At 41.3% G+C, this 476,354-nt stretch overlaps 20 protein-coding genes and 1 non-coding gene across 48 annotated transcripts; 14 read left to right on the top strand and 7 right to left on the bottom strand.

The window, feature by feature from the left end:
- Positions 1 to 13,501: 13,501 nt before the first annotated feature.
- Positions 13,502 to 28,789, top strand: tkta (transketolase a). 2 transcript variants are annotated; one of them, XM_054785690.1, is made up of 14 exons: positions 13,502 to 13,778; positions 16,811 to 16,928; positions 17,130 to 17,243; positions 17,493 to 17,590; positions 18,873 to 19,064; positions 19,494 to 19,612; positions 19,685 to 19,881; positions 19,969 to 20,133; positions 22,261 to 22,417; positions 22,724 to 22,854; positions 22,917 to 23,000; positions 23,077 to 23,170; positions 24,806 to 24,928; positions 26,637 to 28,789. In XM_054785690.1, the coding sequence occupies exons 1-14, from the start codon at positions 13,672 to 13,674 to the stop codon at positions 26,822 to 26,824; spliced, it is 1,887 nt and encodes a 628-aa protein (XP_054641665.1). In that variant the 5' UTR covers positions 13,502 to 13,671; the 3' UTR covers positions 26,825 to 28,789. The 2 variants fall into 2 exon arrangements, with proteins under 2 accessions (XP_054641665.1, XP_054641666.1); XM_054785691.1 differs by lacking the exon at positions 13,502 to 13,778 and adding an exon at positions 15,909 to 16,072.
- Positions 28,790 to 29,666: 877 nt separating this feature from the next.
- Positions 29,667 to 40,725, top strand: bicd2 (bicaudal D homolog 2 (Drosophila)). Its single transcript, XM_054785357.1, has 8 exons — positions 29,667 to 30,285; positions 33,874 to 34,086; positions 34,568 to 34,720; positions 35,083 to 35,547; positions 36,718 to 37,704; positions 37,951 to 38,102; positions 38,450 to 38,681; positions 39,532 to 40,725. Exons 1-8 carry the CDS (start codon positions 30,052 to 30,054, stop codon positions 39,532 to 39,534), a joined length of 2,439 nt encoding a protein of 812 aa, XP_054641332.1. The 5' UTR covers positions 29,667 to 30,051; the 3' UTR covers positions 39,535 to 40,725.
- Positions 40,726 to 41,274: 549 nt separating this feature from the next.
- Positions 41,275 to 45,923, top strand: card19 (caspase recruitment domain family, member 19). Its single transcript, XM_054783542.1, has 5 exons — positions 41,275 to 41,755; positions 41,957 to 42,113; positions 43,570 to 43,635; positions 43,726 to 43,791; positions 43,927 to 45,923. The coding sequence occupies exons 1-5, from the start codon at positions 41,597 to 41,599 to the stop codon at positions 44,034 to 44,036; spliced, it is 558 nt and encodes a 185-aa protein (XP_054639517.1). The 5' UTR covers positions 41,275 to 41,596; the 3' UTR covers positions 44,037 to 45,923.
- Positions 44,815 to 44,942, top strand: LOC129187077 (U6atac minor spliceosomal RNA). The gene has a single exon (XR_008572351.1). It is a non-coding gene; the product is annotated as a U6atac minor spliceosomal RNA (small nuclear RNA).
- A 1-nt stretch (position 45,924) lies between the features above and the next one.
- Positions 45,925 to 56,506, bottom strand: ninj1 (ninjurin 1). Of its 2 annotated transcripts, XM_054783543.1 has the most exons (4): positions 56,340 to 56,467; positions 55,130 to 55,201; positions 49,982 to 50,219; positions 45,925 to 47,593 (listed from the first exon to the last, which is right to left on the bottom strand). In XM_054783543.1, the coding sequence occupies exons 1-4, from the start codon at positions 56,394 to 56,396 to the stop codon at positions 47,451 to 47,453; spliced, it is 510 nt and encodes a 169-aa protein (XP_054639518.1). In that variant the 5' UTR covers positions 56,397 to 56,467; the 3' UTR covers positions 45,925 to 47,450. The 2 variants fall into 2 exon arrangements, with proteins under 2 accessions (XP_054639518.1, XP_054639519.1); XM_054783544.1 differs by lacking the exon at positions 55,130 to 55,201 and having other exon boundaries at positions 56,340 to 56,506.
- On the top strand, positions 54,814 to 95,730 carry wnk2 (WNK lysine deficient protein kinase 2). 5 transcript variants are annotated; one of them, XM_054783536.1, is made up of 32 exons: positions 54,814 to 54,916; positions 56,423 to 56,580; positions 60,186 to 60,414; positions 60,495 to 61,425; positions 67,390 to 67,562; positions 67,633 to 67,853; positions 68,919 to 69,076; positions 69,850 to 69,938; positions 70,100 to 70,319; positions 71,878 to 72,145; positions 72,294 to 72,601; positions 72,691 to 73,344; positions 73,694 to 73,822; positions 76,481 to 76,600; positions 76,736 to 77,101; positions 78,371 to 78,952; positions 80,347 to 80,396; positions 80,478 to 80,640; positions 80,706 to 80,822; positions 80,889 to 81,059; positions 82,787 to 82,829; positions 82,922 to 83,065; positions 83,176 to 84,035; positions 84,187 to 84,244; positions 84,338 to 84,402; positions 84,484 to 85,064; positions 85,323 to 85,555; positions 85,630 to 85,857; positions 85,976 to 86,074; positions 88,423 to 88,467; positions 88,566 to 88,885; positions 90,968 to 95,730. In XM_054783536.1, exons 4-32 carry the CDS (start codon positions 60,649 to 60,651, stop codon positions 91,241 to 91,243), a joined length of 7,518 nt encoding a protein of 2,505 aa, XP_054639511.1. In that variant the 5' UTR covers positions 54,814 to 54,916; positions 56,423 to 56,580; positions 60,186 to 60,414; positions 60,495 to 60,648; the 3' UTR covers positions 91,244 to 95,730. The 5 variants fall into 5 exon arrangements, with proteins under 5 accessions (XP_054639511.1, XP_054639512.1, XP_054639510.1 ...); XM_054783537.1 differs by having other exon boundaries at positions 82,910 to 83,065; positions 85,976 to 86,050; XM_054783535.1 differs by having other exon boundaries at positions 82,910 to 83,065.
- A 2,002-nt stretch (positions 95,731 to 97,732) lies between these two features.
- Positions 97,733 to 116,012, top strand: LOC129185901 (inter-alpha-trypsin inhibitor heavy chain H3-like). The gene is made up of 27 exons (XM_054783541.1): positions 97,733 to 97,898; positions 99,226 to 99,386; positions 100,130 to 100,234; positions 100,553 to 100,715; positions 100,796 to 100,906; positions 101,375 to 101,503; positions 101,586 to 101,702; positions 103,407 to 103,575; positions 103,652 to 103,762; positions 104,312 to 104,493; positions 105,973 to 106,152; positions 106,224 to 106,336; positions 108,163 to 108,413; positions 109,045 to 109,059; positions 109,149 to 109,166; positions 109,711 to 109,731; positions 111,218 to 111,235; positions 111,367 to 111,384; positions 111,523 to 111,549; positions 111,773 to 111,790; positions 111,935 to 111,952; positions 112,185 to 112,268; positions 112,357 to 112,464; positions 113,726 to 113,891; positions 114,576 to 114,721; positions 115,655 to 115,739; positions 115,815 to 116,012. The coding sequence occupies exons 1-27, from the start codon at positions 97,764 to 97,766 to the stop codon at positions 115,927 to 115,929; spliced, it is 2,784 nt and encodes a 927-aa protein (XP_054639516.1). The 5' UTR covers positions 97,733 to 97,763; the 3' UTR covers positions 115,930 to 116,012.
- A 990-nt stretch (positions 116,013 to 117,002) lies between these two features.
- Positions 117,003 to 136,858, top strand: il17rc (interleukin 17 receptor C). 5 transcript variants are annotated; one of them, XM_054785216.1, is made up of 17 exons: positions 117,003 to 117,704; positions 117,809 to 121,760; positions 121,849 to 123,727; positions 123,804 to 124,017; positions 124,954 to 125,060; positions 125,128 to 125,245; positions 125,323 to 125,364; positions 126,769 to 126,887; positions 127,066 to 127,122; positions 128,893 to 128,956; positions 130,459 to 130,682; positions 131,485 to 131,538; positions 131,613 to 131,664; positions 131,746 to 131,841; positions 133,285 to 134,663; positions 134,805 to 134,939; positions 136,332 to 136,858. In XM_054785216.1, exons 3-15 carry the CDS (start codon positions 123,590 to 123,592, stop codon positions 133,920 to 133,922), a joined length of 1,923 nt encoding a protein of 640 aa, XP_054641191.1. In that variant the 5' UTR covers positions 117,003 to 117,704; positions 117,809 to 121,760; positions 121,849 to 123,589; the 3' UTR covers positions 133,923 to 134,663; positions 134,805 to 134,939; positions 136,332 to 136,858. The 5 variants fall into 5 exon arrangements, with proteins under 5 accessions (XP_054641191.1, XP_054641193.1, XP_054641189.1 ...); XM_054785218.1 differs by lacking the exon at positions 121,849 to 123,727 and having other exon boundaries at positions 117,809 to 120,487; XM_054785214.1 differs by lacking the exon at positions 121,849 to 123,727 and having other exon boundaries at positions 117,004 to 117,704; positions 117,809 to 118,088.
- Positions 136,859 to 138,193: 1,335 nt separating this feature from the next.
- On the bottom strand, positions 138,194 to 190,520 carry erc2 (ELKS/RAB6-interacting/CAST family member 2). Of its 5 annotated transcripts, XM_054784359.1 has the most exons (21): positions 189,709 to 190,520; positions 182,317 to 183,144; positions 175,928 to 175,951; positions 172,312 to 172,746; positions 171,344 to 171,418; positions 165,634 to 165,789; positions 162,691 to 162,858; positions 160,674 to 160,841; positions 159,615 to 159,752; positions 159,405 to 159,545; positions 159,192 to 159,332; positions 157,854 to 157,889; positions 155,537 to 155,739; positions 152,750 to 152,875; positions 149,557 to 149,680; positions 148,360 to 148,520; positions 147,045 to 147,192; positions 146,315 to 146,953; positions 144,273 to 144,340; positions 144,042 to 144,201; positions 138,194 to 142,726 (listed from the first exon to the last, which is right to left on the bottom strand). In XM_054784359.1, exons 2-19 carry the CDS (start codon positions 182,986 to 182,988, stop codon positions 144,314 to 144,316), a joined length of 3,582 nt encoding a protein of 1,193 aa, XP_054640334.1. In that variant the 5' UTR covers positions 182,989 to 183,144; positions 189,709 to 190,520; the 3' UTR covers positions 138,194 to 142,726; positions 144,042 to 144,201; positions 144,273 to 144,313. The 5 variants fall into 5 exon arrangements, with proteins under 5 accessions (XP_054640334.1, XP_054640337.1, XP_054640336.1 ...); XM_054784362.1 differs by lacking the exon at positions 152,750 to 152,875; XM_054784361.1 differs by lacking the exon at positions 157,854 to 157,889.
- Positions 190,521 to 196,701: 6,181 nt separating this feature from the next.
- On the bottom strand, positions 196,702 to 279,368 carry bsnb (bassoon (presynaptic cytomatrix protein) b). 3 transcript variants are annotated; one of them, XM_054783788.1, is made up of 13 exons: positions 279,041 to 279,368; positions 267,401 to 267,791; positions 247,778 to 248,539; positions 222,033 to 222,797; positions 213,809 to 219,994; positions 210,557 to 212,648; positions 209,432 to 210,234; positions 208,536 to 208,647; positions 208,296 to 208,442; positions 208,114 to 208,169; positions 207,024 to 207,142; positions 205,192 to 205,323; positions 196,702 to 201,674 (listed from the first exon to the last, which is right to left on the bottom strand). In XM_054783788.1, exons 1-10 carry the CDS (start codon positions 279,220 to 279,222, stop codon positions 208,129 to 208,131), a joined length of 11,481 nt encoding a protein of 3,826 aa, XP_054639763.1. In that variant the 5' UTR covers positions 279,223 to 279,368; the 3' UTR covers positions 196,702 to 201,674; positions 205,192 to 205,323; positions 207,024 to 207,142; positions 208,114 to 208,128. The 3 variants fall into 3 exon arrangements, with proteins under 3 accessions (XP_054639763.1, XP_054639764.1, XP_054639765.1); XM_054783789.1 differs by having other exon boundaries at positions 210,557 to 212,645; XM_054783790.1 differs by having other exon boundaries at positions 222,600 to 222,797.
- A 566-nt stretch (positions 279,369 to 279,934) lies between these two features.
- bap1 (BRCA1 associated protein-1 (ubiquitin carboxy-terminal hydrolase)) lies at positions 279,935 to 291,595 on the bottom strand. Its single transcript, XM_054784469.1, has 17 exons — positions 291,396 to 291,595; positions 291,111 to 291,140; positions 290,977 to 291,031; positions 289,421 to 289,553; positions 289,198 to 289,317; positions 288,739 to 288,800; positions 288,519 to 288,661; positions 288,325 to 288,403; positions 288,127 to 288,250; positions 286,287 to 286,428; positions 286,043 to 286,206; positions 284,524 to 284,657; positions 283,954 to 284,417; positions 282,369 to 282,625; positions 282,202 to 282,294; positions 282,045 to 282,117; positions 279,935 to 280,747 (listed from the first exon to the last, which is right to left on the bottom strand). Exons 1-17 carry the CDS (start codon positions 291,430 to 291,432, stop codon positions 280,614 to 280,616), a joined length of 2,244 nt encoding a protein of 747 aa, XP_054640444.1. The 5' UTR covers positions 291,433 to 291,595; the 3' UTR covers positions 279,935 to 280,613.
- Positions 291,596 to 291,797: 202 nt separating this feature from the next.
- On the top strand, positions 291,798 to 314,582 carry rad54l2 (RAD54 like 2). 5 transcript variants are annotated; one of them, XM_054785142.1, is made up of 22 exons: positions 291,798 to 291,962; positions 292,990 to 293,182; positions 293,444 to 293,753; positions 295,246 to 295,379; positions 295,469 to 295,612; positions 296,395 to 296,627; positions 296,705 to 296,887; positions 298,433 to 298,566; positions 298,643 to 298,839; positions 300,191 to 300,533; positions 300,602 to 300,779; positions 301,842 to 302,066; positions 302,169 to 302,287; positions 303,847 to 303,965; positions 305,014 to 305,113; positions 305,217 to 305,422; positions 305,544 to 305,719; positions 307,583 to 307,779; positions 308,264 to 308,448; positions 309,407 to 309,496; positions 309,574 to 309,666; positions 311,040 to 314,582. In XM_054785142.1, exons 2-22 carry the CDS (start codon positions 293,041 to 293,043, stop codon positions 311,981 to 311,983), a joined length of 4,452 nt encoding a protein of 1,483 aa, XP_054641117.1. In that variant the 5' UTR covers positions 291,798 to 291,962; positions 292,990 to 293,040; the 3' UTR covers positions 311,984 to 314,582. The 5 variants fall into 5 exon arrangements, with proteins under 5 accessions (XP_054641117.1, XP_054641113.1, XP_054641114.1 ...); XM_054785138.1 differs by having other exon boundaries at positions 293,441 to 293,753; XM_054785139.1 differs by having other exon boundaries at positions 291,801 to 291,962; positions 292,949 to 293,182; positions 293,441 to 293,753.
- LOC129186664 (transmembrane reductase CYB561D2) lies at positions 314,461 to 317,075 on the bottom strand. 2 transcript variants are annotated; one of them, XM_054785143.1, is made up of 3 exons: positions 316,124 to 317,075; positions 315,978 to 316,024; positions 314,461 to 315,392 (listed from the first exon to the last, which is right to left on the bottom strand). In XM_054785143.1, exons 1-3 carry the CDS (start codon positions 316,254 to 316,256, stop codon positions 314,889 to 314,891), a joined length of 684 nt encoding a protein of 227 aa, XP_054641118.1. In that variant the 5' UTR covers positions 316,257 to 317,075; the 3' UTR covers positions 314,461 to 314,888. The 2 variants fall into 2 exon arrangements, with proteins under 2 accessions (XP_054641118.1, XP_054641119.1); XM_054785144.1 differs by having other exon boundaries at positions 315,987 to 316,024.
- A 1,854-nt stretch (positions 317,076 to 318,929) lies between these two features.
- On the top strand, positions 318,930 to 330,072 carry rassf1 (Ras association domain family member 1). 2 transcript variants are annotated; one of them, XM_054784434.1, is made up of 7 exons: positions 318,930 to 319,075; positions 323,026 to 323,460; positions 327,194 to 327,318; positions 327,799 to 327,903; positions 328,032 to 328,314; positions 328,637 to 328,752; positions 329,086 to 330,072. In XM_054784434.1, exons 2-7 carry the CDS (start codon positions 323,193 to 323,195, stop codon positions 329,233 to 329,235), a joined length of 1,047 nt encoding a protein of 348 aa, XP_054640409.1. In that variant the 5' UTR covers positions 318,930 to 319,075; positions 323,026 to 323,192; the 3' UTR covers positions 329,236 to 330,072. The 2 variants fall into 2 exon arrangements, with proteins under 2 accessions (XP_054640409.1, XP_054640410.1); XM_054784435.1 differs by lacking the exon at positions 323,026 to 323,460 and having other exon boundaries at positions 318,957 to 319,075.
- Positions 330,073 to 330,214: 142 nt separating this feature from the next.
- On the top strand, positions 330,215 to 339,737 carry tusc2b (tumor suppressor 2, mitochondrial calcium regulator b). The gene is made up of 4 exons (XM_054784438.1): positions 330,215 to 330,741; positions 331,260 to 331,517; positions 334,897 to 335,017; positions 338,163 to 339,737. The coding sequence occupies exons 2-4, from the start codon at positions 331,366 to 331,368 to the stop codon at positions 338,226 to 338,228; spliced, it is 339 nt and encodes a 112-aa protein (XP_054640413.1). The 5' UTR covers positions 330,215 to 330,741; positions 331,260 to 331,365; the 3' UTR covers positions 338,229 to 339,737.
- Positions 339,738 to 339,875: 138 nt separating this feature from the next.
- Positions 339,876 to 349,555, top strand: hyal2b (hyaluronidase 2b). 3 transcript variants are annotated; one of them, XM_054784431.1, is made up of 4 exons: positions 339,876 to 341,296; positions 341,862 to 341,888; positions 344,620 to 345,572; positions 346,243 to 349,555. In XM_054784431.1, the coding sequence occupies exons 3-4, from the start codon at positions 344,649 to 344,651 to the stop codon at positions 346,720 to 346,722; spliced, it is 1,404 nt and encodes a 467-aa protein (XP_054640406.1). In that variant the 5' UTR covers positions 339,876 to 341,296; positions 341,862 to 341,888; positions 344,620 to 344,648; the 3' UTR covers positions 346,723 to 349,555. The 3 variants fall into 3 exon arrangements, with proteins under 3 accessions (XP_054640406.1, XP_054640407.1, XP_054640408.1); XM_054784432.1 differs by lacking the exon at positions 341,862 to 341,888; XM_054784433.1 differs by lacking the exons at positions 339,876 to 341,296; positions 341,862 to 341,888 and adding an exon at positions 341,897 to 342,767.
- Positions 349,556 to 350,538: 983 nt separating this feature from the next.
- On the top strand, positions 350,539 to 353,967 carry abhd14a (abhydrolase domain containing 14A). 2 transcript variants are annotated; one of them, XM_054784437.1, is made up of 5 exons: positions 350,539 to 350,827; positions 351,366 to 351,646; positions 351,752 to 351,867; positions 352,524 to 352,759; positions 353,314 to 353,967. In XM_054784437.1, the coding sequence occupies exons 2-5, from the start codon at positions 351,384 to 351,386 to the stop codon at positions 353,494 to 353,496; spliced, it is 798 nt and encodes a 265-aa protein (XP_054640412.1). In that variant the 5' UTR covers positions 350,539 to 350,827; positions 351,366 to 351,383; the 3' UTR covers positions 353,497 to 353,967. The 2 variants fall into 2 exon arrangements, with proteins under 2 accessions (XP_054640412.1, XP_054640411.1); XM_054784436.1 differs by having other exon boundaries at positions 350,540 to 350,870; positions 353,314 to 353,960.
- A 796-nt stretch (positions 353,968 to 354,763) lies between these two features.
- On the top strand, positions 354,764 to 370,195 carry LOC129186892 (aminoacylase-1-like). 2 transcript variants are annotated; one of them, XM_054785616.1, is made up of 15 exons: positions 354,764 to 355,074; positions 356,881 to 357,018; positions 359,673 to 359,737; positions 361,685 to 361,789; positions 361,853 to 361,947; positions 362,244 to 362,320; positions 363,198 to 363,287; positions 364,749 to 364,805; positions 364,895 to 364,968; positions 365,048 to 365,097; positions 365,376 to 365,520; positions 366,117 to 366,185; positions 366,261 to 366,340; positions 369,605 to 369,665; positions 369,738 to 370,195. In XM_054785616.1, the coding sequence occupies exons 1-15, from the start codon at positions 355,044 to 355,046 to the stop codon at positions 369,900 to 369,902; spliced, it is 1,302 nt and encodes a 433-aa protein (XP_054641591.1). In that variant the 5' UTR covers positions 354,764 to 355,043; the 3' UTR covers positions 369,903 to 370,195. The 2 variants fall into 2 exon arrangements, with proteins under 2 accessions (XP_054641591.1, XP_054641592.1); XM_054785617.1 differs by lacking the exon at positions 354,764 to 355,074 and adding an exon at positions 355,176 to 355,604.
- A 10,057-nt stretch (positions 370,196 to 380,252) lies between these two features.
- On the top strand, positions 380,253 to 414,286 carry cacna2d2b (calcium channel, voltage-dependent, alpha 2/delta subunit 2b). Of its 2 annotated transcripts, XM_054784543.1 has the most exons (38): positions 380,254 to 380,638; positions 389,395 to 389,476; positions 391,926 to 392,042; positions 392,151 to 392,210; positions 394,172 to 394,216; positions 394,969 to 395,104; positions 395,485 to 395,616; positions 396,308 to 396,365; positions 396,435 to 396,485; positions 396,618 to 396,717; positions 396,812 to 396,973; positions 398,630 to 398,740; positions 398,819 to 398,897; positions 398,967 to 399,016; positions 399,165 to 399,254; positions 400,077 to 400,142; positions 400,379 to 400,453; positions 400,544 to 400,618; positions 400,732 to 400,803; positions 401,724 to 401,795; positions 401,878 to 401,939; positions 404,105 to 404,181; positions 404,250 to 404,310; positions 404,381 to 404,478; positions 404,545 to 404,635; positions 405,959 to 406,021; positions 406,103 to 406,206; positions 406,643 to 406,741; positions 406,831 to 406,922; positions 406,991 to 407,038; positions 407,110 to 407,181; positions 408,088 to 408,240; positions 408,458 to 408,510; positions 409,522 to 409,577; positions 410,996 to 411,119; positions 411,204 to 411,313; positions 411,410 to 411,492; positions 413,639 to 414,286. In XM_054784543.1, exons 1-38 carry the CDS (start codon positions 380,517 to 380,519, stop codon positions 413,732 to 413,734), a joined length of 3,297 nt encoding a protein of 1,098 aa, XP_054640518.1. In that variant the 5' UTR covers positions 380,254 to 380,516; the 3' UTR covers positions 413,735 to 414,286. The 2 variants fall into 2 exon arrangements, with proteins under 2 accessions (XP_054640519.1, XP_054640518.1); XM_054784544.1 differs by lacking the exons at positions 409,522 to 409,577; positions 410,996 to 411,119; positions 411,204 to 411,313; positions 411,410 to 411,492; positions 413,639 to 414,286 and having other exon boundaries at positions 380,253 to 380,638; positions 404,381 to 404,635; positions 408,321 to 408,468.
- Positions 414,287 to 423,514: 9,228 nt separating this feature from the next.
- Positions 423,515 to 441,060, bottom strand: LOC129186060 (myosin heavy chain, fast skeletal muscle). The gene is made up of 41 exons (XM_054783892.1): positions 440,853 to 441,060; positions 440,644 to 440,691; positions 439,037 to 439,252; positions 438,345 to 438,488; positions 438,116 to 438,272; positions 437,266 to 437,293; positions 437,066 to 437,177; positions 436,894 to 436,986; positions 436,742 to 436,805; positions 435,695 to 435,793; positions 435,510 to 435,613; positions 435,278 to 435,416; positions 435,070 to 435,188; positions 434,250 to 434,399; positions 434,000 to 434,170; positions 433,626 to 433,932; positions 433,475 to 433,548; positions 433,302 to 433,389; positions 432,170 to 432,287; positions 431,966 to 432,089; positions 431,744 to 431,880; positions 431,405 to 431,660; positions 431,076 to 431,318; positions 430,810 to 430,986; positions 430,087 to 430,232; positions 429,913 to 430,003; positions 429,446 to 429,835; positions 429,242 to 429,368; positions 427,916 to 428,034; positions 427,640 to 427,836; positions 427,374 to 427,557; positions 427,121 to 427,286; positions 426,721 to 426,845; positions 426,313 to 426,621; positions 426,028 to 426,231; positions 425,815 to 425,940; positions 425,576 to 425,746; positions 425,399 to 425,503; positions 425,214 to 425,309; positions 423,732 to 423,863; positions 423,515 to 423,646 (listed from the first exon to the last, which is right to left on the bottom strand). Exons 3-41 carry the CDS (start codon positions 439,238 to 439,240, stop codon positions 423,626 to 423,628), a joined length of 5,817 nt encoding a protein of 1,938 aa, XP_054639867.1. The 5' UTR covers positions 439,241 to 439,252; positions 440,644 to 440,691; positions 440,853 to 441,060; the 3' UTR covers positions 423,515 to 423,625.
- Positions 441,061 to 447,475: 6,415 nt separating this feature from the next.
- On the bottom strand, positions 447,476 to 473,215 carry LOC129186061 (myosin heavy chain, fast skeletal muscle-like). The gene is made up of 41 exons (XM_054783893.1): positions 473,090 to 473,215; positions 472,931 to 472,972; positions 471,058 to 471,268; positions 470,830 to 470,973; positions 470,597 to 470,753; positions 470,468 to 470,495; positions 468,483 to 468,594; positions 468,294 to 468,386; positions 468,151 to 468,214; positions 467,979 to 468,077; positions 467,801 to 467,904; positions 466,970 to 467,108; positions 465,124 to 465,242; positions 464,900 to 465,049; positions 464,270 to 464,440; positions 463,896 to 464,202; positions 462,328 to 462,395; positions 462,158 to 462,245; positions 461,963 to 462,080; positions 461,773 to 461,896; positions 460,981 to 461,117; positions 460,647 to 460,902; positions 459,602 to 459,844; positions 459,347 to 459,523; positions 459,122 to 459,267; positions 458,635 to 458,725; positions 458,166 to 458,555; positions 457,959 to 458,085; positions 456,446 to 456,564; positions 456,172 to 456,368; positions 455,906 to 456,089; positions 455,651 to 455,816; positions 455,461 to 455,585; positions 455,034 to 455,342; positions 454,751 to 454,954; positions 454,555 to 454,680; positions 452,865 to 453,035; positions 451,644 to 451,748; positions 449,983 to 450,078; positions 449,106 to 449,237; positions 447,476 to 447,599 (listed from the first exon to the last, which is right to left on the bottom strand). The coding sequence occupies exons 3-41, from the start codon at positions 471,259 to 471,261 to the stop codon at positions 447,579 to 447,581; spliced, it is 5,811 nt and encodes a 1,936-aa protein (XP_054639868.1). The 5' UTR covers positions 471,262 to 471,268; positions 472,931 to 472,972; positions 473,090 to 473,215; the 3' UTR covers positions 447,476 to 447,578.
- Positions 473,216 to 476,354: the final 3,139 nt, after the last annotated feature.

The following is a 476,354-nucleotide window of genomic DNA, read 5'->3' as shown; positions in this document are numbered from 1 at the left end:
TATTCTATTTTTTGATTAAGAATACAGGTGCATCTCAAGAAATTGGAATATCGTGCAAAAGTTATTTGGCTTCAGGAATTCGATTGGACCTATGGTCTAAAACCACAAACACCAGGAAAAAAGTTACAAATGCTGCAATCACATAAGCACCGCAGAATCAACAAAAACAAATACAAAATAAACACACTGCAAATGCCAAAAACACACTATAGTTACAACAGCCCCCCTGTAAATTCTTTAACCCCACGTGGCCCGTGAGTGAAAATGTTTCCACACCCCTTCTAATTTGCCTCTCACAGCACTTCAAATGGACTTTTAAGCATTAAGAAACAACTACAGGCATAAGGTTATACTTGTTACGAAAAAAAGTGCAGTTACACAAGATCACGTCTTATCATTGCATCTTCCTGCTGGAAAATGTTGAGTAAATTGACTTGTGAAACAGCACCCTCTGCTGGATTCATGAAGCTGCTGCAATGAACTTTTTTTTCTCAGCCGATGAGAGCCTCATCAAATTCCTTTATATTTAAGTTACCATTAAAAAGTAATTATTTACAATGTAAAGCAGAGAAAATAAATCTGCAAATATGTGCGGATGCCGAACTGCGAACAGGCTGAGATCAACTGTAATGGGAAAACAGGAAAAAACACATCCATGATATGTCACAATATCTATGTAAAGCCGAGGTCACACACGGTCGTACGGGCTCGATAGGGTGTCCAGGTTGCAGGGGTGTCCAACTTTCACCACTATTGGACTGTCAACTATTTGTCTTTTATTTATGACTGGCAACATTTCAATTGTACACTACTTTATTTACCAAGCACATCTCCACTCAAACAGTCTTTATGCTATTTTGTACTAATTTGTCATTATATAAAAGGCATAAAGTCTGAATTCAACACTTCTAATAAAAAACTACGAAGAGTTGAAGCAAAAATTCTTTGAGCCTTTGGTGAGCCACTCAAAATCATCTGGCGTGCTGGGAGACCCCGTGATAGTATCACCATCATAAGGCTTTATCTTCATGAAACAACCACACACAAATAGTGTTTGGAGGACAAGACATCATTAATATCATGACAACAAGACAACTAAATGGTTCAGTGAGACTATCCACTTCCCCGTGGGACAAAAACGAGCTCCCAACTAAGTGTTTTAAAAACAAAATGTCACTGTGCTAAAAAGTCACATTTGGAGTTCCAAGACCAGAAGCTAGGCAGAACACCGCCAGTGACAGCTAGGCAAAGTGTGTAAAGAAAGAAGCAAGGAAACTGGAAGAGCCTGATAGGTTTGATAAGGGAGTGATCCAACACGCTGGCAGGGGTTGGTGTAGTCCGTATCAAGCTGTCATACTTAAGCCATTGAGGTTTTTGCTGACTAGTGTTGATTCTCACAGCAATACGGGACAAAGTGTGTCCCTTGTTGGCTCAATACGGGTGTTGGCAACCCTACGTGACACAGCACACATGTAGGGTTTGCCGCCGCACACTGGTCGGTTTTTGGGATCAGCTTTGAAAGGCATTTATCGGCATACGCCAGGGGTTACCAACACAGTGCCCGCAGGCACCAGGTAGCCCCCCACGACCACATGAGGCGCCCGCAGGCCTGCTTTTCATTCAGGTTTTCAGTTAATAATGTGAGAATACTAGAAAGAAAAGTATTCTGAAACATAAAATGTGAGTTGTGGATACCAGCATTTTGTGAATGTTTTGGTAAAACAAGCATATTTGATTTGTTTGGGTTGAAAAAAGGTATGAAAATCATTTCTACAAAAATGTGTAGCTCGTGGCCATTTTCATTTTCTAAAAGTAGCTCTTGCAAGAAAAAACGTTGGTGACCCCTGGCATACGCCAATCACGTTTTTTTTTACAGAAATTGTCCGATACTAATCGGGGGCCAATCGATTGGAGCATCCCTAACCCCAACCGACCACGGCACACCAAAGATAACGCATGAATGCCTCCGTGATGACAAATGAGCTGTCAAATAACATCTTTGATGCACTACCACTTTAAAAGCGCAGTGTGCCGTATCATGCTGGTACTTTATAACCACAAGTGTAAACGCATATGACAAAACCTGCTGCAGTAAAATGCATTGTTAGTTATGTAACAGATTACTGATGGGTCCTACCTGGCAACATCAAGTGGCGTATTCACCTGAGTGTCCCGGTCAACAACACAGAGCATCACACGTTTGTCTTCTCTGGAGCGTTGAGGGACGAGTGGAGGACGACCCCTTGACAGTTGCTTGACAACGCCAACATATCAGCTTACCTGTCTACCCAAGGTACAGGCTTCTTCTTCTACAATCTTCCTGAATTATTTACCCGTGTGTGTGCGTGTGTGTGTGGTGCATTTAATTAAATTTGTTTGCTTTTTGTGATGTTGAATTCATGAATTATGAACTGCCATTGTTTTACCCTGGCAACACTTTGTTGTATTACCCAACATAATCAGTAACTAAGGTAACCAAGGTGGTGATTTACACCAAAAAGGTGCTAAAAATAAATTGACTGTGTGATTAATACACACCAAGTTGACAGGAAAGGTCTTTAAAGGTCCCCTATTGTGCAAATTGAGTTGTTATAACAACAATATGGACCTATAGAGCCTGTTTATAAGCACCAAATGTCAAAAAAATCTACCATCTAACTCACTTATTTGCTCCACTTTTGAGAAAAGAGTGGCTCATACGCTCACTTCTGAAGTTGTGCGTTGTCATGACTCCGTGAATGAAAAGAAAAACGTCCTTCCTCACAGACATGGACATGATACCACTGCTGACCCACCCCTACCTACATGAGCCCACCCCGTAAACACTACTGATCAAAATGTTCGGAGCAGTTGAAAAAGAACAATGTACATTTTGCACTGTTAGATTTTAAGGAGGTTCTAAGTAGAGCTTCAAAATGCAAAAAGAAGAAATGGGAGTGACACAAAAAAGAAGCATCAAAGTGAAATAGGCTGTTCATCAGAGCACAGCCCTTAAAAGGCAAAATGTTGGTAAAAATGTGGAGAGAATGTGATTCACTGTCATGATCTCTTTATGGCAAAGGCAAAAAAGCTTTCGCTCTTTGAACGCGGTGTTGAGCTGCATAAGCAAGGCCTCTTGAAGCAAGACACAGGACCATCCTCGGCCCAAATGAAGGTTGTTACCGGTGCTGAGTGCAGTACAATAACCATCAGACGCCATCTGCCAGAGAAGGCTTTTAAGAACAAAAAAGCTCTTCAAAGGCCTCGTCTGTTTCAAGGTTTGGAATTTGCCGGAGAGCACCAAACATGGGACATTGAAAGTTGGAAGAACGTTTTATTTGGTCCTGAGGGCTTCCACTGGCATGACAAGGAGATCCCACCAGTGGAGGGGGCACCATCATGATCCTTCAATGGAACAATGGAGCTTCAGGTTGTGCAGGGGCGTCAAACAGCAGACAGCTATGTGGAGATGTTGCAGGGTGCATCCCTCATGACTGAAGGCCCTCGTCTGTGTGGTAATGACTGGCTTTTTCAACAGGATAACGCTGCACTTCACAAAGGACTTCTTCTAGAGGAATAAGCTCACTCTTTTGGACCATCCTGTGTGTTCCCCTGAAAAAATGGAGAAAATCCAATGGAGAAAATTTGGGGATGGATGGCAAAAGAAGCTTACAAAAGTGGACATCAGTTCCAGGCAGTGCATGCCCTCTGTGAAGCCATCTTCACTACCTGGACCAACATTCCCACTCGCCTCCTGGAAACACTGGTATCAAGCATGCCCCAACCCATTTTTCACCTCATTAACAAGAATGGCAAAGCTACTTATTACTCACTCCTTTTTTCTACATCCATCCATTTCCTATGCCGCTTGTCCAAGCTAGGGTTGCGGGGGTATGCTGAAGGCTATCACAGCTAAGTTTGGGCGAGAGGCAGGGTACACCCTGGACTGGTCGCCAGCCAATCGCAGGGCTTTTTTTCAACATTTGTATTTTAGGGGGGATTCAGGGTTTTGTTTTGTTTGTTTTTTTTACCTGTGGTCTTAAACTTTTGATCAGCTAATGAACAGCCTTTTCACTTTAATGCTTCTTTGCAATAAATTGCTTTTTTGTCTCACTCCCATTTCTTCTTTTTGCATTTTGAAGCTCTACTTAGAACCTCCTTAAGATCCAACAGTGCAAAATGGACATTCTTCACATTTTTCAACTTGTCTTAACATTTTGATCACGAGTGTGATCAAAATGCCCATCACTTTACGTACGCCAGCTTTGTAGAGAATAAAGGGCTTCGCTGCACATCTTAAAATATAAAGCTCTGCACACTATTTGTCAGTCAGCTCCAGACGTCAGCGTGTGATTTTGATTATGTTGTATTTCTTGAGTGAATAGGCTAACCTAGCATGATGTTGCTGTAAAAATGTGAGTGTAAAGTTAGCACTATAGCTCACATAGCTTTGCTAGTGTTCCTAACATTTGTGTCCTCCTGTCCCGCTCCTTAATGTTACGTTGTTGCATGTGATATACGGCATCCATTATGTTGGACAAGTGCAGAGTCCTCCGGCGCCTGTGGCTGTCCCCCGGGTGACGGGGGGCGCGGAGGTGGGGGTCGCGGATGTGCGGTTTGGGCTCGGGGTGGGGGGTGCGTGGTGCTGGGGTGGGGGGGATCCCTTGCTTTCTCCCCTCAGGGACGGGGCCGCTGTGGCTCGGTGGGTGGGGCGTGTGGGGGCCGTGGGCGGGTTGCGCGTGGGGGCGGGCGGCGTGGTGTCCATCTGCGTGGTGCTTCCCAGGATCGGCGGGGGGATGCTTGCTCCGGGGTGGGGCGGTCGGGGGGTGGCTTTGGCCGGGGGCTTGGGGGTCGGGCTGGCGGGGGGCTGGCGGGCGGTCCCTGCTGCCTGCTGGTGTCAGGCTGGTCCTTGCTTCCGGGCCGGCGGTTGTCTCCCTCCCTCCGGGGTTTCCCCCTTGGCGTGTTGGTGGATGGGCGGGGGGTGGGGCGGTGGCCGGTCTGCGGCGTGGCGGGGGGCGGGGCGGGCGGGGGCATCTGCTTGGGCGCCAGGCGGGGGGCCGCTCCTCTCGCGGGCCCGGTCGGGCGGTGCTTGCTTCTCTGTCCCTCCCTGGCGCCTCTGGCCTGCGTGCTTCGTGGGTGCGGCCGTGCTCCGCTCTATGTGGGGTCCGGTGCTCTTGTGGTCGTCGTGGTGTTGCTCCCTTGCCGGCCGTGGTGGTATGCGGGGGGGGCGCGGCTCCCGCTGTCCTGGTGGCGGTCGGGTCTGCCTTGGGGACGTGTGGCTTGTCCGTGGTATTTGGCGGTTTGGGGGTGGCTGCTGTGAACGCTACCTCCGGTGGGGCTCCGGTGTTGGGGGGCGCTGGGGGTATCGCCTCTGGGGGGTTGGGTGGGCCGGACTGGGCATCCTGGCGGGCCGGGTAGGGCCTGTGGTGTGTCCTGCGGCCTGTGGCACGCCCGAGCCTGGGCTGTGGTGGGCGGCCGGTCGGTCATGTGTCCTTGGTCCCCCCCCTGCTCGGTTTGGGCGGCGTTGGGGTGTGGGGCCCCCGTCCTTCCTGTGCCACTGCACCACCTCACATATATATAGGACATTGGGGGGTGGCCTACGGTCGGGCGTGATTGGGGAGGGGAGCTGCCTTGCGGGGCTCCTTTGCTCCTGCTGTGCCACTGACCTGTTGCCCCCCAATTTTAATCGCAGAGTAGACACTTAGGGTTTGGGGGGGCTGGCCAGGTGAGGGGCCCTCCGAGCGGCAGCTGTCCCCCGATTTTAATTGCATCATTAGCTATCATCCACATACACTCCATATACATGCACACAGATATACCATCCTCTTTTATTTTATTTTATTTATTTATTTATTTTTTTAATTGCATCATAGACACTATCACACCTTATCACATACACGGGTGGGGCGGGCTGGATTGGGGTGCCTCGTGCACCTCGGCGTCTGCCCGCCAGGGTCGACGGTGTGGCCGGGGGCCTGGCCGTCGCGGTGGCTCGCCCGGGGCGGCCTGGCCTGTGGGGTGCCCTTGTCTGGTTCGCCTGCCCTTCCCTGGGGTGGCCCTCTGGGGCCAGTTGATGCCGGGGCTTGCGCCGGGGGGGGCGGCTTGCGGTGCCCCCCCTGGACTGACACGTGCCGCGGGCGCCTCTGCGCTCTTGGGGCGGGTTCGGCGGTCTCCGGGGGGCGGTGCTGGTGCTTCGGGTGGCCCGTGTGCTGTCGCGGCGGCCGGTGGTTGCTGCGCTGTGGCGGCTGCTGGGGCGCCGGGCCAGCTGGTGGGTTGGGGCTTGGTCATGCTTGCGGGTACTGTGGGCCTGGGTGGCGGGGTGGGGGTGGGGGGGCGGGTGCCCTGGGGCCGGGCTCGCTGGGGGGGGTCGTGCTCTGCCGGGCGCTTGGGCGTCTGTCGCCGTTGCGCTTTGTGCGCTGCCGGGCCGCTGTCTGTGTCCTCGCCTCCCCCGGTCTGTCTGTGGGCTTGTCGGGGGTGGGGCTCCGGTGCGCGGGTGGTGCGCTGTCGGCTCTGGTGGCATGTGGCTGGTCTGGCTTCTGGTGGCTTGTGGGGGCCGTCGGCTGGTCGGCTGCTGGTCTCGCCTTCTCGGCTCTGGTGCTTGGCCTCCCTGCGGCTTGGGGTGTGGTGCTCCCGCTCTCTCTTCGGGGTTTGCTGGCCCGCGGGTGTCGGTTGGCGCTGTGTGGTGGTTCGCCTGGCTGCTCGCCCGTTTTCCCGCCTGCCTGCTCGGTTTCCCGCTCTCCTCCTCGCTGACTCCCCTGTCTGCCTCGCTGGCGGCGTCCTACCCCTGGGGGGGTGTGGCCGGGTGTCTTCCTGCTCCCCGGCGGTCTGCGCTCTCCGCCCCTGGGTTCTGGATCGTATGTCTGGGACCCCGGGGTCCCCGGCTCCGCTGCTCCTTGGGTTACCAACGGGGGATAGGGTGGGGCTTCCGGGTGTCGGGCAGTCGACCACTGTGTGTGTGTGTGTGTGTGTGTGTGCGCGCTTGAGTAAGTAAGAGTGTGTATGAGCGTGCGCATAGGGGTGTGTTTGTGCGTAGGAGTGTTTATGTGCGTGTGTGTGGGTGCGTAGGAGTGTGTATGTGCGTGCGTGTGTGTACTTTTATTTATTTATTTATTTTAGCTATTTTTTTTTTGGGGGGGGGGGGGGGGCCATACAGGGGTTTGATCCGTGGGGTCAGGTGCTGGGCGATACATCTCTGCCGCCCGTGCCTCCGCCGGGTGGGTGGAGGGTGTGCCTCCTGCATCCCTTGGCGGGGCGGCCCTGTGTCGGGGGTCGGGCGGGGGTTGGCCCGGGGCGGGCCGGGCTCCGCTCCCTAGGGGTGGGGGTGGCGGTGGGCGGGAATTGGTGCTTCCGGCGCGGGCGGGCTTCTTTCCGGCTGTGGAGGCGTCTCTGGGCCTGCCGGTTTGTGGCCCCCGGTACCCGTCTGCCTTTGTGGGGTGTGATCTCTCGCTGGTCTCAGGGGTTGGCAGTCCTCCGGCCCGCTGGCGCCCTGTCCTTGGCTGGGATTACCTCTCTTCGGCCCCTTACTGGTCTTCCCGGGGGGGGGGCTCTCTGGGCTGGCTCTTGGGGCACTGATCTTTGTGCTGCCTGCCCCTATGGGCCTGGTGGCCTTCTGGCGGCCGGGGCCCGGCCTTGCTATTTGGGGCGGGGCTCTCTGGGAGGTGGAAGGCGGCCCCTTTCCTTTCATGCACTCTCAGTGACAATCACACGCCCACACATTCCTGCACCTTTACATATATATGAAGTCTTCCTCACATACAGAGATACCTGTACATATGCACACTCACAGTACATACGTACTTCCCCACATTACTCACTGAGTTAACCAGGGTGTTATTATGTTGTTGGTTTTATTACAGCGACGGTGATATCAGCAGTATGACTATATATATATATATGTGTGTATGTGCGGTATATATGTGTATATATATATATATATATATATGTATATGTATATGTATGTATGTGTATGTATGTATATATATGTGTATATGTATATTTTTTTTTTTTACAATGATGTGCATTACAGTAACTTTGATTCTATTCACTATCATGGATAATCATTTCATTACTACAGTTATGTGTGACTGTTTCAATGCGGTATTATCATGGTGATCACTATCATAATTCATCATTTCATGACTGCTATTGTGTGCGACTGTTTCAATGCAGTATTGTCATTGTGATCACTGTCATAGTTCATCATTTCATGACTGCTATTATGTCTGATTGTCATTGACAGCTTTGTCATTGTGGTTGTTGATATTGATTTGTCCTTTATCCTTGTTCGTCTTTATAGTTGTCACGGACATTTATTTGCTGATGTCGTTCTGTATGTTTCTGTTGTTCTGTCACAATTGTTGTTGTTGCTGCTGTTGTCCTTGTCTCTTGTCTCTCTTTTTTTGTTTTTGTCCCCTCTCGCCCCCCCCCCCTGTTTCCTTTTCTCTTCTTCTCTGTCCCCTCCTGCTCCGGTCCGGTCGCTCCAAATTTGCTTTATAACAAGCATCAAGGTCGAATAAATTTTGCATGACAGGGGAAGTGTATATCACACTTCTCTCTGGCAGAGTAAATCTGTTGAGCACTTGACGGCATTTAGGTATACAATTCTATCTGCTTTAAAGGCTGGACAGGACAGGGCTAAAAAAAAAAAAAAAAAAAAAAAAAAAAAAAAAAAAAAAAAGACAAGTGCAGAGTTAGAGTACATATATCTGTAAAAAGTGGATAAAGTACACAATAGAGCTTCCTGGCGTGGACAAACACAGCGCAAACTTACTAAGTAGGGCTTATAAATGCACATTTAAACGATCTAAATTCCAGTCCCAAGGCTAGATAGATAGATACCGTAGATAGATACAGTAGATAGATAAGATAAAAAAAAGTGTGTGTTAGACATTCTCTGAACTCTGCAGCTGCTTTCCCCTGCAGATGCTCTCCAAGCCCATCTGTAGTCCTGGGGATGATAGCGCATTGCAGTTATTTTCACTTAAGACTGGGTAAAAACACAGATAGAGAGTGCAGTGGCCCCCGGGATGCCCTCGTGGATGCCATTGGGCTCAGTGCAAGCGTGTCACCATAAACACCTTATTTCATCTACCTGTGTGCTTTCCTCATTAAAATCACATCACATTCCACAGGCAAATGGTAGCAATAGTTAGCCTAGCTCAGCTTTCTGGTTGTGTTCATCTCTTAAAGGAAGTTTCATGTGTTGGCTGAAAAAAATATTTTTATTTTATCACGATAGCAAAACCTTTGCCTTTTCTTAATATACCCTGAAGTTACTTCTTTGATCAGCTGATGAACAGCCTATTTCACTTTTTTTCTTCTTTTTGCATTTTGAAGCTCTACTTAGAACCTCTTTAAGATTCAACAGTGCAAAATGTACATTCTTGACATTTTTCAGCTGGTCTTAAAAAAACAAATTCTGGATATATTTCTGCACATGGACGTGCACTGAAGCAGCAATCAGTGGTTTTGCATGTTCATTAAAGCCGTGTGCGTTTGTGTGTGTGCGTTTGTGTGTGTGTGTGCGTGTGTGTTGGTGGAGCAGCTTGAAGGAGAGCTGTAGTGATGGAGCCTGAAAGCCCTGCAGCGCATCTGTTCTCCCAGTGCAACGTCAACTTCACTGCTGAGCTCAAAGCCTTCATCGGCGCGCGTACACTCTCCTCTCAATCTTCACCATCTTGAAACACTTGCTGCATTAATCACACACACACACACTCCTCATTCTGTGAACCCCAATCATCCAGTCCATCTGTGAATGACTATACGATGGAGAGCCGTGGTGACGATTCCATCTTAAGTCCTGTGCGCTTGTCTCATGAGGGCCAGGCCTCCGAGTGACAGACAGCTCTCCGATTGAAGGGCAAGCACTATGTCATCACCGTGACTCCGCAGCGATTTAAGCAAATGGAGTGATAAGAGCAGAGGCCTGAAGGAGGAACTGGCATTCAAGATTTCTGCAACAGTGTGTGGGATTGGATGTACTTTCACTTGTGCAAGTGCACATATGCACACAAGCAGCGGTAATATATGTATTTATTCCTTTATATTAAGACACTGTCTTAAAAGTGGCTGCACCGCTCCTCTTTCTCTGCCTGGGATTATAAATAGAAACATTCATGTTCTCTGTACGTACTCTCCCTCCAGGAAGTGTGCAGCTGCAGGGCTCTGCGATTGGCTGCCCACCATCATGTGGTGTCCCCCTTTGCCGCCTCCTATTGGCTGGCACCTGTGGGCCCCTGTCTGTGAGGAAAAGCTTTTATGACAGCAGCCAGGAGCCCAGAGGACTTGTTGGAAACTGGGAGAAGGACACAGGACACGCAGTCCATGCCGAGCAGGAGAGCAGTGGGCGGGATGGAGACACGACATTGCTCCTGTTCCTGGACGTGACCTCCCCCTGCTACTGCGGAGAGGAAACGTGCGAGCACAAATGACACCCCGTGTTGTATTTTTGAAAACACTCGGAAATCACTTCACTCTGTTCACAATAAATATATTAAATACAAATATATCAAAATAAATATATCAAAAAAACTCACTTGAAAATATACACGCTAATCCCCATAATAGGAATATTTCTTTAAAAATAATTGGATTTAAATGTAATGACGTCAAAATGAGTATCTGATGAAAATAATGTATTATACATATTTTCTCAGTAATTCACAAAATCTATCCAAGTTAATTAGCTGTTCAAGAAAAACCTATTTATGAGGTGACAGTTCCCCCTGGTGGTTAAAGCGTACACCACCACCAGATCATGAAGCAGTACCTCACCAAAAAAAGGCAGGTTCAAATTGTCGTCAAACAGTATCGACTTACTACAATCGTATAGAAAACCTTTAAACAGTCAATTCAATTTGCAATACATCTGCTTTATTGACAAATACAAATAATAACCATAAGTCCCATAAGAATTGTCCAAAATGACATTTTCCACTTTCAACTTTAATTTGAATAGAGACATACATATACAGCAAGTAGGGGTGCACAATAAGTATCACACCGATAATTATCCGGCTTATATGAGGGCATTATGAAATCATACCGATAAGTCTGATAACATTACAAATAGCTCCGATAACCAATCATTTAAAAAAAACACTCCAATGAGGCGAAACCACCCGTACTGTGCGGGTGAGCGAATCAAGCACTCCTTTTTTTGCCTGCCTGTGACGTAACGGCCTGTCGTAACTTCCCTGAGCTCACTTGTAAATTAGCATTCACTGTCTTAGAGACATTTCTCGTGCTAGTTACACCAAATGCTCAAAAAAATTCATCGAGCACACACAAAAAAAAACTTATCAGCCACCTGAAACACCAGTGCCGCGGCATTTGAAAAGTGCATAAGGTTTGCCAGAGACCTCCGTAGCGTCATACCGGCTGCTCGGAGCGTGTGCCCGAATACATTGCACCTTGCTGGGCCACGCCAGGTGGCTCCCTCGGCTCTACACTGTGGTTATCATGATGATATCATGATATTTGATTTGGACAAACCAACAGGTACAGTTGGTCAACTTGTGATGCCAGCTGTTTAGACAATAACGGATGTAGAACTGTACAGTAGAACATCACCTGCCATTGTCCAAATACTAGTAACGGATTGTGCCATATTTCATTGCTACTTCCTTAACTGTAAAGCTAAGGTCATGTGCAGGATCCAAGTAAATCCTCTGGATGGCAGGCCAACACAACTAATCTAAAATGGATGCACGTTATGTACAAAGATTGCACGAGTAACACGCACCATGAGCACTCTTGCACACACGCAAAGGGATTAGAATTAGGGTTAAGCATTTCCATTGGGTTTGCACGCAACAAAAACATGTCAGTGTGGCTGTTGCAGAATGCACAGTGTGTTGCTTTTGCTGCACGGTGTTGCTATGTGTTATTTTATGGATTTCAAGCGCACTTCACTATTTCTACCCTACACTTCGGAGATATGTTCTTATGGTCCTTTTGGGTGTGGCTGCAGAGAACACCAGAGCAGTGCTTCTCAACTGGTGGGTGGGTCGCAGACAGCCAGTCAAAAATTACATTCAAATATGTAATATAGAACCAATGTTTTTAAGTAAAATTAAGGAATATTTTAGTCATCTTCCTCTTTGGTATAAGTGAAATATCTGTGGTCTTCTTTGGTGCATTTAAAACATTTTTTTTATTTCAATTTATGTAATAGTTGCATGCAGTTGTTATGTCCTTCCTCATTTCCTTGAAAATGACCTAATAAATTACTCTAAAATGCACTTTGCACATGTAATTATGCATGTTAATGTTTCAATCGATCACATAAAAAACAAATACATTTGCTTGGGTTGGCTTAAATAAAAGTATATTTTAAAAACGTAAATTAAATAAATAAATAAATAAATAAAAATTACTTAAAGAAAAGTGTAATAAAAAAATTAAAATGTTTGGATATAAGTGGGTCACGACTTAATGACTATTGGAAAATGTGTGTCCTGGGTTGAAACCATTTGAGAACGCCTGCACTAGAGGGAAGGGAAGGAAACAGAAAGCAGTGTCCACATTTTTTCCTCCAAGTGCTGCAAACTGAAAAATCAATTTTAAAAAACAATATATAGAGAGAAAATGGATGTATGTGATTTTTTTTTTGCGGACAGACTAAAACCAATACAGTCTAGATATGCTAAAATGTTATCCTGTATATATTTAAGGGAAAAAAACAGTCTGCATGTCAGCTTTTGTTATAGGTATGGCATGGAGTGGTATTATATGGTAAGGTACGGTATGGTACTTTATTGTATGGTATGTTATGATATGGTATAGTACAGTATTTTATGGTGTGGTATGGTATGGTACTTTATTGTATGGTATGTTATGATATGGTATGGTAGAGTATTTCATGGTGTGGTAAGGTATGGTATGGTATGTTATGATATGGTATGGTAGAGTATTTTATGGTATGGCATGGTATGATATGGTATGGTAGAGTATTTTATGGTGTGGTAAGGTATGGTATGGTATTTTATGGTATGGCGTGGTATGATATGGTATGGTAGAGTATTTTTTGGTGTGGTAAGGTATGGTATGGTATTTTATGGTAAGGTATGGTATGATATGGTATGTTTATTTGTTTTGGACATGTTTTGAAGTAGAGAGAAGCAGAGCTTATTTAGGTGACAAATTGTATTATTCTCATTTATAAGTCGTACGCCTCAGCACTTTCTTTCACCATGAATTCTCCATTCGTTATCTTTTTTTAGTTGAAATGGCAGTAAAACGTGTTTGGTTGAGTGTGTTTAATGCAGCATTGTGGTGGGATTGAATAACAAAGAACAATAATGTGCCGTGTTTGAACTATGCGTTTTGACAGAAAAGCCAAAGTGAATTAGGATCTAAATGTTCATCCCCTCCCCTCTCCTCGCACACACACGCACTGCCGTGACACACCTCTGTCATCCTCTTCCTCCACAGCCAATGAGATGAGCGTGATGCAGTTTTAGCAGTGAGGTCACCCGGTTGCCCCTCCCCTGCGCCTAATGATGCGTGCGTGTTTGCACTAGTGTGTATGCACATCTACTTGTCTGCATACCTTGATAGGATCAATCCACACTCTCCTTCATTGTCTTTCTGTCTGCCCCAGAACAACCTTCTCACTTTCTTGCGGGTTCTGCCACCCCTGTGCGCCCTCACACTTATTTACAAGCAGAGGATTGCTGACATTTTGCCTTCATGGAGGATTACCACAAACCTGACCAGCAGACAGTGCAGGCGTTGAGGAACATCGCCAACCGCCTCAGGATCAACTCCATCAAGGCGACGACTGCAGCGGGCACAGGGTGAGTGGACGCTCACATACCAATATAAAGTGTAGAACATCATGCATTATGCCAAAAAAAGCACTGCATATGTCAAATTTCTCCACAAGCAGCAGTCATGCACTCATTTATGTGTTTGCATGCTCAACTACACACATCTTTGCAAGTGAAGGCCTCAAAAAAAGGACGTGTTCTTCCTTTGTTCTGCTCCCCTGATCCCCTTGCACAATCTTTTCAATCCTTAATTCTCCCTTTTACGCTGTCTTTCCTCATTCGTATACAGCGTTGCATTTACCCAATATCAACCTAACACTGCTTTACTCTCTTTTTAACACAAATATGCCATTTTCATATGTTCTATGACTCTTTTACAGTCAATCATTAAATATAGTTCAATTGACTCAAATGAATGGTGGGAGTAACAAATATTTTCATGGTTTTGCATATGTGCTTTTGCAGTATTGCATGCATGTGTGCAGTTTTCCAGGAAAGATACGGTGATAGTCACTAAAAATGGAATTAGCGTGCAAACTGAGTTTCCCTTTGAGGGATTATCATCAGTATGATAAATACAACTAAATTAGATTTGATTAATTTAAAATACTTACACTATAGTATCAATTAAGGGTGTCACAAGATCTCGCGAGATTAAAATGTGCTACGATTTCTCGTTCAGAAGAAAAAAAAAAGTCTCGCGGGTACTAGGCCTGGGACGATCAAAAATAAATGAATGAATCACACAATAAATGAAAATGAAGTGGATAATCAATATATTGCCATGTGCATGTGTGTCTCTCACCTCCAAACGGGCAGGAAGAGGGTTCACTCTGTCATGCAGTCTTTTTGTCTCAGTGGTTGGAGGTGAGGGCCGCTAGCATACAGTACACACAGAGTTCAGAACAGTGTAACACAGTAGAAATTAAATGAGTAGATTGCAATATATCGTCCTCGATTTTTTCATTGAACTTGTCATTGAACTTAAAAGCCATGTTCAAATCTCGTCTCGCCCCATCTCGCTCTCGTAGAGCAAATCTCGTGTCTCGTCACACCCCTAGTATTGTTTCATGCATTACAGCTGATATTTCAATATGAATTATATACACTGTAATTGATTGGTATATGTATGTAGTATCTAGTTATTATTGATATTTTATGTTTTTTTTAAATAATTTATTTCACTAAAAAAATTAAGTTTCGATTTTTTTCCCCTCACTCATGAATGGAAATGAATTTCTTTTTTATTTTTATTTAAATACTATTCTGTAAATTTGAAAAAAAAAACCAAACACCAATACAGTACACATGCAGATATACCTGTACTGTACAAAAAGTACAGTTTACATTTATAGAACTGCTATAAATAACACAAGTATATGCAAAGGACAAAGGGGAACGGCACACAAAGAAAAGGGTTGAATAAGGCTGAGTTACTCTACCTTAAATAATTACGTCTGCTTACCAGCTGGACAGCTTACATGTCCTCTAATATGTTGTTAGATGATCAATAAAAAGTCATCAAATATGGTTTTGTCTGTGGAGGCCACATGAATTATGCATTGTATTCGAGTACATCCTCAAGCCACCATAAGGCCTGGTGGGGGTCTTTGTTTAGTTTGTCTCTACTGTTTTCAACATACTGGACCCTAGAAGGGGGCAGATTCCTCCAAATATAATAAGTATTCTTACTTATTTACTTACTGAGGGGCCAAATTTTGACAGTCAGTACTTTTACTGTACATGCACTAAACGGTCAGATTCCCGAAATAGTTGTCATCTACATGCACTCTTGTTTAGCTATCACTGCACAACCCGTCCCGGAAACGCAATTGGTTCTTTTCCTGGTTCAATATTAAGTTTTTTTCGCCGCTGAAAAATACAGAAAAAAAACAATTGCTAGGAAGATATGTTTGGATGGATGGTATTTCTCCGCTCAGAAAAAAATAGCTGAATCCTCTATATTAATCTATCATTGCACTCTGCTTTTGGTTGTTTACAATCAAGCATAACTTCATTTTATGTGTTTTATTCTGTTTATTTACGTTTGTTTTACGTAACCGGATATGACTTTTTACGTCATAGCTACGTGCATTGCGTAACTTTTTACGTAGCTCTGTCTTGGTGGAGGTTAAAAGACGACAGAAACATCCGCATGCTAACGAACTCTTTTAATAATAATCACTAATGAAACAACCCCACAATACATTACATATATGAAGTAAGGTTATTGACCATTACATTTACGGATTGCGCAGTGACAAGCTGGCAAATGGAGAACGTAGCTTTCCAGTTTCCACCACAGCTCTTACATGTTGTGGGTAATGTTGTCATGTTTCTTTCAATGACGTTTGCTTTGGTTCTTCTTTGCTGTGGTTATGGTGCTCCTCGGAAGTGTAAAAAAAGCGCCGTTGTGATGGTTTGCTTTGACCTACTATTTAAAAACAATCTTTCCGCTACGCATGAGTTATTTTTAATTCATGGACGACTGTAGTGCTGTCCCACATCCATTGATGTTGTTGCGCACTTACCTGAAGTGACGATATTTATATCTCCTTTTTAATTGGGAATTGCCAGGCCTCTTTGGCTACGTAGCCAAGATGGCTATGATCAAAGGCGGCAAATGTCCATTAGTGATGTGCGGATCTGAAATACTGAAATATCGATACTTCCTGTACCATCTCTTCATGCTCTAAAATCGATTCTCAAATCAAAATATTGATAGTTTAGATACTTCAGTCATTTGAGGTAATGTTTGAAAAGTTTGTCTGTTTTCATTCTGTAAATCACACTGCTACCTCGATATACTTCAGGGTTTAAAATAAAAAACAAAATACTTTAAGTATTAAATTATTTAAATTAATGATCTAGTTAATAATCAGAAACTAAGTCAGTGGTATTGCTCATCACTAGTGTGCTGCACACTCGTCATTTAGGGCGCGTGGAGTGCAATATCCGGGTAGTTTTGGCGCACTTTGTTAGTGTAAACACACTCATGCACTCAAAATGCAAAGTGTAACTTAAAACACAGCCATCTCTTTTCTCCTTTCTCCCCACAGACACCCCACATCATGCTGCAGTGTGGCCGAAATCATGTCTGTGCTTTTTTTCCACACCATGAAGTACCGCCCTGACGACCCCCGGAACTTCCACAGTGATCGCTTCCTGATGTCTAAGGTGGAACATAAATATTAAAAAAAAAAAAGATGATGTAGTGATTTGCTTACTTTGCTGAGACACGGAGAAAGGGCAGGATTGAATCAGCTCTGCTTCTTCTTACTCCTTTTCGGACATGTTGAATTGTGGACGTGTCTTCAGTGCAACTTTGTTAAGCATGTTGGAAAGGAATAAAGCATCATTCTCTGTCTTCTGTCCTAGGCTCATGCTGCACCAGCCTTGTACGCCATGTGGGTTGAGACGGGCTTCCTGAAGGAGAGCGAGATGCTCACTTTGTGCCAGGTTGACTCCTCGCTGGAGGGCCACCTCGTTCCTGTAAGGACACATCATACGCTCACCAAGGGTGTAATGATATTCCCAATTCTATGGTACAGTTCAGAACAGAGGCATACACATTAAGTGAGGTACAGGAAGCACTTTTGTGTTTTGCATTTTGTTCTTTTACTGTACGCTAAATGAACCAAACCGTGACATTAAGAGGCGAGTTACATACCGAGCCGCAATTATGGCATATGTCCCGCCCCCTCGTTGCTGTAACACCATATGGGATTTGTTTTGTTGCAGAAGCAGCAATTTGTGGACGTGACCACCGGCTATTTGGGACATGGACTCGGTGTGGCCTGTGGAATGGCGTACACTGCCAAATACTTTGACAAAGCCAGGTAAGCCCTCACAGACATCAGCGTTTATAAGGCAGCTTCTTCAGAGCAATTTCGGGGTAATGCACATTGTGGATGTGCGCTGCAGCTACATGCTCTGCTCTCCCAATTCTTCTGCTCTAATAATTATAGACCCAGCACTCCTATCTCACTTCTTTTTCCCAGCCCATTTCCCTCCCTGAAAAAAATCAGTTTGCCTTTCAGCCCTCATAGTTATGGTTTTGCTTAAAACATGCTTAACACAGTTATATTAAGGGATATCACATGATTACACTTTCACAGTTAAACATGTCCAAAAAGGAGGAAGAAGAAAAGCTTATTTAATTGTCCCCCTTCTCCGTGTCTTAGCAATTAGTCTGTTCACTTCCTGTGTTTACCATTTTGTAATAGGGAGATAATACACTAGTGGAATGTGAAACAATACATACATAGGTAATGCGGTAATAAAAGAAAAGTGGGGGATGGGTGGGAAAAATAAGTGAATAAATAAAGTAGTAAGTAGTAAATAAAGTAGAATTAAATACATACATAGAAAATAAACATGTGTCACAGAAATGTATTTATCACGGTCGGGTCTGTAACCAGTCAACCACTATAAATCGCTGTAAACTGCTATAACTGTACGACTGTACCAGGAAACAAAACAGCTAACAAAAATGCAACAGATTGAAAAACACACATCTAATGTGGAAAAACATAATGAACCAGTGACTAGCAGAAGCCCACAGCTGAACTAAACAGGACTATAATTACAAATGATAAGCCGGTGCTCTTCCAGCGCCCCCTAACCAACGTAAAGGTACTGCATACGGTGCCAGACAGGAAACAGAAATAAAATAAAAGCACTGAACAGGAAATAATAGTGCAACATGAAAAAAAAAAAACAGAATCCAACCCTTCATGCAGAGTGTGCTATAATTACTATTAGCATTGTGTTCTTCTCCTTACATTATGCTTTTTTTGCTAAATTTTTCAATTTTTGCTGTTGTTTCTTGTAGTTGTAAAACATGCCAAAGGGCCACAAATGGCCTTTGGGACATCCCTGTGAAACAATCCTTGTAAAATAATCTTTCCAAAGACTTTCTTGAGAGACATGTTTGAGATGCAGGTGTGAAATTCAACAGCCGCACCTTCAAGAAGCCTCAGGAAGCTTTTAACATGCCACGCTTACCCATACAATAAAGCAGGAATCAATCTGACTGGAAAAGTGTCAGATCGCATTTTCATGCTTCCTGCACACGAGTGTGCATGTACACTAATGGTCCGACTCTTCTCTGCACCGCAGCTACCGCGTTTACTGCCTGCTGGGGGATGGTGAGATGTCAGAGGGCTCCGTGTGGGAAGCCATGTCGTTCGCTTCTTACTACCAGCTCAACAACCTTGTGGCCATCATGGACATCAACCGCCTAAGCCAAAGTGACAACGCACCTCTGCAGCATCACGCCGAGAAATACCAGAGACGCTGTGAAGCTTTTGGGTAACAGACAGTGTGCACACAAGCTTCAATCTTCACAATGTAGATGTAACAAAAAGTAACTTGTAGTTCCTTAAGAGAGATTTGTTTATTTTCAAGCCGTTTCAGCCAATCATAAACCTTTATGGTTTATGATTGTAAATGCTTAGTAAAGTGGGGGTTTGTAGCCTCACTCAACTGTTATTGAATTTTTAGGAAATTTGGCTAAGGAGAAATGAGTAAATTATGAGTACAAGGGGTTCTCGAAAGGAACCTTGAGGAACACCAGCACTGACAGGAAATGAGTGATATATGATATACAGTATATGGTGACAGATTTGAATATCTATGGGCAGTTGAATTGAAAGCATCAACAAAAGGCATAGCTCAAGTTCTTTTGTGCAAGGCTGAAATCCCCTCATTTGGAGTACGTGTATGTGTATGTATATTCAGCTGGCATGCCATCATTGTGGACGGACACAGTGTGGAGGAGCTGTGCAAGGCTCTGAGCCAACCACGCCATCAGCCCACCGCCATCATTGCCAAAACCACCAAGGGCAAAGGCATTCCAGGTAACTATCAGTAAGTCAGTCATTTTATTTAAAAATCTTCTATCTCATCTAATGGCTTGTTTATGGCTTCAGCTGCAGAAGATAAGATGGGCTGGCACTCCAAAACTCTGCCTAAAGACATGGCTGAGATGGTCATGAAGGAGCTGCAAAGTCGAATTATGAGCACCAGCAAGCACCTGTACCCCCCTTCTCCCATAGAAGACTCACCCCCAGTCAGCCTGAGGAACATCCGCATGGCCAGCGCTCCCACTTACAAGCCTGGAGAAAAGGTTGTCTACCTGTCCACCAACACAAATCCACAATATTTGCAATGATATGATTTGCAGTGATATGGTATTGGTTGCTTTCTTTCATAGATTGCCACACGTAAAGCCTACGGGATGGCCATCGCCAAGTTAGGCCGCTATAACGAGCGCGTCGTGGCTCTCGATGGGGACACAAATAACCTCACCTATGCTGAGATCTTCAAGAATGAGCACCCCAATCGCTTTGTGGAGTGCTACATTGCCCAGCAAAACATGGTAGGATACCCTTCAACTCAAATTTCTACCCAGAAATGTTCTGCCCACCCCAGACTTGATTTACTCTCTGTATGGCAGCTAAAAATTCATTTTGCGTTTAAACATAATTGAAATGAGCTTTTCTGTACTTTTTCTCAAGGTGCGTCTGCCTCACCTCACACTTTGAAAACTCCTCTTGTAGGATTTTACAATACTTCTTTCATTTTTTTAAAATCAGTATTTTATTTTTTATTTTATTTGGTTGGGTTGATGAATTATCAAAATTCACTGATCGGCTGTTAGAAATCACATGCTTCTAATGCCATAATGTGAGGCTTGCGGCATCCATTTAGACTTGAGTTGAATGATAACAGTCATGGATTTGATTGATATAGCGTTCTCTAAGTAATAAATGGGGTTTCTTGCCATATTAGAGCCGTCTGTACTATTTTATGCTATACTCTCTTAAACATGGGTTTAGTGTTTATTGTATGGTAGCTCTCAACTGCCACAAAATATTTTCAAAAATCAAACTATGAATATTTGAATATCCAAATATAATATCTTAAATATGTTTTAATAAGATTGTAAATATTCTCACTTTTCCAATATACAGTATCTAATATTTGCTATGTCTTATATTTATTTTTATTTATTAAATAAATATAATAATAATAATAATACAAGAAAATACTTTTTATTTATATACTGTGTCGTTTATAGTTATATTTTGATTGTCTTACATCTCATCACACACTTTATATCATTAGCCCTATTTATCTTTGTTCAATGGCTTGAATAAGTCATTCATTTCTTCTGCCTCTTAGTGATGCAATAGTAACTATACTAACTAATGATGGTACCTAACGAGTTATTTTTTCCCCCAGAATTCATGTTTTATTTGTGTAAATCGGCAGTGATTAGTCATGACTATACATTTGACAGCTGGTTGTAGTAAATTATACATGAGTTGTCAGTCTGTTATGTAAAGATGGATAAAGACGTGAGCCATTTGCTTCATTGAGGGCACTATTTGGCATGCTTTGTTATTATTAATACCATAATTAGCAGATTGTTTGGAGACTGGAAATCAGCCATTTAAAATGCGCGCTGTTGCGTCTCCAACTGTAGACAACTCCAATCTAGGTCAAGCGTGCATGCCTGTGTGTGTGCGTGTGTGTGTGATGCTAAGCAGTCACGGCAAGTGTATTCACAAGTGAAATATTAATAGGAGAGGAGGGCCTGACCATCTGGATGATGCAAAGTCATCTGAAGTAGAAATGAGATAGATACAAATCTAAATGAATAAGAATAATCATTAATGCTATGAATAATGATGCATCCTCGTGTCAGATGATTAGGTCAAGGTCACAAAACTCATTTTAGATTTATTGACAGCCATCAGAGTGTGTGCTGTGTTTATTGCATTACATTGCATTATAGATTTCATGCATTTCTGTTACATGCATTTGTTTGTGTAATTTGGCTTTTCTGTTCCTGAACCGCTGCACACAAAAGGGTGAGAAATTGTCAAAACATGCACCCTACTGTTGCTTGTGCTATTATTTTTCTGACAAATACACCACACGGTGGCGCTGTTATTAAACCCCATTCGTCAGATTGACTTGAAATTTCTCACACTGCTACAAAACACCCACTGTAACTTCAGGGTGTTTGACAGAATCAACACAAACTTTGGTGCACACCTTTGCTTGTCAGTCCCCTAAAGGTGTGTACCAAAGTTTGTGTTGATTCTGTCAAACACCCTGAAGTTACACACCTTTAGGGGACTGACAAGCAAAGGTGTGCACCAAAGTTTGTGTTGATTCTGTCAAACACCCTGAAGTTACAGTGGGTGTTTTGTAGCTGTGTGAGAAATTTCAAGATTTTGGCAAGAAACATGGCCAACACCAAGCAAAATGTGGGCGGGACTTAGCAACTAATTGTCTATAAGTCATTGACCATTTCTCCAATGATTGTAATACTCTGTGGATATGTGTGTTACATGTATGCTAGCATGTCTTCATCCAATGGGGAGGGGGGCACCACAAATGTCAACCTCCCCTCACGCAGAAATAATAATGAAGTGTTTTTGTCAAAGTTATGTATCCTACTACCTGCTGACAAAGCCTAATTTCCTTTCCCCAGGTCAGTGTTGCCATGGGATGTACCGCCCGTGAGAGGAACGTAGTGTTTGCCAGCACCCTGGCATCCTTTTTCACCCGTGCCTACGACCAGCTCCGCATGGCAGCCATATTAGACAGCAACATCAACCTGTGTGGCTCCCACTGCGGCCTGTCCACTGGTTAGTCACATCAATCTCAACCTGCCTTTCCTCACGCTGGTAGAGCTAGTTTTCACCGTCTCCCTCTAATCCTGTCTTTTCCTCACTAGTCCTCCTCACTTCCTCCCCTCTTTCTCCCTTCCTGTCCACCCTGGAAGCTGTCTGCAGGGCACCAAATGTCCCTCTGTTAGCGCAGGTACACCGCGTGCATGCGACGTCCAATATGTCTCCCGCATGCATCTGCTCACCTACCTAGACGATAGGGATTGTCTGTTGTCTGCCACACTCAGTGAATATGAACATGAAGCTTGAATGTTTGTCTTCCAGGAGAGGAAGGGCCCTCCTTGATGGGGTTGGAGGACATGGCTATGTTCCGGGCGCTACCCATGACTACTATCTTTTATCCCAGTGATGGGGTGTCCACAGAGAAGGCTGTGGAACTAGCCGCATCCACTAAGGTACGGAAATTCTTCTTTTTCTGTAAAACCCTCCCATTCATCGGGCTCTTCTCTGCCTAAAGGGTGTTTGCTACATCCGCACCAGCCGTCAAGACAGCGCCATCATCTACAACAGCAATGAAGACTTCCATGTTGGACAGGCTAAGGTAGGACTGTCTCTATTAGTACGACTACTTCTTTCATGGGTGGGAAATAAGATGCACCCTCCTCTTTTCCTGCCAGGTGGTGTACCAGAGCAAAGAGGACCAGGTGACTGTGGTGGCTGCCGGTGTGACTCTACATGAGGCTCTGGCTGCAGCTGAACACCTAAAGAAAGGTAGTGTAACATTTACAGTCACATGAGATGGGCTTTGCTAGAAAATGGTGTGCACTACTTGCTGCAATCAGCAGGGGCACTGTTATTCTCACTCTCGAGTTATAGCTGTTTTGTGTTGGATGCAGGCTAAGTTCAAAATGACAGAGCTCGTTATACTGTATAACATGTTTATTTTTACTTTAATAATGGCTTGGAGTGCATGAGAAAGTGGAAAGGGAAATATAGCTGTCTTTGACCACATGGTTATTTATGAAGAAATACACTGCACAACACCGCAGCAACCCACCAATGTTGGAATAATAACTACTCAGTCAGCATTAATAGCACTGATAAGCGCTGATGTAACATGCATGACTTTCACGTCACCAGCTGAGTAGCAACATTTTAATTTTGTTCAATTTAATTTGAATTTTTTTAGAGTAGCAGCATTTTAAAGCGCATGCAGAGCAACATAAAGATGCTTGATGCTGACCACTGGTGGTGCTGGAAATGCAACTACTGCTGTCTTGTGCCATCTGGAGGTTGCCTGCAGCCACAGCTGTGACCGCCAGTGTTTTTTGATGCAGCATTATTAATTAGAGGCCGTCGCGGTTATTTGCTTTTGTAGACCATGCACACGGCGACTATAGTTAATGGAATAAGAGCCTTAACTGGAGTGTTTTATGGAAGTTTGTGGTGTAAAGAAGATGCTATGGTAAGTTGCACTCCGTCCACTCTCCAGTACCACTCTTCCGGGCAGCATTATTATGCTCATTACAACATTGGAAATAGGAGTCCAGAACATTCAGAGAGCAATTCTCCCTGTTTGTAATTTAAAATATGAAAAAAATGTCTTTTTATCCAGTACATTTAGGCCTTGTCCACAAGGAAACGTTCGTGGGATTTTTTTGGTGGGCGTGTTGAAAAAAATTAGCGTCCACACTGTGCCGGATTAGTACATAGTTGCATCCAGATGGGAGCGGACCACTGGGTGAAAAGGATGTAACACACAAGGCACACCTGCGTGTGGCGCTGTAAACAGACACACAGACGGAACCACGTGACACACCAAACTATAGAAGAAGAAAGAACGCAAGCACATAGGTGCGTCATCTTCCGCTTTCCAAGGCTCGTCTAGATGTAGGACAAAGTGGAATTACATCTGCGAGTCATTTTGGAGAATAGGACAACAAAATATCAGGAGAATGTCGACTGGGGTGAGTCATGCCAGTCCAGATATTCAGATATTATGTTGGCTTGTCGTCAAAGCTCACTTCTGGTCATTTGACAGTGACAGATCGGTGACGTCATGGTTTTCACAACGCATAACGCAGTTTTAAAAAAAATGCTGTTTCAGGTCCCCCAGAATGCCGTTTCCACATGGACGAAAGACTGAAAACATGAAATACTTCGCCATTTTGACCTAAAAACCTTTCCATGTGGACAGCCCCTTTGTCAAAAGCCCATTTGAAGAGATTCCTGACCATTTCACCTATTTTTCCACAAGGCACACAAGAAGAATGCTCTAATGTAGAGCTGCCTTTACAAAGATAATATTGATTTAACAGTATATTTATTATTTGGGTTGTAGTTGGCAGTGCTGCTTGTAATATTTGTAAATATTTCTATACTGTGTTTCTTTCATTGTTGTTCCAGAGAGGATATCTGTGTGTGTCATTGATCCATTCACCATCAAACCTTTGGATGCCAAGACCATCATTGACCACGCGCGTGCCACCAGGGGAAGAATCCTCACTGTGGAGGACCATTACTATGAAGGTAGCTTGCTTGCTTCTTGCATATTGCATGACAGTGTGGATACATGTGTGACGCTGCGGCATTGGACCAGCATCATCCAGTGTGTTGCTCTGACATGTTGCCATTGGCTTTGAGAATAAGACATGATGCGGTGGCATTCGCTGATTGGCTGGCTGTACTGCGCCCTCTTTGCAGACAAGGTATGGAAAGTCATAGAGGCAGCGGGCTGTCACATTTCCTTAGCTGAGCATGTGCCCATGGGGTACTTTGTGACCTAGATTGCACAGGCAGCCGTGCCCTCTATGACTACCAAGGCAACGAGGATGGGTGATGGCACAGACTTGACTGGACATATAATACACTACATAGCGGCTGTTCTGTTACATTTACATCCACACCAAGGCTGCACATCTCTGTTCCTTACAATGAACCTTTCTGTCCAATGAAGCATGTATTTACACATTTTGTGTCCTTTTTTCCCCCTTTCATCCAAAAAAGAAAATTTATTTTTACTGTTTGTGCAGATTTTAAAAATTGAGGACATGCATTCATTGGAAAAGTGACATGTGTTGACAGTAGACTTTTCAGCAAGAAAAATCATCTATTCGTCCATCATCTATGCCGCTTATCCTCACTAAGAAAAGTCATGATATTAAAATAATATTATTAATATAATATTATACACATTATGATGGCTGTAGTGATATAATGCATAATTTTAATAAATATATTGCGTATACGGTTACATACTTTGTGGATTATTTTTAACTGTTTATTTTTAAATTGGTTGTTCTATTACATTCTAATATAACTAATCTAATTTCATTGCATAGTGGTGTATACTGCAAGGAGAAAAAAAACACATTTATTTCATTAACTATATTTACCATACTTCCCTCCTCTTATACATATTTTAATTGAATTTTTAAAAAATGATTTATTTCATATGTATATCAAAATAATAATAATTTATTTGCTTTTTACAGTCGTGTATTGCAGTGGCAAAGCTTATATTTTATTCTGGTAAATCCATTAAATATATATTCTACATATTTGCCTATTCAACAATTTACACTGTTTAAAATTGTAAATGTAAATAAAATGACAATTTTAAAAAATGTAAACATTTATTTTTATTTTTTAAAAGTATTTTATTATGTTATTTTTATGTAATAGAGCTTTTAGCCTCATATCATATAAAAATGTGTTCATTATTTTACTTATTTCATGATTTTATTCCATTTTTTTTCCCCCACATAACAGAGCAGCTAACCTCATTTCATTGCACTGTGCGGTCAAGTGTACTGCAATGAAAATTGAGGTCTTCTGTTTTATTTTGGTAAATGATTGTGTTAATTATCTAGTCTACATGTTTGCCAAGTTTCATATATATGGCATTTATGTATTTATTTATTTATTTATTTATCTATCTAATATTGCTACTTACCTCATTTCACTGCACTATGCAGTCAAGTGTATTGCAATGTAAATTTCTATTCTATTTTATTCTGCTAAGTCATTTTATGAAATATATATTCTATATATTTGCATATTTTTGCACATATTTATTATTTTTTTAACGTTTTTTCCATCATCTAATAAAGCTATGCTATGGAATTGTGCTCTTTGATCATTTGAATCCATACGTATTGTATAAAGTATGTATTTCACTGATTATTAGTGTTGAAACGTTCAAGGACATCTCGCGTGATATATTTTTGCACCGCAGGTGGTCTCGGCGAGGCGGTGTGCTCGGCGGTGATCAACGAGTCCGGCTTCAGTCTGCATCGTTTGGCCGTGTCCCATGTTCCGCACAGCGGCAAACCACAAGAGCTGCTCAAGCTGTACGGTATCGATCGCGACTCTATCGCCCAGGCCGTACGCAAGATGCTCAGCACCTCCACCAACGCCAAGTAAAGCACCTCCTCTTGCCACACCCGTTCTTGATCAAAACTCTCAACCGGGGGGGGTGTCCAAACGACGGCCAGATACAGAAAAATTAGGGGTGCACGATAATTATTGGGCCAATAATTATCAGGCTGATATGAGGGGAATTATGACGTCATACCAATAACAAATCCGATAATAAGTCCGATAACATTAAAAATAGCTCTGATAACCGATAATTTAAAAAATGCTCCAATGAGGTGAGATTACCCATACTGTGAGGGTGAGCAAATCAAGCGCTCCTTTTTTCTCCTGCCTGTGACGTTAATGTCTCATAAACAAACGTCCACTTTCAGGAGGAAGACATTTTGCGTGCTAGTTGTACCAAATGCTCCACGATGAGGGGAAAGAAACCCATCGAGCACACAAAAAACCTTATCAGCCACCTGAAGCGCCGCGATATTTGAAAAGTGCAAAAGGTTTGCTAGAGACATTCGTGGCGTCACACCGGCTGCTTGGAGCGTGTGCCAGAATACAGTGCACCTTGCTGAGCAACGCCAGATGGCTCCCTCCGACTCTATACTCTGGTTCTCCTGACCTCCGTAGCGGCACACCAGCTGCTTGGAGCATGTGTCCGAATATAGTACACCTTGCTGGGCCACAGCAGGTGGCTCCTTCCGCTCTATACTCTGGTTCTCCTGATAGTAGTGATGTGGCAGTAGTAATATCATGGTATTTGATTAGGACAAATCAACAGGTACGGTTGGTCAAATCCTAATTTGTTCCAGTCCTTCTTACCTCCAGGTGGGCACAAACTACGCTTAAATGTAAAATTTGAAAAAGTAGAAGTAAAGTAGATTCGGTTATCATTACCATATCGGTTTTGTTAAGCAGAAAGTTATCGGAATCGGTTTGAAAAAAAAAGATATCTTGCATCTCTAAGAAAAATGAAAGGATGCTTGGGCCACTTTGATATGAATGACTTTTCTTAGTTTGATTTTGTATTAAAGAGCGTCTAACCACTGCGGTGTAGGTGAAGAAATGCAAAGCTATGAAACACATTTTAGTAAGTACTTCTTCCTGGTAGTGTGATGCCTCTTGTACTTTTTCTCTTTTCGATGTGGCCCTAATCCTCCTCCATAATGTTTCATGAATTATACTATATTCCCGAGGGGCCAAAAAAATTGAGGTGAGGGCCGCACTTTGGACACCCCTGTCTTAAAGAGTCACATGACGCGCAATTCTCTGGGTTCCTTCACTGCCAATCCCTTTAAGTGTTTCCTAAAGTGTTGTGATTGTGTGCTGTACATTTCAAGGTAGAATTCCACTTTTGCTCTTCTTTCATGCATCCTTCACATCACGCACGCACGCGCAAACACACACACACACACACACACACACGCACACGCACGCACAAGCTAATACACGCATTCCCACTTCCCCACCACACTTCTTTTTACATGTTGAACATTTGTGATGCTTTCATGTGTTTTCTGGGGGGGAAACGCTTTTTAAGTAACCTCATTAAGGTGGCAGTGTTTTTATATATACTGTATCGTTCCAAATGTAGTACCCGTGATTGGGTGGGAGGGGTTAGCGTTCGAGTAGTTGTCATGGCGACAGTGTCAGAAAGAAACAAAAGTGAATTGTTGTTTGTAGAATTTAGTGGAAAAAAAAAAAAACAAGCAATCAAACAAAACAAATGTAGACTGGTGAAAAGGTTGCACCAAAAGCACATGTACACATGTTTTAGACAATTCCAATGTAGCACTGTGTGTTTTCTTGTTGATTTGTCATCAGTCCACACATTATGTGCACACTTGGCTGGCACCAGCCGTGGAATCATGTGGTGTTTTGTTTTTTTATATATATAATGTCAGGTGAAAAGGTTGAAATTTGGTTGTGACTGTGGAAGGAGAGTTACATCATCCTAAGAACTGTTACTTGAAGTTTTGTAAGGACTATTCTTCATGTAATAAAGCCCTCTACATTTGATTCCTAGTGTTTGTATGCATTCATATCATTATCGTTTCACCTCTCGAGTACATGATGACATAATAAATGTTTCTAAATTGATATTCAAAAGCTCAGATATTTTGTGCCAAAAATAAAATATATATATATTTAGCCCAATAAATAGATAGAATTTAAATCTAAAACAATTAAAGTCAATTGTCCATTAAGTCATTTGAGAAAATATAATCTTAAATGATTGTGTGGAACTTATTTAATAACCATTTATTTCAAGAGGAACATATTTATTTCAGGACCCATTTCATCAATGTAATTTTCATTTATTTAATTATTTTCAATATTTTTTTGTATTGATTAAATGTTGATTTGTATTATGTGATGCTTTTCAGTGTGCTGAAACATTACGAATAATCTATTAAAAGCCAATAAATATTAACCAATTTAGTTAATGAAATGAAAATAACACAATATTATAATAATGTGCTGCCACATTAAATGAAATCGTTAAATAATAATTGAAACAGTTAGCTAAAATGACATTGTATGCGAGTTATTTAATAAAAAAATGAATACATTAAATGAAAATCGAAGAAATATATAGTATTGTTGATGAAATAAATGTTTTTTTAAATAGGTCCAATATTTTTTTAATTACATTTTCACAATTGAGTTACTTCATATACAAATACATTTATTTACAACTATTTATTATAAATTATGTATTTACCTGGCTTTATATCTTTAATATTGGCACAAAAACTTTCCAATTGAAATGTCTTGCTAGTATAGTTGCCATTTCATTTTCAGGCTGTAGATGGCAGCACCACACTGATCTCGTTGCATCTGTCTGCACGATTCCATCAAAGACTCGCAATGCGTTGTGGCTTTTGTAGTTCGTTTGCAAATTGAAGCCTGTACGCAAGTAACGGACCTAAAACTACATTTCCCTTTCCGTTGACGCTCATTTGAATGCCGTGCAGGGGCATTTTTTCCTCTCCACTCGATTATCTCAACACAAGTTTCGTCTGTCAGCGTCAAGAATAGAACAACCCAGGAAAAGTCATCGAGAACGGAAGTCGTCTCGTCCAGCTGGAACCTTGGAGATGTGTAAACATGGCGAATAAGCACAGTGAAGCTGTGAGAGTCCCAACAATGCGCTTCAAAAGCAGACGGCAGTGATTTCAAGTCCTGCTGCTCGCCTTTTTTCCTTCACTGCTCCGGCTACTTTAGCGAAGGGCTGGGTCCCTTTTACAGCTGGGAGTCTGCAGTTCGCCAGCATTTCCATGGAAGACCAGGAATATCCCGAAGGGGTGCTGGTGACTGAGGCCGGGCCTCAGTGGCTCCGAGCCGAAGTGGAACGACTTTCCCGGGAGCTGCGGGAGACAACGCAGGAAAAGATCCAGGCGGCGGAATATGGGCTGGCGGTGCTGGAGGAGAAACAGCAGCTCAAACAGCGATTTGATGAGTTGGAGACGGAGTACGAGACGGTCCGACAGGAGCTGGATCAGCTGAAAGAGGTAGTATAAGGTCACGGTTTAAACACCGGCGTCGACACTGCGTTGTCCATCCGCTTGGTGCGCTTATATAAAAGCCTAGCTTTGTTCTGAATTATTCAACTCTTGCCTCAATTATTAAATAGATAAGTAACCCTTCAAAGAGCTGTATTTAGAAATGTATAAAGCTGTCTTCCCAAAAGTAATACTGTATTGTTGAAATCTCACATGACACTACCAGAGAAGCAGCATTCCAATTGAGAATCTGTTTATTATTGTGCAAGTTCACTTCATCACCCTGCCATCTCATATGCTGTTTTACACGCAAGGACCAACTCCAGCCGTAAACAAATGGCCACATTACCATATTGTTGGGCTTTTTCACTGATTTGAGCCATGCTTATAACTAGCTCTTGTATTGAACATGATTATGTACTGTTGGAAACTGGTGGAAACAAAAAGTCTTAAAATCGTCAGGTTATTTCTATTTTTGAAAAGCATAATGCCATTGGATACATTCCTCATTATAGAATAGCACCACCTGACTGTTTTCGGTACTTGTTGCAGGTATGTTATGCTGCGTTGTGAAGGGATGCAAATCTCTTTGTGCTACACAATTCCATACGCATCGATACACGTCTTACGATACCATAAAAAACCTGTATATTTAAAAACGGAACGATTCGATACAGTATACAAATGATATGATTCGATTTGATATGATTCACCGGTTCCATTTGTTGATGTAGACATGAATCTTACGTTATAAAATAAAAAAAACAATCGTATAAAAGGGTCCCCTCGCATGCAGTAAGGCAGGGGTCCACAACCACCGCGCCGTGGGAAACGTTCAGGCACAAAGATAAGAAAAGAAAAAAAAGCAAAAACACTTAAAATAAAAAAATGTAAATAACCACATCAAATTTTATGTAAATGAATAGCAATTTTAGAAATATGGACCATTATATTTTTTAAAAATATATTCACTTAGAAATACCACAGTTTTTGCATGTTTAATGCAAGCAGGAACTCCTTCTGTTGGACGGTCCTTGAACGCACCATGTAACTTTGTTCCATGCTGCACAGGTAGACTACTATACTATATTTTTACCTCTTTTCTTTCACCTCATATTTGCGTGCAAATGCTGATACTATGTGGATACATAAAGGTAAGATACTGTATAATTACCTTATTGAGTGTTAATGTGTATGTTTGTCATTTGTATATTTGTTCTCTGAAAAACAAAGTCCAGGCTGGTACTGGTGGACGGTGGCTCTTTGGTGATTTTGTGTTTTTAATTTGATGTAGTTCCTGTCTTAGTTTTACACAATACATGATAATTAAGATCAGTTAGATTGCTATAATGTACGTATGTTTTGCTGATGTGTTGAAAATCTTTCCCGGTTACTAGCTAGCGCTGCTCTATTTACATGCATTCTGGTCTTCAGTCATGCTAGGCTACATAGCATGCGTGACAATCCTTTTGCCGGCAGCCGAGGCTCTCACGTTGTTTAAGAGACGGACTGTCAAGCGGTTGCTAGTCCTGCGATACCCAGTGCATGTCTCTACAATGCATTCATCTGAGGATTTATAGCTGATTCTTATCCATCCAGGAGGCTGATACCCATGCAACTGCGTCTCTTGCTTGTCAAACGAGATATCCGCTCGGATCAGTTTATCCTACTCACCTGTAGGCGTGTGCGTGTTTAGTAGCCGCCCAAGTGACAAACGTGAAATAATGATAATAATAACAATAATAACAATGCACAGAAAGTTAACAGAAGGACACAAATTCCTCCAGTGCATTTGTTGAACTCCCACATCCTGCATGATGACAAACACCTCCCCACTCCCTAGTCACTTCCCTTTGCAGGGGATGCACTAGTTAGTCTGTGTTTGATAGTTTTTCAACCACTTACGGAGACGGGTAAACTGGGGGTTGCATAATTAGCGCATGCTGTGAGGAGTCTTTCAAACTTCGAACATGATTTGGTAATTGCCATCCGTGTGACGTCTTTCATGGCGTCAATCAAAGTTCTTGTCACTTGACTCACTGTTGTGGCTCATTGGAAATCACGGTCTCATGATGTTGACCTACTTCCCTATTGAGCGCCATGACTGACCGCAGCCTGGTGTGAAAATCAATTGTTAGGTTTTTGGGGGAAAACAGTAGATCATTGCACTATGTTGTGTTTAGACGACTGCAGGTAATTCTTAGCTGTTCTCTGCATGTATACATTTCAAACAGTTTTCACACTTCCCGTGTCACTGTTCTGAATCAACCAAGCCGCACTGGAATGGAGGACCTGCCAAATAGCCTGTACCTTTTACACACAAAGCAGCAATTGCACGCTTTCACACAGCGACGTACCATATTCATATTAGGTGTGACGAGTGTCTGATGTGACTTGTCTCGCAGCGACAATTGCTTTCATCACAAAAGGGCGGGTGATTTTCCATTATGATAACACATTTTGCTGGACGATAATTATCCTACCAATTATTGCTGAAAAACCATATTATTGTCAACATTATTTTGAGACCATTTTTTAATGAATGTAATGATAATATATGGCATAATAATGCAAGTACACTGTATCAAAAGCAATAAAGTTTAATTTCTCAAGAGTATTTAACATTGGAATTGGAATTCCAAGAGCCTTTAAAATAAATAAATTAAACAACATAATAAATGAAACAAACAAAAAAAGACAAAAAACCCCCAATGAAAATAAAATTGACTCTGTCTCTTTTGCCAAAATTGCACTTAAATAAAAATCACAATCAATCACAATATTTCTGATTTTGAATCTGTCACTTTCATTATTGTCTGAATATTGACAAAAAAACTGAGAAATAAGCTGGAAACACTGAAGTTGACATTGTGTGTCAATGCGGACGTCAGCTCATGTGCACATACACTTCCTTGATTGACTTTTAACAACATTGTGTGTGGAATACCCTGTTTACCTTTAATGAGGTGGAACGCGGGTGGGTCAAAGTAGGCCTACATGTTTTGGATGCAGCAAATGCGTTTGGTGCACAATGAGGTGTTACACTTGGGGAATCACGGCAGCTGAAACGTAAGTTCCACCGTTTTGTATGATTTATTTCATTGTCTTTGTCACAAACGTTTTCATGTCACGAAATGACGATGTGCAAACAGGCTGAAATTGACATCAGATGGTGTTTTATGCACAACAGGCACCAAGAAAGTACTCCATCGTGTAGCACACCACACACACAGCTAACAAGTAGTGCACTCGCTAGCGCCTAGCAAAGAGACTGAATGATTGACAGGAGGGTTTATTCACTCTGTTCGTTCCGCTATAGAACCAACACGCCCAGGTGTTGGTAATAATAATAATAAAACCTTGTTGGAGGACGTTATATTCAAAACGGGTGTGTCCCATTACATGCATTGTTCGCTGCCTCTTTTTAGCTGTTTTTTATATCTTTAGAGCGCAAGAAAAAGGCGTGTGTTAATGGTTCACATAAGGATTGTGGATGATGGGATGACCCCCCCAGAAAGTGCACTTTTCCTCTAAGCCTGCTTGAAGGCGCTTCTGTCCGTGATTCTTTCCACGTTTCTCCATCCTTTCTGTCCTCAGGCTTTCGGGCAAGCGCACTCAGCCCACAGGAAGGTGGCAGCCGACGGAGAGAGCAGAGAAGAGTCGTTGATCCTGGAGTCAGCCAGCAAGGAGGCTCAGTACCAGCAGAAGATTGTAGAGCTGCAGAATGAGCTCCGGCAGGCCAAAGCCTCCATTGCCAGCGCGCAGGCTGAGAACGAGCGCCTGTCACACATCGCCCTGGAAATGAGAGAGGTGACCTTGCGAAGGCATAATGGGAAGATGATGTTGACTTATGCCGCATCCTTAATCGTCACACGTGTAAATGAAGTCAACTGCTAATAGGGAAAAAGGCTGGTCCTTCATTTGGAATAGGTGCTGCAAAAAAGGCCACAAAGTCAAAGAAGTTTTGAAATCTGCAGTGTTTTCTTGAACTGAGGTCTTGTGAGGTACAATATTCTAACCTAATTCATGACGCGGTTCGAAAATTTGTACAACTTTGCTATAACTTATAACTAGCGATGTGATGAGACACTCAGTTCAGAAGACAAAACTATACGAAATTGGGTCTATGAGAATGAGATAGGGCTGTCAAAAGTAGCATGTTACCGGTGGTGAATAATTTTAATGCATGAGAAATCTTGTCACGTTTTCACCTTGCGAGATCTTGTGACACCCGTACTTCTAACGTGATATAACTTTGCCATATATTTTTTTTTGTTCCTCTACTGTGAAGAATTGCGATCTGGTGGAGCTGCAGCGCAGTCAGCTGCGAGATGACATCAGGGAATATAAGGTGCGGGAGACGCGGCTGCTGCAGGACTACAGTGAGCTGGAAGAGGAGAACATCTCTCTGCAGAAACAAGTGTCTGTGCTGAGACAGAGCCAGGTGAGACTAAAAAAGATGGCACAGGGACTAACACACACTGAACTGGCTGCAGAAAAAAAAATGCTGCTTTGCACTTCAAATTTTGCGTCTTCACTCTGGTTTGTTGAAAATAGATTAATGAATAAATCATCGCTGTTTTGTGGTTGAATACCAGTGTGCAACTGTAGCCAAGGTATGGATATGGATAGAAGTCACCATGACATATCTTGAATATGTCATGGTGACTTCTATCCATATCCTATCTTTAGATAAGACTGAATGATGCTATAAAGGCAAAGATGGTCACATTTGTAGTGTTTTTATGGAACAAAGGGCTTGGTTGGGCTTTAAAGATGCTGTTCTTCTTCTTAATACCATCTTAGGTGGAATTTGAAGGCCTCAAGCATGAGATCCGCCGTCTAGAAGAGGACTCGCAGTGCCTACACAGCCAGATGGAGGACGCCATGCGGCTGAGAGAGATCGCCGAGCGCCAGCTAACCGAGGCCTTAGAGACCATCAAAACGGAGCGCGAGCAGAAGGCCACCCTGCGCAAGGAGCTCTCGCACTACGTGACCATCGGGGGCTCCGTGTACAACGGCTCGTTCAATATCTCCTTCGACAACCTTAAACTCCACGACGATGCCTCCGCCCTGTCCGATCTGGACAATGACGACCTGATTCGCGGATTTGAAAACGGCTTAGCCAAGGCGGGCGACACCGACAAAGACAACGACTCCTCTGCGGGACAGAGAGGAGACGGCTTCAAGCCTGCTCCCAGCCTGGTGGACGACCTGCTCAGCGAGCTCAACATCTCGGAGATTCAGAAACTCAAACAGCAACTTGCACAGGTAGGAGAGCCCATATTAAATTCTTTTTCACCAATTTCAAAGTCTCAAAGGTCCCACTAAAGTGTATTGAAAATAAACTAACCTTGATGCTGGTATTTACACACTTTAAAGAAAAAGTGCGCTGTTTTTGGACTTTTGCCAATCATCCACAATCCTTATGTGAGACATGAACACACATAGCTGGTGTGGTATGGCGAGGCGTCACTACGCCAGAAAGGTAGTTCTTGGGCGTATTGTTAATAATAATAATAATAACAATGTCGCAGTAGCTTGGTTAATTATGCAGGTCACATTATGTGAAGCGTTGTTGTTGTCACCTTTTTTGGGGGGCGGGGGGGGTTTCAGAAGCATTTGTAGGCGGAATAAGTGTTTCCCATTACGTGCTTCTTAGCGCCCTCTTTTTAGCTGTTGATACATCTTCAGAACGCACAGAAAAGAGTGTGTTCATGTCTCACATAAGGATTGTGGACGACGGGCAAAATTACAAAATGTTTTCTTTGAAATGTTTTTTGAAGAGTAAAGTACCGACGCAAGCCCGGTCAGAATTTATCAAGCACAACCAGCTAGTGTGCTCTAATTTTTTTTCATGTGTTTTGTGCTTTTTGCCAGTATGAATGTGGACTTGGTCCTAAATTGTATAATCATTATTGTCTTTAAAAAAGTCTTAAATTTGACTTGTTGAAACCTGCAGAGATCCTGGAGGGAGATGGTAGATTTTTCTCTTGTTTGGTGCTCATAAACAGGCTTTAGGGACACATATTACTGTTAGAACATCATCAAAAAGTCAACAAAGTCAATTTTGCTTAATAACGGACTTTTAATTAAAATACATTTTGGATTCCATAGACCTAAATGTATTTGGAAATGTGAGGGATGCCCTGAAGGGGTCTGTGGGCAAGAGATGTCTTTGCAATCTGACATATTTGGAGCACTTTTGCAAGGGACAGTGTGCAACTACAGCCAAGTCAAGATATGTCATGGTGACTTCTATCCATATCCTATCTATAGATAAGACTGAATGATGTTATGAAAGCAAAGATTTTTACATTTATACTGTTTTTTTTAATGGAAAAAGTACATTTGTGCAGGACTTTTACTGCAGAGTGTGAGCTTTCTATATTGACAGAAGATATTGTTCTCTCATGTTTCATGTGTGGATGTGTGTTTTAGGTGGAGAGGGAGAAAGTGGCCCTAATCAACACTCTGCAGGAGAACCAGAAGCAGCTGGAACAGGCCTACGGCACCGTGTCTGAGCAGAAGGAAACAGTCAATAGACTCACAGAGAACCTCAGCGCCATCAGGAAGCTTCAGGCCAGCAAGGAGCGCCAGTCTGCGCTGGACGGCGAGAAAGATCGCGACAGCCACGAAGACGGAGACTACTATGAGCTGGACATCAACGGGCCGGAGATCCTGCAGTGTAAATACACCGTGGCTGTGTCTGAAGCGGGCGAGCTGAGGCAGGAGCTGAAGACGCTGAGGGCGCAGTACGAGAATTGTCGAAGCCAGTACCAAGACGAACGAGCGCGGCTGGAGAGCGACCTCCAGGAGGTGAGGTCAAGGTTAGCTTCCCTGGAGAAGATTAGCCACACGGATAAACTAGAGGTGGCGCGTCTGGAGAAGGAGCTCCGTCTGGTCAGTGCTGCTGCAGGAGAATCACTTGGCAGCCTCAATGTGGCCCAAGATGAGCTCATAGCTTTCAGCGAGGAGCTAGCCAATCTGTACAACCACGTCTGCATGTGCAACAATGAGACTCCCAACCGTGTCATGCTGGACTACTACAAGGAGGGCAAGGCCATGGTGAGGCGAGGGCAAGAAGCCAAGGACCGCCACTCCTCTGTACTCATCACCAACGGACTCATCCCTGAAACTGACCCTGGAAAGTCAGACTCGGCTGCCCTGGCCCCGGAGCCCCGCCCGGAGCCCATGAACATCTACAACCTCGTCGCCATCATCCGAGACCAGATCCGCCACCTGCAGCAGGCGGTGGATCGCACCACCGAGCTGTCCCGTCAGAGGCTGGCCAATCTGGAGCTGAGCACCGTGGCGGATAAGGACAAGGAGGCTTGCATGGAGGAGATCCTCAAGCTGAAGTCTCTGCTCAGCACCAAGAGGGAACAGATCGCCACACTCAGAGCTGTGCTCAAAGCCAACAAGCAGGTAGACTTTACACTATACGTGTGGTGGATTTGTCAGAAAAATAATAGCACATACAAGACAGCTGGGGTGCATGTTTTGACAATATTCTCCTCCTTTTGTGTGCAGCGGTTCAGGAGTAGAAGAGCTAGCTTGCACATACAAATCCATACAGTTCTGACTGTATTATTACGATGCGATGCAGTTCTACACCACTGCAAGCTGTACATGGTTCTGACTCTGATGCTGATTGATATGCTGATTCTGTAGACAGCTGAGGTTGCCCTGGCCAACCTGAAGAGCAAATATGACAGCGAGAAGGCCATGGTGACCGAGACCATGATGAAGCTCCGCAATGAACTCAAGGCTTTAAAAGAAGACGCTGCCACATTTTCCTCCCTCAGAGCCATGTTTGCTTCAAGGTACGACCCATCCATTTATCTCAGGCGTGCCCAAAGTGGCAGGCAGCTCCTTTTTTATTGCAAAAATAAAATGTAATCATTATTAATGACCTTATTATTAGGTATTATACTCATTTTTTGATAGCTTAGCATATATTGACCTACATATAACAACCATAAAATGCACAAACATTGTGGAAAGTGCCTGATGTAATATTCATCCTCCCATCTGGAAACTGCATTTAGCGAATGTTGACAGCATACGGTCCTGCTACACCACTCAAGAAGAGGCTAAATTTCACCCCCTGCTGGTTGTAGTGTTTATAACCTCATTTCTTCCTTTTAACCCCTTTCCTCTCTCCTTTCAGGTGCGACGAGTACGTGACCCAGCTGGACGACATGCAGCGGCAACTGGCGGCAGCCGAGGACGAGAAGAAGACCTTGAACTCTCTGTTACGAATGGCCATCCAGCAGAAACTGGCCCTCACCCAGCGCCTGGAGGACCTGGAGTTTGACCACGAGCAGGCACGCCGCAACACAGCCACACTAGCCGGGGGTAAGAGCAAGACGAAGGGCAAAGGTGGCGCCTCCAGTCATCATGTAAGTCCAGAGAGATCCCCCGCAGAGTTCAGTTCTATTTACATGGATTCATTTCATCACAGGCGTTATACATCTCCTCATTTGTCTGCCACTACATTTGTGATATGAATAAATTAGGGATGCTCCGATCAGGGTTTTATGCTGCCGATTCCAATACCAATCATCTATGAGTGAAATCGGCCGATACCGATATTGATAGGACTTCCAGGTAGCACATAGTTGGGCTCCAAGTGAGAGAGCGGTCAGCTAACACAGAGTCTTCCACCACTGACAAAGGCTGCTCATCTCGTCCTATGAATACAATGATTTTTATTATTAGCTTAATTAGCTTAGTCATGCACATACGGGTGAGAGTTGTCCAGCGTTTTGACTGATGATCACCCCATGAGCCTGGAAATCTCACCATACGCCGTCATGTGTTTGTTCTTCAAATGCCGTATTAAATAAAAGCTTTTTAACTCGCTACCCTCGACAGATGTTTTTCGTGACATGTGTTGGCAGGTAAGTTCCACACGACAGACATGTTTGTTTTTGTTTTGGAATGCCTGCGCAGTGTGAAGGATAGTGGGAGGGAGTTGGTACCAAGACACCACACTGCACGCAGGGATCGCTACAGGTTGCAGGCTGCGATAGTATTAATCTCAGGTGATCGGCGTTGAAAGGCATGTGATTGGCATATGCCGATCACATGCTTTTTTTCACGGAAATTCCCATTGATCAGCCACTGACCAATGGGAGCATCTCTAGAATAAATAATAAAAATGACCTTTTTTTTTACTGTAGCCTGCTTGTAAATCCTGGCCTAACTCATGAAATAGGATTTCTCTGTCGTCTATCCTTTCTTCCACAGTAAATCTCTCAAGTCAAGTGTCCTTGAGGAGTTTGCTCATTGTATAGTTTCCAGACCAGCCAGAAGGACTGACACCTGCGCTCATGGGGGTCCTCATGCTCTCGTCGACTTCCAAATCACGCAAACAGCAGATCCCACGACACAACAAGGGCCTCGTTTTAAAGTGCCAAAACTCTTGAGTAAGCTGTTCCACGCAGCATCAGATGTCCTTACAGTCTTCCAAGAATGCACGCCACTATGATGACTGACACAATGACCCAGTCACCATACGTTCTGTTGTTGCTTGGCGAATGCGTTGCTTGTGCGTGCGTGCGTGTGTGTGTGTATGTATGTATGTGTGTTTTCCCCACTCAGCACTTTTTCTTTGACTTGTTGGCGCTTTCTTTCCAAGCTGGTTTTAACCTTTTCTAGTATTATGACTTTTTTTTTATTATTTTTTTTTTTTACAGGAAATGCATGTTCATCTGCCAGGTTTATAGTCTTTAAGTCATTGACCTACTTTTCTAGTATTTATTTTGTGTCAAAAAGTCACTTTGTTGTGCTTTTCTTTTTTTGTTTTATTCCCACTAAGCCTGAATTTTTAATCCACTGCTTGGAATAATGAGAAATGAAACCCATTTCTGTTATTAAGCTATTAAGGCTAAATAGGAACATGATATTTTCCAGTATAATGTTGAACTAAAGACATGGGGCTTTGAATTCATGGTCCTAATTCAATTTCTTACAATGTGGCTTCTCCTCTGTAGTCATGGCAACATACTGTATGCTTGTCATCAGTAAGGAAGAGTATTCATGCAAACTTTATTTAAGGATTTCTAAGTTAAGGTCTGATGTTAATAGTATTCATTCACAGAAGAGAGTTTTAATGTATTTGTTTTCATACAGTTTTTTTAAAACAGTTCACCTACAGTGCCATTTTGTGCGATGATGTAAGTGCAATTTCCAAGCGTGGTGCGGATAAATCCTAACCTTTGGTCATGCCAAGTGAAAATATGTTACACAATGTTTCTCACTTTTTCCTACTTCTGCCATGTTTTGTTATAATAACTTATAACGGTTATTGTTCGGTGGGATGGAGGTGGATGGTCAACATTTTACAGATTTGTGATAAAAACACAAGCAAGAGTCATCCTGACTGCAGACGACTGTGCTAACATTTTTGACTGGTGAAGAAATAAAATATTCTAACTCACACTGCCCGGTCCTGAAGTGTTTGTTCGTTATTTTTGAAAAATAAAAGAATTCTACTTTGATATTTTTAAATGAAAATGAATTCGAAGTAGTTCAAGCCATGCAAAACTGAAATTAATCAAGCCTAATTCTCGGCTTTATTTGTGTGATAGCTTCTGTCTTCCAACATTTCAAATTTTTTCTTCTTTAAAATAAGTTGTCTGTAACAAAAAGCGTTTATATTTATTTTTTTTAATTTATTTTATATTTCTGCTTGTCCCTAATCCTAACGCCAAATGTTATGTATTTTTTTAGTATTTTAAAATGTGTATCTCGTATGCAATGAAAGTGGTTAAAGCTACTACCTACTGCGAATGATAAAGACAATTTTTAAAATGCGGGATGTCAAAATAATCAATACATTATTATTAATTGGTTATATTAGAGTTTTATTTGTTTTAAAATTAAGGCGGAAATAAATACCAACTTCCGCTTCCGGTGGCGCGCAGGCGGTGACGTCGAGGGGGCGTGTCGTGAGAAAGGACAGAAGGGACTCCAATATGGGAGGTTCGTGTCTGTCGTTGACTGGAGAAAATGTTCATTTAACCTTTTTACGTTGCTTTTTTCCGCGGTAATAGTTGACATTTTAGACTCTTAAGACGACGCTGGTGACACAAACCGCGAAATGACTTACTAAGTATAATTCTTGAAGTGTCCCAAAACTTTCCTATTTGTGGATGTTGTTTACTGCTGTCTTTGCTAAGTCGAATACACTTTGTGTTGTCTTTCTTCCCCGCCGTAGAAACGCTGTTTTTGTATCCTAATGGAAGGTAGCATGCGTAAAAGCTACGTTTAGCAATCTATTTGTGTTTGTTTGAATGTCTCGTTGATTTGAATGCGACTGATGTGGACAGACAGCTTCTATGATCAGCTGACAGAAGATGGCGCCTTCCTCAGGGCTGAGAGGAGACTGGACACTGAATTGGTGGACAAAATCATCCTGCAGCTCAACAGAATCTACCCTCAAATACTCACAGACAAGGAGGCCACCAAGGCAAGTACACATGCCGAGTAGTTAGTGCTTAGCGTTGCTTAATAGTTTGTTAGGTGGAAATATTGAATGAATCAGATGTGCTGCCAGTGCGGTGGATTATTATCAGTGCGGTATTAATTTGTAAGTAGCTTGACCCATTTGCCCTCACTGAGGAAATGATATTCGTAATGCTTTAACCCTTCCATTTATGTTCCATTCCAGTTCCGAAACCTGGACGTGCCCACGGGTGTCCGCCTGGGCGAGCTCCTGATGCACCTGCAGGCAAAAGGCGAGGAAGCATGCAGGGAATTCTACAGGGCACTACACCTGCATGTAGAGGACGTGTACTACAGCTTACCAACACGCCTACGTCTCAGAGGTGAGTACTACCGTCTGTAACTTTAATGCTTATGAGCTGTGTTTGTCCACGTCTCTCTCAGAAAGAGTGTGTGTCTCCAAGAATCCCTATTTTGCACTTTATGCATTTTTTTTTTTTACATATACACCATAACTCTCCGCATATCCAATGTAATAGATGCCCTATTTCTCATACAACAACACAGCATTAAGGAGTGGGACACAAATGTTAGCAACACTAGCTTAGCTATGTGAGCTACTGCAGCTTATTTGCTAGAAAAAGTCTGACGGACTGATACCGTGGTGCCTTGGTTAACATCATTAATCTGTTCCAGAATGTCCGACTCAAACAAAAATGGACTCAAAATTTTCCCATAGAAAATTATTTAAATCCAATTCATCCGTTCCAGACACCCAAAAATGTTAACACAAGTCACATTTTATAGACAATAATTATAGTTTTACGTACAAAAAAAAACATTACTAATGACAAATGCATGGACAACTGAACATTTAACATCACTTGTACCTAGTTTTGTTGGAGAAACCCCCCCCCACAAAACCATCAATGAACAAAATAAGACAAAATACTTTCGCTGCAACCACAATTTGCAAAAATATTAAAAAATATACCAAACTAAATATCAACATTCTAGAACCAGTTAACATGTACCTTGCCATTTAATATATTTTTGCATTTGATGTGGTGGTGACGTGTGCTATGTTTGACTGTGGATGGTGTGAACATGCTACGGTAAGTTTGAATGCTTATGTTTTGTTGTTGGAAGCGGAAGTGAGTCTTATGGATGTAAAATGAGACAGGCGGAAACACAGAGTGTCACCCTCCGTGCGCCGCCGGGTTGATAGACTGTTTGACGCGAGAACCGGAGTACATGTGTGTGCATCACAGCCGATGACGGAGCCACTCCCATCACATTTACCTCTGAAATGACGACGGTCTGCTCTTTAAGTCGTAAAATCGGGGGGTCTTGCACCCTTGTCTCGGTACGGTCCATCGCCTTTCTCTTTTGTGCGGTCCATGTGTTTGTCACATTGTGTATCTCTCTACAACTCTGATAGAAACAAGCTCAAATGGTGCCCACGGCCCAGAGTGCATTGCACGATCACATGCAAGTATTGCAAGATTTCGTCTTGTGCCCGTGATCCAAGATGGCGGCCTAAACAAACCATGCTAAACAAGCGGGTGAATGCAAGCCAAAGCAAGATTTTAGCAAAAAATTTGGTTGTTAACCGAGGCGGACGTTAACCGAGTTACCACTGTAGTTGACAGCGCTCCAGACTTTAAGATACAAAGCCTGTGTGTGTTGGGGATCTGGTCAGCACCTCTTCTCTGGTAAAAAGGCTCTAGGGGCACCTATCAATGTGAAAACATCATTAAAAAGTCAATTTTTCATAATAGCAGCGCTTTACTGGATCTAAATGGGATATTTTACACCCCCAAATCAATTTGTCTCCAGATTCTGCTGATCCGTTCACATATCCTACAAGTGCCAACAAACAGAGACATGTTATGAATGACAAAGGTAAGATAACTTAAATATTTGTTATAGTTTGTATGTGTTATCGGTTAAAACCCTCAATATCATCACAAAACTATTTGTACCCCTTTCCAGGCCCCCTCTTCTTCCTAGGCTGTTTCAGTATTGCAGTTGGAATGGCATTAGTCTATTATTATGGCGGTAAGAAGCAATTTGATTTTTTTCTATTGCCATTATTATTTTGCTAATCATGCATGTAATCCTTGAGGATTGGCGTAGTTTAAAATAGACGTCCAGTGTCAGGTGTCACCAATAGAGGCTGTCCTTATTCCGTAGAAGACAGGATGACGGGAGGCAGCCGGGCCCTCGGCATGGCAGCACTGGGTTTGAAACGAAAAGCCCGCGAGGTTCTTATATGGTACACCGAAGAAAGCCTCATGAAGTAAGAATTGACTGACCCTCAGGGCCCAGGAGGATTCAGCAAAAACTTGATTTGTACCAAAGCACAGCACCATACTTTGCCTTGTCAAGTGTTTCATACAGTTTTTTTTATTTATTACTTTGAGGGTCCAATATATGAATAATGGGACACATTAAGTTGCCTATTCTTGGTGGATAGCTATTTAATTTTAAGGGAAGTCAACTATTAAAATGAACAGGCAAGTATAACATACTAAGCAGCCTCTGCCTATAATCTTTAGAACTTGTGAATTTTCACCCAATAGGCATATAAACGTGTGTTATTTTTTTATTGGACAAAACTAAAGCAAATTTTGCAATTCGACTTTTTTATTTAAGACTATTTCCAATGTATTCATGTATGTGTGTACAGTACATTGCTGGGGAAAAAAGATCGGCGAGCTAGAGCACAGAAACAATTTTGTACAAATGCCGCCCTCGTGTGGCGTAAATAGAGTCTACATGCACACAGCCGGTCTGTAAAATCGGTGTGAAAACGCACTCACGTGACTACTCCAGCCAATCATTGTCGTTTCTTCTTCGCGCAGTGGATTCTGGGTAAAGGTTAAAACGTAATGAAATGCTAAAATAACAGCTTAATAACAATACCTACACCGTCAAGTAGTAAATGTTTAAAGTACACAGTAATTACGTTTGTTTATATTTGAATGTTACATAGTATATAGGTTGCTCAAGCAGAACCATAAGTGAAGAGGAACCGCAAGAATGGCACTATAAGTAAGAGTGTTCCACGGTAGGGATGACGTGTTGTATGAAAGGAGAGAAGGTTAGCACTCCCCTTGACAAGGATGGAAATGGTCCCTGTGGCCTGCAACACATATATGGTTAAGGCATTGCCACCTACTTCGTGGCATCTCTAACCAAGTTTTTTCCCCCTATTTTTGGCATTACTTATTTTTTGTTATTTGTCCACTTACACACTTGACTTGTTGAGCACTATTACAACTTAACATGTGGCATCGGAAGCTATTCTACAGCCTGCTGCACTTATTTAGTCCACCCAATTTGCCCAAAAGAAATATATATTTTTAATGTATTGTTTAATGTATAGATTGCACCCCTGTTATTGAGAGACTTTCTGCCCTCAATTATTTGCGTATTTGTCTACGCTTAGTGCCTTTTGCCATCTATATAAACATATATATATTTTTAAATATCAGGCTGTTTGTACTTCAATAAGGGCTTTTGGACAAAAGACTATAAATGCTCCAATTATAGCCTGGGCATTTATTTAGAGGACAGGTTATTAAATGGAAGCAGGGAGAGAAATGGGCTCGACCATCATCATTATACATGATGAATGGGGGCGTTTCCATAGCGCAGCTTTCCATAGCTGACGTCATGTTCTGCTTTGGAAAGCAAAAGAGTTGAGACTCAACAGCGCCTTTGCTGGTTGCGGCCAGGTGCTGCACTCCATTTTGCCTCAATTTCTTCCAGATGCTGCCAATCACAGTAAATGCTGTTACGCATTAAATATATCCACTTAATTTCTTAACTTAAAAAATGATTTGGAGTACTTGAGAAAGTGGAGAGGAAAATGTAGCTCTCTTAGACCACGTGGTCATTTATTTTAACAAGTATATTGCTCAACACAGCCGTTGGTTGGTTGGAGCATTTACAGTAGTTAATTCATCAATGGTGCTTTATGAAACTATACAGGAACAAAATGACTCCTTGCATTTCTTTTTTTTTCTATTCTACTGCGCATATTATGCACAATGTTATGTGCATATTATGTGTTCATATTTCATTTTTTGTGCTTGCTCCTCTGTTCTTTGCTCTGTGATGTAAAGATGCCTTCGACGTAGATGAAGTGCCACTATTATAACAATAAACCAAATAATAATATTCAACTCATGTTTTCATCATACTTTTAATTTTAAACAGTTGTCAGAGTGTGTCATACATCATATAGTAAAAATTCTTAAAAATGCTATAAAAAAGGTAAGTACATAATCCAAGTAATTGAATGGAAGACACATTAAGGCTTTAACTAAATAAAATATACAGTAGTGGTTGCATAGCAGGGAAAAAATAATGTAGCTCCGTCTTGGTAGATCCTTTACAATATTCTAGAGGAAGGTTGTTTTTATCAATAAAAAAGCCACGAGGTCCTGTTAAGGGACAAGTGCTACATTTCTCCATACTTTTACACCGAAAACACATACTGAAAAATCAGATTTAGGGCCATTTTGATATTTAATTTTTACATGTATGATTATTTTTGTATTGAATATTTTAAACTTTTAGCAAAAAAATATTCAGCTAAAACCAACCCATGTAGATACTGTATGCTATGAAGATAAATACTGTCTATATTTCAAAAAAATTAACATTTAAACTTTTTCTCCTTACATTCCAACTTTTTGCATTTTTTTCCCTACTCTTGCTTTTTATTTATTTATTTATTTTTTAAAGATTTCTTGTTTAACTGTATACAGTGGAACACACGCCCCTCGGACACGCTGTCTCATGTCAACATAAGTGGTTGTCCACGAACCCGAAACCAAAAGTAGCCATTCCTTGCACAATAAAGTATTTTTTGGATGTGGTTTTTCTCCATTTGTGCCGACTGTTATGTTGATTCTTATGTTTTTACACCATATTTGTCATCATCATATCATATTTTATACTCTTATCTAACGAAGATGCTACAATGACTAAGCTTTCATATACACTGTATGTGCAATCTAAAGAAAAAAAAGTAAACGGGTGCATTTTGTTAGTTGCTGAGGTAGAACACGAGTTAATACTGCCATGCTATTATTTTGAAGCTAACAGAAAAGTCACTGTGCATGTAACAAGACAGTAGTGATGTTTTCTGCTGAAGTTAATGCTACAAATTTTTCATCGTCCCATTTGGGTCTCACATTTTACGTCGTCAAAAGTGGTCAACCATGTATGTCGACATCGACTTAAGCGGCACTTTTTAGCAATAATAACATGGTGGAAAGGGGCTTATATAGGTTATGGACATAAGTGGGTTCCACTGCGTTTTGAATATGCTGCGGGCCAATAAAAAAACAAGCTGTCGGCTAGAAGTCGTCCCTGGGCTGCACTTTGGAGACCCCTGACATCCAAATTGAAGATGTTATGCAAAGACAACAGATGTGTGCTATAAAGAAGGCAGTTGGTGTGTCACAGTGACCTGAGAATGGTTCAACTTCAGCAAAAGAGAAACAAAACAACACGGAACACCGTTGGAGGAGAAAGGAGATCTTGTCCGAGTCATTTGATCCTCGTTTGCACTCCTCGAGCCCGCAAGGTCAAATTCCAGAACAAGCGCACCTGCGGGTGCATTTGTCAGTTTGTTTGCAGGCAGAGTAAACATCCCGCCCGTGACGCCAACAATCCCGACGAGTAGAGGTCGGTGGTGGAGGTCACTGGCTGGTGTTGGGCCGCTGCACGCCGAAGGCCGTGATGAAGACGTTGACCACCACAATGATGAACACGAAGGCCGTTGCGACGTTCTCCATGATGTTCAGCTTGTAGTGCATGCGTTCGTCGTTCAGGTTCCACTTGACTGCAAGACACGATGGGCGTAAAACAGCATCACTGGGTGTTCACTAGCAGGAGGCGGAGCCATCTAAACGTCCATACTAACCATACCAAGTGCGCTTCTCTTTTTTTCTTTCTTTTCCACATTGGAATTGGCAATACTGGCCCGCTGTTTACTTGGTATGGGACAGACACCAACATTTGCAGTACAGTAATCCCCTCGTTTATGGCAGTTAATTGGCTCCAGACCCGTCCATGATAAGTGAATTTCAGCGATATAGGATTCCTTATTTATAAATTGAATATTTTCATAGTTAGAAAACCTGTGTGCCACCTTCTAAATATGTTGTTTAACACTATTAGAGCCCTCTAGACATGAAATAACACCCCTATAGTCACCCTTACAATCCTATTACCCAATAGACAGCAGACATAATTAGAGAAAATAAGACATATTAGACATAAATAAGATAACATAGACTCATATAAACTCCTATTACCTAAAATAGAAGACATAATAAGAGTAAATAATTGCAGTAAATGTGTTCCGGTGCGAGGGGAGCTGAGTTGGGGGACAGACAGGAAGTGGCCTTCGGCATCAGAGTTGAGTTTTATCTTTGTCATGTGTTACAGGTGCGACAGTGGCGGTGTTAGGGATTATTGTGCCTGCAATAAAAGCCATCAAGTCTGGTGCTTGTGTGTCTCACCCAACATTACAGTAACATTACTGCCACCTACCAACCTCTTTGAATGGACCTTCTAAATACCTTATATTTGTATTTTACTTCATTTAGGCAAAATAAATTATATAAAATTTGCTTAAATATGCATTTTTTAAATAATAATAGGCCGTATACATAAGAATTACCACAATTTATTAATATACAGTATTTTCACAGCGCCAAGTAGTGAGGGGTTACGGTATCCCCTTATCCTCAGCGTCCACACGGGGGCAGTAGAGAGCGGATTATCGATTATTCCAGAGGCTGTGCTATTAACTAGGGCACTTGCTATCCTCAGAAGGATCATTTTTTATGTTTTTCTTTTAATACATGGATGGCTCTTATTTTATGAGCCGTTTCAGATGACTGACACGCTCTTCCTTTCTCTAAATTTAGCAGCCTTCCAGAACACTATAGACTCTGTTAGGATAAGATAAGGACACCATTTGACAGGCTGCAACATTTAAACACTGCACTGAGGGGCCCCTCTTAAGCAAAGACACCGGCCACAACATTAAGCACACTTCTCATCAAAATGTTAAGAGCAGTTGAAAAATGTGACGAATGTACATTTTGCACTGTTGGATCTTAAGGAAGTTCTAAGCAGAGCTTCAAAATGCAAAAATAATTTATAGCAAAGAAGCATTAAAGTGAAATAGGCTGTTCATCAGCTGATCAAACGTTTAAGAGCACAGCCTTTAAAAGGAAAAATGTTGGCAAAAATGTGGATTGAATGTGATTTAGTGTCAGGCATTCACACTGTCATGATCTCTCGATGGCAAAGGCAAAAAAGCTTTCTCTCTTTGAACGCGGTGAAATTTTCTGAGCTGCATAAGCAAGGCCTCTCCTAGCGCACCATTGCTGCTGAGGTTGGACGCAGTAAGACAGTCATTTCACACTTCTTCAAACATCCCAAGGCTCATGGAACAAAAAAGTCAAGTGATGATGGATATGTCGATTTATCGAACCCTTAAAAAAAAAAAACAGGTCGATAATTATGAGCCCTCGATAAACTGACATTCACGTCTGCTCCATCTGTTAGTCTCGCTGTGGTACACAGGCTGGATGACTCGAGGGTTAACTCTGCACACCCTGCACACCGTGGACTGGTTGCCAGCCAATCGCAGCCAAATGATAATAGGGTTAAAAAAAAGAGGTCAAAATATTCAATTATCGTTGATAAATTTTAGCACAATTATCGAGCAAGAAAATTTGTTATTGTGACAGGCCTAAGTGGTAAAACATTTGCTGGAGGACCCCATTAGCTGTCCGTGAAGACACAGGACCATCCTCAGCCCAAATGAAGGTTGTTACTGGCGCTGAGTGCAGTCCAATAACCATCAGACGCCATCTGCCAGAGAACTTTTAAGAACAAACATGACATGTCTTTGATCAGCTGATGAACAGCCTATTTCACTTTCATGCTTCTTTGCAATATATATTTTTTTCTCACTCGCATTTCTTCTTTTTGCATTTTGAAGCTCTACTCAGAACCTCCTTGAACCCAAAAGTGTAAAATGTACATACCTGACATTTTTCATTTTGATGTGAAGCGTATGTCGATGTGATTGTCCCATAAGGAAAGTGACACAAACAGCACTCATCATTTTCTATTTCTTCTTTCTCAGGGAAAGAAGGAAGCCATTCGGCGAGTCAGGTTATGTTTGTAAAAAAAAAAAATGAAATCCTACCAATGAAAATGAGCATAATTCCCACAATGATTTGCAGGATGAGGGAGACGCTGATGAGGACGATGAGCGGCACGTAGAAGGAGAAGGCGGGGCCTTCCTCCAGCACGGCCTTCAGCTGCGAGGCGTTGGCCATCAGCAGAGCCACGTCCAGCATGCTCTCTGCCATGCTCTTCTTGTTGGCGTAGTGGTTCATGTTTAAGGGTCTGGTTTGCCGCCTCCTGGGGCCGCTTAGTGGAACCTGCAACACAAAACCAACCCTTCACTGGAGGCACGAAATCAGTACAGTGACACAAACCGCCGCCAGCGTACAAATGGATGAACTCAACAAGTGGGTTTTGCTTTTTCTTTGGCTTTTTCGTGCTGCCCACACAAAAGGCAAAGAGGAAAGGGGTGACGATAACCACGGCACTGGAAATGTTATTGTGCTGCTGTGTCCTGGTCCTGGCTATACGCTGCTTTAGCCATGGTAGTCAAAAGTCTTAAAAACAAGAATTGGCAGGCCATCAACAGTCTTTACTACCCTATACACTGCCACAGGTCATTACTATTTGTTGGATTATTTTTATTGTTGTCTGCTAACATCTTTTTACACTTGAATGACAGTTAAAAGTGTCAAAAACAGCGATCGGCGAGGATTACTTGCCATCGATGGTCCCCGCTATCCTAAACAATGCCACAAGTCATGTGACTATTATTATTCCTAAGGTGTATCGTTGTGTTATTTGTATTGTTGTGTCTGCTAGCTTCTTTTTACACTTGAATGGCAGTTAAGAGTGTTCAAAACAGTGATGCGTGAGGCTTACTCGCCATCAACAGTTTTCACTACCCTACACACCGCCACAGGTCGTACTGCAGGTTAGCATGACTTCTCTCAAGTTTTATTCTTGTTTTAGTTGTATTGTTGTGCCAGTTAACGTTTATTTACCCTCGAATGACAGTTAAAAGTCTTAAAAACAGCTGTGCGGGACAATGACAGCTAATCAACAGTCTTTACTACCCTATACGATGCCGCGGGTCATGGGTGTGTATTTCTATTCTCAAGTTTTATTGTTGTGTTAATTGCATTGTTGCATCGGTTAACTTCTTTTTACACTTGAATGACAGTTACGAGTGTTCAAAACAGCAACTGGTGACGCTTACTTGCCGTCCAGTCTTCACTACCCTACACACTGCCACAGGTCATAGGTGAGTGTTACTATTCTCAAGTTTTATTCTTGTGTTGTTGTGCCAGTTAACTACTTTTTACACTTGAATGACAGTTAAACGTCTTATAAACAGCCACCGAAAGGCCATCAACAGTCTTTACGACCCTAATACAATCCCAAGGGCCATGGGTGTGTATTACTCTTTTCACAAACTTCTTTTTACACTTGAATGACGGTTAAAAGTCTTAAACACAGCCATGCGGGACACTGACAGGTCAGCAGTCTTTAGTACCCCATAAACTGCCATAGGTCATGGGTGAGCATTATTATTCTCAAGTTTTATTGTTGTTATGCCGGTGAACTTTTTGTTACACTTGAATGACATTTAAAAGTGTTCAAAACTGCAATCTGTGAAGCTGACTTGCCATCAACAGTTTCCTCTCCCCGATGCAATGCCGCAGGTCACGGCTGTCTACTATTATTCTTGTATTATTTTCTGTTATTATTGTATCGTTGCGTCAGTTAACTTCTTTTTACACTCTAATGACAGACAGCCGCGTGTTAAAATGCTACGTAACACATCGCCTGTACGCTTTCATGACGGTGCCAGTGTGACTCCGGAACAGATGATTTCTATTACTTCCTGTGGAAGATTTGGAATAAACGGGAGGTGACGCTGCAAAGAAGAGAAGTTCCACTGTACTTTCCAGCTCCAGTAACTTCCACTTTCAGTGAAGCGGTTCACAACGAAAAAAATGATCAGTAGCAGAAGTCAACACGGTGTTTCCCCACCAACGCTAAATACTGACTCATCAATGCTGTATGCTTGTATTCCCTTGTGGGGGAATTGATGGCATGATGAAATCTCCAAACGACCATCAGCATCTATCTTTATTGGCACACGTAGTCAGCTTTAGAGGAAGAAATCATTTTATTAGTGCCCTAGAGGGGAAATGAAATACTTTCCCTCTACTCTGGACACGCCGTGAGTAGAAAATAGTCCAAATGGTCTTAAGGACACTAAAATACTACAAACAGCTTTCAGTGAGATGCTCTGCTACGGTATTATTCTGCTCAAAACAACGCTGGTATTGAACTAGGCAACATTCTGAGAAGTTCTCCCATTCATAAAGCAATCATACTCTTTAAAAATAGTAGCCGGCAACTACAGGAGACTCTGTGGTTAACTGGAGGAGCAGTTAGGGTAATCAAGAATTCCAAAGGCCTATTACGACCATCCTCATTTAAAAGCTCTTTTTTTGGTTCAACGAGTGAGGTTTCCCAAAGACTACGAGGGTGGTTTTGGGTGGAATTGCACAACTCCAGTTATCTTTGTGTTTTTTCGCTGCCCTGTGGGAAAACCCTGGAAGGAACTGAAAGTGTTCAGCGACTCAACGTAAAACCTTACAACACTCTCATAATGACCCAAAAGGTCACCGTGTTACATTCATTAGAAAGGTCAAACAATTTTCTCCAGTCACTTCCTGTTTTTAGAGCCAAGGAGTTCTATTTCATACAAAAGCGGCCTCCGGTCCGCCCAGAGACAGTGGACATCTGCCAAAGCTCTAAAACGGACACTTTACAACACGGCAACTCAAATGGCTCCGTGTGCTGCGTTATCCAGCCAAGCTGAGCGCAAGCTGTGTGCCATCATTCCAATGGGCTGGGCGGCCCATCCAGGAAGTAGCTGTGCACAGCCTTCCTTGTTTTGTACATTACGTAAAAAGGAAGCCATCACTGGCAATATGACAAGCATCTGCAGCGCTGCGCTTGTGTCTCAGCGCATTATCCAGTTGACTCTGCATGCACGCCTCGTGTGCCACAATCAACACACGTCCTTCATTGTCCTTTCTGCTTCTCTTTCACTTGCTTTCCTTGTGCGCCAAGTGCCAGGGGAAGTCTTTTGGGGAAAAAAGGGGGCCTGTAAAACCTGTAGCGAGACACTGTGAGGGACTGCACCTCCATAAAAGTGCATTTGAATTTCTATGCCTGCATTGTTCTTCCATCTTGTATCTGACATGGGAATGAATGCTTGCTAGATAACTATTCTTCTAGTTCAAAAGTGATCTATTCTGCTCATTTCAGTGGCTCTGACCCCAGCGGGGCACTTTAGGAACTTTTCTGTTAACCTCAGGTTTGTGTATAGGGTAATCTGCATTCTTCTCCTCTTGGCTGAAAATCATACGTGCATATTTAGTTAGTCAGTGGGTGACACAGCAGCTACAATCACCATGCTAGACATAATTAGCACCCTAATGAAACAACACTACTGTCTAAAATACCACATTTCTCAATCCACACAGCTATCAGATCATTAGAGTTGCACATTACTTACAGACACAGAAGCATAAAAAAAGTGTCCAAAATGCATTGAATCATATTTGTGTCACAAACTAATGATATTGCAACCACTAGATGTCGGCAAAATAATTATCCACAATCCTTATGTGAGACATGAACACCTTTTTTCTGTGCGTTCTAAAGATACAAAAACAGGTAAGTAGAGGCAGCTAATTAACGCATGTAATGGGACTCACCTCTTCTGCCTGAAAAGGCCGCTATTAAAACACCTCCAAAAAGCTACAACAAAGTTGTTATGGTTTTATATCCATGCTGTGGCCATGTAGTAACAGGTACATTCATGATAACATGTAACACTTACAGTATTTTGGGAACTTCCTTCCTGGTTGCATTGGTTTCCTACTGTTAACTTTTCCAAACTCAAAAACAAAACACAGCAGCAGCGGCAGCAGTTGCAATATGTAGCGTTACCTTTCGCTAGTGGCCTGGCACATTGTGAGCAAATGTAAGGTGAAGCTAGTTGCTAGCCGGCTAATAGCTAGCCGGTGTGGTGTGGCAACCATTAACGTAGTTCTAGGTGCATCCCATTACGTGCATTCTTAGCTGCCTCTTTTTAGCTGTTTTTATATCTTTAGAATGTTAGAGTTGACTAGAATGAGACAATTGAAGTACTGTACAATTTAACAATGGATGTACTGTTACTTGAATTTTGCACAGACAGGTTGCCTGGCCACCCTATCACGCTTGCTGCTGCTTGCACACGTAGATCACACGCACCCACACCCTTGATTGATACAACCTGTAGCCAGTTAGATGCAGATACATGGTCACACACACCGATACACTCAGGAAAGGGTAACGACCCTGTGTGGGCGGGACCCAAGAATAGCGTATCAAGGTAGGCACTTCCCAGTTCGAGACCTTCCTGCTTGATGAGACGGGGTCTGCCACTGTACTTTGTGACATCTTCCAGACAATTTCTTTCTTTCTGATCTCTTCTCGAGGAAAACGAACTTGTACGTTTTCAAGAAAGCACAGAAAAGCGAAAGACGCGTGTTCGTGTCTCACATCAGGATTCCAAAAAAAGTAAAGTAGTGAATTTAAAAGTACATGGGTTCTGTTTGTATTTTTATCGTGGCATCGAATAAGTATCGAAAATTGTGGAAATTCACAGGTATTATCGAAATTCTGGTATCGGGATGAGCCTATTCTTCAAAATGCCTCACGCTTATTTAAGGCATTTTAAAAGATGAAATGTACAGGTACTCACCACTCATGAATGAAACTACGTACTGTACGTCATGTATCATCATTAAAAATGGTAAGTACTGAATTTGTTGTCTTTCGAAACTATACTTTGAACTTCTTTTTCCACTTGTATTGCAGTTCAGGATGCTGACGATGGAGATGCATGAAATAAACACCACTGTCAGCAGCGTCTTTCTTGTACTTCCCTGAAGAAGGGACGTCCATCTAATGTCCTTAAAGGGTGAGTTGTTTTATTACACAGCGTTTGACTTCCTTTTACACTTGTAAAATAGTTCAAATGACACCGAAAACATGGCCTGCACATGTAACAGAGCTTTATAATAGATTACTATTAGAAATGATTATTAAAAGATCTGATTGGATGCTTGGTAAGCGTTATCATTTCCCAGCAAACAAATGACATCATTATGACATCACTGCGGCATCTCAGTACCTTTCTATCCATGACTTCGCCTTGAATCATTTCACAAGTGATAGGAGCGACTGATGTGGCGTTCACTGCCTCCTGATGCAACGGAACACAGATAAAAACCTTTTAATGAAAGGCTCATGCACGTGTGTTGTTGACAAGAGACCATTCACTCATCTTCCTTCACTATTATTCTTATTTTCTATATAATGTCAATCAATACAAGGCTCTATCATGTCTTACATTTTTATCTATAATCATAAATAAGCAGAAACTGAAGCAATGTGTTTACGCAAATCAAAGATCGTCTATATGACAGAAACAGTGCCGTTTTAAAGGACCGACTGTACAAACATGCTAGTCACATATCCTGTCCTCTTCCTGCCTATTTGCAGGCGAGAGACCTATTTGCATGCACTTGGCAATATATTGGTTATATCCACTTCATTTTCATTTATTGTGTGATTGATTAATTTATTTATTATCATCCCGGGCCTAGTGCCCACAAGACTATTACTATTTCTGAACAAGAAATCTTGTCACGTTTTAATCCCCCGAGATCTTGTGGCGCCCCTACGAGTCAAAGATCCTCTAACAACCAACCCTCCCATTTTCATTTTTCATAGTTTCCCATATTTTAACTTTTGTGAAAAACAAAAATCATATCAACAACGCTTGGTAATATTGGTGTAACACTTCCTGTATTTGCTAAAGTCAGGCCTTCAAAATAAAAACACTGTAACCAGTGAAATAACACAGTTGCACCAGAAGAGGTCAGAATCAGGTCTTATTTTTGAAAAATGTCCCTTATTTTCATATGCAAATATTGGCAGGTATGTGACAACACCTACTGTAACACCTAAGTAAAAAAAAAAAAAAAAGTAAGTGAAAGACCCTCTATATAACATGAATTTTAAGAAATCTGGGGCCGCGGCCGCCAGTTGCTGAGCACTGCTTAGTGCCGTACGGTAGTTGTACAAATGAAACTGCAAGGTTGAGTGAAGTGTGTGTGTGTGTGTGTGTATATATATATATATATATATATATATATATATATATATATATATATATGTGTGTATGTGTGTATGTGTGTGTGTGTGTGTGTAGATTTAAAAACAACGACTAATAACAGTATAGTGTGTCATTTCCTGGTTGGTTATCCATATAGCGGCTTAAGTATAGCGGGCTTCTACCTCACCATACTGCCGTCTAAAGGACGCCGGTGCCGCCTTACCTCCGTCTCCCCGTTCCGATCAGCATCGCCGTTCATTTCTAAGCTGTCCATCGCCATCTCTGATTGTTGGAAGTGTCTTACAGGAGGAATGGTGTTGCTGTCTCGGTGGTCGTCGAGTGTGTGTGCGTGTGTGTGTCGGGGGGCACGGTCCACTGAACTACCCCTGCCGTGACGACAACAGGGGGGAACCAAGCTAGCACTCCCGCCCCTTCACCAACAACATTGAGGCTGGAAAGCTGAGGTAAGAACAAGTACAACTAATTGTTGAGACAGTTGAGTTTGTTCCATCGTCTCGTTTTTGTCAGACAAGTTCTTTTTAAAATAAATGAGAATTGTCATTAGCAGAAGAGAAGAAGTTATTTTCTAACACCAACACTTTACTGCCACCCTGCGTTTATAGGCGGTATTGCAACCTGGCTGCTAAAATCTTGCAGACGCTGTCAAATATTTGAATGTGTTGTCGTTGTTTGCAGGAAGAGTCTAAAGTTTAAATCCTTAAGAGCCTCTTAAACTTCACTCACACATCAATTGTTAACTATATTTTTGTGGTTTTAACCTTTTGAAGGCCAGGATAGATCTTTTAATCAAATTAACTAAACTACAGTGACATTGTTGTTATTATCGTTATTAACATTGTTATGCCCAAGAACTACATTAATGGCCACCTCGCCACACCACACCTTCTAACTACCAGCCGGCTAGCGACTAGCTTTCATCACCCACTTGCTCACAATGCCTCAGGCCACTAGTGAAAGGTAACGCTACATATTGGGGCTGCCGCCAATGCTGCTGTGTTTTTGTTTTTGAGTTTGGAAAAGTTAACGCTAAGTGTAGCGTTCCTTTCTATGTTGCTATGTGAAATCAATGCACCCAGGAAGGAAGTTCCCAAAATACTGTAAGTATTACATGCAATCATGAATGTGACTCTTACTACATGCTCACAGCATGGATATAAAACCTTGTTGGAGCTTTTTGGAGGTGTTTTAATAGCGGCCTTTCTAGGCAGGATACGTGTGTCCCATTACGTGCATTAATTACCTGCCTCTTTTTACCTGTTTTTATATCTTTAAACACACAGAAAAGAGAAAGACATGCATGTTCATGTCTCACATAAGGATTGTGGATGATGGGCAAAAATCCCCCCAAAAAGTGCAGTTTTCCTCGAAGGAACAGATATGGCCAGTCTTGAAAGTCTTTCAAATGAGTAGGCCTACACTGTACTGTATGTCCTCTGGCAAATTTCACATATATTCATTCGACACAGCCAAAATGTTTTGAAAATAAAAAACTGAATGGCACCAAATGATCTCTTAAGGCAGGGGTGTAAAAAGTATGGCCTGGGGGCTTTTCATTTTGATGTGGCTTTTTTATTGGACCATGTCACGTTGGAGAAATGATAAGAAACAGCAAATCCGGGAAAGATAGAGTAAAAAGGCACAATGTGCAGAGAAAAATCTAAAAATGTTGATACTAATAACTGATGACAGAGAAAAATCTAAAAATGTTGATACTAATAACTGATGATAACACATAGTGTTGTCTGGAAATATAGATAAACATTTTTTAGCCATCCATCCATCTACTACCGCTTATCCGACGTGGGGTCGCGGGGAAACCCAGACCTCTCTCTTCCTGGCTACTTCGTCCAGCTCCTCCTGGCAGATCCCGAAGCGTTCCCAGGCCAGTTGAGAGATATCGTCTCTCCTACGTGTCCTGGGTCTTCCCCGAGGCCTCCATCTTGACCAGATGCCCGAGCCACCTCATCTTTGCGCCTCTCAATGCGGAGGAGCAGCACTTATACTCCGAGTTTCTCCCGGATGACAGCGCTTCTCACCTTATGGCTAAGGGAGACCCCAGCCACCCTACGGAGAAAACTCATTTCAGCCGCTCACTTCCTTTGATTGTTTTTGGCCCTCGATGGAAAACGTTTGGACACCCCCGGCTTAAGGTTTAAGACAATACCACCAAGTCTTGCTACAGATTCATAAATGAAAACAATTGAAAAGACAAAATAAATACGCGATATGTTATTTGATATTACACACGTTGTGCCGAATACTAAGTTTGCATTGAAAGGTAAGAAAGGATACCAGTCGGTGTTTGTGTGCCCCAGAGAACGGGATGAGCACTTTTACTGACACATTGCTGGTTTTAGAGGTTGCCACCCACACAGTGATTCCAGTGGTTTCCATGGTGATGGATGACCACTAAAGTGGAAGCTTTAGAGATGCTGTTATTATTATTATGCCTCATAGTCAACATTGTGGTCTAATGTGTCACTTTGTGTGTGTGTGTGTGTGTGTGTGTGTGTGTGTGTGTGTGTGTGTGTGTGTGTGTGTGTTGGGGAGATGCCGCGCGTAAATCTTGCCATTCACTTTCCATCACGTTTTCCATGATGCGCCATTGAGACACGGAGAGTGGGGGTGGGGCCGGCTTTACCAGACATGCTCCCAACTTGAGGGCTGACAGTCCAGCAATACAGCATCTTCAGGGCACTGCTTACAACCTGGATGGGGTGTGTTGCATTTACTTCTTTGGTATTCAAGTAATTGTTTTTATTTCAAAATGTAAAAAAACACTCTTTTAGGCAAAACAAGATAATCACATACATCAACTTTTGACTTTGGAGAACAGCGATGCACATTTTTGCCTCTTTTCTGATCTGCTGCAGACCAGACCACTAACAGCCTGTTTGTTTCATATTGATTTGGCCCCTTACGGGCCTAACGCAGGGGTGTCCAGGGCTGTTTTTTATTTTTATCGGACCTTAGAACATTTTAAAATACAATTACACAAAAAAATAGAAAAAAAACCCCAGCAAAAATGGGGAAAAAACTGTAATTTTTACAAGATACAAGATACAAAGACCAAATATTAGGAGAATACAATCATAATATTAAGATAAAAATAGTATAAAGTTGAAACTTTAAAGATTAAAATATGCTAATTTAAAGTTCCAATGTTATCAGAAACAAACAAAACAAAGAATAAGTTACAATTTTAGGAACATTAGTTTGGGTAAAAGTTATACTGTAATTTTACAATAATAAAGTCAAAATATTATGAGAATAAACATACGAGATATAAGGTATACGAGTAGAAAGCTGAAATATTTGTTAAATAATTACAACATTATTCAATATTTTAATATTAGGGGCCCCATGGTGGCCTCGTGGTTAGCATGTTGGCCACACAGTCAGGAGATCGGGAAGGTTCGAATCTCTGTTGGGCATCTCTGTGTGGAGTTTGCATGTTCTCCCCTGCGTGCGTGGGTTTTCTCCGGGTACGCCATTTTCCTCCCACATTCCAAAACCATGCATGTTAGGTTAATTGGCGACTTCAAATTGTCCATAGGAAAGATTGTTTGTCTATATGTGCCCTGCGATTGGCTGGCGACCAGTTCAGGATGTACCCCGCCTCTTGCCCGAAGTCAGTTGTGATAGGCTCCAGCATACCCGCAACCCTCGTGAGGATAAGCGGCATAGAAGATGGATGGATGAATTTTAATATTAAAGTATTATGAATACAAATTTTCTAACATAAATAAATAATATTACTTTTAATATGACTATTATACATGTTTTTAAGGTGGCCCCCTCATCCTTTGATTTTTCAGCATGCGGCCCTTGGTGGAAAAAGTTTGGGCACCCCTGGCCTAAGCGATTACCCAATGAATCTAAGCAACATGGCCCCAAAGCCCTGAGTTCTTCCCTGAGTATGTAAAGACTATAACAATATACTATACAGGCAACAGGACAACATGAAAACGCACACAGATATTTGTGGGAAATAAACTTCATCCCGCTAGTATCGATGCGATACTGATACAATTGTCTGTATCGACAGACCCATCCCTTCCCGTATCAAGGGAAGACACCACCCAGGCTGTCCCGAGCAGCGTTTGCTTGGTGGGGAGGGGGCGTGCAAGTGGAAGTGTGCCGCAGTGAGCATAATCTGATAAGCTTATCCTCTCCTCCTCCTCCTGCACTGCGATCCAGGATGTCACTGCTGGGAGAAAAGTGGGTGCAGGAGGGAATTCTTAGCACCCTGATGCCGCCTGTTTTTGCATCTGCGGGTGGGTCACTGTTAATGATATCTGCGCACTTGCTGGCTCCTGTGATGCGTGTATGCACACCATGTTTGTCTTTATTGCAGGTGCAATGGCGACAACACGCCTCACTTGAATGTATCATTGCAGCAGCAACGTGCACGCTGAGGTGAAGTTGCACGAACAATTTGTGGAGGAGATGCTGTGGATCCTAAACACCCCCAAGGCCGACTATTGGGAGCTGCCGAAGTGCGTCACTGCATGCAAAGTGCTGCAGGTAAGCCAGCCGACTCTCCCCGGGAGGACTGCTGCTCATCCCCCGCACACGATGTCGGCTCTCAAGGCGAGCGACTAACACGAGCACCCGGGATGGAAGCGGCGGAGGATTCGAGCAAAGCTCCGCCACTCCTTGGATCGTCGTTTTGCTCAGCACCGGATTTGGACTCTGACATCAACGCTAATGCCTTCAGGCCCATCTACGAGAACGGAGCGGATGACAATATCAACATCCAGAGCACAGCCCTGCGAGGGGCCAGCGACCCCAGCGCCTACCCCTCCGCGGACTACCGTGGGCTGGTCCGCCAGAGGTTCATTCGGCGGAGTTTGTGGGTGTCAGACTCCGACGAGCATGCCGTGGACACGGCGGAGTGTGTGCACAGCACCCCGGCGCTCAACATTGACCTGCGCTCCATTGTCGGCCGGACTCGAACTCGCGCTCTGCATGCGAGCCGCCTCCAGGACAACTCCACGCCGGAGGGGGAAGTCACGGACAGCGGCCCTGGGAGCGCGGGATCCCGCCAGGAGGAGAAAGGTGACACCCGCCGAAGCGAGGTCAAGGAAGAGGGCGTGTCCTGTGACGTCACTGGCAAAGCAGGAAGTGATGAGAACGAAGAGGAGCCAGGGATGAAGGCTGTGTCCACCTCACCTGGGGGGCGCTTCCTCAAGTTTGACATCGAGCTGGGGAGAGGCTCCTTCAAGACCGTCTACAAAGGTCTGGACACCGACACCTGGGTGGAAGTGGCGTGGTGCGAACTCCAGGTGGGTGTCATGTGCCCGTAAGGCACAGCTTCTTCAATAGTGGGGTGAGCAGGCTTTTATTGCAGGTTTGAATTATCGCATGACAGGCACAATCATCCCTAACACAACCTAACCTGTAAATCTGAACCCCCAACACAACTTCCTGTCCGCTCCCTACTTAGCTCCCCTAGCCCCGGAACACATTAGCGGCAACAGACACAAGCACAAGTCTTATTTATGTCTTACATGGCTTATTTTCTTTTATTGTGTCTTTTATTATGTCTACTCTATTGGCTAATAGGAGTGTAAAGGTGACGAGGGGTGTTATTTCATCTAGAGGGCTCTAATAATTTAGAAGGTCGTAAACAGGTTTTCTGTGTCTTAAATGTCTTATTTTCTCTTATTACGTCTACTATATTGGGTAATAGGAGTGTAAAAGTGACAATAAAGTTGCTATTTTATGTCTAATGGGCTCTAATAATGTTTGAAAGTGTATTTAAAAAGTTGTAAAGCAGTTTTCTATGCTCTAACTATGAAGCTATTCCATCTATAAATAAGGAATCCTGCTTCCAGGAAATTCACTTATCACGGTTGGGTGTGGAACCAATTAACCGTGATAAACAAGGGATTACCATACTTACAAAACATGCATCACGTCTTGTCAAAGCATCTTCCTGCTGGAAAATGTTGTGTGGCTTGACTTGTGCGACAGTGCCCTCTGCTGGATTGATAGCTGCTGCCATTGTTCCCCCCTGCGGATAGTGCCATCAAATCATTTTTTATTGAGGTTGCCATTAAAAAAAGTAATGAAATCCACAAATATGTGATGGAGTGGATGCCCTACTGCAAACAGGTGGGGATCTACTATATTAATATCTAATTTCGAAATGGTTAATATCTACTATCTGATATTGATGTGGTGTCCACAATGAAAGCCATCAGCCCAAAACAAGGGTGGATATTTATCCCTTTTCTGTTGCATCCATGCATGAGCAATTCCCCAAAGACAAACTACACATGAATTATTCAGGATTTTGCCTTGAGTATCATAGCTGCTTCCTCGCTGCAACAATTTGGCACATGACTAATCTGTATACGCTATAATCTAATGATCACTTTAAATGCCATCCATGTGATGTACAGATTAGCCCATGTATTCACACCAGGATACCTCAGGTTCCCTTTCACTGCTCAAGCTTTAACAATCGGCCCGCATTTAATTCTGACACACATATGAGAGCATCTTCTTCATGAAGTCACATGTAGTGTTTTTACAGGGAACATATTACAGCGGGGCGGGTGCAGTCTGCCATAAAATCGAGACTGAGTCAGCACCTTAGCTCCATTTTATGAGCTGGTAATTTACAATAAATTCTCCCTAATGGTAATAACATTGTGACTTTTAGGCTCGCACTGACCAGCAATGTGAATTTATTGATTTGCTGCTAGGAAGGAAAGGATTCTTGTAGAATGTTCACATGTCGCGCCTGCGATGAAGTAACGTGATGATGTCACTCACTTGGTCGCTCGCTTACATTGTGATCCGCTCACACCTTCCAATTCATTTGAATCTCAGAGTAGCATACCATGATAATCAACTTTTTGTACGTACACAAAAGGCCTAGCTCTCTTAAATAATGTCCACAAAGCCGTGCTGGTGAACTTTCATAGTTCATAATCAAGATGCTGATTAGACATATATATATATATATATATATATATTCATAGATTTAACAATTATTTATTCATGATTATATATTATACAGTCGTTCCTCGCTACATTGTGGTGTGAACATCACTCCCACGCTCTATCACGTTTTTTCAAAAATTAATTAATTTAAATACGGCCTATTATTAGTGGAAAAATATACATATTTAAGCAAATTGTACTTACTCTTGGCCTAAATGAAGCATTTGCAAGCACGAAAATGACGAAATGAACTAAAACACAATTACAAGGCAGAAGAAGCATTGTAATTGTGAATGTAGTATTCAGTATTGGCCACTAGGTGTGAGTGTTCGGTGAGACGAGGGCCAGACGTGATGCTAGGGAACACATTTACTGACACACACGAGCAGGAGTTTTATTGACATCTTGAATGGCTTACTTACTCTGATTGCGTCTGCTGTATTGAAAGCCGCCGTTTCAAGACATTGATGACACAACAGGAAGTACGCTGTCCAGAAAAAAACAAGGCACATGTGAGTCTATGTTATCTTTTTTATGTCTAATATGTCTTATTTTCTCTGATTCCTATATTGGATCATGTAAAGATGACTATAGAGGTGTTATTTCATGTCTTAAAGGCTCTAATAATGTTAAAAACCATATTTAGAAGATTGTAAATGGCATAAAGTTTTCTATGCCATAACTATTAAAATATTCCATCTATTACTATTGAATCCTACTTGGCGGATAGTTACTTACCGTTTCTCTATAGTCTGGAACCAATTAACTGCGTGGGACAACTGCATTATTATATCATATACATACTGTAGTTATCTAATTTAGCCTCCGTTAGTATTAGTTTTAGGAAGGATTAGTTTTAGTACTAGTTTTTTAATTTGTATGGCCCTATACGGCAACATACTGTATAATACCAATTATTGTAGAACAGCTAAAATGTAAAAAAAAACCAACAATTGAATGACGATAATTGATCATTTCTAATATTTTACTTGTATTGGTTGTTGTTGAAATACAGCTTTTGCATGAACATGTGCAGGTATATGTAATGTTGTGGCCACAAAATATGACTTTGATATATTTTATGTTGCAGTAATGCATTCAAATCTAGCTTTTATTGAAAGGATTTACGATTGTCCTGAAGGGTGTTAAATCTTTCCAAGTATTTCCTACCATCTGTCAAGAAAAAAAAATCTCCATATTAAGTGTGGTGCCAAAGGGGAGGGAGGGGTACATGTCCAGATCTCTGCAGTGTGTATGTGTGTTTACTAAATGCATTTATCCTAGCAGCTTCTTAGTGATGATTCAACCCTCCCGCCCCTTGAGAGCAGGCCTTGCCCTTTGGAGCATCTTTGCCAGCCTTGCGTCTGTGTAGTCAGTCCATGTGTCGTTGTTGTATAAGTCACAGCGTGAGACAGCAGAAAAAGGTGCAGTTGTCGCCACCTGCAGCGGAGGCTCGCATGAATGGGGTGTGAAGGGGCTGCTGAATGGCCGAGCTGTCTGTAGTACACTCAGTGAAACAAACCAAGCAACATGATTTAGCAGAATAGCAACATCTTGTTTGTTGAGCTTGATCAGACTGCGCTAAATACTAAACGTGGGTTTATGTGCCCCTGAAGGGCTGCAACATGGATGCATCCGGAGAGCAAATCCTGCTGATGCAGCCCTCCGCAGCGGGGGTGGGGTGGGGGTCTTCAGGACATTACATCGTATAGCATTAATGCATACAGTACATGGCACTTGAGACTGTCTATTCATGGCAAAAACTGCATCAGAGCAAAATACCAATGTTATATTTTTAAACCAAAATTGCACTTTTTTTGCAGTGTTGCCCATCATCCACAATCCTTATGTGAGACACGAACATACGTCTTTCTCCTTTTTATGCGTTCTAAAGAAAGAAAAAAGGGGCAGCTAAGAATGGACGTGATGGGACGCACCTATTCTTCACAGCGTGGATATAAAACCATAAAACCTTGTTGCAGCTTTTTGGAGGTGTTTTAATAGCGGCCTCTCTAGGCGGAATAGGTGCGTCCCATTACGTGCAATTAATTAGCTGCCTCTTTTTACCTGTTTTTATATCTTTAGAACGCACAGAAAAGGGAAAGACGTGTGTTCATGTCTCACATAAGGATTGTGGATGATGGGCAAAATTTTAAAAAAAAAGGTAAATTTTTCCTTTAATGACCATCTCACAAATATGAATACACTCCTTACAGTTCAGAAACCATTTTGTGATCTATATTCATGGGAAGATACCATAGAAATAAAACTTGCATATACTTTAAAGTAGTCAGTGTACAGCAATATAGATTTTCTGTGCACTGAAAATGAGTCAACACACGACCATTATTGTCAAAATAGCTGGCAAGACGATCAGAATGTACATGTAGTACATGTTGGAATTCATGTTTCCCCTCAATGAACCACAGCTCGCCAGAGGTGGCAGCACTTGTGCCGCCCCAAACAGTGATGCCACCACCATCATCCTTGGCTGTATGCATTTATCACAGTTATTTTGCTACTCGTGCTGTCAGCTATTTTGACAATAATGGCTGCTTGTTGAGTTCCTTTAATAAAAATGGTTGTTGAAATGTGAGGGGTACTGTTGCAATTAGGTTTTATGGTATATCATTTATATAGTTATTATTCTTCATTCACAAATAAACACATTTCCTTACTAATTATAGTACCTCATCGTGTTGATGAAGTCCTACTAAATTCCCTGGAATTCATACTAAAGAGGCTCATCAAGAACAAGCATTTAAGAAGTGTCACGAGTGGTGCAGAGCAGACGTAATCCAAGATGCATGAGGTTGCACAATGCCCGGGTCATGATGGGCTATTGTAATCTGATCCCCACCCACCCCTGCAGCTTTAATTAATAATCAATACACACACAATACAGGTATCATTGAGTGTCACATTTCTTTGAAAGCACCGTCATCATGGAGCTAAAATGTGGGGCAATTAAGAAAAACCAAGGCGTCATTTTATGTTTGTTGGTGGAACAAATGTTGACCGTCAGCGGTATTCCTATTTATGCAACAGCTCAGGGAAGGCAGGGGCCAAAATATTGATCCAGTACACACACACACACACACACACACACCGACTCAGGCCTGCACCCGCAAATACAGTTTGCTCTACAGGTATTTTGATATGTATTTAAAAAGTACATATCAGAGAGTAACTGTCCTGACAACATTTTAACATTACTAATAGCCATACTAATACTAATAAGTACGTACGTTGACGCTTACTGTTTTCAATGCGAGTCTGCTTCCATCACAGAAAAAGCAAAACAAAGACAGATTTCATTGAATTACTTGATATATTAAAAATATAAGCGAATGAGCTGTCACGAGGGCTTTTTTTTTTTTACACATTTTAACTATGTTTTAAATTAAAAAAGTGTATTTTTCTTAAAATTTTTATTAATTGCATTTTGTCAAACACACAAAAAAAGTACCGTAATTTTGATTTGTACATATGCGTCTGTCACACAGCCGCACCTGTCGATAAGCCGCAGGTGTCCATGTGGTAACTTGGGATATTTAGTACACAGAAAGATGTTACACACAAAGATTTTTTAATCTTTTGATGAAATAAACAGAACAGTGAGTGTAATATGGCTAGTTAAACAGTGCAGAACAGTGCGTGTAATATGACTAGTTAAACAGTAGCCTACCAGAAAAGTCACTCATCGCCGTCCTCATCCGCTTTCTTGGAACTAAAACCACTAAAGTCGTCTTCTTCAGCATCACAATTGAACTGCCTCATAATTACTTTGTCACACACTTTGTCAGTCTCTCTCTCTCTTTCGGTGTCGCTCATTATGTCACTTTTGTCTCGAGTCCCTGCAGCATACGATTTGCAATGTGACGTAAACAAAGAATAATATGAGTGTAAAGGTGACTGTAGGGGTGTTATCTCATATCTACAGGGCTCTAATAATGTTAAAAAACATATTTAGAAAGTTAGAAATAGGTTTTCTATGCTCTGACTACCAAAATATTCAATTTATTAACATTGAATCCTATACTCTATTGTGGAAATTGACTTACCGCGGTCGGGTGTGGAACCAATTAACCGCCATAAATGAGGGATGACTGTGTGGGAAACAGTATTTTTGTGCAACCTCTTCAATGTGTGTACGCTGTGAGTCCGGTCTACGTGTTCACTGGCAGCATAACAGACAATTCTCAAGCTCTGTTTTGCATCTATTTCATTTAAGGATGAATCATCTGCCTGTAGTCCTACACAAGCCTTAATTTCTCTTCATGAATGTTCCAAAGGAGCGTAAACTGTCCAAAGTGGAGAGGCAGCGGTTCAAGGAGGAGGCGGAGATGTTGAAAGCTCTTCAGCATCCCAACATTGTGAGATTTTATGACTTCTGGGAGTCACCCTTAAAAGGCAAGAAGTGCATTGTTCTGGTGACAGAGCTCATGACCTCAGGGACCCTGAAAACGTGAGTGAAAGCACATCTTAGCATCATGTTCGTACCCTGATGGTTTCACGTAATTCAATGTCTCCCTCAGTTATTTGAAGCGCTTCAAGGTGATGAAGCCTAAAGTTCTTCGGAGCTGGTGCAGACAGATCTTGAAGGGCCTTCACTTCCTGCACACCAGGACGCCGCCAATCATCCACAGAGACCTCAAGTGTGACAACATCTTCATCACGGGGCCTACAGGCTCTGTCAAGATAGGAGACCTGGGCTTGGCAACTCTGAAGAGGGCTTCCTTTGCTAAAAGTGTTATTGGTTAGCAGCAACTTAACATTGCTTTGTGGCACTCTAACAGTTAAAGGTCCCATATTACACCCGTTTTGTAACAATTGACATAAGTCATCCCACAATAGTGTATTGGAAGTCAGTACCTCCTCTCAAAAGTGGAGCAAGTGAGGGAGATGACTGATTTTCCTCGTGTTTGTTTGGTGCTCATAAACAGGCTCCAGGGACACATTTTATTGTTAGAAACTCTATTTTGCCTTTAAAGGAAAAGTCCAAGAATTTAGCCCATCATCCATATGTGAGACATGAACACACATGTCTCTTTTCTGTGCTTTTTAAATATATAAAAGCACATTAAAAGTGAGAGCTAAGAATGCACGTAATGGAAGCACCTATTCCGCCTATAAAGCCTTCAGAAGAAACCTTCAAAAAGTGCCAACAACGCTCCACTTACATAATGTGATCTGCATATTAACTAAGCTACAGCTTATTATTATTGTTATTAACATTGTTACACCCAAGAACTACGTTAATGGCATAGTGACACCTCGCCACACCACACCGGTGAACTACTAGGGCTATCGACTAGCTTCACAACACACTCGGGCCCCCAGCGAAAGGTAACGCTACATGTTGGAGCTGCTGCCGCTGCTGCTATGTTTTTAGCTTTGAGTTTGGAAAAGTGAGCGCCAGGTGTAGCATTTTTTTCTATGTTGCTATGTGAAATCAATGCACCCATAATGAAGTTACACTAATGCTTCAAATGAGCAAAATACTGTAAGTATTACAGGACATGTTATCGTGAATGTACCTGTTACTACATAAAACCTTGTTGGAGATTTCTGGAGGTGTTTTCATAGCGGCCTTTTTAGGCGGAATAGGTGTATACTATTACGTGTGTTAATTGCTTGCCTCTTTTTATCTGTTTTTATATCTTTAGAATGCACAGAAAAGAGGAAGACGTGTTCATGTTGCACATAAGGATTGTGGATGATGGGCAACATGCCAAAACAAAGTGCACTTTTAAGAATTATCTGTGTATACTAAGTCCACCTGAGACTCTTATTGACGTGTCACCTTGTTTTAATGGTCCAGGTACACCAGAGTTCATGGCACCCGAGATGTACGAGGAGCACTATGATGAGGCCGTGGATGTCTACGCTTTCGGCATGTGCATGCTGGAGATGGCGACATCAGAATATCCCTACTCCGAGTGTCAGAACGCCGCTCAAATCTACCGCAAAGTCACCAGCGTGAGTTTCCACTCCCGGTCCTTCTTTTAAGCGTCTTTGAAACCTTTTTATTCATTATTATTCCAACATTAGTAGGCTGGAAGATGTAAGGTCAGACATAATCCGTTCCCAAGATGCTGTTCAAGCTCCATTTTTCCCCCCCATAAGATGTCATGGCAAAAAGCAAAATATAATAAGTAAATTAATTACATGTAAAAATAAATAATAAATAGGCTAGCATGAAAGGACTCCCCCCCCCCAATTTTTTACAGTCTGTTTTTAATAAAAAGTTGACTGTCCTCCTGTTACAAAAAAAGCCATGGCAAAATAGAAGGGACTTTTCAAAAGGTTTACTTATTCTTTTTTAAAATGTGAGTCTGCTTCTGTCACATAAAAACAATAAAAAGCAAAGTATAATAAATAAATAAATTAAATGTAAAAATATCTAATAAATAGTCTTGCATGAAAACACAACAGTCTGTTTTTAATAAAAACTTGACTATACTTATTAGTGTTTGTTTGCTTCTGTCACAAAAAGGCCAAATAGTCTATGTCTGTCATAAAAAAGGCAAATAAAAAGCAAAACCTGCCTAGATTTAATCATTTGATGTCTTGAAGAAAATGTAGTAATTAAACTGGACTCGAAATAAAAATGTGACTTTAGTTAATCATTTTCAGTTAATTGTCTGTCTGTTCCACACTCTTGTATTTTAACCACAAACATCGAAAACTATTTGTGACTGATGAGTTTTTGGATACGACTGCTGCGGTCATGTGCTTTTTATTGTCACCAGGGTGTAAAACCTGCCAGCTACAGCAAAGTAAGTGACCCGGAAGTGAAGGAGATCATTGGAGAGTGCATCTGTCACAGATGGGAGGAAAGGTGAGCGGGCGACGCCCCTTGCATGCGTTCGACCTTCCACCTCAGCTGTGTTGTTGTGTTGCTGCTGCTCATGTGTTGTGACGTCAACGCCAGTATTTGGATGTGACGCACTTGGTGTTTGTGTGCTGTGCGTGAGCTATTGTTATGGTGCTTTCCTGCAGGTACTCCATCAAGGACCTCCTGAACCATGCCTTCTTTGCAGAGGACACAGGCGTGAGGGTGGAGCTCAATGAAGAAGATGACGGCAAGAAATCCTCCATTGCTTTAAAGCTGTGGGTGGAGGATCCTAAAAAGCTGAAGGGGAAGTACAAGGACACCGGAGCAATTGAGTTCACCTTTGAGCTGGTGAACGAGGTACCAGAAGTTGTCGCGCAGGAGATGGTAAATCATGTTTTTCACTTACAATTACTCTGTAACTTTTAGCTTTGAGGTTGCTTCCTCATGATGCAACCCAATCACCTCATCCAGTCTCCAGTCATGCAGCATACACACGTACAGATAGATAGATAGATAGATAGATAGATAGATAGATAGATAGATAGATAGATAGATACTTTATCTCCAAGAGAAATTCACATTCACCTACAGACATGTTGCTAAATCAACAAAAGTCATCATTATTATCTTCTTAAAAGCATAACATGTCATCTCCTCGCTTTCTTGGTTGTCCATGGATGCGATGATAACATTTAATAAAGCGCTTGTATTGGATTCATGTAGACCAGGGTTGTCCTAACATTTTTCCTCCAGTGAGGACCACAGTGAAAACTGAAAGGATGATGTTTTGTAAAGCAACACATGTAGATATGCTAAGAAGTTATATATATTTCATCTCAGTTTTGTCACGTAAGTGCAACAGCATATTATTAATATCAATTTCGCTCCTTGCTCTTTTTTCCCCTCATATTTCAACTTTCTTCTTAAATAAATTGAGTAAATTTTCTTTTTGTAATATGACTTCATTCCCATAATATTATAACTTTTTTCCCCAACCTAATTTTCCAAAAATTACAACTTTGTTTTGTTTTGTTCGTTTCTCATAATATTACGACTTGGAAAAAAACAATACAATTTTTCTTAAATAATTCAACTCTATGCCACTAAAATGACATTATTTTTTCTCATAATATTACCATTGTTCTCAGAAAATTTTGACGATTTTTCTCATTACAATACAACTTTTTTCTCTTAGTATTTTGACTTTATTCCAAAAAAAATTACAGCTGTTTTTTTCCATTCCTGTGGTTGTTTTTTGTTTCATTTTTCCAAGTATCTCAACATTCTTCTTGTAAATTTTCTTCTCGTAATTATGACTTTATTCCCATAATATTTTGACTATTCATGTAAAATTATAACTTTTCCCGCAATTTTCCCCAAATTACAACTTTTTGCGTTGATTTGTTTGTTTCTCATAATATTACGACTTTTTTTAAAATGTCTTTTTTCTTTAATATTTCATCTTTATGCAATTAAAAATATTATATTCCTCATAACATTACACTATCCTCTTACAATTACGACTTTTTTTTTACAAGTACAACTTTTTTCTTGTAATATTTTGACATTATTCTTGTGCAGTGTTAAGGGAATGTCATGTAAGTAAATGAATTTCTTCATTCCATCAGCAGAGAATAAAAATATCTTTATTGCATGCTGACTGTACCCCTACAAACACAGCTCAATAGCATAAAAGCGACACACAAACAAACACGTACTAAAATCACTTTCAAACTGTCTTCATTGCAGCATCACAGCCACATTTTGGACAACACACTTCCAATACACCATTGCGGGACTACATTTTTTGCTAAATATTATAATAGGACACCGTTCATATCTCCTAACACAACTTCTTCCAACCTTTTCTGAATTCCACAGCATTTTACTCTTGGTGAGTGTGTACTGTATTTCCTTTCTAACTCTCTTGTCTCTCATCCAGGTGGAGTCTGGCTTCTTCTTGGACTGCGATGTCAAGATCGTTGGCAAGTCCATCCGGGACCGCGTGGCTCTCATCAAATGGAGGAGGGAGCGCCTAGTCTCGTCGGGAAACGGCGAGGCGTCTGCGAAGAAGACGCCGCAGAACCTCCTGCAGGTGCCCGGTGCTGGTAGACCACAGGTGACAGCGACAGCCGCCTCAGACTATGAAGACCAGGAGACGGAGCAGCAGACTTTGATTTGCACCGTCCCCGTCACCACGTCCACCACATGTGAGGACGTACCTGAATGTGGCATCATGATATAACCTCTGTCAGCACCCGTGGTTATAAAATGAAATACTACTCCTCCTTTCTCTGTCCTTGTCTGCTCTCTGCCCTTCCTGTGATGAATTAGGATGTTCTATGCACTCTCTTACAGCGGACAGTGGGGTGAACGCCACCATGCAATTGGATGATCTCAGCAAACAGCAAAGTGGCTCCTACCAATCCCTGCCTGAGCCTATCTGTACAGCTCAGGTGGTCTACAGCCCTCCTGTGCAGCCGGAGCCCCCAGTGCAGCAAGGGCCCTACCAACAAACCGCAGCACAGGCCTCACATGAGCAGTACCCGCAAGAACCCACACAATTACTTGAGGGAGCCTACCAGCAAAGCACAGGTCAGCTGCATCCAGGGACCTACCAACAACCTGCTGCACAGTTGCACCCGGGGCCAGATGAGTCTCAAACAGTGAGTCATTTGCAAGAGCTGCCTTTTGTCTTCTCCTTAAAACCTTTTAACACATTTGTATGTTTTTTTGGTTAACCACGTGGGCTCAGCGTCACAGCAGTGATGCCTTTGTTAGCTGTGACTTCATCAGTGTGTGTCCCAGGCGTGGAAGTGCTTCCCAGGTGGAGATGTTGCAGTGTAAGACTCACTCAAGAGGCTCTCATACCAGACACAACTTCTCTCCTAACGCCTCCCAACGCTCGTCGTTATCGTCTGCTCTCTTGTCCCCCCATCGATGTTCTCATGGTGACTCAGCAAGTCACTGCAGTTCACCTCTGAAGCCGCAGCGCCCCTCAGAGCATACACTCGGCGTACCTCACAGGCCGCAGCCTCGCCACCACTGCGGAGCTTGTATGTCTCTCCTCCAGGCGGACAGGACAAAGAGAAGTGGATCTTTGGGACACACGCATGTTCACTCTTTCCTGACGCCTGTCTCCAAGGCTGACTTCACTCCTCCTTCTGCTTCATCAGATCATCACTCCCCACCTCTGATTTTACCCTCCCCCCCGTCAAATGCTGATCTGTGCAGGAATGTGCGTGACAGTGGACATCTCAGTCTGCTTAACCACTGTCTCCATCACATCGTCAGCCGCAGAACAAGCTCCCCTACCCTCTCAGAAGGGGGCACTATCATCTCTCACCCCAGTTTGGACAGGAGGCTTCTGTTATCAGCACAAGTGAGCAAAGGCAGACCAGAGCCACTGGTAGGTTAGAGAAGGAGAGGAGGAAACACTGCCACTGCGGCGGCCGGCTGCGTTTTTTTATGATCCCGCAAGCTGCTTCTCAGTAGAAAAACAGAAGCACTTTCAACAGACAGAAAAGAATACGCTGGCCCAGTGCATACAGTAGACTCATGCTGCTGCATTTTCACCTTTTCCAGTCAGCTTCCTCCCCATGGATTCCTGCCAACAATATCCTTCCTCTTGCTTGCTTTGGCACACAGGGCGTGTTGACCTTGAGCTTGGTTTCTGGTAGCAATAGCTAAACAAACACTGTTGCCTTCTGAGTCATGGCTGTCCAGTAAATGTGGGCTGTCCCATTTGTTTTTGACAGACAGTTTCTGCTCCATCGACGCTGGCCCCTCCTGCACACCAGAGTAGACCTACACCCACAGCACAGAGCTTCCCAGCTGCAATGCCCATCCTACAGACGCAGCTCACAGCCCAGCCTAGCCAGGACCAGGTATTGTGGTGCCACTAGTGATAAGTGATGTGCGGTCAGGGGAGGCTGTCGTGATGAAAAATAAAAAAACAAATAATGATAACATCAAATAAAAATTTGTATTTGTCCATTGAACTGTATTTGAAGTAGGGGTGCACGATAATTATCGGACCAATAATTATCGGGCCGATATGATAGAATTATGACATCACAAATCTGATTAAAAATAGCTCTGATAACAGATCATTAAAAAAAATGCTCCAATGAAGCGAGATTACCCGTACTGTGTGGGTGAGCAAATCAAGCTCTCCTTTTTTCTCCTCCCTGTGATGTTAACAGCCTGTCGTAACTTCCCCTGAACTCACTTATAAACAAACATTCACTGTCAGAGGAAGGACGTTGTACCGAATGCTCCGCGATGAGGGGAAAAAAAAACATCGAGCACACAAAAAAACCTTATCAGCCACCTGAAACGCCAACGCGGCTGAAAAGTGCAAAAGGTTTGCCAGAGACCTCTGTGGCATCACACCGGCTGCTCGGCGCATGTGCCCGAATACAGTGCACCTTGCAGGGCCACAGCCGGTGGCTCCCTCCGCTCTATAATTTGGATCTCCTGACCTCTGACACCGGCTGTTCGGAGCGTGTGCCTGAATATACTGTCGTGCACCTTGCAGGTGGCTCCTTCCACTCTATACTCTGGTTCTCCTGATAGTTGTGATGTGGTAGTAGTAATGTCATGATGTTTGATGAGGACTAGGTGCAGTTGGTCAAATCCGAATTTGTTCCAGTCCTTCTTACCACCAGTTGTGCACACACTACACTTAAATCAAAATTTAAAAAGTAGATATAGAAACTTTATTGGTTATTGGTATCATATTGGTCTTGAGAAGTTATTGGTGTTGGTTTAAAAAAAAAAAGGTGCATCTCTAATTACAATTGTCTTTTCTGTATGATTCCAATAGTTTTTAACATTTTCTTAAGTAAAATTAGCAGAATTTGCAAATTTCCTGATCAAATACAGGGCAGAAACCTAAGATGAGGCTTGGCTTAGTGCACAAGCCCTGCCTACCTTTTTGTTTGTCGCCAATAATATGTTGCAGAAGCATTTATTATACACCATGACTTTCTACAGCCCGTGTCTTTAATGCAAGTGTGACATCATTATTCTTGCTAATCGGACAATAAAATACAGTCGTCCCCCCGCTCCATTCCGGTTTGAACATCATTCCCTCACTCTGTCGCGTTTTTTCAAAATTGAATGAATAAATAAATGATCGCTATTTTGTGGTTGACTACAGCCTATTATTAGTCAAAAAAATGCATATTTAAGCAAATGTTATGTATTCTTGCCTAAGAATACGTAAGTTTGTCACATTCTCGCCTAAATTAAGCATTTTGAAGCATAAAAAACTAAAATAGAAATATAAAGAAATACAAGAAGTGTCACTAGTAACGCACCAAACTTGATTACCAACAACAGGCTTTTATTATTTTATAATTATTTATCTCACAGGAGGCACAATAATAACATAATAATAGTCATTATCATAATAATAACACTGACTACTTTTGTGGTCCTACTCCAGCTAATCCCCAACGTCACTTCCTGTCTACATGTCCAAAATACATTTATTGAAACACACACAAGTCTTATTAATGTCTTAAATGGCTTCTTTTCTCTGATGATATCTACTATATTGGGTAATATGAGTATAAAAGTGACCATAGGTGTGTTATTTCATGTCCACAGGGCTCTAATAATGATGATAAAATTGTATTTAGAAAGTCAGTCATAAACAGGTTTTCTATGCTCTAACTAGGAAAATATTCTGTTTATTAATATTGAATCCTACTTTGCTGAAATTCACTTATTGTGGTCGGGTCTGGATGCAATTAACTGCCATAAACGAGGGATTACTGTACGCAGAAGTGTCATATACATACTGTATATTCATCCTGGGTCCCGTGTGAGCTGGATGGAAGGTGCTTGTCACTGCCTTCCTTCTATTGAGGAAAAATAATTTATTTTTTTTTAGTATGTATGACAGCAGCAGCACTAGCTAGCAGAAGGTCAAAAGTAAGATAAAATACTGAATGAATGAATGAATTGGACTGCCAAATGGAAGATTATATACCCAAGCTCACCAGGAGGTGATCAGGCTTTTACAACAGTATCAGAACAGAACTTTTCCTGGAGAAGGAAAGGCTGCATATACTTCATATACAGATAGAAGGTAAGAACACAACCTAAATAAATGGGGGAAAAAAAACAACTCCAAAGTGCCTCACCAGCCACGAACCTCGCCACACGTCACTGCTTGTAATTAGACACGTGTTTGGCTAGCTAATCATGCATCAATCATGCAATTTTTAACACATACATGAATTAGAGTTTGTCGTAATTACTGACTTCTTTCTTGCTCATATATTTTTAGTTTGAAAATTTCCAGTAATAAATATGCAGCTTTCCTTCCTCGCCCACACTGACTCCAGCTGAGGAAATTAGGGTGCCTCCTCATTTGTCATGTTTGCTTGTGTTAAAAGGACCTCTGGTGCGTTTGCTCTGCTAGTACGGTTATTTTGGTTTGAGTGTGAACGCGATCATGCAACCCTGGTGTGCACCAAACAAGCGGATTGTTCGATCTGGCCCTTTCACCAAACATTGTATGTCTTCCTTAGCGCTTACCTGCTGACCAGCCTGCAAGTCACCTGAGTCCTCCTGACTTATCGAGCAGTTTCCCACAGTCTGGCACCAATGCAGCTGCTCCTCTACTGCCCCTGCACATCACCCCTGCACAGGTGAGTAGTGGGAAGTTCATGTTAACAAAGGCTTACATCGGTGAATTCAACACACAACTCCTACTTTATATGTATTGTTTGTACTGAAGAGGAGACTTTGAACATTGTGTATCGTTTTCCCTTTTTCTTTCCCAGTTTCCCTCGTCATCATATTGTGTTCAAGCAGGGGCCATCAAGCCCCCTCCTTTCTCCTCGGCTCCTTTAGCTAGTAGCACTTACTACTTGCCTTCGCCCCACCACCCCACCATTATCCTGACTCCTCATCCTGCCTCCATTAGCACCCTCCAAAGCCCTCAGTCCACACCTCAGCCAGTGTTCCCTATCCCACATCTTGCCATGAGCACGTCTTTGGCAGTAGCCCAGCAGCACAGTGGCCCATCTACATCCGAGCTAAACTCTTGTAGCTTCCATTCCACACATGCCTTACCTCTCTCCCAGGTACAAACCACCCCATACCCTGTCCCCCACCCTGACCAACAACTGGCTGAACAGCCTGTCCAGGTGAATATTTGTTCTAACTAACTAAACAGGAATGAACATGGAAAAGTGGTGCTTAATCCGAGGTGCAATGCATGCATTTGGCTAAATGGAAGTAACAATGATTTTCACGTCCAATACCATACCCATATCGGCCGATACCGATATCAGTCAGATACGATATCGGCACAAATTATACATACTTTTATTACTTCTTTTGTACTGTGGAATGCTGGAAAAGCCTTGATTGATATCTGATATCAATATTGTATCGGGACACCCCTAAATTTAAATGTAAAACTTAACATTTACATTTAAAGCTTAAAATTTTAATTATTTTAATTTAAATTTTACATGAAAATTTCAATTACCATTGATATTTAAATGTAAATGAATTTAATGTAAATTTAAATAAATGTATGTATTTATCTTAATTCATTATTTGATTTTTTGAATTAATTATTTATTAATTGCAGTGTGTTGTATTATACACTGCTCAAAAAAATTGAGGGAACACTAAAATAACACATCCTGGATCTGAATGAATGAAATTCTTATTAAATACTTTGTTCTTTACATAGCTGAATGTGCTGACAACAAAATAACACAAATTATCAATGGAAATCAAATGTATTACTCTTATTATTGTTGTTGTTATTGTTATTATCATTGGGGGTGTCTTGCTGTCCACCTGTTGTCTATTCCATTTGCACAACAGCAGGTGTAATTGATTGTCAGTCTGTGTTGCCTCCTAAGTGTACAGTTTGATTTCATAGAAGTGTGATTGACATTGTGATTGATTAAGTGTTCCCTGTATTTTTTTGAGGAGTTTATCTTAATGAATTCATTTATAACTTTTTTGTATTTACTTTTAAATTAAATAATTAATATATATTTATTTTCATTTATTGCAGTTTTATTTATTTAATATCAATTTATTTTAATTTTTTAATATAAAATAAAAAAAATATATTTTCATTTTGTGCTTTTGTGCTTATGTACAAAAAAATTTGTTTCGATGTATTGTTTTTTCCCCCCTTTTCTGTCATCACTGAATAAGCTATCTACCTATTGTTGCACATTTTGTCTGCCTGTTAGAAGATGGTACTTAAGCACAAGGTATTTAAGCACAGGATGTAAATGATCAGTAATTGCTGAGACACAAAAACGGGGCAGGATTAAATCAAATCTGATTCTCCCTACTCCTTTTCAGACATGTTGAATTGTCCAAGTGTAAAAATTCGCCAATGAAAGAAGTAAAACCATGATTCCTCTAATATGCTGTTTTTCCAGGTGCAGACTGTGACTTCACAGGGGAATTTAGGAGATGTTCAGCTTTCGGCTCCAGTTCCACCAGTCCTACCTACTAATCACATGCCTCACTTGGGAAATGGAACAGAAATAAAAACTCCTGCAGCCGGCACGGACTTAAGTGTAGCACCTCCATTTCACGCCTCGGCACCGCTCTCAGCTCCTGTGGATATAGAAACCCAAACCCAGGCACAAACGCCAGCTTTAATCCAGCTCAAAAGTCAAGCGTCAGGCCAAGTGCTGGCTCAATCAGCAACTTCAGTTCCAGTTGATGCAGCAATTTCTGCATCACCGAAAATCTCATCTACAATCACAGACGATTCTTCCGCCATAGGACAAACCCAACTCTCTGGACCGGGATCGGCCATGCTGCCAACTCAGCATGCTGCCATTGTTCCTGCTCCTGCTCCTGTTCCTGCTCCTGTCCTGGCTCCAGTGCTGCAGCCCTCTGGCATCCAGACAGCCGTCTCAGGGGCATCTGAATGTGGAAGCCAGCCTACAACATGGCAGAAAAAAGAAACGTCATCAAGTTCTTGCACTTTACAGCAGGATCCCTGCACAGAGGTATGGGCAGAACTAGACAGGGCATTCTTAAGAGTTTAGTGTAGTATATAGTAGACTTCTAGTGTTGAATAGTGGGGGTAATAAATATTACACCAATCCGATACAAAGTTAAAAAAAAATTGGATTTGGTGATTTTGTTGTTTGAATTTGTTCATCATGATGATAATCCAAATAAAACACAGGACATACAATACAATAATATGGCGCGTTGTACAACAATAATAAGACAGTAGAAACAAAATAATAAAATTTTTCTTTTAATAATTTGAATTACACTTAACTGTGCAAAATAACTAAAGAAAAGTTTGGCTAGCTGCCTCCAATGCCCTTCTGTGTCCAAGAACTTAGTCCCTGAATTTATAAACAATATTACAATATGTAAATGACATCCATTTGCGCGACACAACAAAGCCACACGGCTTTGTTTTTGTGAAAATAAACACAGAAGAGAACAGAAAAAGATCAATCCCATCGCACCTGTGTCGATGTGATGTCGATACTATCCTGCTATTGATAATATTGTTACTTGCATTGATCCACCCAAGTCTAGTGGTGAGCATTTTCGATCACTCTCGCAATCACAAACCAATGTTATAATTTTTATGTTTTATTTATTGCGCTTGTTGCACGCCTTTTCGACGTGCTGAATTGTGAGTAAACATGATGCAACTCGTTAAGCATGTTCAAAATACTGTATTTTCCAGACTATAAGTCGCATCTACTGGTATTTACAATGGAGCTATTATCAGAGGGAGTCGTTTTTATAGGAGTGTCATGGCGCTGCTCCTAACAACAGTAAATTCACAAGAGAAGAAGACATACTCCAGAGGGAGGGAGACATTTTGACACCAACAAGGAGACAAACTAAAGCTGAAATTAGCTGTATTTTAACACCCAAACTTCATTTTTGTATTAACAAATGAATGAAAATAGGAAATAGTTTGTTAGTGGCTGACATAGCAGCTACAATTTCCAAGCTAGACATAGTTAGAAATCGTTAGACATAGCATCCTAATGAAACAACACTGCTCTCTAAAATACCACATTTCTCAATCCACACAGGCGTCATATAATTACAGTTGCACATTACTTGTAAAGTATTTTGTAACAAAAGGTGTCGTTTATCCTCTGTATCATTACATTTGCATGTCTAACTGCATCACAAGCTCAACTCAACGAATTATTGCGGCCACTAGGTGTTGCTAAAAACAGCTTTAACTGTAACAGTACATGTTAAATTATATACATTGTATATTTTCATATATAGTTGCAGGACCAGCCAAACTATGAAAAATAAGTGTGACTTATAGTCCAGAAAATATAGTAAACAAAACTATTATAGTTACCATGACCATAGGTAATTTTCATAGTTTTGCCACCTTTTCTGTCTTCAGGAAGTGTTTCTGGACAAAGCGGTATCATTGCCCAGCTATGCCAATGACAGGTGTGTTTGAAGCAATTTTGTACAATGTATGAAAAAAGAGAATAATGCTAATAACCAGTAAGATTTGTGATCTTGTCTTAGCCCCTACTCTGACGTTGCATCTGGCAAGGAAGCAAGTGACGGCTACGACAGCTTGGCCGGTGGAGGGAAGGGGGAAGGAAAACACAGGAAGCACCATCGCAAGTCTGCCCGTACACGCTCTCGGCAAGAAAAGACGAGCAAACCCAAACTGAGCATGCTCAATGTGAGTCGCGGTGTCCCTTCCCCCCGCCCCATTCTAGATTAAAACTTGTGGCTCTGTCCTCACAGGTGTGCAACACAGGTGACAAGATGGTTGAATGCCAGCTGGAGACTCACAATCACAAAATGGTGACATTTAAGTTTGATCTGGATGGAGATGCTCCTGAGGAAATTGCCACATACATGGTAAAGTCCACAAGTGACATTTCTTTTCCACCGCTGCGTGCTACTAAACCTTTTGTTTGACTGCAGGTAGAGAACGGCTTCATCCTTCCGTTAGAAAAAGAGATCTTCATTGACCAGCTGAAGGACATTGTGGATAAAGCGGAAGACATGTTAAATGACGACATGGAGGGAGAGAGGCTGTCTACTTTGAGTTGTAGTCCAAAACAAGGCCAGACGTCTGATGGACACGTAGGAGAGGTAATGTTGTTTTTTTATTTTTACTTTGAGTTACAAGAGCTCCTCGGTCTTGGTACTTTTATCCCTGTGCTCGTCTTGCACACTGGAAGGGGCGTTGCAAAGGAGGGAGAGACAGCCTGAATGAGTTCACTACACTGCTTAGTTATCACTGTCACTTTCATAGGAGCAGATCCTTTCACATGTTCAGAGGTACCATCATGATGGTAGCGGTGTTTACTTGGCTTGGACCAGCCATGCAGCCAATACTGATTTTTTTTCAAGTCTATAGTAATTTCTAGGGCTGTCAAATGATTAAAAATGTTTAATCACAGTTTTCAAATTAATTAATCATGATTAATCATCATTTGCCTGTGATTGGCTGGCAACCAGTACAGTGTTTCCCCCACCTCTTGCCCAAAGTCAGCTGGGATAGGCTCCAGCATACTCCGGCGACCATAATGAGGACAAGCGGCATAGCAGATGGATGGATAATCATCATTTGCAACTACGTCCTAAATATGACCACTTTTACTGGATTTTAATGAAAAAAGATAAATGACAGGACAAGCTTATTTATATTTGTATGGCTTAACAGCTCCAAATGAACTGAAAATTGAACTCAAGCTAAAAGATAGCACACACGTCTGATCATGTATTTACCTAACACTAGTCTCTTCAATAGTAGCACAACATTTCAATCACACTTAAAGACTGTCATTACGAGCCATGATGTCACGCTTCGCAGGACAGTAGCGTGTACTTCCTATCCTGCGCCATTATTCTGGCAAGCGGTGCTTCCGGGGTGGCGGAAGGAACTGCCGCTCCACGCCTGGTGGCCGCACAGCTGCGGTCAATACTAATCAGTGACAGTTAAAAGACCCTTGCTGTCGTATGCGCGGCGCTGGTTCATTGTGGTTGTCACTGTCATTGAACCTCGTTGATTTTCCAGTGCTGTCACCTGTTTATATTTTATATTATTTTTCCCACAGAGCTTTTCCTCTGTCACTTTTAGTTTTTTCTTGTCTTGTGCAATAAAATTACTTTTATTTTTGCACTTCGCCGCCTTCTCTCTGCACCCTGGGGGTCAACCTCCCGACAGCTTCAACGAACCCTGACACATGAGGGGTTGCGGCCAAAGACACCATGTCATGAATTCACATGTTTTGGGTGTATTTTCAGGGATTTTCGAGCATAGATAAATGCAGCAAATTGTACTTCCACATTTAGAGTCACGTTAGTGAGAGATAAGAATACCCACTTACTGTTTTTCTTTGTCTGTTTATTTAGACCACACTTCTTGCGGTTATATATAATAAAGTGATTAAAGAGTGGCAGACCCTGTATGACTGTTGGGACACTACATTGTGCTGTCATCTGTCGTTATAACAGGGAGGCATGGCTTGCCATGATGCATATGCTTTAATTACGCCAACATAATTGATGAGATAAATTAGGTACCATCGTGAACACGCAATTTTTGACTGCCCTTCACTTTTCTTTTCTTTGGCACACTGCCATCAGAAGAGTCAGCCTCATGCTTGGGAGACATAATGAAGGGGGAAAAGTGAATGAAAAAGAACAAGTGACATTGTTCTTCAGTGTAGCGATTATGTATTCTTCCACCTACTATGGGAATGCGCATATAACCACTAAACGTCATAACACGAGGGCCAGGTGTATACACGCACCTGTCATGTGACTGAAGCTACTGTATAACCATTTCAAAGTGGCATCTTCTCTTTCTACAGAGTCCTCAGTCAGGAGCATCCCAGCCTGTCTACCAGCAGAATGGTGAAGCTCCTTTTCCCTTCACAAGGCCTTCATGATTCTCATGTTGGGTAATGGTAATGATGTGCCATCTTATATTGCAGTTCTTCATACAGGAAAGAGATGGTTCATAATCTGCCCTGTGGAGGAGACCCCTCTATCCAGCCAGGAGAACACGTCTGAGGGCACAGCTTCGCAGTCTCCCGGAAGTTCAGCCAACACACAGCCTGCTGGCACTGCCAGGCCTTCTACATCACGAGGTGACTCCTTTCCTCCTCAGCTTTTGCTGCACAAATGGAGAACAAGCATGTGAATAGTAGGGGTGTAAGGGTACATGTATTCCTATTTGGATTTTTCTCTATTTTTTCAGCTGAAGAAGGCTCCTCCTCTACAATGTCTGGTGGTAGTGGAGGCTTCATGCATGACGTGTATGGATTCTGTAGTCCCCCGATTATGTCCAACACGGACCCGCTCCTCTTGGCCACTCTGTCTCCTCCTGTGTCTGCTCCCCCAGCCCTTCAGTCAGTACCATCAATGGAAGCCATTAGCAGTGTCCATCAAGCCCAGCCTGCCAGAGCTCAGACGTTGCCTCCATCATCTCCACAAAGCGCTTTTCAAATGGACGAACCGCACGGATCCCCTGTAGGCGCCGCCTCCCCCAGTCACTCTACTTTGCACGTGGCAGACATCTCCTGTCCTGTTTCCGTGACAGACGAAGTGCCCTGCTGTCCTCTGGTCATGCCCCTGTCCCTGGATGTGAGCAGCTCACCCAGCGGGTCACCTCTCACTCCTCTTCCGCTGCAGGAGCCCGCTTCGGCTAAAGAGTCGCTGTCTCTCTCGTACGCTGCAGCGGCACGCAGCGAGCGCTCACAGCAGCCTGTGGTGCTTCACCAGCCTTTCTCTAGCGTGGGAGGGGCCAAGGTGTCCTCACTGCCCCAGAGCCCGGCGCCAACGCAGCATGGCGGAGGACCTGGCGAGTCAGACGGTGAAGGACGCCTGGCCCGGGGAGGCTTTGTGGACAGCACCATAAAAACTCTAGATGAGAAACTTAGGAACTTGCTCTACCAGGAGTACGCTCCCATGTATCCGTCGGGTAGCGCTGCGGAGACACCAGGATCTGGCACAGAATACATCCAATCTCCTCCTGGTCCAGACAGTGCTACTGGAGGCTCAGGAAACAGTACACCAGGTCCAATGGAGGAGGGCCGCTTCAGAGCAGGAGAACAACTGGTTGGTTGATTCACATTTTAATTAGGGCTGTCAAAAATGGCGCCTTAATGGCGGTAACTAATTTATTTAAAATTAATTATGTTAAAATGTTTACGTCATTAACACATGCGCATCACATCAGCACGTCATCACGTGTTTTTGTCTCCTCTAGCCTCAAATTCCAGAGAGAATGGATAGTTTGAGCACTCTAAGCGACTCGGCTGTGTGTGGTAAGTATGTCTTAAGAGCCGGACATCATTAATAATGAAAGAAAAGGTGCTTCACCGTTGATGCACGTCTCCATTTATCATTGATATTTGCAGCTTCCCATTCAAAGAGGCACGTTTCTCACTCCGTCTCCTGCTCTGGGGCAAGAGGCCGATTTAAGGTGTGTATGAAATATATTCTTGTGTTGTGTTCAAGTGTTCAAATGCTGCCACTGAGTTTCTTGTTCTCCTTCGTTTGCCAGATCATCTCAGTTCCTCCTGACGTGGCCAACAAGCGAGATGTGAAGCAGAGGAGCTGGAGCAGCGTTGCCTCACCAGCGCATCCCGCAGGTTACAATGTTCCCACCGAGGCCATGACTCCCTCCACCACCATCGGTCGCTTCTCTGTAATCAGCACCGAGGATGACCTCACGCAGAGGACACGTAGCAGCCGCTACTCCGCCCCTCCCGACTTCTACCTGGACACGCCTCCCTCTGCGGCAAACCAGAGCTCCTTTCCTCACGCCATCACCTCAGCCTCTGTGCCTGTGGACATCACGGTCCACGCCCGCTTCCTCTCTTCCGACTCGGGGGCCGAGAGCAGCCCTGCCAAAGTGGCCCCGGCCACCCCGAGTCAACACACTCGCTCTGAGCGCAGAGGAAGCGACCTGATGAAGAGGGCGGTGGCCTTCCTCAGACGTTCAGGGCGCAGCAGCAGCGTGCAGAGCTCCGATTCTCCAAGCAGGCATGGAGGCATGCCCGGCTCCGCCTACGCCAGCAGCGATAATGACTCGGAGATGGAGGACTCAGACATGAAGAGAGAATTACAGAGACTCAGGGAGAAGTAAGCATCATCTGGTTTTTGTCTTTTCACGTTCATGCTTAGAATCAAGCATGTTTGGGGTCAAGTTAGGATTGGGGTAGTAAGCGTGTTACACTTGCTGCACTGTTGTTTACAATTTATTACAACATTGGTTCTGTTGCTGCTGTGTTGTACAATTATTGCCGTTACATATGAGTCAGATATTTCATAATATTGGAGGGACTTACAATTTCCTTTTTTATTTTGAATGAGTTTGCTGTCTCGCTTCTATTCCGTCAGACACCTGAGGGAGATCTCGGAGCTGCAGGCCCACCAGCGAGGAGAAGTGGAGCTACTGTATCGCCGTCTGGGCAAAGCCCCTCCCTCCGGGCTGACGTACTCGCACGCTGCACCGCCTGCAGGCCGCAGAAAAAGGTCTGGCAGGCACAGGCTGAAACCCGGCAAACTGCTCAGCCCTCTGGTGCAGCAATTTCGACATGTCACAAATAAAAGCGGCGACTCCAGCAGAACCGGTGAGCATCAACAGACACCAGCTCTGTGTTGATTGAGAGGTTTGCCGTCCTGATGTGTCACGTATTTGCATCAGCTGCTCCAGGAAGTGGAGAGACGACTGTGAGTTTAAACGGATCTCCAGCCAGGGGAAACATCGCCACTCATGGCAGGGCCCGCTCCTCCACCAGCCACATACCCAGCTCCACCCCAGAACCTGTGCAGACTCAGCAGCCCTGCTCCCTCAAGGGCTCCTTGTCATCGGATAACATTTACGCTGGGATGTACGGAGACGGCACCGGTGCACAAGCGCCGCCAGGACAAGGTAAGCCGACAATACACCCACCTTGCACTGCTCTTGTCCTTCAAGAAAGTATTCTTTCACGTGTGCCCTTCTTACTGTGGTCTTCTTACTCCCTTTTTTATATTATATTCCTTTACAGGCTGGTCTAATCACCCTCAAGCATCTGAGAGAGTGACCTATAAATCCAGTAGCAAGCCCAGAGCTAGATTTCTCAGTGGGCCTGTGCCTTTATCTATCTGTTTGTATCTCTTCTCTTGCTGCATAGCTTCACTTTTGGCTTCTTCGTCTGTCTTTTCTCCACTTTTTCAAGGAAAAGTGCACTTTTTTGGGAATTTTGCCCATCATTCACAATCCCTATGAGACATGAACACACGTCTTTCTCTTTTCTGTGCATTCTAAAGATATAAAAACAGATAAAAAGTGGAAACTAACAATGCACGAAATGTCCCATTACGTGCATTAATTACCTGTCTCTTTTTTATCTGTTTTTAGATCTTTAGAAGGCACAGAAAAGAGAGACAGTGTGTTCATGTCTCACATAAGGATTGTGGATGATGGGCAAAATAAAAAAAAGGGCTCTTATCCTTTAAACTCTGCCTCTGCTTTGTTTGTTGTGAAACACAACCACTTTTCCTTTTCATTCACTCTTTCTCGCCACTTTGCTCCTCACGCTACATTTTGTTGTGTTTATTCAAACTGCTGACAACTGAGATGAAATTAGATGGTAGAATTTAAGTTCAGCCATCTGTTAGATGAGAAAAAAGACGTGTCTGGATGAACACAATAGTATTTGGCAAGACCAACACTGATATGCGCACTCACCGGCCACAACATTACGTACACCTGCACATTTAAAATACAAGAACTGCATCAAAGGTTCTGCACTGGTTTGCTGTTTGTAATATTTTTTATTAAGTTACACGAGGAGGTCAAACTATTAGAAACAGCTGTCAATATGAGGCAGTGTCCTTTTACGTCACAAACTACAACAATAAACATCTTTTCTTTTTTGGAATTAAGAAGTTCCTCTCTTAATTGTGTGTGAATGCTTATAAATACTACCAAAGTTCATTCTTTTTTAAAATTTGGACTAAGAAAATACCATAAACGCTCCAATTAATGCCTCTGTTCAGTTAACTGCAGTCTCCTGTAATAGTACCGATTAAATAAGGGGTGTCCAAACTTTTTTCCAGTGAGGGCCACATAGTGAAAAATGGACGATATATTGTAAAGCAACACATGTAGAAGTTATAAAAAGTTATATATATTTCATCTCAGCTTTGTCATATCGGTGAAAAAGTATTATTATTGTAATCTTCACTCTTTTTTCCCATTTTTGCTGTTTTTAAAATTTTCCAAATATTTCAGCTTTTTTTCTTAAATAATCTTTGTAAATGTTGAAATTATGACTTTATTCCCATATTATAACTTTTACCCCAACCACATTTTCCCAAAATGAACATTATATTTTGATGTGTTTGTTTTTCATAATATTATGACTTAAAAAAGAAACGTTTTTTGTTTTAGTTTTCTTATTAAATTATATTTTTAGAATGTGCTGTGGGCCGATTTAAAAAAAACAAAAACAAAACCAAAACCAAAAAAAACAGCCGTGGGCGACTAAAGGCCCCCGGGGCTACGTTTTTCTTTCCATTTTCTCATGCGCTCCAAATTATTATTCAAGTCACAAAAAAAAAAAAATTGTTACATATACTGAATTTTGACATTTAAGATATAAGAGTCTCTCTCTGATTAACACCTGCTTCCAATGTGTGGTTCAGGTAAATAAACATCCTGGCTGTGATTAGAGCATTTACGGTAACGCCACACATGACCTTGACACCGCGCTGATATTCTCCATTATCTTTACAGACTTTTTGATGAGATGGTGTAGGAGTATCTGCATTAATCTGTATTCATAATCCATAACGCATTGATCTATGTATATTCATAATCCATAACGCATTGATCTTCGTATCTTCATAATACATAATGCATTGATCTACTGTATATTCATAATCCATAATGCATTGATCTACTGTATATTCATTATCCATAATTCATTGATCTACTGTATATTCATAATCCATAATGCATTGATCTACTGTATATTCATAATCCATAATGCATTGATCTACTGTATATTCATTATCCATAATGCATTGATCTACTGTATAGTCATAATCCATAATGCATTGATCTATGTATATTCATTATCCATAATGCATTGATCTACTGTATATTCATAATCCATAATGCATTGATCTACTGTATATTCATTATCCATAATGCATTGATCTACAGTACGTATCCTCATAATCCATAACGCATTGATCAACTCTATATTCATAAATATAGTCTGATCTATATTCACAATCCATGATGCATCTATCTGTCTGCGTCTCTGCTCTTCCTCCATGTCTTCATCACGCTGCATTTTGCTAATGCACTTGTTATGAGGGGCTGCTTCTTATTTAGTTTGTTGCTTGACTTTGTGTTTGACGTTTAACGCATCTCGTTGTCACACACTATTGTCGTCTAATGGGAGACCGTGACAAGAATTGTGAAGTCTGTTTTGTGCCATAGGGACGACGCTGAAGCGACTGTGTCTTGGCAAAGAGCGAGGCAACAGTATGTACTTCATTTATGTATGGGAGTAAATTCACAATCGATCTTGCCGTGATGGAGTTATGACTTGTGTGTGTGTGTGTGTTTGCAACTCATGCCAGGGTTTGGTGCCGGTTCAGGTGTGGTTAATCCATCGCAGCAGCCGCCCACCGGTGCCACACCACCTCATCAGCCGGTGATGGGACTGGCGCAGGCTCAAGCCAACAACAGCAACAACAAGACAGGAAGCTATGCCGCCTCATCTGTGAGTGCCGCTGATATCAACCTGCCTGAAGATCTGCAAAGACTGATGGACCACTGGGCCCAGGAGGTGCTAATCGTCACTCACAGGCCGCGCACCAACTCCATACGCATCGGTGGGCAGCAGCTTCTGGAACAGATGCTCCCCCCAACTCGTCAGCAAGTTGCAAGTACCTCAGAGGTGAGAAGAGACAAAGTGCATGACACCATCACGCAGTATGAAAATAACATTAACTCTTACTGGCAGGGAACAATATTTAGTAACAGTGGATTCAGCTTTTGACATTTATAAAATTACAGTCATCTCTCGTTTAACACTTTTAATTGGTTCCACACCCGACCCATAAGTGAATTTCTGCCAAGTGGGATTCCTTATTTACAAATGGAATATTTAGCTAGTTAGACCATCTAAGTATGCTTTTTAATAAGGGTGTAACGATTCGTTTTAATCGATTCGTGGTTGCCAATACGATTCAAGGATGGTATTGGAGGGTGGTATGATTAATTATTTACTTTAAATAATACAGACCTGCACTTTGCACCCAAAGGTGAGGGACATTATGCAAATTCCTCAACAAATGAATGCGGTATGGTATCTTCAATTAGGTGTTGAAACTTTCTCACCTGTACAGGCCAATGGAAGCAGGGGCTTTTTCTTTTGTGCTGATAATCGTCCTGGTCAGAGCAGCCATTTGAAAGAACAGTGCAGCCACTGGCAAGAATACACAAATGCGCACAAATGATGACGTCACTGAGCGTCACTGCTACTGGACCATAAACTACCGTCTAGAGGCGTACAAAACGTCCTTACTTTGCATATTGTTTCCATAAATGTCACTTAAAAGGAGTTTCAAATAAAGACATATGAGTTAAATATGAATACTGAACGAAGTGAGTTAACTGACCAAAAGAAGAAAAAGCGATTCAACCGTATTTCGCAGGTCCACTACCACTCCCGTGACCACCACCCGGAAGACGATGATGTCACAGACACAGACTTTTTAAACTCTTTATCGTGTTATTCATATCGTCTGCTAAAAAAAAAACACACACACGCATCCATATTAAGCCTGCCGTGCTTAAATCCAGTGCTTTATTTGCTAGTATCGATTCAATCGACTGATTACCTTTTAAACGATGTAAGATCGATATATGCCGTCCGTTATGAAAAACTTGCTTAACGCAGATTGATGTAATTGAATCATAAGAATATATATTGATGTATCGAGGTAGTGAATGAATCGTTATGCCCCTACTTTTTAACATTAGAGCCATCTAGACAATTAACACCCCTGTAGTCACCTTTACACTCCCATTACCCAATATAGTAGACATAAGATAAAATAAGACAAAGAGCCTGTTTACCACCTTCTAAACACGCTTTATAACATTATTAGAGCCCTGTAGACATGAAATAACACCCCTATAGTCACCTTTACACCCCTATCACCCATTGTAGTAGACATAATACAAAATAAGACATTTAAGACATAAATAGGCATAAACATGCTTGTGTGTGTTGCTGTAAGTGTGTTCCCGTGCTAGGGGAGCTAAGTGGTGGGCGGACAGAAAGTGACGTCGGGGGTTCAGAGTTGAATTTGATTTTGGCGTACATATATTTTGGCTGCAACACTAGCCTGTGTTACAGATGATTGTGCCTGTTGGGAGATCATTAAAAGCCTCTTGTTCTGATCAGGTCTGGTGCTTGTGTGTCTCACCAGACATGACAGTAACATTAGTGACACCTAGTGACCAGTGAACAGTACTACATATCACCACAATGTCTTTGAATGCATCTCCTGAATGCCTTATATTTGTATTTGACTTCATTTAGCGATTTTTATGCTTGAAAATGCTCCATTTAGGCAAAAATACCCACATTTGCTTAAATATGCATCTTTTTTTAATTAATAATTGGGCGTATTCAACAATTTATTAATTAATATATTTTAATATAAATTCAAAGCTTGAATTGGCGAGGGATTACTGTATTTTATTTAAACCCCCCCCCACCCCCCACCCCCCCACCCACCCACCCAATATTGACTGTTTTTTCCACAGAAAACACATCTCATTCAGCGCAAGTTGGTAATCATTTATAGATACGTCATCAAGCAGGTAAAATATGTACAGCATACAAGTACATGTACCACTGTTAAAAAGCCCACAATATGTTTTTGTATTAGTAATTAAGCGCTGAATGATATCAGTAAGAAAACCAATATTGAGAACCTCTAATCTTATCCATTATCCGACCTTCAAGGTGTCCTCATGGATGACCCCAGGTGTGGAAAGCAGCCACCCCGCCCTGTCATGGCCTGAAAGCAGCAACATGAGCAACAGAGCTGCTACGGGACCTGGCACCGTCTGTCAGCTCCTCTCGCCTGCTCCTGTTTGTCTCAGCCAATCTCCTCGGGCGCCCCTCACCCTTCCTTCTGGAATCTCTGCCTTTCCTGGTACGCCTTCAGCCCCGGATGTTCTCTCTCCCATCCCAAGTGCAGCACATCAACAGGCGGACCCCAAAGCAAGAACTCTCTAATCTGAAGTAGCAACGTGTCTTCCAAAAAAAAGGCATTGTAGTCCATGTGCAAATATTGTATATAGTGTATTTATTCTGTCATTTGCATACCTCATGCTCATGTGCAATGCAATGGTACTTTTCAAAATGATGATTTAAGAAAAAAGTGCACTTTTTTTTTGGAATTCTGCTCATCATCCACAATCTTTATGTGAGACATGAACACACGTCTTTCTCTTTTCTGTGCGTTGTAAAGATATAAAAACAGGTAAGAAGAGCCAGTTAAGAATGCACATAATGGGACGCACCCATAATGTCCCATTACGTGCATTAATTACCTGCCTGTTTTTATATCTTTAGAACGCACAGAAACGAGAAAGACGTGTGTTCATGTCTCACAGAAGCATTATGGATGATTGGCAAAATTGCAAAAAAAGCATTTTTCCTGGAAGTCACAGCTGGAATGAGTTAAGTAGACATGATTTGTGTTGCTAACGTTGCCTTGTATATAGGAAGTGTGTACATACAGTAGGTTGTGTTTGTATCCAGTCAGCAGCAGATGATCCATAGGCTGGTGCTGCAGCTTTGTGTCTCGGTCGGCATCATGGCGACACTGTGAAGACTTGTGGTCCCGAGGGCACGCTCTCTCTCTCTCCGTCCAAGGTCAGGGGTTCTTAGCTTTGTTTGCTTCCAGACCAGGAATATTCTTAAGAGATTTGAATGAACTTTACCTTCAGGTGAGAATCACCTGTCAGTGTGTGCCTTGTATTGCGGTTTCTGACGATGAGCATTTAGGGTTCAAAGCAAGTTATTCTCTATGTGTATCCTTGAATTATGCCATTAGAATAATCCACATTACCCTCATGCAGGCCATAAAAGACTAGGGGTGTCACAAGATCTCACGAGATTTAAAAGTAAAAAGATTTCTTGTTCACAAAAAAACTGGCTTGTGGGCACTAGGCCAGGGACGATAATAAATAAACAAATTAATCACACAATAAATGAAAATGAAGTGGATAATCAATATATTGCCATGTGCATGCGTGTCTGTTTTCCTCGTCTCTCACCTCCAAACAGGCAGGAAGAGGGTTCACTCTGTGCATTGCTTTCAGCACCTTGGCGCGTTTGTGCCATACAAAAACAGCATGAACGGAGTGAGCCCTTTTTTTTCCAGTCATACTGTCTCTTTGCCTCGGTGGGTGGAGGCGGGGCCGCTAGCATACACACAGAGTTCAGAAGAGTGTGACGTAGTCGGAATTATATTCGTAGATTGCAATATACAAGTCAAACCTGTCTTAGCGGCCACCTGCATAGAACGGCCACCTGCCTATAGCGGCCACTGAAAAATCCCCTGCTGGAAATTTATAGACCCTGTGTATAGCAGTCGCCCGTCTAACGCGGCCAGCGGCCACCCATTTTGTATCCCTTGGTCAATATCTGACCGCATATAGCGGCCAAAATGCAGACTCAAGCAGAAGATTCATGCACGAAAAAGTTTCGTTTTTTTAAGCAATGAAGCCGTCGTGTGTAGACTTTAACTACTGAGTCGTAGCTCAGTCACAATCATTCACAAGATCCACACAAACGGTCAGCTGTTCGACATAAAAAAGCCGTCTTCTTTTGAGCTTGTTGCAGACAGTGACACCGTTTATTTCCTGGTGTGAGACAATGTGCACTGGTCAATACTGTAGTGCCCCTTGTTGTGGGGAAGGAGAGACTCACGTCCGATGCACTTTAATCGCTTTATTAACAGCGGTTTATTAACCTAGTAGTTCTTACAACTTTCATCCGCAGTCCCACAGTGCCCTCTACTGGTCAACATGTAACAGTATAATTATATGTATCTGCAAGGACAACAAGCTTCTAATCACAGACATGTTAATATGTGCGCGCACACATTCAAAATGGCCACCAACCTGCCTATAGCGGCCACTTTTGTCATTTCCCTTTAGTGGCCACTATAGACAGGTTTGACTGTATTGTCATTTATTTTTATATTTTTCATTGTACTTTTCTTAAAAGTAACCTTAAAATCTCATCTTGTCTCGTTGTTGTAGACCAGGGGTCGGCAACCTTTACTCTCAACAGAATGATATTCAAGACTGGAGCCACAAGCATAACACGAGTTTTAGTCTTTTTTTCAACAGAATACAACAAACAGAAGTGCAGTCTGTGAGGCCTTTTTGTGTCCTTCCCGTGTTAATTTGTATAATATTAAAATAAAAGGTAGCCCATTTTATCATCCGCTTGTCCTCACTAGGGTCGCGGGGGGTGTGCTGGAGCCTATCCCAGCTGACTTCGGACAAGAGGCGGGGCAACTTGGAACTTGGCAATTTTTAAAAAGTTAACAAATTTAGGAACGTTTATTGAGGGGTCTGTATTCAATGTTTTTTTTAATCTGAAAGAAAAAACAGCCACACAAATGCTAGTGTTCTGTTTGTGTTTCTAACACTCCATGCTGATCTTTCTTATGTTGGGGCAGTAACATGTGACTTCTCTCTTCACACAGGACTGTAGGCTCTCATTTGTGATCCATGTTGATGTGTTCATGGTTAGCTTACCGCAGGGACTGCACGCTCAAGAAGCCGCCTGCAGATAAAGGCGAGGACCATAGACGTGGATGTCACGCAAGTTTCACTTCAAAGTAATATAAAATAATCCAAAGTAAAATAAAATCTAGTTAATTACATTCATAAACAACCTTTTTTTTTCCCCCTTTTGTCATGACCAAAAGGAGCCACAGCAAGGAGGCTAAAACGCCGCGGGTTGCCTACCCCTCTCGTAGACGCGATCTTGTGTGTGGTCTCGTGTCATGTGACACCCCTATAAACGATGTAAAAGACTGCAGACTTGTGTCGTTTTCCTCCATTTGCCCGCGCGAATAAAGTGGTAATATCATGGATGCCATCAGTGTGATGCCAAAGCTGAGTTTGGGGCGCAGGCTGGCACGCATCCACGATGACGCTGAGGGCGGAAGATCGTGAGTCAGAAACGTAAGCGTCCCTTACCTCTTCTTATGTGTAGCTTTACGTAGTGTTGCCTTTGAGCGTCGCAGTTTGGGTGGTGATGGTTAAACCAAAAAAAAGTTAGACAATTGAGTTGTAGATATATTTTTAAGAGTCAATACACAGTGGTGTATTGGAAGTGTTTCAGCCTTGACGCTGGAATTTAGATAGTTTCAAAGTGCTTTTAGTTAGCCCTACTTTGTGTGTCTGTAACTTTAGTGAGCCGTGTTTGTTTCCAACTGGGTGTCTCTCCAAGAAGCGCTATTGTGTGCTTTATCCACTTTTTCTCCACTTGTCCAACGTAATAGATGCCATATATCAAATACATAACATTAAGGAGCGGGACAGGAGGACACAAACGTTAGCAACACTAGCATAGCTATGTGAGCTACAGTGCTAACATTAAAGTCCCATTTAAACAGCGGCATCATGCTAGATTAGCCTAGTCGCTGAAGAAAAACAACATGATCAAACTCTGAGCTCCTACACCTGTAGATAGTTGGCAAAGCTGCAGGCTGCATTTGATGTGAAGACGTGTAGTGAAGTGAAGCCCACCAGAAAGTGGTGGGCTAATGTAGCAATAAGTGGGTCAGGTGGTATTGTGTCCATGAGGAAGGAGGTTTTTCCTTAATGATGTGGAGCAAACTAGTGAGGGAGATTTGTTAGAACCTCATTAGAATTGGGGGTGCAGCCCAGAAGCTTGTTTTTTATTGGCTCTTGGCATATTGTAAAATAAAAATAAATTAATTAGGATATGATATTACACCAATTTGCTTTGCCACCCATAACACGGCCGTTACAGTTTGCAGGTACTGATATCCCATTAGAAAAGTTAGCCAGGCTACATCAATTTCTGAAACACGGGGCAAAATTGGCCAATGATGCATTGCATCAATAAATGTAAGGATTTATGCATTTAATTAACATACCTTTGTTTTACTGTCATAAAAGTAGACACTCTATACTGGTAAAATAAATGTAAAAGGTTAAAAAAAATGGAATTTAAAAAATGAAAATAAAATTGGGTAATAAATGAATTAATAAAAGGAATTTCATAGGGCCCTATACACTGACCTACACTGGATTGCTTTTAGCATCTTTAATGTATGTATGGATGTATGTACAGTATGTAATGTATCAATCCTTCAATGTGACCCCTGGTGGAAGAGGTTGAGTGTCTCGGAGTGTGACTCATGTCTGTATTTGTATTGACTGACACTGTTTCAACATTATAGTTTATGATATATTTTATTTGAATAACATAATTCACACAGAGGAATTCACCTCCTAACATGTAACTTTTTTTTTCTCTGTAAAACATCTCCTTTGTTGTGCTGGGCTCATCATTGTTACCGCTTGTAATGGACTTTATCAATGCTTTGGCCTGCTGCCTCACCATCCTGGTGACAAACATCACCATAGTACAGTATAGATATATACTGTATAGATATATATACTTGAGGAGAGAAAGAAAATAAATGCAGTTTTGGCTTGAAAGCATAATGCTAGTAATAATGCACTTGTTTCTTTCATTGCAGAGCTAGCAAAGTCCCTGCCAAGTAGGCAGAAACAGGAACGGGAACACGCTTGGCCTTCTGATGGCCTTTCATGACTGTACTAATTGCACACTAGGGACAAACAAGTAACGCGTGGGCGTGCACGGCCCACATGCGTTTGCATTTGGAAAATAAAAACAAAAAAAAAGAATTAAAAAAAAAAATTACCTTTTTCCCGTCATCGTTGAGCATTTGGTACAACTAGCAGGCGAAATGTCTTCCTCGGAAAGTGAATGTTTTCTTACAAGTGAGCTCAGGGGACAGGCAGTTAACTCCGCAGTCAGGAGAAAAAAATGAGCGCTTGACAGTACGGGTAATCTCACCTCATTGGAGCGTTTTTTTTTAAATGATTGGTTATCACAGCTATTGTTAATGTTATCGGCTTTATTGGTATGACATAATTCCCTCATATCGGCCCTTCCTCATGTAAACAAAGGCAAAAATTGAAACTGAAAAACATGCTAAGTACAATACTGAACATGTCTTGGTTATCATACAATGTACAATATTGCCCATGTCTTAGTTATCATACAATGAACAATATGACATGTCTTGGTTATCATACAAAGTGCTGTATTGCACATGTCTTCGTTATCATACAACGTGCAGCATTGACCATGTCTTAGTTATCATACAACGTACAATATTACATGTCTTGGTTATCATACAACGTACAATATTTCCCATGCCTTGGTTATCATACAACCAGCAATATGACATGTCTTGGTTATCATACAACGTACAATATCACGTCTTGGTAATCATACAACGTGCAGTATTGCACGTCTTGGTTATCATACAATGTACAATATTGCCTATGTCTTAGTTATATCATACAACGAACAACATAACATGTCTTGGTTATCATACAACGTACAATAGTGCCCATGTCTTAGTTATCATACAACATACAATATGGCACGTCTTGGTTATCATACAACGTACGAGTTGCACGTCTTGGTTATCATACAACGTACAATATTGCACATCTTGGTTATCATACAATGTACAATATGGCACTCCTTGGTTATCATACAATGTACAATTTGACATGTCTTGATTATCATATAACATACAATATTGCACATGTTTTGGTTATCATACAACGTACAATATTGCACATCTTGGTTATCATACAATGTACAATATGGCACTCCTTGGTTATCATACAATGTACAATTTGGCAGGTCTTGATTATCATACAACATACAATATTGTACATGTTTTGGTTATCATACAACGTACAATATTGCACATCTTGGTTATCATACAATGTACAATATGGCACTCCTTGGTTATCATACAATGTACAATTTGGCAGGTCTTGATTATCATACAACATACAATATTGTACATGTTTTGGTTATCATACAACGTACAATATTGCACATCTTGGTTATCATACAATGTACAATATGGCACTCCTTGGTTATCATACAATGTACAATTTGACATGTCTTGATTATCATACAACATACAATATTGCACATGTTTTGGTTATCATACAACGTACAGTATTGCACGTCTTGTTTATCACCAATGTTGCACATAACAATCTAGTCCCTTTGCCATGCACTGTGTCATTTGTGGCCAAACAAAGCAACCTTCATGTTGCTGAGTCACTGTCATGCATTTTTTAATTGAGTGTGACTGCTAAATAATCCGTCACGGGACCAAAGAAGTTGCAAGTTATTTCCTATGAGGTTTTTGTATGTTTCCATTTTTGCCAGAACTTTTGAAATGAATTAATAATGAAAATTGAGGTACCACTGTACTGAAAAAGGCTGTCAGCATGATATAGTGCTGTTTTTACACCAATGTTGTTTGCCTGAGCTTTATTATTTACCGTACCTTTGGCTTTGATTTTCTTATCATATATGTGCATGCGTGTGCGTGTGTGTGTGTGTGTGTGTGTGTGTGAGGGTTGTGTAAAGAGAGAAAGGAGCGTTTGCCCTTTCACCACACATTGTGTACACATTGATGCTGTTTGAGTTTAAAAGGCAACTTTTCAGGCATCCCGGTTACACTCAGACGGGGGTCACCATGGAGAGAACTCTGGTGCGAGTCAGCATCTTTGGGCTGCTTCTGGCTTTTGGTAGCGCTCAAACCAACAAGGTACGCTCCTTGTCCTAGACGCAGCGTTGTATTGCAAGGATATAAAATCTATTCCTACTGTGTTCACTTAAAGACATTATGTCAGGCACGTGTCCAAATTATAGTCGGGGGTGGGAGGGCACTTAGATACATTTTATACTTTGAAGCTAATGCTAATGCTAAAACAAATCCAAGGTACGTCAATATATGCTAAGCTACCTGACATTAGGCAATAAAGCAAAGAAGTGTAATTATCTTAATAATAATATATATTTTTTTAAAAGCATCAGACTTTATACTGACTTTATTGCTTCAGCCTACACCATCCAAAGTGCGGCCCGAGTGCCATTTGTGTCTGCCGTTTGTTATTTATTGGATCTTAGCAAGTTATAAATCAGATATATATTATCATAAAATACAATGATTATTGTGTAATATCATGAGGAAATTATACATTTATATCATGGGTGTCCAAAGTGTGGCTTGGGGGCCATTTGCGGCAAAAAGACAAAAAAAAACAGCAAAAGTTGAAAAAAGGGCATAAAAAAGATGAAATGAATGAAAATCATAAAAACGTCTTTATTTGTCTAAATAAACAGAAAGACAAAGAAAAACAATAAGTAGATATTATCACTTATTTGAAACTAAATGCGGAAGTACAATTTGCTGCATTTAAGTATGCCCGTAAATTCCATAAAATACACTCAAAACCAGCGAATTCATCTTAAATGATGTGGTGTTTTTGAACACAACCACTCATAATACCACGGTTAAAGTGTGTTTCAAATGGTCTGCTACTATTAAAGAAACTAGTGTTACGTAAATAGATTTTTTTAAGATGTGTGGTATCTTTTAGCTCGATTGAAATTTTCAGTTCATTTGGAGCTGTTAATACATGCAATATATATAATCCGTTTATCTTTCTTTCAATAAAACAGTATAAATGGGCATATTTCAGACGTAATTTCAAATGTTGATTAATCATGATTAATTAATTTGAAACCCATGATTAATCTGATTTTGCAAATTTTACATTTGACAGCACTAATATACACACACACACACACACATATATATATATATATTCTGTATACCGTATAACTTCTTAGCTTATTTTGGTTTTAGCCTGTTTACAAAATGAAAAATAAAAGAATAAAAAAAATAAAGATATCAGAGTTAGGGGGCGTCTGAGGTCAGCCATGACTGCGATGCGGGCCACGATGAACTTGAGTGTGACACCCCTGCCTTCGACCAATCAGATCATTGTTTTTTCACGGCGATTTGGTCTTTGCTCGGGCCGAGTGGCAGACAGCCATTTTCAACAGAGACCTTTTGCTTGTTTGTTCAGGGCGACTGGGAGATCTACAGCTTTCACATCAACTCCACCGTGAGCAGCCGCTACGCCACCACCGTCATCACCAGCCGCGTGGTCAACAGGAAAGACGAGTCGAAAGAGGTGGAGTTCCAGGTGCGGATTCCCAAGAATGCCTTCATCACCAAGTTCAGAATGTGGGTACAGCTGCACGGTGAACATTATGTAATGTGTGGATTGTCTTGAAAAGCATACTCTATGTATTTTCTCTGATGATCATCTCTGATCCTTAAATTTTCCTAAAATGTTGACGCCACACAAAAACAACAATTTGTTCCTTGTGACAAAAAATATCCCATGAGAAATTTCACTTTTGAGCCCACATTTATAACATAAACCAATGCAATCCTTTATGTTAACATTTCATTTTGGACTACTGGCTTTCAGTTGATATGTTTTTATATTTGTCCACCAGATGGCACTATTTTTTCCCATTCAAAGCATGCAGCAAAATGTATCATCCTTTCCCGCCTGTTTTTTGCAAGTGTGCCTTGCTACTGAAATGATACGTGTGTATTTATGTTGTTCTTTGCAAAATGGTGTGTGTTAGTATTTGTGTTAGTATACATTGTAACTTGTTTTTTTTATATTTATAGAAATAAATGGATATTGTAAATGCAAATGTATATAATATTATGTAAACATACTGGCCTTTAAATGGTTCAAATTACCCAAAATATCATTTGTTGGGGGTGGGGTATGTAATATTTTTACAGTAGCAATGAATGTTGCTGCCAATCATTGACCCATCTGAGGGCCTAAAAATGATAACAATAAGCAAATACTCCTTGAAATGTATCTTTTGCACAGTAAATATTTGAGGTAGCATTAAATTAAATGGAATAATTCCAGAATGACCTTCTTCCTTGTTTTTCCTCAGGTTTATGGACGACCAGGTATACGATGGCGTGGTGAAGGCTAAAGAAGCGGCGCAGAAACAGTACACTCAGGCCGTGTCCCGTGGCGAGAGTGCTGGCATTGTCAGGTAGAGATATTCTTGCCTCAGTTATTTCCATGTAAAGGTAAATAATATTATATGAAACACAGCAGCTATGTGTTTTTAGTAAAGCAATCAGTCTTAACTTCAATAAAGCTCATTTTTAACTGTCACACGAGACAGGGTTAAACATCTGTCGTAACTGATTTACTTCACGTAACTTTTGGTCATCTAACACAAATGTTTGTTTTTAAATTGGCCATCTCGAGTGTACAAAGTGTAAAAAAATCTAAAGCAGGCGTGTAAGCTGGGTGCCATGCTGCTCCATTTGGTGAAGTGCTGCGTTGTGTTCCATCCCTGTCGCAGCTCAGTGGGGAGGACTCTCGAGGAGTTCAAGACCTCCGTGACGGTGGCCGCGCTAAAAAAGGTGACCTTTGAACTCACGTACGAGGAGCTGCTCAAACGCAGGCTTGGCAAGTACGAGCTGCAGATCCACGCTCGCCCCATGCAGCCCGTCAAAGACTTCAAGGTGCGACTGACTGTTATGATGAGGCCTTCACTTTCATTGCTGCCTTGTTCTCACTTGACATTCTTTATCCCAAATTCCAGGTGGACGTGTACATTCACGAGAAAGCCGGTATTAATTTCATGGATGTTAAAGGAGGACTAAGCATCAACATTCTGGCTGGCGCCATCACCAAAGGACACACGGACAAACAGGTGAAACGAGCAAAACCTCCATTCATTCATTTCCAATAGTGCTTGTCCTCATTAGGGTCACGGGTGAGATGTTCCGAACCCGGAGTTCCACAGGGTTCAATCTCCGGCCCCTTGTTGTGTCAGTCCCAGGACTGCGGTGGCTGACAGGGGCAAAGGCCGCCAATGTCCAAACGCGTCAAACAAAGAAATCATCCAAAAGCAAAAACACCATAAAACGCCAAATTAATGTCATAGCTAATCATTAATAATTCGTTAATTACTACGGCTATCAATCCATTCAAATGTTTAATTGCAATTAGACATGTTGTCCATCGTTTACTTGGAATTAATTGCAATTAAATACAGATAGAAGTTTGTATCAAGGGCCAATAAAAAACAAACTGTGTGACATAAACTTTGGACATTCTTGGTCTATGCCAACACCTCTCAAGTCCAACTATTGGCAAGCTGACATTTGAAATTTTGCAGGCGTGGGTCCACTTCTACCCGAAAGTGGACCAACAGAAAACATGTGACAGTTGTGGAGAACATGGGATGAATGGAGACCTGGTCATTGTCTATGACGTGAACAGACACAGGTCACTGGGGGACATCAAGGTAAAAAAACGGTCGTCAGTATGCTGGGGTGGCGGTAACTCGGGTTCCATTTGAAATCATTGTTTTTTCAACGTTTTTTTAGAGCTCCAGTGGATATTTTGTACATCACTTTGCTCCCTCAAGTCTTTCCCGCATACCAAAGAATGTCGTCTTTGTCATCGATCAGAGTGGATCCATGCATGGCCGCAAAATGGAACAGGTACCCTGGGGGCTGCTTTAGTGTGCAATGGCTGAATTGGCAATGGCTTGTTTCCTACATGGTAACAGTAATGGTCATGGTTTATTTGTTTTGGACATGAAAGGGGCCCTATCTTACTTGTGCAACTTTTCAGAATTTGGTATACAGTCGTCCCTCGTTTATTACAGTTAATTTCTTCTAAACTCAACCGCGTTAAATGAATTTCTCCAGTGTAAGATTCAATGTTAATAAATGGAATATTTTCATAGTTACAGCGTAGCAAACCTGTAATTTCTGAATACACTTTTTAACATAAGTAGATCCCTGTAGACATGAAATAACCCCTTAGTTACCTTTACACTCTTTTTTTTGTTTTGTTTACAAGACATTGCTCAATACTTATGCTGCAGGGACTTGAGACGACTGCTAGCTAGCAAGCTAGTAAGCTAACCAGTTAGCCTTGAATGTAATTCTTCAAAACCTAAAAAGCCAAAAACCTATGGGAGAACTTTTTTTTTTACTCTATCATGTGGGACATGCCATGACTGACTTCATGACTTCATGCAGTCTTAAGCTAATGCCATGTAAGCTAATGTCTCACCAATGTTTTGTGTCATCACTGCAACCGAGTGACCACAATACTACATATCACTTATATTTGCATACGTTTCGATTAATAATAGACCATAGTCTACCACCAACATACAGTCCTCCCGCATAATATGGCGGTTCGATTATCGCTCCATCGCTATATCGTGTTTTTTCAGAAATTAACTAATAAATGATGGCTGTTTGGTGGTAGACTATGTTCTATTATCAGTCAAAACGTATGCAAATACAAGTGATATGTAGTATTGTGGTAACTAGGTGGCAGTAATGAAACAAAACATCGATGAGACATTAACGTACATGACATTACCTTAACACTGCATGAAGTCATGACATCAGCAATGGCACATCCCACATGATAGAGTGACAAAAAAGTTCTCCTCCCATCTCGTGTGGAAGTGGTACGTTTTTGGTTTCTTAAGTTTAGAAGAAATACATTTACAATACAATACTTGTTCGCTCACTAGGCTTGCTAGCTAGTCCCTGCAGCATAAGAGTTGAACAATGTGTTGTAAACCAAGAATAATAGGAGTGTAAAGGTGACTATAGGGGTGTTATGTCATGTCCACAGGACTCTAATCATTTTAAAAAACATATTTCAAAGTCAAAGTCATAAACAGGTTTTTTTACGCTGTACTACGAAAATATTCAATTTACATGTATTAACATTGAATCCTATATTGCGGAAATTCATTTATCAGAGTTGGGAACCAATCAACTGCCATAAACGAGGGACGACTGTAGTGCCCCACTGGGAGCCATTATTATTCTAAAAGCCTCTGAAATGAGCAGCATAGGGCTGCTTTAACAAGTTACATTGAGGAACATCACATCAATATATTTGTTTAATTCAACATGTCCGAAAAGGAGTAGGAAGAAGCAGACCTTTTTTAGTTCTCTTCTTCTATATGTCTTAGCTGTTACTGCTCACTTCCTGTGTTTAAATACTGGCATTTCCTGTTAGAAAGACAAAAAAGTAGATAATATGTAGCAATAGATTAAGCAGTGATGAAAGGAAAGGAAAAAAGAAACAAATTTAAAATACATACAGAACATATGTAAGTAATTCAATAATAGCTTTTAAAATTGTAACGAGTGCTATTTGTTTCTTCCCAGACCCGAATCGCTTTAATCCACATCTTGAATGACCTGGCGGAGGAGGACTACTTTGGACTCATCACTTTCGACAGCCACATTTTTTACTGGAAACGAGAACTTGTTCAGGCCAAGGCAGACAACGTGGAAAGCGCCAAAACGTTTGCACGGAACATTCAAGATAGAGGATGTCGGTTGTTTTCTTATCCTCAATACTAGAACATTATGACAGGCGTGAGCTTTCAGTTTTTGTCCTGCTCTTTTAGCCACAAATATCAACACAGCCTTGCTGGAGGGATCCCGTTTGCTGAATGAGCAGCCCAGGGAAGGCTCAGCTTCCATCCTCATACTCCTCACTGATGGAGACCCGACCTCAGGTACACACACTTTCACATCATCACATCAAACCTGCTTTTATTGTTATATAGGCCTTAACTCGTCCTTATTATACAGTATATGGAAGCCCCTTTCCAACACTCAAGAAAAGAAATACCCCCACGGTAAATCATTATTATGACATAAAAAAAAAAAACGCCAGAATTACGAGGTTTACAAAATCATAATTATGACATCATTATGAAATAATTTTGTCTTTTTAGCTCATAATTTTGACTTTTGAAGTTGTAATTTCAACTTTTTATCTCAGGAGTTGGACTCACTTATCTCATAATTATAACTTTCTTATCTCATAATTTGGATTGTTATCAGTCATCTCCAATTAACCAAATGTGTGACTTTTGATGCTAAAATGGTAGATCATTTCCTATGGGAAATATTTGAAATTGGAAGAACTAGGAAGTGAAGCAGCGTGACAGAACAGACTGTGATTAGGTTTTTGGGAGCTTTCAGGAGCTTCATTGTCATTTCACATTGGGAAGAAGGAGGAAGTTGTTTTTCACCCAGCCGCCATGACTGTGTTCCTGCAGGTGTGACCAATCTGGAGGAGATACAATCCAACGTGAGGGCGGCCATCCAAGACAAATTCCCGCTCTACTGCCTTGGTTTCGGTTTTGATGTCAACTTTGGGTTCCTGGAGAAGATGTCCTTGCAGAACAATGGTGTTGCACGGCGCATTTATGAGGACTCTGATGCAGATTTGCAGTTGAAGGTAATTTGTTTTGATTTGATCTTTCACAAACACTTGATAGTCACTTTCAGCACATTTGTTGACATGTCAAGGTCAAGGTCAATGGTTGTCAAACCTTTGACACCAAGTAGCACCTGGGAAATATTGCGCTTTGCAAGTACCACCCTTTTGCTTCCCATCTTCGTTTAGCTTCAAACATGTGCTTTGTGCTCACAGGTAATTGACTTAAACGTAAACATTTCAGCAAAAGAAAATATCGATTTCAGCCAATCTTTGGTTCATACTTTTTATGTGTATCCATGGTTGATGTATCTTTTTCTCATATACTCACATTTCATTAGTCTATTTCCAGTATAATGTATTTATTTCATGATTTGAATGAAACTGAAGTGATACATTTTTTAAAACTTATTTTTAAATGGGGGGGCCGCACGGTGGCCGAGTGGTTAGCATGTTGGCTACACAATCAGGAGATCAGGAAGATCTGGATTCGAATCTCCGTTGGGCATCTCTGTGTGGGGTTTGCATGTTCTCCCCATGCGTGCGTGTGTGGGTTTTCTCCGAGTACTCCGTTTTCCGCCCACATTCCAAAAACATGCATGTTAGGTTAACTGGCGAATTGTCCATAGGTATGAATGTGAGTGTGAATGGTTGTTTGTCTGTAAGTGCCCTGCGATTGGCTGGCGACCAGTCGAGGGTGTACCCCGCCCCGAAGTCAGCTGGATAAGTGGCATAGAAGATGGATGGATATTCAAATGTGTTCCTTAGTACCACTAGATGGAGCCCACGTCCCCCTTCAGTTTGAAAGCCAATCCTTTACATCAATACCTCTAAACTCCAACTATTGACTATTTTATTTTACAGTATATACATATATCATATATATATACAAGTATATATATACAGTATATACATACAGTATCATTTTAAATCATTGGTGTTCTTTAGTACCACTAGATGACGCCGACGTACCACCAATGGTATTGGAACCACATTTTCAGAACCAATGCTATTTCCAATTTTATTTTATGTATTTATATTTCTCTAACATGATTTTATAAATGAAAACATTTTTCCTGGGTTCCTGAGTACCATTAGATGAGTGTATGAGCACCACTATCACTGGTTAAGAATCACTGCTCTACATCAATACAGTCAAACCTTGGTTTTCATGTCCTATGATTCAGTATTTGTAAAAAAAAAAATCTTGTCTAAATGTTCATGCAGTAGGGCTGCACGGTGGATGAGTGGTTAGCACACAGGCCACACAGTCTGCAGATTGGGAAGATCTGGGTTCGAATCTGCGCTGGGCATTTCTGTGTGGAGTTTGCATGTTCTCCACAATACCTTCTGTACAATAATTGTATTTTGGAAACAAAAACACTGGTGTTGGTTAGTACCACTAGATGGGGGCGGTGTAGCGTGGCACCAGTGGTACTGCTGCCACAGTTTTGCTGAGTGCAGTGCACGGTTGCCAGCTTGTACTTTTTATCTCAAAAGGGATTCTATGACGAGGTGGCCAATCCCCTGTTGACCAATGTGACAATGACGTACGAGGGCAGCGCCAATCTGACCCAGACTACGTTCAGCCAGTACTACAACGGTTCTGAGATCGTGGTGGCCGGTCAGATCACTGACAACAACATCGAAACCTTCAGTCCTCAAGTTGTGGCCATTTCTGTAAGTATGGGTCTCGCACTGCACATCATCAGCTGTGACATTCCAACGCTGGCTTGTGCTAACGTTTGCAGAGGAATGCAAGTGTTGTCTTTACTAACACCAACGGAACCACCGAGTCCACGGATGACAGCAACATTCAGAGGATTTGGGCCTACCTGACTGTCAAACAACTCCTGGACAAAGAGTCAGTTTACACTTGTTTTTTTATTTTACCGGAATGCTCAAACTACAAATAAACATTTATTCAATTCTTTGACATCAGGGAACTTTAATGTACTTAAAACACAAATTGAATGCATCCCACAGTCCAGGGGTGTCCAACCTTTTACTAGTGAGGGTCACATAGTGGAAAATGAAAGGATGCAACTTGGCCACTTTCATATTTTGCTTACAAGTTATAAAGTTATGGAAAAAATGATTAGACCACCCTTGTTTCTTCAGTTTCTTGCTCATTTTAATGCCTGATACAAATAAAGGTACCTTTGTTTGGGCAAATATAACAATGACAACAAAAATAGCTTATAAGAGTTTAATTTGTTGCCAGTACAATGCTACGGCTATTCATGTAAGTGATTTTGGTTATTATCAAGAAAACCATGGAAGTTGCTACATATCAGCTCTTAAATGAAACTCTTACGAGCTATATTTGTTATTGTCGTTATATTTGTCCAAACAAATGTACCTTTAGTTGTACCAGGCATTTAAAATGGATCAGTAAACTGAAGAAACAAGGGTTGTCTAATCATTTTTTTCCCCTGACTGTATAGATTTCATCTCAGCTTCGTCATAGAGCATATTATTCATATCAACTTCACTCTTTTTTACAAATATTTCTAATTTCTTCTTAAATAATCTTGGTAAATTTTCTTTTTGTAATATTATGACTTTGTTCCCATAATATTAGAACTTTTTCCAGCATACAATTTTCCAAAAATGCCTTTTAGTTTTATTTTATTTTGATTCCTGCTCATAATACAGTGTTCCCTCGTTTATCCCGGAGGATAGGTTCCCAAAATAGCCCGCAATAAGTGAAATCCGCAAAGTAGCCAACTTCTCACAATGACTATATATGTTTTAAGACTGTAAAACCTCCTCCCCGTACACTTTATACACTTTTCTCAGAGAGGCATTGACATTTTATCACCTTTCTCTCTTGTTTAAAGACTCTCAAAGAAGTTCAAACCTTTGGCTGAATTTTAATGATCAACCTACAGTTCGGACACAAGAAATTATTAAGTGTACTTTAATATTTCAACTCTGTGCTATTAAAATGGCATTATATATCCTTGTATGACAAGTTTATTCTTATAAAATTGCGACTTTTAATCTCGTTAGAATATAACCTTTTTCTCTTATTATTTTTGACTTTATTCTCATGAAAACATTACAGCTGTTTTTTTCTGCTGTTGTTTTTTACATTTTCCAACTATTTCAACTTTCTTTCAATGTTCTTCTTGTAATTATGACTTTATTCCCATGGTATTTTTACTTTATTCTTGTAACTTTTTTTCGGCAACCTAATTTTCCAAAAATGACAATTTTATTCATTGTTTTGTTCTTCATAATATTACCACTTTAAAAAAATGTTGTTTTTTTTATATTTCAGCTTTTTGCTACCAAAATTGTGTTATTTTTCCTCATAATATTACAACTTTCTCTCTTGATATTTTTGACTTTATTATGATTTTTTCAGGTGTTTTTTTGTTCAGTTAAATTTTTAGAATGTGCCACATATTTTCTAAGGGATCTCCACTATTATTAATACATCAACCTGAAAAATGCCATGTCTGCATGCATAGGCCTTGTGTTTGGAATTATTATATTTTTTCAGTAACGAACATGATTTGAAATGTAGCGAAGAACAACACTTCAAACAAAACATACTACAAAAAAAGACAAAGAAACTACTTTAAAAAGTCCAAGTACCGGTACATAAAAACACCACTCAATTACAATAACGTGAGTAAATTACTGCTATGATATAATGTTTCATAATTTCATAATCAACAGGCTGCAGTTGAGCGGATCCGAGAAGGAGGAAGTGAAGTCGGAGGCTTTGAGGCTGTCGCTCAAGTACGGCTTTGTGACCCCTCTCACATCCATGGTGGTCACCAAGCCAACAGAGGAGACCACAGAAGTGCTCCATAAGCCCAGCGAGAACGCCCCGCCTCCCCAAGGGGGACCCCGAGGGGGGGTCCGTTTTGGGTTAGCCTCAGCTGGGGTAGTGGGAGGGTCGGGAAGGCAGTACATTCAAAGACGTAGTGAGTATTGCATGATGAGTATCATTCAGCATTTAGTAGATCCATTTCTTCTCTGGACTGTGCAACTTGATTGAGATGAGGTAAGTTTCTGTGTGTTTTATTGCTGTAACTTTTTATTGCTGTAACTCGCGGTGCCCAAACCTTTACCGCTGAGGGCCAAATACAGAAAAATCTATGGATCATTTGATATGTTTCTTGTTATAAAATGGCCAAGCCAATGCAGATATGCTATGAAGTTACACAGTGTAACCTTTGCTAGTGTCATTAATCCCATCCAGATGGCCCGCCTCGAACCGAAATGTACTCTAACCAAATCAACACATTTTGGCGTAAATTTTCAACGTTAACCGAAAAACGCGCTCGCCGGCGTGCACGCTAACCGACATTTCTCTGTAAAGTTCTAATGCGTGTCATGTTAACTTTTATTTTGAGATGATTACAATACTATAGAATATGCACTTTGGACATCCCCGGTTTAAGTGAGCTTCTTTTCTCGACCGTGGGCACCTATTATACATTTTCTTTTTCTTCATGTGTGCTCCATTTTCCTCCTGTATAATATTTGCATTGTATAGCATGTAATACCATTTTACAACCTGGATTTATTCTCTTTTTTTTCCCTTTTTTCCAGTTACAGGCACCACAGGTAAGACATGCATAAACATCATTCCTTACATATCAAATCATCAATCTAACCACACACATCTCACTGAAAGACGCTTCTTTTTGTTGCAGGCATGAAAGCTTCACCAGGTATGACACATGACACTTGCTCAACATTTGACATTAAAGGAAAAGTGCACTTTTGGGGGGAATTTTGCCCATCATCCACCATCCTTATGTGAAACATGAACACACATCTTTCTCTTTTCTGTGCGTTCGAAAGATATAAGAAAAGGTAAAAAGAAACAGCTCATTACTGCCCGTATGGGACTTACTTATTCCTCCTATAAAGTCTTCTGAAATAGTCTTCAAAAAGCGCCAACAACGCTCCATCATTGTCATTGTACGTGTTACTGCATGCTCACAGCATGGATATAAAACCATAAAACCTTGTTGGAGCTTAGTGGAGCTGTTTTAATAGCGGCCTTTTCAGGTGGAATAGGTGTGTCCCATTACATGCATTAATTACCTGCCTCTTTTTACCTGTTGTTATATCTTTAGAACGCACAGAAAAGAGAGAGGCATGTGTGTTCATGTCTCACATATTGTGAGATGATGGATTATTGGCAACATTTCAAAGACAGCACATTGTGGCTTTAATTAATTTAATTGTGCTTTTCTTTTTGTGACACAGGGATAATACATGGTTACTCAGGTATGTCATCAATACAAATTTAGCAATGAAACTATCATGAGTGAAATATTTGTTAATGGACTGCACTATAATATACACGGATATGTGTTCAATATTTTATTGATATGTTTCATTGCAAGGTACAATTCATTAAAAACACTTTTTTCATGTCAACATTGATGCTGATATTGGAGTAAAAATGAGATATCCTTCATGTTGGTATCGGCTAGTGATGTGCGATACCACTGATTTTGTTTCCAAAGTAAAATTCCGATCCGAAGTAAAATTTAGACTGGTATGGGTGATACCTTACCGATACCAAAACTTTTGACAAATTCACCTCGTGTCTGGTAAAGTTTAAGAAGTAGTGTATTTCATGCCATAGCATAAAGAATACAAGACAATAATTAATTTATTCATTAAATAAATTAATTATTAATTTAAATTCATAATTGAAATAAATTCATGATTTAATGATGAATTTAAATAATTAATTCATGAATTGATTTTAAACCCTGAAGTATAATGAGGCATTCAAATAAATGATGAACGATTAAGAACTACTATAAAAATGAAAACTTTATTGACAATTCACACGTCATCCTTTCAACAGACAAACATTACCTCAAATCATTCAAACTAAAGATCTTTTGATATGAGAATCGATTTGAGAACATGAAGAGCTGGTATCGGAAGTATCGATATGTTAGTATCGAGCCGCACATCATAACGATATCGGCGTGCGTGTGATGACGTGCTCCACACAGCGACAAGCTTGCTAGCTCGGTTAGCATGCCCGAAGCCTGAAATGATTCCCAAATTTGGCACTTGGATTGTAAAAATGTGTAAGCGAAGAGTCTTAATAAGATTATAAAATGTTCGCTGACGTTGTGTAAGCTCAACACAACCAAAGGACGGCAGCGTGAAACTCGGGAAACACTTTTTATTCGCAAGGGTCGTCTCACTTGTCACTACACAGTCGTCAAGAGACCAAACAAAGAGACTAAACACAATACTTCCGCTCTTCACAATAAAACCCGGTATCTAACAAAATAAGGGTCTCCGAAAAAGAGCTTGACTTTGCAATGAAAGCGCTGGTGAATTAAGGTGTCATCCTGTAATTGGTCTTAATTTTTAATGACTTTCGTTTGAAATAAATATGGCACTTTTTCTGTAACTTACTGTACGTTGCGTATTGCAGTATTTGTCTTATTTTACACAAGCAGTGTTTGTTGGTGAAATGCATCCAGTGGTATCACGTTAAAAGCAGCATCATGTGTTCATTCACTGCACAAGATGTGAACTGACATCAGTTTGAGGGAAGATCTGCTGCCAATATCAGTATCAGTAATGTAGCGCTTGACAATATCGGTATATGGTATCGAACCTCTAGCTACCATATTACAGCATTAATTAATATGTTTATGTTTTATTTTTTAGCTGCTAGTAGTTGAGTCTATGGTGTTTTTTCACACGAGATCGTTGACTTTTTTTGTTTTTGTGACAGGACACCCGGGTTACTCAGGTATGACTTAAATAGCAACTAATTCAACACTAGTTCAAAGATTATGTATGTGTGTGTTTCAGCACCTTTGTCAACCTTTCAACATGAATATTAATTGAAATATGATGATTATTTTTTTGTTTTTGTGACAGGACACCCAGGTTTAGGAGGTATGTTTTTCTCTGTTACGTTTATTCCCTCAGGAAGTGGATTTTAACAATCTAACTTCCAATCTAAATCCAAATTCTGCATTTATAAAAATAATCATTTTGATTGAATACATTTTTATATACATTTTTTTGTGACAGGGTTTTTTCCAGTTCCCTATTCCCCAGGTAAGACATAAATCATAAAGATGTGGTGATTAAAATATAAGAATTTAAATAATAATTATTGGACTACATTACAATACTTTATATACATATATTTTTTATGTTTTATTTATTTGCTTGTTTCATGTTTTCATTTACTTGATCGTAGTTGAGTGTAACTACTGTACATGTGGTGTCACACGTTCATTGAATTTAATTTAATGACCTTTTTTTGATTCTGTGACAGTGATTCCAGATTTACAAGGTATGACACAAAACACAAGTCAAACAGCCTCATTCAAACAGTTATTGAACTACAGGACAAGACTTTTTTTCATGTTTCAGCACCTTTATCAGCCTTTCAGGATGATGGTTATTTTGCCTTGTTTTTTGTTTTGTTGTTTATCAGGGCTCCCAGGTGTAGCAGGTATGACATGACAGAACAACCCGTTTGGCAGACCTGCACATTCCGATGATATCAAAAAGAAGAGTTGCTTTCACAAAGTTTGCATTGACACTAGAATATGTTTAGAATAGAATATATAAGAATATGTTTATTATTATGGTTGTTGTTTGCAGTGGTGTGCAAGTGCACTGCTTTTTCCATACAGTACAGAGTGTACAGGTGTACCTAATGTTATGTTATTGACTGTTTCCAGGCCCCATGGGACCACATGGACCGTTCATTGCAATGGATTATGAACACACCTCCTTTTCTCCCATGGCCCCACCCACAATAAGTGGTAAAAAAGAAAACCTGTAGGATTGATGCAACTGAGTGGTTTAATGTAACGTTTGCACAGCTCCTTGTGTCTCTTTGTCTCCCGTTAGCGCCACCTGGCATCCGGTTTCTGCTCCAAGCTGAGAACCATTCTCTTCCACTGTGTTTTGATGTCACTGGACAAACCATACTTCGACTCCTTCACCTGCCCAACACAAGTGAGTCATGGTTAACACTGTAGCACGTGTTAGTCGGACTGGATTTATCAGTGTTGCTCTACCGTGCTTTTAAGTTCACAGCTGGGGTACAGCAAGGGAACGAAATGCAAAACAGCCCTTAAGATGCCTCACTTATTAAACGCGTTTCAAGTATAAAATGTATGCGTACTCACAAGGGGTGCCGATATCAGAGATTTATGACATCATACAGATAAAACCGATAACATTAAAAATAGCTCCGATAACTGATCATTTAAAAAAAACGCTACATCGAGGTGAGATTGTGCGGGTGAGCAAATCAAGCGCTCTGTTTTTCTCCTGGCTGTGACGTTAACGGTCTGCCGTAACTTCCCTTGTGCTCAGTCGTAAACAAACATTCAGGAAGGACGTTGTACCAAATGCTCCGCGATGAGGGAAAAAACACCACATCGTGCAAAACTGCAAAAGTGCTAAAGGTTCACCAGAGAGCTCCGTGGTGGAACACCGGCTGCTTGGAGCGTGTATCCAAATACAGTGCACCTTGCTGGGTCACAGCAGGTGGCTCCCTCCGCTCTATACTCTGGTTCTCCTGATAGTAGTGATGTGGTAGAAGTAATGTCATGATATTTGATTAGGACACATCAACAGGTACGGTTGGTCAAATCCTAATTTGTTCCGGTCCTTCTTACCTCCAGGTGTGCACAAACGACACTTAAATCTAAATTTAAAAAAGTAGATTGTAAAAAGTTCTCAGTTATTGGTACCATATCGGTCTTGAGAAGCACAAAGTTATCAGTATCGGTATCGGTTTGGAAAAAAAGATATTGTGGATCTCTAGTACTCCCCAATGAATGTTTAACGGAAGATGATGCATGATAGCCAGTCACACCACACAACTACGGTGCATTCAAGTACTCCTGAAGAAGGTGCTAAATTGCAACACTTGACGAAAAACCATCCCTACTAAACAATGGCGGCACTATGCTTTTGTCTTATCCACTTGTCTTTGTTTACGTATTTCACCGACAAGGCCAGGTGTTCCCAAATGTTGAGTTTTGCAGCTCTGGCTTCTCCTTGGCACTATCGCTAACCATGACTCTCACCAGCAAGTGAGGCTCACCTGCACTGTATTTGTTTCCCGATTTTACTTTCTGTCCCTCACTTAATATGCACCAGGTGGAAACTTGGTAGTGACAAATGTGATTTGGAATACTGTACTGTACTGTTCCGCCCCTGTTAGATGTTGTTGTGGCTGACTTGTCCCACATCTCTTCTGCACTAGATGTGTCTGTGAATGGCGAGCTGTACAAAGAACATGGCTTCAGCAGGATCGCTGTCCGCTTCAATACTGACGACGTTATCGTCTTTATTGACACGGGTGGCGTCTCCATTAAAAACGGACAGAAAATGACCCGGCACACGGGACAGGAGGTCTTCACTGCTGGAAGGTGATTTTGCATTGAGATGGTGGTGGTGTGGAGTGCAGAACAACATGCTGGGCTAATGGACTAGCGGACTAGTAGCTAGCACGTCTACCTGACAGTCACAGTGACAGGAGAGCCGCTTTCCAAACTTGAGTGGGTTTTCTTAGACACATTCTCCCTCATTCCACAAACATGCATGTTATGCTAATTCCCTAATTCTAAATCAGTGAGGCCACATAGTGAAAAATTAAAGGATGCAAAGTGCATCTCAGCATTGTGGTGTGGAAAAAGATATTATTGATATCAACTTCATTCTTTGCTTTCTCTTTTTTTTTTTTTTTTTACTTTTTTTAAATTTCAAAATATTTCCCAAATGTTCTCCTTGCAGTATTATGACTTTATTCTAGGGATGCTCTGATCAGGGTTTTATGCTGCCGATTCTGATACCGATCATTGATCGGCGAAAGAGGCCGATACCGATTCCGATCACATGGATTAATTGTACATTCTTCAATGTATTTATGATGAGTGCTATTAGCCAGGGGTGCCGTATAAAGGAGAAAAGTCAGGACTTATCGGCATATGCCTATCATGTGACCCATCGTTTTTTGTTAACTTTGTCTAAGGAGACGACTCGTCTATTTGCCAACAGTGCATGCAGATGTTTGATGTTTGTTCCTGACTAAAAGCAGAGGTGTATTTCTGCAGCGTGGTGGTGAGCAAACGGGACAAAGAGGTTGACATTACAGCTGGAGAAACACGCCTGCTCGTCTTGCTTCATGGGAAGAATGGACATGAATTCCTCTGGCCGACTTTAAGGCAGCATTCATCTGGCAACGCTGAAGGAATTTTAGGTGGGTCATTTTTGTTAAACTTCTGTCTACACATACACAAGTACTGGGACATTACTGTATATCTGCAGCAAACAAACACGCAAAAACACTCAGCAAAGATTTTATGCCATGTTGCTGTTTTTAAGGACCGACTGCAAAAACACTTGTCAAAAATCTTTTATATGTCAGCAGCGCTTAACTGCCAAAACGCTTGTCAAAGATCCCCTATATGACAGGAGCACTCTGCTGTTTTTAAAAGAACCTATTGCAAAAAAAGTTACTCAAAAACCTTGCTCTGCTGTTTTGAAGGACCTACCGCTAAAAATGCTAGTCAAAGATCCTCTACATATCAGAAGCGCTCTGCTGTTTTTAAGGACCCTCTGCAAAATGCAAATCAAATATCTTCTGTACGTCACAGGCAATCTGCTGTTTTTAAGGACTGACTGCCAAAAACACTTGTCAGAGATCCCCTATATGACCAGGACCTATCTGCTCTTTTTAAGGATGGACTTCAAAAACACTCATCAAAGACCCGGCCGCTGTTTTTCGGGGGCCTACTGCAAAAACGCTAGTCAAAGATCCTCTATACTTCAGGAGCGTGCTGCTGTTTTAAGGACTTACTGCAAAAATGCTAATCAAAGATCTAGAGTTTTTTTAAGGACCTACTGTAAATACACCAATCAAAGATCTTCTAGACTTCAGCAGCATTCTGCTGTTTTTAAGGACCTACTGCAAAAACGCTAATCAAAGATCTTCTATGTGTCACGAGCACGCTGCTGTTTTTAAAGACCTATGGCTAAAACACTGTATTAAAAAAATCTATATGACAGGAGGGCTGTGCTGTTTTTAAGTAGTCTACGTGCAGTCGGACTGGGCCTACTGGCTGCCAGTTGAGCTGCCCTGCCATAGTTGATGAAGTCTTTTGTTCATTGAGTGTGTGCTGTTGTTTTTCAGCTGTAAAGCCAGTAGCTTATGAAGAAATGCACCAAGGTCCCATCACCAAACTTAAGCTGACAGGGCAGGAAATAAGTGTTTCCAGGTAGGTGTTTTATTTCTCCCCTAAATGTTGCCATGGGTTACACGGCTAGCATCATGTTGTCTTTCCCGTGCGTAGATCCTCTGCTGTGGACTACAGCATGTACTCACCCGCCACAATGCCCTGCTGGCTCACGTCTGCTGACTCAGCACTACAAGCACCGCTCAGTGATTTCACTGTCAGCGATCTTTGATGAATATACATTTTCATACATTTGATTGGAGATGGTGTACATTCATCATGACATAAACAATAAATGCTGACTAAGCAAGCAAACCAATCAGCTTTATTTCTTTCTTTTTTCCACACAGCTGTCCATCATCCAAAAGATAACTTTATCTGTGTGACAAAGATAAAAATGTCTCGTGTGCACTAGGCCTGGGATGATAATAAATAAATGAATTAATCACACAGAAAATGAAAATGAAGTTGATAATCAATATGCCATGTGCATGCGTGTCTGCTTTCCTCGTCTCTCGCCTCCAAACAGGCAGAGAAGCGGTTCACTCTGTGCATTGCTTCCAGCACCTTGACATGTTTGTTTCCATAGAACAATGGCATGAACGGCGTGAGCCCTTTTGTCAGTCATACATTCTCTTTGTCTCGGTGGGTGGAGGCGGGGCCGCTAGCATACACACAGACTGCAAGAAATGATTGCAAATGAATAGATTGCAATATATTGACTTTTTTTTTTATTTGGACTTTTCTTAAAAGTAAAGCTCAAACCTTGTCTTGTCTCATCTTGTAGATCCAGTCTTGTGTATCGTCTCATCTTATTAACTGAGTGTGTCGTCACACCCCGACACCGTACCGACATTGAACTTCACACCTTTCATTTTTTTTCTACAGTGTCAGATTAAACCTAATGACAAAAAATTGCTTTTCAAAAATTTTTTTTTTCTTATTTAAACCAGTCAGTCTTTTAAACTACTTCAACCTGAAATATAGATTTCCAATATAAATTATATTTTGGCTTGTTTAGTTTTTTCAAACCATTTCATATAGTCAATATTAGCATTTTAACCATTATAATAATGTATTATAGTTATAAATAATAACAATAATAAACTAAATAAAATATTAGAAGCCATTGTGGAGTTGACATAAAAGTTGTCAGAAATCAGAAGAGCAAAGATACTTTCTGCTGTGTACCAACGACATGTGGGTGGATGCTGCGTGAAGATGAGCCAATCAGTGCCGAGGATACTGAACAATAACTTGCTGTACTGCATAGTACGTGTACCCAGGCCTTGTATTTTCCTTCATGCTTGAAAATGCTTTGAGGCCAAGAATACATCAAATGTGCTTAAATATGCATATTTCTGACTAATAATAGGCTCTAGTCAACCACGAAACAACCATCATTCATTCATTCCTGAAGAGCCGTGATATAGTGAGGGAGTGATAATGGAACTGTGATATTGTGAGGGATTACTGTAACATAAAGCAAGGTCAAAATATTGCTATTATGGATACTGTACCAGGGTGGTATCGGTATCAGAATGATCCCAGCTTGATGAGAGTCATATAGTTTTATTTTCACCAATACCGTATCTGTGTTTATTGAACGTGTGCTCTTATTCCTTAGTAAACTAATTGGCCAGTCCATATGTACTCATGGGTTTATTAGGGGCGTGGCAGCAGCATTCAGATCAGTGCTCCAACCGGTTCAGGTTAGTCATGTTCCATGTGGGCTTGTCGTCTACATCAGAGTAGCAAAGAGGTACCAAACTAACTAGTTTGTCAAGACTTCATGGAGACAAGCCAGTGGTTGCAATGACATGTTGTGTTGTTGGAGTGGAGTCTAAAGGCGGAGTCTCACCAGCATGGACTTTGAACTACCCCTCATGGTTAATAACTGGCAAGAGAGAAAACTGAGGTTGCCTTTCACCTCGCTCATTTTCACATGACAGATCCACCCCGGCACTTGACTGAATCTTCATACTGGATTACCTGAACTCCAACACAGTAAGTCGCCTGGTACTTCTTTCACCCCTGTTCATACAGTATACACTTTTCTTATTCGCAGGAGGTTTAACAGATGTTTTGTTTTTTGTGTGCCGCCCCCCCAGATTGAAGTGAAAGCGAGTGCTGGTGGTTTTGATCTTACGTCAGCGATGAGTTAGTTAATCAAGTTAATCTCCAAGATCTAGTCATGCCATGGAAGTAATGCAGCACTTGTTCAGCAAGACACACCCCACACACACACCAGATGACAGATTCCTACGAAAAGCTTCACTCTCGGGAAAAATGTTTATTTTTCCATGGTCCTTATGGCTTGTTTTGCTGGCTTTGCATAAGTCAGCCTGCAGTTTGGAGGGATATGCTTTCCCACAAGTCACCTGCTCACAGGTAAGACTTTTGTACCCATCAGGGTTGTTGTTGTCCTGGACAGCATCTCATAAACATGATTACATCCCTCACATTTCAGCAACCGTTTTTATGACATCTCAGAAAGTAAACTTGGATATACAGTACAGCAATCCCTCCTTTATGGCGGTTCATTGGTTTCACACCCGACCTTGATACGTGAATTTCCACAAAGTGGGTTTCCTTATTTATAAATGGAATATGTCTGTAGTTAGAGCATATAAAACCTGTTTATGACCTTCCTAATACACTTTTTAACATTACTAGAGCCCTCTAGACATGAAATAACACCCCTATAGTCCCCTTTACACTTCTATTACCCAATAAAGTGGACATAATTACTAGGGGTTTCACAAGATCTTGCAAGGTTAACAAGTGCTAAGATTTCTCATGCAGAAAAAAGTGTCCTGTGGGCACTAAGCACAATAAATAAATGAACGGATCACACAATAAATGAAAATAAAGCAGCTGATCAATATATTGCCATGTGCATGCGTGTCTGTTTTCCTCGTCTCTCGCCTCTCGCCTCCAAACAGGCAGGAAGAGCATCTCCTGCATCGTCTTGTCTCGTGAACCAACTGTCTTGTGAGACCCCTACTAATTACAGAAAATAAGACTCATGCTCGTGTGTATTACTGTAAATGTGTTCCAGTGCTATGGGGAGCAGAGTGGCGGGCAGACAGGAAGTGATGTCCCAGCTTCATAGTTGAGTTTTAGCTGGCCGCAACATTAGCCTGGGTTTTTATTAGGGAAAATTTGAAGCGCAAAGTGGCCAGGACGACTATAGTTCGAGTAGGTTCATTTTGTCTGATTGAAAATATGCATACTGTATCTTTCAACCCTTTCCCTTTCTCTTGAGAAATTCCCGTATTTTGCCCTTTTTTCCCGGTGCCTTGCTGTTTTAATAGTTTGCCCATGTTTTAAAGGTGCTGTCCCTCTTCACCTCCAAATTACACTTTTTTAAACACAGAAATATACTGCTCAAAAAAATTAGAGGAACACTTCGAAAACACATCAGATCTAAACTGGGGGAAAATGATCTTGAATATCTTTCCTGATAATAAGTGGGTGATGTATTAGTAACAAAATGATGCCACATAATTTGATAGAAATGAAAATGATCACCCTATAGAGGGGGGAAATCAAAGACACCCCAAAAATGAAAGTGAAAAAATGATGCAGCAGACTGGTCCATTTTGCCAAAATGTCATTGTAGCAACTCAAAATGATTCTCAGTAGTTTGTGTGGCCCCCACGTGCTTGTATGCATGCCTGACAACGTCGGGGCATGCTCCTAATGAGACTACGGATGCTGTCCTGGGGGATCTCCTCCCAGATCTGGACCAGGGCATCCATGAGCTTCTGGACAGTCTGAGGAGCAACTTGGAGGCGCCGGATGGACCTAAACATAATGTCCCAGAGGTGTTCTATTGGGTTTAGGTCAGGTGAACGTGGGGGCCAGTCAATGGTATCAATTCCTTCATCCTCCAGGAACTACCTGCATACACTAGCCACATGAGGTCGGGCATTGTCATGGACCAGGAGGAACCCAGGTCCCACTGCACCAGCGTAGGATCTGACAATGGGTCCAAGGATTTCATCCCGATACCTAATAGCAGTCAGGGTGCCATTATCTAACCTGTAGAGGTTTGTACGTCCTTCCAGGGATATGCCTCCCCAGACCATCACTGACCCACCACCAAACCGGTCATGCTGAATGATGTTGCAGGCAGCATAACGTGGAACACGTGCGCTACAACTAGTTTCCCCAGGGAGATAATAACATGTGACCCATAATAGTTGAGTGAGGGGGTACTAATGGTATAGCAAAAACTCTGGGAGTACACGAGACAGAAAAGGTTGGGAAACACTGGTTTAACTTTCCGTATTTAAAAAAAAAAAATCCTCTTTATTGTTTGAACTTCAGTGTGCAGGACAATGATGCAGTGGGCAGTGACTGAGGAGGGATGGGTGTGGGGGTACTTTCAAATGCGAACGTTGACAGGTATGGTCAACACAGAACCATTATTGTCTAAATAGCTGTCAACTAGGGCTGTAAATGTATCACTTATCGGATTTCTTCGGTACGGAACCTTCTCTTCAGTACAGAGGCTTACCGATTTACGCGGTACACACTGAGTGAGGTACAGGAAGTGTAACGCCACTCATTTACTCGGTAAACGAAACAAACAATACCCATGCAACGAAGCCTGTGGCTAGCAGGAGCATGGCTAGCAATACTGCTAAGGAACTTGAAAAGCCTCATCCGTCCTTAAAGTCCGCAGTTTGGGAACACTTCGCCTTCGCGGTGGAATACGTCAACGGACAGAGAGAAGTGGACAAGACGAAAGCAGTATGCCGCCATTGTTTCGCAGAGATCGGGTATGCTTTTGGAAGTACGTCCAACTTGTTTAGTCATTTGAGACGGCACCACGGCTATGTGAACATCGGTACTAGGAAAACAAGTAGCCTGGTGCTAACGAAGAAAAGTCAACAGCGCTTCTCTTTAGAGCGAGTCAATGCCATAACAAATGCCATCGGTGTGTTTATAGCGGCGGATTTAAGGCCCTTTTCAGTTGTTGAGAACACGGGCTTTAAACACATGCTGGGAGTCATTGAACCCCGGTACCAAGTTCCTTCTCCAGCCCACTTCCGCCAGAAAATAATACCATCCCTCTATGAAAAAACAAAATGTGCTGTGATGGACGACTTGTCAAGGGCATCTGCTGTGGCGCTCACAGCTGATGGATGGACATGCAGGGCTGCTGTGAGCTACGTCACGGTGACTGCCCATTACATCACCCCAGACTGGACTCTAGCAAGCCATGTTCTGCAAACCCGGGCCATGTATGAACAAACCAGCACACATGTTGCAGAAGAAATCAAGAGGATAGTGTTAGTGTGGAACCTGGAGAGGTCAGGAGCAACAATTCCAGTAACAACAGACAATGCAGGAAACATGGTCGATGCAGTCAGTGAAGCGGGACTGGGCCCCCGAATTGGATGTTTTGCGCACACAATTAACATTGCTGCACACAAAGTAACGGGACTCAACCAAGTGTCTAGAGTGCTAGATAAGGTGAGGAAGATTGTGTCTTTCTTTCATCGTAGCCCAACAGCCACACACCTGCTGGAAAGTAAACAGGAAATGCTAAACGCTCCAAAACATGACCTTATTCATGACGTTGCCACTCGCTGGAACTCAAGTTACGACATGCTTGAGCGGTACCTGGAGCAGCACACGGCGGCATACGCGGCACTGACAGACAGGAGCCTCAAGAAAAAAAAAGATGTCACCTTATTGACGGACCAGGAGGTGAGAACAGCAGAGGAAGTAATTGAGGTGCTTAAACCTCTAAAAGCCATCACAACACTGATGAGCACAGAATCTGCACCTTCAGCCTCGATGATCCTTCCGCTCAAAAGTACACTGCTCAACTCTATGGAACCCAACATCGAAGACGGTCCAACTGTGAGTCAAATCAAGGCTGCCATCAGAGAGAACCTGGAGGACAGATACACGGCTTGCCAAGACTACCTGCACAAATGCACAGCCCTGGACCCCAGGTTTAAGGGCCTTCCTCATGTGGATGAGGCCTGTCGTGATGGGACCTTCAGCAGCCTGATCACAGAGATTACCATCAAGAAAGAAGAGGTATTTTCATCTTTTTGTGTGTGTGAAATAGCTTTTCGTGATGAATTTGGAACCGTCTTGTGCGTGAAATACGTGTTTTATTCTGCAGAGTGCCGAGGCCACCGGGACAACAGCCGTCAGTGCAACTCCAGTGAAAAGAGAAGACAACCTTGAAGCATCTCCTCCCCTCAAAAAATCCGCAATGACGGAACTGTTTGGTGAGCTCTTCAAGGCACAGGTGGGAAACGAGCCGACTTTGCAGCTCATGGTGAAAGAAGAGGTGACCGCTTACAAAATGGTCAGCTGCATTTCGCTTGATTCCGACCCACTTCTGTGGTGGAAGAGCAATGAGCCCGCTTTCCCTCATCTTGCTCAGTTGGCAAAAAAATACCTCGCCATACCAGCAGCTACCTCTGTCGCGAGCGAGAGCGTGTTTGCTACAGCGGGGGACATTGGGTCTGCCAACGGGTCTGCCCTTTCTGTAGACTGTGTGGACAAGATGATTTTTCTGGCAAAAAACATGAAGGCTGAATCAGCCTAAACTGGACTACAAGCTGGAACTATTAACGCTGAACTACACTTCTGATCAAAATGTTAAGAGCAGTTGAAAAATGTCAGAATGTACATTTTGTACTGTTGAATCTTAAGGGAGAGTAAAGTAGAGCTTTAAAATGCAAAAAGAAGAAATGGGAGTGACACAAAAAAGCAATTTATTCCAAAGAAGCATTAAAGTGAAATAGGCTGCTCATCATCTAATCAAAAGTTTAAGACCATAACTCAAAAAAACCTCTTAAAATAGAAATAAAATATATAAAAAAGGAGTGAGTAATGAGTGGCTGTGCCATTCTTGTTAATGAGCTGAAAAATGGGTTTGGGCATGTTGATGCCAGTGTTTCCAGGAGTCTAGTGGGAATGTTGTTCCAGGTGGGGAAGATGGCTTCACGGAGGGCATCCACTGTCTGGAACTGATGTGCATTTTTGTAAATCCATCCCAAAATGTTCTCCATTGGATTTAGATGAGGGGAACACACAGGATGGTCCAAAAGGAGTAAGCTTATTCCTCTGGAAGAAGTGCTTTTTGTGAAGTGCAGCATTGTCCTGTTGAAAAAGCCAGTCATTACCACACAAACGAGGGCCTTCCTTTTGGCCGAGGAAGGTCCTGTGTCTTGACGGACAGCTCATTGTTTTGAGTCTACCACTTGACTTTTTTGTTCCATGAGCCTCAAGATGTTTGAAGAAGTTTGAACTGACCGTCCAACTTCAGCAGCAGTGATGCACCGCGAGAGGCCGTACTCTGTGGCAGAGGCCGAAATTTTTCATTGGGCTGGCCAAAGTGAGACCATTACTCACATAAGGGTGGCATTAAGTTGACACCTGATATGTCTAGATGGCCAGTAGGGTGGCCGGAGAGTGACCAGGGGTGGCCACCCTGTAGTGCCGCCACTGGCTTTGCTTATTCAGCTCAACAATCCCACCGTGTCAACATTTTGCCTTTTAAAGGCTCTTCAACTTTTGATCCACTGATGAACAGCCTGTTTCATTTGAATGCTTCTTTGCAGTAAATTGCTTTTTTTTGTCTTACTCCCATTTCTTTTTTTTTTTTTGCGTTTTGAAGCTCTACCTAGAACCTCTTTAAGATCCAAGAGTCCAAAATGTACATACGACAATTTTTCAACTGCTGTTAACATTTTGATCAGGAGTGTATTAATAATTGACACTCTTCAAACTGTTACTATTACCTGCTTGCAGTTTTTTATGTTTCATGTTAAAAATCATTAAAATTGTTTACACAAAAGCTAAGCAGTGTTAGGTTGTGCATTTTGTTGCAGACTGATGTGAACCATGACGCAATGACAAATGCCAGCTATTTTGACTCTGTTAACGTTTCATTACATCTATGTTGCTGTATAAGATGTACACTGACTACTCTAAAGTATATCCAAGTTTCACTCCTATTGCATTTCCCCGTGAGGAGATATAATGAAATGGTTGGTGAAATGTGAGGTTTGTATTTCTGAAACTGTAGATAATATTTGCACCGTCTTAACCAGTGTTTGCTTTCAGGGTCTGTCTAAGTGTTCGATGATGGATGAGACGCCGCTGAACATCCCAGAGAGCGATGCTGTGGATGTGCACAAGCTGACAGCTAAAGTGGATCTGTGCTGCCAGGACGATGCATCATGCAGGTTATGCCTGCTGATAGACGCTGAACTCCATGTCCAGGAGGGAGAAGACGTGGATGAACATCTCCACAAGCAGGAGGCCAGCCCTTCATCAGGTGGGACGCTTCATTTATTTATTTTGGTTTATTTTTTTACCGTTTTCGTTCTTAATGTTATGCTGTCATTTTCATGGGGTTTGGTTTAATTTTCACTGTTATTTTATGACTGTTTTGTTTCACTGAAATATAAGAGATGGAACTTTATTGATTGCTTGAGCACGTTGCTTCTTGATATTAAATATTCTAGCAGCACAGCACGTAATATAGGACAGAGAAGTGTTTTACATGGATTATATAAAACAGTTTAGTGTATGTGTTCAAAAAAACAGTAGTATATTGCACATTTACCCGTATTTCTATTTCATTTGTCTAGACGTTTATTAACACTTGGTTGTAATTTAATCTTAAATGGGTTGTTTCATTTTAATTGGCCTCTTTTGCTATGTTGTTTCATTTTTACCATTTAATTACCTCTTTGTTTTAATTTGATTTAATTGCATTTAGTTTAATGTAATTTAATTAATTTATCTATTTTTGTTTTTTTCTACTTTTATTTTTACCTGATATTTTCATTTTATTTCTTTTTTAAATTAAGAACATTTTTTGTTTTATTAACTTGGTTAATAAAACTGGATTGTGATTAAATTTTAAATTACTTGTATGTATTTTAGTTAGGCTGTGCTTTTTGTATTGTTATTTTAGTTTTACCATTATTTTATTACTTTTTTGGTTGTAATTCAATTTGATATATACTCATCTAATTTAATCCAAGTGGGTTTGGGTTTTATCATTTTTTTCTCGATTGTTCACCATAAATTAAATTAAATGTTATATTTTATCATCAATTGATTTGAATTAGAAATTGTAGACATTTTAACATTTCTTTTTCTCACATTAGCGTAGGGATGACATTCATCTACACATGGATGGGTCTCCTCTAGGGATGGTTTTTCCCACTACTGAGCGAAGCTGAATGTTGTGCTTTGTGTGCAGTGACAGCGTTTGTGACCTTGTGTTACAAAACGCCACCAACCTTCCCGGCGTGCAAGCGGGTGGACTTCACAGTCGACCACACGGCTCTTGTGCAGAATGTGGCAAAGGTAAACGATGACTACTTGTACGTTTCTGAATGGACTGTGTTGTCACTGATGGTGTGAGCGTGTGCAGGTATCCTTGGTGATCTGGAAGCCAGCTGGGGTGTTCTTCAGCAGCCTCGTGCAGGTCTATTCTTCAAAATCACTGCATCCAATCAAAGTAGTCGTAGAGGCTCCTTCTCTGAATGAAGGTAAAACAGCAAAGCACAGGTTGAACTTATAGCAAGGTTGTGATATTTCATTGTCTGCTTCTCTTGTGCGTCCGTAGTGTGCTCTCGAAACCCGCAGCAACACATCGAAGAGTGTTATGGTGAGTGAAGAGCACATCTTTGCCATCTTTGCCCAGGGTTAAAATTCTAGCAAGAAACATGCACTAATGACAAGACCAAACGTGTTATATTTCAACAAAAAGGTTATTTGTATACATTTTTTCTGGCAAAAAATTTATAAAAATAGAATTTTACAAGGAAAAATCAGATAAAGGTGTCCTATTATAACAAAAATTGGATTTCGTATTATAACGATATATAATAATATAATTTATCATTATTATTTTACAAAAATAACATCATAATATTCCAAGAAAAAAGTTTTAATTTTCCAACTTATAATTACAACAAAAAAAATCATAATTTTACCTGAACAAGGTCAATACAGTGCAAGAAAAAGTCATAATTTTACAAGAGTAAAGTCACAATATTGCGTGTAAAAAGGTAATAATTTAGCAAGAATAAAGTCATAATAGTGCAAGAAAAAAGGTCATAATTTAACGAGAATAAAGTCATAGTGGTACAAGAAAAAAAGGACATAATTTTACATGAACATGGATAAAAATAAGCAAAAAATAAACAAGTTATAATTTAATGAGAATAAAGTCATAATAGTGCAAGACAAAAGTCATAATTTAACAAGAATAAAGTCATAATAGTAAAATAAAAAATGTCATAATTTTACATGAACAAGGTAAAAATAGTAGAAGAATAAAGTCATAATTTAACAAGAATATAAAGTGCAAGAAAAAAGTCATAGAAAGGCAAAATATGAGACTAAAGGTGTTTATATTACAACAATAATACAACAATTTTCAAAAAAATAACATTGTCACATTACAAGAAAAAGTTATTTTTTCTGATGTGAAAAGGAAAAGTTGTAACAAAAATAATGACATGTTAAAAGGAAAAAAAAAAAATTATAATGAAAAAAGGGAAAATATTCTGAGGCTAATGATGTAATGTTCCATGAATGAAGATGCAATTTTACAATGAAATTATAGAGTTTCAGAAATGACAACTCTGCAAGGGGAAATGTGTTATGTGCTAGCCTCCTGCTCTATTCTCTACCTGCATGTGCGTGCCTGCGTGTGTGTGAGAGAGACAAAGGCACTAAAAGTATACTTTAGAAGCTTTTGGTGAAATGTACACAAGTAAATTTAGCAGAATATAAAAATAAGCATTTTGATGTGGAGTATTTGAGGCATGTTATGTAATAATTCCCAAAAGCTGCCCAATCAAGTCCTTACTTTATGCAAATGATCTTCTGTGCTGTATTGGCTTTTGTCTGCTCAGGGTGAAGTGCTAAGCAAAGAGCACCAAAGTGCGCACCAAGTATGTTTTTTTTTTTCATTTTTGGCCCGGACCAGAGTACCGAACCACAAGCAGCCTTAAATTGCTTGTTGGCATCTTGCTCATGAGAAACTGTGAACTTGTCTTTTCAGTGCCCGCCGTCAGCAGCGTAATTAACCGAGAAATGAATCAAGTAGAGCTGAAGTATGCTGAAGGGAACATGACGTTCCCTTTAATGTGCATTCAGTATGAGACCAATGGAAGATGCCAGGTGGGTGTGGTAGAATGCTGTCTTAGGAGCGTTATTGCAGCACTAATTCACATCAACATACAAACAACACTACGCTATATAAAACCACTCTTTCAAGCTGTATACGTGCTAGTAAGGGTGGAGCATCAATACATAAATGCAATGCTGATTCAAACCGTGATGATTTGTGTCACCTTAGAGTTGGAAGAGGAAAACCATCCCATTGCACTCCGTCGCACCCTGCTTGTGTCTCCAGGTACTTTCACACACACTACATGCATTTTAAAGGAAATGCACTTTTTTGCAATATTGCCTGTCATTCACAATCCTTATATGAGACATGAATGCGCATGTCTCCCTCTTTTCTGTGCGTTCTAAAGATAAAAAAAAACTGTTAAAAAGAGACAGGTAATTAATGCACGTAATGAGACACACCTATTCCACCTTGAAAGGCCGCTATTAAAACACCTCCAAAAAGCTCCAACAAGGTTTTATGGTTTTATATCCATGCTGTGAGCATGTAGTAACAGTACCTTGTAGTAATAGTATACTCCTTCCTGTGTGCATTGATTTCACATAGCAACGTAGAAAGGAACGCTACACCTAGCGTTAACTTTTCCAAACTCAGAAACAAAAACACAGCAGCAGTGGCTGAACTCCAATATGTAGCGTTACCTTTCGCTAGTGGCCTGAGACATTCTGAGCAAGTGTGTGGTTGAAGCTAGTCGCTAGCCGGTGTGGTGTGGCGAGGTGTCACTACGCCAGTAACGTAGTTCTTGGCCGTAACAATGTTAATAACAATAATAATAATAACAATGTCGCTGTAGCTTGGTTAATACAGTATGCAGGTCACTTTATATAAAAGGAGCGTTGTTGGCGCTTTTTGGAGGTTTTTTCAGAAGGTTTTATAGACTGAGTACGTAGGTGTCTCATTACGTGCATTCTTAGCTGCCTCTTTTTACCTGTTTTTATATCTTTAGAACACACAGAAAAGAGAAAGACGTGTGTTCATGTCTCACATATGGATTGTAGATGATGGGCAAAATGCAGCCTTTAATGCAGGGATGTCCAAAGTGCAGCCCGGGGTCCATCTGCGGCCCAGGAGTGTTGTTTTAATGTCTGTCAGCACATTCTAAAAATACAATTAAACAAAAAAATAAGAAAAAGAGGAGTCCTTTACAGGTCAAAATATTGGGAGAAGTCCTAATGTTAAGAGGAAAAAGTTGTAATTTTACAAGAATAAAGTAATTTTACAAAAAAAAAGTCATTTTTGAAGCGTAATGTTAAAATATCAAAGAAAAACTTATTTTTAATTTTGAGAAACAAAAAGATCTATGCAACTTGTCCTCATTAGAGTTGCAGGGGTATGCTGGAGCCTATCCCAGCTGACTTTGGGACTAGAGGCGGGGTACACCCTGGCCTGGTCGCCAGCCAATGGCAGGGCACATATAGACAACCAACCATTCACACTCACATTCTTACCTATGGACAATTTAGAGTCACCAACAAACCTAATATGCACGTTTTTGGAATGTGGGAGGAAACCAGAATACATGGAGAAAACCCCCCCACACACACACACACACGGGGAGAACATGCAAACTCCACACAGAGATGCCAGCTGGACATAAGAACCCAGATCCACCACATCTCCAGACTGTGTGGCCGACATGCTAAACACTAGGCCACTGAGCTGCCAAGTTGATATATTTGGGGGAAAAAAGCAAAAATGGAAAGAAAAGTGTAATGTGAGGAGAAAAAAAAAAATGCAGCTTGTCACCTGGAACACAAAGCTCAGATGCTGGCAGTTTTATACAACTTCTTGGCATGCTGTATCGATACATGGGCTGATACTTTAAATGCCTGTGCTGCCATTTTGTGCCGTTTTGTTCACACCAGTGTTTTTCTCATTACATACCCCAGCAGGTTATTTGCTTGTAGCACCTGGTGACAGCAGGAGACTGTGCAGTCAAATGATTAAAGGCGTTTACGGTATGCGTGTAATGCAACTGTCATGTCTTGGCAGGTTTGGAATGATGACGACGAGCGGAGGCCAAGACGCTTTCGAAGCTGCCCCTTCAAAAACGAAGGTAAGAATACTCTACTTACCGTACACCTTTTTTCAATATTTCCCCTGGGAATGAATGCTAAGAGAAATAATCAGTTCCAGAGTCAAACTGTCACCATCACAAAACCAAATATGAACAACAGTTTAAGATTTGTAACTGTATACAAGTGTCAAAAGAATATGTCATAAAACTAAAGCCAAAGTACTCCGCCTTGTCCGAGTGTAAGGAAGTGCAGAGGCAGGCTTCCAAGTGTAAAAGTAAGTGAAACAATATACACTATGATGGAGTTGACTTGGAGTCTTTACTAAGAGGTGACCAAACGACTCGTCATAGCTTTAGCTGTGTTGTACTGAGCTGCCAGGACTCTCACTGCTTTCTATTCATTTCATCTTCTCTGGTTATCATCACACTTGTTCTCTCCATCTTTGCTACCAAAAAACCCAACCTTTGCTTAGAAGCAGCTTTTATCTCAGGGGTGTCCAAAGTGTGGCCCAGGGGTCATTTGCAGCCCACTGTTTTTTTTTTAATTGGCTCATGGCACATTCTAAACATAAAATTTAACAGGAAACATAAAAAAAAAACAGCAAAAATTGAAAAATCAACCACAATTTTACAAGAATAAAGTGAAAATATGAATAAAGTTGTAATCTAACAAGAAAGTTGGTATTTTATGAGAAATTATAGTAATATGAGGAAAAATAACATTGTTTTAGTAGCATAACGCTGAAATTGAACTATTATGGAAAAACGTTTTGTTTTGTTTTTTTAAATAGTAATATGAAAAACAAACAAAACAACTAATAAAGTTGTCATTTATGGAAAATTAGGTAGTGGAAGAAGTTCTGACGTTACGAGAATAAAGTCAAAATATTACGGGACTAAAATCATAATTGCGAGTAGAAAATTTATGAGAAGAAGTTTGAAATAGTTGGAAAATTAAAAAAAAACAATGGGAATGGGGGAAAACAGCTGTACTTTTACGAGAATAAAGTGAAAATAAGAGAATATATTTGTAATTTTATGAGAAAAATATTGTAATATGAGGAAAAATAAAATCAGAAAATGAATAAAGTTGTAATTTAGGTTGTGGAAAAAGCTCCAAGAATAAAGTCCAAATATTATGGGAATAAAGTCATAATTACAACAAGAAAGTTGAAATAGTTGGAATTACAAAAAAAAAAAAAAAAATCAGCAATAACAGGAATGTATGAAGATTATTTAAAAAGAAAGTTAAAATATTTGGAAAATTAAAAAAAACAGCAAAAATGTGAAAAAACGAGAGAATCTGACAAGGCAAATCTGTATAGCTTCCTAGCATATCTGCACGTGTTACTTTACTAATTATCATCCTTTCATTTTTCACTATGTGGCTCTCTGAGGAAAATGTTTGGACACCCCTGTTTCATCCCAAAATGTTAGTAGATTTCCGGCTCGTCCCAGAGTAGATGTGTTGAAAAGCGTTGAGGTTTGTTGAAATGAAGATGAGATAGAACGCACTGATGTCGCTGTGGTATCGCCATCAGGGTTCCTCCACACCAACATGAGGCGCAACCTGTCCGCCTCTGTGCGTCACGCTCACATGAACAACCAAGGCCACCTGCTGCAGTGGAACTTGTCTGCTCCCTGCAGGCTGGAGGGGGAAGTGTGGCCCTGTCGCCGGACGTCAAGGCTCAGTTGCATTGAGATTGAAGGCTTTAGGCAACTGCTGGACAATACAACATGGACGCAAAACACGAATGGACACTGGGTAAGAAAAATACACCAGTGCAAGGTCATTAAAGGACTTTATTACAAATGTATTCCTAATGGCGGGAACAGGGGTCTTCATTAAATGAGCCTCGGCCGTATCAGACTCACTATTAGATGATTCCATTTTTTTCCTCTGCATCTACAGTTTTATTTGGATATGTCATCCAAGACGGGTGAACAGATAATGTCTAAGATGAGAAAAAAGAAGACAAAATAGTGTTAAGGCTAATTTTAGATAGTAAAGCTCGTTCATAGTCTTTCAGAAAATAATGCAGGAACTCAAACTGCCTGCACTTTTTTCTTTTATTTCTTAGATGTAATATTTATTTTCCATTTTCGTGCACTTCAGGGTGCTCTTTATATTTTTTGCGTGGAATACTGTGTCATAATATGAGGTGTAATGCATGCTATACATTGATTACATCATTGTAATTGATGATTAATATTATTATTACTGCTAAAAATAATCATATATGTATAGTAATTAGAAAAATGGTAATAGTAGTAACATTAATAATATTTTCCCAGGCACTGCATATCAGAATAATATATATAAAAAATAATACTACTACAACTGTTAATAAAAATCATCAAAATAATAATCATAATATGCTGTAGTAGCTAATAGCAGCATTAGTTACCCCTGATATCGATGCATATTGATGGAAATAAATACTACAGTAATAATAACATAAAAATAATATTAATTGATATGCATGATGGACCTGGAAAATCATTTTCAAATGTATTGCAACATACAATCATCAATATTGCAACATTTGTCCATGGTGTCTGTGCAGGTGCAAACGGGGGTGTTTGAAGACATGGACCTGCAGCTGTCACCATGTGTGATGGTAAAAAAACCATTGTAACGCTTTCTTCCTGGATCAAGCAATGTTCAAAACACTTGGTGTGTGTTTATGCGCAGATGAAAGTAGGGAGTGAAGGCCTCCACCTCGGTCCTTTCTGCTATTGCGGCTGTAAGTTTAAACAAGTCTCCACTGGAAAGGCGGAGCTGGTCTTCTTTTAAGATGGCTGTTGTATTGCTGTTGTCATTGCAGCAGCCAGGTGGCGCTGGAGTTTGCTGGTTGTGGCTGCTTTCCTGCTGGCTTCCTTGGCGGCGCTGATGTTTTGTCTGCTCCATGACTTTGTGAAGGGTAGGCTGAAGCTACACCACGTCTGCAACACCATCCGACACAGCTGGATGTGGAATGTGTGGCCCGGCAATGACAAGATGCCCTTTGTTCACTTGGCAGGCTTTCTTTAAAGTCTCCCCACAAAGGCACTCATTCATTTGCCTCAAATGTCAAGTGCTTCTTACTGGATCATTCCATACAATACCAGCATACTTCCACATGTACTTGCAGGAAGTACCCCCTGGCATGTCCTCACTGAACATGCATCATTCAACATTTCAACTTTGAGGGTGTCTGGATTGCATGTTTGCTAGCATGTCATCCAAAGCATTTTCAGCACAGCCCTTGGGGGGGGGCGCCACAAATGCTCTGTTATTTGTAGTATGGATGGTAGTCGCGTCTAGATACACGGGTTACCAAAGCATTCAAAAACAATATATGATAAAAACAGAACAATTCCATACGATTCGATACAGTGTGCAAACGATACGATTTGATTCGATATGATTGAACGGTTCCATTTGTTGATGTAGATATGGATTTTACATTATCAAATTGGGATCTTAAATGATAAAGGCAGGCTGTCAGGCAGGGGTCCCCAACCACCGGGCTGCCACCAGGAAACGTTCAGGCGCAATGATTTTAAAAAACGACGTCAAATTTTATGTAAACATTCAAAAAATAATATACTGTTAGAAATCCCCCAGTTTTTGCATGTTCAAGTTGTTCGTCGAGAGTGGCGTTTTGTCGCACTTTGTTGGCTGGTCCTTGAACGCACCATGTAACTTTGTCCCACGCTACACAGATAGACTACTGTACCGTGTTTTTACCCTTTTTCTTTCACCCCATATTTGCTCCCAAATGCTGATACTATGTGGGAATGCATAAAGGTAAGATTTGATAACCTTATCGATTGCTAATGTGTAGATTTGTTCTCTGAAAAACAAACTCCAGGCTGGTACTAGTGGATGGTGGCACTGTATTCATTTAGTGCTTTTAATTTGATGTAGTTCCTGTCTTAGTTTTACACAATACATAATCAATAAGATCAATTAGATGGCTATAATGTATGGATGTTTTGCTGATGTGTTGATAATCTTTCCCGGTGACTAGCTAGCACGCTGCTAATGCTATTTACATCCATTCTGGTCTTCGGTAATGCTAAGTTACGGAGCATGCACAACAATCTTTTCGCCAGCAGCCCAGGCTCTTGCATTGTTTAAGAGACGGACTGTCAAGCTGTTGCTAGTCTTCTGATACCCGGTGCATGTCTCTACAATGCATTCATCTGAGGATTTATGGCTGATTCTTATCCATCCAAGAGGCTGATACCCATGCAGTCGCATCTCTCGCTTGTCAAACCGGATATCCGGTGGCATCGGCTTATCTTTCCCAACCCTTGTGTGTAGCATATTACTGCAAAGCTTGCCACTGTGTGTGATTGCTATTCTTTTTTCCTTGTAGAATGGTTGAGCGGATCTCTCCGTGGAGGATTTGCAGGCTTACCCTCGAATTTTAAAGTTCGGATAAGTCCTCACATAGTTCTCCTGAGCCCTCCAGATGTTCACGATGGTGTTTCCGAGGCAGTTTGCAGCCTGGGCTGTCTGCTCATGAAGCAGGACTTTAGCGTGTGTGTGGACCAGTGGAGCAGGAAGGAGCAGTGCAGCCTGGGGCCCGTGCCGTGGCTTCACTCCCAGCTGCTGCACTTGAAGAGCCTGGGAGGCCGCATGGTGCTCATCTTGACTCACAAAGCCTTGGAGCTTGCACACGAGTGGAGCCGTCAGCACCAGGAGGCTCTGAAGGCAAAGGCAGGAGGAGGAGGAGACGGGGATGTGCCTCGGATGCACTCCCCGTACTCGGACGTCTTCACGGCCTCACTGTGCCTCATCCAGGGGGACAAACAGCACGGCCGAGTTGGACAGCGCTTTCTCCTGGTCACCTTTGACCCCAGCGTGGTGCAGCTCCGTGGTAGCTTCCCAGAACTGTTTCAGGGGCTTGATCTGCTCCAGCTTCCCTCCCAGATGAAACCTCTTCTGTGTGAGCTTGCTGGGGGAGGAAAACAGACGGCTGGAAATGGGGAGCCTCGGACGGGTGTGGATTAAAGACTAAAGATGCAAAAATTGTAAATATTCTGGAATTGCATCACGCTCAACTGTATGCAAAGACATCATGAAAATAACCATAATAATACAGAATATGACTGAAATGTACAGTATATGTGTATATATGTATGCTCACGATAGCATTGCTGTTTAAGTATTACAGTCATATGGTAAATCATGGGGGAAATAAACATTTATTTATTTATTCTTGCATTACAATAGCCGAATGTTTTTAAGACAGGGGTGTCCAAAGTGTGGCCCATGGCTAATTTTTTATTGACACCCAGCACGTTACAGAAACATTTAAAAAAAAAAAAAAAAAACAGTTTGAGCAAAAAGGAACAATGATGGAGAAATAACTGAAATATTTATCTTTATTAACAGTGCTTTATTTAAATCATAGTTTACAGCCAACCTCTTTTAAAGTTTGAAAAATTGCCCTGAAGTTCAATATTATCAACTACTTGTTTTTAAAAATAATGAACTGCACGTTGTGATTGTCTGACTCGGAAAGATGGCGGGATCAACGCTTTTTTCCCAACTAGCGGTACACTTCTTCTTTGGGCTTGTACAGAATGTACAGCTTATGCCGGAAGGGCGGTACACGAGCATGTCTGTGCACTCCGCCCGCCTGGTGTGTATTCTAACGATGCTGTTCGATTTTGACGTATGTACGCCGACAACTTCACTGGAACTGCCACATTTTAGGATAAATTCTTGACTTGTTTTATACTCGCAGAGGTAAGCATAACTTTTACCAGCTACATGTTCTCCTAACGTGCACATGAACGTGTTATAGAGGATCTTCGATTAGCATTTTGCAGTCAATCTTAACTTCATTCTACATTTTCGTGAACCAAATCGAGCTTGATGTATTATTAGGAATGTTCCAGATGTGCTGTAGGATGCCTCCTTGGATGCTGTTGTCTGCTGTGTTGGTACTTCCTGTGCTCAGCAGTCGGTGTGCAGCAAACAAGCAGCGCGAGCAATGCACAGCAGGATGGAACTCCGGTGTAGGTACTGTCACAAAGTCGAACTCCTGTGTAGGTACTGGTACTGTATTCGCACCTTTGTGTTGCGTGGACGGCGTAAAGTAGACTCAGGCTCACTTGAGGCTGCTGTCCTTTTTATTATACTTATTTCTACGACTTGAATATAGTTTTTATTATAGGCCTACTTATTTCTACTACTTGAATACTCCAGGATCCTTTACGCGCGGAACCAAGTCACAAATAAGCAAATCAATTCAAATTAATTGACACGATATTAAATGTTTATTAGGAAACATTTATTTCATGATCGATTTATATATTTCATTCTTATTTCATACGTGTTTTGTTCATTACATTGCATTTTTATGACTTAGTGGTATTTGTATTATTTTGTTATTTAATGGCCTTTTATTTCCTGATGTTTATTAATTATTAGTAATTAAGTAAATAAAGATTCAATTAAAAATTCCACAAAAAAAGGCAATTGAAATGCCATGAAATAAATACAATTTCTATGAAATAAATAAAAATGACATTAAAAATGCCATAAAATAAAAAAAAATAATTCCATGAAATAAGTAAAAAAAAAAAAAACAGTAACTATTACATGAAATAAATAAAAATGCCAGATTAAATGATGAAATAAAATAAAAAGGCTATTAAAAATGTCATAAAATATAACAATTCCATGAAATAAATACAAAAACGAAATGCCATGAAATCAACAAAATCCCATGGAATAAATAAAAAAATTAAGTAAATAAAGATGGCATTCAAAATGCCATGAAAAAATTAAACAGCCTTTCTTTAAAAATGCTGTGAAACAAATTTGAAAATCAGTAGATAAATAAAAATGTCATTATTAATGACATAAAATCAATAAAAAATTCCATGAAATCAATAAAAATGGCGTTACATGAATACAAATTTAATAAAAAATCCCTATACTCTATGTTGTACATGCATTGGTCTTCAAATAGATGATGAGTAAATAGTTCCAATGTGAATATTTAGTATTACATTTCAAAGTTGACTCAATTAAGGGAGAGTTGAATGTTTTCACATTTTATTGAATGTATATTCTAATAATGACATGCATTATAAAAATGATATTATAGGTGTTTACTCATGAAGATGAAAGACAAGCTAAGTACCTTAACTAACAAACATTATGAGACTGTGGCATCCAAAAGGGATGAAGGGCTGCATAGCGCCACCTAAGGTATGAAGGTAGACATCTATAACGGGATGTGTTGCTCAGATATTGAGGAATGCAGTGATCAGGTTCTAGCCTGTCCTGGTCTGGATGAGATGTGCTCGTGTGTTGGAGGTTTCATCCTGGAAGACAGCATGTGCGTGAAGAAGAAGCACCATCCGCCAAGTGAGGCACAAACAAAATGCATTTGCTCTTGTGCAGGTGTGCAGGAGAAAGGTGTGTTTGAAGACATGAAGCATGAGGAGGTGGAGGTGCTGCAGCAGATGTTCTTCGGGGTTGTGCTGTGTGCTTTGGCCACGCTGGCAGCCAAAGGAGATGTGGTCTACACGGCGTTGTTCATGGGAGCTGTGGCGGCCACGGCGAGCTACTGGCTCTCGGACAGGGGACACCGCTGGCTGGACGGCTTCCTCAAATGACGCCAACTTCAAACTCAGTAGACCTCCACCAAGGCCCAAAGAGTTGAAACCTGTTCCTGTCGAGTGCCTTGGATTTTTGCATTTTTTTGTGATTTCCTGCCCCTCTTCCAAAGAGCACCTCTTTCTTTGGCTTCTACACTTTTTGGAGGTTCTGGCAGCATTCCTCTTCAACATTTTTTCCTGTTCCTGTGATTTGCTTGGTCAGGTGATGCTGTTCCCTTCCAGTTCCGTAGGTGGCAGCAATGAGCATTAGAACATGTGGTGCTGACTGCCACACGCTGGACTAAATGCGAAATAAATCACTTTCTGTTACCCTGTACTCCTGCATGTAGAATGACAATAACATCCAATTCTAATCCTAATCCTAATCCTACGTATGGAAAATAGATTATAAATAAATAATACATTAAAAAATACATTTATTATTAAATTAGTTTATTAGTCATAAAATATACCTAAAACATATTTGAATTATTTAATACAACTATATAAATCGACATTGAATCGTTACATGTATTAATAAAGAGAAAAATACTATTTAAAAAATACTAATTTTATTACATTGTAAAATAATATGTAATGGACAATGTATGTAAAAATACTAATAAAAACAAAATCATAAAAATACATTATAAAATCATGTAATTGTACAATGTATTAAGAAATACAAAAATGCTATTAAATAAAACAACAAAATTATAAATATAGATATATAAAAATAAATTATAATATATACTCATTGCACAATGTCCTCATAAATAGAAAAATGCTATTAAATAAAAAAACAATTATGAATCTAAAATACATGATAAAATATGTAGTTGTACAATGTGTTAAGAAATGGAAAACTACTATTAAATGAAAACAAAATTAGAAATATAGCAACTATATAAAAATATGTAACATAGTATATTATAATTGTACAATGTACCAATAACAGATTTGATTTTATAGTACTTTTCAAGGCACCCAAAGTGCTTCACAATGAAGTGAAGCCATCATTCATTCACTCCTCAGTGACACACTGGTGGTGGTAATCTACGTCTGTAGACAAAGCCGCCCTGGGGTAGACTGACGGAACTGTGGCTGCCAATTTGTGCCCACGGCCTCTCCGACCACCACCAAACATTCATACCCACTCATACGCCAGTGTGGGCAGCACTGGGGGCAAGGTGGGTGAAGTGATTGTCCAGGGACACAACAACAGTGACTGGGTGGAGGGAGCGAGCCTCCAACGGCCAACCTTTTGGTTTCTGCAACCTGAGCCACTGCCGGCCAAAAAAAAAAAAAAAATACTATTAAATAAAAACTAAATGATAAATGTAATATGAAAATACATTATAAATTCATGTCATTTATTAAGAAACAGAAAAATACTTTCAAATAAAAACAACAGAATTATAGCAAATATATAAAAATACATTATAATGTAATATATAATTGTACAATGTCCTAATAAATAAATAAATAAATAAATAAATAAATAAAAATATATATATATATATATATATATTTAAATATATTCCAACATAATTTATAACAATTGTACAACGCCCTAATAATTAAAAATGATGCCACGGAAAATATTGTATTATTGTATAAAGAAATATAAAAGTAGTGTGTAAAGTGTAAAGATAAGCAAGAATAGACAGAAAGAAAGTCACTTTTATTGTGATGGATATAAACAAGCTGGCCAACACTGATATTAATATTAATATTACATGTCTTACATCACATACAATATCAAACTGGGGCACAGAGGACAGCCTCCTGGCTTTCTTTTTTTTTTGTAAAAAAAAAAAAAAAACAGGAAACATCACAGAGTATCCATGCTTCTGTCATAACTCCCCCCCCCCCCCCACTCGCTTTCTTTTATATTCCTCGTTCCTCTTACGCATTACAAGCAACACACGCACACGCACACGCACACACTCGTCACACTTAGACCAGTAACCCCAGTAAACATGCTGCACTCTGACAAAACTGCACAGGATGTCTACTAAGTGGGGGGTGGGGCCGGCGTATAAATGAGAGTCAGACGGTGACGTCACGTGGCGGGAAACCACGCGCGCCCCTGATTGGGAAATGATGTGACAAACAATCCAACATCATTCAGCATGCTCGGACGTTGATGGTGGCTTTACTGCTCACATTTATTTACGTACACAAACTCGCGTCTGCCTCAACACCAAAGCATAGCAAAAATAAAGCTAACCGAATATCAAAATGAACATATGCATGTACTTGTAGAAAAGCAAATGACGTTAGTGGCGTGGCTCACAGTGATTATGTTGAGCATGTTTCACATGGAGGAAGATCATCTTGACATCCTTCCTTCCTTCCTTCATCACCCCGTTGGCACATCGTCGTCATCAGCACGAATGGAAAAGGACATTTTGATTTTTCACGGTAGGAGAAGCCCCTACTTCAAGTATTCACCGGATAAGGACCTGAAAAAAGGAGGGAGGCTTCGAACTCCTTTAAGGTGAAGAGAAAGAGGAGCCGATGCGTTTCTTCTTCGTATTTCTTCTTCTGCTTATAGAATCGTAAACACAACCAGGAGCTTGTTGGTCACTGATGGAAGATTGGACACATACATTGATATATAGATGAAATATGTACGTTATATATACAGTACGTACAACAAGCAAGACTTGGCCAATCAATAGGATTTGCTAACAGTCTCATTCAGTCATACGATGTTTCAATGTCAACACTCTTTTTGTTTGTTTTTTTACCAAAAGCACAACACCAGAAAATACACACACGGAAAAAATCAACATCATCCTCACGCATCGATCTGACGCTGATGCTCTTCTTTCTTTTTGTGTTAGTTAGTTCAGGGGTGTCCAGATACTCACAATAAAACATCAAAGGCCATTTGGGTATTTTTTATTTTTTTTATTATTATTATTATTATTATTACACGAGGCTCAAGCCAATCCAACACGCGTTCCAAGACCTTTTAAACACTGAATATCAATACTTCCGATACCGGCTCGTCATGCGCTGTAAACAATTCTCAAATGAAAATGTCCATACTTTGGATACTTCAGTCTAAATCAGTGGTATCACACATCACTATTTTAAACTCTGCTCATAAAAATATGGGAATTTCGCCGCTGCGCTCCTTGTTAGAGGACAAGCTGAAGTATTGAGTTGAGGAGCACACGTGCATTCATGAATGAGCCCTAAGCTTTGTCTTATTAGCACCAACATTTACCAAAAGCACTTTTTTTGCTCTTTTTTTTCTGTAATTGTATTTTTAGAATGTGCTGTGGGCCGCACTTTGGACACCCCTGCTCTAATGGGTCAAGAGGTTTTCTTGGTGTGGGACAGTGAGTCTCTCCTCAGGGACCCCCACCCCACACACTTACAGATAGACCTGAAAATGATTCCGAAACGTTCCCAAATTGTCAATTTAAGGCTGCGTTCACACTTGTGGTTCGGCACTTTGGTCCGGAGCAAAACTATCCATCCATCCATCCATCTTCTTCTGCTTATCCAAGGCGGGTCACGGGGGCAGCAGCCTAAGCAGGGAAGCCCAGACTTCCCTTTCTCCAGCTACAAGGCGTTCCCAGGTGAGTTGAGAGACATAGTCTCTCCAACGTGTCCTGGGTCTTCCCTGAGGCCTCCTACCGGTCAGACAGTGCTTCTCACCTTATCTCTAAGGGAGAACCCAGCCACCCTTCGGCAGAAAGTCATTTCGGAGGCTTGTACCCACCATCTCGTCCTTTGGCTCACTAGCCAAAGCTCATGACCATAGGTGAGGGTAGGAACGTAGATCCACCGTTACATTGACAGCTTTGACTTTTGGTTCAGCTCCCCCTTCACCACAACGGACCAACAGCAAAAGCTTTAAAATAGACTTTTTAATTCAAGATGTCACATAGAGAGACACGTACCTTTTCCATACCCATTTTTCATATATATTTTATATTATTTATATATATGTATTTCTTCTGAAACTTCCATACCTATTATTTAAATACATTTACTTCTTCTAAAAGTGTCTTTTTATTATTGAAATGAAAAACTTCATTCTTTAGTCCGATAATATTTAACTTTTTTCTTCGATTATTCATTTTTTACTTATCCAAGCCTCCATTCATCCCACGTTACCACTTCTTTCTCTTGCAATACTTTTTTGTTGTGATACTACTTATCATAACTTATCATTTTGTCATATTATGTTATTTTTATAAAATAATTACTTGTTGCAATATTACATATTCAGTCTCATAATATGGAGCCATTAGCCTTGCAAAATTCAGATTTTTTTCTTGTAATATTATTTTACTCATAAAATAATGACTTTTTTCCTGTAAAAGAATGACTTTATTTTTGTCTGTCTTGTATTTAATTAAAACCTTGTTTCCAATATCTCACCTGTAGTCTTGTCATATTTTGCCTTTATTCATGTACAATTATGCCTTTTTTTTCTTGTAATAGTATGACTTTATTTATTTTTGGTCTTGTATTTAATTTTAACTTTTTTACAACCTTTTTTGTAATATTACAATGTTATTTTTGTAAACAAACAACTTATTTGTTTTAATATAACACCTGTAGTCTTGTCACATTTTGTCTTTATTGTTCTAAAATTCTGAGTTTTATCATATTTTTATAATATTATTTTTGTAATATTATTTTATTCATGTAAAATTATGACTTTTTTCCCTTGTATGACTTTATTTATTTATTTTTGGTCTTGTATTTACGTAATTAAAACTTTTTTACAACCTTATTATTTTGTAAACAACCCATTTGTTGTAATTTAACACCTGTAGCCTTGTAATATTTAGCCTTTATTCTTTTTCTTGCAATATCATGACTTTAATTTTGTCAAATGATGACTTTTTTTGTTGTGATATCGCAACTTTTCTTGTGGAATCAAACCTTTATTAGCAATCGTTGTTCTTGTGACGTCACATATACATTTTTTTGTTCTGTGTTGCAACATTACTCACACATTATTTTCTTGCAGAATTACAACTTTTTTTGGTAATATTTTTGCTTTTATTCCTGTAAAGTGTATTTCTTTGGTCAGTGCATGTTTTTTGCTGCCATTTTAACACGTTTGTGTCTTTGCTCGGTGTCGTGTTGACATTTGCGCTCAGGTGTCCACTAGCAAGTGCCTGTTTGGTGCACATCAGGGTTTGGATGATGGCGTTCACACTTGTGCTCGTGGAGCAAACGCACCTTTGAACCGAATCACACAATGTGAACGCAGCCTCAGATAGCCTTTAACGCTTTTTTTTTGTTTTGCTGAATGTTACAATGTGCCCTCCACCCACTTATAAAAATAAGCATAAAGGACAAAAAACCACATTTGATCTTGTCAGTTTGAAATCTCACCACATATAGACGCACTATAGATTTCTCTCTCTATGTATAATATATCTATCATAGAAATGTGTACATGTTTATTTTTTAACAGGTCACCACTAGCATATTTAGGGGAGGTGTCACCGCCTACTGGTGGAAACATGTACTGAAGGTCACCTCCACCTGGTTATGCGAAGTGTTCTCCAAGCGCCCCCTTGTGGCTTTGCATGTGCAAACAGATGTTTCCGTAGCCCCGCCACAAGCTGACACCACTGAAGGATGGAGCACCAGCAGGAGCACCGTGGGTTAAAAAAACTAAAGAAGAGGAGGTGCATAGTCTCTGATTGGTACGTTCCTTACCCGCTCTGATTGGTTACTAACGAATGGATTCATGCCACAACGCACGGCTGCATAGATTGTTTTTCACTACGTCTGATTGAAATGAGGTGAGGTGAAGGTGAAAAGAAGCTGGGGTCACAACTCTAAGAAGGTGGGACCAGTAAAAAGGTAAGAAAGAGGTCAGTGTGTGTGTGTGTGTTATCTCAGAGATACTCCTTAGGGCTCACAGTCGTCAGGAAGCAGGGCCAGATGTCAGCAGGGCAGTGAAGATCAAGACACGGTGGAGGCAACCAGAACACAAGGAGGATGTGACCTTGAAGCATCCACCAGGACGGGGGAGAACGTGGAGATAGGAAGAGGTGGGTGACAGTCATGTGATCTGCTCAGCAGGTGGAAGGTGAGGTGACCTTTGAGGCAGAAACATGTGAGAAGAAGAGGGAAGGTCTTTCTTTATCTTCTCCAATCCTGTCTTTCTGCTCTTGTAGGTCAGAAGGTCTTCTGCTCCAAGGTCACCTAGAGAAGAGCATGAAAGTCACGCTGAAGATTTGGTACCCTTTTAGCATCCAAAGGCAAGGCTCTTTATCGTGTTGGAAAACTGCCATGCGGGCCACGTTCTCTTTCACAATGTTGTTCCCTAATGAACTGCAGCTCCAGTAGTGCAGGCAGCACTCATGCAGCCCCAGACCAAGACAACTGGCTTGCTACTCACATGTGTTGCCAGCTATCTACGTAGCTATTGTGGCTGTGGGGTGACTCATTTTCAGTGGCTAGTAAATCTATACTGCTATACATCTATACTGCTATACAGTCATCCTCACTATGTCGCAGTTCAAATATCGCTCCCTCACTAGATCACATAAAAAAAAAAAAAAACAAATTAATAAACGATGGATGTTTGGTGGTTGACTATGGCCTATTATTAGTCCTTAAATATAGAAATACAAGTTATATGTAATATTGTGGTCACGAGGCATCAGTAATGTGATGAGACATGACGTTAGATGACATTACCTTTCACACTGCATGGAGACTGGCTACTGAGCCAGAAGAGCCCAGCCGACATGCCATGGCTGAGACAAACACGGCATAGCTGAGACGGACGTGCCGTGGCTGAGACAAACACGCCATAGCTGAGACGGACAAACCAAGGCTGAGATCGAGTAAAAAAAGGCTCTCCTCTCATTCCGTGTGGAAGTGGTAAGTTTTGGGGTTTTTTTTGTCCTTAAAATACTTATACAATACAGTTTAGAATAAGTAAATTGGACAGGCTAACTATTTAGCTCGCTAGCTTGCTATGCTAGCGGTGGACATCTGTTATGTCCCTGCAGTGATCCTGTAGCCCAAGCAATGTGACGTAAAAGAATAACAGGAGTGTAAAAGTGACTACAGGGGTGTTATTTCACGTCTACAGGGCTCTAATAATGTCAGGACCCATATTTAGAAAGTCATAAACAGGTTTTCTATGCTCTAACTACCAAAATATTCAGTATATATTCTGTATTAATACTGAATCCTACTTGGCAGAAATTCACTTCTCGTGGTCGAGTCTGGAACCAATTAACCATGATAAACGAGTGATGACTGTACGAGCTGTTCACTGACAACTCAAAAGTGTTTCCAAGTTTACTTTCGATAGTCTTGTCCCTTGCGATGATATACTGCAATAAAAATGGTTTCTGGAATGTGAGAGGTGCACGTGTAGCTCCTCAACAACTACTAAAACCACTATAACAAACTTCTATGCTATAACATGTATCAATTATTCATTTTAGATCAAACAAAAGATTTGTGTGCACAAAGAACAACCATATTCAGCTCCTGACTGTACCTGCTCTTCAGTCAGTCTCCCAGCCTGACTTTGCACACTCTCCTCTTCCCCTCCACAAAAAAAGTCATCACCAAAGAAAGAAAAACAAGAAAGTTTCCCTTGGCGAGTGCAGGTGACAAATGTTTGGCTGTGCTCCCCCAGTAGAGACTGAATCAATCATCTGGTCAACAAGAAAACAACAACGATCAGCCACAGAAAAACACACAGCAAATTCTAGTAAGTTCATCTCACCCCTCCAAGCAATGTTGGAACTTTGGTTGTCATAGCAACGTTTACGCCCATATGCCTTCCTCGTCATCCTGTTGTTGGGTGTGAAGCATGGGGAGAAAAAGACAAGCCGTTAATAATGTACTGCATATCTGGCATGAAATAATATGAGGGGCGTCTCCAGACAATCATTTCACCAGATTGGGTCTACAAGATCGAAAAAAAAAAACAAGATTTTAACATCACTTTGAAGAAAAGTACAAAGAAAAATATTTTAAAAATATATGACAATATATTGCAATCTACTCATTTCATTTCTACTATGCTACCTTGCATTGTTCCTCACAAGGCTACACTCTCCTACACTCTGCCTCCACCCACCGAGACAAAGCGACTGTATGACTGACAAAGGGGCTCACTCCGTTCATGCCGGTGTTCTATGGAACAAACAAAAGCAATGCACAGAGTGAATCCTCTTCCTGCCTGTTTGGAGGCACGTATGCACTAGGGGTGGGTGGGAAATGATTGATTCTTAGACGCATCACGATGCGGACAATGACAGTTATTAATCCATTCATAAATGTCAATAACACGATCGATTTAGAAATGTCAAATAGCGCCGGGAAATTCAACTGTTTCATGTGCTTTGTTTTAGTCGTACGCAGTGAGTAAAAAGAGATTATATATAGAAAAACTACTGATCACAAAAAAGATGCGTCGAGATGCATCGATAATCGTTTTATCATCGCATCGCAGGCCTCTGAATCGCAATCGCATCGAATCGTGAGGTGGCCAGAGATTCCCAACCGTAGTAAGCACATGGCACATTTATTGATTATCCACTTCATCTTCACTTATTGTGTTATTAATTAATAATAATATAATAATAAATTATCATCCCAGGCCTGGTACCCATGAGATACGTTTTTTTCTGAACAAGAAATCTTGTCATGTTTTAAACTCACGAGATCTTGTGACACCCCTATATAACACACAAATGCTGTAATTATAGAACTAAACTACAGTGAAGACAGGGCATTCATTGCACGCAGGCGATAATTGGACAGGGGCTGTTATGTCTTAATGTGAAAAGTCATGATACATAACATCCATCCATCCATACAGCCTTCTTCTTTCGCTTATCCGAGTCTCTAAAGGCTGGGTTATACGTTCCGCTCGAACGAGCCGCGTGGAAATCCGCTCGAGGGACCGTGTGTGACTTTATACTCCGTGCGGCGTCTGCTCCCAAACTGCAGGGGGCAGTGCATCGGAAACACGCATCTAGCATGATATACTAAACTAGAGCGGAAGAAGTTTGCCATTGTTTACTTGACTTCCAACATGGCGACACTTGTGCGTCTACTTCTTGAAGAAGAGGAATTGTGGTGTATTTATTTGCTGCTGCGACAGAAAAGGAAGAGAAGGTGGTCCACTCGTCCTTTGAGTAGGAGTGCTGCAATCGCAGCTCGTCATTCTTGCCACCACAGGAACTTGTACCCCGGCAGGAGAATGTGCTTACAAAAGGCATGCTGAACACGGAGAAAAGAAAATAATAAACAAACAACGTATTTCTGTACTTCAGCTGCGAGGATCTCCTGCTCGTCTGCCATGTTTTACCGCGTGTCTCCATCCGCGTAGTTAGAAAAATTTGGAGGTGTGCGGAGCGGGAATTTTCCACATGAAAAGGGCCGCTCGAGGGGGCGTGGGTATGAAAATGACTTCATTTGTCCGCACGGACCTCGTGGATGCGGAACGCATAAAACAGGCTTTAAGGTGATTCAAGCCACCCTACACAAGTAACTCATTTCATATATAACAACATAAAGTTTTTAACTTGAATGATCTGGAGTGCATGAGAAACTTGACAGGAAAATGTTGACTACTTTCATTTCTATAACATAGCCTCATGACCACTTTAAAGTATATCCAGCTATTTATATTTATATTTATATTTATATTTATATTTATATTTATATTTATAAAAGCGCTGGTTAGATGTACCTCGTGTGTTGTGGCCGGTCGGGGTGTATGCACCTAATAACACAAATGACAGAGAGACATCCAACCTGGTCCGGGGAAGGGCGGTGACCAGCGTGTGGGGGTCCTCGGCCCGGCCCTCCACGATGATGGGGCGACGGGTGTCGTGGATGCTGGCCGTGGTGGGGGCCCTGGGGATGCTGAGGGTGCTGCGGATGCTGAGGATGTTGGGGGTGCTGAGGGTGCTGGGGATGCGGATGTTGAGGGTGGGGCCCCTGTTGGGGAGGACCATGTGGGTGCTGGGGATGCTGGGGGTGCTGGGGATGCGGGTGCTGTGGCGGGGGATGCCCGTGGGGGTGCTGCGGCGGATGCTGGAGGTGCTGTTGGTGCGGATGTTGGGGCTGTGGGGGGCGCGGATGCTGTTGATGCTGCAGATGCTGGGGAGGCGGTTGAGGGTGCTGCTGCGGGTGCTGCGGATGTTGACTGTGAGGGTACTGAAGTTGCGGCTGCTGCGGGTGAGGGTGCTGCGGGGCGGACTGCGGGTGCTGCGTGTGCTGCATGTGAGGGGCGTGTGCGTACGGGACCTGCTGGGCGTGGGCTGGGTGGGGGTACTGGGTCTGAGGCTGTGGCTGGGGGTGAGGGGCCTGGGGCTGGGCGTGGTGTGGACCATGTGGATGGTATTGTTCATCTTCATAGTTGTCAGCTATCAGCTTCATTCTGCTTTGAGTCTGTCGGACACGAGCACAGCATGAATCATTCAAGGTATGTCACGTGTGAATAGCATTTCATCATTGGAGGGAACTGTGTTGTAGTACTGACGTGCTGTTTCAGTTGGTGCATCAGTTTGTCTCGCTCCCTCTTGAGGGCCATCACCTCTTCTTGGGTCTTCTTTTTGTTGGAGGCAGACAGTTCCAGCAGTGCAATATTCGCATCTTTCTCACTAATGGCCGCCAGCAGAGCTTGTTGTCTGAAAAAGTTCATAATAATCATGTATTTGTTCATTTTCTAAAGCGCTTATGCTCATTAGGGTGTGTGTCAAATTTGCAAGCGAAATGTTTTTGCAGGGGGCATGGGCAAGACTTAGCAACTAACATTCCAGAAGTCATTGAGCATTTGTCTAATGACTATAAAACTTTGAGGATGTCTGCAGTGGTGTTTCCATCAACAATGACGACACTTTTTCCTTGACAAACCTTTTTTTCATGACAAAAATGAGACGGTGATGGGACAAACATGGCTCTTTGATGACTAAAACGTGACGAGTTGTGTGTGACTTTTCACTGCAGAGACGAGACTGGCTCGTGTCCCCACAAATGTCTGTGGCTGTTTGATGTGTGTGCTACAAGACTGTGCTAGCATGGATTCACTTGAGGTTGTGCACCAATCAATTATTATCATTTTTAAAACTTACTAATTTAAATAATATTTTCTAATAAGTAAAAAACAACAACAAATGTTGATAATATAAAAATCATATAAGACTTAATAACTACAAAAAATATAACTAAATGAGATAATAATAATGTAGTAATTTTATTCATTATATTTTTAATTATATTTTCTTTATACTCCTCTTTATACTTTCTTTATACTAAAATGTTGACAGTATAAAATAATATAAAATATAATAATTACAAAAATAAGGCAGTATAAATAAATGTAAACACATGCTGTATAATATTGCTTTTACATATATTTTTAAATATGTTTTTATTTATTACTATATAATATATAAGACAAGTAATTCCAGCAATATTAAACAACTATTATAATTAATATAATAATTTTAAATAATCAAAAAATAATAATCAAATGTTGATAATGTAAAATAATTTATAATATAATAATAAAAAAATAAGGCAGTATAAATAAATGAGATAAATAGAAACACATACTGTATAATATATTTTGTCCAAATAGCATACAGTACATTAAAATAAGAAAAAAATGTAATGTGCCTTCATTTACAGGATTTATTTCATTTTTAAATTACAATTACAATTTAAATTACACTTGCCCTAACCACCACAAATGATAGCAACCCCCCCACAATTGTCCGGTTATAAGCCAGTGTGCAAACAACAAACACCACATCTGTGCTAACGTTTCTCCATCCATGAATAAAACCACTCACTTCATCTCTAGAATCTCCTCCAGCTGTTTCCTGCGCTCTTGCCTCATGTTGGTCAGGTGACTGTCCCGCTCCTGCAGGGACTGCTGCGTGGACGACAGACGCTGCTTGGTGGAATCCAGCTCCTGCCTCGTCCTCTCCAGGGTGTTCATCAGGTCCTCTAGCTGGTTGACAGACATTACAAGTAGAGCCCAAACGATTATGGCGCATCACCGATCAACATCTGTGAACATGTGACCGATAAATTGATTCTGTTCCTCCGTTCCTGTTTGTCTCTGTGCTGGCCCCTCCCCCTCACACACAAACACACACACACCAGTTAGGTGCAGCTCTTCCTGTCACATTCACTCGACTGCAGCACAGAAGACAACAAAATAAAGTGCTTTTTTTACACTATGGTAAGCTGTGACTTTGTAAAACAACCCCATGAGAATAACATCCTTGCAGAAACACGCTGTCAGGGCTCATCAAGGCCAACATTCTAGTTTTTTCACGCAAGTTTTAGAGTGCCTATTACAGCGTTTTAACGTCGTGCAAGTTGCATCTCTGTCAGATAAAGATAGATGCAACGGTTAATCCACATGTCTACCATCAACTAATATAAGACAGCGTCTAAAGTGACATAAAGATACAGGGTATACACACTTGACTTCATACTTCCATGCAAGATTTCCACGGGCTCATACATTCACAAGTTCATGTCTTCTTTCAAATCATGTCGAAAATGTTCCAAGTAATGTATTTAGTTGTCTTTTGTTTTTGTTTTGTTTTTTTTAGATATGATATATCATCCGATATATCTAGGAAAAGGCTTCTTGAGACGTCATCTGTACTTCTGTGAAGAATGTGTCGGACGTTTCGCTCCTCATCCGAAGGCCTAGGCTACCAGCACTTATTAGTTCGCTGACGAAGCTCTTCGGATGAGGAGCGAAACGTCCGACACATTCTTCACAGAAGTACAGATGACGTCTCAAGAAGCCTTTTCCTCGATGGACAACTCCTGTACGACTGAGAGCCTACACAGACGCATCCGATATATCTGTTATTGGCCATTATATCGGATATCGCCCGATATATTGGATATCAGCTTTTTTCAGCCCCCAATATCAGTACGGCATTGGTCCCTAACACCCCACATTGGTCGGCCTCTAATTATGAGTTCCTGCGAGGGTGGACCAGGTGAGATATGTTGAAACACACCTTGGAGTGGTGGCCGCCCTCCAAGGAGCTGTCCTTACGGCCGTCCTGTCCCAAGCCTTTCTTGTCCCCTTGGGGTCCTAGTTTGATGTTGGAGCCCTTCTTGGTCTGCTCTTTGCCTCCTTGCCTGTGGAAGCACACATCCTTAGGAGCAGCTCAAGCCAAACACCACAAGTTAGCCATTCATCTGCCACTCTTCAGGTGTTTGATAAGAGGTAAGGAGGTGTTGCAGGAGTGCTTGTAAGCAGAGGTATGGATTAGGCACATTTGGAAAACAGTTATGGTGCCAATCATGAAAGCACAGCAAAGCACACAAAGTGATGGCCTCATGTTAATATGTTAATAATGGGAAGACACTTACATGAAGTTAGAGCAGTGGAGGAGGGGGGCAAGGGTGTTACCTACCTGGGAGCCAGACTGTACACGGGGGGTGGGGGTCGGGGTGGGGTGGGTGGTAGAAGAGAAGAAGGGACGACAGGACAAGTGGGGAACACGTTGGAAACCAGCAATGAAATCAAAAAACAACAAAAGACAAGAAGACATTAAAACCAGAACATCAGCACATAAAAGAGAAAACACACTCAAGTCATGTTTCCACCAAACAGTATCAGTTTCAACTACAGTCATACCTCGCAATATCGCACTTCCATTATCACTCCCTCTCTATATCATGGTTTTCCATAAATTAATGAATAAATGATGGCTGTTTTGTGGAAGACTATGGTCTATTATTAGAACATACGTAAATACAAGTGATGTGTAGTATTGTGGTCACTAGGCGGCAGTAATGACACAAAACAGCTTACAAAACATTACCTTAACACTGCAAGAAGTCATGAAGTCACAGCCATGGCATATCCCACGTGACAGAGTGAAAAAAAGCTCTCCTCCCATCCCATGTGGAAGTGGTACGTTTTTAACTTCTTAAGCTAAGAAGAAATAAGTTTGAGGCTAACTGGTTAGCTCGCCAGCTTCTCAAGTCCCTGCAGCATAAGAGTTGCGCAAAGTGTTGTAAACAGAGAATAATAGGAGTGTGAAGGTGACTATAGGGGTGTTACTTCATGTCCACGGAGCTCTAATAATGTTAAAAACTGCATTTTCTCTGCTCTAACGACAGAAATATTCAATTTATTAACATTGAATCCTATATCGTGGAAATTCATTTATTGCGGTGAAGTCTGGAACCAATTAGCCGCTATAAACGACGGACGACTGTACACATTGGGAGATTTAAACCCTAATCTCCTGCGGGCTGTGTGGGTCAGATAAATTGTGTGACAGCAATGGAAGACATTTGACACGTTATTTTATTTTTTCCCTTCTTGGCCCTTGACAAGCTTTGTTTGAGAAAAGGCACCGTTGTCCGGCTGTCCTTTTTTGGACATTGTTGGAGGTGACATATTGTGGAAAACTGACTTTTAATTGGCTTCTCGGGGTGTAGCAGTACAGCATCATTGTGGTTCAATATGTACCTTGTTTTTGGCTTTAATGACTAGCACCGACTTATTGGGACTTGTTTATTGTGACTAGTAGTCACCAGTAGGGACGTCCCGATCCCATACTGATATCAGGCCGATGTCAGGAAAAAAAACAATATCGGATTATATCGGGCTGCATTTGAAATCACCGATATTGGGTACTTTTGTAAGCTGTTGTTCTCTGTTTGAATAAGATCCCTTGATCAAAGCTTTTCTAACATTCCACACTACAAAATAAGTCTTAAGTATGTACAGTATGATTCGTGTTGATATCGGCTCAATATGGGTATCGGACGATATTCAAGGCTGCAACACTGGTATTGTATCGGAAGTGAAAAAGTTATACCCCTAGTGATGAATTTGAATCATTACATGACACAACTGTCTGTGCTGCTCCTGCTACAGGCTCCTTTCCACCTCGTCATGCTCCTGAGGAGTATCCTGGGGTTCTTTTTCTTCCGTTAGTTTTTAGTTCTTGTTTTTCATGGTCTGACCGGATGTCCTGTTTTCGGTTTTGGTTTGTTTAGGGGTTTTAGTGGTGTCTTTTTTCTTGATTTAGGGGTAGCGGTGAGGTGACAGGACGACAGTCCTGTAGAGGGTTGGCTTGTTCACCTCACTGTCCTTTTGTTTGTTTGGGCTGACGCATCAGGACTTTTTCTTTGGGTATGGGAGGGGTCTTTCATTTATTTTCTTTTAGTTATCAATAAACTTGATTTTCCCGCCTCCTGTTTCCTCCTTAAATATGTTGTGTTCCCCTGGGTCATAACAATGAATACAAAATACAGTATATTAGTGAAATTCAACTGAAATTCATTAGTACCTTTACGACTGGTAACCTTTGACAAGGGAAAGGACAAAACAAGTGAACTGAACTGTACTACTTGGTGGAAAAGGGGCTTAAGTTGACATCACTGAAGACTGAATGGGCGCCAGTGACAGCGCCCAGTGAATGCAGGATGCACTTTCCCTGAAAACTCTGAACCGTGTGCATCTGCTGCCAGGCCTGAGGGAGGCAGACATGCAGTCAGACAGGCAAAGATCAGCCGGGTCAAAGAACAGGAAAAGAGTTTGGGAGCAGAGAAAGGGAAGTCAACAAGCGAGCCAGACGGAGAGAGCTGGGGGGAAGAGAACCGGTTAGGGATGCGGGGTTGGTCGGACACAAGTGACCTGACGTTTGAGTTTGGACCATACCTACAAGAGCACCCCACTCACTGAGCATGTGGACCTGGATATTCATGCAGGCCACCGGGCTGAGCATTTCCCTTAATGTCTGCTAGGGCAAGCTAGGCAGGGTGATGATGAGGGGGTCAGGGAGGTGGGCAGCACATGGTGAAGAAAGTGGGTGACGTTATCAAGGTGGGATTTGAGACTGGGGGAGAAGGATATGAAAAGGGGAAGCGTGCTGGAGTCAGCTCTATGGAGAGAACGTTGCTAAAATGTTTAAAAATGTATCACGATGTTCAGAGTTCATGAAATGGTCAATAAAACAAAGTAAACATGCAGTACACTCTCTTGGCCAATTTATTAGACTAAACACTAACACTATATTTCTTCAGAAATATAGTTAAGGCTGCAAAGCAAACACATTCAAGAAAAAAAAGTCAAACATGAATGCAGGGATGTTTGCGTCAGGTGACCGCCAGCATCAACTCTGACACAAACATCCACCAATCACAGACCGCAACCGCAGAGCTCCAGTGCCAGGGCAGAGCACTCACTTTCCCAGGAAGTCCCACACCATGCCCCCTATCTGCTGGGGGGCGGCGGACACAGAGGGGAGCGGGTCAAGGGGGGCTCTGCCACCGGGACGAGGGGTGGGGCGAGGGGCAGAGGGAGGAGGGGGGCTGAGGTGCGAGATGGAATAATCGGATGGTGGAAGATGAAAAAAGGGAGAGGTCGGTGTGGAGGTAGAAAAAGGAGCAGGGCAGAGAAAGTGGGTAAGGATGGTAAAGAAGAAAACTTTATTAATCCGCTCACTAACAAATGAATGCAACAACTACATGAAGACACCTGGGACACCTGCCTAGGGGGGAAGCACTGACTCCTTTGCCGTCCGATAAATCACCCACCTGATGCACAACTCTGCTATACATCATTTCATTTTTTTAATGTACACTTTGCACTGTTGGATCTTAAGGAGGTCCTAAGTATAGCTTCAAAATGTAAAAACACGAAATGGGAGTGAGTGAGATAAGCAATTTATAGCAAAGAAGCATTAAAGTGAAATAGGTTGTTCATCATCTGATCAAACGTTTAAGAGCACAGCCTTTAAAAGGAAAAATGTGGGAAAAAATGTGTCATGATCTCTTCATGGCAAAGGCAAAAAAGCTTTCTCTCTTTGGGATTGTTGAGCTGCATAAGCCAGGCCTCTCGCAGCGCGCCATTGCTGCTGTGGTCGGACGCAGTCATTTCAAACTTCTTCAAACATCCAGAAGCTCATGGAACAAAAAAGTCAAGTGGTCGACACAAAAAAATTAGCTGGGGATTCCATTGGCTGTCCGTCAAGCGAAGGGACCATCCTCGGCCCAAATGAAGGTTGTTGCTGGTGCCAAGTGCAGTCCAATAACCATCAGACACCATCTGCCAAAGGCTTTTAAGAAGAAAAAAGCTCTTCAAAGGCCACAAAATTGGGCGTTTGGAATTTGCAGGAGAGCATCAAACACGAGACACTGACAGGTGAAGAAAGTTTTATTCTCCCTTGACGGTCCTGATGGCTTCCAACATTACTGGCATGACAAGGAGGTCCCACCTGGGATGTTTTCCACACGGCACAGTGGAGGAGGAGCCATCATGATCCTTCGATGGAACAATAGAGCTTCAGGTTTTGGAGAGGCATCAAATGGCACCCGGAGATGTTGCAGACCGAAGGCCCTCGTCTGTGTGGTAATGACTGGCTTTTTCAACAGGACAATGCTGTACTTCACAAAGGACTTCTTCCAGAGGAATAAACTCACTTATTTGGACCATCCTGTGTGTTCCCCTCATCTAAATCCAATGGAGAATATTTGGGGATGGATGGCAAGGGAAGTTTACAAAAATGGACATCAGTTCCAGGCAGTGGATGCCCTCCGTGAAGCCATCTTCACCACCGCAACATTCCCACTAGCCTCCTGGAAACACTGGCATCAAGCATGCCCAAACCCATTTTTCACCTCAAGAATGGCACAGCTACTCATTACTCACACCTTTTTTGGCTAGTAAGGATGTTGGCTAAGCTGACATCCATCATGAACAACACCTCTCACCCGCTACATGACACTGTTGTCTCCCTGAGCAGCTCCTTCAGCAGCAGACTGTTACACCCACGGTGTTAGAGGGAGAGGTTCCGCAGGTCCTTCATACCGACCGCTGTCAGGCTCTACAACACCTGCACCACCTGAACCATGTTGTAGACACTATGCTTTCTTTACACTGTTCTCTTTACTTGTCTTGCTGCTGTAACAAGTAAATTTCCCCGCTGTGGGATAAATAAAGTACATACTGTACATACATACATTTTAATTCTTTTTTATGGTGGTTACTTAGAACTTCCTTAAAATCCAACAGTGCAAAATGTATATTCTTGACATTTTTTAAGTGGTCTAACATTTTGATCAGGAGTGTATAAGAGCTTATATGTGAGTGTGCAAGTGACAAAAGTACATACAGTAAAGAAATATGAAGTGCACAACATCCCCCAAACGATTTAACCTCCAATGATAGGCCATATACACACTGCCCACTTGGTGAGGAACAGCACGCCTAGTTGCATCAAAAATCTCCCTTTATAAAGACAATAATGCTCACTTTGGGGACTTGACATTAAAGGCACATTTTTACCTATAAATACATCATTTGGAAAAAAAATTATATTAAAAAATATAAATATATTAAAAAATATATTTAAATAATAAAATATATATTTATTTAAATAATAATAATGAAGTCAGCTGTGACTCAGTTAAATAAAATAAGTTAGATTGTTCAATCACATTTTTCCTTTGTACTTTTCTTAAAAATGAATGTTAAAATCTCATCTCCTGGACCCAATCTCATGCATCGTCTTGTCTCGTGAGTTGGGTGTCTCGTGACACCCCCATTTATCATATATCCTGCAGTTATTATGTTTTATTTGTTATTACTGTCCGATGTCTGTCAATTGTATTTATGTATTATTTATTTATTCTTTATTATTGAATAAGATGTCTACAATCTCTACTTGTCCTTTTTGCCTCCTATATATACAGTATATGTGTTTAAAACGGGAAGTGAATAGGCATTTGCGGAAACATGGAGAAGGTGTATGTTATCATGTGATGCTGAGTAATGTAACTGAAAATGAACTAAGCCATTACCCACTAATGCAAAGTACACCACAATAAACATATATTGTTAAAGGCATCATAAGCCTTTTGTAGACTGTGCATGTGAACCTAATGTTGTGGCTACTGAGTGCACGTCAATGAAAGTTGGCAGCACTCAGACAATAAAGTAGTACACGTGTAAAAATGACCTGAGTATCTTACCTTTCCAACTCGGCGATCTTCTTGTCTTTGTCGTTCTTCTCTGTCTCCACCTCCCGCAGGATGTCCAGGAGCCTCTCCACCTCCGTCTGAGCCTTGCTGGCCTCGTCCTTGTAGTAGCTCACCTCCTTCTCCAGCAGCTTCACTCGGTCTACGTACTCCGGGTTCCCTCTGGGGCCCGACTGATGCTCCACCTCGTGGGCCTTCTGCACCCGCACACACAAAACACACGCACAGATGGAGTTAGTGTGATGCCAAGCGCCACTACATTGGTCATATGATCTAGTCCACTTGCTTTCTTCCAATCTGTCTGCCTGAATGAGAGACGTAGAGTAAATAAGACAAGGATGTCATTTGTGGTGCTGGCTCATTTACTTGAACAGAGAGATACGCAGAAGGCTGCATGGCGCCAACTGGACTCTTCTTGTTAGTTGAAGACGTTTCACCTTTCATCCAAAAGGATTTTCGGTGGGGAGTTCCCTCTTTATATGTCTCTGGTGGGTGTGTCGACAGGGGATGGTGTAAACCTCCTCCTTTGTTCAGACAGGGACTTTCACATTTGATGAAGATTGTCACGTTGTAAGGGAACAATGGCCACTAAGGAGTTGTTTTGCCACCAGCCAGGTGAACCACCCATCGTTATGCAAGAGGGTCGTTCATGGGCTGTAACAACCACCCATAGTGGCCCCACATCCCCACAGGACACACCCACCAGACACATATAAAGAGGGGAACTCCACACCTAAAATGTAGAAGTGAAGAAGCTTTTTGGTTTGAAGGTGAAACGTCTTCAACCAACAAGAAGAGTCCAGTTGCCTCCATTCAACCTTCTGTGGATTACCATGACCTGGATGACTGACAATCTACATAGACGAACAGAGCGATAAATTAGCTCAATGTAACGGTCCAATTAGATTGACTTTGCACACACACACACACACACACACACACACACACACACACACACACACACACACACGGTATGAACACTGGGCTGTGTTTGTGTATTAACAAGCACACAAATGCAAACAACGTCAATGCCGCATGACTGCCAACGACGTTACAGCACACGGCAGCAGCCACACGTGGACACAGGTTGTGCAAGAATACAGCCTCCGCCAAACCACTGTGGTGAAGTCCGACCACACTTGAGGCTTCAGCTAACCACACGGAAGACAGTTGAGAAGCGTGACAACACTGAGACAACATGCAACAAGGTCCACCGTGTCATGCAAACCCAACAAATTTACACACGTCTGCGCATCATATCTTCAATGCAAGACCAAAAAAATATGAGAAGACCACCGCTGGCTAGCATTTGTAACCAATAGCGGTTTAAAGGGTCCCTGACATGATTCATCAACTTTGCTTAAATACATTGTATTGTATATTGTTTGTAATTATGTTCTACATTCTTCCATTTGCTGAAAGCCAACGTTAGAGTGGCAAAAATGACATTTATAGTTAACGGCGCCAGCTGTGATAAACTAGCTTACAGCTCAGCCTTATTTCTTGAAGTGACGTAGTGACGGTCAACTTCCATACACACCTTTCATACACACCACTCAGCTAAAACAGCATAACAAAAAGGCCCAAACCCATTTTTCAGCTGATTAACAACAATGGCACAGCTACTCATTACTCACTCCTTTTTTTTATTTTTTTACATTTTATTTCTATTTTAGGGAGGTTTTGGTTGCTTTTTAAGCTATGGTCTTAAACTTTTGCTCAGCTGGTGAACAGCCTATTTCACTTTAATGCGTCTTTGCGATAAATTCCTTTTTCTCTCACTCGCGTTTCTTGTTTTTGCATTTTAAAGCTCTACTTAGAACCTCCTTAAGATCCAACAGTGCAAAATGTACATTCTTGACATTTTTCAACTGCTCTTAACATTGTGATCAGGAGTGTATTTGGGTCAATACGGTACGTAGAGATTAACCAAAATAAATACACAAAATAACATTAATAAATGTGTTCTTGTATACTTCACTGTTGGGCAGTCACACCTCCTGTTGTCAGCATCACATACACACACCCAATGTATGGCTCATATAAACAGGAATTATAATGATAGAATATAAACCAAATTCAGCACAGACGTGACAAGCACAAACACTTGCAGAAGGCTGCCCAATGTGAAGCTCCTTGTAGACCAGTACAGTGCAGTGATCAACATGCATCGGGGTAGGGACAGAAGGGAGGAGTGGAGGGGGTAGGGGCAGAAGCAGAGCCTCATGTGCTGACGGGCGGGCGGGGGCCATGTGTCATATTCCAACGCCCTCATGCGTTCCGTGTTGTGGCTCAAAAGAGAGGAACTTACAGGATTGTTCATGTGACTGAAAAGCTGCTCAGCTTGCTACGTTGCAACAGGAGGGAGCAGGTCAGAGGAGGGATCAGGGTAGGGGGGACGGGGTGGGAGAGGACGTGTTAGGAGTCAGTGTGAGGCAGGAGACAACAGAAGGACTTTGTTACTCATGGTTACATCTTAACACAGCACAGACAAATGCAGAGGACCAAACGGGGTGGAGAGGATGTACAGCACAGTCCTTCACAGGAGCACCATTGGTCACAGATACCATCACGTCATAAACTTCTTTTCATTTTACATTTGAAATAGGTCTCACAATAGTGCACTAGCCTTGATGTTGGAATTTAGACATTTTAACAGCACTTTTTTTTTTACTGGGAACTAGGGATGCTCCAATCAATTGGCCACCGATTAGTATCGGCCCATTTTTAAAAAAAACCTGATCGGTATATGCCGATAAATACCTTTCAAAGCCAATCAGAGAAGACAATCAGGAAACCCTTCATTTGTGCTGTGTCACGTAGGGTTGCCAACACCTGTATTGAGCTGACTGTCCCGTATTGCCGTGAGAATCAACACTATTCTGTAAAACCTCAATGGCTTCAATTTGACAGCTTGACACAGACTAAGCCAATCCATGCCAGCGTGTTTGATCAGTGGCGGCAGCTAGCTAGAGTTATTCGCCTAGTTTCTGGTCTTGGGACTCCAAATGTGACTTTTTAGAACAGTGAAATTTTGTTTTTACAAACAAACATGTAATGCGGTTAGTTGGGAGCTCCTTTTTGTCCCACAGGGAAGTGGGCACGTTCATGGCGTATTTTCATGGCGTAATTACTAACATTTTCAAGCCTCACACAACCATTTTGTTGTCATGTTGTCATAATATTAATGATGTCTTGAGTGATGAGTGGACAACAAAATGAAGCTCAGATTCAAGCCATTCAAACGGAAGGATGCCAACATCAGACAGGAATAAAAGATATGTAGGATGATTACGTATTTATTTATCAGTGCTCATGTTAAACTTTATCAAAACATCACCATGAAAAATACACCTATTCACCCCGAATTACTATAAAATGAATGAACCAATTAATTATGTTGAATATTTCAAGTGAATGAAGGTAAACAGGTTTATGATTTTGAAGTGTGCAGGAGTAGGGGGTACAAGGCTTCAGGGGTACGCCACTGTAAAAAGTTTGGGAACCACTGATCAAAAACATTCCAATCAGTTTTGGACAATAAACATTTTGTTACTTTCGCTGGTGAACATGGAGACTTAATTGTTCATTGTGAGAAGACCTGTTGTAGATGCCAAAAGGTGAACAAAGTGCATATTATGACACTTACCTTCTGCAACTGCGTCTCCAACTTACTGCACTCCTCTTTTTTCTGCTCAATGGCGATCTCCAGGGACTTGAGCTTCGAGTCCTTTTTGAGGCCAGAAGACGCCAAAGAAGATGCGTGCTCCTTGAGATCGATGAGGCTGGACTGAAGGTGCACACATGGGAGAAGGACAAGGGTTAGGACAGAGTAAAGACACAAGATGTAAAATGCACCAACCTCTTTTTCTGTTAATTCTATCTGCAGGCTGTTGACTTTCTCCTTGAGGTCCTTGTTCTCCTTCTTGTAGGCGTCCACTTCCTCCAGACGTTCTCTGTCTTCTCGCTCCCTTTGGTCCTTCAGACGTTCGATGATTCTCTCCTAACAGGATGCAGAGGAAGCACTTAGAATGAAAGGCACAGTGGCAGCCAGTTACGTAGAAAGCTCTACCTTCTCTGACAGCGCCTCCTCCAGGGTGGCCAGGGCAGTGTCGGTGTTGGTGGAGTCGGTCTGTAGGGACTTGACGCGGTCCTTCAGATTGCTGAGCTGCTTGTCTTTGTCCCTCAGTTGCTCCTGCAAGTTCTCAATCTGCGGAGGAGTAGACCAGGTGGATGGTGGTGGATCAGAAACAAATACAGTGGATCCTTGAATACTCCTGATTCAGCATTGACATCTCTGCAAATTTGTAGACTTTTTGTTAAACAAAAAAACTATTTGTGCTTTTTATCCTCCAAAAATAGGCATTTTTTTTGGCAGAAAAAACAACTCATTCACAGTAAATCTGTACCAATATGATATAAAGCAGATCACAAGCTACCGGTTGATCACAAAGGTCGAGCGCATAAACGTCACTTTGTCACTTTGTAGATCCATCCATCCGTCTTCTATACTGCTTATCCTCACTAGGGTCGTGGGTATGCTGGGGCCTATCCCAGCTGACTTCTGGCAAGGGTACACCCTGGAGTGAGCCGTATAGTGACCCCTTGACACAGCATTGCCAAAAATTGACATTTTTATGGGCGTCGCCATTACTCGCATGTGGTCTTGGACGTAATCCCCCATGGGGATCTACTGTGGTTTGGAAAGAAACATAAATATACTTTTCAATTTTCAAGAAAATTTGTGTCCTAAAATCATCAAATAACTACAGCAAGAGGAACTACTTTTTAAAGTGGAGGAAACAGAGGATGCATGAGCAGGTCAGGATGACAGCAAGAGTATCACTGGGAGTATTTATAGCACTCGCGCACACACACACACACACACACACACACACACACTGTAGGCAGCGAGACAGAAAAATCAAGGATTTTTTCCTATGGACATTTTCCCCATGACAACAACGCTCAAACGTGAGAGTTCTCACTCTGAGTTGTATTTGCTGATGGTAACTGGTTTAGTCTGGGACACAAACTGCATGGAAAATGAACTGCAAATGAAACCTACGCAAATCTACTCATCATCCAGCCATAATTTGGTGAAAAGTCCATGATATTTGACAATGGTTACCTTCTTCTGCAGGACATTGATCTTCCTTTCTTTGACCTCCAGCATGTCCTTCATGTCCCTGATTTCCCCGGCGAGAGTGCCTTTCTCTTCCGTCAGGTCCTGCAGCTGCTTGGTTTTCTTGTTGAGGAAGGACTCTTTCTCCTCCAGACGCAGACGGAGCGCATCCACCTGAAAGCATGGCAGAAGCAAAGAATAACTTTGAAGAATGTACAGGCATCTTGCATCAAGGAAAATATGCCAAAAAGTCTAATTTCTAGTTTAGAAAGTGGCTTGTTTTACTCATTCAAACTTCCTACTACAGCCACAATATAAGGCAAACCAGTGCCATCATCTCTCACGCCAAAGCACATGCAGCGTTAGATAAAGCGGCAGGATTGTCACGATACTTCAAATGCAGCTACTGCCATCTTGTTTTTTTATATGTGGCTCTGTTTGTCTTGCACTGTTGGCCAGCACTTTGGCTCAGCTGCAGCTGACGTAAGGCGCTATATAAATAAAGATTGACTGATCGATTGATAAAAAAACGATTGTACATCTGGAGGTTTTGTACCGTAATTTCTATATGCCGACTATAAGCCGCTACTTTTTTCACACGCTTTCAACCCTGCGGCTTAAAGAGTGATCCAGCTAATTTATGTCTAAAAGAACTACACTTCCCATGATGCTTGTAGTGCATTAAGTAGATGCATAAGTGAGTGCATTCCCGCAACAGAAGCTAATATCAGGTTGTTTTGACGTCTTATGCAGCGAGCATGTTTTGATGGGACAAATCTTAAGTAAGCTTTATGAAGTGTAGAATTATTACAGTTTCTGCTTGGACCGCAGCAGCTGAAGAAGTCTGATCATCTCATCGCATGTCTAACAGTGACGCTGGGAAAAGCAAGTGCACAGGGGATTTCCAAGGTTGATATTGTAGTGTGTCTTTCTGTGTAAATATCACATGTTACAACGTGGACACCTGTGGCTTAAATGTGTACAATTTTGTTTTTCTCTTTAAATTTAGCGGGTGCGGCTAAAGTACCGGTGTGCTCTATAATCCGAAATTTACGACAAATCCAATGTTTTTTGACCGGACTTACTCAATTAGAGACCCCAGTAGTTATTTGCATTTGTAGTCCACACCCGTGGTCACTGCAGGAGACTCTGCAGTTCACTTGATAGAGGCATTAATTGTCACATTTACTCGTGATGTGTGATACCGCTGATTCATTTGCGATCCGAGTAAAATTCAGGTTGGTGTCGGAGAGACCAATCCGATACTTTGTAAATTCACCTCATGTGTTTGGTACATTTTAAAAAGTAGTGCATTTCATATCATAGCATAAATAATACAAGACATTTAATGTACTGTAGTTGTAAAACAAAGTTATTAATTTAAATAAATGTATTAATTAAAAAAATGTAATAATTAATTTAAGTAATGTATTTATTTATTTTAAACCCTGAAGTATAGCGAGGTAGCAAGGTGAATTACAATATAGTCAAGCTAAAACAGAGGGCAAAATCATATAAAATATGTGAAAATGGTATTTTAAGCAATACAAAAAGAAAAGAAATAAAGTAAAATAATAAAAAAATAAACATGATTAATTATTAAGAAAAACTATAAGAATGAAAACTTTCTTATCAATTCACACATGGCTCCGTTTCGGATCGGACAAACATTACCTCAAATGACTGAAGTATCAAAAGCATCAATAATTTGATTTGAGATTCGATTTCAGAGCATGACGAGCCGGTATCGTAAGTCACGATGTTTCAGTATCGATCCATACATCACTATCATTTACTGTATTAAGACTGAATGGACTAAAGTCATTACCAAATATTTTTACCATACATTTTGTGGGGAATCAAGGCTCCAAGTTCAAGTTCCAAAAAAAGAATAGTGCTTATATTACACATATATTATATTATAATCTTCAGGCCCAACGCAGGCTTACGATAATGATTTGGCTGTATTGTAAAGTGGATATGTTTGCATGGTGGTGTTGCTCTATTTTGGCTTCATAGTTACCTCAGTTTGCAGAATGGCCGCACGTTGCTCTTTGGCAGTGAGAGACTCTTTGAGCACCTCGATGTGCTGTTTGCAGTCCGAGTTCTGGTTGTTGAGGGTCTCTAGTTTTGTCTGCAGAGCCAGCAGCTCTGACTCCTTCTTGGACAACTCCTGCTTGAGCTGATCAATCTGCACACACACACACATAAAAAAATCACAATGCTAGTGAGTACAGCTTTTTCATCAATGCACATTCTCATTAAAAATGCATTTGGGACCCCCCCACCCCATCCCTCCTGCATTCATCATATATTATACATCATTCCTATTTATGATGCATGCAAAGAGGTCTAAAAATAGCAAAACAAAACTGTGGACAGGCCTGCGCCTGGTCGACGAACACGAGGATCATTGAGTAAACAGAAAGTCAATGCTCAGGAGAGACAGATGAGTCCTCAGAGGGACACATGCACGAGTTAGCATGATGGCAGATTGCAGAGGCTTCATATGCTGACAGCATCGCTCTTACAAGTGAGAGAGAACCAGCAGTGAGTGATATACTCAAGTAATTAATCATGGCATTTTTTGTAGCCTGGTTTTCATGGGTGTAACAGAATTGTGTTCGGAATTGGACTTTTTGGGTGGTGCACCACACATTAAGTGAGGGGCAGTAGGTGTAACTGCCTCGCAAATATACTGTAGTCACGCGTCTACTTGGTAAACACATTAGTATGTATGGGACTCATGGCCTTCACAATTTTGCATCTTGCATTGAATTGAGATCGTGAGAGATTCCCATGCACACACACACACACACACACACACACACACACACACACACAAGTTCATGTTTAGGGCCATGTGCTTACATTTTTAAAGAAATCACACAATTTTCTGTTATTATTATCATTATTATTAGACTTTTCATTGTCTTCTTCTGTTTTAAAGAGATTTCCAAAGGTCTTTCCAAGGACAGGATAGAAATTAAATAAAGACAAGCCAAAGCAAGTCAAGGCAAGACAAGAAAGTCCATTAATGAATGCGACTGCTGATGAATGATAGCCAGCGCATCTCACCGGCCAGGACAGAAAATGCAACTCGCCTTGGTCGGCAAGGAGGAGTGTGCGAAGGACCTGTCAGAGTGAGTCCTTGAGTAAAATGGCAGCATTTGTTTTTAAAAGTCTTTAAAAAGTTGTCATTTACGAATTAGATGGTGTGAGATTGCAATTTTTTTGGGGATTTATTGTGCATTCCTAATTCACACTGTTTCAAGGAAAAATTAACTTTTTGGGGGGAGTTTGCCTGTCATCCACAATCCTTATGTAAGACATGAACACACGTCTTTCTCTTCCCTGTGCATTCTAAAGACATAAAAACAGGTAAAAAGACGAAGGTATTTAATGCACGTAAAGGGACACACCTATTGCGCCTAGAAAGGTCACTATTAAAACACCTCCAAAAAGCTCCAACAAGGTTTTATGGCTTTATATTTATGCTGTGAGCATGTAGTAACAGGTACACTCTTGATAAAATGTAATACTTACAGTATTTTGCTCATTTGAAGCATTAGCGGAACTTCCTTCCTGGGTGCATTGATTTCACATAGCAACATAGAAAGGAACGCTACACCTAGCGTTTACTTTTCCAAACTCACAAACAAAAACACAGCAGCAGTGGCGGCAGCGCCAATATGTAGCGTTACCTTTCGCTAGTGGCCTGAGGCATTGTGAGCGAGTGTGTGGTGTGGCAAGGTGTCACCAGTAAGGTAGTTCTTTAGTGTAACAATGTTAATAACAATAATAACAACAATGTCGCTGTAGCTTGGTTAATATGCAGGTCACATTATGTAAATGGGGCGTTGTTGGTGCTTTTTGGAGGTTTTTTCATAAGGCTTTATCGGCGGAATAAGTGCGTCCCATTACGTCCATTCTTACCTGTCTCTTTGTATCTGCTTTTATATCTTTAGAATGCACAGAAAAGAGAAAGACGTGTGTTCATGTCTTTGTGGTAGACCTTTCCATATGCATCTAGGTACAGTTAACGTGTTAAGATGAGATGGAAAAACCGTATAATATATAAAAACAGATACGATTTCATACATAGTACAAATGGTACGATTTGATTCAATGTTTACATTTGTTGATGTAGAAATTAATCTTTTAATCTTACATTGTCCTATTTTGGTGGACGGTTCTTGAACACACCATGCAACTTTGTCCCATGCTGCACATAGACAACTATACTGTATTTTTTTTACCCTTTTTCTTTCACCCCATATTTACTCCCAAATGCTGATATGATGTGGGAATGCATAAAGGTAAGATTTGATGACCTTATTGAGTGCTAATGTGTATAATTGTTCTCTGGAAAACAAAGTGATGTTGTTCCTGTCTTAGTTTTACACAATACATAATATATGATAAATTAATGATAAATTAGTTATATCATAATGTACGCATTGCTACTATTTACATCCATTCTGGTCTTCAGTCATGCTAAACTACGGAGCATGCATGACAATCCGGCAGCCCAAGCTCTCGAGTTGTTTAAGAGACGGACTGTCAAGCGGTTGCTAGTCTTGCGATACCCGGTGCATGTCTCTACAATCCATTCATCTGAGGATTTATGGCTGATTCTTATCCATCCAGGAGGCTGATACCCATGCAACCGCATCTCTCGCTTGTCAAACCGGATATCCGGTCGCATGGGTCTATCCTTCCCCCTTACTGTACCCCAAATGATTATGATGATTATGGCGTATTGTCACTCCCCTGGTCACTCCCCCTCCACTGGTTTATATTCCTGAACATCCACTCCACTAAGAAAAACAAAAAAAACCCAAAAAACAGCGGACAAGCATTTCTGTGATAACTGCCAACAAGAGACTTTGCTGATGATGCTAAATGCTAAACACGGCAGCCTCGTTCAGTATTCTCCTCTCTGCATGGCTCAGTGTCAGCCTACCTTGGTCTTCATAAACTTGGAGTGGTTCTTGTAGACCTCCATTTGCTTGATCTCCTCCTCGCGGTCCTCTGTGTTCAGCAAGCCGTTTGCCTTCAACATTTGGATCTCATCCTCCAGGTCTCGAATGTTGCGCTCCAGCGAGGCAATTTTGGTGTCCTGCACACAAACATGCAGACGACACACACCTCAGAATCCGGACCGGCATGCTCGCAAGTTGTTTGCACAACACATAAAGTGAACTCAAGTCCAGACAGGCAGAAAGACACCAAAAAAGAGAGGTAGCTAATGACAACGAGAGGCAAACAGAAACGTCTGCATCTGTCAGTGAAGTCAGAAGCTTGCTAGGCTGATGCAGCTCAGAGGACTAATCACCATTAGAAAATCCAGCACGGCATGGACCGGAGAGAAACGTGCAGGGGAAAAAGGCAGAAAAGTAAGAAGCTGCAGAGTCAGAGCCATGCAGCACCCAGTCTCAGGGCTGCGACTGCGAGCGCAGCTTTTGCTTCACTGCGTTTTAAATAAATAATACAATGTCTTTAACATTAGCCATGCTCCGTTGCTCCTCTCACGCAACCTTCTTCTCCTTTCTTGTCTTTTTCTTCCTCCTCGTGGTTCTGAACTTCTGAACTTGTTAGTGGGGTCATTCATAGACCACCGCGGGGTAATGAATCCTCAGTGGAGCGATGACAAGACTACGTCCCACTTAGCATGAACATCCATCAGCACATATCGCAGCAAAATAACATAAGACGTCATACCTTGAAAAGAGGGAGATTTTATCCTGTCCACATGTCATGGCTGCTGCATCCACTAAATGTTTTCCCTGTCGCTCTTCCGCTCTATCTGCTTGCATACTGGCCTGTCGCTGTCATAAACAACCACACCTGTTTCCATGGCAGCAGCAGCAGGCAAGCTCTACACTGTGCACGCTCTCCGCGCAGCGAGGAGGAGAGGGCGTGAGGGGGACGGGAGGGAGGGTGGATTATTGGCGCTTCCATCAGCAACAACACGGCACAGGAGAGGAAGCGGGAGAGAGGGTAGGGGAGAGATGCGGGGGTCTTCCTGCACACGGCAAGAGGAGGCGGGTCTTCCCCTAATTGACAAGGATCCCATGAGCTCGTGCGCCACGTGACGAACAGCGGAGGAGATGGGGAAATGGGGCGGGGTTTGGTTGGGCCGTGTCTGCTCGGCGATGATGTCATGGTTTATTTTGAGGAAGTGATGTCAGGCATCTGCAGTGAGGCTGCTGGGGTCTACAGAGATTCGCTCGCCGGATTGGCCCAAATTTCTCCACAGTCAGATGCAGTCTTCAAATGAGAGAGGAGCTTTTTGCTCTCAGTACATTTCACTTTTTTCTACACCAGGATACAATTCATAATGCATGCATGTACCACATGTGTGCTCTATATGAATGCACTATATGCATGTTTGTCTGCATATGCATCTCTCTGGTGATGATTTATACCAGGGGTGCTCACGTTTTCAGCCTAAGAGCGACCTTTAACATTACCAAGTCCAAAAAATGTACCTCCTACTATAAATATACAAAGATATATATATATTTAGTAAATATTTATGTACGTTGTACATACACATCAGGGGTGCGCACACTTTTTCAGCATGCAAGTTACAAGCCGACATGATCTCACATATATATACTGTATGTACAGTATATCATTCGATAATTCACAATTCAATATGGCAATGAAGATAATTACACATAATTACTCAATAGTTGTGTACATAACCTAGTAACATGTCACTCATAATAGCTACGTAGCGTTCATTATACGTACACTTCATGTATTTCATCCAGTCAGCATTTGCTATCAAACATTACACATATACAAGAAATGAAAATGATTATGCTGCCGAAGTCAAGGCAACATATTAAAAAGCTTTCAGCAATGGACACATTTTCCAATTTTCAACAGTTTAACAAAGAGAGGTGTAGAAAACACACATTTCTATAGTGAAGTCCAGGATGCGAAGCACAGCCTTCAAACTATTTTTCTCCATAACAAGCTGCTACAAGTGAACACATAACTTTTGTTATAGATATAGGCATCTTACCTCTCACTTCATTATTCACAATAATTAAGATGAAAGTTGCATCTCCGTGTGTAGTTTGAGACATCTCTTCACCACTTTATCTTTGCCACGGGGGAGCACCAGCGAATCAGGAGGGGAGCTCAGTCTCAGCTGACTGACGTCATATGACATCTACAAAGTAACATTTATGCGATCCACCCAATCTAACTTGGTGACCAACAGATAGCTCGCAATCGACGTAATGGGCATCGCTAATTTCTAGGAATCATTCTCAATATTTGCACATTTCAGTCTTATTCAGCTGTGATTTTCATCACCAAAAGCAACAATTATCCATATTACAGCTTGCTCGTGTGCACAAATGATGATTGCGTGTTATGATTGCACACTGCAATGAGCTGAAATGTGAAAAGGTGTTATTGAATCTCCATGTTGACACAGCTGCTTGGGGGGGAGCTGGCACACACGCACACACACACACACACACACACACATGCACACACACACACACACAGTGTCACACAGTGATAGTGAAATCTGTCTGATAGTGTGTTGACTCAGCAGAGGATGACAATAACAACAAAAGACTTCCATGAAAACACACATGGGCGTCAGTCTGTGTTGACACATGAACACGATACCAATTTCATTGACATTTATACTCAACACTGCTTTACAAATTTACTAGGCCACCTGTCATAATGACTAAAAAACATATTTTATAATATGATGAAACATATATTATATTATTTATTAGGGGTGTAACAATTCATTTACTACATCGATGCATTGATTTATACTTCTGTGATTCAACTACATCGATCTGTGTTCAGCAAGTTTCCATTCCTGACGACATATACATATCTAACATCTGTTAAAAGGTAATCAATCGATTGAATCAATACTAGGAAAAAAAGCATTGGATTTAAGTTTATATGGATGTGTGTTATTTTTACCACTTACAATGATAAAGACATTAATCGTTACTTGAAAGTCTGCCTGTCTGTGACATCATCGTCTTCCAGGTGTTTGGGATCATGGGAGTTGTAGTTGACCTGTGAAATACTGCACAGTTGATTGGCTTCTTTTTCTTTTGGTCAGTTGATTCACTTCATTCAGTATTCATATTTACCTCATCTGTACTTTTTTGAAACTCCTTTTAGGTGACTTTTATGGGAACAATATGCAAAGTAAGGATGTTTTGTACGCCTCTAGACGGTAGTTCATGGCCGAGCAGCAGTGACGCTTAGGACGTCATCATCCAGCGCGGTGTATCCAGGTCAAAACACATACTGTATGTGCGCTGCGAAACTTCTGTCATTTGTGTATTCTTGCTTGAAGCAGACGGGTTGTACGTTTGGTGGAGAGCACTGTATTTAGTCTTCACAGGTGTAGAGGGGCTTGGTCACGTGGGCACAGGTGGGTGTGTACGCCTACGTACGCGGAAGCAATAAAAGGCGCGCACTTGCTTGTGCCGGGGAGGAAGGAGGAGAGAGGAAAGGCTGGGAAGCCGTAATTTTTGTTGACCGTTTATTTGTTGTGTCACACATTTGCACTTGCATTTCTTTTGCATTAACACGTTTTCTTACACTGCTGCACGCCATCTGCCATCACTTCACATGCAAAGTATCTGTTTGCTCTCCTGGTCTGGTCTCATCATTATCCAAGCTTATTATAATAAACCCACCACACCACGGTATCCTGTTCAGTGTCTCTGTTAAGCGCGTCATCAAGGTGGAGGACCCAACCCGACCCACTTAGCACTCAAAAGGTACAAGAAGACAGCATTACTTGCTAGTTTCTGCACCGTTCTTACAAGTGGCTGCTCTGCTCAAGTGAGAAAGTTTCAACACCTAATTGAAGATACCATACCACATTCAGGAATTTGCATAATGTCCCTCACCTTTGGGTGCAAAGTGCAGGTGTAGATTGCACTATTTAAAGTAAATAATTAATCATGGCAAGCTATACCACCCTCTATTCATCCTGATTTTGTACTGCATTTTTAATAATTTTTTATTTACTGATAATTTATTCTTAGGTATGTCAACATTATTCATATTTTAGACCCGATTCCCTTACAAAAAACAACGGGAATCTAGGAAACTTCACCTGCACTGTCCAGTATCCAGATATTTATTTCACAGTCACACCGGATTGAATTTTTGGCTAAAAAGTTACTGAATGTATTTACAGTTACTGAATCGTTTCAGATCGTGCCGTTCTAAATGAACCAACATCGTCCTTGAATCGTATCGGCAACCATGAATCGTGAGACCAATCGAATCGTTACACCCCTATTATTTATAATATACCTGCTGTAAAACTAAAAATGTCATTTATTTTGCAAATACCGTAACAAACTGAAACAGCAAAATAGTAAAAAAATAATGATTTGTATGGGATCTAATAGCCTGCTTACAAAACATAGTCTGTTCATGAATGTAAGTCAAATATAGTAAGTAAGAGCAACTGCAATTTGACAGCTTGATCAAGAAATAATAATGTACTATTTTTTGTTATTATTATTTTAGTACAGTACATTTTTCATTGATTTAATAATATATTTCAGCTCTAAAAATAGCAAATTTGATGTTAATTTGGAGCAGCAGTGACATAAAGTTTACAGTGGGTGGTGTCTAATTGACTGTTAAAACTGTTATGTAACTGCATCAACCTACTCCTCATGGGTGTATCCTTACAGATGTACCAAAAAATAATACAATAAAATAATTCACATAAAATTGAGCAGGATTGTGTGCAAAAAATAATGCACTGCACAATAATTATACAATAAGAAGAAGAAAATAAAAACATCAAACAATTAGGTAATGTGTGTGGTGCAAGTCTAAGGCAGGCCTCCACTAGGAGGTGCCAGCACATCTCTAAGTGAGTTGCACAATTTCCTACTAAATTCTCCTGTCAGCACACTCTATAGCAGGGGTAGGGAACCTATGGCTCGGGAGTCAGATGTGACTGCATCTGGCTCTCAGACATTTCTTAACACCATCAAATTTCTTTCCTTTTTTTTTTTCCCTGACATTTTAAAGTAAAACATTATAGAAATCACAGTATTAAAAATAACGCTCAAAATATAAAACTTGCATTTTAATCCATCCATCCATGTTCTAGCGCCATGCAGGCGGCCAGAGCCAATGCCAGCTGTCCATCCCATATTTTCCAGGTCAAACACCAAAACTTGATTATTATTGGATAATGTGGTAGCCTACTCGGGTCATTCAGAGGTCAAGAAGTAAACTTCCCTCCTTTAAACAGTCAACTAGCTAATTCTGCACAGCAAACCCTTTTGATGAAGAAGATGGCAAAAAGAAAGACCGATACGGAGTACGATGTAAAACCATGCGGCACCAGAAGTTGCATTGTGCTATCAAAAATAATCAAATCAACGACTGATTGTATTCTAAAATTGTTGGTCTTGCTTAAAAATGCACACATCTAGTTGTATTCAGTGTTGCAAAATATGATGTGGCTCTCACAAAAATACATTTTAAAATAAGTGGCTTTCATGGCTCTCTTAGCCAAAAAGGTTCCCGACCCTTCATCTACAGTGAGAAGATGCACACATTTCTTGCTCATTATTGAATGATCACCAGCAACAGGAACATTCTATCATAATATAATCATAAAATTGTCTTACTTTCATCTCTATAATGGTTTGCAGGGCCTTGGTTTTGCTTGGATCCTGATGCAGCTGATTTCTTCGGTGCAGCTCCTAATTAAACAAACAAACATGCAAAAATGTGCTGTCAAGGTCCATAGATGACATAGACTAGACACTTCTATTTCACACAGCATCAGGATAAGGGGTGGGGGTTAACAGATAAGCAATTAGGGTTAGGGTTAAAGGATAAGTGCACTTTTTTTTGGAAATGATTCCCTTGTGTGTGTGTGTGTGAGAGAGAGAGTGTGTGTGTATGTGTGTGGCTCCCTCCATGGGTGAGAAGTGTAAAAACTTGCCACACTCCCTTAGCAAGCAGGCTTGTGGTTCTTTTATTAGTGCTCTCAAACCGTTGAACAATACGACTTATGAGTTAAACACTGTTGGGTTAGTGTACACAGCAGCTGGAATGTATTGCAAGCTTCCTTGTTCCCTTTTAAAGGAAAATGTTGCCCATCATCCACAATCCTTATGTGAGACATGAACACATGTCTTTGTCTTTTCTGTGCGATATAAAAACAGATAAAAAGAGGCAGTTAAGAATGCATGTAATGGGACGCACCTACTCCGCCTATAAAGCCTTCTGAAAAAAACTCCAAAAACAACGCTCCATTTCGATAATGTGACCTGCATGTTAGCCAAGCTACAGTGACATTGTTATTATTATTGTTATTAACATTGTTACGCCCAAGGACTACATTTCTTGTGTAGTGACACCTCGCTACACCGACTAGCTACTAGCTAGCGACTAGCTTCATCACACACTTGCTCAGAATGCCTCAGGCCACTAGCGGAAAGTAACGTAAGGAGCTGCCGCCACTGCTGCTGTGTTTTTGTTATTGAGTTTGGAAAAGTTAACGCTAGGTGTAGTGTTCCAGCTGTCTTTTACACCCTTGAGATCCAGTGTATTCTAGTGTGACATAATATTAACTACAGCAATAACATACCTCTCGTAGATGAATGTTTTCCTTCTCCTTCTGGTCTAGAATGACCTCTAAGTGTCCGAGCTGGGCCTCCGCTTCAGCAATGCGCCTGTTCCTCTCCTGCTCTTCCTCTTCAGACACCCTGCCGGGTCCCGACGGCAGCCCTTTGCTCTGCAGCATCTCCAGCAGCTTCTTAATGGACTCGTCTCTGGCTCCCAGCGTCTGCTTCTGGGTCTCGATCCTCAGCTCCATCTCCTCCAGGGTTTTCCTCAACAGGAAGAGCTCCTTGGCCTGCCTGTCGTGCTCGGCCTGCAGACGACGGAAGTTCTCCTCGGTGAGCTCGATGGTGGTGAAGTGCTCCGCGCCGGAGCGGTTGCCGCTCTCCTGCTGCAGAAGGTGGTTGAGGTCTCGTTGCGTGCGCAGCTCGTCTTGCAGAGCCTGGATGGTCATCTGGAGATGCTGATGAGGTTCAGACACACACAGGCTCATGTGTTGGGAATAAGTACACAAAGAGTACAACGTGTTTGTTTGAGGGTAGCACAACAAAAGGTGAGGCACACTTTGGAAATGTTGCACACGGTGGAGAACGTAAGATGAAAAGTCTTACCTTCCTTACAAGATATTATAACGTCATGAAAAATGCTACCAAAGCAAGGGGAGAATATGTGAGTTGAATAATCAGCTTTAAGTCAACACCAGCAGCTGTTAGATAGAAGTACAGTATATGCCTAGTATGTCATTTAAGTATGGATTTTTGCTTTGTCGTGTCTTTCAGGGTAGTGGTGCCACAAAGGGAGGACACATTCGGAGTGATTGATTTTTTACACTAACAGCTTTCATAGCAGGGCTATTCAACTGGTCAGAATGCCTCTCCAGTTTTGGTCACATCTAACATTGTCCAGCTTCCTAAAAATACCACAGCACTTTTGTCATACAAAGTTCTTTGACTAGTGGTTTTGTTTTTTTGCCATGGGTCCTTAAACACAGCAGAGCGCTCCTTTGACATAGAGCCTAGGTTCCCAAAGTGGATACTCCAATTGTAATAGGGGGTACGAGAATGAAAATTAATGAGTGCCTAACACTCACAATTACGAGTGCGCCTGAATGCCTCACGGCGATTATTTTGTGCATTAAGAGTGTTTCATCTTGAAGATTTCATTTATGTTGGTGTTCCAATCCCTGCACGACTCAGCCGTGTAAACCTGTCACTGTGAGTGGGGATTCTCGTGAAAATTAGACTTTATGGTTTGTTGTATGTATGTGTGTATGCCAACATCAGACTGGAATAAAAGATATGTAGGATGATTACTTATCCATGTAGCAGTGCTCATGTCAAACTTCATCAAAATGTCACCATAAAAAAAACAAATTTTTACCCAGAATTACTAAAAAAAATTATTAACCAATTAATTATGTTCAATATTTCAAGTTAATGAAGATAAAACGTTTTTTTAAAGTGTGTACAGCAGTAGGGGGTACATGGCTTCAGGTCAAATGTCAGAAGGGGTACGCCACTGTAAAAAGTTTTTAGAACCACTGACATAGAGGATCTTTGATGTTTTTGCAGTACTCCTCTCTTATAGAAGATCTTTGACTAGCAGATTTGTAGTCATTAAAACAGTTCTCCTGCCGTATAGAGAATCTTTGACTGTTTTTATTAAAGTCTGTCCCTAAAAATGTAATGTAGAGAATCTTTGACAAGTATTTTTGTAGTAGGTCAACAAAAACAGCAGTACGGACCTGTCATATAGAGGATCTTTGATTAGTGTTTTTGCAGTAGATTCTTAAAACATGCAGCACACTCTTATCATACAGACCCGTGATGCTTAACAGGTGGGTTGCGACTGTACCTGTTTTTAATTGGTTATGGCTCTTCGCTGGACAAACTCTCCCCCCCAAATAATCTTACGCTTTTATTTTGAAGAGTATTTCTTTATCTCATCTAATCTCATCTATTGTGTCATCTATTAATTCAGCATATTAATCTGTCATGCTCTGTTATTGGAAACCCGCTGTTACAGAAGAAGACCAACAACGTTTGTTAGTAGTCATTAAGATGTTGAATGTGTCATCCTGTCTCTTGCTGAGCCTTAGAAAGTGTTTGCCTATACGTGAAATTTATTAATACACGCTCTTATCATATAGAGCAGAGGAAACGTTCAGGCGCAATGATAAAAAAAATGCACTTAAAAAAGTACATTTGTAAATAACTACATCAAATTTTATATAAATGCATTAAATTTTTTGTAAATATGGGCCATTATTTTAATCAAAAAATAATATACAGTTAGAAATCCCACAATTTTTGCAAGTTTATGTAGTTTGGTTTCACTGTGTTTCAGAGAGCGGCGACCCGTTCCACTTTGTTGGGTGGTCCTTGAATGCACCATGTAACTTTGTCCCACGCTGCACAGATACTATAATACTACTATACTGTATTTTTACCCTTTTTCTTTTACCTCATATTTGCTCCCAAATGCTGCTACTATGTGGGAATGCATAAAGGTAAGATTTGATGACCTTATTGAGCACTAATGTGCATATAACACATCAAGTTAATTCAAGCTAGCACACTGCCTGTTATCGTATATATATACAGTATATATATATATATATAATCTATATATAATCTATATATATATATTGTCCACGTTCCTACTGGAATTTGATGCTGTTCCTGTTTTAGTTTTTCACAATACATAATAAATAAGATCAATTAGTATCAGTAGAGCCTTAAAAAATGCTTCACGCAGTGATTCTCAACTGGTGGGTCGCGACTGGACCCGTTTTGAATGGGTCACGGGTCTTTGCTCGGAAGAAAAAACCCTGAAAATAATGCTGTGCTTTTATTCTGAAGAGTATTTTTAAGGCAGCGGGGTGTCATCTATTAATGTAGTGCATTAATCTGTAGCATTGTGGTATTTGAAACCTGCCATTACAGAAGAAGACCAACAACGTTTGTTAGTTGTCGACTGCCATTAAGATGTTGAATGTGTCAGTCCTGTATCTTGTTGAGCCTTAGAAAGTGTTTGCCTGTACGTTGAACTTGTTAATACACACTCTTATCATATAGAGCAGGGGTTCCCAAAAACCCGCAAACTTTCAGGCGCAATGCTTACAAAAAGGATACTTAAAAATTATTTCTAAATAACTACATCAAATTTTATGTAAATGTGCATTTTCAATTTTGGAAATATGGGCCGTTATTTTATTTGAAAAAATAATATACAGTTTGAAATCACACAGTGTTTGCATATTTATGTTGTTATTGTGTTTCGAGAGCGGCGACCCATTCCACTTTGTTTGACGGTCCTTGAATGCACCATAGTTGTGTAGAGGATACTTGACTAGTGTAAACATATTGATTCTGTTTTAACTGATGACTTTATGACTTTATTTATGACTACACTAGGTTAGAACAATTTAGTTGAATAGCCCTGCTCTATAGGAACATTTTGGGGGCAGCATGGCTGAAATAGTACTGGTGGCCATCAAATGAACCATTGAAATGTCTTCTCAGGGTTTCAGCAATGAAAGGAGAAGAAGTGCAAAGGGATGGCCAGGTTTCTGCAAGTACACATCACACTGAAGGTGACTCTATGTTGTGCACGCCACACTTGGTGCAAACATAGCGACAAACCTTTGTTCTCCTGGCATCCAGCAGCTGCAGAGCATGGGCAGAATGAACAGAAAAAACAAAAAACAAATGTATGGTAAAACAGTGTCAGTGTCAGAGCATGACGCAACAGAGACGGATGAGCAACATAAAGCCAGCATATTCTTTTCGGAAAGAAACCGCTTGATTCATCCACATTATTCTTCACGTGATTCATTCAGACAAAATAGCACTTATTGACCTTTCTGGAAAGAGATGAAGAGAAAATGGCTGTCCTACATGGTAATACGTAATTCATTTAAGTCATGTTTTATCTCATTTTTAATCCTTTTTACTGTCAATACCAACATTTTTAGTATTTTCACAATAATTAGCGGGCTGATATGGAGGTAGAGCAGGTCGTCCAGAAACTGGAAGGTTGGTGGTTCGATCCTCGCTCCCTCCACCCAGTCACTGCCGTTGTGTCCCTGACACAAGACACAGGACACTTCACCCACCTTGCCTCCAGTGCTGCCCACAGTGGTGTATGAATGTGAATGAATGTTTGGTGGTGGTCGGGGACGTCGTAGGCGTGAATTGGCAGCCACGTTTCCACCAGACTACCCCAGGGCAGCTGTGGATACAGATGTAGATGACCACCACCAGTGTGTCACTGAGGAGTGAATGAATAATGGCTTCACTTCATTGTGAAGCACTTTGGGTGCCTTCAAAAGCACTATAAAAATCTAATCCATTATTATTATTATTATTATTTATTTTAGGGGCGTTTTGGGAGTTTTTGAAGCAAGTCTTAAACAACCCAATTTCACTTTAATGCTTGTTTGCAATAAATTGCTTACTCAAAAAAAACATTTGTCTTACTCTAATTTCTTCTTTGTGCATTTTGAAGCTCTGCTTACAACCTACTTCCGACAATGCAAAATGTACATTCTTGACATTTTTCAACTGCTCTTAACATTTTGATCTTAAGTGTATATGGTGAATAAAGCCGGTTCTGATTACGACCACAAGAGGGCACTGTTTCTTCACTCATGACAAGCTGCTGCCTTCTACCTCAATGGTGGTCACGCTCAATGGTGTGAGTCAGTAACAGAAGGCATCCACCTCTCATCTTCTCCCTTTTCACACACAGAATGTTGTGTAGGCACAAGTTAGAATAACACCTCGCAACAACACAACAATGAGCAGCAATCTCAAATATAACCCTATGAGTTAGGATTTTTTAACTGAACACTGAGCATCCTATTTCCACCACCGCCTGTCTCATATCTCAGCATCCTCTCCATCTCATCTTCCCTGCCCACGTTAGATCATTGCTGCCCTGATCGAAAACCTCCCGTCTTGGAGCTAAAGTGCACACTGTAGCAGTCAATGACGCCATTTGCATAATTGCACTATGGTTCAAGAAGACAGCGCCCCGCCCATCAATAGCAGGAGTACAGTATACCACTTCCTGTGAGTCACACATGACTCATCTGATGTCGTGGTCACCATGAGTGGTATACTGCATCCCGGAAAGCAAGCTGCTCCCCCAGCTTAAACTGGAGTCACTGTCTTGTCCCAAATGTTTCAAGTCTCCTCAAGCGATGACAGCTCACTGAACATGTTCATTACATGTACAGTATATTTATTTTGACTACATTTATGTTTTCATAGATGCATCAAGAGGCTACGCATGCAGGCATTATGGAATTATTAAATACAGTAAACACTCTAATTATAGCCGGGGGCATTGATTTACCTAAACCGCAAACAATGGGCCGTTAATTGTGAACAACTTAATTAATAATGATTTGGAGTTGGAGAAAGTGAAATGGGAAATTCCGTTTTATTGCACAAAACAGCAACAACATGAGTTTCACACCAACCAACATTTTAAAGTGCATGCAGAGGTACAGAAGATAAAGCAGCTTGAGGCTGACCACTCCAAATACTACTACTTCAAATACAGGTACTGCCATTTTGTTGCGTTGCCACAGCAGTTAATGCCAATGTTGTTTTAATCCGGTGCTAATTAGAGACCCTGGCAGGTATTTGCTTGTGTAGAAAATGCACCCGCCAGTCAGCTACCTTCTCATCCTCGGCAGCCGGTCTCAGGGGACCCCATACATCCCTTGGACTTGCAACTACTGTGGTTGCCGGGTGCATTGTCTACAAAAGCAAATAACTGTTGGGATCTCTAATACGTGCCGGATCAAAAAACTCTGGCATTAAAGCTGTGGCTAACGTCTCAAATGCTGGGCTGCACTCTTATGTCTACCAAGTAGACACGTGACTATATTGTGTACTGTGGGAACTCAGTATGTCTCTATACCAGGGGTGCCTATTATGTCCATTGCGAGCTACCGGTAGATTGCCAAGGTAGTTTGGGTGGATCGCATAAACATCACTTTATAGTTGTCATATGGCATCAGTCAGCTGACATTAAGCTCCCCTCCTGATTTGCTGTTGCTCCCCCGCGGTAAAGATTAAGTGGCGGACACGCCTCAAACTACACACGGACATGCAACTTTCATCTTTATCATTCTGATTACGGATAAACTGAGTGAGTGGTAAGATGTCTATTTCTATAACAAAGGTCACCTGTTCACTTGTAGCAGCTAGTTATGTAGAAAAAAAAGGAAATAGTTTGACTTTGTTTGCTTCACGTCCTGAAATCCACTATAGAAATGTGTGTTTTCTACACGTCCGTCTGTTAAACTATTATTTCACATTGAACTGCAAAATGTGCCAATTGCTGAAAGCTTTTTAATATGTTCCCTTGACTTCTTTTGCAGAATCATTTTCATTTCTTGTATATCTGTAATGTTTGATAGCAAATGCTAACTGGATGTAATACATGAAGTGTATGTCTCATGAATGCTATGTAGCTATTTTGACTGACATACAGTATTACCGGAGCAGCCGCTGTGATACTACGGCGGTCAGGAGAATCGGAGTATAGAGCGTGAGGAGCCACCTGCTGTGGCCCAGCAAGGTGCACTGTATTCGGGCACACGCTGCGAGCTGTCCGTGTGACGCCGTGGAGATCTCTGGCAAACCTTTTGCACTTTTCAAACACCGCGGTGCTGGCGTTTCAGGTGGCTGATACGGTTTTTAGTGCGCTTGATGGGTTTTTTTTCCCTCATCACGGAGCAATTGGTACAACTAGCACACAAAATGTCTTCCTCTTGAAAGTGAGCTCAGGGGAAGGGGAAGATAGGCAGGAGAAAAAAGGAACAGTACAAGTAATCTCACCACAATGGAGAGTTATAGGTTATAGGAGCTATTTTTAAAGTTAGCGGATTTATCTGGATGACGTCATAATTCCCTCATATCTCATACCTCATATTTTATATATATGTTATATGTTTTATAGTAGGAGATACAGTAGATCATATCGACTTGAAATTTGCATGCAAAAAAGTGTGTACACCCCTGGTATACATGTACAATGCACATACAGTAAATACTATAATTTTTAAATATAGTAAAGATATATATTTTCTACGTTAATAGTAGGCGGTAGATATTTGGGACGTGGTCCTTTCAAAAGTAGCTCGCAGGCTGAAAAAGCGTCAGCACCCCTGCTCTATACCATAGCGAAAAGTCAAATGACAAATACACGCACTGTTGTGCAGCTGTACAACCAAAATATGAAACGTAGTCACATGAATTTCTCAGCATGTGACACATATCATACACATTAGTATAACGTGTGTAGCTCGGCCTCCATTTTGGGGCTTGTGTTGAAAAGGGCTGACTGGGTGTGTGCGCGTCAGTGCTGGTCATGACTCAGTCAGATGTGGCTCGCTCCAGCTCACAGATTTGCCGCCAGCAGATTTTGTCCAGCTTCAGCAGGACGGGAAGTGAATTGTACTGAAGCCAAACAGAACGGCGTGGCAGCGGCATCTCACACAACAGTTGTGTTTGGATGTGGCAAACACAAGCCCCTTAGTCCCTTGTCTTATTAAGCAGATGAATGACGGACGATATTTTCGCAAGCTAACACAAGCTGTGGGCACGCAACGGTGCAAAAGTCTTGGGACACCTCTCGCTTCTGTTTTCACAACAGTTATCTTGACGTATTATAGCATTGCTGAAACTATCAATCTAGACCGCATGGAACAACCGTCAGCTTTAATGAGCCATTCGGCCCCTAGACAAGCCTTGAACACGCGTGTGCACCTCATGAGCCCAGAAAATCAAAAGAGAAAAGAGCAATTATGGCAACAAGGCCTATCCGCCGCCTCCTCCATCCCTCTTTAATGAAGTCTATCAAGCATAATTGAGTGCAGCGTTGGACATAACACTGACGGACAAAGCAGAGGACAAGAATCCATCAGGAAAGCCAAAATGTGCAGTATGCACCCAAGCTATGAATATGAACAAGGATGCACACACTGGTTAATAGTGCTGAACAAAAGGTAGATGTGCATATATTAGAAGAATCAGTCCCCGCCTTTGGTGTCCGTCCAGGGATTGCCAGCAGGTGGAAGCATGCACATGTGAGAAGAAGTGAAAGCTCCACGTTTAAGATGCCAATGTACATCCTCTTTCAGCTCAAGGGAAGCCACAGTGGCAGCTATCATAAAAATAGACAGAGTGGATTTAAAATAACAATGAGTCCATGCAAAATTCAACAGGCTGTATCGTGCTGCACCCTGGCACCAGAAGGACACTGTAGGATCTATTCTGGACATGGATACTCGACTGGGGGCCCGCGGGGCCTACTCCAGCTTGTGAATACCATATATACAAGTATATATATATAATACCCAGACTGGTTCAAGAGGTCACTTCAAATCACACTAAAATACTTTGTCATATTGAGGATCTTTGACTGCTCTTTTTTCAGTAACAGCAGAGCAGTCTGTCACACAAAGAATCTTTGACTTGCGTTTTGTTTTCAGTAGGTCATTAACAACAGCCAAACTCTCCTGTCGCGTGGACGATCTTTGACTAGCTTTTTTGCAAGAGGTCCTTAAAAACAGCAGTGTGGATGTTCACAAACAGGATCTTTGGCTAGCTGTTCTGCAGTAGGTTCTTAAAAACAACAAAATGGTCTGTCACTTTGACTAGCTTTTTTGCAGGAGGTCCTTGAAAACAGCCGAGATCTCCTGTCACACTGAAGATCTTTGACTAGCTTTTTTGCTGGAGGTCCTTAAAAACAGCAGAGTGGATGTTCACAAACAGGATCTTTGGCTAGCTTTTTTGTAGTAGGTTCTTAAAAACAGCACAGCAGTCTGTCATTTTGACTAGCTTTTTTGCAGGAGGACCTTGAAAACAGCAAAGTGGTCTGTCACACAGAGGATCTTTGACTAGCTTGTTTGCAGGAGGTCCTTAAAAACAGCAAAGCGGTCTGTCACACAGAGAATCTTTGACTAGCTTGTTTGCAGTAGATCCTTAATAAGATCAGATCACGACTGTCATGTTGTATGGAGGTATTTTGATGAGTGTTTTTGCAGTAGGTCCTTAAAAACAGCAGCACACTCTTGTTATATAGAAGATGTTTTTTTATACACATCACAGCGCTCCTGTCTTACTGCATAGAGAATCTTCGACAAGCATTTTTGCACTGGGTCCTTAAAAATATCAGAGCACTCCTGTCACACCGAGGATCTCTGATTATTGTTTTTGCAGCCAATTCTTAGAAATAGCAAAGCATTAGTGTCATATAGAGGATCTTTGACATAATTGACATAATTGCATTGCTTCTGTTGTAATTAATGACTTTATTAATGAAACTGTTTTTGGGGAGAAAATGTGAGCCTTGTATTGACATTACATAGAAAATAAGAATCAAAGTGAAGGTAGAAGTTGGCGTCCTTAGCTTTCTGAAAATGTGGCGCCCAGAACAATTTATCAGAAAAGCCCTGAGGTCGTCTGTTGCTTCTTCTGGCTACATTTTTATTACCAATTTGCATAATGAGATGAAGCTGACAACCTCCAATATTAGCATGACTGGAGGCTTGGAACCTCCATTAGTGACTTTGCAGCTTATGAGGGAGTCACCTCATGAAAAGACATTTTTGGGCATTTTATGCACTTCTTTCAAGAGATTGTTTTTTTGAAAGGCCACTTAATGGAGGCGGACAGACGATTAGATGAAGTTAAAGACAGAAAGAAGAGAGAATTTGGTGCCCACTCCTGTCAGAAGATGATTTAACTAGGCCATGTTGACACCCCCACACTGAAGATAAAAACATGTTAATATACTGTAAGAATGTGATGTTTTTTGAATGTGCTTGTGGTTTGCGTTGATTGCGAGGGACATGCAAATGATTAAAGCATGTTGTCTGTGCAGGCTTATTGAAAAAGAAATAAGACGTAACTCCTTCCAGAAAGGTCTTAGAAACATGGCACAGAAACAGACGATGATTAAAAAAGACATTCGTGGCGTAAATGGTGATAGGTGAGAGGACCAGTCTCACCTGGTTCTCCTCATGGGTGACCCTCATCTGCTCTTTAAGGATAGATGTGCGTGCCGCCTCCTCCTTCCTCATGATGCGCTCCTTCTTCAGCTCGGGGCTCCAGAAGCTCTTGATGCTGTTGGTGGAGGAGCCCAGCTTACTGTCCTTCAGGTCCAGCTCCCTGCGCAGCATCTCATTCTCCCTCTGCATCTCCCTGAGCTGGGCCTGCATCTCCAGCAGTTCCCCACCACTGCTCCTCACCGCCTGCCTCAGCAGGGCGGAGGGCACCCCCTGGTGGTGGTGGGAGTGCAGCATGGAGATGGAGCCCAGGTCACTGTACGACAGAAGGTCAGCATGGTGCAGCCCCACCGAAGCGATGTTGGGACTGCTACCCATGGCTGTGACGCGGCCCCCGTACATGGCCCGGCTGGTGGCCCGACCCAGAGTGGTGGTGCCTTTGGGGTAGGTAGCCGTGGAGCCCACTCCCTCGTGGTCGCTCAGGTACATGGGCCCCGAAGTGGCGTAGGCAGCGTTGAGAGACTGGATGTTCTCCATGGAGAGCGTCTTGCCCCCCGCGCTGCCCCCGCCCCCGCTGTTGGCCCTCCGATGGCCCAGTCTGGGAGACCGAGGCAGGCGCGGGGAGCGTGCGGGGCTGCTCTCTAAGTGACCAACAGCTCTGGCACTGCCGTACATGTCCCGTGAGTCGGCCGCGTGGCCACCAGAGGGGTCCTTAACGGGGGCACGCTGCAACGATACTGCACAGGCTCGCTGAACTGCACATGGGTGACTTTTATTTGCTGCCGCTGGAGCTGGAGCGCTTCAAACCCGCAGGGAATGACTGGGAGAGACCTGAGAGAGGAAGCACAACATTTTGGATTTGTCAGATGAAAGGCACAGAAAGAAAAACCTGAAACAGAGGAAGTTCTTTTGATGGTGTGGCAGCCTAAAACACATTTGCTCAAGTTCTGTTTGCTGTAGAAAGACACAGAAACATAATTAGGTACGATGATATTTTGCCTTTATATATGTAATAATGCACTCTAGTTTGCTGTCTGAGGCCGGCTTTAAATATTTTGCTATTTAATATTTTGCTCCAGTGGATCTTAGGGGTGTCATGAAACACTCAGTTTACAAGACGAGATGAGATTGGGTCTACGGGAACGAGATGAGACAAGATTTTAACATTACTTTGAAGAAAAGTACAAAGAAAAAATATATGACAATATATTGCAATATACTAATGTAATTTCTGCTTTGTTACACTCTTGTGCACTCTGTGTGTATTCTAGCGGCCCCATCTCCACCCACCGAGACAAAGAGACTGTACGACTGACAAGAGGGCTCACTCCGTTCATGCCGCTGGTGTGATTTTGGCTATTATGAAGAAAACCATGGAAGTTGCTAGATATCAGCTCTTAAAATAAACTCTTATGAACTATATTTCTTATCATCATTATATTTGTCCAAACAAATGTACCTTTACAGTAGTTGTACCGGGCATTAAAATGCATCAATAAACTAAAGAAACAAGGGTGGTGTAATCATTGTTTCCATGCCTGTATATATTTCATCTCAGCTTCGTCATATAGGTGAAAAAGCTTATTATTAATATCAACTTCACTCTTTTCTCTTTTTTCCCATCTTTGCTGTTTTGTTTTTTTTTACATTTTCAAAGTATTTACAATTGCTTCTTATATAATTTTCGTAAATGCTATTTTGTAATATTTTAACTCTATCCCCATAATATTAGAACTTTTTCCCCAACCTAATTTTATAAAAATTACAATTTCTGGTTTGGTTTGTTTCCCATAAGATTATGACTTAAAAAAAATAATGTCTTTTTTCTTTATTATTTCAACTCTGTGCTACTAAAATATGTTTCCTCATAATATTATGTTTTTTTCTCATAAAATTGCTACTTTTTTCTCGTTAGAATACAACTTTTTTCTCTTCATATTTTGGCTTTATTCCTGTAAAATTACAGCTGTTACTTTCCTTTTTTTGGACTTTTCCAACTATTTCAAATTTCTTCTTGTAACTTGTCTTCCCGTGATTGGGACTTTACTCCCATAATATTTTGACTTTATTCTCATAGCATTAGAACTTTTTCCGCAACCTTTTGATCTCCAAAAATTACAACTTTATTCTTTTTTTTTGTTTGTTTCTCTGAATATTACCACTTATAAGAAAAATCACATCTTTTTTCTTGAATATGTCAACTGTATGCTACTGAAATGATGTTATTATTTTATATATATTTGACTAGCTATATTATATTGATTATTATAAAATTACAACTTTTTCTCATTAGATTACAACTTTTTTTTTCTTAATTTTTACTTTATTCTTGTAAAATTACTGCTGAGTTTACATTTGTGTTTTTTTTTTAGTTTTCTTGTTAAATTATATTTTTAGAATGTGCTGTGGGCCAATAAAAAAAAAAAACAGCGTTACTTTGGACACCCCTAGTCATAAGATTATAAAAGTTGATATGTGGATTACATGTATCCGAGCCTGTCTTCCAAAGCATTTTAAACACAACCCATAGGGGGCGCCGCAAACGCCATTTACAGTAATAGGGAAAAAAAATAGGCCCAATAATCAGGGGTACCTAATGAAGTGGCCGGTGTGTGTGCTGTATGTTCAAGTGGCTGACAGGACTTCTCAGCATCACGCTCTCCCTGACATTCATCAAACCCCACTTAAAGCTGCGGAAACGGACAGAAGAGCTTTACAAGCCTTCAGTACCCGAGATAATTAACAAACTAACGCAGTGGATGCCGTAATATCTTTTATCACACATCAGTCTGCTGTGATCATAAACCCACACGCAGCAATTAATAAATGCATGAGATGTTTGCTCCGTCTTTGTTTTACCTTGCCAATCAATCATCCATCTGCAAAGTGTGCTGTAGTTCAATCATTTGGCTGCTTGTCGAGAGAGCACACGTGTTTACTGGCGAATCAAACCTTATTGATCAGCCCACGGATGTGACTCTGATGTTAATCGTCCACTCTTGGCCCACACTGATGTTTAAATCCTGTCTTTACTAAAAAAATAAATAAATTAAAAAGCACCTAATCAAGGAGAAAGCCTACCAAGATATCACACACTCACACACACACACACACACACACACACACACACACACACACACACACAGCAGGCTATAGGAGTAATACAATATCTACAAGCCGGTGCAATAAAATCCAATAATGAAAGCCTGCTAACACAATCAGACTAGTGGTATGTGGCCCAAAGTAACACTCATCACTTATTCAGGGCTCCATAAGTAGCTGGAAATACACTCACAGGACACTTCAACAGGCACACCTGCTCCACCACAGGACATACGGTACTATAGAATTATAGGGACAATACTGTAGAAATGAAACTTGGATACACGTTAGAGTAGTCAGTGTACAGCTTGCATAGCAATACTGGTACACTACCCACTGAAAATGAGCGAACACACAGTCTTTATTGTCTAAACACTGCAGCTGGCAACACAAGTGAGCAGATGCAGTGGTACTTCAGTTAACGTCTGCCCTACTTAACGCGTTTTTCGGTTAACATCCACATATGCTGCCAAAATGTTTGCCTGCCTGGTTGGCGTGCAATATGACGTGTGTACCAAACGGTTGTATTTGTGCCGCTTGGTTTGTTTACGCAACCCTATTTACCTGGCGTTGTTTAAACCCTGTTTACGCGCCCAGGACCAAATCCGGTGATACTCGTGTAACCCATGTCACGTCGAACGTCAACCAGGACCTGTCACATGACTTCAGTCAGCTGACGTGTGGTCCCCTCCTGATTGGGCAATGATGAAATCCCAGCAGGTGCAAGCAATGCTGTGGCTGACGGCTGACGACGACTCCAAAGGGCACACAAGAACCACATGTACCACTTTTACGATATGAATTGTGGATAAACAACTGAGTGGTAAGATGCATTCCCCTTTTATAGGGCCCTACCATTTCAGAATCGCGGGTGAAATCGCAGAATTGGCCAATAAAAACGGAATCTGCTGTTCAGCGCGGATTCTCGCGGAAAGTGACCCCGTGTGGATGAAATGATGTCATCGTGAGAAGAAGGAACTTCTCGTGTGGGGAAGTACTTCCACAGCGGACCATTTTCAGTTGATACTAATTCTATACTGCTGTGCAAGCTGTACACTGACTACTCTAAAGTAGCCAGGCCCACTTTTGTGAGATGCTGTATTCAAGATGTAATCAATCATGCTGGCTAACAAGAAAGGAAATTAATATTTCATGCTTTCATAATGACTCTTTATGCCACCTTGATGTATGTTTCATATATACGGTATATACTGTATGCACTCTATCATAGATTTAGGCTAGCAGCTCATTTACCTGTCAGATTTTTGGATTCGGGAGAGCATGTTGGCCTGGTGGCGATCGATACGCGACCGTCTGCGAGAAACAAAAAAATGGACTTGACCATCCAACATCTGTGGCGGTGACACTTGCGGCTCAGTTGCCATGGCGACCACATCAGGGCTAACAGAGACGAAGCACCTTGGTCGTTGCATGTAACAGAACCTTTCCCAAAGGTGAGGGGGCAGATGATGTGTTGGTGCAGATTCATGCATCCTTGTGTTTTGGGCTTTTTTTTTTTTTTTAAAGACTGATGAGATCACATCTTGGACGAAGTGCAATCAGTGTGGGCTGGAACAGGAGATCAGAAAGGACGCTAAAAATGAATCTGTTGAAAAACGCTCGTATTTCTTCTATCCATTTTACTGCAGTCCCTTTGAGACGCAGCGCTAAATGAAATTCTAATTTACCACACTTGAGCCAGCTCTTATCTTCAATGGTCAGCTTTCCACAGCAGGTCCGCAAAGACAAATTAGCAAAAGAGAAAGAAAAAACACTTTGAGTGAAGTACAAATGCCATTAAATGAGGCTCACGGTGTGCGTTTTCTTGGAGTGTCGTGAAATTAACTGCTTATGGCTAATTCACGTTTGCATAAACGCCATTAACAGCAGAATGTTCTGAACTCCTATTTACTTGCCAGTATCACATCGAGCAGTTTAATGCAGATGTAGCATGCTTCCAAGTATGGTTCATGCTAGGAAAAAAATATAAGACTAAAGATGCACAATATCTTTTTTTCAAGCTGATACCGATAACTTTCTGCTTCTCCAGACTGATACCAATAACTTTTATGTATCTAATTTTTAAATTTAGATTTAAGTGTCATTTGTGCACACCTGGAGATAAGAAGGAGTCAATCAAATTAGGATTTGACCAACTGTACCTGTTGATTTGTCCACATCAAATATCATGACATCAGTACTACCACATCACTACTATCAGGAGAACAAGAGTATAGAGCGGAGAGAGCCACCTGGTGTGGCCCAGCAAGGTGCACTGTATTCGGGCACATACTCCGAGCAGCCGGCTGGCACACTTTTTGCACTTTTCAAACGCTGCTTCTAATTGTGACTTAATTGCCACAATATTTTCACTTTATTCTTGTAATCTAACCTTTTCCCCAATCAAATTTTCCAAAAATTGCAACTTTATTCATTGTTTTTTTTTTGTTTCTCATAATATTACAAAGGAAAAAATAAATGTCCCCATTTACATAATGAGACCTGCATATTAACCAAACTACAGCGACACTGTTATTATTATTTTTATTAACATTGTTCTGCCCAAGAACTACGTTACAGGGGTACTGAAACCTCGCCACACCACACCAGCTAGCTACTAGCCGGCTAGTGACTAGCTTCACCACACACTCGCTCACAATGCCTCAGGCCACTAGCAAAAGGCAACTGGCAAAAGGTACGCCACTGCTGTTGTGTTTTTGAGTTTGGAAAAGTTAACACTAGGTGTAGTGTTCCTTTCTATCTTGCTATGTGAAATCAATGCACCCAGGAAGGAAGTTCCGCTAATGCTTCAAATGAGCCAAATACTGTAAGTATTCCATGTTATCATGAATGTAGCTGTTACTACATGCTCACAGCATGGATATCAAACCATAAAACCTTGTTGGAGCTTTTTGGAGATGTTTTTATAGCGGCCTTTCTAGGCGGAATAGGCGTCTCCCATTACGTGCATTAATAACCTGCCTCTTTTTTATCTGTTTTTATATCTTTAAACGCACAGAAAAGAGAAAGACTTGTGTTCATGTCTCACATAAGGATTGTGGATGATGGGCAACATTCCAAAAATGTGCACTTTTCCTTTAAGGGCGCTTGAGTATAGCAACTAAAAATTGTTTGCAGGCTGGTGTGTACAGATATCGCAATTTTTGTATCAATTTTTGTTGTGCAGCCCTATTTCTTATTAATCTGGAGTCTCTTAAGTAGCTGATTAAACAATATAATCATAATATGACAGTCTTGGTTCAAACAGAAGCTAAATCTGGAACTATTTTTTAACTTATGTGTTCTATAAGTTGTCTAGCTACTACTCCCAGCTATTGATGATATACAGTATCAATGATAATGTATATCAATATAATGTATATCAAAATCATTGATATAACAGAGCAGCTCTCAGTGAGCCAAGTTAGGAGCACATGAAGGAACAAGTCGTGACCACTGGCGCCAGGAGGACACAGATGATACGCTACAAAGATTTCAACACACCGCTGAGTGTCTGGGACTTTTTGATAAAGGCGGGTCCATCCTGACATTTTGCCACGTCCACCGTGTCCAAAAAAACCCAGCAGTGACGGAGAGGAGAGGAAAGGGAATGGAGGGTTGGGGGGACAACCGGTCGAAATGAGACGGCAGCGCTCTTCTTTTGAGGTCAGAGTCTCAGGCAGACAAAGAAGGAAGGACATTTTGCTAAAAATAGCCCCCAATATGGGCTGATAATGGAGTGATTTCACATGAAAAGGAGCACCAGTGTCTTTGCGTGTGCATGGTGCAACATGCAGCCTCCTCATCATGTATTCTACTACTGGAGCCTCAACGCCCCGAATGCTTCCCAGTCAAGGGGGGAAAGGTGATGAGGGACAACAGAGAATGGGACGTGTCTTCATGTCTGACATCCTTTTCCTATTTCAACACGGTCATGTTGCAACACACTGAATTACATGTGATGCAGCATAAGGACCCTGCACTGACAGCTCATCCGGCCTCCATGTTTGATGGCCCCGGCGTGGTGCGCGTCCGTCGAGCCCCTGAACGCAACACCGACATGCATGTCAAGCGTAGGGACGCTAAATACAACCCTTCTTTTGAAACACTGCTGTACCGTTTAGACACAGCGTATAGGACGTCAGTCACCCGCTATCAAGTGAGATCTCACCGGCTCTTCCGAGCGACAACCGACCACGCAAATATGACGCCCCCACCCCACCACCACCAAAAAAAGGACCGTCCAAGTGTCATTCAACACAATCAGGTAGATTTGAAAAAAATCACACTCACCTCCATCGATGTTAATTCCTCTCCTGTGCTGCTACACAGACGGCATCCCGTCGCCTCCATTCAGCCGAGCAGCCTCCCTCAGCATCCTGCGCTGTCATTGGTTCTCTCCTGCACGCCAGCAGCAGCATCATCATCATCACCACTACTGCAAGTGGCAGCTGCATGCATGGGGGGGGGGTTGGGAGGTGTGTGTAAAGGGGTTCACTTCCACATAACCTTGATTGAAATACGCGAAGATAACTTTAAACTCGCAAATGTTTTCAGATTGCATTGATTTCCGTCAAGTGTTTTCCCTAAACCTTGTCTCCTAGGGACCACTTCCTCGCATGCTGTGCGGTATACATGCACCACCCCCAACATGCCGTTTAAAGATGGCTCGTGGCAATCTCTCCACACATTATTAAAGCATAGAAGCAGCTAATCCTGGTGAAGGAGGAGGGAGTTACAAGCCGCCTGTCAGTCTAAACTCCGGGGTATACATTAGAATGTTCTCGTTTCTTTCTCGCTCGAGCTAGTCCACATTATTCCTCAAAGGAAAGCTTGATTGATAAAAAAAAAAACATTATTTCCATCATTGCTTGCAGGAAAAATCCGAAATTTTACCTCCACAAAGGTAGAAGTGATAAGTTTGTTCCTGTGTAAGTCTTGGTTGTTTAAGCGCAGGCTTTCAAAGCACAAGATTTCATAAAAACTACCTATTTTCCACAAAACTTTGTCGAGGAAGAATCCGTTTGGGGTTTTTTGGTGTCTATCCCAATTGCTGAAAGTTTCATTTTGGGTTTAAAACAATCTATGGTGGAAAATGGCGGCCATTGTTTATTAATTTATGGTCCTGTAGTTGTTGGGCAGTTGTCGCTATGTGCAGTACCGCCACCCAGCGGATTGGAGTGGAACAAGTATCAGAGGTGCCACATGGCGTGTTGCGGGGGCGTCAAACTCATTTTCACCATGGGCCGCATAGCAGGCAAGGGTTCCCTCAATTGTGGAACCATGGTCATGTATAATCATGATATTATGACACATTTGATTATTGTCATTTTTACTGTTTTACCAAACAGCTTACATTGAAAACAGTAATGGTGGCCAGCGCAAATTTAAGTACAGTGGCCCCTCGCTCTTTTGGCATTCACCTTTCGCTGGTTTGCTGTTTCGCAGATTTTTTTTTAGTGCTTCTTTTTTTTTATTCCAGCGTATGAACGCTGTTACAGGCCGAGCTGGCCCTTTAAGAAGAATTGCATTGTAGGAAGTTGAGTGTCTCTCTCTGTCTTCCCTCTGCTCTGCACAGCCCATTATTTTCTGTGTCCTGATTGGCTGTAGACCATTGTCAATCAACCTCCTTTGTCCTGCACTGCCGTGTCTCCTGTGTCATCGCTGGCTTGCGTGCGAGCTTGTAAATGAGTCTTGGTTCAAAGGAGGAGGACTGCACTTTCACTTTTTGAGGGAACACTGTATACAACCATTGTATAAGTCTAATAATAATTTAATTAATAACACATCATTACTTTTATATTAATTATTAATTAATAAATAATTTAGAATAATTTAAAATTGGATTTTACAACAGAAAATAATAGCTTTTTGTCAAAATTGACAACAAATGCATTTTTTGTGTCAAGTATATTTTTCATTTTTACATTTTCTTCTAAATATCATATGAATATATTTAAATAAGTAAAAAATAAGTACTTTTTACAATTATATTGAAAATAATAAATAAAATAATAAAAAAAACATAATATAACAAAATTAAAAGATCCAATTAAAAATAATACAATTCAAATATATATACAATTTTTAAAATATAATATTAAAATAACAAAAGAAAGAAGTGCCTTTTTGATGTGCATTATTTCCAGGCTATTGCGGGCCACATGAAATGATATGGTGGGTCGAAGCTGAGTTTGACACCTGTGGCGTATCGGAAGTGAGGAAGCTGATCGAGACTAAACATCTCGCCAGCATCAGATGTCATAGTAACATTTATTTACTACCCACTAAGGGGAAAAAGGGGATTATTTGAGGTGAGGCATTTATTTATTGAAATAGGACACAACATTGTAAATGCCATCTGCCGGAGGGGGGGATCGCTTCCAACTGAGGAACTCGTGTGTCCTTCACAAGTGTTGCAACAAAAAGGTCCCCCTGGCTCCCTGCTGCTCTCCTCCCAAATTACGGAGACTTTCTCCCATGTCTCCTCCTAAACGCTGACGCTAAGTGCGCTTGACAGGGCCCAAAGGAGAAGCATCAGCAATTCTGAGTCGTCAGCCGCACGCACACACACACACACACACACACACACACACACACGCACACACGATCTCTCATGCACGCTCGCGTTACACTTGGTTGGGTTTATGCAGAACGTAAGTGGCAGCACCCTCGTGTCATCAGCGCTCCCAGCAGGGCGTCACAGGTCATACAGATTGTCGGCCTACTTTACTAACGTGTGTGAGCTATGAAATGACATCAGGTTGTGCTGTGAGGACACTCTTTAAAAGTGTCTGTCACTGATAATTCAAATGTTGTGTATTAAATCAATGAGTCGGGCTGAGAAAGCCACTAGAATAATCAGTCTGTGGTCACTCCTTTGGGTTCCACAGTCTGGATTGTGAGCACGTGTGCTCTCTGCTCCCCTCTGGTGGTCTGACTCGATACTCAAACTCATCCAAGTGGCCCTCCGGTCAGTTGGTATGAATGATTTCCACAGCGCCAGAAATATATGAGTCTAAGGACATTCAGTAAGTCATAACAATAGAAGAAGAGGGTGAATGCATGGAGGAACAGTGATTTATTTCAACCCTTCGTCCAGTTTCAGTCAGCGCGTTCCAAAGTTTTTTTAATTGTGTAAAATGTAGAGTGTACAGTGCACAATACTGAGTTCATTTGGAATTTTCTGTCAACTACAATGGCTCAAAATTATACATATAAGATGAATACACTCCTGATTAAAGTGTTAAGAGTAGTTGGAAAATGTGAAGAATGTTCATTTTGCACTGTTGGATCTTAAGGAGGTTCTAAGTAGAGCTTCAAAATGCAAAAAGAAGAAATGTGAGTGAGACAAAAACGCAATTTATTGCAAAGGAGCATTAAAGTGAAATAGGCTGTTCAAAAGTTTAAGAGCACAGCCTTTAAAAGGCAAAATGTTGGCAAAAATGTGGATTGAATGTGATTTAGTGTCAGGTATTCACACTGTCATGATCTCTCGATGTTAAAGGCAAAAAAGCTTTCTCTCTTTGGGATTGTTGAGCTGCATAAGCAAGGCCTCTCGCAGCGCACCATTGCTGCTGAGGTTGGACGCAGTAAGACAGTCATTTCACACTTCTTCAAACATCCTGAGGCTCATGGAACAAAAAAGTCAAGCGGTAGACCCAAAAAAATGAGCCCGAGGATCCCATTGGCTGTCTGTCAAGACACGGGACCATCCTCGACCCAAATGAAGGTTGCTACCGGTGCCGAGTGCAGTCCAATAACCATCAGGCGCCATCTGCCAGAAAAGGATTTTAAGAAAAAAAAACATCATTGGGAATTTGCAGGAGAGCACCAAACACGGGACATTGAAAGGTGGAAGAAAGCTTTATTCTCCCTTGATGGTCCTGATGGCTTCCGACGTTACTGGCATGACAAGGAGGCGATTAATCCTGATTAATGCAGTAGAAAACTGTGATGAACTTTGATGACAATTTTAAGCATTTGCCAAAATGAATAAAAAGGATATCAACATGATGATGGCAATCAGCTTTAAAGCTGAGGCATTGCAGGGTATATTATTTAAATTGCTTTAACCTTATGGAAACTGTCTGTGTGTGTGTGTGTGTGCGTGTGTGTGTACAAAATAGGGATGACTAATCCTAACTTCCATGTATATAATTAATGCCACACTTCCCATCACTATTGGATGAGTCACAGCTGATGGAAATCTTGGGTTAAATCGTGGAGGCGTGGGGGCTTCCATCATGTCTTTCAGGAAACAAATGAGCGCTGGTGGTTGTGGCAGCATGTCATTAATGCAAGGACATGCAGGTCAAGTGAGGAGGCCTCTCCAGACAAGCGCTGGTGTAAGAAAAGCTCTCCAAAAGTGGCCATTTTCCATATCATTTGGATGAACTCTTTTATGTGTCTTCCATCAAAGACTGATGGCTCACATCAACTGATAGCAACATCGCTGTGCGCTACTCCATCGTTTCCATCCTTTCAACTTCCTTTCTTCTCATTTGACCAGTTTTTTTATATGGGAGGGGGGTTGATGTATCTGGGGCAGTCTCTGTGACCTTCCATTAGCAGCAGAATGTGAAGATGACATCTACTTCAAAACGGAGCCCACTCATTATGAGGCATACTTAACCTTCGCAAAGTAGAAAACTACACAAATTTAGAAGCGCCAAAGGCAACGATTCTCAAACATTTCACACAAAGTAAGACCTCCAAAATAGTTTTGCTTTGCGAGTACCACCGTTTTTGCAAACTACAGGAAATTTGAAGCGAGGAAGGAGGAAGGAGTGAGCAAGTGTGGTTCTGAGGAGGGCTAAAGAGGTGTTTGTGAGTTGGGGATACGTGCGGTATACTGTATGGTGTTGGAATGGCACTGCTGTTGATGTGTTCAGGTCAGAATAAAGTTATTAAAGAGTGGTGGATTCTGGTGAGACTCCACACTTCGCTTCTGTCACAATAGAAAGGCGTGGCTTCACACGCCGCACATGTGTTAATGACGGTACCATTTTTAACGTAATTAATGAAATAAAAGGTTATATACAGGTTATATACAGTAATATATTTACAAGTCACAAAAAGGTGCCGCAAAGCATGCTGAGAGCAGGCATCATTTATGTTGTTGGCCATGTTTCTGGCCTCCCGGCATGCCTTTCGCCCGGTACCGGGCTGTGGGTCATTTGGTAAAGAAAAAATAATTTCCATTATTTCATTTTTTACAATGTTTTATTTTGAAAAGTGGTTACTGTTACATCCGTCTCACTTGACGCATGTCCATTGTGCGTGTGCTAACTTTATCTCATGCTGCACAGATAGACTACTACTGTATTTTTACCATTTTTCTTTCACCTCATATTTGGTGTCAAATGCTGATACTATGTGGGAATGCATGAAGGTAAGTTTTGATGACTTATTGAGTGCTAATGTGCACATTTGTCTCAAGTTAATTCATGCTAGCACACTGCCTTTTACCACACACGTCAAACAGCCATGTAATCATCTCTCTGGAAAAACTTGGCTGGAACTTGAACTGGTGGATGGTGGGTCAGCATTCATTTTGTGCTTTTAATGTGATGTTGTTCATGTCTTTGTTTGACACAACACATATTAAATAAGATAAATTAGATCGCTATAATGTACGAAACCCCCCCGGTCCGCGGCAGATTTGTGGGAACACAAGCCGCTCCGTGGGTCAAAAAAGGTTGAGGACTACTGCCTGACGCCACTTGTTTTGTAAAAAGTTAGAGTTCATTTAGTTGTTCTATGTAGTAGTTGCCCGATGTGCGTTTACTTACCTCGTTTGTGTGTTTGCACTGTGATTGTAGTTAATGTTCTGTTACTGAACCACCTGTTTGTTTCCCTTTGTGACAAACTCACTGCCAGATCAGTGTTGGCTCCTGCTTGTGTCTGATCATCTCTAGTGAGATTCAAGATATATAATATTAATTTAAAACAGTGCGGGGGCCGCATTAACTAAACGTTAATGTCAAGTAGGGGGACTCAAAATTTGCTCCCCGAGTCTAACATCCCTATTTTAGTGCATGGGAACAAAAAGCTAGTGGTTTCGCAGCAGTGATGCTGATGATGGTGATGGCAGCCTTTGATAACTTCCTGAAGCCAGCTGCTACCCGGGTGGTGTTGAGGAGCAGGTGTTGATATTTAAAGGGCAGCAGACTCTCAGCATCATAGCAGAGAGAGGATTGGACATCACCGTGATGAATAAAATGCTTTTGCAGGAGGTAAAAATTCCTACTAGAAGAGGATGTTATTTAGTCAAAGCCTACTCTTTAAAAAAAACAACAACAAGGAATCGAGTCAAGGAGACATTTTCTCTCCCCAGGCCTATTTCTTCTCTTGAGACACCTTTGGACTACTAAATGTCTGCACAGGCCTGAGGCCAGTGTGAGGGACACCACAAGAGGGCAGCATACATCTCTACACCCTTTAAAGAAAAAGTGCACTTTTGAAAAAACATTACTCATCGTCCACAATCCTTATGAGACATGAACACACGTCTTTCCCTTTTCTGTGCGTTCTAAAGACAGATAAAAAACAGATAAAAAGAAGGCACGTAATGGGACACACTTATTAAGCCTATTAAGCCTTCTGAAAACATCTCGAAAAAGCGCCAACAACGCTCCATTTACATAATGTGACCAGCATATTAACCAAGCTACAACGACATTGTTGTTATTGTTATTAATATTGTTACTCCCAAGAACTACGTTATTGGGGTAGTGACACCTCGCCACACCACACCGGCTAGCGACTAGCTGGCTAGCGACTATCTTCACCACACACTCGCTCACAACGTCTCAGGCCACTAGTAAAAGGTAACGCTACATATTGGAGCTGCCGCCACTGCTGCTGTGTTTCTGTTTTTGAGTTTGGAAAAGTAAACGATGGGTGTAGCGTTCCTTTCTATCTTGCTATGTGAAATCAATGCACCCAGGAAGGAAGTTCCGCTAATGCTTCAAATGAGCAAAATACTGTATCAGACCATGGATATAAAACCATAAAACCTTGTTGGAGCTTTTTGGAGGTGTTTTAATAGGCCTCTCTAGGCGGAATAGGCGCGTCCCATTACGTGCATTAATTACCTGTGTCTCTTTATTAATCTGTTTTTATATTTTTAGAAGGCACAGAAAAGAGAAAGATGTGTCTTCATGTCAGGATCGTGGATGATGGGCAACATTCCGAAAAAAGTGCACTTTTCCTTCAAGACTAGGACTAAGGAAACATCATATTGCATCATGTTTACGGAAGAAGTGGACACAGAGACGTAAGTACATGACAACATTATATTCCTTTAATGTTTTATTGTTTTTCTGTTTGGAAATTGCAGGGTCAATATTTTCATTGAATCACATTACTGGACATGATGCACCAAAATGTACAAAGCAATTATCATCTTACAGGAATACACTGAATAGAACACAAGGTTTCACAATGGATACACGACTGACGTTTTTCCCATTGCACTTACAACAGTGAATGACATTTTCCAGGTGTTTTGTTTCTTTTTTTTATGCCCTGCTTCTTCCAATAATCACATTCTAGATCATAACCACCGAAACCTCCCAATTGTTGGACAATAAAGGCAATTGTTGCCACGGAGGTTGTTTTTTTTGTTTTTTTTTAAATTGAAACACAATAATAGAATCTCTACACAGACTGGAGTTTTTTTGTTCCACTGTTGTAAACAGTCAGTACATGTCAGCCACATAAAGACTATGCGTAAGCAAATATCATCATCCTTATTACCGTGTTCATAAATGTTCTTTTATACACAAAAAGAAAAGGTTGGCAGCATGTACGGCATGGGGGGGTGCGTACTCCAAACTGAAAAGCTGTACAGTGGAATGATCGTGTATTTACAGTAACAATGTGGATGGCTGAGTGTCACGAGCCTCACTTTCGGCAGATCTGGGAGGCACTGTTACTTAACCTCCGCGTGTCCGCCACCACCACCAGCCACGCTTTGTGCTTTCAACTTAAAAAAAAACACGCACACACAAAAGAAACCAAAAGACCTGATTTGTGAGTGACTGGCTGAACTTTTGCTCTTCTGTCTCCTCCTGCTGCCATGCTGTCATCTAATCATGCACCTTTTCCCCTGCCCGGTGAAAAGAAGCATTCCCCATTCACCGCCCACGCAGGGATGGCGTGACACCCGAATATGTAAATATGTACATTGACACAAAAGTGCTGCCCACATCGCAGCATATAAGACGCTCACTGCAAGCCCAGGTCAGGCAAAACGCTCAAGGAAGTAACAAACAGCCAAGGAAAGCAGCCAAGCAAACCCATGCTAGCAAGCGACGTGACGGTGGACATTTTAAAATCAAAAACAAAACACAACGTAGACACAGTTCACCCTTTGGCAACAAGTCTCTGTGCAGGGGGAGCACAGTTCTTAAAACATGGGGTGTCAAAACTTTGTCCACGGAGGGCCACATACAGATTTTTTTCGGGCTGTCAAAAATAGCACGTTAAATGCAGTAACTCATTTGCTTTACCAATCATGTGAACATTTTTAGTGAAGTACTAGAAATACTTCTGAGGGGCACAGCAAGACCCGCTGCTCGCTGAGAGGAGCGATACTTGCATTTCATTTCAACAATTTAGCGAGAAAGTTGAAGTGTTTTTTTGGGTGCACATTATTTACAGGCTTTCGTGGGCCACATCAAATGATGTGTCGGGTCAGATCTAGCCCCCAGGCCATGAGTTTCACACCTGTGTGTTAGCGCCTCCAAAAGTGCCCAATAAGACCATAAAATGTCACTAGATTTGTTGTTGTTGTTGTTTTAAAAAAATGAATAAATTTAGTGACAAAGTGGCTAAGTTGGCAACACGGATCCTTCCTGCTACATCTTCTTATTCTCTGGCAGTGCAGGTGCGTAGGAGGTGTGGTAAGAAGTGGAGTTACAATGTCATCTACGGTGTGGAGTTGGAAGGACAAGCTACATTCATAGACGGTCCCGTTATAATGTGTTTATGAGCGAGGGCCAACACGGAGCGCCAAATCTATTTGTGGTGTGCCGCCACATTGATATTTTTAGGACAGACATAGCAGCAACACCTAATTCTCTTTTGTAATGCGGGTTGCGTTACAGTTTATATATATAAAAAAAAAAGATTTGTGGCGTTCCAAATTTGGTCATGGCAGCCCGCCACAAATAAATGAATGTGTGGGAAACACTGAAAAACAAAGTACATGCAACGTTGTGATGGGGATTGTATTTCATTTTATAGTTGGACTATATTTATACTAGGGGTGCACAATAATTATCGGGCTGATATTCAAAATAGCTCCGATAACCAATAATTTAAAAAAAAAAATGCTCCAATGAGGCAAGATTACCTTTACTGTGAGGCTGAGCAAATCACCTGTGACGTTAACGGCCTGTCGTAACTTCACCTGAGCTCACTTGTAAACAAACATTCACTTTTCGAGGGAGACATTTTGCGTGCTAGTTGTACCAAATGCAGCGCGATGAGGGGAAAAAAAACAATGAGCACACAAACAACCTTATCAGCCACCTGAAAAGCCAGCACTGCGGCATTTGCAAAAGGTTTGCCAGAGACCTCCGTAGCGGCACACCGGCTGCTTGGAGCATGTGTCCGAATACGGTACACTTTGCTGGGCCACAGCAGGTGGCTCCCTCCCCTCTATACTCTGGTTCTCCTGATAGTAGTGATGTGGTAGTAGTGATGTCATATTTGATTAGGACACATCAACAGGTACAGTTGGTCAAATCCAAACTATTTCCAGTCCTTCTTACCTCCAGGTGTGCACAAACTACACTTAAATGTAAATTTTAAAAAAGTAGATATAAAAAAGTTATCAAATACATAAAAATATACTGCATACAGTGTGTATATATATATATATACTGTATATATATACATATATACACACTCCTTATTCAAATCTTAAGACCAGTTGAAAAACTGCTAGAATTTGCATTTTGCACATTTGGATCTTAATGAGGTTTTAAGTAGGGCTACAATATGCAAACCTAGACGGGGGAGTGAGACAAAAAGCAGACCATCGCTCAAACAATAACTCTCAAAATGTTCTCAGTAGGACTCATTTTTCCTCATCAGAGAATAAAACTTTTTTCCACCTTTGAATGTCCCATGTTTGATGCTCCCTGGCAAAGTCTAAACGGGCAGTTTTGTGGCGTTGAAGGAGACGAGGTCTTTGAATTCGTTTTTTAAACCCTTTTCCTGCAGATGCCGTCTGATGGTTATTGCGCTGCAGTCGGCACCAGTAAGGGCCTTAATGTGGGTCGAAGACCGCCATGTGTCTTGATGGACAGCCAATCTGATCCTCCGGCTCAGCGCAGGTGTGATTTTTTTTGGGTCTACCATTTGACTTTTTTGTTCCATAATGCTCAGGATCTTTAAAAAAAAAAAGTAAAACGACTTTCTTACAATCCGACCACGTTCAAAAAGAGAAAGCTTCTTCGCTTTAGCCATCAGGAGGGCACGACAGTGTGAATGCCTGACAGAAAATGAAAATTTTGCGCAGATTTTGGCTTTTATACTGTAGCCTGTGGTCTTAAACTTGTGATCAGGTGACAAACAACCTATTTAAATTTTTTTTGTGTGTTTAAATTACAAGTTCAAAATGTTTTTTGTCTCACTCCCCCTTCTTGCTTTTGCGTATTGTAGCTCTACTTAAAACCTCATTAAGATCCAAATGTGCAAAATGGTCTTAAGATTTTGATAAGGAGTATATATATATATATATATATATATATATTTATGTATATACAGTATATTTTAATGTATTTGTGGCGGTCCAAATGGATTTATATGAGGATATGGGAAAGACTGATATTTAAAGGAAAAACAACATACATCGCAACGACCCCTAATCCTCTTTTGTGATGCAGTTTGTGTTTGCTTGTCCTAAAAAATGTAAAAATGAGCTTTGACATGCATATGGCCCCCCGGGCCAGACTTTGGACACCCATGTCTGAAAACATGCAAAAACAAAACAACTCTAGTTGTCAAATTCATACATCTTTTGACCTATTTGAGTCCATTTTGTTTTAGGCTTAATCACTTCCCAAATGAGTCATTGCATAGAAGATTGGAACCTCAAGAAAAGGCAGTGGGCCCAGCTTGTTGATCAATCAATAACCATACAGCAGAAAAGGGATGCCAAGTGTATGTGTGTGTGTGTGTGTGTGTGTTTGTTGCACTCAGCATGCTTTTATGCAGCTAACATGCACATGTGGACATCTGGTACGAAGGTTGTAAACCGCTTGACAAACTGTACAACAACAAGCGTTTGATCATTTCCCCGGTGCTAATGTACGCAACATTTATACCATTGTGCTATATACCATTATCTGCATGCTATTGCTCTTTTTTGTCCTTAAATTAAAAAATGATCCGATGCAGGAGAATCGACAAAATAATAATTAAAAAAAAAACAATAAATATAAAGTTTTAGCAAAGAAAAGGACAAAGGTAAAAATATTCCATAAATGCACATATGACAAATGTACATTTGGAAAGATTATGTACATACAGTAGTATACAGCCATGTAAAAAGAAATGACATACGAGGTATAGAAGTAAAAGCAAAACAAAATCAAAAGCGTGAATAAGGCTCTTCTGATGAGGCAAAAATGAAAGGAAAGTAAAAAGATGAGACATGAAAGCTGCACACAGACAATAAGGATGGCTTTGTGATGACCTCTTCATCTGTGTGTGACTCTCACACTGCATCATGGGCACGCTGGCAGTCACTTCCTTTCCTTCAAAACTAAACCAAAACAAAGAAAAAAGCTTCTGAATGGTGGAGGAAGTACACGTATGGGCTTCTTTTTCCTTTTTTCCTATACTTGTGCGTGCATGTACACATTTACACAATGCATTCTGTAGACACACTGAAAAGAAAAAAAAGGAGAAGTAAGAAGACATTCAAAGACAGGGTTTACGTTCCCGAAACTGGAATGTAGAGATCAGAGGAAGCCAGCACTCAGGGTTGAAGTGAAGTCTTTGGGGGTGGAAAAACCTATGAAAACCTTGAAGAATCAGCATCAATGTGGGAGCAAACAGCCTTGCCAGATGTGTAATCCTCAGCCGTGAAGGACATCCAGTAGAGGGCGCTCTCAGGCTTTCCTTTACTATATAAAAAAACATCCAAACAACTCCATCAGTGGGCCTTCAACACTCTTTATGATCCCAGGAGGCTCTCCATGAGGAGGAGGAGCACAAGCCTCCTCATTACTGTCCTCCTGAAAGGCAGACAGAGAGAACATGAAGATTTGTATGTTCGTACTCTCCTATAAAAGCTAAATCAATGACAACAAATCACCCTTCAAGGAAAAGTGCACTCTTTTTTTATTTTGCCCATTAGCCACAATCCTTAAGTGAGACATGAACACACACGTCTGTCTTTGTTATCATGAATGTAGCTGTTACTACATGCTCGCAGCATGGATATAAAACCATAAAACCCTGTTGGAGCTTTTCAGAGGTGTTCTAAAAGCGGCCTTTCTAGGCGGAATCGCCGTGTCCCATCACGTGCATTAATTAGCTGCCTCTTTTTTTATATCTTTACAACGCACAGAAAAGAGAAAGACATGTGTCTTCATGTCTCACATAAGGATTGTGGATGATGGGCAAAATTCAAAGCAAAAGGGCATTTTTCCTTGAGGTGAAAGATGTCTTTTTGGGGATGGTAGCTGACCCTCTGACACGGACCTAACCATCCCTCATGAAGTCAATCAATGAGTGTAAATGACATGTCTTCCAGCCAATGGCAGGCCTGATGGTGTCTGCCGTAATCCAGTGGGAGGATGAGCTGCTTGGCCTGCTGCTCAAAGAGCCACTGAGTCGGGTTTATCCTCACATTCTCCTAATGAGTCTTCAAACTGGCTGCAGACGCACAAATTGACGGAGAGAGAGACAGGCTGACAGCCGAACGAAGGCAACGATCATCCCAGCAGCCAAAATCAAGTGAATTCTAATTCACTTTGCTCCTTAGTGGCTGTGTGCCATTGAGCAGCATTAGTTCATTAGTTCAGTGTAGCATGTAATGAGGCCTGCGTACCATGAGTCATCAATCTGCGAGCCTGCGTGTGCTCTTGTCCTCGTGCGTCTTTGCGTGTGTGACATAAAATCCCAGCCACAATTAGCCTTCTCAGGCTAATTATAACCGCCTTTGCCGGGCCCAGATTATTGGAAGTGAGTGGAGTCACAAGGTAAAGCATCTTAGCGCTCACCTCCCGTGCTCTCGGTTTGGGTCTCATTGCTACGCCAGCCGACAGGGAGGGGGCAAATGTGCACCCATGTCCAAACACTCCAGAACAGAACATTTTAAAGCAAGGATGCTCCGATTGAGTGGCCACCGATTAGTATTGGAGGTTGCCCACAGCTGAAGCTCTTCATGCTGGGTTTGGTTGTGTGCTTTTGCAGACCACCGGTGACTATACTGTAGGAGCCTGTGCGGTTAATTGAGGTGTTAATGGGAGCTTTTACGGTACCCACCTCTATGGTTTTGTACATGGTTTTGAAAATGTAAGTTTTGATGTTGAATTCTGAAAAATACCTCAGCATATTCACAATAAAAATAAGTGCACAAAAAAGCATCCTGGTCAAATGTAATTATGATTCACTCTGGTAATTATTTTGTACAAATTATGTACAGTAATCCCTCGCCACTTCACATGGCTTCACTCTATAAATATATGAATTCATAAATTATGCTTTTTTTTGGTTTAATATAACGTATTAGTAAAAAAATGCATATTTAAACACATTTTATGTATTTTTTGCCTAAATGAAGCATTTTCAAGCATAAAAATGTTTGAATGAAGTAAAATTCAAACATAAGGCATTCAGAAGATGCACTGAAAGAGGTTGTGATAAGTAGCTTGATAGTAGTATTACCACACTGACCACTAGGTGTCAGTAATGTTACATTGATGAGACAATAGCCACCACAGGAACAACTCTCCCAATACGAACATGTGTGAGTCTATATTATGTCTTATTTATGCCTTATATGTCTTGTTTTCTGTTATTATGGCTAATATATTGGGTAATAGGAGTGTAAAGGTGACTATAGGGGTGTTATTTCATGTCTAGAGGGTTCTAATAATGTTAAAAACCATTTTTTGAAGGTCGTAAACAGGTTTTGTATGACGTAACTATGAAAATATTCCATTTATCAATAAGGAATCACTTATCTGTCTGGAACCAATTAATAATTTGATAAACAAGGGGTTACTGTATATGATCATTTATCACGGTTAATTGGTTCCAGACCCGACTGTGATAAGTGAATTTGCGCAAAGTAAGATTTTCTTCTTTGTAAATGGAATATTTTCGTAGTTAGAGCATACCATACCTGTGTACTGCCTTTTAAATATGTTTTTTGTATTATTAAAGCCCTCCAGACATAACACCCCTATAGTCACCTTTACGCTTGTATTATCCAATATGGCAGACATAGTAACGGAAGGTAAGATATCTTAGACATAAATAAGACATAACAGACTCACACGTAAGGATTGACAGCATACTTCCTGTGATGGTTGTTGTCTCATCAATGTAACACTACTGACACCGAGTGACCAGTGTAGAATACTACTCTACTACTACTACTCTACTAATCCCGCTGTTTGGGGTTAAGGTTTGTGGACTCACGATGCACTTCACTGGCTTTATTAACAAGCACGGAACACATGTGCAGTGAACATGAACACAGAAGCGTCCGTCGGCCACAACTCACGCCAGTCACTGCTCTCTTCACACAGCTAACACTCAGCTAAACACAACTGTCTACTCTAGCCGGCTGACGTCACACATGCCACTTCCCACTTACCAATTCCCAGCCACAGATATTACACTACATATGACATATTTTCAATGCCTTATATTTGTCTTTTCATTCATTCAGCCATTTTATACTTGAAAATTTAGGCCACGAATACGTAACATTTGCTTAAATATGCATTTTTTGCTAATAATAGGCCATATTCAACGATGAAACAGCAATCATTTATTAATACGCGTGTCACAGGACATCCGACTCTCGAGACGAGACGATGCATGAGATTGGGTCCACGAGATCGAAAAGTATTTTTAACATTAATTTAAGAAAGGTACAATAAAAAAATCCGACTGGACAAAGTTTTTTATTTTACCGAGTCACAAAACAATGCAGGTGCGTTTTGAAATGTTTATGAGGTGGCTCGGGCATCGGGTCAGGATGCTTCCTGGACGCCTCCCTGGGGAGGTGTTCAGGGCATGTCCCACTGGTAGGCTAGGAACGCCTCGGGATCCGCCGGGAGGAGCTGGATGAAGTAGCTGGGGTGAGGGAAGTCTGGGCTTCTCTACTTAAGGGACCCGACCTTGGATAAGTGGAGGAAGATGGATGGATGGATGCTGATGTATTTTTTCAAATTTATCATCAAAAATAAAATTTTCAGATTCAAATTGTATTTTTTTCCAACTAAAAACTATTGGCCCTAATATAGCCTTATACACCTCCTGCATGTGCCAAAATTGCCAATATTATGCATGAATTATACGCTGAAAAATAAGAAAAAAAAACATGTCAACTAATAAAGTCCTGAATATGCAGCTTTTCCCCACACTAACTTTTAATGGCTTCTTCCTCTTTTCCCATTAAGTTTTGTGGAAAAGTAGTTTTTGCATAATCCTGTTAACACACAAACAACACAACTACTCAGCAGAGGTAATAAGAGAACTACATTTGGCTGAGTTCGAATGACTTTCACTTACCGTTGATGCTGGGATTTGTGTCCTTATAAGGCATCCACTTCATTTTCAGGTCCCCCCGCCCCATTCATCTCCGCTTCAATCGCATACACGTCTGGGAATTCACTGCTGACAAGGCATCCTTTGATTCCACCTCTGTTCAGTCATTTGGGGTAAAGCAAAGGTACCATAGATCAGTCCCAACATACAATCAAACTACTATGAGTCATCACTTGCCCCTGAGTTGACAAAAATGTGTAGACTGTGTGAAAGTACGCCACGCACGGCCACAGCATTAGGTACACCAGCACCATCTGCTACGGTCGTGTGTGTGTTTTTTTTTACTCTCTCATGCAAAGCAACAACACAGTGGCACCTCGATTAAGGTCCGCCCCGGTTAGTGTGTTTTTTTGGTTAACATACAAAAATTTTGCTAACTTGGTTTCCTTCTGCCCGCTTGTTTAGCGTACAAAATACCATACAGTTTGTTTACCCCACCATCTTGGACCATGTGTTTTGTGTTAACATTTTTGGATGTCTGGAATGGATTCATGGGATTTATATTATTTTCAATGGGAAAATTTGCTCTAGTTAGAGTCTGTTTTGGTTTGAGTTGGACTTTCTGGAACGGATTAAGGACCTTAACCAAGGCACCACTGGATATTGTTAACTGTAACTCAAAACAGACCATTATCTTTGTAAAAGCAGGTATATAAACATCCTCTTGCTAAACAAGTCTTTTAATAAGAGTCACTAATAAAGTAACCCCCAATGTATGACATATATGAAGTACGGTTATTGACCATTTATGTTCATACATTTAAAAAAATGACATCATAAAAATTAGTAAAAGCAGGAAGTGTTTCCGGTACGTGACATCTGTTGTGGAATCATCTCCCCAACTCAAACTGGGGGGCAGACACCCTCTCTTCATTTAAAAGTCAACTCAAAACCTACCTGTTTGCTAAAGCATGTAGTTAAAACTGACCCGTGATTCGCTGATATGTATCAGAGACACTTCTCTATGTTCCTTGTACTAAGTCTAAGACTCCTGCTTGATCAACCTGCTATCCCTCTTTTTAACCCAACCGGTCGAGGCAGACGGCCGCCCCACAGAGCCTGGGTTCTGTTCAAGGTTTCTTCCCCAGAGGGAGTTTTTCCTTGCCTCCGTCGCCAAGTGCTTGCTCGTGTGGGGTTTCAGTTGGTCCTCTGTTTGATGAATGTGACCTTCATGTGTAAAGTGCCATGAGATAACTGCTGTTGTGATTTGGCGCTACAGAAATAAATTGATTTGAATTGACGTAAACAAAAGCTCTTGCTCTCAGAAATGGTACCCGCGGCATTCATCATGCATTGCACGATCACGTGCCCTTTTGAGCCCAATAAGCAGCAAGCACGCAGAAGAGTGTTTGCAATGTTGGGCTTGGCCAAGGAAAGTATATTATGTGTGTTGTTTGTTTGTGTTTTTTTAAATAAAACTCTGTTAGACTTCAGTGTGTCTGTCAGCACTCTTTAAACTTTTTGGAGCACATTCAACAGTACTGTGATAATGATAACCGTGATATGAAATGTTCCTATGGTTACATCCTTAAGTGCATCTATTGAAGTATGTGCAGTTGAGTTCATGTCAAATATACAAGTGGCAAAGCATGAATTATTCACAGAAGGCCTTAAAGTGATTCCACAACTTTGAGGCTTCGTGTTGGAAAATAAAGGACCAATTTACTGCATGGCTGCGTTTGTTTTTTTTCAGGATGCAAGTGGATGATTGCCATAGATCCTGACAATGCTCGTAGGAGCAGGTGACAGTGTGTACATCTCCAGAGACAAAGAAGAGTAAAAACAAGACAACTCACTGATGCTCTCAGGATTTCTCCCTCCACGTCCTCTGTGATGGGGAAATGTAGTAAATGGCGTTTCATAGGTTTTTCCAGTGCAAAGACGTTAATTTTGTTGTGTTGTGACTCTGCAGACCCTAAAATAAAAGATACATACAGTATGTTAGTTGTTTCTTTATTCATTTATCTTTTTTATTTATCTTAATTAATTATCTGGCATATTAATTTAGTTATCAGTTATTTCTTTATTTCTAATTTATTTTAATTGTTTTATTTTATAAACAATTTTATATTCATTTTTTCACCCCTTTGATCACTACATGTTTCTACACATTCTCTATTCTTTTCTCCCCCTCTTAAAAAATGGTTACACTTAAACACAGGAAGTAAAAAACTAGGAATGTCACGAGACACTCCGTTCACGAGACGAGATGCTACACGAGATTGGGTCTATGAGAACGAGACGAGGCGAGATTACTTTTAAAAAAAGTACAATAAAAAATATAAAAATATATGACAATATCTATTTATGTATTTTCTACTCGTCTGCACTCTGTGTGTATGCTAGCAGCCCCGCCTCCACCCACCGAGACAGAGACTATATGACTGACAAAAGGGCTCACCCCGTTCATGCCATTGTTCTATGGAACAAATGTGCCAAGATGCCGAAAGCAATGCAAAAAGTGAATCCTCTTCCTGCCTGTTTGGAGGCGAGAATGAGGAAAACAGACGTGCATGCACTTGGCAAAATAATGATTATCCACTTCATTTTCATTTATTGTGTGATTGATGAATGTATTTATTATCGTCCCAGGCCTAGTGCCCACGAGACATTTTTTTTTCTGAACAAGAAATCCTGTCACGTTTTAATCTGGTGAGATGTTGAAAAACTATCAGTAATTTCCGAGGGTAGGATGAATTAAGATCTGCTTCTTCCGACTTCTTTTCAATCAGTTTTGATTGTGTGAAGTTTAAACATGTGATGTTCTTCAGTTTGAAACAAATAAAATCATCAGCATTACCAAGGCAGTTCATGTTTCTGACTGTTCTGCTGCATCACATCGTAAAATCCACCCATTTGTTTTATGTAAGTCAGGAACACACTCACCCTCCTCTCTTCAATTCAAAAGAATGAAGTGAATTTCTTCCCAAGGCCAGACAAAGCTGCAGGAACGAGGCAAATATGAGAAGATAAAATCAGCCAAACAAACTGCAATACTCACTCAATTTGCTCAACATCACAGATAGAAAATCAGAAAAGCAGTATATTATATTTATCAGCCACTGTACCGTCTCCCAGTTTCCCGGCCTGTTCCGCTGCACCTCCTTGCAGGATTTTGGTGAGGACGTTTTCCCCTTCAGCAGGCGGCTGTCCAGCTGCAGCGCTTCCGATGCCGCCGGCTTTGCTGCCGATCCCAACAGGGGCGGCTTTAGAGCCTGCAGACAGCGAAATAAAAAGCATCATATAACTGTATATGTACAATGTACACGTTTTGTCTTCATTATGTTGTTCACAGTACTGAAACTCACCAATGCCTGTTAGAGGGGGTGGAGCTGTTTTGGTAGTCTGAGGTATTGTCGGGACCGCCATTGTCGGCTTCATTCCTGTGGAAGTCGTTGAAGGTGTAGCGTCCATTTTTACCTGCAAGAAGCATGAATATTGAATCAATGTACCCGTATAAACTTCTACTGCAAAGTACTGCAGTTCCCACTTAGTTTACTCTATGAAACCACTGTTTGTTTAGTTTTTACTAGGCCGTTTTCAAGGTATACCACAGTGCGAAAAAGTCATGGTTTCAACAGCGCTAAACTAGTCCATCATACCTTCCTGCAGTAAGAGAGAAAGTGGAGGTCCAGCGCAGCCACTTTGTGGAAATATTTTGTCATGTCCTGTGTTATTCCCTGTATTTGGAACTGGACTTCCATGTGCTGAAACCACGGGCATGAGCTGTGTTGCCAATCGACAACTTAAAAGCCGCGGCATGGCTAGCAGGGACATTAGCTGCCTCGTTAGCATCAACAGGTGCTGGTGTGACAAGATGTGTGCCCTGTTAGAGTTTGCATGGTGTAGCCGTAGCGTGTGGATTTAGTGTGTATTTCATATGGCTTTGCAGCTATCCAACCACAGTAATGTGTAAGCACATAACATTATTTAAGTACGTTTCCCACATGTTACCATGTTTCTACATCGGCCCATGCCTAGTTTTTACAATAAGTGAGTACACCCCTCAAATATCAGCAACACTTTTATTACAGAAATGCTAAGAGATATACTCACTTTTGTGAAATACTGTAAGTCATGTTGCATTGTTAATCAGAAAAAGACTAACACCCCTTTTATTGACTTGGAATGTTTGTCATTTTAGCAGCATCTTCTCTCTAAAGTAGAAGTATTGTGCTGTGGAGTTATTTGTCTTGTAACTAACCGCTGTAGCTGCTGACTGCCCCGATGCAGAGCCTCCTCCTGGCTGGCGTCCCTGTGTCGGTGCTTGGCTGGATTTGGGCTGCTGCTGTGGTGGTCCGGCTCCTGCAGTGGTTGTTGGCTGGCTAGTAGGAGGGGGTTGACTGTGCTGTTGTGATTGCTGCTGTTGTTGATGTGAACTTAGCTGCTGCTGCTGGGACTGCTGTGTAGCATCGAGAGCTTCAGAGCCCGGATGTCTCCCCGTCTGGCCTTGAGCGCTTGAACGTGGTTGCCCGGCATGGCCCTGCTGCTGCATCTTGGGGCCTGCAGTGGAGGGATCCTGCCTTCTTGTGCGATCTCCGGGTTGTCTCTGGCTCCGTCCCCCAGTGCCATGGTGATGGCCAGTGGCGGGATCACGGGAGAAGTCTCCTGAGTTGCGGGGGCTTCCTTGAGCAGAACGAGTGTCTGGGCCACTCCTCCTCTGGGCAGAGGAAGTGCACCTGCCATCAGATCGTCCTGATGGGTCTTTGGGGTGTGTTCTAGATGTACGAGACGACCTGGGATCTTCTGAGGAGTGTCTAGAAGAGCTGTGCCTAGAGTTGCTGCCATGATATCGGTGGTCCCGTGATGATGCCGAGGAGGAATGGCGCTGATAGTTGTCGTCCTGGGGGCCGTATTCCTCCGGTGGTTCATCATAGTCATGGTAGGTGTGCTTTGTGCGTCTACCTGTAGATGACTGACTGCCACCTCTATGATGTCTTGAACGATCTGAACGGGCCTCCCGGGGCTTTTCAAACCAGTCAGTCTCCTCTTGGCCCAAATGATAGGCTTTTTTAAAAAACCAAAACAGACATCATCAGTCAACAGTTTTCATGTGCACAGTAGCGACAGAAGCCATGAAACCATGAAGCCATGCGATAAAACACTCATTGCTTCCCGAATCCATGCACATTTTAGGAAGCCAGTGAAAAAAAGACAAGAACCCCTTCACACAAAAAGCATGCAGAACAGAAATGTAAAAAACACTCCAGAAATGAAAAAAGACAACTAAAAGGACAACAAAGGCGTTCTCCAGATTCTTCATGGCATGCAGTCTCATTTCAGCACTTTTAAAGACGTAAGACAGCACAAAGCATTCAGCACCAGTTACCTTCACTGTCAGACACAGCACAGTGCATGTCATCTACCAGGTAAGGGTCATCAGGTTTATAGACGTGACTCCTGGGAAGGTCCTTCTTGTGGTGATCTTGCACATCTGGAAGGGAATGACTGGAGCCATACTGGTTCCTAACATCGTGGGCATTTGGGATGCCAGAACGTCCGATGCCTACGGGTTTCCCAACAGGACTGATGGGACTCTCTTCCTCTGAATTCTGATTGCGTATGGGCGTTCTTCCACTGCGACTGCTTCTCTGAGAGCGCTCCATGGCATCTCTCTCATAAGATTTACTTCTGTGCCCCGAGGCGTCTCTGGATGTGATCTTGTCCATGCCATATCCGGTAGACCTGGACCTACCAGAGCTGTACATACGATCTTCTTCCTCAAGGCCCTCTCGACTGGTGCTGTAATACTTCTGCTGGTCGTACGTGTTCCTTTTCATTCCGTATGCCACCTCATCCTGCTTTTTGGATCTAGACACCACAGTACAGCTGCCGCCTGTAGAGGTTGTCATCGTGTAGGATGCCAGGTCTGCCTCCACATCTCGGGCTTCCTCAATAGGAGAAAATTTGGATATCTTCTGCTCCATTCCCTGCTTTCGGTGCTTACTGCGTTTGGAGGAGACTACGGCAGGGGCAAGATTTTTAGGTGAGACTTTGTGGCTTCCGGAGCTGCTCCGTGATGTGTGTTTGTGGTCATCATAGTAATAAGATCCTCCACTTGCTGTGGCACTAGTACGGCTGTCTACTGTGTTCTGGTAACCCATTGTGCCACTTGGTCTTCCATAAGCATCCACCGGCTCATCTTCAGGTCTACCATAGGTGCTGCCACGTCCAGGGCCATTCTCGTTGCGATATCTCCCTCCTACTGGATGACCTAGAGCGTCCGTGGGTTGACTTGCGTTGTCTTTGGTCAACTCACTGATGTCGTCGATCATTACATAATTCCTAGGTATGTTCTGCTCCAAATTAGAGGTGTAGAGCTCATCTGAAACATAAGCAGATGTTGGGCTGTCACCAGAGTGAGTGAGGCCAGGCTCAGCAGGGCGATATTGTCCATACGCATTGCTGTACGCGGAACCATAGGTAGCATCTGGAACAGATGTGGCAACAGAGACCGCTGGGTTGCTGATGACCTCATAGTTGGTAGGGAGTTTCTGCTCCAGGTCAGCCAAAGAGGTTTGCCTTGGTCTTTGGTGTACTGTGAGGATCTCTGCCTGGGGCTGGTAAGCGAGTCCGGGTTGATAGGAACTATGGCTGGGATAGGGATGGCTCTGGCCTGGCATAGGCTGACTAGGAGGATGGAAACCCTGGTGTCCATGCTGGTGCATGCCAAGGTCTGTTTGGTATGACGGCTGGCCATACATACGGGAAGAATAGGTTCCCTGGTTCTGGTAGCCTGGGCCTGGAGGAGGATGGGGCTGGAAAGTTCCTGGCTGGGGAGCTGAGGATGAAGGGTACTGAGGTGGCTGGAAACCAATCTGATGGTAAGAGGAGCTTGGCTGTTGTGATGATGGTTGATTTTGAGGGTAAGGATAAGGCATATATGATGAAGTTGAGGAATACTGGGAGGTTGCATTAAGGTCATTAGTAAACTGACTAAGTGGTGCTGTGCTGGGCCTTGTCAACAAGCCATTAGCATCAAAGGTTGCGGTTGCAGTTCCCATTCTGAGGTTATTGAGCTCGCTGTCTGACATGTAGTCCCGAGCGTCACCCATACAACGCAAGTAAGCCAACTCTCTCCTCTCCCGCTCCTTCACCATGGTCTCCTTACGCTGAGTAATGCCGAGTTCCAAGTAGCGTAATTTAGCATCAATCTCTTTCTCTTCCTCCTCCAGCTCGGCTTGCTGCTTACGAAGCTTTGACGACTCTTGTTCCACAGCTTTTAGTTCACTCAACAAGCCTGCCTTGGTGACTCCTTGCACAGGTCTTGGTAAAACCCTCTGAGGCATGCCAGGAGAGCTGTACATTTGTGCTGGCGTAACTATGGGGAGTGGAGCCTCCTCTGGAGGGGGGCTGGGAAGCGTCCTCTTTACCTTCCTCATCACAGCATTCTGCTGCTGCTGCTGCAGGGAGGCCATCTGCTAAGAGAGGCAGAGACACATCAGCAGAATGAGCTATAAACAGAATGTGTTTATGTAAATTAGGCTCATTAATGTACCTCAGCGTGCGTGGAGGGTCTGCACACTCTAAATTAAGAACTGTGTGAATTGATACTATATATACAGTCAAATGAAGCACTTTAATTTTAATTGACCTACATGCATTACAGGGTCATTTTATTCGGATTTTAATGAACGTGTTATGATTTTATTATAATTGTTCCAAAAGGACATTATATTGTACCTTATCATCAAGTGAAAGCAGTGACATGCACATATCATTTTGCAAATTGTATGATTTCTATCATGAAAATCCATAAAAATTTGCACAAGAGATCCATTGCATTTTGGTAAGGAGAAAATGCAGATGAATTTTGTATATATACGCTGTGTTAACTTAAAAATCTGAGCAAAGTTTCTGACAATTTTTTTCAAAACATTAAGGGTGACATGCAAAAACGTGAGTAAAGCATTATAAACAAAGTCTGTAAAGTAAAAAGTCTAGTTTATTACTTACAAATGAGTTGTACTGGGTAGATCCATGATGATATAAATCACATTTATGTTTGTATCTCAGATCATTCTGGCCTATCTTCAAAGCATCACTCAATTACCGTACTTTTAAAGGCTGATCAAGTGAAAATGGTAAGCATAAGAATGATCTCTCCATATTGTGTCCTCCTGGCAACTCTTAAGCATTTGACAGCCAGAGAGAGAGAGAGAGAGAGAGAGAGAGAGAGAGAGACAGAGAGAGAGCGAGAGAGAGAGAGAGAGTTAGAGAGAGAGAGAGAGAGAGAGAGAGAGAGGGAAAGGGGGTGGAGATACCAAGGGAGCAGTAGCAGAGAAAAGGATGACGGGAAAAGCATTTCTGGCATGGCAAGCTAACTCTCACGGGGACATTCTGTGCTGTTATGTTAGATCCGGTGATCATCTATGATCACGCAGAGCATAGATTACATTGCGTAGCATATTGCATTCCTGCATTTGACATTCTGTAAAATGTATCACTAACCACAAATTACAGTAAATATGAGCCACTGCATCTTCTGAGATGTGTTAATTTAGTGTATTCATTTTCCCCAATCCTTCTAACGTCATATGAATTTGTGTGGCAAATTATGTAGAAATAAAATGTGTCATACCTGACTGTTGGACATAGCTTGCTGATGGTATGGAGAGAATCTGTTCCTGGCGGGGTCCTCCGACGTTGGGCTTAGAGGCTTGGGATCAGACATGGAGCGCTGCACACTTTTGATGGGTCTTGGTAGAGACTGGTGGCGTTGTGGTGATTCAGCGGTGAAGGCCTTCTGTTGCGGTGTCACATGGGCTTTGTTAAGCTTCTCTTGTGAGGCGAAGGTCGTTTCCAACATACGATGAGGAGACAAGGGCGACACTGGGGAGTATAAAACCTGAGGAGATTTGGGGGGCTGGCGAGACTCATTTTGTTGCTGCTGATAGCCAATTTCCAGAGGGTCAGGTTTCCTTCTCTCGAATTTAGCAACTCCTTGAAGTCTGGGAGAGGTTGGGTCAGATGTATTTGCACCAACTATATGCAGACTTGTGGAGTATGGACTAATGGTTGTAGGGACACTAAGCTGAGGGGCGACCACACCCTGAGACTGAGACTCTGGTTCTGTCTGGCATGCCAAACTTTCTCCTTTATGGGTCCTCTCAGGGGCTGCTATGTAATGTAATAGGTCAACCTTTGAGGTTTCTGCCATCGTGATATGTATTGCTGGTGAAACCCGACCTAGTTGGTCAGATTCTGTCTGGCATGATGAGTCATTTGAGGTTTGAATCGCTATACTTGCAGACACTGCTTTCGATGACCCATCTGATTTGTTCTCACCACTGGATTCTGAGTGCTTTGATATGCGTGAGCGCCTGCGCCTTACTGGCTGCTGATCCCAGTCTGCCTGGTCCTCTTCATCAGTTTGCACACTGCAGTCTGCAATGCGTCTTGTTCTCCTGCGCCTGTTTATGAAGCGGTCCTCTCCGTCTTCGTCGTCTGTTTGTACACAACTGTCTGCTATCTTTTTCCCAGAATCATCCTCTGTGCTGTCTCTGAGACGGGGCATAGAATTTTGTTTTTTCATAATCTTGGACTCGGCCTGTTTGTCACTGCTTCTCAAAGACATTTCAGACACTGAACTGTGAATAGGTCGAGCTGCCACCATAGCTTGGACCACCTGTCCGTCCTGCCAAAACTGAACAGTTTGTCCATCTTGTTGAATAACCCTGCCACTTTGATCACAAATAATGAAACCTTGAGGAGGCCCTGCTCCCACCACCACCCCCTGTATGGCACCCTGTGCGGATGTAGCTGCTGCAGCTGCTGCTGCTGATGCTGCTGCCGCTTCTGCTGCTGCAGCGGCTGCTGCGGCTTCCACCGCTGCTGTCTTTTGTCTTTTCTGCTCTTGCAACTGCAGTTGAAGCTGCTGCTGCAGAGACTGAATTTGTTCAAGTTGCATTCTTTGCTGGGCCAGTTGCTCTCTTTGCATGATAAGTTGAGTCTCACGCTCTGCTTGCTGCTGTTGCAGGACCTGCTGCTTGATTGTTTGCAGTTCTTGGATCTCACGCTGAACAAGTAGTTGTTCTTTTTCTCTGTGTCGCTGAAGCTCCATACGATCTCGCTCCAGCTCCTCGTGAAGGCGCAGTTGCCTCAGTTTTTCCAATTCGACACGCTCTCGCTCTAGCTGCAGCATGTGCTCTTGCTGCTGACTGAGCCTCTCATCCTCTTTACCTTTCTGAGCATCAGTAACACTCGGTGTGACTGTGCCCTGCGGCAAAACTGACGATTGTTCTTGACTAACGGCTTGAGCTTGCTGTTGAGTTTGTGTCAATGATAAAGGTTCCGTTTGAGCAGGTAGCTGTTGTGGCTGCATCTGGGCTTGCGCTGACTTGACAGTTGGAGGCTGTCCTTGGACTTGAGAGATGGATGCCATCCGTGAGCTAAGTTGAGACTGATCTGTCTGTTGGACTGTTGTAGTTTGAATGCCGGGTCCTGATACATTTTGTGCTGCGTTGGCTTGGGTTGGTAGAATGACTGCGGCCGTTGTTGAAGGCTTTCCAAGATACATGGGTGTTTCTTGTTGTGAAGGGCTTACACTGGGTATACTGCCAGATGGTGTGGCTGAAGTAGAATACTGGTTTGGAGGAGGGTATGAATATGTTCCTTGTGTGGCCAGAGGCATTCTGGGACTCACTTGAGGCAACCTGGTAAGACTTGATAACGGTACAGCTGTTACACCTGTAGGGTATGGCCTGTAAATGCCTCTTGGCATTGGGGGAAGAACAGAGCCTGGTTGTGTAGTAATAGGCAAGGTAGAGGCTATAGGAGTGTTTATGGTAGAGTATATCATGCCATCACCCCCTCTCAAAGCAGCAGGATACAAGGCGCGTATGCTTGCTTGTCTGGCATTTATTAGGTTTGTTAGAGTTTGGCCATTTGGCAGTGCCCTTCCATCTGGGCCATACAGAAGGTTTGCTCGTATTGATGCTAAACTCTGATGGAGATTTAGCCTACCTATAGGTCCACTTCTCCCAACCCCATAATGTAGCAATTCAGGGTTATTTCCGTACCGGGTTCCAAACTGGTCTGCTGTGTTAAGAGCAGCACACATCTGACTAATCTCCCTTGCAGTGGTTGCACTGTATTGAGCCACATTAGAGTCCTGCGGTCCTGATAACTCCTTGGAACCATAGCCATAATCAGAATTGATATTTGACATGGAGCCATAACGGCGAATGGGCAATGCGGGGCCTGTGATGTCACCTTGATGACGCAAGTCTGTGTAAGATCCATACTGAGCTGCCATGCCGAGATATGCACCATCATAAGCCTGATTCATGGTACTTAGATCTACTGCCATACCCCCCTTCATGTTCACCTGGTACTGACTGCCATCGGTCATGGCAGGCAGATTGGTATCAGACATGGACGGCTGGATTCTTCCTGATGGAACTATAGTTGTTTGATATGGTTTATGCTCCTCTGTTACACCCTGTGTAGCTTGAGATTGTTGCTGTTGATTGACATTGTAATGTCGAGGACTGGGAGGTGGTGGTGGTGGTGCTTTTGCAGTTTCAGTGATGGGGTTTTTATCTGGCGATACCGTTGTGGGCTTTTGACTGAATGGCCCTGCACATGAACCAGCAAAAGGCAAATTGTACACAACATCGCAACAAGCTACTTGGTTTTCTGGCTTGATCTGGCCGGTCAGATCCAAAACTTGGGGAGGGAGAGGCGGGTCTTCTTTCTTTACTAACTGAGTAACCGTGCCCGCCTGTGATGTTTTACTCTCATCAAGTTGAACCATCATGACATGGGCTTTACCTGTGGACAGATTCATTACTGTTGGCTTGTTTTGTAGCTCTAAAGCAACTCCACCATATATTTCCTGGGGGGCATTAGAAACAGGCTGTGAGGCCAGTGGAGCTACTCTAGCAGTCACTACAGGCTGGGAACTGGTTGTCTGGCTAACTGCAAGATCTTTCTTCATTAAAAGCGGCGGAACTTGATTGGCTAAATTGTAACGAGCAAAAGAAGATTGTTGTTGATGCTGCTGGAGCTGCTGCTCGAGAAGTTGCTGCTGCTGCAGGAGCTTTTGTTGTTGTAATTGCAGCTGCTGCTGTTGTATACCAAGGTTCTCCAGGCAAGCATCAATTTTAGGAATAGATGGGTCTGCAACTGGTGGCTTACTCTGGGATAAACACACTGCTGATCCAACCCCTTGCCCCAAATCCACACGGTTTTGCAAAGGATCTCCATAGACGATGGGGTGTTTTGGTTGGGACATGAACATAGTACCTGCAACTGTGACACTGACTGTTGTCGGTGTTGATACGGACACATGTGGTTGCTCTTGTGCATTCAAGTTCATTATGAGAGGTTGCACTGCTGTATGCCGAACAGATGGCTGTTCTGACCCCAAAGAATAGCGCCTTGTGTCAGAGGCTAAAGATGTTAGATCCATCCCTTGGTCTGTCATTATAATTGGGGCAGATCTCATTGGGGCTCTGAGGTCTACAATATTAGTTGGATGGGTTTGGCTCTGGCCCATAACCTTTGAAGTGCCTGGAATAGTTGAGATTTTACAAAGAGATATATTTTCCATTGACAGTGATCCACGACTTTGGGTGCTACTATTTGATCTTTCAGCATTTTGAGACATCTGTGAAGAATGTTTTGGTGATGATGATGGGGAACTTGTGGGCAGAGGCTGGGAGCTATACAAAGTTTTATAGCTAGCCTGTGTCGGTGATGATAATGGGGAAGTGGATGAATTTACAGTTATAGGCTTGGCAGGGCTAGGTGTTACAGAGCCAAGAGTTATCACCATCACTGGTGAATCCTGAGAAGACTGCTGTCGTGCAAGACGCGGTGAGGCAGCCCTCTGAGGTGCCTGAGCTCCACGGGGAGTTACAGCTGATGATGGTCCACCAGGGAGTGTTGGCAACTGCCTGCCACTACTTCCTGTGGGTCGCACGGTAGGCGTATGTGTCGGGCTTTGTGCGGGAGAAGTGGTGGGCGAGACTGGAGGGCTGGGGCCTTTGAAAAGGGAGAAAACTTTGTATGTTAGCGAAGATCCTGCAGGGTCGGGTGATGCCTGTGATGCCCTTTGGGAGCCTGCATTAGTTGCATTTCGAGTTGTCGCAGTGTGACTGCCTTGTGTTTTGGTTGTGGCCACTCCTCCAACAACCCCTTCAATTTTGGCACTCTGTGACATCATCCTGTTTTGAGTTTCCTTTGAAAGATGTGCTGCATGAATTCCTGGAATCCGTGGGTCGTTGCCAGTTGTGGAGAAGGACATAGGTGCACCACCTTGGGTTGGGCTTGAGCCAGGGGTTAAGGCAGATCCTGTTTCAAGGTTTTTATTGTCAGTCAAAGAATTTTTCTGCTGATTGTTTTTCCCTTGTCTCTGAAGGAGCTGGGCTTTCTTCATCATCTCCTCATAGACTTCCTCTGCACTTTTGAGTGTTTTATCAGCTGATGACATGGCTGGTGTCTTCTCTGTGGGGGAGTAGAGCGATGTAAAAGTCGGGAGGTTATATTCATTCCCTGATTTGTAGAGCTTTCCAGCTATTATCTCAAAGCCCTCTGCTTCAGAGTCAATCGAGGGTGAGTATTCGGAACATGATGACCTGTGGAGCTCTTCCATCTCTGCCGCCTGTCTTAGTTCTTCAGTTGGTGATGCATCCTCTATGGGAGAGAGATTACTGGGGGGAGTTTTGGATCTTTCCCTGCGTCTCTGTGCTCGCAGTTCCTCCTTATCCCTCTTTGTTTTTCGTGCAGTACTTCGGATCCTCTGTTGCTCAAGGTCTCTCATTTGCTCCTGTTCTCTCAGTAGTTCTTCCTCCTCTCTAAGCTCATCCTCCTCTGATGAGTCCTCAATTGTGGGCAGCAGTGGCCCGTGTGAGCGATGTCTGGCCTTTCGCTGCTGCTTTGCTTCCTCTAGTCTTGCTCTTCGACTAGGGCTGCTGTCACTGTCATCCTCCATGGATGACACCGATGTGGGGGATGTTCCAGAGGTGTAGCTGGGAGTGGTGGCGGGTAAAGTGGATGAGTATTCTCCTTTTGACCGCTCCTCTGGAGAACCAGTCAGACTCTCCATCTCCAGCTCCGGTTCCCGTAGGTCATGCTCTGCGTTGAGTTCCATGTCTCGGTTATAACTGTTGGTATTGTTCAACTCAATTGTCTTAAAGCGACGAAGGCCCCCTGCCATCATGACATCTTCCTCTTCTTTTGCCTTATACGCCCCTTCTGATTCCTTGCCATTATCCTCAAAACTACTAGAATGGTGCGGAAGTCGTCTTCTCTCTTTGTTCAAATCCCCACTAGTTTTATGTCCTCTTTTAGCTTTCTGGTCTCCATATTCCTCCAACTCATCTTCATCAGCACTCATCTCCATAATTTGCCTCCTCATAAACTCTTCATCAGTTAAATCTTTATGGGACTTCTTTTGTCTTACTGGCAACGGTGAGAGGCCACTTTCACTGCTGTCTTCCACATAATCATGACGAAGCTTGCAGCTGAGCTCATCCTCCGATTCATCTCTTGCTGCATCATCATCGGGACTAATGTCCCGTCCCTGTCCAACAGACAGTGAATGAGGCCTGTGCTTCTGGTCTGATGCCGCCTTTGACTCCAGCAGAGGCTTCATTGACGTCTCCAACTTGGTGATTTCTGAGGAAATGGACACACCCCTCTCGTTGAGCTTGAGGGCATCTTCATGAATTTGACCACTAATCTCCCCTTGAGAGCCGGATATGCCATCCGAGGAGTATCCCGTGTCGCTTAAACTCTGGGTACTTGACTTGATGTAATCCTAAAGCAAAGAAACAAAGTGGTCAGAGGCAATGAAATACATGACTTTTTACGCAAATTAACTGGCAATGCAGTCTATTACAAGCTCTGTTGCACAGCTTTTATCCCATTATTTCATCAAACTCCTCAGCAGTAAGTTTTGAGCAGTTCTTGATAATAGGGAATAAAATGAATGCACTGTGCCAAATACAGATGGTGTCTCTAATACTAACATATTAGAGAGTAGTGCATGGACTAGAACAACCCCAAACAAGCAGATATAGCGACAGTTCAAGATAAAATCAACCCAAATGATTTAAACAAAACATACATTTTTAAACACAGAAACTGTTTCTATAATTTGTAAGAGAATATAGGAAGAATATGTCAATTGTGGTTGATTTTGCCTTCCTGCTTTTCATTCAGACAAATGATAACTTCAAACACAGTGCTCATAAAACCAGACTTCTGAACAAACATGCTTGATGTATGTATCTTGACGCATTCTCTTTCTTATGGATTCTTCCAGATGTTGGAGAACAAAGACCATGCTTAGAATGCTGCAAGTATTAGCACATTTATCACACGGTAAAAAAAACAAAATACTGAATAAATTCCAGACAAAAATGGAGACAGAGACAAAGATAATACAATTCCAGACAAACATAAGGGTCTTTATATTGATGACGATAATTAAATGAATGCATATGCTGAGTAAGATGAGCAAAGCAAAGAAATATACAATGATAATCACTAAAAATAACTCAAATGAACCAAAAACGTGATCACTCGATAGATAAATACTTTATTCATCTCAAAGAGAAATTCAAATTTCCAGCAGCTCTGTAACAGTACCGCTGTAGTCATAGTTTAGCACGTACTTCGGGTTAAGTTCATGGTTTGGTTAAGGGTCCAAAAACAAAAACTCAGCACATCTATGTGCCGTGTTGAATGTTTTGTACCGAAAAAAACAGATTATGAATACATGCACCGTTATACCCATAGTGATCACACAAAACATGTTTTTATAGTTTTACAGTTATAGTTATGACAGCAGAAAACAACTCTAAAAGCATATAAATGAGGAATGAAAGGGATAAATGAACATTGAAAGGAAGAGTACACTTATTTTGGAATTTTGCTCAGCATCCACAATCCTTATGTTAGACATGAACACACGCCTTTCTCTTTTTTTGTGCGTTCTAAAGATATAAAAACAGCTAAAAAGAGGCAGCTAAGAATGCATGTAATGGGACGCACCTATTCCGCCTATAAAGCCTTCTGAAAAAACCTCCAAAAAGCGCCAGCAACGCTCCATTTACATGCCTCAGGCCACTAGGGAAAGGTAACGCTACATATTGGAGCTGCCACCACCGCTGCTGTGTTTTTGTTTTTGAGTTTGGAAAAGTGAACACTAGGTGTAGCGTTCCTTTCATTGTTGCTATGTGAAATCAATGCACCCAGGAAGAAGTTCTGCTAATGCTTCAAATGCTTAAAATACTGTAAGTATTCCATGTTATCATGAATGTGCTTGTTACTACATGCTCACAGCATGGATATAAAACCATAAAACCTTGTAATAGCGGCTTTTCTAGGCGGATTACTGTAGGTGTGTCCCATTACGTGCATTAATTACCTGCCTCTTTTTACCTGCTTTTATATCTTTAGAACGCACAGAAAAGAGAAAGACGAGTGTTCATGGCTCAGATAAGGATTGTGGATAGTTGGCAACATTCCCCAAAAAATTGCACTTTTCCTTTAATTTTTCCTTTAATTACTTAATCACTGTTATTTGCTATTCACGGGTGGTCACGGATGTAATCCCTGCGAACAGTGGAGATCTACTATAATATATAATATAATGTATATAGTATACACATCTGGAGAAATGATTCATCGATTGGTTATTGATTAATGACAACAACAGCAATATCAGTGAGAGTGGAATTGAAGGTGATGATGGTGATGAAGATGGATTCAAGTAACAAAACAGAAGAAAAAAATATTGAAAAACGATGAATTGCGGGTAAGGAGTGAAGGCGAAGTTTCAGGCAGCTCACTTCTCGGTGTCTTGACCTCTGCACATGGTCTGCTATCTTGGTGTCTTTTGTGGAAGTGACAGTCTCTGACAGGTCCTTCTTTGGTGAGGCCTTGACTTCCTCCTTTGGAGCTTTAGACGTGACTTTTGTCTTCTCCTGGCTCTGCGTCTGTTTGCGTACCTGTGACGTACCTGTGGGTTTAGACTGGGTGGGTGCTGTTTTTGAAGAGGTGGGAGAGGTCTTGGCGTTATTGGGTGCTGCTTTAGGGCTAGGTGAAACCTTGGCACTAGATAAAGGACCCTTAACCTGAGCCGTGGGCTGAGCAGATCCCTTTGTCGGAGTCTGCCCTTTAGCCTGGTTCTGCCCTTTAGTTTGGTTAGCGGGGCCCTTACTTTGAGCAGCACCTTTATTCTGAGATTGGCTCTTACTCTGGACTGGGGGTGGTGTTGCACCCTTGCTTTGAGAAACTGAACCCTTGGCTTGAGGAACAGGCTGGGAAGAACCCTTACTTGGAGGGGAAGCTTTGTTTATCCCCTTGGCTTGGGAGGAAATTTCAGCCTGTTTCATAGGAGAGGCGGGGCCACTTACTTGGGGACCCAGTGGTTTCTGTTGCTGCTGAGGGCCCGTGGGCCTTGGCCCTGACCGCTGATCAGTCCCTTTCTGCTGATTGGATGTTGCAGGTGACCTGGTGGAAGCCACGGGCTGTGCGCCAGGGCCTGGAATATCTCCCAAACTTCCTGATAGAGCCCTCTGTGTCTGGCAGTTCAAGCACAGCCATTCTTTATTCTAAAAACACAAGAGACAACATCAATTAGGAATATTGTCAGAAAGACTGATGATGAACTCGCCAAACTTTCTGTATTGAATTTGGCCTTTGATCTGTTTGAGAAGACTTAATCATTTGACAAAATGAAGCACTTTCAAACACAGAGGAAAAAGTGCTGCGTGAATACAAATGAAAACATCTGTCATTATAGACCGGAGGGGTGTGAGAGCCATTAGACCTTTTATGGAGCGCACAGCATCTGCCTTCTGCAAGGGAACCATTTGTCCTTCATAGTTATTTGCTCTGAGCGCTATATTGGGATGTAAATACAAATACTGACACGGAGGAAGAAAAACTTCACTGACAGCGATTTTAACAACGCACGGATTAGATATCAGGTCAATGCGGCACATGGATGAGGCTGCTCGATGAAAGGAGACGCTTACATTTCAGGTTATGAAAGATGAAATGAGAGGCGGCAGCACCATGTTTCTGTTTCTAAAACCATCATCTTTGCCTCCGGTCTGCAGAGGCAGTGTGTCAAGACTTGCATAACAACACAAAACCAAACAAGCATTTTCATTATCGATAAAGCATTTTCATTATTAATATGCACGTGATTATAAGGAGGGTTGATGACCCTTATGTTCTGGGGATTTTTTTTTTTGCATCCACACTGTGCCGGATTAGCAAATAGTTGCATCCAGGATCACTGCGTGAAAAGGATGTACTACACAAAACACACAGACGGAACCACGTGACACACCAAACTATAGTAGAAGAAAGAACGCAGGCGCATAACTCCGTTGTCTTCCGCTGTCCAATGCTAATCTAGACTTACGACAAAGTGGAATTGCTTCTACGAGTCATTTTGGAGAATAAGATGACAAAATATCAGGAGAATGTCGACTGGGGCGAGTCATGCCAGTCCAGATATTCAGACATTATGTTGTTGGCTTGTCGTCAAAGGTCACTTCTGGTCATGTGGTCGGTGACGTCATTGTTTTTGTAAAACAGCGGGTTGGCTGTCTACAATGGAAACAACAAGACGGCGTTTTCAGATTTTCCCACTCAAGAAACCGTTTTCAAAAAATACTGTTTCAGGGCACGCAGAATGCAGCTTCCGTGTGGATGACAGGCTGAAATCATAAAATACTTTCCGTGTGGATAGCCCCTTAATGGCCGACAGGAGGATTCACTCACTCTGTTCATTCTGCGATAGAACCAACACGCCCTGGTGTTGAGGCAGATGCACAGAGTGAACTCTCTTGTCATCCAGCCTGTTTGGTAGAGAGAGAGGAGGAAAACAAACATGCATGCACATGTCCATATACCCAGGTCGGCAAATTGATCCAGTTCCTTTTTATTTATCGTGCGGTTAATTGATTTATTGATTATGGTGACAAGCCTAAAGATAACCCTTTCTTGGCCTGAAATGTGTTGTCTCATCTCAGACCACAGTGTGTGGATGGAGCCACCGGCATGCCAAACAGACAGACTTGCTTTTGTTTTCCTCTCTCTCAAGTGCTCTACTGAGAAGCTATATATAAACAGGTGCGGCACTCTTAGAACCAGCCATCTGCGCCGGTACTTTCACACATTAAAAGTAAGAAAATGCTGCATTTGTCAGCGACTCTGTGCTGCTTTGTGACCCACATAAAGATGGGGCATGCATATGATGACATAATCTTGTCAGAAATTCCTCCTTTTCATGTGTATTACAACAAATGCACTGCAGATGTGAAGGTTCTTGGTTACCTACATACAGTATAATACTGTATAGTCCCTGCTGTACTGTCGTAATGCCGTGTGGTCATCTTCCAAGAAACCGCACCTTACTTCCAACCCGCTTTGTTTCCAGAGTATTAAAGTAGCGTCCATTTCATTAAAAATATTTGACACATGCATCGTCTTGTGATGCCAAAATCTCCTTTTTGCTCCTGAATCATCATAATATCACTATCCCGAGTAATGTGAAGAGATGAGCAAAGCCCGGAGCTGAGAGTAGCAAATAATTTATACTGTATGGAGTGCTTTAGCTTCCCACCTCCTCCCACACTGGCTGCAGAAAATCAAGCTGTTATATAGAAGGAGTTCTTTCCAGCATTAAACACTCAGAACAGAACAAACAAATTACTCGCTCTACTTTTTTTTTTTAACAGCAAACTTATCCAAGCCAAGGGCACCACCATTACCCCAACATACACAATCTCATAAAAGTGAGTACACACCTCACATTTCAGCAATCGTTTGACATAAGATGTTTCCACTCAAGGAACCACAGCTCCCCGGTGCCGACAGCACTCATGCAGCCCCAGAAATGAATGATGCTATGCTATCTTTTCATGGGATAACACTGAATAAATGGCACTTTGATACAATGTAAAGTAGTCAGTGTGCCGCTTGTATAAGAGTGTACATTTACTGTGCCCTCAAAATAACTCAACACACAGCCGTTTATGTCTAAATCCATCAAAAGGGAGTAAACTTCTGCAGATTCTGCAAAGCATGCATGAATCACTTTCTATCATCATTGAGCACAAAGTGGGGCTGCAAGCTTCTCGCTCACTCCTGCAAAAAAAAAAAAAAAAAAAAACACGTATCACCTACAAGGTGAAAATTGTCCAATCTCATTCTGAACAGTAAATATGATAAATTGGACTCATCTTAAACAAAATTAAACCCTGAAATTAGAAAATGCATGTTAGTATTGCCGAATACCAATGGGGTGAAAAAATTGCTTATAATGGAAGTCAGTGGGGTTTTTTTCTGCTAGGAAACACTTTTCACCTACAATGTGAAGATTGACCAATCTGTTCTTAACAGCAAATATTACAAATTGGACTATTTTTCAAGAAAATGCATGTTTGTATGGTCCAGTTACAATGGGGTGAAAAATGGTGTTTATAATGGAAGACTTTTTTGTCCGCTAGGGACCCAAAAGGGTGGGAAATTTGGAATTTCGCTACAAAAAAATAACTAAGCATGAAAAACAATTTTATTACTAATCTTACATGTAGTTAAGCCTGATCTTTGACATAGAGCCCAGGCCCCCTAACATTTATTATATGGAAAATAATTTTGTATGTAGACTTTTTTTTCCTCTAGAGACCTGAAAGGGTGGGAAATTTGGGCTGGGCGTCTGGTTGACCAAATTTTAAAATAGAATTTTAAGATTTTTCATGAAAAAAAACATCTTAGGAAAATCATGGCATAACGAATAACATAACCAAAGAGCAAAAAAGCAAAAAACAAGCAAAAATGAATCTGCAAAAACAAACAAGTCCTTAAGGACCCCAGAGGGTTACAATGAGCGGCATTAGCACACAGTGCTGCACAGGTGGGAGCAAGTCTGTGTTTTGCAAGTCTCAAGTAAGTCTCCAGTCAAGAAAAGGCCGCAGGGTGGCCGAGTGGTTAGCTTGTTGGCCACACTGACAAGAGATCGGGAAGATCTGGGTTCGAATCTCCACTTGAGCATCTCAGTGTGGGGTTTGCATGTTCTCCTCCCACATTCCAAAAACATGCATGTTTATTAATTGGCAACTCTAAATTGTCCATGAGAATGAATGATTGCCCCACGGTCCTAATGAAGATAAGCGGCTTTGAAAATCGATGCACTTGCGGAGTTCAAATCTCGTAAAATTGGGCTCGTCAAACCAACAAAGTTCCCAAGTTCTCGCGACTTCAAATATTGCTTCTATTCCAAAATGTAATAAACATTTGACTTCAGGTTCCTGCGTCGTTATGTTTTTGGAATCCTTTTTGTGCCGGTTTTTGAACGCTCTTCTTTTGGAATTTGAGATAGTATTCTGTAATATTAAAAATGTTCTATCATACAGAGGAGGCATACTTTAAATGTGCGGAATGATAAGGCATCTCTGAGTGAACTTGAAGTATCATTTGGATATCTCATTGCCAGGCCAGGTGTCCTGGTTTTTGGTCATAAAATATGGTCACCCTAATAAATAACTGTGTGCTGAGTTATTTTTAGGGAACAGTAAACACTGACTACTTGACATTGTATCCAAGTGTCATTTCTTCAGTGCTGTCCTATGAAAAGATATTTGCATTAATGTGAGGAGTGTCACATTGGTGAAATATGGTGATTACGTGAAGAAATGAATCACTTTGCTCAACTAACTAATCTCATTGTGTGCTAACCACTTGACTTTTTGTGTTTGTTGTACGTGGGCTTACTGTCTGGTGTGTGTGTGTGTGTGTGTATGTGTGACAGCAGTAGACTGTGATCCTGTTGGTGAGATGATCTCGTTAGTGAATTGGTAACCTCATTAAATAGCAGGAGCTTAACTTGTGTGCTCAGTAGAGAGTGTACTTAAACTGGAACTCAGACGCAGCTGACAAGACTACGTGCTAATCTGTCCATTATATTTGGAGCCTGTGGTGCCTGTACACTGAAATCATAATAATAATACTGTAGAACCTTCCCAAAGTGGGATACGCGTACCCCCCCGGGTACGCCAATTGTGCCGGTGGTACGTGAATGAAAATGAAAAACAATCAGTGCCAAACACAGACAATTACGAGTGTGCCTGGACGCCTCACGGCGCGAGAGGAACACAGCAAAAAGGAGACGGTGCATGAAGTTGTTCATTGCTCTGCGTGCATCACATGAACAGATAAGTAAGTTGGCTGATTATTTTGTGCATTAAAAGTGTTTCATCTCGGACATTTCGTTTGTATTGGTGTTTCAATCCCCGCACGGCGCAGCGGTGAAAACCTTTCTCGTTGGTATGCATTTTTGTACTTCGGGTACTGCTTTGTCGTGATTGTTAAAGTTTCCCCTTCAATTTGGTATGAAATGAATATGCAGACTTAAACCATCGCCATCGTGAGTGGACAAAAAAAGCAAAACTCTAATTCAAGCCATTCAAAGGAAAGGATGCCAACATCCGACTGGAATTAAAGATATGTAGGATGATTACGTATCCATTTATCAGTGCTCATGTCAAACTTGATCAAAATGTCACCATGCCAAATACTAGGGATGAGCCGGATTCTCGTTATAAACTAATTAATTTTGCCGTATACGATCATGAAACGTCTCGTCTGATCTCTTCATTATCCGTAATGCTGATGAAAAAAAATCGTCATTTCGTATTCAGTCTTCACGCTCCGTGATTGGTCAGTCACACACAGCGACCGCCCCTCCCGAGGCACACTGTGCAGACTGGGGCCACAGTCACGTACACGGCGCAATTGGCAAGTTGAAAACGGCTCGTGTGGCATTGCCGCCGCTTTATTGGGTTTCCCCCAGCTCGCCTCTATTTCGGTTTGTATCTAAAGTTGCCTGGTAAACTTGTTTGGCAAAGTACGCGGTGCGTTTGACAAGACAGCGCTGTGCAGGCTTGTGTAGCGTCAGTCACTTATGCAACTCCATCGGGGTAGCATTTTTTCCTTGACATGTACTTTTGTCTTATTCCATGAAGTCATCATAAAACAGGCGTGCTACCTGCAATGTAAGAATGTTGTTAATTTTCCTTTGGCAGTACACAGACAGGGTCACAGTAACATGCATTGACTGGCCACAACATTAGGTACACCTGCCCAGCTGCATCTAACATTCTGCCCGTACGGCTTTCAATACTACATTTTATACATAATCGTGGTCTAAAATTACACCTCTCTCAATACGTTGCAGTACGCACGTCGCAATCTTAAACTTGTTTCGTAACGTATGCGGTGCATTTCACAAGACAGCTCGTGCGTCAGTCACTGCTGTGTTTTTTTTTTTTTGGTGTGCTTGCTTCTAATTTGCCTGGTGATATAAAGTTGGCACATTTTGCTTGTAGCACTGAACGTGCTGCTTTTGAGAAAGCTACAGTGAACAAGGCTGACAGATGATTCCCCTCGTTGCCATCCACGGATGTTTGCATGAATCACCAACTTCACACAGATCATTACAAATAATGAAGTAATAAAGTCTTCCAGATCACTTCCACACATACACAGTACACATGTGAATAATGAACAATAAATATAGCAACCCCTGATCAATCCACGTCCATTTCAGTATTAAAATAATATACTGATTTAAACCCTGTCCATTTCCGGTTAAACCACGCCCACTCCCAGTTTATGCCCCGCCCACTCCTAGCATAGTTATCGATGCGGATCAGTTAGACGGGTGAACAGATATCGATCAGATAGTGGCGTACTCGCTCATCCCGACAAAATACACATGTTTGACCTGGAATTACTATAAAAATAAGTAAACAATTAATTATGTTCACCATTTCAAGTTAATTCAGATAAAAAGGTGCGGCCTGAAATAAATTATATATATATATATATATATATATATATATATATATATATTTATTTTATTTTTTTTTACTAAAACTAGACTAAAACCTTTTTAGTTTTCATTGACTAAATTGACCAAATCTGGACTAAAACTTGAGTTACTGTTACCACTGTCTGTGCACTGCCAAAGGAACATTAGCAACATTCTTATATTGCAGGTAGCACGCCTGTTTTGAGTAAATGAGTCAAATGTGACTAAAATAAGAGTCATTTTCGAAGACTGAGACTAAAAATAAAATGGCTGCCAAAAGCAACACAAAACAAATTTTGCTGGATGGAGTTTGGACACCCCTGCTTTAAAGGGATAAGCGGAAGAGAACGGATGGATGGATGCGGAAATTACTTCCTCGGTAGAAGTAATTACCCTCTGAGTTTTTCTATGGGAAACAAAATTGCCTCAGTTTTATACATTGCCGTTTTTGTCTGACCTTTTGGAACAAATGAATGATGAAAATATTAGCTACCACTGTGTTGTAATTCCCTCTAAAGTTGTAATATGCAAGTGCATATTGTCTGGTAGTATTGTGAGGCCTCTCATACGCCATGCTGGAGGTATATCCAGAAAATGAGCTTAAACGCTGCAGGCAGATGCTGGCCAAGCCTCATTTTATCATTTGAATTATAAAAAAAAGAGAAGCAACAACAGCAGCATTTCTGCGGCGGTAATGTGATGCAATAGCAAATGTAAAATCAGTTTGGGGCTTGATGAAATTCAGTTGACAAAGCAGAAGGTGGTGGCTAGCGTGGGGAGACCACAGCGCCCAAGCAGGCCGTGCTCCGTGCAGCCGGAAAAACTGCCCTTTCGCTGGGAAAATAATGAGCTTTGGAACACTGCAGGTTACCACCAGGAAAAGGTCAGAGAGTTCGATCCCGTTCTCACAGATTGATCCCAGCTCTCAACGGACGCCGCTTGGAGACACTACAGGCGTGAGAAGAGGCGTACGCATGTTTAGCATACGTGCTATTCTTGTAACATTTTAACTTTTTCAGCAACCTAAAAAACTACAACTTTGTTGGTTTGTTTGTTTCTCATAATATTACATTTTTTAAAATTATTTTTCTTTTAATATTCCAGCTTTATGCTACTAAAATGACATTTTTTTCCCTCTTAATATTATGACATTCTCGTAGAAGTACAAGATTAGATTACAACTTTTTTCTTTTGATAGATTTACTTTATTCTTGTAAAATTACTACTGTTTTTTAAAATTTTTGCTGTTTTTTTGTTGTTGTTTTCTTGTTAAATTATATTTTTAGAATGTGCCGCGGGCCAATAAAACAGCTGTGGGCTGCAAAGGGCCCCGAGGGCACACTTTGGACACCCCTGCCATATCCGCTTGTCTTTTACCGTTAAGGTATTTCACCGGGAGGGCCAAGGGTTCCCAAACAGAAGACTTTAAAGACGGAGGGTGGGTTTCAAGCTCTGGCTTCTCCTTGGCACTATGGCTAGCCAAAGGCTGGGTTGCACTGTATTTGTTTAATGAGTCCATGCGTTACTATATCGCACTTCCTGTCCGTCACACCTCTGCACCCTACTGAATGTTTCCAGTACATGTACTGTTACACCCTGAGCACAAAACAGTCAATAAAACAGTAACCAATTAAAAGCAAACCCGGGTTATTGTTTCTCTCTATTTCAACCAATGCAATAAACACCACATCAAGAAAATGTAATGAAACACAAAGCGCAAGCTGCACTTTAGCAGCGGACAGAAAACTACTGTGTCTTAAAAGAGAACAAGGAAGCTTGCAATACTGATGTCTGTACTGCATAAAACAACCTTGTATAACTCATACGTCGTATTGTTTGTACTGTTTGAGAGCGCTAACAATAGATCCACAAAAGCCTGCTTGCTGAGGGAGTGTGGCAAGTTTTTACACTTGTCACCCATGGAGGGAGCCAGAGAGTGCAGAATTCCAGTAGGGGATGTGGAGCCTTGTGGGAGTGCACACGCGCGCACACACACACACAATAACATGAAAGCACAGAGAACAACAACAAACTAGCAGGAGCCAGAGCCAGATTCGAGCAACCTGCTAAATATTGCACTTGGGGAGGGCTTCATGTATTCCTGCACAATTAGCGCTTCCAGTCACACCTGCCTGGCCCACTTTGCTGCTATATCCATATAGTGTATATACAGTACAGTATATACACTATATCCATACACACACTAGCCTACATTTTCTTATGTAAGCGCATACTTTACATCCATACACAGCCTCGGCGTTTCTCCCCTACTGTCAGTCAACTCACAGCAAGACCAGCTCCACCCCCTGGGGGGGCTCTATTCCAGTAGCTAGACAGCAAACTGTGAGCAACAAATGTCAGTTGTCAATAGATGCATTTGCGTAGCTAAGGACGATATAGCATTTACAAACTATGGTGGGACTATGGGCTAAATAATAACTACCACAGCACGTGACGTCTCAGAAGCGCTGTCATAAAAATTTGCTAAAGAAGGAAGTGACATAGTGTGCGTGGCACCGATTGTGTTCTGGGTACGTATTGCGTAGTGACACCCATGTGAGCCTGGCTAACTTTCAGCTGACTTCCTGGTAACATGAATAACTTCCTGTTAGCCTAGCTGACTTCCTGCTAGCCTGGCTAACTTTCTGCTAGCGTAGCTGGCTTCCTGCTAGCCTGGTTAACTTCCTGCTAGCCTAGCTAACGTCCTGGTAGCCCTGCTAACATCATGCTAGCCTGTTTAACTTCCTGGTAGCCTGGCTAACGTCCTGGTAGCCCTTCTAACTTCATGCTAGCCTGGTTAACTTCCTGTTAGCCTAGCTGAATTCTTGTTAGCATGGCTAACTTCCTGTTAACATGGCGAACAGCCAGGCTAACTTCCTGGTAGCCTGGCTAACTTGTGTGTTTTCAGCATTTGCAGCATTTTACTTTTGCGCTTGTTTTTGCACCCTGCAGCGTGTATGTGATTCCATGAGCTTTACGGCGTTTGTGTGCTTTTGGTTTTGGATCATTTCTGTGTTTGGACGTTGTTGCGCGTTTGCCCAGGTCAGCCAAGGTAAGAAATACATGTTGGGAGGGTGGGTAGCCTGCATGAGTGCTGGTTCAAGTTTGACATTTAACAGGCAAGCAAAGCAATGCAACATGAAAATGTGTGGGGTTAGCAGCAGGTTGCACAAGAGATGCCCTCACAATGTGACATTTGGAGAGCGAATATTGCCAACAAGGTCAGGCAAAAAGGTGGTATTTCTCTCCAGACATCCTGCAAAGAAATCCTGCACATATCAGAAAGAAATTAATGAGCCACGCCTCGAAGGAGATGATAATGAATTAAAGCTGAGGAGAGCAGAAGGTCAGTGCCAACTACCACATGGACTTGGGTACACTTCCATGGCAGGTGAGCTTGGCATTAACTCAGGGTGAGTGAGGAAGTATGTCCGACTCAACCTGGAGAATGACAAGCAAGGTCGCTGCAGACAAAGTTGCCTTTGAGCAAACACCGGCCGTAGATTTTCCGTTCGATGCTGTGATATTTCCAGCATATCGTGATATGCGTGTATCAAACTTTAAACGGGTGTGGGTGTGCAGCCTGAACGAACAGCGCTGCAGACTCCCGAGTGTGCGGTGTGTAGCGTGAGCGAGCACATGTCGCAGGAGCGTGCCAGGCTGTGCCACGCCACGCCATGCCACGCTACAGCTGTGACAGGTCAGTAACAGTCAGCAGGTATATAGGTCAATCCCCTGCGACTCCTTCAATGGGGACACGTGGTGCGGGCCTGTGGATTAGAACGGAAATGAAGGATCATCCACTGAGCAAGCAGCACTCAAGCCCAGTCACTTCTACTCAGCGCTTGGCCATGCTCATTAGGAGGCATGGCCCACGAGGAGATTGTGACGGTATGATTACCTTGGGCAAAAATATCACACTTTCACGGTATTAGAATTCCAGCTCTAAAATGTCCATCCATCTATTTTCTTTGCCGCTTATCCTCATCAGGGTCACGGGGGGATGCTGGAGCCTATCCCAGCTGACTTCGGGCGAGAGGAGGGCTACATCCTGGACTGGTCGCTATAAAATGTCAAACTGTCAAAATGTCAAAAACAAATTTATGTACAACCCGTCATTTTGAAACAATACAATAGAACATGATGGAAGTGGAACATACGTTTTGAAAAGAAATTAGTGAATTATTGCTAAATAAATAATAAATCAAATGCAGTTCTTAATGCAGTCTATGGTGGCTAACCCTGCAACTTATTTTCTCTTCCTGCCTGGTTGGAAGCGAGCGACGAGGAAAACAGACATGCATGCACAGGGCAGTATATTGATTATCCATTTGATTTTCATTTATTGTGTGATTAATTCATGGATTTATTATTGCCCCCGTCGGGGCAGTTTTTTCCACGGCTTGTCACATTTGAATCTCCCAAAATCTTGTGACACCCCTACCTTTGACATATTTGATATGATTTTGTTAGCTTGTTAGTTTTGTTGTGTTAGCTTGGCTATATTGTAAACCCCCTCCCGTTACCTCAATCTACTTCAGGGGTTAACATAAATAAATACATAAATAAATAACTTAAATTTATCAATAAATTATGAATTAATTAAAATGAATATTGTTATATTAATAATTTGTTTACTCTGTAAATTAATTAAATGTTTTGTATTGTTTATGCTACTGTATGATATGAAATCCAACAACTTTTTCCAATTTACCAGACGCATGATTAGCTGAATTTGCACAAGGTATCGGTATCGGTATCAGTATCGGATCAGTGTTGCCAATACCTGCCTGAATTTTACTCAGCAACGAATTGGAAACAAATTCAGTGGTATCGCACATCACCTAATCCTGTTCTTGTATTTTCTTGGATGTCATATACAGTCATATACATATCGGATGTATATGATTTGGGTGGTCTAGTGGTTAGCACGTTGGCCAACACAGTAACAGCTTGGAGATCGGGAAGACCTGGGTTCGATTCTCCCCTGGGCATTTCTGTGTGGAGTTTGCATGTTCTCCCCGTGTGTGCGTGGGTTTTCTCCGGGTACTCCGGCTTCCTCCCACATTCCAAAAACATGGAAACAAACATGTTAGGTTAATTGGTGACTCTAAATTGTCCATAGGTATGAATGTGAGTGAATGGTTGTTTGTCTATATGTGCCCTGCGATTGGCTGGCGACCAGTCCAACTGGTCCCGCCTGTCGCCCGAAGTCAGCTGGGATAGGCTCCAGCATGCCTTAATGAGGAAGAAGCGGTATAGAAAATGGATGGATGGACGGATGTATATGTATATGAAATCGCCCACATCTCATGCACAAGTAAACTGCAATGCCAAGCAATTCTAAGTCCATCTTGATGGCTCATATAAATAATAATAACAACAGAAGTCCTTCTCTCCTCCTCGAAGTGAAAGGATTGTATAATTACAACCCCAACTCCCACTTCACTGAGTTTGTTTGAGGGAAAAACTCTTCCCTTTCTTCTAGTTGCCCTTTGGCCCGCCCAGCATTGCATGCTCATAATAGTCAAGATGAATTGCATTTTCTTTATTCCTCTGTAGCCCAAGCAGCAGTTGAGCTGAGTATCGGGAATGCAACGATGCCATCTATTTCACTAGTCTTTCCAGCTTTAATTAGCATAAAGACTTCAATGGTCGTGATGTGGATGAATAAATACGCACCTGTCAATAACTGTGGAACCTGTCGGCATCGTCGTCATCAAACATTGTTCAAACCCTCCCGCAGTGAGACACGCTTAGAGGCAAATTTCCCAAACCTCAATCGGCTTATCTAGTTTGGGTTTTTTTTTGTTTTTCCTAAAACGTTATTAAAGCCGCAACCCAACAAAGCAATCTTATGGCGCAGTGGGCAGATGAGTCCACACACGAGGGTCTAGGCGCATATGTGTGACCTAAGGATACGTTAATTAGCCCGTCCCTTGTTTTATTTTAGATGAGTTAGTAACGACGCTTCCAGCTGACACGAGCCAAGCACACATACACTTTCCACTCGGTCTGGATCCACGGTCAGCTGACGTCCTTATTGGTGCACCAATAATAATACATGTGAATATGAATGCTACGCTAGGTGGTTGTCAATATAGCACTACATCTACTGTGGTGGTGAAACTGTGAAAAAAAGGTTGTAATTGTACATCACTCGTAAATTGTGTGCATCAGTTAAAATGTTTAACATTTTTTCGCTTGTCTTTATTTTAATGTCTTCACTTATTCTATCTCGTTTATTTTCTATTTTATTATTCAGCCTTTTTATCTTTTTTATCGATCCATTTTATTTGATCCTTATTCATCTGATTCATCTATCCACTGTTACACATTATTTTCTCTTTAATTAGAAGATGGGGACACTTCAACACAGGAAATGAGCAAACTTTAAATCAGGGGTGTCCAAAGTACGTCCGGAGGCCATTAGTGGCCCACGGCTGTTTTTAAAAAAAACTGTCCCACCCACCGAGACAAAGAGACTGAATGGCTGACAAAAGGACTCACTCCGTTCATGCCGCTGTTCTATGGAACATAGGTGCCAAGGTGCTGAAAGCAATGCACAGAGTGAACCCTCTTCCTGCCTGTTTGGAGGCGAGAGACGAGGAAAACAGACACGTGTGCCCACGGCAATATATTGAGTATCCACTTCACTTGATTTATTTATTATTGTCCAAGGCCCAGTGCCCATGAGAAAGCACGTTTTAATCTTGCAAGATCTTGTGACACCCCTAGATGCTAACTAGGAAAACATTTTGTGATTAAAAAAAACCCATAAAGAACACAGTTCTACTCACGCAGCGTTTTAACAACACAACAAGACAACCGGAGAATGCACGCAAAGTGAGGCAAAAAGGTGGTGTAAATTTTCGGTGTTAACCAAAAATCGTACTAACCGAGGTGGATGCTAACCAAGGTTACACTGTTATCAATTTTTTTTAGCCTTTTTACATTTTGAAAATATTTAAAAATATTAGGGGTGCACGATAATTATGATATGAGGGAATTATGACATCATACCAATAAATATGATAACATAAAAAATAGCGCCGACAACCAATAATTATTTAAAAACGCTCCTGCGGATGAGCAAATGGAGCGTTCCTTTTTTCTCCTGCCTGTGACGTTAACGGCCTGTAACTTCCCCTGAGCTCATGTAAACAAACATTCACTTTCAGAGGAGGAGATTTCGCATGCTAGTTGTACCAATTGCTCCACAATGAGGGGAAAAAAACAATTAAGCACACACAAAACCTTATCAGCCATCTGAAACGTCAGCGCGGCAGCGTTTGAAAAGTGCAAAAGGTTTGGCAGAGACCTCCGTGTCGTCACACCGGCTGCTCAGAGCATGTGCCCGAATACAGTGCACCTTGCTGGGCCACAGCAGGTGGCTCCTCCTGCTCTATACTCTGGTTCTCCTGATAGTAGCGATGTGGTAGTAGTAAAGTCATGACATTTGCTTAGGACAAATCAACAGGTACAATTGGTCAAATCCTAATTTGTTCCAGTCCTTACCTGCAGGTGTGCACAAACTGCACTTAAATCTAAACACTGCTGGACCGCTATATTGTATGCTAACCAAAGACTGCACGCAACCCGAGGCGAAATTGTAGCGTAAATTTTCGATGTTAACCGAAAAATGCGTTACCTGGGGCGGATGCTAACCAAGGTTCCACTGAACCTAATTTTTGCCCCACCAATAAGCACTTTGTGTTTCAGTCTGGTTATTACGGTTCACATTTGCACTGGTGCCATGTATCGCGCGTCGATACCCATCCCTATAACACATTAGGATTTATGCCACCATAATTCACCAAAACAGCATCACAACAGGAACAAAACATGCACAAAACTGAGATTTCAATTTCAGTATTGCCAAGTAACATAGATGTGAAGTGCAGTTGTTGTGCTCACAGAGGAGCATTCCTTAATATGCTCAGCTGTGACAAAGCAATTATAGTGTGAGACAGCACAAGGGCACTTTTTACCACCATCTGTAATAACTATGCATACGCATGGGCTCATTTTGTACGCCTGCAACTCAGGATGCAGTAAAACACTAAATGTTTAGCACATGACGGAATGTAATGAGCAGTTGTTTCGGCAATGCTGCTTGGAATGTACCCTTCAGATATTCAACAACATTTCCTTGACAATGACGCAATTTTCTATAGATTAACTTGCACCAATCTCTATTAAAACCTCAATGGCAACCTTTTATCCCAGTGGCCTTGTAACATGTATGCATGCATGCATTTGCAAATGCATCAGCTCTGCAGCCGCCACTCTCACACAGTATTGATGAACATGTCATTCTAATTCTCAAACACGCTGGAAGTGCTTTCTGAAGGTTGGCACTCGCCTGCGTCTCCCTCAGGAGTCCCTTCCAAAGCCAGATGGCTGACGGCATCATGCATCCAAGCCCGCCGCGCGCAGCCTGGCTGCTCCCAAAGTGACGACGTTACACCACCACCAATTCAAACAGCCACCCGGTCCTAGTCAGCTGCTCCACGCCTTTTAATACTTGGATATCCCTTGGTGCTGCTTGTCATGCAAGCCGCTATGCACACAAGCAAGTCAAGCATGCACTGGACGCATACATCATGACGATTTACATGACGTTTTTTTCAATATATCTCTAACAATGCTGCGTAACTTCCAAGTCATTTATTCCAACCAGGCTAGGGGCATGTTAGCGATTTCAAGGTATACCACGGTATGAAAAAGTAAGAAGACGGATTTATGCGCATGTGTTCTTTCTTCTTCTATAGTTTGGTGTATCACGTGGTTCCCTCTGTGTGTCTGTTTAAAGCACCACATGTAGGTGCGCCTTGTATATTTTCACTCAGTGATCCGTTTCCTTCTGTTTGTAACTATTTATTAATCTGGCACAGTGTGGACGCTAATTTTTTTCAAACCGCCAAAATAAAAATCCCAGGAATGTTTCCATGTGGACAGGGCCTCAGTGTGCTATCCTTCATCACGACTGAACAACAGCAATTAAAGAGAGACGGGGAGCGTTACTGAAGCTGGAACTAAGTGGAAGTGCAGGTCAAGCTACACTGGAGGGTTTGTACGGGGAGGAGCGAGCCGGTGTAGCATATACAAGAGCATAATCCAGGTATAGTATGGCTTTCACACCCACAGCTGAGTAGTCATACCAGTGTTTTAAAGTGCATGCAGAGGTAGATAAAGCTGCATAAAGATAAAGTGATGACCACTCATGATAGAGGACCCTATGATTTCTGTGTTCAGGGAATCGCGGACGGAATTGCGGAATTGGCCGATAAAAACGGAATTAACTTTTAAAAGCAGAAGAACCTCGTGGAAATTGACAGAAATAATGTGTGAATGGAAGCTGGCGGGGGTTAGCGTAGTTTCGTGGAGCGTGCTAGTGCGGCTGTGTGTGTGTGCCGCTCAGGCTGGATGAGTGTGTTTCCACAGTGTTGTATTTTACCGCTTGTTAATGCAAACCAGCGTTTAACGGTGTGCACTGGCGTCATGCAAGTTCTGAGTGAAAAAAGACGAGAGGTACATTTATTCTTGCACCCACCTTGTCTTAACCATCAACAGACATTCTCAACACACACAACACACTTCTGGCCTTCAAAATAAGAGCGCTGTTTGTCACATCTTGTCTAATTGTGGAAACAAATGATGTATTGTGATTTTTGTATTTAATTCAAGGACATTTTATTCACCAACACTCTAATGCTGGTAAAATAAGTGTAATAGGTAATAAACATAATTTTAAAGAGTTCAAATGGAATTTGGCAACACATATAATGGATTTCATAGGGCCCTAATCACACTGCAAGTGGCATCAAATTAATCAGGCGGTTGCCTACACCCACAGTTGGTAATGTTTTCACCCGGTGCTAATTCCAGATCCCGGCGGATATTTTCCTTTGTGGACTTTGTCACTGCTCCAGCTTTGTCAGTTTTGATGGGTGCCTCCTCCAGAATGCATGTTTCTTTCCACAGACGTTCATTTGGATTAAAATCAGAGCTCATAGAAAGCCACTTCAGAGTAGTCCAACGTTTGGCCTCAGCCATGCTTGAGTGTTTTTGGCTGTGTGTGTTTTGGCCTGTTGGAGGACCCATGACCTGCGACTGAACTCAAGCTTTCTGACACTGGGCAAGACATGTGCCTCCAGAATGCCTTGATAGTCTTGAGAGTTCATCCTACCCTGCACAGACACCCTGTGTGTTGGATGAACATAATAGAGTCTCCTCCATGTTTCACAGTAGGTTCAGTGTGCTTTTCTCTGTATGCAGTGTAAACAGAACTGACGTGACTCGCCAAAAAGCTCCAGATTTGTCTCTGAAAGGCCAAACATGAGGCTGATCCTGGAAGACCCAGAATCACTACTCTTCTCAACGTGTTTGTTTATGTCAAATAAAGACTCACCAAGCGGCTGTCAATTTCAGATTCACCATCGTAGACTCATTTCACGGCGTGATGTATAAATGCTCCATCTCCAGCAGCCTTCTCGAGAAGAACATTTTGGTGTGTCATGGCTGCGCTTACGCAGGTCTCCTTTTGGCTTTCTCATTTGACATGAGTTCCAATGCAACGCGTCCTGTCCCAGTTCATTGTCCTCTGGATGCGGTGTTTCCTGCTCGTAAATGTTACTTCCCCCAACTCTTATCTCAGAATATTGCGGGATCCCTTATTGATATATCAGTGAACTCAAGCAGGGAAACAGGCACACTAATTTACGACTATACGATGGTACCCCACAAGAGTGCCATGTCATCCAGCGGAACCTTGGTTAGCGTCATTAATTCATTGCAGAGGGTGCAACTCTAACTGAAACGGACACTAACCGAATCCATTTTTCCCATAAGAAATCATGTAAATACAATTAATCCGTTCCGGAAAGCCAACAAAACCCGTTTTTATAGTTTTACAATTACACGTTTTAGATGCAGAGGACAATTCCAAATGCATATAAATACATGTAAATGATGAATGAAAGGGATAAATGAATATTTAAGGATACTTTTGATGTGAGTGTTCCCAAAGACACCATCTGGACACGGGCACCACCTTCCTGTTTTGCTATGACTTATTTCTTCAATCGTGTTTCTCACTGCCCTGTGAATGGCTGGCGACCAGTCCAGGCTGTACCAAGTCAGCGGCATAGAAAATAAACGAATGAAAGCAATTGTGATTTGTATTTAAGGGCAATTTTTGCTAAAGGAAACAGAGTCCATTTTATTTTCGTTGGGGTGTTTTTGACTTTTTTGTTTATTTATTTTATTAAGTTGTTTGTTTAATATAGTTGATTGAAAAGCTCTTGACATTCCAATTAAAAATTAAAGTTGATACGGTGTGTTCGCATTATTATGCCATATATTGTCATTGCATTCATGGAAAAACATGGTCTCAAAATAATGTTAATGATATCTTTTATCTGCAATAAATAGTAGGACAATTATCATCCAGCAAACTTTGTTATCTACTGTATACATCACCCTCCTATTCTTTGATACCCATTATCCTAAATGTGTGAACTCTGTGATGTTGTGTGTGTGTGTGTGCGTGTGTGTGTATGTGTGTGTGTGCATCCACTGTAAAATTGCCATTAGGCCAGAAGCGAGTCGTATTTAATATTTTATTGTGTTATACTGTTTTGCTTTATTGCTGCCCTATGTCAATTATTTGGATGTTCTGCCGCATGCTAAAGATTGAGGTGATGTGTCGGGCATATAAAAGCGTCTCCTTGCTGTGGTGCTCTTGTTGTTTTTTCACCTTGCATCTCTTGTATCACTTGTACTCGCTTCCTCGTCCTTTCGGCACTCGTCTCCCTGCAGCAGCGTTGGTGTTAGTGCTGTCTGCATGCCTTACTTGAAGGCTACTTTCAGATGACATTGATTGAGTTGGCAATTACTTTGTGGTTGACTTGCTCGCTGTTGACATTGCAACATAGATGCTTAGCCCTCTTGTTTCAGTCTGTGTGGTGGTGTTTTCAGCAGTGGCAGGGAGAGCATTGAATACGATAACGTTAGAGGAGGTGCTTTGAATATAAAGGAAAACGCAGAGGCAGGCAGCATATGAGTGGGGAGTTTTGATGAAGGAGCTAATAGCCGAGTGTTTCTAATCTATGTTGAGGGAGCGCAGCGATCCCCTTGAGTGCTGTGCTTACCCGCCCCCCACAGCATTGTAATGCCCCACCTACACAAATAAGTGTCATCTGAGAATAGTATGCTTTGTTGTGTGATTACGCTAATACAACATGGTGTAAATATGTTCAAGTAAGGAGATTGTTAAAACAAGCGTCCCACATAAATCATGTATTTCAGCTTAGGCAGCACGTTTTCATGCCAAATGACACATGGAATCCACAGAATGGGATGGAGGGCTTCAGCTGCAGACAGGAAGAAGATGTGGTGTCCAGCAGTGAGTGTTTCCTGGTGAAATGATGTGGCACCCAGCAAAGATGGCCTGCTGGTGTGGTGGCTTAAATGACGCTCGCCCATCTCCTTTCTTTGTGTTGAACTTCCAAACATTTTCATCTCAGCTGCATCTGTATATCACTGCGCTGCTCAGCAAAGCTTCCACACTGCTCTTCCATTCCACACACCGCCATCTTTAGCGTTGTCTAACCCATAAGAGGTCATCACACATTTGACCCACATGACACAAAATGTCAGCTTCCCAAAAACTGCTGTAGAATTATAATGTATAGTTTTTTTTTCCACTTTAAACCATCTTTTTGAAGTACTTCATGTTTTCTTTTTTTTTTTTTTAACATTTTAGGCCTACATAACTCCATTTTTTTATAGGTTAACTGACAACGTTTGAGTTAGTTGGAGGCACATCTGTGCATGTACTTTAAAGGAAAAGTGCACTTTTTTTGTAATTTTGCCCATCATCCACAATCCTTGTGTGAGACATGAACACACATCTTTCTCTTTTCTGTGTGTTCTAAAGATATTAAAACAGCTAAAAAGAGGCAGCTAAGAATGCACGTGACACACCTATTCCTCCTACAAACCTCCAAAAAGTGCCAAGGACGCTCCATTTACATAATGTGACCTGCATATTAACCAAGCTACAGCGACATTGTTATTATTGTTATTCCAAAAATGACATCCATTAGTGTGCAGTTGCATCATCACCTCTTTTTGCCTCTCGCGCAAAACAACGTAAAAGGCGTATAAACATGTCTTTGGGATCGGGTGTTCAGGTTTAAAACAAACGTATACATACGTCTTTGGTATTGAATGAGTTAAGAAGCCAATTTAAAAGTATAATTGAAGGTTGAGCAACTCCAGAGTAATTTACACTTACCATTTCGTGTTTTGAAGGTGACCAATCTTCACCTCCCTGTCTTAAGGCTTAAGTCCATGTTCTGCACGTTCTCTATTTCATCTCCAAATGTTTCTTCCTCCTCGAAAACTATTGACACATGGCTCACATCTTCGCCATAATCACTGTAAACATCCGCTGTCACGTACAACATTATGTTTGTTTACCTGAGAGATATTACCCCGATGGCGTCACTTCCGGAATTGAGGCGGAACAGCGAGAGCCAGTTCGTCATGGCTGGCGCCATCAACTATAAATGTCCTTTTTGCAAATTTTGCCTTCGCTTTTAAAAATCGAACAATGTAGGACATAATTACAAACAATATATAACATATTTAAGCAAACTTGATGAATCATGTCAGAGACCCTTTCATAGCAGGCTTTGCAGGTGGAATAGGTATGTCCCATTAAATGCATTGATTACCTGACTCTTTTTATTTGTTTTTATATCTTTAGAACGCACAGAAAAGAAAAAGACATGAGTGTCATGTCTTACATAAGGGTTGTGGAAAGTGTACTTTTCCTTGAAATGATCCCTTGCAGCGGTTCCATGTTGTCCTTCTCGTACCTGATGAGTGAAGGTGTGTCTTTGAGGCCTATACAAGGGACCTCGGCATTGGCTTAATCACCTTTTCAGAACTCATCATCTTCAAGGCCTGTTGGCTATGCTAACAAGTTTGAGCGCTGCTCCAGGGGTCCCTGGCAGCACTGCGTCTATTCCCGCTGTCGGAGCAACGGAGGTGGAGTGGAGCACTCCTCCCGCCCCTGCTTCTGGGCCCTCCTGTCTTAACACATCATTTCACCCGCCTGATCGGTGCACCCGCTCCCTCCTCCCTGCAGCACCCCAGGCAAGCAACTACTCCCTAATGCGGGCATTAGGGAGTATGGGGGGGTTGGTTCTGTGTGTTGCGCGCTCGTAGCTTGGAGGCCACAAACACTAAAAGGCATGCGACACAAATTTGAGATTATAGGACGGAGATGCGTGGTTGTATGTCAGCGGATGGCCAGAATGGGGGAGAGCTCTGATGGAAGGCTTCAGGAGATTGAGAGACAAAATGAAAGAGATAAAGCTCGCTGATCGCTCACATATTACATTTAACCCCTTGCTAATCTCTCTGTGCTGCAGCTGTCGGGCAGCCGACCAGATCGGTTGCTCCGAGCCACGGCCTGACAACAGTAACACGGCAGAAGTTACATGAGGACGCTCGGCTAGCGAACGCCAACTGAAGCACTACAACGGCCTCAGTGGCTGCAGAGTTCAACGCCGCAAGGAAGTGCAATGGTACTTAATGGATTCGCTGTGGGTTGAAGGCTGGAGACAGAGTCAGTTAAGGCCATTTGAACTTTGTTTTCTTTCAAATATCCAATGAATTTTTTTATGAATGACAAATCTTGTCACATTTTAATCTTGTGAGATCTTGTGTCACAAGATCGTGTGACACCGCTAGTGTTTCGGGGCAGCGCTGAGGCCCTGTTGGCTTGTTCACCTCACCGTCCTTTTGCCTGTTTGGGGTCGGCACATCAGGACGTGTTTATTTTGCTACTTTGGGGCACGGGAGGGGTTTCCGTGTTTTGTTTTCTTTTGAGTTTATTTATGAATAAACTTGGGCGACTTGAATTTAGTTCCTTAGTCGCGTTGATAGCACCGAGAAGTAAGGATTCATTCTTCTTGGAATGCACGTGCACGCACACACCCACGTTGACCTCATGTGACACGAGGAATCAAACACATCTCTCCTTCCGCTCCAACCTGCATGAACTATTTATAATGTTCTCCCTCATTGAATTATTGATGAGCAATGTTTTCTGTTTCTACACACATCTTCTGCAGCTCCATCTTTTTAACTAATGATGTTCTAAGAGCCTCCGCCTCCTCGTAACCAGAGGCTCTGTATTCAATACAAATGCCATGGCCGAGTCGTATCTGTGCACGGAAAACATAATCTGTGTTGCATGGGAAAGCTGACGGTGGACACATAATGATATAGTTGACTTAATCATGATAAAATATGTGTAACACACATTTGTATATATGTACAATCATGAAAAGGCCTCCGCTTTGCTGGTCCCGTCTCGCTTCCTGCGATAACAGGAGAGATGAGGATGCATGCAGTGTAAACTCTTGGGAAAAAGACAATGAGACAACGTCTCCTTGAGATGTAATGGCTGAGGAAAAACTCCCTCCACACTCAGAGCAGCCCACATGACTTTGGGAAGTAATTGATGAGGAATATTTCGCAACACAACAAAGCTGGCGTCCTCGCACTCATTATCTCCCATTTTCACTTCCCTCCTCGCTCTCCATCTATCACCTCCATCGCTTCTCTCCTCCTCCGCTCGTTCTTGCTGGCGCTCGTTGTCTCATCACGGATTAGAGGGGCGAGGGTGTGCAAGGGGGAGGCTTGGGGGCGTGGTACGGCTATGTCTGTGAATGAATCACGCGTGTCACTCATTAAGTAACGTATTTATTTCATTTTTCTCACTAAGGGGAAGTTTGGCACTGTATGTCAATGTCACCATGCAGCTCTACTGTATGTTTGTGTGCCAATGACGCTAATGTTTTTGTCATGTGACCGAAGGCTGCTGAGTAAAGAACATATGCATAAAGTCATTGATGCAGTATATTATATGACGAAATTAAAAATGTGCTTTTTTTAAAATCTGACTCATCGATCAAACGAAAAAACAATCGACCGATGAATCGATTATTAAAATAATCGTTAGTTGCAGCCCTAGACGTAGCGCATGAAAGACAAAGTACACCATGAATGTGTGAACATAAATCATGTCGGTGGTGCACCCTCCTTTGCATGATATCATTGTATTGCAAATGTTGCACTGAGTCCACCGCTCTTTTTTTTTTAATCAAGCTAAGCAAATTTAGCTTCTTCGCCGGCGTTCGTGGCTATTTCTTCCTGTTGGCAAAGCGGGCATCGAAACTAGGAATGGAAATAAAACCATTTGAACAATCCTGGGAGAATCAGAATGTTAGTTGCGGTTCCCATCGACGCTCCAGACTCAATGCCTGATTAGATGTTAATAGATGCATTCAATGAGGCGGATTCTGTAGGAAAATGTGGTGTCTTGCTTGAAATGACATAACAACGGTCTTCGTAGTTGAATACTTTGAATGGGGACACATTTTACTAAACACACTCACTGAAAATCTCAAGTATTTTCAAGTCTTCAGACTAAAGTCCGAGTCAAGTGTCAAAGTCCAAGTTCACTTGCAAAGTCATCAAAATTGTGAGTCCACACCACACCTGTTGTTAGGTATTTATGTGGGAAATTTCCATGAATTAGCCTGAAAATTGTATATGCTTCACAATTAAGTGAACATTATTCATTCACTCCTCGGTCACACACTAGTGGTGGTAATCTACATCCGTATCCCCAGCTGTCCTGGGGTAGTCTGACAAAAATATGGCTGCCAATTTGTACCTACACACTCTCTGACCGCCACAAAACATTCATACACCAGTATGGGCCGCACTGAAACAAGGTGGGTGAAGTGTCTTGCCCAGGGACACAACAACAGTGACTGGATGGAGGATTGAACCGCCAACCTTCAGCTTTCTGGACAACCTGCTCTATCTCCTGAGCCACGACTGCCCACCAGATGCCAGAGGGTACATAATTACCCCGTGTATCCACCTGTTGCCGTTCATTCAGCATGTTTGTTTGGTGGTGTGCTGTGAGGTTTTTGGAAAGTAAAATATGTGCCTTGGCTCAACAAGGTTGGAAAAAACTGGGCTAGTGGCATGACGAGGGAATAATGCACCTTCAAGCTTTGTCACCGGCTCTACAAACCCTGTTGTGACAGGTGGGGGCCGCAATTCTGCTTGCAACAAGGGAAAAAAAACAAGGCTGAGACACAGAACAGTCAACTTTTTAGAGAAGAGGAAGAGGATTGAGGATTGTGTGAAACACACTGTGGAAATCAACCTGGATTCAAAACTCAAAACCACGTTTCACACCCACTCTGGAACATCCCACCTGCCACTTTGCTTGGAAGAGACACAAAACATGTTCACTTTTTTTTCCTGGAATGAGCTTTGGAAACGTAGCGAGCGCAGCAGAAATACAGCCCACGTAATAACAGACTAACAGCTGTCTGAAAGTTTGCGAGATTGTCAGCTCCTTAGCAGTGGAGCATGAAAAGGGACGTCTGAAAAACAAAACCATCTCTCTGTTTCCATAGCGATCTGTGAATGGCCTGAACTGATGCCAAAGAAGACAAGTTGTGCCTGTTTAAAAAAAAAAAATCAATGCCCTGCAGAAAGCCTGTGATTATTGCTATCTTTCAATTGGATTTGATTTGCATAATTAGGTTTTGTTATAGCCCGGCTCTGTAAGTCTCTTTAAGTGTCTTTTCTTACCAATTGGTACTGAATCAGGAAAAACATACACAATACAGGCACTTGTACTTGCTATATATATATATACAGTATATATACACTGTATATACTGTATACAGTATATACTGTATACAGTATATACACTGTATGCCATTATGTGTTATTCTGGTCATTTTTCTGCATAGTGGTGAGCTTACCAAAACAAAGCAAGCAAAGCATTTGGACAATTTTCTATTGAGGATGTGTAAAGAGTAGGGGTGTAACAGCACATGTGATTGTAATCATATTTGTTGGTATGGAACATTTGGTACTCGAGGCATCCTGAGTTCCCACACACTGAGTGAGAGACAGGAAGTATAACCGCGCTGCCTCGCGATGATTCTGCAAAAAATGTGAGTCACGATTTTCTTGCTTATAACTGAGATCGCAGTTCTCGAGGATGAAGATTCTCGACTGGTTTGGCTGCTGCATCCGCCATCACTGCTCAGTGACAAGTGGCGACACAAATTGCAGATTTTTTTTCCAACTCAAACTTCTCATACAGTATGTCTTATATTTAAAGACATATGAGACAACCCACATTGTCTATTGATGAAGAGTTGTGTCTCAATACTTTTGCCCAAATAGTTGAATAGTCTTGACTGATCAACATCAAGATTATCTACCGCTTCCAACCTAATAAGGATGTATTTCCTGTAGATTCAGAGCGACAAGGTACATCACAACCTGGAACATTACTCAGCAAATTACACCAAAGTCCCTAATGGAGCATGAAAATAGCCGTTGCAAAGGGAGGTGAGAAGGGGCCATGTGTGGCATTTGAAGGAACCTGAAGCCAAACACTCCATCATCCACACAGGAATCCTGACATTTTGTCACTGACATCAGACACAAATTGGTAACTACACAAGCCCTTGGGCTGTAATATGACACAGCATCTCTCACAGGGGCTTGTCGATAACTCATTTGGAGAAAATAAGCATGGTGTGCAGAGTGTTAGATGTACACACCAAATTAGAAACTTACCTCCACTAGGTGAGGAGTGGGGTTGAATCCGCACATGTTGCACACTTGGGAGTGGCACTGAGTGCAGGTGTTATAATTGGCTTGTTCTGTTGTGTTTCCTATGTTGAGGGCCGCCTTGCAAAGAGGACAACAAACTTTGGGTTTAGAGGAGTTTGGAGGAGCGGCTTGCTGCTGCTGCTCAGATGGAGCTCGAGATCCTTGTGGTGCAAGTTGAGGTTGAGGTTTAGGTGCCCCTGGTTTGGGGGCTTGCTTTGGGGGTGGTTGTTGGGGTTGAGTAGTCTCAGATATAAGCGTACTGGCTTGGTTAAGGAGAGAAGCACCAAAGCCAAATAATTTCCCAAAAGTCTGCTCAGGGGGTGGGGGCTGTCGTGAGGGAGAGCTGCCTGCACTTCGTGTCTGGTCCTGGCGGGGGTGATGTGGCTGGTGGGCGGGGGAGTTTCGGGACAAATCGGGCTGGGATGGGGCTTTGGCCATGCCAGGGAGAGGCACTGCCCCTGGGGGGAGCTTTGTCGCTTGCTGAGCTGGGCCAGCCGGACCAGTCTGTTTGGAAGGGCCGGGAGCTGGATGGGTCTGCCCTGGGGGTCGGGCCTGAGGAGGCATCTGTGTCTGAGGGACGGGCTGAGACGAAGCATCGAGTCTAGGTTCTGGTTTGGCAGCATGAGAAGGAGAGTGTATCTGTTGTTGACTCTTGGAACGTGGTGTGGTCATATCCATCCCCAACGCTCTCTGCATCTGACAATTCAGGCAAAGCCACTCCTGTACCTGTGAAAGATACAGCGGTTCCTTTAGTCTGCAGGTATATACCAACAGTACCCAAATATAAGAAAAGATCACATGCAAAATTCATATTTTTTAATCATGTTTTCAATATCAGTTACTTCATAGAGTATTTCATTCATCATATTTCTTAGTTGCGCGACAGTTGTTTAATGACTTGGCTTCACTGATCACCATTATCTTCAAATTAGCACCATAACGCCTCATCTGTTGTTTGCTAAGGGTGCGTTCACATTTGTCATGTTTAGTTCGGCTCAAACAAACTGTGGTGTGTTTGCTCTGCTAGTGTAAAGTCTTGTTGGGTTGCATGTACATGCAGTCCTCGCATCACCACGTTCTGTGTAACTACGCACTGCCATAAATAATTAATACTGCATAAAAGGAAAAAGATTAGTTATGTGCGCCCGGCAGAAGAATACGTAGAGGAAACTGAGGAGGGACAATGTCACTTTCATTTTTTTTTGTTAACTTTTTCCCTTCATGATGGCTCCCAAGCAAGAGGCAGTCTCCTCTGATCGCAGTGCGTCAAAGAAAAGGAAAGCCATCACCATGAAAGTGAAATTAGATGCTCAGAAAGTTGAGAAATGCCGACCAACATTGGCCGCATTCTTGGTTTAAGCCAGGGGTCGGCAACCCGCGTCTCTGTGGCTCCCTTTGCAATGCTCAAATATTTTTTTAACACCCGAGTGGGGAAAATGCACATTTTTGAAATGAGTAAAAAAAATTCTGTAAACTTTCTGTAAGACTGTGAATGCATCCTGGCTGAGTTCAGACTGGTGATTGGATTGGCGTGCGGAAAGGGAGCCGGTGTTTGCCTGCCTGCATTGGGTGAGAGGTGACAGACCATCAATATACCTCTCCTCCCAAAAAAACATCTAAGAAGAAAAAAGAGTTTTTAATTCTGCACGGACACATTTCTTTGTGGTTTCTTCCAACCGTGCTGGCTTACCTTCATGCTTGATATGTGGCGAGAAACAAGAAAAAACGCTGAAAGACATTTTCAAAAGAAGCACTCAACACTTTCTGAAAAGTAGACCTAAATTAGACTTTCAAAGTAGACCTACATGTGTAACAGTGGTCATCCATGCAGTTCAGCCCTGCACACGCTGGGATCCAACCAGCGACCGCAGTCCACTGATTGATGGGCTCCACACACGTGAGGCGACGTTAAAAATTTTAATCAAATTCATTTTTCAAATGAATTAACCATGATTAATCACCATTTGCAAGTGTGTGTGAAATATGCCCAGTTTTACTGTATTTTATGAAGAGAAAGATAAAAGACAGGACAGGATTATATATATTTGTATGTATTAACAGCTCCAAATGAACTGAAACTTTAAATCAAGCTAAAAGATAGCACACATGCCTGAAAATCTATTTGCCTAACACTAGTTTTTTAATAGTAGCACAACATTTGAATCACACTTTGACTGTCTTATTGTGAGCAATGAGGGGTTAGAGACGTGTTTGTGAGTTGGAGATACATATATGGTGTTGGGATTGTACTGCTGTTGATGGGTTCAGGTCAGAATAAAGTTATAAAAGAGGAGAGATATGTGATTTTAACATTACTTTTAAGAAAAGTACAATTCAAAGATATAAAAAATATATGACAATACTTTAATTTCTACTACGTTACCTTGCATTGCTCCTCACAAGGTCTCTTCTACACTGTTAGTATGCACCCAACCTCACCTCCACCCACCAACACAAAGAGACTGTATGACTGACAAAAGGGCTCACTCCATTCATGCCGTTGTTCTGTGGAACAAATGCGCCAAGGTGCTGAAACCAATGCACAGAGTGAAACCTCTTCCTGCCTGACATGCACGGGCATGGCAATATACTGAGGCTGGCAAAATTATGGAATTGATTTTCATTTATTGTGTGATTCATTTATTATCGTCCCAGGCCTAGCGCCTAGTTTTTTTCTGAATGAGAAATCTTGTCACGTTTTCATCTTGAGATCTTGTAACACCCATCCATCCATCCATTTTCTATACCGCTTCATCCTCATTAGGGTCGTGGGGGCATGCTGGAGCCTATCCCAGCTGACTTCGGGCGACAGGCGGGGTACACCCTGGAGTGGTCGCCAGCCAATAGCAGGGCACATGTAGACAAACAACCATTCACACTCACATTCATACCTATGGACAATTTAGAGTCGCCAATTAACCTAACATGCATGTTTTTGGAATGTGGGAGGAACCCACGTACGCACGAGGAGAACATGGAAACTCCGCTCAAAAATGCCCAACGGAGATTTGAATCCAAATCTAAAATTATATATTTTAAATTATATTATTATTATTATTAGATTTTATTCATATTGCATTGAGTTTTATTGCATTGAGTGTTTTTCTTTTTCTTCTACAATTGAGCAACTGCAACCGAGCAATTTTCCTTGTGGATCAATAAAGTCTAAGAGATGTTGTGACACACCTAGTAAACATTTAGCCAGAAACAAACATGTAGGACATCAATTTGGCAGGCAAGATGATTTTTTCTGATTTTTCTCAATAGAACCATGACCGCCTAAGATTTTGTCATCTTCTTGTGCCTTTTGTTTGTCTCTTCTTTTTTGTGCTGCTTTCAACCTATCTTCTCATTGCACATGTTGCCTTCCTCATTAAAATCCTCCCACCATTCTGCGCTTTTTTTCTTCCGCTCTGGTCATTTACTTTATCTCTCTGCCGGGCAAACTTGTCACTTCTTGCTTGGCTCCGTAGAGGCGCATAATAAGGTGAGAGATGGAGAGAGGCCCCTTCCTTAGTGATGGCACATGGCCATATGGAATAATTGGCATCCCAGTGCAGCGTAGCTGCCTTGGATTTGTGCTCATTGCATAACATTGGAGCTCTTGACAGGTAAGGACCCACAACAACTCATGTGAGTATTAAAAATGGAACCATCACGTATTGGCCAATTGTCTTAAGTACTGTAATGATTGCCTCATGCAGTACAGTCGTCCCTCGCAATATCGCAGTTCGATTATAGCTCCCTTGCTATATAACAGGTTTTCAAAAATTAATTAATAATCACTGTTTCATGATTGAATAGGTCCCATTTGCAGTAAATATGCATATTTAAGCAAATTGTACATATTCTTGGCCTAAATTAGGCATTTTCAAGTGTAAAAATGGCTAAATGATCTAACTAAATGAACAAAATACATGTATTACATGTAATACATGTAAGGCAGAAGAAGCATTGTAATTGTGAATGTAGTATTCTACATTGGTGTCGTGTTCAGTGAGACTGGCACTAGACTCCTCACTGAGGTTCCCTTGGGAACACGTTTACTGTGACACTGCTGTCTACTATATTGGCTAATACGAGTATAAAGCCATTTAAAGCTGCAAGGAAGTATGCTAGAAGTATGCTGTCCATAAAAAAACAAAACAAGGAACTGCTAACATGTGAGTCTATGTTATCTTATTTACGTCTAATATGTCGTATTTTCTCTGTTTATATCTACTATATTGGGTAACAGGAGCGTAAAGGTGACCATAGTGGTGTTATTTCATGTCTAGAGGGTTCTAATAATTTTAAAAAACGTATTCAGAAGATTGTAAACAGGTTTTCTATGCCATAACTATGAAAATATTTCATTTATTAATATTGAATCCTACTTGGCAGAAATTCACTTATCGTGGTTGGGTCTGGGACCAATTAACCACCATAAACAAGGGATTACTTTGGGGTTTAATAACAGTGGTGTGTGTTATGTTTTGCTATTATTTGTTGTAGCGCTACCGCAGGATGCAAAGACATGTAAGTTGGTGTAGTCAAAAAGGTCTTTATTATCCAAAACTGATCTCACTAAAAGCGGTACGACTCACCAAGGCTGACACAACAAAAATACAAAAATACAAAAGTCCAAAGCAAAGTAGAAGTAGAGGATGACATAAACTCTACCATTGAAATCACTTCCAATTATCCTACACAAACGTAATGGTCCAGCATTGTCCCAGTGACCTTGCTGTGCTTCAGAAGCCTGCTGATTACTATCGAGGAACAACTGAGACCGGTAGCTGCTGCGTAGCTCATTTATGATGTCATCAGCGGTTGACTGTCAAAAATGTTAACACTAAAACACCACTCTATTCTAATCATTTGTCTCACACATCTTTCTATCTGCCGTAATATCTCGACTACAGAGAGAACTGGTATGTAAACCGCACCCACTAAATTCAAAGAGAAAAAAAGGATTTATACAGCTATAGGCCACACATGTCTATAAGCCGCAGGTGTCCACACGTCGGAGTCTACCAGAAAAGTCATTCATCCCCGTCCTGCTCCTGAACTACAACCACCAAAGTCATCTTCTTAAGCATCACAATTGAACAGCCTTATAATTCCTTCATGACACACTTTGTCAGTCTCTCCCTCTCTTTTTTGTTGTCGCTCTTTGTGTCACTTTTGTCTCCAGCCATTAGCCATTTAGCCTGAGTTAAAGCTTTTCATCACGCAGTAGTCCAGGCTTTTGAAACCTGTTGGTGATAGTGGACGGTTGGTGGTCCGAGTAGTCCACACAGAAGCTGTAGTTATTCTACACTTAATCAAACTTACTTAAGATGTGTCGAGATCGCTGCAAAAGACTTCAAAACGTGATATTAGCTTCCACTTCACTTGTCCATGTCCATGTCAGGACTACTTACTGATGCATCATGGGAAATATATTTTTTAGCCATAAATTAGCCACCTCACTGTACAAGCCGCAGGGTTCATCATCGTTGCCATTGTGCTCCATAGCCACTTATTTCGAGTTCTGTTTGGGGATAAACAGCTGGCTCCATAGTAAAAGGAAAAAAAGCAAATAGTTTGGACTGACTCTCAGTGCGCCATGTCCTCATGAAACGCCATCCCTTCTACTGCATACTCCTAGAAACTCTGAATCGACTAAAAACGGCATTTGGCACACTTGGGAGCGCCACCGTGTCAGATGCGCTAATCACTTCAGCTAAGACAAAAGTTACGGCTGAGGGAATGAAGTCAATTGAAAAGGCAAATGGGTCTGAGGGCGAGGTTGCACCAGCCAGGTGAGCAATGCAACGCTTTTCAGAAGTTAAAGCAGGATTTATACAAAATTGCACAAAATGAAAAGTCATTCTCAGTCATTCAGTGGGTCAGCACGGCACAGAGCACGTCACACGCACAGCAGCATCCGAGCCTCTGCTGGTCTCCCATTAGGCCTGGTACGACAATCAATAAATCAATGACCTGCATGATAAATAAAAAGGAACTGGATAATTTCCTGGCCTATATATACTGACGTGTGCATGTGTGTTTGTTTTCTCCTCTCTCTCTACCGAACAGGCTGAATGACAAGACGGTTCAGTCTGTGCATCTGTCTCAACACGTGGGCCTGTTGGTTCTATAGTGGAATGAGCAGAGTGATTGAACACTCCTGTCAGTCAAATATGAATAAAGGCACGGAAGCAATGGTTTCTAAGGCGAATGCCACAGCACCAGTGTGACAATATTTCACTTTTAAGCAGAATGGACAAGGTGAGCCCATGAACATAGATGAGCCGATTGGTTGTGGCATTGGTTGGAAAGTAGTGGCGACGAAGAAGGTGATTACGACCAACATGCATGTGCACCTCAAACACAACCACCCTGTTCAGTTTTCCCAACTGGAAAAAAAAAGCTGCAACTGGAGGTGCAGCAGAGCCTTCTTCCCGACATGCAACGCTTACTGAGACTTTGGTGGGGAGGGATGTCCTGATCCACATTTTTTAGCTTCTGATCCGATCCAATTTTTTTTCATATTCCTGCCGATCCGATACGGTACCGATCGTTTTTTTTGTTTGCTTGTTTTTTTAAATAATAATAAGCTTTTTGTTACGAAGACGAATTGAATATGGTTCTGAAAATAGCTCTTCAAAGCATTAAAAACAATGCAACCAAAGTATTGCTGAATGTACTTTTTTATTACACAGCATGACCAACAATACTGTTTGGCTTTTGCAACAAACCTCTGCGAGGCAGGTCCTTAATCCAATAAAAGAGCCAATAAAAGTCAATTCAATAAAAGATAAAACTGAAAAAATGGGTGCGCAAAAATACTTTGAGGGTAGGACTAATCATTTGACATGGTTATAGATCATTGTGGTGTGGTTTAGAATATATGACATTTTTTTATTTAAGTGCAATTGTTTTCTAAAAGAGACCATCTTATTTTCATTATGGTTTCTTTTGTTTGTTTAATTTATTATACCATATCTTATCATTACATTCATAAAAACATGGTGTCAAAATAATGTTGACAATAATATGGTTTATCTGCAATAACTTGTAGGCCAATTATCGTCCAGCAAAATGTGTTATCTCCTGCCAATCCTGAATGCGTGGTTCTCTCTTATCAGTCAGCGGGGAAAGTGTCAAGCCTGGGTAGCAATGTGGACAGAATGTGGAGCAACACAACATCATCCAATCATAGATTCACAAGTGGAAAATCCTCTTTCTGTCATTGCCATTGTTTATTTTTTTCCTTTGCAAATTACAGTCGGGATAATCAAATAAGTTAAGCTCATTGGGAGGGTGAAAAAACAAGGAATGCAGCTGCAGGAACGGCAGGCAACTATTTATCACTTTCATCGTGCCTCTGCCTGCCTCCGCCTCGTCTCTCCATTTCATTTCTCCCTGCGTCCCCCTTGTTATGAGGCAATCATGTGGATCTTTATGAAATCTGATCAGCACAGAGACGAGCCTGCCGCTCACTACGGCTCTCTGTCCTACGATCCTCCGCCTTTTTACTTCGCCATCGTTATTTCTCTACCTTATCTCGCGTCATTCCATCTGACTCTCTTCCTACATATTCATCTGCATCTCAGTTTTGATAGTCAACCGTTATTCCTTCCACCATGGAGGTCACGTTGCATCGTCATCTGTTAGTTTCATTGTTAATGAGCAGGATTACGCAAAACAATTATAAACCAATTATTTAAAAAAAGAACTCAGTCTCACAGCTGGCCTGGGAACGCCTTGGGTGTCCTCCAAGTGGAACTGGAAGAAGTGGCCAGAAACCGGGAAGTCTGGACTTCCATGCTGAGACTGCTATCCCCGTGACCCCGGACCCAGATAAGCGGATGAAAATTGAATGAAATGGAGCATTTAAAAAAATAATGAATTAATTTTCAGTTATATTAATTAATTCACAATCAGTTAATAATTTTATATTTATGTAATTCTGGCCATACTTCATACAGGCATTGGGGTGCTATTCATATGTGACTCCTTTTAACAAACTCATTTTCTTTCTTCTAGTCTCCCTCTGCTTTTAACTCTGGATGTTTTAAAGAAAGAAATTCCTTATTTGTCTCTAGCTGCCTCCCCTGAAGTTCCTGCTTTTATACATCAGTATAAAACGGCCTCGGTCTACATACAATTTCTGTTCCTATGACGGAGATGTCAGTGGGGTTTATTGTGTAAGTCGGAACTTACATCTACATTTACACTGACTGCAAGTCACTCACACAGGACAGGGAACACATTACTGGAAGGGGCGCTGCGAGACAAGGAGAGACAGGCTTATCGGGAGGAAGAAGTCTCAATAATGAGACCACTGCGCTGATTAGTTATCACTGTCCATTTCATAGGAGCAGATGCTTTCACAAGTTCAAAGATAACATCTTTATCCTTGATGATGGTCGTGGCATTTCAGCAGCTTGGACAGGGCATGCAGTCACTTTTCACTTTCACTTTCTTTGACGCACTGCGATCAGAAGAGTCTGCCTCAAGCTTGGGAGACATAATGAAGGGCAAAAAGTTAACTAAAAAGAGCAAAAGTGACGTATCCTTCCTTGGTGTGGGAATGTAAGTAGTTCTCTTTTTCCTTTTGTACGGTATTAATCATTTACAAGAGTGTGACATAATCACAAAACCGCCTGTATGTGCTGCAGTGCTCAACGGTATGTTCTAAAACTAAAGACTTCATGAGGAACCAAGTTGTGACGTGAATACACTACAATAAACTAAACTTGTGATAGTTTTGTTGTGAACGTTTGGAGGCTTCAGCATCACTACATTGTAATATTTATGTCATGATTTTAGTTTTTAGATGTTTTGCTATTTGACTTAAACTGTGAAAAGCTTTAAGAAAAGACCTAAAAACTGCAGACAGGTCCATCGTGAAAGTTACATCCCTGCTCAGAAAAGCAAGATTGGTCAGAAAGAGAAACAAAGGTGAAGAAGAGCGTGCAGTAATTAGATATACAGCTACTTAGGATGCAGTAGTCTATCCCTTCCTCTCAAATTGGGCCAAAACACATTGAAATTCTTCCTGTTGCTTCTTTACTGTCTGCGGTAATCTCTACTTTGCAGTCTTGATTTATGTGTGAAAGTTCACATGGTGCTTACACTAATACTGTATGTAGCAATGTAAGCACCCCTTCTGTGTGCTGGGGTCTCCAAGGGACAATAGGGGTCCAAGGTTTTACATGGCAAGCATACTGGAGTTTAGCACAGGATCTTTTTTATACTGTATATCCACACCTCAGCATAATGGTATAGTGTACACATCAAGTGTCTTTAAAGTACACTGGATCTGACAATGAATACTGTACAAGGATCTGCTCCTATGAAAATGACAGTGATAACTATCGTTCAATTGATATTATCCACCAATATTGGATAACATATCATAGTGTTATCGTTTTTGACGTGCGCTACAGAGTAGCATGCTTGCTAGCTCAGTATTGTCCATAGTGTGGAACTATTTCCAACTATTTCACCTTTGGATTGTAAATACGCAACTTGCAATGACTGTATAGTGTGACGTTTTGCTCATTGTGTAATGCGGAACAGGTACCACTGCACGTGCTTTACAGCGACCAGGCAGGAAACAGAAAACCAAAATAAGAGCACAGAACAGGAAACAACGTGGAAAAGAAGAAAAAACAAAACTAAAGTCGGACCTGTCATGTGAAATGTGACATTAAGCGCTGGTTATGCGAGGGGGTATTAAGACTCTATAACCTGTACAGTCGGCCCGTGCCACTTTGTGTTTCGAACGTCGCTCCCTCACTCTATCACAGTTTTTAATACTTAATTAATTGATAAACGATGTCTGTTTGGTGGTTGACAATGGTCTATTATTAGTCCAAAAATATTAAAAGAGATGTCATATGTAATATTGTGGTCACTAGGCCTCAGTAATGTTACTACTGCATGGAGTCGGTCATGGCATGACATGACATAGTGAAAACAACTTCTCCTCCCATTCCGTGTGTAAGTGGTAGGTTTTTGGCTTCTTACTTTGTCCTTTTTCCCCACTCCGTTTGAAACCCTTTCTTAAGTTTAGAATAACTAAATTGGAGGCTAACTAGTTGGCTCGCTAGCATGTTATGCTTAAAGCAGCAGTGATCCCGTAGCCTGTGCATTAGAGTTGCAATGTGTAAACAAAAAATAATAAGAATGTAAAGGTGACTATAGGGGTGTTATTCATGTCTACAGGGCTTTAAAAATGGTAAAAATTGTATTTAGAAAGTCACAAACAGGTTTTCTAGGCTTGAACTATGAAAATATTTTATTTAATTAATATTGAATCCTACTTTGTGGAAATTCACCTATCACGGTTGGGTCTGGAACCAGCATAAACAAAGGACGACTGTATTGCATATTGCTGTATTTGTCTTATTTAGCGTTTCCAGTGTTGATTTCTGAAAACCATCCAGTGATATCAGAGTAGAAGAAGTATAATGTGTTCATTACACAACATTAGTTTGAGGGAAGAGCCACTGCCTATGTCGGTATCAGTTGATACCGGTATTGGTAATAAAGTGCTGAAAAACATCGGATATCGGTGAGAAAGACAAAATCAAGTATCTCTAATTGTGACCTTATTTGGCTTTCACTGAACTGAAGTATGTCTAATTGTCAGAGATAAGCTAGTTCAGTGACCAAAGATAAACTATTTCCATTTTTTTCAAACATCAGCAACAAAGAAAACCATATCTAACATATTTCATGTTGCAGAACCCCATCCAACTTTAGTGTGAGGAAACTTTAAATGCACTGAATTCGGGGGATAATAATTAAACCAGTGTCCCAGATTTACTTTCTGGCAGTGTTCCTTGCAACATATTTCAGTATATGCAAAATTCAGAGAGAAGAGTCTCCGATGGATTCTTGACCCACTTCATACTGTTTGTCCACTTAAAGCTCCGGCTTGACATTATAGGCCAACGCGCTTAACACTGACATTTACTACATTTACAGCGAGGGATAACATGGACGCTTGGTGATAAATTATGAATACATTTACTTTAAGTGTCTTATCTGACTTGCAATGAAAGGATTTTCTGTCAATTACAGCAGAGAAGTAAAACATTTGGGACACATAATCAAAGTAATAATTGCTTCACTGTTTTAAATCCGACTTTCATCCAAGAGGGAATAAAAACCAAAATCAAAAACAAGCCTTCCATAACTCACAATATAACCGGAAGCAAAAACGTATGAAATACGTAAATGTGAAATTCAATACAGTCCTGCTCATAATGTTAAGAGCTGTTGAAAAATGTGAAAAATGTACATTTTGCACTGTTGGATTTTAAGAAGGTTCTAAGCTGAGCTTCAAAATGTTTTCCACACGGCACAGTGAAGGGGGCGCCATCATGATCCTTCAATGGAACCTTCAAGTTGTGCAGGGGCGTCAAACGGCAGCTGGCTATGTGGAGATGCTGCAGGGGACATCCCTCATGACTGAAGGCCCTCGTCTGTGTGGTAATGACTGGCTTTTTCAACAGGACAATGCTGCACTTCACAAAGGACTTCTTCCAGAGGAATAAGCTCACTCTTTTGAACCATCCTGTGTGTTCCCCTCATCTAAATCCAATGGAGAACATTTGGGGATGGATGGCAAGGGAGGTTTACAAAAAGTGACATCAGTTCCAGACAGTGGATGCCCTCCGTGAAGCCATCTTCACCACCTGGAACAACATTCCCAATAGCCTCCTGGAAACACTGGCATCAAGCATGCCCAAACCCATTTTTCACCTCATTAACAAGAATGGCACAGCTACTCATTACTCACTCCTTTTTTATACATTTTATTTTTTAGCTATGGTCTAAAACTTTTGATCAGCTGATGAACAGCCTATTACACTTTAATGCTGCTTTGCAATAAATTGCATTTTTGTCTCACTTCCATTAATACTTTTTGCATTTTGAAGCTCGACTTAGAACCTCCAACAGTTTAAAATGTACATTCTTGCAATTTCAACTGGTTGTCACTTTTCAGATCAGGAGTGTCTAAGACAGAGAATTAACATTTGTGGGTTGGAAACATTTGATTGAATTTAAGGGGATTAGTTGCTTAACTACCAACCTGATGGACAATAGAATTCGCTAACTGTGTGTTACACAGAGTTCTTCAGCAGAGTCTTTTGTGTGGGCGCATCTGTTAAACAGTTCCTCCGCTCGTGGGATTGTTGGTTAAAAAAAAAAAAGACTGCGAAAGGAGGAAGTTCCAAAGACAACCTTCAAACAGGAGCATTAAAAAGTAATCACTGCAAGCAAAGCATAGAATAAATCCATCTCCAGAGAGCTTGGGAGCTGCTGACGCTACTCTTCACGGCAGATAACACCAAGCTCCGTAGAGATTTGGGTTTCAAGGGTGTCCTTCAGCTGTTGTTTTACACGAGTGTTCACATATAAGCTGGAAGACCTAAATCAATGTACACTCGTCCCTCGCTACATTGTGGTGTGAACATCTTACGGTTTTTCACAAGGTAATTACTTAATATATGATTGCTGTTTCCTGGTAGAATCTGGCCTGTTATTAGTAGTAAAAAAAATTTAAAAGCATATTTAAGCAAATTGTACTTATTCTTCGCCTAAATGAAGCATTTTCAATCATAAAAATGGCTAAATAACTAAAATACAAATACAAGGCAGTAGAAATGTTGTAACTGTGAATGTAGTATTTATTCTACATTGGCCACTCGATGTCAGTAATTGTTTGGTGAGATAAGCACCCAACGCAATCACCAGGACAGGCATTTATTGCAGGTTCAAATGATCTCACAACAGGCATAATGACACAATGTCACCTAGGGAGCAAATTTACTGTGACACGTACACAAGAGCAAGAGTTTTATTTAGGTCTTAAATGGCTTAGTTACTCTTATTACGTATCTAACTCATGCAACGTGTGATGTGTGAGTCTGTGTTATCTTATTTATGTCTAATATGTCTTATTTTCTCTGATTATATCTACTATATAGGGTAATAGGAGTGCAAAGGTGACTATAGGGATGTTATTTCATGTCTAATAATGTTAAAAACTGTACTTAAAAGATCGTAAACAATTTTTCTATGCCATAACTACAAAAATATTCCATTTATTAATGTTGAATCCTACTTTGTGGAAATTCACCTATCACGGCAGAGTCTGGAACCAATTAACCACCATAAACGAGGTACGAGTGTAGTTGCAATAACTCTTTTGTGTTTTTGTGGTTTCTTTGAGGATTGGCACATCAGGACCAAACCGTCATTGCAAGGTAGGCTCTATTCATAGAAACTACAGCAATTACAAAGCACATGCTACCCCTGTATTATAGTAGGGGAGCATATTGTCATGAGGGAATTTCTGTGGTACTTTATCTCTCTAAGCATTACTTCTCTATTCTATTATTCTCCCTCTCAGAGTCTGTCTCATTTCCCCCCAGTTCTGGATTATACTTCTGGTCTGAAATAATGAGCAGCCTTTCCATACTGAATGGACCACCTTCCTCACAGCCATTTGCAGGTGATATACTTCATGTACTTTGTTGTCATCTATGTCCAACGTCATGATTATCCGCAGTTTCATCTGCAGTCACATCATTGAGAAAAAGACAGGTATTTACTTTATACTAATTTTTCAATGGAAAATGCACATGAGACTTTATGGTGGCTGGCAATAACCAAATGTGGAACCTCCCTTGGGTTCCAGCACTTTAATCAGCAGTGCAATCTTTCTGTAAATTGAAGGGAAATCCTCTTCGGTGAAGATTGGGCACATATTGTCCCTGCAATACACAGCATGTTGAGTCAGAAGGAACTGGGGACTACACTGGAACCTTTGAGGTCAAATTCAAACTGTTCCATGACGACAATTTTCCCCATAGAAAATAATGGAAATAGAAATAATGCCTTCCGAGGTGAAACTTATTTATCCAATAATATTTTAGCACTCTTAGGTTTTTGGCCCGATATTGGCAAAAAATGTAGTATCGGCCAATATTGGTATGGGGTTTTTTCCCTATAATGATAGCCAATATAGCCCTTTAAGCACCAACATTTGCAAAATTGCAGCATTGCTGCATCATGTAGTTAATACTGTGGCACTCACAAATCGGTGAGGAAGAAGTAAATATATCTGGCGGTCTAGTCCTTCCACCACAGGAGATATGTGATGTTACACATATCGGTATTGGTTGATATCGGAATAGAAAATTGAGAGTTGGACAATATCGGTTATCTGCAAAAAAGCCAATATCAGACATCCCTAGTTTTTGCTGTCAGGAAAACCCGGAACTTCTGTCCAAGTGAGGGGGATGATAGATTTTTCTTATGTTTGGTGTTCATGGGACACATATTGCTGGTAGAACATCATCAAAAAGTCACTTTTGACAAAAATAAAGAGAACAAAAGGACAAAGGTACCAGTGATAATGTCACGACACTCACTTCACGAGACAAGATGATGCACGAGATTGGGCCTGCGAGACGAGATTTTAACATTACTTTTAAGAAAAGTACAATGAAAAAATATTTTAAAATATGACAATATATTGCAATCTACTAGTGTAATTTCTACTATGTTACACTCTTCTGCACTCTGTGTGTATGCTAGCGGCCCCGCCTCCACCCACCGAGACAAAGAGACTGTATAACTGACAAAAGAGTTCACTCCGTTCATGCGGTCGTTGTATGGCGCAAAATGTGCCAAGTTGCAGAAAGCAATGGCACAGTGCACAGACTGAACCCTCTTCCAACGATAGACAAGGAAAACAGACACGCATGGACATGGCAATATATTGATTATACACTTCATTGTCATTTATTGTGTGATTAATTACTTGTTTTATTATTTTCCCAGGCCTAGTGCCCACGAGACGAGAAATCTTGTCACGTTTTAATCTCCCCTCATCCCTATTCAATGCATGTAATCCATCTGTTTCTCAGGATTGTCTTGATCAGCATTGATTGGTGAAAGAATATGTATCAGTATCATTGACAAATGATAACTCTACATTAAATATGCTGCTGTGGGGCAAAAGCCAAATCCATGCTAAGTAGGTTAGGGTGGTAAATCTTCACATCTCCAGAGGCAAGGCGCTTTCACTCTGTGTTGCTCTCTCAGCATCTGACAAGCTCACCAAGGCTGAGCCATAACATCCACCTCCGCAGTCCTCTGTGCTGCCACGTTTGCCTCCTCTGCCTGCGATGAGCTATTCTTTACTGTGTCTCTCCACACATTACTCTCCAACTACTGCACAGCGTCACCCACAATACTAACTCAGAAACCAACCAACCTGCACCAAGGTTTAAACATTTGTCACCTGCAAAATCAATGAGTGAGCAGCTGCAAGATAGGATTGTAATGCTTTTGCAGCACAAGAAGCTGAGACAGTGTGTGAACATGTAAAATGGGATTTTCCATGTTAAATTTCAAATTCATGCAAATCTGCAATCTGAATCACATCCAGACTAAACTTGCTTTGACATTCCGAATTCTTGCTTAAATGTTATAACATCCTTACAGGAATACCGTACAGAATACCAACAATGTGCCATTTGTGTACGCTAACTCTTCTGTTGTTGAAATGCTCACTGCGCACAAAAAAGTGACAATTTGTCAAAGCATGCACCCCTACTGGTATGAGTATAGGGGCATGCTGAGAGCTGGCATCACTCCCATTATAGAAGCTGTTACTTTTTTCCTCATGCTTTGAACACTGGGGCTTGTACAGTGATGTGGTAAATTTATGGGAAAAAACTACATTTCCCACAATGGTTAGAGTGCAGCTTCAGCAAGTAATGATGTGGATGAGTGAAGTGGAAGCTAATATCTCGTTTTGAAGTATTATGCAGCGATTTCTGATACATCTTAAGTAGGTTTGATCAAGTGTAGAATTACTACAGCTTCTGTTTGGACCGCTCGGACTGCCAACCGTCACCAACGGGTTTCAAAAGGCTGGACGACTGCGTGATGAAGAGCTTTAGCTCAAGCTAAATGGCGAATGGCTCGAGACAACAGTGACACAAAGAGCGACAACGAAAGAGAGAGATGGACAAAGTGTGTGATGAAGGAATTACAAGGCTGTTCAATTGTGATGCTGAAGAAGATGACTTTAGTGGTTTTAGTTCCCAAGAGGAGGAGGAGGATGGCAATAAATGATTTTTCTGTTTAACTAGGCATCTTACACGCACTGTTCTGTTTATTTAATCAAAAGTTTAAATCTTTCTGCATACTAAACATCCCATGTTACGATACGGACGCCTGCGACTTATAGACAGGTGCAGCCTATATACTGTATGTACACATCTTTTTTTCTCTTTAAATTTAGTGCGTGCGGCTTACATACCGCTGTCCGGAAATTACGGTAGATGTTTAGAGTTGACGTAGTTGTTATTATTCCCCCACACAGTGGAACCTTGGCTAGCATCATTAATTTAATGACAACAGTTTTTTTTCTGAACGACAAATTGTTTTAATCTCCCCTAATACACAGAGTGCAGAACAGTGTAGCGTAGTTGAAATTAAATTAGTAGGTTGCAATATATTGTCATATAGTTTTTATATTTTATACAAAGCAAACAAGTCCTTTTAAGCAGTTGTAAAAACACACACTCACACTTGCATTTATGCCAACACGTTAGTCCATCCAGTTATATACTCTGCAGTACAAACACTCAACCTTTCACACCTACAATCCGAGTATTTACTCAACCTGCAGCTGTGCTCTGCAAGCCTTCAGGTCAGCTTAAGTGACAATGCATCTTGGCTGCAATTTTCAACATGAATCACAGGCAGATGATGTGAAACTTTGTGACAGATGACACAGCCACACTTGACTCACAGTCACAGTGAAGCATGGCCTAATTCAAATTAGGCAAGTGATTTATTTTGGGAAGACAGCAATAATCTTTCTCTCTCCTCCTCTACCTGTTGACAAGCAATGACTCTGAAGATGCATTTCAATGATGGGGAGCTGCTGGGGAACTGTTCAGTGGGGTTATAAAGAGCTTTTTGGTCCTAGCTCGCTCGGGGCTTCATTTGGATGCTCACTAGTGTCTCCTAAGACGGATGGAGTTCATTTTTTCTAGTGCTGAATGCTATTTTTACAATGTAACGGCACCTAAAAACGGAGGCACATGGACCAGTGAATCATGTTGCCTAATCAGAGGTGATGACACATTGGAAGAAGTCTGTGACAATCTCAGTTATTTACAGTCTCTCACAAAAGTCAGTACATTGCTCATATTTCAGCAAGCATTTTATTACAGTAAACAGTGGTGCCTCTGTTTTCGTACGCCCCCGGTTTTCGACAAAATTGATTGTCAAAAATATGTATGTAATCATTATGGCCAGACAGTGCACCTAACAAACTAGTCCCCTTTGTACGAGCAACATTCCACGGAATCGAATGACCAAACAAATCGTCCACGCGTTGGTGACTCGGTCTCTGTGAAGAACGGATGGTGGTTCTTTTACAGTTGGGACACTATAGACTCAGGGTGTCGATAAAAAGGTGAGGAGATTTGTGGTTTGGAGAAAAGCTGGTGAGGACAGAAGCCAATCAGACTGTGAACTATAGCATGGCTACTATGGATGATAATACAGTCATATGGAAGTGGCAGTGTGCAAGGCGTTATTGGAAGCGTACATTAAGTGATTTATGCACACCTTGCAATCTAACCTACTTTGGTGTTCACAGCGTCGAGCAGAAGCTGTAGTAACTCTACATTTCATCAATTTTACTTAAAGATTTGTCACATCAACCCACGTAGATGTTCGGACTTGTCTGCACCCTTAATCACCGAGCGCTTCCATTGACACTCATTGCATTTGGCTCAGCACCAACTTTCAAGCACCCGTGATCACCTCTTCCGTTTCATAACACACCTCATACATAGAAGAGATCCGTATTGACATTTTAGCCACAAGTAAGGGTGTGCATTTAAGAGTTTCCTGCATCACGCATTTATTCGGTAATTAAATAAAAGCCATCGTCAAAGGTGAAGAATCCACCGAGCAGGCGAGCGTAAGTGAGCTCCATCTCCGTAACGCTATGCAATGCACGTCTGAAAGCTGTAAAAAAAAAAACCTCCACAATGCAACCCAGCCCCTGACCAACAGTGCCAAGAAAGGAGAGCTTGGACACACTCGGATGTCCAAAATGTGGTGCAGGGGCCATCCGTGGAACGTGGCTCATTGTAAATAAAATAAACAAAAACCCAGTAAAAGTTAAAAAAATAAAGCAGAAAGGCATAATGTAACTAGAAAAAGCTAAAATGTTGATACTAATACCTAACAACAACACAAAGATTTGTCTTTATATATATATATATATATATATATATATATATATATATATATATATATACAGTATATATATATATATATATATATATATATATATATATGTCATGTTTTTTATTATAAATCGATTTTTTTATTCATAGAACGCACACAGAACGCTGAACAACTCGGTATCTGTTCCCTTTCGTCATACAATAAAACACTGTGCACCCTGCGGTGATGAGGCGTTCAAGCACATTGCGTATTTCTGAGTGTTCGGTGAATAGGCTTTCAGACAGACTGTTCTTCTTTTATTGAGTACGGCTGCAAAACGACACCAAAGAAAGTTACAAGTGTCAGACTCTGGAAACTAATGAATTTAAGAAAGAACTCGTAGCAAAGTATGAAGTGGCCTTTGCATCCTTTCATTTTTCAGTACGTGGCCTTCACTGGAAAAAGTTGGGACACCCCTGTTCTATATTATTGACCCTTGTAAAGATGCACTGTAAGAAAAAACAGTTGCTGAAATGTGAGGAGGTGTACTCACTTTTGTAAGATACTGTATTGCTCGTCGGATATTCGGTAGGCTGCGTAATGGAAGGACAAACGTTTTGGGACCCGCTAGCAACACTCCTTAGAGTCTCTGCTTCTAGCTAACAGTTTGGAGAAGAAGGCCCTTTTCTGTTCCGACTGGACAGAGCAAGGTCCACTACGGCATGCTTGGATGGATTTGGTGTGAGAAGCCCATTAAACACCTTTGGGATGAACTAGAACAGAAACAGCGAGTCAGCAGGCCCTATATCAGGTCCAACATCACTGACCTCACAAATTCTCACATGCACACACCTTCTACTCCACAATCTTACAGAATGTCTTCCCAGAAGAGCAGACGAAGGTGACCAACTCCATATTTTATTCCATTTACACATCTTGTAGGTGCAAATGGCCACGTATGCCAATACTTTTGTTCACATAGGGTATGACTGACGTCACTATTCACACATGACACCACCTGCCTGTTCGCCATCTGCTGTGGATGTGAGGTTTGAGATGCAGCTGGGAAGGGATTGAGCCAATATCTTAAAAAATTGAAAGGATGTTTGCATCAGCCAAGTATGACGCACCCGACAGTCATACGTACATCCAGTAAGTGACTCATTCACAGTACGTTTATATATATAGTATGTACATACCATCCATATAGAGACCCCCTACTGGGGAAATGACGTGACGCAAAACAAGTACACGGCTTTGCAGTGTATTATGTCACTCCATATACAGTATATCATTATTCACATTCTTAATGTGAAGAGTAGTGCTTACCTCAGTGAGGTGCGGGTTGGGATTGAAGCCACACTGGTTGCACACCATGGAGCGGCACATGGTGCAGGTGTTGAAGTTTGGCTTGTCATCACCAGTGCCAGTCAGGTCAGCCGTTTTGCAGACGGGGCACAGCTTGCTGCTGGGCATGGGCGCTATTTGAGGCACAGAGTAAGGAGAGGTAGGGACGCTGCCTCGGTCTGGGGATACCGAAGGGGACCTCCCGGCCCTGTTGCTTCCCACATCCACGTGCAAGTTCTTCCTGGCCACATGACCGTGGCCCTGCTCTCCCTGGGATGGGGCAGCCAGCGGGGTGTCATGGGAGGCCAACCTGTCTCCTGTTCCATGACTGCCATGGACTCCTGTTGTAGGACCCAGGTCTGATGCAGGTGGCCTACAAGAGAACATACCAAAATCTGTATTTACATGTCTTTTTCATTAAAAAAAAAAGAATCTGTCACTTCCTCACTTGTGTCAAATGGTTAAAGTTCTGGGTTTCATGATGTCATGGACAAAACTGCATAAACCCAGCACTTCACAGGTATGTAAACAACACACGGCCATACTGTGTCGGCAGGAAATGACCACGCTCCAGCACGACTTATGTACACCTTGTCAAGTAGTGTTTACGTCTAGTGCATGACAATACTACGTGCGATGTGCATTGTTCCCACATCGTCACCACCACTTCCTGCATCCGTGAAGCAGTCGTAGCGTTACTCAGTCCCGCTGTGTCCGCTGCGTCCCACGTGACGCCACGCAACAATAGGCATTATCCTTAGCTTCATTAATTCCATTATTTGCAAGGGACCTACTTGACAATTCCCCAACTTGCTCCAAGAGGTGGTGGGAAAGTGAAGCCATTCATGTGAATGAGGCACGCAGACGCACGCTTCGATACGCACCGCCCGCATTGTTTGCACATAGTTTGTGCTGCTTTTGCGCTGCTTTGATGGATTTTACTTGAGCCACATTTGACAGCAGCACTATGTTTCTTTGGTGAACAAATTGCTGTTATATGCTTGTTGTCCTTTTTTCATGTCCAACGGTGTCCACTACAGGTAAAATGATGTGAAATGTTCAATTCTTCATTTCGTATGTCATGTTTGTGGCACTGTTTTTTCAGTGTAAAACTGTGCCTGTTAAAAACCCTCTAACACACCTCTCTGCAGAGATTTTTTTTTTGGTATGAGTGCAGAAACAGTTTTAAAAATAAATAAATAAATAAATAAATAAATAAGGGCCACACGGTGTTCTAGTGGTTAGCACGTTGGCCAATACAGGAACAGCCTGGAGATCGGGAAGACCTGGGTTCGATTCTCCCCTAGGCATTTCTGTGTGGAGTTTGCATGTTCTCCCCGTGTGCGCGTGGGTTTTCTCCGGGCACTCCGGCTTCCTCCCACATTCCAAAAACATGCATGTTAGGTTAATTGGTGACTCTAAATTGTCCATAGGTATGACTGTGAGTGTGAATGGTTGTTTGTCTATATGTGCCCTGCGATTGGCTGGCGACCAGTCCAGGGTGTACCCCGCCTGTCGCCCGAAGTCAGCTGGGATAGGCTCCAGCATGCCCCCGTGACCCTAATGAGGATGAAGCGGTATAGAAAATGGATGGATGGATGGATGGATAAATAAATAAAAACTTAAAATAAAAAAAATGGATTGCCCTCCAAGCATAATCTCCTCTCCTTCCCTTGTCTTTTTGCAAAACTAGGTAAAAGTGATGTTAAATGTTCAGCTGTCTATTCATTTGTTTTGGGTTAACATTTTTGGGTGTCTAGAACGGACTGATTGGATTTACATTATTTTCTATGGGAAAATTTGCTTTGGTTAGAGTCCGCTTTGGTTTGAGTCAGACCTTCTGGAACGGAATAACGACGTTAACCGCCACTGTAACTCATTTTTGGAAAAAGGGCAGTAAGAGTGAGGGGGCGATGTTCAAACAACGAAGGGCCGACTGTAATTTGGCATCTATTGGAGAAGTGCAGAGTTCCAGTAAAAAATTGATTATTGGAGCCACAAACTGTTGGAAGCAGGCATAGACAAACACAGCTCATTAGCATTAAAGCTACGGACGTACAAAACAACGTGTTCCCAGTGGGGCTGACTAAAAGCACTTTTAAACTGTCTCAGTTCCAACATCAAGGCTGGATTTTTGCCAACACACTTCCAATAGACTATTGTGGGACCTCTGAGACATATTTAAAATTGTTGAAGCACAATATGGGACCTGTAAGTCTCATTTAGTCATCAATTATTGAGGTGAGGCCGGACAGGCTCTGGTGATAGAAGATAACAGCATACGGAGTACCGTAATTGGTGTAAAGAAAAGACCGCTGCTCATTTAAGTTGTATCGACAGTAATTGTTTTGTGACAAATTGACTCGACACCTTTCATCCCTTTTGAGATGCGCAGCACATTCATTTGTTGCTCAAACAGTTTTCTCTTGTGCACACTTCCAATCTGAACTTGTTTTTGACAGAAAGTAGTTCAAATAAATAGTTTAACCAAACACTGTTAAAATAAACTGTCCAAACGACAAATTGTGCTAATGGTTTTGATGACATCCATTCTACTCTTCTTATTCATTATTATTCGTATTGTATTGTATGTACTTTATTTATCCCACAGCAGGGAAATTTACTTGTTACAGCAGCAAGACAAGTAAAGAGAACAGTGTAAAGAAAGCATAGTGTCTACAACATGGTTCAGGTGGTGCAGGTGTTGTAGAGCCTGACAGCGGTCAGTATGAAGGACCTGCGGAACCTCTCCTTCTTACACCGTGGGTGTAACAGTCTGGTGCTGAAGGAGCTGCTCAGGGAAACAACAGTGTCATGTAGCGGGTGAGAGGTGTTGTCCATGATGGACGTCAGCTTAGCCAACATCCTTCTCTCCCCCACTTCCTCCACGGAGTCCAGAGGACCGTCCAGGACAGAGCTAGCTCGCCTGATCAGTCTATTTATCCTGCTCCTGTCCCTGTCCGTGCTGCCCCCTCTCCAGCAGCCCACAGCATAGAAGATGGCTGAGGCCACCACAGAGTCATAAAAGGTCTGTAAAAGAGTCCTGCACACACCAAAGGACCTCAGTCTCCTCAGCAGGTGAAGGCGACTCTGGCCCTTTTTGTAGAGGGCGTGGGTGTTGACAGACCAGTCCAGCTTGTTGTTAAGGTGAACACCCAGGAATTTGTAGCTGTCTACCAACTCTATGTCCGCTCCCTGGATGTTCACCGGTGTAAAGTGAGATGTTTTCCTCTGGAAGTTAATGATCATCTCCTTTGTCTTGCTGGTGTTGAGCTGCAGCTGGTTAAGCTCACTCCAGCTGATGACCGTCCCTGATGACCGTCCTGTATTCCAGATCGTTCCCCTCTGAAACACAACCAACGATGGCTGTGTCGTCGGAGAACTTCTGGATGTGACACTGTGTGGAGTTGTGTGTGAAGTCCGAGGTGTAGAGGTAGGTGTATTCATCAACTTGTGCACTCTTTCTGTCCAAACTTTTTCCACTGAGGGCTATTGGACGAAATAGGTCAGGTAACAAAAAGAGGCTCAACATTTTAAACTCTCACTTAAGTGCTCTCAGCAACTTTGCCATTAAATTAACAGTTTTGCAATGTTCTCGGTTCATGTTCTGCTGATTGTTAAAAAACGTTCAGTAAATAAGTTAATAAATAAATTAAGTCATAAAAAAATAGTTATTTGTCATAATTGTAAAAAAAATTGCAGACGCAGCTGCGGCATCACACAGTGGCGGCAATCTGATGCAGCCCACAACCACAGCTTCATAAAATCCTAGAGGAAACCCTGTATTAAGTTAGTTAATATAAGTTTATTCTTGTAAAATTGCAACTTTTTTTTTGTTAGAATGCAACTTTTTTCTTTTATTATTTACATTTTACTCTCATAAAATTGCAGCTGTTTTTTTCAATTCTGTTGTTGTGTTTTTTTTTAATTTTCCAACTATTACAACTTTATTCTTTTTAAATGTTCTTAATATTTCTTAATACTTTCCTAATATTATGACTTTATTGCCACAAGATTAAAACTGTCCAAAAATTCCAACTTAATCTTTAATATTTCAACTTGCTACTGAAATGATGTTATTTTCCCTCTTAATATTACAACGTTATTCTCATGAAATTACGACTTTAACTTGTTAGATGACAACGTTTTTTCTTTTAATATTTTGACTTTCTTTTTGTAAAATTACTACTGATTTTTCCATTTTTGCTGTTTTTAGTTTTCTCGTTAAACGATACTTTTTAGAATGTGCCAAAGTGTATTGTGTGGCTTGTTTGAAGCTGCTTGGCCATGGTGAGGTGTTTCAGTAGAGGAAAAAAAAGGTAGCAGCGAAGCATAGTAAACGTTTTGTTGTCTTTTTCCGTCGGGCCATCGGGCATTGGAGGAATTCTGAAATAAGTACGGAGGATTCCCACTGTCATAACAACTCCCATAGAATATTGTCATGGCCGTCATCTTTAAAGGCATCATTTCGGCCTGCGCGGTCCCAAATAAAGGCAGAAAGAAAGGAATTAAACTATAGAGCGTGTGTTAGCCGCTGTGAGTCACTGCCGATGACTTGGACGGCTGCACAAGTGCGAATCTTTTCAAAGCATCACCGCACTGTTAGGCTTTCAAAGTGACAGGGTGACCATCACTCTGTCTCTGAGACCAGATAAACTGGACGGCAGGATAAAGCTCAAGCTCCTGACCACTGGAAAATATTGTGCGGACACATCACGCCCAAATGTTGCTATTCCACAAATTCAGAAGATGCTTCATATTTCTGATTACATTTCAAAATGCGAGGCGCCGGGAGACTGCAGCAGATGGAGAAAAATCAAGAAAAAACATATTTTTCAAACCTGCTAACCTCACGTCACTCATGTCAGAGGAAAAATAAAAATAAAATCTATTTTTCAGAGAGTAGCGGAGATCCATCCATCCATTTCCTATGCTGCTTATCCTCATTAGGGTCTCAGGGGTGTGGTGGAGCCTATCCCACCTGACTTCAGGCGAGAGGCAGACTGGTCGCCAGCCAATCGCAGGAGTAGGGGAGACTCCAAACATATTCTATACTCTGAGGGGAGGCTGACTGGGCCACTTTGGAAATGATTGGATCCCACTATTGATGAGTAGGCATGGTTTCCTTAAAAGATGATTGATGGGGTTCAGGTTCTCCCACACCAAACTCATCCAATCACACCCCTCCTATGGGAAAAAACTGCTTTCCCAAAACGTTTCCACAAAATTGGAAGCACAGAATTGTCCAAAAAGCTAGGTTCCGATAGAAATAAAGCAGGGGTGTCCAGGGCCCGTTTGTGGCCCTCGGCTGTTTTTTTATTGGCCCGTTAGATATTCTAAAAAATATAATTTAACAAAATTGAAAAAGCAGCAGTAATTTTACAAGAATTAAGTCAAAATATTACAGGTTGTAATCTAGCAAGCAAAGATCGCAATTTTACGAGAAGAATGTAATATATATAATATATAACATACAGTATATTAAAGAAAAAAGACGTTTTTTTTAAGGTGTAATTTTATCAGAAACAAAACAACAAATAGAATTGCACTTTTTTTGAAAATTAGATTACGGAAAAAGTTATGTTAGGCGAATAAAATTGATACAGTATGGGAATAAAGTCCTTATTATGAGAATACAATTTCAAGAAGAAAGTTGGAAATAAAAAAAAAACAGCACAAATGAAAACAAAAAAACAGCTGTAATTTTACAAGAATAAAGTCAAAATATTAAGAGAAAAAAGTTGCATTCCAACGTGAAAAAAGTCGCAATTTTATGATAATAAATTCATAATGTTATGAGGTACAAACAAAGCAAATTAAAGTTGTCATTTTTGGAAAATTAGGTTGGGAAAAAAAAGTTATAATATTAGGGGAATAAAGTCATAATACTACAAAAAGAAAACTGAAAGCTGTCGTCAATTCACTACACATTTTACGGACTATTTTTTTTTATACACAAGACGCTAGTGAGAGTGACAGAGTGATTCTGGTGCATGTTTTTCAAAATAAAGCGCAGTGAAACATTTTTATGATATTTTAAATTGTTTTCAAACTAATTTTGGTCAATTTGTGCGTAAATAATAAGCTACATATGTATCTATATAGCATATGCAGTATATACATTCATACAATATATTACTTAACAATATATTACTTAAAAATAAAAAAGGTGGGTTTTTTTAAAGTCATAATATAATGAGAAACAAACATACAAAACAAATATTGAAAAAAAATTAAAAAAATTTATAATATTATGGCAGTAGAATCCAAATTTTATGGGAATAAAGTCATAATATTATGAGAAGAAAATGCACAAGAATAACGTTGAAATAGTTGGAAAATAAAAACAACCACAATTTTACGAGAATAAACTTGCAATATTATGAATATAAATAATGTCATTTTAGTAGCATGAAGTTGAAATATGAAAGAAAAAATACATTATTTTTTTAAAGTTGTAATATTATGAGAGGCAAACAAACAAAATAAAGTTGTCGTTTTTGGAAAATTAGGTTGGAGAAAAAATTTAGATGAATATTATGGCAGTAAAATGAAAATATTATGGGAAGTCATAATATTATGAGAAGAAAATTTACAAAAATTATTTCAGAAGACAGTTGAAATATTTGGAAAATAAAAAAAAAAAAACAGCAAAAATGGGGGGAGATATAGCAAAGAGTGAAGTTGATACTGATGATAGGCCTTTTCACCTACAGTATATCACAAAGCTGACATGCACTTAAATGCTGGTAAAAGTTTGGACACCAATGACCCCAAGTTGGAGGTGGGTCAAGAACCCATCTCGTGTACATTCTCAGACTTCTTTATCCTCGGGACCAGTTAAGTACACTTACGGTCCTCATCTCTAAACACTACACCAACTTTAATGTGTTTCCCTGCAGGAGAAAGAAAAATGAAAGGAAGTTCTGAAAATATTTCTCCCATCCATCAGCAAACAGGAGTCCACTGAGCAAAACATTGCATTTTTTATTTCCACAAGTTTGATGTGCATTGTTTGACGGATTGCTTTATGACAAAGTGCTTACTGAGAGCTTTGTAAACTGCCACTAGCGTAATGGGAGTCCGTGATGAAACCTTCTATTGTGTGGAAGCAGATAGTCGGATTCTTTGCAATGGTCTCGTCCTCGCGAAGGCGACAATGCGGCTTTGTGAGCGCCACACAACATGGAATGTCCGGTAATCAAGACAACAAGGTGCTGTGTAAAGTGGAGGCAGTTTGATGAAAAACTAATGCATTAGAAAATGATTCTACCAAAAGCACACCAGCATCTTTACACCCACACAAGGTATTGTGTAGGGTTTGAGGAAAGAATGAGCCATTACATCGCTATTAAAAGAATTACTGAATACGACACAATTCTACCTTCTGACCACTGGGGGCACTCTACTAAATACAGGACCAGTATTAATGCCAATACAGCGTTTTTACAATAATAGGCCGTAATAATTCACAAATATGTCATCATACAGGTCAAATTTACAGCATACATGTACCACTGTTAGAAAGACCATCATTTTTACCCACAGGCAATCAGGCTTCTCAACTAAGCACTCACACACGCCGCACGCAACACACGCACACACTCATAGCACTTTATTTATTTATTTATTTATTTAATTATTTGTATTAATATCTCTTCTGTTGTTTTTGCTTAATTTATTGGTATTAATGTTTCTTCTGTTCTTATTCATTTTCTTGTGTTTTCTTTCTTTCTTTTTTTGGGAGAATGAACATAACAAGAATTTCATTGCATAGCAGAACTACCTGTTTTACTGTGCATATGACAATAAAACTCTTGAATCTTGAATTTTTACGTGTGGGACTTGTTGATGGTAAGTGTAAGTGTAATGTTGGTGGTAAGTGTGTTGTCGGCTTACAGTTTTGATAAACGATAATTATTAAAACATTTTTGGCAAAAGATGACGTGCTTTTCACTGGCGTGAATGCTTGAAGGAGCTTTAACTGTTGTTTTATGGCGGAGATGACTGGGATATTTGGGAGCATACTGTTATGTCTGCTTGACTCAGCACTCTTTAATCAAAATAGTTCCATTTGGCACTGGGCACTTCCTCAACCATCTGCAGTCTAAAATTATCCACAACAATTTTGGAAGCGTGGAAATTTAAAGTATTAGTCCCAAATTTAAAAAATAAAAACACAAGCTGCACAAGCTTGGCTATTACATAACATGTTTTGATGTAGTTGCCATACATCTATCCTCCGTGCTGCCATATTGTTATGAATAATAACGATAGCTTTTGCATTATTTCTTGGAGTTGTGACTGCCATTTGGCTCATGTAGAGTGCGTTCATTGCTAGAGGTGAATTAGTTATGAGGGCGCGCAGTGTCTGAGAATATGACTGCATCCATTATTGTGGTTCTGGGACTATTATTGGGGACATCAATAATACGGTGGACACTTCATGAGGCACAGTCTACAAAAGCTGTATCACAAAATTCTGCCTTTATAAAGATAATGAAGCTCCATTCATGGTTTAAAGGAAAAGTGCACTATTTTTGGAATTTTGTCCATCATCCACAATCCTCATTTGAGACATGAACACGCATCTTTCTCTTTTCTGCGCTTTCTAAAGATATAAAAACAGGTAAAAAGAGGCAGGTAGTTAATGCACGTAATGGGACACACCTATTCCGCCTAGAAAGGCCACTATTATAACAGCTCCAAAAAGCTCCAACAAGGTTTTATGGTTTTGTATCCATGCTGTGAGCATGTAGTAACAGCTACATTCATGATAACATGGAATACTTACAGTATTTTGCTCATTTGAAGCATTAGCATAAACTCATGGTTTAATGGCTTGTAATGTAAACAAACACGTATTGGCACTACATGTTGCACCTTAAAACATGACAAAATATACTAATATAGCATTTAAGTGAAAACATTGTACCCTGGGATGTTCCACTTCCATCACGTTCTATTATATTTTTTAAAAATGATTGCTCAACAGAAAAGTGTTTTTGTCTTCTTTTCAATAAAGATATTTCAAAATAACATTAAAACAACAAATAAAAATGTAAGAGCTGTAATTATGATACTGTGAAACAGTCAAACTGTGGTATATTTGCCCAAGGTTGCCATACCGTCAGAATCTCATAGCAGTCCATGCCTATTGGACACTTTTGGGGACTAACATGACAGCACGTATCGCTCTTCTCAACGAGTAGCTGCTGTGCCCCACTCCGCCATCTAATAGCAGTCACAGGCGGCGCCGTCTTGCTTGTGACATTAAAAAAAAAACACAAAAAGAAGCAACAGAAGAAAGTTCATTTGCTCACTTTTTGTCTCCCACAGCATCCGTAAATATTACATGCACGCGCGTCATGTCCAGTTATGTAAAATGGACGACGACATCATCGAGCAGGCCCACCCTACACCACAAATAGATTGGGGTCCTGTGGCAACCACTGATAATAAAATACTAGAAACAGCCTGGCGGTTGACGACTGCAAAGTACAAGCCCAATAACATTGTGCAACTGAGCATTGTGGTCTTTGTAAAAGGCAGATGTTGTTTTACAGCTCTTTTAGTGGATCTCATTGCATTGTGCAAAGGTACATAACGACATTCTAAGTGAGTGCAAGTCAAACAAGGCAATAATTGAGCATAATAATAGCAGCTGGTGATTAGGCAACCTGTTGTAAATAACTGTATCCCCTTGCACATCCTACTGTAAATACTGCCAATTACTGTTAGTTTCTGCAATATGAAAAGATCTCACCTCTGAGCTCGGTGGCATATAATGCATTCCGTCTGTATGTACCGTGTTGCAAACCCAACTATGATATTCTGAGGTATTCTCTTTTTCTCCTCTCTCTCGCTCTCTGCAGACTCACTCTCAGCTCTCATCTCATTGTAAGAGTGGCCTATGGCTGGATACTGAAGAGAAAACAAGCCCACCGAGTCGTATAGGCGAGTCGACACAAATGTACCAAAAGCTCACGTTGCCCCTCACTTAGTGTAACGACACCACTGGCAACATCTTGTATGGATGCGGATGCAGCCGGCTGATGTGTGTAATTAGGTTTTGTCATGTCTTGTAAGGCTTATCAAATATCCACACAAACTACCCACAGCAGGGGTCATCAACTACATTTGTCAGTTTTTCTACGCAGACACTGTTAAGGCCAGATGCTATCGTAAAATAGAATCCATTTTGTACCGTACAGTAGGTAACATAGCAGGGGTGTCACGAGACACTCAGTTCCCGAGACGAGACGATATACGAGATTGGGTCTACGGGAACAGGACGAGATATTACTTTTAAGAAAAGCACAATGAAAAACAGATATATTGCAGTCTACTAGGGGTGTCGCAAGATCTCACGAGATTAAAACGTGACAAGATTTCTCGTTCAGAAAAAAAATGTCTTGTGGGCACTAGGGGATTATATAATAAATAAATGAATTAATCACACAATAAATGAAAATGAACTGGATAATTTTGCCGGCCTCAATGTGCATGCGTGTCTGTTTTCCTCGTCTCTCGCCTCCAAACAGGCAGGAAGAGGTTTCACTCTGTGCATTGCTTTCAGCACCTTGGCACGTTTGTTCCATAGAACAACGGTCTGACCAGAGTGATCCCTTTTTTCAGTCATACAGTCTCTTTGTCTCGGTGGGTGGAGGCGGGGCCGCTAGCATACACACAGAGTGCAGAAGAGTGTAACGTTGTACAAATGACTTTAGTAGCTTGCAATACGTTTTTTCATTGTACTTTTATTAAAAGTAAAGTTAAAATCCTGTCTCGTTCTCTTAGACCCAATCTCGTATATCATCTCGTCTCGTGAACTGAGTGTCTTGTGACACCCCTACAATCTACTAGTATAATTACAGCAAAAGCGTTGAGATGATTCACTTGTTAGGTAATAATAATGCCATCGGAGGATTTTAAGGACTTTATTTAGCTCAGGAAATAGGAGAATTTTCTCTTATTCACACTTGTTAGTAGATGATACACATTTATGTTTAAAGTTGTTTTTTTAAAACGTATACTTTAAAAAAAATTGTCAGTGCAGTACCAGGATGTGGAGGTTCCCAATGAATGGATTTTCACCCCTGCTGATGAACAATTCCCACTGGCTGCCTCCCATCTGATCATCTCACAATGATGCTATCAGACTTGTATATTTGTCATCCTTGCGGTGGAGCACGAGGATCCAGACATGTTCTCGGAATGACTTGGACATGTTGTGCTGAATGATGTCAAGGTGTGTTAGGGGAAATGGATCGGTACTATTATTTCTGAGATCACCTGCACGCAGTTCCTCCATTCATGATAGTATAGTGAAGCCTGAGGACAAGCATCGTGGAAAGGGGCGTAGAAATCCCCCTGCGAATTGACGTGCGTTTACGTTGTATTGATTTGCAAATGAGTTAGCAATGACTAGCAAGCCCGTGTTGCTGTTAAGAAGAATTTGGTGTCAAAATGGGTGGCGAATTGTGTTGACAAGGATATTGAAATAAATAATTAAGCACCCATTCATGTCCACGCAGTCGCTCGGTGCTACATTGACGCTCCACGCACGCCACCCCGCGCCTGCCTCGTTTCCGGCCGGAGCGTCGTCGCGAGAGCGGCTACCTGTTAATCCCCGGGCCGACTCCAGCGCCACTTCCTCCGGCAGGCGCTCCATTGCTCGGCTTGATGAGCTGTCCAGCGTCCGGCGGTGCTGAAATGGAAGCCGGAGCCCCCGCTGCAGGGACGGCGCAGGGGCCGCCTTGTCCAGCCTGTCCCTCCCCTTCCATGCTCGCCTCGTTCCCCATCGTGTCGGGAAAAGGTTTCGGAGGGAGAGAAAGGATGTCGTAGACGGTTCTTCAGCCGCGGGAAGAACTCGTAGAAAAGTCAGCGCTGCTCCCCTTCCGCCATCATCGCCTACAATTCAGCATCCCGCACCGAGCAGGCGCGCTGGCGGAAGAGGACGCGGGGCCGCGCTGACGCAATGGGTGGGAACGTGAGTGCCTCGTACGTGCGCGTTCTCGCCGCTGGCTTATTTTAGGCCACACGCAAATAACTCTTGATCCCTCTGTGGCACATGAGCGGAGTCCACCGGGACTCCCCCTTACGCACTATTTATTTATTCATTCATGCAAACGTTGCCTACAATGTCGTGATCTAACCATTAAAACATGTTTATTTAGAATATTTCAGTAAACAAGTAAACAAATGCGTCGCTGGGAGGAATTTTATTATGCTTTCAGCTCTCACTCCCACATCATGAGTTGTGATTATACAAGAGTATAATTATGAAATTTGCCGGGGGGGGGGGTATTTTTGTAGATTTTGTAAAAAAGTAAAATAAATAAATGAATAAAAACTTTATGTATTTAAAGGAAAAGTGCACTTTATTTGGAATTTTGCCCTCATCCACAGTCCTTATGTGAGGCATGAACACACGTCTTTCTCTTTTCTGTGCGTAGATATAAAAACAGGCAGGTAATTAATGGATGTGACAGCAATTGAAAAAAAGAACAGAAATACTGGTTCAATTGACTTTATTGTAGTATGAAACGGCAAGCACAATAGCATTAACAAGGGAGCTCAGGGAGTTGAGAGCTCCTGCTGAGCCGAGTAACATATAAATATGTACAAGACACACACATACACACATGCTAATTAATTATCACTCCATTCTGAGATCTTTTTTTTTTAAGTACAAAAATAACACAAGAGTGTTGAGAATTGTGTTTGTCTTTAGTTTAAAACACTCCACGAGGAATGTCATTTTAAAAATAAATGACGCGTTGGATAGGGTATTACCCACCAGTAGTCTAACTTTTGGTTAGCAGAATTGTAATTGTATGACACATCGACACTACAGAATCCATAATTGGGGTAAATATATCGGACTGCACTGATGGAAGAGTGTTGAGAAGCTTCAAAGAGCACTAAAAACGTTTTGAGACCAAAAGAGAATTCAAGTTCACAGAGGATGTTTCCTTTTTTCCATATTTACAAAGTGTAAATAGCAGTACAGAACAAGACTAAAAAGGAATTACATGAATACCCAAATGATAAAAGACCTGAACACACAAGTGGTTCAGCTTTGTGAAGAGGATGAACGCCACAATGAACTGGCTGCACGTGACAAGGTTCACAAATGAGGCGACTGCTTGGTCCTTACAGGCAGAATAGACTCTGAGAAGATTGTTTGCAATTACTGGCGCTTGGCCTTATAGGGTCGGGAGCGTTTCCTGCGATCAGGCTTCCTCTGTTTGTGCAGGCGGCCGATGCTCACTCCCTGCCGACGACGCACTGAAATGTTCTGCTCCACGAGGCTGGCCAGCATCCCTGCACAGGTCGACCAGTTTGGAATGAATATTCAGTATAGAACAGAAAGAAGTGCTGACATACAAGGTGTAGAGAAGTGTAGAACATATTGAAAATGTGATGTGGAGGATGCAAAGCACAAAAAGGAGAGCCGCAACATTACAGGTGTCACAAGATCTCGTGAGATTAAAAACGTTTTGTTCAGAACTAAACTTTCTTGCGATAATAAATTAATTAATTAATCGCACAATAAATGAACTGGATCATTTTGCTGGCCTCCATGTATTGCCATGTGCATGCGTGTCTGTTTTCCTCGTCTCTCGCCTCCGAACAGGCAGGAAGAGAGTTCACTCTGTGCATTGCTTTCAGCACCTACACGCTTCCTAGGACTACAGAGAAGAGAGTGAGACCTCGTCAGTCATACGATTGCATTTTCTCTGTGGGGGGAGAAGAGGTCACCAGTATACACACAGCAAAAGAGTGGAGCCTCGTCAGGAGCAATATAAGGTAACGTTGTAGAAGTTAGGAGGGAAAAAGGTGCTTGCAAAGCCAAATGCCACAGCCCCCGTGTGGGAATGTTTACAATGAGGAAGGTGAGCCTATCAACACCAACAAGCCAGCATACAGAAAGTTACTTATTCGAAAGTGGGAGCAACACAACAAACTTGCCCACCTCAGACATATCCACTCAACCCAGTTTTCCCACCTGGGGAAAAAACTACACATGGAGATGCAGAGCCTTCGTTCTGACAACAAACACTCACTGAGACGTTTGGTCAGCAAGGTAAATACAAACGGAACAGTGCAAAATGGTGTGCGCTCTCAGAAAGTGGTGGCAAAAGAAATGCTGCTCTTTAATACAGTTGAAAAGCCAGCATTTCAGGAAATGCTGCAAAGGTTTGACAGACAGTACAGATTTCCTGTGGGAAAATAAATACGTCACAAACGCCAATTCTGCAACTTTACAAAGTGAAAGATTAAAAAAAATTGCATTATTATGAAATATTATTATTTATTATTATAAAAAGTGGTTTATTTGGTCTAAAAAATGTTGAGAATAATATAGTTTAATGTCGATTTGTTCTCCAATAAACATTTCAAAACACACCTGCATTGTTTTGTGACTCGGTTAAATAAAAAAAAAAGTTTGTTTACCTAGTCATAATTTTTCATTGTCCTCTTCTTAAAATTAGTGTTAAAATCTCGCCTCATTCTCATGAACCCAGTCGCGTCTCGTCTCATCACGAGAGTTAGGTGACACCCCTACTCAACTTACATCATGAAGACAGTAACCAAGAGTAGATGCTACAGTATTTACCTTCTTGGGCCAGCATTGATATAAAGGTGCAGATGAACTCATCATAGTTATGGGTCCTTCGCTGATCATCAATCTGCACAAAAGAAGACAAAAGATTGTTGTGAAAATCCGATATGACAGTGTAAATTATGCTCAGGTTTGAGTATATTCAACCCACTTTGTATTTTTTTCTCTTTTCTACTTCCTCCTTTAGATACACCTCATAGTTGGCGATGTCGGCCTCGACGCACTTGAGCAGTGCAAGCAACTCCTGCAAAAGACAGAAGAGTTTCTTAATTATGTTACTCAGCTTTACACACAAGGCAGAAATAGAAGTTGGCTTACTTTGGGTGAGTACTTATCCCCTAAGGGCTTGCTGTCTGCTGTGGGCTCCGTGGCGTTGAGCTTTTCCTTGCAGGGTTTCTCTTCTTCCCCATCTTTGCTCTCCTCCTCCTCTTTTTCTTTCTTCACCTCCACAGATGGTCCTTTGTCCTTCCCGTTCGCCGCTTCCTTCTCCGCTGCAACAACGGCCTCTTGCTCTTTGTCCTTTATCTTCTCTGGAGTGCAGGGTGGCTTAGCACCAGAATCTGCAGCCAAATCCACTGCACATGCAAAAGATGACATAAAAACACCTGGTGAAATACATCACTATGACATGGACAACAGTACACCCTCACATCTTTTTATTAGACTATATATTCTCAAGGGACAATACTATAAGAAATGGAACTTGGATATACTTTTGAGTAGTCAGTGTACAGCTTGTATAGCAGTATAGATGAATCGACATGCCGTCATTATAGTCTAAGTAGCTGGCAAGTGAATAGCAAGATTTTCTGCAGGTGTCTTGCCTATGTAACGGATGCCCGCTGGTGTGGCTGTGCGAAAATACGCTGGTAAACCTCACTCCCTGACGTGCCTGTCAATATTCTCGTTCATCCAGGTCTTTGTATTCTCAGGGCACTCAATGGACCACAACTGGGGCCACATCTATAAAAATGTGCGTGAAATTCTGACTACTACTACAACTAAGTCTGCGTAGGACAGAAACCCAAAATGTGCGTACGGACAAAAATATTCAGAGTTATAAAATGTGGTGTATGCACACATTCACGCAATTTGTGGTTGATAGATTCCACCTTGAGTAGACGCGTTCGTACGCAACGCCGCTCCAAGTCACGCCCTTCCCATGCCTCCGATTCACCATAGAGGGTGAATGCAAAGTGACCTCCATGTTTAAAGACCCTTGATTGCATCATTAGCATGGCCGCTGTCATTCTCAATCACTGCTGGTGGGAAGACGCCGAGGACGAAGAAGCAGACTTTCACGGAAATTGAGGAGGAAATACTGGAAACCACAGCAGTGGTATAACCAATAAAACAAAGTAGGACGGCGCTAGTCCTAGCTCACTCCCTGATGCACTTATCGCTACGCCACGTGTGTGACACCTACAGTGCAGTCAAGCACGGTGGTGGTAGCATCATAGTCTTGAGGCTGCATGAGTGCTGCCAGGCATGGGGAGCTGCAGTTAATTGAAGGAATCATGGGAATCTTGGGAAACAGTTTTCCAACGTGATAAGGAGGCCAAACACACCTCCAAGATGACAAACGAGGAAGCTGAAGATGATGGAGCGGTATGTCAATTGAGCACCTGCGGGGCATCCTCAAGCGCAAGGAAGGAAGGAAGGAATGTGGAGGAGCGCACAAGCTAGTCTGCCATCCACTGGCTCCACCAGTGATGTCATCATCAATCTATACTACCATACAAGCTGTACACTAACTATAATTGTATGTTACATCCAAGACTCATTTCATAAGGTAAGAAGATATAATAACGTAGCTGCACTGTGGGTGAAGGGTGAACTCCCTTCTTTCTGTATATTTTAACCACATATTTTGACCACATTTGTGAGCAACTCGAACACTCACCAGATGGCGGAAGAGCATAGATGACCCCATCCTCCTGTAGGTGTAGCAGGGCCACAGTGACAGACGGGCCCAGTTCTCTTACGGCACGATTATGTCGGGAGTCTAGCCTCAGCAGCTCGTCTTCTCCGAACAGCACACGCGACAGATGGGATGCTACGGGACTAGACGGACGTGTGGCGGCCTGCGAGCGTGCGGGTGAGCGAAGCGGCGAGTTGAAGGCACTGCCAATCTCCGAGGCCGTGTCGGTGCTCTCGTTGCTGGGTGTGGGCGACGGCTGCGAAGCGGACGTGATGCAGATGCCTCCGGTGCGGCCCTCCGTGCGCACAGAGAGTGGTGTGTTCAGGGCATCTTTTCTTTGGGCCTCCTTCTTGAGTTTCTCAGCCAAGACAGTGAGGGCTATCTGGCTTTCCATTCCTGTTACCACCCTTCCTGGTCGTGATCGCAGACTCGCTTTCCGTCTGAACCTTGAAAAGAAAAACAGTGCATCTACGAATGATGTAAATCAAGGTGATAGATAAAGTGCCCTTTAGTGTTGCTGGCAAGCAGAGGAAGACACATCATGGAACTAACCTGGTCGACATGCCTGCAGATCCAGTAACTTCCTCCTCCTCGTCTTCATAGTCATCTTCATCGTCAGAAAACGCTGGTTGTGGAGGCCCTGGCACTCGGGAACGACCAACACCGGCAGCTAGATCCTCCTCTTCCTGTCAAACAATCTTTATTAATCCCTCGGTGAGAAGTTCAGACACCACAATTTGACTTTCAGTGTTTCGAGGAGCCCATATCAAATGTTCTTTTAGAACGCAGGTGTCAAACTCAAGGCCCGAGGGCTGGATTCAGCCGCCAATTTTATGTAACCCGCAAAAGCCTGGGAATAAACATATAACAGACACTTATTTTATTTTATTATTTTAGTAAAAAATAAATTGCTGATATATTGTAATTGTATTATTGTTTTTTTTAACTTTTTTAATATACTTACATGATGATTATTATTTTAATAGTATTGTAAAAAATATTTATATATTTTTTTTACTTATTTAATCAAATCTAAATCTAATCAAAAAAGACACTTCATCTTCTTTTTTTGTTGCCAAATTCAATTTAAAATAATTTTTTATTAATAATTACTATAATAAATGATTATTTATAAACTTTTGTAATTGTATTATTTCATTTTTATTATTACAATTTTTCTTAAATATATATTTTTTACTTTTTTAATATAGTTACTTTTTATTTGAGGTATTATTTCTTTTTTCGTATTTAAATATTTATATTAAGTAAAAAGACACTCTTGCTAAATGTATTTGCTGTCAATTTAGACAAAAAAGTTATTTTTTGGTGCCAAATTCAATTTAACGTTATTTTTTATTATTTATTAGTGAATAATTACAATAATAATTATTATTTGTAAAATGATTATTATTAGAATGATACAATAGTTGTATACTCATATTTGCGCTTGGTACCTTGACTTGTAAGTTTGTCGGTAAAACAATACAAAGTGAAAATGATAATAATGAATGAAATGTGTCATAATCTCATGAAACAATTCTACATGAATATGGTTTCACAGTTACAGGTGGCACTCTGAGGGCAACCAGAACTGTGATGTGGCCCACGGTGAAAAGGAGTTTGACGCCCTTGTTTTACAGTAAGACCATAAGACGACAGGTAACTATTTGAATTAACTAAAAAATATTGACGTTATTATAGTGTTCTTAATGATTGTTTAACACACATAGTTTAATAGTTTAAATATCATTTTTATGTTGCATCTAATGTGAATAGTGTATTTTGTTATACTGTGGTCAAAAGCATTTCTAAGTGGAGCGCAGAGCTTTGTTGTGTCCTGTAGGTGGCGGTAATGTCTGCTGTGTTCCCTGGACAACCATAAACGCTCATCAATTTCCTGTATCCGCCATTCCTTGAAGCATGCTTCATCCACCCACAAAGATGTACTGGTAAGGTTACATGAGAAGAGCTGAAGCTTGATGCAGAACAGTAATATTTGCTAGTTCTTCATCATACCTTTCATTACGGCAGGTGTATACACATACGATTCCAGAGCCGTGGCACCCCTCACCTGCATTGGGGACTTGGCGTAGTTGTGGTTGTCGAGGAAGGCGGGCAGGCGTTGAACGACAGGGTTGGCGACGTGCTGTGATGCTCCTCCGGGTGCTTTTCCAGTGACCTTAGCGTTTCCTGAAGGGGCGTCTTTAGATTGACCTCCGGACTCATCCATGGCATCTAAAACCAGTAAGTTTAGAGCCAAAATAGAATACACAGAAATAGTCTGTAACAGTTTACAAAAACAGAGGTATAAGCACCAGAGGAAGCTGGGCCAGCCCCTTGGGATGCTGCAGGCGCCGCATCGGCTTCTTTCTTGATTGAATTGCCGTTGCCTTCATGCGTGGAAGAATCCTGCTGCTTCTTGTCATGGACATGCTCGGGCTGTGTGAGTCGGATCATCTGTAGATTTAAAAAATGTCATTACTTCCTCGAACAAAATGTACTTTAGATTGAGAGGTCCAAGGGACAAGGGAGAGCAAAGTTCAAGGACCTTGCAACCCTTTAGAAAAGGTCAATATTGTACCCCTCCACTCCTCTCGGTGTTCATAATGTGTATTACAAAATGTTTGACTCGTTCCAAACTAAAATGTCAAAAGGAAACTCTCTAATGTGCATTAAGTTACAGTAGTTTCTTTGTTGTGCCACATCCCTCCACAGAGTTTTGTTGAAATGGATTACATAGATTCTGACTACAGCTGGTAACGTACAGTTAAAGACACATTCTGGCCAGGGTTATAGTGAATTTTTATTTAGTACATGGATATATTGTAGCTACATATAACACAAGGAAGTGGCAAAAGATCGTCAGTAGTTCAGAGAAATGCAAAAAAGCGCATTAAAGATGCTAAAACCAATCCAATGTAGGTCAACGTATGCTAAGCTATTGGAACAAAACATCAGAGAATTTATGGGGTACAATCATCCCTCGCTGATCACGGTTCAAAGATCGTTCCCTCACTCTACTGCGTTTTTTCAAACAATATTTTCAAACAATGTCAATAATTACTAAATGATGACTGTTTTGTGATTGACTATGGCCAATTATTAGTCAAAAAAATATAAAAAAACAAGTCATGTGTAGTGTTGTGGTCACTAGACATCAGAACAATGATGAAACATTAGCTTACATTACATTACCTTCACACTGCATGTCGTCAGCTATGGCATGGACGACATGATAGAGTGGAAAAAAGTCCCCCCATTCCGTGTGGAAGTGGTACATTTTTAGGTTCTTACTTCTCCACTCCATTTGAAACCCTTTCTTAAGTTTAGAAGAAATAAACTGGAGGCTAACTACAGGGTGAGTCATAAGTTTCCATACATAAGAAAATTTATAATGTATATTTTTTAGGTTTCAGATCAAATCCCCAGATCTCTCCCATCATAATCATCTCAAGTATGACCAGCATAACTTATGTGTGTATATGTGTTTTCAAAACAATGGTAGTCATACAGAGCACATTATATAAACAAACAAATAGATTGTCTAACCTGAATGATTTATTTTTCCTATGTATGGAAACGTATGGCCCACCCTGTAGTTAGCTCGCTAGCATGGCCGTCTCGTGTCCCTGTAGTGATCCTGTAGCCTACGGATTAGCAATGCGGCGTAAACAAAAATAATATGAGTGTAAAGGTGACTGTAGGGGTGTTATTTCATGTCTACGGGGCTCTAATAATGGTAAAGATTGTATTTAGAAAGCCATACATAGGTGTTCTATGCTCTAACTACAAACATTTTCAGTTTATTAACATAGAATCCTACTTTGCGGAAATTCACTTATCGCGGTGGGGTCAGAAATCAATTAAATGCTATAAACGAGGGACGACTGTAGTATTGTCAAGAGGAAGATGAGAGACACCAGGTCAAAAAATGCAGATGCTGCAAAAGCAACCTGAGCAGTGCCACTGGGTGATTGCCTTCATTCGCTGCATTGATGCAGTAATTTATGTAAAACAAAACCTAAAAGGTTCCATAAGCCTGACATTTCTGTTCAAAATATCATTTTTATTCTATTTTTTGTTAAGCTGTACCTGTATCGATAAACCCATAAGCAAAGGTAAGAATCGTATCGTCTGGTAATTACACAGCCTGACCTTCTGTAGACCCTCCAGAATTGTCTGTCGGTTCTTCTTTAACACCTCCAGTTTGGACTCGTATTTTATCCTGCGGTCCGGCACCACTGCCATCAAGTTGAAGCGGATGTCGTGATACGGCTCGCTAAGAACAAAAGGAGCCGAATCGTGAGGGAGAAGCCGGGAGAAGATATTCGGGGTGACTGCTTCAACACTCACCCAGCAGTGGCCAAGCCAATCCTCTCCATGATGACCCGCCGAGCTTTATCCGTCCATTCCTCTTCTTCTCCCCACGGCCCTAACGCAGTTCAAACAACAGAATTGTCAAGAATTGTCAAGACTCATCTCAGGCATCCAATGGACCAAAATGCCAGGCGGTGAGCAAATGCATGTACAAAAGCCTCTAATCTCACCATGGTCAATAGGGTAAGCCTTAAGGCCATCAAGCTCAAAGAGGCGATCTTTGATGGGCACATAGCTGACAAAGTGGAAGGCCTCCATGGTTCGCACTGCACTGATCCCATTCTGTTTCTCGGGCAGGTGTCGAGGCTCCGGCCTCCATAGAAACACAGAGAGCTCTCAAGAAAAAGAAGCAAACAGGGAAGGAAGCAGGGAAACCTCGCAGTAACCTACCTGGCATGGCTGTTGTGTGCTCTGGCCAGCTCTGGGGCATTTCCTATTGCATAACCTTTACTCTGGAAAAAGCAGATTTACAAGTTAGATCTCGTCTTATTATGCAAAAGTGGCTTTTTAATGATGCTCCAGCAGTGATGTGTGTCCCTCCAGCCTGTTTATCAGCACCGAATGTGAGAAAAATCTATCATCTTCCTGAATTGTTTGATCCACTTTTGAGAGGAGAGCACAACGCTACCACCACACACACTTTAGCTTATCTCCCTCAAACGGTTGCTATTAAAGTAGCAAAGAAAAAACCCTCCTTTCTCATAGACAGGATACCATATCTTAACAATGATGTGCGATACACTGATTTCCTTTTCGATCCGATACTGACTAAAATTCAGGTTGGTATCGATTAGATTTGTCTTTTAAAAGACAATGGGCGTACAGCACTTATGATCCCGCAAACATTACCTCCGGACTGAAGCCTTTTGTGAAAGCTTTCATGCGACTAAGGGTGGTGCCCAGCTCGACACCGCTGCAGTTCAGAAGCACGCTCAGCAAGGCATGGGTGGCGCACGAATTTGGTATCAGCTAGAGAAAACACAAAATATATATATGAAAACATGCACATGAGACATCACTACAGGGTTTTATTGCCTAATGAAATGTGATGTGGTGTTTTTAGGTGCTTTACCTGATGTGCAAAAAACATATCGTTAACTATCTCCTCATCGATGACAGAGGTCTCATCCACCAAAGTGTTCACTTTCCTCCTGGATCGACGCTCCTCAATCCACTTGAACAGGAAGATGAAGCCATAGACTGGGCTGGGAAACAAAATCAAGCAAATTCATGGGGAGGGTGTGATATGATATAATATAATAATATATAATAATAATTAATGGGATATAATTATTTCCGAAATGTGAAAACTCATTATATATATATATATTTATATATATATATATATATATATATAACATTTTTCCACTTACATAATGATTTGGAATGCTTGAGAAAGTGGACTGGAAAGCATAGCTCTCCTTGACAACATGGTCGCCTATTAACAAGTATATTACACAACACAGCAGCAACAGAACCAATGTTGTAATCGTGACAAGAAGCAAACTGCTCCGGCAGCACTGATGACACTGATGAGTATTGCATTGTAAACAACAGTACAGTAATCCTCCGTTTATGGCCATTCCTTGGTTGCAGACCCGACCGCGATAAGTGAATTTGTGCAAAGTAGGATTCAGTATTAGTAAATTCAATATTTTTGTAGTTAAGGCATAGAAAACCCATTTACAATCTTGTAAATACGCTGTTTAACATTATTAGAGCCCTCAAGACATAAAATAACACCTCATATCGTAACCTTTACATTTGTATTACCCAATATAGTGAATACAATCAGAGAACATAGGACATATTAGACATAAAAAGATAACATAGACTCACACATTAGCAGTTCCTTGTTGTTTTTTGTGGACAGCGTACTTCCTTGGGGCTTTAAATTGCTTTACACTCGTATTAGCCAATGTAGTAGACAGAATAAGAGTAAATAAGACATGTAAGACGTAAAATAAAACTCCTGGTCAAGCAGTGTCACAGTAAACGTGTTCCCAAGGGAACCTTAGTGAGGAGTCTAGTGCCCGTCTCACCGAACACCGACACCTAGCGGCCAATGTAGAATACAACATTCACAATTACAATGCTTCTTCTGCCTTGTATTTGTATTTCAGTTCATTTAGCTAGATCATTTAGCCATTTTTATGCTTGAAAATGCTTCATTTAGGCCAAGAATATGTACAATTTGGTTAAATGTGCATATATTTTACGCATAATAAGGCCTATTCAACCACAAAACAGTGCTCATTTCTAAACGCGACATAGCGAGGGACTGATAATCGAACCGTGATATTGCGAGGGATTACTCTACTGTACGTGTAACGTGTAAGTGTAACAATGCGTAAGTTTCAAACCAACAGCTAAGTAGCACAAATTACATTTTAAAGCACATGCAGAGGTAGATAAAACTGCTGGATGCTGGCCATCAGGATGTTTTTTGACAAATGAGAGACCGTGGTGGTTATTTACTTTTGTTGACCACTCCCCCGGCAACTAATGGGAGACTCAGCAGTTAACTGAATAGATGCATTAATTGGAGAATTTACAGTATAATTTTAGCATCCATTTGGACATAAATTACTACTGCACAGTTTGCTCAGCAGACATATTCACCAGTACCTTTGACACTTGCTTTGAAGGTCATATATTTCCTCCACTTGTACACCTTTGATTCCTGCAGGAAACAGTGTTGGACCTTAGCAGTAAAAGTCGCCACTTCTATTGTGTATTCAAAGGAAGGTACGTCTACTCACCAAAATCTTCAACCAGCAAAGTGAACAATCCTGTAAGCAGTTAATAATGTATTATATTTTCATTAAAAAAAAACATTGTTTATCGACATAACACACAACGGCAAAGAAAGGTACCAAGCAAAGTAGCCAATCTTGAGACAAAATGATGGCGCATAAGCAACCTCGATTAGGCCATAAATATATCTTAGATTAACAGCTGCAGTGAACAAACTGTATCTCTGTATAGGCTATAGTTTATATTCATATGTGTACCTGAATATGTGAGAAAATGTCGAAATATCTTACCTGGGTCGCTCTCTAGCTCCAGCCACCCTTTGTTCATTTTTGCTTTTGCACACAGCCGACTAACATTTAGGATGTTTTCTTGTCCATGTCCACATAAGTAGAAGTACTACACTTACACGTATTATCCATTCACGACACAATTGAGATGAGCTGAAGATAAACACAAAAGACAAGACTTGGACGCTTACAATTTACGTCATCGGACCTCGACGGACGGTCTCACACAAAAACACTTCTACTTGCATACTCATAGAGCCCGAAAAGACGAAAACGACATAATATACACACCAGCACTATTTAGGGGAAATGTACATTTGATTTGATGAATATTGCAATTTAATTCTTATAATTGTCATAATAGTTGAATGCTGTGGTGGGATTCTTACTTACGGAACACTTGTTTGGATGCAACACCCAGAGGAAGGTATTTACTGTAACACTGGAAAAAAATGGAAATAAGAAACGTTTATCGGTTTTACTGCCTCAGTCACCGTAAATATTGACTTCTGGACTGCTGTGTGCATGAACATCGACGTTTTTGAACAGTGCAACGCATACGCGCACACGGTATGTTGCTAAAATGTTTAGTCGACTGAGATACTTGGCGCGCCTGGCTAGCAGAGAATGTTAGCATAGATGTCATTTTCGACTAACGTTAGCTGCTAGAGCGTAACACACACACACACACACACACACACACACACACACACACACACACACACACACACACACACACACAAACGATGATTGTTACCTTTCTGTCTTAACGAACAAAGAAACCGGTTGATGAAGAAACGATGTTTTTCTGTCCCAGTCGAAGGTAGATCATTTGACTGCTTAAAGACGAACGCGACGAATTTGGAGGCTATGCCGTTAGGTTTGTTGTTTTGTAACGAGCTAGCACACTGGTCTGGTGCTTGTGGCAGAGAAACAATAGTACTGTAGGTAGACGGTACAAGCGTATAGGATGAATGTTTTTCATTAACTGCCGTTATAAGCGCATTAAATTGCAGATGCTGGGGGATTTTTATCATGCATAATCTATTCATAAACAGTCGTCAAACGAAAGCGTCTCAGCACTCCTCAGGAATTCATTCTTTCACTGATGTTCTTAGTTGTTCTCTGAGAACCAGTCTACTAAAGAGTGTGCGTGTATTGGTTTGTGAGTGATTTCTATATTCATCATTTCTGTTTATCATGAACAGTCATTTCCTTTTCATCCACTATATGATCACATGTCAAGCACCCTTGTACAGAGAAAACATCAGAATGTTGAGAGTAGTCACCAGGTTGTTGACTGAAAGGTGATTTCCTCTAGAGGAGCGTTCCAGGCAAGGTTTTTTTCTTGGGATGGGAATTCCTGGATACAGCTAAGGAATCCACATCCTATAAATATCCAACATGCAACTAGTGCCAAGTCCTGTCATTGTTATTTGTGTTTTTTTTCTTCAATACAATTTTCAAAACTTTAATTTTGTCTGATTTTTTTGGATGTTCAAATAATTTGGGTCAACACTAAAACATTAACATGACACTCCATTTTTTTCTTGCAGATTAGTCACCCCCTTTTGAGCTGTCGACCTTTTTTTTTTAGGACCCCTGATGAAGGTGTTTAGGTAATACTGTAAGAGCCCCGTAAGACGCCATGTCTGAAGAGGCCTTTTCAAAGAGCGACCTGGAAACCAGCTTTAACAGTGATGAGGAAAACGATGAGGAGGAGGACAATGGTGATGTGGAGGAGGAGGAGGACGACGAGGACGAGAACTGTGGAGATGATGAGGATGATGGTAAGAGAATTTGCAGGTTGCATGGATGGAAGCAGGGAGTGTTTTCTCACCACTGGTCTTCAAAGTGTGGCTAGAAACTAAAAAACAATTCAGTTTGCCCATAAACATACATGAAGTTAGCTTAGCAGGTTTGAAAAATATGTTTTTCCTTATTTTTCTCAAGCTGCTGCATCTCACACTTTGAAAACCCCTGGCCACAATCCTGTTTCTGTGCACTGTGATGATGTTTAAGAAACAGAATGTTGTCTCCTCTCTCAGAAGATCCACCTGACGGTGCTCAGAGCTGGCATGAAAAAGCTCAAGAAAGCCGGGACTCCACTTCATCTACCTCTGGGGAGCCTTGCTCTGAGCCCTCGTCTGGCCCCGCATCCCAGCCATCCTCCAGAGCCCCCTCCAGGCCGGCCTCTCGGTCTCAGCCTCCAGCCAGCCCTGGCAAATCCAGCCAGAGCAAGTCAGCTCCCAGCAAGTCAAAGAAACCAAAAGCTTCCAAATTTACCAAAACCCCAAAGCTGTCAAAACGCTCCAAACCTTCCAAGCCTGCCAAGCCAGCACACTTGAGAAAAAATATCAGGTGGGTGTATCTTTTTTTCCTTTAAATTCAGTTGAATGCACTTACTTCACATGAGGGCTCCACCAAATTTGTGATTTGCGATCACACTAAATCACACTTTTATTATTATTTTTATTATCAGACTCCCCCTTGTCTTGTTCTGCTTTAAAAGAAAAATTCTGATGGTCTTTCTGCCATTCTTCATGGGAGGTTCTGGGAGGACAGTTGATGGCGGACTTTCTTGATAGAAGAAAAGCCAACGAATTAATACGATCACTCGTCCCTCGAGCTGGTGAATGATAGTCAGCCATCAGCTGGTAGAACCAGGACAGTGGAGCCAACTCGCCCTGGCCGGCGTCATTTGGAAATTAGATAGCATATTAATGTGACTCAAGATTGCAATTTTAAAAAACAAATGGTGCAGTTAATTTGACAAAAACATGAATGTAACCAGGAGAGTTTAATTTGACTGTGTTAAAGAACCATTAAATACTATTATTGCACCACCCTTTCAAGCATTAGCAATCTGCCTTTGCATAGAAAATGAAGACTTGACTCTCTCTCTCAAAATGGAGTATTTTTGACATAGCGCTTGTGTTGGATTTCATCAAATAGTGCAGGTTGTACTTAATGTTTTGACTAGAGATGCGCAATATCTTTTTTTTTTTTTTTTTTTTCAAACTGATACCGATAACGTTCTGGTTGTCAAGGCCAATATGATACAGAAAACCGATAACTTTTTTATATCGACTTTTTTTAAAATCTTGATTTAAGTGTAGTTTGTGCACACCTGGATGTAAGAATAACTGGAACAAATTAGGATTTGACCAACTGTACCTGCTGATTTGTTCAAATATGATGACATTACTGCTACTGCATCACTACTGTCAGGAGAACCAGAGTATAGAGCGGAGAGAGCCACCTGCTGTGGCCCAACAAGTTACACTATATTCGGGCACATGCTCCGAGCAGCCGGTGTGCCGCTACGGAAGGTCAAGAGAACCAGGGTATAGAGCGGGAGGAGCCACCTGGCGTGGCCCAGCAAGGTGCACTATATTCGGGCTCACGCTTAAAGCAGCTGGTGTGATGCCACAGAGGTCTCCAGCAAAGCTTTTGCATTTTTCAAATGCCGCAACGCTGGCGTTTCAGGTGGCTGATAAGGTTTTTTGTATGTTCTTTTTTTTTTTTCCCCCTCCTCATCGCGGAGCATTTGGTACAACTAGCACACGAAATGTCTTCCTCAGAAAGTGAATGTTTGTTTAAATGTGAGCTCAGGGGAAGTTACGACAGGCCGTAAACGTCACAGGAAGGAGAAAAAAGGAGCACTTGAATTGCTAAACCCCACACAGTGAGGGTAATCTCGCCTCATTGGAGCTTTTTTTTTTTAAGTTATCAGATCTATTTTTCATGTTATCGGCTTTATTGGTATGACGTCATAATTCCCTCATATTGGCCTGATCGGTTTGACTATTCCTTACATTGTTTGTCACCAGTCTGAACTTTGTGCTCACAGGAAGCTGCTGAAAGATGACCAGCTGGAGGCAGGAACCAAGGCTGCTCAACAGGAGGAGATGGATAGGCTCAAGCGTCTGGAGCAGCAAAGAAAAGACTTTCCTACGCCAGCGCCTGCTTTCCCAGACCAACTAGGTTCATGTTTTTCTGCCTCTCATCAAATAGATATGTGGGATCTTCTGCAGGGCTTGGACCTAAATTTCCCATCATTATCTTTCCAACAGTGAACACAGCTTCATTTTTAGGAGAGGTGTCCCATTTGGTCCCCGCCCTCCTCGGCAAGCAGGATGTGATCTGCCTGGACAGCAGCGGGGATGAAGATGAACACATGGACTCTAAACTGCCCATACTAGAGGCTATTCGAGATGGTAATACAGATGGTAGCGCTGTGAACGTGCTTTTACTGTATTTCCTTAAATTGTGGCTGCCGCTGTCATAAGACACCTTGCCCCAATTAATCCACTCATCCCCCGAAAGCACATCAAAAAGACGCTTTTATTATTATTATTTTTAATTGTTTTAATTATTTTAAAAATATATATTTATACCTATTTTCATTGTTAATACTTTTATTAATAATGATATATTTGAATTGTATTATTTTTTTAAACTTTTGAAATATAATTTTTTTTATAGTTTACTTTTGATATTTATGTATTTTTTTCTTTAACTTTTTAATATATATTTATATTATAGTACTTAATTTAAAAAAAAATAATAATATTTTTTTTAATCAAAAAGACAATCTTACTACCTAAATGTATATGTTCTGTCAATTTTGACAGAATTTTTGTTGCTGTCAAATCCAATTTAAAATGAATTATGCTCAAATTTGCGATGATAGCCTGACTTTATTCAGTGTAAGTTTGTTGGTAAAACTATACAAAGTGAAAATGATAATAATTAAATGTGTTGTAATATCATTAGGTGTATTATACTTGTCATGTTTGGATCAATACAGTGTTTTTAAAGTATTAATTTACACAAATAGACAATAAACGGCATACCCCTACGGTATGGCTGGCACTCTCTGTAGTTGAGTAAACAAATGCCACCCCCAGCCGCAATATGTGGAGGTACAGTATATATAGGCAATTTATATTATATTTATATATTTTCCAAGTTCATAACAATCTTTATGATGGCACAGATGTAATTGAGCTGAGTTCTGGGGACGAGGATGCCCTGCAGATAAGCAGTGAGTCGGGGGATGAGGATGAAGGTGGCACCGGCGGCACAGAGGAGAGCAGTGGAGCGCACATCAATGATGCTCTCAACTTGCCTGACGCCCAGGGCCGTGTGCTGGTTAATATCAACCACCCTGCGGAGGAGAAGGACATATTTCTTGCTCCCCAGCTGGCCAGGGCTGTCAAACCTCACCAGGTATTTCCCCCTTTCTTCTTTTTCCCACGAGCCGGCAAACACACACAGCTATGTGGCAAATTTAATCTTTTCCGAAGGTTGGCGGCATCAGGTTTCTCTATGACAATTTGATCGAGTCTTTGGAGCGGTACAAGAGCAGCAGTGGCTTTGGTTGCATCCTTGCTCACAGCATGGGGCTCGGCAAGACTCTGCAGGTCATTTCCTTCATTGACATCCTGTTGAGGAATACTGAGGCTCAAACCGTCCTGGCCATTGTTCCTGTGAGTATTCTCAATCTATATTGTCTGTGTACACATTATCGCTCCATTTCAACATGTCTGCCTGCATTCATTACCTGAACAAGGAGGCCATATTTGAAGTTGTGGGGCTTTGTTTTTTTCCTAGCAATTTTGACTGCATCTCAGAAATCCCACAATAGTGTGTTGGAAGTGTGTTGGCCAAAATCTAGTCTTGATCCTGGCAGTTTAGTAAGTCCTACTGGGAACCACTGTTGCTTTTCAGTAAGAAAATAGCTGTTGGCTGTCCTAGACGTCGTTCGGTTATGTCATCATCTAGTTAGCATATCATTTGCATATGATGTTGTAAAATGCTGTAGGAAAAAAGCATAACCTCATAGGACAGACAAAATAAAGTGAGTAAAAACTTAATTACGTTTAGAACTACAAATAAACTTGATTCCTGGTTTGTTAATTAAAATTGGCCATCATTTCATCGAAATAAAGTAACTTAATATTTTATCTCGGCCAGCACCACTCAAAGTTCTCCCATCACACGTTGGTAGCACAGCTGAACAGCGAATAACAGATTATGCTGTGTTTATTCTATGACTCACATTAACATGACTCGGTGTGGTTCGTGAGTAGCACACTTGTCTGCTGAATATATGTAATAGCAACTGAGTCTCACAATCAATATAGGCAATACAGTAGGCTTATCATTTACTTACATTTACCTGAAGAATTGGAAGATAATCCACTTCTATTTTACAAATAAAGAGTAGCAATAGGGTAACAATAAAATATAAACTCAATAAACACCTTCTTTTATCCAGGCGTATCGAAGATTAAGAAACATTTGTGTTTTAGATCTCGCTGTGTAAAACAGGGCAAGCTCCACCCCCACGGAATCGCGGCTCACGGAGGCGTGATTAATTTGCCCTTTCGATGTGTTGAGCTCCACATCACATCATGCTCTCAGTGTGCCGCGTAAGCTGCCTGTACACTGCCGGCTTGTGACTGCGTTTGGGCAGGGCGGACCTGTCAACAGCAACCGTCGTTGCTCAGTGAGAACACAAAATGCAGAACACTACGTGCTTTCACTTTTAAGTCCCCAAATACCAGAAAACTCTCCAACAACGGCGGGTTCCTTGATATCGGCCTGATAATTATCGTGCACCCCTAAGTATAGTATGAGGGTTCAAGGTGAAAAACTGTGGATCGGTGCATCTAGCTAGAATGGGTCATACGAGTCATAGGACTTCGTTTAGGCTCTCCTTCTCTCAGATGTGGAGCAAACAGGTGATGGAGATGATAGATTTTTCTCATATTTTGTGCTCATAAACATGTTCCATGGACACTCATTCCTGTTAGAACTTTTGCATTACACAATATAAAACATTACACATTAAACAATGTTTTACATTGTACCTTCACCCAGATTGCACCACCATTCCTTAGGCCATGCCACTTACTTCTGCAAAATGTCCTGCTAATACACATGTACGCACATATTTTTCCACTTTTGTGAGACACTGATGGTGTTGGAAGCCCTCTGAGTACTTTTCTTCATCCTATTATTCATGCTAGGTGAACACACTTCAGAACTGGCTGGCGGAGTTTAACCTGTGGCTCCCACCACAGGAAGCACTGTCCCCCGACACCGACCCGGCTTTGCTGACAGGACGTACATTCAAAGTTCAGATTCTGAACGATGAGCACAAGTATGGAACACGGCGCTCTGTCCATGATTGAATCTGACATTTGAGCTGTTGATCACTTTGGAGGTGTGTCCTGCAGAACCACGCTGGCCCGGGCCAAGGTGGTGGAGGACTGGAGCCGAGATGGAGGCGTGTTGCTGATGGGGTATGAGATGTACCGCCTCCTGTCCATGAAGAAGAGTTTTGTTGCAGGCAAGAAGAGAAAATCAAAGAAGCCTGTGGGGCCTGTTATCATTGACCTGGATGAGGAAGACAGACAGCAAGAACTGATGAAAGGCAAGAGGAAGCTATCACTATATTCCAAGAATAATTAATACTAGAGATGCTGCCATCAGGGTTTTATGCTGCCGATTCCGATATCCTGACTATCCATGAGTGAGATCAGCCGATGCTGATACCAATACCAGTTTTTTGCCTTTATTTGTGTTAAAGGATTTTTGTACCATTTGACACAAACATGAAGTTAGTTTGATGCATGTTTTGGAGTAATGCAAACACAATAAATCGTTCAATAATTTATTTTATATTAGTTTAAGACAACAAAAGGAAGAGAGTAAAATAATATACATAAATATGTTTATGAAATAGAAATGTGTGGTGTTTAAGTTAAAAGAAAATAACTTGAGTGTGGAGGTTGCAGGGGTGTCCAACTTTCATCACCATTACCTGTAGAGCTGTCAACTATTTGTCTTTTATTTATGATTGGCAACATTTCAATTGTATAGTACCTTATTTACAAAGCACATCTCCATTCAAACAGTGTGGCCTTTGTCTTTATGCAATTTTGTGCTCATTTGTTATTATATAAAGGCATGAAGTCTGAATTTAACACAAAATAAAAACGACTAAGAGTTGAAGCAAATATTTTGAGCCTCTGGTGAGCTACTCTAAATCAGTTGGTGAGCATAAAGCTGGACACACTATGCGTTTGTTTATTAAATAACCACACACAAACAGTGTTTGGAGGAGAAGACATTAGTATCATGACAACAGGAGAACAAAATTATTCAGCGACACAAAGTTAGTATGTACCCCATGAATGTGCTATCCATTTCCCAGTGAGACAAAAAGGAGCTCCCAACTAACTACATTGCTTGTTTGTTTTAAAAACAGAACATCACTGTGGTAAAAAGTCACATTTGGAGTACAAAGAACAAAATCTAGGTGGGTAACTCTAGCTAACTAGCTGTCACCAGTGACAACTAGGCAAAGCGTGTAAAGAAAGATGCAAGAAAAGTGGAAGAGCAATAGGTTTGATAAAGGAGCTGATCAAACACACTGGTATGGATTGGTGTAGTCTGTGTCAAGCTGTCAAACTGAAGCCATGGAGGTTTTACAGACCAGTATTGATTCTCACGGCAATACGGCACAAAGTGCGTCCCTTGTTGGCTCAATACAGGTGTTTGCAACCCTACGTGACACAGCAAACATGTAGGGTGGGCCGCTGCATGCCGATCGTTTTTTGTGATCAGCGTTGAAAGGCATTTATCGGCATATGCCGATCACGTGTTGTTGTTTTTTTACAGAAATCAGCCGATACTAATTGGTGGCTGATCGATCGGAGCATCCCTACTTAATACAAATGTATATTCAATACAAACATATATTCCTGTGTCTTTGTTTTTAGGTATTGAAAAGGCCATTGTACGACCTGGTCCAGATGTGGTGATCTGTGACGAGGGCCACCGCATTAAGAACTATCACGCCAGCACCTCACAGGCTCTGAAGAATATCCGTTCGCGGCGCAGAGTGGTACTGACGGGTTACCCCTTGCAGAACAACCTCATTGAATACTGGTGCATGGTGGATTTCGTCAGACCGGACTTTTTAGGCACGCGCCAGGAGTTCAGCAACATGTTTGAGCGGCCCATTCTGAACGGGCAGTGTATGGACAGCACACCCCAAGATGTCCGCCTGATGCGTTACCGTAGCCACGTGCTACACAGTCTGCTGGAGGGGTTTGTCCAGAGGTGGGCTGGATTGGCAAGTCTTACACTTTGCACGGGAGGGACTCAACATTTTTTTTCTTGCTTTGTAGACGTGGTCATGATGTTCTGCAACATCAGCTTCCCATCAAGACAGAGCGTGTGATCTTGGTGCGGCTCTCCCCGATACAGAAAGCGCTTTACACCGAGTTTATGAATCGCTTTAGAGAGGCAGGAAACAATGGTTGGCTTGGTCTCAACCCTCTTAAGGCCTTCTGTGTCTGTTGCAAGGTAAGACCACTTGTTTCTCTTTTTTTTCACATGAAATGCCGTGCTTGCTTCTTCGAGGTGCCAGAAGATTAAGATGTGACAATATTTCTCGTTTGTAGAAAAGCTGTCCTGACAGAACAGAGCAGCTAGGGGCCAATCAGCATCGCTACTATAACATCGCTACTATGAATGATAAAAAATGTAACATGGAAGTGACAATGTGCTAGGCATTTTGGCTGGGAAAACACCAGGGCTTAATATAAAGTGGAAGAGGTCCCAACTCTCTCAAGTCCCATGCCACCACCAGAGACACTCTTTAGGCTGCACAAGGAATGTATTGGACAAGAAAACAGCAGGTCTTCAACACAAAAAGTCCAAAAAAAGAGAACAGTCCATCACATACAAATCACAAAGTGTGGTATGTTGGGAGGAGAGCGAGATGGGAGGTGCTCTTCCTCTTCCAGCCGTGTCCCTCTGCCTCTCATGGAGGGCTGGGTCCACGTCCCAGCCAATCCAGGGAACTGGAGTCCTCCAACAAAAGAAAAGGAAACAAAAACACACCTGCACCATATCTGGCAATCAGCCCCACCAAAAAAACAAAACAAATCTTATGACCCGAGGTTGTAACACACACTAAGTGCTTTCCACACACAGAAATAAATGATCATAATAACAGACAGTACGAATTGCCTTTAAGAAAATACATGACACAAACTCCGCAATTCCGCAGCTTTACAGAGTGAAAGATGACATATTAAAGGAAATGTTGCATTATTATGATATATTGTAATTTATTATTATTGTAATAGTGGTTTATTTGGCGTCAAATATAAATAATAATATTGTTTAGCGTCAATTTGTGGGGCAATAAGCATTTCAAAACCCCCCTGCATGGTTTTGTGACTCGGTTAAATAAAAAAAGATGATTTGTCCAGTCATATTTATCATCGTACTTCTCATTTCGTGTCGTTCCTATGGACCCAATCTTGTATCGTCTTGTCTTGTGAGTTGGGTGTCTCGTGACACTCGTATTGCCTTTTGATGAACAGAACCTACCCTTTTTTTTCTCTCATCTGCACATAGATCTGGAATCACCCAGATGTGCTTTACGAGGCTTTGCAGAAAGAGAATCAGACCAACGAGCCTGACTTGGACTTGGATGACATCACGAGTAGTGCTCGCTGTCCAGGCCCTGGTGCAGGTCTCAAAAGCAAAGGATCAGACTCGGGCAACAGCAAAGCCAATAACATTCCGCCCCTGCTCAATCCCTCCCAGGATCGAAGCAATCAAGTCATCACGTATGAATGGGTAGGACGTTACCTTCATAACCATTCATAAAAAAAATAAAAAGAAAATTTAAAAAGCCTTCCTCTGACTATAGATTTGGATTTGTATTTTTTTTGGCCGTAGGCAAAGGAAATCATGTCAAACTACCGGGTAGGAGTTCTGGAAAACTCTGCCAAAATGGTACTGCTCTTTCATTTGATCGACGAGAGCGTCAGAAGAGGAGACAAGATGTTGGTCTTCAGGTAAGGAAGCACAAATCCACCACTAAGCACCTTACAGAAAAGACTCGATCATGTCTGTGATTATTGTCATTGTATTCTCAGGGCATTGAATCAATTGCAGGTTGTCTTAGATTCACCTCTGATCAGAGCAGGCTACATCAGTTCATGCTCAGGACTGCCCTAGTCAGATGGGGATGGTGCAAGATCCAAAGTATTTACCCTCTGAGGTAGAGCCACGCCCCAACCAAGAATGGCTTCACTCTTTTGTGTTGCAAAACGACAGTCGTTAAGATACAGGGTGGTGGTTATTTGTTAGGGTTGCAAGGGCAGCATTGTATGTGGGAGGTAGGCGGTGTCTAAGTAACACAACAAAAGGAACGCACCTGAAACCAAAGGTTTCAGGTGCGTTCATGACCATTGTTACAACTAAATGAAATATTATAGCGAGGGTGATTCCACACAAACCACTGTCGCTGGCCAGCACTCCAATCACTCCACTGTATCTTAACAACTGTTCTTTTGCACCACTAAACCATTTTTGTTTGGGGCATGCCTCTACCCCATAAGATAAATACTGCACCAGCCCATCAGACTGGTGCTGTCCTATCCAGTCGTGAGCATTAACTGATGAAGGCTGCTCAGATGAGAGGCGAAACATCTTCTAAGACAATTTGAAGACTCATTCATCTTTTTGTCTTCAACTTTAGTAAAAAAGATCTGTACAATTAAGAAAATGTATGATTTCAGCTCAAATTTGAACAGCAAGCATTGATAATTGCTCGTCGTTTACATATTTCCTGGAATAGTGGCTTATACTGTAGATATACTGTAGAATTGCCCACTTACAGTCGTCCATCACCATTTCGCACTTCGAATTTCTCAGTTTTTCAAAAATATATTAATAAATCATCGCTTTTTCATGGTTGAATATGGTCTATTATCAGTCAAAAAATATGCATATTTAAGTAAATATGGGGAGGGGGTTGCCTAAATGAAGAATTTTCAAGCATAAAATGGCAGAAGTAAAAGTAGTAAAAGTAAAAAGTAAAATACAAATAAATGTAAGGCATTCAGAAGACTGCATTCAATGACTTTGTGATGATATGTCGTATTGCACACTGGTCACTAGATGTCACTAATGTTACTGTCATGTTGGGTGAGACACACAAACACCAGACCTCAAGTAAGGGTGACTATAGGGGTGTTACTTCACGTCTAGAGGGCTTTAATAATGTTAAGTGTATTTAGAAGGTCGTAAACAGGTTTTCTATGCTATAACTAAGGAACTAACTAAGGAATCTTACTTTGCCGAAATTCACGCTCAGGTCTGGAATGATAAACAAGGGATTAGTGTTTGGCCCTGTCCACTACTTGAGGAAATACGCTGACTTATTATACAGGGCCTCCAACTTTTTAGTGCATAATTTATATTAATTATAATGTATAAAGTGCTTACACTACCCTAGTGAGGATAAGCGGCATAGAAGATGGATGGATGGAAAATGCTTACACTCATTCACCCAAATAGTGTGGTTGCACAGCCAAAGCACTTCACTTAATAACTCTTTTTGCATTGGCAGCCAAAGCTTATCCACCCTGACAGTCATTGAGGACTTCTTATCAAAGAGACCCATTCCATCAGACGTCGCTTCTGCTGACTCTCAGAACCTCAACTGGGTTCGCAACCTCAATTACTATCGTAAGTTCAAAGGGCTCCGTCTAAGACAGGAAACTTTGCAGAAGTTCAGAGTCTGTGTGTTTTGTTCACAGCAGTCAGAGTTGGATTGATCTGTCACTGAGCAATTGACAAACTTTTCTGTGATTGTGATTGCATGCACTTGTTTAATGGCATCCATGTGGGGGGGAAACAGCAGATTACCGGTGGTAGTTGCTGTGGTCTAGTGCTGCACCTTAACGCTAATATTTCTTACCTTATTTAGCTACATAAGGCTGATTCAAATAAACAAAACAGCTCTGCTTTTTATTATTATTAGGGGTGCACGATAAATATCAGGCTGATATGTAGGAATTATGACATCATACGATAAACCCAATAACATTAAAAATAGCTCTGATAACCGATGATTTAAAAAGCTCAAATGAGGTGCGATTACTCGTACTGTGTTGGTGAGCAAATCAAGTGTTTCTTTTTTTCCCTAGCCTGTGAGCCTGAGACGTTTACGGCCTGTTATAACTTCCCCTGAGCTCACTTGTAAACAAATATTCAGTGTTTCAGAGATGTTTCACATGCTAGTTGTACCAAATGCTTCCCAAAGATGGGTGTGGGAAACCCAATTGAGCAAACAAAAAACCCTATGAGCCACCTGAAAAAGTGTAAAAGGTTTGCCAGAGACCTCCGTGGTGTCACACCGGCTGGTTGGAACGTATGCCTGAATATAGTGCACCTTGCTGGGCCACAGCAGGTGGCTCCCGAGGCTCCATACTCTGGTTCTCTTGATAGTATAGTAGTGATGTGGTAGTAGTAACGTCATGATATTTGATTTGGACAAATCAACAGGTACAGTTGGTCAAATCCTAATTTCTTCCAGTCCTTCTTACCTCCACATGTGCACAAATTAGACGTAAATCTAAATTAACAAAAATAGATATAAACATTATTGTTTCTCGGTACCGGCTTGAAAAATTGTGCATCTCTAATTATAATTATTATTATAATTATACCCAATGAAGTGTCCTGCTCCATTATTTGTTCATTTTATTGATTAGCTAAAAATATCTGTTTGTAGGACTTGATGGGAGTACATCTGCATCAGAAAGAGAGCGACTAATCAATCAGTTCAATGACCCAGAGAACAGCAAATCATTGCTTTTCCTGCTTTCTACCAGGTGTGTGCGTGCATGTCACCATTCTTCTTGCATCATTTCCTGCACACTGAGAAGAACCTAACCTTGTATCTCTGTGCACCTATTTTTGTCCTCCTCCTGCCAGAGCGGGCTGCCTGGGCGTGAATCTAATTGGAGCCAACCGTGTTGTGGTGTTTGATGCTTCCTGGAACCCATGTCACGACGCCCAGGCGGTGTGCAGGGTCTACCGCTACGGTCAGAAAAAGCCTTGCTACATTTACCGCCTGGTTTGTGACTTCAGCCTGGAGAAGAAGATCTATGATAGACAGGTCTCCAAACAGGGCATGTCTGGTAAGAAATTGCTACAATGAAGTATCGTACTCATTTTCCACTCTTAAAGGCCCTTCATGATAACAATCTAGATGGAATCAGTTCATTAGAAGTGACACATTGTGCACTGGCATGATTACAGACCGTGTGGTCGATGACCTCAACCCGGCACTGAACTTCACTCGTAAGGAAGTGGAGTCGCTGTTGCACTTCGTAGAGGACGAACCTGAAGCAAACAAGATCGACCTGAGGGCTTTGGCAGACTTTGAGGGAGTCATATATGGAGCCTGTCAGCTTTATCCACACCTCATCACGAAGGTAAAATGTGCTTTTATTGTAGTATTTTTATTACCTCTGTTAAGAGCGAAGGGTATTGCAACGATCCAATGAATGCGTCTATTCCAGTGGCGTACCCCTTCAGACATTTGACCTGAAGCCATGTACCCCCTACTCCTGCACACTTAAAAACCTTTTTATCTTAATTCACTTGAAATATTCAACATAGTTCATTCATTTTATAGTAATTCCAGGTGAAAAATGTGTGTTTTGCATGGTGACATTTTCATTTCATAAAGTTTGACATGAGCACTGATAAATAAATAATAGTAAATAGTAATCACCATACATACCTTTTATTCAAGTCTGATGTTGGAATCCTTCTGTTTGAATGGCTTGAATTTCAGCTTCACTTTTTTTGTCCACACACAATGGCTATGATTTAAGTCTTCATATTAATTTAACAATCATGATAAAGCATTGTCTGAAGTACAAAAATACCAACGATAACGATTCGGGGGGGAATCCGGTTTTCACCGCTGTGCTGTGCGGGAATTGGAACACCAATGTAAAGAAATCTTCAAGATGAAACACTCTTAATACACAAAATAATTGTCAGACTTAGTTGTTCATATGATGCACACAGAGCAATGAATAACTTCATGTTCTGTCTGCTCCGTTCCCCTTGTGCCATGAGGCATTCCCACTTTGGGAACCTAGGGTCTATTCAATTGCTTCTTATAACTAGAAGTCATGTAAAATCAGAGAAAAGTTCAGCATAGACTAAGACTCATAACGACTCATAATGGGGAAAAAAGTTTAGGGCACACCCAAAACGCAGAGAAGCCACCTTTCTGTGTGTTTGCTAAACCCTGAGCTCTCATTGAGTGGAGCCGAGGATAGACACGCTCCAGTTTACAGCAAGCAACAACAAGCACAGTTTATACTCAAATCAAAGTAAAACACATTGTTGGAAGTGGAAAATGTGAAATGTTGCCACGTGGAAGAATGTCCAGCGATGCTCCACAGAGTGCTTGGAAGTGTGGCTTGCTGGCTAGCTAGGTAGCTTCTAGCAGCCCGGAAACGGTGCATAAAATCTGGCAGAAATTGGCTATGGAGCTCAAACAGTACTGCAAAACGATGAAGGACATATACAAGAATGTATTCATGCACACTGATTGGGTGTTAAAACCCAAATTAATGTGTTATAAGCATTATTTTCAGATGCTGAGATAAGCTTTCATTACTTTTCCTTCGTCTTGTTTTCAACTATTTTATGTCTTCATGCATCACACCATGTATACTCACGCAATTGGAACAAATCATTTCAACCACATGCACCGTTATTCACTTTCATATCCAAAATATTGTCAGTGATAAGAATATCCACTTCATGTTTTTCTTTATCTTCCTGTTTATTTACACACACACACACGTATTATAAAACCATTTTTGTGATGTTCGGAGTGTCCCTGAATGCATTTCGTGTTCTTGTAATGACAACGAGGAAGTGTCATTTTCAGGATGAACGGACTAGAGATGAGTGTGAGTTGGAGATATATACAGTATGTGGTTTTGGGTTGTACTGCTCTTGATGTGTTTAGGTCAGAATGAAGTTATACAGTAATAGAGCGTCAGACTCTGTGAGACTGTCTGGGGATGCTCCACTTTACTTCTGTCTGCCGTCATAACAGAGAGGCATGCTTGCTCTAGTGCGCATGCGTTAATTACTGTACACGGTCATTTTTTTTCCACGCAATTCATGAAATAAATTAGTTAACGCGACATTTTTGACAGCCCTAATAATGAGTTGAGCTTGCTTCCAATTAGATCCTCTTTGTGGATCAGACAAATGAATACCTTGGCTATAATTAAAGCATTTTCTTTTTTTCCCCCTCCCAACAGCAACCTTTCCACCACGAGTCTCTATTAGTGGACCGGAAGGAGACCAAACTGACCAAAGCGGAGAAGAGAGCAGCCAAAAAGAGCTATGAAGATGAGAAGCGAGCCTCCGTGCCCTACTCGCGCCCCTCGTATGCCCCTTATTATCCAAGCAGCAACCACACGCTCGCTAACATAGCAGCATTCAACCAGCGTGTCTGGTGAGTTTCACATCCAACTTTTAATCATAGTAATGTCCGATCCACACCATATTGTTGCTTTGCTTTGTTTTTCATACAGGCGCTTTTCCTGTTGCAACGTTTCACTCCCATTAGGGATTAATACTGTACAAAAAGCAAACATGTGCACAGCAGAATAATACGAAGACGGAAGAATTCGTAGTCGTGTGTCACTACACTGTGGAAGGACAACATCACTTTAGTTCTTTTCAGTTAGCTTTTTTTCCCTACGCTATGTCTCTCAAGCGTGAAGTTCTCTTCCTATTGCAGTTTGTCAAAGAAAAGGAAAGTGAAAAGTAAGGTGAAATCAGACATTGTAAAATGCTGAGAAAGTGTAGAGATCAACACCGGCTGCATGCCCGGTTGAAGAGAGCAAAACTCGTGCGTAGACCGAGGACCTCTTGTACCCTGTCGTAGTTTTCTGTATTGAATATGCAATCATCTCACTAACCTTTGCTTTTTCCAGGCGGCCTATGGTCCGGCCCGACGACAAGCCGGTGGCGAGTGTCAGGCCCATCCAGTCAACGCCAATCCCCATGATGCCTCGCCAGGTGGTCATGGGCGTGGCCGGATCCAGCTCTCCTGGCAGCTTACCTGTCAATTTCCTGCAGAAGGCCGGCGTGTACGTCCAGAGGATCGTCACCACAACTGGTACTGTGTGTCATGTTTGTTGGCATGCCAAAAATGTCATTTGGCTGATGTATTTTTATTAGCGCTGTCAAAGTTAACGCATTAATAACGAGTTAACGGAATTTACCTTTACGATTAACGTACTCACATCCTGTTTGACCCTCGGCCCACACCGTAGAGTGAAGAAACGCAGCAGTTGATGTGGAGCCACAAGCAGAACAAATATTGATGATAAATAGAGAATTTTAAATGGTAAGCTTAGCTTCAAAGCCCTGGCAGATGGCTCTCTACACAACCAAAGTTATTTGTATCTACTGTTGCTGTGAGCTGAGTTGTCACCGAGTATGTCCACTTTCAAATGCCAGACAGAAGAAAGAAGGTACTGGAGCACTGCAGGTATTTGTTATTGTCATGTATACAGTGGTACCGTGGCATAAGAGTGTTTTTTAGATGCGAGCCCTCTCTGAGCTGATTTTTTTTTTTGCTTCGAACTGTGAGCTAAAATTTGGATTAAGAGCTGCTAGGTATAGGCAGGCATAGTCGAGGACAGCTATTTGCGGACTTGTGTCAGTGTGACCAAGTCGAAAATGAGCGAGCACACACACAGCGCTCAATGAGATGGCAGTAAAGGCTCGCGAGGGAATTTATTAGCGTTATTATTTTTTATTAGCGTTTGTGCTTGAACTGCTTTGTTTTTCAAAGATGACAGGATAAAAGTTGCATGTTGAAAGACCCAAGTGGCCACACTAAGAAAAGTGTGATAACGTGTGTATAAAAGTGTTTAGAAGTGAAGTATAAGCCATAGCCTGACTGTACTCCAGTAAATGGGCGCAGTCCTGCTTCTGTAAACTACCGACTCTTCTTTAGCGCTCTTTTTTTTTTTTTTATAAGTTGGTACGATACACTTATTATAGATAAAAACTTTGTCCTATCTGCGATTAATTAAAATTTTTCATGTTTCTGTAATGCAAATCTCCAGACATTGTCATCCCAGGAGCTAACAGCGCAACAGATGTCCAAGCTCGAATCAGTGCTGGAGAGAGCATCCACGTAATAAGAGGTTCCAAAGGTAAAAGTTGCAAGAAGTTCATTCTGTGTTCAGTATTTTAGTGTATCGACTTCATCATGGGGTGTTTTTTTCCATAGGTACTTACATAAGGACGAACGACGGAAGGATTTTTGCAATTAGGTCTGGAAAAATCAGTAGACAGGCCGCCGGGGGCTCCACTGTTTCAAGAGGTACAAACACATGTTAAATTGTGCAGTTTTCTTTTGCCATACGTTCTTCTAAATGTGGCCAAAAACGACACTTTTAAAGTACAATGAAACTATCGCGGTGTGGTTTTGGTCCTGGTCATGGAACTGTGGACCAACTCTACACTCTCAACAGGGTTCTTGGGGGTGCATGGGAGTTTGACCAACCAATCCATATGTTTTGTGGACTTGCAGAAAGCATAGGTCCAGGAATTCTGTGGGGAGTACTCCAGGAGTATGGGATACCGGACCACCTATTTCAGGTCAATTGTTCCCTGTATGACCGGTGTCGGAGCTTGGTTTGGCTTTGCCGGCAATAAGTTGGACTCGTTTCCAGTGAGGGTTGGACTCCGCCAGGGCTGTCCTTTGTCATCGATTCTTGTTATTACTTTTATGGACAGAATTTCAAGGTGTTGAGGGGTTCCGGTTTGGTGGCTGCAGGATTGGGTCTCTGTTTTTTGCAAATAAAGTGGTCCGGCTGGCTTCATCGAGCCGTGATCTTCAACTCTCACCGGATTGGTTCTCAACAGAGTGTGAAGCAGCCGGCATGTGAATAAGCACCTCCAAGTCCGAGTCCATGGTTCTCGCCCGGAAAAGGGTGGAGTGCCATCTTCGGGCCGGGGATGAGATCCTGCCCAAATGAAGGAGTTTAAGTACCTCGGGGTCTTGTTCACGAGTGAGGGAAGGATGGATTATGAGATGTACAGGCCCATTGGTGCGGCATGTGCAATGATGCAGACTCTGCATGGGTCGCTTGGTGGGGAAGAGGGAGATGAGCCGAAAGGCAAAGCTCTCAATTTACCGTTTGATCTACGTTCCTACCCTCATGAGCTTTGGGTAGTGACCAAAAGGACAAGCTCGCGGGTACAGGCAGCCACAATGCGTTTTCTCCGTAGGGTGGCTGGGCTCTCCCTTAGAGATAAGGTGAGAAGCCCCGTCATCCGCGAGAAACTCTGAGTAGAACCGCTGCTGTTCTGCATTGAGAGGAGCAAGATGAGGTGGCTCAGACATCTGGTTAGGATGCCCAACTGGTAGGATGCTTCGGGGAAGACCCAGGGCACATTGGAGAGACTATGTCTCTCAGCTGGCCTTGGAGTCCACCGGGAGGAGCTGGATGAAGTAGCTGGGGAGTGGGAAGTCTGGGCTTCCCTGCTTGGGCTGCTGCCCCTGCAACCCCACCTCAGATAAGCAGAAGAAGATGGATGGATTTGATTTATTATCGCAAGACAGTTTTTTTCTGAACAAGAATTTTTTTGTTTTCATCTTGGGAGATCTTGTGACACCCCTAGTTTATTTTACTTATTATTTTATGTATTTATTTAGTGTTGCTGACATTTATATATTCGTCACCTCCACAGAGAGTCAGCATCTGCTCAGTAATGGCTGCGCATCCCCCGTGGAACAGCAGCACTCGCCCAACGGGGAGCAGCAGTCCTCCTCTCCCTTGAGCTCAGAGATTCTCCGCGAGCTCAGCCGCTACACCGCATCCGCAAGTGCCGCCGCCGCCGCCATGAGGAGCAACCTCTCCTCCCCGTCGGCAGATGGAGGCGGTCGCATCCCGGAGCTCCGTGCGCCACTCGACGACGACCTCCTGAGCTCGCCTTTAGAGACACAATGCGCCAAACGCAAGCATGACGACAGCCAAGGCAGCGCGCAGGCGGGAGCCAAACGGACTTCGGCTCTTCCCCGCACGCCGTCGCATTTCGGGGGATTCTCTCTGAGCTCCGGTGGGTTGGCTTTCCCACCCGTGGGTTTGAACTCTTCCTCGCTGCTGGGACACATGACTCATCCTCTTCTGATGGGTGGAAGCGGCGGATCTTCGTTCCTTCAAGCACCAGGACAAACACTGTCTGACCTACAGACGATGTTCCCTTCTGCACCAGGCAACGGACAACTCCCTCCACCCTCCTCATCGGCACTGTCCACCATCCTCTCCTCACCATCCACCGCCATTCCCGTATCGTCGGCCTCACCGGCCTCAACGACTTCCTCCCTGCCGTCGGGCTCCTTGCCGTCGTACTTGATGAACCCCAACGTGGCGGGTCTACTGTCATCGGGCTTCCCTCTCAACTACAGCCAGTCCTTGCTCCCTGAGCCCAGGATGTTCCCCGCCCCGCTTCTCTCCGGCTCAGCGGGGTTCTCCACGCCAAATTCTTCAAGTACATCCAGCTACCTTTCCCATTTCAGCAACCCGACATCCAGCCTGCTGGGAGCAGCTCTGACCCAACCGGACAGACACGAGAGCGCAGAGAATGGGGGCGATAGTTCTGATGATGATGTCATAGAGGTGACTGGACACTAGGAAGTCACGTAGGAGCGCGTACATCACAAACACATCAACCATGCCTAACCTGATAGGGAAGGGAAGTGATTTCATTAATAATCATAATAACAATAATAATGACATACTGATCATCTTGCTGTTGTTAATGTTCCACCACGCAGGCATCACCATCATATTGCTTTTTTTATACAAAGTATCTCACAAAAGTAAGTACACCCCTCACATTTCAGCAAACATCTTATCAATTCTATCTCCTCAAGACTGTAAACTTGGATATACCTTAGAGTAGTCAGTGTACAGCTTGTACAGCAGTACCGCCACTGGAGAGGGGGAAATTATCCTCATCTCCCCAGTGCTAGCAGCACTCATGCACCACCATGCATGACTACGTAAAACAAAATTGTTGTGTTACTCATTTATTTTTCCAGCTGTTTAGACAATAATGGCTGCATGTTGATGGGGGTGTGGATGGTAGCTGGACTACTCTAAAGAATAGTTTAGAGTCCATTGAGAAGATGCACTGTAATAAAAATGGTTTCCGAAATGTGAGAGGTGTACTCGGTATTGTGAGCTACTGTAAATACCTCCTTTCTTTCTTATAAATACATATTTACATTGAACATACAGTGAAGCTGTTATTGTCATGATTATTATTTTATTTGTAACGCATCTCCTGTCTTCACCTCCATTCCAGCTGTTTGCAAGTCGAGAAGCACCAGATTTGCACCAGGTTGCGGGGCAAGGAATGATTCCCGGTTGATTGTTTTAATAACAATGGGTGATATTTTTCTATATGGTGCGTGTCGTTTTAACATTTGGACACTGGTGCTGTCAGACACATCAGACCATCATTTCCAGTAAGCAGGATAATTCACTTAGCGCAGCTACCATATATATATATATATATATATATATACAGTATATTTAAAAAAAAAATTCTGATTAACACTAGTGGAAATTTTGAGGCCATCTGCTTTTCACTTTCTCTGAATCCTGATGAAAAAAAACTGCCTTTCACGTTGGATTTGCTATAAAAACGGAGCAACTTTCTGCAGCCTGTAGTGAGTTTCACTGAGAAATGAAGTCCACCGGCCTGAAAGAATCTGTGGGAAAAACGACTCGCCGAGTATTTCAGTCTAGAAATGTGTAGCGCCCCCTACTGAAAGGAAATCATGTAAATACAGCGGTCCTTGTTTATATTGCAAGTCAATACTGTGCAGTGTGTAGGGAGATGTTTGCATTATAGCATCTATGAAGATACGAAATGTGGCTGTTTTTGTGACTTTGCGGGGGACTTTAAATGTCTTTTTTTATTATTTCTTAAAGCTGCAATGAATGTAACATGAGTTCTTTCATATTTAGCCTTAAATAACACTTTTGTTTTTAAACTTAACAGAACAACGCAAAAAAAAAAAAAAGCTCATTGTGGTCAAAGCACACACTTTTCACATCAGAGCTAACTTTTCCACCACACTCCACCAGTGACTGCAGCCAGGTGGCCTTAGCTGACCTGCGGCGTCCTGTGTTCTGTCATTGGTGTGTGTGTGTGTGGGTCTCTCGCTGTGCGTCTTAGATGTAGGGATGTATTAGGTTGACACAGTGCTTTTTAGCAAGTAGCCTTTAGACCAGGGGTGTCCAGAGTGTGGCCCAGGGGCCATTTGCTGCCTGCAGCACATTCTAAAAATGTAATTTAACAAGTAAACCAAAAAAAACCCAGCAAAAATGAAAAAATCAGTTGTCACGTATTTGGCTCCTACAGTGGCCCTTGCTGGTAAAAAGTTTGGACAACTGCTCAGACAAAAAAACACACACACAGAGGATGGCTTGCGAGTAAACAAGCTAGTGTAGTTTTTGTACAGACTGACCACACAATTCTGAGTTATGCTCAATTTGTTTTTGTTTTTTTGTTTTGGTCTTGGAATCTTGTAATGTGACTGAAAGAGTCATTTACTTGGATATCAGTGTTTCCCATAAATTTGGTGCTACATGTTCGCCCTTGCTCATAAACCATTATAAGGTACCTGGTCTGCCAGAGAATAAGACAATGGAGCAGGAGGGATCTGTGAGGGAGTAATCACATCCCTCTCCCTCGAAATATTTTTTTTTTAAGCGGCTAGTGAGTCTGACATGAAAGCACTTGTCAATGAGCAGTGGGTGTTGCCGTGGGGCCCTCCCCATCTAAAAGCACTCGCAGGCGGCTCTGTCTTGTTTGGTGTATTCTAAACATATTTGTTGTGCTTTTTGCAAATGCGTCATAGCCAGCTATGTAAATTTGACAATTCCTGTGCCACAAGTAGATTGCAGTCCTGTGGGAAACACTGTATCGTCCCTTTGTATACAGTATATATCTATCTGTCCAGAAAAATTCATTTTTATGGATTATGGGATATTTAATTTTTTTAAAGACGCTTTTTTAAAATCTTGATGGTAGTTTCCCTCATTTCAGTGTTTTTGTTGTCTGAAATGTATTTATTTATGTAATTTTTTGTGTTATCTTCTGTGTTCTCTTGGTTGGCTGATCCAGTATTAATAATAATATGGACATCCCACCAGGATAAAAGCAGAACACGACTGTGTTGTCAATGTTATTTTCAAAATAAAACACCTCATCTATTGCAGTGTGAATTCATCGTCGTTGAGGATGGTCCATTTTAATAAAAGAGGTTCTAACAGTGACTAAAATACAACACACTTCCAATACACAATTGTGGGACCTTTGAGTTTTAAATTGGTGAAAAATATTAGAATATTTCACCTTCAGCAGAGGAGACAACAGTCAAAGATTATTTATACAAAAGGAGTGTTGCCTTTGCTGCTCATTACAGTATTACTGCAAAATCATGTTTTTCTGCGTTAAAAAATATTTGTTTTTATCACAACCAAGAAGAAAAAAGGTGGTGTTGTGTCCATATCGCAGCCGCTGTTAGGATTGTGAGCGTTTTTTGGCCACATAAGCGCTGGTGACTTGATTCATGATGATGAGTCCACAGAGCACGGGGCAGAGTGCTGCCAGGTACCAGGCGGCGTTGCTGACAGACGCCGTAAACCACACAGAAGTCATCCCCATCAGCAGGCTGACGCCACCCAGCAGGTACGTGACCAGCCCGGATGCCGCGTGGTACCTCTTGAGCTTGGCCAGTGACCAGCCTTTGGCCAGAGAGTGGTACACGAGGGGCAAGGCGGCCAGAGCCTGGACCCCCACCGCACAAACCGTCAATAGGCCCAGCAGGCCGTGCCAGGAGGTGAAGTGAGGCTTGCCTTGCAGGTGTTTGTTGTACAAAATGGCAGCCAGGCCCAGTGCGGCGCACAGGATGCAGGTGCACTGCAGGAGCCAGTGAACGCGACCCTTAACCTTGTGGGAGAACCTCTTCATGGGGGAGCCGTGGGGGGAGAAGAGGAGGATGGCTTGGGTCATGAAGAGGGAAAACTGGTGGGAAGGAGAACAACATTTCATGTAAATCAATCAAGAAATGGTCCTGCAATTACAAATTTAACCACTAGTTAGTAGCAGACCTACTGCAGTCTTCTAATTGGAATGAATACATCTTCACATCATTACTTAAATGTGTCAGTTACATACAATTACATACAATTGGAATTAAACACATATACGCGCTATTAAATGTCACATTAATTCATTAAATAAATACATCATTAAATCATTACTTAAATGTATCATTAATTCATTAAAATTTGAATTAAATACATAAATGTTCTAAAATTTGTCATTAATTCATGAAAATACCAGTTAATTTAATGTAAAAACATTTTATTTACATTCATATTTAATTATTTTACTATTCACTTGATGATTATGATTTTTTTCTGAGTGAAATGTAAAAATATAAAAAAATAAACAAGTAAAATTAACTAGCAGTACACAGACAGTAAATGAAAGATACAGTAGCTATTCTGGTACAGCTCGTTACTACACTATGCAGGCGCTGATCAACATTGACCAATCACAGCAGGGTAAATGTGTCACGTAGTTGAAGCTTTATTTTGAAATTACCCAACTTACGGCTAGTGTCATGAGGAAAGGATGCCAGGAAAACCAACCTAAAAGAACACCAAAGTGACCACATTGAACATAATATTATAAACACAGACGTTGAATTTAAGGAGGTTGTGTGTGATAACATAAAATGGACCACTCACTTGTACCGGGTCGGGCCAGAACCGTGACGAAGACTGTGAGGACGACGCCAAGAAAGTGTGCCAGCACTGCGGATGCTACTCGGGTAAACGCGAACAGTCGAGGTTCCGGTTCGGGCTCTTTGATCTGAACCATATTTAATTTAGCGATGAATTCGACAAAAGCACGAAATATTGGAAGCTTTTGTTTTGACGGCCCACACACGTCACGATACCGCCTGAGGTAAACCCAGAGTCCCTAAACTAAAGTCACAACTAAATCCGAGTTGGAAAACGGCGTCCCTTAAATAATCTAGTAACAAATAGCAAAATGTTTAATGAATAATGGACATATTTGTTGTTTGGAAGTGATGCTGTGTTGACAGGCAACACGCCGTGCTATCATAATGACTACACGAAATGACTTCCGGTTACTTCCGGTTAGTTTTACACAACAAAATACGGCCTTTGCTGGTTTGCTAATTTACCGCCAGAAGTTAACTTAAAACATCAATTGTGTCAGTAATGTTACCATAGAAGAGGAAACCATGTTCACATAACAGTGACGGTGTTTAGTAAACACTGTTTACTAAAACAATTGCTGGTAACTTCCGGTTAGTTTTCCAAGTGCCACTTTTGCTGGTTTGCAAATTTACCACCAGAGCGACACTTAAAGCATGAACTATGTCATTTAAATCAACCTAAACGGGGTAACAACGGTCATATAACAAAGTTCTGACGACTAATGGGCAAAAATGTTTGGATGATGTGTTGGCACTAGGCAATACGGAAGTCCATGCTAGCGAAATGACAGCTAGCGGGTACTTTCGTGATTTTTCCACAATAAAGTGACACCTTTGCTAGTTTGCTAATATACCACCGGAGCAGCACTAACTTAAAATACCAATGAAGTAATTTAAGTTAACCTACATGAGTGTACGTTATCGGTTGAAACTTGGCAGGAAACACTCCACAAGTCCAGCAAAACGACTATGACTAACAACTTCCGGTTTGGTTTGTGCCACTTTTGCTGTTTTTTTGTATTTACCATTAGTATGGCAGCTTCAAAAAAGTAAATTCACCAGTGTCAAATATTTGTCTGTACTGCAAATAAAATACAGACTGCTGAATGAAAAGAAGAATAGCGCCCATTCCACAAGCAACCCCTCAGTGGACCTTCATTGTGCTCCTATTACTCTCATAAGCGTGTGACACACAGCCCGCACACACTGACAGCAACGTGTACGTCAACAAGTCTAACTCATTGTCATTTCCCTTCACTCCCTAACCTTGCTGGAAGGTGCCTCACAGATGCTCAGCTGGGTTCAGGTGTGGAGGAGACATACCTGGCTACTCCATCACCTTCACCTATCGTATTGGAGGTGTGTTTGGCCTCCCTTTCATGTTGGAATACAGTACATGTTGGAATCCATGTTTTTCCTCATTGAACCGCGCAGCCCCACTTTGCTTGACTGTAGACATAATTATCCTGGTACTCACTTGTGTAGCTAGCTACTAAGACAATAATGGCTGTGTGTGACTTATTTTCTGTGGATGGTAAATTTATACTGCGATTAAGGCTGTACACTACTCTAAAGTATATACCAGTCTGTGGTATTGTGACTTGAAAGATGTGAGAATGAGATAGATCCATCTGCAATACGTAGTGGTACGCGATCATTATCGGGCCGATATTGTATTGTATTGTATGTACTTTATTTATCCCACAGCGGGGAAATTTACTGATATGAGGGAATTATGACATCATACTGATAAATCCGATAACATTAAAAATAACTCCGATAACCAACAATTAAAAAAAAACGTTCCAATGAGGCAGGATTATCCATACTGTGCGAGTGAGCAAATCAAGCGCTTCTTTTTTTCTCCTGCCTGTGATGTTAAAGGCTTGTCACAACATCCCCTGAGCTCACTTGTAAACAAACATACACTTTCAGAGGAAGACATTTCACATGCTAGTTGTATAAAATGCTCCGCGATGAGGGGATAAAAAAAAAACATTGAGCACATAAAAATCCTTATCAGCCACCTGAAACGCCAGCACCACGGCGTTTGAAAGTGCAAAAGATTTGCCAGAGACCTCTGTGGGGTCACAACAGCTGCTCGCAGCGTGTGCCCGAATACAGTGCACCTTGCTGGGCCACACCAGGTGGCTCCTCCCACTCTATACTCTGCTTCTCCTGACCCCCGTAGCGTCACACTGGCTGCTCTGAGCACGTGTCCGAATATACATGACATTTGATTAGGACAAATCAACAGGTACAGTTGGTCAAATCCTAATTCGTTCCAGTTCTTCTTGCCTCCAAGTTTGCAAAAACTACACTTAAATCAAAATTTAAGAAAAGTAGGTATGAAAAAGTTTATTGGTATCATATCGGTCTTGAGAAGCACAAAGTTATGGGTATGGGTTTGAAAAGAAAGATATGATGCATGTCTGGTAAGTAGCCACAGTAAGTGAAAGTCTGCTATGTTGTAGATAAAATGGGAGATAGTCCATATTGGAGCCTGGAGGGGTTTGTCCTAAATGGGGACAAATTAAATATTAAAGAGATTTTTTAAAATACTGTAGCCTATATATAATTGAAAAAATATACCAGGCCTATTTGTTTGTCTAGTTATAGTCTGCAGCGTCATTTAAATTTTGTGTAAATGTGATTACATTTATTATTATTGTCAGTTAATGAGACTTAAATGTGAAGTGTTTTATTTTTTTTGTGATGCAAGGAGGACAACACAAGAGGCTGCTGGGATTTCAGACACAGGGGATTCCCCTCCGTGTGGTTGGTTTGACAGATATACAGGATTAGAAAGTAATCCCACGTACTCTCATTGAGCATGCGCAAAGTGAGGTGCGTCGGAAAGGCGAGTGAACGTCAGCAGTTGGTAACGCATCGACAAAATCACATCTTCTCATCACTTCTCCGGTGTCTCCGGTGATGAACTAAACAAAACGAGGTAAGCTGCTTTCTCTTTCTAGTTGGTCAGAGGATGTGGTTCTGTTTTTCCCCCCTGCTGGTTCGTGTCTTCTTCGGCTCAAACCTTAATCCGGTTTGTTTATTTAAAAGACTAATACACAACAGGACAGCATAGTCTACCCATTCGTTGCATATTCTGGCTAATTGTGCACCCCCGATCGCCCCCAACCCACACACACACACACACCACAATGTTCTAGTGTCGGATGGTTTAAAATGCAATGTGCGCTGACCCACTTGGCCCTAATAGAGTCCGACTTGTTCCTATGCAACTCACAATGCAGCTCCACTTGCTAAACTATGCCAGTAAGTTTGCAAAATGCACAATGAACACAGTATTGAACACCTTTTCAGCCTGCGAGCTACTTTTAAAATCACCAATTCCCAATACCCCTTTCTATAAACATAGAAAATATATTTATAAATCTAGAAATGTATAATATATTTACTATATTTATAAAATATGAGTATTTATGTACGTTGTACATGTATATCAGTGGTGCACACACTTTTTCAGCATGCAAGTTACAAGTCAACATGATCTATTTCTTACTATAAAACATATATAGAGTGTATACACAGTATATATATTTATATATAGAAAACCGATAAACTTTGAAACTTCTATCCTAAATACTCTGGGTGTAATAAGATTTGTTGTTGTTGTTCAGCTGTCTCGTGGGCACGAGGCCTGGGACGATAATAACTGAATTAATCACACAGTAAATGAAAACAAAGTGGATAATCAACATATTGCCATGTGCATGCGTGTCTGTTTTCCTCGTCTCTCTCCTCCAAACAGGCAAGAAGAGAGTTCACTCTGTGCATTGCTTTCAGCACCTTGGCGCGTTTGTTCCGTAGAACAACGGCATGAACAGAGTGAGCCCTTTTGTCAGTCATACAGTCTCTTTGTCACGGTGGGTGGAGGCGGGGCCACTAGCATACACACAGAGTGCAGGAAAGTGTAACGTAGTAGGAATTTTATTAGTAGATTGCAGTATATTGTCATATGTTTGTTATATTTTGTCATTGTACTTTTGTTAAAAGTAATGTTAAAATCTTGTCTCGCGTCGTTCTCATAGACCCAATCTCACGTATTGTCTCATCTCGTGAACTGAGTGTCTTGTGAAAACCCTACAATAGAAACATGATTAGTATTCCACGTTCACTGTTTCAAAGTTTACAGGTAGTCAAGGTGTTTGATATCATTCACGAATAATTCACAGTTCAATCCCGTATGGCAATAAAGATAATGACACATAACTCCTCAATAGTTGTGTACATAATATATGCAAAAGAAGTCGGGGCAACATATTAAAAAGCTTTCCGCAATGCACACATTTTCCAATTCATCATGAAATAATAGTTTAACAAAGGCAAGTGTAGAAAACACACATTTCTATAGTGGAGTTCAGCACACCATGAAAAGCCATCAAACAACTGACTTTTTTTCTACATAACTAGCCGCTACAAGTGAACGCATAACTTGCGTTGTAAAGATAGGCATCTTACCACACACTTAGTTTATCTATAATCACAATAATAAAGATGAAAGTTGCAGCCCTGTGTGTAGTTTGAGACGTGTATTCGCCTCTTAATCTTTGCCACGGGGGAGCACCAGCGAATCAGAAGGGGAGCTTAATGTCAGCTGACTGATGTCATATGACAGCTACAAAGTGACATTTCTGGGATGGACCCACACTACCTTGGCCATCTACCGGTGGATCACGATCGACGTAATGAGCACCCCTGGTACAGTAAAGATGTCGTGGAGTGTGGTCACTGGTTTACAATGGTGATGACTGCACGTTGTACACCCATACCCATAAGTACCTTCTACTTATCTCTGTTGTAATAAACTATAGTAAGTCTAGTTTAAAAAACTATACACATTGTTGCATGGCATGTTTTTTTACGGCATGAGAAATATTGTTTAGGTTCGATTTACACATTTGCAAGCTGAAAAGGAGCTTTATTAATTTTTGTTTGATTTACACTCTTTATTAAAAGCGCATGCCCTGATTTCAGTGAAGCAGCAAAAATTCCGACATTCCAGTGGCGCATAATCCATAAGCTAATATACAGTATGTATGCGTTTATTGATTGATTTCAGTCGTAATTCCCTTGAATGTTGTCGTTATTTAACAAAATGTATCATATTAACATATTTTATTAGGAATAAAGGGTTTGTATTTATAATAAATGCATTCATGTCTACAATATTTTTTAATCCCAGTAGTTCTCTTAATATTTGTATCAAGTATTTATGTCAATAATCAATCAAAATTTCCTTGATTGTAGTCAGGAATTAACAAAATGTACTAGTATTTTATAAATAAATATAAAAATGTATATTTATATTATATTTATAATAATTCATGTATGAATGTATAGTATACTACATTTATTTAACATATATATAATTTTCTACATGGTTTTCCCAATATATGAATGATCTTTATGCATTTATTTCATTAATCATCATCAAAATTCCCTTGATTGTAGTCATGAATGAACAAAATGCATGAATACGTTTATTTATGTGTTTCTAGTTCTAACACTAAATGTATTAACATGTATAATATGAAATCTGTTCAAATGTATGTATAATTTTCCTCATATATTTCCCTAATATATTGAAATTTGTAGCATGATCTCTGAAGTATTTATTTAATTACCAAAATTAAAATTAGTAAATTAGCAAAATAAATAATTGTGCATTTTTATAATTATTAAAAAAATATACAGACATATTTATAATACATATATAGTATATTTTAAATAATAGATATACATGTTTATAATACAGGGAGCAGGATACGTTACCATGACAACACCATAACAATCCCTGACACAATATAATACAAATCAATGAATTGCAGTTTTATGCAGGGTGAGATGCTCCTTTATATTATTGTTGCATCTTTATGAAGTATATTGGTTGGTATAAAGTCATGTGAATAAACTGGTCGTTTGCCCAGAATGGCTTTATAGATTAAGAAAGTAATCCTATTACTCTTAAACAAATAGAGAGAATAGCCCACGTCTCTGAAACCCCATGAGCAAAATCATTTAAAAAAAAGAAGAAATGCAGAAAAATACCAATCATCAGTCTGAGGTTGTTGTTTTTTCATAGTATAAGTGAAACGGTCCTTGTTTCCTTATTTCTCGTGTTTTGTGTCCAACATAGAGTTTGTTTGCCGGTCACATGCAATGAAAAAGTATCAGTCGTGTTTGGATCGCACAGGATTATCCTCATCGTCATCTTGTCCCACTTTTTCATGTGTCTCGCATGAATCCTGCTACGAGATAGCAGCAGTTAATCTCCTGTTTTTGCACGTGTAAAGCTTACGTTACTTTACGACGGATATCTGTTTTATTTTTGTCGGTTGGCTGCAGTAAAAGCACACATTCTCTTGCTTTTAGTGGACTTTCTAGGCGGAATGGGTGTGTCCCATTTTGTGCATGAATTACCTGCCTCTTTTTTTTACCTGTTTTTATATCTTTAGAACACACAGAAAAGAGAAAGACGTGTGTGTTCATGTCTCAGATAAAGATTCTGGATGATGGGCAACATTTTTTTTTTTTAAAGTTCACTTTTCCTTAAAGGGATAGTTTTCCGTGGTGAAGAACGTAGTTACGCTTAGTTGCTGGGGACAATTAAGTAAAGAGTTTGGCTTCTAAAAAAAATACGCGTTCAAAAGATCACAAAAAATGCCTCCTCAAAAACTCAAACCTCACAAAACGCTCGGCGTTTCTGATGAGAACTGGACTTAGGAGACCAAGTGGGGGGTAAGTCGCTGTTATTGGACTACAACGCTGATGGGGATGTCACACACCTTCATGTCAAAAAATCTGAACTATCCCTTTAAAGGGGTGCAGTGCAGTCTTGCATGTATGATTTCCAGCGCTGTGTTTGATTTTCCTCAGGCCTATTCCATGCTTCCAAGGCACCGGAGCAAAATTACCGAGATAAACACCTGAGCGCTCCCCGCGGCCTCACACTCTGATGTGGTCTCGGCACTGGATGCCCACCCACACTGGCTTATGGACAGTGGGAGTTGGCTTGACATGTCCGTGAGAAGATCGAGAGCAGGATGTCCAAATGTGAGCTGATAGAGCTGAAGGACCTCAGTGTGAATGATCCTATTGAGCTGGCGGCCCGTGGGCCTCGCAACGCTCCAAGTCAGCTCGGCCACTTCCACGTTGTCCGACTGGTTGGGGACACAGTCAGCATCGAGGCCCCGCCCGCAGAGGCCGGCAGCGGTCACGACTTCCATCCCTACGGTCATACTCACCTCACCTGGTGTGACCTGTGTGGAGAATTCATCTGGGGTCTTCATAAGCAGGCTTTACGCTGCACCAGTGAGTACTACTCTGCAAATATTTCATTATGTCTTGTCAAGGGACAAGTATATCCAAGTGTACTTTCTATAGTGTTGTCTCTTGGTGTAGTCTGTGTACAGCTTGAACGGAAAAAATGACTCAACACACGGCCATGATTGTCTAAATAGCTAGCAACACAAGCGAGTACGCTTCACAGTGAACACGTCCAAATTGTGTCCTTGGTGTGAATATTCCTTCTGGAATTCTGCTGGAGTTCCTGTTTACCTTTAATGAACCGCAGCTCCCCAATGCCGGAAGCACTCATGCAACCCCAGAACATGGCCCAGTTTCTGCTTCACAATGTCACAGTACATGTTGGACTTCATGGTTCACCACAGTGAACCACAGCTCCCCCGTGCCAGAAGCACTCATGTAGTCCCAGAACATGATGCAGCCCAATTTCTCCAGTGCCGGAAGCACTCATGCAGCCTTAGACTGTGTTGTTGCCCAGTTTCTGCTGCACAATGTCACAGTATATGTTAGAATTTATGTTTCTCCTTAATGAACCACAGCTCTCCAGTGCCGGAAGCACTCATGCAGCCCCAGACTGTGACATTGCCCAGTTTTTGCCACACAATGTCACAGTACACGTTGGAATGTATGTTTCCCCTCATTGAACCACAGCTCCCCAGTGCGGGCAGCACTCATGCAGCCCACCACCACGCTTGTCTATCTTGGTACTCACTCGTGTTTCCAGTTATTTCAACAAAAAATGTGTGTCCAAGTTCATTTGTACAGTATTGCCCCTTGAGAAGATAACAAAATGGTTACTGAGACGTGACACAATCATTATTATTTTTAAACCCCATATCCTCCAAGACTTTGTCATGTTTCGGTCCTTTTAGTGGGAATTTGTTGACCAAAAAACAGCAAATGACATCAGCGTTTGAGTTGTGTAAACGGTGAGCATGTTGTGTGAACACTGGAGGCGATGACCTACAAAGCACAGAAGCACTCAATCTGCCTCAAACACGACAGCATGACGAGCTTGTGTGTCAGCTTGTTGGATCATCATCTTCCTGCAAATGGGGGCCGTGATGTTGGCGATGATGATGATGATGATGATGCATGCTGAGAAAGTGTGTGAGCCGATTTGGGGCGTGAAAACGTGAATGACACTCCATTACAAAGTCTTCCAAAATGCTGCTATCACAACAATGCAGGGTTGTTGTGGACTTGGATTGTAACGGGTTGTTATGGCGGGACTTTTTAATCTCATAAGTATGACTTTCTTATCTCATCATTTTGTTTTTTTTTTAATCTCATAATTATGACTTTCTCATCTCATAATTCTGACTTTTTGTCCCATAATTTCGTCTTTTTATCTCATAATTATGACTTTCTTATCTCATCATTTTGTTTTTTTTATCTCATAATTATGGCTTTCTGATTTCATAATTTCATATGTTCATAAGTATGACTTTCTTATCTCATCATTTTGTTTTTTTTATCTCAAAATTATGACTTTCTCATCTCATAATTATGACTTTCTTATCTCATCATTTTGTTTTTTTTTATCTCATAATTATGGCTTTCTGATTTCATAATTTCATATGTTCATAAGTATGACTTTCTTATCTCATCATTTTGGTTATTTTTATCTCAAAATTATGACTTTCTCATCTCATAATTCTGACTTTTTGTCCCATAATTTTGTCTTTTTATCTCATAATTATGACTTTCTTATCTCATCATTTTGTTTTTTTTTATCTCAAAATTATGACTTTCTCATCTCATAATTATGACTTTCTTATCTCATCATTTTGTTTTTTTTTTTATCTCATAATTATGGCTTTCTGATTTCATAATTTCATATGTTCATAATTATGACTTTCTTATCTCATCATTTTGTTTTTTTTATCTCAAAATTATGACTTTCTCATCTCATAATTATGACTTTCTTATCTCATCATTTTGTTTTTTTTAATCTCATAATTATGGCTTTCTGATTTCATAATTTCATATGTTCATAAGTATGACTTTCTTATCTCATCATTTTGGTTTTTTTTATCTCAAAATTATGACTTTCTCATCTCATAATTCTGACTTTTTGTCCCATAATTTTGTCTTTTTATCTCATAATTATGACTTTCTTATCTCATCATTTTGTTTTTTTTTATCTCAAAATTATGACTTTCTCATCTCATAATTATGACTTTCTTATCTCATCATTTTGTTTTTTTATCTCATAATTATGACTTTCTTATCTCATCATTTTGTTTTTTTTTATCTCATAATTATGGCTTTCTGATTTCATAATTTCATATGTTCATAAGTATGACTTTTTTATCTCATCATTTTGTTTTTTTTTATCTCAAAATTATGACTTTCTCATCTCATAATTCTGACTTTTTGTCCAATAATTTTGTCTTTTTGTCTCATAATTATGACTTTCTCATCTCATCATTTTGTTTTTTTTTTATCTCATAATTATGGCATTCTGATTTCATAATTTTGACTTTTTGTCTCATAATTTTGGCTTTTTATCTCATAATTATGACTTTCTTATCTCATAATTTTGGCTTTTTGTTATTTGAATTTATTATTTTTATTATTTTTCATTATTTGGATTTTCTATCACATAATTATGACTTTTGGCATATTTGTCAAAACATATTTGCCGTACAATTGGCATATTTGTTTTTTTCCAGTGGTGGAAATGGGCTTCCATACTTTTTGCTGCCTCCTCCCCTATTTATTTATTTTTTTCCAAATATGTATCTTCTTTATAATATAATATTGTGTCTTTATTGTCATAATATTTTGACTTTATTATGGGAATGTTATACCTTTTACCCCCCCTAAATTTTCCAGCTGTATTTTTTGTTTTGTTTGTTTTTTGTTTGACTTAAAAAAAATTATTATATGTTATTTTTCTTTTAATATTATGCCATTATTTTCCTAATATTTTATCTGTTATTCTTGTAAAAGTAGTGCTCTTTTTTTACATTTTTGTAGTTGTCTTGTAGTTGTCTTAAAATACTTTGGACACCTCTGCAATAGATAGCTAGCTTATGCCAGTGATTCCCAACCATTGTGCCGTTCAGCGTTTCATAGGTATGCCACGGGAAATAATCCAATTTCACTGAATTGGTCTGAGATTATTATTTATTTTCTATAAATAATGTATTTTTCTGTATTTTATTCTATGCTAGCGACGTATGGTGAGGTTTTGTTACTTCGTGAGGCATCAAAGGCTCCTCCCCTTATCTTATGGAACAGCCTAAAATCCTTCACAATTTCTCATCGCCCATCTGTCTAGTATCTGTGATTTGGATTTAGGCTCGTTTGGTCAAAGTGGCTACGAGGAGTTTGTCACAATACAACACCTGGTTTTCACCCAAAACGGCCAGTCCAAAATGGCCAACGGCCGACTTCCTGTTTGTCTCCGAGTGTGGGTTCTTGAGACTTTTTTGTGCGTCCTGTCATGATAGACGTCTCCACCAAATTTCATGACGATCGTTGAAACTGGTGGCAGGGGTTCATTTTGAATCCTACTTTGCGGAAATTCAGTGATCGTGGTGGAGTAATTAACTAGTATTAATGAATTAGTACATGAATTAACGGCAATACAAGACGGACGACTGTACATGCTTCTGCTGTTGGAATGAATAATTGATTGTTCTTGGTCAAGGAGTGTGTTGGAATATCGTTACCTGGCATCCAAGACATTTTTTCTTCTGTTATTGACACCTCCACTCTCTTTCGACAGATTGCAGCTACACTTGTCACCACAGATGTCGACCGCTCATCCAGCTGGACTGCAGCAGCACAGACCGTCTGCCAGCAGAGCAGGTGGATTTCTCCGTGGACTCCGTCGAGACGGACACCAATGTGGTGAGGAACGGATATCTGTCAGCCTCATAGCGCATGCATGCAATGCCAGTGTAGATAAAAGCAGTGTAGCGTTGGTTCTGTGCAGCCATATGCTCCTGTTTTATGTGTCCTCTCGCTGTTCAGTCATCTACAGAGCAGATGAGAGCTGATGCGAGGCAATATCGGCAATGAAACAGCTGGCGCCCTGTTCAAAAAGAAACAGTTGACTACATAAACTGAACATTTAGCTTTTCAGCCTTCGGTTTTAGAGTTATTCTTCTAGGTTTTATGGTCAGGGAGGAGCAAATGGAAAGGGGGTGGTAGAAAATCAGACGAGCGTAGCACAGGAAGCTTTGAGATGACTCGGGGAAGCAGCACATTCTCTGACTCTGAAATGTGTTACGCTGCATGTGGAGCTTTCTTTCAGGAGGTCAGCTTCAGGTTGCCGTCTTCTCGTGAGCCTCAAAAGGACGCGTTGTCTGCGTTTTTGTTTCTTGTTAGGATGAGCAGACTGACTGGCGCAGGCGGGAGTTAAGCGTTGGTGAAGTCCATCAGAAGGTCAAGGAGTACAACGCTCAGATTAACAGCAACCTCTACATGCTGGTGGTACGTCATACGCTTCTTTCTCTCTCCGTTTCTAGGGCCTATGATTTCTGCGTTAACAGTATCGCGGATGGACAGGGCCACCTGGTGGAGCAATTCCCTTAATGCGGAATAACCGCTTCTCCTTTCAGAATAAAGACGGCTCCTACACCGGTTTCATCAAAGTCCACTTTCAGCTCGTTCGTCCCATCACCCTGCCGCCTCCTCAGAGTCCCACCCTGGACGAGCACGAGCACGGCCGACTGCTGCAACGACGGACGTCTTTCTACCTCCCCAAAGACGCTGCGAAGCACCTGCACATAAGCTCCCACACGCGAGTGCGAGAAGTCATCGAGGCCTTGCTCAACAAGTTCACGGTGGTGGACAACCCTGCCAAGTTTTCCCTATTTGAGCGCTCCGACAGACACAATCAAGGTAGTTTTGGCAACTTCTTCACTTCTACATTTTTACTGTGGAGTCTCCCTATTCATGTCTTACTGGGTGTGTTGACAATAGGCGTGGCTGCTAAACGAGCGTGGTACGCTTTTCTGGTGGCAAAACAGCTTGCTAGTGACCACTCTTCCCGAGAGTGAGGCATTCTTTGGGGGAGAGATGTCAGGACATTGGTACAACAGCTTAAGATGGACTTTGAAACTGCCCACCTATGTTGTGCCATGCGTTTGTTTGAAGCGTTGCTTGGTCTCTCCAATGTAGAGGACATTACACTCCTCACTGATATCTTTTTTGTTTCATTCAGTGTACATGCGGAAACTGGGCGACGATGAGCGCCCCCTGCAGCTGCGCTTGTGTGCGGGACCAAGTGAAAAAGTCCTGAGCCTGGTCCTCAAGGAGAACGAGACCGGGGATGTTAATGTAAGTTTGTAGCAAATACAGTACAGCACCTCACTGAAATGAGTACATCCCTCACATTTCTGTTCATATTGCATAATATCTTTTCATGGGACAACACTGAAGAAAACGCAATGTAGTTCGTTTTGAGGTACTCAAATACACAATACTCTCTGCACGTGAGTGTTGGGGATGCACCCCTGGCCAACAGCACTCATCATAAATGAATAGAAAAAGGTATTATTAATCCATGTGATCACTCATGGAGGATCGGAATCTGCAGCATAAAACCCTGATCGGAGCATCCCTGGTGAGTGCCCAGTGTGTGCCTAAAATCAGGCTTTTTATCCCCCACAGTGGGATGCATTCAGCTTTCCTGAGCTGTGCAACTTCCTGCGAATCCTGCAGCGTGAGGAAGAGGAGCATGTACGGCAGATAGTGAGGCGCTACGCTCACGCTAGAGACATGATGAAGAGGGCCGTGGCGAGGATTTCCGCTCCTGCGTGACTTTGGGGCAAGTCGACAAGAAATGAGGAATTCCAGAGTCAAAGGGAAAGACTTGTTCTAATAAAGTTTACTAAAACAAAGGCAGGGATATTGGTTTTACACTATATTTAATGTGAATGCGTGTTTTTATGACAGCAGAAACTGGATAGAGAGCCATGCTGCTTTGTTTAGATTATTTATAGTGAGTCAGTAGTCGGTTTGAATATATGAAGTGAGAAAATTTCAACATTTTAGGCACTTTAGTGAAGCTGCAGAAATGGGTGTCATGACTTGTGTTTATAATGTAATTATCTAATAAACTTTTGGAGGTTTCATGATTATGTGATTTTGGGTAGAGAATGCCAATAGCCTGTATTAAAGCAGGGGTGTCCAAACTTTTTCCAGCGAGGGCCACATACTGAAAAATGAAAGGATGCAAGGGACACTTTGATATTTTGTAAACAAACACATAGAGATATGCTAAAAAGCTATATGTACATCAAGAAAAAACTGCTTTTCACTTTTGTAATCGAGGTGAAATGCTACTAAAAATGACGTATTTTCCATAATACGAGTTTATCCTTTATCCTAAAATTGCGACTTTTGTTCTTCATTCGATTTTGACTTTTTTCCTTAATATTTTTTTACTTTACTCCCATAAACTTACAGCTGTTTTTTCCATTTCTGCTGTTGTTTTTTTTAAATTTTCCAACTATTTCATTTCAGCTTTCCTCTTGTAAATTTTCTTCTCGCAATCTTTTAAAACAATAATCAACGTTGTTACTAAAATGATATTTTCCCACATCTTTCAAGTTTATAAAAGCGTTATTGTGTTATTAAAAGTAGAAGTTAAGTGTGTTTGCAAGTGTTTAATCAACAATTTAAGGTGATTTTGGTTTCATGTTTACAGTTGAATTTGAGCAGTTCCTCTTCTGTCCTGGTAGGGGCGGTACGTTTCAATGAGGCTCTTTCCGCCAGCACTCAGCGACGAGAGAAGGGCTACGTCCACCAGCATTTCTAGCGAGCTATTTTAACCAAATTTAGCCAAAAAGACCACAAGCAACGGTCGATATGTTAGCGTTGTAATTAAAAAATATTGGTCCTCTCATCAAAACAGCCCAAAAGATGACGAATGAAAGAATTATTCAGTTGACACGATACCATTGTCCGTTGCAAAGGACATTGCTTAAAAATTGAGTTTTGCGGACAATAAATATTGTGGGATGTTGGTTTTACCCAAGACAAATTTAAATGCAATAAACTGCAACTTTATTTTTCTGGTTAACAAGGGCATTCTGATGTTTACGATTTAATTTGAGCAGTTCCACTTCTGTCCTGATGAGGGCGGTACGTTTCAATGAGGCTCTTTTCGCTAACATTCAAAGACGAGAGAAGAACTGCGTCCACTAGCATTTGTAGCTAGCTGTTTCTCTCGGTAGGTCTTTGTGCAGCCAAAATTAGCCAGTCATCGAGCCCGATTCGGCAAGGAAAATACCAGTTTTGGAAAGAGACCATAAGAGACAGAGGGTATGTTATCGACAAAGCTGAATGTCACAGCTGTCAGTTTTTCTAAAGCGTCCAATGTTAGCATTTGACAGCGTCATGCTGTAAAGCCCTAAGTACAGTCTGACCTGAGTTAATGTCATACACTGATACTGTTTATTCAGTCGTGTTCGAAGCTCAAGCATATAGTGTCGTGTTGACAATTTGCTCGGTAACGTCTGGACCACTCATTATAGTTAAGACAAGCCTAGTTAGCCTCTCATATCCTGCTTATAACTCTTGCTTTTGAGCTATCTGCTCAACACTGGTGGCGTAAGAGGGTGTGTTTTTTCCACCTTGTGCACCCAATCCGTGCTAGCCATTGACCTACATGCTAGACAGAAGACTCCAAACATCAGTCTATGTCCTGACAGTATAATAATAATAGCAAGTCGCCTTGTTTGTTAATGTATTTTTTGCGGCGTTTAATCCGCAAACGCACAGCAACACATAAATGGAGGAGTGCATCAAAATGACTAATCTTTGATTCTTGAATCCGTCAGTTTCCCCAGGTATTACATCCTTTAGCGTGATACTCACCTGGTCGAGCAACACCAAAGCACCACTGGCCACTCTGTGACCCAAGTGAATAATGTGCTGCAGCTGAAGATGGGTGGTAGCGGCTCCAAATCCAAAGGATTTTGGCCTTTTTCTGGCTCAGGCGGAAGTGGCGACGACCAAGCCAAAGATGCAAACGAGCAGTCGCTGGCGAGAGCGCGAAGCTTCCCGGGTGCAACGCCTTTTGTGTTTACCCGACGAAGGTAAGTGGCTCCTTCGCAGGATGTATTTCTATCTGTAACTGACTGACGGGTAGTTGGCAGAGCTACAAGTTGCATTTTAAGATGTGTAGCGAAGCCTGCTTGTTTACAAAGTGCACTTTAGCCACTTTTTACATATACTCTGTAACCCTACACTTGTCCAACATAACAGATGCAAAATATCACATACAACAACGTAACATTGAGAGGGACAGGAGGACACAAACGTTGGCAGCGCTAGAATAGCTAATGTGAGCTACAGTGCTAACATTACACTCACATTTTAACAGCAACATCATACTAGGTTAGCCTATTGGCTGAAGAAAAACAAGTTGCTCAAACGTATACAGTCATTGCTCACTATATCACGGTTTATCTAAAAATTATGGATAAATGATCACTGTGTCGTGCTTGAATACAGCCAGTAAAAAAATGCATATTTAACCAAATTGTATGTGTTCTTGGCCTAAATTGAGTATTTTCAAGCATGAAATGGACTGAAATACAAATACAATGTAAAAGAAACATCTTACTTGTGAATGTAGTATTCTACATTGGCCACTAAATGTCGCCTGAACGTGAGAGACGCACCAAGGTCCCCCAGGGGACACAAGTTTTATTGTGGGCTTAAATGGCTTATTTACTCTTATTATGTCTACTATATTGGATAATGCGAGTGTAAAGCAATTTAAAGCCGCCATTACAATACATTGAGACAATTGCCACCGCAGGAAGTACGCTGTCCAGAAAGGGAACTGCTAACATGTGAGTCTGTTATCTTATTTATGTCTATTATGTCTTATTTTCTCTGATTCTAGCTACTCTATTGGGTGATACAAATGTGAAGGTAACTAAAGGGGTGTTATTTCATGTCTACGGGGCTCTAATAATGTTTAAAAAAAATGCATTAAGAAGAAAAAGTAACCAGATTTTCTATGCCGTAACTAAGAAAATATTCAGTTTATTAATATTGAATTCGACTTTGCGGAATTTCAGTTATTGTGGCCAGATCTGGAATCAATTAACTGACATAAACGAGGGATTACTGTGGCTGACTGATGGTAGTTGACTGCATTTTAGGATCTGTAGTGAAGCCTTTAAAAACATAAAATAAAATTACGTAGCGGCGGGTAAGTACACAGGGTGAACTCATTTAGCTACGTGCAGGTAGGCCTGTCACAATAATAAATATTGCTAGTCAATAATTGTGCTACAAATTATCGTCAATAATCGATATAATCAACATTTTTTGAGACCATTTTTTTCATTGTTGTCATGAGGTGTAGTTCACATTTGAACCACTAGATGATACTCAAGTATAGCGTACCTGTGTGAGCCACATTAGCTTGACACAGAAGTTGCCTGTATCATACAGGCAACCTTTGTAACATTTTCCGCAATGTTGCCTTTTCAACCATATTGAGTGGTAGTGAGCGGCACTGTTTGTGAGCACGCACCATTTTCTCTATTTTGTTTATATTTACTTTGCCGACCAAACGCCTCAGTAAGCGTTGGCTGTCGGGGCGAAGGCTCTGCTGCACCCCCAGTGGTAGATTTTTTTTTTTTTCTCCAGTTGGGAAAACTGAAAAGCATGTTTGTGTTTCAGGGTGTGCATACAAGTTGGTCGTGTTCCCCTGCCTCCTCGTCACTACTTTCGAACAAATGCGACATATCAGTTCGTCGGTGTTCATGCACTCACCTTGTTCATTCTGTTTAAAACGGAAATATTCCCACGTCTGTTGCGTTCGCCTTAGAAGCCATCGCTTCCTTGCCTGTATTCATGTTAGCACACTGTATGCTTTCTCATCAGGCTAATTTGGTGCTAGCACTCTGTGTCCACTCACTAGTAGCCCCGCCTCTGCAAAGAGGCTGAACGAGACGTGCTGAGGGTTCACTATCTCCGTTCATTCCACTATAGAGCCAATGCGCACAGACAGATGCAGAGTGAACCCTCTTGTCAGCCAGCCTGTGTGGCGCAGAGAAACGAGCAGATGAAACACACGCGCACACCTGCACACGTCAGTTTATCGAGGGTGTCATAATTATCGACCTGTTTTTTTCATGACAGGCCTACATGCAGGTCACAGGCGGTATCATGTCCATGAGGAAGGAGGTCTTTCCTTCATGATGCCATGAAATCCCGGAAAAGCAACGGTTTGAGCACCTCTCCGCTCAAAATTGGAGCAAAAAGTGAGGGAGACGATCAAGGTCACGTTTGGTGCTCATGGCCAGGCTCTAGGGACGCACGTGACTCTTTAGAACTCGAGCCCGACCAATTAACTGGCTGATTCTAACCATTAGAGAACATATGTTTGCTAAAAAAAATTAAATACTTTTTGCGTCATAGCCCTTTTGTCAGTCATACAGTCTGTTTGTGCAGAAGAGTGCAGCCTTGTGAGGAGCAATGCAGGGTGATATAGTAGAAATGAAATGAGTAGATTGCAATATTTTTTTTTTTTCATTGTACTTTTATTAAAATGTTAAAATCTCATCTTGTTTTGTTCTCGTAGACCCAACCTCATGCATTGTTTTGTGAGACCCCTAGGCTCTAGTCACAACATAATAAATAAAAAAAATCGGGTTTTGCACAGCAGGAGACCTTTTAAAGAAAGTATTACCTCGCTAGCAAACAGGAAGCTCAACAGAATTGCTCTTAATTCCCTGTGATTTGTTGCTAGGCAGAATCTGTGGTGCACCTAAAAGCCTAATTAAACAAAATGGGCACACGCCGGCCACGCCCACTGGGCTGATCAAGTAGGGGCTGACAGGAGATGACTCCAGAATAAAACACTTTAAAGAGACGTTTATTTAGCACGCTGGGCACCAGTGGCTCGGTCAGTAAAGCAGGTCGTCCAAAAACAGGGGTGTTGGCAGTTTGAACCCCGCTTCCTCCACCCTAGTCACTGCTGTGGTGCCCTTGTGGAGATGTAGATGACCACCAGCAGTGAATGACTACTGGGTGTCAGTGTGAAGCCTTTCTATATAAAATCTAACACATTCTTATTATTATTATTATTATGAATTTTCCAATCAAATTATTGCTCTGTATTAAATATACCGTGAAAAAAGAAGGCTGGTCTCCACTCCCTTTACACATTTGAGCCATAAAGTTACGTCGCCAATGACATCCAAAAAGTAGTTCTTCTGCTTTGTTTGTGTTACTCCCTTCACCGTATCCATGCCCATCATTTTTCATAATATTAAGGACCCCCCAGTCGCTCTGATTGTAGGCTCAGGAGGCTCATGAAGCTGCCCAGGGGTTCAGTGAGAAAGCTGCGCCCTATGTGCATGATAAACACACCTAAACCCTTTCAATCTGCTCAGTTTAGAAGCTCTATGAATGATTACCAGCGCCTTATATTGGCCTCTCGCTCTCTCTCAGCTCTTTATATTTGGATGAAGATGGCGACCTGGCCCACGAGTTCTATGAAGAGACCATTGTGACAAAAAATGGGCGTAAGAAAGCCAAGCTGAGGAGGATTCAGAAAAACTTGACACCTCAGGTAAGGAGATTGATCCATGAAATAAGTTGATGAGTTTTATTGATCGACTAGAGCAGCAGGGGTGTCTAAACTTTTTCCTCCAAGGGCCGCATATGGAGACGTGAAAGGACGCGGGCGCCGTTTTCATACTTTCTATTTTGTAAAAAGGTTTAAAAACAAAAAAGTTTTATGTATTTAAAGTAGGGCTGTCAAAAATGGCGTGTTAATGGCACTAACCAATTTATTTCATGACTAATGTTAACGTTTTTAGTGTCGTAACGCATGCGCTTCATGTCAAACCACATCTCTCTGTTATGACGCCACAATGGCGTCCCCACACAGTCTGGCGCTCTTTAATAACTTTATTCTGACCTGAACACATCAACAGCAGTACAATTCCAACACCATACATGTACAGACCCTTTCCAAAAAATTTGAATGTCATGGAAAAGTTGTTTAATTTCCATAATTCCATTCAAAAAGTTAAACTTTCATAGATTCTAGATTCAGGGCCCACAATTTAAACGATTTCAAGTATTTATTTGTTTATTTTTACATAATTTGGGCTTCCAGCTCATAAAACCCACGAAAACAGGAATTCCAAAAATTAGAATACTATGAAGAAATCAGCCCAAATTTTGCAGGGCATGAATGTTTTAAACGGAGTGTCACACACTAATCATCTACTAAACTCAAATCACCTGCACAGGCTTCCCCAGGTGTCATTAAAATGCTTCAGTTTGGTTCAATTGTCTCAGTTGGGTTCAATATGGGGAAGACTGCAGACATGGCAACTGGCCAGAAGACCATCATTGATACCCTCCATAGGATGGGTAAGCCACAAAAGTTCATAGCTAAGGAGGCTGGTTGTTCACAGAGTGCTGTGTCCAAGCATATCAATGGAAAGTCTAGAGGAAGGGCAAAATGTGGCAGGAGAAGATGCACCAGCAAAAGAGATGACCGTGGGCTTCAGCGCAGAAAGAGTGGAATGAGGCGGTAGTCACAGCTTCAAAAACCACCACATTCAGACGCATCCGGGAGATGGGCTACCACTGTCGGGTTCCTCGGGTCAAGCCACTTCTGAACCTGAGCCAACGTAGGAAGCGTCTCCACTGGGCCAAGGAGAAGAAGGACTGGACTGTTGGCCAGTGGTCCAAGGTCCTCTTTTCCGATGAAAGTAAAGTGTGCCTTTCATTTGGGAATCAAGGTCCAAGGGTTTGGGGGAAGACGGGTGAGGAACAGAACCCAAGCTGCCTGAGGTCCACTGTGAAATATCCACAGTCAGTCATGATTTGGGTGCAATGTCCGGTGCAGGTGTTGGTAAACTCTGCTTTCTTAAATCCAAGGTCACTGCAGCAGTCTACCATTATGTTTTAGAGGACTTCATGATTCCTTCTGCTGAGGATCTGTATGGAGATGCAGATTTCATCTTCCAGCAGGACCTGGCCCCTGCCCATACCGCCAGAAGCACCAAAAGCTGGTTTGATGCCCATGCCATCACAGTGCTTGACTGGCCAGCCAACTCACCGGACCTAAACCCCATTGAGAATCTATGGGGTATTCTCAAGAGGAAAATGAGGGGCACCAGACCCAACAACAAAGAAGAGCTGACAGCAAGCATCAAGGAAATCTGGGCTTCCATAACTCCCAGGCAATGCCACAGGCTGATTGCTTCAATGCCACGTGGCATCGAGGCAGTGATTAAGGCAAAGGGATTCCCAACCAAGTATTGAAGATTGACATATCGTTTTGAAAGTACCATATTTTGATTGATTTGATGTGATCCTAATTGCTTTCTTTTTTTTCCTGCAAAAACTGAGAAGTAAATGGTGATTTCTTCACAGTATTCTAATTTTTTGAATTCCTGTTTTCGTGGGTTTTATGAGCTGGAAGCCCAAATTATGATAAAATAAACAAATAAACACTTGAAATCGTTTAAATTGTGGGCCCTGAATCTATAATCTATGAAAGTTTAACTTTTTGAATGGAATTATGGAAATTAAACAACTTTTCCATGACATTCTAATTTTTTGGAAAGGGTCTGTATGTCCAACTCACAAACACCTTCTTAGTCCAACCACACTTCCTCATTGTCACTGGACAACTGCGAGGTGCATTCACTGACGCTCAGAAAATCATAAAAACGTCTTTATTATGTGTCTATGTGTGGTCTAAACAACCAGAAATACAAAGAAAAACAGTCAGTGGATATTCGTATCACTCCCTTTGTAACTCTTAATGTGGAAGTACAATTCGATGCATTTAAGTGTGCTCGGAAATCCCAGAAAATACATTACACTCAAAACATGTCAAGTTACGTGGTGTCTGTGGAGCTGTTAATGCATACAAATATATAAATATATAATCCTGTCCTGTTTTGTATCTTTCTCTTCATAAAGTACAGCAAAAATGGGCATATTTCACACCTAGTGGCAAATGGTGATTAATCATGATTAATTCATTTGAAAACTGTAACGATTTTGATTAAAAATTGTAATCATTTGACATCCCTAATTTAAAGACAGAACTTTGTGTTATAGGTGACAAAGTGTATTAATTACACTTTTGTGTTTTTTTTTTAAAATTTATTTTTATTTCTACAATATGCCGTGGGCCAATAAAAAACGAGCTCCATGCTGCAAATGTCCCCCAGGCCGTACTTTGGACACCCCTGGACTATAGTGGGAAAATGACAGATTGGTTAACTGGTGCACTAATTGCTGGGTACAAATTACCGGCGTGAGTAACGTCACGCTCTTTGACCATGCAGTCATATATTAAAAAGTATCGTCAGAACAGAACCAATGTTGTAATAGTGGTAAGGAACAAACTGCTCAGTCAGCATTACTCGGGCTGATAAAACAACAGTGCAGCAAGTGTAACACACACATGACGTTCACACCAACAGCTGTGTAGCAACATTTTAAAGCACACGCAGAGGTAGATACAGCTGTTGGATGGTTACCCACCTATGATACGTCAAATTCAGCTACCGCCATCTTGTGCCGTTAATAAAAACTACATCAGGCAGTTGCCTGATGCCAGTGTTTTTTTTTCTCTTGGCGGTAATTCGAGACCCCGGCAGTTATCAGTAATTCCAAGCCACGATTGATCAAGCGGTGATTGTTCCCATCTTTTGACAACCCCTGCTCTCTGCGCCTCACAGGGAATTATAAAGCTGGACCACCCTTGCATCCACGTAGATTTCCCCGTCGTCCTCTGCGAAGCCTGACGACGTCCGAGCAGCGTTCTCAGGACGAACACGCCACGTCAAGCTCCGTCCCGCGGTTAAAAACCCTGCAAAGCTGGAGACCAGACACTTTCAAATAACACATCTCTTGATATATATCAACATGAAGAACACCTGTGGTCAGGAGGATGTCGTGTGAGCTGAGCATGTGATCTGTTGTTAGCGGCTTGTCAGCTTGGCAGTCAGGACACATCATAGATCACCAACAGAGGATGTAGGATGGGCGTCAAGTTGGGTGAACATGACATTCAGTTTACATGGTGTGCGTGTGTGTGTGTGTGTGTGTGTGTGCGTGCGTGCGTGCGTGCGTGCGTGCGTGCGTGCGTGCGTGCGTGCGTGCGTGCGTGCGTGCGTGCGTGCGTGCATGTAAGTGTGCCGTTGCAGACTCCTGAATTGATTGCTGCAGTTTATTTTCAGGTAGGATTCACTGAGCTCACTAAGAGAAGGGTTTGGTACCTAGAGAAGGAACGTTTAGATGCACACTTAAAGGAAAGGTGTACTTTTTTGGGGGGGGAATTTTGCCCATCATCCACAATCCTTATGTGAAACATGAACACACATCTTTCTCTTTTCTGTGCGTTCTAAAGATATAAAGCAGATTAAAAGAGGCAGCTAAGAATGCACGTAATGGGACGCACGTATTCTGCCTATAAAGCCTTCTGAAAAAACCTCCAAAAAGCGCCAACAACGCTCCACTTCCATAATGTGACCTGCATATTAACCAAGCAACAGCGACATTGTTAGCCCAAGAACTACATTACTGGCACAGTGACACCTCGCCACACCACACCGGATAGCTACTACAACTAGCTTCACCACGCACTCGCTCACAATGCCTCAGGCCACTAGCGAAAGGTAACGCTACATATTGGAGCTTCTGCCACGGCTGCTGTGTTTTTGTTTTTTGAGTTGGGAAAGTTAACGCTAGGTGTAACATTCCTTTCTATGTTGCTATGTGAAATCAGTGCACCCAGGAAGGAAGCTACGCTAATGCTTCTAATGCTCACAGCATGGATATAAAACCATAAAACCTTGTTGGAACTTTTTGGAGGTGTTTTAATAGCGGCCTTTCTAAGTGAAATAGATGTGTCCCATTACGTACATTAACTACTTGCCTCTTTTTACCCGTTTTTATATCTTTAGAACACACAGAAAAGAGAAAGACGTTCATGTCTCACATAAGGATTGCGGATGATGGGCAAAATTCCCAAAAATTGCACTTTTCCTTTCAGCATTTTTTTTCTTCCTTTTACTTTGTTATGCATGGAAAAGGATCAGATGATTGCCAATAATAACAAGAAGAATTGACAATCAGTGGCCCTCAAATTAAATGGAATTGCTTCAATGAGTTTGGCGTGCTGTCACACAGTTACAACAGCGGTAGAGGCGTCTGCAGTGAGACGCTAGTGTTTTCTTTGCTGCTGCTTCTGCTTATCATATTTCACATGTAATTTATTATAACTGTTTTTTAATAATTACACGTTAAAATGCCCTGCTCTGTCTTTGCCCTTCTTTCACCATTGGTGATGTGTGTAATTAATGACTACAAAAAAAGCCCCATGCAACACATTTATAACTGCTTTAATGAGCTTTTGCTCTACCAACATCAGTTTGTCAACACTCAACCTTGCTCCTCATCTCCACTGGAGATGAAAAAAATTATCCCTCTGCAAAGGAATTTGCAACGTCAAGATATTTCCATTAGAGCAGGATTGTGTGTGTGTGTGTGTGCTGAAGGAGAGGAAAACAACAGGAAAGGTCATTATGTCGTCTCCATGGGAAAATGTCTTGTGCAAAGCTCCCCAATATTGTTGTCTTTAAAGGATAAAAGGCATTAAGAGAGCTGTACCAAACTCCAACCCCTGTTTTATTGCTTATTCAAAAATAATTGTCAGTTATTTGTATTTGAGGTATTCTGCCTCTGTACAGCGTGTTCTCACACAAACAACAATCACTCAAAGGTGATTATATCCTCAATGCTGCAATGACATGCAAAGCCAGAGTATTTGTTATAAAAACATCTACAGTCATGGACAAAAGTCTTGTCGTAGGTAGACAGTATGAATTAAAAAAAACTCTTAACTCCCTAAGTAATCCTCCTATTGTTGAGAACTATGGTTCATAAGAATCATTTTAGTCTTGTTATTCTCTGGTAAAAATGACACAACGTGTCTTCAAACCGTCTTGAATCAGTAACGTAATAGTCACAAATAGACAGGTTATTAGCTGGACAAAAGTCTTGTCACGTTTTACACTTTATTGAAATGTATTCAACAAATATTTCTTTGTTTCAGAACAACATCAAAGCATCATAGCAACAAGCATGTTGAACATTTTTACCATGAGAGATTTGATCGTTTCAGTATCGGCTGTGGCTTCCCTTTGCTTGGATGACGGTTGACATTCAGCTGGGCAGGGACTACAACTGGTTGATGAAGGCATCTGGGATGGCATAAAACGCGGCCTCACATGCCTTCCACAGGTCATCTAGATTCTTTGGGTTTGGCTCTCAGGTGTCTTCCTTCATTTTTGCCCAAATGTGCTCAATAATGTTCATGTCTGGGGACTGTGCGGGCCACTTTTCGAGAACTTTGATCTTCCGCTGCTGCAGAAAATTTCTTGGTAGAGACCGATGTATGGCATGGAGCGCCATCCTGCTGGAAGATCTGACCCCTCTTGTGTTCTGGAATGTAGTGGGAAGCAAGAATCTGTTGATATTTGATTGTGTCGATGTTTCCATCTACTTTGCAAATCTTCCTTCCTCCTCCATGTCAGATGAACCCCCACACCATTATCTTCCCGCCTCCGAATTTGACCGTTTTCTGGGTGTACCTTGGATTTAGGCTTGGTTTAGGCTTTGGTTTGGTAGAAAATTATGTATTACAAAGTATGAGAATAGTCCTAATTTCATGCATGGTGAGAGGAGGTTTTGCACAATTAACATCAGCAGGAGGTGGAGTCTGCTGGATATTTAAATATGAGCCACAGGTGGAACGGAAGACCTTTTCCTCCTGAAGATTACGCTGATCTTTGAGACGGGCAGGCTGCTGGTAAGATATACTTTGTGTGCGTCATGAAAGCACTGATTGATATGTTTTAATTATTATGCAAAATATGGTATAAGGTCAAATGAGGTAGAAGACGAGGGTTGTTATTTGATTTAAACAACAAAAAAGCTCAAATGTATGTTGACGCATCGTAGGAACAATTATTTTCCGTCACCGGAAGTTGTTTCTTCGGAATCAAATGCACAGCTGCCCCTGAGGGCCATACTATTCAATCTGGGTCTAGGGGTGATAAGTGTGTCGTAATAGCAACATTAGGTCTGATTTGTGCTATATGTGCGTCAAAAAATTATTACTTATACAAAATGGTACATTTAAAGTGTTAAACACGACGTTTTATGGTCCACAAAAGCGTGAAATTAGCGTATAATGTATTTTAAAACCCGTACTCCCCTACAGTTCAGACTGCCTTTAATGGCTCTGTAAATGAAAGACGTTGTTCCCGTCATCACTTACTCCTGCTGCGGTCTGCGCTCAACGGAACCAAATGTTTAAATAACAGCCAACATGGACTGAAAAAAAAGTATGACGGCTGTTTTTCTCATGGCAGGACCGTGGACAAGTCTTTCATCAGTCGGTAAGTAGAAGCGACTGAACGGGTCAGAAACGAGGAACCCACAGTTTGAGCTAACTCAGCACATTTGGGTCCGTTAATGTACACTAATGTAGCTGACAATATTAATATATATGTGACCAAATACGTCCACATTTTAAGCTGTTTTTTTATCTAACTTTTACTGTTTTTTTCCCTCATCCTCAAATGCAGATGATGCGTTTAAGGACAGTTATTGTTATACAGTTATTAATGTAGTCGTTATCTCAAATTGCGGCACAGTTTTGGTCATCTAACGATGTCAGTATTTCTGTCAGTTTATCAAAACTATGTCTTTAAAAAAAATGAAATTCCCCCTATTGATCTCAGAACAAAAGGAGAACTGTTGTGTAAGGGTTGTATTGTTTTATTGCAGGGTGAGCAAAGGTGAGTACTGTACAGTAAATACAGTACATTTTGCATGCATGCATGTTTGCTTGTGTCGACTGCCTGAATTGGTTGCTACAGCTTATTTTCCAGTAGGATTCACAGAATGGTGATGGAAATTTCGGCTCTTTTTAGCGAGCCGTTTCTTTTGGCTCGGCTCGCAAAGTGGCTCCTCAGATTTTTTTGCTGTCTTAATTTTTTTTTTTTTTTAACCAAATTATGTGTATTGTTTAAAATGAGTTACTAATATAAAAAATACATGACATAAATGTTTATTTAAAGGGATTTATTTAAACCTTAAGGAACAGCTACAAAAATATATGATAATATAATGTTCATGCTAAAACAACACCTTTTACAGGAAAAAAAGGATGAAAACTAATCGGCTCCAACACACGAAGCGGCTCCTGTCGTTCATTTCAAAGAGACGATTCGTTCGCGACCGACACAAAACTATCACAGAAGGCTTTAATTAAGGTAATGGCTCTCTCACTAGTTTTATTCTGACATTATTATTCAACATTGTTGGATTTTTGAAATTCGCAAAAAGTACTTCTATTTTTCATGAATAGTGACAGCCATGACGAACTAGCTCATAGCTCAGCCTCATTTACTAGAGTAAACAAACAAAGCTTGTCAACTTGGTTCAGTGTATTTTTCATCGAAATAGTAGTTGTATTGCTGCTGGATGTTCACAGTGTCCGAGTGATACTGTAAGTTTGTTTTGTTTTCCAAAAGAGAAGGCAAAAATGGGCGAAGCAAGTGCAGCGAACGAGAGACAGATGGGCGCCCACCTCCTAGTTCTGTTCTTTGCAGTGATCATTTCACTGATGACTGCTTTGAAGGAACACCTGTACAAGAAGAATTTGCCTTGAAAGAACGGGATAAACACATTTTGAAATGGATGCTATACCGCCAGTACACAGGGGGAAAAAAAACATCAAAACAAGGAAGAACGACCACTACGTCAAAGTTGGCGCATTATACATGTTATGTAAACATCTTTTCACAGCCATATGTTTCCTGTGGGTGGTGGGGGCGGTGACGACGGCAAACGTTCAACCTCGACGTGCGGCCACATATACAATAAAACAGGCTATAAAAAGTCCTTTACTCTCATTAAGAAGCCGATTGAAAACAATAATTGTTTTTAATTAATAATTCATTAATTTATTGTAAATGGGGAGAGAAGGATGTTGGCTACGCTGACATCCATCATGGACAACACCTACATGACACTGTGGGTTCCCTTAGCAGCTCCTTCAGCAGCAGACTGTTACACCCACAGTGTAAGAAGGAGAGGTTCCGCAGGTCCTTCATACCGACCGCTGTCAGGCTCTACAATACTTGCACCACTTGAACCATGTGTCACTATGTATTCTTTACTTGCGTATCTTGCTTGCTGCTGTAACAAGTGAATTTCCCTGCTGTGGGATAAATAAAGTTACAATACAATACAATACAATTGAAGGATAAGCAACTTTAGAGTAATTTACACTTACCATTCTGTGTTTTGAATGCGCCCGGTCTTCATGTCCATGCTATAAGGCTTAAGTCCATGTTCTGCAAGTTCTCTATTTCATCTCCAAATGTTTCTTCCTCCTTGAAAAACTATTGACACATTGCTCAAATCTTCGCTATAATCACTGTAAGCATCTGCTGTCTCATACACCGCCATGTTCGTTTACCTGAGCGATATTTCCTGGATGGCGTCACTTCCGGAAATGAGGCTGAACTGCGAGAGTTAGTTTGTCATGACTGGCGCCATCAACTATGAATGTCATTTTTGCGAATTTGCACTTTCAAAAATCGAACAATGTAGAACATAATTACAAACAATATATAACTTATTTTAACAAAGTTGATGAATTATGTCAGGGATCCTTTTAAAGGTTACACAACAAGTTGCATGCAGATATCAGCTTTGAACCCCAGATGTCACTTCCTGTCCATCCGCCACTCAGCTCATGTAGCACCGGAACTTATGCATAGCAACACACACGAGCATGTGTCATATTTATGTCTTAAATGCCCTATTTTCTCTTTATTATGTCTACTATATTGGGTAAGAGGAGTGTAAAGGGTGTTATTTCATGTTTAGAGGGCTCTAATAATGTTAAAAAACATATTTAGAAGGTTGCGCTGAAATGAACTTATCACGGTGGGGTCCTCAACCAATTAACCGTGCTAAACGAGGGGTTACTGTATCTCTGGTGGCGTCAATTGCTAACGTATGTGGCCCAGGTGTGGTGCTGTGGTTGAGTAACACTACTCTAAAGGGCAAAATGAGTCCGGCTGGTTGCATAATGGTTATGTTGTTTTATTGCAGAGTCAAAAGAGCAAAGGTGAGCGTTGGCCATGGAGACGATCTGGTTGCACTGCTTGATTCTAACTGTGATAACGACATGGATGGGTGTGTGTGTCACACATGCAAAGCAAACAAGATGGCCTTTATATTCCCAGACGCCCGTTCTTCTCGTTTGGAACGCCCCTACACAGGACTGTGCCCCGCGCCATGGAGTCACTTTACCTTTGGACCAGTTTCACATTGTGGCCTCGCCCAACGAGGGCTTCACCCGGCAAAAACTTACCATATTCTACAAGGAGCGCCTCGGCTTGTACCCGTACTACGAGCGGGATGGCACTGCGGTCCATGGAGGCCTCCCGCAGCTTGCCAGCCTCACGCAACACTATGAGAAGATGCCAGAAGGCGTGCAGAAATACATACGTGAGCCAGGGGCCAAAGGTTTGGCTGTCATCGACTGGGAGGAGTGGCGGCCGTTGTGGATCAGGAATTGGGACTCTAAAGACATCTATCGCAGCAAATCCCGGGAGATGGTGCTGAAAAAGAACCCAACATGGAGCCAGGAGCAAGCGACAAAGGTGGCCCAGCAGGAATTTGAGCTGTCGGCCCAGAAATTCATGCTGGAAACTCTAAAACTCGCAAAGAACCTGCGGCCCAACCAGCTGTGGGGCTTCTACTTGTTTCCAGATTGCTACAACCACGACTACAGGAACGGCCTGAAGAACTACACAGGCCGCTGCCCGGCGCTGGAGACAGACCGCAATGACCAGCTCAACTGGTTGTGGATGGAGTGCACGGCGCTCTTCCCGTCAATATACATGGGATCTGTGCTGCGCTCCACGCAATACGGCCGCCTCTTTGTGCACAACAGAGTGAAGGAAGCCGTGCGCCTGGCATCTGTTGGCGATGGACTAGCACGCCCGGTTTTTGTCTACACCCGACCCACGTACATCAACGAGATGACCCTCCTCACTGAAGTTAGTTGGAGCGCTTTACATAATTACTCAAGTTTAAATTTGACCACACAACCATATCCCTGTACTATCAGCCTTCACCATGTTTTGTTTAAAGCAGAGGGAAAATATTTCATTCTTAACAGTTGTCCTTTTGCCATCACTGGTACCCATAAAATGCCAAAGAAAAAGCAAAACAGACGTGTGGATATTATGCACAATGACTGCACAGTTGGTTAATAAAAATGTTCTGCTGGTCCAGGTAATTTAGGAATGGAATATGTCTCTCTGCTTTAAAGAAGGCATGTTGAAGGCTTGCTGGTAGCAGAGGGAAAATATTCCATTCCTAATGCCATAGCAATATTTGCACACTCATTTATTTCTTACGTCCACATGTAAAACAGTTAAAAATGGCAAAAAGGACAAATGTGATAACCATTGTTAGGAATGGAATATTTCCCTCTGCTTTGAACTAGACGTGATGAAGGCTTGATAGCAGAGGGAAAATATTCCTTTCCTAACAATGGTCATTTTTCCTTACAGTGGTCGTTTTTGCCATCACTGGTAACCTTTAAAAAAAGCCAAAGAAAAAGAAAAACAGCCTTGTGGACCTTGTGCACAGTGACTGCAAAGTTAATGTTCTGCTGGTCCAGGTAAAAGTCCCACATCTGACCCGTGTGCGACTGTTTTCCAGACAGACCTGGTGTCCACCATCGGCGAGAGCGTTGCGCTGGGAGCGGCGGGCGTCATCTTCTGGGGGGACTCATCCTACTCGAGCGCCAGCAGCTGTTCGGCCCTGAAAGGCTATCTCAGCGGGCCGCTGGGACGCTACCTGCTCAACGTGTCCACGGCGGTGGAGCAGTGCAGCCGGGCGCTGTGCAACCTCCACGGCCGCTGTCTGCGCAAGCGAGCGGATGATGCCGACGCGTACCTTCACCTCAGCCCGTCCACGCACAGCATCAGTCACCAGAACAGCCGCCTGAAGGTGAGCGGTGAGCTTGGCAAGGCCGAGCTGGCAGTTTGGCGCCAACGCTTCCAATGCCAGTGCTACAGCGGGTACCAGGGGGAGGCCTGCGCTCAGAGAGAGGCGGGGCAGAATAGAGCCTCCTCTGTTCTAGGAGCCTGGCCGCTTTGCATCTTACTCCCGCTAGGACTCCTCACGCTGCTACAGTGAGGAAATGAAGCGACCCAAAATATTCACCGCTGGTGCCAAGCAACAACAAAACAACAATAGTTTGGTTGTTTGGCATAAAATGGCCACAGGTTCCTGATCACTGAAGATAGCGCTGCAGAGCCTCTGCTAACTTACTGCAGTCTTATTTTCTAAACGTGCTCCCAACAAGAAAGCTGCTTCAGAACATCCAAGTGCTGGATCACATCAAAAAAGCCTTTCTCTCAGGCTTCATGCTGGCCTTGACCTGCAGATCTACTAACCTTAATGAGGGACCACAGAGTCTTTATAATACTGTCTTATGTAAAAAATTTTAAAAAAGCAAAGCATTTTTATTAGGGCCCGAGCACCAAGCAATAGCATTATGAAGGCCCTAATGTTTGTTATTCTCCTTGTTTCCTTGCGTTTTTGAGGGCCTTAAAGGAAAAGTGCACTTTTTTGTAATTTTGCCCATTACGCACAAAACTTATGTGAGACATGAACACACGTCTTTCTCTTTTCTTGCGTGTTCTAAAGATATAAAAACAGGTAAAAAGAGGCAGCTAAGGATGCACGTAATGGGACACACCTATTCCGCCTATAAAGCCTTCTGAAAAAAGTGCCAGCAACGCACAATGTGACCTGCATATTAACCAAGCTACAGTAACATTGTTATTAACATTGTTACACCCAAGAACTACCTTACTGGTGTAGTGACACCTCGTCACACCACACCAGCTAGTGACTAGCTTCCCCACACACTCACATTGCCTCAGGCCTCAGGTAACGCTACATATTGGAGCTGGCACCACTGCTGCTGTTTTTGTTTTTGACTTTGGAAAAGTTAACTCTAGCTGTAGTGTTCCTTTCTATGTTGCTATGTGAAATCAATGCACCCAGGAAGGAAGTTCCGCTAATGCTTCAAATGAGCAAAATACTGTAAGTATTACATGTTATCATGAATGTAGCTGTTACTACATGCTCACAGCATGGATATAAAACCATAAAACCTTGTTGGAGCTTTTTGGAGGTGTTTTAATAGCAGCCTTTCTAGGCAGAATAGGTGTGTCCCATTACGTGCATTAATTACCTGCCTCTTTTTACCTGTTTTTATATCTCTAGAACGCACAGAAAAGAGAAATACGTGCGTATGTCTCACAGAGGGATTGTGGATGATGGGCAAAATCCCTCCAAAAATGGTGCTTTTCCTTTAACATGCATAAAAAGCTTGCCAAAGTTCGCAAAGTGTGCATCGGGCCCGGCGAAAAACTTTCTATTTCAGTGGTTCTGAACACGAACCCCACAATTCACAGTAGCGCTCTTTATGAATTTAGAAAAAACATTAGCACTTGCCACTAGTTTCACGGATCGTCACAGAATTTGGTGTAGACGTCTATCTTCACAAGACGCATGCAAAAAGTCTGTAGAAGCCATTTTGGGCGACAACCTGGGGTTGTTCTTTTGACAAACTCATTTTGGGGACTTTGACTAAATGAGCCCAAATGAAAGTCATGGATGCTAGACAGATGGGTGATGATAAATTGTGAAGGATTTTAGGTGATGCCATAAGATGTGGGAGAAGCCTTGCCTTTGATGAAGCAAGACGAAACCTCAGCAAGTCGGCTCTATGAGGTCAGACTTTGAAAGTAATTGGAGTGTCTGATGATGATGACACTCTGAGGACATCCGTGTGTGCTTTTCTTAATTAACTAATGTGCCACCTCGTTGCTGCGAGTCCTGCGTAAACCCTGATTTATGGGGATGCAAGTGCCCGTTCCACGCTGCTTGCAGCTTGATTTTTTAAAAAACTCAACAAACTGGATGCAATCTTTTGCGCACAATCTCATTTTTAGATTTTATTGTTGTGTGAACCCAACAGCACGTTTAAATTCTGAACACTATATTGCACCAAAAGGGGAGAAATATTACAAATCATCCAGCTGGCTATGGAATTTCTTCCAATCTCACCAAGAAACCAAATAAAAATAAAAAAAGAGCGAGATTCATACTGCATTCTGTGCTCTTCATTGTTAACAATTTTCCGACACCTCTTGACTGAACCTGCCTTTTTCTTTTGAAGAACATGTCTTATTCTTTATTGTTTACGGATGCCTTTATTGATGTTTTTCTATGACAGTGTTGAGCTCAGCCTTCTGTTGGTAACAGTGTTTTGTAAAAGTCTACCTGCCTTTCATTATCATCAAATGATCATCATATCCCTCCATGTAAAGCTGTGAAAGTTTTATGCAAAGAAAAAAAAAAAGGATAATTGGACATTGGAAAATGCATAATGTGTCACTAATATATATTGTAAATGCACCAACATCTTTTGGTAACTGTAAGACCTTATGTCCAAGTTCCTGCTAAAGCAACTGTGATGACAGCGACGACTGTAGCTCGCATCACCATATCTAACATATATTTTAATGTCATTCTTGGTAGCTGGCGCTATCTGGGCAGTCTATGTATACCGTAGGTTCTGTATTTATTCTCTATGCCAACGGGCAAAAAGGGTATTTAGCTATCAAGATGTGTTTGTAGAAGCTGCCAAGCAATAGAATGTTTACGATGCTGCAAACTTCATGACATTGTGCACTTTAACCCGTTTTTCAGTTGCATGAAGTTTGTACTGGGTACAAAGACGGGCATACTGGCAGTGCATTAATAGTTTGGTTGGAATCGTTTAGTTGGTCATTACTTTTGTTTCTGCTGGCGTTTAGAAAGCCTAATTTTTTTCAAATGCATTGAAACAAATTGGCTGTCGTTTAATGACATGTTTTGTCATAATATTCTCTCATCAGGTGCTTTTTTTTTTTTTTACATTAAAGATAATTTCACTTTACGTTTGGACTTTTAATATTTTACTATGCTACATTCTACCTTTTCAGTCCACACAGAACTATAGTTTAGCTACATTTTAATGATTTAAATTAGAGGTGCACAAATTATCAGGCCGATATGAGGGAACTATGACATCATACCAATAAATCCGATAATATTAAAACTAGCAGGGAACTGATAATTTAAAAAAAACAAACACTCCAATGAGGCAAGATTACCCGTATAGTGCGGGTGAGCAAATCAAGTGCTACTTTTTCCTCCTGCCTGTGACGTTAACGTAACTTCCCCTGAGCTCACAACAAACATTCACTTTTCGACTCGGACATTTTGTGTGCTAGTTGTACCAAATCCTCCGCGTTGAGGGGGGAAAAAAAAACATCGAGCACACAAAAAACTTTATCAGCCACCTGAAACACCAGCGCTGCGGCGTTTGGAAAGTGCAAAAGGTTTGCCAGAGACCTCCGTGTCGTCATTCCCAAATACAATACATCTTGCTGGGCCACAGAAGGTGGTGCCTCCCGCCCTATACGCTGGTTCTCCTGATAGTAGTGATGTGGTTGTAGTAATATGATATTTGATGACAAATCAACAGGTCCAGTTGGTCAAATCAAATTTGTTCCAGTCCTTCTTACCTTACCTCCAGGTGTGCACAAACTACACTTAAATCTAAATTAAAGCAGATATTTTTATTTGTATTGGCTTGAAGAAAAAAAAAGATACCGTGTATTTGTAATTCAAATATTACGGTATTAAAATATTAAAAAGATTATTTGAATGTAAATTTTAATATTTTGCTTACCAGTCAAATGTTTATAAGTACACTTTGCTACAGAGGCCGCCTTTACAGAGTATAGTAAGATTGAGAATAAACTTTATAAAGCAAACAAAAATCAAATACAATTGAAAATAAAGTCTTAAACATCGAGTTATTATTTACAGGATATGACGTTTTTGGCTTGGCGGTTTGTTATGTGCAACTCGTAATTGAGTCCGACAAACAACACGGTTTCGCCTCTTACCACTCTCACGCTGTATTACCAGTAGAGCCACTTAACGTGTGCGGTGTTCGTGCCTTGACTGTTAGTGCAGATTTTTTTTTACATAAATTTGTTTGCCTAACGTGTCGTTTGTAACAGTATTGAGTGTTAGTAGGCTAACGGAACGGTTGATCCACTCCGTTGTCAACAGAACGGTTTAACGTTACATTTAAGATAGCCGACGTCAGAGTGAAGCTTCTCTTCCATCCAGCAGACACGGAAGAAGAGGAGATGACTATAAAGAAAACAAAGTATTTGTCTCTGTGAACTCGTCCTCCAGTGTCTAGTGTTACGGTGTGTTGTCATTGGATTATTCTAATTCATCTCCATCCTCGCAAATAGCGGCAGCGTCTCATTGAATAGATTTAGCATGTCTCGCTACTGTTAGCGTTCACTCTCCGTTCGATTTGACTATTTGACTGGTTTAGGGAGGTTTATCGCTGTGTGGCGTCGATTTTGTTTTAGTATTATTGCATTAACGCAGTCACACAGAAATACAACTAGCCACCACTTAATTATATGTGAATTATTGGGGTTGTAGTTTGCAAAGGTGTACAACTGCACAGCATCATACTGAGAGTTTTTCTTCGTTTGGGTACATAAAGTAACCAAAATATTAGAAACAGCTGTCAATATGACGCAGCTTAGTTTTGCAAATGAAACGAAAAACGCTGCAATTGCGAACAACACACACAAACCCCCAACTGTACAAGCAAGGGCGCTTGCACCACCTCATTGCTGTCGAGTTCTGTGATTACATACATTGCATCAACTTCTGACTCTTTCTAGGCCGTTGCTATCGAGTAAATGAATTTCCTGCGTAATCGTTTGGTGCTTCTGGGCCTGGCGTTGCTGGCCACCGTACTGCTGTACCTGCTGCTGCCGTCCATACGTCAGGGCACCAAGGAGCCGTCCCGGCGCGCGCCAAGTGTCGGCCTCCTGGCCATTTCCCCCCCTCCAGTTCCCAACATCAACGTGTCAGTTCGCACCGGACAGCTTCCCGGGGACCCGCCGCTCTTCTTTCGAGAGGCTTTACCCGTTGACTCGGCTGGACGCCAGATACTGCCCAGGTGACCGGAATCGAAATGGCGTCTGTAAAGTTAGAAAGATTCCCGCCTGCTGTATGCTATGCGTTGCATGAGCCTGAGATGTAATGACATCGTATCTGATTGCAGGTTGCAAGTGGTGCTTCTGCATGGCCAGGCCTTCACCTCTAAAACCTGGGAAGAGCTTGGCACCATGGCTCTTCTCGCAACCAGTGGATATCAGGCTTTATCCTTGGACCTGCCAGGTACAATTCACGAGAACACAATCAGTTACGTTACTATAATAGCCAACTGTAGAGTGGCTTGACTTAAAAAAAACAAAACAAAAAACCAAACAAATGTAGATTACATTTCTATACTAAAAATGTCTACTGAAAACCAAGTGTTTCTAAATGTGTTTTATATATATATTTTATAAAAAAAAAATACACATATTTACATATGTGTATGTCTATGTCCATAGGTATGAATGTGAGTGTGAATGGTTGTTTGTCTATATGTGCCCTGTGATTGGCTGGCGACCAGTCCAGGGTGTACCCCGCCTGTCGCCCGAAGTCAGCTGGGATAGGCTCCAGCATGCCCCCGCGACTCTAATGAGGATGAAGCGGTATAGAAAATGGATGGATGGAAGATATTACCGTACATATGCACACATGACTTTTATGACAGAAGGCATAAAAGCCAGAATCATTAATGCAATTGAGGCACTGTAAACACACTGCCAAGAAAAATTCTGTCTGGCCAAGGCCCCACTGAAGGCCCACCCACCACTGATCATATAGCAAAACCTGTCCGGTGATCGAATGAAAGGGTGTCTACGTACTGAATTAGTTTAGCAAGTGCGCCCTCTAGTGGATAAAAAATCAGATGACACGAATTTAAAAATCCCTTTTCACAACAGGCTATGGCAATTCGCCCGACTCAGTGACTCTGAAGAATGACCAGAACCGAGTGGACCTGCTCTCCAGGTTCATGGAGTCTTTGGGCGTGAGGTCAGCGGTGCTGGTGAGTCCTTCCATGAGTGGACACTACTCCATCCCTTTCCTCATGAAGAACGGCGCACAGCTGCACGGCTTCGTTCCAATAGCGCCGGTTGGTACGCGCAGTTACACGCCACAGCAGTATCAAAATGTTCAGGTGAGGAAACATATCATTATTGTTGTTGTTATTATTATTATTATTATTATTATTATTATTATTATTATTATTATTATTATAATTGTGTACACCTGCCTCCATGATGGACACTGGCGGAGAGGTATTAATGATTTAATGATATAACAATATGTTTATTATTGCGCTTGTAGTTTGCATGTGTGTATGGATTAAACCAATAAGACAGTGTTCTAAAAGAGGTCCTTTAAATAATAATGACCAAAAATGGCTAACATATTTTACGTTAATATTTTTATTTAATGTATTCATAAAACGTATTATTAAAAACTAAACAATAAGAAAAAAACATCTTATCTTACTATAAGTAAACATACAGTACGTACTTTTATGTGAATAAAGTTGTGTTTTCGCAAGAAAAAAAATTTAATATTAGGGGAAAAATATCCATTATATATCTACAATATGTGTATTATCAGGAGCATCTCTTAAGTAACCTTTTAGGTGTTTATGGTTAGACTTTTTTTTTTTTCCATTTTTGATGCTGCGGGATGATTTTTATTTTTGTTTTTCCCAAGACACCCACGCTGATCGTATTTGGGGCCTTGGACACTAATCTGGGCGCCCAGTCTCACAAGAACCTGGCCCAGCTCCCGCATCACTCAGTGCTCAAGCTGGAAGGAGCTCGTCACGCGTGCTACATGGACAAACCCGGCGCCTTCCACCAAGGACTCATCGACTTCCTTGGCAAGCTGAAGTGAGACGGACAGAAAAAGATGACGTTTGCCTGGTAGGCTTGATCACAGCTCATCATCTGTGACAATGAATACAAGACTGGGCATACTTTATTATTATTATTATTATTTATTCATCTTCATCATGTGTGCAATAAGCCTCCACTTGTGCAATCGTGTGAGATTTCTTTTATGTCTCTTTGCATGCAAAAACAACAAAAAAAAGCATTACATTTTGCGTCAGTGTTGCCATTTTTGTAGGTGACATGGGAGTTGTAAATATGCAAATGTAGCAGCAGCCAGGTGCATGTTTTTTGGGGGGTGGGAGGGAGCGTCTGGTTACTTCTCATTTTAGCTGAAAGGAAACAAATCTCACTCTCTGCAACATGGGAAGAAAATACAGTATTATCTAAATGAAAAAAAATGTGTTTATTTATATGATAATAAAGTAACATAATATAATTGCATTGTGTCTAGACAATTATTTGAAGGTGGGTGAATCTGCTGGTCGTGATGGTGATGTTTAATGATTTAACAATGTTGACAGTTGGCGTTCCTGTCCATGCAGGGCCCGGAGGTAGTGTTGTTGCTAAAGGCCCGGATTAATAATTTACACTCAAACAATACTGTCTCATTAAAGGTGTTGCCATTCTGCTGCTGTCAGCACAGACATTTTCACAGGAAGCACTGTAACCATCAGGCAAGAGCAGCACGCCTCCAGCCTTTGTGTACACGTGTGTAATTGAATGATTAATTATATATTTACATATTTCATTTAATGAGAATTAAAAATCTAATATATTATTATTTATTTCTTTGTTTTATTTTAAAATAAAAAATATTAATCCAATCGTAGTTTAAAGATCAGTACTTACCTTTTAGTCAATTTCAAAATAATATGCAAATGTTTTATTGAGTTAATTTACGTGGTGTTAATATTTACATGTGCTCAAATTAATTTGTAGTTAAAGTATTTTATTATCATGTGAGATTTTTTTTCAAAAACGTTCCTCGTGCTAATACACATATGTATTCATTCAGTCACTCGTACGATTTTATTTTGAAAGACCGAAAGATAATTGCTGGGTTTCATGTGACACCAAATCCGGTTGTTGTCAGCCCTGCCTTACAAACAAGCATATTCAAAACTACAAGTCATGTAAAATCAAAACAAAAATACCGAATAAATGCGCCGTTCTCGCATCGGAAATCGTTCAGATATGGGAGAACCTTCTTACTAAGATCCATCATAACGGGTAAAAAAAAGTTCAGGAAACACTGACAAGCCGCCTTTTCGGTGTGTGCTAACCCAGCTGTGGCTCTCGTGGAATCGAGCCGAATAAAAAAGCTCCAGTTTACAGTGAGCAACAAGAAGCACAATTTATACTAAAATCATAGTTAAAACACTGTTGTAACTGGAAAACCTGGAAGAATGTCCAGTGTTGCTCCACGGGGGACTTGGAAGTGAGGCTTGCTAGCTAGTTAGTGTCTAGCAGCCCTGAATTTGTGCGTAAAATCCGGCTGAAAATTGGTAATGGAGGTCAAACCGTGCAGCGAAACGACAAAGAACCTATATGAGATTGGTTTCATGCACACTGATTGGGTGTAAGTACACAAATTAGCATGTTACAAACATTTCAACTATGTGTGACGCTGAAATATGCTTTCACTGCATTTCGACTATCTTGTTTTCACCTACTTTGTTTTCATGCATAACACCGTGTACACACACAATTGGAGCAAATCGTTTCAACCACATGCACCGTTATTCACTTAAATTTGCAAAATATTGTACAAACAATACTGAGTGTGTATGTGGCCGTAGCTTATGGTTGCTACCAGAACTGCCTCTAGGTCACGTGGTGTAAACCTTAAACACAGCAAGAGCACTGTCGGCTTCTTCTTCATTATTACCATATTGAAGTCAAGTAAACAGTATATAAGGTATTACGGTAAATGTGTTTAAAGGACTGACGTGTAATTTGAAACCCGCTGGGGTTTACCATAATGCTGCGAGGGGCAACACGTGACGCACAGTAAACGTGAGGGCTGTCTTTACCTGTGTTGCCCCCGAGTGAAGACCGCCTTTTGACAGCTCGTTGTCGGCGGTGCTTGAGCGACAACCAGACTACCCGGTGAGTATTTCTCTTTGCTTTGAAACAAACATGAAAGAGTGCCGGGTAGTGAAACTCAGCCACTTTATCCTGTCGTTGATATAGCTAGCTAGTATAGTACCTTTAGCCTACCTGGTAGTTTCCACCAAATACGTTAAATAAATAGGACTGTCAACTCTGCATCTACTTCCGTGTGTAGTGCGCGGGTTTGGCCGCCATGACGGTGAGCAGGATCCAGAAACATTGCATTGTGAACATGTACTCGGCACACTGTTACGCCTTTAATTTCGCCAATAGAGGGTCCAAAAGACCAGATTTCTCATGTTTTAGGTTTCCCAAAGACCAACGCAGGTGTGTGAGATTAAATGTTGTTGTAAATAAACAGGACAGTGGCCAAGACTCGCAAAGTGTATCTTCCACACAATATAGTTTAACGCTACTTTGTTTCTCTGGGTGATTAGTTGAATTCATGACAAGTCAGTGATGATGATTTAGGTTATAGTCTATCAAATGTATTAACCATGCCATTACTAAAGTAAATGACGCATTGTATAAATACTTGCAGTTAATTATCCATATAATATAAGTATTATTATTTTGAATGTTGATTGTGAAGCATTGGTAACACTGTAAGGAAGGAAATAAGTCCAAGAAGGAAAAAGTTCCTTTCATATTGCTGCTCAGGTTTTTGATATTACTTGTAGGACATATTTCTGCAGTATAATGTATTTTTACACATTTATATATATATCCACATATTCATTGTGTTTAGTAAATAACATTCATTCATTTCATCAAAGTGTACACAGTGGGTATAATTTTATTTTACACTCAGAGCAGAGCGGCCGCACGGTGGCCGAGTGGTTAGCATCTTGGCCACACAGTGCCCAAGTGCGGACATCTCTGTGTGGAGTTTGCATGTTCTCCCTGCGCGTGCATGGGTTTTCTCCGGGTACTCCAATTTCCTCCCACATTCCAAAGACATGCATGTTAGGTTAATTGGCGACTCTAAAATTGTCCATAGGTGTGAATGATTGTTTGTCTATATGTGCCCTGCGATTGGCTGGCGACCAGTCTAATTAGGATAAGTGGCCTAGAAAATGGATGGATGTGAATACATTGTACACTGTTGCCCGCCTAGCCCCGACCACCTCGCTTGCTCACCATCATGGCAGACTTCTTGCTCCATGGCGTACTACACTCTGATCCATTCATTTGCGGCCATATCCACAGTCCTAGAGTCCTTAGAGTTCTAAGTTTCCACATTTTGTGTGTCTGTATATGTGTGTGTCATCAGGTGACCTCAACATGCTACCTGACAAAGAGGGCTCAGGTATTGGAGGTGCGCAAATGTCATTCGAAGGAGAGGACCCTTCTGTCAGCCTGTTTCGAGAGTACCTCCGCCTCAGGACGGTTCATCCGCAGCCAGACTATGGTGGGCTAAACACACGAGTTAATGTGGGGAAATATTAAAGTGAACAAAAGAGTTTATCATACTGTGGCTGCTAATAAATGTACATAATGGGACACACCTATTCCGCCCTAGAAAGGCCGCTATTAAAACATCTCCAAAAAGCTCCAACAAGGTTTTATGGTTTTATATCCGTGCTGTGAGCATGTAGTAACAGCTACATTCATGATAACATGGAATACTTACAGTATTTTGCTAATTTGAAGCATTAGCGGAACGTCCTTCCTGAGTGCATTGATTTCACATAGCAACATAGAAAGGAACACTACACCTAGCGTCAAAAACACAGCAGCAGTGGCGGCAGCTCCAATATGTAGTGTTACCTTTTGCTAGTGGCCTGAGGAATTGTGAGCGAGTGTGTGGTGAAGCTAGTCGCTAGACGGCTAGTAGCTAGCCGGTGTGGTGTGGCAAGGTGTCACTATGCCAGTAACGTAGTTCTTGGGCATAAAAATATTAATAACAATAATACTAACAATGTCATCAAAGAATGAGCTGTGGGCTGAAAATAGCTCCCGGGGCCACGCTGTAGTAAAGGAATACTATGATAGTGTGAGTCAGTTACAATATTGACACGGATATAATATGACCCGTAATACATTCATCTGCGGGCAGACCGAAATGAAAAAAAAATAAAATAAAATAAAAAAAATTTAAAAAATCCAAAAGCTTAGCTGAGCTCATAGGACCAAATATGGCAATTCCAAAAAAGCCGTCTGCCTGGTTGCGTACATTGTTTGTTTTTATAATCAGCTATTTCTACCAGCTAAGATAACTGAGATGGGCTCAGAAAAGCTTGTAAAATGTACTTGTAAAAAACACGACGGCGCTTCAGATGCTTTCCCTTTGATACATAGACCAGCTGTCAATGCGGTTTTATCTTTGTAAAGGCGACAGCTCTCAAATTAGATGTCATTACTTTGGACCGAATTGTTTCTTCCTTAATCCTTTTATGATTGGGATTTATGGCATGCATTGCTTCTTTGTCGTCAGGTGGACTTTGAATTCTTTGTAGTTACCCATCAACCATGCAGTGGAGGGCAAGCGAAAGCATTGTTGACCCCTTTTGTGGCCTTTTAAAAATAGTTAAGCAGACGTCCACTTTTAGGGGATGTGAAACATTCACCGGGCATCGCAAGACTAGCAACCGCTTGACAGTCCGTCTCTTAAGCAATGCGGGAGCCTGGGCTTCCGGCGAAACGAATCACGCATGCTCCATAGCTTAACATGACTGAAGACCAGAATGGATGTAAATAGCATTAGCAATGCTAGTATTAGCAATGCGCTAGCTAGTCATCAGGAAAGAGTTTCAACACATCAGCAAAACATACGTACATTCTAGCCATCTAATTGATCTTATTTATGATGTATCGTGTAACACTTAAGACAGGAAAACATCAAATTAAAAGCACTAAATGAAGACAGAGCCACCATCCACCAGTACCAGCCTGGACTTTTTCAGAGAACAAATACATACATTAGAACTCAATAACGTCATTAAATCTTACCTTTATGAATTCCCACATAGTATCAGCATGTGGGAGCAAATATGAGGTGAAAGAAAAAGTCTAAAAGTACAGTATAGTCCATCTGTACAGCGTGGGGCAAAGTTACATGGTGCCTTCAAGGACTGTCCAACAAGGCACCGTGCCCATTAAACTTAAACTTGCAAAAACTGGGGGATTTCTGTGTATTGTTTTTTGAATAAAATAATGGCCCATATTTCCAATATTGATATCTCTTTACATAAAATTTGATGTAGCTTTTAAAAATTATTTTATTATTATTTTTTTTAAAAGTGTTTATTTATTTTTTTATCATTGTGCCTGATTGTTTTCTGCGGAACGGTGGTTGGGGATATCATGTGCTCTTTTTTTGAAAACAATGTAAGAATGACACGTTTATACAATTGGCTTCTTTATTTTATAATGTAAGATTTATGTCTACATCAACAAATGTAACCGTTGAATTATATCGAATCGAATCATATCATTTGTACACTGTATCAATTGTATCAAAACAATCTGTTTTTATAATATATTGTTTTTGAATCGTATCTTTTCTTTTTTTCTTTTTTCTCCTTTTTTCCTGTTTTTTCCCCTTGTTTAACCTTTCTTCCATTTTGTTAATGGTATCTTAACCCATGTATCTAGATGCGTATGGAATCGTCCACCGCAAAGAGATTCCCATCTTGACTTTATAATCAAGTCAAAGTCACATGTCTTTTTTGAGCAGGAACCTCAAAGTGGTTTTAACACATGATGTGATATGCTTTGGATGATGAGGTGTTCCTTTCCTTCCTCCATACACACGTTTCATTCATGCAAAGAATGTGATGTGACACCAGGAGATGGACTCCTGCCAAATTCTTGCAGATGTAATTGTCTGTCTGTGTCTGTGAGAAAAAGACGTCTGCTCTCTGGGAGGCCTGGCTTTTTAGCTTGCAGGGTGGAAGCTAGCATCTCTGTGCCAGACACAACAGGATATATCCAGTTTGTCAGTGTGGGGACACATTTACTGTACATGCACTCAAGACATAATATGAGAGCACTATAGAGTCAATTACTAGACTGGTATGTCAGCTTTTGACAATTCAAATGTATAAAACTACTCGTTTTCAGATGCTGCTGTGAGATTCCTGGACAGAATTGCAGAGGAGCTCGCCCTGCCCATGAAGAAGATTGAGGTGTGTTGCTATCATTCTACAGCAATAATCCATGTACCAGCATGAAATATTTATCCTCGTGCGGGGCAAAATACATCACATTCCAACTTGCTTTTGTTTTGTCGTGGCTGCGGAGTGAAGTTTTTGAGCAGTGCGAGGCATCCGGCAGGCCCATCAATGGCCCATAAATGATGTCAGACCAGCCCATAAGTTCAAAATAACAAGAACATTCGTGTCATATAGAAGACCTTTGATTAGTGTTTTTGCGGTAGGTCCTGTAAAACACCAGTGCTCTTTCGTTCTATACAGGATCTTCGACTGCCGTTTTTGCAGTAGATCCTTAATAACAGCAGTGCGCACCGGTCGCGTAGAAGTTCTTTGACTCTTTTATGCAGTACGTCCTTCAAAACAGCAGTGCTCTTCTGTAATATAGACAATCTTTGATGTGTGTGTGTTTTTTTTTTTTAGTAGATCCTTAAAAGTAGCAGTGCTATTCTGTCATATAGAGGATCTTTGATTAGTGTTTTTGCAGTAGGTCCTTAAAAACAGGAATGCTTTTAAGTCATTTACAGGATCTTTGATTAACTTTTTTTTAGCATTTAGCATTTTTCTGGTAGGTCCTTAGAACCAGCAGAGCACTCCTGACGTCGTGTAGTTTTTTGTGGTCTTGCTCTTTTTTGTTTTAGTTTATTATTTTTTTTAATTTATCACTATACAGTGTTAGCCATTTGGTGAGGTAAAAATATATATTTTTTATTATACAGAAAATAACAGCAGTCAAGGGAGAAGTCCTTAGCTGTCAATTTAGTTTTTTCCCAGAACAGTTTAGTTGAGTAGGCGTGCTTATGGAGGTTTAATGGAATTCCCTACTTAGCAGCAACCAGCAGAAGGCACACTTCATTCCGGACTACAAAGCGTGTTGACTAAATAAGCTGCCATGGAATTTGAGAAACAGGAACAGGAATAACAACATTGGTTGTAAATATTGCAATAATGTGAAGTGAAAGGAGTTAGGTTCCCCCATGTACCTTCTCATGAAGGTTAGCTCTGAGCCTCAGGTTCTGTTGCATTGCCTTTATTATTGCCCTTTGTGTTTGGCCTTGCTGTTTTTCTGCTTTTAGTTTAAATTAGGAGTGCACCATAATTATCAGGCCGATATCAGGGAATTCTGATGTCGTACCGATAAATCCAACAACATTAAAAATAGCTCCCATAACCGATAATTTAAAAAAACACTCCAATGAGGCGAGATTACCCGTACCGTGTGGGTGAGCAAATGAAACGCTTCTTCGTTATCCTGCCTATGACGTTAACGGCCTGTTGTAACTTCCCCTGAATTCACTTCTAAATAAAACATTCAGTTTTCAAAGAAGACATTTTGAGTGTTAGCTGTATCAAATGCTTTGCGGTGAGGGGGGGAAAAAAAAAATCAAGCACACAAAAAACCTCATCAGCCACTTGAAACGAAGAAAGGCTTCGACGCCTGGGGCTTTTTGTGCGACGATGGTTGAAAGTGCAAAAGGTTTGCCAGAGATCTCTGTGGCGTCACACCGGCTGCTTGGAGCGTGTGCCCGAATACAGTGCACCTTGCTGGGCCACAGCAAGTGGCCGCTCTGTACTCTGGTTCTACCGATAGCAGCGATGGGGTAGTAGTCATGATATGTCATGATAATATAAATATAATGATATAAATATAAATATAAATATCATGATAATGTCATGATATTTAATTAGGACAAATCAACACCTACAGTTGGTCAATTCCTAATTTCTTCCACTACTTCTTACCTCCAAGTGTGCACAAACTACACTTAAATCTAAAGTTTAAAAAAAGTAGATAGAAAAAATGTTATCGGTATCGGTTTGGGGGAAAAAAAAAAATACTTTGTGCACCACTAGTTTAAAACAAGGTTTTTAATGTTTAATGAAATATTGACATCATGCTGTTGTTGCTCCTGCTTTTGTCAGATATGTCCGGGCCGTGTCGTGTCCATCATGACCTGGCAAGGGACGAACCCCAACTTGAAATCTGTTTTACTCAACTCCCACACAGATGTCGTTCCCGTTTTCCAGGTACGCGTCGTACTGTTTTAGAACAAGCTGGGTGTGAATGATTGACACCAATCTCTCCCCCAGGAACACTGGAAATACGATGCCTTCAGTGCTTTCAAAGACGCGGAGGGCAACATTTATGGACGCGGATCACAGGACATGAAATGTGTGACAATACAGTGGGTATAAAGTGCCTTTATGACTCTTCTCACCACAGGAACTTCCTATGGTTATAACATGTCGCCTCTGGTACACAGAGACCCCTCAAAATAGACTCACTTGAGCCGTTACACAATATGCAACTGCGTGCAATTTCACACAGCAACATCCAGCAATCACGTAGGCTACCTGTGAGACCGTGCCAGCTTCTAATGCGAACAATAATGTCATGGAATATTGACTTCCAATACCGAGTCATCCATCCTGTAGACTTGCTTTTTATATTTCAGTTGCCTGACTCGCACTAATTCTCTAGGTACATCCAGGCTGTGAGACGACTGAAGGCCGAGGGGCAGAAAATGCTGCGCACAGTGCACTTAGTGTTTGTTCCTGGTAAGTTTGCTCCATTGCGTCTTTCATTCCTCTCACACCAACTGATACCATCCTATCTGACAGGGTCAAAATACCATCAATGCCTCTATTCGGTTAACAAAAACAAATATATGGATATACTGTATGTGTGTGGGTGTGTGGGTGTGTGGGTGTATATATATGTTTATATGTAAAGAAAAAACAGCCTGCATCTCAGCTTTGTGATATACTGTAGGTGAAAAAAACTATTATTAGTATGAACCTTTTCTCCTTAAATTACACTTGTTTGTATTTCGATTTCTGTTTTTTTCCCCCCCCCAACTATTTCAACAATTACATTTTCTTACATTTTTTTTTGGTCACGTTATGACTTTTTTCCCCCATAATATTTTGACTTTAATCCTGCGATATTAGAAACTTTTTCACCACCTAATTTTCTAAATATTGCAACTTTATTCTATTGTTTGTTTCTTATAATATTACGGCTTTAGAAAACAATGTCTTTTTTCTTTAACATTGCAATTTTAATTTTAATGAATTTTATTTTTAATTCAATTAATTTTTGTTATTTGAATTATTATTAATTTTTATTTTTTTATACAGTATTGTGACTTTATTCTCCTAATATTTAAAGTATATGTTTGTAAAATAAGTGTTGTTTTTTCATTTTTGCTGGGTTTTTTAAATTTATTGTTATTATTGTGTATTGTGTTGTATTATATTCTTAAAATGTGCCAATACAAAAACATCCTCGGGCCGCACTTTGGACATCCCTGCTGTAGGCAACCTCCTGATGTGGGTTTTTTGTATTAACTCCATAACGTGGCAGTAGCTGCTGGCTATAATTACAGCACCCTGGCTACAATTACAGCATTTACTATACTTTCTGTTTGGACAGATGAAGAGGTGGGAGGTCATCATGGCATGGAGACATTTGTGGAGCATCCAGAGTTCCAGAAATTAAACATTGGCTTTGCCTTGGATGAAGGTAAATGAATAACGTGTTGGGTCAACAGCACAGGCTTAAAGTCATAAATAAATAAGCTGCTCAGTTACTTATTTAATTTAATATAGTTGATTAAATCGGTCTCCCTGAAGCAAGAGGATTTAAATATATTAAAATAAGTGGTGTAATAATCATTAAACCTTCGTCTCTTTTTATCCATTGCCCTCAAGTCATTGCCATCATCTCACTCTTAAAGCTTCTTCTTCGATTTTTTTTTGCTGCCTAATTTAAAAATAATCTAGATGGTAATATCAGTCACTATTGCTATTTAAACATCTATTTAGGAAGGGGCACCTTTTATTAGTCCCTAAGGTCAATGGAAGTATTTTTTTTAAAGGCTGACATATAATACTTACAGAGGAATCAATGGACACTCAATGGGGGGAAACAAGTACAGTATTTGGTATTTAGTAAATGATTGCTGGGTTTCAGGTAACGTCACATCCGGTTGTTATAAGCCCCGCCTCAAAGAGATGGGGGGCAAACAAGCATATTTGGAACTAGAAGTCATGTAAAATCAGAGCAAAAATACCGCCTAAATGCGCCGTTGTCGCATGTGGAAATCGTTCAAATATGTATTTGTAAAAACACAATTACTAAGATAGTCTATCATAACGGGGACACAGTTGAGGAAATGCCGAGAAGCCACCTTTTTTCGGCGTTTGCTAACCAGCTGTGACTCTCATGGAATGGAGCTGAGTACAGTGAGCAACAAGAAGCACAATTTATACTCAAAGTTAAAACATTGTTTGAACTGGAAAATGTGAAATGTAGCCACCTGGAAGAATGTCCAGCGATGTTAAACAACAAGATCTGCTAATGTGCGAGTCTGTTATCTTATTTAGGTCTAATATGTCTTATTTTATTTGATTATATCTGCTATATTTGGTAATAGGAGTGTAAAGGTGACCATAGGGATGTTATTTCATGTCTAGAAGGCTCTAATAATGTTAAAAAACGTATTTAGAAGATTGTAAACAGATTTTCTATTCTATAACTATGAAAATCCATCCATCCATCCATTTTGTATGCTGCTTATCCTCACTAGGGTCGCGGGTATGCTGGAGCCCATCCCAGCTGACTTTGGGCGTGAGGCGGGGTACACCCTGGACTGGTCGCCAGTCAATCGCAGGGCACATACTGTATAGACAAACAACCATTCACACTCACATTCATACCTATGGACAATTTAGAGTCGCCAATTAACCTAACATGCACGTTTTTGGAATGTGGGAGGAAACCGGAGTACCCGAGAGAACCCACACACGCAGCAGGAGAACATGCAAACAGATCTTCCCGATCTCCTGACTGTGTGGCCAACATGCTAACCACTAGGCCACCGTGCGGCCTAACTATGAAAATATTCTATATATTAACATTGAATTCTGTTTCGCCCGGACGACTGTACCTTTTTATGGATCATACGCCGTTTTTGCTGTGTAGGTCTGGCCAACCCCAGCAATGCCTTCACTGTCTTTTATGGAGAAAGAAATCCCTGGTGTGAGTATGAAATCAGTTCTGATCATTAAAAAAAAAAAAAAAAATTCCAAGGTGATGGCACTGTTGTTGAATCAGTGTCCTCTTTCCAGGGATTACCATCCACTGTCCAGGCAGTCCCGGGCATGGCTCCAGGTTTGTGGAGAACACGGCCGCCGAGAAGCTGGTGAGTTTCTGTTGTGTTTTTGTGTCTGCGTTTATGTGAACATCCGAGCGTAAACGCTGGCCCTTTGTCTCTCTTCCAGCGCCACGTCATCAACTCTTTCCTGAATTTCAGAGACATGGAGAAACACAGGTGAGGCCAAAAGAATGTCTGGTAATACGCTGCTGCAGAGCATTTGTTTGTTTTTTTAATGTTTAAATCTTAACAATGTGAGCGGCCCTATTTTATCCTCTTGCTTACCATATAATACACTTATAATATCCTAAATTCTACAGTTAACACCTCTATTCTTAAACTACACGTCTCCTATAGTGTCTTAATTAGCGCCTGCCCAAAAAACATTGGCTTTAACAGCTGTGGCTGTAGGCAACCCCCACATGAATTTTGATTAACGTGTATGTCAATTCCAGGCTAAATACCAGCCAGTGTTTCACGCTGGGTGATGTCACCACAGTAAATATGACCATGGTCAAAGGGGGTGTGGCCTACAATGTCATCCCAGCTGAAATGGACGTCAGCTTTGACTTGAGGATCCCTCCAACTGTAAATCTACAGGTGTGTGTGTGTGTGCGTTAGGGGTGTCACAAGATCTCGCGAGATTAACACGTGACAAGATTTGTCGGACAGAAAACAACTGCCTCATGGGCACTCGGCCTGGGATTGTAATAAATAAATTAATCACACAATAAATGAAAATTAAGTGGATAATCAATGTATTGCCATGTGCGGGTGTGTCTGTTTTCCTCGTCTCTCACCTCCAAACAGGCAGGAAGAGAGTTCACTCTGTGCATTGCTTTCAGCACCTTGGTATGCTTGTTCCAATAGAACAACAGCATGAACGGAGGGAACCTTCTTGTCAGTCATACAGTCTCTTTGTCTCGGTGGGTGGAGTCGGGAGCGCTACACACAGACAGCAGAAGAGCGTAACTTAGTACAAATTGTATTAGTAGATTGCAATATATTGTCATATTTTTCATTGCACTTTTCTTCAAAGTAATGTTAAAATCTCGTCTCGTCCTCATAGACCCAATCTCATGTATCGTCTTGTCTCGTGAACTGAGCCTCTCATGACACCCCTAGTGTTTGTGTGTGTGTGTGTGTCTGCAGGTGTTAATAAGTTAAGTAATGCAGACTTTGTCCTATCCCATCAGGAGTTTGAGAAGCTGATCCAGCAGTGGTGTAAGGGAGCGGGTGAGGATGTCACGTATGAGTTTGCTCAGGTCAGTCCTCTGCTCCCGTTTGGGTCCGTCACATCTGCCGCGTTTTGAAGACTTCAATGAGTTGTTTTTGTGCAGAAACACATGAACCAGAACATGACCTCCACAAAGGAGAGCGACCCCTGGTGGAGCGCCTTCAGTCAAGCCTGCAGGGAAATGTGAGTTTTTGTAAACATACACAACACAACACATATACACATGCGGTTTTCACCTTTTATAGACACATAGTATACAACCGGCAGGCATCCTATTTTAATATACAGTAACTCTTTGAGATGGCTCATGCTGATGTAAGGCCACATCAGCACTTTTAAAGGTCCGCCTCAGCAATTTGAATGACTTTACAGAGAGATTATTACTTTTGAGACCTTTTACTAAATCATTAATCTTGGAAAGGCACATATTTATCCTGATTTATTTATCCTGACAATGAGACTACATTTCAATTGGATTTTTTACATAATGTGTTATTTGCATAACTGTATAAAGGGCATTTGTATTGCATATTGCAGGTTGCAGCCTCTAATTAATTGGCTCCTTTTCCACTAGACCAGGGGTGTCAGACCTTTTACCAGCGAGGGCCACATAGTGAAAAATGAAAGGATGCAACTTTACCACTTTGATATTTTGGAAAGATATGCTAAGAAATTCTATATATATTTCATCTCAGCTTTGTCATACAGGTGAAAAAGCCTATTGTTAATGCCAACTTCACGCTATGCTCCCCCCCCCCCCCCCCCCCCATTTTTATTGTTCTTCTTCCCCAAAATATTTTAACTTTATTCTTAAATAATCTTCATAAATTTTTATTTTTATTCTCATTCTTGTGAAATTACAGCAGTTTTTTCAATTTCCGCTGTTGTTGGGGTATTTTTTCAAATTTTCCAACTATTTCAACTTTCTTCATGGATATTTTTTTCACGAAATTATGACATTATGCACATATTTAATTTTCAAAAATTACAACTTTATTTTGTTTTGCTTGTTTCACATTATATTACAACGTTGAAGAAATAATGTATTTTTCTTATAGTTCAACTTTTTGCTACCAAAATGGCATTATGTCGCCTCATAATACTGTATAGTACTGTACTGTATCAAGTTTATTCTTGTAAAATAGTGACTTTTTTTTTCTCATTAGAATGGGACTTTTATCCTCAACATTTTGTCTTTGTGTTTTTCCCACATTTTCCAACGATTTCAACTTTCTTCTTGTAAATTTTTTTCTTGTAATTATGACTTTATTCCCATTCCCAGTCCCATTCGTCACCTTTTTTCCAAAAATTACAACTTTATTTTGTTTTGTTTGTTTCTCATATTATTATGACTTTTTTTTTTACATGTATTTTTTCTTTAATTTTTCAACTAAAACAACATTATTTTCCATCATAACATTCCACGTTTTATTTGTATTATTTTAGGTTTATTTTTATTCTTTTTTTTTCCTTGTTAGAATAGAACTTTTTTTGTCCCTTAATATTTTGACCTTATCCTCTTAAAATTACTGGTAAAGCTGTTTTTACCATTTCATTCCATTCCATTTCATTTTCCTCCGCTTATCCGGGTCCGGGTCGCGGGGGCAGCAGTCTCAGTAGGGAAGCCCAGACTTTCCGGTCCCCGACCACCTCCTCCAGCTCCACCAGGAGGACACCAAGGCATTCCCAGGCCAGCTGTGAGACATAATCCCTCCAGCGTGTCCTAGGCCTTTCCCGGGGCCTTCTCCTGGCTGGGCATGCCCGAAACACCTTTCGTCTGTTTTTACCAATTTTTTTAAAAACATTTTTGTCTTTACTCCCATAATGTTTAGACTTTATTCTTGTAAAATTACTACTGTTTTTTCCATTTTTGCTGCTGCTGTTTTTTTGTTTTGTTTTGTTTTGTTTTTCAAGTTTACTTGTTAAAGTACATTTTTAGAACGTGCCGCGGGCAATCAAAAAAAGACAGGCACGGGACGCAAATGGGCCACACTTGGGACACCCCTGCAGTAGACAACACCTACACTCTTCTACTTAACGCTGGAGGGAAGACCAGGCTCTCCTGTATTTATTTCTGACATCATCATCTAATTTGCATAATTGGCCAGGACACGTGCATTTTCAAAAGGGCTCCAGAAACATTACATACACATACAGTCATGAAAAAAATGATTAGACCACCCTTGTTTCTTCAGTTTCATGTTCATTTTAATGCCTGATACAACTAAAGCTACCTTTGGGGGGGGAAAAAAATAAATAAAATGGTGGTGAAAAAAGAAGCAAGGAGTGAAGTTGATTGTAATAAAAGTATTTTCAGCTACAGTATATGACAAAGCTGAGATGCAGACGAAGCCCACATGGAACGCAAGGTCAGTACTTTCATTGCTAGTTTGACAGACGTTGGTCTTCCAACATTACATGTGTTGGCTCTACCAATGAAGCCACAGCTTGTACGTCCCAGCCGCGTCTTGCGTGGCACACATGTTTGACTTACAGGTTGTACGTTGGGTGCACTGTCACCACAACTACGTTCTCCAACAGCAAAAAAACCCAGCACTTTGGGAAACACCACAAATCACACGGCCAAAAAAAATGGTTGTGACGTAGACTTTAGAGCAGGGGTGGGCAAACTTTTTGACTTGTGGGCCACATTGGGTTAAAAAATTTGGTGGAGGGGCCGGCTATATATAGGTGGTCATCAAACAGAACGACATACTTGCTCACGGTGCAACAAAACGGAAATACAACACATCCACAGCAAGTTAACGCAGCACATAAATCAACAACTACTACGTGGGTGATCAACAACAATTAAGCGCTAAACATAACATGTAACTTAAAACTGTTATTTCCAAAAGCCCACAAGGCATGCTGGGCAGTCCAGCATGGATATCAAGAGTATGTTAACTCCTCTTTGTTTACTTCTCCGACGACCTCCTCAGCATCAGTCAAGCAAAAATGCGACAAGCACAGAAAAATGTTGGGAGAAAGAGTTCCACAAGCTACCCAGCATGCCTTGTGGCGGGGGTTTTTGGCATAGGTACTGTGCGTAGATATTTATTTGTATGCCCGCATGGAGCAGTAGGTAGGTTACTTTGTGTGTCGTGTGTGTTGACGGGTTGTGTTGTGTTTTGGATTGCTACAAATTGTATCTGACCCTTCTGGCGACTCAAGCATGCCACAATAACTGCAAGTCATGTTGCCGGCTACAGTTTCGATGTTAAAGCTTTAACAAAAGGAATTTGTGAAATGTCCGGTGGGCCGGATTAAGACGCTCGGCAAGCCTGATGTGGCCCGCGGGCCGCAGTTTGCCCACCCCTGCTTTAGCGTTACGGTATGGTGCAGTGGAAAATGGCCATTCCTTTGGTAGCCTTCATCGTGGTTATCCAAGTTATGCCTGCTGGAAACATTTAGTTTGCTCTCATATGACACAAATGTCTCCTGCAGGGACATGACGTTGGAAAAGGAGATCTTTCCAGCTGCAACAGACAGCCGTTTCATTCGAGCCGTGAGTATTTATCACTTTCCGTCTTTGACTCTTGGACCTTTTACTTTACTTTTTGGGTGTCCCTTTTTATAGGTGGGTATCCCAGCCATCGGTTTCTCCCCGATGAACCAGACACCAATCCTGCTGCACGACCACAACGAGTATCTGAACGAACGCGTCTTCCTGAAAGGCATCGACGTGTACGCAAAGCTCATCCCGGCTCTGGCCAACATAGCCGCCTCTGCGGATGAGGCCTAAGTGCTCATTTAGCATGAAATACCAAAGAAGAAGAGCGTAACTTGTCATCATTTCATCACTCTCAGGTCTTATGCACAAATAAGTTCTAACTGAATCAACTCACTTTTAAAACTGTCACTCAAGTGTGTATGTGTGTGTATGCGTGCGTGTGCGTGTGTTTGTGTGTAGTCTTAAAAGGCTGTAATCCATCGACGATTAGGTTGCTTAATCTCATATGAAAATGGATTTATTTAAATTTGCTTTTCACAATTTTATTTAACAATTTGCAGTTCAATAAATCTATTTGTCTACGACTGTCTTGGTCACGTTTGATCTACGTTTAAGGCGTCACATCTCCTGACACCGAAGGTCCTGCAGCGTCCACGTTTGGACGTCTATCTGCTTCAAGGACAAGCAAGTAACCCGTGATATTTTTTGCAAATGTCATGTATATCCTCGTTTACAGGCATTCTGATTCAACTGCTCTCATCCTGGGACCCACATTTTCCCCATCACCCACTTTTACACAGGTACAGTAAAAGCACCCTCATTTACTTGGACTTAAAATAGCCTTCCAAATGCATGCATGCCCGTTTTGCTTTAAACAAAAATACACTCAATTATTTCTGCAAAATTGATATATTAAAAGGAGGAATGGCAACTACAAAAAAATAAAAAATAATAGATAATTTAATGTTTATATATATAGATGCCTATCAAAAATATATATACAAAATTTAAAAATAAAATGAAATTACTTGAAATATATTTTTTAATATTCATTTATGTACATTTCAAAATAAAATTAATCAGTCTGAAATTAAATTATTTTTTTTATTAAAACTATTTTAAAAAATTGAAATGCAAATATTTTCAAAATGCACAAAAATATTTAATATAATTTTGTAATGTATATTAATTATAAGCATTATGATTATTATTAATGAAATATTTATAATTATTATATTAAAATATTTCATGTAATTTTGTGATAGCTTAAAATATTTTTTTTACTTTTTAAATACCAATATTTTCAGAATCGCATAACATTTAAAATAAATATAGTTCAGACTATTGGAAAATTACAATAAAATATTGACTATAATTTTGTAATGTATAGTATTTGTTTATTTTGAAATACAAATATGGCCAATTACATTAAATGTTTGAAAGTCATTTTCTGATCTGAACTATTTTTTTATTTTAAATGTTAACAATTTCTAAATATTTGTATTTCAAAATACATGTAAAATGTAATTACATTAAATATTTATTATAATTTATATACACGACAAAAGTAAATTAATTCAATTAGTCTGAAGTATATGTTTTTTAATTTTCAAACGCAAATATTTTGAAAGTGTTACAATAAAAATGCCCCAAAATATTTCAGATAATTTTGTAATTATTAATGATATTAAAATATTTCATTTAATTTTGTGATAGTCTTTTTTTTTTTTCTTTTTTTTTTTTAATCACACCTGCGCTGAGCCGGAGGATCAGATTGGCTTGTCCATCAAGACACAGGGCGGTCTTGCACCCAAATTAAGGCCCTTACTGGCGCCGACTGCAGCGCAATAACCATCAGACGGCATCTGCGGGAAAAGGGTTTCACGAATTCAAAGACCTCGTCTCGTTCAACGCCACAAAACTGCCCGTTCAGACTTTGCCAGGGAGCATAAAACATGGGACATTGAAAGGTGGAAAAAAGTTTTATTCTCTGATGAGAAAAAATGTAACCTTGACGGTCCTGATGGCTTCCAACGTTACTGGCATGACAAGGAGATCCCACCTGAGATGTTTTCTACCTGGCACAGTGGAGGGGGTCCATCATGGTCTGGGGTGCTTTTTCATTCAGTGGAACACTGGAGCTTCAGGTGGTGCGGGGTCGTCAAACGGCGGATGCTTACATGCAGATGTTGCGGCAGGCATCCGTCATGACTGAGGGCCCGCGTCTGTGTGGTAACAGCTGGCTTTTTCAACAGGACAACGCTGCAGGGAGAATAGCATCACTCTTTTGGACCATCCTGCATGTTCCCCTCATTTAAATCCCACAGAGAACATTTGGGGATGGATGGCAAGGGAAGTTTATAAAAATGGCCATCAGTTCCAGACAGTTGATGCCCTTGGTGATGCCATCTTCACCACTTGGAGCAATGTTCCCACTAGCCTCCTGGAAACACTCGCATCAAGCTTGCCCAAACCATTTTTGAAGTGATGAACAAGAACGGTGGAGCTACTCATTACTGAGTCCTACTGAGAACATTTTTTGTTCTGGTTAGGAGAGTTTTTCGTTATTTTTTGAGCGATGGTCTTAAACTTTCGACCAGCTGATAAACAGCCTATTTCAGTTGAAATGTTGTTTTCAATAAATTACTTTTTTGTCTCACTCCCACTTTTTACTTTTGCTTTTGTAGCTCTACTTAAAACCTCATTAAGATCCAAATGCGCAAAGTGCAAATTCTAGCAATTTTTCAACTGGTCTTAAGATTTTGATCAGGAGTGTACACACTTAGCGCTACTATGCTAGGTGTTAGCATTGTTAACAACAACATCAAGTCATTCAGACTCTTCCATGGCATGTTTTCATGGTCAAGGAATCTAAATATGTAGATAAAATGATTGTAGGACTAATATTTATGGTGTAAATCACAATATAGGGGGAACTATGGCGCTTGGCGGAGGTCTGCGCTCTCAAGAGCGCTTTTCTAGTTTTTTTTTTTTTAATGGCAGTGCTGTTTACATGACATACAAGTTGGTCACATTCACAGTTCAGCTCCCTTTGGAGATGTACGCTAGTCCAATTAACGCTTTTGCCTCTCCAAGGGGTGCTGGCACCAAGGCTGTGCAGCCAGTAATTAGTCTTCCCTCCCCCGAGGACATGACAGCTGTATTAGCACATAAGGTGGAGAGGGGCGGGGGAAATCAGGGAGACGTCTTATAAAGCTGAGCCCACATCTGAGACGGGAAGAGGTGCAGTTATTGACCTTCTGTGTGAAAATGAATACACTTATTATTACTGCACTTCTTCATGATACCACGCGCATTTAAAAAAAGTCATTTTACAAGAATTAACTACTACTATTAATACGGGGAAAAATTGTCATTTTAGGAGCAAAGAGTTGAAATATGAAAATATTGTTGTTGTGTTTTTTTGTTTTTTTTTGAAGGGATAATATGAGAAATGAAACAAAATAAAGTTGTAATTTCGAGAAAATTAGGTTGAGGAAAAGGTTATAACATTAATGGAATGAAGTCAAAATATCATAGGAATAAAGTCAATATTCAGAGAAATTTTTTTTTTACAAAGATTTAAGAAAAAAAACAGCAAAAATAATTTTAAAAAACAGAATATAGTCGTATTTTAACAAGAAAAAAAGTTTTTAATTCATTTATGGGAGCACGTTCATAACCATGGAAGGACGTAACTCAAGGGCTGCCTGCATTATTAGTTTGAAGGATGTCTGTCAAAATAAAACATGACAAGATGGGGAGAAAAAACCTTGTGTCTTGTGGGCACTAGGCCTGGGATGATAATAAAAGATGAATTCATCACACAAGAAAAGAAAATGAAGTGGATAATCAATATATTGCCATGTGAATGCGTGTCTGTTTTCCTCGTCTCTCACCTCCAAACAGGCTGGAAGAGAGTTCACTCTGTGCATTGCTTTCAGCACCTTGGCACATTTGTTCCATAGAACAACGACATGAACGGAGTGAGCCATTTTGCCAGTCTTACAGTCTCTCTGTCTCTTTGGGTGGCGGCGGGGCCGCTAGCATACACACAGTGCAGACGAGTGTAACATAGTAGCAATGATATCACTAGATTGCAATATATTGTCTTATATTTTTTCATTGTACTTTTCTGAAAAGTAATGTTAAAATCTCGTCTCGTCTCGTTCTCGTAGACCCAATCTCGTGTATGGTCTCGTCTGGTGAAGTGAGTGTCTCGTGAGTGTCTCGAGACCCCCTCGGTATGAAGAGTACTGTATAATGTAGTGTGTGAAGGGACGTGCATCGACTGAGCTGTGACATTTCTTTCTGTTTCCGCCTCCCACTGTGCAGCTACGCACGCAACAGCCTTGACAGTCTTTTATGAAATGTCATGCCTTCACGTTTTATCGTCCACGCAGGCCTCCAAGCACATGCAACACATCCCTCAAGGTTGAAGTGGTGACATTGCACGCTCAGGTAATTGCACTGATGCTACTGCTGGCTGCATGCAGTTTAGACCATGGGCTGTAATACTCAGTGAAATATTCATATTTGTATTTTCTCATGTTTTGGCATTGGAAACACCTTTTACCTTCTTGAACACATCAGATGTCATAAAAGCATTTTCTTTGTTATTATTATTATTATTATTATTATTATTATTATGCCCTAAGATGAGTCAGTGATTGACAGAAACATGCATTATTTTTTTGTACAGTGTCTCAAAAACAATAACTGGCAATCAAAGTCCTCGTGACAAAAAAATGTCAGCTTCCCAAAAACGTCTGGAGAAATAATGGATTATTATTCATGCAATATTTTTTCTAAAATGTCAACCAAAAAAAACAACTATCTTCCCAAAAACTAAAACTATTTCCATGCTGTTGTCGAACTGCTAAAGAAAAAAAAAGTCGGCTTCCCAAAAACGGAAAATTTTGCTAAATTATATTATTATTATTATTATTCACTGATTGACAGAAATATTGATTTTCATGCATTATTTTTTCAAAAATGTAAAAAAAAACCTCCCACCTGAGTTCTAGAGTCCTAAAGACAAATAAAGTCATCTTCCCCAAAACTGCTGTAAAAATATGATTTATATGATTATTATTGTTATTATTGTTATTAGTCTTTGAGATGGGTACATTTTTTTCCTAAAATGTAAAAAAAAAAAAACAACACCTCACACACCTCTCACTTCCTAATGACAAAAAATGTAATCTTCCCAAAAGAAAATGTACAAATATTTTCTTCATTTTATTATTATGCCCTGGGATAGGCCAATGATTGACAGCAACAGTGATTTTCATGCATTGTTATTTTGTGTAAAAAAAAAAAAAAAAAACTTTCACTGGTGGTCCTAAGAACAAAAACTTTCCACTTCCCAAAAACTGCTGTAAAAATAGTTTCTTCTTATTGTTATTAGGTCAGTGGGTCAATGATTGACAGCAGCTTTGAGTTTCACGCATTGTTTTGCACAATGTCAAAAAAATAACTCGCACTCAAAGACCTCAAGACAAAAATGTCCCAAAAGTGTCCCAAAAACTGCTTTAAAAATCTTTTTTATTCATATTTTTCTCCACATCAACCAAGTCAGTCTTTTAAAACTACTTCAGCCTGAAGCATACATATCAAATACTAACTGTGCTTTTGGAATTTTAACCCTTGAAGGGCCAATATGTTTACTTTATTATATGAAAAATAAATAAAAATAACACACTAGCACTTGAAAAAAAAGTGAGAAATTTTGCTGCATGCTTTGATTGGGAAAATAGTGCCCTCTGGTGGACAAATATAACAATTACAAGTTGAACAACAACAATCCAAATTGAAAACTTATCTTAAACGAAGACAACTCTTTATTTTCAGGTAAATGTGAGCTCAGAAATGTCAATCTCAGTTGAACTTTTTTTGTATTTTGGAACTTATCCTCCAGCAAAATCTGCTGACTTGAAAATTTTCAAAAAACCTGAATGGCACAAAATATCCCTCGCATCTCTTGGGGGTTAAACAATTGGAAACATCTTAGTTTACGTTCTTAGTCAGCTGGAAAATGCAACCCAGTGTATTTTCACACTGTTTTGCATTTGATCATTCATTTCCCACCCATTCTGCTCATACGGGGGAACAAAAGATGTAAAACCAGCCTGGCAAATACTCACAAGTGTTACATCACACCACGTTGTGTTTGTGCTGATTGTGCATGCTTAGACAGAGATGCAGCTTCCCGCGTGTGCAGCCACCATATTTCACTCATATTCTAATCAACAACCCAGCCGCTGTCAGCCCAGCCGTTGCAAGCATCTCATCTATATTCATCAACACTCTACACGTAGAAATATGCTTCTTTCAATAGTTTCAGGCACATTTCTGAATATAAACACTCTCTTTGGGAGTCAGCAAACATGAGGAAAGCTACTTCAATTATTTAATACAGTCCAATATGTACTTGCAGAATACAAGTAAGCAAAGAAGGGATAATGGACTCCTCATCAAAATGTTAAGAGCAGTTGAAAAATGTGAAGAATGTACATTTTGCACTGTTGGATCTTAAGGAGGTTCTAAGTAGAGCTTCAAAATGCAAAAAGAAGAAATGGGAGTGAGACAAAAACGTAATTTATAGCACAGAAGCGTTAAAGTGAAATAGGCTGTATCTGTCTATTTTTCATTTTTATTATTTTAACCCTTTAAATGCTAGTTCAATTCGGACTTACGAATGATTTATTACAAAAGACATAAATAAACAATGTATTATAATGCGTATTAGAATAGCGGTGATTAGAGTGTTGGAAATGTCAAAGACAAACGACTATCGACAGCAGAGTAGCGTAGCCACGTCCAGCCAAACCACACTTCCTGATGAGTTGAATGAGTTCTATGCCCGCTTTGACACCCAAACTCCTGATGAGCAGAGAGGGTGGCTGAACCTGGGGAGCACACAGGACTCACCTCTCATGGTGACATCAGCTGATGTGCGCAGGGTTCTAAACAAAACAAACCCACGAAAAGCAGCAGGGCCAGACAACATCTCAGGACGTGCACTTCGGGTTTGCTCATCAGAGCTAGCTGATGTGCTTGCTGACATATTTAACCTGTCGCTTGCACAAGCATCTGTACCGACCTGCTTTAAGTCCACCACCATAGTGCCCGTACCCAAGAAGAGCAACGTGACCTGCTTGAATGACTATCGCCCTATAGCACTCACTCCTATTGTTATGAAGTGCTTTGAAAGATTAGTCATGACCCACATCAAAAAGAGCATCCCGGCGGCAACCGTGGACCCTCTACAGTTTGCATATCGCCAGAACCGGTCCACGGATGATGCAGTCAACACTGCCATCCACACAGCCCTTTCTCACCTACAGGGCCAGGACACATACGTCAGAATGCTATTTATTTATAGACTATAGCTCTGCTTTTAATACAGTCAGCCCCCACAAACTCACAGATAAGCTCCTCACACTTGGCCTGTCTCCCTCCCTCTGTAACTGGGTGTTTAACTTTCTCACAGGCAGGCCCCAGTCAGTCAGAGTCCACAACCGCACATCCAGCTCAAGAATTGTGAGCACTGGGACCCCACAGGGGTGTGTGCTGAGTCCACTCCTCTACACGCTCTTCACCTACGATTGCGTGGCCTCCCAGAACAACACCAGCATCATTAAATTTGCAGATGACACTACAGTCATCGGACTGATCACTGGTGGTGTTGAAACATCATACAGAAGAGAGGTGGCGGACCTCATAGCTTGGTGTCGTGATAACAATCTCCTTCTCAATACAGATAAGACTAAAGAGATGATCATCGACCCAAGAACAAGGGAAAAGGAGCCGCATAGACCCCTGTTTATTGATGAGACTGAGGTGGAGAGGGTGAAAACCTTCAAGTTCCTTGGCACACACATCAGCGAGGACCTCACCTGGTCTCACAACACCCAACAAATTCTGAAGAAGTCCCAAAGGAGACTGTACTTCCTGAGAAGACTGAGGAAATTTGGCATGTCCACCACAATCCTGAGTTGCTTCTACAGATGCACTATCGAAAGTGTCCTTACCGCCTCCATCACTGTTTGGTACGGTAACTGTACAACACGTGATAGGAAGGCACTCCAGCGGGTGATCAAGACCTCACAGAACATTGTTGGGGCAGCCCTCCCCTCACTGCAAGACATTTATACATCTAGAGTCCTACGCAGAACACACAACCTCATCAAGGACAGCACACATCCACAACACTCATTATTCACACTCCTACCGTCAGGCAGGCGCTACAGGAGTTTGAAGTCCAGGACCACAAGGCTGGCAAACAGCTTTTACCCACAGGCCATCAGGCTCCTCAACGAAGCACTCGCACACGCCGCACGCAACACACGCACACACTCATAGCACTTTATTTATTTATTTATTTGTATTATTTACTTGTATTAATGTCTCTTCTGTTGTTGTTGCTTAATTTATTGGTATATATGTTTATGTGTTTATGTTTCTTATGTTCTTATTCTTTCATTTGTTTTCTTTCTTTTCTTGGGAGAATGAACAGAATAAGATTTTCATTGCATGGTATAACTGCTGTTGTACTATGCACATGACAATAAAACTCTCTTGAATCTTGAAAGATTAGCAACAAAACTGATTTGATTGCGTCCATATTTTTTTACGTAGTGCCAAATATTCCCTCCTGACACCTTGGTGGCGAATAAATGCCTCATTGACTTGCATTAATCATACAGTATGCTAATTATTGACTATTTATATTGTGGTAACCTTATTTTACTAAAAACATCGTGTATGCTGAGCATCCTTATCGTCTCTTGCATATTGACTCTTCCTAATACTGACTGGAGTTGCGTTCAGTGTCCTCCAGCAGCTCGTTGCAGCTTTCCTTTAAAAACCACCTCAATTTATGCAAACCCCACGTGGCCCCGCAGATATAAATAAAACCTCAACCTGATGCGTTGCCGTTGCCTGGTGAACGTGAGCGTGCCATCATCCATCCACTGAGGGGGGCGGGGGGTGGCGGTGTCGTGGAGGCGCCCGCCTGCGAGGAATACGGGTGGGCGATTCTGCAAATTTGTTATCGATCCGATACAATACTGGGCCGGTATTGCCGATACCGGTACTTGAAGACACTCCTTGAAGATACTTCTTACTTGAAAATGTTCGAGCTCCTTATTATATTCAGAATAAAACAAACACAAATTGTTTACATGCTTATTTGTGAACAATTGAACATAATATAGAGTATAAGTAAATAAATAAATTGATACATTATTGATTCTTTGCTGGAAATGACTTTGCTGCAGCGTATAGTATGGTCTACGTAGATGAGGTGTGTCCAAAGTGTGGTGCATTTGTGGCCTTGCAGCACATTCTAAAAATATGATTTAACAAGAAAACAAGGTCTTAGGTTCTCGTCTCTGCTATTCACAGAGGATATGGTCCTGATGGCCTCATCAGACTGTGACCTTCAGCGTTTACTGGGGCGGTTTGCCGCTAACTGTGAAGCTTCTGGGATGAAGTTCAGCATCTCCAAATCCGAGGCCATGGTTCTCAGTCAGAAAAGGGTGGATTGCACCTCTGGGTTGGGAGGGAGGTCTTGCCCCAGGTGAAAGAGTTCAAGTATCTTGGGATCTTGAGATAGGGTGAGGAGCTCAGCCACCCGGGAGGGGCTCAGAGTACCGCTGCTGCCCCTTCACATGGAGAGAAGCCAGCCCAGGTGGTTCGGGCATCTAGTCCGGCTGCCCCTGGACGCCTACTTGGTTGAGGTGTTCCAGGCATGCCTATCCGGTAGGAGGCCCTGGGGCAGACAACGCTGGAGGGATTATGTCTCAAAGCTGGCCTTGGTTTCCTCCTGGTGGAACTGGAAGAGGTGGACCAGGAAGTCCTGACTTGCCTACTGAGAAAAAAAAAAACCCAGCAAAAATGGGGAAATCTCTGCAAAATATCAAAGTGGAAAAGTTGCACTCTTTCATTTTTCACGATGTGGCTCTCCCTGGACAAAGTTTGGACACCCCTAATCTTGATTAAAATAACAAAATTTCAGGGGAACTTGCCCCCAACCACCAAAGAACTAACAAAATGACACAGAAAACAAGATTTGAGATTTTCTCGCGCGAGGAGAGAGCGTCTGTGCCACACTGCAACACTCTCTGGTGGGACACTCTCCCCGCGCTTCTTTTATTGCCACGGGTGGGCGGTACCACAGAAATGGATGTGATGAGTTCAGTTACGTCATCAGTCATGATTAGTTTAAGAAGTGGACTGACAGAGAAAACAGCTGACTTCACACGCTGGCGTAATGTGCCCCATGACCTTTGTATGGCACATTTGTTCCCCAGGCCCATGCACGGGGGTCAACCGTGGTCTTATCTCACAACCCAGGTGCAGGGGGGGGGATAACTTCAAATAACAACATAAAGCGCATTTACATACAGTGGTAAGAAAATCCATAACATAAAAAAATACGTAAAATACGAAAAGAAAAATCTAAACAAAAATAAACACAGCGTTTATTATCAGTACTTGTACTTGTGGATCAATATTGTACAATCTGAGTATAAACGTATACGTCATCGCATGATCGTAGTATCGAACTGATACTGATACTATTTTGAGTATCGATGCCATCGACATGCGGATGGACCCGCCCACCCCTAGTGAGGAAAAGGAGGAGGAAGAGGAGGTGTTGTAAGTGGGAACAGGATCAGCAGAGACGCTGCAGTGTCTTGGCAGCTGCATTAGAGCATCGTGATGCCTTCACGACCAAAGCCTTCCTCCTTCCCGCGCGTCCTCTCCTCCTCGCCTGCCGACGCGGTGGAGATGAACTCGCCCGCCAACTGAACCGGACGCCCGGGTCCTCTTTCTCTCTCACTCCCTCTCTCTCCCGCTCCCCTTCTTCCTTGCGTCCGTCCATTCGAATGGAAGATGGTGGCGATAGGCGGGAAGTGTTTCGGCGACGTCCGCTTGCTGTCTCTGCAGGTCATCGTGATGCTCGGCGGCGCGGCGTGGCCTGGTTCGGAGGGGCTCACCTTCCCGCAACAGTACACGTAAGTGGACTCTAGCGGAGCCTCCGAACAACTTTGCAGCTCGTTCGCTCCATTGACAACACGCACGCACGCGCACACACGCTCATAATTAGGATGTTATGTAATGTGTTCATGACAACATGCACCCACATTCGCCAGCCACATTAAAAAGGGCATTTTAGTAGAACTAGCACAACCACAACACGTCAATAAATGTCTTTTCATTTCAACTTGATTAGGGGGGCACAGTGCACTCCTATTTTTATGGATGACTTTCAGCTCTTTGTGTGCTGGACTTGCAGATTAATATGCATGCCGACTATAAACTCTAGGGTGACCAAAGTGTGGCCCCCGGGGGCTGATTGGGGGCCGCAGCATACAGGAAGTCCTCGATGTACATAAAAAAAGTATCTAAATACAGCCAGGAGATGAAATATGAAAGAAATAATACATTATTTTGTAAAAATTGCAATATTAGGAGAAACAATCCAATCAAAATAATTCTTGAACTATTAGGTTGGGGGGGAAGTTATAACAACAAAATATTACAACGTCAGCACATTCTAAAAATATAATTTAATAAGAAAACTCAAGAAAAAACATAAGAGCAATAACAGCAAAAATGGGAAAAAAATCACCAGTGAATTTTCAAACACAACCACAAATAAAGTTGTAACTTTTGGAAAATTTGGTTGCGGAGTAAATACACAATTATGAGAAGAAAGTTTACAATAAAAAGGTTGAAATTGTTGGAAAATGTGAGAAAAGTTATCTCTGCAGAAATGGAAAAAAAATAGCTGTAATTTTCAGAGAATAAAGTCAAAATATAATGAGAAATAAGTCACAATTTTACAAGAATACATTTGTAATATTATGAGGAACAAAATCCTTTTAGCAGAAGAAAGACATTTGGAATTTTTGAAACATTTGCTTGGGGGAAAAGTAATAATATTGTGGAAATAGAGTGGAAATATTATGGGAATAAAGTCAGAATTACGAGAAGAAAACTTTCAAGAAGAAAGTTGAAATAGTCTGGAGAAAAAAACAGCTGCGATTTTATGAGAGTGAAGTGAAAATATGAAGAGAAAGTCGTAGTCTCACGAGAAAAAAGCTCTTTTAGTCGCTTAGAGGTGGAACATTAAAGAAAAAATATGTTATTTTTTTAAAAAGTCGTAATATGAGGAACAAAAAAATTAAGATGTAAATTTTTGGAAAATTAGATTTGGGGGAATAAGTTATAATATGTGAATAAAGTCGTAATAATACGAAAAGAACATTTAGGAAGATTATTTAAGTTGAAATATTTGGAAAAATGTTAAAAAAACAGCAGCAAAAATGGGGGAAAAAAGAGCAAAACTGGAAGTTTGTACGAATAATACACTTGTTCCACTTACAGTAGCTGAGGTGTGTTTTTTTTAAAATATGTGGCCCTCGTATCCTTTCATTTTTCGGTATGTGGCCCCCTGTGGAAAAAGTTTGGACACCCCTGGGCTTTAGCCCTCCTAAAGGTAATTACATTTACCTGAAGGAACTATCAGGTTTTTTTTCCCCGAGCGGGGGGAGAAAAATTGTCGTATGAAGAGACGGTGGGTTCCCGAATGACCTGCGTCGTGAGTCTGACGTCTCCACGATCGGGATCCTTTGAGTCCTCTGGCTGGCTGCTTGTTAAGCCAGCGAGGCCAGTTAGCCGACTCACCGGAAACACGGCAGAGACGGATGATTCATTCCAATTGGCTCACAGATCCCAGTCAGCGGACTCAGAGACTTGATTCACTAACACAAACAATCGGAGGGCGTGTCTTTGAAAGGCCGGGGGTGCATTGCTCGCTGGTGCTCATGTAAAGATCAATTTTGTGCTGAGTGCTCAAATATGGCTGACACAGCCCTCCTGCCCTCCTGCTCGCTCCTCCGTCAACGCTCCATGAAGCAGAGTGGCCACCACGAAGAACATCTACGTGTTTCTAATGAGCAATTCATAGCGCAGCACCGATCATTTACTACTTTTTCCAGCTCGCATGTCCACTATTGTTGTCTTGAGTCATCCTCTCATACAGGCCAGCCACCAGGGGTGTCCAAACTATTTCCCTGCAGGAGGCCACACGGTGGGAAATGAAATGATGCAACTTTGTCACTTTCACATTTTGGAAAGCAGCACACGCATCGTAGATATTTACATCTTTTTCTTCCCATTTTGCTGTTTATTTTTTATTTTTTCCCAAATTTAAGCTTTCTTTTTAAACAATAAATCTTCATACATTTTCTTTTTGGAACTTTTTGACTTGATTCCTGCAATTTTATACCTTTTTTTCACCACATTTTTCAAAAATTGCAACTTTATGTTGTTTTGTTTGTTTCTCATAATATTAAGACTTGTGAAAAATAAAATTTTCGAAAAATATTTCAAGTTTTTCGTGACTAAAATGACATTTTTCCTCATGATATGATGAGTTTAGTCTCGTAAAATTGTGACTTTTTTTCTCGTTAGAATACAACTTTATTCTGTAAATATTTTGACCTTTGTTCTCTTATTCTCATAAAATTACCGCTGTTTTTTTCCATTTCTGCTGTTATTTTTTAAAAAATTGACTTTCTTCTTACAGATTTTCCTTTTGTTGTGCTACGACTTTATTCCGATCATTTTATCACTTTTTCCCCAGTCTAATTTTTCAAAAATTACAACTTCATTTTGTTTTGCTTATTTCTTATAATATTATGACTTAAAAAAATATTTATATTTCAACTCCGTGCTACTAAAATGACATTATTTTTCCTCATAATATTACGCGTTTATCCCATAAAATTGTAACTTTTTTGTGAGGATGCAACTTTTTCCTCATAAAGTTTGGATTTTTATTCTGCTATTCTTGTAAAATTACAGTTTTACTGCTGTTGTTGATGTTTTTTTCTTCAAATTTTCCAACTATTTCAGCTTTCTTCTTATAAATGTTTTTCTTGTAATTATGACTTTATTGCCAAAATATTTTGACTTTATTCTCGTGATATTCAAACTTTCTTTTTCTGTTTTTGATGTATTTGATTTTTTTTTTTAATTTTCTGTTTAAATCATATTTTTAGAATGTGCTGCGGGCCAACAAAAAACAGCCACGGGCCACAACTGGCCCCTGGGCCGCACTTTGGACACCACTGCCATCAACAGAATTGATAGTTTAGTTTGTCTCTTAGCTTGTTTTGTGTGTAGTTTACTTTAGTTTATATTATTTTCACTTGTCCCCGCTTAACTTAGTTTAGTTTATATTAGCTTAGCTTAGCTCTTGTTTGCGTAAAGTAGGTGTCCTTGCGTATTTTAACATATGTTATATCTTAGCATATTTTTCTTTGGGTACCCTTGTTTAGCTTATATTAGCTTAGCTTGTCTCTTCTTAGCTTCGTTTAGTTACAGTAGCTTACTTTAGCCTGTATGAGCTTAGCCTATTTTAGTGCATCATATTTCATCTTAGCACACTGTATCTTATCTTATTTCTTCTCAATTTTAGGTGTCTTAGTTTGTCTTCTGTTAGCTTAGCTCATGTCTTCATAGTTAAGGTGTTGTTCAGTTAGCGTAGCTTAGCTTTGTTTTTGTGGCTTAGTTTACCATACATTACCTTAGCTTGTCTCTTCTGAGTGTTTTTAGGTGTTTTTTTGGTACTGAAGGTATTCTCTGCATTACGGTAAGGGCCGTTAAGTAAATGATTGTACGTTTCTAATGCTTTAGAAGTCTAGTAACACCTTACATTGCTTAGATAATACATGTGTGTGCAGCGTGAGGAACAATGATGAAGTATATCCGCAGTGACTCAGGGAAAAAAACAGCAGTTTGTTCCCCTCCGTCTGCTTTTGCAGCCTTGTCACTTGACTTGACAGCGATAAGATACACGGCCATGGAGAATGTACAAAAAGCTACACTGGCGTGCGCTAATTAACCCCGGGGGGTACACTGGTGAAAAGTTGCAGTACCTGGAGGGACAGGAATTGACCTTTGTGGCGATGCAGGATGGAGGAGCGGGCAGTAGATAACAGCTCGTTACACCAGAGCAGGGCTTCACTTAATGAAGGAATCGTTCGTGAGAGATTAGTTCATCAATATCCGCCAATCGATCGCTGACTTTGCGCTTCATCAGTTTTTCCCCGTCAACCCTGAAGCAGCTGCACTGAACAGTAACTACTGTACTTTCTTATTTAGTCACCGTGACATAAATGTCTCTCTTTTGGTGTAGATGCCTTCATATCCAAAATACTTTTCTTTCTCTTGTGTATCTTATCACTCACATCGTATATCAGTGGCCCGCCACAGGTACATTTGAACCGCCACAAATAGACGAGGCGCTACCTGTTCACCCTGGCTCATAAACACATTACAACGGGACTGTTTGTGAACGTAGCTTGTCGTTGCTGGGCCGTCGGAGAATTAGAAGACTTTGCAGGAGGGATCAATGTTGCCATCTTGGCGACCCCACGCTCCTCTAGTCAGATGCGCATTTCCATTTATGGGTGAATATTGGCAAATTTGTACGCAGCATTAATATTCATTCATGTTAACTTCATGCAAACTGTTAGCATGTTAGCATTTTAGCTGTTGTACTGCAGATATTATACACGGCGCGATGTAGGTAGGGACACTATAGAAGTGCCTTGGCACTTTCGGCACTTAGTGCTATCTTGCTAGGGGCGAGCATGACAACTTTTAGCATGGTAGCATTTTAGCTATTGGACTCGTGTCAGAATGCAAATGTATACTTGACATGATGTGGGGACACTATAGAACTGCTTTGGCACCTTCAGCACTAATTGCTATCTCGCTAGGTGCTAGCATGCTAACTGTTAGCATGTTATAATTTTAGCTATTTTGCTTGAGTCAAAATACAAATACATGATGTAGGGACAGTATCAGTACTTATTGCTCTCATGCTAGGTGCTATCATGATAACTGTTAGCATTTTAACTATTGTACTTGTGTCAAAATGCAAATATATACATGACACGATGTAGGGACACTATGTATAGAACTGCCTTGGCACTTTTGGTACTTAGTGCTATCTTGCTAAGTGCTAGCATGCTAACTGTTCATATTTTATCTCTTTTACTCATGTCAAAATGCAAATATATACAGTACATGACATGATGTAGGGACATTATAGAACTTCCTTGGCACTTTTGGTATTTATTGCTATCTTGCTAGGTTCTAGCATGCTAACTGTTGGCATGTTAGCATTTTATCTATTGTACTCATGTCAAAATGCAAATATTTCCATGACACAATGTAGGGACACTGCAGAACTGCTTTGGCACTTTCGGTACTTCATGCTATCATACTATGTGCTATCATGATAACTGTTAGCATTTTAGCTATTGTACTCATGTCAAAATGCAAATAAATACATCATACGATGTAGGGACAATATAGAACTGCTTTGGCACTTCCGGTACTTCGTGCTACCTTGCTAGGAGCTAGTATGATAACTGTTAGCATGTTAGTAGTTTACCCATTGTACTGGTGTCAAAATGCAAATAAATACATGACACGATGTAGGGACACTGCAGAACTGCTTTGACACTTTCGGTATTCGGCGCTATCTTGGTAGATGCTAGCATGCTAACTGTTAGCATGGTGGTATTTTAGCTAATATCCTCATATTAAATTGTATACATTTATATGGCATGATACAAAATCACAATACAACTGCACTCCTGGTACTGAGCGTATTTATCGTTTGATCATTTTGCATATTGCATTGAGATTTTGCACCTTAACAGCCGTCTGCTGCAGCAGGAGACGTTCCCATGTTATCATAATTTAAAAAAAAGTTAAAAATAGCTCAGAAGCCACCGAGTCGGTCTGCAACGCCGGGCCAGAGGTTAGCAACAGGTGGCAGGCCTGCTCAAACTTTCCGCGGGAATCTTTCTCGTGTTATGATCAGCAGTTGAACAACAAGTCAACAAGTCAACAAGTCAACAAGTGACTATATTATGTGGACTTCAGTGCATTAGATGCTACTAGCTACATGCCTGCACATGCGCTGTGAGATTCCATTAGAGCTTGACTTGATGCATATTTCATTTTCTGAGCAAATCTCACATGAGGGACTTCTGGAAATGGATTTGAAAGTTTGGATACATGAGAGTCAGTCCTGCTATGACGGCTTCATGTGCGAGAGCCAAATCTATTTGTGGCGGTTCAAATGTATTTATGGCGGGCCGCCACTGAGCGAGTCGTACAAAGAATGAATAATAAGGACGTCTGCAGTGGGTGAGAAGCCTCTGAAGTGTCCTCTTTTCATGCCACGTCTCCTTTTCTTTGTTTTAGTCGCTAAAAATAATCAAAGAGGCACAAGGCGGAACATTGACTGACCTCTTTTGTTCTGCTGAATGAAATATCTTTTTATGATTGGAAGCCCTTTACTTATTTATGCACACTCGCCTTGGTTTTAACGACTCTTTGGGGGGGGGGGGCGCATTCCGATGTTGCCGTTTAAAAGCAAAGAGATATTTTGAAAAGAGCCTCTAATTTTAGAGCCGCTCGTTTGTTAAATAATGCATTACGTAAACTTTGTTGCGTTCGTGCTGGCGGTGGTCCATCTTCGCTTGGAGTAGACCGGCTGCTCTTCTCACAGTGCACCACCAAAACTCATCTTCATCTTCACACTCCGTGTGTGTGCTTGTGTGTGTGTGTGTGTGTGTGTGTGTGTGTATGTGTGTGTGTGTCATCGTCACACGCTGCTGTTTCAAAAAAGACATTTTGTGCCGGAAGAACGTGCTGGTGTTCACTCTTAACTGCGGGATGGATTAGCGTTTTGCTGTTAAAGTTGCATTTAGGAACATACTGTAAAAAAAACTAAAAAGAGCATAGATCAGGGGTGTCCAAACTTTTTCCGGCGAGGGCCACATAGTGAAAAATGAAAGGATGCGAGGGCCACTTTGATATTTTGGAAAGCAACACACAGAGATATGCTAAGAAGCGACAGTATGCAGTATGTAACGTGACAAAAAACTGCATTTCACCGCTGTAATCCAGGTGAAATGCTGCTAAAAATGACGTTTTTTCCATAATAATACAAGTTTATTCTTGTAAAATTGCGACTTTTTGTTTGTTCTTCATTCGATTATGACTTTTTTCTTCATATTTTGACTTTATTCCTGTGAAATTACAGCTGTTTTTTCCATTTCTGATGTTTTTTTTTTAATTTTCCAACTACTTCATTTCAGCTTTCCTTTTGTGAATTTTCTTCTCGTAATTATAACTTTATTCCCATGACATTTTTTATCTTTTAAAAAAAATAATGTATTTTTTCTTTATTTCAACATTGTTACTAAAATGATATTGATGTGATATCATAAAATTGCAACTTTTTCCCCCATCGGAAAACATTGTTTTTCTCATTTGTTTTCTATTTCTGATGTTTTTTCTGTATAATTTTCCAAATATTTCAACTTTGTTCTTGTATATTTTCTTCTCCTAATACTTTTTACTTTTATAAATTTTCCCCCTACCTAAGTTTCCAAAAATTACTATTTTTATTCACTGTTTTTGACCAAAAAAAAGTTTTTAATATTTCAACTTCATGCTACTAAAATGACATTTTTCCTGTGAAATTATGGCTTTTTTTCTTTGCTAGATTACAACTCTTCTCTTCATTTTGATTCTTTTGATTGATTTCACCATTTTTGCTGCTGCTGTTGTTTTTTTTTTTTTTTTAATTTCCTTGTTAAATGACTGCGCTGCGGGCCGATAAAATCACAAATGGCCCCGGGGCCGCGCTTTGGACACCCCTGGCATAGTTGGTAATGAATCCCGTTGCTATGGTTACACGTAATGTTAGCGAATGCAAGTGTATCCTGTGATGTAACATCCTGCACGTTGGGGTACTTGGCACGGTATGGGCTAAATGTGGTTCCTAATCAAGCGGCTCGTTTGGAGCTTTGTTTGTGAATGACATCGCCATGGTTACACACGATGTCACCAAATATAAATAGGACTCATGCTGCCTTCGAAACCCGTCCAGCGATGTAACGCATGTTGGGGTTCTTTGCAATGCATGGGCGGAACTGAAGTGGGGTTTCAAATCAAGTGGCACCGTTTTCAACTTTGTCGGGCAATTACTTTGCCGCGGTTACGCAGAACGCTACAAACTATAAATAGCACACTTGCTCTCACTTCCCCCGGTCTAATTTGACAACAACGGGCACCTAAAATCATCAAAGTAATTGGAATGTTGGAATATGTTCCGAGGTCAAACTGTCCCCATCGCAAAGCCTTCTTCACGGGCTGTTTTTACAAGTTGCATGTTAATCACAAACGGGAAGTTCACTGCTATGGAATGTGCCTGGGTGCAAGTTTACTGGGTTCATAGCCACAGCCGTGCGCGGCAGCCAGGATAGAGACGTGCACCTGCTTCTGTATGCCAGAATTAGCTTCATTTCCTGTTCTGTGGTCATCGTCACCTTTGTAGCATCGTGCATGCGTGTCAGCAGCACTTCCATCCATCCATCCATTTTCTATACCACTTCTTCCTCATTAGGGTCGCGGGGGCATGCTGGAGCCTATCCCAGCTGACTTCGGGCGACAGGCGGGGTACACCCATGCCAGCCAATTGCAGCAGCAATTTTTATGTGTAATTTGAGTGTTCATCAGTCATAGTACGTTTAAATACTGGATGTTGTAACTGTGACTTGTGAAAGCAATTGTGTTGGTGCATGATGCTCACACACACACACGCACACACGCACACACGCACACACATGCACAATAGGCGTTGCAGTCAGGCTGTGATGTTTATCTGCAGGATAATGCACTGGGCGAGGCGCATCGAGCAGGAGATCGACAGAGTCTTTCAGCACATCAGTGGAGCTCAGCAGCTGAAAGGGGTGAGCATCCTACTCTCGCTCTCTCTTTTTGTTTGTTTTTTTTCAATATTCAGCCTTTTTTTTTTTTTTACTGCGCTGGAGTCCGCCAGATGTGCACCTCGCAGTGTGCAAAGCGAGTGCAAAACACAGGTGCATCACAAACACAAACACAACCTTTCCGCTCTTGTTTTTCTGTGGGTCTCCTTAGCGCACGTTAATATAATCATGTGCTATTTTGCTTGAACAGATTTTTATGGCTCGAACTGAGAAAGACAAAAAAATTATTAAAAAAAAAAATTCATTTAAATGAATGAATTAAAATGATGTACGTATTGTAATTCTATATTATGTATTCAATAATTAAATAATTTGTACTTGTGTTTAAGATCGTTATTATAATGCCAAAGAGGGCACAGTTTTATTGGTAAATAAGTGGATTATTTCTTTGTTTAGATTCAAGTTATTTTGATTTATGTATTTTTTCCTAATCCCAAGATTGACCACAGACGAGTGCTGTGATTAAATGAGATACTGTAGTGATGGTAGCCGCTGTCCTAGATATCAGCTCTAGTAATCCAGCTACTCAGAAGTCATGCAGGTGTATGATTCATGGAACCAAAACTACAGAGCATGTTGCATTTAAATTTCAGATGATCTTCGTTAAAAACTCATTACGGCGTTAGTGTACAAAAAGAACGCTTGAAGAAGATGAGTGAAAATTGGGCCCGGGAGAGCAGGACCCCTCATTGAGATTCAGACTTGGTGTCAGCGGGGCTGAAAGAGGCTGTCGTCTCTGGCGAAGTGGAGCAGAGATCATGTGAGCGGGGGAGAGCGAGCGAGGGAGGCGTGCTCGGGGTGGAAGATGTGCGGGAGCGTGGGCACATGTCCGCTCTGTTAGTGTCGCAGCTGAGCAGATGGTCAGATGGCAGCTTGCACTAATGCTTGCTTGGGAGATGCACTTGTTCATTGAGTCCTCATTAATTCCTCCATGCTGAAACACCATCAATGATGTGTTGGAGAAACGTTCTCGCTTGTTTTGCTGACATTGCACATTTCAACAACAACATCATGCCGGGTTAGCCCATTCGCTGACGAAAAACCTAGAGCTCTCACGTCCGTAGCTCGCTGACGGATAGTTGGCAGCGCTTTATTTGAAAATGTGTAGCGAAGCATTCTTTTTTACACAGTGGTGGGCGTATACACGGGGAAGACTCATCCAGCTGGGGGCGGGTCAGAGGCAGTGTATGTCCATGAGGAAGGAGGTTTTTCCTGAAAAAACGGTCACAACCGGACATAGGATTTCTTTGCCATGCGAGTTTTGGCGTTTCCCAAATTGCTGCTTTTTTTATTTTGTTCGTGGAGAATGTACAATAGTTGGGGTGACCAGGAAGGAGTACGATCTCCACACGCACAGAGGACGTATGAAATATCTTAATGTGTGTTGTATGTGGGGTGCAAGTGCGGCACACGTGGAGTTCGCAAGTGCCACGTATGAAAAAATGGACATTTTCCCCAAAACTGACACCAGCAAAACGTACGAAAGACACACGTTGTCTTGCAGCCTGAAAAACACGAGTGAGAGTTGAAGATCACAGCCTGATGAAGCCAGCAGGACCACATCGTCTGCAAAAAGCAGAGACCCAATCCTGCAGCCACCAGACCGGATCCCCTCAACACCCTGGCTGTGCCTGGAAGTTCTGTCCATAAAAGTAATGAACAGAATCGGTGACAAACCGCAGCCCTGGCGGAGTCCAACCCTCACTGGGAGCGAGTCCAACTTATTGCCGGCAATTCGGACCAGGCTCTGACACCGGTAAAGCAGGGCGCGAGCCGCCTGAATTTAGGTCTGGTACCCAATACTCCCGGAGTACTCCTCACAGGATTCCTAAAGGAACATGGTGAAATGCTCATGGTCAAACTCCCATGCACCCACAAGGACCCTGCCGAGAGTGTAGAGTTGCTCCACAGTTCCACGACCAGGACCAAAACCACGCTGCTCCTCCTGAATCCCAGATTCAACTGCCATTCAACCGAGGTTCCACTGTACTTCAAAACCGACTGTTTTGGCGTCCTCTTCTCTCAAAAGTGGAGTGAGGAAGATGATAGATTTTGTGGGGAAGATCTCATTTGGTGCTCATAAACAGACACAAGGGACACATGTTAAGAACATCTTTAAAATGAAAATACTTTTGCCTTAAAATGATCCGTAAACATAGAGTATACTGTCTGAGTAACAATCCTATATATCCTCAACATCCACATGTTATTCGGGAGTGATGAAATCCCCCTGTGACAACTGCCTGAGGGAATGTGTGAAGAGATGGCATGAAAAGCAGCGAGTGGTCCCCTGTGTCCCATGGATTTAAACATAAAAAGGCTCGGTGCTGAAAATTCACAAGCTTTATTTTTGACAATGTGCTGTTCAGACTTGAGAATGTATAAATTCTCTGCACTGAAAATGCTTTTCCAGATCTACAATGAAGAAAGAAGACGCTTTAGTCTGGTGAAGAATCAGCCTCGGAAGATCGTGGAGAAGGTGGCATCAGACATTGAGAAACTTCTGGCTAAGAAGCGCAAAGCTCTCGAAGTAAGTCGCCAACGACGCTTTGTGTTTTGAATAACATGCACACTTCCAGTATTCCTCAAAGATGGGGGCATGTCTGATTTCCTCCAATTAAGTCAAATGTTTTCTCAGAGGTTAGCCAGAGAGGCAGAGCGGCTCCAACGAGAGCATCCCTGGCAAGATGGCATTAAGGTAACGTTTGTGTTATAAACTGTTTATCTTGCATCAGTCATTATTTTTTCATTTTGATGTAGTTTATAAACACATGGGCATAAAATCACCTAAAAACCTAAAATCCAAGTTGGCAAAATGGTTAAATAACACACCCCATACACGCCTTGTCTGCCAGAGAATAAGAAGACGTAGCAGGAGGGACTTTGTCACTATACTTTGCAAGCATTCAGACTCCTTTAGATTCTGGTTAAAAAAATCCTCAGCACATGTGTTGTGCTTTTCATGCTTTTTACTCACTTTATGTCTGTTACAACGTCTATTACAATCACGTACAAAGGCGTCATGGCCAATTATCCAAATTAGACAATGACGTCATTACGTCACCTTGATGATCTACGTCAAAAATAAACTTGGGGTGCACAATAATTAATGATGAGAGAATTATGACATCATGCCGATAAATCCGATAAAATTAACAATAGCGCCAATACCCAAATCAAGCTCTCCTTGTTTCTCCTGCCTGTGACGTTAACGGCCTGTGGTAACTTCCCCTGAGCTCACTTGTAAATAGACATTCACTTTCTGAGGAAGACATTTCACATGCTAGATGTATCAAATGCTCTGCGATGAGGAGAAAAAAAACCCATCGAGCACACAAAAAACCTTATCAACCACCCGTAACGCCCGTGAAAAAAGTTTGCAAAAGATTTGTCATGCAGAGACTCCGTGGTGTCACACCAGCTGCTCGGAGCGTGTGCCCGAATACAGTGCACCTTGCTGGGCCACAGCAGGTGGCTCCGTCCGCTCTATACTCTGGTTCTCCTGATAGTAGTGATGTGGTAGTAGTAATGTCATGATATTCAACGGGTACAGTTGGTGAAATCCTCATTTGTTCCAGTTCAGGTGTGCACAAACTACACTTAAATGTAAATAAAAAAGCAGATTTTGGGTTGAGTGCCATCTCTGTGTCGGGGATGAGATCCTGACCCACGTGGAGGAGTTTAAGTACCTTTTGTTCACGAGTGAAGCATGGATGGAACTTGATATGGACAGACGGATTACGTTCCGACCCTCACCTATGGCCATGAGCTCTGGGTAGTGACCGAAAGGACAAGATGGCCGGTACAAATGTCCGAAAATGACTTTTCTCCGTAGTGTGGCTGGGCTCTCCTTTAGAGATAAAGTGAGAAGCACTGTCATCTGACAGAAACTAGTAGAGCCGCTGCTCCTCCGCATTGAGAGGAGCCAGATGAGGTGGCTCAGGCATCTGGTCAGGATGCCCCTCTGACGCCTCCTTGCGGAGGTGTTCGAGGCATGTCCCACCGGTAGGAGGCCTCAGGGAAGACCCAGGACACATTGGAGAGACTATATATCTCAAATGGCCTGGGAGTGCCTCGGGATCAGCTGGGAGGAGCTGGACGATGTATTCGGGGAGAGGGAAGTCTGGGCTTCCCTGCTTAGGCTGCTGCCTTTGTGACCCGACCTTGGATAAACAGAAGAAGATGGATGGATATAAAAAAGTTATCAGTTATTGGTACCATATCGGTCTTGACAAGCACAAAGTTATCGCTATTGTTTTGTAAAAAAAAAGATATGCATCCCTACTCAGAATGTAAATGATTTTTGCAGAATCAGTCCACATCTTCTATGTGACTGACTCGGATGTTTCGAGCACTGCCTCTGAAAGGCTCAGAACTTTCAAAGAAAATCTTTCTAGATCAAATGTAGTCCAAAAATAGAAACATAGCAGCCTCTGAGAAGATGCCAGGCTTATTCTAAAGTATGTTAGGGCTCAGAGATTGACACGAACAGATGGCAATGCTCTACCACAGTCTGATTACACATCAACACTTACTCATTGAAAACACTTTGTTTGTTTGTTTGAATGTTAGAATACTGAAGAAGAATCCTACAATTTGTGATGTGTCTTTGCATTTGTGTTTTGGAAGCTAAGTTTGTGTGTCGGTGTGTGTTCCCAGGAGCTGGACATGGCGTACTACGACTCCAAAGCAGAGCTGGATTATGTGAGTAACTGACTGTTCAAGCACGATTCACCAGACACTAGGGATGTCCCGATTCACATTTTGTGGCTTCCGATCGGAGCAGTTTTTTTATTTTTATAGTCGCGCTGATCCGATCCGGTACCGATCCTTTTTTTTTTTTTTAAATAACCTTTTGTTACAAACATGGATTTGTGGAATTGAATATGGTTATGAAAATAGCACTTCTAAGCATTCAAAAATAATGCTATATCAAAATATTATATTATAATATAATTATAATATTATAATATTGAAAGATGTACCAAAGTAAAATATTTATTATTACTACAAGTAATAATAATGTATTATATATTATTATTATTATTATTACTATTATTTGTAGTAGTAGTGGTAGTAGTGGTACTGGTAGTAGTAATAAGTTTTAAGATGAGACTTAAAGCATTCAATTGTGGCTACTGTTTTTACATGAGGGGGGAGTGTGTTCTACAACTTGGGGCCGACTACAGAAAAGGTCCTGTCTCCCCTGGTTGTAAGTCTTGTCTTGGGCACCACTAGTTGGAGCTGGCCAATATAAATATTAACATTATTTCAAATTCACCCATCAATCTTTCAACATAAAATATCATAAATGACACAAATAATGATAATACAATTATTATTATAGATAATTCTTATTGTTATGCACTAGCGTATTGGAATGCATTCAGTGTACCTAATATTGTGGTAGTTGAGTGTCGGTGCATCGTGTGTGTCTTTTTCCTAAATGGCCACAGTATTCCATGGATGGGGAAAGCGAAGTGGAAAATCCTTCCCACATCAAGCTGGAGTTTGTGTACGACCCCAATTTCAAAAACAATGTCAACTATTCCTACACGGCTGTTCAGATTCCCACAGACATTTACAAAGGAGGTAAGTCACATTCTCTTCTTGGATGTTGTTTATCTGTTATGTATGCTGGCCAACAGGGGCAAATGCGCAAAATTGATCCAAAAATCATAGCTCATAAGAGTTTAATTTAAGAGCTGATATCTAGCAACTGGTTTTCTTGATAATAACCAATATCAATTGGTTATTATCAAGTTATCACGTTCTTACATGAATAGCTACTGTAGTATTGTACTGCCAAAAAATGTAATTCTTATGAGCTATTTTTGTTGTCATTATTATATTTGTCCAAACAAATGTACCTTTAGTTGTATCAGGCATTAAAATGAACAAGAAACTGAAGAAACAAGGGTTGTCTATCATTTTTCCCATGACTGTATATCCCCACATGTGATGCCCATCAGCTCCGGTCATTCTCAATGAGCTGAACTGGACTCAGGCTTTGGAGAAAGTCTTCATGGAGAACAGTCGGGAAGATCCGTCACTACTGTGGCAAGCATTTGGGAGTGCCACCGGGGTGACCCGCTACTACCCTGGTAGGTTTCTTTTTAAACTCCCAGCCAGCTACAGTACCCCCGTCGTCCCTCATTACTAGGGGTGTCACGAGACAAGACGATACACGAGACTGAGTCTATGAGAACGTGACGAGACGAGTTTTTAAGAAAAGTAAAATGAGAAATATATGACAACGTATTGCAGTCTACTAACATAATTTCTACTACGTTACACTCTTGTGCACTCTGTGTGTATGCTAGCTGCCCCGCCTCCACCCAACAAGACAAAGAGACTGTATGACTGACGAAAGGGCTCACTCTGTTCATGCCGTTGTTCTATGGAACAAACGTGCTAAGGTGCTGAAAGCAATGCACAGAGTGAACTCTCTTCCTGCCTGACCATTTAAAGCAATAGCATTGCAATAGATTAATGAGACAATAGCCATTACTGGAAGTATGCTGTCCACACGTGTGAGTGTACGTTATCTTATTTATGTGTCATATGTCTCATGTCTAGGTGGCTCTAATAATGTCACAAACCGTATTAAGAAGATCATAAACAGGTTTTCTATGCCATAACTATAAAAATATTCAATTTATTAATATTGAATCCTACTTTGCAGAAATTCACTTCCTTTGGTCGGGTCTGGAACCAATTAACCTGCATAAACGAGGGACGACTGTTTATGTTACTATGATGTCACTCATTAGAGCTTTGTGTTTTTATTTGTAGCCACTCCATGGAAAGCCCCTGATAAAATTGACCTGTATGATGTCAGAAGGAGACCCTGGTATGCTTTTCATGTTTACATTCAACGTGTAACACTCGAAATAACGTACACGCTTTTCTTTCACCACAGGTACATCCAGGGTGCTTCTTCTCCCAAAGACATGGTCATTCTTGTTGATGTGTACGTGATTTGATATCATTTTTGTGTAGAGGAATGTATGGGAAACAATGGTGAACAATGGAAACAAGTGTTTGTGCATCCATACATAATATTTCTTGCAGTCTGATCAGCATTGTGTGCTTGCTCCTTCAGGAGCGGCAGTGTCAGCGGCCTCACACTGAAACTAATCAAGGCGTCAGTGATGGAGATGCTGGACACTTTGTCTGATGATGACTATGTCAACGTAGCCCGGGTCGGTGTCTGGTTGTCATCATTATCATTATCATGACATGGCCTTTATGCATTTTTTGATGTGTGTGTTCATGTTGCTGTTTGTCGTGTTTCAGTTCAACGAGAAGGCAGAGGCGGTGGTTCCTTGCTTCAAACATCTGGTGCAGGCCAACGTGCGCAACAAGAAGATCTTCAAGGAAGCGGTGCAGCAGATGCAGGCCAAAGGCACCACTGACTACAAGTCTGGCTTTCATTTCGCCTTCAATCAGCTGTTAAATGCAAGTCACACACACACACAACACCATCACATGGTACATTGTCTCAGGAAGGAGGGATGTTGCCATACCATACTCAGTGTAGTCGTCCCTCACCACAGTGCTTTTTGAATTTCGCAGCTTATCACCCTATCACGGTTTTGTCACGAGTCACCCAACTCACAAGATGAGACGATGCACGAGATTGTGTCTATGAGAACAAGACAAGACGACTGGACATAAAAACTTTTTTATTTAACCGAGTCACAAAACAATGCAGGTGCATTTTGTGCCACAAATTGACGCTCAAAGATATTATTGTCAACATTTTTTTAAACCAAATAAACCACTGTTGTAATTTATAATAATAAAAATAATAATAGAGCTTGGGCCGCACGGTGGTCTAATGTTGGCCAACACAGTAAGAGCCTGGAGATCGAGAAGACCTGGGTTCAATTCTCCCCTGAGCATTTCTGTGTGGAGTTTGCATGTCCCCCCCGTGCGTGTGTGGGTTTTCTCCGGGTACTCCGGTTTCCGCCCACATCCAAAAACATAGAGCTTAGGTTAATTGGCCATAAGTATGAATGTGAGTGTGAATGGTTGTTTGTCTATATGTGCCCTGCGATTGGCTGGCGACCAGTCCAGAGTGTACCCTGCCTGTCGCCTGAAGTCAGTTGGGATAGGCTCCAGCATGCCCCCGTGACCCTAAAGAGGAGAAGCGGTATAGAAAATGCATGGATAATAGAGCTCACTGTTTTTCTACTTGCCTTTGTCTATTTAGGTCAGGGCTGTCCAGCTGTCCTTTCATATTTATAATTAAAAAAACGCTTTATGATAAAAAAATCATTTTTACATATATTTAAAGATAAATCTTTGTTTTTACTAGTCATTAGTATCAACATTCTAGCTTTTTCTAGTTACATTTTGGCTTTTTGCTCTATTTTTCCACTTTTGCTGTTTTTTTGTTTATTTTTGCAATAAGCCACGTTCCACAGATGACCCCAGTGCCACACTTTGGACACCCATGCATGTTTCACCAGGAAGTCGAGGTGCTGCTTGGCGACGGAGAAGTGTGTCCAAACTCTGCCTTATTGGCTCTGTTGGTCAGAGTCTGGGTTGCATTGTGGAGGGATTTTTACAGCTTTCAGAAGTCCATTGCATGGCGTTACGGAGGTGGAGCTCACTGGCGGATACGTCACCTTTATTGATGGCATGTATTTGATTACGGAATGAATGCAAGGCGCAAGAAACACTTCCAGTAAATTTGCACCCTTACTTGGTAAATATAGCGACCATGTTGCTAAATTGTCGACATGGATCTCTTCTATGTATGAGGTGTGTTATGAAACGGAAGCAGTGATCTTGAGTGACGAGATCTCGCAAGATCTCTGGACACCCATAATAGATACTCAACACTACTGAATAATAATGTAAGATGAAGTCAGCTGGGATAGGCTCCAGCATGCCCCCGCGACCCTAATGAGGAGAAGCGGTATAGAAAATGGATGGATGGATGGATGGATGAATTGATGGATGGATGGATGGATGGATGGATGATGGATAGAACAGATGGAATCAGAGTCACGGTCTACCCTTTAGCCTGGCCGTCAGGCTTTCTGTCTGTTCTGCCGCTTCCATCTCACTATAAAGCAGCTACTCTGTTGTTGTTTTCCCGTGCAGAAAACAAACGTGCCACGCGCCAACTGCAATAAAATCATCATGCTTTTCACCGATGGAGGCGAGGACCGCGCCCAGGACGTCTTCATGCAGTACAACTGGCCCAACAAAACGGTCGGTGTCTCTCAGTCGCTCAACTGTTTGTAGAAGCGGAGCATGTCAATGAAAGCACCTGCGTTTATTCCCGTAAAGGTTCGGGTGTTCACCTTCTCTGTGGGCCAGCACAACTATGATGTCACACCCTTGCAGTGGATCGCGTGTACAAATAAAGGTAAGCGACATTGAGCCAGAATGTTTTCCAAAGCCTACTTTGTATTCCTCTCTGTCTCTCTCTCACTAGGTTACTATTTTGAGATCCGCTCCATCTGTGCCATAAGGATTAACACCCAGGTGGGTCCATCTCTTGCCCCTCGACACAGCTGAGCCCTCATCCTCCTCCTCCATATTGTGGCGCTCATACGTACACACAGGGCTCACACATCAACTGTTTGTTTCCAAGCCGCAGACCGTCAGGTTCACATTTCTTGTCTTGTGTTAGGAATACCTGGACGTGCTGGGACGCCCCATGGTGCTGGCGGGCGGCGAGGCCAAGCAGGTCCAGTGGACCAATGTTTACCAGGATGCTTTGGTGAGGCTGCGTAACCAATATAGCACCCTCATTTCAATCTAATGAGACACTGTCTATTAGCGATGCACAATATTTTTTTTTTTCAAACTGATACCGATAACTTTCTGCTTCTCAAGACTGATATGGTACCGATAATCGCAAACTTTTTTTTATATCTACTTTTTTAAAATTTAGAAGTGTAGTTTGTGCACACCTGGAGGTAAGAAGGACTGGAACAAATTAGGATTTGACCAACTGTACCTGTTGATTTGTCCTAATCAAATATCATGACATTACTACTACCACATCACTACTATCAGGAGAACCACAGTATCGAGTGGGAGGAGCTACCTGCTGTGGCTCAGCAATGCGCACTTTATTCAGGCACACACTCCGAGCAGCCAGTGTGATGCACTTTTTTCAAACACAATGCTGCTGGCGTTTCAGATGGCTGATAAGGTTTTTTTGTGTGCTTGATGGGTTTTTTTCCCCTCATTGCGTCACATTTGGTACAACTTGCACACAAAATGTCTTCCTCGGAAAGTAAATGTTTGTTTACAAGTGAGCTCAGGAGAAGTTACGACAGGCCGTTAACGTCACAGGCAGGAGAAAAAAGGAGCGCTTGATTTCCTCACCCGCACAGTTCAGGTAATCTCATATGTAATGATGTCATATTTCCCTCATATGCGTCCAAGAATTACCGTGCACCTGTACCGCCTATGAAGCTGAATTTGTTATACATTTCTTATATTGGATCTCATTAGTTGCGGTTGTTGATTGCATCATATACTTGAAATGATTCATGATATTGAAACTATTTGGGTTTTTTTATGGTGTGTGCAGGGGCTTGGGATGGTGGTAACCGGGACTTTGCCTGTGTTTAATCTTACCATGGATGGAAACCTACAGGTAAACATGTTTTTATAGACTCACATGCTATATTTTGGAGACTCTGTATTAATTCTTCGCCGCAGACACTTTTAAGTGAAGACACAGAAATGATGCAAACCTCAAAACAAGCAAACACCATAAAACAAGAGCAACCAGAACATGCTGCAATCACAAAAACGCTACAAGATGAAAAACAAAATGCAAATGGAAAAATGCTACCCATGAAGTTACTATTGAATTCGTTGTGTTTCCAGAACCAGCTGATTTTAGGCGTCATGGGCGTGGACGTGCATCTTGATGAGATAAAGCGGCTGACACCGCGTTACACCGTACGACCATTTCATTTGAAAAATACTTTTTTTCGGTACTTTTTACTTTTCCATTGGGTGGGACGTTTGACTTTCTTCTGTCCTCATCAGCTTGGTGCCAATGGTTACATATTTGCAATTGACCCAAATGGATATCTCCTGCTCCATCCCAATCTACAGCCCAAGGTGACGTAGAAGCCTGAATGTGCTTTTATTCTAAATGCACGCAGCAGTATGAGTAAGGCTGAGCTGTTTAATATGTTAGGCTTAATCAACACGCAGCCTTTTGTTTCACTCAGCTGGTGAACCTTCCAGAACCTGTCACGCTGGACTTCCTCGATGCAGAAGTGGAGGACAGGAATAAAGAGGAGGTGAGCACCAAAAGGCATTTTGTGTTCAGGTTTTTGCAAGCAGCAGCACAGTTTTCTTCATGACGACTGCACCTTATACTGGCAAGTAGGAATGGGCCGGTTAGAGCTTTCAAGGTATTCCACTTTATGAAAAACTCACGGTTTCAAAACCACTAAAATTGTGTGTCGTACTGTTTCTACGAAAGTGGAGGTCCAGCACGGCCACTACGTGGAAATACTGCTCACTTCCTGTGTTATTCCTGTGTTGCCAAAAGTCATTAGCTGCTCTGTTGTCGGTCGACATATTATTCACGTGGAGGGTCACCAAATGTGGAGATGTGATTGAGAAGGAGAAAGGGGTGGAGGATAAGTGCTATAAAGTGTTTATTCTCCACTGAACTACAATCAACAACCACTTAACAACGTCTTAGTTGCTAACAACAATCACATGACCCGTATACGCAAGATTGTGGAAAAGTGTGACCTGCCACTATGAAATAATAACATAACATTGCAAGTAAAAAAAAAAACATTTATGCTGTGAGCCACTTGAGTGCATTTATTTGCATTTTTTACTAGTAAAATATGTATCGTGTTGTGACTTGAGTTGGAGGATTAGCCACAGTAGACTGCATTGACAACTACATTTTATTTATATATTACTTATTTAGAAAGAATTCACTTATTTTTTATTTATTTTAAATACATATCTTCCACATTCATCATGTTATGTTATATGGTTTAAAAATAACTGTTTTGATTTGACTTTGTTTTCTTTTCAGTAAAGATATTTCAAAATAACACCTTTTACAGCTGTGATTATAACACAGTGAAACTGTCAAACCGTGATATTTTTGCCCAAGGTTATCACACCGTCACAATCTCATGCCGGCCCATGCCTACTAGCAAGCTAACAGTTTCTTTTTGTTCACATGCTGCAGATCCGTCGGCAGATGATTGATGGGCGTCCAGGTGACATGCAGGTCAAAACGCTAATCAAATCAGTTGATGAGGCAAGTCAATTATGACTTTTATAGAAGTACACCAGACTCGATGTACTGTATGAATGTCATGAAATATCATTTTTTATTGTAGCAATACATTGATGAGGTGTACAGAGGTTACACCTGGACTCCTATCAATGGTACCGATTACAGGTGAGCACCTTTATCATACGTTCTTGTATGTGAGTGTGAATGTGTGGCTGTGGTCGGTTGGGAGGGGAAAATTTGCGTACAGTAATTTTCAGACTATTGAGCGCGCCTGTCTATAAGATTTTTTAAACTTTTAATTAAATTAAAAAAAATTCCAAACAGTGCATGTAAAACGGCTGGTTAAACAGTAGCCTACCAGAAAAGTCTTTCATCGCTGTCCCCATTCTCCTCCTGGGAAGTAAAACCACTAAAGTCGTCCTCTTCGAGTGTTGGAAACCCACCAGCTCCACCATTCCCCCAGCACACACTCCACCAGTCTCTCTCCTTCGGTTGTTGTCGCTGCCAGGGTCACCTCCGCCCCGAGCCCGTGCTGTCTTCCCCAGCACGCAGCGGACGTCCCGACACCGCTCCATGCTGCCAAGATCCACCGGCAGACCCGAGCAAAAGCCGCTAGATTGTGATGCGGCCTTCAACCTGAAAGCCACATCACATGCACCTCTCCACGGCTTCTTCGTGATGAGGGCTCACGCACGAAGCACAGAATGACTGCTCCGACACCAGAACGCGACCACAAATTACCCGCACCACAGCATAAGCCTCATGGTTCAAATTGTGAGCTCCTTATATGCCGGGAATTACGGTAATTTGCAAAAAGCATAAAAAGCAAAACAAATATGTTCTTCTTTTTATCATTTTTGTAATGTCACAAACAAGACGGGGAGCTGTCAGTAGGGGCTTTAAGGTGGGGGAATGACCCACCTCTCACTGAGGAGAGCATGTCAGCATCTCCATAAGTTAGCGATGTGAGGATCGATATTGAAATATCAATACTTCAGATACCAGTTCTTCATTCTCTAAAAAGGATTCACAGATCAAAATATCCCGACTTTTGATACTTCAGTCTTTTGAGGTAATGTTTATCTCAAACGTTTGTCTGTTGAAACAGAGCCATGTGTGAATTACGGTATGTCAGTTATCACTCTTATGGTAGTTCTTAATATTTAATCATTTATTTTAATGGTTTTGCTTTACTTATTTTCTTTTTGATTGTTTAAAATACCATTTTCACATATTTTATGATTTTGGCCTGTTTTTTCTGTTTTTGTATATTAGCTTGGCTATATTGTAAATCACCCTGCTAATTTATTTTAATTAATTAATATATTTACTGTATGTATTTTAAACCCTATTTAAACCTGAGGTACCTCAAAATACTTCAGTTTGAAAATTTGTAAATAACTACATCAAATTTGATGTAAATGGATATAAATTTTGGAAATATTTTATTTAAAAAATAATATGCAGTTAGAGACCCCCAAGTTTTTGCATGTTGAATGCGAGCGGCGACTTGTCCCACTTTGTTGGACGGTCCTTGAACGCAGCATGTAACTTTGTCCCACGCTGCACAGATAGACTACTATATTGTATTTTTACCCTTTTTCTTTCACCTCATATTTGCTCCCAAATGCTGATACTATGTGGAAATGCATAAAGGTAAGCTTTGATGACCTTATTGAGTGCTAATGTGTATATTTGTTCTCTGAAAAACAAAGTCCAGGCTGGTACTGGTGGCTTTGTATTCATTTAGTGCTTTTAATTTGATGTTGTTCCTGTCTTAGTTTTATACAATAGATAATCAATAAAATCAATTAGATAGCTCTAATGTACGTATGTTTTGCTGATGTGTTGAAAATCTTTCAACACATCTAGCTAGCGTGCTGCTAATGCTAGCGCTGCTAATGCTATTTACATCCATTCCGATCTTCAGTCATGCTAAGCTACAGCGCATGCGTGACAATCCTTTTGCCGGCAGCCCAGGCTCTCACAATGTTTAAGAGATGGACTTTCGAGAAGTTGCTAGTCTTGCGATACCCGGTGCATGTCTGTACAATCCGTTCATTTGAGGAATTATGCCGTTTCTCACTTGTCAAACCGGATATTTGGTTGCATCGGTTTGTCTTGCACAACCCCACTAAATATAGCGACAAAGTCTCCAAATTAGTAACACTGATCCCTCCTGCTGCGTCTTCTTATTCTAGGGCAGACCATTAATAGTGTTATAAAGGGTTTATGAGCGAGGGCGAAGTGTACGCACTAAATCTATTGATGGAAAACACCAGAATGAAAAGTGTACTTGTGTGTCTCTCTCTCTATACCACCACCTGCAGTCTAGGGCTGGTACTACCGCCATACAATGAGTACTACATCCAGGCAGACCTCAGTGATGTGATGCTACAACTCCAGTGTGAGTACCTGAAGGCAACACGTTGTAACGCGATAAAGATAAAAAGCAATGTTGTTTGTGTGGTGCAGACATGCAGTCATTGCTGCCCAGCTCTTTTGAATCCTCAGGCCATGTTTTACTGGCTCCAAGGTGACCTTTTCTCTTCTCTTTTTGCCATATTCCACATAAAAGATGCTAATGTATTCTGTCCTGCGTGCAGGGAATACTGCAAGCGTCTGCAACTTTCAGACAACAACACACAGTTTTTGCAGAACTTCCTCTCGCTCATGTTGGAGATTTCTCCTGAATCAGATGAGTGTACGTTGCACTTGTCAGTAGGAACATCCATCACTGTTAAAACCTGCATCTTTCTTTCCATTCTAGGTGACCAAGCGCTCATCCATAACCTCATATTGGATTCTCGGATTATTGGGCAGCTGGCCTCTCGCGTTTGGAAGAACAAGGATCTTAATTCGTGAGTCGCTGCGCTCCAAACAAACAATGTACTGTACAGAAGGGGTGTCACAAGATCTCATGAGATTAAAACGTGACAAGATTTCTCGTTCTAATAAATCAATCACACGATAAATGAAAATGAACTGGATCGTTTTGCCGTCCGTATGTCTCAACACCTGGGCGCGTTGGTTTTATAGCGGAATGAACGGAGTGCGTGAACCCACCTGTCAGTCATTCAGTCTCTTTGTCTCAGTGGGGAGAGGCGGGGTGTGCACTACTTGCTAGCTGTGTGTGTCGTGTGCTACACAATGGAATACTTTCCTGGTAGCTGTAGTGAATAAAACGCTATCTGATGTCAATTTTGTGACATGAAAAAGTCTGACAAAGACAATGAAATAAATAATACAAAACGATGGAACTTACGTTTTAACTGCCGTGATTCCCCAAGTCTAACACTCATTGTGCACCGCTAGCATACACTAACATACACACAGCAAATGAGGGGGGGGTCTTCTGAGGAGCAATGCAAGGTAACTTAAAAGTTGTGAGGGAAAAAGATGCTTGCAAAGCCAAATGCCACAACCCCCGTCTGGGAATATTAATAATGAGCAAGGTGAGCCCATCAACACCAACGAGCCAGTATCCCCAATTTTTTCAAAAGTGGTAGCAACATAAAAGACAACAAAACAAACTTGCCCACCTCAAACATATCCACCCGACCCAGTTTTCCCTAAAAACGACACATGGAGCTGCAGAGCCTTCGTCCCGACAGTCAACACTCACTGAGACCTTCGGTCGGCAAAGTAAACACAAACGGAACAGCGCAAAATGGTGTGCGTTCGCAGAAAGTAATGGCAAAAGAAATGCTGCTTTTTAATACAGTTGAAAAGCCAGCATTTCAAGAAATGCTGCAAACGTTGGACAGACAGTACAAATTGCCTGTGAGAAAAAACATGTCACAAACACCAATTCCATAACTTTACAAAGTGAAAAATGACATATTAAAGGAAATATTGTCTCATTATGACATATTTATTATTATTATTGTTGTTATATGTTATTTGATTATTGTTATATGGTCTAAAAAATGTTTAATAATATCGTTTAGCATCAATTTGTGGGACAATGAACATTTCAAAAGACACCTGCATGTTTTATGACACCGTTAAATAAAAAAAGTTTGTCCAGTCATATTTTTTCATTGTAATTTTCTTAAAAGTAATGTTAAAGTCTTGTCTCATTCTCGTGGACCCAATCTCGTGCGTTGTCTCAACTTGTGAGTTGGGTGTCTGGTGGCACCCCGACCGCGCAAGTCTACTTAAGTGATGAGCTGCTGTTTCAGGTACGGCTTCCTGGCTGTGTTTGCTTCCACTGATGGAGGCATCACGCGAGTCTTCCCCAACTTGTGAGTGAAAGCAAATGTACAGTAGCTCAAGGAAATATAAAAATCCTCTCACACACCTGAAATCATTTGTTTTGTATGAAGAGCTGCAGAGATGTGGGACGAGGACCCTGAGCCCTTCAATTCAAACTACTACCGGCGCAGCCTGGACAACAAAGGCTACATGTTCAGAGCGCCACCAAGATCATGTAAGAACCTTTACAATAAAAAAAAAATCAAATTAAATTAAGATGTTTATGACAGCAACAATAATGCAATAGTTTATTTCAACAAAAGCTTGCATAAAAACTCCTTCTATGAACTTAAAAGAAAAGTGCACTTTTTTTGCCCATCATCCACAATCCTTATGTGAGGCATGAACACACGTCTTTCTCTTTTCTGTGCGTTGTAAAGATATAAAAACAAATAAAAACAGCAGCTAAGAATGCACGTAATGGGACGCAGAATTGTGGTTGATGGACAAAAAAAGTGCACTTTTCCTTTAATGGCAGTGTTCTGACTGTGTAAGATTGTTGACTGATACTCTAATTCATGTTAAAATATGCCTTCTGATGACCTTATCTCGCTACGTAAGAGGAACAAAGTATGACTCCTTTTTTAATCTGAGACTGTGGTTCTGGACAGCTTTGGATGACCTGTTAGGACCAGAAAATGGCACAGTTGGAATCCTGGTTAGTTCAGCTGTGGAGGTTAATCTAGGAGGTAAACTTCTCAAACCTGCAGGTAAGGAAATTCATGCTATTTAAAAACTGGTTTCATTGCACGCAAGTGTGACTGAGCCTGGTCCGTCCGTGAATGTGACATGTTGTTAGTGGTGGGAGTGAAGCTGGATCTGGAAGCATGGGTGGACAAGTTTAAGATCCTGGCCAGCAACGTGTCAGACAGTCGACAGGGCTCACATAAGGTACAAGTCAAACAATATGTACTTGAAAAAAGATGATATGATTGTCATATGCAATATTTGGTTAACAGTGTGGACCATCCAGGAGTTGTGAGATGGACTGTGAGGTCAACACTGACGTAAGGCTTAGCTCCCACGATGAAATTGTCATGAATAAATAAAGTCACACACACGTCTTTGTTGTCTGTAGGACCTCCTCTGCTACCTGGTTGATGACGGTGGCTTCCTGGTTATGTCCAATCAAAGAGATCACTGGAGGAAGGTGGGTGACTTTCACTCTTCGGTCAAACTAGGAATTGCTGCCACCATGGCTAACAGTGTCCGACATGCAGTAACGTCCAAACCATCCTGACACAGAAATGATCAAAAAGCCCAAACCATTCCCTCCAGCATTTCACAGGCTTTTTTTTGTGATTGTTATGGTCTAAAATGCCTCAAAAAGTTGTGACAAAAGTTATGATGGTGTATTACATTGCACCAGCTTGTGATTTTATTCACAAGTTTATTTATATAGCACATTGTACAGACGTAAAATCAACTTAAAATAGTGCAAATACAATGTAAATAATTGCAATAACTGCAAAAATACAGTCGTCCCTTGCAATATCATGGTTCGATTATCACTCCCTCGTTATATTGCAATTTGTCAGAAATGAATGACTCTTTGATGGCTGTTTGGTGGTAGTCTATGGTCTATTATTAGGGGCTGTCCACACAGAAACGTTTTCAGGTCAAAACGGTAAAGTATTTTATGGTTTCAGCCTTTCACCCACACGGAAAGGGTGTTCTGGGTGACCTGAAACTGTATTTCTTGAAAACGTCTTCCATTCTGTGCCAGTTAATTGGTTAATTGGTTCCAGAATGAATTTTTGCGATGTTAATAAATTGAATATTTTGGTAGTTAGAGCATAGAAAACCTATGTTTTTATCATTATTAGAGCCCTGTAGACATGAAATAACATGCCTATAGTCACCTTTACACTCCTATTATTCTTTGTTTACACCACGTTGCAACTCTTATGCTGCAGGAACTCAAGACAGCCAGCGAGCAAGCTAATCAGTTAGCCTCTTACCACTTGTATCGGGGCACCACTACAAGTGCACGGGGACGCCGGTGGTGATTAGTATACTCACGCCACTGTGTGGCGCCGTTTCCCTTTCTTCCCAGATCGGCCTGTTTTTTGGAGACGTTGACCCGTACTTGATGCACGCCCTGTACAACAACTCCATCTTCAACCGACGTCAGACTTTCCACTACCAGTCGGCGTGTGAGCCAATCAGCAGCAGCCACACTGGGGCGGCGCCAAGACGCTTTTTTGTGGTCAGAGTTCTGCTTCTGTATCGCTCATTTTCATTCATAAGGATATATGGTCATAGACATAGTGTATGTGTTCCTGCCAGGTCTTCCTGTCCTTTCTCTGCTGTGTGGGGAAGAGACCTCCCACTTTTCCAGCCATTTCCTTCTCTGCTACTCAGTGATCACTACTTGAAATGAATTAGGTGACATGTTTGTGTTCAGTTGTCTCCTCTTTTTGCAGCCATCCATCGCCGACATGCTCAACTTGGCCTGGTGGACATCTACGGTTGCCTGGTGAGACATTTTGTCAGCTGACAGCACAACATACAGCTAAGCCTTTCAAGCAGGGGTGTCCAAAGTGTGGCTTGCAGCTTGTTTTTTATTGGCTCGCGGCACATTGTAGAAATAAAATTAAACCAAAACAGCAAACCCAGCAAGAAAAATGGTTTAAAAAAAAAGAGCAAAAAGCCAAAATGTAAAGAGAAGAAGCTGAAATGTTCAAACTAATAACTAACAATAACACAACACTTCTTTAAATACGCATTTGTGATGAAAATGTTAAGACTAGTTGAAAAATGTCATGGATGTCCATTTTGCACTGCAGGCTCTTAAGGAGGTTCTAAGTAGAGCTTCAAAATGCAAAAAAAGACTAAATGGGAGTGAGACAAAAAAGCAATTTATAGCAAAGAAGCATTAAAGTGAAATAGGCTGCTCATCAGCTGATGAAAAGTTTAAGAGCTCAGCCTTTAAAAGGCAAAATGTTGGTAAAAATGTGGATTGAATGTGATTTAGCATCAGGTATTCACACTGTCATGATCTCTTCATGGCAAAGGCAAAAAAGCTTTCTCTCTTTGACCGCGGCAGGATTGTTGAGGGTTTTTTTTTAGCTGTGATCCTATACTGGATCAGCTGATGAACATCTTATTTCACTGTAATGCTTCTTTGCAATAAATTGCTTACTTGAAATGTTTTTGTCTCTCTTCCATTTCTTTGTTTTTGCATTTTGAAGCTCTACTTATATCCTCCTTAAGATCCAACAGAGCAAAATGTACATTTTTGACATTTTGCAACTGCTCTTAACGTTTTGATAATGAGTGTGTATTACATTATTTTTAGCCTTTTTACAAAAGTGGGTCCCCCGCATCATTTGATTTTCAGTATGCTGCCCTCTGTGGAAAAAGTCTGGACACCCCTGCTTTAAAGCAATCACACGTGTGTCAAGACTCGTGAAGCTCTGTGCTCAGCTCTGGACAATTGATTAGTTTAGTATTTTTTGAACAAGGTGTAATGTGATCTCTTCTTCAGGTCTTTAATGCAGCAGCTATTGTACGGCCTGGCACACAGCAGCTGGCTCCAGCAAGGTGGGTGTGTCAAATAGGGTATTGTAATCTGCGTTAGTGTCAATTATATATATTATTCAAATGCTTTTCCCCCCAAAAAAGAGTGTATGTTTTTTTTATGCTAGGGGCCTAACCTCTTAAATTTGACAATATTTACAACTGAACTATATCACAAAAATCTTGAATTTTTTAAAAAGTGTGTGGAACAGTGCATTTATCCTGTATAGCAGGGGTGTCTTTTTCAGCGAGGGCCAAGTAGTGAAAAATGAAAGGATGCAACTTTGCTAATCTCATATTTTGTAAAGCGACACATGTAGATATGCTAAGAGCTTCGATATTTTTTTAATTAAATTTTTTAAATTGTTTTTGAATTTATTTTCCAACTATTTCAATTTTCTTTTAAAATAATTTTTGTAAATGTGCTTTTCGTAATATTATGAATTTATTTCCATAATATTTTAACTGCATTCCCATGATATTATCACTTTTTCTCCAACCTAATTTTCCAATAATTACCACTTTATTTTTGTTTGTTTGTCATAATATGACTTAAAAAAAACAAAAACATTTCTTTAATAATTCAACACTATGCTACTGCAATGACATTATTTAAATTAAAATAAATTAGTTGTTATTTAAAATGCCCGTTGGGGATAGATAAAGTGTTTGAAATTGAAATTATTTTTCCTCATAATGATTCAAGTTTATTCTTGTGAAATTGAAGCTTTTTTTTCTTGTTAGAATATGCCTTTTTTTCTCTTAATATTTTGACATTATTCTCTTAAAATTACAGCTGTTTTTTCAATTCTGCTGTTTTTTTAAATTTTTTATTTTTTAAATAGTATTTCAACAAGTCAGCAACAACTCAGCAAGACGGCGTGATTGTTAAATGCGTGTTTATTTGCTACATTGCGGTGGTTCTTTACCTGTACGTATTTCGGAGCAAATGAAAGTATTTCAACTTTCTTCTTGTAATAATTTTCCTAGTGTTTGTTTGTTGCTTAGTTTTTATCTCATAATATTACAATTTAATTTAAAAATATATATATATTTCAACTTTATACTACTAAAATGTTTTTATTCATAACATCATGATGTTAATCACGTAGAATTCCAACTTTTTCCTCTTAATTGTTTGATGTTATTCTTGACAAAATAGTGTTATTTTTTTCTATTTTTTATTTTTAGTTTACTTGTTAAATTATATTTTAAACCTTACCGCAGGCCAATAAAAAAACAGCTGAGGGCCACAAATGGCCCCTGGGCCACACTTTGGACATCCCTGCTGTATATGTATATATATATTTATTATGCATGCCTGCACAATCTAATGGTATCCAATACAAGAAGTGGAGGTGGAAATGTGCCTTTCTTTGGACAAAACATGTTTTTCCCCTCCTACACATTGCACAAGGTGTTAAGGTGTGTCTTCCTTCCAGATGATATCTTAGCAGAAGGCTTTGAGATGAAGACCAGCAGCTGCGTGACCATCCAAAGCCAGTTCTTCTTCACAAACACCACCAACTCTTACAACGTGCTGCAGGACTGTGGCAACTGCTCACGGTGTGTGTGTGTGTTCTCATACATACATAAATACAACATGTGCATATCCATGCATCATACATGATGTCTGCCTGGCTTCCTCAGGCTTTTCCACGCCAAGCGGATAGAAAACACTAACCTCCTCTTTGTGGTCGCTGAGACGCTTCCTTGCAGCTCCTGTGAGATAGAGAGACTGAGCCAAGTCAGGACCGAGTGTATCCTTTCTGTCACACAGACGCACACGCACACACTTCATTGATCTTGTGCAGCACTAAAAGTTACTGCGACGTTCCTCAACTAAGAACGCTCAGTCCAGGAGGAGAATCCTTGTGAGGTACTGAGCAATGCACGATATCGGAGAGGCCCGACAACCTGCCTTGACTACAGTGCCTTAGTGAGTGCGAACACGCACACACACTTGCACAATCTTAACTTTACTCTCAGGATTCAATGAAAGTGGCTAAAAATACTCGAATACAAATATAAGGCATTCAGAAGATGCATTCAAAGACGCTGGGATGAAATGGAGTATTCTACACTGGTCACTAGGTGTCTAGGTGTAATGTTTGGTGAGACACACAAGCACCAGACCTGATGGCCAGAGCAACAGGCTTTTATTGCATCTTTGAATGATTTCACAGCAGGTACAATAATCTCTAATACGAGCTACTGTTGTGGCCGTAACCCACACCAAGCTAAAACTCACCTCTGAACTCCCGACGTCACTTCCTGTCCACCTCACCACTCAGCTATCCTAGCACTGGAACACACTTACAGCAACATGAACGATAAATAAGACACACACATGCCTTATTTATGTCTTAAATACCGTATTTTCTCTTACTAAATCTACTATATGGGTAATAGGAGTGTAAAAATTACTACAAGTATAGGGATGTTATTTTATGTCAAGAGGGCTCTAATAATGTTTAAAAAATGTATTTAGAATGTAATAAACAGGTTTTCCATGCTCTAACTACATAATAAGGAATCTTATTTTGTGGAAATTCACTGTCGGGTCCAGAACCAATTAACCACGGTAGACGAGGGATTACTGTATAATGAGGGTGTCACAAGAGCTTGCGAGATTAAAACGTGAAGATTTCGTGTTCAGAAAAGTCTTGTGGGCACCGGGCCTGGGATGGTAATAAATGAATTAATCAAACAGTAAATGAAAATGAAGTGGATAATCAATATATTGCCATGTGTGTGCACGTCTGTTTTCCTTGTCTCTTGCCTCCAAAGAAGCAGGAAGAGGGTTCACCCTGTGCATTGCTTTCAGCACCTTGGCATGTTTGTTCCATAGAACAATGGCATGAATGGAGTGAGCCCTTTTGTCAGTCATACAGTCTCTTTGCCCCGGTGGGTGGAGTCAGGAGCGCTACACACAGACAGCAGAAGAGCGTAACTTAGTACAAATTGTATTAGTAGATTGCAATATATTGTCATCTATTTTTTTTATATTGTAATATATTTTTTTTTAATATTTTTTTATTGTACTTTTTAAAAGTAATGTTAAAATCTTGTCTCACCTTGTTCTCACAGACCAATCCCGTGTATCATCTCACCTTGTGAACTGAGTGTCTCGTGACACCCCTACTGGACAGTATTTTTCATCCTTTGTCGGTGTTAACAGACTTATATTAGCTGTACAACAGCAAGCCACTAAGAGTCTTGCACTGATCCAACTGCTCTCACACATCAATAATCACGGGAGATGGGGTATGTAATGTAAAAGTTGTGATGTCTTGTCTGAAGGTGCCTCAGCAGTTGATATTCCCAGCGTTTACAGTTGGCCCTTGTTTATGGCGGTTAATTGGTTCCAAACCCGACCCTGATTTCTGTGAATTAGGATTCAGTATTAATAAATTGAATATTTTTGTAGTTATAGCATAGAAAACTTGTTTATGATTTTCTAAATACGAGTTGTGACATTGTTAGAGCCCAGTAGACATGAAACAACACCCCTATAGTCACCTTTACACTCCTATTATTCATTGTTTACATCACATTGATCAAATGTAATGCGCAGGCTACGGGATCAATGCAGGGACACAAGACGGCCATGGCTTTAACCATTAGCAAGATAACTAGTTAGCCTCCAATTTAAAATGACTGTCGCCCAGTGACCAGAATACTACATTTAATTTATTTATTCATTCATTTTAGAAAAAAAAACTGTGATAGAGTTGAGGTAGCTGTATTTCAATTGTGATGTAGCAAGGGACAACCGCCCTTTGTTACAAAGTAAAACACAGTTAATGTTTGTTTAATCAGAGTGCCGTCTTCTTCTACTGCTGCTTCATTGTGACACGTAGGCCTCGCTGTTACCCGCGCAGAACGGAGGAAGTACTGCATTAACAAGCACTTCTCTCCTTTGACACACTTTGGATGATTTTTGGCGGGCCGGATGTAACATTGGATGTGGTTTTGTGATTTTGTCATGTTTATTTGTCAGTTGTAAGCAAAACTAATACTAATACTGTTTTTTTTCACTTAACACCTTGATGTGAAAGTTGTCTTGTTGACTGTCTTTGCAGGAGAATACTTCCGAGTGTGGAGGGGCTCACTTCGTGCAGCCTTCCATGGTGGTCCTTCTTGTCCTTCAGATCATTCTGCCTTTCATTCACCTTTGACACGTGCTGCCAATCATTACCGAAGGTCAGGTACACAAAGCAAAACAACACGACGGTGCGTTCGACCGTTTTTTTGAACGGGGAAAATAAAAGAACGAACCAAAAATACTGGATCAGCACATCGGGTGATGCTAATGAGGTGTTTTGGAATTTATCATCACTTTTAGGATATCATGTTGGCTTCAAAGCACAGTTCATGATGTTATGATGGGGAAAAATAGACAAGATATTGATTATTGATGTGCAGAGGTGGTCCATTTCCAGTTGATGGCGTCACAACATGAGAGTATTATTGATTCGTCGTTCAGTATTATAATATTAGTATTTCAGTCTTTAACAATCGATGGTCACATGGTGATCTGTTTACGGCGACTCAGTGATGCTTAGAAATGTACAAGTCAAGCATTTAAAAAAAAAAAGAACTGCCTATTTTTACTGTCAACACACTTCTGTGACAAATACGTGTGATGAAATGCTTCCACGCAAACCTGAGGCCCTGTCCACACAGAAACATTCCTGGGCTTTTTTTTTTTTTAAGCAAGTTGAAAAATATTAGCATCCACATTGTGTAGGATTAGTAAATAGTTGCATCCAGACGGGAACCGATCACTGGGTGAAAAGGATGTAATACACAAGGCACACCTACGTGTGGCACTGTAAACGCAGACGGAACCACGTGAAACATAGAAGAAGAAAGAACGCATGCACATAAGTCCGTCGTCAACCACTTTCCAAGGCTCGTCGTCTAGATTTAGGACGAAGTGGAATTACTTCTACGAGTTATTTTGGAGAATAAGACAACAAAATAGCAGGAGAATGTAGACTGGGGTGAGTCATGCCAGTCCAGATATTTACAGTAGATATTATGTTGGCTTGTCGTCACGTGACGGCGACCGGGCGCTGACATCATCGTTTTCAGAACGAAGTGGGTTGTCTACACGGTTTTCATGTCATAATGGCTAAAAGTGTTTTATGGTTTCAGCCTTTCATCCACATGGAAATGGCCTTCCAGGTGACCTGAAATGGTATTTTTTGAAAACCGCTTCCAGAGTGGGAACATCTGAAAATGCCGGCTTGTCGCTTCTGTGTAGACAAGCAACCCGCTGCTTTTTTGAAAACGATGACATCACCGACTCGTCGCCGTTGTGTGACCAGAAGTGAGCTTTGACGACAAGCCAACATAATATTTGAATATCTGGACTGGCATGACTCACCCCAGTCAACATTCTCCTGATATTTTGTTGTCTTATTCTCCAAAATGACTCGTAGAAGTAATTCCACTTTGTTGTAAGTCTAGACGAACCTTGGAAAGTGGAAGACGACGGACTTATGTGCGTGTGTTCTTTCTTCTTCTATAGTTTGATGCGTCACATGGTTCCGTCTGCGTGTCTGTTTACAGCGCCACATGTAGGTGTGCCTTGTGTGTTACATCCTTTTCACCCAGTGATCTCGTCCCATGTAGACAGGGCCCTACTCGGGAAGCCAATTTCAAAAAAATACCATTTCAGGACACTCAGAATACCATTTCTGTGTGGATGAAAGGCTGAAACCATAAAATACTTCGCCGTTTTGACCTCAAAACGTTTCCATGTGGATCTTAAAGTGCTTCCGCTCAGCATAAAACCACAAAGGATGTGAAATCAGGCACAGTGGAGTCAATTATTATTCAATATGAAGGTAAAAAAATGTGACTTTTAAACAAATATGAAGCTGTAATAATACAATCTTGAGTGCAATAATGGTAGTTTATGATTGTTTGAGGATTGATTCAAGTGTGGCCATAAGTCAATTTGCAGGATTTAGTTAAAAACGTGTTGTTTTCTGCAAATGTGAGATGATGCGTTCATGTTCGCTTCTTCCATGGGGAATGTAGTTTTTCAGCAGCCTTTTCTGTTATTATCAGGATGTGATGCTTTTGGGGGTTTTTTTGTTGTTTTTTTTTAGAGGCAGTTTTCACCGTGGCACAATGTTTCCCTTTTATCTACAGCAATAGCTCATTTTGCAGTCTTTAATAGCTGACATTATACAAGTGTCAAGTGACAATTCATTGCAATAAATTCATCATAAAGAGGTCTAAACAGGAATTTGCATGATGCCCACAGTGTGAAGTGTTCTTTTCATCCACAAGATGGTGCAGATGTACTGCTCAGTTAGCACACTGCTGATGTCAGAACGTGTTCAAAACAGTCATGCCTGCACACAATAGAGAATTCATTAAAGGTCCCATATACTATTTTTCAGCCATTTGAAATAAGTCCCACAATAATGCATTGGAGGTGTCATCTAGCCTTAAAGCTGGAATTTAGACCGTTTAAAAGTGCTTTTAGAAAGGTTCCCGACCCCATCGATTGGCATGAGCTGGAGCCAGTTAGAAGCAGACACATTAGCCGCACCACTGACACACGTCGGGGAGCGGTCCCATCCCTGTGAGGGTGGAACCCAAGAATAGGATATAGATAGAGAGCATTACTTCCTTGTTTGGGGCTTCTTCCTCCGGCTCTCACAGTGGATGGACTGAAGCCCCAGAGCTGAGCTTTGTGTCATCTTCCAGACAATCTCTTCACTAAAGATTGAAAACACAGAAAAGTGCGTCCGACCGATCTCTTCTCGGGATCAACAAACTTGAACGTTTCACTGTATATCATATTTAGATCATATGACTGTTAGAACATCATTCTAAAGTGTATACCAGGGGACCTTCAATGTTTCTTTTTGTGGTCTAGAAAACAAATGAAAATGTTTGGCATTAGAGTTCATTTTACGGCAATACTCCACATGTCGGTTCACCGTTTCGTCTTGCAAAAAAATGGCGGTGATAGTAAAGTTCTAGCAAGTCAAGTGGAGCTGAAATGTTGCTAAAATGCTGCAGTCGTATTCCCACATTCCGCCTCTTTTTGTGTTACCATGTGATGTGGTTCCAGTGTTAATTGCTGATCATGTTTGAAGCTATTTTTGACTAATTGCTGTCGTGTGCAGTAGAATGCTGTTTTCTTCCCTCGTCTGTCTGCCTGGTGTTCCAGCCTGCAGTGCCTTGTTGCACTTACCTTGGATGTTACGTTGACTTTCATCCCGCATCCTGAAAGACGTTAGAAGGTTTGCTTTGGCCTGTCAACACTCCTTTTGTTGCTCTCCAAGAACTGACAAGACTTTTTAATGCAAAGAGCACAAGGAGGAGACGCATGGAAGGACTCTGCTTTACGTGCTGTGGACACTAAGGTTGGGCCTTGAATGAAAGCACAGACTTTTCTCACATTTCTACCACATCACGCACGATTCCCGAGCCTGACGAGCTGACTTGTCGTTCTCTTCTGTGGCGTATGACTGAAAGAAGTGAATGTTTAGGATGTTTATGTACACGTCAGCCTACTGTTGTGCATCTCTGCCGTACCCCAGCATGGTAGGGAAAGGTTTGTAAACCTTTTGCTTTAAAAATACATGAGAAAAGATCCTAAAAACAGCTTTTACCCTGCAGCTTTCAATTTATGGCACTGCTAAAACACTGTTATAAAGACACGTGTTAATAGCCTGGAGAGTATTGTGATCAGTGTTTTTTTGTTTTCAATGAGCAGTATTTATTTGCATGATGTTTGGAACACTTTCAACGAGGGATGCACGATAATTATCAGACTGATACAAGGGAATTATGATGTCATACCGATAAATCCGACATTAAAAATACCTCCGATAATCGATCATTTAAGAAAATTCTCCAATGAGACGAGATTACCCGTACTGTGCGGGTGAGAAAATCCTCCTTTTCTCTCCTGCCTGTGATGTTAACTTTCCGAGGAAGACATTTTGCATGCTAGTTGTACCAAATGCTCCAGAATGAGGGGGGAAAAAAACCTCAAGCACACAAAAAACCTCATCAGCCACCTGAAACGCCAGCGCCGTGGCGTTTGAAAAGTGCAAAAGGTTTGCCAGAGACCTCCGTGGCATCCCACCGGCTGCTCGGAGCGTGTGCCCGAATACAGTGCACCTTGCTGGGCCACAGCAGGTGGCTCCCGCCGCTCTCTACTCTGGTTCTCCTGATAGTAGTGATGTGGTAGTAGTAATGTCATGATATTTGATTAGGACACATCAACAGGTGCAGTTGGTCAAACCCTAATTTGTTCCAGTCCTTCTTACCTTCAGGTGTGCACAAACTACACTTAAATCTAATTTTTTTTTTTTTTTTAAGTTCGGTTATCGGTATGATATTAGTTTTGAGAAGCAAAAAGTTATGGATATCGGTTTGAAAAAAATATATACCGTGCATCTCTACTTTTAACTTTTGTGTCTATGTATATGAAACATTCCTCTTGGTGTCACAGGACGATGTTTAAAAAGTTGAGGAACAAAGTTTAACTTCAGTGAAGTTCATTTGATGGATTTAAGCACAAAAAGGTGTTGATGCATACTGCCTGATGTAAAGTGTTATTTATGCAGGGGAAATGGCTTAAAGTGGTAATAAACCTTGACAAGAGCAGGCATTTGAAGTGAATTTATCTTATGAAATTGATGTATCTGTTGCTTCATTCGTTTCTGCATATATAACGTGACTTTGATTTGTTTATGTATGCATTTATTTGGGTTTTGTGTATATTTGTATGGCACAAAAAGGTATTGAATGTGTGCGACGCTTGTGTGAGCACAATTAACCCCCCCCCCCAAAAAAAACACCCAAAAAAATCCAAACATAAAATTTATGACCGCTAATGTCGACGTCCTATTCAAAGAATGTTTTTGCTCGTTGTTTTGCTTACGTTGTCGTCTACTCGGGACAGTTTCCCACTCTTCGTGCCACCTCATTTTTGTATGCAAAGCAGTCAACAGAATACAAAAAGCTAACTTTGTAAACATTTTGTCAGTCACATTACAAATGGATATTTAAATGTTTATATCTTTGGTGATTAAATGCTATTGATATTTTTCACTTGACGTTTTGGTCTTTTATTGTTGCTGGCAGTGACTGGACAGTCATCATCAACTTGAAATGGGTTTGTTTAAAGAAAGTTTTTGTTTTGCTGGTTTATTGCAAACTACTGCACGTCTCTAAACACCGCAAATAAGTACAATTTGAATACATTTTTAGGACAACTGTATGTATATGTACATTTAATTTGGGTTAACCTTTATACAGCTGCACTCAAAATAATTCAACCCTCATTGCAAATTACATTTACTGAACAAAATGTCAGTTTTGTCAGTGGGTCATAATGACATAAGAAGTCGAAATAATGACATAAAAAGTCATGATTATGAGAAAGGAAAGCCATAATTATGAGATAAAAAGTCATAATTATGAAATAAAGTCATAAATATGACAGAAAAAGTCTAAATTACGTGATAAAAGTTATAATTGAGATTAAAAATTGAAATTACGACATAGAAAATCCTAATTATGAGATAAATCGAAATTATGACAAAAAAGTCATGATTATGAGATAGGAAAGCCATAATTATGAGATAAAAAGTCGAAATGATGAGATTAAAAAGTCATTATGAAATAAGAAAGCCATAATTACGAGATCAAAAGTCATAGTTATGAAATGAAGTCATAATTATGACAGAAAAAGTCTAAATTACACGATAAAAGTCATAATTGAGATAAAAATTTGTAATTACAAGATAAAATTCATAATTATGAGATAAAAAGTCAAAATGCGATACAAATTGCTCATGTGCAGCTTTCAGTGGCGCCTTCGTCACATGGCACTCGGCACATGCGCAGTTTGTATCATAATTTCAACTTTTTATCTCATAATTATGACTTTTCATCTCATAATTATTGTAAAGTTTTGGAATGAAACTCTGACGCAGCAAAGACCCTTTTCAGGGGGTGTAGGGCCAAAGTGGCTCAACAAACCCAGGCTTTGTGCTCAAGAGGCAACTCGACGAAATCGCTAAGGTGGTTATCAACTTACTTTGTCAAGTCCGGTTTCCGGCTGGGCGCCAAGTGCGCGCTCACATGAAAGGGGCGTTTGACTTCTTATTCTACTTCCGCTGAAAAGTGAAGCGATCAGCCTGTGTATTTTGCAAAAAATGGGTACGTAATTATTATCGAGCGTTATAAGTTCCCAAAAGATTATGGCTGCTAAAAGCAACACTGTCGCCGCCAAAAGTGCGAGGAAGGACCGCTGACAGAATAATGGTAATAATGAGCAAGTTAACACTCATTTATTATACTAACTATACCCTACGAGTCTTTTCGTTTATCAACGCTCAACATTGCACAACTTTGACATTTTAACACGCATCCATTTAAAAAAAATCATAAATTGGACCAAAAACTTATTAAAAAAAATCTTCTAAGTGTGTCTTCTTGTTGTATCTCATTGTGACCACTAGATGGCAGTGTTGGCCTGAGTAACCACGCAAGGACTGCTGTGATGTTTATGTCTGCTAATGTTGGTCTAATCATAAATACTTAATTTTGCATTTTATTGCTGGTGCTCGTTTGAGCACGTCTAGCGTATTTCCTCGTCTGAAAATCTATCTCGCTTACAGATGGATAATCATTAGGGAATGCTCTTTTTTTCATTTTTTTTCTCCATGTCCCCTCAGGAACCTCGTAGGTTCAAAATAAATTGTGTCGCCATCTCAGAATTAGTTTAACAGTGAAACAGTGGCACTTCCATATCTGATTTTAAGCTGACCAGGCTATGAGTGTAGCCTGCGTTACCATGGTGATACAGCTGCTTTAAAAGAGAGCTACCTTAGCTGAGCACGCAAGTCCGGCTTTCCACTCAACACAGCTCGCTAACCCACTAAACTCGCTTCGCAGAATACCCCCTTAGTCTCTTTAGTGAATTTAGAAACCTCGGTCGAAATTGTTTACATTTCTATCCATGCAGCCATTTTTATTCTGACAACTTCCTGCTCCCAAAGTCTCAACTGAACAATGTATTTATGGCGCCCTCTTGTGGGCTAAACAAACACAATACAATCTAAGATTTACCACATTTGGTAATGCCACAACATACCATCACGTGTTATAGCTAATAAACATTACAATTATGACTTTTAGACTTTTTGTTTCATAATTTCGACTGTTTATCTCATAATCAGGACTTGCCATTGGGATATTTTTTTCTTTCAGCGGCAGAAACGGGATTCCATATACAGTCGTTATATACTGTCGTTTTTTTTTACAGTCTTTATTTTAAAGAAAGAGCCGTCAATATTCTCCAAACCAATAGGGGTCAGCATTTTATCGGATCAATTGGGGTGTCACTCTAACCGAGAAGTCCTAATAACGAAGAAGAAGCAAGTTGAAGAATTAGCATACTACAGTAATTAGTTTGTTTACATCGACAGTTTACCCCAAATAACTATTACTTACAGCCTCAGAATCTACACTAACTACAAAACAAGTACAGTATAAAAACGAATTACATCATACAAGGTAACATTTTCGATTTTGTTGGTAAGAGAACAGTATGTAGACGCTAGATGCTTAGCTAACGCTAACAGGCGCCATTGAAGTATTTCATTATTGGTTCGTCATGCAGACGCGACTCACCATCGCTTTTTGTGGTCAACGGTGGTATTACATCTTTTTAATTTTCAGTTCATTTAAATTGATTGGCTCCTCTATTGTGTCCTCAAAACAGCCTGCTGTCAATAGTCAGATGCCATGCATCTACTTGGCCTTGTGCCTTTTTAATGTGGCTTCTGATTAAGCTGTGATATCACAGTTTATGATTGTTATCTTGAAAAGATAAGTGTATTTTTAACTGTATTAAATGTATTTGGTTTACTGTTTTTTAAAATAAATTCCTATGCATGTTTTTTGCAAACGTAAGTGTTTTTTTTCCAGCTTCCTTCAACATGCCCATTGCCCATATGTGGTGACTGGTGACCAGTCCAGGGTGTACACCACCTCTGACCCCCAAAAGTCAGCATGGATAGACCCCAGCTCACCCGCAATAATAAGGGTAATATAATCATACATTTTTCCTGTTAGTGTTGTTCTTAATACATCTTAAAGGGAATTTTGGCCATCATCCACAATCCACAACTAGACATGAACACGTCTTACTCATTTCTGTGTGTTCTAAAGATATAACACCTCCAAAAAGCTCTGACAAGGTTTGATGGTTTTATATCCATGCTGTGAGCATGTAGTAACAGATGATAACATGTAATACTTACAGTATTTTGGTAATTTGAAACATTAGCGGAACCTCCTTTCCAGGTGCATTGATTTCACATAGCAGCATAGAAAGGAACGCTACACCTAGCGTTAACATTTCCAAACTCTAAAACAAAAACACAGCAGCAGTGGCGGCACCTCTGGAATTGTTGGGCTTTTCAAAGGTTTTTTCAGAAGGCTTTAAAGGTGGAATAGTTGCGTCCCATTATGTGCATTCTTAGCTGCCTCTTTTGATCTGTTTTTATATATTTAGAACGCACAGAAAAAAGAAAGACATGTGTTCATGTCATAAGAATTGAGGATGATGGGTGAAATAAAAGGCACTTTTCCATTAAAACTGATTAGGTTTTTAAGTTAGTCAATGTGCAGTGAAGGTGTTTTTTTATAGCGCATCCTGCAGTGTGCGAGTAACTCAGCCTGATGTCGTGTGTGTGTGTGTGTGTGTGTGTGTGTGTGCGTGTTTGTGTTATGCTGGATGCCACACATTTAGAAGTGAACAGGTGCTTTAGTAGATCGGAGGCCAGTGCAAAGGGCAGTCAGCTGTCATTCGTCGCTATGTCAGTAAAACAAGCTCCTCAAAGAGGAAGCACATAGTGACGACTGCTCGCCATGGCCTGCAGTCCTCTGCTGTCACTCTGAGCTGATGAGTGACAAATATGCACTCATCTTTCATTTTTGTTTTCTGTAGTGGAGGGTTTGGGTTGTTTTGCTCTATAGAGCTGCAGCCATCATCTTGAAAAACTTGATCCAGTATAAAAAGGCCTTGAACGAAGTGGTTGTTGTGATTGTGAGTTAGAGCAGCACGATTATGCAAAAAGTGGGAATCAACATTTTCTTGCTTCGATTTGCTAATCCACTAATTTAATTGCTACTACGTTACCTTGCATTGATCCTCACAAGGCTACACTCTTCTGCAATTTGTGTGTATGCTAGCGGCCCCGCCTCCACCCACTTAGACAAAGAAACTGCATGACTGACAAAAGGGCTCACTCCGTTCATGCTGTTGTTCTATGACACAAATGTGCCAAGGTGCTGAAAGCAATGCACAGAGTGAACTCTCTTCCTGCCTGTTTGGAGGCAAGAGACCAGGAAAACAAACACACATACACATGGCAATATATTGAGGCCGGAAAAATGATCTAGTTCATTTTCATTTATTGTGTGATTAATAATTTATTTATTATCGTCCCGGGCCTAGTGCCCACGAGCCCAGAAGACATGAGAGTAATTTATTTATTATCGCAAGACAGCTTTTTTCTGAACGAGAAATCTTGTCACATTTTAATCTCGCGAGATCTTGTGACACCCCTAATTATTATTATTATTATCATTATCTGTCCATAAAAATCCGCTTTGCTTTGCTTCTTTACCTCACGTTTCCTTGCCCTCTTCTTTAGCCAACATTGACAGCATTTGAATTCTGGATACCAATCCCAGCTTGACACCTGACCCCAAACACACACACGCACACACACACACGCGCACACACACACACACACACACACACACACACACACACACACACACGCACACACAAGAAAATGTTTGTCATTCAATGTCAGTGACCTCCATCTTACTTCCTCTGTCAGTCACCAAGCTTTGGCATGTTTGTTTTTTTGGGAAAAGAAAACTTGTCAGGCCTCTGACAGGCAAAATATATTTATTTAATGTACATCTACAGGATATAGTGAGAGCGTTCCAATGAAATATCATATTTTATGATTCTCCTTTGGGTCTGTCTCTGAGGTTGCAGCTTATTCTTCAGCATCCTTCGTCTGCACAGAAAACATAACAGGTGTTAGTTCACGGTCACGTTCCGAATGACTCGTTTGTTTGCTTCTTCTGACTGTGCTTACTCACTTTTCCAATTTCCCGACTTTTGGCCCTCAGCTTGTTGACCTGTGACTCGGCAATGTCGGCTCGTTCCTGAGCCTCTTCCAGCTCGTGTTGAACCTTCCTGAGCCTGGACATGTGAGTGTTGGCCTGCTCCTCCTGAGGGGCGGAATTTAATATTAAATACAGATCCTGGTGAGTGTAGACTTCACTGCTGCATGGCACTTTGGCTGAATTCCAATTCCACCCCTTACCCCTCATCTCAGCCCTTACCCCGAGGTTTTGCATGTTCACGAGAATCAATTGGTGTCCCAATTCTCCTTAAATGAAGGGGCTAAAGGTCAGTGCTCAGGGGTGTACAGCCCTAGAAACCACGTGTGGTCAGGGACCAGACTTGAAACGTAGCGGTAGAAAGAGTTTACTCCGATACCACACTCCAGCTGAAAGGATGGCAGAGCGGAGATGGAAAGAAGCATAGAAATGTAAGTAATTAAGCATAATTATTGATTTTCACAGTAACGTCGCTCATGTTTTATTAGATATTCAATCATTTGCTAATCCACGTAAATATTTGCCATGTTTTGAATTATTGGTTGTGGCTAGTTATAACTAGCTGCCTACTATATGAGCTATCTAATCACTCACGTAACGCAGCACATCGTAGTGAAGTGTGTTTGCTGTGAGTTCAAGCCACACTAGTCCACGAACAATCGTCATGGTGAGGTATGTTTATAGCATTCAGCATACAGTAAGGGTGGTCAGGATCAGAGCTAAATCAACGACGTAAACAACACGGCCATGTGGACAACGCACTACATTATGAAATTGTATTAAACCTCTGGAATGTAACATTGTCCCATCTATTTTTTTTACCCTCACTCTATATTTGCTTTCAGCACACTATTAGTCAAATGTTCTTATAAAACAATCTGAGGGAGAACATCAACGACTGGAGGTGAGCGAGGCCAAAACAGGAAGGTTTTTAAACCTTGAAGTAATGCTTGATAAGGTTAATACATGTGTTGATGTTTATAAAGTTTGTTATGTTGTCATTTCTATGTCATATGTATATTTGATACATTTTCTATCTTTATACGTTACAGTTACAGTGCTGCTTGTAACTTGTTATTTATTTATTAAGTTGTTTGTTGTTTGGCAATAAGTGTCATAGTTTGTAAATATGTGTGCCTTTTCTCAAAACAAGGTGTTGTGAGGTAGGCTATATAACATTGAAATAATGTAGAAATGTATGCACGTTACTTTATGGTAGGAAACATTTATTATCAATAATTTACTGTCTCATCTGCCCATGTCACAGCCAGCAAGCGGTGAAGGGTGATGATGTAATGAGAATCAAGTGGTGTTCCATCTCTTAGTGGCTTCTTCCCCTTGGCCCTTGGTTTTAAGGGGTAGGGGAAGGTGTAAGACGAAGGGCTAAGGGGTAGAATTGGGATTCAGCCTTTATGTGAGGCAAATCAAGTGTTAACAATGAGAAGATATGACACTCACAGCCTCCTCAGACTGCCGCTTGTAGGCCTTAACCTTCAGCTGCAGCTTGTCCACCAGATCCTGGAGTCTGTTGACGTTTTTCTTGTCCTCCTCAGTCTGTTAGAAAGATAGTTAAATGAGTTTAATGTTTTATTTTGCCCAGTTGTTAAACAACTATTAATATGGAAGTTAAATAAAACACCTACTTGATAGGAGAGCTCCTTCACTCTTCTCTCATATTTACGAACACCTTTGACGGCTTCTGAGCCCCTCCTCTGCTCAGCTTCTACCTCAGCCTCAAGCTCACGCACCTGAAACAAGACAGAGGTCGAAATTGTCGTTGTCCTTAAGTAGTGTGACATCTTGTCGGTTGAAATCTTTACCCGAGCCTCCAGTTTCTGGAGTTGCTTCTTGCCTCCCTTCATGGCCAGATTCTCAGCCTCGTCCAGGCGGTGCTGCAGGTCTTTGACTGTCACCTCCAGGTTCTTCTTCATCCTCTCCAAATGAGCGCTAGTGTCCTGCTCCTTCTTCAGCTCCTCTGCCATCATGGCAGCCTGCAACACAGCACCCATGAGTGCAACAAGAGCGTTTGATGTGAAGATCAGTATGAGGTAGGACCCACATCAGTGATGGCCTTCTTGGCCTTTTCTTCAGCATTTCTTGATTCCTGCACAGCATCTTCCACTTCACCCTGGATCTGGACTAGGTCAGCTTCCAGCTTCTTCTTGGTGTTGATAAGGCTGGTGTTCTATTTGAAATGAAGCCAAAGCTTACTTCCAGGTTGCTGTATGAAAGATAATTATTGGCTCTCTGGTATGACGGAGGTGAAGTCTACCTGAGAGTGCAGCAGACCAACACGCTCACTGGCATCAATCAGCTCCTGTTCAGCCACTTTGCGGCCTCTCTCCGTCTGCTCCAGAGCAGCTCTCAGCTCCTCGATCTCAGCCAGCATCAGGTTGTTCCTGCGCTCCACCATGGCAACCTGCTCCTTCATGTCCTCTTGACCTCTGAGGGCTTCATCAAGATGAAGCTGGGCATCCTGTATAGTCAAACATTGACACACTAATCAGCATTTGATTCCTTTCAACAAGCTCTGCCAGTTATCTTCTAGTGACAGTACCTTGAGTTGTCCCTGAACGTTCCTCAGTTGCTTCTGTGCTTCAGCGGCCTGGCGGTTGGCATGGCTCAGCTGAATCTCCATCTCATTCAGATCTCCCTCCATCTTCTTCTTGATTCTCAGAGCATCGTTCCTGCTCCTGACCTCAGCATCCAAAGTGCTCTGCATGGACTCGATCACGCGCTGACTGTTCCTCTTGATCTGCTCCATCTCCTCATCCTTCTCTGCAAGCTTTCTGTCGATCTCACTCTTGACTTGGGTCAGTTCAAGCTGAACGCGAAGGATCTTCGACTCCTCGTGCTCCAGAGTAGCCTGTGAACAAGCAGGACTTCTATGAACTGAAGCAGAACTAAGATGGCATGCGGTATATTCTAAATGATCTGTGTCTATGATATGATAATGAGTTGTTACCTCTGCTTCCTCCAGAGCTGTCTGAATTTCGGTCTTCTCGCTTTCCACTGTCTTCTTTCCTTTCTCCAGCTCATGGATAGTCTTTCCAGTTTCTCCAAGTTGCTCGCTCAGGTCGGAAATCTCCTCTGTAGGAGCATTTTACATGTGTATGATATATTTGTAGTGATGGTGAACTGTGTAGACATAAGTACTGGGACACCAGGTCATGTGAAAATATGGAGTTGGTCTCCCCTTTTACTTCCCCTTGTGGGAATCTTCTATTTTAAATTTTTGTCCAAAACCTTATTGATGGACTAGTTGACCAAGGCGTGTGTGTCAGTAGTTGCTTTAAATGCTGCTTTAAATGTTGAGCTTTTGGGAAAATCAGGCTTAAAAAAAGAAAAAGAATAGATTGTCGTACGTTGCAGGTTTTTGTTCTCCCTCTTCAGGGTCTCCAGATGGTCCAGAGCTTCTTCATAGGAGTTCTTCAATTTGAACATCTCCGTGCTAAGTGAGCGGGCCTCCTTCTGAGCTCCTTCCAGCTCAGCCTGGCTCTCCTCATATTTCTGCTTCCACTCGGCAAGAACCTGAACACATCACAAATAAGCATGTTCAGTTACCTCATTTTAAGCACTGGAGCTACTGTACATTTATATAACAACATAAAAGCTGACCTTGTCAAAGTTCCTCTGCTTCTTGTCGAGGTTGGCAGCCAGAGAGTTGGCTCTCTCCACATCGATCATCAGATCTTCCACTTCACCTTGCAGCCTCTGTTTAGTCTTTTCCAGAGAGGCACACTTTGAGTTGACTGCCTCAATGGACTCCTCTGCATCCTGGAGACGCTGGGCAAGCTTTTTCCTACAAACACGCATTCATTTGTTTCATGATCAAGTGATGTGATGCGATAACATCAAGTCATCTTTTGCGTGTCATGACTTACTTTGCCTCCTCCAGCTCCTCAGTGCGCTGAATGGCATCAGTCTCATATTTGGTTCTCCACTGAGCCACCTCGCTGTTGGCCTTGGACATGGATCGCTGCAGCTCAGCCTTGGCCTCCTGCTCCTCCTCATACTGCTCTCTTAGCAGGTCACAGTCATGACGGGCGGACTGGACAGCGTGGGCCAGGGCGTTCTTGGCCTGCCACCCAGAAAAAGACTCCATTGAATTCTTCCTGCTAATCACCAGCTCTGTTTTTGCTCAGATTTAATAGACTTACCTTCACTTCCTCCTCAATGTGCCTCTTGAGCTCTTCAATCTGCTGGGTGTAGCCTTGCTTACCTCTTGTGAGCTGAGACACCAGGGCTTCTTTTTCCTCCAGCTGACGTGTATATTCACCTAATCAAAATTGACATCCAAATGAAATTATAACCATAACAAAATGATTTTAAGCCCCCTTCAACACTAAGCACGAATCAAGCAGAACCAGCCAGAATGAAAGTGTTTCAAAATTCGGGCCACATTCGGAAGAGGATATGAACGTTGTTCGAATACTTATCAGGAATAGAAGCTGGTGCTTCAGGGGCTTCCTGGATTTCAGCATTTCTAGGTGTGCACGCCGGCACTTTGCACTTTTGCCTCCGCATTGTCCCTCAATTTGCCGTGGCAATGTGTGTCATTTATTTATTTATTTATGGCACGCCTGAAAAGCGTGAAGACTAGTTTGTGCACTGTTTGCGTTCTGATTACTCATAAATTACATCTTGTCAAGTAGTATTTATGTCTAGTGCACGACAATCGTACGTGTGACGCACATTATTCCCTCATGGGTATGCACCGTCACCACCGCGTCACCACCGCATATCCCGCTATTGTATGGTGTCCCGCGTGACACCATACAATAGCAGGCATCACCCCATGCTTCATTAATTCTTCTGTTTGCAAGGGACCTACAAGATACTGAACTCCAGAGAAGAAGCTCATGCAATAAAGAAAGGTAAGTCTATATTTTCTCGCAGCTGCAGACAGAGAATGCGCAAAGAGCAGGAAAAAGGCAAGAAACTAGAAAATAAGAGGTACTTTTTTAGCACTTCCGAGTTGTCCACACCGTCAGCCGCTGGTGGAGTTAACTTGGCCACTTCTCCTTGGCGGTGATATGTTGTGAATAAGGTTATGCAGTGATGTTTCAGCGGCAGCTGGCTATTTATTATTTTTTAATACGATCAGAATGTTTTGAACGCTGTTGGGAATTACTGTAACAGTATTTAGAATATTGTAAGAATATTTAGAATGCAGTCAGAGTGCAGTTACAATACCTTTCGAATGCCGTTCGTTGTTGTTCCTCTTCAAATCCACCTCGAAAGTTTTTAACGTGCTAAAAACATTCGGGCCGGCCACAAGAATGGGCCCTGATATTTCGAATTAACTCAGAATGCAGTCAGACTTTTTAGAATGCACGTTGAATATCCAGGAATAACGGCATTCTGGCTCATTGTGCCTCCAGTGTGATGAGGGTATTAGCAACGAGTGGTACAGCTGCCATGTGAAGTGTTTAAACAATGTGATTCTCAAGTGGTTCAGTGTGTCTGAAACACGTGATTCCTACCATTCTCAGTCTGAAGTCTTGCTTTTTGTGCACTCATGTCATTTAGTTGACGAACATTCTCATCATTCTTGGACTTCAACTCGCTCAGTTGATCCTCTAATGTCCTGCACATCTTTTCAAGGTTAGCCTGGTGAAAGAACAGTTTCATTAGCATGACAACATTACTCCTGTTTTTCATCCTTGAAAACTGGGGAATGCTCTCACCTTTGATTTGGCAATGGACTCCATGTTGCTGCTGAGGTCGTCAATCTCCATCTTGTATTCGCTCTTCTCCTTCTCCAGCTTCTGTTTGACCCGCTGAAGGTTGTCGATCTGCTCCCCAAGTTCTGCCACGCTGTCAGCCTGCTTCTTGCGGAGAGCTGAAGCAGTGGCCTCGTGCTGCAGGGTGGACTCCTCCAGGTCACGACGCAGCTTCTGGAACTCGGCCTCGCGTTTCTTATTCATCTCGATCTGAGCAGCGGTGGCCCCACCGGCCTCTTCGAGTCGCTCGCTGATCTCTTCAAGTTCCCTGGAAAGATCAGACCTCTGCTTCTCCACCTTGGCTCGAGCAGCACGCTCAGCTTCAATCTCCTCCTCCAGCTCCTCAATACGAGCCTGAAAGACATGCATTTTAGCATCTAATTTTCAAGATATTTAAATGTCTTTAAACTATGACTTTTGTCACCAAATACCTGAAGTTCCTTTATCTTTTTCTGTAATTGGACTCCAAGAGTTTGCTCATCTTCAATCTTACTCAGTAGTTGGCTGATCTCAAAGTCCTTCCTGAAAATGGTAAGTGGCAGTAATTAACACAGTGTATTATAGCTGTGTGTGTCATTCATGAATACTGTATATGAAATACATACTTCTTTATTTTCTCATCAGACTGCTGCTTGTCATTCTCAAGATCCATTATGGATTCCTGAGCCAGCTTCAGATCTCCTTCCAGCTTCCTTTTAGCTCGTTCAAGATCCATACGAAGCTTCTTTTCTTGCTCCAGGGACCCTTCAAGCTATTATGAATAAATGTGTTTGTACGTGTATCTCTGCTCACTAGGGGTGTCACGAGACACTCAACTCACGAGACGAGATGATGCATGAGATTGGGTCCACGAAACCCAGATGAGATTTTAACATTAATTCTAAGAAAAGTACAATGAAAAAATATGACTGAACAAACAAACTTTTTGATTTAACCAAGTCACAAAATAATGCAGGCGCATTTTGAAATGTTTATTGTCTCACAATTTGACTCTGAATGATATTATTGTCAACATTTTTTGAGACCAAATAAATCACTGTTGTGATAATATAGAATAGTAAATTAATAAATAGTAACTACAAATATATCATAATGCAATATTTCCTTTAGTATGTCATCTTTCACTCTATAAAATTATGAAATTGGCGTTAGTGACATGTCCTATATGTTCTCACAAGCAATTCGTACTGTCTGTCAAACGTTTGCAGCATTTCTTGAAATGCTGGCTTTTCAAAGAGCAGCATTTCTTTTGCGATGACTTTCTGTAAAATCCGAGATCTGGTGACACTCCTAATGTTCAAATTTGCTTCAAAATATGGCTCACTCACATCATCCACTTGCTGCTCCAGCTTGGTCTTGGCCTTGGTCAGAGTGTTGACTTTGTCTTCCTCTGCCTGAAGGTCATCCAGGGTCTGCTGATGGGCCTCTTGGAGGGCTTTCTTCTCTTTGGACAACTTGGCAATGGTCTCATCTTGAGAGGCCATCTCCTCTGTCAGGTTTTTAACCTGTACGAAAGTTCATACATTTTAGTGAGGGCACTGTTTTGGATTTACTGTATGGTGAGGTATCAAAAGAGAAGAAGAAATCTTATAACCTTGTTCTCAGTGGCGTGTTTCTCCTTCTCTACTTTAGCCAGGGTGAGCTCCAAGTCATCAATGTCTTTCTTCAGCTCAGAGCACTCGTCCTCCAGCTTCCTCTTCTTGGCCGTCAGCTCAGCGTTGATTTCCTCCTCATCCTCCAGCCTCTCAGTTGTCTCTTTGAGTTTGGCCTCCAGCTGGATTTTGGCTTTGATGAGCCCCTCACACCTTTCCTCAGCATCAGCAAGGTTTTCACCATCCTAAAAAACAAAGCAAGCAGTCCATGTCACTGCTTAATGCAGGCTTTTTAATCATGAGTGCAACAGCGTTAAAGGTTTGGGCTTACAGATTGCACTTGCAACATGAGGTCATTCTTCTCCTGCAGGAGAGAAACCATCTTCTCCTCCAATTCCTTCTTCTTGGCCAAAGCCTTTACAAGATCATCCTTGGTTTTTTCAAAGTCTTCTTTCATTTGTGCCATCTCCTTCTCAGTCTCTGCACTCTTCAGCAGAGGCTTGATCTTGAAGTACAGCTTCATCCATGGCCATGTTTTGACATTCATGAATGAGCGGATGTTGTACTGGATGGAGTAAATGGCCTCCCTGAACAAAGTAGAAACAATGCTCAAAAGTGTTACTTTGTTTGGTTGATGTGAAACATCAGTATGTGTTGGCAGACACCTTACCTCCTCTCCATCATCTTGACAAACTCTCGTCTCATGAGGTAGCCTCTGCACAGAGCCTGAGTCATTGTGACCAACTCAGCCAGTTTCTCATCTCTCATCTCTTCTAGTGTACCCAGCAGGCCGGCTTTGAAGAACACCTGAAGGTTTCGACAGTTACTTTTTACAGTTTTCTTTTTTAGACAGCTGATGTTTACCATCTTAAAAAAACGTTCTTCACACTACCTTGGTATGGCCAAACTTGTACTGCGTGTGATCCACATTGATGGAACCCAGAAGTTTCTCTGATGCCTTCTTGTTATCAATAAACTGACCCTCAGGGATGACGCTAGCATTCAACACTTTGTATCTGAAAGTAAAGGTTTCATTCCGTTAGGATGCCTTACTTTGACTAAGTAAGAGGCACTGCTAATACTTGATCAATGCTACCTCTGCTTGAAGTCACCATAAAGGATTCTGCTGGGGAAACCTTTCCTGCAGATCCTAATGCCTTCCAGCACACCGTTACAACGTAGCTGGTGGATGACCAAGAAGTTCTCCATCAGACCTAAAGAAGCAAGGAAGAATAATAGTAAGAATCAATTAAATAATAATAAATGGATTATAATCAGAAGATGACAGTGAAATATTGTACAGTCGTCCCTTGCTGCTTCGCGGTTCGAACATTGCTCCCTCACTCTATATCACTTTTTCAAAAATTACTTTATTAATTATCACTGTATTTTTGCCGATTATGGCCTATTAGTAGTAAAAAAAACTATTGAAAGGCAAGTCATATGTAGTATTCTACACTGATCACTAGGTATCAGTAACGATAAATTGATGAGACATTACCTTACATTACATTACCTTAGCTCGCACTGCATGGAGCCAGCCATGGATGGAGAGTGAAAAAAAGGTCTCCTTCCCTTCTCTGTCCTTCTTCCTCACTCAGTTTCACACCCTTTTTTAACTTTACAATAAATAAATTGGAGGCTGACTAGTTAGCTTGGTAGCTTGCTATGCTTAAAGTGGCGGCTGTCTGTTGTATCCCTTCAAAAAATCCCATAGCCTGCGTTTAAGCATTGCACAATGTGGCGTAAACAAATATCATTGTGAGGATGGGTGATGGTCTGATGTCAATCTTTTTTTTTTTTATGCCATGCAGTTGACCCATATTATGTTCGAGATACTACAACAGCTTTCCCAATGCTAACATGTGAGTTAGTATGCCTTATTTTCGCCTATCATATTTATTATATTAGGAGTGTAAAAGCTATTATTGGGGTGTTATTTTATGCCTATATTGCTCTCATAATGGTAAAAACCGTATTGGTCATAAACAGGTTTCTATGCTCTAACTACCAAAATATTGATTTTATTAATATTGAATTTTATTTCACGGAAATTCACTTATGGTCAGGTTTTGAACCAATTAACTGCGATAAACGAGGACTGACTGTATACAGTATACAGCTACGTAAGTACAATGAAATATAATGGTACTAATGGAACATTTTTTTAAAAGCTAAAATGCAGCGTTGTATTTTAGCAGTACCCTTGAAGGTTAAAAGAGTCATACCTGGTGTCTTAGATTCGTTGGGAATCAGGCAGCGCACAAAATGAGGATGTGTGCTTCTCAGATTTGTCATCAGTTTGCCCAGATTCTCCTGATGAATTGAGAGGGCATCAAATTTACAGGTCCATAAATGTAAGAATATATGTATTTTCAGTATTTTACAGTATTTTGCTTACCCTGAACAATGCAGACACAGTTTGAAAGGAACCACCCTTCTTCTTGCCACCTTTCTTGCCACCGGCACTCTCAGCTGTCAGTGCAATCACAATCTTATCAGTAAGATTATTCTGTTCTAATAGATAGTGAAAGGTCTACAGTACGTCATACCGTCTGCTGAGGCATGGGATGCATACAGGAAGGACAGCAGCTTGATGGAGGACTTCTGGTAGAGCTGAACAACTGAGTCGTTCAGCGGGTCCTTGTTCTTGTCCAGCCAGCCGACAATGTTGTAGTCCACCGTGCCAGCGTAGTGCACCAAGGAGAAGTGAGCCTCAGCCTTGCCTTTGGCTGGTTTTGGCTTCTCAAAGGACTTGTTCTTACCAAGATGCTGGTCATACAGTTTGTTCTTGAAGGTTGTGTCTGAAGCCTTGGGGAACATGCACTCCTCTTCAAGGATGGAGAAGATGCCCATTGGCTGTAATTACATGTCAGTGTCATATGATTTATTGTACTTTCAAAGCAGACAAGGTTTTCCTGTATACCTTCTCAATAAGCTCAATGCAGGCAGCCAAGTCCATGCCAAAGTCAATGAACTCCCATTCGATTCCTTCTTTCTTGTACTCCTCTTGCTCCAGGACAAACATGTGGTGGTTGAAAAACTGTTGCAGTTTCTCGTTGGTGAAGTTGATGCACAGCTGCTCCAAGCTGTTGAACTAGACGGAAGAGAGAAACGTAAAATAGCTTGCTTTTCATTTGACAAATGTCAAATTCCATTTGTATCAGCATACTTACATCAAAAATTTCAAATCCAGCAATATCCAGGACACCGATGAAGTAGCTTCTGGGCTGCTTTGTGTCCAGCATCTCATTGATTCTGACAACCATCCACAAGAACATTTTCTCATAGACGGATTTGCAGAGGGCCATGACAGAGTTATTAACCTGTTGATACAAATCAACATTATTTGGGATTTAGGATTTTTTAAAAAAAGGTTTGAATTACGGCTGGCTACTAAATTTGGTACTTTTATTGGTACCGACTGAATTCTGTCAGTACTACAGAGTACCGATTCACGTAAAATGAAACTGTACCATGTTTCGGTACCTAAACACATGTTTGTGACTGTGAGGGAGTGGGAAAGTAGGCAATAGCTGGGTTGCATGTGACATCAGCCACGTCCGGATGCTGTTGGCACTGACTCAAGCACTTGACAGGCAAAGAGGCTCAGGTTAGTGACCAACAACAACCAAAATTTATACTGAAATTTATTTAATTTGTGCATTACTAAGAAAAAAAAACACTGCGTAGTTTAGTGTATTCATGTGCAAGAAATACGTGAAAGCTGCCATGTTACAATACAAAACAGTTGGATGTTGTTTTGATGTGCTTTTTTAAAGTTTATATATCGAACATAAATGTTACATTGAAAAATCTTTACATTTTATTATTAAACGTTAATTACCACATAACACACACAAAACTACCAAAAATTGGTACCGTTTAGTACCAATACCGATTCTGAGGTACTGACCTTCGGTACTGTATCGGTACTGTATCTGTTCAAATGTGAAAGGTACCCGTCCCTAGTGTGAATGAAGCACCACTCAGTACCTGAGGCACAGTCTGACCCTTCGTCACAAACTCGTTTCCCACTTTGACCCTCGGATAGCACAGAGCCTTCAGGAGGTCAGCAGAGTTCAGGCCCATGAGGTAGGAGATTTTATCTGCGACTGAAAACAAGATTTAGGCAATCTCATTAACACGTGCTAGACAAAGAAATGCAGTCCATGCTTGATGAAGGCCAACAGATCTGACGTACTTTCAGTGCCATCAGGCTCAGCCTGCTCTTCACGCTGCTTCTGCTTGAACTTCATGTTGCCATGTTGCATCACAGCTCCAGTCAGCTTGTACATGCTGACCTTCTCCTCAGCAGTAAAGCCCAGGATGTCGATGGCAGTCTGTGGACATTTAAACAAGTTCAGGTTACCTTGGTGAACAAAAGTTACTATCAGTATTCACTACAACTGGAGTGGATGTGATTGTTATCTAACATCTGTGGCGATGAACTCCTCAATGTCATTGATGCTCTTGACAACAATTTCTCCCTGACTGATCATGGGATAGTCGTAAGGGTTGGTGGTGATGAGGAGAGCCTCTGCAGGAACAAAATGTGATGTTAATTCTCGTCACCTGCCATAACAAAAGTAGCAGGTCTGAGGTCTAATCGTAGTTGTACCAAGCAGCTCGGGTTTGTGTCCTGTCATGAGCTGATAGAAGATGTGGTAGCTCCTCTCAGCAGACAGCTGGAAGGTCACACGAGACTTCTCCAGCAGGTCTGTGGATTGCACAGAACAATGTTAGAAAGAAAGCACAAAACCAACGAACGATGGTAGTTTGGCCACCCCTGACAATTTCCATCATTTTAATTTATAAATCATTGGGCGTTTACAAATCTACAATTTCATTTGAATGTATGAAATAACTGATAGACAGAGCGATATTTTAGGAGTGAAATGAGGTTTACTGGAGGCTTAGAAGATGTGCAATATGATTCACCATTCAAATGTTCTTTTGCATAACTCAGGCGACAAACTGCAAGTTGATGTTGTATTTCTTTGGAAGCGGTCTGTGGGTTGTCTTTGACACTTTGCCTCTCTGATACGCAGTTATTGTTAAGACCACTTCTGGCCTTAACAATAACTGTGTTTGTGCTCTTCCATTTCCTCATGATGTTCCTCACAGTGGAAAGTGATAGCTGAAATATCTGAGATAGCTTTTTGTAGCCTTCGCATACACCATGATGATTACATCGATACTTTATTTATCTCCAAGAGATCCATTTTTCAGGTTATTTGACAGCTGTTTTGAGGACCCCATTTTGACCGCCTTCACAAGAGATTCAAAGAGAAAACCAACTTGCAACTGTCCACCTTAAATACCTTTGATTAGATGATTGGATGCATCTATCTATGAAATTCAAGGCTGTATGAGCTTACAAACCCATTTTGTGTTCCAGTTAACCAGTGCTAGGTCGATAGAGGTATTCAAATCAACAAAATGGCAGGTTTGCCCAAATTTCAGCACCTGTCTAATTTTGTTTTGGTGTATATTGCACATCTTGTGTTAATTCAATAAGCCTCATTTCATTTCTGAAATACTACTGTGTCCATCTGTTATGTGATATATCAAAATGTGATAATAGATCCAAATATGCATTGATTTATTTATGAAAATGATGGAAATAGTCAGGGGTGTCCAAACTTTTGTATACGACATTTCTTACAAGTTTCAATATCTGCTGAAGCCAGCTTTCCCGTGGTGCCAAAGTGGATTCTGATGAATTTACCCTATTCAGAAGATGAGGGAGTGAGTTTTTAAATAAGCTTTCACAGTCATTGTTTGAAAATAGATTATACAAAACAGAAGGATACTTACAAAACGGGAGGAGTTGTCATTCCTCACAGTTTTGGCATTGCCATAAGCCTCCAGCAGGGGATTAGCTGCAATGATTTGATCCTCCAGCGATCCCTTCAAAAAGACAACAATTTGACTTTTGTGATATGTTTATTCATATTAAACATATTGTCTTTGCTATATTATATTTTACCTGCATTTTGCTGGCACTTGATTCTGCTTTTTTTCCGCCAGCCACTGCGATTGTCGCAAAGTACTGGATGACACGTTTGGTGTTCACAGTCTTTCCAGCACCAGATTCTCCACTTAAATTGATGAAAACATAAATAGTGGTTTATTCCTTTCATTCTACATTCTACTTTTCTTTCAACAATATAAGAAAGGCCAACATACGTGATGAGGACAGACTGATTTTCCCGATCTGTAAAAAAGAATGAGATCATATTCATTTGTTTTTATCATGCAATATGTCCTTTAATATGTCATCTTTCTGTAAAGTTGCCATTTGTGACATGCTTTTCTCACAGGCAATTCGTACTGTCTGTCAAACGTTTGCAACATTTCTTGAAATGCTGGCTAAAGAGCAGCATTTCTTTTGCCATGACTTTCTGTGAATGTACACCATTTTGCGCTGTGCCGACCAAACTTCTCAGTGAGTTTTGCCTGTCGGGATGAAGGCTCTGCATCTGCATGTCTAGTTTTATTCCCAGATGGGAAAACTGGGTCGGGTGGATATGTTTGAGGTGGGCAAGTGTGGGCTCACCTTGGTCATTATTCCCAAACGGGGGCTGTGGAATTTGGCTTTGGAAGCATCTTTTTCCCTCCTAACTTCTACTATGTTACCTTGCATTGCTCCACACAAAGCCCCACTCTTTTGCTGTGTGTATGCTAGCAGCTCCGCCTCTCCCCACAGGGCCAAAGCAATTGTATGAACGACAAGAGGTCTCACTCTGCTTGCTGTTGTTCTATGAAACACTGTTGTTCTATGAAGCTTTTAGGTGCTGAACCGGTGTACACAGTGAACTCTCTTCCTGCCTGTTTGGAGGCGAGAGACGAGGAAAACAGACATGCATGCACTCGGCAATGCATGTAGGGCAGCAAAATGATCAAATTCATTTTCATTTATCATGTGAGCAATTCATTTATTATCGCGAGACAGTTTTTTTCTGAACGAGAAATCTTGTCTCGTTTTAATCTCGCGAGATCTTGTGACGCCCCGACCAACAGCTGGTTTCTTGCTTACCTTGGAGCATGAACTGATAGGCGTTGTCAGAGATGGAGAAGATGTGGGGTGGCGCCTCAATCCTCTTTTTGCCTCTGTATCCTGATACCACCACCGAGTCGTACACTGGGAGCCACTTGTAGGGGTTCACAGTGACGCAGAACAACCCAGAGTAGGTCTGGAAAGGTTGTGACCTGTTAGACATGCAGTATATGAACGATACAGTGTTTCTCTTTTTAGAGGGACTCACGTAGATCATCCACGCTGCATAGCGCTCTTTGAGGTTATACAGCACAGCGGGCTCACTGAGGTGGGTCATCATGGCCATGTCCTCAATCTTGTCAAACTTTGGTGGATTCATGGGGAAGATTTCATCCTCTTTTACTGTCAGAGTCTGACACAGAAATACAGCATTGACGCAAGTGCATTAGTTGACTTTGAACAGCCAAGCTACATCCCTTTCTCAAATACTGAGCATCATTTTTCCAATGGTGTATTGTATCAATAAATGGAAGAACTTTTGCATTTAATTAACTGACCATTTATTCACTACCACAAAAGTTCACACTGGTAAAAAATAAGTGTAAAGGGTAAAAAAAAAAATGTTAGAATTTGTATTTAAAACGGAATTTGGGAAAACATAAAACTGATTTCATAGGACATTTAATTCTTGCATTTTGTGTTTTCTAATTGTATTTTATGTCTTACATTAGTTCTGTGTACCGTGTGAGTGACTTATGGAGTTAATTTAGCTGTGATTTAGGTATCAGATCCGATTTACACCAAAACTCGACCTTACATAAGCCGAGGATCATGTATATGGATATTTTGTCCATGTAGTATGAAGTGATAAACAGACATACTGTAGTATCTCCTCTATGTTACATACTGTAAATCCTACATGGTGTTTCATGAAGTACCCCTAATACCAAGCAGTGTTACCTTCCCACATAGCGTTTCCACGGTGGCTTTACCACCCTCTCTTTTCTGCAGTTTGCCCTTGAGGTACATCTCGCCGGGTTCAGTCACAAAGAACGATGTCTTGGCGTCAAAGGGAGTGTTCTGGGCTTCGATTCGCTCTTTTTCCGGCTTGCGCAGATAGACGGCCGCCGGGCCGAAACACTCCATTTCTGCGTCCCCGCTCATGATGATGCTTTACTGCAAGGACGTTAATAACGTAAGAAGACAGTGGATGTGTATTAGAGTCACCGTGTTATGTTTGCTTTAAATTTGATGGCAGCCGGGGAAAAAAAGCATGCAGCAAAATACAAGCAAATAGAAAATGATAAAATATGAGTCATGAGGCAAGGTTTACTTGAAATTCAACATTTTTAAAAATAGTTATATATTTCCTGGGGTGGAAAGTAAATGAGTAAATACAATAAAATAAAAGCCATATCTAGGCCTGTCATGATGATCAATAAATCAATTAACCACATGATAAATGCAAAGGAACTGGATCATTTTGCCGGCCTTAGTATATTGACAGAATGGAATACTTTCTTGGTGCCTGCTGTGTATAAAACACCAACTGATGTCAACTTCAGCCCGTTTGCGCATCGTCATTTTGTGACATGAAAAAGTTTGTGACAAAGAGAATGAAATAGATAACACGCAACGGTGGAACTTACGTTTCAGCTGCCGTGATTCCCCAAGTAAAACACCTCATTGTGCACCAAACGCATTTTGCTGCATCCAAAACATGTACTTTGACCAAACTCCCACAAAACGCTATACCCCATTCAAGGTAAACGGCGTATTCCACACACAATGTTGCTAAAAGTCAAACAAGCAAGTGTATGTGCAAATGAGCTGACGTCTGCTTTGACACACGTCAACTTCACGGTATTTGCAGGTTATTTATGCGTTTTTTTGGTCAATATTCAGACAATAACGAAAGTGACACTGATTGAAAATCAGAAATATTGTGATTAATTGTAATTTTTATTTAAGCGCAATTTTTGCTGAAAGAGGCTCGAGAGTCCATTTTATTTACATTTGAGTTTTTTTTTGGTTTTTTATTGTTTGTTTCGTTTCTTATGTTGTTTGTTTAATGTATTTTATTTAAAAGCTCTTGACATGCCAATGACAATGTTAAATACTCTTGAGAAATGCAAGTTCATTGCTTTTGATACGATGTACTGGCATTATTATGCCGTATATTATCATTACATTCATGAAAAAAATGGTCTCAAAATAATGTTGACAATAATATCGTTTATCGGCAAGAATTTGTAGGACAATTATCGTGCAGCAAAATCTGCTATTGTGACAGGCCTAGCCACATCGGCTAAATGTTTTTATTAATTTTACTGAGTCATGAGTGAGGTTTGTTGTTATTTGCTTGTTTAAATGTTTAAACATTTGTTTGTTTAAATACAAAAAAATAAATTGTACATTCTTTCATGTTAGTAATCCTCAGTGTAGTTTCAATATTATTTGAATGTAATTCAGGCATGTGCAATGCACAGTTAAAACAATGCCACACCTCTCCAGACTGTTAATTAGGTACGCATTAGACAGGCAGAAATAAGACAATCTATACTTACTCTCTTCCCACCCTCTTCAGAAATGTGAATGATGGTTTGGTGAGGATTCTGCAACACAAGACAAATAGTTGAGATGGTCTACAAATAAAGCAGTAATAAAAAGAGGAGCTTGCTGTGTGCCCTGGCAAAGACTGTGCGAGTGGTCATGCCCTGCATTGTTCTCTAAGCTGCTGGCTGGATCCATTCTAATATAAGACAGAAGAGCTCACCTTGACTCGTCGCCTGTCAGTCCTTGAGGGCGTCCTGCCATCCTTCTTATATAGCCATCCTTCGCCAGCAGTCACTTGCTTTTTTGGTCATGCACTTTTTTTCTTTTTTTTTTTTTTTTTGCTGGGGTATTTTTTGCCTTTGGTTTCCCATCGCTGATCGATAGCTTCCAATGCTGATCACAGAAAAGCGCGATGAGAAATCCACTGTTGTTTGAATGGGAGAAATGATAATAGTTCATTTGGGTGCATGAAGGGAACTCCATTTCTGTCAGCGGCAGATTAAATGGGCTTTGGCAGCATGAAGTGCGATGCTGCTTTTGCTCAGACATTCGAATCATTCAACTAGAAGCAATGATAAAACTGAATGGATAATAGATGAACACAGTCCATACAATCTGATGTGAGGAAATAAAAGAGCATAAAAGGATTTGCTATTCATAGATCCAGATGCATTTTTGTGAACCTTGTGTAAATATCTTTGTGGTATCTGTTACCAAAGTTCAGACATTGTTTGGATCTTTACAATAATCTCTTTAATGCACCTTGGCACTGAAGAGCGTCCAACTTTAGCCGCGGAGAAGCGCTCATATGTCAGCGGCATTCTGTTACAGGAGCCCGGCAAGGCTTTCCTGTGACAAAAGAGCAAAATGCAGCCTCCTCTGAGAACCTGTGAAAACCAGCGATAGCCCTGCATCACACTTTTATCAAATCCCAAACTTAATTGGATTTGTCGCCAAGGCAAAAGAGGGTGTAACAATGCTCGTATTAATAGCAGCGCATCCGGTCACAGATGACACGGGATTATTGGAAAAGGACATTCTTGCAACGCCTGACATGATAACACAGCCCCCCAGAGCCTCATTATCGACAGTAAAGCATGCCAGGCAAAAGGAGGAAATCTGGGATTGACTCAATGGAGCACGACGCTGGTTTTAAAAAGGTTTCAATTAGAAAAACTGTCACATGCTGAAAGCCATGCAATTACTGATTGAGACAGGTGCTTATTGTACGTGTCCTCATTGTCTTTTAGGACTTTACCCAACTCTCTTATTATTATATTTCATATTCTATATTATTTTTTCAGCAATCCCCCTGTGCATCATTTTTATTCTCTTCTATTACCGTCTTTTGCGTCAGTGTTTGTTTAGTCTGACCTCTTCATGACTTCTTAGGAGCAGTCTGGACTGGAAGAAGGATCGTGTTTCCGTCAGTCGCCCCCGCTTGATTGAAAGACTCGTGACCCGCGCTGGGCAATAAAAAGCTAATTGTACTTGTGTGCACAGACATGCTGGCTCATGCTGTGTGTTTCTTCTGTTTTGGGGGAGGGCTGTGTTAACCCAGCACCCACACGTATCACACTTGTTGTGAAAAGATTCTTTGGCAATTAATGCTTATGTTGATGTAAAAACAGATTTTTTAACAGCAAAAAATGTCAGTTTCCCAAAACCTGGTGTTAATATTTGTCTTTTAAAACTACTGTACTACAGCCTGAAATACACCTATAATGATATCCTATCATATCCCATTTAAAGGTCTGTATTGCTACATAGCTACTGTTTTTCTTCTTATTGTTGTGTATCATTACACAAATGTACCACCTGACACATGGACATCAAAAATGAAGTTACGATTTTTACCTTTAGGTCCAACTCATAAAACATAATGTGTGTTTTTTCACTTTCACACATTAAAAAAAAGTTTTTATGGTTTAATGACCTTTTTGTTGTACAAACCTGATTGTTTTTCCCAAGGGTAAAAAACTAAATATGCAATATTTTTCCAAAATCAAACGCAAAGTGGAATATTTGATACTAGGTTATTACGGCATTGACTGGTTCCATAGTAGACTAGAGAAGCACTCGGACAGGGCAGACCTCCGCCGAGGGCCATAGTTCCCCCCATATTGTGACTCACACCAAAATAATAATGCTACATTTTTTGGATCAGTGTTTGATATGTTATAGAAGTTATATGCACACATGCCGAAAATGGTCCTGTCTTGCAATGTTAAAGAATCCTTTTAAAAATTCCTGGACCCAGACGGTGATCCGGATCACCCCCAAAATTGAATCAGTTCTTCCATATCCCATTTCTGACAATTCCTGAAAGTGTCATCCAAATCCTTTTAGATCTTTCCAAGTTATTTTGAAGACAAACAAACAAACAGATAAATGCGGGCAAAAACATAACGTTTGCGCTGCGCTTGGTGGAGGTAATAACAACATTGATTTGGATGCGTGATTATTTTTGGAGCAAAACACCTCGAAGGCACATCATGTAAAAGTCATACAAATGTGACATAAAAGCTTTCACTTTCAAATAAAATAAAAAATATGTGGTTATAATGGGAGTCAGATCCATGATTTTCTTCCCTCAAGGGTAAAAAACTAAAGATGCAATATTTTCCAAAAATTAAGCGCAAAGTGGAAGATTTGGGATTTGGTTATTATATCCTTGACTTTTTCAGTGATTGAGAATGTCTCGAAATCAATGTTGTTATTATTTTTGAAACAAAAAACTGTTTTCACTTTCAAATGAAATGAGAAAATGAGTGGTTACAATGGGAGTCAATGGGACCAAATTGGTCCCGAGGGTACAAAGTGGAGGCATTTATGCAAGTCTCATATTCTTTAGACCTTGAAATAGAAATAGAGGGGATTGTGGAACTTAAAAAAACCTTAAAAGTGACTGAGGAGATAAACAGAATGCACATATTTGGTAGCCCAAGGGGTTGGAGGGTTAGCTAGAGGGTCTTTTTAGGTTAAACCACAGCTATTAACACGTCAGTTTTTATTGTTTTTGATGACCTCCAGTACTTAAAATAGCTTCAGAGGCCTTGATTATTGTTGTTTTGTACTTTGTGTGTGTGTGTCACCAGCAGTGCCTCGTACTTGTCTTAATTGTGCGCCGTGGAATCCTCAGTCAACAGGTGACGACTTTGGCGTCTCCCGGATTCTCACAAAAGGCTCGTGTGTTGTCTCGAGGGCGCTGGTGTATTTTTAAACTCTTTCTCTAGATGGTCTTGTCGTCGTGCGTCCTGACAGCCTTGACAGCGAAGACAAGGCCAGGCTGGCAGCTCGACCTTCTCCCCGAAAGTTGTTACGGGGCGAAGAGGAGGGGGTGGGGGGTGATGGGGTGGGGACTGTCCTGCAACAGGACTTGTGGTAGGTTGCATTCTTTCCTTGTTGAAAGATGACACTGGAGTGACAAAGATGCGAGGGCGAGGGCGGAGGTGCGCCGGGGAGGCTTTGGGGACTTGACACCCCACAAAATAGTCCAATATATTAAATAAAAATGTGACACTGGATCTTGTTTGCGACGCGGAGGGAGCGCTTATATGGAGGAAGTACAAATATAGACGTCTCCTCAGCAATGCTGGCAGCCTTGAGCTCTCATCAGTGTGAGCTCAGACATTTGTTTAGGGCCTCGGCTCTTATTGTGGAACGGCCTTCGCTACGAGACGGCTCTTGTTTCATAAACGGGATTATACGCTAAACCAGGGGGCCTGCTTCAGACGTAATACATCTCCAAATGGTGCATACTGTAGATTTATTTATGACACCTGCACACTCCAGTGGCATCCACATTCAAGAGCTGTATGAAAAAAAATCTGCCTTTACTTATATTTTTCTCATTTTGGATTATGGCACTGCGTCTTATCATGAAACGTGTGTCTATTATTTTGGAACACAAAAGGACAAAATAGTAGCGACTAGAGATGCACAATAGCTTTTGATAACTTTCTGCTTCTCAAGACTGGTATTATAAACGATATCTACTTTTTAATTTAGATTTTAGTGTCGTTTGTGCACACCTGGAGGTAAGAAGGACTGGAACAAATTAGGATTTGACCAACTGTACCTGTTGATGTGTCCTAATCAAATATCATGACATTACTACTACCACATCACTACTATCAGGAGAACCAGAGTATAGAGTGGGAGGAGCCACCTGCTGTGGCCCAGCGAGGTGAACTGTATTCGGGGACACACTCCAAGCAGCCGGTGTGACACCACGGAGGTCTCTGGCAAACCTTTTGCACTTTTCAAACGCCGCAGCGCTGGCGTTTCAGGTGGCTGTTGAGGTTTTTTGTGTGCTCGATGTTTTATTCCCCCCTCATCGCAGACCATTACTACGAGTTTTTTTAAATCATCAGCTGTCTGAGGTGTTTTTAATGTTATCGGATTTATCGGTATGACGTCATAATTCCCTCATATCGGCCCGATAACTATCATGCACCCCTCGAAGAAACCTCAGTGCAGCCGTACACATTTACATCAATGTGAGCATTATTACCTGTGTAAAGGCTGACCTTTTTGACAGTGGAGTTTTTGGCAGCCATTTTATTTTTAGTCTTAGTCTTTTGGACGAAAATGCTTCTTGTTTAGTCACATTTTAGTCATTTCTATATGTGATAGTCTTAGTCCAGATTTAGTTGACATAAACTCAAAAAGGTTTTAGTCTAGTTTTAGTCAGTTTTCGTAAAAAAATTAAAATAAAAAATAATTTTTGTCGAGTATTAGAAATTGAATGAGGAAGGAACAAAGAGGGGATACAATGACTCTCTCTGGATACAAAGTACTACAGGTGAATACAAAATGAAATGTAGGTATATCATATTTTAAAAAACATAATACCGCACAATAGGCAAAAATGTCAGGCATTTAAGCGTCTGATACCAGGGGTCCCCAACCGTGCACTAGTAGGTCTATTTCCATCACCACGGGACCTTGACACGCAGCATGTGTTTGGTCACTCAGTAACATTAGCACCAAGATTTGCAGTTATCTTAACCTGCACGACGTGATCACGTGATAACAGGCAACAACTTGACTGCACCGCGTTATTTCCAGCAGCTGACATTTTCACACCAAATAAATCACCTTGTAACCAAATGGGTGATAATATTTTACATTGGTCGTAGGTGCTTCAATGTATGGAGCTGCGGCTGTATATTCCATGTGGCGTTTTCAGTTGCTGAACACAGTAGAGTTCAATTACAGTATTGAGCCGAGTATAAGACGGACCCTGTTTTTCAACACTCATTTTTGGACAAATATTTTAAAGACAAGGGTATTTTTTTGTGATGTTTTCAATTTCACTGAAATTACAACTGGTTGATCAATATAATCAATAAAAAAATGATACAGTCATCCCTCACTATATCGTTGTTTTTTTTTTTTTTAAAAAGAATGAATACATGATGGCTGTTTTGTGGTTGACTGTGGCCTATTATTAGTCCTTAAATATGCAAAGACAAGTTACTGTATATGCAGTATTGTGGTCACAAGGCATCAGTAATGTTATGAGACATGACGTTAGATGACATTACCTTGCACACATGGAGACTGGCTACTGAGCCAGCAGAGCCCAGCCGACATGCCATGGCTGAGACGGACATGCCATGGCTCAGACGGACATGCCGTGGCTGAGACGGACATGCCGTGGCTGAGACGGACATGCCTTGGCTGAGATCGAGTGGAAAAAAAAGGTTCTTCTCTCATTCCATGTGGAAGTGGTAACTTTTTGGCTAATTTGTCCTTCTTCCCCACTTTCTTAAGTTTAGAATAAGTAAATTGGAGAGGCTGACTAGTTAGCTCACTGGCTTGCTATGCTAGCGGCGGCCGTCTGTGATGTCCCTGCAGTGATCCCATAGCCTGCACAATGTGTTTTAACCAATGAATAATTGGGGTGTTATTTCATGGCTAGAGGACTCCGATAACATTAAAAACTGCATTAAAAAAGTCATAAACAGGTTTTCTATGCTGTATTAATATTGAATATCGAGTCTGGAACCAATTAACCGCCATAAACGAGGGATGCGTGTATCATGTTTCAACTGCTCGGTTGAGGACTCTGCTTCATTGATTATCATTATCTTAAAATGAACATCATAACTCATCTGATGTTTGCTGACAACCTTCGAATGGCTTTTTTCCAGGTCTGTCACATCTGCATCTCTCCAGGTCACTGGTGTCTGTGTGTGAATGATAGGAAGAAAAGCTCTGACTCACGTGGGGGGAAGTTGTCTGCACGCCATCTACAGGTTTGCATGTGTGACACGAGACTTCAGGTATGAGACAAGAGGAAAAAAATGGCATCTTACGTTGTCCAAAGTGATCATGTGTACCTTTGATGCGTAGTTTTGTTGGTTTATTTGAGGTAGGGGTGTCACGAGACACGCTGGAGAAATGCTGGCTTTTCAACTGTATTAAAGAGCAGCGTTTCTTTTGCCATGACTTTCTGTGAACGCACACCATTTTGCGCTGTTCTGTTTGTATTTACTTTGTCCACCAAACGCCTCGGCGAGCGCCGTCTGTCAGGACGAAGGCTCTGCATCTTCATGTGTGTTTTTTTTTCCCAAATGGGAAAACTGGGTTGAGTGGTTGTGTTTGAAGTGGGCGAGTTCATTTTCATTTATTAATTGATGATTAATATATGATTAATTAATCTATTTATTAATTATCGCGCAACAGTTTTTTTTTTTTACGAGTAATCTTGTCATGTTTCAATCTTGCGAGATCCTATGACATCCCCACTAATACGGCATATTTAGGATGATGACTGCAAACATTGAAAGTGTGTCTCAATAAAAAAAAACAAAACAAGAAAAACAAAGATGATCCAATTGCTGGCCAATTTATTTTGATCACCGACTTGACACATCCAAACCAAAAAGATCATATTCTATGATTTCTTGCATGGCTGTCTTAAAGTGGCTGCTGTTCATTCTTCAGCATCCTTTCCCTTCGAAGCAAAACAGAAGACATGATGAGATTTTGATGGTGAACGTCATCATGCAGACATTCAGCAGGTTTGTGGGCTAAATGAGTTTAGGGCCCCATGAAATGCATTTTTATTTTTGCCCAAATATCTTTAAAAAATATATATTTTACACGTATTTTACCAGCATATAGTGTCTACTTTTGTGATAGTAAATAAAATTCTTACATTTATTGATGCAATACATCACTGGCCAATTTTGCACAGTATTTCAGAAACGGAGGTTGCTTGGCTGACTTTTTAATGAGATGTCACCCTCTGCACACATTGCTACAAAATCCTCAACAAACCGCTCTTATTTTTAAGGCCAGAAGTGTGTTGTGTGCTTGTGCACTTTTTGGGGAATTTTGCCCGTCATCCACTATCCTTATCTAAGACATGAACACACGTCTTTCTCTTTCCTGTGCGTTCTAAAGATATAAAAGCAGATAAAAAGAATACACGTAATGGGACGCACTTATTCTGCCTATAAAGCCTTCTGAAAACACCTCCAAAAAGCGCCAACAACGCCCCATTTACGTAATGTGACCTGCATATTGACCAAGCACAGCGACATTGTTGTTATTATTGTTATTAACATTGTTACACCCAAGAACTACGTTATTGGCGTAGTGACACCTTGACACACCACACCGGCTAGCTACTAGCCGGCTAGCGAAAGGTAACGCTACATATTGGAACTGCCGCCACTGCTGTGTTTTGGTTTTTGAGTTAACGCAAGGTGTAGCGTTCCTTTCTATGTTGCTATGTGAAATCAGTGCACCCAGGAAGGAAGTTCCGCTAATGCTTCAAATGAGCAAAATACTGTAAGTATTCCATGTTATCATGAATGTATCATGAATGGATATAAAACCCATAAAACCTTGTTGGAGCCTTTTGGAGGTGTTTTAATACCAGCCTATCTAGGCAGAATAGGTTTGTCCCATTACGTGCGTTCTTAGCTGCCCCTTTTTATCTGTTTTTATATCTTTAAACGCACAGAAAAGAGAAAGACGTGTGTTCATGTCTCACATAAGGATTGCGGATGATGACCAGAATTCCAAAAAAGTGCACTTTTCCTTTAAGGCAAGCTGGGTGCAAGAATAAGCGTGCCTCTCTTCCTTATTTCACTCAGAACTTGCACAACATAAACACGCATACAGCCTGAGACGCACGCACTAGCATGCTTTGCTAAACTAAGCTAACCCCACTAGCTTCCATTCACACTCCATAAGAGAGGAATTTGCCCGTGTTGGTCGCCGTCTCCACAAGTTTAGTTCGGGAGGGGGCGGGCTAATGTTTGTGATGAGATTCCCCGATTGAGCGGCCTGTCGGGGACATACTTCCCCAAATGTTCCTTCTCCTCATGATGACAGCATTTCATTCACAGTACGTCAATTTCCATGGGATTCCGCGTTTAACAGATGTTATTGGCCAGCTGTGTGATTCCGTTAATGTGGAAATCATAGGGCGCTAAATAGGCAAACATACCCTGACAAAATCGCGGCTCTTGGCTCTCAGCTTGTTGACCTGAGACTCTGCGATGTCCGCCCTCTCCTGAGCCTCCTCCATCTCGTGTTGAACCTTCCTGTACCTGGTCAGGTGGGTGTTGGCCTGCTCCTCCTGGCTCACGCACAAGTACATGTTCAAGTACACTCCTCAAAAATAGTTAGGGAAATTCAGGATGAACCTAAAATCCACTGTAACCTTTGTAGGATAACTTCAGTTCACCTTCTCTGAGGTTTTCAATTCAATGCTTCAGTACTTTTTGCTGAAGGAGCTGAAAAAGCTGAAAAAGTCACAACAGGTGAATTTTACTGTAAATCTGAAAATGGCGTACAGCAGGGGTGCCCATTACGTCGATCGCGGAGGTGGTGTGGGCCGATCGCATGAACGTCACTCACTTTGTAGATGTCATATGACATCAGTCAGCTGACATTAAGCTCTCCTCCTGATTTGCTGTTGCTCCCCCGCGGCAAAGATTAAATTGCGAACACACGTCTCAAACTACACACGTAGATGCAAACGCCATCTTTATTATTGTGATTATGGATAAACTAGTGAGTGGTAAGATGCCTATATCTATAACAAAAGTTATCCGTTCACTTGTAGCGGCTACTTAGTAGAGTTCCACTATGGAAATGTATGTTTTCTACACTTCCCTTTGTTAAACTATTATTGCATGATGAATTGGACAATGTGCGCATTGCTGAAGGTTTTGTGCAAAAAGCACTGAAACAGAGAGCAGTTGGACGTGCATTCAAAGGGCAAATGAGGTCAGTAATCGTGCATTTTAGCTTCATCCTGAACTTTCACCTCATATCCCCAATTTTTTGTGAGTAATGTATACGAGACAAATCATACTTACAGCTTCCTCTGATTGCCTCTTATAGGCTTTCACTTTGAGCTGCAGCTTGTCCACCAGATCCTGGAGTCTCACAATATTCTTCTTGTCCTCCTCCGTCTGTATGTGGTGGACAATGTAGTCTACTTAAGGCTACGCTGAGACCACTTTGCAAGAGAAGGTTACTTCATGGATTTGTTGTTGCAAATAGTGAATGCATGCGTTATGTGCTTGCAGAGGGGGTTCCCTATTGCTGGAGGTCAGCTAGGAGTACCTTCTGGGGCCCCTAAGGGCTTTTTTTTTTGTCTTTGCATGTCAATTTTGGCTTGTTTTTTGCTCATAATTTTGTTGTGTTACTCCACATGGCAGGATTTTTCCTAGAATGTTTTTTTTTTTTCACGAAAAAGGTAAATCAGATGAAATTTCCCATCCTTTCAGGTCCCTAGAGGACAAAAAAGGTCTACTCCCAAAAACTGATGTAAACCACAACACATTAATATTTATTTTCTACTTTTTTGCTTAGATCTCTCAGTCAACTTGAGTTCTAATCAAAAATACCAAACCTAAATATTTTTATTATTTGAATCATCTAAATGCCCATTTGAGTTAAGATGTCACTTATTTTGCTTAGAAAAAAAACAAACACAATGAGTTATTTTCCATATAATAAATGTTAGGGGGCTGGCTGGGGCTCTGTGTCAAAGATATGGTAAGTAATGAAATAGATTTTGGTGTCTTTGTAGTTAGACAATATAACATGCATTTTCAAATTTTTGGGTTTCATTTTATTTAAAATGAGTCCAATTCGTCATATTTACTGTTTAGAATGAAAATGGACAATTTTCACATTATAGGTCATGGACGTAGAGTATATACGTAGACGCCGCATCGAGCGCTGAGCCGTACGTCAACGTCGCCGCCATATTGGATGTGTCAAGGCTGCGCTGTAAATGAATACAAGTAAATGAACCAAAAACAATGTATTTGATCTTCTCAAATTTTTGGTGCCTGTTTCTCAAGTATATTAGTGCGTGGGTGAATGTATATAAGAGAGGCATTAACCGAAATTTCTTTGTTGAAAGGCGCTTTATTAAAGTAAGTACATCTACTTGTATTCATTTACAGAGCAGCCTTGACACATCCAATATGGCGGCGACGTTGGCGTATCACAGCAGTGGACAAACCCAGGTGATAAGTGTTTCTACGGATTTTGTGACTGAGGTGGGTTCCGGTGAGGGGGCGGGACCTAATGACGTAATGGTCCACGACGACCCAGATGGCCATGCAACATTTGCAAAAAGTCAGTCTCACAAAGCAAATATGTTAAGAACTAATAAACAAGCTGTTCTACTGTCGCTATATTTATATATGATATTTACATGTCTGGTATTTTTTATTACAACTCAAGTTGATTGAAATATTTGAGCAAAAAAGTCGAACAAATATATTCTATAGTGGTTTTATAGGGACCTCAGGGACCTCAGAGAGACCTCAGAGAGTAGTGAATGAAAGCGACCCCGGAGGGCTAATTGTCGAATTGTTACACAATGCAGAATCCGTGCGTGTTTATTATTAGTACAGCTTCATTGATACGAAGATGCCCTCTAGAGGTGAAAATCATGCTCTGCAACAAGCCCATTACATGCCATTAATGTACTGCGTAGTAGACGAGTCGATATCTTTACCTGATAAGTGAGCTCCTTGACTCGTCGTTCATACTTGCGCACACCCTTGATGGCTTCGGCGCCTCTCTTCTGCTCAGCCTCCACCTCTGACTCAAGCTCGCGAACCTTCACGACAACAAGTCCACATTTTAGCAAAATGTTTCTATTATGACTTTGCTACAAATGCAGTATTTGTTAGTGGTTTCTGGATCCATACCAAAATATCGCTACTGCCTCTATTCTCATATTACAGTATTGATATTTTGGGAGAGTTGGATGGAGTTAGAATCAATCACTTGATATTATGTCATTTCAGATATGCTGTGTTGATTTAAAAACAGTTACAGATTTTTGTTGATATCATGTTGAAAGGAAGTACTTTTCCTTTCGCCTCAGTGTAATATTTTTAATATTATGACGTTATTCCCACAATATTTTGTCTTCATTCAATATTATAACATTTTCCCAACCAATTTTTTCAAAATTATCACTTTGTTTTGTTTCTCATATAATGACTTTTAAAAAATAAAATTTTGTCTTTAATATTTTAAACTCTTCGCTACTAAAATGACATTTCCTCACAATATTTCAAGTTTATTGTCATAAAATTGCGACTTTTTTCTTGCTAGAATATGACATTTCTCGTAATATTTTGTCTTTATTTTCATAAAATTACATTAATTAAATTATTCTGCTGTTGTTTTTTCCCCCCAAATTTTCCAACTATTTGAAATTTCTTCTTGTAAATGTTTTTCCCATAATTGTGACTTGATTCCCCTAATAATTTGACTTTATTCCCATAATATTATAACATTTTCTCCAAACCAAATAAAAAAAAAATTACAACTTTATTTTGTTTTGTGTTGTTACTCTTAAGATCTCTCAACACTTTGCTACTAGGCTGCTACTAGGCTGCAAATGACCCCCAGGCTGCACTTTGGACACTCCTGCTTTATAGTAACGTAACCTGTGTGTGTCTTGCCAACATCACAACAACGAACAAAACAAAGTAAGCATAGTAAATTCGTACCAAATCAGAGTTCGCTAGAAGCATCTACTATGGCATAAAATAAGCAATTATGGTGCTTGATTTGACAGCTGATCGGTTGTGTGTTAGACTGTTGCTTTGCCAAAGTGGCGGTGTTAGTATCGGCAGTACCAAGCTCTGTTTCACTTTGTGTTCCATCAGTAAGAAAATTGGCCATTATTACTGTGGTGCTTGTAGCTTTTTTTACTACTTACCCGAGCCTCCAGTTTCTGGAGCTGCTTCTTGCCCCCCTTCAGAGCCAGACTCTCAGCCTCATCCAAGCGGTTCTGCAGGTCTTTGACTGTCACCTCCAGGTTCTTCTTCATCCTCTCCAAATGAGCGCTGGTGTCCTGCTCCTTCTTCAGCTCCTCTGCCATCATGGCAGCCTAGACGTGGACAAATAAAATGTACGTTTTTATTTGTTGCATGCGACATACTTTAGGTATTGTTCTGAACTACTGTGCTGAGCTGGGGGTATTCACAGTATTACGTTGTGTTGGGTATTTATTAAACTTTACTTTTTACTTTCAGATTCCTGTGAACTTTATTCTTGGCAGATGTACCGTTAGGCCCAAGATACATTAATCATTACTTACAAGTTTGTGGTAAAAGTGATGGTTTGTATTTGTTAAATGAGTAACCTCTAACAGGAAATGACATAAGGAAGTAGCAAAAGACTGAAATACGTTGTTTTAAGAGATACTAATGTGAACAGTTTAAAATGATTCATATCCCTGATCTTATAGGACAATTTAGAAGAAACTGCAGTATTCTGCATGGGCGTTTGCCCATCCAGTCCACACGTGTTTTGCGGACTTGAAGAAGGCATTGGACCATGTTCCTCAAGGAATTCTGTGAGGAGTATTCCAGGAGTCTGGGGTACCGGACCACCTAATTCAGGCCGTTTGCTAGCTGTATAACCGGTGTCAGAGCTTCGTTCGCATTGCCGGCAATAAGTTGGACCCGTTTCCAGTGAGGGTTGGCCTCCGCCGGGGCTGCCCTTTGTTACAGATTCTGTTTATTACTTTTATGGACAGAATTTCTAGGTGCAACCAGGGTGTTGATGGGTTCCGGTTTGGTGGCTTCAGGATTGGGTCTCTGCTTTTTGCAGATGATGTGGTCCTGCTGGCTTCGTCGAGCCGTGATCGTCAACTCTCACTGGATCGGTTCACAGCTGTGTGAAGCGGCTGGGATGAGAATCAGCACGTCCAAGTCCGAGGCCATGGTTCTCACTTGGAAAGAGTGCCATATCCGGGTCGCGCATGAGATCCTGCCCCAAGTGGAGGAATTTAAGTACCCCCGGGGTCTTGTTCACGAGTGCAGGAAGGATGGAACGTGAGATGGACAGGCGGATTGGTGTAGCATCTGCAGTGATGCCGACTCTGCATTGGTCCGTTGCGGTGAATAGGGAGCTGAGTCGTAAGGTAAAGATCTAAATGTACTGTTTGATCTACGTTCCTACCCTCACCCATGGTCATGAGCTTTGGGTAGTGACCGAAAGGACAAGATGGCGGGTACAAGTGGCTGAACTGAGTTTTCTCTGTAGGGTGGCTGGGCTCTCCCTTAGAGATAAGGTGAGAAGCTCTGTCATCCGGGAGAAACTCGGAGGAGAAGCGGTGCTCCTCCATATTGAGAGGAACCAGATTAGGTGGCACGGGCATCTGGTCAGGACGCCTCCCAGACGCCTCACTGTGGAGATGTTCGGGGCACGCCTGACCGGCAGGAAGCCTCAGGGAAGACCCAGGACACGTTGGAGATCCACCAGGAAGAGCTGGACGAAGTAGCCCGAGAGAGGGAAGTCTGGGCTTCCCTGCTTAGGCTGCTGCCCCCGCGACCCCACCTCAGATAAGCAGAAGAAGATGGATGGATGGATGGATGGATGTTACACCTTTCTAGATGACTCACATCAGTGATAGCCTTCTTGGCCTTTTCTTCAGCATTCCGTGCTTCCTGAACAGCATCCTCCACTTCACCCTGGATCTGGACAAGGTCGGCTTCCAGCTTCCTCTTAGTGTTGATAAGATTTGTGTTCTAGAAGAAAAAGAACCAAGGGGTTTTCAACATTTGTATGTACTTTACCAGGTAGGCTAATAGTGAGTACCTGGGAGTGCAGCAGACCAACACGCTCGCTGGCATCAGCCAGCTCCTGTTCAGCCACTTTGCGACTTCTGTCCGTCTGCTCCAGAGCAACTCTCAGCTCCTCGATCTCAGCCAGCATCAGGTTGTTCCTGCGCTCCACCATGGCAACCTGCTCCTTCATGTCTGCGTAAGCCCTCAGAGACTCATCAAGGTGCAGTTGGGCATCCTAAATGAGCAGTGAAGCCAGTCAAGGTAAACAAGATGAAGTCCATCTCCAACAATGAAAAGCTATGGGATGTCAGTACCTTGAGTTGTGCCTGGACGTTCCTCAGTTGCTTCTGTGCTTCAGCGGCCTGGCGGTTGGCATGGCTCAGCTGAATCTCCATCTCATTCAGATCTCCCTCCATCTTCTTCTTGATTCTCAGGGCATCGTTCCTGCTCCTGATCTCAGCATCCAAAGTGCTCTGCATGGACTCGATCACTCGCTGACTGTTCCTCTTGATCTGCTCCATCTCCTCATCCTTCTCTGCAATCTTCCTGTCGATCTCACTCTTGACTTGGGTCAGTTCAAGCTGAATGCGAATGATCTTTGATTCTTCGTGCTCCAGGGTGGCCTGTGATGTTTGAAGAGTTTATGTTCATGTGAATTTCTCTGGAGATCAATAAAGTATCTATCTATCTATCTATCTATCTATCTATCTAGACAGTCAGCTAACATGTCATTTTGAGTACCTCGGCTTCCTCAAGAGCTGTTTGGATTTCGGCTTTCTCACTCTCAGCCATCTTTTTGGCCTTTTCCAGCTCATGGATGGTCTTTGCTGACTCACCAATTTGCTCGGTCAAATCGGTGATTTCCTCTGTGAGGAAAAGAAACATATTATAAATGCAGTCGCGTGTATCATAAACATATTGATCATCTTACGTTGCAGGTTTTTGTTCTCCCTCTTCAGGGTCTCCAGATGGTCCAGAGCTTCTTCATAGGAGTTCTTCAATTTGAACATCTCCGTGCTGAGTGAGCGGGCCTCCTTCTGAGCTCCTTCCAGCTCAGCCTGGCTCTCCTCATATTTCTGCTTCCACTCGGCAAGAACCTGAACACATCACAAATAAGCATGTTCAGTTACCTCATTTTAAGCATTTTAATGCTACTGTACATTTATATAACAACATAAAAGCTGACCTTGTCAAAGTTCCTCTGCTTCTTGTCGAGGTTGGCAGCCAGAGAGTTGGCTCTCTCCACATCGATCATCAGATCTTCCACTTCACCTTGCAGCCTCTGTTTAGTCTTTTCCAGAGAGGCACACTTTGAGTTGACTGCCTCAATAGACTCCTCTGCATCCTGGAGACGCTGGGCAAGCTTTTTCCTACAAACACGCATTCATTTGTTTCATGATCAAGTGATGTGATGCGATAACATCAAGTCATCTTTTGCGTGTCATGACTTACTTTGCCTCCTCCAGCTCCTCAGTGCGCTGAATGGCATCAGTCTCATATTTGGTTCTCCACTGAGCCACCTCGCTGTTGGCCTTGGACATGGATCGCTGCAGCTCAGCCTTGGCCTCCTGCTCCTCCTCATACTGCTCTCTTAGCAGGTCACAGTCATGACGGGCGGACTGGACAGCGTGGGCCAGGGCGTTCTTGGCCTTATAATAACATACATGGCAAATCAGTTTAAATAAATGTACACATTATATGACAAGACATCAGCACAGTAATGTACCTTTGATTCTTCCTCAAGGCTCCTTTTAAGCTCTTCTATCTGATGAATGAATGCCTGTTTGCCCCTTGTAAGCTGGGAAACAAGAGATTCCTTTTCCTCCAACTGACGACCAAATTCCCCTGAAAAAAAAAAAAATTCTGTGAATCTGTTGGATCATTTAAAACGCGTGTCCAAAGTGCAGCCCGTGACAGTTTTTATACTGGCCCACATATTTAACAAGACAACTATCCATCCATCCATCTTCTATGCCGCTTACCCTCACTAGGGTCACGGGTATGCCGGAGCCTATCCCAGCTGACTTCGGGCGAGAGGTGAACACCCTGGACTGGTCGCCAGCCAATGGCAGGGCACATATAGACAAACAAGCATTCACACTCACATTCATACCTATGGACAATTTAGAGTCACCAATTAACCTAACATGCATGTTTTTGGCGCCGTAGTCAATATGCATTTCTTTACACTGTACTCTTTACTTGCGTATGTTGCTTGCTGCTGTAACAAGTAAATTTCCCCGCTGTGGGATAAATAAAGTACAAATACAATAGTTTTTGGAATGTGGGAGGAAACCAGAGAAAACACAAGACAACTAAAAAAAAAAGAAAAGAAAAAAAAACTGAACAGCAAAAATGGAAGAAATCTGCTGTAATTTGAATATGAATGAATGAAGTAAAAATATTAAGAGGAAAAAGTGGTAATCTAATCTATGTCGTAATATTATGAGGAAAAATAACGTCATTTTAGTAACTGAATTAAAATGTTTGAAATTTTTTTTTTAAGTCATAATTTGAGAAACAACAAAACAATGAATAAATTTAAATTTTTGAAAAATTTGGTTGTAGAAAAATTTATAATGTTATGAGAATAAAGTCAAACAATTATGGGAATAAATTACGATAAGAACATGATACATGAAGGAAGTTGAAATTGTTTGAAAATGAAAAAAAAACAAAACAAAACCCCAGCAGAAATGGAAAAATAAAGGACGAATTTTAGGAAAATAAAGTCAAAATATTAAAAGAAAAAAGTTGTATTTTAGAAAAAAAAGTTGCAATTTTACGAGAATTTTTAAGTTATAATATTATGAGAAACAAACAAAACTAAATAAAGTAGTAATTTGTGGAAAATTAGGCTGTGAAGAAGTTATAAATTATGGGAATAAAGTCCAAAATTGGGAATAAAGTCATAATAATACAAGAAATAAATTTATGAAGATTATTTAAGAAGAAAGTTTGAATATTTGAAAAAAAAAAAGCAAAAACGGGCAAAAAAAGAGCAAAGACCGAAGTTGATACTTGGCTTTTTCACCTGTGTCACAAATCTGAGATGCACTATTTTCTTGACATATTGATATAGGTTCTTAGCATATCTACATGTGTTGCTTTACAAAATATCAAAGGGGCATCCTTTCATTTGTCACTATGTGGCCCTCGGAGGAAGAAGTTTGTTTATGATGTAGTGATTGCCTGCTGTGTTGGCTGCGTTTGATTGGACACGGCACCTTTTTACTCACCATTTTCAGTGGTCAGCCTTGCTCTTTGAACATTCATATCATTTAAATGACGCATTTGCTCTTCATTCTTGGACTTGAATTCACTTAGTTGATCTTCCAGGGAGCGACACATTTTCTCCAGGTTTCCCTACAAAAGCAGTGGGGGACATAATGGATAAACAAGGATTGCAGCATCTAAGTTGTAATAATGTTGTTTCTAAACATTACTTTGGATTTGGCGATGGACTCCATGTTGCTGCTGAGGTCGTCAATCTCCATCTTGTATTCGCTCTTCTCCTTCTCCAGCTTCTGTTTGACGCGCTGAAGGTTGTCGATCTGCTCCCCGAGTTCTGCCACGCTGTCAGCCTGCTTCTTGCGGAGCGCTGCAGCAGTGGACTCGTGCTGCAGGGTGGACTCCTCCAGGTCGCGACGCAGCTTCTGGAACTCGGCCTCGCGCTTCTTGTTCATCTCGATCTGAACCGATGTGGCCCCGCCGGCCTCTTCCAGACGCTCGCTGATCTCCTCGAGTTCCCTGGCGAGATCAGACCTCTGCTTCTCCACCTTGGCTCGAGCAGCACGCTCAGCTTCAATCTCCTCCTCCAGCTCCTCAATACGAGCCTGATATTGTATTTCATACGTAGCTTTTGTTGAGTGATTCAATGACATGGCACCAAATGGTTTGAAATGAGAGCATTACCTGCAGTTCTTTTATTTTCTTATGAAGTTGAATCCCAACTGATTGTTCATCCTCAATTCTGCCAAGAAGCTGGCTTATCTCAAAGTCCCTCCTTGGTAAAAACGTATAAAAACACAGAAGGAAACATGAATACTCGGGGTGCACGATAATTATTGGACCGATAATTGCAGGTGGCAGGTGGCTCCCTCCGCTCTACACTGTGGTTCTCCTGATAGTAGTGATGTGGTAGTAGTGATGTCATCATATTCGATTAGGACAAATCAACAGGTACAGTTGGTCAAATCCTAATTTGTTCCAGTCCTTCTTACCTCCAGGTGTGCACAAACTACACTTAATTCTAAATGTAAAAAGTAGATATAAAAAAGTTATTGGTTATCAGCCTTGAGAAGCAGATAGCGATTGGTGTCTGTTTTGAAAGAAAGGTATCACGCATCTCTAATGAATGTAATACATTGAACAGTCTTTTTTTTTTTTTTTTTTTACATACTTTTTGATTTTCTCATCAGACTGCTGCTTGTCATTTTCCAGATCCATGATGGTTTCATGGGCCAGCTTCAGATCTCCTTCCAGCTTCCTTTTTGATCGCTCAAGATCCATACGAAGCTTCTTCTCTTGCTCCAGGGATCCCTCAAGCTATTTTTAGCAATGAGTGTCATGATTATTATTATTTTGTTTACACAAGGAGTAAAATGTACTGTCTGTCATGACATACATCATCCACTTGCTGCTCCAGCTTGGCCTTGGCCTTGGTCAGAGTGTTGACTTTGTCTTCCTCTGCCTGAAGGTCATCCAGGGTCTGCTGATGGGCCTCTTGGAGGGCTTTCTTCTCTTTGGACAACTTGGCAATGGACTCATCTTGAGAGGCCATCTCCTCAACCAAGTTTTTAACCTATGACAGCAGTGTTCAGCGGGTTTTACTTTTTTCTGTAGATTCTGCTGTTTGAGGCCTTATGAGTTTTACACCAACCTTGTTCTCAGTGGCGTGTTTCTCCTTCTCTACTTTAGCCAGGGTGAGCTCCAAGTCATCAATGTCTTTCTTCAGCTCAGAGCACTCGTCCTCCAGCTTCCTTTTCTTGGCCGTCAGCTCAGCGTTCACCTCCTCTTCATCCTCCAGCCTCTCAGACGCCTCCTTGACTTTGGCCTCCAGCTGGATTTTGGCTTTGATGAGCCCCTCACACCTTTCCTCAGCATCAGCAAGGTTTTCACCCTCCTGGAATCACAGTTTTGTACAATTTGAACAAATGCTTTCCAGAAAGATGAAGAAATATGCCTTCCTATTTTTGGAATGTTGCCCATCATCCATAACCCTTATGTGAGACATGAACACACGTATTTCTCTTTTCTGTGCCTTCTAAAGATATTAAAATAGATAGAAAGAGGCAGCTAAGAATGCACATAATGGGACGCACCTATTCCGCCTATAAAGCCTTCTGAAAAAACCTCCGAAAAGCGCTAACAATGCTCAATTTACATAATGTGACCTGCATATTACCCAAGCTACAGCGACATTGTTATTATTATTGTTATTAACATTGTTACACCCAAGAACTTCGTAACTGGCGTAGTGACACCTCGCCACACCACACCGGCTAGGTACTAGCTGGCTAGCAATGATCTTCACCACACACTCGCTCACAATGCCTCAGGCCACTAGCGAAATGTAACGCTACATATTGGAGCTGCCGCCACTGCTGCTGTGTTTTTGAGTTAGGAAAAGTTAATGCTAGGTGTAGCGTTCCTTTCTATGTTGCTATGTGGAATCAATGCACCCAGGAAGGAAGTTACCCAAATACTGTAAGTATTACATGCAATCATGAATGTGGCTGTTACTACATGCAGTGGCTGTTACTACAGGTGTTTTAATAGCAGCCTTTCTCTGTGGAATAGGCGTGTCCCATTACATGCATTAATTAGCTGCCTCTTTTTACCTGTTTTCTATTTTAAGACGTGTTCATGTCTCACATAAGGATTGGGCAACATTTTTTAAAAAGTGCACTTTTCCTTGAACATACAGACTGAATCTGCAGCTGCAAGTCATTCTTCTCCTGCAGGAGAGAAACCATCTTTTCCTCCAGTTCCTTCTTCTTGGCCAAAGCCTTAGCGAGATCCTCTTTGGTTTTTTCAAAGTCTTCTTTCATTTGGGCCATCTCCTTTTCAGTCTCTGCACTCTTCAGCAGAGGCTTGATCTTGAAGTACAGCTTCATCCATGGCCATGTTTTGACATTCATGAATGAGCGGATGTTGTACTGGATGGAGTAAATGGCCTCCCTGGCATTAAAAACAGGAGGTGTTAGGAAAGTCGGTGTAATGTGTGAACCCCTGAAAAGCACTGTCATGGATATGTACCTCCTTGCCATCATTTTAACAAACTCCTTCCTCATGACGTAGCCTCTGCAGAGAGCCTGAGTCATGGTCACCAGTTCAACCAGTTTCTCATCTCTCATCTCCTCCAGTGTACCCAGCAGGCCAGCTTTGAAGAACACCTGCCAAATGAATGCAGACGTGAAATATGCTTTGTTATTTTTGCCCCACGAGTAGAAAGCTCAATGAGTAGTGGTGTGCGACTGATTTCCGATTTGATACTGAGTAAAATTTAGGCTGGTATCGGCGATACTGATCCGATACCGATACTTGGTGCAAATTCAACTAATAACTGACTAGGAAACAATACATTTATTTTTGAATGAATTATCATTAATTTAAAGAAATTAATACTTAAATAATAATTTAATGTAATCATTTATTTAAAACCCTGAAGTATATTGAGGTAGCGTGGGGTGATTTACAATGTAGCCAAGCTATTATACAATAACAGAAAAAACAGGACAGAATCATATAAAATATGTGAAAATGCCATTTTAAACAATAAAAAAAGAAAATATGTAAAAGATTATTAAAGCAGTACTATAATAACAAATACTGCATTCACACTTCACACATGGCTCTGTTTGAGATCGGTCATCGTTTCAACAGACTGAGACGTTTCAGACACACATGACCTCAAATGACTGAAGTATCAAAAGTATCAATATTTTTGGATTTGAGAACCGATTTTAGAGCACGGAGAGCTGGTATGGGGATTATCGATATTTCAGCATGGATCCACACATCACTATCAATAAGGCGAGCCCAGCTGACCTTGGTATGTCCAAATCTGTACTGTGACTTTTCCACATTTATAGACTCCAGAAGTTTCTCGGAGGCCTTCTTGTTGTCAATGAAGTGTCCCTCTGGGATGACGCTAGCATTCAATATTTTGTATCTGAAAGATTACAAAGACCAACGTGCTCAGAGACTTGACGGCGATGATGGTACGCGAGCAAGCTACCTCTGCTTGAAGTCACCATAGAGGATTCTGCTGGGGAAACCTTTCCTGCAGATCCTGATGCCTTCCAGCACGCCGTTACAACGCAGCTGGTGGATGACCAGGTGGTTCTCCATCAGACCTTAAACAGTAAATGGATAGGAAGCTATTACATGGCTGTGCTTTCAGCTAAGAGTGATGGCAGAAGTGTGGACCCACCTGGTGTTTTTGTCTCATTCGGAATCAAACAGCGCACAAAATGTGGGTGGGTGCTCCTCAGGTTGGTCATCAGCTTTCCCAGGTTTTCCTGAAATTGGGGAAGCATAGATGCTGTAATATTTGAATGCTATTGTGATCAAAGGTGTGAGGTATTTGGATTTTTTTATTACCCTAAAGAGAGCTGACACAGTCTGGAATGAACCACCCTTCTTTTTGCCACCTTTCTTTGCTTTGGGATCTGTAACACATTAAAGGCTACATTTTTATTTGACTTCATTGTCATTTTTCCAGCTTGTTCACATTTGATCTCATTGAACATTCACACTAAAACCTCTCCTGACAATGTACTGCATATCCAAGGCTATGTTCACACTGCAGGGTATGATGCCCAATTCTGATTTTTTTGTTCAAATCAAATTTTTCATGTGGCCGTTCACATGACCAAAAAGAATACGACTTGTTGATGTGAATGCAAAGCGTCTGGGAAGTGACGTGCATGCGTGAAAGCAAGACGTCACATGCATTTCTGTGTGTTTACAGAAATAAAGATTGCTGCAGTGTGTGCTTTGTGTTCTCCTTAACTCGTTGTGGCAATTTCAGGGATTTCGTGCAAAAGGAGTCAATCATTTCTCAACCAAATGATTCCGTGTAGGACCTTGGTTCCCCAAGTGGGGTACGCTAATTGTCATGCGGGTGTGTGAATAAAAATGAAAAACAATTAGGGCATATGAATAAGTATGTAAGTTTGATGATTATGTTGTGCATTATGAGTCTTTAATCTTGACGATGTAGTTTATATTGGCGTTCCAGTGCCCACACTGTGAAAACCTGTCAATGTACGTGTGGATGAGAGAGTGGGGATTCCCCCAAACGAGGCTTTACCGCTGGTTGTATGTATTGTTGTACTTTGGATACTGCTTCATCATGTTTGTTAAACCTTTCCTTTCAATTTGGTATGAAATTAATATGCAGACTTAAATCATAGTGATTGCAAGTGGACACAAGTGAAGCTCAAGTTCAACCCATTCCAACGGAAGGATCCCAACATCTGGCTGAAATGAAAGACACGCAGGATAAATACTAAATACTAAAATTTGACCATGCAAAATTTTTGAACCAGAATTACTTACTATAAAATGAATTAACCAATAATCATGTTCAATATTTCAAGTTAATGAAGATTAAAAAAGGCTTACGTTTTTCAAGTGTGCAGGAGTAGGGGCTACATGGCTTCAAGTCAAATGTATGAAGGGGTATTGTAAAAAGTTTGGGAACCACAGATTTAGAAGAGGGCAAGAATTTTGGCTATGGCAGTTCATGGAGGACTTGCTGTGGGTGGCAGGAGTGGTGAGATGTTACCGTCAGCCGCTTCATTGACACAAATCATTTTTGGATGACAAGAAGAACTTTTGCCTACATCAGTGAGTACCTTTACCCAAGTCTCGCACGGTTAACCACGCCTTTTGATGATGTACAGTATATGTGGGATATATGTGACCTGACCGTTCAGACCGCAGTAGATCAGATACATATCGGATTTATATCTGCATACAAAAGAGGCCCGGGTCGCATTTGATAAAATGGTAATTGTCCTGTTCACACTGGCATGAAAAAGTCAGACACAGGTCACAAATGAGCAAAAAAATTGGAATTGACCTGCAGTGTGAATGTAGCTTAAAAGTGCCGAATGTGGCTGGAATGACTACGGTGTGACTCTTGTATGATGAGAAATCCGTACCGTCTCCAGAAGAATGAGATACAAACAGTAAGGCCAACAGCTTGACTGAGGACTTCTGGTAGAGCTGAACAACGGAGTCGTTCAGGGGGTCCTTGTTCTTGTCCAGCCAGCCGTTGACATTGTAGTCCACAGTGCCAGCGTAGTGAACGAGGGCAAAGTGGGCCTCGGCCTTGCCTTTGGCTGGCTTTGGCTTCTGGAAGGGGGCGCTTTTGCCAAGATGCTGGTCATACAGTTTGTTCTTGAAGGTTATGTCTGTCGCCTTGGGGAACATGCACTCCTCTTCAAGGATGGAGAAGATGCCCATTGGCTGTAATTACATGTCAGTGTCATATGATTTATTGTACTTTCAAAGCAGACAAGGTTTTCCTGTATACCTTCTCAATAAGCTCAATGCAGGCAGCCAAGTCCATGCCAAAGTCAATGAACTCCCATTCGATTCCTTCTTTCTTGTACTCCTCTTGCTCCAGGACAAACATGTGGTGGTTGAAAAACTGTTGCAGTTTCTCGTTGGTGAAGTTGATGCACAGCTGCTCCAAGCTGTTGAACTACGGAGGCAAGAGAGATGCAAGATAAATGTTTTATAAACACAGGTCTGTCACGATAATCAATAAATTAACCGCACGATAAATAAAAAGGAAATGGATAATTTTGTCGGCCTGGATATATGGACATGTGCATGCAAGTTTGTTTTCCTCCTCTCTCTCTACCAAACAGACTGGATGACAAGAGAGTTCACTCTGTGCATCTGTCTCAACACCAGGGCATGTTGGTTCTATAGCGGAATGAACGGAGTGAGTGAACCCTCCTGTCAGTCATTCAGTCGCTTTGTCCCAGTGCTAGTGAGTGCACTACTTGCTAGCTGTGTGTGTCGTGTGCTACACGATGGAATACTTTCTTGGTGCCTGTTGTGTATAAAACACCATAAAAATGTGTAATCATGTCAGGCCTATATAAATGTTACTAGCTCACTTTACAGTACCATTCACTGTGTGGCTTCAACTTACGTCAAAAATCTCAAATCCAGCAATATCCAGCACACCAATGAAGTAACTTCTGGGCTGCTTGGTGTCCAGCATCTCGTTGATTCTGACGACCATCCAGAGGAACATTTTATCATAGACGGATTTGGTGAGGGCCATGACAGCGTTGTGAACCTACAGGACAACAACTATGATGACAAAACGCAGACGCAGTACACATATCGTGCACATGACTCCATGTAAATCACCTGAGGCACAGTTTGACCTTTAACCACCATTTCATTGCCGACCTTGACTCGTGGGTAACACAACGCCTTGAGCATATCGGCTGAGTTGAGGCCCATGAGGTAGGCGATTTTATCAGCCACTGATGAAAACAGATACCACAGAAGATTACCATGACATGTGCCTTAGGGTCCCCCGAGAGACTGCTGGTAATATCTGTATGGATGCCATAGATTGCAGATGGGCGTAGTCTGCCCATCTGCTGTGAATGACATCCCTTTGTAATACCATCAACATGCAATCTTACACAGTGCAACTGGAGAACATAAGAATGACAGCAGTTATACACAGTGAGACAAGACAAAACTGCAGTACCAGCAGGCGTTACAAACGGCGTTTGCACACATTTTGCCTCCACATTGTCCCCCAATTTTCCTTGGCAATACGTGTCATTTATTTATGGCATGCCTGAAAAGCGTGCAGACTAGTTTGGTCACTGTTTGCATTCTGTTTACGCATAAATTACGCACTTGGCACACAAACTCGTGACCGAAAATGGTGCACTTTGGCACGAAATGACCACGCTCCCATATAACTTATTTACATCACGTCAAGTGTTTATGTCTAGTGCACAACAATTGTATGCGCGACGTGCATTGTTGCCACATGGGTATGCATTGTCACCACCACTTCCCGCATCCGTGAAGCGATCTTGGCATTATCAGCAGGCATCACCCCATAGCTTCATTAATTCATCTTCTTTGCAAGATATTGAACCCCAGAGAAGAAGCTCAGGCAATAAAGAAAGGTAAGTCTGTATTTTCTCGCAGCTGCAGGTAGAGAATGTGCAAAGAGCAGGAAGGCAATAAACTAGTACAAAAAAGACACAGACAGTGTGGAAAAGGGAATTGCTGACGAGAAGCATCGCTTTGTGTATTATGATTAGTTATTAACTGAAAATCACAAGGAAGATCCAAGACGCTAAATTACTTGAGAATTCCCCCCAAATTGCTCCAAGAGGTGGTGGAAAAGTTAACAGATTCATGTGAATCAGACATGCAGAGGCATGCTACGATGCACACAGCCCGCATTGTTTGCACATAGGTCACAATAAGGCCTGTCACAATAATCAATAAATACATCAAGTAATCGCAGATTAAAATAAAAACGTACTCGATAATTTTGCCGGCCTCAGCGTATTGATATGCGCATGCGTGTTTGATTTCCTTCTCTCTCTCGCTCTACCAAACAGGTCATTGCGACGAGAAGGAATGTTTGTGTGTGGAAGTATTTCCCCGGCGGCCCGCTCAACCGTGGCAGAATGTCATCACAAATTTTGAACATTTCAAAATTTGATTTGCGCACTGGCACGCAACCCCACACAGTTTACACATACAGTCATGGAAAAAATGATTAGACCACCCTTGTTTCTTCAGTTTATTGATCCGATCCATTTTAATGCCAGGTACAACTCAAGGTACGTTTGTTTGGACAAATATAATGATGATAAGAAATATAGCTCATAAGAGTTTAATGTAAGAGCTGATGTCTAGAAACTTCCGAGGTTTTCTTCATAATAACCAAAATCACTTAAGTTCTTACATGAATAGCTATAGCGCTGAACTGCCAAAAAATGTAACTATTTTGAGGTATTTTTGTTGCCATTGCTATACTGTATTTGTCCAAAAAGGTACCTTTAGTTGTATCAGGCATTAAAATGAACAAGAAACACAACAAACAAGGGTGGTTTAATCATTTTTTTCCATGACTGTACTTCACACATGTTTACCACCACTTTAGTCATTGACATGCAAAATTGTGTACCACTGCGGGGACAAAGTGTGTGCAAGTGTACACGAGGCTTTATACCCTCGGTGCCATCAGGCTCAGCTTGCTCCTCTCTTTGTTTCTGCTTGAACTTCATGTTGCCGTGATGCATCACAGCTCCAGTCAGCTTGTAAATGCTCATCTTCTCCTCAGCGGTGAAGCCCAGGATATCAATGGCGGTCTGCAGCAAAAAAGACCAGAACGCGTCGTATTGGAAACGGAGTTCAAAGGAGTGCTGTAGTTAATTTTTGGTGGGTGTTGAGGCAGTATCAAAAAGTTTGGGAATACTTTTCGGTATTATGGGCGCCACACATGGGAGCTGACAAATGACAGCGATTGTCAAAACCCACCGCCAATGCAAACAAAACCGTACACATGGGAGGCAACGAGCGGCTGTGGCCTAGCGACACCAGTGAATGACGCACTCACATCCACAGCGAATTCAGAGTCTCCCATTGTTTTGATTGGCTGTCATATTTGGTGGGAATTTGGGGTATCAATATAGTTCAGATGAGAAAAAGCAGCCAGTGTTGAACGAGTACCCTTGCTAGTACTGGATCTTGCTAGTATGGGAGATAAACTTACATAAATGTCCGTGTAAATGAATGTAAACTTACCTGATATGTTTACTCTGTAAACTGCTACTTTTTTCTTGATATTTCTATATTCTTTTTTAGAAATGTCAAATAGCTCTGGGAAATCTGAGACGGCAAGTATTATTTCTTTCCTCTATGTTAACCTGTGAGAGAGTACAAATTTCGCGTGTCACTTGGCAGGACCGGGACTCGAGATAATCGCCCTGTCGCACAGGTTTCATTGAAAATGAACGGACTAGAAGCGACATCGCGTTGTGTGGAGCCCATCAATACTCACATCAGTGGCCATGAACTCCTCAACGTCATTGATGCTCTTGACAACAATTTCTCCCTGACTGATCATGGGATAGTCGTAAGGGTTGGTGGTGATGAGGAGAGCCTCTGCAAATGATATTAATTCAGTGTAAGCACAAAGAAATGGAAAAAATAGTTCATGAGAAAAAACTGCCACAAACCTAACAACTCGGGTTTGTGTCCTGTTGTTAGCTGGTAGAAGATGTGGTAGCTCCTCTCAGCAGACAACTGGAAGGTCACACGAGACTTCTCCAGCAGGTCTGTGGATCACACGGACAAAAGTCAGACAAAAAACACCAAACCAAAGTGTGTTATCATCATTTCTTGTCTTACAAGTTTCAATATCTGCTGAAGCCAGCTTTCCCGTGGTGCCAAAGTGGATTCTGATGAATTTACCCTATTCAAAAGACGAGGGACTTCTTTTTTAAAAACCTTTCACCGTCATTGTTTGAGAAGATGGATAGAAGGACACTTACAAAGCGGGAGGAGTTGTCATTCCTCACAGTTTTTGCATTACCATAGGCCTCCAGCAGGGGATTCGCTGCAATGATTTGATCTTCCAGCGACCCCTTCAAAAAGACAACAATTTGACTTTGGTTGCATACTTTCGCATATTTATATAGTATTGAATAATTTTAAGTTGTTTTGACTATATTATATAATACCTGCATTTTTCCAGGAACTTGCTCTGCTTTCTTTCCGCCAGCCACTGCGATTGTCGCAAAGTACTGGATGACACGCTTGGTGTTCACAGTCTTTCCTGCACCGGATTCTCCACTACAGTAGGAATGCCAAAAGTAGAACTCAGGGGTGCCCTTTATGTCAATCTAGCGGTCGATCACAAGGCCGGTGTGGGTCGATTGCATAAACGTCAATTTGTAATGTCATATGACATCAGTCAGCTGACATTAAGCTCCCCTCCTGATTCGCTGTTGCACTTCCTCAGCAAAGATTAAGACTCAAACTACACACAAAGATGCAACTTTCATCTTTTTGATTGTGATTATGGACAAACAGTAAGGTGCCTACAGTACATTTATAACAAAAGTTATGCATTCACTTGTAGCGGCTAGTTATGGAGAAAAAAACGTCAATTGTTTGATGGCTTTGCTTCGCATTGTGAACTCCACGATAGAAATGTGTGTTTTCTACACATCCGTTTGTTAAACTATTATTTCATGATAAACTGGAGAATGTGCCCTTTGCTGAAAGCTTCTTAGTATGTTGCCTTGACTTCTTTTGCATTTTCTTTTGCACCTATTTTGACTGACATACTAGTCAGGTTATGTACACAACAATTGAGGAATTCTGGGTAATTATCTTTATTTATGGAATACCAATCATTAGTATTTAGTATAGTACTTTTTACTGGTTAGATTTTATATTAGAGATGCACGATATCTTTTTTTTCAAACTGACACCAATAACTTTTTGCTCTTCAAGACCGATATGGAACCAATATAACTTTTTTGATATCAAAATATCGATACTTCCGATACCACCTCTTCATGCGCTAAAATCGATTCCCAAACCAAAATATTGATACTTTTGATCAAAGATGCAATAACTTTATGCTTTTCAAGACCGATATGATGCTGATAACCGATAACTTCTTTATATCTTTTTAAAAATTTTAGAATTAAGTGTAGTTTGTGCACACCTGGAGGTCAGAAGGACTGGAACAAATTAGGATTTGACCAACTGTACATGCTGATTTGTCCTAATCAAATATCATGACATTACTACTACCACCACATCACTGGTATCAGGAGAACCACAGTATCGAGCAAGAGGAGCCACCTGGTGTGGCCCAGCAAGGTGCACTGTATTCGGGCACACACTCAGAGCAGCTGGTGTGAAGCCACGGAGGTCTCTGGCAAACCTTTTGCACTTTTGCACTGTTTCAGGTGGCTGATAAGGTGTTTTTGTGCACTTGATGTTTTTTTTTTTCTCTCTCTCATCGCGGAGCATTTGATACAACATCCCTCCTCTTAAAGTGAATGTTTGTTTTCAAGTGAGCTCAGGGGAAGTTACGACAGGCCGTTAACGTTACAGGAAGTAGAAAAAAGGAGCGCTTGATTTGCTTTGCTCACCAGCACAGTATGGGTAATCTCGCCTCATTGGAGCGTTTTTTTAAATGATCAATTATCGGAGGTATTTTTATTGTTATCGGATTTATCGGTATGACATCATAATTCCCTCACATCGGCCTGATAGTTATCGTGCACCCCTATTTTATATATACTGTATGTTATATGTTTTATAGTAAAAGATAGATCATGTCGACCTGTGTGCACCCCTGATATACATAAATACTATATAAATAAAGTAAATATACTATATATCTTCTGTGTTTATAGTAGCAGGTAAATCTTTGGGACTTGGTCATTTTAAAAGTGAGCTACTTTTAAAATGACTGAAAAAGTGTGAGCACCCCTGGTATGAAACATCATACATTACCAATTCTATGCCAACAACTTTCTGGAAACAATTTGGCCCTTTTCTTGTGTCCCAGAGCACAAAGCAAGGGCAATAAAGACATGCTTGAATGAGTTTGGTTGAATGCACCAGAATTTCCACTCCAAAAGCTTGCCTATCCTAATACTTGTTGTCCACATGCTGTATAAGCTCATCAATGAATGTCACTTACGTAATCAGGATGGACTGATTCTCACGATCTGTGGTGAGAAATGAATATGGTTATTACATAGTATTTGCCAGAGAATAAGTGGCATACGGTGATTGCGTATGTCGTCATTTAAAAAATGCTTCATGATACCTTGGAGCATGAACTGATAGGCGTTGTCAGAGATGGAGAAGATGTGGGGTGGCGCCTCAATCCTCTTTTTGCCTCTGTATCCCGATACCACCACTGCATCGTACACTGGGAGCCACTTGTAGGGGTTCACAGTGACGCAGAACAACCCAGAGTAGGTCTGGAAAGGTTGTGATCTGTTAGGCATGCAGTTTATTAAAACTCTAGAACTAATGTCGCCTTTGAGTGGGGCTCACGTAGATCATCCACGCTGCATAGCGCTCTTTGAGGTTATACAGCACAGCAGGTTCACTGAGGTGGGTCATCATGGCCATGTCCTCAATCTTGTCAAACTTTGGTGGATTCATGGGGAAGATGTCATCATCTTTGACAGTGAGAGTCTGGATCAAAACAATAAAAGGTGAAGCCCGTAAAATCAGAATAAATTCAATACCAAGGTACATCAATAAATGATTTTATTTTACCTTCCCGGCCTTGATTTCAACGGAGGCTTTGCCCCCCTCCTTCTTCACCAGTTTTCCTTTCACGTACATCTCAGTGGGCTCGGCCACAAAGTACGCGGTCTTGGCGTCAAACAGAGTGTTTTGAGCCTCAAGTCTCTCTCGTTCTGGCTTCCGGAGGTAGATGGCCGCCGGACCAAAACACTCCATTTCTGGGTCCCCACTCATAGTGCCTCTTCGTGAAACAGATACAAATGCACGTGTGGCTCACGTTAATGCATTTTTCCTTTTTATCAGGGATGCTCCGATCAATTGGCCACCGATTAGTATCGGCCGATTTCCGTAAAATGCCTTTCAAAGCCGATCACAAAAAACGATCGGTGTGTGGCGGCAAACCCTACATGCGTGCTGGGTCACGTAGGGTTGCCAACACCCGTATTGAGCCGACAAGGGACGCACTTTGTCCCGTATTTCCGCGAGAATCAACACTAGTCTGTAAAACCTCAATGGCTTCAGTTTGACAGCTTGACACAGACTATTGCTCTTACACTTTTCTTGCATCTTTCTTTACACGCTTTCCCTTGCTGTCACTGGAGTTATTCGCATAGCCTAAATGTGACTTTTTAGCACAGTGACTTTTTGTTTTTAAAACAAACCAGCAATGCGGTTAGTTGGCTGTTCCTTTTTGTCCCACGAGGAAGTGGATATCACGTTCATTGGGTACGTACTAACTTTTTCAAGTGTCACTGAACAATTTAGCTGTCTTGTTGTCGTGGTACTGATGATGTCCAGCCTTATGATGGTGATACCATCACAGGGGTCTCCTAGCTCGCCAGATGATTTAGAGTAGCTCACCAAAGGCTCAAAGAAGGCTCAAACTTTAGGCCTTTATAAAATGACAAATGAGCACAAAATAGCATCAAGACGATGGCCACACTGAGATGTGCTTGGTAAATAAAGTAGTGTACAATTGAAATGTTGCCAGTCATAAATGAAAGACAAATAGTTGACAGCTCTAACAGTAATGAAAGTTGGACACCCCTGCAACCTGGACACTCAATTTAGTCTCTTTTAACTTAAACACAACACATTTCTGTTGAATAAAGATATTTATTACCTCCGCCAAGCGCAAGCGATGGAGGTTATGTTTTTGACGCCATTTATCTGTTTGTTTGTGTTCAAAAGAACTTGAAAATGCATTTGAATGGATTTGGATGAAATTTTCAGGAATTTTCAGAAATGGGATATGGAAGAACTGATTACATTTTGGGGGTGATCCGGATCACCGTCTGGATCCAGGAATTTTTAAAGAATTTATTAACATTGCAATATAGGACCATTTTCGCCATTTGTGCCTGTAACTCCACAAAAAATGGTCAGAGTACTTTTCCAACAGGTTCTACAAAATACCAAAGTTTAGGATTATTATTATTATTATCAGTCTGCGCTGTCCGAGTGCTTCTCTAGTTTAGATTATTTTATTCTCTTCATTTTGTTACTTTGAACTAAAAAATAAATTATTCAACAAATGATTTGACATTACTCCAAAATATGCATCAAATTAAATTCAGGTTTGTGTCAAATAGCACAAAAATCCTTTCACAAAAATAAAGGCAAAAAAACTAATAAAAACATTTGCCCAAGAGTTTATTTTTTAAATAATTACCTATTTGCCAGGGGCCCTTAGAATTGTCTAATGGTGGCCCTAGCCAATACCACTCGTCATAAATACACTGAAAAATGTACAGTTAATCCATGTGATTGGTATCGGTACCTGCTGATCTCACTCATGGATGATCAGTATCGGAATCGGCAGCGTAAAACCCTGATCGGAGCATCCATACATTTCATATTTGATATACTGTATGTTTGCCAAATATTTAGTATTGCAGCGCACCTTTTTCTTACACAGTGATGCAGCTGCTGTGTTCTGTAGATACTAGAAAAAGCAGAAAAATTAGATAAATGGGGCAAGGCTCACTACAGTAGTTAGATGCTGATAGAGAAAAAAGTAATAAGTCCAAATGAATTGTAAAAGAAGAATAGGAAGACTCACCTTGGTTGGCAGCCTATCAGTCCAAAACTTTGGAAGAGCCTGAGAGTTGGACTTTTATAGCGTTATCTCCGGCCACCAAGGAGGAGCAGCTCTCCTGTTTAGGTCAATGAGCTTGTCTTGGAAGAATGGTATCAGATGGCTTCCCCACCTCATCATCACAACTGCTGCCATGATGAGCTGGGGAAAGAAAAACAAAACTAAACATTCCTGTCCGCACATCATCCACCACCACTCGTAAACAGACTTAGAACTCTGTAGTCTACCGTCATTTCTCAACCTTTTTCTTCAACAAGTTGAATATTTTGATCTACAACTTGACGTTTTAGACACAAAAGCAACATATACATTCAAGGTTGTTTTTTTTGTGTTTAAAAATATGTTTGTATTGTTCAGTTGGCCAGACAAATGAAAGTGTGCTATGTCATCACACAGACATTTGGCAGTGACATTGTTTCAGACATCTCCTACCCGGAGCAGCCAAGTTGGAGCTAATTTAAGATCCCATTATGGTCCATTATGCTGTTGTGCTTTCTCTCCAAAAGAAAGATGACACGTGGTGTGATTAGGTTGCAATAAAAGTTGATATTCTATATGTCTGGGCCTTTCTTTGCGGTCTTATTAGGACTTAACGCAAATAGTGTCCAGAGTTCACCAATGCCCAAGTGGGTACTCTTTCAATTGTTTACAAATTCATGGATGGCTTCTGTTAATCACGCGTCACTTGTATTTCAGCACTCGCCCTTCAGACTCCTCAGGAAAAATGTCCAGTCTGTGAAGCTTCTTATTCTCGGATCGGGTTCTGTACGTTGTATCCACGGTCTACTTCATGAGACCCAGCAAAATTCTTCTTGTCAGCTTTTCCGTGAGATTCTACAAAACAAGGTGAGTTACATTAGCCAGATACTGTAATAATGCTCAATTTTCATGTGTTCATTTTTGGTTGCAGTTTGCTGCATCAGTAAATATGACAGCAAATAAACCATAGTGTTTGTGCGGGTGTTCATTATGTTGCAGTGGACGTATTGTAGCAATTACCTTGCTTTAGCAAAGCAGCTATTATTCCCTTGAATGTAAGCTGTAATGAATAAAGAAGACATTTCTTTGCAGGTGTTACTGTGTGTGTATACAATACACGCACAAGTTTCCATTTACTAAGAGAAAATACAATTTGGACACAAAGGGGACATGAAAGGTGAGATAGCTTTCAGAACCTCTGAAGACTTATCTTCACAATATTGGTTAAGTTATTACTACAACTTTTACACTTGTCATGCCACTGCCTGTCGTTGATAGGGGTGTCATGAGATGAGACGATACACGAGATTGGATCAACGAGACGAGACAAGATTTTAACATTACTTTTAAGAAAAGTACAGTGAAAAAATATATGACAATATATTGCAATCTACTAATATAATTTCTACTATGTTACACTTTTCTGCACTTTGTGTGTATGCTAGCGGCCCCGCTGCCACTCACAGAGACAAAGAGACTGTATGACTGACACATGGGCTCACTCTGTTCATGCTGTTGTTCTATCAAACAAACTCTTCCTGTCTGTTCGGAGGCGGGACACTAGGAAAACAGACACGCATGCACATGGAAATATACTGATTATCCAGTTCATTTTCATTTATTGTGTGATTAATTCATTAATTTATTAATTATCGTGCCAGGCCTAGTGCCCACAAAACTGCTTTTTTCTGAACTCAAAATCTTGTTATGTTTTAATCTTGCAAGATCTTGTGACACCCCTAGTCATCAATATGGCTTAGTTGTTTGGACATCGCGTAGTTTGCCTAAGTGATGTTTCCTACCCTACACTGATGTGCCTACATTATGCCTGAACTAGTTTTGTTACTTGCCGCCATTCTGAGGAGAGTCATCAACTCCTTGGTTCCCAAACTGGGGTACATGTACCCCGAGGGATACGCCAATTGTGATAGGGGGTACGTGAATAAAAATGAAAAACAATCAGTGCCTGACGCTCACAATTATGAGTGCACCTGAATGCCTCTCAGCGCAAGGAGAATGGAGCAGAAAGTTGTTCATTGTGCTGTGTGCATCATATGAACAAAGAAGTAAATAACAATAAGTTTCATTATTATTTGGTACATTCAGAGTGTTTCATCTTTAAGATTTCATTTATATTGGAGGTCCAATCCCCGCACGGCGCAGCATTGAAAACCTGTCACTGTGAGTGGGCATTCCCCCAAACATTTGACTTTATGGTTGGTTGTATGTATTTTTGTACTTCGGGGACTGCTTTATCGGGATTGTTAAACTTTCCCCTTCAATTTGGTATTAAATGAATATGCAGACTTAAACCATAGCTATCGTGAGTGGACAAAAAAAGTAAAACTCAGATTCAAGCCATTCAAAGGAAACATCAGACTAGAATAGAAGATATGTAGGATGATTACTTATCGATTTATAAGTGATCGAGTCAAATTTGATCATGCAAAATATCATTTTTCACCAGGAATTACTATAAAATGAATGAACCAATTAGTTATGTTCAATATTTCAAGTTAATGAAGATAAAAAGGTTGATGTTTTTAAGTGTGCAGGAGTAGGGGGTACATGGCTTCAGGTCAAACGTACGTAACTGTAAAATGTTTGGGAACCACTGACCTAACTGATATGTCAGCTCTCTCTCTCATTCTCACACACACACACACAGGAAGGCACTTCCTGTATAGTATTTGTATAAAATTACCAAAAAACAGACTCCAGACTACACAAAATTCACAATTAAAAAATTGAATTTCACTCATTCAACATTTCTTAATTCTTTTTAAGTCACTAAGTAAATTATAGAGATGCACAATATCTTTTTTCAAACCGATATGATAACTTTGTGCTTCTCAAGACCGATATTGTACCGATAACTGATAACTTTTTTTATATCTACTTTTTAATTTAGATTTAAGTGTAGTTTGTGCACACCTGGACGAAAGAAGGACAGGAACAAATGAGGATTTGACCAACTGCACCTGTTGATTTGTCCTAATCAAATATCATGACATTACTACTACTACATCACTACTATCGGGAGAACCAGAGTAGAGAGCGGAGGAAGCCACCTGCTGTGACCCAGCAGGGTGCACTATATTCGGGCACATGCTCCGAGTAGCCGGTGTGAGCTCACAAAGGTCTCTGGCAAACCTTTTGCACTTTTCAAACACCGTGGTACTGTCATTTCAGGTGGCTGATAAGGTTATTTGTGTGCTTGATGGGTTTTTTCCCTCTTGTTACGCAGCAT

The sequence above is a fragment of the Dunckerocampus dactyliophorus genome, chromosome 8, assembly GCF_027744805.1.
Source record: "Dunckerocampus dactyliophorus isolate RoL2022-P2 chromosome 8, RoL_Ddac_1.1, whole genome shotgun sequence".
Taxonomy (NCBI): Eukaryota; Metazoa; Chordata; class Actinopteri; order Syngnathiformes; family Syngnathidae; genus Dunckerocampus; species Dunckerocampus dactyliophorus.
The sequence above is the reverse complement of the archived record's forward strand: the minus strand, read 5'-3'. Positions and strand labels throughout refer to the sequence as shown.

Bases quoted from the DNA above. Each gene is read 5' to 3' on its own strand.
- rassf1 (XM_054784434.1), top strand. From the start codon at position 323,193: ATGTCCAAATGTGAGCTGATAGAGCTGAAGGACCTCAGTGTGAATGAT. The intron at 327,319-327,798 runs GTGAGGAACGGA...GTTTCTTGTTAG, and splicing joins TCGAGACGGACACCAATGTG to GATGAGCAGACTGACTGGCG. The intron at 327,904-328,031 runs GTACGTCATACG...TTCTCCTTTCAG, and splicing joins GCAACCTCTACATGCTGGTG to AATAAAGACGGCTCCTACAC.
- LOC129186061 (XM_054783893.1), bottom strand. From the start codon at position 471,261: ATGAGTGGGGACCCAGAAATGGAGTGTTTTGGTCCGGCGGCCATCTAC. The intron at 465,243-466,969 runs GTATAAAGCCTC...TGTTTTCATCAG, and splicing joins TGAGCCTGATGGCACCGAGG to TGGCTGATAAAATCGCCTAC. The intron at 459,524-459,601 runs GTTGGTGTAAAA...CTGCTGTCATAG, and splicing joins AACACGCCACTGAGAACAAG to GTTAAAAACTTGGTTGAGGA.
- il17rc (XM_054785215.1), top strand. From the start codon at position 117,897: ATGGAAGTAATGCAGCACTTGTTCAGCAAGACACACCCCACACACACA. The intron at 124,018-124,953 runs GTGGGACGCTTC...CTTTGTGTGCAG, and splicing joins GGAGGCCAGCCCTTCATCAG to TGACAGCGTTTGTGACCTTG. The intron at 131,842-133,284 runs GTAGGCTGAAGC...TTTTCCTTGTAG, and splicing joins GCTCCATGACTTTGTGAAGG to AATGGTTGAGCGGATCTCTC.
- bsnb (XM_054783788.1), bottom strand. From the start codon at position 279,222: ATGGGGAACGAGGCGAGCATGGAAGGGGAGGGACAGGCTGGACAAGGC. The intron at 248,540-267,400 runs GTAAGCACTACT...TATCTTTCACAG, and splicing joins CCAACCCGCACCTCACTGAG to GTACAGGAGTGGCTTTGCCT. The intron at 210,235-210,556 runs GTAACTGGTGCT...TTTTTAAAAAAG, and splicing joins TGCTGTGTCTGACAGTGAAG to CCTATCATTTGGGCCAAGAG.
- abhd14a (XM_054784437.1), top strand. From the start codon at position 351,384: ATGAATTTCCTGCGTAATCGTTTGGTGCTTCTGGGCCTGGCGTTGCTG. The intron at 351,868-352,523 runs GTACAATTCACG...TTTTCACAACAG, and splicing joins TTTATCCTTGGACCTGCCAG to GCTATGGCAATTCGCCCGAC. The intron at 352,760-353,313 runs GTGAGGAAACAT...GTTTTTCCCAAG, and splicing joins AGCAGTATCAAAATGTTCAG to ACACCCACGCTGATCGTATT.
- erc2 (XM_054784359.1), bottom strand. From the start codon at position 182,988: ATGTACGGCAGTGCCAGAGCTGTTGGTCACTTAGAGAGCAGCCCCGCA. The intron at 152,876-155,536 runs GTAAGATACTCA...CTCGCACCTCAG, and splicing joins AAGATCGCCGAGTTGGAAAG to CCCCCCTCCTCCCTCTGCCC. The intron at 146,954-147,044 runs GTCAGTACTACA...CGTGTCCGACAG, and splicing joins TGCACCAACTGAAACAGCAC to ACTCAAAGCAGAATGAAGCT.
- LOC129186664 (XM_054785143.1), bottom strand. From the start codon at position 316,256: ATGGTTCAGATCAAAGAGCCCGAACCGGAACCTCGACTGTTCGCGTTT. The intron at 316,025-316,123 runs GTGAGTGGTCCA...GTGTTCTTTTAG, and splicing joins TCTGGCCCGACCCGGTACAA to GTTGGTTTTCCTGGCATCCT. The intron at 315,393-315,977 runs GTAATTTCAAAA...CCTTCCCACCAG, and splicing joins TGACACTAGCCGTAAGTTGG to TTTTCCCTCTTCATGACCCA.
- bap1 (XM_054784469.1), bottom strand. From the start codon at position 291,432: ATGAACAAAGGGTGGCTGGAGCTAGAGAGCGACCCAG. The intron at 282,295-282,368 runs GTAAGCCAACTT...TGTCTTTTGCAG, and splicing joins GGGATAAGTACTCACCCAAA to GAGTTGCTTGCACTGCTCAA. The intron at 280,748-282,044 runs GTAAATACTGTA...CGACCTGTGCAG, and splicing joins ATCAATGCTGGCCCAAGAAG to GGATGCTGGCCAGCCTCGTG.
- tkta (XM_054785690.1), top strand. From the start codon at position 13,672: ATGGAGGATTACCACAAACCTGACCAGCAGACAGTGCAGGCGTTGAGG. The intron at 22,418-22,723 runs GTTAGTCACATC...TTTGTCTTCCAG, and splicing joins CCACTGCGGCCTGTCCACTG to GAGAGGAAGGGCCCTCCTTG. The intron at 22,855-22,916 runs GTACGGAAATTC...CTCTGCCTAAAG, and splicing joins AACTAGCCGCATCCACTAAG to GGTGTTTGCTACATCCGCAC.
- wnk2 (XM_054783535.1), top strand. From the start codon at position 60,649: ATGCAAAGTGCTGCAGGTAAGCCAGCCGACTCTCCCCGGGAGGACTGC. The intron at 61,426-67,389 runs GTGGGTGTCATG...AATGTTCCAAAG, and splicing joins TGGCGTGGTGCGAACTCCAG to GAGCGTAAACTGTCCAAAGT. The intron at 77,102-78,370 runs GTGAATATTTGT...CTGTTTTTCCAG, and splicing joins TGGCTGAACAGCCTGTCCAG to GTGCAGACTGTGACTTCACA.
- LOC129185901 (XM_054783541.1), top strand. From the start codon at position 97,764: ATGCTGTTTGAGTTTAAAAGGCAACTTTTCAGGCATCCCGGTTACACT. The intron at 99,387-100,129 runs GTGGGTACAGCT...GTTTTTCCTCAG, and splicing joins TTCATCACCAAGTTCAGAAT to GTTTATGGACGACCAGGTAT. The intron at 112,269-112,356 runs GTAAAAAAGAAA...GTCTCCCGTTAG, and splicing joins GGCCCCACCCACAATAAGTG to CGCCACCTGGCATCCGGTTT.
- ninj1 (XM_054783543.1), bottom strand. From the start codon at position 56,396: ATGGCGATGGACAGCTTAGAAATGAACGGCGATGCTGATCGGAACGGG. The intron at 55,202-56,339 runs GTAAGGCGGCAC...CCGTTGCATCAG, and splicing joins ATCGGAACGGGGAGACGGAG to GAGGCAGTGAACGCCACATC. The intron at 50,220-55,129 runs GTACTGAGATGC...TTTGTGTTGCAG, and splicing joins GCGAAGTCATGGATAGAAAG to GTTCCACTAAGCGGCCCCAG.
- rad54l2 (XM_054785138.1), top strand. From the start codon at position 293,041: ATGTCTGAAGAGGCCTTTTCAAAGAGCGACCTGGAAACCAGCTTTAAC. The intron at 302,067-302,168 runs GTAGGACGTTAC...TTTTGGCCGTAG, and splicing joins AAGTCATCACGTATGAATGG to GCAAAGGAAATCATGTCAAA. The intron at 303,966-305,013 runs GTAAGTTCAAAG...ATCTGTTTGTAG, and splicing joins TCGCAACCTCAATTACTATC to GACTTGATGGGAGTACATCT.
- card19 (XM_054783542.1), top strand. From the start codon at position 41,597: ATGCGACTGATGTGGACAGACAGCTTCTATGATCAGCTGACAGAAGAT. The intron at 41,756-41,956 runs GCAAGTACACAT...GTTCCATTCCAG, and splicing joins CAGACAAGGAGGCCACCAAG to TTCCGAAACCTGGACGTGCC. The intron at 43,636-43,725 runs GTAAGATAACTT...ACCCCTTTCCAG, and splicing joins ACATGTTATGAATGACAAAG to GCCCCCTCTTCTTCCTAGGC.
- hyal2b (XM_054784432.1), top strand. From the start codon at position 344,649: ATGGAGACGATCTGGTTGCACTGCTTGATTCTAACTGTGATAACGACA. The intron at 345,573-346,242 runs GTTAGTTGGAGC...ACTGTTTTCCAG, and splicing joins AGATGACCCTCCTCACTGAA to ACAGACCTGGTGTCCACCAT.
- LOC129186892 (XM_054785616.1), top strand. From the start codon at position 355,044: ATGAGATTGGTTTCATGCACACTGATTGGGT. The intron at 359,738-361,684 runs GTGTGTTGCTAT...TGCTTTTGTCAG, and splicing joins TGCCCATGAAGAAGATTGAG to ATATGTCCGGGCCGTGTCGT. The intron at 366,341-369,604 runs GTGAGTTTTTGT...TGTCTCCTGCAG, and splicing joins AGTCAAGCCTGCAGGGAAAT to GGACATGACGTTGGAAAAGG.
- LOC129186060 (XM_054783892.1), bottom strand. From the start codon at position 439,240: ATGAGCGGGGACGCAGAAATGGAGTGTTTCGGCCCGGCGGCCGTCTAT. The intron at 435,614-435,694 runs GTACAACTACGA...TTGTTCCTGCAG, and splicing joins ACACAAACCCGAGCTGCTTG to AGGCTCTCCTCATCACCACC. The intron at 426,846-427,120 runs GTACGACAATCT...ATGCTCCTACAG, and splicing joins GGAGAACAAAAACCTGCAAC to AGGAGATTTCCGACCTGAGC.
- cacna2d2b (XM_054784543.1), top strand. From the start codon at position 380,517: ATGGTGGCGATAGGCGGGAAGTGTTTCGGCGACGTCCGCTTGCTGTCT. The intron at 396,974-398,629 runs GCAAGTCACACA...TTTCCCGTGCAG, and splicing joins CCTTCAATCAGCTGTTAAAT to AAAACAAACGTGCCACGCGC. The intron at 408,241-408,457 runs GTCAGAGTTCTG...CTCTTTTTGCAG, and splicing joins CGCCAAGACGCTTTTTTGTG to CCATCCATCGCCGACATGCT.
- tusc2b (XM_054784438.1), top strand. From the start codon at position 331,366: ATGGGTGGTAGCGGCTCCAAATCCAAAGGATTTTGGCCTTTTTCTGGC. The intron at 331,518-334,896 runs GTAAGTGGCTCC...GCTCTCTCTCAG, and splicing joins TTTGTGTTTACCCGACGAAG to CTCTTTATATTTGGATGAAG. The intron at 335,018-338,162 runs GTAAGGAGATTG...TGCGCCTCACAG, and splicing joins AGAAAAACTTGACACCTCAG to GGAATTATAAAGCTGGACCA.
- bicd2 (XM_054785357.1), top strand. From the start codon at position 30,052: ATGGAAGACCAGGAATATCCCGAAGGGGTGCTGGTGACTGAGGCCGGG. The intron at 30,286-33,873 runs GTAGTATAAGGT...TTCTGTCCTCAG, and splicing joins AGCTGGATCAGCTGAAAGAG to GCTTTCGGGCAAGCGCACTC. The intron at 37,705-37,950 runs GTAGACTTTACA...CTGATTCTGTAG, and splicing joins TGCTCAAAGCCAACAAGCAG to ACAGCTGAGGTTGCCCTGGC.